The 460,204-nt window shown below is 41.3% G+C and overlaps 6 protein-coding genes and 3 long non-coding RNA genes across 24 annotated transcripts; 6 read left to right on the top strand and 3 right to left on the bottom strand.

Annotated features, from left to right (window-relative positions):
- The first annotated feature begins 9,602 nt into the window (after positions 1-9,602).
- VPS4B (vacuolar protein sorting 4 homolog B) lies at positions 9,603-28,131 on the top strand. Its single transcript, XM_021530559.3, has 11 exons — positions 9,603-9,750; positions 12,381-12,492; positions 13,884-14,034; positions 15,286-15,353; positions 16,993-17,112; positions 17,326-17,482; positions 18,717-18,865; positions 19,037-19,118; positions 21,093-21,312; positions 23,915-24,052; positions 25,806-28,131. Exons 1-11 carry the CDS (start codon positions 9,724-9,726, stop codon positions 25,905-25,907), a joined length of 1,326 nt encoding a protein of 441 aa, XP_021386234.1. The 5' UTR covers positions 9,603-9,723; the 3' UTR covers positions 25,908-28,131.
- Positions 28,132-39,535: 11,404 nt separating this feature from the next.
- Positions 39,536-64,177, top strand: KDSR (3-ketodihydrosphingosine reductase). Its single transcript, XM_021530557.4, has 10 exons — positions 39,536-39,805; positions 46,619-46,708; positions 47,829-47,885; positions 52,710-52,775; positions 52,924-53,019; positions 53,993-54,184; positions 55,913-55,996; positions 58,314-58,397; positions 60,190-60,291; positions 60,656-64,177. Exons 1-10 carry the CDS (start codon positions 39,698-39,700, stop codon positions 60,773-60,775), a joined length of 999 nt encoding a protein of 332 aa, XP_021386232.1. The 5' UTR covers positions 39,536-39,697; the 3' UTR covers positions 60,776-64,177.
- Positions 64,178-71,548: 7,371 nt separating this feature from the next.
- On the top strand, positions 71,549-168,358 carry BCL2 (BCL2 apoptosis regulator). 4 transcript variants are annotated; one of them, XR_014952654.1, is made up of 3 exons: positions 71,549-73,401; positions 159,786-159,949; positions 163,626-163,765. XR_014952654.1 is itself a non-coding variant. In XM_085571259.1 (2 exons), exons 1-2 carry the CDS (start codon positions 72,823-72,825, stop codon positions 134,107-134,109), a joined length of 591 nt encoding a protein of 196 aa, XP_085427385.1. In that variant the 5' UTR covers positions 71,549-72,822; the 3' UTR covers positions 134,110-142,819. The 4 variants fall into 4 exon arrangements, 3 of the variants coding, with proteins under 3 accessions (XP_085427385.1, XP_085427374.1, XP_021386231.1); XM_085571259.1 differs by lacking the exons at positions 159,786-159,949; positions 163,626-163,765 and adding an exon at positions 134,098-142,819; XM_085571248.1 differs by lacking the exons at positions 159,786-159,949; positions 163,626-163,765 and adding an exon at positions 76,852-94,073.
- On the bottom strand, positions 83,867-134,230 carry LOC146768271 (uncharacterized). Of its 2 annotated transcripts, XR_014952656.1 has the most exons (3): positions 107,361-134,230; positions 104,739-104,852; positions 83,867-100,523 (listed from the first exon to the last, which is right to left on the bottom strand). It is a non-coding gene; the product is annotated as an uncharacterized LOC146768271 (long non-coding RNA). The 2 variants fall into 2 exon arrangements; XR_014952657.1 differs by having other exon boundaries at positions 83,867-104,852; positions 108,535-134,230.
- A 17,108-nt stretch (positions 168,359-185,466) lies between the features above and the next one.
- Positions 185,467-220,798, top strand: LOC110470697 (MARVEL domain-containing protein 3). Of its 4 annotated transcripts, none has more exons than XM_085571238.1 (4): positions 185,467-188,259; positions 189,623-189,778; positions 193,131-193,291; positions 206,593-220,798. In XM_085571238.1, exons 2-4 carry the CDS (start codon positions 189,663-189,665, stop codon positions 207,291-207,293), a joined length of 978 nt encoding a protein of 325 aa, XP_085427364.1. In that variant the 5' UTR covers positions 185,467-188,259; positions 189,623-189,662; the 3' UTR covers positions 207,294-220,798. The 4 variants fall into 4 exon arrangements, with proteins under 4 accessions (XP_085427364.1, XP_085427334.1, XP_085427356.1 ...); XM_085571208.1 differs by having other exon boundaries at positions 185,467-188,539; XM_085571230.1 differs by lacking the exon at positions 185,467-188,259 and adding an exon at positions 188,681-189,412.
- On the bottom strand, positions 219,935-355,643 carry PHLPP1 (PH domain and leucine rich repeat protein phosphatase 1). 2 transcript variants are annotated; one of them, XM_021530550.3, is made up of 17 exons: positions 354,029-355,643; positions 282,703-282,899; positions 280,585-280,710; positions 265,490-265,656; positions 255,505-255,651; positions 254,756-254,986; positions 252,575-252,777; positions 250,909-250,969; positions 248,964-249,059; positions 245,003-245,158; positions 236,649-236,849; positions 235,467-235,629; positions 231,069-231,199; positions 227,328-227,432; positions 226,219-226,413; positions 223,916-224,144; positions 219,935-222,009 (listed from the first exon to the last, which is right to left on the bottom strand). In XM_021530550.3, the coding sequence occupies exons 1-17, from the start codon at positions 355,374-355,376 to the stop codon at positions 220,882-220,884; spliced, it is 4,884 nt and encodes a 1,627-aa protein (XP_021386225.3). In that variant the 5' UTR covers positions 355,377-355,643; the 3' UTR covers positions 219,935-220,881. The 2 variants fall into 2 exon arrangements, with proteins under 2 accessions (XP_021386225.3, XP_085427284.1); XM_085571158.1 differs by having other exon boundaries at positions 354,308-355,643.
- Positions 355,644-355,683: 40 nt separating this feature from the next.
- Positions 355,684-376,488, top strand: LOC146768270 (uncharacterized). The gene is made up of 2 exons (XR_014952660.1): positions 355,684-364,532; positions 372,080-376,488. It is a non-coding gene; the product is annotated as an uncharacterized LOC146768270 (long non-coding RNA).
- Positions 376,489-392,284: 15,796 nt separating this feature from the next.
- Positions 392,285-434,536, bottom strand: ZCCHC2 (zinc finger CCHC-type containing 2). Of its 8 annotated transcripts, none has more exons than XM_085571161.1 (14): positions 433,532-434,534; positions 420,885-420,996; positions 417,539-417,615; positions 415,334-415,405; positions 411,953-412,065; positions 409,850-409,944; positions 406,404-406,505; positions 404,464-404,521; positions 402,855-402,990; positions 401,324-401,388; positions 400,395-400,489; positions 397,466-397,594; positions 395,264-396,772; positions 392,285-394,280 (listed from the first exon to the last, which is right to left on the bottom strand). In XM_085571161.1, exons 1-14 carry the CDS (start codon positions 434,468-434,470, stop codon positions 394,213-394,215), a joined length of 3,570 nt encoding a protein of 1,189 aa, XP_085427287.1. In that variant the 5' UTR covers positions 434,471-434,534; the 3' UTR covers positions 392,285-394,212. The 8 variants fall into 8 exon arrangements, with proteins under 8 accessions (XP_085427287.1, XP_085427286.1, XP_085427293.1 ...); XM_085571160.1 differs by having other exon boundaries at positions 402,855-402,993; positions 433,532-434,533; XM_085571167.1 differs by having other exon boundaries at positions 406,422-406,505; positions 433,532-434,531.
- Positions 434,537-434,635: 99 nt separating this feature from the next.
- Positions 434,636-459,605, top strand: LOC146768269 (uncharacterized). The gene is made up of 2 exons (XR_014952658.1): positions 434,636-434,783; positions 435,658-459,605. It is a non-coding gene; the product is annotated as an uncharacterized LOC146768269 (long non-coding RNA).
- Positions 459,606-460,204: the final 599 nt, after the last annotated feature.

Here is a 460,204-nt window from a genome sequence, read left to right as displayed (position 1 = left end):
TTTATGTAAATACACAATAATTTTGGCTGCCAGACTCTTCTCAGATGTCTGCAGGTAATCTAAAGCCAAGTGTTGCCACCTCTGCAGAAGCAAAACTTTTTTCAGACCCAGGTCTAACAAGTATAGTCACTGTGAAGTGGCTCAGGAGCTTCTGGATAGCTGCGGGGAGGTGGACAACAGGCAGACTGCCTTCACAGAGACAGAGAGACAGCACAACTCACCAGATCCACTTCCTTCTTACTGATAGGCAGGAAATACACATATAAGTATGTGCCTCAAAGGGCTGGACAGTGGAAAAGGGAAAGGGCTCTGCATTGCCAAGACAGACGTGTAAACATCACTTTCACTTCACTGGGTAACTGCTCTGCGATGGCTGAGATCTGGCACCATGTAGCAGTACAGAATCCTTCAGTCTGACCTAGTTAGTGCTGAGAAATTAATTAATTCTGATCATGGTGCCATGAAACTAGTAATTACTGCTGCAATTGTTAAGCTTCAAGTGAAGAAGTACACTGGCTCTGGTAACTGAGTGACTCACAGGACAGTTTTGCTTCCCCTAAGAATGGACAGTTTGGGCTCACTTGCTCTTGGAGGCAGTGTTAAAATAACTGTGACTTCCTGCTAACTATATCCGTATTTATGGGAATTGCTGGTATATAACTGGGTGTTACTTACAGCCCAACAAGGAAGATGTGTGAAAGCAGCAGATGCTAACTTGAAAAGTAAGAAGACGCTGAATCTCAGGTAGTTCAAGTTTGCACAGTACAAGAAGCAAAGTAGTTGTCTCTATCCACAAACACTCTTCCTCAGTCTGACTGAATAACAACTACTTGTATCAGCATCCCCATGTCCTTCATTTGCCTTTCACTAAATTAATTCTGTTTAGCTTAATCTCAAAGTATTTTCAACTCACACCAATTATGACCTATTTTTCTACAACCACAATAAAAAAATAGAACAAATAACAGGATTTTTCCTTATGAAAAAATGAAAATTATTTTTAAGCCCTCTGTAAATGGGACAATTCCTATCAAAAAGTAGGTAAAAAGAGTAAGGTAGAAACAATGGGGATGTGACATGGAACACTTTGAATCTTAGTGTGAAGCCTTTGACACAGGCAAGTTACAGTCTACTGGCAAAGTAATAAATGAGCTACTGTCCTCACTCTTCCAGGTCTCAAGGAAAAATCCAAAGATGTTGCTGGATGCCAGGATCCAGCAGTTACATTTGTGTGCCTGCATCTCTGAAATGGCATGCCAGACACACTCCATTGCAGAAGGGATGCCACCTACCAGGTGACTCTCCTGTTACTCAGCTTGCTCTCAGTCCTCACTCCCCTGGCTCTCCCTGCCACTCCCTCCTAGAAACACTGTTCCTACATGCTGCTGGAAAGGAAGGAATTCCAGCTGCCTTCTCCCCAGTCTTGCTGCTGAGAGGGAATACTCATGCTGCTCAATACAGCATGAAGAACTATTTCAATTATTTCAGAAGCTCAATGTATCCACTGTGGTCCTTAGTTTTCCTTCCCCCTAATCATAAAGTCTTAGTGCATGTCTGATTGCAATTAATGCCCGCATATTTAGAAGACCACACGGGAACTCATCTACAAGTGGGATTGAATAATAAATAGAACAAAACTGGTGCACTCTTTCTATACTTTCAGTCATGAAAGATCTTCTAAGCATGTTACAGCTTTCACAATAAGCTTTGGATCTTGCAAGGAAACCAGAGGTAGGTGGTTATTTGTACACTTTTGTTTTGATTTAGTGGCTACAGCTTCAATACAATTACAAATATTCAAAAGGTAAGAAAGACTGCAGTGTCTGTAAACAAGTATACACAGCAGAGCTTTTCATAATTTTCACACAGCATGGGTCTATATTACTCTTTAATAACAGGAATAAGCCATAGCCAAAGCATTTTTCATTTAATAAGAAATGAGAGTAAAAGATCACATTGACCACAAGTTAATTTGAAATTAAAACAACATTACAATAACAGAGCATTACTCTATGCTTCCATTGAGAGAGACGTAAACAGAACAGCAAGCCTATTTTTTTTCCCTCCCAAGGCATCTTCACCAACACATGTAAAAGAGGGAGTCACATAGCAACACAATGAACCAACACATATGGTAGCAAAATAGTTTTCTTCAGACATCTCTGCTAACGTAGAAGTATTACTCACCAGTGGTTACTTCTAATAACAGACAGAAAATTCATTACTCATACTTCAATGCTTTCACTTCTGTGTTGAGTTTTTTGGTTTGGTTTTATTTTTGGTGAGGCTCTTCCGAACTCTTCTGAAGAGGTATATGTTTCATTGGGGAAAAAAACTGGAAATAGGCAACCAAACAGCTAACAGATTTCAGTGAGAGCAAGACTTTTAATCTGCTCAGTAAGAAATGAATGATTCTATGTGCTGAGATAAGGTTGTTGAAGATTTGACTACTTTCCCTAAAGGTGTTGCTCCCAACACTTAGCACCAGACATAATGCTTCATGTAAACCAACTTAATAAAGACACAGGTTTGACTGACTACTTGGAAGAGCCCCACAATATAACTAGGAATTTGAAACACAAGGGGGAATTAATATATGTAAATTAGACTAAAAACTCTGACACATTATTCTGAAATTGTACAAAGATCAATTTCCATGAAACAAAAGCAGAGAGACAATGCTTTTGATTAATAAATTCTCACCAAAACACCTGTGATCCATTCCTCATATGAAAAAAAACCTAAGCTGGAACCCATCCCTGTTTGCACTGCTGGTTCAGGGTGCCATCTCACGGGGACAAAGATAATACTCTTTTATCTTTGTCACCAGTTCCCACTGTTACTGCATCAGCTTCCTTCACCAGACTGAATCGATGATTCAAAATCACCTGCCCTATTTTTGTCCCAGAAAAAATGCAAACATACTCACATTTGTTATGTTTTCTCAGTATTTTTTTCAATTTAGTGATATTTTCAAATGTCTGAAGCATCACTCTCTAGTATTATTTAGTTGAAGTCACTTAACCACAGGTGTGCTGCTATTAGGAATGCTTTCCCTATGTGTCCACAATTTATTGTGCTTGATTATAGATTTGTGAAAGACCTCACTAGTGAATTATTGGCAGCATAATAATCCATTAGTAAATTCCAAACTGAGCATATGAACAATTTTAGAATTATCTGACTTCAAATAAAAAAAATAAAGTCTTTATGTGAATAAGATTGCTCTTGTCAATGTGGAATCTAGAGAGGGAGGAGATCACATTGACATAAGGTAAATTAGCAGAAGTATCTTTCCCAAAAGAAATAAAGAGACCAAGCAGCTTCTTCCCTCAGACACCAAATCAGTTTTAACTCAAGATCCAGCAGATTTTGGAAGGGTTTACATGACCTTAATTGCTCATCGTAGAAGACCTAGACTCTGACACACAATTTCTCTTCCACCTATGTATTTTTTGTACTACTCCCTTAAGTGTCTCCTTATCAGTATAGAGAAAGGGGGAATGAGACTTAGGGAATTTTCACCCCCTTTTTTATTACCCATTGTCATCTGTAGATGAGTCACTTTCTTCTGTAATCCAAGTAGTTAACTCTGTGTGATTAATCTTGGTGGAGGCACATATTTTCCCAGGCTTGATTAGTGCAGGTTCACAGTCCAATTTTATGCAATTAAAGGAAAATAAAAACTTAGAATTAATATGTGCTGAATATTTCAATGGAAATGGTGACTTCACATGTGAATTTACTCTTCTTGCATGTTTTCAGGGTAGGATGAAGGTCTTTGTTTATCCCTGAATGCAGCTAAGACAAGGGGTGAACATGTTAATTCTCATATCTTCAGGTGAAAGGCAATCAAACCACTGTGTGGATTCTTATGCACAGCTTGGAGAAACACACCCTGCATGTTGTGTGTGCAATCAGCAAATTACAGAAGTTATGCCTGCAAACCTATCTTGACTCCTGGTTTTAAAATTTACAAATAATAGTCAAAGACTCCAGCTAATGTAAAATGCAAACCTAGTGTCCATGAAAGTGAGGCAGCTATTCCCATAGTCAGTTGATTCAGCACCTATACCACTGACCCAGGACTGTAAGATTTGCATCAAAAAATATGTAGAAAGTAATATTTTATTAGCCCATGATTGGAAAAGTATATACATTCTGTAAATTGTGAGACTCAGTTATATATTTTACAAAAGAAAGTTCTAGGACTTGATAATAGAATTCTTCCTTCTTACTTTCCCACTTACATTTACCCAGGCAATAGGTAGTCCACTGAAAACTAGTTTTCCTCAGTCCTTTTGAGATCTAATGGTCCCATTAAGCTCTATGGAAAAACTTCAGAGGATACTGCATGTATATTACAAGTTAATAAACTTATTAGCACAATAACATTAACATTTATATAACAGGAGTAGGGCATTAAATTTAATAACACAAAAACATAATAAGGAAAGATGTCACTACTTGTGGTAATGCAAATACTTCCCTATTTGTCTATCTAAGGCCAGCATTCAAAGTCCAATGCAAATATGGCTACTGACTTCAGTGGGTTTTGGGTAAAAAAGGGCAACAGACTTCCTAGAGACAATTGTATTGAAAGGTGTGGAAGCACTGTACATGTGGAAGCACTATAGACAGGTTATGGTAGAATAATAGCCTAGTTCCAAGAGCTTCCTGCTTAAAATGAAAATTATTCTGCTAAGAGTGGCTTGGATCAAGAGAAAATTAAATGACCTCTCTATCCAGTTTTTCCTCCTTTCCATACCTAATTAAAAGGCTTAGGGGTTAATAAACAGGGATCCAGTAAGGAAATTCTAGCCCAGAAATCTAGTGCAGACTACACTGCTAGTGTAGCTCACAGCTAGTCTAGTCCCAGACCAGCTCTCTTTCCCTTTATCACTTTAATCATTCAGACCACAAGCCATTCAGTTTTGTTGGAAACACTGCTCTCTACAGTCATACAGGCAAAAGCCACTCTGAATGTAGCATGAAAAGTAAGCCTGGAAGCATCAGAGGCAGCTCATCAACCTTAAAACTTATTCATGCAGATGAATCCCTTGTTTTGCAACAGCCAAGTTCAGTTATTCTGCTGTATATTGGAATGGCAAAAGTTATTCCCCTGTCATGTGTTTAGAGGAGTCTGGTAATACTTTTAAAAGCACCTACTGGAGCAGAACTGCTTTTATGCTTCTCCCTGCCTAATACAATTCAGATTTCTGGTACTCTGGCAACAGTAAACACTACAGACTTTCTATTGCATAGGAGATTCATGGAAAGAAAATCTGGGTCAACTCACAGATTTGTGACTTTTTTAAGACAGTGAGACACATGCTGTGACAACCAGCTGGCTTGAACCCTTTCATAACACAGATTGTAGAACCTGATCTACCAATTTTATGAGACTCATGATTTTTCTTTGGGTTAGACCATATATTTTTGAAAAATCTGGCAGTGATCAAAACAGACCCCCAGTTGATGAGAGCATCTAGAATATCCTTAGGAGTTGTTCCAATAATTCCACAGGTCATCAAAATTTTAAATGAAGGCAGTATGAAGCAATCTGAAGCGCACAGTCCAAACTCGAACATTCTAAACTCAAAGAAGCATTGGCTGGGGAGCACTTTTTAAACTTTTAACAATAAAATCTCTTGAAGTGAATAGGGCTATATAAGACTGTTAAGTCCTGTGACTATGAAAACGTTTCAAAAAGAAATGCTGCTACACCAAACTCAACAATGCATAGCACAAAATCCCTGAACTCATATATGTCTAAAAGGGCTGGTAGTTTCCAGCTGGCAAAATTGTGTATTTTAAATGAAAATGAGTCAACCGATACATCCCTGAGGCCGTGTCTGCTCAACTGTACAAAAACCATAATTGAAGAGATTTTATTCCATTCAATTTCAACAAGTTATCAAGACCTAACAAATGAAATGCTATGCAGAAAAGACTTAGGTGAATTGTTTGCCCTTGGTCTCTACAGAGAATGCCCACGAGTGTCCCCATCCGCTGAGTTCAAGATGAGAAAAACCTCAGAAATCTCCAACCTTATGCTCATAGAGGGCAAATATTGCCCTTGAAGATAACACATGTGAAGTTAAGAAAAATACTGTTTCAGATTTCATTTTTATTCATGACAATTTCTGCTGGTACTCACGTAACAGTAAGGAAAAAAGTCCTGAAATTCACTATGCTAAATGTCATTCAAAAAACATAGTAGTAGAAGTGGATTGTATATTTCACAACTTAAGAAAATAAGCACATTTCTATTTCTATACTCTGTCAAAAGATCAAATGAACAGTTTTCAAAATGTGCCCTGAGTTATACCTGCAATCATTTTCTTAGGCTATTTTCATGTTGTGCTGGATTAATCTCACTATGAACTACAGGAATATGCATCCTAAGTCATTCCATTGGCTGGAATAAACTAATTTAGTCCAGAAGACAACACATTTTGTATATAGAAGTAGAGTGAAAATTAACATAACTAAAAAATATGAAGAGTTTAGCTCAAAAGTGACAAATTTAAGTTTTCTTTTCCAGGTAGGCACAGCCACACCCATTACTGTACTATGGCAGGAAATATTGTCACCATCCACCTCAGACCCATGAGATGGGGCAGAGTTGGATGACCATGAACTCCTCAAAACCCAGTGCTTCAAGTTTTGCCCCAAAGCTCATTCTTGTCTCTAATGCCATAAATGTAACACGGCTTTATTTTGTTGTCAGTCTTTCTGGTCCTGAACACAGCTTTAATTCTTTCCCTCCTAAGCTCTATAGCTGCACAACACCTTCTCTGCACACAAAGCACCAAGTGCTTTAGGAATAAGAGCTCTTAGGATACAGCTCTCCTCCATAAGGCTGCTGTGGTTTCAGTGCTATTAAAGGGGTTATGTATGGCAGCCATCCACCTGCAATTCTCCCAGCAGGACTCCCACAGGCCAGGCACTACATAACAGGTAGAAAGGTTCCCCAACACAGCTGGTGGCTTGAAGTGCTCCTGCTTTTCAGCCCAGCATGGTTCAAAGAAGGGACCCAGCTGCACCACGAGTGCACTGCAGGTCCTGTCCCAAGTGCATGAGCTCATTATGTGTACACCAAACAGGATCGAGGTGCCACAATGGAATTTGGACAATCTGAATTTTACTTCTTAGTGTTGCTACTGACAGCCTTTGTTACCTAGGTCAGATTGATCTGACCAGATTCATCATCATTTCATCTGGTAAAGAAATACAGGAAAACGAGGCTATATTTTCCTGCCTTCTCTGCCTTGTCTGTCTGCACTGTAAAGGTCTCTGAGGCAGTGACTTCCCTTACCTGCATGGCTCTCACGTCATTTAGCTGATGCCAATCTCACTCTGATGGTAACATTAGTCATCTCTAGCCACTCCTCAGCTGCCACGGCGGAGGAGAATCATAGATACGACACCTGGTTGTGCTGCAGACACATGATCTATCTAGTTGATGCATCCATCTACTTACTCTTGGCCCAAGGTGACCAGGCAAGGTGAAGTGTAGGCCCCTTCCCTCCAATCCAAGGCATGGCAGCAGGAAGCATTCTCCACAACAGCTTACTCAGCCTTAGGAAACACAGATCATCAGTACCTGTGCCACGTAATGCCATAGCAATGTGAGCAATAATGCCCCAGGTAGTTATGGGATGGACTTAGTTGAGCCCAGTAGGTACCCATATTAACACCTTTAATATCCTTTATTTTCATTACACTTGTCATTCTTAGAATATAGTAACAAAGGAACTTCAGCACTGGGAAGTATTAGATAATGCGGCTGTAGTTGTTCCTCAAATGGAAGTAATGCCCTTAACATGACACTTCATTAGCTTCTCAAGAAATAATCTTGATGTCATTACTCAGCATTCATCTAGTCTTTCCTCAGGCAAAACTAGCTGCAAAGTCAAATCATAGCAGGAATATTGTATGAGTAAGACTTAAGTAAGGGCTGCAAAGTTTAGCCTGTTATCTGTAAATTACAGAGGTGCCTTTCCTGATTTACTTTCTTTAATCACATTTGCAGAAACCAGTCATTTTTTCTGGAAGCCAGTTCAGTGTGGCAGGAGAGGCATACTTACACTCTTGTGAGGTACGTATTGTTTTAGACCTCAGTCTAAAACCTAAATATAACATCAAAGAATTAAAAATCATAGGTACAGATGACACAGAATTACTAGCATCAGGAACATATCTGAAAATACTCTGTTACACCAACCAGAATGAGAAGGTAAAGCCAAAAAGGAAATGATACTCAAGGAAGTAGCTTGTTTTAAATAAAAAGAAGGTTAAAAATAGCCCAAAGGCTTCATTATGGCATAATCAACCATGAAAGAGTGAAAGGAATGGTTTCGCCTCATCCTTTGAAGATGGAATAAGAAAGAAATGGGTATACAATATTTAACCCTTGAGCCCCTCCCACCACTGATGCTATGCTTGAATCCTGATGACCACACAGCTGTAAGGTTCCTTTAGAAATCATCATCTCTCCTTCTAATTTGACCAATTTCAGTTGTCTTTAGTAGCAAACCCTCTTTACCATTTCATTTCCCAAAGCCTGATTACATGACCTAGTCTTTCCTACATCATGTCTTTACACATTTGCAGTCAATCCAAGGAGAACAGCTGTTATTGACAACATCTAAAAATCAACCAAAGCATCCTCAACTCGTGAGGACACTTACCAAAATAAACTGCCAGCCAGACAACATAGTGAAGAGATTCACCACGACCTTCCCTGGTACAGGGGGAACTGTGAATGTGCCTTTTTCCCTTGTATGCCCAGAGTATACAGCCTACTTGACTATATCAAAAAGGTTCAGAGACCTTTTATTACAAAATAAAATCAAAAAAGTTACATTGGAATTATTAAGTTAAAGCTGCACTGTGATAACTTGAAGGTATTTGGAAGAACGGGTTTTATTGCAGTTGAGTTTGCCAGATACTTTTTTTGCCCTGAAGAAATTAATGTACCAGAGGGAAAGATATGGCACTTATTTAGCAGATATCCCTGCATCCATACAGCAAGTTGGCTTTCCAGAACTGGTTCGTAATTGCTTGCGTGTTGAGTCACTTCCTCCTCCCCACTCTATAAGCATCGCACGTCAACTGATCTTTGTCACGAACCCACGGGCGAGTGACACTTGCCCATGACACTGTCATGCTTGATTAGACAGGATTGGGCCTGTTTAATCCGGAGAAAAGAGGACTGAGAGGAGATCTTATTTAATGCATATAAATATCCCCAAGGCAGGTGCCAAGAGGACGGTGCCAGACTCTTTTTGGTGGTGCCCAGCGACAGGACGGGGAGCAGCGGCCACGAACTAAAGCACGGTTAGCCGCACCCCAACATGAGGAAGAACCTCACGTTGAGGGTGGCCGAGCCCTGGGACCGGCTGCCCAGGGAGGCCGTGGGCTCTCCTGTGGAGAGATCCCAGCGGGATTGCACAGGAGGCTCCAAGAGCCGCGTTCCAAGCCCAAGCCCCAGCGGGCGAGCGCGGCCCGGGCAGCGCCGCGGCCGGGGCTGGCCGGGCGCTCGGGGCGTGCCCGGAAGCGGAGGCGGAAGCGGAAGCGGCGCTCGGGGCGGAAGCGGCGGCGGAGGCCGCGGTTCGGGCTCCGCGGGCGGCGGGGCGGCGGCGCTGCGCCACCGGCAGCCGGGCCCGCTCCCGCGCCACTCTCCTCCCGCTCCCTGCCCTCCCCTGCCGCTCCGCCATGGCGGCCAACACCGGCAACCTGCAGGTACAGCGGCGCCGGCCCTGCCCGCGCGGGGCGGGCCCGGCCGGCGGCGGCGGCGGGGGGCGGCGCCGGGAAGGAGCGGGGCCCGGGGTTCCCGGGCCGGGAGTGTCCCGGGGCGCAGGGAGCGCGGACGCCTCTGCTCAGCGGGCCGCGGGCACCGCGGTGGGGGGACTGGGCTCGGGGGGCAGAGCCCACGGGGTCAGCCCTCCTCGTCCCGGGGAGGGCGTCCCAGCCCCGCGGGACACGGGCAGCGAGGCCTGGTGCTCGCCCGGGAAGCGCTGTTGCCTCTTGTGCTCGGGACGCGTGGCTTGGCTTGTGTTGCCGTAAGGCTCCTGGTGGCTGTAGGAAGCCCTTGCCTGCTCTGCTGTTCCGCTTGTGTGAACCCTCGGCTGCGGGGGTGCGATCGGTGCTGAGGCTGGCCGGCGAAACAGACCCCGAAGTGAAATAACTGCGTTCCAAAGAGCCCCTTTTTCTCTTCGGCTGTTTGAACCGTGATCGTTTCTGTATGCGGTGTTTACACTGGCAGTGTGATGTTTGCATTGGCAAAGCTGGAGGAGATGTTACAGGGTTTATAATAAGCAGAAGAATGACACCACTTTAAACTAACATTCTTTCCTTGGGGGATGTTCATCAAACTATAAGCCTATGGCCGATAAACGTAGTTTGTGCCTTAGGCATAGTTAGAGCTGGTCATCTATGCCCTAGTTCATACAGCTTTCTAATAATGATTTTCTGTTTGATAGCAGTGATGTTCTTCACAGTAACAGGCTAAGGTGCAGCTGATGTAATGAAGTATTAGAGCTGAGAATCTAATAGCCAGGTAATAGTCTTTGGCTGTTTACAAAAAGAGAGTGTAGCAAAACCAGGCAGTACATGATGCAGACTTTTGCCGATTTCAGAGCAACAGGTTTGTGACATGCCCTGTTTTCTCACCGTTCTGTTTTAGCACACGATCTTTGACATTTATTCTTTGGAATTAATGTCACCTGTCTTTCTTATACTGAATCCAGGAATTACTGGGCTATCCCATAGTAATTAAAGTCGCTAATGAGACTTAAGAACTTTAATATGAAAATAACATTTTGGGGGGTTAATTTTTGCTCTGTTGCTAGATTTGAATGGTGCACAGATATGCGTAAGGGAGTCAGCATAAAATGGGCAGCAAGGAGGTAGCTGTCCATTCATACCTGGGAAACTGCTCTTGAGCTCCCAGCCTCTCCAAGAAGGAAAGACTTAGCTTCTGTTCCAAAGAAACAGATGTTAAAGTGCTCCAGCACTTGCCACAACAGAGCCATAGTCTGTTTAATTGGTTCATTGCTTTTAAATACCTTTAATGTCAAGTAGATCTGTTGAGATGATCTTTGCTTCCAAGACATCAACACAAAGCAATAGAATGCAAGATTTTGCTGTTTTTTTCATGGCTATTGTTTACTAGCTTTGTTCTGCCTGAAACAGCAGAGTGTAGGTAGTGGCAAGAATATCTGTACTGGAATGTCTAATGGAAACTCCTTGCTGCAGCTCAAACTCTCAACATTGCTCCCTGGCGTTACATAATCATCCTGAGCAATGCTTAGGAAAGGGAACCACATGGGAAAAAATAGATGAAGGATTATAGACTATTTAGTTGGTGTTGGTTAACTGGCTGACTGCTTATTTTCAACTTACATGAGCCAGTGGTCAAAATGACAGTTTTAATTGTCTGGAAATGGTATGGCCATTCCAAGGAGTAAAGTGTAATAAAAAGTAATAAGCACTTAGGAGTGAGCAACGGAATAGTGGTGATACAATAAATCCACAAGGCAGTGTGTGCTTAGATCTCAGTCAGATTTACTTGAAAATAACTGAACAAATAAAGTAAAAATCCATTCATAGTTTCTCATAGAACTCTTTGATGCTTGAGATTTGGGTATGTTCTCTGTCTGTTTTGAGCTTTTTTTCTCCTCTCCCACTGGAATGATAATTAGAATTTCTCACTAAGATATCAAGAGTCTGAATCCTCCTGGAGAAGCCAAGCAACTGGTCTTTGAAGATGTCTCCCAGCATAATGTTTGAAGAGTGATAGTGCTAGTTTCAGTGGTTGTAATCAGCTACTTCCTGTATTGACTTTGCTGTTTACAGGGTTTACTGATGTCATCAGTCATAGGATCATAGAATTGTTTAGGCTGGAAAAGATTTGAGTCCAGCCATTAACCCAGCGCTGTCAAGTGCACCCCTGAACCATGCCTTAAAACAGCATATCTGTATCATAGTTCAAAGTTTCTATGTCTGTAATAAAAAAACCCCAAGCCTTACAATGGATTTCCAGATTTTTTCATAATAAGTGCAAGAGTTTGGCAAGACAGACTGCATAGTAGTAGTAGTAGTTCCAGCTTAGTACACAGAAACTTCTTCTCACGTGTGCTTTTTTGTGTGCTAGTAAATTTCAGCAGGTTGTAAATCATGCTGTTCATAAAAGGATGGAAATATTGTGTTTTGTACAAAACACTACCTATGACAATCAATTGCCTTCAACTCTGAGGGGATAAATGTTGAGGAGCAGAAAAACTGGCCATCAAATGACAGTAACAGCTTAAATGGTCTCTGATCATGGAAAATGCTCTTGTACAGCAATTAATTATTTGTTTGTGTTACAGAAAGCAATAGACCTTGCTAGCAAGGCAGCACAAGAAGATAAAGCAGGAAACTATGAGGAAGCCTTCCGCTTGTACCAACATGCCGTGCAGTATTTTATCCATGTTGTTAAATGTAAGTGTGATGTGTTGGATGATTAAGTAAAGTTTAGTCGTCAGATTGCACAAGAGTATTCTCTTATGTTGACATCAGTATTTAAATTTTTGCCCTCGTCAACAGTTGATACTTGCTAATTGTAGTTTGACTGAGGTCATATATTTTTCAGCTTTTACCTTTACTGTGTTGTGTGCTTGCTCCGTTCTTGTAAGAAATTAGATTATTTTTTACTTGTGTTTTGTTTTAGGTTTTTTTAAGACAGGAGGCAGGTGTTTGCTGTCTCTCCTCTGGACTTTTGTAGCAGTGTTTCAAGCTGGCCACTGCACGAGGAAATATGACAATAAGTACAGGGATCCCTGTATTTCTGTTGTGCTGAAAACCATGTTACACATGAAGTCTTTGCTGTATCTGCAGAGTGCTTTTTGCTCCTTTAATTCATGCTGCTTGCCCTTCTAAAGTCTCTCTGCTGACATTTTTTGCTCCTTAATGTCATAGTCTTGCTGTTTATCTTGGCCAAGAAAATGTATGAGATGGACTTGTATGTAACAATTTTTCTTCAGTTTCCATCTTCTCATTACTTTATGCCTTTTCCCACTGCTGTGTACCTTTTGTGCCACATTCAGTGTTTGTATGCAAGGAGTGGGCTTTCTTAATGTGGGTACAGCCCTAGTGTAAGTGGGCTAGGGTTGCTTGCCTGACAAAAGTACACTTACAGATCTTCATTATTTGAAAAAAATAGTTTTCTTTATAGTCCTTTATTATTAGGATAATCTGTGTTTATCACTTCCTGTCCATTTGAATCTCAGAGACTTTCTCAGAATATCGCTTTATATGCTTTTAACAAAACTGATGTACTTTTGGAAACTTAGCTCAAAAACCTGACATGTTAAATTTCGATTGTTGGTTTGAAATACTGTAATAGTGATTATGAGAACAGCGTGGCTGTTGAAACACACTTAATTCTTTCAGATGTTTTATGTAATGTTTCTTTATCTTTTAAAATTAGCAGGCTATGGAAGAATCAAGTATGGTTCTAAATAAAAATTGCCTAGCACAAGCAGCTTCTTGATCAGCTATTTTAGAAAAGCAGTTATTAAGGCAATGTCTAGCAGCTTGAAAGGTTGACAGAAAAGCTTCCACTGCTGATGTCCTTAATCTTTTACAGTCAAATTTTAAGCCAAGGCAATGTTCAGGTGAATATTTGATTTCTGTTACATGATGACATTCTTCTGGTCAGTTCATTCCAAGGTATAATGGAAAAACAAGTAGTTGAGATGTTTGGTTATGTTGTGAGCCCTGAGAGAGGTGTATTGATAAGAGATAAAGAAGACAGATCTTTAGTCTTGTTTTTTGATCGATGCACTTGTGTTTTGCTGTTAACAAAGAATTGTTTATCTTCAAACTCTTAGATGAAGCACAGGGTGATAAAGCAAAACAAAGCATTAGAGCAAAATGTACCGAATACTTGGACCGAGCAGAAAAGCTGAAAGAATATCTGAAAAAGAGAGAAAAAACTGCACCAAAACCAGTTAAAGAGTCTGGTCCTGCTGAAGGAAAAGGGTATGTTTTTGGAGAAGGTAAAGCAAAATAATTGCTGAACTCAGTTTATTCCAAACTTCAGCTATTCAAAGATAATTTTAACTTGTGTTTCTGAAATGCTTCAGATGACTACGAATGCTGAAGTACAGTGTACTAATAAAAATAATTTGAATTACAATCACAAGCATTTCTGTGCTTGTTTACTGAAATGTGAACATTTGCCTGGGAAGTTCACTGAAGAATGAAAGCTGTTCAGACGAACAGCTGAATCCAATGATTTTTGGATTTAATGGCAAGGAGACTGATGACCTTTAAAGGCTTTCTGCATTTAAATACTTAGTAACTAGAAAATTATTTCAGACTGGTAATTACTGGGGTTACTGAGTATGATCTGTCTCATACTTGATAAGAGATGAAAAGCCCTATGTAAAGTTGTGTAAGGTGGACTGAATCCTCCCAGTGTTTGGTCTCTCCACTGCTTCACTTCTCATAGATTTGTTTCTCGCTTTACATAGCAGAGCGTTGAACAAGCAGAGCCACCCAAACAAGCCCAGCCTCTTTTGCATTTGCTACTCCCTTTATGGGGATAGGAGAGAGGAAGGATTCAGGATTATACCTTCTGGTGGGACTGCCCTTTATAGGAGTCCTGAACAGCTAAAGTTGCTCAGTCGTCTCTTAAAACTTCACCTGATTTTCAGTCTTTTTCAGTGTCTGCTCATCTTATCAGCCTTGTTTTTTGAGCTGTACCATCTTCTGCTTATTTATAATAGAAAGAAATGGTAATACCATGAAAGCTACATGTATTTTCATTACCTCCACTCCAAGTGTTCCCTCTCTAGTCTCTTTTCCTTTAACTTCCCGTTTCCTTTGTTCTGATGAGAGTTTCATAGTACTAGATGGAACTAGACAAATTGCATGTCCAGATAGAGAAGTGCCTATGTCTACAAACAAACCATTCCAGCACCTCTGTGTTGCTGGACATAGGGGCTGTGTTTCCTAAAAGCTGGCTCAAAGCACATAGAAGTGTGTTAAGAGGGCTCAGACCCATAAGAGGAAGTAGAAATGGCAAAGGAGGCTGAATTTGAAAAGAAAAAAATCACAGAAAGTGTACTTCTGCTTTTCTACAATCATATAAACCTGTAGAGGGTCTGAAAGCATCTCAGTATTTCTTTCATTCCTCAGCCTGATGGGTTTTCTGCTTTTTGCATTCTGATTTTTATGCTAAGACAGAAGTCTGTCTTACTGTATTTCAACATTTTGTTTCCTAATCAGGAATGACAGTGATGGGGAAGGAGAATCAGAGGACCCTGAAAAAAAGAAGCTACAGAATCAACTTCAAGGTAATTTAAAGCATCTTTTTTTTATACAGGGATTACTTCAGTCAAGCAAGTTCCTATATTTTTACCGTCTAATTTTTATGGATAACTTAATGTCTGTAAGTGGCTCAGCTAGTATGTAATCTTCATGTGCAAAAGCATAGTCTTTATGAAAGTAAAAGGACTTGTGTGCCATGAACTTACACAGTGACTATATTTAAATGTATCTCCTGCACCCTACGCTTCAAGTTAAAATTGTATCACCTATCAGGCTAGCATTTTCCAACAGAAATTGCAAAATCCCAGGTAGCTATTGGCTAAACATCTAGTATATTTTACTCTGAAGTGCAGTAGCATGTTTCCTAGAGGCTAAGGAAATGATGATACAAACATTTAGTGTAAGCAGGACTGTTTTCACAAAAAGACTGGTATTCATGTTTAGGAGTAAGAAACATAGATTCTTGCCCATTTATAATAACAGGCAGCATTTTCTTACATGGAGTGATGATGCCGTCCCAGTTCAGTAGCATAGTTCGGGTTTTTGCACTCAAATACAGAACACAGTCAGTGAAGCAATGTATAGCAGCTTCCAACAGTTTGGTGTGCAGTAAAAAGGGAGCTTTTTGGTATTTATTTCCTTTTAATAATGAACTGTTCAGAACTTCCCTACTAGAAGGTGCTTATGGATCTGAAGAAACCTTGTTGTTCTCCTGGTTTTGACTGTAACAAAGACCAAAAGCACGTACCAGATCTTGCGCCTGTGTAATTTCAGGAGCTGTTATATCACCATTGGAAACTGTAGTGTGCTTTTTCTACTTCTCTGCACGTTATTTAATCCTATGCACAGTTATAAGAGACAGTTCTATGTTTTTTTAAAAGTGACAGAAAATTGATGAGCATTGAACTCCTATTCTCTCTCTCACTATACAGACTTCATTTCTTCCCACGTGAATCTGACCTCAGATAGTAGAAGTAGTGGCTAGGATTACAAGATCTAATATTATAGATCTAATAATCTATTACTACTTGAGTTCCAAGTTTTCCCATCTAGAAGTAGCTGAGACAGAATTTTTAGCATGTCAGATTAACCAGTCTGAAGAGAAGGCTGAATTACAGCTCAGTTGGCTGAACTCATTCACTGAGGAAGATGAGACTTAGTGCAAAACTTTGAACGTGTCTTGATTAAGAAAATGCTTCTACAGCTAAACAGGATTCATATAACCTTTCTGATGCTTTTAGCCCTAGCTCTCAAACCTCTTTTCTATTAGATGATCCATTTGTTTCCTGCATGTCTGCAGATACCAAGAAATTACTTCATCTGCTGGAGAATCTTAAAATATCCTGAGCTAGTGTAGCTACATTGTTTAAAATTAAATTTCAAATTTTTTGGGAAGTGCAGTGATTTAGTTATGAGATGGTGCCAGGACTTCTACTAACACAAATGTTCTTGTTATCCATGGTTTATTTTGGTAAAAAACTGTGACAGATTTCTGTAAAAATAACATCTATTTGACTAATGGAATTCAGTGCTCCTATCATCTTAGAAATGCCTTGTTTTTATTCACTATAGACATGGGCATGGATTTCTTTTTTCACCAAATGGAATTTATTGTAATTGTGAAAAGATACGTACCTCACTAACTTAGACAATCTTTTCTTACAGGAGCAATTGTTATGGAGAGACCAAATGTCAAATGGAGTGATGTCGCTGGCCTCGAAGGTGCCAAAGAGGCACTTAAAGAAGCAGTCATCCTTCCCATTAAATTTCCACACCTGTTTACAGGTCAGGATTAGAGCATTTATTTACTATTGGCAGTCAGGACTGGCACTGGGGCCTGTGCAGTGTGTTGTACCAATGCATCACAGACTCAAGCTGATCTCTTAACAAAAGATTTTGATCTGTCTGACAGAAGTCTCATGGGCAGATGCGGAAAACCTCCAAGCACCCTAAAGAAGCACAATAGTCTTTTCAAAACTACTGGTTTCTCTCTTGCAGGAAAGAGGACACCCTGGAGGGGAATTCTCCTATTTGGACCACCAGGAACAGGAAAGTCTTATTTAGCAAAAGCTGTGGCAACAGAAGCAAACAACTCTACCTTCTTCTCAGTATCTTCATCTGACCTTGTTTCAAAATGGTTAGGTGAAAGTGAAAAGTAAGTTGGAGTTGCCAGAGATCCAGGAAATATTGTCAAGAAGAAATTTTTATAAAATTAGATAAGTTGCCATAAAGAATTTAAGAGAATGGTCTTGTCTTTTTGAAAACAAATTATAAGTGTTTCCATGCTTCATGCTACAGTGCCATGTAAAGATACCATTATATGCTGCATTTTGAGAAACTCTCTTCAGTGCTCAGAAAGATTTTGGGAGCACCACAGAGCTCATGATAACTCTTCATTTGTTACTGTGTGATGTATGAAGAAGACCAGGAAGCCAGAAGACCATGAGTGACATGTTGGCTGCAGTCTAGAAGTCCAGGAATTTGTCCATCTAGTCTTCCAAAAGAGATTTCCTGTATTAATTAAAAGCTCTGGGTTTATAGGGAAAGGATTTTCATATAATGATAAGCATACTTGTCATAACCATGATTTAATAGTTTGAAGTGTAGGACAACTGAGCAACACTATTTAAAGCTGATAGAATGAGAAAGAAAGGCTATTAGATAAAATGTTTGAAGTGAGTTATTTTTTTCCCAGAAAGCTGGAAACCTTAAGCTGCTTTTCTTCTGTTGCAAAAGGAATACAGAACTGGAGACTAGCTTGGCATTAGATTTTATGCTTGACTTCATTTGAGACTATTGCCTGAGATTTAGTGCTGTAATATGAAGAATTTCCCAGCATGTTCCTATTTATTTTTCTTTTATAAACTAGTAAAGTGTGTTCATGAGAGATGGCTAGGAGTATATGGGTGTTTGGTTTAGGTTGTTTTGTTTATTTGATTTGAAACCAGTACTTCTTGTAATACAAAAATTATTTAGTAAGTAAAGTTGTATAAAGTAAAGATACATGTTATTTCTTACAAAACCTCTAGAATTAATTTAAGTTAGAAAAGTTTAGATAAAGCTTTCTTCTTTTGAATCATTCTAAATTGGTGGTTTTGTATAGTCCAGGCTGTCATGTAGAAGTGTAAACTGAAAAAGGGCTTTATCTTGCAAAATCATGCCTGGAGCACTCTATTTATTTTTTTTATTATTATTATTCTGAGTGCTCTCATTCAGTGTAATTCTGAGTTGTGGAGCTGGAAGAATGTTGTGTCTTTGAGTAGCTTTATGCTGCTTTAATGCTTTTTTCCCCTTGCTTTCTCTAAAGGAAAATACTGTATCACAATCTGAAGTTATGTGTTTCTGCTGTTGTAATTATTAATATAGCTGAAGCTGTTTCCTTCTTTAAGATTAGTGAAAAACTTGTTCCAGCTTGCCAGAGAAAACAAACCTTCTATCATCTTCATTGATGAGATAGATTCCCTCTGTGGGTCAAGAAGTGAAAATGAAAGCGAGGCTGCTAGACGGATAAAAACAGAATTTCTAGTCCAGATGCAAGGTAAGTTTATTTGGTTTCCAAAATCAGAGAAATTAAGACATGTATTTTTAAGTGTAACTTGCATTAGAATACTGAAATTGTCTGCAGTTCCACCCCATTAAATTTTGATGGCTTTTTAAAACAATCTCTGTGTATCATCTAAACTCTGAAATTATTTCTATCCTGATACAGGGGTTGGTGTTGACAATGAAGGAATCCTGGTCTTAGGAGCAACAAACATACCCTGGGTTTTGGATTCTGCTATCAGGAGAAGGTATGATGGCACTTTTTTTATGATGTGCAGTTCACAACTGGTGTGAGTCTTCAGCCAGAGAGTGCTTAAGGTGTTCATCCAGCTCATGTTTGCAGACACCATTAAAGTTCTGCAACTCAATTCCATGAACTAGACATAGTTAAACTGATAGTCACTTGCCCCTTTAGAGAGAGGTAGGTTGTTCAGTTCTGTAGTTTACCTGATTTCTTGGTTTGATGATTATGCTTGAAGAAACAGGAGTTTTCTGCTTGCTTTTTAGTTTTCTAGGGGACTTAGGGGACAAGATAGAAAATACACACCTCAGAAGGGCAAGAGAGGGTAAAGCTTTCCTTTTTAGCTGTGAACAAACTGGTGAGTTTCTTCATGGAAGTGCAACCTTACAAAGAAATGCCATGTTCTTCTACTGGTCAGGCATAACTTGTGATTTTTAACTGCTGTTTTGCAGATAAAGGACTTTTGCAGATACAGGATTGCCTGTACCTGATTATTTGGATTTTCTTTGAGCTGCAGAGCAAACAGAGGACAGATACAGTTATGTGACAAATAGGATTATGTTGTGATGAGGACACAGCTTGGATAATGGCCATTTTTGTTGGCTAAAGAGTAATTGATTTTTTTTGTGACTGACGCTAACTTTTATTTATATACTGAATTCAAGCTGGCCATACCTCAGTTTGATTTGGGGTTGGACCAGGTCACCTCCAGATGTCACTTCTCCTCTGCATGATTCTAGAGTTGTATGAGCCAGATTTAGAAGTGAAGGTATTGCTGAGAATTTCAAGCCATTCTTGAAATTCCACCTTTGGTTGGGATCCACAGTAAAAGACCACATGAACCTGATTAGAGTGTGTTTAGAAGGGGACCTTGAAAATGATCAGGACACCTTTCTTCTGAAGGTGAGTTATAAGAGTGGGGCTGTTCAGCCTGGAGAAGAGAAGGATCCAGAGAGACCTCATTGTGGCCTTTCAGTATATAAAGGGAACTATTAGAAGAGTGGAGAGATGTTCCTTGGTTTTTTTCCCAGGCTTGTAATGCCGGGACAAGGGGGCAGTTGTTCAAACTGAAAGAGGATGGGTTTAGATTGGGCATAAGGAAGAAATTTTTATCATGAGGGTGGTGAGACACTGGCACAGGTTGTCCAGAGAAGCTGTGGATCATTGGAAGTGTTTAAGGCCAGGTTGGATGGGGTTTTGAGTAAGCTGGTCTAGGGGAGGGTCTCCCTGCCTGTGGCAGGGGGATTGGAACTAGACAGTCTTCAAGGTCTCTCTCAACCCAAACCATTTTCTCATTCTCAGCAACATGAAAGAGAAATTCCCTAGCTCTTGCCCACAAGACTTAAAAAAACTTGTACAACAGTGGCTGTACTAAAATTAATTTTTCATGGATTTCAGCCACTTTATCATGTATATGAGGTTTATTGTGTTCAGCAGAATTTGGAATTGCTCTTACTTTGTTGGTGGGAGGTAATCTCCACTCTGAGAACAGATGCTGCTTCAAAGGAGGAACTGCTGTTACCAATATTTTCTTGAGAATTACTTCAAATTTACTTCCATTTATGGTGTTTTCTTAATTTAGTTGGAGACTGTAGAAAGTTGTTGCGTAAACTGGTTATCAGGCAGTTCTTTCTTTGAGTGTGAAATCTGTTCAAATACGCTTTAACACTTAAAGACTTCTTCCTCTCAGTTTTTTTCTTTTAAGACTCAAACTCTACTGGAAAAACGTCAGTCTGGAGAGAGGATTTTGTAATGGAAAGGAAGCAGCACTTATTCTGGATATTAGCTTGTAGTAACTAACCTATTATTTATGAGAACAGGTTGCTGAATACTAGCTTCAAAATTTTTTTTAAAAGTTTGTGGTACTGAAACTGCTTTCTAATATTGCTAGAAGCAAGCTCATTTGCATGAGCTCTTTCCATTGTGCACCTGCATGAGTTAGCATCTTGGGGACGCTTTGTTTTTGTCTTTTTTAAACCAGGTTTGAGAAGCGTATTTATATTCCTTTACCTGAAGACCATGCCAGGGCTGCAATGTTCAAACTTCACCTCGGGTCAACTCCAAATGACTTAAAAGACTCAGATTATCGAGAGCTTGGGAAGAGAACTGATGGCTATTCTGGTGCAGATATAAGCATCATTGTCCGTGATGCACTGATGCAGCCTGTTAGAAAAGTGCAATTGGCGACTCACTTTAAAAAAGTAAGTAGGAATCAAAATTTTTCAAGTTATTTCATCTACGAGAACAGTTTGAATTTGAAAATTCCTTTGGTTTTGGATAATGCTGGATGTTTATGATGTCCCTTTTATTGACTGGGGAGAAGTGTTCTTCCTTTTCCTGTACCTCTCCCCAGTCCTGCCATAGGTCTGGTGGAGCTAATTTTCATGTTCTGACTCTTAATGTCTCTAGAGAGTGTTGAAAGCATTCAGTTTGCTGTTTAAATGGCAATGTTACAGAAGTGCTTTTTTCCTATTTCAAGTTAAGTGGTTCTTAATGTGCTGGAAAAAAAAAGTATCCCTCATCCACTTGAGAACAGATGAATTGTATTTAAGTGCATTCTGTTTACTTGGCATATTTTTCAAACTGAAAAATTAAGGTTCTTGTAGAGTTCTGGAAGAAACATTGAATAAATTATAGTACTTAAGATGCAGCACAACTGAGCAAGGTCTGTGTTTCATTTACACTGCTGTAATGTAAAAACCGGTTTACTTTTACATAGGTACAAAGAGCCAATTCAAACTACATTGTTTGGCTTATGTTCCAGTTACCTCTACATGCTATGTATTGACTTAAGTAACATCTCTTCACAATATTTAAATCTCAGAAACTATGTGCAAAAACCAACTGGCATTCTTTGCCACCAGTCTAAATCTGTTACATCTGGGAATGTCTTTCCCCTGGAGAATTTGCACAGTTTGGCCTTGTTCAGTCAAATTTATTGTTCCCTGAAAACTATTAAACTCTTAAATGGAAAAAAAAAGGAGTGATAGTATCAATGGTTATAATCAGAGTTTAAAATATATACAGTGTGTATCAGTTGAATAAAATTTTATTTTGCTGTGTAGAATATTTTTAAAGTAGACCCGGACTAAAGGTACTTGTTAATATTTTTAGTGCAAAGTTTGATATTTACAGAATGTTTTTTGGGTGAAGGTGGGTCAGGATTTTCTGCAGAGGTGCTAATTGCTGTAAAAGGAAGCTTTAATTTGTTGTTTTTTAAAAGAGCAGGTGTGGTAGGAAAAACTTCAGATCCTAAGGTGTCGAGTACCATGTATGTTGTGTTGGCAGCAGGTCTTTGTCATCTCAGTTACAATTAACAGTTTTTTTACCAGTATCTCAACCTGACATAAAAGGGTTAAGGGCCCTGAACTGAACAGCTACACTCACTTTGAAAATAGACTCTTTTTTTTTCCATGTGTTTTCTTCCAATGAATTCATTCAGCTTAAGATTTAAAGAGAAAGACACACTTAAATCCAGTATGGTCCAGAATATGAGAGGGCAGGAAATTTAATTTCTGGGGACACTCACAGTAACAATGTAATGTAAACTGTATTTGTTGATAAATAAACAGTGACTTTGATGTATCAAGGATTTTCTAGATGGTTCCTTCCCTTAAGCAGTGATGTCTGAAGTATTTATCTGTTGTTAACTTTACATGAGAATGGCATTTCCGGCTAAAGGGCTGTTGGGTTTTAGTGTTTGGTTCAAATTTGGAACAATCTGAGGTATGTTCCAGCTCGCCATGGAGCAATGAAATAACCTCAGTTGTCACTGTTTGTGGAACAACTTCAAAAGCGCTTCTTGCATCTTAACTATTTTTGCTCAAGAAAATAAAAAATGGAAGGAAAAAACCCAAAAGTGCGATGCTTTGAATGCTCTGACATGAGCCAAGTTGATTCCACTTGTATTGTTAATGCTTTAATTGGATGTGATTTGGTGTTTTTGTAAGCAAAAATCTTAGCGTTATTATTTGCATTATAACAGACGACTTGCCTCAGTTCAGCAGAGTTTTCCTCAGTTGTCAGTAATTAACTGTAAACCTTTCCTTGCCGCATGTGATAATGCAGGTTTGCCGGAGTGCATTTTGAATATGACAATCTGCTCCCCAGCCTCTTGCTGTAAATACAGCTTGGAGCAGCAAACGCAGTAGTGTCCACAGCCAGTTAGTGTGGTGTCCTTTAGCCCCTGGGTATGCCGCGGGTTGCCGTGGGTGTGCGGGGCTGCGGGGAGCAGCGAGGGAAGGCACACGCGGGGCGGTGTGCTGCGCACCGCGAACAGATGCGCGGGCCGTGGGTCCGTCCGTCTGGCTGGGCGGGGGAGATGGTGCCGTGTTCTCCCGCTAGGGCGCGCTGCTTTCCGCGGAGCGCTGCCCAGGTGGCGCCGGGAAACTTTCTGGGACACTGGGAATGCGGGATGTCAGAGCGGAAAGCACCGGGAAGCTTTTAGAGGGCTGTTAACTAGCGATGAATGAACTCCTGGAGTGACCAGGGACCAGGAAGGGTGGTCTTCACCAAGCAGATTTCCTGCCGTGTCAGTTTTCCGCAGAAATCCTCAGCCTTGAGAGGATGTGGCTTCTGGGATTTGACCTGATGTGAATTTAAGTATCTGGCTACAGCTGCGGGTTTTCAGAGTGAATAACACCAGTACGCTTGTACAATTTCTCTTTCACAGGACATATGTTCCCAATGGGTAGGGCATCTGCATAAAATCAAGAAATGGTTTTTGCTTGGGATGCTGTTTGGCTTCTGGTTTCTGTCTTCAAAATAATAACTCCCATAAACTGAGTGTTTTCTTATTTTTAGGTAAAAGGACCATCAGTGTCTAATCCAAATACGATGGTAGATTTATTCACCCCTTGCTCTCCAGGTGATCCTGAAGCCATAGAAATGACATGGATGGAGGTCCCAGGTGATAAATTACTGGAGCCTAGAGTTTCCATGGTAGGTATTCCTTGTAGCATTTCTTTCTTATTTTACAGAACTCTGAAAAGACTTTAAGATAAAGAGTCTTTTTCAGGACAATTGGATGTTTGTTTTCAGAAATGCTGGGCATACCAGATAACATTTGAACTCTCAATACAAATCACTACAGTATGGCATGCTATGAAAAAGACAGCTGTCTATCCCTGATAAGCACTTCTTATTCTTGTCTGCTGGCATGCAGCTGCCATCCTTTCATCCATAGACAGTATCTGCCTCTTGCACTGTTCTTTCACTTGGCTTTTAGTCATTCAAAACCTTTAGGGTTCCTGCACCATGGCACTTTCTTCTCATCACTGTGGCATTAATACTGGGAAATGGAAAATTACATTCACTGTAAATTAGGAAGTGATATGCTATAGGTAAATATTGTCCTTCTATTGCCCAAATACAAGTATAAAACCAAAATGTTAAGAAGATTTTGGATATAATGGTAGTTTAGGTTTAAATTCATCATAGGTGATACAGCTCTTTCTGCTGTTTTCTTTGCACATATGAAAATACTTGCTTTGGCCTAGGGAATAAAATATGTAAGACATTTTTCAATTTGAGATCACTGTATAAGAAAAAAATAATTGCTGGACACTCATTCTGTATTTTGTATTTAAGTAAAAAGTTTGTGGGAAGCACTTAATAACAAATCTGTGTTCCTGTAGTTTCGTGTGTGCAGAGTCCTGTAAGGAATAAAAGAAATCAGTGTGATCGTGGGTTTCACAGGCAATGCTTTGAAAATAGAACCATCACTGTATTTCAGGAAAGAATTTACTGTGTGTATTTGCATACTGAGGAAGCAGAAGAGGATTTATGCAGGTGCAGGCCTGCCCTAAAACTTCTCTCTGCATGGTCTAATTGGATTTTTAATCAGTCTTTCCTGGAATTAAAGACAGCAGTTCCTTGTGTGCCCCTAATGGTAGCTCAACTCTGGTGCATTACAGGCAGATGTTTCAGTGTCCAAAATAAGTTCCTGTCTCTAAAACATAAGGCTTTAATTCTTTTTGAGCAGGGTGCCTCTGGTCTGATGAGAGAAATATCAGTTGTGGAGAACCATTATACTAAATTCTGGATTTTACCTGTAATTTTATAGCAATATGAGGTGCTGGGCATCTACTATTTTCAGTTGCCCTTGGCTGGGAATTGATTCGTTTTCTTTACCCTTTTTATTCATAGTGTATTTTAATTGCTGCTTCCAACTTCATAGGCCTATGATTTTTTTTCTAAATTTCATTTCCTAGCATCTAAATATTTATCTAGGAAATTTACTGAGTTGAAGGGACAGAAATTACCAATCAGGAGCAGTAAAACTTCGCTAGAGATGAATCACAGACTGCTGTTCTACATTGCTGGACTGTGAAGAGTACATGGGAACGTCTTATTATTTTCCACCTAATCTGCTGTAGTTAATCATGGGTTGAAAATAGTAACTGACCAAAAAAAAAGTTCAGTTCTTTTAAAAAAATAGGTGAATAAAACTTGAATGGATGAGTGGCTTAAACCTAAACCTGAGATTGTGATTTTGTTACTGGAAAACTCATTGACTGTTGTCTGTATTCAAAAGGTTAAAAGACTTCCTCTGTGCAGAAGTATTCAGGCTTAAAGTTTTGTGTTAATAGGAACTTTTTAATGTTTTTTTTAATGCATATTTGTCCTGACAGCAAAATTGCTAGCAGTGGTACTGTACTTGTTTCTGAAAACATGTTTGTTTTTTTTCTGACAGGCTGATATGCTCAGGTCGCTTGCTAGCACAAAACCAACAGTTAATGAACAGGACTTGGAGAAGTTAAAGAAGTTTACAGAAGACTTTGGTCAGGAAGGCTAAACCAAAGATATGTGTGAAGCATTAGAACCTTTTTTTGTTTTTTTTAAGTATTCTTGTGTCTTTATTGATGGCACTTCAAATAAATGCCAATAAAATTACCCCTTTCACACTTTGCAGAAGGAATAGAAGATACCTTTGCAAAGACCCTTAAGCTTTTGTATTGTATTGTTCTCCTCAGATGTCTATTAAATTAATTCTATTGAAAAGTAATACAAAAATACAATTTTTAGGTGAGACAGCAAAGTGATGTGGTAATGTCTAATAAATACTAGAAAGCTTTAAATTACTAGTTCCATATTAGGTGGTATATTAGACCTGGATACCAATGAGTTTTAGGTTTTGACCTTATCTCCCTGTAAGGTCAAAAATCTTTTTAAACGGTAGGAGAGAACATGTTTGTCAGGTGTTTTCAATATCAGTCAATCAGCATATGTATTAATTGCTCTCATTTCATTTAGGAAAATGCAACAAAATTTTCTAATCAAGCATACTGCAAGTGTGGGTTTGCTGTTAAAGTAAGAAAGAAGACACTGGAGGATAAGACTACATGGGCCAGTACTTTGATTAAATATTGATGGACCTGTTATTTGGCTTTTTTTCTGCTATGCTGTGTTAAAATTTTGCCTTAAACAGCAAGCTTTTGTTTTTAACTCTTTACTAGCTGGTACACACTGTCACTATGCAATTTAACACAAGTTTGTTAAATGCAAGTAACTCACAAGGTGTTTTGCTGGCTCTTCTTGGGGGGTTGTTTGGATTTGTTTTATTTGTTGTTTTGGTTTTTAAAATCTGGATTCTCTTCCTGGGGAAGTTTTGACTGAAGGTAGAAAAAAACATTAGTAATGTCCTCTGAGATCCCACATGTTGCAGCTGGCAAGGTATATGTAGTCTTTGGCGAATGTCTGGGTGGTATTTTGGGAAATAGCATACTTCACATGCAAGGAGATTAGAACAGATGTTTTTGCCACGGTCTTTCCAGTGATAAATTAACCCAGAGCCCCACTGGTAACTGTAGCATATAGGTTACATCAGTTTAGTGCTTAAACTGGGAGAGAAAGCTGGCAATTTAGTATAGAAGTAGCACTTCCATTGCTCTTTTTCTGCAGAACTGCAAATGGAGATGTGCCTGAATGTAACTTAAAAACACTACAGCATCATCATTGAGTTTGTGCCTTGTAAGTTTGCACTGGCTGTAGAGATGAAACACCATTAGAATATCTAGAATCCTCTATCTTCCATTACCATTGTACAACTCTATCCTGCAAATGTTTTGTTTAACTTGCATTAAGAGAAATTTGCACATTTTAGGTGTGTATGTTCTATGTACATATGCACAGCTATGATCATCTTTTGATGGGGTTTGGTTTCTTCTCTGTACATATTTTGTGTACTTTATAAATCATAGGATGGGTGGCATTTTCTTAATGTACTTAATGAAGTAAAATGTTGTAGTACAACATCAGCTATGTTATTTGAGTATTTCTTCTATGTTATGTTCAAGTTTTTACTGCTTTATTGTCTTCTTAGACTTTTGTTTCTGTGTTTAATAGCCAAACAAAATAGGTAAATATTCTGTGATCTGCAAGGTGCTGAGTTTTTTTTACTAACATGATGAAACATTTTTTCCAAAATCCTTCAGTTACACAGCTTTACTGTTGTCTTACATCAGAATGTGTAAATGTGAATCAGTGGGCTGCAGATCTTTCTGATATCTTTTGGGAGGATGGCAGGAGAGGGAGTGGGTGAGGGCGGGAATTCCAGTGTAGGTACAGGCAACTATGGTTAGTAAACTTAATCCTTAATTGCAACAAGATGTCGTCTGTAGTTTTCTTTTGTGAACACTTCCGAAGTGAGCCACATACTAGCGTGGTTGTCCTTCAGAGGTTTGAATCCACTGTCTGAAGTATTTATCTCTTGACCTTTTGAAAAATGAGAGTCCTTACTGCAATTCTGCAATCTTAAAATTCTCAGGAACGTTTTGGTTTTTGGTTTATTTTTTCCTTTTTGTGGTAAGCTGATTTGTCTTATGGGCTTCCATATGCTTAACTGTGTAATCTTGTATCTTTAATGCAAAAGAAAAATATACTGTATGTTTTAAATTTACATCTTGCTGCTTGCTCAGATAACATCTGTAACAGAACATTTACTATTTGATGTTGAAAGTTGTTTTTAGAAATATATTCCAAATAAACTTTGCTGCTTAGAATTGCAGCTACAAGGGCAACTTTTTGGTTTGCTGTCTTTGTAAAATAATGATAAATTAATATATATATATATATATATCACCGAGCTTCTTAGCCAAGTTATCCATAGCAGATGATAGCTTAACGAAGAAGCATGTAAAACCACTGTGTAGTTTTCAGTGTTAATTGAAAATACTCTAAATCAAAGAATTAATGAAAGACTGTATTTGCTTTGAATAATCAAAACCTCTGTAAATACTGGACAAATTAGTTGTACATTTTTAATGAGGTCTGATCTTTGGCTGGTTAGCTCACAAATTTTTTTCATACCTTCTGGTGTTACTGCTTACTCTGACTGCAATATGAAAAAATGTAATTTTCCTTCCAGTGTGTAAAACAATTTTTTCAATTAAATCACTTCTGCATATGCTTATGTCCTTCACAGATGGTTTCTTCACAGTGACATTAAGTTTTTGATTTCCTACCATTTGTGGTCTGTGTCTTGATGTACATACTTACAGGGTTAGAATAGCTCAGTAAATCAACTTACATGTTTTCCTACATTCCCTGAATAACATCAAGTTCCAGAGTCGTTTGATTTATGTGTTGCTTTTTTGTTCTTGTCTAGCATAACAAAAGCATACAAATCTTTTCAGTCTTCCATAAATCTATTAAGTTTTTCATTTGGTTTGGTTTTTCAAGTCTGCTGGTCTTTGAATATACTCATAAGCTTTTGTTTTAACTAGTGGAGAAGAACAAATGTAGCTGAGGGAGACACTCTGGAACTGTTTTTTCTCATGTTCCTGCCTGTCAGAATTTGCTCTTTTTGTCAACTGAAGCAAAGAGACTGTTGAATATTCTCTGGTCAGGTGTTTTGATCTACTTTTTATTTAGTGTTCTTAATAAGAATATTCCACATTTTTTGTTGTTCTTAGGACTATCTTGACAGGAAGCTATTTAATAGTTCTGAATATGTTGAAATAGCAGGAACATCTGCATTTTGCTGTTTACTCTTCCTTCCTCCAGAATGACAAGCTTGTTTCAGGATTGGCTTCCATACATGTTTTTGGTCTTAACCAGATTCACCCTAGTAATCATGGTTGACTTAAAGCCATTCCTGTAACTTACGTAAACTATTGCAAGAGCTCAGTGGACTGTTTGTTTCATACTGTGCTGCTATTCCAACAGATAATTAATTCTTATCAAAACATTGTTCCTTTTATTCTCGAGCAGTCAGCTTTTGTTGTAGCTCTTGTGGTGTAGCTTCAGTGCTTCCCCCTTCAATTTTTCTTCAGCTTTTTGTTAACATACTAGTCATGGGATTTTATTCCACAAATCCTCTGTCATCATAATTAGCTGTGTAAAAACTCTTTTAATTGGTCGTTCATCCTTTGTCCTGGCATTTGTGTAGTGACAGCCCAGGTATTAGATAAGATTGTCCTGTTTTTATCTTTTGGTCCCTGTGACCTAATTAGAATCTTTCCTCTCCCTCCCTACTTCCACATGCACACACACCCTTCTGATGGGAGCTTTTCGATTAGGTTGCTGGTTTGTGACATTTTCTGTTTACTCGCCCTTGCAGCCTTCCTACCTGAAAGGCTCCAACTTGATGAATAAACAAAGATACTTCTTGCCCTTGTCATGTCCTGAGTTCAGGAACACTGGATTTCCATCTATCTGTGCCACCTGTGTATGCTACCTGCCACATGTGCAATCTGCTAGTCTTTTGCAGAAATACTTGACATTTTTGGGCTCATTCAGCTGAACTTCTCAACCATTAGTCATGAAAACACAATAGAATGTCCTATCTGCATCATAGCAGGAGCTAGGTTCCCCTCTAAATAGGCTTTGGTTGTGTTTTGAGACATCTCCAGGAAATAAGTCACTGACACCTGACACAGGCCTGATGTTGATAATGCAGCCAGAGTCTTCTTTCCTGCTTGGTGACCTATTATCAAGCACTGTAACATGAATTGGCAGGACTTGCTTTTGCTTGCCCTCGCTCCTCCTCTGCTGCCTCAACTCATTTAAATCCAAGCTATTCAAGACAGGGACTTTGCTTTTAAACATGCTCAGTGTCACATGCATTCTGTCAACTATAAACAGTAATTTACTCTGACTCACTCTGTTGTTGGTCTGATGACCATCCACAGGTAATTTGTTACAAAAATCTCAGCTGGAGTAGTTGCCTTCTGCTGCTTCTCTATCCATGTCTCAGCAATAGCGAGTCAGCTAGGCAAGGGGCTAGGAAGGTGGCTGTAAATATCATCATCTCATTCAGGAAATACAGCAGCAAATGGGGACTGTTATTTGCAGCTGCGACTTAGGCTCTGGCAGAGCCAGGTGAATTGTTTGCCCAGTAGAAAGTTAGGAAAATATTAAACCATATGAATGCAAATTATGATTTCTTCCTCTCTTCCTTGAAGGCTAGAGCATGGGCTCTAGCAGGGAGGCTCTGACCTATTAAGACTTCTGCTTTATGCAAGATTTTAGAAAATATGGAAAAATCAGCTGATTACTGTTTTAAAATGTCCCATTTAAGTTGCCAGTTAAAATACTTGTGCTGTTGCCTGACTGAGAATGAGCTCACTTGAAGCTTTAATGATGTTTAATTAATTAATCACAGCTATTAGTACAACTGAACAGCAAAGAATTTATTACTGTTTTAATCTTTATACCTGCTCTTGTTTTGCTGTGGGCTGGTATGTTTGTGTCCTGCCTTGCCCTGTCACTATAATTTTAAAATGTTTTCTTTTTTGTTGTTGTTGTTCTTACCTGCTCAAAAAGCTCATGCCCACCATGCATGTGTCCCCTTTCAGTGTGGGAGCAAACAGGGCACTGTGCCTGCCTGACAGCAAAGCTGGTTCAGCTGCAGCATAGCCAAAGTTCACACAGGAGCCAAAGCACCTGCTGACAGAGCCTAAACCTTTCTGCCCACCCTTCATCTTCACTGCCCCTTCACCAGCTTCAAGACAGAAGGGGTGCCCCTATAAGGACACTGCCGTGGCTCAAACTCACACACAGGGCACACCTGCACACCCATACATAGGAACACTGGTGACAGACACGTCACAAACACACAGTCCTGTGTGACCACCCACCCAATGCACACCAGGGAGGTGCTGCAAATTTACTTCCATTCAGCACCTGGAGGTTCCTGTCCATCCCACGTTTAGATAGGCTCAGTCCAGCTAGGAACAAATGTGCTGGAGTTTCTGGGGTTTCTGTGGGGCAGTGGGACACAGTGGTGTTGTTTGTCCTGGGCAGCCTGAGGCTCTACATGGGGTAAATGAATCCATAGAAACACGTGTAGGGTTTGTGCTTCAGATCCCCTGGAGTTGGCACAGGCTGGAAGCTGACTGGTGAACAAGGGCAGCGATGCTGCTACTCAGGGCTCCTGTGGGGTTTTGTCCTAGTTGTCAGCTGTGTAAAATGGTTTTCACAAGCTTTGAGGCTATTTGGCTTATTCTCTTGGGCCTTCTTTTGTGTAAAGTGTGCTTGCGTCACTGCAGTATATACTGGAAATGCATGATGCTTCTTACAGGAAGAAAAAGGTTTTGATGAGAATTTTCCTTTGATGTGAATGTTAATTGGCAATTTTTGCCTGCCTCTTTCCTGTTGCTTTTGACTAATTTTCTGAAGTTTTTGCCTTTTTTTTTTTTAATTTCGGTTTCTTTCTTTTTTTGACTTACTCTCTGTCCTTCACACCATTTTTTTCCTTTCTCAAAAAGAAGATAAAGCACTGATTTCTTTTTAAATCCTATTTCAAAGCTCTTTATGTTCCAATATTTCTCCAGTGTTTATAGCAAAGCAAGTTTATATCCAACAAAGCAAAGCTGACAGAGTGTCTCTGATTTCTGTTTTTCCCTTCAAAGCGACAGGTCCATCTGTACATGCTGTCCTTTTCCAGGCTGACAGCAGGAAGGCAATGGGCTGTGCTGTTGTTGGAGGGCAGAGATGAACTTGGAGGTGCACAAGCAACTCTAATGTACTTGGTAGCAGTGCAAGGGGGAGGAATGGCTGAATTGTTTGTATTCAGCAACCTGTTTTGTACCTATTTCTTGGGTTAGAGGGGGGAAACAAAGTTATGTATAAGGCATCTTCTAGATTTCCATTGTGTAGCAGCAGCTTCTCTGCAGTGCAATGCAAAGATAACTTAGCAGGGACTGATGGCAAGGGCAGAGGTTGCGTAATTTCATTTAAAGGAATAAACATCAGCCTCTTGCCAGTGCTGTCAATACCCTGTGTGTTACCTGGAATGGAAACAGACTTAATTCACGTTAAAAGATTGTGCAAACAAAGTTGTCTGAATTACTTTGACAGAGAACCTGGCATGAACCTGGAGGACGTAATTTCAGTTCTTCTGGTATTTTTAAGAGTGCAGCTATAAAGTGAAGAGCAATGGGAGAGTAGGATGCTGTCCCACACAGCAATGTGGGGTAGGGCAAGCAGCTCCAGAAACAAGAGTTGTCAGTGAGAGGCACAAAGAAGACCTGGGGAGCAATGTGGTGGTTTGCAAGAATAGCAACTACCCAAGATCACCTACAAAAGGTAAGTTTTTGAGAAAACCAGAGGCCCACCAAGACTACAAGTCATTAATTTGGCCTTTTGTAACAAAATCGAGTCTCATCAACACGAGTTTAATAGACATGGCTTAACTGGGGTGGTATAACTGGTAGCTTCGTTTTGAAGCAGAGAAGACTCACAAACGTGTAGGAGCTGTCAATCTTTAAAGATTATGTAGAGGTGTTTCCAAAAGCACAATACAAAGCAGAAAATTATTCCTATTTTTGAAAATCACATTAGCTAGCAGCTTGGGTGGAGCAACTTAATCACCAAATTGCTGAGTATATATAGGCGAGAAGTTGCTGCAAGTTTTACTACAAAAGTGTTCCCTATCTGGCTAAAAAGTGAAAGCATTCATGAAAATACATATCCAGGAAAATAATGATGACAGTAATAGGTAAAGACTGTGTCTGAGGGAATGCAAAACATTACACAAATATTGAGCAAGCAATGCAGTAGCTTCACTGGTAATTCCTAAGACATAGTTGAAAACAGCCAGAAAAGGCTCCCTCCTTTAGCTGTCTGCCTAGAATTTCTATCTGAAAACCTAGAAAAGTATAGTGACCAAGGAAGTAATTTCCCCATGGATGAAATTCTGTATTAAAACTCTCTCTGTCACAGTATCATAATAGGAGCTTAGAAACCATAACAGCAGCAGCTGTGGATTTTCTAGACATGTAGGGGCCAAGGGAAGGTGAAACCATGGCAATCCTCACATTACTCTTACTTGAGTTTGTTAAACAAAGGGGGAGGGAGGCTCTCAAGCCTATGAACCTCTTCCCTTTCTCTCATTATCCAGTTTTCAGCAGGAGATGTGTGTCACCCTACAGTAAGCACAGCACTGGCATCTTCTCCTCTTCCATCCCCCTGAAGCACAAATTCTCAGACAATGCACATTTTTGATCCTACTGGTTGGCAGATCCTTGGTTTTTGCACTTAGCCATTCAGCTCTTCCTTAGGACACTGGGGAAAAGGAGCAGCTGCAACCAGCTGGAGAGCTGTGAGGCAGGATAGGAGCTGCAACTGATTTTGCTGGAAAAGGAGGAAAGGCTGCATGGCAGTGCTGAGAAGTGGAAGGCTGCAGGGGAAGGTGTGGAAAGCCAGAGCAATTCCAGAAAAGGCTGACACATATCACATCCTGAACCACTGTTGATTGTAAGAATGGCTCTCCATTCGATTTTATGACGAAGACCTTTGGAACACAAGCTATAAGCTTTCTCCAATAAAGACTATGGCATGTCTGCATATTAGAAAAAGGACTGCCTTTCATTAGGAATAAAAGAACCCCCTTCCCCAGCACTCAAGGTATAATAAGTAGTGGAGAAAATCATACACCTGAAAGGAAGGTGATTTTGGTAGAACTGCATTTTCAAACTCTCCAGTGTATCACTTCTAATCCCATAGTGCATTTTTCTGTACATGTTCAGTGATTGTGGCCCAGTAGAGTGTTCCTAGGGGATAAGTGCTATAAGGTAGTGAGGCACTGGGGGTATTGTTACAGTGTCAGATGAACACACAGTTGGTGTCTCTGGAGCTTCATCTAGTCAAACAACTGCTGTTACCTGTAATATCAGCTGTGCTATCTTGTAACATGAATTTCCATTGTAATCATCTGCTTAAGTATAATTTTTGAGGTGATTGGACCAGTTGAGAGTGGATGCTCATGTCAAGAGACAAAGTGGATGTCCCTATGTAAAAGGCCTGCATTCACTTCTTGCAGATACTTAAGTATGTTTTAGCTCTGAACTTTTCAGTGCAGGGACCAGCCACAGCCTCTTCTCTCCTGTGCCTGTGCCTGCTCGCTTTCAGCAGTACTTTTCCATGCCACCTGAGGAGAAGGTAGGCAGCTCAGCCTTCTCTTTCAACCCACAATCCACAGCATCCCTAGAAATATTTAGCAAGCCAAAGGAGTCTCATGTCCAAGTGTGAACTGCAAATTGTTCCCATGTGAGGTCTGGTATAAGTAGGAGTGCCAAATGAAAATAAACACATACTAAATGAAGTTCAAGATCATCTTGGTCCCAAGTTTAATTTATGTCTTTTCAAATTAGAGAATAAAGATTTGCTTTTACTACTGGGTTGTCATTAATTTTATTTCAATAGATCTAGTGCTCAACCTGCAAAATATCAGTACAGTTACTTCTTCAGCATAAAATAAAAATTATAATATAATGGTTCATAATTTACAAGTAGTTAATTCTTAATATTGTTTTCCTTTTTTTTCTTTCTAACACCTATGCCAAACATGTTAAGCAGTTAAATAAGTTTTGAAATACAGCATGAAGGCAAAATTCTGATTCAAACAGTGCTTTGAGCACTTTTGTTTCCAGAGCATTCCTCCCAAAGCAGCTGCAGCAGCCCTGGGGAAGCAGGCTGGTGCCTGAGCTATGTATGTACATGTCGCCTGCTTTTGCAGCACACAATCAGGCACCAACACCTCCTCTGCTCCCAGCAGGCAGCCCCTCTTCGACCTGAGCCCTGGCTGCCTACAAGCACCGCCTGCCTGTGTGCACACAACCCTGGGGGTGACTGCAGCAGCCCCTGGACCATCAGCCCTGCCCATGTTCATCGTGGCAAGGGCTGTGAGAGCACTGGGACCCGGCCCTGCTGCAAACAAGCACCTCCTGCAGATACACAGAGTGCAGGGGCACAGGAAATTTCCTTCCAGGGAAACCCACAGGATTAGACGGACATTTTTCCAGCAGAGAGGGTACCTGGACGGGGTGCTATGGCCTGAGCACTGCTCTGGGAGCTGTGTGGCCCTGCAAGACAAAGGCAATTCTGTGATCTCTGCCAGCATGACCACCAGCACATAAGGTGTTGTACAGATACAGCGGGACCAGTTTTTTGTTTGGAAAAGTGCAGCCACACAGACAACTGGGTGTGATACACATTTCAATCAGCCTACATTGTCACTACTGGCCATCATTTCATTCCCCTTTCCCAAGTATCCTCTATAGACAATGGACAGGGACAGACAGTATGTTAGATCCTTTTCTGATGGAGTACACAGCTCTTGAGTTCCTATTACCTATTCTTCATGAAAGCTGGTTCACAGGAACCACCTATTTGCACTGCCATTATTCTAAAACCTTGAGTTTCCCAGGAATCCCAGAATTACTAACACGGCTCTTATCTTGTGTAACCATTAATGCTAATTTCTTAAGAGGGCTGTTAGATGCCACATTAATTTTATGCTTGCTACAAGAAAAACAGAAAAAAAAAAAGGTTGGGGAAGGCTAGAAAAGAAAGCAAGTTATTTTGGAAACAGAAAAAAACAGTTATTTTGCTTGGGCATGGAAATTACTCTCTCACTGCTATTTCTTTTTCTAAATGCAGTAGGAGAATTTCAATGGAAATCACACCAAGGTGTCTCCAACTTTATCACAGTGTAGACTATGGGACCCTGGTCTTCCCCTGCCCTTCCCAATAGGCAGAAAACACAAACAGAAAATTCAGCAGATGATGAGTCAGGCACAAGTGAGCCTCCAATCATGCTGCCCACTCTTCCAAAACTTCAGCCCTTCTCCCAAAGGCCTCTGGAAGTGTGACATGTTTCATTTGCACGTTGATGTACTTTGGGAACATGTATCTTTGAAGAGCAAAAGGACATTTCTACTATCAGCCATTTGTCCTGCAGTATTACCAATTCAAAAACTTTTTTCCATGTTTAAATGATAACTTTGATTCTACAGTTGCCACACTTTGGTTCAACCCACAAAACTCCGTTGAAAGATTTAAATTAACAAATGTGAGGAAGCAGAAAACCACAGCTGCAACAGCTCTTATACTTTGCTTTCATCTACTTGTATTGTGTTCCCTGTCCTTCCCTAAACACAGTTGTATTGAAGCTTCTTCTGCAGATTAATTAGCAAAGTAATAAGTATGTTTTATCCATTCTTTCTCCCTCCCCATCCTCAGGGTATATACAGACATTGGCCGGCTCACTCTTGAAAATTATACACTTTGTGATGTTATTTATGAAGCTCAGATTAATTATTGCTTTATATATAACTGCTGTTTGGAGTAGTGTTATGATGTTTATGTTAGCATTCAATTTCCAGCTCCAGAGTCATTGAGAAAACAGTTCTATTGTAAATAATTCCCTCATGCCAGGAATGCATTTCCTCCATGACTGAGGTCATGTGAGATGAATACAAACCAGGTGACCTGGGGAGGGAAGACTTCAGTTTCCATTGGCATTATTTAAAATAATCAAAAAGCTTTGCTGGGGAATTCATTGGTTACTTTTATGGAGTTCATAAAGTCTTCCCCTTTGATTGCCTTTCTCACACAGAAATCAACGTCACTTTTATAGTGCAGAGAGCAAAACAAGAACAAACATTATCATAGCTGCACTGTCAATCCCAAGGTTACTAAAGTGGCCTCTTAGCCAGAAGATAAAAGCAGTATTTTTTTTCCAAGAAATCTACCACAAGAGAACTTCCCTATTAGCAAGCTGTGAACATTTAACTGTGACTGAACAGGGCAGTATCACAAGTTCAAGGATACTAAAGGTCCCCTACCAAAGTTTAACCTTAATTTTACTGGGACCTTAGTGCAGATGATTTTTTGCACTCATGTCCTCACCTCACCTTGATCTCGAAACTTATATGGTGAAGGACAGATTTACTTCTGTCTGCTTTATCTCTATACTGCTGACATTTGAGCTTTGAAAGCCTCAATATCTCTTGTGGTGGAAGTCTAGAAATAGTCTGTAGCTATTATCTGATTAATCTCCTCTTTTGTGTCAATTTGATGTTGTTGGAAAGACAGCACATCTAGACTGTCCCACATGTAAAAGAGGAAATGAGCATATTTGGTTGCTACTTTTTCCTGTCCACATCCTATTTTAACTTCTGCTAACAGCATAATTGACATACTTTTCTTAGATGGATCACTAATCAGCTGCCATGGATGTCACCCTAGCAGCTAGCATTTTTTTATTATGCACAGTATCTTCCTCTCACTTCCTTGTGCCTCCACCTCTGAAGCACTGGATTCAAAATGCCACCAAAGACATATTCCATTCCAAGACTAATCCCATTTCAAGACTAATCCTTGGTTTTCTCATCCTTTTGCTGCATCAAATTCAGGTCCTTTGTTCTCACCCTAAAAACTGCATAATCCCTGCCCACAACTCTGTTTCCATTTCCACCTACTCACTAGTTCTAGTCTCCTCCTCTACAATATTACTTTCAACATCCTTCTGCACACCCTCTTGCCTAGGGGATTTTAGTTTTTCCTTTGTTTTATTTTGTTTTTGTGAGGTTTTTTTTGAGGGGGGAACTATTTTGTACAAGCTAATGACTGCAGTTTAACTAGTGCATTTTAACTAGTGACTGCATTAACTAGTGCGAAAAAATAATCTGAGTTTTTAAGTTACAAATAATTATAACTTAAATGAAAATATCCTAAATAAATATCTAAATGTCTATGTCAAATATACAGAATTATTTTACTCAAACTGCTCTAGGTTTTTTGTTTTGTTTGAATATTTGTTCCAATATTCTGCCTTAAAGCTGAAAACTGCTTTATCTTCTTTTAATGTCAATAACATGAAAAACCTGTAGTTTCACTCAGCAGGGAACACCATGCTGAAGAAAATTTTGGATTCAGAAGAGAGCTGCATGAGCTTCAACTGCAGCCAGCACAACCCAGTGGAACTCAATCCCTGTGCAAACCAAGTCCCACAGAACCTGCATCTGTTTTTACTGGGGTGATGATGTAAAACAGGCTTTAAAACAAGCCGTGATAAAGTCTATTAATTATCTTGCATAAAGGGTTTATGCATTCTACCTCACTGACACACGATATTTCCCATACAAGGGAGAGCTCTCTGCTCACATCCCATTCTGAGCGCACGTTGCAGGGACGTTCCAACACATCTCCACAATTTTCTTCGTGTCAGTTGGTAACCTCAGGCAATGTATTAACAAGCTGGTGTACAAACAGGTGCTTCATACTTTCCATACAAGAAGTCTGTGTAAAGACCTCGGAGCAACCTCCCGGTACCTGAAGGGAACGCATAGGGAAGACAGAGAGGGATTCTTTGTCAAGAACGGTAGTGATGGGACAAAGGGGAACGGGTACAAACGGAAAGAAGGGAAATTTAGGTTGGATATACAGAACTTGTTACTGTGAAGCTGATAAGGCACTGGAACAGGCTGCCCAGAAAAGCAGTGGATGACCCATGACTGGCAGCATTCAGGCTGGCCGGGGCTTTGGGCAACCTGTTCTGGTGGAAGGTGTTCTGCCCACGGCAGGAGGCTGCATCGACGCGATCTTTAAGCCCTTGGAACCCAGACCATTCTAAGGCTGTATGATTAGCCAACGTCAAGCGCCTTCCCTCCTTTCCATCCCGAGGCCGGCCGCTCCCTGCTCAGGGGCAGGGCATTCCGGGCCGAGCTCCGAGCCCACGCCCCCGCGGCGAGCCGGCGCGCACCGCCCATCTCGGGGCGGGCGGCAGCGGCGAGCCCCGGGCCGGGCCGGGCCGGGCCGGTCGCGCCCCACGCCGCCCTGCCGCCGGTACCGCGCCAAGGCCGGGCTCTGCGGACCGGGGCCGCGCCTCGGTGCCCTGCGGAGAGGCCGCCGGGGGCGGACCCGGGGGGCGGCGGCGCAGCACCGCCGCCGTCCCGCAGGGGGCGCCCGCGGCGCCGGGAGCGGCTCCCGCTTCCCGCCGCCCTTCGCCTCCGTCCCTGACCCGGGGGCGCCGCGGGCTCCAATCCGCGCGCCCGGCCCCGCCGCGCCGCCAACCCGCGCGCGCCCGCCCCCCGCCCGCCGGCCAATGGCGGCGCGCGGCCCGCGCCCCGCCCCGGCAGCCAATCGGGCGGCGGAGCGGCGGCCGGGCCCGGCCCCGCCTCCCGCGCCCGCCTCCTCCGCGCCGCGCTCGCTCCCGCCGCGGCAGCGCCGTCCCCGCCGGTCCCGCCGCGGCACGGGCAGCGGACGGGCGGCCCCGCCACCCCCGCGCCGCGACACCCGCCCGAGGGGCTCGGCACCCCGCTCGCCCGCCGCCTCTCCTCCGCCGGCGCAGCCCAAGCCATGCTGCTCCTGGCCGCCGCCTTCATCGTGGCCTTCGTCCTCCTCCTCTACATGGTGTCGCCGCTTATCAGCCCCAAGTCCCTGAAGCTGCCCGGCGCGCACGTCGTGGTGAGTGCGGCGCCGCCCCGGGGGTCCTGCGGCCGGCCCGCTCCGCCGCGGGAGGAGGCAGCGGGCGGGCGCTGCCGCTCGGCCTCGGCGCCGGGATGGCTCCCGAGCCGCCCGCCCTGCGCCGGGAAAGGGAAGGAAGGAGGCAAGGGAGCCGCTTTCTCCGAGGTGGGGGCGCGGCTGGGCCCCCGCGCTGGGGCAGTGTCCCGCCGGCAGCCGGGGCATGGCTGCGGGAATGCCGCGGCGGGAGCGGGGAAGGGAGCTTTGGGGCGCCCGGAGCGGGGTGGCGGCCGGGCAGCGCCGGCCTTGGGAGTGCCCGCGGGTCCGGGAGGAATCGTGGAAAGCTGGCGGAGGCACCCCGAGCTACCAAAACACCGGGAGCCACAAGTCCCGGGTGATAAGGAAATTACTTGTCCCGATGGCTCTGACAACCGCTGCGTGTCCCGGTTGGCTTAAGGCGATGGTCTGAGTCACCATCTTCCAATCTCAGCGCTGGCTTTTTGAGACATTCCTTTTGTACTCTCCAAGCCTCGAGTTTTCTCTTCTGTTAGCATCTCCCGGGGTAGTGACGTGGTGTGTGTACACACGCATAAACCAAAGGCCAAATCTATTATCTCCTTGGTCTAAAAACCAAGTCAGGTATGAGGAAATGGGAGAACCAATACAAAGGAAGTGGTCAGATGACACTTGGGCGCCCTTTCATCTTTAAGCACATAGATAGATATGGATGTCTTTGAGCAATATTTTGACAAGGTGGTAGAAGGAAGTCTTTGGAAGAGCATACTGTTGAAAGAGTCCATGAGTAGTACATCGCTGGAAGTCTTAGGAGCGTGTGGCTTGGGAAGAGGGGAACAGAAGATGAGGTCTTTTCAGGTGGCATCACAAAATAGGGATTTGGGCACATGACAGCAAATGAGTTAAGCAGTTCAAAAGATTCAGGATCCTAGAATTAGCTTTCTTAGTTTACCTCCAGATCTTCAGGGTATGTTTTGTGCAGAGAAGCTGCAGTTTACTGTTTGTTTAAATTTACTGTGAGTAGTTTTGGTTTGTTTTTTTCATTATTATATTTTGGAGTTCCTCTTTGGAGGATGTGGCTGTCCCCAGAATGATTAAGATATTTTGAAATTGTAACAGTGCTTCCCAGTTGCTTTATGCAGTAGGTGATAACTTGGGTGCTGTAACTGGCTTTACAGCATCATATTCTGCGTGAGGTGTGTTCAAGGTTGCATTAAGGTTCTTAGGTTGTGGCTCTTTCCCTGCAGGACTAATGATTCTTGAGGCAAATGTGAAGGAAACTTACACACTTTCTGTGACTTTTGTGAAGAAATCGAATAGCAAACATAAAAAGTGAAATGGATTTTGGTTGGTTGGTTTTATTTATTTATATATGCAGTGATTACATGGAGTTTTGTTCATTCTGTATAGTGATTAAACTCTTTAAAAGCTACTGTACTGGCTCTTCCAATCAGAAGGGTTCATTTAAACAAATTCACATTGAAAATGCTGGTTTTGTTGGAGAAGCCTCCCTGTAACCATTGCTGCTAACTAGCAGTTTAAGGTCAATTTGGTAGTACTAGAAGTCTGAAAAACAGTATTCCTGCGAGTCCTGTAAAATTAGGAGTTCAATGGGAAAACTAACTATATGAATATATTGATGAAGAAAAAGGCTGTAAGATACATCCAACTTGATGATACAAATCATCAAATAGGCAAACAGTTTTATTGATGTCACTGCTTGTAGAACTGCTTGCTTTATTTTGACTTCAGTTATGCTCCTAAAGTGCTTATGCAAACTAATGAAATATGGAACAGTTGGTTTGAAGATCACTAGTTCTTAGATGTGTAGATGCTGTTAATAATGCTGGACACTTGTACTTGTGGATTTCAGATTCCCTAATGTCATGCATAAGGAAGAGTATTGGATGATGGTAATGTAAATCGGAAATACTATTCAAGAAGACTTCCCATGTTGTGTGTGTAAAGTGAATTCTTTAACCATATGGTGGGAGTGAACATTCTTTGCTACTGAAATGGCTGAGAAACTTCATGAAAATATTTAAGGACCATAACATTATGTAAGGGTTTCTTTGAAGTCTTCTCACAGAAAAAGATCAAAATCTGTTCAAGTATCAGGCCTTAGTTAAACCCACTATCGAAATAAATAAAAGAATAATGGCTCGCAAATTGTGTACGCAGCTAGTTGAGACCTTTCAAGAGGGCAAGTGATTGTCATTGCACACTATAACTTTTCAAAATACACCTGAATAAATTGCTTTACTGAAGCAGAAAAAGTCAGTCTTCCCTAGAAACATTTTCTTTCTAGGGGTCTGTTGAAAGTATAATGAAATGTGTTACATTTCTGAAGGAAGGTCACTGGGCAATTTCAGAGGCTGTTACATACCTGTTATTTTCAACTTAAGTCAGCATTCTTTTCATTTTAAATCCTTCAGAAAAATTATTTCTCTTTACTTCTAGTAGTTATGGTTAGGAGATGTCTGAGTAACTTACTCTGGCTGCCATTTGGGATAGGAATTTGAAGCAGAAATTTGAGGGTTTTTTTTCTTTTTCCTCTCCCACAGTCATTTGCGCATTTGCATGATGGAAGCCCTTGCTATGTTAGGTGAGACATGGTTTCTGGAGAAATCATAGAATTATAAGAGTCCCTTTTTCTTTGAAAAGGAGTGCTCTTCAGAGTGAGAGTCTAGAGAACTCCAAATTACTCATCATCTAATCTTGTGGGCTCCTCACCCCCTCTCCCCCACACCCTATCCTTATCTGCTATGTATTTTCTTTACTCCATTATATGATAAGGGCCTTCTCTGCTCTTAAGCATTAGGTTTAGCTTATTTTAAACAAAATGCTTTTTAGATGCTTAATACTTTTTGATTTCTTGCATAACTAGTAAAACATTCACAAAGAAAGGGTGTAAAAGTTTTTTTTGTGCTGTAGAGATGCAGTTTAATGTGCTAAACTTCTTTGTGCTTTGTGATTCAGAAGGTAGTTTAATACATTTCTTATTTTGCCATTGGCTTTATCTCTCTCCTTTGGTCTCAGGCTACAAACTAGTACATGTCACGGATTCTGTGAGAATAAGCTAGTATTTTGGTAACTGGCTGTAAAAGTAGACAGGAATATGAAAATAGGCTAAGGCAGTCACCATTGCTGCATTTTCATTAAGCTTGTTCAGACCATATTTAATTGCCCTTTGTCAGGGATGTTACACCTGCTCTCTGTACATGTTCTCTCTTAAGTTTCTCCACAAAAATTCTTGAGTGATGTGTAAAAATTCCGTGTTGAAATATGAATGTTGATCTTCTCCCCTTGTTTCAGCCTTAATCTTTCTAAAACCAAGTTGAATTTCTGAGAAGAGCCCAAACCCCTGAGGTCACAGTGTTATGAATGCAGTTATCAAAGTCCAGATTAGCGATGGCAGGAAATGGAAAGACATTACTTGCTCGGGACTGTCTCCCCTTTAGTTGGACAAGGGCCCTTTTTCATGTGGATGTAGTTCAGGATGATCGTGCCGAACCCTTCTGTACATGGGTCATCTCTAGTCCAGTAATTTCCTCACTTCTGTGCGGAGCCCAGCCTGGTAGCTGTGATCAGCTTTAAGGAAGGCCCATCTTGGTGTCTCAGCACTGTCGTTCCTGTGTTGGGAGTGATAAGATCTGTGGTTTGGACACATCCGAGTGGCTCAACAAAAGGTCATTTTGAGTCTAGTCAGGCGCGCTAACCACTTAGAGCAGATTGAAGACACGTTCTGTTTCAGTAGAACCTTCTATCAGTCTAAAAACATGAAGACAGCTTGCATCCAGTTCTGAGTGAAAGTTATTAAATTCTACTGGAGATGCCATATCAAGTCTTGATCATTCCTGATGACAGTTCAGTTAATTTGGATTTGGACTGTCGCATCAAATGAAATTAATTACCTGTATCTCAAATTTGAAGATCTAATAGATCAATTCTCTGTATCTCACACCACTGTTTCCATTTAAAAGAGGGAAATAAATCCTGAGACTTAAAATTTTAACTCTATTTTCAAGGATCATAGCTCAACAAGTTGGAGCCAGGCACTTTTTGGCATACCTAGTTTGGTACCTGTTCTTTTTAAACATAGAAACAGCTCAGTAACGCTGCTCAAGTGCTGCATTCTGAAGATCTGAATTAATACTAAGTTTTAATTGTGCCTTCTTGTCAAAATACTAATCTGTGATTTGAGTTGCAGCAGCCAGATTTTTATTTTTGGTAACTCCTCTGAGGCTGAGTTACAGTAAAATTTAAAAATGGGATTAGTGGAAATTCAAATATCCAAAATTAATGAAATGCAGTAGCAGTGTAGCACCATTGGCCCGCAAGGGTAAGTCATTGTAATAATGTTGTCTTTAACAGAGCAGGTGTGTGCTCTTCTGTTAGTTCTGAGCATGTGTTAGGAGCTTACATAACTAACAGACCTCAAAAATTTGCTTAGGTTAACTTCATTTTAGCACAAAGCAAACTTTTCACTGGTGTTGGGGATTTTTTTTTGCTATTACATTAACACTTACAGTGAATGCTCCTTAAAGATGTATTAGTAACAACCTCCCATGTGCTTGTAGCAGCCTCCCACCTAAATGCTAAAGTTCCCAGCTAATTGATATTGCACTTTATCATTGGCCAATCTGACATGAGCTCTGTCCAGTGTTCTTGGTTGTGACTGTAAATAGAAACTTCCTCTTTCTGTTCTTGCATGACTTCAGACATTTTCTTTCCGACGTGAACATTAGCGCTGTTTGACAAGCTGGAGGCTTGGTGCCAGTACCGTCACCTGCAGAGAGTTCCTCAAGCACTGGTGTAGTTGATCCATTCCTGATAGTTGCCAGTTCGTGCTGGTTAGTCAGCTGTCTCACCAAAAATTGGAATTGGAGCAGTCTTCCATGCCCATTGATTTGTGCTGGTGTACCTGCTGCTGATCTGTAGAAGCATCTCACACATAATGTGGGTCTGAGGGCTGCCTGAATGTATCAAACTATTTTAACCTTTTCAGATATGTATTGAAATATTGCAATCTGCTTTAAGAATTTCAGTGTATTTGTTGCTTCTTTCCATAATGAATCATTAAATTAGTTCTGTGGTTCTGCTAAAGTCACAAATCAATTATTGACACTCGCACTCTTATGGACTTACTTATTCTGAAAGCTGTCATTGTTGGTTCATAATACTACAGATATGGTTTTGCATTTCCAGAACAGGATACACATCTTGGAGTTAACCTCAAAGGTTTGGGTAGTGCGAAGCTGATCTTGCAGTCAGAAGTTAATCTGCAGCAGTTTTCTCTAATAACAGAGGAAGCCTTAAGTGCCAGAATTAATCTTTGTGAGTACTGTGCCCATTTACGGCTCAAGATGAACCAATCAGGAGCTGTGGATTGTATCGTAAAACTTTGCTGGGATTATTTTATTTGCACTAAGGTGTTTTTGAAGGCTAGTGGTAAAATACTCAAATGAAAGAAGAGTTTAGTGACTCATGGGAATGTACTTCTGACTCTTCTGACTTTACTGCCTCCAGGAATGGAAAGAATTTTGAGGATAATGCATCTCTGAAAACAAAACTGAGACATTGCCTATTGAGGAGACAACACAAGGCTTTTGATAGGATGTGTAGTTAGAGATTGGGATCTTCACTGGTACACTAATTATTCTTAAAATGGAAGAGGTAACCTTTCACTGGAGTCTTTGGAAAGGTTTTGACAGAGAGCAAAAGGTGCTGATTTCTGAAGAAATCTGAATTTAATCTTCTTCCTGTTCTTCTGAACTCATTTCATCTATGTGTTTTTCTTTAAAATAACTGCTTCTAGGTATTTTGTTCCAGTGTTTTCCCAATATGAGTTTTAATATGCTGTTTAAGGAAAATTCAAATAACTTGGGCATACAAGAAAGATACCAGTGTCTTAGAAGTAAAGACACATGCAGACTGAGACTGATCCAAGTCACCTAAAGATGTCAGGCAGACATTTTTATTTTAGTCAAAAAGAGAGGTCAGGATTGTCACCTACATCTTGTTCCACAGGCAGTTCATAAGTAGGTTTATTGAGGGTAGTGAGAGGTGGTAAGGTGACTTCATCTATATGTTGGTATGATTTGATAGGGTACATTCCTGCAGCATATGATGCAGGACTGTAGCCATCAACCTATATTTGTCTAATATTAATGAAATACTAACTTCCTGTTTGTGTATAAGGCTATCCAGGTGTTACAGCTTGGAGGAAGAAGAAAAGGTTATGGAAGTTTAGATGTTGGCATCCCCACTAAATTGAAATAGCAGGATGGAATGGGGGCAGTTCAAGGTTCTGACTTGAACTGAAAAAAACACACTACAAAGGGCCAACTGTTGAATGAATGGGATTTTTCCTTTAATAAGAAAGAAGGTGTTTTCTGTTTATGTTTACATTATGACATCTTCCGAAAACAATCTGCAATACCTGATTTTACAAGTTGTTTCTACTGTGGCCACTATCATGACATTCACAATGATTTCAAACTTCTAACAACATGCTTTTAGAAATAACCTATGGAGCATATGAGCAACCACATGGCAGTGGTCTAAGTGTGCCTGACAACAGAAATGGCCAAAAATTACCACTGAGGTAGAACTGGTTTTAGGGTAGAAGCAAAAGCTCATTGATCTATTCAGATCTTAGTGCATCTTCTGTATTTATGTCTCATTGGGCGATACTTTAACCTCAGTATGTTTTTATAATTTTCATGTGATTTGACTCATGCATATGTGAGAAGGGATGAGAATAGTGTACTAACACTGGTATTTTCAAACAACTTTTAGGTAACTGGAGGCTCCAGTGGAATTGGAAAATGTATTGCTATTGAATGCTATAAGCAAGGTGCTTTCATAACACTGATTGCAAGGGATGAGGTGAGTGTACATGTCATTTTACTGGCTAAACTGTTCACAAAATCTGTATAGGTGGGGAATAATTTTGGAATTGGTGATTATTCATACTTCTTCAGTGTATATTTTAAGGGGACCCTAAGCATTCCAGATTAATGCATTTGAATAGCAGAGGTGGTTGCCTTTTTAAGAAGCATAGCCCAAGATTGAATTCGTGATTAGCTTGCCTTAAAACTTTGCCAGTGCTATTGCTTTTGTTATTGGCATTTGTTATATCATTGTATAGATTTGTGCCAGAGCACAAAATCAGAAAACCCCTATATTGGTTAAACCTGTGGAATTTCCCTACAGTAAGTAACATGTGGGAGTTTAATCATCTCTAAAATTCACAAACTGTACTGATGTCTAATCAGCATTATATCATATTTTTTACTAGTGGAAAACTCTTAATCAAGACAGCTTTGGAAGAAAAAGCATTGCTTTGTTGGGTTTTTGGTTTTGTTTGTGGGTTTTTTGGGTTATTTTTTTTTGGTTGTTGCTTTTTTTAAAAATAAGAGGTATTCAGAATTTAGTTGAAGTTACTCTGTTTTCATGACAGGTTGTTGTTTTATTTGTTGTAAAAAACCTAATTATTCTGGAAACAAAAGCACTTAATTTTTGGGGGCACTCAGTCCCAGCTGATTTGATAATTTATTTACACTTGAGGACTTAGATGATACAACCTTGAATGTAGTCAGAATTAAGCGAATTTTTCTTGAAAGGATTATTACACTTTGAATTTACCAGATTTTCATGCCAGTGATTATTCTGCAGGAATGTTTATGTAATATCACATAAATATAAAATAGAGCCAAAATAAAGGAGAAGAATCAATACCTACAGTGTTAGGTGCTCTCTGTAGCATAAAACAAAATCATTAAATCTGTGGAAGTCATTATTGGCTTTAGAACAGAAAGTGAAAAACAGAGTTCTTGATAAATTTCTTGTTTTCATAGCTTTGTAAGTCTTCAAAATGATTACAGTAAAATGCTGTAACTATTCAAGGATAACTTGGGGGGGGCTTTAGGGTTTAAGCCTTATTGAAGTACTGAGGACTAATACTGCTCTCAGAACTATGTTACAGTTGTCTTTGTGTCCATTTCAGAATAAGCTGTTGCAGACGAAGAAGGAAATAGAAAAGTACTCTGTTAATGACAAGCAGGTAAGGTCGATGCCAAGAGGGGCTGTTGTGTGTTTTGTTTAAGACAGTGACTACAACACAGTTCACTGGTCCTGTATTTAAAACAAAGCTGTTTGGCAAAACTGAGTGAGGACTCAGTATTTGGATTCAGGAATACCAGTCTGTTTACATTAGATGTTCTGAGCTCTTGCTATATTTGATGTTGCCTAGCTAGTGCATTAGCCTGCTTTTCTTAGAAAGAGATGTCTTCATCTGTAGGTGTAGACTGCTTTTTTGGATAGCTGTAATTTACTGTCATTTGATGAGCATTTTATTCTTTCAAATGAAGTGGAAGAACCAAATTTTTTTTTTCCTCAAATACCATGTTTTTGCAATTCATAAATACAGCATCTATCTTGGGAAGGAAGTTTAGTTGCTTGTTCCCAGGTTTATTTCACTATGTTATACTTTTGTTCCTTTTCCTGTCTAATTACTGTACCAGTTACACAAATTAAATTTGTGAAGTTCAGAGACTTCTAAACACAGAAGCTGCTTTGCTGAATAGATAATGCACTCATGCATGAAGGCAATGGTTTAGAGTTTGCAGAAGTACTAGCTTGGAATAGCTAAGCTTGCTGTGTGAGGTGAAATAGTAAAACAATTTTTTTCTTACTAGTAATAATGAAGAGGAGATGGGAAATAGTACTGAAACTGTTAACATATTTGATTTCTTGTGCTCAGAACTTTGCTGATCATAAAATTAACTTAGTAATTAAGTTCATTTCATGATGACAAATAAAAGTAATTTGTCCATAATTTTTAGGGGGCCCTCAGTCCCAGCTGATTTGATAATTTACTTACACTTGAGAACTTACTTTGAAGTTCTCAAGAACTTTAGAGATTTAAATTGATAAAGTAGATATTCTGTTTAAAAGAAGCAATGAAAAAAAGCTGAATATTTGCAGGCAAAAATGCTAGTATAGTAGCTGATACAAAAATTTTTAATACCTCTATTTATAAGATAAGATTCTGTCTTTGCTCTCTTAAATGTTTGTCAAATGGCTGAAGCTGTTTGTTTTTGGTTTTTTTTTCTGTGCATGCTGCCTTACTCAGATCAACTTTGTTTGAAAATCTTAAACCATTTGAGGTGAGGAGAAGCTGTATTTTGCCCATTAAAAAAAAAATCCTGATAACCATTTTCTTTTAGCTTCTCTAGCAGTTTCCCAAGCTTAGCATTGCAGTTAATCTCTTGTCAAACACTGTGTCAAGATGTTTTTGTTAAAATCTGTCCTAGCTTGGTAGGTGCTGACTTCTAAAAGTCTATTATTTGGTGCTAGTACCTAGGAGGTTCAATGAAAATCTCCAAAAGCATCTTCAAGGCTGAGCTAGCTCCAGTGTGGACTGACTAGGAGTTTTTTTGCAGAATCAATTTCAGGCTTGCAGCCAGGTGAAGCAATTGGCAGCAGAGGTGGTGGGCAGGCTGGCCCCTCTGTAGCTGTTGGTGGGTTGCGGATGTGGTCTCAGGGAAGCCTGACTGATCCAAATGGAAAAAACAGAACTGGAGAAGGCAGGGAGTCTGGGACAGAGCTGGTGCTGGAGCAACAGATCAAGAGCTCTAAAGTGACAGTAGAGGAACAGAGAAGATGTACACAAGGATTACTTTCAGGTTGTAGAAAAAGGTGATGCCTGGTATAGGTGACATACACTGACTGTTACCTTTAGTAGATCACAGAATCGTGGAATGGTTTGGGCTGAAAGGCACTCTGAAGATTGTCTCATTCCAATTCCCCTGCTCTTGGGAGGGACACTTTCCATTAGACCAAATTGCTCAGAGCCCCATCCAACCTGGTCCTGAACACTTCAAGGGATGGGGCATCCACAACTTCTCTGGGCAACCTGTGCCAGTGTGTCCCAGTAAAGAATTTCTACCTAATATCTAATCTAAACCTACTGTCTTTCAGTTTTAAGCCATTTCCCCTTGTCCTATCATCACATGCCCCTCTTCAGCTTTCTTGCAGGCCCCCTTTAGATACTGAAAGGCAGCTGTAAGGTTTGCCTGAAGCCTCTTCCATGTTACACAACCCTTCTCTAAGCCCTTTTCCTAAGAGGGATGCTCCAGCCCTCTGGTCATTTCTGTGGCCTCCAACAGGTCCATGTGCTTCCTGAGGCTCCAGAGCTGGATGCAGTGTTCCAGGTGGAACAGAGCAGAGGGGCACAATCCCCTCCCTGGCCCTGCTGCCCATGCTGCTTTGGATGCAGCCCAGGACATGTTTGGCTTTCTGGGCTGTGAGTGCCCATGGCTGGGTCATGTCCAGCCGCTCATCCACCAGCACCCCAAGCCTTTCTCGTCAGGGCTGCTCTCAGTCTGTCTCAATCAGTTCATCTCCCAACCTGCATCAATGGCAGGGGGGGATTTGCCCCAATCTAGGTGCAGTCCTTGTACCTGGTCATGTTGAACTTCATGAGATTCCCAAGAGCCCACTTCTCGAGCTTTTTGAGGTTCCTCTGGATGGCATCTTGTCTTTCGTCTGTGTCAGTTGCACCACCAAGCTTGGTGTCATCTGCAAGCTTCCTGCAGAGCTCATTGTCTGTGTCATTGAAGACACTGAATGGTCCCATGTCAAGAGGCAGAGATCCTCAGGAAAGAATACTGTTCTTGGGCATGTGCTGTCACTGTTCAGCTCTTGGACACATACTTGAAACCAAGCATTGATAACCAGATTCTGGTGTATCTGTACCTTTAATGTTTCAGCTTTCCTTGGGATTTAGAGTGCTGATGGTGCAACCTCTATGGATGTAGGTGTGGACTGTGGCAAAATCCTTACCCTTTGAGTTTTTTCCCAGTATTTTTAAAATCCTTTTTCTAATCTAGAATAGTCTCACTTACTTTACTGAGGGTTGAGTTTATCTTTTACTGGGGAAAGCTTTATTAATGATCTAATACCATGCAATATTTAGAACAAAATATAAAGAGCAGGGCTGGGTATAAGACAACTTTTAGTGTCCTAGATGTGGATCTGTGGTCCATATTTTGGAGTACAGGTAATTAGTATATGGTAGCAGAAAGAATGTGTTATAATAGAAGCAAAGATGTGGATTGTAGAGCATGATAGTAGTCAGTAAAAGCTGTGGTAGTTCCTGAGTGTGTTGCTCACAGTGTAACTAATCTATGCAATCTGTTAAATTAACAAATTGCTCCAATTTTTATAGAGAACCATGATATCCAAATGATAATTCAATGTTGTTTGCATTCAGCTGCTGTTCTGTTCTTAAACTTAGGGAAAAGATATATGTTTCCAAAGTGTAATAAATGCCTTAAGGGGATTCCTGCCAATAACTTGTGCCACAAGTTTACTCTGCTGTCCAACTGCACACAATGCTGGGAGGCAGGAATAGCCAACCTGCTGTACAGGAATGGCAGGCAGATTCTGTTTATGCAGCTAAGAAGTGTCACAGTCTGACCAGGGGCAGGACTGACGAATCGCTGGCTGCCAAAGCAGTTAGTGACACTGACACTGTGGTGAGCTTTTGTGTGTGTGTGTTTGCCCATGTGCTCCATGGTAAGTGGTCATGAGCATACTTATTACCAGCTACTGGTAATAAGTGACTGGTAATCTCTGACTTTTAACTGACCAAAGTAACAGAAAGAATAGAAGTTGGAATAAGAATACTGGAATCCCTCCTATTATTGCAATAGGAGATGGCTTTTCTGTTCAAGATGAGGAACTGCCCCAGAGCTCTGTTGATGGCTTAGCAGAGAGAGTAGCTTATTTTTCAGTACCTGGTGTTTGCAGCAGTCTTACAGTTTGGAAGTAGTAACCCAAAAGAAGCACTGCTTTCTTTGGCCAGAAGTTGATTTGAAGGTGTTTGAAAACCTAGATTCTGAGACCATCTTGCTGAAAGTAGTCAGTAACTTTCAAGGAAAACAGGACCTAACTTTTAGTTGCAAAAAATCCATATCAGTATAATCTATTTTCCTTCATCCTTCCTGCCCACCCTTCTCCTCTGCTTCTTTCTTCCCTGGTTATTTTAATTTTTCTGTGTCTTTCAAACTAAACCCCTTAATGTCTGATACTCAGACAAGATGTAAATATGTACACATGCCTTCACTTTTTTAGATATTTATGACACTTTGCAATAAGTCAGTTACTCATAGAATTTTTATTTTCATTTTGTCCCAATTAAATATTATGCAACTAGGTTTACTACTATTCTTAAAAAAAAACCCATGAAATAAGGAGGTATTGTGCATTTTGAGTACTAAAATTAGCAGGGTTTTAACACTTGCTTTCTAAATTTTGGAACGGATTTTTTTTGCAGTGCTGGTGCTGCTGTTTCAGCAACTAACACTGCAACCATGCTTTGCTATGAGGTGGAAAAAAACATTTTTTCTTTAAAGATGAGCCTAAGCCATACAAGTGGTTTGACTTAGGTTTAGCTGTTGGAAATTAAACATATCACTAGGGAATTTTGATTGTCTTAGTTAAAATAGCTTTTACTAACTTCACGTAAATAACTTGGTCAATAGTTACTGTGTCTTAGTACAGTAAATTAGAAATTGTACTTTGCACATGAGTCAATGCTTTGAAGATCATGAGGTGCTTATTTGTTTTTAATGCAATCTTTATTTATACTAGAACCTGTCTGTGACAGGGAGGAGCTTGGAGGTAGCAGAAACTGTTTTCTCCAATGTGCTAGAAGGCAGAATATCTTGTCTAAAAGGCTTTTTTTTTTTTTTTTTTTTTTTTTTTTTTTTTTTGTGTGGAAAAGATATGACATTGGGCTTGTTTCATTTTGAAAGGCTCTAAGTCAGCAATTACTGGACTTATTGTGTTGTGAAAAAGTGCTTTCACTTTCCTTTTCTAGGTTGTACTCTGTATTTCTGTTGATGTGTCTAAAGACTACGAACAGGTGGAGAATGTTCTAAAACAGGTGAGAAAATAACTGATTCACCTATATATCTTAAGAAACTTATCCCTGTGTGTTTTATTTCTGTTGGAAATAGTTTCTTACTTGGTACAGTGATATAGGAAGGTTTTTCCTCATAAAAATATATATTAACTTCTGTCACCTCTTCCAGGCTCAGGAGAAGTTGGGGCCAGTTGACATGCTTGTAAACTGTGCAGGAACATCAGTTACAGGAAAATTTGAGGATATCGAAGTGAATTCTTTTGAAGTGAGTGAGCATACTTTTTCATTTTATCATATTATAATTTCTTATTTAACCATTCTAACAATTAGATTGCATTCCCATGTCTGCAGACTTGAACAGTGCTACACTTGACTTATGCTAGCTTGTGCAGAATCTCTTCAGATTTGCAAAGGTTGCCTCTAACTTCTCCCATAAGGATTTCACATATTTTAATTTTTTTTCTATTGAAGATTTTTAAAAAATATTTTAAACTGTTCAAGAAAAAATGCAGCTGTTTCGGTGTTCAGTTCTGAGATGCACAAATTGTTTCAGCTTGAGAAGCTTCTGCTTTGATGAAAAGACAAAAAAGCCACCCCAAAACACCTCTATTTTGGTTACTTTTTGCCCACAGCCCTCAGACTTCCATTAATCTACAGACAATGCTGAATCATTTGAAAATACTAAATGGACATAATTTTATAATAAATTTGAATAATCCATTTTATTGCTTGTGTAGGCTATCGGTTGTGTTTTATGTCTTGTAGAGAATGAAATTAAAGACTTCCCTTTATCCTGGCAAAGAATAAAATCTCTGAAATGTGTAAATACATAGCATTTTTCCTGTTTCCTGTTTTAGAAAGCTCTTTAAACTTTCAGTATGTTTTCATCCGTCATGCATAAATGGATTGCTTCCTGGAGGCTGTTCAGGTTAGATTTTCCCTGAAATATTGTTCTTTTTCCTTCAAGGCCATATGGTTCACAGTGTTATCAGTATCCTGGATGCTATTAAGACTTTCAGGCTTTCTTTTGGCGTGGAGTGAGATTTTTAGCTATAAAACAGTTTATGAAGCTGTAGAATAGAAAACAGTTGTTTCTTTTGCCAGAAAAGATCTGGTGAACTTGATTGTTAAAGCAGACTGAAGTAGTTTTTTGGTTTTTTTTTGATAAATAAGACCAAACAGCTGAAGAATTCTGGATCTGAGGCTCAAATACTCCAATATTCATATTGTTTGTACAGAGATTAATGGCAGTCAATTACCTGGGCAGTGTTTACCCAAGCCGAGCAGTAATTGCTACCATGAAGGAACGCAGAATGGGAAGGATTGTCTTTGTATCATCTCAGGCTGGGCAGTTAGGCCTGTTTGGATATACAGCTTATTCCCCCACGAAATTTGCTCTTCGAGGGTTGGCTGAAGCCCTGCAAATGGAGGTATGTGTGCAATTATTTTAAGTAATTTTGGTTATAAACAATTTTGTGTTGACTGTTCTGTTTAGCACCGGACATTTTCATTTAAATAGGGTTAGGGGGGTTTGTATTGTGCAGCTTTGCTAATATCTTTTTGTTATTTGACTTCATTTGGCAATACCAGTTTGGCAGCAGTACAATCCTATTGCTCTGCATGGGTTGCAGAAATTAACCTGATTTCAGTTGCATAAGAGGGAATAGATTGAGTCTGTTCCTAAAACTGAGTATGACCACATGTGCAGATGTTTTTTTAATTTTTATTTTAATTAAAAGGACTAGGTTTTTAAGACTTTTGATTAAAAGCCTTCTTCAAGGTTCTAAGTGCAAAATGGTACTGAAGATATCACATGGATGCATGAGATGACCAGTTTGTTTGAGTGTCCATGGTAAGTGGTATGTGAACTATATGAAACTGTAAAACTCCTAAGCTAGAATTTGAGAATTGTCCACCAAAACAAAAATTGGGTTTGCAGTCACTCATCCTTCTATATTTTGATATATATGAGCTTTTTATCCTGCAGTGATCTAAGCTTATGTTTAAGACCAAAATGATACAAACACTGTTTCCATTGTTCAGTGGAACAGGGTGGGTAAGTACATTGTAGTAAGAGATATGAAACTGGTTTGAAGATTACTTTTGTCATTTTCCTGTCAAGAATAGATATTTGAGTAATTACATGTTTATATATAAAATGCCTTTGTTTGGTTTCAGACCCTTGCATAGTCCCTGTCATATGCCTAGATCAGGATAATAATGTGGGGTAAAACTGCCTCTAATCACTTCTGGTGTGCCAAATAGAACAGTGTGATTGCAGGGTCTTTCTTCAGACTGGTGACAGATACTTTTGTGTAGACTGAATTATTCAAGACTAAAAATAGGGTGTTTATGGGTGTGTGGTGTGGTATTTCAGGAAGTGCTTTCAATATAGATGTTTCATAATATAAATAAAAATGCTCAGTGTTTTACAACATTTTTCTTCATGGTAGCCCTCTGAATATTTTCATTAAAAGTTTGTTTTTATTTGTATTGTGGTAGAGATTTACATTGTAGCAGTTTCAATAGGATTGCACTAAATAATGTAATTCTATGACATGTACATACAAATACATAAATAAACACAATCCTTGATGTAAGACTTTCTATTTTCCCTCACATTTTCAATTATTTTTTGTCTCCTTAGGCTTTGATCTCTTGGAAGTTTATGCCATGGGTTGAAAAGCCTTGAGACTTGAGTATACCTCTTAAAGACAACAAATTTGAATTTTACATTTTTGTTGGTTTTTTCCCTCTGTGAAAGCCTTTTTGGCCTTGTGTTTATAAATGTTGGGTACTGGTATTTGACAGTGGTTTAGTCTTCTTTTAGAAATTGAAATTGGTAAAATTATAGACCCAAAGTATTTCAATATTCTTCCTAAGTATCTTGAAAACTACCAAGATTCATCAAAAAGTTTGCAAAGTTTTTAGGGGATTTTATTAGAAAAAGCACCACAACTGCCTTTTAAAAATCTTTGCTGTTTTGTTTCTCAGTTGACAAAGCTGCAAGTCTTGAAATTGCTGAGTACTTAAACCTAGAAGCAATTTGAATTGTTCCTTGCTGAACTTATTAATTACAAGAGAAAATGATGGAATTATAAGGGACATGTAAAAGCTGTCAGTATTAAGATAACACTTAATGCTTTTGTAAAACACAGGTAAAACCTTACAATGTCTACGTAACAGTGGCCTATCCTCCAGATACTGATACTCCTGGCTTTGCAGAAGAAAGTAAAACAAAGGTAAATTGTCCTTCAGTTTTTGAAATCAGTATTTTTAAAGCATATTAGGATTTTAAGAAGTACTCTTAAACACTTCAATTTTACCAGTTTTTAACTATTCAGAGTTATACAGCTTGTAGGATAACTTTGTGTAGTTTCCTGTTCTGTGGCTTTAATACTTGCCTTTAAGATCTGAAACATTCCAAAGTATTCTTGCATGCAATCAGAATATTGCTGTGGGGTGGTAAACTGTAAAGTCATTTGTTTTGATACTAAAGCTTAATTAACCAAAAAATAATATTCCCATTTTGCATCTTCGATAATGTGTGGCTGTTGTGATAGATGTGACAGATCGAAGTAAACATCAGTTTCTCCAGTGGAGCCTGCAACCAGATCATATTGTATGAATGCAAGTAATGACCCAGTTCAGTAATGGCTGTTCTCTAGTATTACAGTAGAAAGGAAACTCTCTGGCACTGTGTTCATAGTGGAAACGACAGTATCACTTTTCAAAAGGATGTGTCAGCAGCAGGAGACCTTTTTCATTTGGGTTACCTTAAAAGTGAAAGTTTTGACCTTTAGTCACCTCTTGTCATTTGCCATGTCCATACATGTGAAGTATAATTCTAAAAATTACATTCAGGCCCCCTGTTTTCAGGTAACCAGAAAAAAAAATCAACTTTTTTTTTATTTGCATACTGTGAACTAGAAATCTGGTATCTAAGGCTATCATCTTTTCAACATTCACCATCACGTACAATTGGAAATTGAGTTTGAATTACATTTTGTCTTTCACCCTTTGAATAGGAATCAGTAGGGATTGTATAACACAATTCTTACTTCATCATTTCTTGATACAGATATTCTGTATTAAATGTATACTCCCACACATCCGCATAAAGTGCCAGGATTAGACATCTGCAGATACTTGTATAGCTTGCATATTCTCTAGGATTTTTAGCCTATTTCAGGCCACCAGCAGGCACCAGGAGAATGTACTGTTCATCTAAGATTTCTCTTTGAAAGAGATTCAGACAGATTTATCTTATTTGACAAAAAAATATTTTGTCTTTTAGGGGAGGATTCTGCTTTGTTTTAGCCTATATGACCTCTTTGGATGACTTGCTCCTAGCATGTTAGTGTACCTTAAATCTCTGCAATATTGGATTGCTCTGACATTTCAGATACTCATTTATTGTTTCTTTTATTTAATACTACTGAATTAATATTGATATTTAATACTATTTAGAACATATGCCTCCATCTTGCATCTCCTTATTTTTCTCTGTGGTTATTGAATATAGTAAAAGAAAATGTCAGGAGCTAGGATACAGCTTTCCTGTGTTTATTCAGTAAGCTTTTTTTTTTTTTCATTGAGGTAGCTGCATCACAAATGACAGCCGTGCCTTGGCCAGCTGAGTAGCCAGATCAAGCATTTAATGGCCGATTTCTGCCTGCCTTATTCCCAACATGTCATTAACTTTAGCTGTTGGTCCTGAACAGCTGCTATTTTCCCCCCAGATTTAGAGTATTTTAATTACTGCTGATATCACTGTATCTCATTCAGGTTTGTTTGATACTGACTAGTAAATTCAAAAGTAAATAAGGGGCTGTGAAATGGAGATCTGATTACATGAGCCATATCACTCTAGGAATGCACGTAGAAGGTTTTTTGTATGTGATTTGTACTGGCAAACCTTTAAAATACACATACTAAAAATAATAAAATTCAGTGAGCTTGGTTGAAAAATCAGAACTCATAATTCTACAAATATTGGGAAATAGGCCCTTTTCTATGAAATTTAATTACTGTAGTACTTTGAATTGATGATGAGAAATCTGTAGTTGCTCAACTTTTCCCTAGAAGTGCTTTTTAAAAAAATAATAATTCCAGAATTAAACTAGTCCCAATATTAGAGTAGGGCTGAAAAAAAACCCCAAGCTGTTTTATAGGATCTTAAAATATTCAGGCCTATCTTATACTGCATTTGTGGCAAAAAACATAAATTAATCATTATAAGTATTGAGGAAAAATAGTTAAAAGTGTTTTGATACCTTCTAGTGAAAATAAAATACTTGGGGGAAAAAAGCCTCATTTTCATTGTAGTAATAAACTATATACAAAAAAAGTACTACTCAAGGATAAGTTGTTATTTCCCTTTGTAAAATTGGACTATTATTTATAAATATGCTTATACCTTTGTTTAAATGGGTGTTTTAGGTGACACTTGCTAGCAGTGATGTCATCCGTGACAAAAGACCCCAACCCAAAATTTTACCACGTTTTTCTCTCCTGTGTGTTGTTAGTCAAACTTAAACTGGTGTTTTTCTATTAAAGCCCTTGGAGACGAAGCTAATTTCTGAAACTTCATCTGTTTGCCAAGCAGAACAAGTTGCCAGAGTTATAGTGAAAGATGCCATAGTAAGTAAATTGGTTTTTTGAGCATGTTCTGTGTTAAAGAGACTAGGACTGTGACTGTAAGATAATGGCTATGCTAAATGTAAAACTAATTAACACAAAACAGTTCTCTTAGGGTAGTTTGAACAAGAGCTGTTTTCTTTATTCTTCTTTTGCCACTGTGCCCACAAATGATTTTATACAGTCTCTCAGAAGTAAAAGGTATCTGAAGTTGTACAGACAGAATAAAAAGATGCATCAGTATGATGCAATGTCTCAAAGATGGATTATGACTGACTTGAAAGCACTAAACTGTTGACTTTTTGTATATCAAATACCATTTGTGTAACCTCAAAAGGTTGCTGTACTCTCATTTTTCTTGAAAATGAGTTCATATAAAAATAATTTTACAATAAAAGAAGGCAGTTGACCTTTTTTGGCTTTTAATATCTGAAGTATGTGATTTATGAGTGATTAAAACACATAAAATGCTGTTCTTAATTTATTGCCTTTCTGAGGATTTTTCTCCAATGTTTTTTGTGCTAAGGAATGCCTGCCTGCTTAATAAAGCACCTCAGAATAGAAACAAACATGAAATTTCATGATCATAAAGCACACTCATAGAATCCTAAAATCAGCAATTATTTTGCATTTCCAAATACTCTTGATCTTCAACATGGTTTACATCTACAGCAGGTGTTCAGTTGTGGAGTTTTTACAGTGTTTTCACAAATACAGCACATAAACACAAAATTATGTCCGATTTTGTTTTAAAAGTGATTATTACCTCAACAGAGTATTGTTCTCTGGTGATTAAGGAAAACTAATCTCCTCTCTCATCTTAAGCATCTGGTATATTTATACTGTGCTTTCTACACTTTGGATCATATATTAGTTCAGACATGGTCTTTATGCACTCTGGCAATTAGCAGAGACATAGAAAACAAGAAAGTGTTTGTGTACTCTCAGGTGTGTGTTGGGAAATAAGCAGATCTAATAACCTCTACTGCTTTGCATAGTTTTACCCCTAACCCTGAATCAGGAACTCCACCTTTTCCTTTCACTTCCACATTCCACAGATTTAGTCCCACAGTGTTTCAGAAAGTCTGTGTTCTGGCATAAATTCAAATGAAAACAAATGAGAGAAGCTTGGGAGTAAGAGCTGTAGAACTGCAATTTTACTGTTAAGTAATTAAAGTTGTTTGGTGCTTGGGGTTTCTTCCTGGTGTCTTCTCCCCCCTTCTCTCTCCTTTGAATTGCTTAGCAAGCTGTGTCTTGCTGTTAAAAATCCTTGATGTAGGTGAAAGAGAACCTACTACCTAGCATTTGAAATACACCCCCTTGCAAATCTCATGTGATAAGAAAGCTAATTTTAACAAAAGGCAAGCTGTATTTGTCATACAATTACGGTTGTGGGTGGTGATCTGATAGAGTTAGAGTGCCATTCTGTTTCTAAAATACGCTTGTAGCTGTGAATACTGTAGTGTATTTTCTACAGAAGTAAGCATGCCTCAAGAAGAAATTTACAGCCTTGATATCTTGTAAAAATTTGCAGTAATTTAGTACATTCTCTCTAAAGAGAAGTTAATTTCCTTTTCCATTTTTAAATTAATGCCTTTTGGAATGTTTCTGTACAGCCCAGAATATTTTGGAGTATTTTGCTTCTTAATTGTGGCAATATTTTTTTACAATTAAGTATTTGTTGTTAGTGATATCAGTTATCTGTGTCCATCAAGAGTAGCTGTTGAAATAAGACACATCATGATTTGCCACAACTGGGGAAATTACTTTTTGTTTTCTTAATCCTTCCATCCAGCAAGGGAATTTCAACAGCTCAGTTGGATCAGATGGTTACATGCTGTCAATATTGACAAGTGGAATGTCACCAGTCACTTCTATTACTGAAGGTCTTCAGCAGGTAGGATTTGGAAAGAACCTGTTGTCATAATTTCTGGTAGTTTAAAATAATATCAGAAAGTAGAACATGATGAAGAAATGGATTATCTTTCCATCCAAGGGGTGTTAATACTGTGGCACTTGAGTTTAGGAAACTGCAGTAGTATTTTCAAGCTGAAGCAGCAAGTTGGTGACAAAGCTGAGAGTGTTTGCTGCTACTCAGTCCTGAACTGCTGCATAGTTAGCTTGGTTTGGGAAGTTTGTTTTCTGAAGATTATATAACATGCCTACCTAGAACTTGGGTTTTTTTTTAAATTTTATGACTCAATAATACGGTGCAATCCGGGATCCAAAATGAATTGAAAGCTGTTTCTCTCTGTTTCCAGGTTGTTTGCATGGGCATTTTTCGCATCATTGGCCTATTTTACCTAGGAAGTTTTGACAGCATAGTTCGTCGCTGCATGATGCAAAGGGAAAAATCTGAAAGTGCAGATAAAACTGAGTAATCTTTACTTTGAGTGGAAAGAAGAATGTCAAGCGGTCCTGGACAGCTTGCTGCTTAAGTGGGACTCAGTTTTGCTCCTGAAGGATTTAGGCTGGAATACTTGCATGTGTGACAGAGGAGTCCCCTCAAAAGCTATGAAAGAAAAAACAAAAGTACAAATCCAGAAAATGCCAAACTATGCAAAAGTGTGAATGAGGATTAGATGCAATTTTTTTTGGCGATTTGAGTTGGAAAGAATTTGGAGAGCTCGTTAAGTGATCTGCAGAGTAGAATTTGAGAATGGACTATGTGTGGTAATTCTGGACAAATACTTAAGTTTTCTCACATTGGTGCTTATGGATGAAATAAGTACCAGGACAGACTGGGCTGAAGTAGATTGAAGTCCCCTGAACAAGTTGGTACCTTTTGCTAACATTTTGGGACTGCTTTTGATTTAAAATGTTAACGTCTCCTTTGGCCAATCTACAGATCCTTCTGTCAATGACAGCTTTCCTTATTCTGTCCAACATACGACTGTGGAAACCTGAAGATCACAAATATGTTTCTATAATCCAAGCTTTCTCAGTGTGGGAGTAATTAAAAAGTATGGTTTAATAGATGCATACTTTCTAAAGGGAGATGAAGAACCCGTTCCCACAGAGAAATCCTAGGAGATGTGATTGGGTCTGTAGCCCTTCTGGCCTTTGAAATATGTTGAGAACAACAACAACAAAAACAAATCAAACCAGTATCAAGTGTGTCAGTTATAACTCAGCATTTTAAGCCATTGAAACAACGTACAATTTTTACAGATATTTAATCTGCCAGTTTTTGATCTGGAAAGGAAAGTGGCTTAATGCTACTGTTATGCACATTAATTTCAAAGCTGCAAACAATGAGCCAAGCCAGTAGTTGATGATAGAATCAATTGTAATTAAAATGCCGGGCTCTTCCAGTAGCAGGAATGTAGCTTTTTAGGGCAGAGGGGTCAGGAGGGGAGAGAGATGTGTGTCAGACTTGCCTTCCACACTGCATTTTATCACTGCACAGAAAAGCTTTCACATGAGAAATTACATAAAATGCTGTCCTTATATGACCCACTTCTGATTTGTTTCATTTACGTTTTATGAAACAAGGCTGCTCAATAACTGCTTCAAAATACACAGAATCCAGTGGTTGTTTCTAATAAATCTTGTTTAACACTGAAAAAGCTTGATGCATAATAATGATGTTTTAAGGGTGCACAATGTATACAGTTTGTTTAATGGACCACTATAGTATAAGTGCCTTGTGAGCTGCTTTTTTTTTCAAAAGCTGCATATTTTATATTTGTTAGCACTGCTGTGTTTTCAATGTCATATTTCCATTTTCATTCAGTACTCTGAATCTAAAATTATGTGTAAAACTGGACACTTTCACTTCTTTGACAGTAATATTTAACAACCAAAATAGGCAAATTTGATTGCTATTGTTAAGAGAGAGATTCTCTATATCTATTTAAGAAGAGGTATTAAATTAAACTGAGATGAAAATTCTTAGGTGGTTAACTGGTAAACCTTAGAATGTAATTTATTGAGACTAATTTTTCCCCTCTCTGAATTAGGTTGATCACTTTTCAAATTTTCTTCACATAGACTAAACTTACTTTAATACCTGGTTATAAACATATTTTTATGGAGAGGATCACATTAGCGCTCTCATTTTAAGTGGTGAAAACTCATTAGATTGCAAATGTTGAGGTGCTGTTGAATTCTTCACAAAGCCTGTGTTTTAGGTCCTGCCTCCTGATTTTGTTTAGATATGTGAGGTTGTGCATGCCTATAATATAATACTAATTTTGAGAATATAGTGTATTCCTGCATTTTTAAACAGTTTGGCTTCAGTGAAAAGAAAAAATCTAGTGTGCATTTGTATTTCCTGTGCTGCTTAATGTGAATGACATAAAGGAGCATTTATCATACATCCATTGTCAACATTACTGTGTTTCTTAAAGCAACATAACAATGCTATTCATAGAATCATGGAGTGATCTGGGTTGAAAGAGACCTTAAAAATCGTCTTGTTCCAGCCCCCCTGCCATGAACAGGGACACCTTCTACTAGGCCAGGTTGCTCAGAGTTCCATTCAACCTGGCCTTGGAACACTTTCTCAGACCCTGTGATCTATGTTACTCTTGTTTTGATGCACACCAAATATTCTTTTGACCACTTGGAAAAGATGCCACAATGGGTGAATTGGTTGTGTTGTAGTTTGAAAGAAGTGCTTATTTAAGTGACTTGATACCAGCACAAGCTTGAAGGTCAGGACTTAAAACCAGTAAGCCTTTGGATACTTGAATTTTTTGGATCTTCAACTTGGAACGTTAAGGGTTTGCTTTTAAGAAAAATGACCCAGAAGATCAGAGCACACACAACACTGTGGCAGCTGGGCCTCTAAAGCTTTCAGGTTGGACATCTTGGATCACCACTCACCTTCCAGTCATAACTGATAGAATTCAGTGCAAGTATCTGGATAAGTAAAACTACCAGGTGAAAGTTACGGCCCTGATCTATAGACACTTCAGTTTTGCAGACCTGATTTTGCATAGTGTAAGTGGTTGTATTGACAGTGAAACTGTAGGTTGAACTGCCCAGCAGCTGTGGAGATTGGGACAAGGTATGTTTTCTAAGGAAGAAGAATAATCTTTTTCATTGTTCTAGTTTCTGCTGTTGCAAGTTAATGATGTTAGTTTTAGCTGATAAACTTCTCCACTGTTTTACTGTCAAAACAAGGTAAATTGTCAACTACAGCAACCTTTGGTGTAAATTTTGTTTTATTATGTACATTCTCTATCTACCAATGCATTCATTTTAAGGTCCAGTATAAAGTGAAGGAGATGCCTTGTAATCTTGTGGAAAAATGTTTAGCAGTTAAAAAACTTGCCAGTTTAAATGTTACAAAACCTCTGCATTGAAATGTTTTAGCAGTGTATTAGTTCCATGAAGATCTTCAAATAGGCTTTACTTTCTACTTACTGTCTAATTGTCAATAATTTAATCACTTGTGCCATATCAGTTGCTGTCTTGTCTCTTGTTTTCTTGGTCATCCTTTAAGATTCAATTTAGGCTTTGAGAGTCTTTCCTATTCCATGTTGTTTCTAGTGACTGTTTGCTTTATATACAGATTTATTATAATTTACTTCTAGTTTACTTCACCAAGTGTTCACGTGCAATTTAAATAGATCTAATATTTTAATAAGGAAAAAATATATAGGTGAATAAAGTTTATTTGCTGTGAAGAACTCTAGGCACTTTTAAATGGAAAAGATATATAGCATTATTTGTAAAAAGAAACTTTGTGCTTATTGCGACATCATTTTTTGTGCCAGAACTGTAAACTAGTTTTCATATTTTATATTTCTCAAAATAAATGGAGAATCAACAAAGCCTGTAACTTTTAACTTCTTTGAGAGGATAAAGAACAATGGATAATTTCATTTGCAGGGCTTTGGTGTGGTGGGATTTTTTGGTTTGGGTTTTTCTTCTTTTAAACCTGAGATTAGCTCAGCAAGAGTCTCTTAATTTTTAGCACAGCAGAAGGGGCAACATGTCCTTCCATTTGAGCAGCTTAGGGCAGAGGTAAAAAAGGATGTAAAAAATTTGACTGGGCATTGTCTGTAGACCCAGTATCCTCAAACTATAATGAAAGTGAGATTAAATTGACAAAACCTGCCTTTGTTGCTGGAAGTACTGCCAGTATGTAACCAGTGCTTGTGCACTCTGGAAGTGCTTGAGAATCCTGAGGAGCAAAGCGGTGCTCATTCTTCCTAGTGGAAAACAATGGAAGTAACAGTTAGGGCAGATGTCTTTCTGTACCAGCACTGATTACGCAGCTGCGTAGAAAATCACTGTATTATGTTGGAGTTCTGTGGTAGGAAGGGCTTGAGTGTGTAGCTTGCCCCGAGCATAATAGTGAGGGAAAAACAGTGCCAAGATACTTATTCTCAAAGCAAATTCAAACTCTCAAATGTTCAATCTTTTAAAGAGACATTTGTATTAAATTATCAGAGAGACAAAATCAAAGATGGATTGAGGAAAGCATATGCTGTCTAAAATATGTTGCTGATGTTAATTTTTTATTCCCCAATATTCTAAGTTCTTAAATGGGAGAAGGCCATTTTGCAACTGGAGCTCCTGTTTTTTCCAGTTCAGTACAAGTAACAGGCCAAAGCAGATTGCTCCTCAATCTTTTTCATAATTTAGCCTTGTAAGTGAAATAAGATTATCTTGTAGTTCCATTTAATTGGGTTTTTTCCTGCACAACCAGTACCAGGCATGCTATGGAGTAGGTGTGTGCATGATTGTCAAAAGCTGCTACTATAAGCCTCATGAAGTAATTTCCTTGCCTCTGTCACTGGAGGGAGATTTCAAAAGGTGTCTGTCTTGCCATGCAAGATGAGAGCATCCTCTCTTTTACTACTTTCAACCTAAGTTGCTCTAAATTGGTGGGAAAGGCTGACCATGGGTGATGGTCTGCAGTGGGGGGAAATAATGCTAGTAAGCTTTTGGATGAAACTTGCAGGAATTGGGAAGTGCACGTTTTGTTGGTTTTTTTTTTTTTTAACCCAAAAGATGCATATCTAATTTTTGGAGGGGGGTGGCGAGGCAGAATCTAATTTGATGTGGGAGATTAATTTCACAGAATTGATTTGGAAGGTTTGGTGTTTGGGGAAACCTTGACGAATACAATACTAAGTCTTCTCTGTGGTAGAATACTGCCAATCCAGTCTGATTTTTTTTTTTTTTTAAGTTGAAAACAAGTTTGTTTTCAGCTTGAAGGGGAATCCCCATGTTAATTTTAAACCTTTCCAGTTCTAACTCTGAAGTTGATTCTGTAGTCGGCTGCAAGAGCAATGTAAATAAACATAAGGGGCAAGAGCAAAACATACATGATTAACACAATCATGCTACCAAGCACGAAGAATCAACTCCCTGGACCAACAAAAGGGGTTCAATCTATAAAGATAACAACTGTAAATAATGTATATAAAATTTAAGCCTAAAATGAAATTTTTAACAATATAGGTTACTTCCAGCTGAGGGAAATGCTCTTTTTCAGGTGCTTAACAGGTGCTTCAAAGAAAGTTGTTAAAATTAAGTATGTTGGTCTTTATTTCAAAGCATTTACTCAAAAAAGCACATTCCCCCTTTTTACTTTAAGGAATTTTAACAGGTGTAATAAAAGTTCATGAATCAGACATGGATGTTCCTGTTTGTCTAGAAGACTGGATTTCCTTTGCACAGAAGCTGCCTGCTCTGATCCTCTGCAGTTTCATCTGGGAAATTGGTGTCCAATCCTTTTCCAAAGAGCAGAAAGACAGGGCATGGGCGGCATTGCCTCAGTCACAAGCACAGGTTGGAGTCTTGCGAAAGGTGGCGAGACAGCTCAGCTCTTGTGAAGGCAAGACCCTATTGCCACATAGAGAAGTAGAGATGTCAAAGAAAGAGATATCCAGGGCTGGATGCAGCTTTTTGCCTCCTTCCAATCCAAACCATGGGGCCTATGGACCCTGACAAGAAGTGAAGATGGCTGAGGGATGAGTACATTAAAAGGCATCTGAAGGCCAGGAGCTGTTTGCTATGTTGGACCCTAAGGATATTATCCGAGTATCTCATCCAGCTGCCTTTCCTGATGAGCGCAATTAAACCCCATGAAATAAACCATAATTGCAGGTTGGGCGTGCTTTAAGTGTTTTACAGTAGCATTATCTGCTCTGTAAGCGCTTCCAGCCAAAAAGGATCCACTCCACACCTGTAGCATTTGCAACACCAGCACGATGAAAGGCAATCTCCCATTTCAGGAATGCACTCTGAAGAAGCGAGGATGTTTGTTCAGATTAGCCTACCGCCATCCTGGTTAAGAATAAGGAAAATATGCATCCAGGCTTCATGGGTAGTCCTTTTTCCTGTATTTTTTTCGTGCAGAAAACTGATTTTGGAAGCATTCTATATGACAGACAGCTGCTTCCTAGGCAGCAATGCTGGGCCTCATGTTGAGCAAACCAGATGAGAGTCTGAGCAATAAATGGTGCCACCTGATAGCTGAGAATTATGTGCATCCATGCAAGTCTGTACAAGAACATTGCTTTCAAGACATTTCATCCAGCTTGGCAGAGATACCACATAGATCTGTAGATATTGTGGTCTCACGGACAGAAACAAACATGAAAGGTCATGTGGTTGGTGGTTAGTTTTACTCAGGGTTAGAAAGCTCTTGCAGACACAAGAGCATGCCGAGTAAATGAATGCTGGCATGGGAGGGAGCAGCACTGAATGCCTGGAACTGAGGGAAGCATGGTCATAGTGGGTGGCACAGACAAATACCTCTCTGGACAAGGCACCAAAAAGTATTTACAGAGCCATTGGCTTTGTGAGGAGTGGCATGCTGATTTGCATATGTGCAAATTCCCCACCTGTGGGCACAGTCTTAGTGGATTCTTTCAGTGAAGCCAGTATTTAGGCAGTGCTCCAACACCATAAGGCAATAGACCTCCTCCAGTGTCATAGGTGTATTTACCTATATTGCTCTAAATGCTTCCTTCAGGTCGCTCAAATTTAGTTTACTGCTTTTGGGGTTTTTGGTAGGTGGTGATGGTGGTTTTGATTTTTTTTTTTCCAGGATAGAAAACCCCTGAAGATTTTCAGAAAAAATGTGGCAATGTCCTTGCTCACTGTGAGTGCAAACACACGTCCTGCTTGTTTCGTGCCTGCTCAGGCAGGGCTTTAAACAATCATTTGCTTCTCTCTAACTTCCCTGCGCATGAGCCAAGGAAATAAAAGGGTGGGCAGTCACCAGGAACCAGGATTGCTGCTGAAAGCCTGTTGACGTCCAACACAAAGGTACAGGGAAAAGGTGTCTGCTTTCAGGTTGTTGTTAAGTTTATAGTTGCCAGACATTACAAACTTTTCTACATAATTTGTTAATAATACATCTGCTGTACAGTGGGCATCTGAGAAGCCACTGAAGAAAAAGCAGCCTTTCCAGGATCCTGTCTGGTCAGTTGACCAAGCATGAATAAGAAAGCTATCTCAAGAAAATAATCTGTCTCTCATGCTACCAGACCTGACTGATGCCTGAATGGCAACACTTTCACCTCTCTTTAAGTGTCAAAAAAGCTTTCTGCAGGTGAGCTGTTTCTTGTATTCCTAATCAAGTTCCAATTCTTTGTACAGCTAATTCTTATAAGTTTGATTAATGTTGGTGGGCTGACTCACATAAAGGTAAATATGTGTGGAAGGACTTGCAGGATCAAATCTTGAGTAGTATATATGCTGCTACCTAAAAGCCCCATGATTTCTTAGCTGACTTTGTGCACTGATTGCATGTTCCTTAATAAATCTTGAGTTTCTCTTGCCATTTCTTCCATCTGCCTCCAAAACCATATTGCCTTTCTTTTGGATGTGTTCTTAACTGTTGTTTTATCCTGCTGAGCTCAGACAAACAAGCGAGGTGAAAAGCAGTGCTGTGATGCAAACTCGTGACACTGTAATAGATGTTTGTCACCCATTCAGGTACCATAATTGCTTTTAAGATGCCGCTCCCTTCAATTAGAGCCGTATAGGTCAGATGCAATGCTTTTGACGGTTAATGTTAAGAACAAGGCTTCAAATGTGCTTTTTGTTTTGCGTTTTTACAGAGTCCCAATTTGTCATTCTTCAAGGCACAGTTTTTGTTTCCTGTGACTCAACACTAATACCCTTGCTTAAAGCAAACACTTCCCAGGATTTTCCCTTGTGTTTTTTATATTTTTTGGTACAGTCTCAGCTGTGTTTGGTGTTAGCAAACTTTCTGGTGAACCATGACCACTATTTTCCTATTAAACATTTTTAAAAAGCTGGGAGCTATCACTCTCATAGCAAAGTGCTGAATGTAGAGCTGCTGAGGGAAAAGCATAATCATACCCTTTCAAACAGGGTATCTCATAAAATTCTGCTGTACCTGTTTCCATGAGGAATCAGTTATAAATGATGAAACTCTTATTTTACTATGTCCTCAGTACACTGTTCATTTACCTAGCCTCACTTGCATTTTTACATGCAAAATACCTTTAAATACTGTAAGCAGAATTAGTGATATTTTCAGTTCCTCCTTACAAAAACCCATTGATTTTATATGCATCTTCTGCATCTGTCCCACACTGATTGATTCTTTGGGCTTTAAAACTGATCTTGCCAGAACGTCATGTGCAGCTTACCTAGACAGGGTTTCTGTGTTACTCAGCATCTCTGATGCATTTTCAGTTGCAGAACCAATTGCATTAGATTCAATCACCAACACAGTGACTGAATGAGCATCCACGTTGGTTATGGCCGTTCTGATTTCCTGTATCACTTGTTCCATTTAAACCATGGAAATGGGTACATGGAAATGTCAGGTTGCTTTCAGTTTTGAGACACCTCTTGTTCTTTGTTCTCTGTCGGTGAAAGAATATAAAGGTGATGATGTTACTTGGTTGACAGATACCTTGTCTGCATTTCTGCCATCAGAAGCCATCCCTCAGCTCATCCCTCACCTTGGGAGTCTTTCATATGGATGGAGATGAGCTTGTGGTCCATCATTAAAGCATGCTGTGAGTTACACACTCACCCTGGTGAGGTACAGCCGCCCTTAGTCCACGATTTCATCAGTCTTACCTGAACTCATTTCCCTTGCTGTCCTGCAATCTCTGTCCCTCTTAACCCCCGAGAACTCAACCATCCACAGTCAAACCCGTCTCGCACATCGGCAGGCGGGAGCGCACGCAGGACGGATGCGAGGGCTCCGCCTCGCTCCCGCAGTTTCCCGGGCGGGTGTGAGGCCAGCTCCTCGCTCCCGCAGGGACTGAGCGAGTCCCGGCGAGCCCCGAGCCCGGGGCGAGCGGCGGCCGCTGGGTGGCAACAGCCGCCCGCCGGAGAGGAGCGGGGAGGGAGAGGAGGAGGAGGCAGGAAGGGAGGGAGAGAGGGGAGGATGCTGGCACTAGGTATGGTGCGAGTGCCTCCCCGTGCCCCCCTAAAAAACAGACGCCAGAAGGTTAAACAGCCTGAACGCGTCCTCAGGCACCTGGAAAAGCGCTGTTTCGTACGTGACAGAAACCAATTCCTTGGTGTGGCCTCGAAACAAAACCCTGGATCACCGAGGGCACAGGTGAGCTCCTTTTAGGGGAATCCTTCTCGTTTGGACGCGGAGACTTCTCCGTCTTCTGTTGGAGGGAAAGCTGCTCACCCTTCCCACACCAGTGCCATTTCCTCAGAGGAGCAGCCACCCTGTGACTGTGCGTGACCAGTCCGTGCCTGAAGGAACCATCTCTAAGAACAGACTTGGAGGGCAGGATGCATTCATTCCCAGTGGCCCCTGTCCAAGAGAACTCATGGTCACAGCTTTGTTTATGCATTTTATTCCTTTATTTTCGGGGTAGTTTATAGATGAGATTATCATCCCAATCACCCTTATATCGACAAAAACTGGAAGAATTTATCAAACATCTCTTTTCCCCTCCTGTATTGAGCAGAGAAAGGTGCTACTCAATACAGCACCTGCTCACGTTCGGCTTGTCATTTCCCCGGTATGATGCCCCATTTCAGCTGGGGCAGTCCCAGCATCACACATCCCTGGCCCCCAGTGTCCCTGCTCGGATGGCAAGGGGGCAGCCATCGCTATTTCCCAGCTCTGTGGATTTAACCAACTTTAAAGGTTAACTCTGCTGCTTTGGTCAACTCCAGATTGACCTCATCTTCAAGCAACTCCTCAATGCCTCTCTTCAATGTAAAAAAGTTCTTCAGGCTGGCCGCAGGAACAAGCCTGAGCTTCGTTTCTATACAAAGTCCTAAAACCTACCCCCCTGCCTGTCCCATCGCCAGAACACCGACCCGGGGGCGGCCTGCGCGGAGCAGGTGTGCGGGACCCGCATGTCCCGCATGGCCGGGGCCGCCGCCGGGAGAGGGGCATCCGCACAGCCAGGCCGGCGAGATCGGCAGCGCACGGGATCCGCGGCCGCGCAGGGGCTGCGGCCAGCGCACACCCTCGAGGCAAAATGCACGGAGCCCTGCACGCCTGCAGCGGGCCACTTTGCTTTTTAAAAAGGTGTATTCGGACTTCTTTATTTTCTTTTTTTTTTTTTTTCTCCCTCCCCGTTTCATTTACTAAAAATAAAAAAAAAAAAAATTAAATGAATCCGCGCGGGGCGGCAGAGGCGCGGAGCGGGACCGGCAGCCCCCGGCTCCGCCGCCGCTTCCTCCGCACGGGCGGCGGGGCGGCGCGGGCCGGCAGCACCGCCCGCGGCCCCGGAGCCCGCCGCTCCTCCGCTCCCGCGGCTCCGCCGCGCTCCGCGCCGCCCCCGCCGCCCCGCCGCCGGCCCCAGGCCCGCGCCGCGATGGAAGGCGGGCCCGGACTGCGGGGGGCTGCTCGCCTCCCCCCGCCGCCGCCTATTTTTTTTTTTTTCTTTTCTTTTTTTTTTTTTTTTTAAGCACCCTCCCCATTTCCCCCTTTTCTTGAATGAAGCGTGAGGCGGAGCTCTAGGAAACCACCGCGCCCGGCTACGCCGAGCGGAGCCGGAGCCTCCCCCTCGGGCTCCGCTCCTCCCCGCCTCTCCCCGCCCCCGCCGCTCCGCTGCGCTCCCCCCGCCGCCGCCACCGCCGCCGCCGGGAGAGCTCCCCGCCCGCGCCCGCCGCCGCTCGGAGCCGCCGCCGCCGTCCGGAGCCGCCGCTGCCGCCGCCGCCGCCGGCAGCAGCAGCAGCGCGGAGCGCCCGGAGGAGCCGCCCGCAGCCGGCGGGTGCGCGGGGCTGCGCGGGCGGGCGGGCGGGCGAGCAGCGGCGCCGCGGCCGCGGTCCCCATCGGCACCAGTCACACCGCACACACGCCCCGTCCGCGCCCCTGTTCGGCAGCGCCAGGGGCTCTTCCTCCGCCGATACAAAGCTGCTCGGGAAATGGCAGCAGTCAAAAGCAATTTTCCTTCTTTATTTTTATTTTCGTTTTTTAATTAATTTTTTTCCGCGCTTTCTTGTGAAAAAGAATTAATTTCCTAAATACATGCAATTTTTTTTTTTATTTTTAAATTTTTGGGTGTGTGCGTGCGTGTGTGTGGAAGCACCGCGTTCCTGCGATCGGTGTCTGAATGAAACTACGTAAATGCATATGTCTGTACGTTGCACTGGAGGGGAAAACAGAGCACTTCTGCGAGAGCTTGGATTCAAATGTGGTTCATCTGGTCTCCAGGATTTTCCGTCTCTTTGGGGTTGTTCGCCTTCCCGGTCTGCGAGGCGGGATTTTCTGAGCTTTGACACATCTTTGGAGATGTCTGTTAAACAGGAGTCTGGGAAAAAACATTTGAAATCGTAGAAATTTTTTTTTTGCCCCGTTCCTATCCCCTTGTTGACTTGAAGCATCAAAAGCAACCAGAACTTAACGCTTCTGAAGACTTGTGATGTTTGGATTTTATTGTTGCTATTTTTCTTTTAAAGGAAACTTGACAGAGGAACATATCTATAGTCCAAGTAAGTACTTTACAGAGGAAACTTAGTTTGTGTAACAAAAAAAAACCCAAATCCTAATGTTGAGGTTTCTGTCTTAAAGTGCATTGGATTAACGTCCATCCAAGGCTGCTTTAGCAAATTGTGTTGAATTGCAGTTTTTACAGTGTGTGTTCATCTGCTCCTTCGTGTCCATGGTAGTCCAGCACCTAGGGGAAAATGCACCTGATTTTGAATCGGTATAATATTTTTTAAGATGTATTTCAACACCGAGGAGGAAATGGTCCTAACGTAAATATATAATAAGTAATAAATGTGCACCTGGAAGTAAAGTATTTACAGCATTGTAATCCCTATTTATGCCGTGCATCTCAAACCAAGGAGGAAACACTGAGAAGACAAAAGTACCTCCGAGACCCCGAGAACTCCCCCACACCAGCATGAATGAAACTGTGTCCAATACAATAACTGGATTATAATTTTTGGTGTTATTAATTTTATTATTATTGGCTGCTTTACTTTTTTGGGTTCATCCTGCTCCTCTTCTTCCTCTCTCCCTTCCTCTTGCTGCTTCCTCGTGGGAATTATGGCTCATCCGGGGAGAAGAGGCTACGATAACCGGGAGATAGTGCTGAAGTACATCCACTATAAACTCTCTCAGAGGGGATACGACTGGGCTGCCGGTGAGGACAGGGTATCCCTGCCTCCAGATCACTCCGCTTCTGCTGCTGCTGCGATTGCTGCTGCTGGGACTTCTGATCACACTGGGCTGGTGTCTCCGCACCCCGAGCCCCCCGGCTCGGCTACTGCTAGCCACACGCCCCCGGCAGAGGGGCTGCGCCCTGCACCCCAGGTCGTCCACCTCGTCCTGCGCCAGGCGGGGGATGAGTTCTCCCGACGCTACCAGAGGGACTTTTCCCAAATGTCTGGCCAGCTGCACCTGACGCCCTTCACGGCCAGGAGCCGCTTCGTGGCGGTGGTGGAGGAGCTCTTCCGAGATGGGGTTAACTGGGGCAGAATTGTGGCCTTCTTCGAGTTTGGCGGTGTGATGTGTGTGGAGAGCGTCAACCGGGAGATGTTTCCCCTCGTGGACAACATTGCCACCTGGATGACTGAGTACCTGAACCGGCACCTGCACAACTGGATCCAGGACAACGGAGGCTGGGTGAGTCCCCTGACTGCTCGGTTCCTCTCCTGGCTCTGGCCCGTGGCTGGCTGGACCCCGGTTTGGGCAGTGCCCGGGGGATGGCACTTGTGGGAGCAAAAAGTTTGCCCAGGGGGTGTCTGCACTGGGATGTGCCAAAGCAGTGCTGGCCTTCTGCCAGTTGTCAAGTTTCACCTGGATGCAGGGTAGGGTGGAGTGGTTTGAGGTTGGGGGAACAGCTACAGCTTGTGAGCAACAAGGATGAGCAAGGCTGTGTCTTTATCAGCGGTCTCCACTTTCCTGTGGTCTCCACTTCTCCTGTCCGCCCACGCCTGTTGGCAGAACCGAGGCAGGTTCCTAGCCAAGGCAGGTCATGCAGTGGGGTGGGAGGGGGCAGCAGAGATGCCTATCCAGCTGCCAGGCAGAAGAGGCACATGGTGGGAGGTCCCAGGCAGTGTTGGGACAGCAGGGACCACCTGTGTGTGCATGCAGTATCCCCAGCCGTGAGAGGTGATGCACCAGACCAGTGTGCAACAAACATGAGATCCTGGCAAGCAGGTAGCCATCAGTGACAGTGTCTGCCGCTGTGGTCGTCACTGGAGTGGGGTTTTATGGGATAAGATATGTCTAGAGTGAAAAATCTTCATCTTGAGATGAAACAAAGGTGCTGGGAGCTGTGTCTGTGGGATTGTTCTAGAAAATGAGTGATGGGCAGCTGTGTTTCTGGGGTAGAGATCACCTCTGTCTGGGGCAGGCTTCAGCATCAACTAGAAAGGCAAGATTTCCATTTGTGGAAAATGGATAGCTTTTTCACTTGTAGTCAGTCAAAAGCTTTTCCTTTTTCTCTCTCCCCCTCTTTCCAGAAGTAACTGCATTGAATTAGAAGCATAACTATTTCCTTTTTTCCTTTATTAGTATGATGTACTGGAACAAAATGTGGTCCCAGCCACTCTCCCACAAACCAAACCTGTTGTATGTGTAGAGCTTATGATATTACTGTTTTGGAGGGAGAAATGGCAAAAGTTATACTGAAGAAGAAACCTGGGTTGAAAGCTGGCATAACTCACCTAGAAATGGAGGTCAGCTAGGTAGGACACTGGCAATTTCAGGTTTGGTCTCCTGTGAAATACAGAAAGCTGACTCGATTACACAGCACATCTTTAAGAGGTGCTTAAGAGGTAGGAAAAAGTAAATTGCATGTATGTTTCCCACTTAACATGTTTTTCAAGCCTGGTGTTTGTTAGCCCTGGGTCTCTTGGTAAATCAGTGTTAGGCTAAATAATGTGCTGCCTGTATTGACCATCTCTGTTAAAAAAAGAAGGTGTTGCCTTCCCTGCTGCTGAACCTGCCTGACTAAAGGGGATTCGTGTCCAGGGATGCAGAGGACATCTCCTGCTGCTATAACAGAGGGAGCAAGGCTTTGGGGCCCTTTTCTCAGCAGGAATCCACACTGCACGCCTCCCAGAGGAGTGCTGCTGATCCCTGGCTACGCTGGAGGAAGGATTGTTCTCCTGCTCTCCTCCACTTCCATTAAGAAGAAAAAAAAAAACACCAAGATTCATGGGGCCAGAAGGGGGAGCAAAAAATGTGTGTGTGTGTCTGTGTATTATATACAAATATGCACATATATACAAACACACACTTATGTATATACACACATACACACAGCATGACTCCAGCACTTGGTTGTTGGGACCACACTTGAGAGAGGGAGGTCTATCCCCTGACCTCGTAGTTCATGGTTCACTACAGTGGGTTTGTTAGTGTTCTGGGGGTCTTTTTTCACAAAAAAGATAACTGGAGGAAAAAATAAATCTGAATGGTTCAGGCTTTTGGAGACCTTGGCTTGTTCAGAGATGAGCAGCTAAAGGGTTAGGGATTTTGGGATTGCACTTCTGGGCTGGGATGCCTAACTTGTGCGTAAGTCCCTCCTCAGGCTGGAAACCCGTCTGCGGAGCTGGGGCCCTCGGTTCGCTCCAGAGCCAGTGAAGTCATTCTGTTGACTCCAGTAAGCTTTGGATCAAATCGTAAGCATGCTGGAGATGTATTGTCCTGTGGGTGTATTGTGTAAAGAGAAACATAAATAATGAATAAAACCGAGAATGTGAAAAGACAGGTGTTACCAGGCGTGATTGGCCAGAGGAGGTGAGTGCTGGAGCTGTTGCCGACAGTTAGAAGTACAAGAAACTCAGACTGTAAACAATGACTGCCTTTAAAAGGAAAGGATACTTCTCATTGATAGCAATTTAATTGTTTATTGAGGTTTCCTACCAACAAAAGCTCCAGAATTTGGATGCACGTGATACCGCTTACTGTCACTTGTTACTTGTAATGTACACATGGAAGATGTGCGAAATACTACATGAAGGTGGCTTTTGCCTGTCTCTCTGGTACATGGCTGGTACCTTTGAACCCTAGCATTATTAAACACAGGCAAAAACCTTATAGCTGGTTACAAAGAACAAAAGACTAACATGAAATTAAAACCACAGCTTCTGGGATCCTCTCTTCAGGCAGAAGAAATCAAGGAGGGCATGGGGCAGTGGATTTTTCTTTTTTTTTTTTCTTTTTCTACATTTCAGGATCTGTCAGTGTAAAAGGATGCTTCAATATATGTGCTTGGTCTTCAACTTGCCTCTTGCACCATATGAGCCTTACTCATAAATAGCTCTTCCAATAGCTCTTCCAGCTTTGTATGTGGTCATGCTTGTTAGGACTTCAGCACAGCCTCTTGCAAGATCTCCCTGTCATGCAGGGCACTACAACAGGCAGGATCCCTGGCTGCTGCAGCCTTCTCCTCCTTTATATTTTGGCTCCTTAGTATTTTGTGGAGTGGTAAGTTTATTAGAGGCTGCACAGTACCGGAGAAGAGAGCATCATAGTAATGAGAGCATGTTTTACACAGTGGGTCATTTGAGCAACATGGGCCTTGTGTCTCATAAATGGGCCTGTGTCTTACACTCAGGTCTGAAATTTGGTTGACATGTTTTTCTTATTTTTCTGTTTGGTCTGAATCCATTCTATAAGTTGGCAATGTGTTTTCAGGGTGTGAATTATTTTAATTGCAAGGGAAACTAAGAAGGAAAGCATATCGAAGGGCAGGGTGGGAGGGGGATATAGCTGGTGGAGTATAAATTTTAGGCACTAGACATCGCTGATAATGGTGTCTGGGCTTGTTAATGCTCTTACAATACACAGCCTCATGGGTTTGTTCAAAACTTAGAAAAAGCAACAGATGGGGACTGCACGTAATCTGCATTATTAGCCTGTGGTTCTGGTGGCAAATAAATGCCCCTGTCAAAGATTTTCACTTTGGCCAGGATACCGCAATATTGTACTTTGGCCTGATAACATCTTAATTGTATTAAAAAAGAAGAAAGAAGAGAACTAGCTCATCTCTGCAATTTTGTGCTACTTGGTATAATATATGCTTTCTGATTAAAAACTTAATGCCTTCATCTTAATTTCCAGAGCTGCAGAAGGACTGGCTTGGCAGTGGCCCGCCGCACTTGGCAACTTTTTTTGACATTGACGTGGGGAACACTGAAGGGATGCAGTTGGTGTGGTTGAAACAACTGTGTTTGTCTTGCAGTGATGGGCTCCCTCTTTGGTCACACAACCTAACAGACGTGGGAGCCATGTTTAGCTCTGGGCACCTCTAGTCCAGCATATGGCTTTCTCTCCAAGCTGTTCAAGAAAAACAAGAGTGTGAGCACTACAGAAGGAGACACAGGCACTGTCATATTTACGCAGGCATGTACATATTTGATGTTAAGTATGAAAAGAAGCCCAGGTGAGAGAACCAGAGAAAAAATTCAGCCAAGAACACTTAATTTTAAATTACTCTATTTACATTCGAACCAGGAATGCAATGGCCATGTGTTTTCATTTGATTCTGTTCCTTTATTGTGGTTTTTTATATTCTGCTCGAGAGTTACAGTCACATACAGGATTTAGATGTCTGAAGAGGACCTTAGGTGGAACATAAGCACGTGCATCCTCCGAATGCAAGCCTAGCCAAAGTGGTGGCAGAAGTCCCTGGCTTCTCACTGTTCCAAGCTGGTCCGGAGATTCTTCCGTGAGAGAAGGAAGAAAATTCGTGGCTGTGCGGGACACCATTCCCAAGAACATACATGTCCCGAACTAGCCGGCACCCATTAGCCCAGCTGCTGTCACTTAGGTGCCATCCTCACCTGCAAAAGCATCTGAGGAGAAGTCCCCACTTTTCCTGGTGGCTCCTTAGTTTAGGTCTCTTCTGAGCTTTGGCAGTGAAACTTTCTCCAGCCTGGCAGTGAAGCATCACATTTCCAGCATCTCTGGAAGTTTCACCTTCCAGATGGCTGCTGATTATGCTGAGGTGTCTTCCCCTCTGGCAACAGGACTCCTTCTAATTCTACAGGGGTGAGATTTCATTTGGTGGAGGAGGAAGAGCTAGGTTGTCTAATTCCTGCAGTCTGATGTGTTTTCTTAGGTGGCTGCCCACAGCCAAATCAATAAATGTTTCTTACATGAGCAACAAGACCCCGGGTTTCTCTTCTTCTGAGCTGACTGTCCTAATCGCTGAGCTTCCTCTTTTATTTTGTGCCTAGTAAATAATTAATTTTCTTTGCTTGGTGGCACACCTTGGAAAGGAAGCTGGGAGGATCTCTGTGCCCTGCTGCAGTGGTCCATGGCTGTGTCATGAAGGTGAGGAATGGCAGATCTGCCTCCAGGATAGATCTAGAGATCATGGATCAGCACGGCACAGGGCCTGCACAACACGCTGCTTCTTGTGCAAGTCCCAAGCAAAAGCCTCTTGCTCTTTCAGCACAGGACCTCACCTTGATTGGAGAGGGGTGCCACATGCTTTTCCAAGGAGAGCATGGAGCAGAGGCGCTTCGACTTTCTTTAGTGGTGACACACGGCCTTGTGACGACTCAATCCCCAGTGGGGCTAACCCCAAGTCACTGTTTGACTGGTAAAAGGAAACTATCTGAAATCCACTCAGTTAAATAAGTGAATTGGCAGTTTCAAGTGTTGCACCTTCTAGGTCCTTTGCCAGTTTTTGTGGCTTTGTGGGTTTATTATCGAATTCTTGAAATATTATCAAAATATTTTTCTTTTTGCTGTTGCTGAAGAGAAAGAAATTCGTTCTGTGGAGTATCTGTGCAAGGAGAAGAGCTAGGGCAAAAAGAGAAAATAATTGTGGTTCTCTAGTCCCTTTCATTTATGATAGCTTTCTCTGTAACTTGCAAAAACAGTGAGCTGCGTATTTTCTCAGAAGTCTGGGCTTTTTCTAAAAAAATAAAAAAAATGTATTGACTGTGACCTTTAAAATTTCAGAACCAGGGGTCTCACTTGTGGAGATGATGTCATTTGCCTTGATCTTGCAAAGAACTGTAAAGTTCAAACAGCAATCCTATTAAAAAGTTTTACTTTACTTTCAATATTGAGAAATAAGTTTGTTCTGTGCCTGCACTAACACAGGCATCTCCCGAGCTGCTGTGTTAGCTCTGCTGGACAGTAAGGAGCTTAATTTTTTTGAGTATGTAGCTTGAAATTCAGAGTTGGTAATCCATGAAGAAAATCCAGTTGAATTTTTCTGCTGAGGCACAAGTGTTCCTCCATTGGCAAAGCTCGGCTCAAGCAGGAGAATCACAAGACCTATGCAATGATGTGTGAAATTGCATGTGGAGCAGAAGCATTTTCCCAGCGGCTGGATCCCAGGGCCTGGGCTTCCTAAGGCAGCATGGGAACTTTGCACTGCATCGCCGGCAAACATCAAGCCCTCGTGCTCAACACAGGTGTCCTCGATGAGAGGGAGGGTCATCTCTAGCAGGTTTGGACCTGGAATGGTGGAAGGAGGTGGATGCAGAAACAGGAGTGGCGCTCAGGTGTCGCTCTGAAACCTCTTCTGTGGTTTTGGTCTCGTGTGGTGGTTTGTGCCTGGCGCACAGAAAGCCAGACTGGTGCTCTGCCATCGCCACCAAGGGCTGCTGGGCTGGGGCTTGGGGCAAGGGTGACTGAAGTGGTGGCTCTCTGCTTGCTGGAGCCAGATGCCAGCAGTCGTGCTGTGTCCTTGTCTCCCATCTTGCTCTTTAGCCCCCTCACCAAACCAGCCCAAAGCCTTTTATCACCACGGTCCTGCCCCAGGGCTCTGGTAAGGCAGTGGCCACTGGCATCTGACCTGAGCTCTGGGTAGCCTCAAACTAGGTCAGCAGCCTGGACAGTCATGGAGCTAAAAAACAGTGTGAATTATCTGATTGAATAATGACTATCCTGTTAGCAAAGAAGATTTTTTATTCTTGCCCGATTTATTTCCATCCCTTTTGGTGATCAGGGCTATGGTGAGACATTCTGGTTATTTGCCTGCTTTTCCTTTCTGCTTCAAAGTGGACCAGCAGTCCCCAGCTTCCTGACTGCCCCCTTCCATCCCTGCTGCTGGCGCCAGGCACTGGGTGCTGGGCACTGTCACCTGGCCCTCAGGAATTGTGTGTGCCAGGTCTGGCCTTGCCCTGCCCACCTCCATCCCTGTTTTATTTTCCTTCACACCCTTGGGAGGGTGGAGCCCAGCCCTGTTTGGTTTGTTGGTTTTTTAAAAGTAATTTATTTATGAGCACCTCGTGGCTGCTCTCCTGCTGATTTAGTAATAATAATAACAACATTAGTTACTCAGTGGCAGCAAAATACTGATTATTTCTAAGGGCAGTACCAGCCTGTTTTATTTTCCATTCCATATATAATAATAGGATGGATGAAGGTATGTGATGCTATAAATCTTCTCTTCCCCAGCAGGATAACATCCAGGCCTTGGCAAACACAAATGCTGATGACAGATTTGAGGGATTTTTATTTTACTCTGGCTTTCAGTCTCATTAACAATCTGATGGCTTTTTTTTCTTTTTTTTTTGCCTTTTTTTTTCCTTTTGGCTTCCAAAAGACTATAAACCATATAACTTTTTCAAATGCATCTGAAAGTCTGGAATTTATTTTCTGTTATTTTATCTTAATGTTAGTTTGCTGTCATAATTACTGTATATTGATAGACTTTGCAAAATTCCCCCTTGCTGGAAAGTTCCTTGCCAGTTTCTGGATTTTACAGTTAATGAGTAAGAAAACAAATCTTATGTTCGAAAGTGTTGCCATTGACTTCAATAGGAACAGGAAGAAGCACTTAATTGGACAATTGTAGTTGTGTTTACTTTGTATACATGGCAAGAAGAATAAGATCAAATGAAAAAGCCACAGGTTTTCAGCTAATAGAGAAAACCAGCCTTTTCTGCAACACATGATTAACCTTTGGGAGTTGTTTTCATGGGAAAGCTGTGAGTGAAAGTACTGAGTTGCATTCAGGAAAGGTTTAGATATTTATTTGTAAGAGTTAAGGAAAACATCTATGCTTCTGTTTGAGTCAAATTCCTTGAAAGGGAAGTCATACACCTTGGGGTAAATTTAACATCAGCTGCTGAAATCAGATCACCAGGTACTGAGGGTAGAGCTTTCTCCAGGTAATGCTATTTCAAAATTACCAATTCCATTACTTCTCCCCCAGAGCAGCTGGTGTTGGTCGGTGACTGGGGATACTGGGATGGATGCGCTGCTGGTCTCATCCAACCAGGGAAAATTTACTCCTGCATGTGTTTTGTTAAGATAATTGTAAATGCACTTGGTGTGTTTCTAAGAGCACCCACATCACAGAGTTTGCTCATGTGCTGACGGGAGTTCGGTTATGCATTGCCACTTCTCATTTAAAGTTGCAAGCCAATCCTCCCTGTATTTGTCATCGAAGTTCTGTGAAAAGAACCAGGTGCTGGGTTAGTGGTTTGACTCGATGATCTTAGAGTTCTTTTCCAGCCTAAAGGATTCTGTGATTCTATGATTTTTCATTAGTTGAAAGAAATAGTCTGGATCCTTCAGTGCATACATAATTTTATTGCTGTTTTTTTTAGGAAGCATAAAAAGAATGATTCCGCTTTGTTGATTGAAAAGGCAGCTCGGTGGGTTTCAGGACACTTCAGTGAGTAGTTTAAGAATGTGGGCCAGGTACAATGAAAAAGGAAAGGCCTCATTATACCCCACATAGTGACTGAAAGAGGCCATCACACAGTTGTTTGAGAAAGTAACTGAGAGTCAAAACTTAACTTCCTCTTCTTGCTCTAGTACTGAGTGTACGATAGGAAATGGGGCAAATCACTAATATCTCTCTTTTTCAGTTAACCCATATATGAAATAGGTATTCTTGCTATATGGCACACAAGGTATGGGAAATTTGTTGTTGCCCATCATGCTATCATGAATTGAGCTGATGGTCTATAATTTTAAAAAAAAATGAGTGATACAAGGTACAATTTTGAACAAAATGTCCAGTTTAGTAATTTGGAGCTTAGAATAAAGCTCAAATCTGTAGCATTTCATTTTATCATTGCTGGAGATTGCTAGCCTGGGAAAGAGCAAAGTGAGTCAGGTTGTGAAAGTATCTTGGGTGAGATTTGAGTGGAGAGGAGATAAAAAAGGAAAAAGGAGTTAAATGGAAATTAAACTTTTTCAGTTCCACTGTTTGGATGTGTTTAGCAACCCTTGTGATGGAAACAAATTTAAAAGATTGGTTTCAGGTGTTGATGTTTAGCTTTTATATAGGGGAAGGGCAAGCAGTGAGAAATGGCAAGTGATAGTGTTTGTGTTTTCCTTTAAGTATCAGCACAGTTCATTAAGTGTTTCAAGAAGGAATTTGTCTTTCCTTTTCTATTCCCACTGTATGAAAAACTATCTGTGGCATTTCAGGGAAGGAGTAGTATAGGTATATCATATGCACCTGTAGGAAGTATCTTTATACACTTGTATTCTTGTGTTTCCATTCACAAGCTTCATTAAATGTTCAGATGAAAGCAGCAAAAGCAATTTTTATTTTTTTTTTTTAAGTGGGTAGTAATCAAACCTTTTGGCTTAACCATGAGCTTGAAGTTACTCTTAACTATCTTGCTGAACTAAGGCTTAGGAGACAAAATTCTTGATATGTACCTTGGAGAGACTTGCATAAGTCACTAGAAAGATGGAATAAGAACACAGACAGCAGTCCAGTGAAATCTGTGGGACAGTCCTGTAGCCTGCTTTTGTGATGGAATAATTATTGCAGGCTTTTCTCTAACAGAATGAGCTCCTTTCTTAAGAATATTCTTCAATGTTCAGACTTGTTATAAGATGTAGCAGAGGATCCTATTTCTAATCTCTTATTTTTAGTAGAGAAAAACGACTTAGAAATAAATCAAATATAAATACTCTAGTAAATGAGTTGGCATTTCCATTAGCAGAATAAGGTGGTCAGTGCTGTAGATAGATAAAACCTGTTGAGGTTTGATTCTCAAGAATGAGCTCACAGCTTAAGTAAAAGAAAAGACACTAAAAAAACTATAATAATGACTCCCTTGTTCATAACTGAAGCAAATTCTACACTGTGCTCCAAGTGTCTGCAAATCTTTGCTCAAGTCAGACATATCCAAAGCCCCTCTCCTGAAGTGATCTGGCACATCACGTTAAATCACACTCTCCAAATATATCTAATCCTCTGTCTGCTGCTGGATGCACAAGGTCCCAGATAAAACTGAGAAGGAATCCTAATGCATGTGTTATTTCCAGATTCCAGCTTGACCTGTTCCTTTCTCTGTATTCCAGATCTGCAGTAATTAGCAGCACTGCTGTGGAGCTTGGCTGAGGGAAAGGCTTTGCTCCTCACGGGGCCGGAGTGCCGCAGCAGGATGCCCTGACAAGGGAGAAAATAAACCAATCTCTTGAAATGTCAGGTGGCAATCAAGGCTGCGAGTAAATGAGCCGGCCTGGAGTCTGCTCAGGCTTCTGCGGTAGCTCACGGCTGTCTGAAAAAAATCCCTGCAGTAGAACACCCATGTATTTGGCTCTGGACTGAATGTGTGGAATTCTTGCCCGTTTGGAGTCAACAGCTGTTTTTTATAGTGTGGGTGCTAGAACTGGTGGTGTCCAGCCTCACACAGCAGTGAGCATGGGGACAGACCCAGACAGGGATCAGTAAAGTGTTGTGCAGGGCCCTGGTTATGGTGGGTGGGTGGGCACGGCTGTGCAGTGGTGGAAAACTGGAGCAAGGCTGCCTCTGGCTTTTCCTTGTGAATGCTTTTCAGCCTCCCCAGGCATCCTCACTGTAAGGGGGGCCCAGGATGCCACACACATCCTTCTGACTGTGCTGTGTGGGACAGGCGTGGTAGTGTTCCCCAGGACCTCAGCAGTTTTCTAGAAATTGGTCCTGCTCAGCTTGGCCAGTAAAGAGGTTTCTCATCCCCAAGGGCAAGCGGGGGAGCCTGCCTGATGCTCTAGGAGCATGAGAAGGGCGCCTTCCCACTCTGCTCTCAGTCTGGGTGGCATAGGTGGTATGCCAAGGTGTACCTTTGTACCTTTTTTCATATCAATTGAAGTGGATTCTTTCACAAGCCAATAGTGTATTTTACAAGCAACTGTTTGTTTGGGTTTTTTTTTTCTGGTCTTTTTTTTTTTTTTAATATTTATTTTCTCCAATGCACTGGGAAGGATGCTTGTGACATGGTAGTCACAAGTCCCTGCAGGCTGGGACTTCTGTGGGAGTCCAATGGACCAAAGGAAGAAGCAGCACTGGCACACTGTTAGGCTGTGTAAACTGGCCTAGGGTTTGTTTTAGAAAACTTGCTTGCTTTTTTTTTCCCCCCTCTTTCTCTACTCCCTTCTCTTCCCCCCTGCAGACACAATACATCATTCTTGCAAATGCAACTGTTTAACTTTAATAACTGGCCTAGAGCAAAAACTGACAGTGGGAGAGGAGCTGTTTGGTTTGCAGTTGCTGACAGCTGGAATAAACTACCTGTTCTTTTAGAAGGGATGGACAGGCAGCTTGTTTGGTTTTCAGGAGTCTTTGATCCCTAAAGAAATTCCTCTCAACAAAAGGAAATAATGACTGGAACTGTGGCAGCTCACTGTTACTGACTGCTCTTTATATGTAAGGCTCTGAGTTCGATGGGGAAGCGCTGTGAGCAGATGTCCCTTGTCTCTGTACTTCAGAACTTCCTGCTGAGAGGACTCCTCATCCTGAAAGATCACTGTCACCGGGGCCTTGGGAGAGACCCAGACTCCTGCTAAAATCAGTTTCCTATGATCAAGGTCCCCATCAGGCTGGTTTGACAGGAGCTCTTCAGAGTAGTTAAATAGCTTGGCTTCTCAAAACCCTGCCTTGAAGCAATGAAGGCTGAATGATTAAGTTAGAGATTAAATAATTTTGCAATGAATGGTTTTACCTCTGGCTCCTTAAGAAAGTCAGCCTTCTTACTTTGCCAGGTCTCAGAAGAAAATGGCAGCAGTCCCATTTCCTCTTCTCTCCCCTCAGGGCCTGCCACCCTTTTTATTTTTATTTTTTTCCTCCAGGGCCATTAGACAACATGCAAATTATTGTTAATAGGGCAAGAACAATACTGCATTTCCAATGGGATCATTAGGGTCTAAGCCACCATGTGCCAGCCCTCAGTGTGATACTAATTTTGGCCATGTCTGTCCCAGGGTTTGGAGGTCGAGCAGAAGGGGGCTGTTGAGCACAAACCCAAGCAGGACCTGTCCCTGCAGTGGGCTCTGGCCAGCCTGTACCTGGGACTTCTTCTGACTCCCTGGTGAGGCTGGCTTCTTCCTCCACCTCCCCTGCAGCCTCACTGAAGGTTCCTCAGAGGGGACGAGTCCTCTCCTTGCCATCCTGAGCTTTGGTGCAAAGTCTCCAGGGGACATGGACAGGTTGAGGGAGCTGAGGAGAGGATGATCTACTCCCACATTTCCTTCCTCTTCCAAGCCCTTCCTCCCAGGAACCCTGAGAGTCCTCCCATGGAGGAACAAGTTAGCAATTAATCTTTCAACATTGGCTTTGAAAACTACATGGACTGTGTACCACAGCTCAGAGGGAAAGAAAAAGCAGCTGCCTTCAGGCCTTAGCCTTGAGCTGGGTTCTGTCTCTTGCCTTTGTTTTAAAGTCATGGGATTTTGACATTGGAACTGTTGGCAGGGGAATTGGGGCATTTGCAAGACTCCTTTTGTAACACATTTTACAGGGAAGTGGTTGTAACTATTTGAAAGTGAATGTAGGGGACAAAAAAGAAGTATGTCTGACATCACTGACTGAAGTAAAAGTAGAGGGAATTGGATGTCTCTGTCAAGACTGGGATTGCAAGTTCCTTTTCTCCTGCAAGACTTGCTGAGGGATGGTTTTGCCTGCTGCAGGGTAGAAGCTGAAATCCCCACCTCCATTGCACTTTGGCAAATGGCAAAACCTTAACATCATCTGTTCACCCTAGGTTTTGGTGGATGGACAAAATAAAAAATAATGCATTAGATTTTATAAAATACTTCCAAGTAGTGGTTTGGGTGGGCTTTTTTTCACCCTCTCTCTCTTTTAGACCTTGGCAAGGATTCTGTACGCTCCCTGATGCTGGGAACTCAGGTATGCTTACCTTTAAGGGTAGCAATAGACTTGCTGAAGTCTCTGGCTTCCAGGGAAGCAGAATGAGAGGGCTCAAGCAGAAAGTGAAACTCTTTAAAAACACAAATGCGACAGAGCAGCTTTCTTTCATTTTCCCAATAATGCAAAAGTAAACAGTTGGCACAAATTACTAATACAGGTTTGCCAGGAGGCTGATCAAAAACACACTGAATTCAGCAGTATGTTTTGCATGAAGCTCAACAGGTTTTTTGCATCAAATGTGTTGCAAGGTAGAGAAGAATATTTTTTGAAAGAAAAATGCCATTTGAAAAAAATATGGAAAATTCTCCTGCTCTACCTCCTACATGTTTCTATTGTCAAACAGTCACTGATCTTATTTTAGACTTGACCTTCGTGTTCTTTCCACAGCACACAGGCTGAATGACATGTTATTCAAGTTCTCAGACAATATTGTGATATATCTGCTTTTATATTTAGCTGTAACTTTTATTCTCCTTATAAACAAACCCACCTAATGCAACCACCACCTATCCAGGGAAAGTATTTCCATTCCCCTCGGCTTAATTTGGACAAATTTGGCATGAAAACATTCAATAGTTCCATAATAACCTTTGCAACAGGATGCCTGCTGTGCTGACATGCAGGTCTAGAGTGACTTGTACCATGTGCCAGGAAATTGCATTCTTAAGAAAAATCTAGACATAAATTCTGAACAATCAACACTTAAATTTTGAGAAGTCTGGCAGCAAGCTGTTATCTGCCTCATGGGTTTTCACTTTAATGACTTTTTGCTTTCTGAGTACTGCCTCAGACTGTATGCCCCCAGCCCAAGTAAGCTGAGCTTTGGAGAGTGGGGAGAGGGGGCAATTCCCTCTTGTCACTGTTGTGTGTTCCAGCACTGCACCTTGACATGGCAGGATGGCTTTTCTTACCAAAAGAAAACAGAGCTTAGCTGGAAGTTACATAAATGGGCACTTAGCTCTCAGTGGGCATTCACACAACTGCTGGGCTGCCGTGCAGTTCAGCCTTGTCTTCCCACCTGGCAGGCTGGAAAGAAGATGGAGAATTGGAAGAGATGGAAGTACCATCAGATCCATCTATCCTAAATCAGTTTAAGGGCATCCTTACTCTGGGGCAGGATGGTTTGTTCAAGTATGAGGGAACTGAACACAGGGAAGAAAAGTTTCTCCCTTCCTTGAGGTTTCTGAACACTTCATTCTTTTTTGCTCATCTCACTGAAAGTGGAGCAAGTAGAGCAGCATCATATAGATGCCTGTCTTCCAGAACTTCTGCCCTGCTGACAGCTTGGACAAAGGCTCAATCATTCTCAAACATTCCCCAAACCTCCATCGTTCCTACTTAAGGGAGCAGCAGCATGGCTGGACAACCTTTATGTGCCTCTGCCAAGACCTCCTAGGTGTATTTCATCAGCAAGAAAAGGGGGGGTTGTAGACAAAAGCAACTGAGCTTTGCTGTTAGGAGATTGCAAGAAAAAATTGTCAAGACACACAGAGCTTCTTAGGAAAGAAAAAAACTGCTGGTTTTTGTGATTAGTTCAGGAAAGCAAAGGGCCAATTTAATCAGCAAAACATTAAATGGGGTTCTAAGAAGAGGCAGGGTTGAGGAGGGGCATTCCATGGATACAAACTTGAAGCAAAATGAAGGGCTGCAAAACCGTATGAACTGAACCCCATCAGGGAAGACTTACTAAAACCCGAGCCAGGAAAAATTATAGAGTTCTATAAATAGCTAAATTGAAAATTGAATGCATTCGTGTGTGTGTGGATGCACACATCTATCTATGAGGTTATGTGTGTAACAGAAATACAGTAGTACTTCATGTGTCGAAGTTTTTTTAAGTAGTGGAAAATGTTTTAATGATTTTTCTTTTTTTAATTTTTTCCTAGAGACAGTACATTATGTTCTGTCCTTAGGGCCAAAAACACAAAGTGCCTATTTTCATGAGGAATCCTACAGAAGGAGGAAGGGAAAGTATTATGCAGTGAAGTAAGAGTATAGTAGCCATTCCACAGTGATTACACATCAAGCAAAGCCTGCAGTAGAAAACTCAAAAATATATTAGAAGCGGAAAACAAGATGTGTGAAGTGTTTCCTATTCCCTCCCCACACTTAATGACAACCAAGCAAGCAGGGAGGTGGTCACAGAGTTTAAATTTAACCCCTTGTATTTGATAATACTGTGTTTCAATGGCAGGCAGAAAGCATGTTATGTACACACTAGATTGAGGACTTCCTCTGCTTATTAATTTTGCTCTCTCAGAACCTTCAGTTATTTTCAGTATGTTAAAATAGTCCAGACACAAACCAGAAGTGACTGGAAGCACTAAATAATGCAGCAGACTTTGAAGGTAGTTTAAATGAATCCCAGCCTGAGCAGCTCCTTAATTAAAGTACAAAACTGTTTTTTAGTTTTACACTAATAATTTCTGATTCCAAGTCTGACCCCCCCTTTGCCTTTTAATACCTTTCATTCATCCTGTGATGGTCAAATGATGAATGAAATCAGTCTTCTGGGAAAAAAGAGCACTTTTCCATACAGAATTCAAATGAATTAAAGAATCTGTGCAGTTGTTCAATTTGATTTAAGAGCAAGACTCAGTCTGGAGTGGTAATGCCCTCGTACCATGAGGAAATCAGCTTTGTATTTGAGTCCCCTTTGCCGGCTTGTTGAATCGTTTATGATAACATCAGTAGCTTGGTAAATGATGTAATGGGAGTTAAATCGGGATGACCAACATAAACATCTGTCAGTGCATGTGAACATTTGATGTATGACCCCAGGGCCCAGTGCAGCAGTCAGTATCTTGGCAAGCAGTCCTTGGACATCCGCGTCAGTCGAGGTTCCAGGATCGCACGCCGGAGAGGATCCACGTCCTCTGCTCCATGCCGCTCGCAGGGTGTGTGATCCGGCTGCTCCGTGTCGGCTGTAGCACTTGGCAGCAGGTCCCCTCCTCGCTGTGGGCACAGCTCACCCCAGTGCCCAGGGTCAGGGCAAGGCATCAGCATCACAGCGCTTCTCCCAGCGAGCCTCAGCTGGCACTTGGTGGTGGGCAGGCTCTGAGCGCAGGAGAGTTGTACAGAGGTTGCTCTGAGTAGCCATGTCGTTTGAGATTCACAGACTAATTTGCACCCAAAGAAATCAGCCTTAGTGTTTTGTGAACATAATTTCAGAGGAACGATTTCCCAGGCTTGGATTATGCTGGTGTTATTTTCATTCAAAATCATCCTGTCATCATGTTCTTGCATAGATTTGTAATTTTCTGAAAGCAGGCTGGCTGGTATGTTCATGCTGCTCATAAATCTTTTTTTTAAAACTTTTTTCTTTTTAATGGAAGTCATGTGGGAAGCTAAAAGTATCTAATACAGACAAACATGTAAGTTACTGGATGTGTATGCCCTCTGTAGAAATGGACAGAAAGGACATGAAAATAAAATGTGTTAGAGAGGAAGCGCAGAGCTAAGCTGCCTGATTCATTTTAGATTTAATTGTTCTTGGAAGACAAAGTCTTTGTTGCAAAGGTAACACAGGTAAGACATGCCAAATGAAGAGTACAGGTGGGTGGATGGTTGTGGCTCCTTGGTCATCAATGAGCCTCAGCGTAAGCAGACATGGAACCATTGTTGGTCCCTTGTGCCCACTCACCCTGAGAGCATCTTTCCTTTAATATGTGGAGATAGGGGAAAACTCTTGCCATTTATGCTATTTCCTTGCTGTTATAAAAGTGTTTGCTTTAACACAAGAATTAAGCATATTTAGATATTTTACTCCATTTTAGTCCCTTCAAGGTACTGCATGCTTATAATTTACTTCAAAAAGAGCCTTTTATTAGTCAAGGATAAGTACATGAAGTTGCTTCATGAAGAAGTTGCTTCATGCTTCTATGTTCTATGAAGAACATAGACTTCCTATTTGCCATGAGTTTTCAAAAGAGAGCTGGCAGCACCTCTGGGTTTTTGTTATGGATATAATACATAGAATCTGTTTGCAAAGAGAAGGAATAAGTTAAATATTCTGTAGTTGCTAGTATTTATTTAGATAAAATGCAAGCCATTTAGGAATGCAACTTAAGCTCCATTACTTCACAATAAAACTATAGGAATGAATGTAATTGCAAGCTAAAATATTTTATCTCTTTAAAGAGGCACTGCCCACTTAAAAAATTATCATAATTAGCTGGATCATAATGTTAAAATTCAAAATGCCAGAACAGTACACGGTTATTCTAAATGAGAAGGAAGACTGGAAAAAGAAACCACCCCTCCTTGCCAGCAGTTGTGCACACATGCACCACACATGCCCAATTTGTTTTTTTACAAAGTATGCTGTCAAGTGAATACTGTCATGTTCCCGTTTAATCAGCTTCCTCTTTTATTTGTGCGCTGTTGTATATAAAAGGAAATCTGCTTGTAAAGTCAGGCTGTTTAATAATTCATTCAAAAATGATTAGAGTTCAAGGGGAAAGTTGTTCCTTTAAATGACTGAACCAAACAAGAAAAAAACATTGGTAACAGAGGTTGAAATTCACTTCTTCCAGGATTGTGTATGGTATATTTAAATTCCATGTTCAGATCTAAAAACTTGGCCTTAAGTAGAATGTCAGTAGTTATCATCTTTATTTGGGTCCTCCTTTATTCCCCTTTTGGGTAAATTTTGTTTGTTCTGGTTCTTCAAAGGTGCTTTCTTAGGCAGTAAGATAAGAAAGATGATTTTTTTCTTTTGGTCTTTACATGTACTGTGTCTTCCCAAAACAGGCTGAAAAATCCCAGCTGGAATTATTTTTGCCAGCGGTAGTTTTCATCTTTTCTTCAGACCACGCTCTGCAAAGTAACCCAGTAACCATCGCTGGGGAGTGTCCCCACGCTGGGGCTGGGTGCCGGGCTGGCAGGGTGCAGTAGGGGTGGCGGGGTGGTGGGTGGGGTGGCAGGGCACAGGACTGACCAGGCTTCAGCCCTTGGGGTGACTGTGCCCGTGCCCTGGGAAAGTGCTTGCAGTGGGTTTTTTATTCAGTGTTTTCCCTCCTTTCTCTTGTGCAACAAAATAACTACCAAGGGCCTGGATTCAACAATGTGCTTAGACCAGAAACTTCCCTTTGAAATCCCTGTCAGCACTTTCCCAACATTAGCTAAAGCAATGAAACAGCAGAGCATGGGGACACTGAAGCAGAGATGAGAGCCTGTGCATTGTACTGACTCTGGTCTCCAGAACTGTCCACGTGGCCTCAGAAAGCCTCTTTCTATTAATGGGAATATTTCCTTCAACTGCTTTGCTTTCCAGAAGCAGCCTAACCAGCTGTGACCTGCACTTGCAGTATTTGCTGGGGGCTGTTTTCCTGAGTGCTGCTCAGAGCTTGCATGGTGAGACACAAACCTTTCCAATCTGGGGAGGCTCAGCTGGGGTGGTCTGCACTTCCCCCATGAAAGCCCAGTCTGTTTGCATGTGATTAGCGTGAGTGCCGTCCTTGGGGATGCTGCTGTGCCTTGCACTTGGACTCTTGTCCTCCTGAAGCCACTCTGGAATGAGTCAAGCAGTGCCATCCAAGTCATTGCAGTGTTACGATGCCACTTAGATGTGACTGAAGACCAAAAGGTGATAAAGGTGTGAAGAGGAAGAGAGATAGCACTTGTCAGATAGCACTCTGGTCAGCAGAGCCAAGGATATTTATAGGTCAGTGTCACACGTATGGTCAGGAACTTCTTGATCACAGGAATACATCATCTCATTTCTTGAGCCGGAATAGCCTTTATCCCTGGTATCAAGATGGTTCAAGTCTAAGCTTTAGATGTCTCAGCATGGGAAGGAATTTGGTAAGTTCCAGCAGCGTCATTGGGATTTATCCACCTTGTTGTTAGTGACAGAGGGACCCTATACCTAATGGGGTCCATGGTTGGCTTGGAGGAATGGGCAAGTGGCAGCTGGCTGTGGCCTGCAGGCAGATAACCAGTTTGATGCTAGGTACGGTACCAGCAGATGGTGCTGAAGAATGGATAGCACAGTTCCCAGGTTTTGCAAGGATCCATTAAGACTTCTTGTCTTGTGGCATTTTGGAAGCTCCTTCCACACCGGCCTTTGTGTGGAGGTGATATTGTCAGCTGGGCCCTGAGGCAAACGGGCTATTGGGTATATCATAACCTTGGTTTCTCCTGCTGCATCGAAGATGTTGCATGTTTCAAAATTGTGCATGTTGCCACTATGACACTTCCTCTACCAAGCATGCCCTGAAACTGCTTACTCACTGGCAGTAAGCAGCGTTATTTAGCAGCTTATTCTAACATCCAACAGCTGCTTGTTTTCACTGAAAGACCAATGGTTATTGTCCTGCTCCTATTGCCTCTGTACTCTTCTGCACTCATGCTCTTGTCTCAGAAGACCTGCAGTCCTTGTGGGCATCATCCCAGTCCCAGCAGGCTCTCACTTGACCTTGGTACGATTTGAGTCAGATTCTAAGCTATCTTTTTTCACCCCGGGTGGTGTCCTACTTGCTACAGATCAGAAATGCCGGAGTTCATAACTGAGTAGGTCATTGCTATAATGTTTTCCATTTGAAGTAGGAAACTGTCTGAACGAGGAAGGGATAAAGTAGAATTTGAGATTGTTTCATGAAAAATGGATTCTATATTTTACAAGTTTAATTATGACTGATTTTCCAGTTTTAGCTTTATATGCTTGTAATGTTGAGTCTAAATTAGGCCACAGGAAAAGGATGGTCTATCTTCAGAGAAACATTTAAGCTGATTGTGTTCTTCAGATTCACGGAAAACAGCTGTGGGTGTAGCAGTATCTCTCAAGCTCTCTTCCATGTTAGCACACAAGATGCGGATGCAAGCTGGATACTTCTGCTGTGTGGGAGTTTGGAGGAGAGGCTTAATAAATCTGGTTGGCAAAATTACCACCAGAGCTGTAGAGCTTGTAGAGCTTTTTAAGACCTTTTAGAGCCAGGGGAAGCGTACAAGTGTAAAGGCATCCCATATCCTCCTTATGCAACTATGAAGCCTCTGATTTTCATGAGCAGAGACCACATTGCATAGATGGATGAATACATTATTTTTCTTTGCTGCCTGGCCTTTAAAAAAAGCTTATTTAAGTACATAATTATCATTTATTTGATTGAAATGCAGCCCTGTACATATGTATACAACCATCACAGATGAAAGGTGATACCACAGGGAGATCTCCTTTGGAAAACACATGGTGACTCTGCCAGCAGAAACTCTGATCTTTAAGGTTTTGTAGTGATTGTTCCAATTTCTTAACAGCTTTTTATGCACCTCATCCAGGAGTGGTAGTTAACCTGCACTGTTCAAACTTGTAATGACCTGTGCATAGGTGACTAACATATCCCACTAGACTATAGTTTGACATTTTTGATGACGCAGATATCCCATGATTTTTCTACTCATGTGTTATTCAGAAATAGGTATGGAAGAACAGTTGCTCCAGAACAAGTCCATAAACCAGTAGTCTTTTTCTTTTGGAAAGAGGCCACATTGCCCCCAATAGTCTTTCAGGTAGTGCAGCACTGGTTTTGGCTGAAGAGGAACAAAGCAATCTTATTGCAGAGGAAAAAGTGGCAACTTGTGGAAGAATTCATAAATAGTTGCTGTTCAGGAATTGTGGGAACTCAAAATGTCTCTCAGACATTTTTAGAGGTTCCAGGCCTTGGTCAGAAGCATTCTAGACCCTGGCAGACAGCTGAAAAACAACTGTGATTTTGAGTTTGAGCCATGGAATGAATTACCAACTTTGGAGGTGGAACAAGCAATCACAAAAGGTTAGATAGTATAGTATAAGTAGTTACGAAGTAGAGGGGAAATTTTTTTAGTATTGTACAGGGGGGTTTTAGCACATGTACAGGGGGGTTTTCACTTTGTACATGGGGGTCAGAAGTTCTAAGATGGAGGAAAGTGGGCTGAACCCATCCTTCTTCCTTCTTCTTCCTTGCCTCCATGTTCTTGGTGATGTTGGCACTCACAGATTGGTTTAGAGTAGAAAAACACTTGGCAACGTAGGTAGTAGGTATTGGGGAATAATTGTAAACATGTTATACGTAATATATCTTATAAAAGATAGCAGCAACCCTGGGCGGAGGGAGAGACGAAGAAGACAGCAGATAGAGAGGATGTCAGGGTGTGTGTGTGCCTCTACCCAGGCCACTGATCAAATAGCTGCAGTCCAAGAACATAATCTGTTAGATAACTAGCAATAAACTGCCTTGAGACCGAACAGCTAAGCCTGCGGAGTTTTTCTTTGGAAGCACGGGTTGGAGGAGGAATTTCACCACCACATGTGGCCCCAAAACAAGGCTGGGGTTCCCACAAGGAATCCCACATGAAGCTGAGCTGTGTTCTTTCAGTGGTCTCTGTGGATGTGCTGCAGGTTTGGTTTGGGCCTGCTGAAGACCTGTCGTCACAGTTTATGTTACGTAGTGGTTGTCTGAATGATGACTTCAGAAGCACTGAGCTTGGCAGGCAAACTGAACAAGCTTTGTTTAAATAACCACACAGGTACAGAAGGCTAGTTGATGTTTGTAACTGTCAGCAAATGACATTGAATTTTCAGAAAAATCGTCGTATGTATACTACTGCTTCAAAGTACAAATTCAGAGTCAGGATGCTTTGAGAATATTAAAAGTGCAGGAGTACAAGTGCTCATTTGTGGAGTCCTGCAGTTTTGTTTAGGCAGACAGCAATTTGCTGCTTTGCTAATGGTAACAGAAGGAATAGCTGGGTCTTGCAAAAACATGTGTTTCTTGTCTTTTGAGAAGCTCCAGCTCTTTCAGCAAATAAAAAAAAAAAATATAAAACATCTTAATTGTTTTGGTGTTACGGGTTTCATCAGCACCTGAAAGAGGAATGCAGTTCATCATTTAAAACCTTTCCAGTCTTCTTCCAGCACAGGATGGTTGGTGTTTCTGAGAGGCTCTTCATGTGGATGTCTGGAGGGGTCCTGCAGCCCTTTTGCTCATTTTAAAGCTGAAAAATACAAGAAGTAATTTTGAGTTGTATTCATTCTACCTAATTTCCATAACACCTTGCCTCTGGGCAGGCTGCAGTGTGGCAGGAGGACTGGGGCTATAGGAGAGGAACTGCTGAACCTCCCCAAAGCTCTGCCTCCCCAAAGCTGCTTCCCCTGGCCCTGAGCTGCAGCAATGATCAGGCCTTGTGGGCTGCAGTTCTACCCCAAAAGCCAAGAGTTTGTATGTGACTTTTTCTGCAACAAATGACAGTATTTCAGGACTTTGAATTACTCTTTGTCTCTTTGGACTTGCAAGTAACTGAGACGTAGGAAGCTTTCTTGTTTATTGTTCCCTCTCTCGCTTTCACATGACTTTTTGTTGAAGACCCAAGCACTTCTTCGGCAAAGTGTTAGATTCAACATTCTTTTTAAATTAAATGTGCTGAGGTGACCTAATCAGATGGTAGCTGGTTGACCACAGGAATGGGAGCTACGATACTGTGTAATCTAGTTTAACGTTAATTCACTCTCTGACCTTAGGCAAACAGCTTAGTTGCTGCAAAATGGGAATGATGATTCCTTTTAAATGTTGACAGAAAACTGAGTAAATAAGCAAGTTCTAGTCCCTGTGGGTCAGGCAGTCTTATTCTCAGAGGGACTTCAGAGCTTCCATTATTTCAAATGACTTTGGAGTAAAGGGATGTAGCACAGGCATCTGAATCTCTGAGGACTTACTGTGTTTTTCAATACTGATCCCCATACCTCAGCTTTCTGGTGTGTGTGAGATTCTGTTTCAGGATGGGGTGAGGGATTGTGGTTGGGCTGGGTGATCTTGGGGACCTTTTCCAACCTGTGATTCCATAACTCCTGGCCTTGTGTCCAACAGCAGTGTCATTCACCATCTTACACCTTGTGGCACGTAAACACAAGAGATATGGACATCTTATTTCCCCTTCCAGCAGGAATGTGGCATTCAGTTCCATTAGTTTTGAAGTACTGCATCTTTATACTAAATAATGACATAAATGAGCTCAGCTCCGTAGGGTTAAGAGCAGCAGTGACTTCATTTGCCACCAGTGAGTTTGCCTGAAATGTCCCGTGAAGACTAAAGCAGACTGCTTGCTGTTTAGCACCCTGGTGACAAAACACCTCAGGACAGCAGAGCAACCTTTACAGTTTTTTGTTTCTCAATTGTGTTTCTTAAACTTTGAAGTGCCATTTATTTTGATACCTGGTATTTTTCAGGTCACGCTTTTATTTGGTGGGAATAGCATTAATGTGTATTAAAGGCAGAAAAGCCTGCGGAAATCTTAGAAGTTATTCCCAGAATGTAAATAATTTCCTAAATTTTGAGCTCTGCAAGTCTGATGTGTTTTAAATGGCCTTTTAGAGAGCAAAATGAAACTCAGTGTGGCATTTAACCAACAGTTTACAGAGGTGCTAGTTATTCCACTTGGCTATATTTAGGAGTCCAGGAAACAACAATGACAAAAAAAATAGTGAAACACTCTTGCAAAAAAATTAAAGGAACAGTTTCAGCTATAAACTGATGTCTGCAGCAAAAAAACACAGCTGCTAAATGTTACCAAATCATAATAATTGTGACAGAGTTACATCCCGATCTTTCTTTAAGACATCTTCACCCATGTGAAGGCCTCTTGATTTAAACAGGGCTCAGCAGCAGCGGAAGGTTTGTTTTAGAGGATCCTGGTAAAATTGGACTGTTCATGTAAATCAAGGCTTATTTTTGCATTCCAAAGGGTGAAGAAGTCACATGAGGGGAGTGAGATGCAAGATGTGTGAAGAAACCTTTATACAGTGACTCCACGCTGGGGAAGTCTCAGCTGGATGCTGTGCCCTGCTTCAAACAAAAAAGCAGTTGACCACTGTGAGAGGGAGCCTTGGGGACTCCCCCGTGGCTTGGGGGGCATCGTCTGCAAGGAAAATCAGAGTAAATCTGCTTGTTTGCTCTGTGAAAAAGTGCAGAAGGATAAGTCCTCAAATGAGTGAGAAGCAGACAGTGAACAAAGGGACAAGAACAGAAGTGACAAAAAACACATAGGTGAGGGATCACCTTTAGCTTAATGAAACCCTACTTTATAAAGGATGAAACAGTACAATTGATGTGTTTTAAGTGGGTATAATTAGTCCCTCTCCAGAAAATAAAGTAGGTGAAGTACTTAAGCTGATATTTTGCACACTGCCTTATGAAATGATGTAACTTTTACCAACCTTTGAAATACTGATTGTGAATGAGTCAGTGTTTCTCAAGGGCTTTGGTCAGCTGTTCCCATTTACTGGTCTGGAATCTCACTTTTATCATCCAGACTCTCTGAGTTTCCCCTCGTGTGTTCAAAACCAGGTTAATGTCAGTCAGTATGCTGAAATACTGTCATAGTATCATCAAGGTTGGAAATGTACTGTGATAGATGCTACTTAAATATATGGGGAGACAGAGTTACCTGTTTCTGCAGGTCTGTGGTTGAATTTTCCTGCAGCTGTTTGGTTCATTAGGGCTGTTATTTCTTGTCACAGCACTTCTACAACCCTAGTATAAATACAGATTTATCATCAAAAGGGTTTTTTCTTTGCTGCAAGAAAGGGAGCATATGCAAGCTTCCTTCTTTATTCTGCACTGTTCCCCAGAGTAAATGCCGTTTGCAACACCTGAGCTCACCTGTGCAATGAAGTTGCCTGTTGACCTGGTCAGCTCTTCGTCCTGCTGACCCAGCCTCAGCACAGCTTTGTGAACCCAAGAGGCATTGCTGTCTAGAGGGCACCTGCTTGAAAAGGAGCATCAGCAAGCTGGCTGGACACAGACATTGTATGTTTTAGGGAGGGACGGGAATTAGTCTCACCGGGCTGGTCTCGGCATCCTGCAGCCATGCCAGAGGGAGAGCCTGGGAACGACTGTGTTAAAGAGTGGATTGGCATTTAGCTCTCTTGTTTCTCCTCTGCAACTTTCACCTCTGTTCAATGGGGATTGCTCAATGGGCAGAATACCCCCCTTTGCTCTGCTCTTGGGCAGGTAGCAAGTCATTCCATAAGCAAGCACCTTCTTTTGCCTGTCCTCCCTCCCACCCCGGCTCCCTGCCACGAGCAGGTCGGCAGCAGTGGTCAGAGGCATCCTTAATGAGGTCCCTAGCTGCTTGCTGGGCTGATTTGGTTGTAGTTTTTAATAATGCGAGGTTATTTTGTTAGCGGCTTTACTTTCCAAGTCTTTTCCCCCTTCCAGCACCCCTAGGTACAGCTCTACTGGATCAGTTACCATCTGCTCCAGTGTTTGCATTTAGCCTGCAGGGCCTGTGATCTCAGAAATATTTCCTGTAAATGGGATCTCTCATGCCAGGCCTGTCACACAATAGATATATAATTGGATAAAACCTAAACTGAAAACAACAAACAAAAAGAAGAAAACTACATATTGTGCCATACACAGCACGTGAGCCGGTCCAAAATGGGATACGCTCCTTGTTTGTGACTGAAGCTGCTCTCGTATGTCTTTTTTTATTCCCTTTTGCTGTTGAACAAAATCAAATTAATGTAATAATTAAATTCCATGGTGCATTTTTTCTCTACTTACTCTGGAGCAGCTTGCAGTGTGCATGCAGAACAGCAGTAGTGCCACAGCAAATGCAATTTCTGAGTTTTAAGTCTTGGCCCTAGTGTTGGATACCAGGTAGAATCCATGTTGAAGTCACAAATCCTTCTCCATGGTTTGGCTGCGTGCAGCATTTCTTGTTGGTTGGGAGGCAGGATGATGCACATCCTGGGAGAAGGCTGAGATGTGGGGGAAGCAGTGGGCAAACTACAGGCAGCCAATGCCCTGGTCACTGAGAGCAAGGGTGAAGATGGCATCACTGATCCTTGCAAAGGAGGAAGAAATGCAAAATTACTTTCAATTCTTTTATCCCATTTTGAAGGCCTCCTGAGCAGGAATACAGGTTTCTATAAGATGCATGCTGTCCTCTGGGACAGCTTGCCTTTTGGTTTTGCCAACCTATCTGCAAGAATATGGAGATGTTGAAAAACATCTGAGGCAATGTATCCACATCTAAACTAAAAAAAACCCTAACTGATTGTATAAATCAGAAACTGTTCACTGCGATTTTCCCCTTGCTCATACTGTGAATTTTCTTCATCATTGTTGCAAGAACAAACTGTATGAGTCGTATTTGTGCTGTTATTCTGATAGTAATGAGCTTACAAATACTTTTTCTGTTTTGTTGGAGGGACTGCAAATGCTCTGCTCTAGTCATAGCTTGCAAAAACTGCTCAGAAGTACACTGCAGAACATCAAAAAAAGAATTGAATTCAGCTTCAGTCAAGACCAGTAATTGGTTTTCATACAAAAAAAAAAAAAAAACCCCAACCAAAAGCTGTTCATCTGTCTCTGGAAGATAAAAAAAACCCAAAAAAAACAGAGTTTGGATTTGATTGCCCTCCCCCTAAAGTAATAATAGTAATCCTACTAAACAGGGAGATTTATACATTTTCACCAACAGACAGTGCCATGATGTTATACTAACTTTGGTTTATTTATGATAAATTCAGTCTAAAGCATCATAAATATAAACCTTGAATCCTTTATAATTCCAACCTAAAAGGATTACAGTTTATCAATATAGCTTATCTCCTAGCACTCTGCCTTTTTTATGAACCCACAAAACATGCATTTTCACAAAACATGTATTTTGTCTTCTTTTCTGCTTTTTTTTTTTTTTAATCATAGCCAGCAATTTCTAAATCAAGAATACAGTCCTAGTACTAGTGCCATTTTTTGCAATAGGCTGTTTTATTGATTTCCACAATGCTGGCTTTTCATCAATAACAGTAGAATACAGGCCATAAATTCACCCTTCCCAAAAGAAAGTGGCCTGATTTTTCATAGCAGCTTCCATTTGCCTTTGAGTTGAACTGTAGGTTTAGTGGTTCAGGAAAAAAATCAGGTTTGATGAGCCTTAAAGAAACAAATAAACTAAGCCAGAAGCAATCAAAAGTACATGGGAGTTCATAAAAAGTGAGCCTTGGTTTCTTTGTCTAGAAGATTAACACTTCCTCAGGAGGGTTGTAATAGGATTGAGCCTTCCCTGTGGTACTTCAAAGACATGTGCTCCTGAAGACTTTTACTGAGTAACTCACAGTATTGTTGGAAGCTTTGCCTCTGCTTTCCTTCTGGTTTCTTTCAATACTTCGAGGAAGATCTGAACTGAGGATCATGTTACTCCTCCTTGTTTTTATCCCCCCAAACATTTTTCCTCTTCTGTATGCAAATTTTGTATCCGTAAAGAAAAAAAAAACATTGTAAAAGTTGTGTAATAGTTGGAGATTTTAAAATGTAAATATCCATCTCTTTCATGTTACTACTTCAGTACTTTCACATGTCATATTTTTGCATTTAATGCTGCATTGTGAAATCCTTTCTTTTAATTCAAAGAGACCCTGTGTGTGTATTTTTGTTACATTCGCAGCACTGTTCTTTTTCCAGGAGAACACTCTGTAAGCTTTGATTTCCCGGGCACTCTGTACAGAGTACTGAGTTCAGCTCTTGGTGTCCATTTGTGGTTGCAATGTGCTGTCTCCTTTTCTCCAAGCACCAGGTTCAGATGGTTAGACTGCTTTCCATGGTAGTGGACACCTTGAATTCCATCAGACTGGAGGCCGAGAAAACCACTCCCTAGGTAAATGTTAACTGCTGGCCTGGAGACAGCCACCGCTCTGTGCTCAGAGAAAAGAAAGGAGCTATGTTAGCTGGGAGAAGCTGCTCTTGTGCATAGGGATAGGGATTGGGGTGCTTTACTGGTTTGGCTCCATAGCTAATAAGTCCTACCTCCTTGGGTTGGGCTGCTTTGAAAAATGAAGTTGTGGCGACTCAGCAACTTCCCTAGCTCCAGGGCTATGTGGTACCCAGCTGGGCTCTCCGGTTCTTACTGTGGGTCTTACAGAGACATGAAGAGCCCATGTCCTGCTTAAATGCTAGCAATTGCTGTTTCTGGATCAGACCATGAGTTGATGTGCCTGAAGTCAGGCAGGAAGCAGAGAATCAGGCCCAGGTACATGCAGTCTTTGGGCAGTTGGCTGAATCACAGGATGAAACTTTCTCTCAATGCCTCTAGGAGACATCAAGGAAAGAACCAGAAAGTCCCCAAGCATCATGATAGTTTAGTTTTTTTTCTTTCTATGACAAGTTTTGCTCTTGTACTGATTGAAATGAATGGGATTAGACAGGGAACACCATTTATGATTTAATTTCTCACTTTGAATGTGCTGTCAACCTCAGTAATTCTATTGCCAGGATTTCTCATAAAGCATCTTGGTATGCTAGTTAATACATTTAAATCTCCTTTAAAAGCCTCTCTCTCAAGAGCAAATGGAGCTCTTCTTAGCATCCCTGATCAGGTTGCTTACAGGGAAGAAAACAGTTGTCCTTGCTGTATTGGCTGGCAAAGGGAGTTGCATTCTTACTCCATGTACTTTACTAATTTGTAATCTTTCATTCTAACTAGCTTGTTTCCATGTTCTAGAGATTCAGTTGTTTTAGTATCAGCCTTGACTAATAATGTGGTGCAGCAGCTCAATTTCGATGACCACAAATAAGCAAGCAAAAGTTGTAGACTAATTCTGGTAGTCAGATGTACCCAAACAGAAGTTTCCTGCCCATATTCGTTTAAGTCCCAGTGAAGCAGTCCCCTCTACCCAGCCTCTGTGCCTGCTTGTCACCTAAGCCATTACCAGGAAACATTAAACAAGCCATGGAAAGTCCCCTTTGCTGGCACTTCTCACATTACCAAGTGGCACAAAGGGGCTCCAGCTACAGGATGAATAATCCCAAAGTCTCCCAGTATGGCTTCAAGGTGATGGGACTTGTCACTTAGAGGGCATTGAGGGCTTTTTGGACCAACTGGATGGGGTGGAACACACTTCTTGGCGAAGGGGTGCTGGATACCTGGGGTGGCCCAGCGCTGCAGCTGGTGACGTTGTCCAGGTGTGACCCAGCATGCAGCTATGGCCCGTGTGATGGAGAGGGAACGGACAGTGTGTCACTGACTTCTTTCATGTCAGGAATGGGCTCCTGGTTTATTGCAGTCCTGTAAATTCTGCCTTTGCTTGCTATAAATTAACTGCGGTATTAAGTGCAAAGTCCAGAAATAAAAGGACATAAATAGTTGCATTTGAAAGCTGTATCATCGTCTGTAGATGTTTAAGTGGGGACTTTGTCCGTTAGATTAGAAATACCACTTATCTCATCCTTCTGGATATTTTCACTACCCTTCTAACTTGGAGATAAATATCCCTTAATGGTTTTTTTATGTGTTTTATTTCTTTTTCCATGATGATCAGATCAGTTCTGACTGAAAATGAAGCCAATTATCAAGAACAATAAATAAAAAAGTGCGTGTTGCTCCTTCTGCACTGAAAGAAAGAACAGTAAGTTGAGACAAAACAAATTTGGTTGCCAAGTCCAAGTACCAAAGGCAGCAAGGAGAACTCAGGCCCCATCCTAATTAAAGAGATCTAAACACAATGAAAACATATTGTACTGATGTCATATGTTAAAATATTTATAATTGCACAAAAAGGAATTGCAGCCTATTGAAAACATTTACAGAGCTCACAATTTCTACAAGCTAGAGAGAAGAAGGACTAAAAGGGAATGGTTTTGCTCAGCTGTGAAAGTTTTACTCTTCAGGTTTTTCCTGTAAGGTCCAACATTACCTTGCCACTTCCTCTTATCAGTCACTAAGATAAGCGAAGTGCGCTGCTGACATTGTATCTGAAGGCAGGAGATGGTATCTGTCAAGAATTGCCGCTGCTCCTGGGCATTGCATTGCAGTTGGCTCTTTTGGAATAATTTCAGCTGCTGGGGAGCTGCTTGTAATGCAGGGGCCCTTCATATCCATCCAGGATGCCAGGACAGGTGTGGGAGGGCCAGGGGCTCCCAAAAGGAGAGGGTGTGGTGGAGGAGAGCAAGGCAGACACCATCCTCAGATACATTCAGCAGATGCAAGATTTGGCAAAAAGATGTACCCATACCTTTGCCTGCTTGCCACAGGGAAGTAGTGGGGGACAGCTGACGTGTAGGAAGTCACGCTCCCTTTCAGCAAAACCAGACAGGCAATAGGAAAAGCCATGGCCATATGTGTAGAGATCTTGAAAATGCTGGGAAGCCAGGCTGAACCAGTTTTCTGTAGTGGTGTGTGGCAGGGGTGGTGGGCAGAAGCCACTTGCAATGCTCTGGAAGTCTGCTGTCTGAACGGGAATCCACCTGAGTGCGTTTTGTGAACAAGATCCCCCCATATATGTTCCCACAGAAGCCTATTGCAGATGTGCTCACTTAAATACTTTCTGTAGTATAAAAATAGGCTTTTGGCTGCACACCATGTACTCATTGGAGAAGGAACTTTTCAACTGTGGCTTAATTTAATATCTTCCTTGTTTGTGTTTATGTTCCTTGATATTGATTTCCATGTTTTTCTTCCTCAAATACTGGCGAGATCCTTTTATAAGTAAATAATGCAAGCATCTTTCTAAGTTTCTCTAGAGCTTTATGGCAGCACATGGACATACTGAGGCTTCTTCCTAACATATCAAAGAGGAGCATTGATTAGTTAATGGTTTTATTAGGAATTCATGTTGCACCAGAAAGGTGATTGGAACTTGAAATATTTAAAGCATCATTTTAGGGAAATAAGAGTATCTTTGTTTAGCTAGTTAATGTCTACCTATGGTATTTAATATGAAACTAAAAACCAGCTTGCCAATCATACAAAAGAGGAAAAATGTCTCTACCTCTCTGGAATTATTAATGAGCCAAGAAATGCTATTGCATTTCTGTATGACTTTGCTGTAGTTGGAAAAATTGACACTTTTTGTCAGAGAGAGATTGATAGCTCTGCAGGGGTTCAGGAAAGAACAAAAGCAGGTTGGGGGGGGGAGTGCTAAAAAGGACATGTATGAGGAAGGATGCCTGTTCTTTTTCTAAGTGGTTGTGGGTCATGGTGAGGGAATGCGGACGACCCTACACTTGACCAGGGTGACCCACTAAGGGCAGCTTGAAGGTTAAGTCAATTCCAAACCAAAATCCATGTCTGTGGGTGATTGTGGGGCTGTCCCCAAGGTAACACACTTGCTGGGGAGTGGAGACAGTGGCTGGAGCATTGTGCCACGCAAAGGTGGCTGCATGGCTTTCAGTGCTGTGGAGGCAGTTCAGCCGTGGGTGGCTGGAGCCACTGACTCTTGGTTAGCACAACTCACATAATGAGGGCTGACAGTCAGAGCACAGCAGGGGCAGAAATTACATTGAAAAAGCCAAAATTTAGCTTAAGTGCAAGGAAATCTTGCTACATTAAGGGCTTTGAGAGTTTAGTATTGCCTCCTCGGGGATGTGAAAGGTGGCAAGCAATTTACAAATCATGAACGTAGATTGTTCTCTTAAAGCCAAACCAAGAAGCGATGATCCCAAAAAAGGATGGATGATGGCTTAAGCCTCTGAAGTACCCTCTCTCTACCCCTCACAGCAGTGGTTCTGTGGCTGTGGCACAGACATGGCCGTGTTACCCCAGTCTAAATAGTACCTGACCCTTTCTTGGTCAGAAGATTTGGGGATTACTTGATGGCTTTTGTCTTTTTCTCTTGAAACAGTGCACAGCCAAAGCCATGTGATAACTTGTTTCATAGAGCTTCCTGACCAAGGTTTTCTGTCCGTGCTCCTGGCAGGATGGTGCTGGTGCCTGCTCTCCAGGAGACCAGCCCAGGGCCCCAGCACAGCTCATGTCTGGAGCAATGTGGCTGCTTGCCCTGCCTATTGAAGCAGACCTTAGCTTGCCCTTCTGCTGCAGGAGTCCCGGGCTCTGTTCTCTATTTACTCCTACAACAACTCAATTAGTTTGATGGAAATGAGATGTCAAAATGCCCCAGGGTTCAGCAACTTACCCAATGTCACTCAGAAAGCTTTGGCAGGGCAGCTGCCTCCTGAAATCTATGTGCCCTCCAGCAATGGGCCATTTCTCCTCCTCACCTTCAGAGACAGCTCAGGTCAGTGGAAGTCTGAGGCATTCAAAGGACAATTACAAAAAAATCGCTTGTTTATTTAACTTTCTAACAATTTAATCAACATCCTATTATTCTAAGGAAGTTTAGATATGGCTCTATTTTTTTCCCTCTTCCTTAATTCAGCTTGACATATGCACTCCTGGGGTCAGTCCTTTACACAAAGCTTCAGCCTTGGCAAGATAAATCTAGACTAACAGAGAATAAACATATTGATATGGTTTAATAGTGTATGGACATAGTCCTACAATTAAGACTTAATATAAACGTAATTTGACTATAGGGCAAAAACCGCCTCACTTACCTTCAAATACTGTATGTGAGACCTGCCTAGCTGACGGATTACAGAGCAGGTTTTAAAGTGGACATGAAAAGAATGCCAAATTCAGCTTTCCTGGCAATAATTGCCATGGAAAGAAGCTGGATTAGAGCAGTTGGAATAAAAAGTCAAGCACTAAAAGAAAAATGCTAATTACTGGTTTCTCTAATCATGTAAAATGAATGTTTTATGACATTTTAATATGATGCTTTTAGCCTTTCCTACTTTGTCAGTGCCAGCATCCTCTGAGCAGCTCATGGATGCTATAATTATGTGCTCTAAGCGATCAGCTGCATTGTGCCTTACCTGGCTGATTCAAGCTGAGCTGGAGACATCATATTCTGACTCAGTACTGTACCAACCACCACTCATTGGGAGACAGAAATGAGGACACCAAACAGAACCTCCTAGCAGGTACTATAAGCTTTTGGTAGGGGATTTTTAATGGAAATCAAACCTTGGGATCCGTAGATGAGCTTTGCATGTTTCAACTTGATAAGGTATCTGAATGCAGGCTCTTGATGTAGCTTATTAAAGATATTTAGACTAGTCATAATGTCTGGATATAAATTTAGACTTCCACAAAGTTTAGAAGCAATAGGATCCCAGCTTTAAGGCCAACCCTGCCCCTTCAGTAAGATGAAAACTCTTTAGATACTTCTAAAATTAAATTTGCCTGCCATCAACCCCTATCTGGCTTTGAAAGAGTTCGTTATAGATTTATGTTTGAAAAGGGTGCACTCATCTACCCTTTCCTTTTCTTAAGGCCTAAAGTTTTCCTAAGGTTGGCATTAATTCTCTACTGATGCCTAATTTAGGTGGTGAGATTGGCTTATTTACAGGCTGACTTGGGTGCATTACTATTGAAATTAAATCTGCACTTTAATTTCCCTCTTAATCTGTTTCTTCATCAGAGAGAATCATTATTTCTTCCTAATACTCTGTAGGAGGAGAAGGCTGCTGTTTCTATTTTAGCATTGCACCTCGGAGGTGCAGGATTTGGGCTTAATGCATCTCTGTGAATTGCTAATTCGCTATATTCATTCAGGTATATGATTTTTAATAGTATGGGGAAGTAAGGGGAAAATACTCCAATTTTAAGTGCATGGTGCAGACTATATACAACTGTTTTCCACCCTACCCCCATCAGGACACGAAACAGCTGGTATGTCTCTCCAGAGACTAATGTGCTGTCTCTAGCTCCATTTTGCCTTCATAAGCCTCAGGCATTACTCTATAAGTGCACTCCAGGAATTAAATTAATTTACAAGCTGAGGAATACGCTGTTTCTCCTTACTTACAGGTCTCAGATAGGACTGCTGCTGTATGGTTGGGAGGGTAATGTGCACACTGATGTTGAGACTAACTAGCATCTTCCCAGGGCAGTCATCACGCTGGGCAGGGCAAAGGCAGTCCTGCAGCCTGCACCCCATCTGCCCATGCCATTTCTGCTCCAAGTAACGTTAGCTCATTATTGAGGTTATCAGGAGATAGTTCAGATAAGCTGTGCCTCCCCTGGTCTTAGCCTTTATCCCTGCCATGCACAAGTTTCTTGATATACCAGTTTGCTTCTTTGAAATCATACCCATCCATACTTAAAAGCAAGTAATTCTGAACTGTTTCCCTGCAAGATGATTACTTCTGAGACCTAGTTTGTGTTTTCCTGGATAGAAAATGCAGTCAGTGTCTGTCTTTGAACCAGTTCAATTTTCAACCCCAAATATGCACTAGCTGGCCATAACCAGCTAATGAAAGCAATCTATGTGTTTTTGTTCATGTCAGTAATAGCCTTGTCACTTGTAATTGCTGCAGCGGAGCAGTGGTTTCTACTCCTTTGCTCAAGCCTCCGTTGCCAGGGTGTATGTTTAGGTGTGCTGTTGCAGGGCTTCATTCCTGATGTCCCTGTCATCCTTGTCTGTCTTCCTGCAAGAGGTCCATCAACATACACATTTAATGCCCACCCTCATTAGCACTGAAATAAACCAGGACTTTCCTCCTGCCTTCAGCTGGGATGGGATTCAACTTTGCAGTGAGACCAAGATAAAATCTGGTCTTCAAAGCTCTCCTGAGGGTCTGCACAATAGAGTAATTGGAAAGTAGGGAAGTATCTTGCTTCATACTGTATTATTCTACAAAAATAAGGTTTTTGACACAATTGGGCCCTTATGTTTCTAAGTGTTAGGTACCTTTAATCTGGCTGGCATCCCTTCTTGGCGGGCTCCGCTGTCCTCCGATTGCTTTCCATCATGCAGCCAGCCCAGCAACTTGTGAAATCAATTGAATGTTGTGCATCCAAAGTTTATTTTTCTGTTTCTATGTTTGTTGCTAGGGAGATTTGCTATACCTTGCCTCATGCCCCTCCCAGTGAAACACCAGTCCCAGACGTGCTGTGGGTTATAAAGCAAAGCTGCACACCTACAGGGAGAGTGAGGGCACCGGCTCTGCTGCATGCCGCTGTTGGAAACCCAGCGGTCAAGCAGCAGCATTCGAATTAGAAAAGCAATTTTTAAACTGCTGCAGAGCATAATTCATGTCATGGTGCAGGAATGCTGAAGGCTTTTTGATCTTTGTCATCATGGACCTAAAGGTGAAGGGCTTTTTTTGGGGGGAGTAGTTTCTTAAATCCCCTGAGAAAAGGTAACTATAACAATAAGGGAGCAGATGTGTGGGAGTAAATGCAGCTGTAACTCAATCCAGACGCTCTTCTGTATGTAGGGACATGAAGGGAATGTTCCAATAAAATTCACGTAATAAAAATCTGAGCCCCCTTTTTTTTTTTCTTGCTTAAACTTGGATTCACATGTGTAGAATTCCTGTGGACTTTGATGTGGATTGACATTAGCACCATACAAAACCAGGCTGGGAGAAAGATTTTTAACAGGCATGGGGTACTGGAAGGTAAATGATCTATGGAGACCTGCAAATTTTAATAGAAAAACACTTTCTCAATTAAAAAGAGTTTAGCAAACCAGATATTTAAGTGATGCAATCGCCTTAGTAGGATGAACTAGCTGGTCTAGTAAAGAGTTTCTCAAACTTTCTGAAAGCAGGACTGCCTTTTGTCTCACCTGTTTTTGTGCCACCCTGAAAGGCATGCAGAAGCAGTTCAGCTCCTGGGGGAAAGGAGAGCAGAGAGAGGGGGAGCTGTAGTCGCTGGCTGGATGTGCCTCCCCCCAGCCCAGGGCAGAGAGCTGCTGCCAGCAACTACAGGAGGTGAGCGGTGCTCTGCCGAAGGTTAAGGCTCCCAGTTTGTAGCTGCTCCCTGCTCACTCTGCTCTGCTCTCTCACTCCAAGTTTAAACTCATCTAAATGAAGTTTCTCATGGTTGTTGCTGCCCTCTGACATTTGCCGCCTCCTCACCTTTCTTTGAGTGGCCCGGGTTCATGATCGGTAGAGTGAGCAGCTCTTTCTTCTAAGAGAAAGGAACGGGCAGAGCAGCGGGGTAAGCCATCCACTCCTCCTTGTTTTCCTGTAGTTCAGATAGCTATGTGCTGAATTAATTTTTTACCAGACAACTTACATTGCACAGTAGTGTATTTTGTTCTTGCCCTGTGTATGCTTCCGAACGCGGGCAGTACCAGACATTTCAGCGCGGCCAAAAGCGCCTTCCATCTGCCTCACAGCAGCTGAAATCCTCTTTGTATACAAAAACAATTTCATTGAATGCACACAAGCCACGTTTGCGCTCGGGATGTAGCAGGAACACTGTGTCGTTGTCCTGGCGGGACATCTGTAGAGCCTCACTTCTTTCCTTCCCGTGACGTCCTTCCCCATGCCCCCTGCACCCATCTCCCGCTTGGCTGGCAAGGGCAGCAGCCTTGCACCCCGAAACTCCGCTGGCTGCTTCTGATTAGCCTGCTCGGCCATTGCTCGTGACACACGGGCTTGTGAGGGTGCCAGGGGTATGGACTGTCTGCAGGGCACAGCACCAGTTGAGCAGGCAGGACTTGGGAGCATTTGCTGAGATGCTGGGTACCCATATAAGGCTGTTCTATGAGTGTGATTCTGACACAAGACTATTTAGTTAGTCCAAATTCCATCAAGCATCAGTTTGCATAGCAATTTGTCAAAGAAGTGTTTAATGATGGCTACATGAAAAAAAATGATGAGCTCTCTGAAGCACTGGCTTTTTTGCAGATTTTCTGAGAGAGATATACATATTTCTACTTCATATAGCTGTTGCTTGCTTGAACATTATTATTATTATTATTATTATTATTATTATTATTATTATTATTAGGAGGAGGAGGAGGAGGAGGAGGAGGAGGATGTTCAGTTTAAAGGAATAACTTGGGGCTTACTCAGGTCCTGTCTTACAGCTGTCTTTAGTGGGCAATGTCAGGAACTGAAAGAAACATAGTTGTTACTGAGTTGTTTGCAATTGTTGTTCTAACCATTTAAATATTTAGTTGTTACGCTACTTGCAGAGGAAAATTCCAGTTCTTGTCCAAAGCTACTTTGGAAGTATATGTACATAGATTATCTCCCTGGTGTCTTAACTGTAAATATGTAGCTATATGTATGTCACTGTAGCTGGAAAGACTTTGCTGAAAGATTTTTTCATGTAGCAGACTACAAGTTATTCTTTCTTATTACTTTGGAAGATGTAACTTTGGAATTGCTGGTGTGCCATAATGCTGCTCTGCTTCTGTTCTGCTGTGTCAAGTACATGCCACTCACTACTCTGTGATAGGGAGATGCATCCGTCCAGGGGAAACAGGACACAGCAAAGGCTATTTTGCATAGAACTGCTTCATTCAAAACTGTCCTGCTGGGCACATCCCCCTTGAGCACCCATAGGTGATGCCCTGCAATGCTGAGCCTCCGTTGGCCCTTTTCTTAGGCACGGATTGCTGCAGCAGAGGATGGTCTAAAACTCAGCATTTGAGAGTGCTCCAAATGTGCTGCTCTCTCTGCTCTATGCACCAGGCTAGCAAACCCAGGTCTTTCCATGTTGTATTTTGATCACAGACCTTCCCGCTTTTAGGAAACTTGGATTTGTTCATGTACAGCCAGATTCTGCCATTGAAAATTTCCTCAGTGTGGTTGGTGGAAATGTCGAGGCTCTGCTGGGCAGACAATGCCAGCTCTTACCCGGCGGGGGCTGGCACATGCCCACGGTCGGGCTCCGTTTCCCCTGTGCCTAGCACACAAAGGCTGCGATTCAGCCGCCTCCCGAGGCGCAGACACGGCTTTTATGTACCTAAGGAGGCCCAGGAACCCAGAAAGATTCAAATCCCACAGTTCAATGTCTATCTGGCAAGGGGTGAAGTTGTTTTACATGCACTTTGCACAGATGGAAATGAGTACGGAATCGGTAGGAGGGTGCTAAAGGGGAAGCAGTAGACACAGTATGTTAGTCTCTCTTCTTTCATCTCTAGTTTGCTTAGAGCTTTACACTGGATGAAAATGAAGAGGAGATATTAGGGCCTGCTTTTTCAAGCCTTGGACTGAGTTTCAAAATCCTCTCCACTTATGGCTCCTTCTAACTTCTGGGTCATTTGCTAGATACCTCAGGGAAATGTGGTGACCCCATCTCTGTCTGCATCCTGGGGTGGGGACATCACTGCCCTCCTGTTGAGCACAGCAGCATGATGCTGGCAGCAAAGCTGTGGTTCCCACTCTCCCTATGGATACAGGCAGGCAGAGGAATGCAGTCCATTATCTCAGGAGCCTTCAGGAATCAGCTGCCCACCTCAGTGGTCAGTGTCCCGCCAGAGGGGACAATGCCACTGGGTCAAAGGGAGGGTGGACTGCCCCACAGGTGTATCCATCAAGGTGGCCTCATGGGCTGTCAAAAAAAAAAAAAGAAAAAGGATGATGTGCCCTCCATGGACTATACTGAAAAAAAGGAAAGGTTTTGTCTTAAAGAATGAAACAAAAGGGGAAGATTGAGCTATTGAAATCTAATCTGTGCAGAATTTATTTAATAATAACAATATCATTCATTATGGCTTTATAACCTTAATGACTAATGAAGGGTGGCAGGAAAGCATCATGATTGTGTCTGGATTTCCTTGCTAACCAACCTTACTGTACCTGAGACACAAAGAAACTGTATGCTGAGTGGGGAGAGAAGGATGAAAGAAAAGGAAAGGGGGATGAAAGTAGAAAGTAAAGGGAAGATAAAGCATGAGACAAATACAGTGAGAAAGAGACAAGATTAGTTCCATGGTCTGTACCAACAAAACTTCAGCAATGTTTCCACAACTCAGTGTTTTAGCAATATAAAGCCAGACAGTTTAGTTTTTTGGTTTAGTGTTTGTAGCCACAAGAATGTGTATTATTTCCTTCTTACCCACAGTGTACTCAGAGTCATCCATCCAATACAGAAGTTAATCCCAAATAATCTCGTCACCCAGAGTAGGGAAAGTGCCTTCAGTTTTGCCACCCTGTATTCACTTTTTTACTTACATACATACTTCAGTAAAACTTGTGTTACAATGTTTTGGGGCTTATCACCCTCTCTTTGCTGCATTTTTAGAGAACTATCTTCCTTAGCAGTAAACTAAGCTTACTGAAAGTTTTTCTGTCATGGCACAGTTCACAAACCCGGCATTGGAATGGACATGATGAGGAGTTAATTCATTGTAAGGTAAAGTGTAATATAATCTCTTTTCTAGATTTCAGAACTTAAGCAGAGGAAGATTCAAGGGCCTCTATAATTTTTGTCAGTTGTTTATATAGAGAAGATACTATAAGGTTAGGGGTTGGTGGAAAGATGTGCAGCTATATTCAGGTTCACCCATAACTACTGGCCCTGCCTGTACACCTGGCGAGGGAGTTGTTCCATTATTATTATCAGCAATGCAGTAATTTGATGCTGTTATCAATAAATTTGTCCATATAACTCAACAGGAGCAGTTCTTTGATCTTTTTCTAAGTGTATGTGTCACATCAGGTCACATCCAGGAGTTTTGGTTTGCAACTGAACAATGTAAGACCTGACTTCTTAAAGCAAGGAAACTGCACTTTGGGGCAAAGGGGAGAAGTCCATTTGTGACCTCTGAACATCCACTAAGTCCATTTTTGCTCAGAGGTTTTAAAATAATGGTTTTTTAGGCAAACAGATTTAACAACAAAAACTACCACTGTTCCTCTTGCCTATGAAATCAAAGAATGAACAGTGCAGTTGTGCAAGTGCACTAATTACTTGCAACTTCACAGGCAGGAGGTCATCATTTCCCAGCTGCCAACCCTAAAGCCCTGAAGTTTTCTGTGGCAAAGCAGTAACATATGGTGCAGAATGCCCAAGCTTTTCATTTTAGTCACTGTGGTTTTCATCATGTAGGCTTTAAAACACTTGAGTAAAAATCCCCAAGCTGTGCAGAACCTCCCTAAAACCTGTTGGTAGCAGTTTGGCATAAAACAAGGAGAATTTTTTACCCTGGGGATTGCCCATAAGAGTGAAATCAGTCATGAAATAGAAACTCACCAGTTTGAATTTGAGGCAGTCTATCTGTTGGCTTGGCTGAGGCACTTGTCACTGTGGGAGCAAAGATGCTTTTTATCTGTCTGTAGGTCTGCTCAGATAGGCCTCTTGGGTTTCAGAGGCCTTTTGGGATGCCATGTACATTGGCAGCATTGCCAAGCCTTCCTTACAAGGGCTGAGTCTCACCCTGACCCATGTCCTTAAGACCTTTGCTTCTGGAACTGGCTGCTGAGAAGTTTCTCGGTTGTGCTTCTGAAAGCTCAACACCAGTGCAGCCTAAAAAAGTCAAAACCAGACACTCCACAAACCCACTGGAATTGCATTTTTTCCAAAACCCAACATGTTATTTTTAAGTTGATGGCTTGGAAGGGGTTTGGTCACATGGGAATCACTGGGGAGTCTCCCTAAGAGGGGAAACTCTTGTCATCTCTGCAAATAATTTCTGTAGCTAGATCTGTACTGAACTCCACCATCTTCTTTGGAATTGGACATTAAAAGAAAAGTGAGCAACAGAGACACAAGCAGCAGAGATTTGTGTCCAGCTGTAACATCAAAGTGGGCTTGATCCAGGAGCTATATGTTGTTTCAGGCAAGATTGGGTCTTAAAACAGCACACATTTGAGAAGGAGCCCATCTGGCACATGACTGGCAAGAAAACACAAATGTCACTTCAGCCCCTCCTGAAACATATGTACAAAGCTAGAACTACAGAAAAAGGCATGCTGGCTTCAAAGTTTGATTCTGTGTTTGCATTGTCTTCTTCACCATCTCAACGGAGAGGTTTTATTTCAATTGTGTGGTGTGCCTGACAAAGTAGTGGTTTCTTCTTGAAGCATTTTCTGTTAAAACATAGTGGCTCTTTTTGTTTGTTTTCCATCAGAAGAAACTGTTGAGCGTATGAAAATTAAGCATTCGGAAATTTTGTAATTTCTGTCACAGAATACTAGATAAAACTTCTGTTATTAGCCTTAGAGAGATGCACTTTAGAGTTTATCAAGTATTTAGTAGAGATAATGATGCTTTTCTGCATAGGATGGATTTGAGGTATCTAAAAATTAGACATCCAACAGACAGACACTTTAAAAGGTGATTCATCTGGTCCTAAGATAGGTGGTGCAAAATGAGATGAATCATCCAGGGAGCAAGTCTATATGAACACTTTGTTTAGACTTGCAGTTTTAAGGCAGCTCAAGCTAGGTAAAATACATCCTACCCTCCTTTTTGTGACTTCTCTGAGTGGCTTCATGGTCTGAGCAGAGATCTGACTGCACAGGCTCAGTGAGTGTCACGCTTTGTCACTGACAGATCTGTGTTTGTGTCTGCCTGCAAAATGGGCCCAATTCTATTTCCATAACCAGCAGATGACATATGAGTGACAGAATCCACAAGCACTTAAAAAAATATCTCTGGATCCTCGGGCTAAATAGATAATATAAAAAGCCAAGGAGGATTACCATGACCTGGAAGACTACTCATTTATCTAATGGCAACAAAAATCATAATGACGGCAATTTTAGTCTCCTTCTCCATTGTGGGAGAAAAGGGCTGTAAGATTTTCCTATTTCTCATTCCACTGCTATATTTAAGAATAATTAAAGCCATTCTGGCTAAGGGTGATATAATGCATATATTCAGAAGCAGGCTTTCAGTTTAATTTTTCCAGCTGGTGGGCCTGTTAGCCCATTTATTTGACTATTCTTCACACGTTGACTGAAATAGGTAATTGCTCCGTTCCCCCTGAGATTTCACGTCCATTTTTTTCAGGCATGAAAGATATTAGGCTGTGTGTATTTTAAATTCAAATACACTGTAGGATAGATTTATGTCCTTAAACGCTATGCAGATCTAGCTATAATTCATTTCATATAGAACTGGAAAATGGATTAAAACAAGAGTGCTAGACAAGAAAATCCAGAGTCTTATCTGATGAGGCTGGAGTCCTTTAATCCTCACTCCTTGAAGTGACAGCAGTATCTCCCTTCATTTTATGTTCATTTTACATTTTTATCTTAATGGGAATGCAGGGTTGATTTGTTTGTTTGTTCTTAGATTTTTCAGTGTTTCTTTAATGGATTGCTGTGGGACTGTGGATAAGATACTGAAGGGGTGTAAATCAGGATGTCTCTGCTGAACGTGGTGGGGTTGTGAGTCCAGCAGTCGGCCTTGCAGGGTGGGTTGTGCATGACAACAGGCACCTTGAACAGGCACCAAATATTTTTAATAATCAAAGGCTGTAGACTGGTTGTATTCAGAGCTGGACCTGTGCCAGTGAAAGGTTGCTAAAGGAAAGAAGCAGCAAGAGTTTTAAGGTCCAATAGTTCATAAATCACCAGGGATAGAAACACATGCTGCATCCCAAGGGAATGCTGGGATTATATTGTTGTACCGCTATCCAAACAATGTTCTAGCTCCATACTATCTGAGGATACTAACCTTATATAAATAAAAGTCTTTATTCATGTATATATAGATAATATTTGTCATCTTAATTCAGATTTCTGCATGCTTTTGCTGTCAATTGTGTCAGGAACTATCAAACATAACAAACCCCTTCTTCATACAGTCCAGAAACTCAGCATTTGGAATCTGTAAATCAGGGGTTGCTAGTACAAGGAAATTTTAACTACTGGGCTGATAAAATAATTTTTATTTAAACAGCAGGGAGGAGATAGAAGAAGAGGATTCAAGGAGCTATTAGGATCAAACGTGACTGAAGTACCTGATTTTCTCAGGTAAAACTGCTCCCAGGATGTGTTTGGTTTCCTGAAATTAAACTGAAGGAAGGGAGTTATGTGGCAAGAATTTCTGAATTGATATGCAGATGGTTTCCCAGGTTTGTTTGGTTTTCACCAGCTGTTCTTGAATTACTAGTGTTGTATTTTTTATGTCCTAACAAGAGAGAATGGCATTTTCAGGTAAGAGGAAATCTTAATGGCCAGGGATTGTACAGTGTATAATATATACATGTGTGTATTTCCCCTAAGGCAAGTTTAATGTCTTCTCCATTTCTGACAAACTGCAAACTCCATGACTTCTCTTCAGTTAATTCTGGTGGAGTGTAGTTTTCTGGGTAATAAAATAGGATTGCACTTACATTAAGCCTTTTGTTCAAGATTATTTATCTTGAACTTTGGAAATGATTGAACTAAACCCAAGTCTTTACATTACTTTTAAACGTGTGGGTGTTGCTTAGAAGCCTATTTCTTATTATTACTACTTAGGTAGTTTGCTCTGCTGTTAGTAAAAATACAATCCAGAAGAATTGTATGTCACTGTGTGTTATAGTTGTCTTTTACACATACCTTGAAATGGTTTGATATTTTGTAGCTTTTCGAGGAATTGGGTTAAAGTTTTCTTACCTATTTGCAGCTGCAAAAACCCCAGTTTGGCTTCTTGCTGTTTGGGAAAACATTCCAATATGTCACCATCTGGGAAAAGCATGAAATGCTGGCTGAGGCCTGGAACCCATTGATTTCATAGATATCTTGTCCTCCAAATATTTTTCCCATAAACATGAAGTTGCATCACACTTTCTGTTTTTTCTTTTCCATCCCCCTCCCCTCCCATCCAAACACTTGCAATGGGGCAATGGAAAGAAAAACTTAATTAAACCCCCTTCTCCCACAGCCACTTTGTTTGGGTTACAGAGCTTGATTGGAGCATTTTCTTATCTTTTAAGGCCACTGTTGTCATTGATAATGAGTAGATGAAATAGATATGAGAAATTATGAACTACATATTTTGCAGTGCACTTAATAGTAGAGGTTGTCTTAATCCCATACCCTTCTGGGGCAAGACTTTAGAACTTAATACCAGGAGAAATCATAATCCACAATTTAATATGGCTATTATCTGGTTTTAACTGTCTGTGAAGAAGATTAAATTCCAGATGGTAGAAGTTATAATCCAAGCCTGTTATGATCACCAAAATGAACCAAATAACCAAATGCAAAATGGTCACACCAGAATTATTTGTTCAGGAGCTTATCTGCTGTAGCCACCATAAGATATGCAGAATATCAGAAGTATATGGGAAAGGATTCGGCCAATGGTGCCCCACACCAAAGCAGGGAGACAGCTGCTGTTAGGCAATATACTAGATAAGATGAAAGCATGTCCTAGATCATCACTGCAGACCAGCTTTTCAATCCCCTTTCTACTATCTATGAGCCATACCTTCCCTCACCGTGTAAATCAGCCTTTGGAGAGGAGGGGGGAAGGGATGGTGAGAGTAGTACGGGAGGGGATGTGAAATAAATGCAATGAAGAGACACCCTGCAGTGATGTTTGCCTGATCACACTTAAAGAACTTGTTACTGAACTTGTTACTTAGTCAGGTTCTGCTGGAGGCTCCCAAGAAAACACCAGAAGCAGGGAAGAACTCCGTTTCCAGCCCTGGTGAGATATGGGGCTCATCTGGCTGCATCACCCTGAGATGAAAGTGGCGATTGTAAAAATGCCATCCATGCCCATAGGGTACCTTTGGTTAGAGATTCAGCAGACCTGCTTTTAAGTTGTACTAAGATTTACAGGTTAACAAAAGCTGCCATCTAATCAGCGGTTCTTGCAATGCTTCCCTAGAAAATTGGAGTGTGACACCCCGCTGAAATCACATAGGTCAATTGTGAAAAGCAGGAAAGAGGAGCAGTTTACATTTTAATGGGCACTACCAGCAGAATTCATGCTGAATTATTCATTTGGAAACGATGTATGAAATTAGTAACACAACACACTTCTTTAGGGTCATTGAGGGAAGGATTTCTTAAAACATAGCTCAGAAGCTGCATTTCAGAGAGATGTCAAAAATTATGCAGGATGCTCACATATGTGTCAAATACATGATAATACCTCCCATTAACAGTGTCTTCCCCACACAGAAAAAAACAGAGCATGCCTTCATGTAGATAAGCGTACCTATTTCCATTTTTATTGAGGAAGAAATTGAGTGCAGGGAGGCAAAAGGACTTATCTTCGGTTGCACTTAATGGGAACTGGACAGGGCACAAAAGCAGGTTCCCCACTTCCCAGCTTATCTCCTGCATGCCCCAGTTTCTCCAGTCATTCCAAAACATTGCCTCCCAGTCAGCTGCAGAGATTTCCCAGTAAACAAAGTTACTTCATGTAGTCACATGCAGGATCCCTGAAGGATTTATTTTTTTAAAGGCTATGATTTATAATAGCCCCTTTTCAAGGACTAGCTGTGCTTAGGTGAGGTTAAATCAACGATTATTCCGAAGTCCTGTTTTCAGTGCAGGCTCTCCGGATGGTTGCTGATTTTGTTCCATTTAAAGCATTTTGTGGCATGAACTCACTTTGTTTCTGCCCACATCACTGCATTCCTGGGATGTTTTTCACAGGCCTTAGCAAGATCATCTGACAGCAACTAGTGAGGTCAATGAACTTTATACACAATTAAACACTTGAAGCTAGGAGAATTAATTGTTATTTTTTTTCCCCTGCAAAGTTAGGGAAGGATACACGGTATGTTATAGTCTGTTACAGAGTCAATGTTATGTGTGGTAATCAAGCTAGTTTCACATGATTTAATGCTGAACAGAGTCAGAAAATGATTGCATCCTTTACATGGGCCTCACAGAGCAGTCACCACCCACACTGTTTATTCAGACTCGGAGCTCTGCCATTCACTGTTTAAGCCAGAGGAGGAAAAAAATCCCTTCGTGAATGCTCTTGAAGCCATGTATTCTCAGCGCAAAGTGGAGCTGGGGGGAGGAATCCAAATAAGGTCCTTCCAATTGCTGCAGTTGTACAGAGGTGAGATTTTCTTCGATCCTCCAGTGCCACAGTAAAGGAAGGATTATTTAGAGCTGGTGGTATGGAGGCGAATCAAGCTAAGAATTTGTTGATGCCACTAACATTTCCAGAGGCAGCTTTTCTTCTCCCAGCTTTCCCATCTGTTACTACCTGAACAAAGAGGTAAAGTTACCTCTTCTGCTCTGTGCAAAATTGGTAGGGTTTACTGAAAAGTCATGTGGTGGTCATTTTGTTCAGCTTGTTTCTTTCAAGAGTGAAAAGTTTTTCTGCTGTCTTACGCCTTAACTTTTTTTGTAAGAGAAGTATTTGGGAAACACTTTGCTTCTTCATGCCTATCCATCTGTTACAAAGGAAGCTCTAACCAGAAAAGGTTGTGAGTGAGTATGCAAGACATCTATGACAGCCTAGTAAAATTTTATATGCATCCAGTGATAGTTTTTACTCCTTTTATAACTAAACTTATCAGGAAGGCTTTTGCTACTCTTCCATTGATATTTTCCCTTTTACAGTTCTTCACATTTCTTCCACGTAATCCTGTTCCTTTAAAAAAGGGATTCCTCACTTCCCCAGGCATTTATATTTTAATGTTTCTACAGATCTAAGCAACTCTTTTTAATTTATATCTACAAGTTTGTGAGATTATAGAAATGCCAGAAGCATATCATCAGTTAGTCTAGAGACATAAACTAGAGCACCACCAACACCAACACCCCCACTAATTTTATGAAGCATTTAAACTTTTAATGTTAAATGCTGGCTAATCTGAATGGCAAACATGAATTGTTTGGTTCCTCATCTGAAACTGGTTCTCTGGTGTGCTCTATCTAACTCATAATTTTGGGTACATGAGTAGGAGATTTTGTTAGTCTTCTCCCCATCTTTTAGCTGCTAATCTGTTAGGTGGCTTTTTATTCCACTCTGATTTGTTTTGAATAAAAGAAACAAGTACTCCTTTGCTTAGTAAATTCTTTCTTATCATAATAATAGTGTAATACATAGTGATATAGCAATAGACTGGTATCTTCATGTTTTTGTGATGCCTTGCAATTTTTAAAGACCTACTCAGTTTGTGTGTTCCCTTGGCTGGAATGATTTTATTCCTAGCTCAGGTATCTCATACATTTTTCCATTTAAGAACTGATCATGAGATGTGCAATAGCTTGTCCATGTGCTTTTGTTCTTCTTGCCAAATTCTTGCTTCATAAATTAGAGCTTAGCCACAGTAAAACCTGGGATCTGGAGTGTCCTCCAGGTTGCTGTGTAAAAATACTTGGGGCATTTTTCCAGTCCACCCAAATCTAATAATATGGATTTGGTCATTGTAGTTAAATATATGGGTGAAATTCTTCTTGGAGGAGCAGAAATGGAGCACTCACTGACTTTACGTGGTGCAGATCAGGGAATAAAGCTTGTCCAAAGTGTCTCCCATTGGGAGCTTATGGAGCACTGCAGGTTTATAGAGAGCACAAGTGACCATTTTAGTCATTGTTTTCCTTGTTACTCAAAGCAGTTACTTAAGGCAGTGCCTGGAGGGAAAGAAAGATAATTATCCCCAAACAGAAACCCCTTTAGATATAGTAAGGGTTACTGAGGCAGTATTTATATTTCCAGCATAAGGCTGCTTTCCCACTTGCCTTTGAGAAGTGACAGAATTGTTCCTCTCCTCCCGCCAGTGAATACGTTGCTAACACAGGATTCATTGGTACCAGAATTACACTTCTATTTCCACACCATGTTAGTTGAGTACTTTTAACCCATGTTTGCCTCATTCCTCAGCAGCTTGAAGATTGCAGTATGTAATATTTTGGCTTGGTCAGCCTAGGTCAAACAGCCAATTGCACCTTCATTCCAGCCCTACATAGTTTGATAACAGGTGCTCCCCAAATTATATGTCTTGAGAGGGGAAAATTATTATTTGCTTTGTGAAGTGAGTGAACTTGATGTAGAAGTCTCTGTGGGATTAAATATCGTTATAGATACAAAATAATCACGTTTGATATGGAAAAGTGGGTCACCCAATGGTTTTGGTTTCTTCCTAGTCATTGCTGGAGTCTTTCCACTTTCTTCCCGGAGCTGTCAGCATTGTGAGGTCAGAGAGGAGTGCATGAAATCTTTGCCCAACTCAAGCCAATCAGGGTAGTAATTAGTAACTATGCAGTTCAGTGGTGCCCAGAGCCTATTTAGATCGTGGCACAAACTACTGAATAGCTCCTCAGGGCTGTTCTTTGAGCCAGCTCTGCCCCTGGGCCATGGGCAGGCATTGCCAGGCTGAGCTTGCACATCCTGCTTCTATACAGCCCCTGTCCTGCCAGTAACTGTGTTTTGGTTTCTGTCCTCTTGATCACAGCTCTGTTAACTCTCTTGAGAGCTCAAGAAGCTGGGAAACTGATTTTTCTGTTACTTACTGCTTATCACAGGCCCTGCCCTGCTGGTATTTGCATGCCCTGTACTACTCTGTACCACTAAGATGTAGGCAGTTGTCATTTTACAGCTAATACTGCCCAAAATCGCAAATAAATTCAAGGAAAATCTCAGCAATTGCTCCGAGGCTTTGGTACAACCAGTGGCTACCTTACTTTGCAAAGAGTATCTTACTTATTACTTTTGAAGTATTAGGACAGTTTTCAATTCTGCTGGATTTATTGCTGAATCCTGGCACTCACCTAACAATGGAGGCCAGAAATGGTCTGACTGTGGTCAGCTGAAGCCTCTTCTGACAGACAGGGTTTATTTGACTTCCCTTTGTCAGCTGGAGAAAGAAGTCTTGCAAGCTGGGATCGAGAGTGGGGCTTGTTCATGGTAACACACAGTCCCCTGACTCCTGAGAAGCACTGCCCCTAAGTGCTTCAGTGAAGCTGCTCTTGGCTTAAGCTATGTGACAGCAGGATTTAACCTAGGATCAAGAGAAGTTCTTTCAAGTCATCTAGAAAGCTCTGTGTTGTTCTTAAAATGTTAGAATGTGCTAACAGAGCCTCAGCTGTCTCTCTACCTTCTGATTCCCACCTTCAAGCAGATACCTTCAAGGAGACTGTGCTGGGATAAGATTCATATGGCCTTTGCCTCCTACCCATGGTTTCTTTAGAAAGGGTCAGACATATGTAAGCCTGGAGAAATGCAGGATGTGCTCCATAACTCTCTTCTGAGGACAGTCTGTGTTTCTGGAACGTGGATTTGGATTGCATTGTGCAGGTGCAGCACTGTTAACTCCTATTTCTTCTTGACTATCTGAAATTGTGAAAAAAATCCCACAGAAGTAATGTTGCTGGCAGTTTATCACATAGAATAATAGAATTAATGGGTTGGAATGGACCTTAAAAATCACCTAGTCCCAACCCTGCTGCCATGGGCAGGGACATCCCCCATCAGACCACGTTGCTCAAAGCCTTGTCCAGCCTGGCTTTCAACACTGCCAGGGTTGGGGCATCCACAACCTCCTGGGAAACCTGTTCCCAGTGCCTCATCAGCCTCATAGCCAAGAATTTCTTCCTAATATTTAACCTAACTTTCCCCTCTTTCAATTTTTGCCCATTGCTCCTTGTCCTATCACTACAGCTCCTGATGAAGGGTTCCTCTGCAGCTTCCCTGTAGGCTCCCTTCAGGTACTGGAAGTTTGCTATGAGATCTCCATGCAACCTTCTCTTCTCCAGGCTGAACAGCCCCAGCTCAGACTGTCTTCCTAGGGGAGGGGCTCCAGTCCTCCTACCAGCTTTGTGTCCCTGCCAAAGTTCCATGTCCTTTTAGGCTGGGACCCCAGAGCTGGGTGCAGCACTCCAGGTGGGGCCTCACCAGAGCAGAGCAGAGCAGAGGGGGAGAATCACCTCCTCTGACTGCTGGCCACGCTCCCTTGGGTGCAGCCCAGGGCTCCCTTGGCTGGCTGGGCTGGAAGCACACGCTGCTGGCTCACGTTGGGTTTTTCACCAGCCATCACCCCCAGGTCCTTCTCCTCAGGGCTGCTCCCAGTCACCTCTCTGCCCAACCTGTGGGTGCTCCTGGGGTTGCCCTGACCCATGTGCAGGACCCTGCACTTGGCTTTGTTAAACCTCAGGAGGTTTGCACAGGCCCAGCTCTCCAGCCTGTCCAGTCCCTCTGGATGCCATCCCTTCCCTGCAGCATGCTGACCACCCCTCACTCCCATTGTCCATGTCACCAGCAGGATGTTGAACAGTATCAGCCCCAGGACCGACCCCTGAGGGACACCACTGGTCACTGGTGTCCCTGTGGACAGTGACCACAACATTTTGTGTGCAGCCATCCAGCCAGTTCTTTATCCCCATGTGGTCCATCCCTCAAATCCATGCCTCCAATATGGAGACAAGGATAACCTGCAGGACAACGTCAAACACTTTTCATAAGTCCAGGCAGACAATGTCAGTTCCTCTGCCTCATCCACCAGCACTGTAGCCCCATAACAGAAGGTGACCAAATTTGTCAGGCATGATTTCCCTTTGTGAAGCCACGTTGGCTGTTACCAACCAATCTTTATTTGCCATGTGCCTCAGTCTAGTTTCCAGGAGAGTATGCTTTATGATCAGGCATAGGAAAACATCTCCATGATCTGTTTTGTTGTCCCATTCCATGAGCCTTGCCTTTCTCTCCCTCAGGACAGAAGCTGCTTTGCCAAATACTTTTTTGCAGCTGCACAGCTATGGATACCAGCTTTGGATACCAACACTCTGTAAGGGCTATTCATGCTTCTCCACTGGAAAAATGAAGTGAGCCTGAAGTGTCCCTGCCAACATGGCACTGCTGGTGGTAGCACTGGTTGAGCCTGGGACAAATAATGAAGCCCAGACAAGCAGTAGTTATGGAGTTCACTACTCCCGCAGGTCCCTGAAAAGGGTTAAGTGTGGGCATTTTTAAAGTGTGTTTCTGAATTGAAATGCTTGCTTGTTTTGGAGACTGATTTATTTCCTCCTGTACGTGTTTGGGATCAGAGCACTTGTTTCCTCTGACTCCTGATGCTTCTGTGGTCTCTTTGAACTGCAGCTCTGTGAGGAAGGGACTTTTAGTTTGCTGAGAAGCTGGCACAGTAAGGCTTCTTGGCATCACCATAGCCCAGAAGATCAATAATGATAAATAGTGGAGTCATTTCAGATGCCTTAAATCAAACAGTCATATGGAAAAAGAGTTTGTGTTCACCGTGACTATAATGCGTATGCCTTATAGGTGGGTCAGGAGATTGTGTTAGGAGTCCAAATGCCAGATGTGCATCTCAAAATCCTTGCTTTTGGATGGCAGAAGCTGGGGAGTGGAGGTGGAGGTGGGATTTCAGCCCCTTAATTCTATATAAATATAGCTCTGTGGTTTAATGTGCACAGCAGTAGCTCTGTGGTTTATCATTTACTGAGAACTATGCTTTTCTAAGAAAATGCTCTCTTCCTGGTGCATATCTAAGCCAAGGCCTCCGCTGTCATTTCGTAAACTGTAAGGATTACTCTTTAAAATAGCTGTTTGGTAGCAATAAGGCCAAACAATTGCCCGATTCACGCTGCAGGTGAGTTTAACAGAAATCATGTTGACTACAGCTAGTCTGAGCAAGACAGCAGTGTTGCATTTGAGTATTTGCCAAGAAAAACCTGTAAGTTCCTAAAACTGGCTACAAGGACAAGGGATTAGCCTGTCCTTCCAAGTCTGTAAATAAGGTCCTCAGACACTTTTTCCACTTGGGAACATGAACACAGACTGTTTATATTTTTTAAAGAAAAAATTGAAAAATCCCATGATTTTGTAGATAGCAAAAAGTCTGCTTTGCAGTTTCTCAGCTACCAGCATGTGGGTAGTTTGATGTTCTTTTCTAATCAGGAATGCATTGTGATACTGCTTTTCCTTGCAGTGAAAGGTCACTACATTTTTACTTTCTATTCACTGTTTGTATTTTTCTAATAAATCACACCCTCTGATAAACCAAATTACTGGAACCATGGAGCAAATGAAACTTCGAAACAAACCCTTTCCTGTCGCACATGTATAGATCCTGAATTTCCAAAAAAGGGTGACTTTTCAGTGACATAATCTGCTATTGGGAGGTGGGTGCACTCTCTATATAGTTGTGTGATTTTGAGCTGCCAGAGTATTTTGTGGTGCTTGTTTGTAAGCACGGATATTTAGTTTCAGAATTAGTACAGGACCTGAGTAGTTGACGGCCCAAGCTGTTATGACTACACCACAATGCAGAAATGTATTGAAGTGCAAGTTCCAAAAAGTATAACTTGATATTTATGATGCTGATAAAAAGCATTGTCTGCTCTATCTGTTCAGAAAAGATCAAAACCATTGCTTTGTTGCTGGGCTTTATGCAATGCAGCTCCCGTGAAATGCTTCCATATAATGGATTATTGGTAGAGGTTCCTTTATTCTCTTTTCTTTCCTCTGTCCCTCCCTTAAAAAGAAAAGCAATCTGACTTTTATAGCTAAGGGCTTGCTTGTTTTCAAGTAATGGGTGTTGGACTGGCAGAAAGCTGGAACAAGGCGGGATTGAGTCAGACTCAGAACTTGGTTTTGCCTCTGTGGGTCGTGCAGTGGGACAGTGCTTGGGTGCGGGAGGGACAGCATTCAGTCTGGAGCTCCCTGGCTCTGAGCTGCTTGGCTTCACCTCTCCCTGTCATTCCCCTGCTGCTTAAGAAAATATTTCCATTTGTTCTCTCCAGGTACTTTATGGCAGTGCGACGTGGCCAGAGAATGCAGTCTTCCCCCTGTGAGCGAGGCAGGACGAATGTCCTTTATTTCAATCGCTCGCTGCTTCTGGTGTCGAGCAGGCAGTCTCAGTTCTGGCATCTCTGAACTTTTGAGTACTTGCCTCTGCAAGTTTAGGCTTCGTTTGGTTGGAGAGGGTTTTTTTGGATGTCCTGTTGCTGTAACTTAGGGATTATTTTTTTTCCTTTAATGAAAGGAAAAGAGAAGACATACGCTTTGTTTTGCAGATTCAGCTGAGACACAAAGGGTGCGTTGTTCTGACCTTCCCAGCATGCTGGTAAATTTTTTATATTGGCAAAAAGGGCCTGGACCTCAGAAGTCCTGAACACTTCCAGTTTCTCATACAAGAGCTGGGCTTGCAGTGTGAGCCAGAGCAAAGTCTGGCAGCTGTGGTCAGCAGAGTGATCATGTGCTGGCAGCCTGCGGGACAAAGAATTTTTTGGGGTGGCATGGGAGCTTCCCAGCATCACTTTCCCTCTCCCCTGAGCATTGCTGCCCACTAAGGAAAGACCTCTATAGGAAATACTTGCAGGGCTCTGCAAGTGCCATTTGCGGGCATCTGAGTTTCTTACTGTGCTCCATGAGTCCCCAGCAAGCCGCCTGCCTCACCTCAGGTGCTGCAGCACTAGGCATGGTGCTGCCAAGCCTGGCTCTAAAGCTGTCAGGAAGATGCCTGGCTCTGATTTAATGTCCCACACCCCATGCATATGTCACGAGCAAGTTTGGTGCAGCAGAAAGCTGCCTCCATGAGTTGGTGGGAAACCTGCCTTGCAGCTAGAAATCCTGGTAACTTTGGGAGGTCCCAGGAGGTCTGGAAGGATCCAAGCAGCTGAGCACAGCTGTGCTTAGGGTAGTGGGGGTTGAGCTCCTTTGCAGTACTGACCCTCAGCTAATAAGGCCTAAGAAAGGAGGACTGGACAAAGCTGGACAAAGGTGGCCCAAATATTATGTTCATTTTCTCCTTGGAGTTTCTTTTTTTTCTGGCAGCTAAAATGATTCCCTGAAGCAAGAGGTTTCATTTAAAACAGAGCAAAATTTGGAGTGCACGGATGCATCACTGGAGTTCAGAGGCAGCCTGCTACATCTGATGGGCAAAAGATTGTAACTGCGATTCACTTACAGGAGGGAAGGGCCCCATCCTCACTCATGGGGTTTATTTCCTTGATCAGAGGCATCTGGTTAAACTGCTGCTTTGCACTTTGCCTGTTCGAAGTTTCAGAGGGAAGAAAGCCTTTCCACAGAAGATGTGCAGCAGAGCTCGCTGGTGTTTAACCCTGTGTGTCAGTCAGGTATTGCAAGAGAAGAGCAAAGGATATTACTTTAGTTCCTCTGGTGAGCTGTTTTCATATACTTTGTGCTCATTCAAAGGTACAGCTTGCTTTTTAGTTTTATGTGGAACCAACTTTTACCATGAAGTGTTTCATCTACATCCTTCCTCTCTTCCTCTGGGGTACACCCCTGCAGACCCAGGATTAGGACTTTGGCTGCAGCAGCAGGAATGCTGCAGGCTTGCCCTGGGACCTGTCCTGTCTCTGCTTTTTGCAGGAGCCTCTGTGAGGAGAGCTCTACTTTTGCCTCCTGTGGGAAATGCTGACAGGGCCATTGCAGCCCTGCCCCCCCTCCCCGTTTCCCTAGGGCCACTGTGATTCCTGGTCCCTACCTGCTGCCCCAGGAGGGATGACACAGGTGCTCCTGGTCCCCTTCTGCCCCATCTCAGCAGTGGGCAGAGCATGAACCCAAACAGAGGTATCTCCATCAAGGCACGGGCACCGCTGAGAGCCCGGTAAGGGCTGGGGCGGAGGTAACCATAGATGGCTCTGATTCATTTGGCTTCCTGTCTCTCTCTAAGAAAAGGATGTAAATAGCCAAAAGCAGGGGATTCCAGTGAAAAGAGCAGGCGGGTGCCGTGCGGTGCTGTGCTGTGCCAGCTGTGGCACTCGGCCTCACGGAAAGCCGGTAGTGGTGAAAGCTGGGGTTCTCAGAAGTGGGGGAGGCGCGGGCTGCTGCATCGCCCCGTCGCATCACAGAGGCTTCCTGCAGACGGGGGAGATCGTGGAAGGAAGAACTCTGCAGTGCCTGTGACCTCGCCCCGACTGCAGGAGAGGTGCGTCCTCGCCTCTGCGCCCTGAGCGGCGGTGGTGCTGCTAGTGCCCTCGCAGCCAGGCAGGCGTCCCTGGGTTTTGTCCAGCCTCCAGCACCAGGGAGGTCCCAAAGGATTGATGGCTGGAACCGCAGTGACATTTTTTTCATGGGAACTTCATGTCTTGGGGCCACCGGCAGGGTAATGTGGGCAAACTTTGTGTCCATACTTGGTGCTCATACCCATGCCCATGAGTGTTGAACAACTGCCTCCTTATAGAAACAGACTGTCATCACCAGTGTTTTCTGTGTTGCTAATGCAATAGCAAATTGCAAAGATCCTGCAGACAGAGGCACACACACCAGCATTCTGCTACCATAGGAGGGCTGGTATCACTCTGGTCTTAGGGGAATTGTCTGGGTGGTATCCTGGGTCCATCTGTGTGCAAGACACTTGGCAGTGAGGCAGTGAGCTCCATATCCCCAGCTCATGTCACTCATCACCCTCATAGTCATCAGCTGCCTAAAGACACACCACCAGTCATGCCTTCACCCATCTGGCTCCATAGCCCTTCTTCCCATTGCTGTTTCCTTGCACTCAGAAGGAAAATGCTGAGGAGGCAATCCAGGAGAAGATGGCACAAAGGTGTTTCATTTTTGTAGCACCAGTAAGTGTGTGCCTTTAATTGATGTAACACTGTCAAGGGACTTGAGGTGCATCAGGTACCCGCTGCCCACTGGCAGCCAACAGACATGGGTGTTCACCTGCCTGACTTACCTGTGATAGTAATCTCTGTATAAATCCAACACCCGACATCCAAATACTGTTTGGATGAGGAAGCAGGGAGGATGGCTCACAGCATGGTTCTGGAATTGCCTATTTGGTGTCCAGATCCATACTCTTGTGTCAGGAAAAGCATCACATCTTTAATCAATTGTCTTTAAGGCTGTTACATACATGTTCCTCTTCTATGAAGACAGGCTGAAACAGCTGGGGTTGTTCCATCTAGCATGGAGAAGACTCTGGGAAGACCTTATAGCAGCCTTCCACTACCTAAAAGGGAACTGCAAGAAAACTGGAGAAAGACTTTTTACAAGCATATGCAGGGTTAGGACAAAGGGTGATGGATAGATAAGAGGAAGAAATTCTTTACTGGAAGGGTGATGAGGCACTGGTGCAGGTTCCATCCCCAGAAGTGTTCAGTGCCAGGCTGGATGCAGCTTTGAACAATCTGGTGTAGTGGACGGTGTTCCTACTTGTGGCAGGGTTTGTAACTGAGTGATCTTTAAGGTCTCTTCCAGCCCAAACCAATCCATGATTCTGTGGTTCCATGCAGGAGGCCCAAGGCAGTAAACTGGTGCAGAGTTTGAAATCTTTTTTTGGAGTCCAGCTTTCTGAGACAAGGTTACAGTTTCTGCCACTTTTGGAACCTGAGTATGGTTCATATTGGGACAGGGTTGTTAATAGAGCTCTTCTTATTTAGAAGTAGCTGTGTATATAAGTGGAACTCAAAGAACTCATTTCTCCTCTATTTTCTGTACCATAAGCCTAAAAATTTTCTTTGTCAGTGGTGAAGTTGCAGGCAGGAGAAGGTGAAAAACACAATGCTTTTTACAGGGAGCAGTAACCTAATACAAAATACATTCAAGGCACAGAGAAAAAGCAGGGGTGGGTAAGGATGAACTAGCTCCATCTTCTAATGAGTGCTGTGGGGATGCTTCAACATTACAGATAAACCTGTTCATCCAGAATTAAATAATCCATGCAACAGATACTAGCAAACCCCCCAAAAAAATTTCACATACAGATTGGTTATTTAGGAATACATTTGCGAGCAGACAAAGTTAATCAAGGTGATCTCTTTCCCTCACCATCTTATCTTCACTTCTCTGCCAATGCAGTCCTTTCCCTTTCAGACTGCTCAAAATGGATTCTGCTGCCTTCCTATAAGACATTCAAGCTCCACCTGTGTTTAATTAGATATTGGATAACCTGGGTTGTTGTATTACGAACATCTAGGCCAAAAGTCTAGAAAAACAAATCAGTCCTAGGTCAAAGAGCAATAGTTCCAATTTTAAGCCAAGTGAAGTGATAAAAGGTATAGAGAAAGACACCTGAAAAATGTAGGAAAATTGTTTAAAAAACCCTAAATTAAGTAAACTCTGTTGTTTGTATCTACTGGCTTGTAACATATTTGTGATTACATAAAGTAACAAACATATAAAATGATCTTTCTCAAAGACACATGAAAATAAGTGCTTTTGCAAGAGGTTATTTTATGTTCACTTCTTGCTGTTCTACAGGACATTTTAGATACACAAGGTAAATCCTACTTGCAGAAACAAAGGATAAAGAGATTATTTTCCTTTAAATGCTCTGTCTGGTTTTTGAACAAAGGAAAGAAAGCACAGTGTGCACACCTGTAAAGGGACTGCTCCAGTGATTATGCAGCATTTCTGTGGGCTATGGTACCACACAGGGAGTGTGTAGATCTGCAGTTTGCTGCTACCCCAGTGCTGGAAAGTGGGTCAGGTAGGGTTTGTAGTCAGCAGTGGTATCTTTATAGCATTCCTACCCCAGTGGACGGTGGTGGGGAGCCAGATGCATGTTTGGGCAGCCATTCTTTGTTGCCATTCATGCTGGATCTCACAGTGGTTCCTGGGTGAGGGCATCTGCTGCTCCATCACAGGGATTGTTCCTCCCTCTGTCTCAACAAATTAGCTGTGAGATGTGAAAACACTACAGCAAGTGGGGCTTGCTGCATTTTCTCCTCAGGATATTCAAACCCACACTGTTGAGTTTGAAATGAAGTGAAAGAGTGGGCTGCAATCCCTTTGGGCTGGGAGAGGAATGATCCCCAGTCTTCCCATATCCCTGCAGAGTGGGGTGAGCCCAGATCCCATGGATTAGATCAGAGAGAAGTAGTTTTGGAAGGAAGAGGAAAGCACAGGCCTCTGGGTTATATTTTTTTCTTTGAAGGAACGTAAGTGCTTCCAAATGTAAGTGTCTGAACTCCCTGAGGACAGAGGCATTGCTCTGCAATCCCGAGTTAACCCCACACTTTGGCCTTGGGGTGAGGGCATGGTTTGTCTCCCACATTTTCTCTGGTTTTGCTCATCACTTAGCCAGCTGATTTCCACTAAGTCTTTTCCTAAATGTTTAAAATTCCCTCTGCTCCAAGCAGAGAAACCCCAGCCCCACACATGGGTTTGGCCAGACTCAAAGGCCAGCTCCTTGTGGGCTTGAGGCTGTCATGAATAAGATTCTCCCAAGGCAAGGTAGTGCCCAATCTGTAGTGCCAGGGGCTGATTAGAAAGCCTCTGCATTTGGCACCCTCTGCTTGGATATGTGAAGATGTCCTTAGCTGAAAGAAATCTTTTTCAGGAGCTCCATGACAGAGGATTTTGTTTTGCAAAATCCTTCAGGCCCAGTGTAACCCATGCCTTGTCTACAGCTGATGAGCCTTGAAGTTCATTGCAAAACCTTCTAGCCTTCAGATGCTAAAATACATGAGTCTTTCCCCCTGCCCACCCTAAGATTACAGCAGCCCAGCCCTTCCTTCTGTAACACGTATCAGGCTCCCCCTCCTTGCAGAACTGTCACTATTGACAGTCTATGGCTGAACTCTCTTGCCTTTGATTTTTTCCCTTTGAAAAGAGGCTCATGTCTAATGACAGACATTCTGGTGGCCGTAAACATCCTCACCTGCTGACCGAAGAGCTCCCCTGCCACACATATGCTGATCCTTAAGGATTGTGGTCTCCTTTCACTGCAAAGGCTCAGTGAGTCAGCAAAGTTCCTTGCAGTGCTCATGTGCCTTCACAAAGAGCTTTGTAAATACTGGACTTTGTTTTTGCAAAACAGCCAAGTAAAAGTTATCTGTTTATGATGTGATACCTGCAGTTGTATCTAAATACTTTGCAGCTTGCATTTGTTAGGGCTGGCACAGTTCCTCAGCCACCAGACCAACCCCAGTGCAGCTTTGCATGCCTTCCTGCCTTGAGATGAAGAGCAGGTCTTATATTGCCTCCTGCATCCTGGCTGGGAAATGAGCTTGCTAGAGGGTAGTTAAACTTGTTTCTGATCTGTGGGAAAGAGTAAGAGTCTCCTTAGATCTGCAGAGGTTATGGATATGGTGGCTATTAACTCACCTGGCCTACTTGCCTATGTGTCATGCATAACTTTCACCCACACATTCATTTGCTAAACCTGAAAGATTTTATATTGCAGTGTTTGGAGCCACAAAGGGAGGGGAAAATGAAGCATCCCCAGATGGACCCAGAAATGTACTCCAGATGATTGGTGCAGGTGATGGATCATAGTGAGAGGCTTGTCTCCTGTGATATGCAGGTTCCAAGATACCTATGGGCCTGGAAATACAAGAGCAGGTCAGGACAGACAAACACAACACTGTGCTGTGCTGTGTTACCCCAACAGTCTCATGCATGTCTCCCCAGTGTGGTTAATACAACATTCACCACAGTCTCATGCATGTCTCCCCAGTGTGGTGCTTCCCATGGGTAAGCCTTCCACGCACCTTTCACTGGCTTGGGACCATGGAAAAAGGCATTCGTCTTTTCACACCAGGCTCCTGTGGTGATTTCTGAATCTCTTACTAACTGAGTATGTCTTTTTGGTTTTCCTCTATGTTTTATACTGCTTCTGTATGTATTTTAGTATAAATGTATTTCTATCTAGACTAGTAGTTTTAGTCTTTTTTGTCATGAATTTTCTTGTGGAATTGTGGCTGTCTTTTTATAAAACCATCTTTTTGCCAATTATTTCTGTTGTTAATTTTTGTTGTCCCTCAGTTATGCTAATACGTCAAGTTTGAGGATACTGATGCATTTAAATTTATTTAATACGGTTCCATGATTGATGTTTTATTCTACTTGATCCTAATATGGTCATCATTATGCACAGCCACCTGATAATTCTTCAGTCTGTAAACTTTTTTACTTTTTGTCTATCTGAATGAGGTCAGTACTCATCTTAAGTGTGCTGGGTGCATGACCGTCTAAGGTATTTTTTGAATGTCCACATAAGATCTCCAGCAAATATCTCTGAGGCTGAAGTCACCAACGATGGTAATTCCTCTCTCTACACATTACAAACAGATGGTTGAGGAGATGTTCCATTCACTGGTAAAATTTGTTCTGTAACAGATGCCTGCCAGCTGCCATTCCCTGCCCTGCTGCATGATTTTATAGAGCTAACGAGATTAAGAAACTGTTGAAATTGATTTTTGCTTCTAAATACAGCAGATCTGATTCTGAAAATGCAGGGAGGGTTCTGTCTCAGGTGGTGCAAGCTGGCACAACTCCAGTGAAAAGTCAGTGGAGTCGAACCACTCCGCATCAGCCACGGTGCTGCCTTGAAGAGCAGCTCTCTTAAACGAAAGCGTCGGCATTAAGAAACTGACAACAAAAAGTAGTATCCCAAGTAGAACAACAGCACAAAAGCGGGACAAAGGGAGACTTTGGGGCAGTTAAAAAAACTTCCCTTTGCTCATACCAGCAGTTCAAGACTACTGATACATCTTGAAAAATGCCTTTCACTGGAAACTCCAGTACATCAGATAGCTCATTGCTCAGCCTCAGAGCCATGGCAGAAGGTTCTTTTGCAGCCTTCAAACTTGCTTGCTCGTGAATCAATGCTTCCCACCTGTAGCCACTGGGGCTGAAGCCATGAAACCTCCCAGGCTGAAATCTTTCTGCTGATAAAAATCTAGATTGAACTCAGCATGAAGCTGTGGAAAAATGCAGATGTGTATTTTGAGAGTCCATGGTCAGGCTTTGAACAATCAGATGAGTATTAGGAGAAAAAAAATGCAGTAGTTTAAAAATAACAGATCTACTGCGTGGCAGCCATAAAAGGAGATTTTAAGGAAAGGAACAGAGAATCATGCCAGATGAACACATTAGGAATAGCAGTTGATATGGCATGTACTAATGACAACATATATATCCCCTTTCTCTCCAAAATAGATGTGAGAACCTTACAGACAGAGCACACTGTTTAAACTCTGTTAATACAACATTCACCACATCTTCTTATCACTGCAGGCTTTTGTGAACACTACTACTGTTGCTTCTCCCTCCACACAAAATTTAAACTTGGGTAAGCTGTAAACAGTTAATTGAACAATCCAATTTAAAGCATTACAGGCTGCTTGAAAGCCTCTGTGACCTGACAGATTTGAATAGTGAAAAACATGACATAAGAATGACCTTTCCTTCCGCACTGTTCTCACAGCTCCTTTCTTCTCAGTAGATACTTGAATCTCTGCTCTCTTCCTAGTCTTAGTGCCTGATACTCTGAGTTTGTTCCATCCATCCATCCATCCATCCATCCATCCATCCATCCATCCATCCATCCATCCCACTAGGATCTCTAGTCGCAGGGGTATTTATTCCCTCTCCTCTGTTTTGTAGAGGGATGATAAGACAGCGCTGGGTCTCGGCAGCATCCCCCAGCTATCCAGACACCCCCGTGGGTGTCCCAAACACCGTCATTCCCAGAGAACAGAACTCTGAGGTCTGTTGTGGTTTGAGATAACTGACTTTTAAAAAAGTTTGGGCCTGCCATTACCACCCCGCAAACCCAGCCCATCTTAAATCATGGCCTGCTGCCTACATCAAAAGTCCTTTGTGAAGAGCACAGTTGCTTCTCTGTAACTGTTCTGCATGGAGCAGGTCATCAGCTGCTTATGAGCTTTCCTTCTGTTTCTAATTTTTTTTTTCTCAAAAAAACTCCACAGTATGAAGTAATGTTAGAAATAATCTCATCCTTCTCCCCTAATAATAGAAAGAGGAGCCTTGTTGGGCTACATGTGATTTTCTGTGTCAGCTCCTCACCTGGGAGTTCGAGTGGGTTTCCTACAAGTTACAGCAATTTCATTCGGCAAAATCTGAAATTAAACACTTTATTTTCTGTGAATCCACAGGATGGTCTTTGAATTGCTGAGCTTTTCTCAAGGTGACTTTGAAAGCCATCTTCCTTGTCCCAGCAATGAGATCTCTGTGCACGGCATACAGCTGTGATAATCCCTGGAGAGTTCTGTCCAAGCCAAGAAATTAAGAGCCCTGTCTAATGGGGTCACCGGCTGCTAATGAAGTTGCACGTTCATAAACTACAGCTACAGCTCTCAAGGGAATCTCCCCGTCATCCCTGCTTCGGGAGATGAAGTTTGTCTGTGTCATAGGAGCTCGTAGGACCTGCGAGAGCTGCTGGAGGCAATCTGCTGTGTGGGCTTTATTTTTAACTCCACCTCCCCAACCCCTAAGCAGGTTCTTCTTTCATTCCCAAATTGAACGGAACAGAGTTTTAATTTCGGTGCCTGTGTCAATTTGTCAGCAGTAGTCAAACAAGAGCGGAGTTATTCAGGTTTTTTTCCTTCCGTGGAAGATCAAACAACAAATCTGTATAAGGAATTCCTGATGGAGAAGCCTAAAAGGAAGATTATGAATTTTCAAAGCCGTAGCCTTGTAAACCAAGCGTCTCTGCAGACATCATGGAACACGAGCTCATTAGGAGTAATCATCTAAAACCTGACTGAAATGTCTATAGCTTTTCTGACTTACTCCAGATGAAGATCTGATCCATTCACCTAGTTTTAAGTCCAGACACATGTTCTTGTGGTGGAGACATAATTTCCTCTGCATGCTGTAACCATTGCTCTGCACTGTGACAAGCAAATGTTTATTGGGCTTTGCAGGCCTCAGCAAGAGTTTATAGCACATTTCTTTATGGCATTTGTTTTGCTATACATGATGTATATTTTCATGGGTTTGCTGGTGCTTTATTTGATGCTCAAGATCAATCATTTCTGAAACACAAGTGTGACATTTTGGGAAAAACAACTTCCACTCACTCAGTACTAATCTATCATGTTGACTTTATTTCCGGCACAGCATACCAAGAGCAAACAGCTTCCTACTACTCTGTGCTTTTCAGCTAAATGCCTTTTCCAAAAGGTTAGGGAAATGCTTGTGTCATGGAAAAAACAGAATCCAGCTACACAGGAAATAAAGAGGTGCAGTGGATCAGGCTTAATTGAGCACTTAACAGGCTCAGACGAGCCTGAGCTTACATTAACTGAACCACTGAACCCATCCAAGCTGAACAGATGCAGAGCGTTGGGCTGTGCAGTTAAGATACACTTCAGCATGGGGTTCTATATCTGCAGGTAGTAGAACATAACCACCTGGACAGACCCCTGGAAAAGACTCCCAGCGTGGGCAGGGGAGAGGGACATTTGGTACCTGCATGACGCAAGATGTTCTCAGGGTCTCTGTGTAAAATATCCCCCTCTGCCTCTCTCAAGATACAGTTACGGTTGGTTCCTTGTGCTTTAGTTTGTTTAGATTTTTTTTTTCTCAATTCTTTGTCCTGTGAAAGAGGTGTTGGGGGATGTTTTCAGGATTGCAGGTGACTTGGCGGCAGAAGGGCTTGTGGATGACTTTGTCCTTTCTACAAGACCTTCTCTTACAGGCCTTCGATATCTCACTAGTGCAATGCTACTTCTTCCTTTCTAAGGAGCCAGTGTCTCAGTCAGTGTGGGAATTGCCCCATGAATCCCCACCTGACTGGAAATTGTGCTTCTCAAGCTGAAAATAGTGCTTCTCAAGCTGAGAGTTAGTTTTTGCTAACTAGAGACTGTCACAGCTGTTGGTCATTCTGCAGTACTTTCTGCTAGACTTTATTTTTGAGCTGGGGAAAAAACCCCAGCCCTGCGTGCACTATTAGCTCAGACAGGTGATAATGTGCCTGTCTTAGGTGATCAAAATGACAATTGGTATCATTACTATGCCTGCAGATTCATTAAAGTAAATGTTCAGGGGGGAAAAGTGCATGATTGCAGTTTGGCATCGTGGTATTAGGGCATCCCTGGCTCTAGCAGGCAAATGAGGAACACTGTAGCTCAGCATTTTCTGGATTGTAGGGATCTATCTGTTGGCTTGGGCTTTGCAAAAATGTAAGCGGTATTTACAATTGCAATTGGCAACGAGCTGCTTTTTTCTGATACAAATCCAAATGCTAGGGTTATAATTACAGTGAATTTTGCATCCTGCAATCTGGAAGCATAAGCAGCATGCATTGGTCTGTTCTTCACAAAGAAATTGTTGAGGGCTGCAGTGGCCATCCCTGAGGAATCTTCCCATGGCCCAGAATTATGTAGCAAGGCCCACATCTATGTAATCTCCTCTCCATACTGTTTCATTTTGCCTGCAATAACTGTATTAGACACCATTGCAGATTGACTCTGCAGGCTCATGCTAGTCCAGATGTAAGATGTGGGATTCACCATCTTCTAGGGACTAATTTTAAATATTTAAAACAAAATGGAAGACCTTTCAATAGGAGAGATATGCACTTGAAAATAAATGCTCTTTTATAGAGTAGTCTTGTAGGTCATGATATACCCTTTGTAGTGATCAAGGGAGAGAACAGACCTTGATTCTTGGGACTAGCAGCATAAGGATTACACAAGTCTTTTGTTTTTTTGGAAGGCCTGATCTTGACAGTGATCTGTGTAGATGCATACCAGATCAAGACAGAGCAAAGCCACATAGACAGCCAACACCTAGAGACCTAAAAATATATTACATTAATGGTCACAGTGACTGAGAGGGGTTGCCTGAATTTGGGGCTGGCATGGGTAAGATGACAACTAAGGTTCTAATCACTTTGTGGCCTTCTGTATGCTGTTGGCATTGAAGGGTTCCTTGTGGCCATCTGCCAAGAGGTAAATCTGCACATGGGATGGACGATGGGCACCTCACAGGCCAAAACAGCACTTGAAATCTAACGGACTCAGTATATGAAAACTGTATGAAAACTGAAGCTAAAACCACAGCTGAATGTTTGGGCCAGGCTATAAATAAAGTACCTGAGTAAACTGTGGGGAAATTGCTTTTAAAGGAACAGAGCAGAGGGAGAGATCCATGTGCATGCCTTGTGCTTCAGTGTTGGGATGCAGCTTGGCTGAGTTTTTTTTTCCTGGTAGGTAATACAGTGTGTGCTTACAAAAAATACATTTGAACAAACATGGGTGCTGCAACGTTAATGGGATGGGGTTTTTTTCCCATAAGCAATTTGCTGAGCTTTTCTGTAAAATTTGATTAACAAAAGTCTGTGTAACTGGTGCCTTTCCTATGCCAAACACTTCGTCTTACAGACATATAGTCACAGAAAAGTAAGAGATTCTTACAAAAGACACAGGTAAGTTCACAGTCTTTATTTTATCCATAAGGAAAAAGTGCCCTGAAAACTAAATAGGTCTCAAAATACTCTTCTCTAGATTTTGGTTTTGCACTGTATTATGAATTTGACAACAGCAGAAAATTTTCAGCTAGAGGAGTAGAGGGTTTTTTATACAGACAGAGTTAACTTTTTCTGTCCTGTGTGCCCCTATATGTGTCTTTATATATATATATATAATTTAGAGAAGGAAAAGATGAACTATATCCTCTTTGCTGAACTATACCCTAGTTAGCAAAGACTAACTCTCAGCTTGAAAAACATTGTTTTCAGCTTGAGAATTTAGCTTTGTAATAAACTCAAACTAATGTGAACCCAGAGGAAGGCTGGCTGTGTGCTCAGCCTCTGCAGGTAGAGTCTCATTTCCATCTTATTCTATAAACAGACTCTTTTCTTCTATTATTTAAAACTGCTCAGCTGCTTCTCTGCAAGAAAACAGCAAAGGCAATTGAGCATAGTCTTGGTCACGTAAGTGGCTCTTGTCTCAAAAGCTAGTTCATATTCAGTTCTGTCCTAGTTTTTCTTTTCTCAATCCCATAAAGGTCCTTTTCAGAGTTGAAGAAATTCCAATTAATGAGCACTGGAATCAGTGTATGAGCAAAAAAAAAAAAAGTGCAGTATTTAGCATACTGCTATAAAATTATGGATAAATATTTACATACCTTTTAATGTCCCTTCACATTCTTTTAAGCTGTTGGGTTTTTCTCTAATCTTCATTTGACCATTTCAAGCATGACTAACATATTTTGAATTATTTTTACACTTCCAGCATCTACTCTGTAAAAACAGTGAACGCAAAGGTGCAGGTGGCTGAGCTGAGTTCAAAAGATTAATTTGCTGAGGAGAACTAGGACTTTCCAACTGTATTTCTGTGCTCGAGTTTCTTAATAAAGCCACAGTGTTATCCTGAACTTAGGCTAACTCCATGGTTACAGTGGTGTCGATTAACCATGGTGTCAAAGAATGACTCAGCCTGAAGCAACCAATATAGAGATTTTTATTTTGCTCTCCTCTTTGTCCAAGCATTGAAAAGGGGGCAGGTTCCTACGTGTTCTTGTTACACGTTATCTAAATATATCGATCACTTCCTCCGGACTCTTATCTGTTTGCTCGGCAGTGGCTGTGGTTCATTCACGCTGGGATTTGCAGGGAAGCTGAATGGGTACAGCCACGCGAGGGGTACCGGTGGGCTGGCTCAAGCCGGGTGACACTGTGCCTGGCTTCTCTTTTGTTTCTTCTGGCTGCTTGTTTGACATCCGCCAGCCTCTCTGTTCATTAAGGCGGCGTGATGAATGGAAGGCAGCAAGTGTAATTGGGGCGCTTAGGGCCACCTGGTTCATAAATATAACAAACATCCACTAGTGCATCTCTTTCAGCACCACAGGCATCAGTGAAGTGCAAGCTGGCTGATAGTGAATAGAAATCATAATGGAAATCATATGAAGATTCTAGCGGTTCCCAGAGTCACGCCGGCTTCTCTTGCCCCAGCCTTTCTAAGGCCCATAAAAGAACATTTTCAAAGGTGGGGCAGAGACTGCATTCATGTGGCATTATTGTTTGTGGAGTTTTTACACTGAGATAACTTCATTAGAGTAGATTCTGCACTGCCCCAAGGGTAGGTGTACCCAACCATACAGAACTGAGCTGGTGGTTGGCACGGTGTTTTTTGTGCCATTTGTGCAACACATGTGTGGCACAGGTAATTTCCTGGGGAAGGCAGGAGAAGGCTTTTGTGCACCCTTGGTAGTCCTTGTGCAGAGAGGGGAGGAAGTTCAACCCACAAAAGACTCAATACTAGCTGATTTAAACACCAGCTTCACACTTAATGCTCCCAGACTATGCCTTCTCCTGAAGGTGAGCTCTCCAGACCTTACCTGAGCAGGGTTACAGTGGGCAGAGATGTGGAGCCATCTCAAGTTGGAAGTATGGACATCCCACTGGTGCCCAGGACTGGGTAACAGTGACTCGTAGACGTGACCTTGGACTCAACAGTGAACAGTGAAAACAGTGCTCACAGTGTATGGGAACAGCCCCGTGCTGGCCACTGAGGATAATGTCTTTAGCAGACTTTGCATCATGAAGCGGTTAATGAATTCTTTTGTAGTGAAAGACTGGATTCAATAAAAAGGTTCTGGAGCAATTTACCATAGCCTGCCATACTACAGTGCGTCAGGCAGACCCTTGGTTTTTTTCCCTTTTCATTTATTTTTTCTTCCCTTTTTAATTTTAAATTGAGTGCAGCTGACTGCCTCCAATGCTGTTAACAATGGCACTTCTTTCCCTAGGACAATGTAACATTTAAAGCAGATAAAAGCTCATGTGGGGCTAATAAAAGTTTGCCCCCATCCTCATTCCTGTAGGGCAAGTTTCCTCATTGTTAACATTTTAAGTAGCAGCTCTATGAATAAAAATGTAATTGACTTTTACATGCTATTACTCATCAGTGGGTAACTCCGAACAGGCTTCACTGGAGGGATGTGCTGACTCTCAAAGAAACTTTGTGGCCCAGCAGCAGGGGAGCAGTGCTGTGTGAGATGAATCCTCAGCTGGGACTAGGAAGTCAGTGGGTGAATAACTGCGGGAACCAGAGTGCTGGGCATGGCAGCCCAGCAGCCCCAGTCCAGCAGGAGTAGCAAAATGGGAGGACACACACAGGTGACCCTCAGCAGCCTGTGTGCTCCTTCTGGTGGTTGATGGAGAGAAGGAGCAAGTCAGTGGGTTCCCATTCCAGATTTTTCATCAGAATTGCTTGTACAGGTTAGGTATGGGGTCCAAATAAAACCCTCTGAGCACTGGTCTTTTGTGCATATCAGGGACAAGGAAAGGCATATGACTTCCATACCTTCTTGGATGGAGTGCTAACAAATTAATTATTGTTAGTATTAAAATTATTGAATACTAATAAAAACCCTTATTAGCAATATTATGATTTTGAAGGCACTGTAAAAGTGTTAGGTTTTATAAATGCACTTTAAGGTGACTTCTTTTGTGATGAATCTGTGCATGATATATATGTGCTTTTACACAATCAGTCTAAATGCTATTTCAGTCAGCAAACCATCTAGTTTTAAAGTAGTCTGTGTGTTGCAGGGACATGTGTTTGACTGCTCTCCCTGCAGAACTCAATCCAGAGCATCCATGACTTTTCCTTCCTGGATCTTCTTTTGCCTGTGGTGCTCTTTGGATTAGGCTCCATGGTGCTTTGCATATTCACACATCTTTGTGAGAGGGATTGTTTTGGGGTTTTTTTTATGGCTTTAAAACCTTGATCAGTGCTATGATGGGAAGGTGCCTCTGTTTCTTTTCTTCTACCTCCTCCTGGTCTCCTTGTTGCCAGAAAGTTCTTGGTTCCCCCCTCAGTTGCTGTTGGCTGTAGCTACCAAACCTGCCCAGCTGCGAAGCTGAGTCCCTGCCCTGCCCTTCCCACAAAAAATACAGGACCAAAGAGTTGGTGTATTATGGACTGTTTATATTTACAAATTTAGAAATATGATTGCTCCCCACCAATTATATATTCCAGCCAAAGCACGAATGAGTCATTTTTACATTGCTCATAGAAAATTAAAACAGGCTTAAACACCCACAAAATTTGCTTACTCTTAAGGTGTAGCCCCCGGAAGGGTGAGGACAGCTTCCGCCCTATTCTGTTTGGAAACATCACTGACATGACTACTGGGAAGTTGAACACTGATGGGTGATGTGCAGAAAAATATGGAAAAGGCCATGAGATCGGATGCTGAGGACAATTTTGAAAAAAATGCTGGGTTGCAAAGTGTGCTTGTTTTCAGTAAAGCCTTTTCATGACATGTCGCCTGATGACTCTGCATGGGGTTTGTAGAATTAAGCCAGCCTTTATCCACAAAGATAGGAAGTCAGATCTTTTGGTGCACTAGTGGCTGTTAGCAAACTGATACAGATGGTCGTTTTGTTCAGAACAACGTGCACAAAAGTATCCCAGAGGTGCAGCTCAAAATACCCGCATTGCTCTCATGTGTCACTCCCTCTCTTTCCATTAATGCAAAATGACTCACAGGCTTGAAAAGGCAAACATTGATCAAAAGACCGAAGAGTGATTTACTGGTGCAGGATGGGACAAGATGTTGTTTTAGCCCAACAAACAGTAACTGCATTTAGAGGTATTGCCAAGGGAGTCCGAGGCGGTGCTTGCTTACTAAATTGGGTAAAATGCAGGGATTTCACCAAATGCAAATGACAATGAACAATATGTATGAGTCAATATATCCGCTATGCTTTCAATGTGCAATCAGATGCTGGTATAGCTGACCTTTTAAAGTGATGCTTTTCAAACCACATTGTTATGATTATCAAAATGTTCATTTTAGAGTACAATATTTGGACCCACTCCTGCTAATTTGCTTGTGTATTATTTGAAGGCTGTTTTCTCCTCTGTTTATAAGAAAAGCACTTCCAGGCAACCCCTAGAGTGTCATACATTTATTTCTATGTCTAATCAGGGAGTGAAACTTGCCATCAGTTCTCCAAGGCTTGACACACACCTCTGGAGTACTTCAAGTCACATATGGAATTAGCTAAAATAAGTTTGATGGTAATTTTGTGAGACCTTCCTGTGTGCCAGAAATAGTCTTTAAGAACAATGTAGGGCAAGAAATATTCTCTGCTCTTTAGCCTCAGCTTCCTTCTATCTAAAAACTGTCAGTGGCATCTCTGGCTGTGCAGAGCAGATCCCAGAATGGCTGTGGGGTTATCCCAATTTTGCAGTATTGTAAGGAAAAGAAAATAATCTGGCATCAGATTTGTAAATTTAAGTGTAGGAAAAGCTAAAAAAAATAAAACAATTGCAGCTCATAGTCAGCCCAAGGCCAGCAAGCAGACTGGAACAAGGCCCCCACAAATCCAAGAGAGGCAGTTTTGCTGGGATGCATTTCCTCTCTGTCTTCCATCAGCCAAGCCAAAAACTCAACAGGAAAGAAATAAAAAGGAAGCCGTACAGAGCAATTTGGCTGCACAACTGGCTGCACTTATCACAGATAAATAGCCTGGGCCCAGCTTCTCCATGGTGTGGGGACAGTGCGGAGCTCAGGGCTGGGCGAGATGCTGCCGCTGTCACCAGCAACAGCCACCACCCTGCTTCCCACTGCTCATCCCTAAGCAGTCACCCCTCCAGCCCAAGGGGTCTGGCGCCCGCCAGGCCCACCACAGTTAAAGCACAGCTTTCCTCCTGGAGCATGATTTGTGATGCTCAGATACCCCATCAGGTGAAGAGTTAAGTACTAAAAAATAGCAGAATTTTCTGTCAGCTCGAGGATACCTTATTTTGATCATGGAGGTTAGACACAGACATGGGAATTCCCCCAAGCTGGTTTATTTGCAGATTTGTTCAGACAGTTTCTTTTCTTTTTTTCTTTTTTGGTAACAAATCAGCCTGTTTTTATAATAATCTCATCTTGAAACTTGAGAGGAAGGGAATGTATGGGTGAGCAGCTAATATCAGTGAGTTCTGGAAACTCCCTTTTTATGGTCTCTCTCATTTAGCAGCTGTTATGATACTTTCATTGCATTAAAAACTTACTTTACAAGACTGACGATAAATTAACTTCATCTCTTCCAGTAAAATTAGCTTCAGATCACAATAAGTTTGAGAAAATAACTAATAAATGATATTAATATACAGACAACAGGATTTTGATCTAATATATCATGAAAAAATAAAGTATCAGTGGTGTTACAATCAGAGAAGGCAAAGCTATTTTCCTTTTTCTTTACTGATATTCCCCTGGTTCAAATACTATTTTAAGAGTGTATATGTAGGATCTACTGACTTGTAGATGCAAACATTGGTTTAAAATTAATTTGAAAATATCTCTTTATATGAAGCAATATATTTACTGATTTAAATCATACCCATCTGGACATGTTTATCAAAATCAATCCTTGTCTACTATAAGCCATTTGCTGCCATTGCCACCCACTGGCCAAGGACAAACAACCATCCTGTTACTGACCCAGATCAACAAATACCCTGATTAAACAGACACATCTTGCTCCACATCCAACTGCTTCCTATTCAGCATCTTGCCTTTAACACAAAATCTGGCCAGCTTTGTACAAAATGTATTTACTGTTTTTATCTTTAAAACATAAATCATAGTCTGGGAAGGAGGGGGCAGGGGGAGCCTGTTCTGCAGAACGTGAACTCTGATCTGATAGTTTCACCCTTTCATCCTTCTGTCATCTCTTTAAATGTAGTATCCAAAAACTGAAGGATATCATCCTTTTATGTTTCTGTAAGATGAGATACAGTTTTGGTAATACATAGTAAAATAATGAAACCAAATTTCAGACTGTAGGGAGCCATTTTTCTCACATAAAGGTCAGCATATATGGTAATACTTTGGATTAAGTATGAAATTACTACAGGACCGTAATAACGAACCTTGTTAATCTTTTCTTATTTTCTTAAGAGTAGCTCAAAAAGAAATATTACAGCAATCACAGCTTAATATTTGAATCCTTCTCTGCTTTAATCAGAGTCCTTTATATACTGTCATTTTGTGTGTTATTTTGTCCTAATATTACTAACAATTTTATTAATCATGTCTGTTGTTGGTTGGTTTACCATTTTCCTTCACAAATTATTTTAGGGCCCAATATTTAGGCCTTTTCTGGAAAACTGATACAAAAACTATTCTTAGAGGAGCTGCTCTTCACTTAGGTACCCATGAACAAAAGCTAAACCAGGCCCTTGGACTACTCTTCCCTGTGCCTTTTGGTACCATACCAGGTTCACATGCTGAGACAGTCTTCTCTACAAATGAAAGGCAAAGAAAGGCAATAATGTTTTGTTCTCTGCATCATTTGGAAGGGGGAAGGAGGAGAAGAACTTAGCAGAACAACTGCATCTTTTGTTTTTAAGTTCTTTGGAACAATTATGCCAGGCAGCGCGTTTTCCCTCTGTTTCATTTGTCTTTGTTATTTTCCTATCTAATTAAAATTCTGCAGTGCCGTCATGAAATTGTTGTCCGTTTAAGGTCACAAACAGCTTCTGTCCTAATGAAATATGAATTGCATTAGTTAATTGAATTGTGCACTTATTGTGTGTTGTGAATGGACTGTGCACACTTATATTCTTAACATATACTGAGCGTTTTATCAGTTTAGGCAGTGTGTAGACATAGAAAATGCTGCTATCATTCTTTGCATCACAATAGAGAGATTTAATTTGCAATAGACGGACTAAGAAGTGTTTGTGAAGGACAGGAGCTCTAAGATCTCACACAGGCATCTGCTAGCTGGGATGAGATCGGCTCTTCAGTGGTCTGGGGTCAGGGCACAGTCCCGAGCGGAAAACTCGAATAAACCCTTATTATGCACGGTGTCTCTGTGATGTCTGTCAAGATAGGAAGAACCAAGGGGGAGTAATGAAACATCTGTGGCCTTCTGCAGCAGGAGGCTTTCTGGGTTAAATGAACCTTGTAATTGAAACCCTCAGTGCACAGTCCAGACCGTTCTCTTCCAGGGTCTGCCTGGTCTCTGTGCAGATACTACCCCCACACCCCTGGTAACACAACAAACTGAGCTCTGGGGTCCTTTTCACAGCTGGGAGGTTCTTTCTTTGAACGGTGGGAAGGTTCACTTTAGGATGTCGAGGACCTGATCAAAGTCAAATGGAAGTATGGGAACTCTTTCAGTTGACCTCAGGGCTGTGGATGAAACAGGTGCTTACAGGAAGTGCAGGCTCTGGCACTGAGCCTTTACAACATGTAAGATGGGTGTTTTACATCGGTAACCACTCAGTGGTGGGCTCTACTAATGAACCAGAGTATTTTAGAGGATGGTCTTTAGCTGGGAAAACAGCAACAGGATACTGGATTTAATTTCCTTGCATGGGTCTTGATTTTTCACCTAGTTCTTCAGACTGCTCAGCATCATACATACGCACACATATATTATGTATATATATACATATGTATAATATGCATATATATACATATATATATACATATATGTTTATCTCCAGTATTTAGGCATTAGATGTATTTACAGGGAAAAGTATCTTTGGATTCTGCATAATACTTCTGTAAGGTAGTAAATCTGAATACAGTACCTTCCAGATATCCTTGAGCTCGACAGGCATGGAGAGATACCTTTTGTTCTGTCAAATAGTGCCTCCCTTAGCTTGAAATGGTACTTCATTCAACAGTAGGTTGAAAGGAAAGATAAACAGTGTTCGGGCTGAAGAGTTATTGAGAAATTTCTTCTTCTTGTCATTTTCCACTCAAAAACTGAGGAGATATGCGCATGGAAGTTTCTTTTACTGTAGCAAAGTAATGCGGGAATATAAAACCACTTAAGATAAACACAGCTAAAAATTGACTTACCACAATACACAATTCCCAAAGGGAAATACCATGACCCTTTCTACAAGAGAAACAGAGAAGAGTGTCTGTGCTTGATCTCAGCAGGCATGGACACCCCATTTGTGGGGACTTCCCAGCTCTGCGCACGTGCAGAGGCATTTGTCATTTGTCATTTCCCACTGCGGGTGATCCTCCACAGCTGCCATAGCACTCACCTTCCAGGAACACTTCTCCATGGACCCCAGACAAGCACTTTATTACCACCACCCACAGATGATGCACTGAGATACAAAGACTAAATGAGCCATTCTGGTTCAGGTAGGTAGGCAAGGACTTTCCCCTGTATGCTTGATAGACGGGAAGAGAGGTTTCATCGGAGGGCAGTGTGGGGATAGCCACATTATGTGGCTGCCTCTCTGAATCACCTGGAAGAGTTTCTTTCTGAATCATTGCAATTACTGAACCTAAGGGGACCTGCCTCTGGGTGTAGTTGTTGCATTACAGAAGTGCTTCAAGCAAAAGAGTTTCCTGCACTCCCCAGCTGCCCTGAGCCACTCATACCTGCTTAAACTTCTGACTGAGGAGTTTCCCACCTAGTGCCCATACCACTTGGTTCTTTCCTCTCTTTCTCTCTCTGAATTTATTGCATTGGCCACAGTACTGAGAGCTGTAGTTGAGCAACTGATGAATATCCCTGCCCACATGAAAGTGTTCGGGAGGTGATTAAGAAGGGGTGGGTGTCTAATGGTTTAGTGAAGTAAGTCCTGACAGATTCACAGGCAGTGAGCAAATGACTGAGAGCGAAAGTGGTGGGATGGGGCGTGAAGGGTGATTGGCAGTGGTTACTTAGTGGTCTGAAAAGGGGTGAGTGAAAGTACTTGGGGGAGAGCTTATGGTGGGAAACACACTACTGTGTTACCCCGTGGCACACTACAGATGTACAAGCTGTATTTTCTTCTCAGAAGCAGTTTTAAAAGACTAGATGTCATTAAAAATGCTCACGTTCTTCTGTCTAAATTATATAATGTAATGCTGCATAATTAAGCAGGGGAGGAAATGAAAGAGATTCAAGGAAGGCTGAAAAATAAAAATAAACTGAAGAGTCCTCTAGGGAGAGTAGAGAAGAAGCAAAGACTGATAAAGTCCTGCAGATTGATGTGATTTTGCTGTCTTCTGTAGCACCATCATGTGAAGGGAGACAATCTGTGCCCTGCTCCTACAGGTAGCCTTCCACGAGGATGCCTGTGCTCAGCCTGCCCCTGGCTCCAGTTGCCCATCTGCAGCATGGTGAATCCTCTTCTGCATCAGCACCATCAGCCATACTTCTGTGGCCTCTTCCAGCATTCACTCCAGCCTCAAACAGAGCAGGAATGCAGGGGTGGTCCTCAGAGCAGCCGGGAAGAGCGTCCTCCCCTGCTGTGATTAATTCAGTTAAAAATCCATGACTGACCCGTCACAGTGTCTGTGGCTGGACAAAGGAGTGAAGGCAGCCCTACATAAACAAGTAGTATTTTATACCCTGGCACATGGTTAGATTCTGTATTGTTACCAGGTTTTTTTAGCTTTATTTTCAGTTAAGTAAGAAAAAGAACAATCTTTTTTTTTCTTTTTTTTTAAACACAGTCTCTTTCCTTTATGTTACTGTCATTATATGTTGAATTATTATTCCTTCCATTTGGATAAAGCACATGAACAAAACCTAAATTTTGTTCTGTTTAATTTTAGTTTTCATTAAATAGTTTATGAAAATGTTCATTCCAAGATTAAAAAAATTGCCCATTCTAAAAATTTGGTTTGAACTTAATTTCTCAGTCTTTCATTATGCCTTGCATTTAACTTAAAACATTTTTTGAAGATAAAAAGGCATACTGGAATTTTTTCTTAAGGGTACTATGTTGTTTGTGTAGAATTTTTTCAAATGTCTATACAATTCTTACTTTAGGAATCCATGTATTTTTGTCTCAAAGTCTTTTTTTTTGATGAACATGAAAAAATTTAGAAGAATGTCTTTATAAACACAAAAGGACACAAAAATCCCCTGGTCAGCTAATACATAATTATTTTAAATTGTCCATCTTTATTGGAATCATGATCAATCTAGCACAGACTGTGTCTGTGCCTGTGCTGGACACCACCTGCTTCAATGAAGGTAAAGAAATGCCCCAAGAGGTGGATTTAGGATAATGTCATCTCCTACCCTTCCCCCTGTCTTGTATAGTCCTTTTGAAGATCTCACACTAATCCCAAAAATCAGAGATTTATTTAATCCTTCAAACAACAGCCTTTCATTATAATTATTATGATAATAACAACTATTATTACTATTATTGTTATTGCCACCATTATTATTACTACTGTCCCTATTATTTTGGACTGTTAATGGCTTTTGTTTACTGTAGAAATATTTACTTATTCTTCGAAGCTCACTAAACTCTCATCTCAGCATTCTGTAGCAATTACCTAATTTAAATACTTTATATAATAAGATGGTCTAATTGCGGATGGATGGCATGCAAAAGTATGCTGTCTTACCAGCATTGAATTTCCTGTCCTTCCTTATGTTATTGAAATCCCTCTATTTCTTGCATGATGAGGACTGGGAGTGCTGAATCTCCATCTGCACATTCTCTCTCCCTGTCACTCATTGACTCCTTATTCTGTTAGATGGCTACATTCCCAAATGCCTTGTTCCAGTGCTCTCCCTATTGAAAAGTTTTCTGTGTTCTTATAGTATTATTGCTCTACTCTGAGAGCAGTAAGACCTGTCAAATAACCCTGTCAAATAAAGAAAATTCAAACATAATTTTCAGGAAAGATTTCTTAAATTCCAACAGCTTTAATAAATTATTATCAGTGCAATGATTATTAATGCATAATATTAAAATTTTAGAAATGGAATCAGGAATTTAACTGATTCCTCTGTCCCCATCCGTACTGTAGCTTTGTAGTGTGTTTCTCAGCCCAGGACTTCCAATATTTGTCATGTGCCTAACTTCAGGCCACCAAGGCTGGAGGCCCCCACTGCAGAGCTCAGTCTACTCAGATGTCTACTCATGTGTTTAGGAATCTAACTTGAAAGCATAGTTTTTCAAGATTTAGTTGAGTGGGATACATTACCGTGACACTAAGAAGGAACTCACATGGGCTATACAGTACTGACAGTTGTTTTCCCAGCCAAAAGCCAAACATTTTATTACCACAAGCAAGTAGATAAAAAGACAGTAACTCTAATTTTGACTATGGAACTGGTTAAAATATCTTACCTTAAGGACCCTTGATTTGACACAGCTTCTGCTTCTTTACTTTCAAATGTTCTGAAGTCCTACAAATGTCTGTGACAAATTGAGGAAGCTCAGAAGCTGAAAGGTCATCTGGGAGGGGAAGGGTGGCTCTCAGGCACGAGCTGGCCAAGTCTTTGCTTCAAGAAGCCAGTCTCCTTATGGCTGCAGAGCAGAGGGTCAGATCATCCTTCTCCGGCAGACAATGTGACCCTTAGCAACTAAAGCTGGCTTTAGCCACCAGTCAGAATGAGACTGGTGAGGCAAACACCCCCAGTTGTCCCCAGGAACACGGTCATGACGAACATGAGCTCAGCAAGCTTCTTAATTTCAGCCAAAACAATGGATATCATGAGGCACTGGATGAACTTTTCTTACCAGTAAGTAAGAGAAATTGTCTGGGAAGTAACATCATTTGGCTAGACAGAGAACTCTGGTCCAAGACAGGGCAAATGGCTTTGACTCAGCTGTTCCCAGTTTCATATGCAAGTCTGATGAAGTGATGAGATCTGTGCCAGTTCTCAGTGTTGCCAGAACAGACTGTGCAAGAAGGTGTTTTAGTTTTCTAGATAGAGAGTACAGTAACTGCATGAAAGAGAGCCTAGAAAATGGAGAGGACCAGAACAGAAGTAGATCCTGCAAATAAGCCAGAAGTTATGAGCGTCTGGGGAACATATTAGTCAGATATGTCTATTAAAGACATCTGTATATATGGCAGCGTCTTGTGAATTCAGAGAACATGATGCCAATTACGACCATCGGAGAGTCGTAATTTTGGTAATGTATAAAAGGGAATTCAGGAAAACTGGGAAGGTATCAGAAAAAGGAGTTGAATAGCGTAACTATTTAGACAAGTGTAACAAGCTTAAAAGGAAAAGAACAATCAGAGTATTTTGCCATGGAGGATGATTTTAATAGCAATGAGTAGTAGGGAAATGTAGTGGAACAATGTAATTATCTACCTACAAACTGTTCAGGAAAGAAAGACTGGGCCATGGAGGCAGAGGAAATGCTCCTGTATAGAAGGATAACATGAACATTATTTAGCTGAACTGTAAGTGGGAAGGGCTGTGCAACTGAATCTCTGAAGACAAATAAATAAATGCTAAAGTAGAAATTCCAAAGCATTTTTACAACTTTCGAAAAGTAAAGACATTAGCAGGTCTTTGTTGCTAATATCCAGCTTAAGCAAAGGAAAAAGAATGAGCATTGTTGAGCTCAAAAGAATTGTTAACAGATTTGTGGTAATGGGGACTTGGGCTACTCCCCTAAGCCTGGCCAAATAAATCAGGAGGCACAGAAATTAGAAGAGCAATTTTGTTAACACTTGGCACAACTCTATCTTGGAAAAGAGAGACAGGAGGAAGAAACTACCCTTAACTCGGGTATCAATGACAAACTGATTGAAGCTAACTCACTGAGTACTAACACTTACGTGTACCAGAAACCTAATTTGGGATGGCAGTTCAGGGATCAAACTTTCACCTCTTCGAGATGATGCTCTTTTTGTTTTCTTTAACCTCTGTGACATAAATATGTATTTTAATATGTAAAAATTCAACAAAGAGCAACTTCACCTTCCTCCTCCTAAATCTACCCTTAAAATTGACCAGAGGTGAAGTAATAAACACAGCTTTATGAGCTGCTCCTCCTCCCGGGAGTGTGAAAGCCTTCAGAGAACTTCTCATATGTCTCAGCTGCTACCAGCTCCTTGATAAATCATGCAGGTGTGCTGTGCCTTTCACATAGGAGGTTTTTGCATGCAGGTTTCCAGCTGAACATTGCCCAGGCATCCCTGCTTTCTGAGCATGGTTTTGTGTTGGCTTCACAGCAAACCTGGCACAAATGGTGTTGGACTAAACCTTATTTTAAACATTCCTACCCAACCCCTGCTTGCTTCTAGAGGAACACCACCTTGACTTGGGTTTCTTTGAGACACAAACTGGGTCTTGAGCTATCATCAAGTACTAGTCAGGGCTGGTCTCGCTGCAGGCTACCACTGTGTCACAGCACAACTGTACCTTTGGCACAGTGCCTGCGGTGACTTGGCTATTGCATCCACCTAGGCTGAACTCAGCGTTGTGGCAGCCAGCTGCAGTTAAAACCTGCTGGGACCACAGCTCAAGCATGATTAGCTGGCACAATGACAATCATGTATTTGTCTCCACTAACTTCTGCTCCATAGATGGGAATAAGCAATATACTTTTAAGGAAAGGACAAATGTGTATGGACAAATGCTTTGTAGAAACTCTGCGAGGCAGCACCGAATGCTTGAAAGTGAATAATGAAAAGAGAAGTAATGAAAGAGTAAGGTTAAATAGCCAGAAGAAGAAGGAATCACACAAGAAATGGCAGAAGAAACATGCACCAGAAGGAAAGCGACTACATGAGCAAAGCATATAAAAAGCCCCCAATGTGTGAAAGGAATGCAAATTCAGAAGTACAATTTTGGAGTGAACACAGATGGTAAAATCTGACTGAAACCAACATGCAAGGTCAGGTCGGTGTGAGAAGAGACTCACTGACCCTTTCATGGTTCTTACATGTGTAGAAGGGCCATTTGGATGGGACAGAAAGCACTGGGACAAAAGAATGCAAAGCAGCAGTATATTTTTTTCCAATCAAAAGCCATCCATAACCTGTTCTTGAAAATGGCTTTTTTCTTCAAGCATAGTACATGATGGCACATTATGGCATTAATACGTGATAGTTTCACTGGTGATCCTGAGAACACTGGTCTGTAATGAATCAATGGATTTGTTTCATCTTTAACTAATTTGAACCTTTAATCTTCTTGCTTGTATGAATTCTTCTTCCTTCAGGTCAAAGTATTAAATAGGCTCAAGAAGTAAATAAGGAAATAAATACCAGAAACGCCATGGGGAACATTGAAATTAAAGTTTTCTAATAGTCAAATCAACTTAATGCTGTGATTACTAGCTCAGTTCAGCTTCTTTCCTTCACCCCCCCTCCCCCAAACTCTATGGCTAAAGCTGTGGGAGTAGATGGCCTAAAAGAAGAAGCTGCTTTGGTTTTCTTTTAGTTTCTTGATGCTTGTGTTGCTCTAGATCAGGTTTGAGGGTCTTTGTATTTTAACTGCTCTCACTATGAACATACAGGAACTTTTACAATGCTGAGATGTAAAACAGCCCAAAACATTGGTCTAAAAATGCTTCCCTATGTTTCATGCCTGGTTTGTACTCCACCATGTGCCCATGTTGCTGATGCATCTGACTTTTTGTATGGATATAAGTTATACTGGTGCAAACCCATCTGTAGACAAAATCTTGCTGATACAACTGTCTCCCACCAGCACAACATATTTCAGTTAATGAGTCAGAATACACTTTGATATCAGTATAAATGGTCCCTCCTGGGGGGAGGATTGCTTCTTTACTGTTAAAAGTGTAGATAAGTTCTGAACTTTTTTCCTCCCTTACTTGTTCTTAAATCAATCAAACCCTTATCTATTATTTTTCATCCAGAAATAATACATGTTTTTTTCATCACCTTTTTGACTGCTGGTCCCTCTCTGTGTTCTTGCTTCAATCATATGGTCATCAGAAAAGGGTATATCCAAAATCTTCTTGAAAGCAGAAGTTCTGTTTCAAGTGATGGTAATTGCAGGATCAAATGCCTCCAATATTAAAAGAAAAAGAAACAAAACTGATTCAAAAGTTTGAAGCTAACAAATGGCTTGTAGCTGGCTGAGACACTTGTATTTAATATTGAGGAAGCAATGACTTTCTGGTCTCCAGTGGAGCATCTCCTAACCAGACAGACAGGCACACAACGAAATGAAGTCTTAATGCTGAGAAGTTCTTGAGAACACTACAATAACATTCTGGCAGGCTGGGCTCCCTTGGCTCTTGCACTCCCTGCAATTTGAATGTCTCTTTCAGTTTAGCATGATGCTTGGCAAATTTCCCAACCTTACATTATCTGGGAAAGGAAGACAGGAGAAGCTGGTACATTCAGCAGATCTTTGAAGAAGCTTCTTTGCAGTTTGCTGGTAGCAGAAGTGTTGGCTGCAAAAGAGTGTAGAAGTGTCAGGACTGCAGCTTAGCTAGGTTGAAAACGGTTTATCTGACTTGCATCCAGGCATCAAGATGCTCAGATACCACAGCAATGTGTGTGGTATAAGAACCTAGATAGAAGCTGATTAGATAGCAAATCAGACAGAATTTTGCATGTGATTTCCTGGGTTTGTCTAAACTTATAGCAGCAACAGTTAATTATAGGAGGTTATGAAGGAAGCTCCTGGGTGGGTTTATGGCACTTATACATTGGATTCCAGCCATAAAGTGCCAGCTGAGAGTTACCACTGTGGCAGGAAGCTCTTATGATGCAAAGCTGATGGAAACCATCTTTGGGCCTTCCCGCTTCGGGCTAGGAGCAGCAGATATTGGTGATGGAAGATCTTGAGGGAGAAGCACCAATGGCAGAATCCCAAGGAAAAGAACATCAAGATGTGCAGGGGACATCACCTGAAGAGGGACAGAAGTGGGAGGTAGTTGCACACAGGAGTTACTTGTGGTCATCCTCTAGATGATTGCTGTACCTACCTCCAGATCTAGTGTCTCTCCTTCCACCACACATGAATCCCTCAGCCATTGTAATCACTTCCTCTGGCTCTTAAGCAAGGGCAGCTCTTTAATTGCAGATTAATGTGTTAATGAAATTCTTGAGGCTACACTGAAGTGACTGGGCAGGAGAGACTAGGCTTTCAGCAGCAGCTGCTGGCACAGGAGTCACAGCTCATGCGGCTCTACAGGGAAGGCAGTGCCGTAAGCAGGAGCAGGATCCCTCATTTTTTCTCCGGTAGTGCCTCGGGGCACATCTACATGGCAGAGCGCAGCACTGCACAGGGATTCTGGAGCTGCCTCTGAGCAGTGGTTGTGCCAGTTTCACAGCAGGAATATTCATTCTGCCTGGAGTGCTGTTCTAATATACCCACAGTGTTTGCACCCCTATCCCTGACCCTGAGGTAGCTTGATGAGTGCAAGGTGAGCTCTCTCTTCCCCTCTGCAGAACTGTGTTCTGCTGTGTGCTCCCATCTGCTCTTAGAAGTATTAAAAAAAAATAATTATTACATTTATGAAGGACTTTATATCAATTTTGATATGTGGTTTCTGATTGGTGGGGTCTTATTTATTTTAGAAACTGGGGAAGCTTTCAAGGACAATTTCATAGGTGATGCTTTTTTGTTTCCTTTGACACAGTCCTGATTTTGTTTTATATTCTTTCCTTTGAATGTCTGAAATTTTGCATGAAATTTCTACTGACTTGCAAATACCAACACATGGAGTAATTACCAATCCTTCCTGCCGAAGTTAACAGCATTCTCTTTCCTTGTCCTCTTAGTTCAAGGTCACAATGATCAAATTTAATCCTTCATGAATTTTCATCTGGCTTGCTGTCCACAAAATTTGTTGATTAAAAGATCCAATTTCCATTGGCATTCTCCCTTTCAAAGGATGTCAACAGGAAATATAAATGTGCAGCCTTTTGTGAATGATATGCAAGGACATGCAGGCTTATGAAAAAAAAAAAAAAAAGCAGCAGTTAGCTAAATCCTTTCATTTCTGTTTTGAATGACTGGCCATAGGAATGCAGGCTAAGCTGTATTTCAGCTGTTCCCAAGGATGTGTATGTGTAACTTGTTGATAGTGGTTGGTACATCAGGCTCCAGTGACAGCTACGTGACCACTCTGATGATCACTGTCCTGTAGCAGAACCAGCCCCTGCCTCCCCTCAAGAACACCAGGCATGAAAGAAAACAAAGAGGGATCTGTTTATTCAGAAGACTGGCACTTGTACCTCCTGCTTTTTACTGAGTAAAGAGAGATCCTAGGTCATTTCAGCTCTCACTCTATTCTCCCAGCAACTATTAGGTTGTAAGGAGCTGCATGACTTGCTTCAGCAATTGATGTGAATTTCTGATACCTGGGAGAGATGAGACTTTTCCCCACAGGGCCTGTGGGGAATCTGATTGATAGGAGCAAAACTCAACACCCACAACACCAGCTTACTTCATTGGGAGCTACCCGTTACCAACAAAAAGAAAGGAAAGCCCACCACAGTCTTAAAGCTTCAGCATTATGTTTTAAAAATCTTACCAGTGTCCAAGGTATATGTCTTTCACAGTAAAAATTACTTGGAGTGTGCTGTGAATGCACAGACACAGATCAGTGCTGAACATCTGGTTAAAATAAATTACAGTCTTATTTTGCAAATAAAAATTCCTAGGGTCTACATGACAAAGTCTGGCCAGCACAACTATCTCATGAGGAAAAAATCACATCCCTAGCCTACAAAGATAGCTATTTTGGCATGATTCCATTCCCCACTATGTAGACTTACGTAGACTTAGACCAGAGAGGAGCCTTTTTGCCAGTATAACTCACAGTGTTTGGGAGGTACTTCAACCATGCTGGCAGGCTGCTGCAGCTGGTATAACCATGTTTCCATCAAGGAATACGGCCAGAACAGTGACACCAGCAAAGCCCCTGAAGTACTTAAAGAACAGTACTTTTTCTCCTGCTAGCAGTGTTCAGTATTTTTCAGTTTTAGAGTTTCCTGCTGAAAGGAAACATGCAGAATTTGTGCTCTTCCTTATATCATCAAGACATTATATCTTGTTACAGAAGAGTCAAAGTATATATATGGATAGGAGGTGTGTTGCTTTCCAACCTCCTGGTGGTACTTCCTTTGAATGGGAGAAGATCCCAATTCTCCTGAAGGATGCCTGTTGTATGTTTTGGTGTTGGTTTTGCAGGTTGAGAGGCAGAGATGGTTTGCCTTTTATCAGGGCTTCATATTTTGGTTTTGTTGGGTGGCATTTAAATAAATCTATTGGCCATAGTTAATGAATTACAACTGTGTATGCAGATAAATTTGAGCTGTTTTGAATAACAAAACAAAGTCCTTTACTCTGTGACTTGGCTTGTATTCTATTGGTTCTTTTTTTTTGAAGTGGTCCCTGTTAACTCTTACCTGATAACATTTACCAGACGACTTTCTGGATGAACCTAAAAATTGAAGATTTACCAGCCCACCTTAACCTATGAGCCCCCCATCTATAAGGCAAGCAACGCATAAAGCTGTTGTGGCATAAAAGTTCAACTTGTTTGACAACAGTTTTCACCGGTCCCACTTAATTAATTTTGTCCAAATTTCTACTTGCCTCAGTCTGTGCAGACTCTGCTCATTCCTTTCCCTGCTCCTTCACCCTCCGTTTCTCTACCAGGTCTCACATTTTTGCACAAGTTGTGAACAGAACAGAAAGGACTAAAAGGGGGGTGGAGGAAGGCACCCAATTAAAAACAATCTCTTCTGAACAGAGAACTTCCCCTTATTTTAATTTCCCATTATCACTTAGCTGTGAATTGATGAGAACATGGAGCAAGACACCAAGAGGCCCCATTCTCAAATGCACCACTTTGGAAGGGGAGAATTTGCAGCGTTCCATCAGACTCCCAGGACCTGTCTGCCTCCCATAGCTCCTGGTGGGAGGGCTGACTTAGGAAATGGCTAAAGACAGCAATGGCTAAAAAATGCTGCCTCTTCTCTGTCTCAAATAAGCCTTTTTCAGGTGAGCAGAAATGGTCTGAGCTGCTAATGAGGTGTAGGCTGCCAAAGAAAACACATGGGCAAATTCGTATTTTCCAGGTGGCTGGTGGTAGAAATGTAACTGTCCATTGAAGTCTACAGCATGGCCTTTTTTTGCACTTACTCATTAAATTGTGGATTTATTGTGAGGTTACTTTAGCGTAATGCTAGCTGTGTTGTCTCGCTGGCCCTCTAAATCAGTTCCTTGTCACAAGATTTAGAAAAAAACAAGTGCCTGCATCAAGTCACACCAGGATTGGGTGCTGGGGCACCATGGAGCACCACAGAGCACCACGGAACAGCCAGGCCACCACTCCAGCTCTGTGCTACTCTTGCTCAATGCTGAGCACGAGTTTGTCAAGCCAAAGGAGTTTGGATCAGAACGGAGTGTTGAAACAACAAACATTTGATGGAGCATATCCCTGAGGGATGTTAAAACAAGCAGCAGAAAAACACGTGACTGGTCCCTCGTGGTGCAGTCAATGGGACAACCTGCTCAGACCAGTCAGATTTCACCCATCTGGTTCACACGTGCACTCAGCCTTTTCTGGCCAAGGCCACCCTGAGCCAGGTCCCTCCCCAGGCTGACAGCTTTGCCACCTTGCTGTCCTCTCTCTGCCTCCACCTTGAGCCCAGCACCTCTGGATGCGCTTGTTAAATGAGAGCCCCAGTGGCCTGGAGGACAAACACTGTGCCACAGCACTCTGAGCACTTCTACAAGCAGCTACTTTCATTTCCCATTTCCCAAGTGGTTATTGTGATTTAACTCTTTTGCGGCAGCCCAAGAGCAGCCCAGGCAGCTGGAGCAGGCAGGGAATATAATGGGGGATATGTTCACATTTCCCTCTACTGTCAGTGCAACACCCACTGTAGACAAATCTTCAGAGCTGCGCTTTTAAATTAGTTGGGCTATTTGCAGTACAAGACCACTCATATTGAAAGCCAGTTACAAACAAGACAGAGAATTTAAGCAAGATTTAGAGAAAAACAGGCCTCCATTGACATTCAATCCCATTTTTTTTTTAAGCCATTCTGAATATTTGACCAGGGTCTTCATGCATCCAGCCTCTTTTTGGAGTATGCAGGTATAAGAATGACATTACAGTATGAGATGAGTCTCCCCAGCAGCTCTGGGACACTTGCTCTCTCCTTCAAAGCGATTCATAAATTCACAAATGGATGTCACTAAATGGGTTTGGTAATTTGGGGAAGAATAAGGCCTACTAATGACTTGGTTTTAGTGCAAGTGAGATTCATGTATAGGAACACATTTGTTTTCTAGGTAGTTTCTAGAACTCTATTTAAGTAAGATATCTTCAGAAAATTAAATAAAGCAGCAAATTATTTGGGTAGGACTATCAACCTACAAAATATATGAAGGATCAAATAGAGCAGTTTAACTGTGTTGTATGAACACAGTATTTTGTCCAGAAGGCCTTCTTGCCTTCTTTTTCTCATAATTGCTAATAGTGCTCCCTTAGATGTAGCACCCATCAAATACCACCAGCTAGCTGCTGCAGTGCTGTTATCCTGCAGTGCTGTTATCCTAATGCCAGAAATACCTCGTTTTATAGTGTGCACCTTTCCAGGAATAAGAGAACGAGGCAGCCTCCATTAGGTCTGGGCTTTTGCATATTGCAGAACCACATTTAAATGAATTAAATAGAGATGCCAAGACTAAATTACTGAAACAGTTCTCATGCTGACTTGGTTTGACAAGAATGTGGCCTACTCTGAACACCGGATGGATTTCCATCCAAGCTGAGTGATCAACACCTCAAATCCCGTGTTTAAAGATATGGCTTGACTATTCCTCAAAGCCTGGATTTACCCTTAATCTCACAGGGGTCTGGAGAAAACCTACCTGCCAGCAGGATCACTCTTTAGGAGCACAGACAGGGGAACTAGTCATCACCATTACTATAACTATTCACATTTATATATTTCTAAGCATATGCATCACTTTTCATGAGCAAACATAACCACAGTCAATCCTGGATCCTTAGATGTCTCCATCTGAGTGACATGTATAGTCAGTCATGCAGATACTATTTCCACTAATGCCAGTTCACAGAACCTTACAGTGAGAGCCCCAAAATCACAGGCTCACCGATGCAGGAATTTATACATATAGATAGTAAGGAACAAGGAACAAAGAAGGTAGGCAAGACTATTGTGATGAAAACCAATTTTGTTCAAAGTCAGAAACCTCAGACAACACTGAAGAAACAAAAAGGTTTATGCAGCCAGCATCTAATATATCATCTGCAGACCTAAGATGTGTCAGGCCTTCCAGAAACAGAATTCGAAACAGAATCATAGAATTACAGCAGGTTGGACAAGACCTCTAATATCATCAAGTCCAGTCATTAACCTAGCACTGCCATGTTCACCACTGAACCATGTCTCCAAAATAGACCCAGTTTCTACCACGAGCAAAGGTGAAGGGGGAAAGAAAAAAACCCAGATGGGAATCGATTCAGGGGTTTACATGCCAAAGCCACTCCCCAGGCAGGTTCTTTTTCCATGATCAGCAGGGCTTGTGTGGCGACACCTTCTTTTCCTTCCCATTATAATTTGTTAATATGCACCTGGACTACCAGCAGGTTGGCACTCCCAGGTGTAAAAAGATATCGGCCTCTCTAAAGATATGGACCTTGTGAAACACCACACCTCAGCACAGCACAGCCAAGGGCTGAGCTGCCCTTATTTGTACTCATGACTTAGGCTTGCATAAAAGACTTATAAAGTCTTTGGGAAAAGAACAGCTACACATTTGTCTACTCTTTGTGTTCCAAGAACTTTTCTTGTTAGCTGCTAGATGACATTTTAATGAGGTTTCACAGCATAGAAAACATGGGACGATTTAACCAGCTCTGTCCACCCCCTCTCTCCCTCCCTCCCTTCCTGAACTCTTTCTGAAATGAGTTAACACGCGGGAACAAAGGCTTTTATGAGAATTTATGTCAATCGTGTGGAGGCAGGGGTGAGGGAAAAGTCATTCAGCTGCCAAACCTTGGCATCAGAGTGTGTGCCATTCCCTCTCCTGCCCCGTAGTGGGTGGCAAAGTGGTCTTGTTCAGACCTGTGCAAGTTTCTTAAAAAGCCAGGGGCTAGTGTGTGTTTGTTTGTTTGTTTTGCAGTCACAGAGAGGGCAGCGTAAAATAGCTGCGAGGCAATTCCCCGTACAGTAAAATGGAAGTCTCTCTGGCTCTTCATTCAATACAATGTGGCTCAAGAGGATATCCTGCCAAACCAATGATAACGAGGGAAATAAAGTCACTTCCTCACCAGCTGTTTGATTCAGGTAGAAAAAGGAAGCGTTTACTTCCTCATGTTCATTCTCCCCGCCGCCCCCTCAGTCAGAAATGCCAGGCAGAAATTGCCTTCTCCCTCTACACTTTCAGTGAGGAGCCCTCACATCCATAATGCTTCTCTGGACTGTGGGCAGCAAGTCCTCCTCTGTGGTCGAGGAGCTGTGCCTTGCCTCTCGAGCTGGGGTGCAAGCTGAGCTGCCAAAGTACCGAGGCTGAACAAAGTTGGTTCATTCCACAAGCAAAGAATGCCCGTGTAATTAAAGATGACATTTGTTTTTGGATCAGAGCTGCCGAATTTGGGCCAGCGGAAGAGCGAAATAGTGTGATCTCTTTGTTTTGAGACTGCCCTGACTCAGTGCACTATTACGCCTCCTAATCCTCCCAGAGGGACAAACTCCACTTCTGTCCTGGGCTCCCTACAAATCCCTGGAACTCTGGCCAGGAACATGCCCTATCCTCCCTATATATAGTCCAGTGGGCAAGAAGGCAGTAAGGGGTGCCCTTGGGGCACCTCATGCTTCCAGTCAAAGCAGGCAAGATGAAGCAGGCATCTCAGGGGCTTTGCCTAAGAGGAGCTCAGGCAGAGCATCTTTTCCCTTCTCCACCGCTACCGTTCTTGCTTCACAGAAACAGTCAACACAAAGTTGCACAGTAAACCAGCAACAGACTGATTTGACTTAATAAAATCTTCTTAAGAAATGGCTTTTTAAATAGTTACAGAAGTGAATGAAGAGTTCTTTTCCATATAATTTTTAACAGATCTGATATAATTTTACATCCAGGATATAACTTCCCATTAAATTTTGAAGGTCTTAAAAGCAAGGTCTGCAAAGATTTTCTTTCCAATTGTGTAAGACTTCCAGAAAGGTTGACCAAGCCAGAACTTGCCTCAGTCTATTTGCCAAGGCGACCCTTGCTTTCATTATAAAGAGTGCTTTTCAAAGGACATCAAGTGTTTCAAACAATTTTCCTAATCTTATTTATTTTAGCTGAAATTCTCTTATTTTAAACAGAGCAGTTTAGGTGACAAAAATCCAGTGACAAATACATGGGTTTACAGAAGACAAAACCTTATGAAAGGTTAAAATTCTGTTTAGGGTTCTCTTTGTGCTAAAATAGTTTTCAGCAACGGGTCATACTTCCCTCCTCCCACCCCCCTTGTTTTAGTACATAAAATGGACATGTGTTTATTTAAAACAGGTTTGAAACTTAAACAAATAGTGACAGGCTGTTCAAACAAGCTTCGGAAATAGGCCTAATCAGAATGTTTGAGAAGGGGAGGGGGAACGATCATAAAGAGCTACTTGTAATATATAGTGCAGACACCATTAGGTTGGGTTCATGTTATTGTTGTAATAATCTCGGACAAAAAAGTACTGCATGCTGCACATTTTTTGTTAACATTCCTCTTATGAGCCATAGGTTATGCCATATTTTTGTCTTGTATTCAAGTTTTACTGTTCACCTCCATCCATCTCCATACCCAGTACCAGAAGCTCGATGGAATCATTGGAAATGGTCTCACAGAAAAACTGGGAGGAATATTCCTGAACTGGAAGACACAAAATACGCTCATTTTGATATTGATACTGTGTATGCATCAGCTATTATGAATATACAGAAGTGAGACCTTCCCCACAGAAAGAAACCATGAAAACCTTAACATTTAAATATTTTCACATGACTTGCATTTCCATGAGTTTTTTTTTTTTTTCATTTCCTCTCTTTTCCACCCATAATAATATCACCAAGTGTTGAACTTTACCCTTGTATTTTTATATGGCCCGATCTTGAGCTCCCTATACAGACAAGGCTCCCATGGAAGTCAGTGAGTCTGTACTGGCGACAACAGGATTTAGCCCAGTCTGTAACATTTTGGGATATTGTGTTACTTCATAGCCTTAAGGAGAAATAAAAGCAGCTTTCCAAAGAGCTGCACAGCAAACTGAGTGTGTTTTTTCAGCTCTGAAACAGCACAGCAGAATATTAAGGCCAGAGTTTGTGAATGTCTATGTCAAAAACCAGGCAGCTAAGTAAAAGTTGCCAATTTCTCTCTGAAATGAAATGAAAGATTCCATCCTCCCCACAAAAGGTTAAGCTGCTTTCACTTGAGAATATACCTTTGGAAACCCAAGTTGGAAAATGATTGCCTAGAGGAACAAGCATTGAGAAATAGCAAGAGGCAGACGTGTTTTCACGTCACTCAGTTGGCCAGAGCCTGTGGCTGTTCTGTTACCAAGCCTTACCTGCTTACATCCACTCTGACCTACACCATACATCAATATTACTTAATGTAATAACACATTTTGGAAGCAAATATCTATTATTTATTTGAATGTCACTCAGCGTCTAGTGAATAGAAGTCAAAATATTAAAAATCCTTACACGCCCTCTCGTGGTAAAACCACAAAAGCGCCTCTTCTGACAATAATTAGAGATGCCTGATGAGGCAAGTTAATTTGACCACAGAATTCGATTGTCATTAACTCGGCTGGAAGGTTTACACCTTTCTCTCATCAGTTCCTGCTGTAAACCATAGCAATATATGCATTATTAGAAGACAGATATGCATGATTAGAAGACAGGTTAACTTGTAGCATAATAACATTGCAAAACAGCTAAAGGCAGTATAACTTTAATAGAGAATGTGAACTTCTACCAAAAATAGGAAGTCTAGGGTAATAAAAGTAGAGACAGAAACTGTCACGTTAGATAGCTGTTTCATGGGCTTATTGCAATAGCTTGGGAGCAGACCTTAATTGGCAGCCCAGTAAAAGAGTGGCCATAAATGATGCTATCAGTTTTGTCACATTTTTAAAGTCATTCAGCTTGGCTATTTGCTGCTTTCATGCCATACAGTATGATTTATCTGTCTCTGAGGAATGCCCTGAAGCGTCATGCTCGTTAGGAATTGTAGCCTGAAAGAAAGGCATTACGTGCAGAGTATCACCAATCCAGTCGTTTGTCCAGTCAAATCCCACTGTATTTATGAGTCACAAAAACTTTATCTTTGCTACTTAAACAGCCTTTCCATTTGGTGCCTACGTGCATGACCAGATTTTCCTGGAGCACTGGACCACGGCATCACCCTTATTGGTGACAGTTGTGAAAGATTATCATAGGTGTAACACAACCCTAACACCTTCAGTTCATATGGAAGAAACATCTGTGGCTACTACACAAAGTCTTCTGAGCCCATCCCAAGGGAACCAAACAAATACTGCCTTATTTTCAATGAAGCTGATCTGCAATATAGATGTTCCATATCCAGTGGAAATGAAAGATTTGGAGAAAGAAGGTTCATCTACTTCCTTTGCTTATGTTTGTATAGACAATATTTAGGACCCAAAATAGTGGTAACTTATATTTTAAAATGCTGCTTTTGTCTTTTCTGTTAAACTGGGCATGCCTAAATCAGAAGTCACAACCATAAGTAATTTCAGCAATATTTATAAAGAAATAGGCAGAAGAACTTTTTTTAAGCACACAAAACAGACCTCCCAAATCACTATTTTAATAGGTTTGTGTGGTCTTCTTGTGCCAGCATGATTGTTGGGTGACCCCTGAGGGTGAAGAAGTTACCGCCCTTTCCCCGTTCCCCTCCTCCCCCCAAAAAAACAGTAACTGCAATTCTGATATTCCTTTTCTCATTATTTCCCTTTCTAGGATGCCTTTGTGGAGTTGTATGGCAACAATATGAGGCCTTTGTTTGATTTCTCCTGGATCTCTCTGAAGACTATCCTGAGTCTGGTTCTGGTGGGAGCTTGCATCACTCTTGGCGCTTATCTTGGACATAAGTAGAGTCACCCAGTTTATTGTGGATTACAAAAGTCTTTCAAAACAACAAAATAATATTTTTTTTTCTGTAGCACAATGATATTTTATGAGCAAAGCAACTTCCCAGCGAAAGATTAAATCAGCTATTACTGCCAAAGGAAATATCATTTATTTTTACATTGCCGGAAAATTATTTATTAAAAGATATTTACATTTAACCTGCTATTTTCAGAACCTCAGCAAGTTGTATCTGTCATCACATTATGTTCTTATTCTTAACTTTAATGAGCCCCAGAGTATTTTACGTTCTTTTTTTTTTTTTTTTTAATTAATGCCGCTGGCTGGATTATTTTATCTCTGAAGAGCAAATATACTGACAAAGACCTACCTGCTTACACTTACAAGGGCAGTTACTTGAGCTGCTAAAAACTGCCAAATTGTGTTGAATTTCCTAGCATTTTCCAGGAGGGATCTGAAAGACAAGGTCAGCATGAACAAAGTTCTCACCCTGTCCTGCTGGCAAGAACTGATGTAGTAAACAATTCAACATGGTACATATGTGGAGTCAAGACAGAAACTCCTTGAAGGACACTCTGCTATCCCTACAGGAGAACAGTTGGAAATATCATTGCCTATGCCTTTTAAACATGTGTTTTTAAGTTACCAGCTGTGCCATCACATTGTAATCACAATACCCACGCAATACATGTCAACTCTTTTTTTAACAGAAGTGTGAAGTTAAATCTTTGGGGCTCGCAGGAAATTGCTGTTCCAATGATTTTCTCAGCAGCAAAATGTTTTTTGTGGCTACTGACACAAAAACATCAGGAGACCTTAAGTGCCTGCTTCAACAGAGCAGAGCTGGAGTCTGAAGACCTGACCTGTGTCCCACTTTAGTGGGCTCATATCTGCAACTAATCCTGCTTACTTACAGAGTTCCTCTGGGGGTTTGAAACCAATTAGATGTGGTCTCTAAATCCCTGAAAGTTGAAAAAAAATCTTAATTTTATTTGGCAAAAAGCAGACCTCAGCTAAGTTACAGATTAGCTCTGACTATCCTTGTTTATCAAACTGGACACCAAAATCGAGTTCATATTCATAACAGGAAAGGAAAGTGAGATTTATCATCCTGCCCCTTGCCCTCAAAATATTTTCATGTGAATAGTCTCCTAAGACTATCTACAGAAGAAAAGTTGATGAAGAAACCCAAAATCCTCTCTCTGGACAGAGACTCTTTGACACCTCTCTTATGCAGGTGTCTACTGTCATCTCAAGTGAAAATAGGGTAAAGAAAAAGGGGGAGTGGGAGGTGTGAAGTCATCTGCTCCTGTTACAAAATGCAACGCAAGTAAAATTAATGCAGAGTACATAACACAGTTTTATAAACAGACCTGTGTTCAAAGTGGGGCTTTCTGTGAGCTCGACGGGGCCAGGAGTCCCCTGGAAACTGAAGACTCTGAAGTGTCGAGTCCCAGGGGCTGCTCTGTGGCATGGAAATGTCCAGCTTCACAAATGTTTTAAATCCTGCGCTTCTATTTTTGATATGAAGCTTTTGAAATCTGGGATTTGTGGGTAAATGGATGTCCAGATATAAAAGGAAAGTTTGCAAAGCTCTGGATAAAATGTACCGTACAATACATAAGTGCTCAAAGGGTGAAAAACACACAGTGAATAAACTGTAGTTCCAACCTCAAGATTTCAGCTGAATAACTTTGTGGCATTATATGCAAAATATCTCCAGTAACTCGGGAATGTAATATGTTCAATGTTAAGGCTGTAGTTGATATTGTGTCTTCAAAGCTGCTTTTATGTTTGGTTGGGTTTTTTTTTAATAGTTGTACATCTCAGCATTTTTACTGCTATTTAGTCGTGGCACCTACACTTTGTATGAGCAAAGATGGGGCAAGCTTACATTTCAGATTTGAAATTACTTAATTTTATAGAAATGTAGAAAGGAAATATTTTTAAGAGGACAAAAATGTGAACTATTCTTGATTAAAGGAAAAGGAAAAATCCCTCCATCAAACAAATAGTACCTGCAGTGCTTTCAGAGTGCTTCTCTAAGGAGTGGGCATGGTCATGTAGGGGTTTTGTGAAAAATATTTCAAATCAGAGGAGCTGAGGAGTATTGTGGATTGAGTGTGGGCTTTGTTTTTTATTTCAGCTTAAAAACTGAATTTGTTTGCAGCCAATTGCACAACTGGAATTGGCTGCTATTGAGCTTATGTTTCATTTCACAATCTAGTCTTCTTTTTGATTTGTGCCCATATGCCCATTAAAGTTTATTAACTATTAGACCTCAAATTGTTTCAACATTGTTTGTTTTATTAAAGGTTTACATTGTCAAAAGTAGTTTAAAATGTCGATTCCAGTGCTGCTATAATACCAGGATAATTTGAATGGGGTTTTGGTTTTTAATACCTTCCAATGGCTAAAGTTTTTTAAAGCTGCTTTAGAAATAATATGAAGACAACACATGATACACAACTCAATGAATACTGAGGATTTTGTGTTCCGTTGTGTCTACTCACTGGACTTCCCAGTGTATTTGTTAGTAACAGGCAAAGAGAAGAGTCATGGTGACTGTTGATGATTTTATTTTATTAAAGAGATGATGGAGTTTTCCCATCCTGACTGCAGAATAGTACAGTATTGTGGCTGCATTAGGTATAATGATAGTTGATAATACATTTATTAAGAAAACATTTAGAAACATTGAATGTATATAAAAGCTTGAACTTCTTAAATAAAATCCTCTCTTCTCATTCCTGCATTTCTTTTGCAATAATTCCTGCCTTTCCTACTCTTCATTACACTTCCATGTAAGATTTTTTTCTCCACAAAATGCCTTACAGACTTCCATGCTCAAAGACTACACTTCAGTGAAAACTCATCCTTTGTCACTGTGTATTCACAGACATCTGATCACTCCCACCATATCCAAATTGTAAAAGAAAAAAAAATTTAAAAGAGGGACATTTCTGAAATGTTTAGGTGTAGAGAATCAGAGGTCAAAAAGGAAGGAAGAGGTCAAGAAGTGGAGGGAAATAGAGAGATCACTGAAACATCTCCCTGGTAAGATGAGTGCTACCTGGAATTTGTTTATCTTTCATCCTTTCCATTGAAAAAGGATGCCATAAGGTCAGAGAAAAAGCTTGCAGAGACCCCACAATTATTTTTCACTATATAACTTTGTTAATGCTGAAGGCAGTCTATTTTTAAACAGCAAATGCATAGGCATTGAAGAGAAGTACTGGTTTTGCTATATTCAGCTTAGGTGTCTTTAATTTTTTTTCAGTCAGTTTTTAAAGAAAATAATGAAGAAGAGTATTATGTTTCTGAAAAAATAATCTGTAGGATCACATGAGATCTGTCATAAATTAGTTACTTAGGAATAGATTAAAAAATTGTGCAAAGGTATTCTGAAATTAGAGGTGATACAGAGGAAATTTCTTTATAGAACAAGCACTGGATCCACCAAAGGACTAATGGGGCTGTCAAGGTAACAGAGGTATATATATACAGATGAGAAAGGGAGCTGGAAGATCTGAAGAATGACACTGGTATGTCAGAAAATCTTCGGTTTCACATGTTGTAGGAGTTCGCTCAAGATAGTCTGAAAATAACTGTTAACTAAAAGCAGCTACAAATGTGTGCACTACGTGGCTATGATTACTAAAAAATTTGCAATTACAAAATTACAGGTAAATTATTATAAAATTATCTAGTCTGTAGAAGTTTATCAGTTTGCTGTTATGATTGGGAATTATATAGTCTGCGTAGTTTTGCACTAAGGAACAATTATGAAAAAACGTAAGTCTGAAACCAGATGTGCAAAGGCAACACAAAGGTGATGCAGTTCAAAGAACACAGTCCCAGTCCCCCCAGTCCATGCAGTCTCCCCGGCTGAGGCAGCAAGAGTTTGGACTGCATGCTTTGACCCTGAAGCATGACACTGCTTAACTGTGCACCTGCACTCCACAAACCTATTAATTAAAAGTATCATGAAGTAGCATGTTTAAAGCCTTTCTTCTTTTTCCTCTCTCTATCGCTGAACAAACTAGAAAAATGATTTATTTCTATTACGAGTTTATGGCTCAGTACTATATGAAAAATTATACATATTTTAATTTATGTGTATAAAATTCTTTCTAATTGCAAAAGCCCAGCTTTATTTCACATTCCTATCTCTCTTTCCAGCAAGGCTAAATGCAAGGAAGATGAAAGAACTAATTTAATCTGTATTTGGTTTAAACCACACTTCTATACTAAGTTAATGCAGCTTCATCACACAATAAAATTATCTTCAAAAAGTAATACAGCATTAAGAGTTCCACACAAAAACTATATATTTTTATAATTTAAATAGCAGGTTTTTTTTTCCTTTTCTTCTGAATATTTGAATTTTAATTATCACCAGCATAAATGTACATAAGCAGATATTGTTTATCCAGTACCTTTGGATGATGTAGGTATGGTAATGTAGTTTGTCAGTTTATCATCATTTAATATGATTATGTTTTTCATTGTCTTTAAAATATTATAAGAACATGCTGCCATTAAACTTTCCATGTCTGTCTAGTTTATATTGTGAAAAAATAATAAAAGCACACTGTGAGATACTGGTGCATTTGCATTGTTTAGGATTTGTCGATAAAAAGCTACTCAAACATTTTGAGTGTAATAAATGACACATCATGTTTCCTTCCTCATACTTCTGTTCACCTGTTCTGCTCAGCAGTGGCCCGTACTCACCAGCTTTGCTCATGAAGATGCAGTGACCCAGGTTTCAGTAGCTGCTGCTGTGTGAAATGCAGCCCCTAGGCGTAGTCTGTGCTTTGGGACCCAAGGACAGTGTCACCCTTTCTGCCCTCCCATTCATTTGATGCCTTGCAGAAAGTGCAGCAAGGCTCTTCTATTTATTTGCCAAAATTGGTTTTCATTCTTGCTACCATGAGCTGGACATGGACATTAGCAAGTTTCAACAGGAGCAAAATAAATATTTTTGTTACTGCTGAAGGTTTCCTACAGTTATGACTGATTTCCAAAAAGTATTTAGGTATTTTTCTTCTTATAGGCTCCTGTTAACTAGCCCTTGATTCACAGGGGTTGCATCTTGTCTTCTGTGCCTTTAACTCAGGTAGACCATAGCTAGATGCATTCAGGTAATGATTATTTAACTGCTTTAAGAATTTACCCGGCTTCTTGAGTGGGTTTTGCAGCCAAATGTATGCACTGTGCTGTCATGGATGCACTTTTTATGAGTGCCTGAACTTCATAGTTTAATGCTTTTCACAACTCAGGCACAGGTGCAAAACATCTACCCCTCTGTCTGCATCCATGAAGGCAAAGAAGATGAAGGAAGTCAGCCTGAAACTGAAAGAAGAAGCAACACAACAGAATGCAATGCTGGGCTCTGGGATTTAACTGTCCAGCAGCAAGAGAGCAAGGTTACTAAACCTTTGCAAGGCAAAAGATAAACCATATTGCAGTAAGGCATTTCTCTCTGCCATTAGTTTGTGAAATAAAAAGACAAGGTCTTGGAGGACAGCAGCCCCAGAACTGCATTTTTTCTAGCTAAAACCTAATGAAGAGGGGATTAAGTTTCCACAGGGAGTTCAGCAAAACCAGGTAAATTAGTTCAGGAATTCTTCTCTTTCTGCCCAGTCAGATAACTCCATTTTTTCTTAAAAGCTAACAGATCAGCACCTGGGATTAAATGCTTGCCTTACCACTCGGACCAAGCAAGTGAGCAGATGAGGAGAACAGAAGAGGTCAAGATAAAGACAAAATGAACCCTTAGACCTGAAAACTAACGTGGGTTTTGGCTGTCTGAAAATTAAGGAGCAGCACCCTAAAAAAAAAGTTTGGCAGGGCCAAAACCAGAAAGCTCCCTCCTCAAAACATTCCTGAGTGGTTTCAGGCACCGTAGGTTTCCACTGAAGCTGCACAAGCAGCAGTGTACAGTTGTCTCTCTGCAGCAGTAGGCTCTCCATCCCATAATACCTATAGCTTCTGCTTTTGTCCTCCTCAATTATTAAATATTTAATTGGTGTCTACAAGTGGTAGAATGAATGGCTGGGTACCAGCTGCATGGCATTTAAGTTTTATGTAACAACAGACCCTAGGAGGAGCTAGCCTTCTGCTTGGAACTAACTTTTTGGTATCCAGAACTGCCTCTAAGAACATGTTACCCTGGGCAAAAGACAATGGAGTCAGGATTTGTGCACTGCAAGAAACTGATTTGCACAGGTGGGTAAACAACAAAGCAGCTCTTGAAGCATCCCATCATAGGCTGTAGTTCACTGCTCCCCACGACAACTGAGCACAAGTACTAATAATGTTCAGAATGGATCTCTAAAATCTTATGGGGATAAATACACATCAGTAATAAACATATATATCTAATTTTTTTAAAGACTTCTAAAGATGCCGACACACTCCTTGCTATTCTGCAATGAACTGAGGAGTGTTTCTGGATTAGTTCACCTGGAAGATGCCTCTTCCTCTCCAATGGGAGTACCTATTCTGGTACTGACCTATGCAACTCGTATTAACTGTACTGAGTTGCCTCTTGAATATCCTGGAGAAACACATCAGCTTGTCCTCTTCTGCGTGTACAAGTACAACCACAATAATGAGAATGCAATGCCTTGATTGTGGTGAAAATTTGGACTCAGAAAAGGTCCTGGTCATACAGCTGAAAGTGTTCATTTGGAACAGACAGTGCTGATGCAAAATTTTATAAAGCCACAGGTGACAAAGACAGAAGCCAGCCAATCAGTTTATTTGGGAATGAGATGGGAAAAGAGCCTCCTTCCCTTTCTTTATCCACATTATAAGCTACAGGCACTTCTCTTCCTATGTGATCAGAGATGCTGTTCAATGCCCTAGTTAATCATATCCTTGAGGTTTGTGCCTTTTTAAATTTCTCCCTATCTGTACACTCCCACTTGAAAAAATCTGCTGATCCTTAATATATTTGGTAAGTAAACTTTTCCCTTTTCTACCTGTGACTTCTAGATCATTACTCTTCTTATTCCTCTGGTAACACAAAAGACCCTTTGGGAGGTAAGGTGCAATATATGTGGATGACACTGCTCACGGATTATTAACAGTAACATCCAAAGTGCGTGTTCCAAGCTGTGCTACTGTGAGGACAAGCACCATGGAGGTCTCTGCATTGGCAGACCACCAGGATGGAGAGACACATTTCTGTCAAAGAGCCACGGACCATGCCACGGGGCTGTGGGAGGATGAATGACACCTGATCCAGCACCATCTAGTTAGAATAGCACAGCTGTATCCCATTGTATCATGTTTGCATGGTAAGGTTTTGGTAGCTGTGGGGATACAGGGGTGCCAGAAGCTTCCCCCATGTCCATTACAGCCAATGTCACTGGCTCCAGGATGGACCCACTGCTGGCTAAGGCTGAGCCCATCAGCAACGATGGCACCACCTTTGGGATAACTTATTTAAGAAGGAGAGGGAGGACAACCACACAATTGCAGCTGGAGAGAGGAGTGAGAATATGTGAGAAAAACACCAAGGTCTACAAAGAAGGAAGGGAAGGAGGTGCTCCAGGCACCCCTGCAGCCCCTGGTGCAGACCATGGTGAAGCAGCTATGCTCCTGTAGACCCTGGAGGTTCATGGTGGAACAGAGATTCACCAGCAAACCATGGAGAATTCACCCACAGACCATCAGAGCAGATGGAAGCACAAAGGAGTCTGTGACCCCATGGGAATTCCATGCTGGGGCAGGCTCCTGACAGAACCTGCAGACCCATGGAGAGAGAAGCCTGTTCCTGAAGGACTGCACCCTATGGAAGGGACCCACACTGGAGCAGTTTGTGAAGAACTGCAGCCCTTGGGAAGGACACACATTGGAGAAGTTTCTGGAGGAGTCTCCTGTTGGAGGAACTTCACACTGCAACAGGGGAAGAGTGTGAGAAGTCTTCCACCTGAAGAGGAACAAGTGAAAGAGACGTGATGAACTGACTACAACTCTTAACAGCAGTTCCTTTACACTGCTAAGGGTAAAGAAGGTAGAGAAAATCAGGAGTGAAGTTGAGCCCAGGAAGAAGGGAGGGACTGGGGGGAAAATGTTTTTAAGGTTTAGTTTTATTATTCATTATCCTAACCTGATTTGATTGGCGATAAATTAAGCTAATTTCCCCAAGTCAGGTCTGTTTTGCATGACGGTAATTGGTAAGTGATCTCTACCTGCCCTTAATCTCAAGCCAAGAACCTTTCATGATACTTTCTTTTTGCTGCCTAGCTGAGGAGAGTGGTAGAGCAGCTTTGGTGGGCACCTGGCATCCAACCAGGGTCAATCCACCATATCCATTCACCAAAAAACCCCGTTGCAGGAAGTTTTCTTACAGTAGTGGAGAAAACATTTGGTCAACTTGACCCAGCAGGGGAAAGCTTACACAGGAGAAGCACCTTGTGTAATGAAATTACATAAATGCATGCCATAGAACTAGTTCATAATCTTTCAAAAAACACTCTTTTAGTCAATTATCATTAATCCCAAAATTGGATTTATTATTCCACTGACCCACAATAATCAGTCTTATGAACTGATGAGCATATCTGATACAAACACATAAAATGTCAATGCATGCAGTCTACATGCTAGTGTGGCAACAACTTTGATAGACCCTTTGTTGGGGCAACTACATCAGAAACTGTGAAAGGAGAAAATGCTTTGTTAAGAAAAAAAAACCAGACAAAAAACTAGACCTTAGATTACTGCTGCAGTGGAAGTAATCACCCCTGATTTACTAGAAGTTTACTCAAAAAAACCCTGAAAACAAATCACTTGACAAAAGGTCTCTTGCTCTCTTCAGGGTTCAACCCTCCAAGTCACTAGAGTGACAACACACACCTCCAGTTGCCAAAGCATGAATGCTTAGCATTCAAACTGTACAGCCTTTCACAAAATCATTGAATTATTTGGATAGGGAGGAGCCTTCAAAGATAATCTAGTCCACCACCCTGCCACAGGCAAGGACACCGTTCACTAGATGAGATTCCACACATAGACTTTGGCCTCAAACACTTCCAGGGATGGTATATCCACATATGACCAGATAGTTTGAAAAGAAAGCAAAAGAAAACAGCAAAAGATTGGAAAGTGAATCCACGAGTCACATAAAACACCCTAACAAGCATAAAGGCACTTTGGAAATGCACTCCTTTAAAGACAGGATTGCTGGAAAAAGCTGAGAGGCATCACACCTCCCTACCTCTCCCTGTGTCATCCCACAGCACTGCCAATGGCAAACCAAAAAGATTTTGGCTAAACAGCTCCTCTTTCTGGCCTGCACCGCCTCCACTGCCCTCCTCCCAGCAAACAACCAAGGAGCCCACTGGCAGGGCCCAGCGGTGCCAAATACATCAGCCAGCCTCAGACATAATTTTTGGCAAGCCCGCTTCCACAGCATAAAGATGCCAGCACGCTGTAAGGCAGCAGAGGCACGGAGCTGCTGCAGGGTAATGAATGCTGCCTGTCAGCGGGGAGCTGGGCACTGTCGTGCCCTGCAGCGCTTGCATCGGAGCCCGGCCAGCAGCCCGGGCTGGCTGCTCCAGTGCCCAGATGCCGCGGCCTGAAAGGGACCGCTGCCTGCACTGCTCTGTCCTCTGCTTGAAGTCAAAACTGGCAGCAAGCCAAAGTGCTCTCTCACGAGACTGTAAATTAATGTTGCTGAAGGAAGCTGGCTAGTAGTTCATGTAGCACTGGGTTTGCTTTACATCTGGTGTCAAACTTTGAATTCCCTCTGCAGCTAGGAATAAAACAGGTGAGGTGCCTGGGCAACTCAGCACTCCCTACACATTACTAATTTCCTTTCATCCAAACCTTTAAAAAAAATTCCCTGATCATGCTACAGTTTTAAAATGTTGTAGTGTTGGGGTGGTTTTTTTTTGGTGGTTTCTTTTTTTTTTTTTTTTTTTTTACTCAAAAAAGCAGCTGTTGTTTCTCTCCAGGCTTCACAAACATTCTTCCCATTAAGTAACTCATTTACTGCTAGTGGCAGGCACAGCTTCCGCCAACTCACAACTCTAAAATAAGCTGATATACCTTTTATACTTGAAAAATGTGGCCATGGAAAAGAAACATACTTATTTTAAACAAAGATGCTAATTTTCAGCTCCTCCCCACTCCTTCACCTCACAGACTAGGTACCTAATATGCCCTTCACTCCAGCTGCCTACCACCTAAATCAGCATGATTCCTTATCCCTATGTTTTCATTAGGGACACAGAATCAATCTTTAACCAAGGACAAATAGCACTGCTTCCACTTACATCCAAATAACAAATTCCAGTTCTGGAATTAGATGTCAGTGCTGTTACTTTATAGCTGCTTTCTTGCTTTCTGCCAAGATGGAGGGGGAAAGGCAGGGCGGTCCAGAGGTCATAAAATATATTTAAGAAGTATAAAAAGAAAAATTTATAAAATCAGCTACCTCCAACAAGAGATGAGACAGCATCCAAGGTTCAGATAGGCCTAAACTCCTCGTCACAGCACATGCTTTTCAAAGCATGCTACCCACTTGAGAACTACTCCAACCATCACCTACTGGGAAACTCACATCAATATTAACTGGAGCTAGGAAGAGAAATTTTGTTCTTGCACTGAAAATGGAGTCACTGATAGCTGCAGAACAGCTTTAACTGATACACAAGGCTATTCAACTCCCTGAGAAAAGCCTGGATCCTTCCTCGAATACCTTTACTTTTCTTAAGTTCAGGTTGATTGCAATAGGAATCTTTGTGACAGGGGAAAAATCAGCCAGCCACCCCAAATATTGCTCATCCCTTATGAGGAGAAACCCCAGCTGTCCCTTTCAAGCTTCTTTGAAAGCAACATCAGAATCCATAGTACAGTGAGAAAGGTATTAGGAAAATGGACCATGACACACAGCTACAACATGTGTTACAAGTGAGCATGGCACAGGCAAGCAGAGATGTGCCCTGGACTAAGCACTATACTTTGCTTTGCTTATTTTGAATGCTTGACAAGTGGTGTTTTACCTCATGCTTTCCCAAGTCTTTCTGGAAGTAATTTCTCTATGTATCTCCAGAATGCCACCAACAAAGATATGTCCAAAAAGTCTCTATTTGCTTGCCTTAAAATGTTCATGTTGTCTCCTCCTGCAAAAACTGTATTTAAAAATTAAAAAAAAATTAAGACAAATAATTTTTTGTTTTAGGAGATACTTGGAAAGAATTAGCTAGTAAAAAAGATATGTCTCTTTTGGCAAACAAAAGTTTACACACCCACATAAAAAATAATCATTCTGTCCTTCATTTTCAACTGTATGTCCACTGCTGAATCATCCTTTAATTACAGCTGACAATTGCACAGATGTCTCCAATGCAGTTTGCTTATAAAGACACATTCATTGCAATGAAATACATGACAGACTTCACACTTAGCAGTTGTCAACATAACTTCATTAATGTGTCTTGATTATCCACTTACCCACCCCCACCCACTTCAAAACCAAAATTAAAACCCGCTTTTCTTCTGTCATCACATCTTCCAACAACTATCACCACTCACTCAAGTGTTAGGAAAATAAGTCACCGCTTTTTCCATAATCCCCATCAAAAATTGCTACTTCCAACAAAAGCAATGTACAAACAAACTCAGTCACAAATGAAAGAAGCCATTTTCATTTCCCGAAGACCACATCTATTTATCTTCTTGACCCATCCAATTAAGTGGTATGATTCACCGATGACTAGTAGCACAAACATACATTCATGTGTTAAGTTCTGTCAAAACATTACAAAATTAGCAGAGAGCAACTACTGTTGTAAATTTAATGGTGTACCTACGATGACTGTAGCTGGCAAAACAAATGTTCCAGCATTATAAGAGCCCTTTTAATACATAAATATTTCCTCTAAAAATAAGCTTACACACTTAGAAGACATCGTCTTTATTGGGTAGAAAAGACCTAAACGTTCTCACTCACGAATGTCAGACAAGCTTATCTTAGGTATGTGTAGGGCAGCAGGCCCAGTGGAGACGACAAATGGGATTCTAAACAAGAATGCCCATGTTTTGTATTTGTCTACACAGGAATTGAGACCAGGATGGAACATGTCTACAGATGGAGCCAATTATCTGAAAACAAGAGATGTTCACAGATTTCAGTTTTTGATTAGAGACATTTATCAGTCAAAAAACTGCTCGTGACTGATGCTAAGATTAGTCTTATATTATAACAATTATTATATTTATTATAGAATAATATTATATAATATAATTATATTATATTACTGAGAAGATTGATATTCAACCTGCACTCCTGAATTTTGCCAATTTTGCCATGAAGATCTTTTGACTAGGACTTGGTTACAACACTACTCAGTTTTCATACACTCACAGGAATAGAAACAAAATGTTCAACTCTGGTATCTCTTTATGAGGACTTGAACTGAGGGAAGACTCTAAGGTAGAGGAAATAGGGTTCAGTAGGTCCTCCCTATTCATACTGGCCTTTGGATTTTGCCAGATGTTTGCATCTTTAAATGCTAGACAGAGCTAAGGGTGTTGTGAACCTTGTAAGGGTCAAGCCTTTGGTGACCTTCAGAGCCAGGAGAGCACTACACCTGAAGGGAGTATCAATGCTAGGAGCTGGAGCACCAGCAGAGGGAAATTTCCCTTCTTATTCCATTTAGGCTTAGTTTGAATCCCTCCACTGATGTCTCACTGTACTTCTTTGCTGTTTCCCCTCTTTTGCCCTGCAGACATGTGTACATACACAGCTGTAACTTCAGACCCCAAAGAATGTCCTCCTCATTGTCACCCATGTCTCCGTATCATCAGCTATCTGAGCAAGAGCAATTATCATCACACATGTCCTCATGAAGCAATCAGTGCTGTGAGAAAACTTCTCTGAGTTTCCCTCTCTCCTACAGCCTTTGTTTGGTGAGAAAATGGAACACAGTAAGGAAAGGAAATTATGCAGCTGGAAGTTCCCAAGTAAACCTTGGAATAGTTCTTCAGTGGAAAAAAAAAAATCCATAGAAGTCATAAAATCCCTCTAATAGTAGATATACTAATGACATATTTGTATTGCTGGAAGTGTGTGGTAAACATTTCTTTGTAAATGTGATTTGAATGTATGTAGGCAGTACTGTAAGACAAATTTGAATTCTGGTGAATGAAGACTTTCTATTACGCTGTATACTCGGCTAAGTAGAAATTCAAAATTACACAGAGCAACATGCAAAAAAAACCCGACTGACAAAAGGGGGGGGGTGGTTTAAAATGTATTTATTTTGCCAAAAATTCCACCTAATGAAAAACCTTAATATGTTAACTATGTTGCTGCTATTCTACCTGTATAATCAGTTTAATGTCTCTGAAGATTTAAAGAATAGTTTAGTGATTGTGTGATTTCATCTTAATGCCAGCTTCAAAATGAAGGGGGAAAATCCCTTCTGTATGCCTTACAGAAACATATAACTACTGTAAATCCATTTTCCTTGAAAGCAAGCTGTAAACTCTCTGGTTTCAAAACAGACAGGTCAATCTTATGCAATTTGTCTGGTTTCTCATTATTAATATAATTCATAATAAAAAACCAGAGGGGGTAGAATTAGGTGCTAGGAAAAGATGTTTGGGCACACATCAACCACCAAAATGGACTAAGATCAGATGAAAAAGAGAGAACAGAACAGCTATTAAACTTCTGCCTTGTCTTCACTGGGACTGTTGTTAGAAACTTGGAGTACAGCTGCACTTAATGAGTTTGTGTAAAAGCAGACATTATGGGAGAAAGTAGGAACTTCATCCAATTAGATAAGAGAATTGGCCAGCAGCCTCCAATGAACTGAAAAGCTCTTCCGACTTTAGGGATGAGAGCTAATTATAACTCTGTTTTTGTGTGTGTACAATGCTACTAAATTATTAAGAAATATTGTTCTGTCAAAAAACTATGACATATATACTGACTTGATTATTACAGACAGAGGATTTGCCAGAGACAGGGCTGGAAAGTGATTAGTCTTGATAAAAAGAGAAGTCATTTTGATGTCAGACTTCGGGGTGCAAACAGCTTCTTTTCTTGAAGTTCTCCCAAAATTTGGGCAATGGGGTGGAATGGCAAGAATTTCTATTTCTTCTTCTTGGTACTTAGGATGCAAAGAAGAGAGGTTGACATAGGTAATTACGTGCCTGTAAGGAAATGTAGCCCAAGAGATGTTCACTGTTGAAGCTAACACCCAACTTGGGGTATTGTTTCCTTTTTTTACTTTTTCTTTCAAACACACAATAAGATGAAGAATCAGAAATAAGCTAGATATGAGTGGGCACAAAGGTTCTCAATTTTCTTGATAACAAATACCTTGTTCAGAGTAGAGTGAGGTACAGAGAAAACAAAGAAATTACGTTCCACCTCCTCCTCCTTCATCACTCCCAAACATACCTCCTTAACACACAATATAACAACTACTAAGGGTGTGCAACTCCCAGTAGCCATGGCCCAAACACCATTTTGGGCTTCATGGCCAATTAAGTCCTGCCGCCAGCTGCAGTGTCCATCAAGTTGGGCAATTTTCAGGAAAGAAATTACATTTAATATAAGGAGAAAAATGTGTGAGAGGGCATGTGCTCACTCCTCCCTGCATGTTGAGGGCAGCAGGGAGGGGAAGTGAAATTAGAGAATTTATTAACTCAGAAAACAGGTTCAAACTCTGGACCCCACTATTTCACTTCACTCATGTGTCCTTTGGAATAAGGGCTAAAAACAACTGCCAAACAATGTCACTACTTATAACCAAACACCCAAGTTCTGTGCTTACTGACAATCTGTGCACACTGTCCTTATGAGCATGAAATGTAGTTTGGTTTCTTTACAGGACAAGGTAGAGCCACTGGGACTCCTTGAAAGAAGCCAGAAAAACAAGACAGAAAAATCCCAGAGCAGACAGAGCGCACCGGAAGGGCTGAGACTGCTAATGGGACAGCTGTAAACAAGGATGAAAGACTCAAATTCAGGATTAAAAAGGGGATTGGGAAGAGTCCAGAAGAGCACTGTGTTTAAATTTAGCCAAGCCATACTTCCAAATGAATATATTTTACTTCAATCATCCTAGAAGCAAATAAATAAATTAACTTAGATTTAAATTATCAGTAAGACAACCTCTCAGGAGCCTTTCCACAATATTTCGAACTTCGGAGGAAGAACTACCAGTGCTGGTCCTAAAACTAACAGATGCAAGAGAGAGGTTTAAGGCTCCTAAACATAGATTCAGCATGTCAATTCTGAAATGCTAAATAAAAGCATTGATGTCTTATTAAACTAAAAACAAATCACCAAGAAATCAGCTTTCAGGGATCTACTAAACCACCACATTGTACTTGCTCAGAAAATTACCCAGCATTTTTTTTCTGAATGAAGAAATACAAATCAGTTTTGCTTAGCAAATGCAGGAGCCAAATTGTTCTATTGTGAGGGTTTCAATAGACACTCAAATAACTTTGACAGCAGCATGGAGGGGGAAGGGTGTCTCTGACCCAGTTTCTGTATTACAGCATCGCTTGGGTGATGGTGGTACAAGTGTTCACAGCAGAACCGCTTTTCTTCCATTTTCCCCTCCTCCTTGCCCACCATCACTTTGTTTAAATAATCTACAGATGCATCATGGGCACAAGAATACGGTTAATTGAGCTTAATGATTACTAGCAGCTTCTTATATGCATTCAGCTGGTGACTGTTCAGCAGAGAGCCCTTTACACAGTGTGAGAGGAAAATTTGTTTTTTAATTTGTCTTTCTCATTCTATGGCCATTTTGAAAGCAGAGTTTTCATTTTTTCCTGAGATCTTTAACCAAATCCTCTTAACATGCCGTGGGAAATTTTGAAGGTCAGGCCTTCTTCACCCAGTGGAACCTAAAAGATTTTTTCCTAGGCTCTTCATCAAGAAGTTTCTTTCTACTTCTCACACCACTGATCCAGGAGAAGTTTCAACTGCTCCTTTTTGTAGAGCAACAAAAGCCTAGAGAGGCAGGGAAGTGAACTACTGAACAAGTGCATAAATGCATGAAAGAAAGGTTTCACATACCCAGGCAGCAGGGAAATGGGGACTCCAGTTGTGCAGACACCTAAAGGCAGTATCCCTGCCAGAAAGCCAGGTAAGAGATGTGACAGATGAACTGGGATGAAAAGACTGAAAATCTGAGCAAGAGAGGCAAAATCCAAAGGATGCCCATAAAGCTAAAGTCACAAGCTTTTTCCCACAGTAGGGGGTGAAATACACTTCTGAGTCTGAATATGCATCTGTCTCATTACATGGTTATGACAATGGGAAGATGCCAGCAGCTCACATCCCAGGCAGTAGACAAAGAACTTAATGTTACAACTTGCTTTAGAAGCTTTTTGACCACTCACATAAAGCAAAAGCATATTGATAGTAGTTCTATCTAACCACTAGTAAGAACACGTACCTTTGGTTAAAACAATGCTCACTTATTTCAAATACAATACCTGCTTGTAAGCCTTAAGATACAATGCACAAAGCTCTATTATTAAGTTTAGAACTTCTTAATATTTTGCTAGATATACTTTTTTGTAACTTAGAGAGTTATTTTCTGATTTTAAGGATTCCCATATCTTCCCAGCTCTCTCCCTCTCATTTTCCTTGGCTAATGAGTGCTGCTCAAAGTGCTAGTGCATGTTTATTAGGGTTAAGGAGATTGGTCACATTTGCAATAGTCAGTTAAAGGACAAAAAGAAAATACTAAGAATCAAGAGAGAAAAGCCTGAAAAAATATGTAGTTTTATTTTTCCACATAGCATTCTCATTTTATTGGAGAAACCAGGTCACTTTTTTGCTTTCTTTCCAGCTTTTGTTTGTTTGTTTGTTCTTGTTTTGGATTTTTGTTGGGTTTTGTTGTTGTTGTTAGTTTGGGGTTTTTGGGTTTTTTGTTTCATTTACACTAGGGAAAAAGACCAATTGGAACATTTACATTATAAACTTTATAAACCTAACTCATTTTTGTTCAAGGCCAATAAATTTTACTTCACTTTCTCAAAATAAGTACATTTTCTGCAAACATCTTGTATCATTTGAAAACTCATATTTGTTAAGAAAATAGTGGTGATAAAAACTTTTGAGCATTTCTAGTGATTCCTTGTTTATGAGAATTGTGGCACTTCCCTGGAAAACATTAGCTAGGACATTAATTTCAGTACTGTTAAGTTCCCTCAGGTGATACAACCATAATTTCCTCTGCTGCCAGGGATTTCCCTCTTGACTGGACTTTGCACTTTGCCTTTGTGTTTCTCAAATCCAGCTATAAAATGGTTATAAAACTTGCACTCTACAGAAGCACCATGGGCATGAAACCACTCATTATTTTAAGCTTTTGCATACTGTGGGGGAAGAAGATATAGAATACATAAAAACCCACTTGAATTAGGCTTTAGAAAGATGCTGGGAGGATGATGGACCTGACTGAATTACTATGCTCAACTGAGCAAAGAAGTGTTGTTTCCTGAATGACTAAAGCCTTAAGATGCTCTTAAGCTTGCAAACAGCACTACAAAATCTCTAATGGGTTACAGATAGGCAGGAATGCTGTTTCATATCTCAGCCAGAAGACAAGAATTCTTCTGCTGCTCAAAAGGCTACAAACATGCAGCGGCTGAAGCAGACCAATAGGAAAAGCAGCCAGTACCACAGAGTAAAAACTGACGAAATAAACACCATCATTCCCACAGCACTTTAATTTTATCTCCAGTGGAAAAGCCAGGCACTGCTTTGCTTTGCCAATAGTATATGAAGAATTTGCTGCCTGATTCAGTGTCTGTGATGTCATTTCAACACTGCACATTTGTAGCTCTACTCCTGCAACTTAAAACATGTTTTCTGAGCATAGCCTTAGCTAAAAAACCCTTTTCTGGCTAGAATTGGTCCCCTTTACTTGCTGGTCTTTGACATCCCTCATTTAGGTTCAGAGTGGTCTGTTTGCCTTTCTCTGAAGCTAGAAACACAGGCCAGAGCTGAGCTCCATATGGCAAGGTCGTAGCATCCCATACAGACACACGTTAACAGGGAACAGCAGAGAGCCCGGTGCCCTCCTCCTCTGCCAATTATCAGCAGTACCTGGTATCAGAGCTAGCTGTGCAGGGGGAAAAGGGGAAAAACTGAGAAAAAGCGAAGCCGATGATTAAGGAGTAAAGAATGGCAGATGAAACTAAAAATAGTCCCCTCGGCAGTTGTAAAGGAAATTCGTCTGACAGGAGGCTGCTTCTTTTGTCGAGAGCGGTTTGTTATGCAAGAGACGATACCAACACCGGCTCCTCTTATCTGGCTTGTCAGTTTAACTGACAAAAGGAGCAGGGTTAACATCTCTGGAGCCACTGCCAGGCTCAACATTTGTTTGTTTTCATGCACGTCCGTGTTTTAAGAGGCAGCCCAGGGATTAATACCGTCCAGAAAGTGTGGTGCAAGCTCAGTTAGGCAATTCCACAAAAATCTTCAGAGTACTTACTCGTCATTAAAGGCAACAATTGAGCCCCTGCCTGCTGCTGGTTTTGTTCCCTTGCCTCCTGCTTCAGCCATCACATGGTGACTTTCCTGCAGAACAGAAAACTGAATGCCCACAGGTTTTTCTATGCACAGGCAGCAGAGGAGAACTGCCCCTAATCTGCTTTTCCAGTTCTCAAGATAGATGACTCAAAACGTGCAGAGCCTCCTGGATACAAGAAAATGAAAAACTAAACCAAAGAAAGTTGTTTCATTTTCCCCCCACTCCTTCCTGATGTTGAGCTTTCAACAGCACTTACACTTCTATATGCAAAGGTAAGAAGTAGGAAGGAAGAGGCTTTAAAATAAACCACCTTAACGCCTCCTTTCTCACAGAAGAGAAGCCACCATAAAGCCAGGGGGAGAAGAAGTAAAAGTGAGGCTATCAGCAGCTTGCTGGCCAATTGCCCACATGACTGCAGGTGAGTCTGTATATTTCTTGTTAAGGTGACTTCTGGCATGCCTGACAGCTTTTGGAGAGAGCCTGGTGGTCACAGGTGCCAATATCTGCTGGCGAGGAGGTAAGCAAATCACAGCCTGTCCAAGTTAAACAGGTTAAAGGACTTCCAAAAACTCAAGTTGAGTTTCAAGTGAGCAGTTGGGTATGATATAGGTGCAAGGGAAAACAACTCTTAATTGCCTTCTTTTCATTGGACATCCCTGAAGCATTCATTTTTAGACCCAGTATGCTGCACTAAACCGTGGGTTAATTAGAAACAGGAGTCTCTCCTCTATTCCTATTTTTGGAGGAAATGTTCATCAGCACAAAGACAGCAGTGCAGAAGTCCTGTCTCCTTGGTGAGTAACTGAGATCATGGTCTCTGTCCCAAACATCAAGGTGTTTGGTATAAAAATAAGCAGAATAAAATAAAGCGGTGGGAAGTCCTGGTTGAAAAGTATATAGCAGCTTTTTACTTCAGGTTTTAAATGTGCACTGTGTTGAACTATTGTGGGCTTCTTCTGAAAACTAACTTGGAAACAATTCAATCCATTTCCAACTCAGTGAAGGAAGACCTTAGTGGCAGATTCTGCCCTAAACCAAACCCACCTGCCATGAGCTGCTCGGGCCACAGGATGCCACTGTTGCATTTCTTTTTCATGAGGTCGAAAAAAGAATGACAAATTGTTTGCATGAACAGGACACCTAAATTTAATACCTCTTTTCCTTCTTAAACATACAATTGCTGATGTTTAGAGCCCCAGACAGACTATCCAGATGTAAACAGCTCAGAGCTGCAAAGGAATATGTGTTTTCTTCAGGAACAAAATGAAAATACCTTTTAAGGCTCGATTACTGAACCCAGCACCTCTGTACCTTCATAAATTCTCTATGCACGAGAAGTCTTTCCAATGACTGCCTCAAGTGTTGACTCAAACTCTGATCATTTTGTCCACAAGATAAATACCCTGTTATTGGATTTTATCTGTGTCCAGATGAAAAAAGAAAAACATTAGATGGGAGAGTAGATTAAATCAGAGAGAAGGCAGGCTGCTTATAATTGCTACCTCTTGTGAAAGAGCAAGAGCCCCTACCATGTTAATAAAACTTCATAAATATTTTACTAATGCAAAATGGAATGCAATGTATTCATGCCAAGAGACAGGGAAGTGCCTGTGCTCCCAGATACCTGCTCTTGCTGCGATTTTGTGCAATTTGCAAACTGGCACACAGAATCAGAAGCCCAGGACTGCTGAGATCTCTGGGATGGTCAAGACAAAAGCACTGCACAAATGTTCACCAGTTGGTGAATTTTAGAGCAGTCCAGATTGCATAGATCTACACAGGGTCTACAAATCCTCTGAAAGCAAATTTCAGTCCTGACACATTTTCATATTGAAGTGGCAAATTATTACAGAAAACTAAGTATGAGGTTGCAGACAGTCTCCAAGATCTACACAGACAAGGGTTCCCCCAAGTTCAGCACCACACAGATGGAATTTGTGAGAATGGGTTGTTAAGAAACGAGGGAGAAATTTTAATGCTAACAGTTTCTCAGATTTCAAAAGCCATTTTGTTTTTGCTCAACATTTTGGAAGGGAAAAAAACAGCTTTAGCCTACTACATCTCCATTTAGGAACAGGGAAAAAGAAAATTAATGATAAGGGTTCAGATACATCTTGGGTGGCCAGCAACAGAAGAACTTGAGGAAAGCCAGCATGAAACTGACAACTGTGGTGATGCAGAGCACTACCAAGGCTGGTGTTACAGCTCTGTACTTCAAGCTGATGTAAATATGGAGGGGCCCACAGATAACAGCATTTTAGGATTCAAGGCTTCAAAAGAAACATCCTCACTACCTCCAGCCTGTTTTGGATGTGTCCCAGAAACTGGCTATTCCCCAGTCAAGGTCTAGATTCAGTGAAATAAAATCCCTCTCTTCAAAAAGCCATGTTGTAAGATCTCTAAATCAGAACTAGGCAATTACTCAGAAGATGCTGGGAAGTACTCAGCCTTGTAAGAGAAACAGCTACCGACCAAACAATTCACACATTTCCAAAGACAAAAATAAAGAAGACAAAAATAAAAGAAGCCCATGGTTCCAGTGCTTTTAAAATTAAGTGTTTGCAGCAGCACACACCAAGGATATACTATTAATATTAAGTCAGTCATGACTGTTTACATTTCTTTTGCTGAAAAAATTTTAGTGCTGTGATTTTTTTTTTTACATTAGCACAGAAAAAATTTGACCACACATAACCAATTACTTAGTTCGCAAACTGAATTTACATCCCATTCCAAAGACCAGGGATTTCAAAATCTCCTTAAGAAAGGCGGGGGGGGGGGGGGGGGTGGGGGGTGGAAAGCCTTCAATCCAAAATCTTTATTGTTGCTTATAACAATAAACAACAGATTTCATATAAAAGCAGCAGCATAAGGGTAGACAATAGTGTTCCAAAGCTAATTTTAGTCCTGCTGATCTCAGGAGCTTAGTGTTCCTGTCAGACTGAACAGACTCCAGTGGTGCCCTGCCTGCCTGGCTGGAGAAATCTGTCCCTGGAGATCTATTTATAGCACCTTGTACCCTGTACATAGATTAGGTTTTAGGTTTTTTGTTTTGTTTCATTGTGTTTTGTTTTGTTTTGTTAGGTGGGAGCATGTATCCAGGACTACATAGGTCCAAGACACAGATGTGACCTACTCGAGTAAATTACCGCGGGGGGGGGGGGGGGGGGGGGGGAGAGAATCAAAACAGTTCACACTTCATTTTCTGCACATCAGTCCTTCTGGACTTCATCAGCTAGCCAAAATTCAGTCTCAAACATTATTTCTATTACAAAGAGAAATTGATGACAGAATCGAGTGCATCTTTGATATAAACCTATCTGCTTACATACAACACAGCATCCTTTCACCTGCAATAATGTAAGAACAAATGATCTGATCATTTTCCTTGGTGGTTGTCATTTAAATTTAGCCAGTACAATATCTAATCCCTTCATGATTTTCTCCTTAGAAACACACTCCTACTCCTACATTTGGATGTTTCTCCCTAGTCAGCATGATTTTCTGTGGCTTGCTTCACTGGTTCTTATGTCATATATAGGAAACTCCAGCAGTTGCTATCTTGTATTTTCTTTATTAGTTCACTGGGAAAAACCCTTATGTCATAGAGTTAAGGGTTTTTTTAATGTAGATCTCACCTTGTAATTCTGTGTTGGTTGTGACCCTCATTTCAACTACCTGGTTCCATAATCACTTTAAACTCTTCTAAATGCTTATTTTGCCCACCGGCTTCACTGAATTTTACCCAGGCCATAATAGCATCCCTTCAGTTCTACCCAGTCTTCCAGACCAAGATGGCCACACCTGAACCCTTTCAGTCCAGAATGAGAAATGCTTTAACAAAACTACTAGTTATACTGCAAACAATGGCTGTCAAGGACACTCTTATATTTCAGCCCCTCCAAAAAAGTATATTTCCAGCCATGACTCCTTGTGATTTTTCAACTGTTTGTGTGAAACCTGCCCACCAGAAGGGAGATGCAATTCCTCATGCCCTCCATCAAGAGTAGATATCTTCTGCTGGATGCAAATGATTAACTGATTTCCCAAATATTTGTTGTCTAGATAAGAGAAGGGAGTTCATGCATGCACCCTAATCTTTGGGGTAAAATCTGCCAAACTAGCTTAAACAACCTTTAAATAGAAACATGAATTAGAAACACCCTTTAAATAGAAACAGGAATTAGAAACAAACAAAGCTACAAAACGCTCCTGTGTTAGGCTGCCTTTGCTAGCCAGATGACAGCCCCAAACTGAGAAGGCATAGCAACTGATGGGTTGTGGTGTCTTAAACTGCAACTTCTCATCAGGGCTTCAGTTACAGTCACCACTGACTGCTGCCAAGAGAGGTAGCCCTCTTCCCCCATCCCTCCCCCAGTTTCTTCCCTGTGGGACATGTGCTTTTGCCAAGTCCTTGCTCCAGTGCACATTTGATTGCAGCACAAAGCCAATTCAACTCACTAAAACAGCAGAAAGTAAATTGGTTTTGGCTGGAAAGCAAGCAGAACTGGATTATTATGTGATCAAGCAAGCACTAGAGTTGGTGCAAGACAGTGAGAAGAAGATGAAGTGTACAGCTGAAGGCAGGAACTGCAGAAGAGGTCTAGGCAAGGTGAGAATGGTAAACAGCAAAAAAAGCTGTTAACACAGCTCAACCAGAGCAGGGAATCACACTCCTACCACACTTCAAAACATGTGCTTTGAGCATTCAGTTCCTGTAGCTATCTCCTCATTTCAGGGACAGCAGCTCCTCTGTTACCTGCATGTTACTTAAAGGGGATTTTGGATTTACCTCTGCCATGGGACTGCACTAACAGCTACTTATCTTAGCCCAAACTCACAAAGCTCTGGTACCCCAAGCAGGCTGCTGTGAAAGCCCTGGGAAGGAAAGGGATTTCCTCCTCCCAGCTTTTGTGCAGGACAGTGCCACAGCATAGGAAAGCTTTCCAAAGCTCAATATTAGCTGGGCACGGTGTCATATTAACACCATCACACTGTTTCCCAGGCACAGACTGCTTTTGTGTACAGGACTGCACAACCAACAAGCCATTTGCTACAATTCCAGTTCAAGAGCCTGTCCAGACCCGCTCCAAAAAGAGATCATAAACGCCAACAGAAGGCATCCTGAGGAGACCAGCACATTGTTCACCGTAAGAGAAACATCACGGGTTGGCAGCGTGGTGACAAAGCCCCTGCAGATACACCACAGGGAGGGCTTTCAGCAGAGCACCACGGAAGGAGACTGCATGCATTCAAATGGCTGTTTATCCAAAACATGGCTCTGCAGCAGAGGAGAATCTATCTGCTTACCTCCCTGTGCAACCTGTCTAGTGTTACACTGGCCATTCCTACACACCTGCTCCTGAACACAAGGCCAACCATGATCTTTTACCTCCTTCCCTTCACCCTGCCCACACCCCCCATTCTGTGAGGCTTCCTGCCCTGAACTCTGCCAATCAATGGAGGTGGCTTTAGAAAAACAGTAAGGCAGCCTGTGAGGACTTTGAATTTCAACTTCATTAACCTTCAGGTTTTATATCCTCTCACGGTTACCAAGTTCTTCCTCAGCACTGCAGGGCACAGAGGCATCATTTTATTAAATTAAACAAAGCCCGTGTTGTCCTGTGCTCCCTGACGCCAGCCCATTCTCACAGTCCTCATTTCTCTTCACTGAGGCAGAGGAAAGGGCAAGGAAGCTGGTGAAGGGTCTGGGGTGCACATCCCACGAGGAGTGGCTGAAGGAGCTGGGGGCGTTTAGCCTGGAGAAAAGGAAGCTCAGGGATGACCTTATCACTCTCTACAGCTGCCTGGAATGGGGCCGTAGCCAGGTGGGGGACGGCCCCTTCTCCCAGGGAACCAGCGGCAGAACAAAAGGACACAGCCTCAGGCTGTGCCAGGTGCGGCTCGGGCTGGACATCAGGAGGAGTTTCTTCATATGAACAGTGATCAGACATTGGAATGAGGTGCCGGTCCCACCATCCGTGGCGGTATTAAAGGGAAGCCTGGGCGGCACTCAGTGCCATGGTGTGGTTGACACGGCGGTGTTGGATCACAGCCTGGACTCGATGATCCCAGAGATCCTTAGCTCATTTCCAGCCGAACTGACGCTGTGCTTCCGAGCCCCCGCGCACCTTTCCCGCGCGCCGAGGCGGCCGGGGCCGGGGCCGGGCGGGCGGGCGGCGGCCGCGCCGGGAGGGCGGCGCCGGGAGCTGCTGCGGCCGGACGGAGCTCGGCGGCCCGCAGGTGAGGGCCGGGGCCCCGGGGAGCCGGCGGCGGGGGAAGCCGAGGGGCCGGCCGGCAGCGCCCGCCGGCAGCGCCCGGGTGTCCCGGGGCAGCGCCCGCCGGGTGTCCCGGGGCAGCGCCCTCGGCAGAGCGACCCGCGGCGTGCCACGGGGGCCTCGGGTCGCTGCGGCGGCACCAGGAACCTTCCCTGCGGAATGGCTCCTGCCCTCGGGGCAAGGCGATGTAAACATTAGTTCATTCCTTTATATTACATTTTAATGTTTATATTGAAGTACTTTATAACACCCAAAGGAGATGGAGGAAGGTTACCAGGCCTTGATCAGTGCACATTAAACCGACTAGAGACACTTCTGCAGGGATGTTGAAGGGCTGCGATGAAGGCATATGAGTCTAAAGATTGCTCAGGTGTTTGAAGTCTGTTTCCTCATTTTACAGGTTTGGGCTTAATCGTATTGCACTTGAAAAGATAAAGACACTTTCAGCAAACAACAAACTGGTAGTATTTAATACGGAATTATCAGGGTGTAGCTTCTTGCCATCTTACTTTCAGCCCAGCACAGTTTTGCCTGTACCTAATGCTTATGTAAACCATAGGCAATGTTTGGTAGTGATTGTTTACACCCACGGGTGCCCTCCTCTTAGAAACTCCCAGGACAAAGGTCACAGCCTGCTCTTCCAGACTTCCCTGTCCCAGTGGCAGCTGTGTGCATACTCATGCAGTGCACTGGCACTTGCTGGGCTTAATCCTTTACCTGAGACACAGCATTGCAAAACACAAGATTTAGTTGTTGGTGGACACGATCCTTTGCCTGAAAGCAAAGACAGGAGAATCAGAGCAGACCTAGTAAATAACATAAATGCAATAAATGTCAGGTACAGAAATATTGCATTTACTTGATGAAAAAGAAAGGAAAAAATTCCTGCCTTAATGAAGTTACCTAGTAGTTTAAAGGGTTTTACTTCCTTCACTTCTTAAAGAATCTGTGCTTATTTTGAATCAGCATTTAATGGAAGTGAGTGCTGGTCAATGAATAACTTTTAAGTGGAGCAATAAAATGAACTGGTTTTGTTTCTCTGGCTCAGGAAGTTGTTTTAGAAGGAGAGAATACATCTGAGAAACAAGATGTCTCATGCTGGGAGTCGATACCAAGATAAGCAATACCGGCACCATGAGAACCATAGATCTGATAGATACAAGGAAGACAGAAGAGCAAGAAAAGCATACCCATACAATGGAAGGTATGTCTTTATCTCCTCAGAGAAATAGATCACAGCAGGTCTATAATGTCTGCCTCTCTCTGCTCTTAAATAGGCTTAATTTACAATAGTAAAGAAAGCTTTTACTCAGCTGTGAAAGCATGAGCATACTGCATTTGGAAGAGAGCTATTTTACACTTAGAAATTTAACCTTTTTGTCTTTTTTTTTGAGCTGGAGACAGGACAGAAAGATAGGCTGTGTAACACAGGCAGAGTTACACAGGCAGAGATGTGAATTTCCTGGGATGATCTGAATCAGGTTGGGTGACAAGTAGGTGAAATGTGGCTATGAGTCTTAGTACAGTTCCTGAAGACACTGGTCAGTAGGTGATGGCAAGCTGCGGCTTGCCAAATATGCATTGCTTAAAGAAAAATGTTACATGACTGAGACCAGCATGGGGACTTTGTGAGCTCTCAAGTTGCTGTGAACATGTTCCTGTTAATCTGAAATAAAATTACTTCCAGTAGTCGCTGTCAATAGACGAGTGCTTGTTGAAGTGTCTAAGGCTGTTGGCAGCACTTAAGAGTGGGTCAACCCCTACCACCACAATGAGCAGATCAACTAATGAGTTTCCAGTGCCAAATAAACTCTTAGGATATTGCTCTTCTCCTTCCAGCCTGGCCTGGCTGCAGCACGCTAGATGTGAGCTTAGGCTGTTTTCCTTTTAGGTCATGCCAGTGCATGGCTGCACTGTAGGAGAGAGGTCTGTAGATCTAAACATGGGCAAATTTGCCATGGCAGCAGAGTGTTCATCTCTGCCATTCAGTCTCTGGAATTGTAGGGGAATTTAAGAATAAAGGCAAATGGGGAGAGGAGATAAATATAATAGAAAAGCTGAAATACTGAAGTACTCTTTGATAATATGCATTTTAGTAAGGGAAACCGGATAACAATAAAAGGAGCAGAGAAGAGCACTGCGTGGATTACAAGTAATACTTATGGCTAAGTATAAAACACTGGGATAGTACTAAAACTATTGCATTGTGAAAATAGCTAATGATTTTTTTTTTTTTTAGTGTCTCTCCTAAATTATGAAAAACTGAAGAAAAATGGGAACAAAGACCAGCCTAAGAATCACCCTCAGAGGCTGAATGCCTGTCTTTAACAAAAGCAGAGATTGGCAGGCAATATAGTTAAATTATCTTGAACATATTAGAAGTGAGAGCAGCTAATGCCAGTAAACACATTAATAGCACAGTGGAGAGAAAAATAAAAAAACAAAAGGGTTGGAGGTTTGATGTGGGCTTTTTTTTCTTTCATAATATAAGCAATATGTGAAAGGCTAGCAATAAATTAAGCCACTACTTTTTAATAAAGCACTTTCCTGGATTTCTTGGTTTTTCTGTTAGTTTTATGTTGAAAACTACATGGATGGACTGTAAAGGTTGGAAATTGATGGATGGACTGTAAAGGTTCACAGACATCCCTGTATCCACCAGGGATTTGAGGAAGGGAAGCTGCAGTTGCAGATTTGTAAAAGCCATGAAGATAATTCTTAAGAGTCAAATCAAGCATCTGGGGGCCATCAGACCCCCACCAAAACGGATTGAAAAACTTTTCTGTCAGTTGTTTTGGAGGAGTTTGGCTTAACCTCACAGCATTTCCTCTGTTTGGTTCTCATGGAGTCCTCATGGGTTTTGGTGAAAACTTTGGCTGATTGCCCAGAAGACCACCAGACCCTGTAATGAAATACATGAGAAGAATTTTGTGGAAGCTGTACTTTGGGTGCCTAATACTTTCATCCCCGATGAACTAGACTTTCTAGACCGTGTATTTCTTTTTCCAAATGCATTTCTGTCTGAAACTCCTACAGCAACCTTCCTCCCAGTGCTGAGGAGAATTACGTAGAATGGTAAAATCCTCAAGGTAAACAGCAGCAAAGGTGGCCAGAACAGGCCATAGTGAGAAAAAAAGGCATCAAAAAAAAGGATATTTTTTTTCTTAAATGTACTCTGCTGCAGAACACTGGGGGGATTTGGTTTGATTTTTTGTCTTGTTTGTTTTCTGGCAAGTAACAGGAAACAATAGAGAGAAGCAGCTGCATCAGAAGTACCAAAGGGATTGCTTTCAAGTTACTGGAAGTCTTATAAATCACACAGCTTATTTAATTTATGTGACACAGCTGCACAGGATGCTTTGGTAGTTGCACAAGACACAGGACAGAGGTCAGAAAAATCAGAAATGTTTTAGCCAAATAGAGCTGTTGGCAGCTAAACACGGAGAAGTTAGCATTGGTCTTGTTATTGAATGTCTTAATTAAAATGTAAGAACTACAAAGAACATGATTTAATGTGGATGAACGAGATAATATTGAGTCTGGAATTGGATGAAGATAAACCTTAGTGAAGTGCAGTGATATAGGAAACAAAACTACAGTTGAAAATGCTGATCTGTGGATACAAAATTCAAGATAAAAAAGGAATACAAAGACGACTTTTAAAAATAATAATGCTGAATGAGACTTAAAATACCCTTTAATAACAAACTCATCCAGCTGTACCTTGAAAAAGGCAAGGTCTAATTCTTCTTCAAACCAGGGAGAAAATTTCTATTAAACCAAACACAAAAAATTTGCTGCCAGTGTTTCTTTTAACTTGAGTGTTAGCTCATTTTAAAGGGAAAGTTGCACTTTTCCTATAAAATAACTGAAATCTCACAAACTTTAAAAATCAGCAGGTTTAAGATTTGTATGTCGTTGCAGAAAACTGGACCATTGTATCAATGAAGAGACTAGTTGGAGACAGGAAAAACTGATCTTTTAGGGGAGGAGGTTTGATTTTAGATTCCTCTTCAAATATCTTTGAGGACTTCAAAAATATGAATAGGCTGTTTTTCCCTAGTTTAAAATCTTTATCTGTTTATTTTAATAGCTATTATTCTTTTAAAAGACATCTTTGTGAGAGACACTAGTTGGAAGTACAAACACCTATTAAATAGTTGTGCTACTCTGCACATTTATTATGCCAAAATCTCTCTCATTTCTTTTATCCAGCGTGCTGTGGACTAGCTAAATTGTTTAGTTTTCATGAAAAAGCTGTTATTTCTTCTTTCTACCTTTTGCCAGTAAGCTAAACAGTTCAGCCAGCCTACCCTGTGATATGCTATTTTCCAAAAAAAGGACAATTGAATGCAAATATCCTTGTGAGCATGGATTTATGCAAGTTTTTGGATTATTTGCTTTCAAAACAGGCAAGCAAAAAAGGTCAAGCAAGCTAATTTGTGAAGCAAGCTAATTTCTTCCACTAAGAGGAGCATCTGATAATTTCTCATGTTCTAGTGTTCAGGAGACAGTATGACCTAATGATTAACCATCAGTCGTTTACTCCATTGTAGAGACATCCGAGGTGGCCAGCACTCAAGGACTTCTCCTGTTTGCTCAGGCCCTTACTCTAAAACCTCAGGAGCAGCACAGGAATATTTTGGCCCACCACCAGAGTTTTATCCTCCCAAGGAAAGCTTCTCAATGAAGTGTTCAAAGGTATGCACAACAAGAGGTATGTGATGCTCTTATTGCCTGCCATCCACCCTTCTCCTTCCAAGGACTTTTCTTGGATTTGGTTTCTGTGTTTAGAAGCACAACAAAGTAAAGCTAGAGGAATATTTTTAAAAAATGAAAAAAAGAAACCCTACCAAAAAAAAAAAAAAAAAAGACTACAAGGGCTGAGAGAGTTAATGAATGAATTTTAGACATCTAAAGGCAATACTTAGACAGATATTTAGATACTTGAAAGTACATCTCTGGAATATGCATCCAGAGCATCAGAGTGGGTCATGTGTGTAGTCAGTCACTTTATGCAAGAAGAGTTAGCCTTTGGGATTTAGGAATAAAATAGACATTTCCATCTGTGAGCAATTTAGAGATGGCTGTTGAAGGTTTGATGCTAGTTTATTTCCCAATCATTCTTCTCACACTTTTTATCAATTCTGGATTTACTCCAGTTATCACTCATACATGTTTATAAAGCATCATTGCGGGAGACAAAATTTTTTTCTGGCATGAATCCAATAGAACAGTTTTAAAGAAATAACTTGGGTTTTTCTTAGGTAGAAAGCAACTGCAACAAGGACAGAAATGAGCCTTAATATGGGAGGAAAACAGCCTTAGTAAACTCATTCCTGTAAACTGAAAAAAAGAAGTAATTAAAATATTCATTACCCCTTGAAAGTTTTCCTTCTTTCAGGGCACTGATCATTCTCACCTTGTCTGTAGGAAGGCTTCACTGCAGTCTGAGTTGAACTTGCAGACAGGTGCAAAGTCTTTGGCTGATGTCTATAAATAGACTTTCAGTGGCCTCCAGTAGAGAGAAAAGTGAAGAGATTAGCTGTTGGAAGCAAATTAAAGCACATAATGTTAGATTATTTCTTCACTGCATGTAGGAAATTAAGTAGCACAATCAATTTGCTCTTACTATTTCTCTATGTGAATATGTGAACAATTTTAGTAGTGCGATGAACTATTATGTCTTAAAAATATGTTCTGTGTATTAGTATGCGGTTTGTTTTTCCATCTTCAGGTGTAACTGCAACCATTAGTAAAGGTTTAATGACATGGAGCCATATGATACTTTATCCATGATAAAACTGTATCATCAGTTTCTTCTTTAAGCATATTGAATTATTTTAACTTGTCTGAAAAGGTGCAGAAAACTCCATACCCTATTTTATCAGAGCTTTAGAAAAATGGAGTGGGATGTTAGTTTTAGTTTCCAGTTTCACTGGTTGCTTAGACTTATGGATAGCTTAATGTGAATATCTGGGTTTTTTTCCCCCTGCATTAGCTTTTCATTATTTCAGTGCATTAAATATTATTAAGATCTTTAAAATGTCCTAGTTTTGGATACATCAGTTGACAATGATGATTTTACTCCCACCCCTCCCCCAGATATTGCTCAGTGTTGTCCAGAAATTTCATGTCTGAGCTTGCAGTGGAAGAGGGAAAAAAGAGATCATGCAGAAAATAAACCCTTTTATTAGCAACCTTATTTCAAAAATGAAAATATATTGGAGGTTGATAAGATTATGAGAAAGTTAGCATCCTGTTTAGCTTTTGGAAGTACCAAGATGTAGCAGACATTACTAGAATTGTCTTGTGGAATTCTGTATTCCCTGCAGTTATGGTAGATGTAAATAAACTACATCAATTGTGTACTAAGAAGTCAGTACATGGGAGCTGCAACACTTTAGAGCATGAAAAGTTCCTGAAAATACTTATTAACCATCTCCTTCTTTTGCCAATGATTTATCAGCACTCTGGTGAAATTCCCCCTTCCTAATCATTATAATTTTAAGATAAACTAGACTCAAACAAGGTTGGGAAATCAAGTGATGAAAAGTCTTTTCCAAAGCAGCAACTGAAATGTGAACCTTAGTTTCTGATGGTCCACTAAGTAGTTGAGCTTTGGGGATTTTATCTTTTGCCTAGCACACCTAGGTTATGTTCTTTACACACCTTGAGCAGTTTAGCAAACTGCTAAAGCAGTTTAGCAAACTAGAGAGGAATTCTATAAAACCAGAGCTCTGAATAGTATTTGCTTCACCCAAATAGTTCCCCTTCATCCATGTTTTTTATCATCTATATCCCAAAAAACTGAAGCTGAATTTGAGAAATAAGCAGCTGGATTTTTTAGGGATCCTTCAAATAGCTTAGGGCCTCATTTTCCTGTCTTTGTTATTCCCCCCATACCTCCTTATTCCCTGCCTGTTTTTTTTTCCTCCTACTACCACATTAGGACAATAAACCCAGCCCAAGTATAGTGGAAGAAAAACCTGATACTGACCCGTTTTGCTGATAGGAACATTTGATACCATCTAAGAAACTTCAAAACATTCTGCTCTTTTTTAATCCTTTCATCTTGAAAACAGAAGGGAAAAAAAGTCCATTAAAACATTATATGAGGGATACCTATTCAAAGCCATTCAGGTGGGATCATATGGATAGCAGTGCTGGATCATATGAGGCACTTCATCACTCTTCCTCCCAAAATTGGACTAAATTGGACAAACTTAAGAGGACCATCAAAGTTTGGACCAGTAGAAAGTAAGCTGTCTTCTGGAATAGACTCCAGACTTCGGATTGGTGGAATTTCCTGAATTGGAAGACTGCACTCACATCTGTTGAGTTTAATACCTCTTTACAGACCTGTGAAGTTTGTTTAATTCTCTGCTGAATCACTTTTTTAAATGTTTGACCTTCACATTACCTTAAGATAAGGAGTTCCAGAATTTCACTTGAAGTACTACTGTTTCATTCTTTAAAATGTTTTAAAGAAAGTGTTTCTGATTCTGATGGTATTCTAAATATATAGTGATAATCTCGTATATTCAGCTTCTCTATGAGATTTATGGTTTTAGAGTGAAGTCTTCCCTTTTTCCCTGTGCCCCTATTGCTTCTTCACAGATTGAACAATAGCCAGTTTTGGTCAGTTTTCCAGTCTTTTACCTTTTCCAGGTCTACCACACTTTTTTGAGATAGGCTGACCAGAAATGCAGTAAAAATTCCAGATAAATTCCCAAAAGAATCAAACATCTGCCTAAAGGCTCTGGTTCTGTAACCCTATTCTAATGCTTCCTACCTGTTGTGTGGTGTTTGACTATCAGTGAACACGGAGCTGACGTCTTCAAAGAACACTACCTGAAATGGGAATGTTTGGCTTAGAAACCATCTGTGTGCTCTGTCCACAGGGGCATCAGTGTTTGTGGGTTTTTCTGTACAACCATGAGGTGGAGTTGCTTATTGAACACTGATTTAATTAATTTCTCATTCAAAGCTTGAGCTCTTAGCAGCCTACCAATTTTACTGTTGGCAAGCATGAAGAAATTCCTATGTTTATTATTATTAAAGCAGACTTCACCATCTCAGTTTTCAATCTTTTCAGTTGATTAGTCTGTGCATCTACCATAGTATTTTGGTATGTAGTTTTGAGCAGAATATGCTTGGAACCTCCGCTTACAGGTTTTTGGGCCATATTGCAGAGCAGACCCAGGGTGCACAAACTATATTTTCTTTGGATAAAATGAAATGAAAGGGTGAGCTGTAACTACTAGCAGGCACTCTGTCCTCTGGACCAAATTAGAGCCAAAATGAAGTACTTCTCTCTCCCCAGAAAATGCCTGTCCTGTAGCCCTGTGTCTTCAATTTCACCTAACTCTGCAAATCCCTTATTACTCCCTTGACTCTGGTTGCCTGAAAACTGGCTGTTTCCTTTTTATAATCCTTTAACCACTGCTAACCAGTAAAATGATCATTTATCTTACAGGAGCTTGTGTCATTTAAGAGCACTACCTTGCTTCATATATCTGTTGATTCTTTTAAGTGACTTCCCCATAACAAACTCTTGGCTATTCCCTGCCATGCTGTCTTTATGTCTAGTTTCTATATGTTAGGTAATTTTACATAGGAAAGCTATACTTGTGGGCCCGCAGATTACAGATCAAAAAGCAGTAGAAACAGAAGTGTGCTACCTTCTGTCTCTACACTAGTGAAGGAGATTTGAGGGAACAGTTTATAGACTGGTGTCAAACTGCCTAGATGCACTATATAATTTTTGGGAATTTGAAATAAATTATTCTTGGTAAAGGCAAACCTTTCATTAACTAAGGACCTGCTGCTTGCAATAGCCATTTTTTACCATTTACACACAATATATTACACATGCCATGTAAAGCAGCACATGTTGAAAACAAGTGTTTTTTGGCCTCAGGATTCTCAAGGCTGAAATTCTGTCAGAAGGAAGCATTCAATTTGCTTTTCACAGTGCAGGTAAAATTTTTGTAGTTCTCTCTTCTATGTAGAAAACCTAAATTAGTAATAATTTTGCCTTTCAAATAACCCCCCTAGATATATTTAAAATAAACCAGATTCAATGCTTTTGTTTAGCAGATAGAACGAGAAAAGTGTTCAAGGCTGGCTGCCATCCTTCACCTCAGTGGGAGGAAAATCTGAGTTGAACCCAAGAGTGAATTGCTGATCATAAATTGGTCACAGATATTTGGTCACTTGACCTTCAAAACTTTTAATTTTCTTTTTATTATGTATATTGGTGTGAAAGAGGTGGAGCAATGCAATTCTTGCATAATGCCTCCTGTAGTTTTGCTTAAATAGTGAAGGTAAACTTAAGTTTCTGCAATCATTGGTCAGTATATGACTCAGAAAATTATTAGTGCTTTTGCCTTCTGTAGAATTGCTCATGATTCCTGAGCAAATAATCTTTTTTTTTTTTTAATTTTTCTACCCATTTGGCCTTTAAGGGAGACAACACTGAAAAGGTTATGAAACAGTTTGTGAGGGAGCAAGTATAATTGAATCGCTGTTCTTTGCTGCTATGAATACAGCTTTGCTCCTTGAATAGTGTTAGATTTCTTAAGCATATTGTAGGCAGTTCCAAACAATCATGGCTTTAGCCTACATTCTAACATCCACAATTGTTAAAACCTTCAGACCAATCTCCTCTCATAAAAGACAGCATTACGGTTTGTAACAACACGAAAAGTCTCCAATTTCAAGCGTAGCCAGGAGGAAATATCAAACTGAATTTATTTGGAGGAGGAAGTAGAATTAGGGAGTAACAATGACTTTCTCCAGGATACATTCATGCTCTAAAAAGCCAGCATTAATTTGAATGTAAACATCTGTAAGCTTTTGTTTTTACAAAACACAGTCATATTTTCCCCCTATATCTATGCATGCTGGGAAATACTCCTGGAGTAGAAAAAAAACACTGAGATGAAAAGTTAGCCAAGACACAGAGTTCATACTAATAGAAACTTGCTTTGAGTTCTGCCATTGTTCTCAGCCATAATGCTGCTGTTGTTTCTTTGCTGTGTTATGTTGTGATACTGTTCCTCTTGGAGTCAGACATGGGAGCAGGAGGGAAAATACATTTTGCAGAGGACCTGTATCCATTTCAGTGCTGCAGAGATGCTGGGGGAGAACAGCGGTCTGCAAGAGGCACTGGACTGAAGTAAAAAAAATCTCCTGTAGCTTCAGGTATGCACATTCAAAAACACTGAAGGGTAATCAAATGTGCATAGTGCATACAAGCATTCAACAAGTACATTCAGCAGCACGTTGCATCTTTTTGGCAGTGCAGGACGCCTGCATTCTGTGGGGGCACCCAACAGGATTAGATGAGAAACTGTTGTGTTTTGTCACATTTTGCCCCCACAGTGTGCCGTGCTTAGTTCTTTTAGATTGTGCCCAAAGCTGCTGTACACTGTTCCTGTGGCAGTTAATTTCCATGTATTTCTGCCAAAGAAGGGAGCACTAGGTTCCCTATAGTCTCATTGTAATTAGACAGCTTCCCCTTCTATCTGTTACAAACTATATTTTAACTATAGTGTGACTAACATTGCTAAACATTGCAATCAAGTTTTTTAATCTTGTAATTGTGAAGACAGATGATATTAATAATGGGAATTGGATGGAGCTATGCAGATTAAAATAATCCCAGTTATTCTAAATGCTTAATTAAAGTAGCAGAGTAACAAGATAGAGCAGCAGAGCTGCAGGTAACCTTCCTTCCTATTCTGATGTTAAAGTATTTCATTTGGAGCTCAGTCCTCTTTACTGTGAAATACAAACAGCCTTGAGCAGTTGGCTCTATAAAAACACTCAGGGGAGCCACACTACTTGCAGATGCCAAATCCTACCTTTAGCAAACTGTTGCCTTGCCAACACACGGGACTTCACTCTGCCCACGTTTTCATATTAAATTATTTTCATCCACCTTTTTGGCATTGTGCTAACACATACACAATTGTTTTTAGAGAAGGGAGAACTGTAATAAGACTCACTGAAGTTGGCAGGGGAAGATACTGGCAAAGTTGCAGTTAGCTGTGTGTTGGACTCCAGTCCATGTTTCTCATACTGGCAAATCTTAGTTAGGTTTGCACACTGCCATTACAGAAGAAGAGTTACACCATCTTTCTTTTAAGATAACCAGGTTTGTCTTCCCTACATCTGACCCAAATTAAGGGAACAAAGCGAAACTCTTCTCTTTTAAAAGTGTCTCTCAAAGCCAATTGATACAGCAGACAGATTATCTATTCAATGTAGCTCTATTTCTTGAGCAAGTGATCCTAGCTCTCTTAAAGGAGAAAAATCCACCCAGACAGGAATGTTGTTCACCAAGTGTGACAACGTACAATTAGTAAAGTGAATGAGAAGCTCGAGTTCACAGGTGTCTCCAACCTGATCCACCTTTAGCCACACTATGATTACTTAAAAAGCAGTAACACCCCAATCTTTGTACTTTCTAAAGGTAGCCCAGTTTCAGTTCAAACAGAGGGAGTGGCCATGGAAAGTTGGCTTACGGAACAACAGCGTTTCATTGTTTCCTGAACTCCTTTTAAAAAAAAACCTGAGAGCTGGTTTCAATACCAAGACACTTGTTTACTACTTGAAAGAACTATTGGTACATTAAGAAAAAGAGGATAAAAAAGGCCATTTCCTGAAATGTAGAATGCAAGGCGACCATACAGAGACCTACCAGTGCTACAAATAGAATACAGCTTTTTATAGTTGTTGTATTTAAGCAGTACTGTTAAATGCTACAGTTTAATGCAAGGTCTTTTGTTTCCCACCCTCTCCAAAATTAGGAAAGATGACTCATGCTCAATTAGCAAGAGAGAAATCAAGAACATTCTGGAAGTGAGACTTTAAAGAACTACTGGGTACAAGTAAACCATGGCTGTTTTTCCCAGACAAGGGCTGGGTTCTATTGAAACTGTCTTACAGTGGTGGGAAAACATGGGGATAGACGATGATGCAGTAATCCTACAATTTAAATCCACCCTTTCCTGTGAAAATTGGACAGCACTTTTTAGAGGATGGGAAGTTATTAAGCAGAAAGAATAGAGCAGGTGGGATAGTTGTTCTTTAAGTGAGGAGGATACACAGGAAAAACAGGATAATACATTTGGATCTGAGCACTCTGTGAATGCAAGACTTCTCTGAGTCATTAAAACCAAGGCTGGTCATCCTTTGAGATTTCCTAACAGAGTGATTATCTTGACTAAAGAGACACAGCTTATTAAAAGGTAATAATAAAGTTGTTGTTTTTTTTTTTTTTTCCTAGAGAACATAAATAATTTAATTTTCCCAGTTTTAAACTATTTTTTCAGTGATTTCCAGTAAGATGGATATCTCAAATGAGCATAAGTGTGTTGGGCACATCCGTGCAATTTAAATGCAGTTGGCTCTGAGTATGTGCATCTCTTGGGTCCTCTGAAAAGCCAAGATTTTGTTGGTGTTACATTGCCTAATTCTTGTGTTTTAGGGTTGGGTTGTATTTTTTTTCCTGCCTCTGATTTTAGCATGACTAAGTGAAAGCTAAATCCCAACACTGGCTGAAGAACACAGAGACCTGCAAAAATAATAGTGGTGTGGGGGCTTGGGGGGCATTTCTTTATTTATGAAAAAGCTGTGTATTGCCCTTATTCTGCTTTAGTGGAGCTGGTTGAATTCTTGTTCCTGGTTTCAGTTAGATCTTCCTCTCTACATAAAGGGAATAATACTGTTAGAAAGGTATTAAAACATCTTTGCATGCAGATTTTATATTTTTGATCTCTTGCAACTATTGTCTTCATTACTTTTACCTTGTTCAGTTCTCCTCCTCTGTTTGGTTTCTCCCCATTTCTGTTATATTTTGTCACCTTCCAAAAGCAGAGTCAAACCCTGCTTTACCTTGAAATTTTTTTCCCTTCTCCTTATCTTTTTCCTCTTGTTACCGACTAAGTTTAGCAGAGAGGTGACCAAAGCTGCATTGAGCTGTGCCTTCAGTCTCTGGAGAATGTCAAACCTGCACTGGCAAGAAATGTTCTCCATTAGAGATCCTTTTCAGGACTGACTGCTGCTTTTATAAGTCACTATGTATGTTCAAAATACTTGTCTTCTCCTTTTCGATGGGTAAAAAAAAATATAGGAAAGATTACCTCTGAAAAGCAGAAAGCTACCCAAATGGGGGTGGGAGATAAGAAACAAAAAACAATTGCAGTGAAAAAGGCTTTGAGAAAGACTTTTCTTGTGTGTTGTAGCTTCTAAGTTCTCTTTTCCCTTCTCCTGGAGTGACCCCTAATGGGATGTGACATGGCTGGTGACACACATGACCTGTGTGTCACCAGCCCTGCCACTGGGATCCAGGTATCCAAGGGTGGCAGCCACATACCCCCAGGGTTGCCCCTGGGTCCTGCTGGTCCCAGTGGTACGTGGTTTGCAAAGGAAGCAGAGGGAGAAGGCAAGCCAAAATGGAGAGTGGTAGGCATAGAATATTCTGGAAGTATGCAGTGGTGTTCACTGAAGAGGAAGGACTGATGCAAAAAGAGACAGAAGGAGGAGTCCTTGTGCATTCAGCAGAGGAAGAAGGTGACTCCTGTCCCAGATACAGTGGACGGAGACACTATGAAAGCCTTTTCCATTAGTATGGCCCTCATGGGATCAGGGGAGTTCAGTTGAAAGAGCCAGAACTGTCTGTCCTGCAAATTCATTTATGGCAGCTGCAGAAACAAAGGAACAAACAGGAATTGACCATTCTGCTTTATGCACACATGTATCCACACACCAGGGCCCCTGCACCTGAACATCAGAGCTGTCCTGCCACAGTGCCTGGGGGGACATTCCTCTTTAGGGCTTCTGACACGAGACTTGAGTGCACAGCTGAGTTTCTGGGTACCACACATTCAGCCACAGTGGGTCTTATGAGACAGAGCACGTGGATTTAACAGCTCGCCTCATCTGAGAAGGAGTTTCTGGTCCTTTTCTGGTCCTGGCTGTTACTGCCCTTGCCAAATTGATGCCAACATAATTGCTCATCAGATCTGCTATGAGTCACCTCAAGATGCTAAAGTTGCAGAACAAAACCAGCAGCACAAAAGAAAAGAGTTTAATAGTTTCCTGGTATTTTAATTTATTTGAACAACTCTTAGAGGTAAGGGAGAAAAGTAGTGACTGCCCAGCCAAGGGTGGGAGCTGTTAAAGTCAGCTGCCTGTGTGTGTGTACCCTTAACCAGCCTACCTGTCAGCTTTGCTGGATGGACAAGCCTACCATTTGACAGAAGATAAAACCATTGTTCAGTGAGTTGGTGCCATGGAAATATCCCAGCAAGGAAAAGAAAGGGAAAGAAAAAGTGAACAGTACATAAATAGTGTAAATTGGAAGGCTGTAATATTGTATATAACAGGAAGTGTACTCCCAGCAAAAGACGACTGCATTCAAGCAAAACTAACAAGTAGGATACATTGAAGTTACTATCCACTGTAGATTCAGATTTTATGGAACAAATGAAATAATTCTCTGGAAATCTCTGGCAACACCCACTTCTAGATTGCAGCCATTATCCTCACCTTCAGTGCTGAAAAGCAGTGCAGGAAAGAAACACAGGAAATGAAATAGCAATGCAGGAGCCCTGACAGGACTCCTGTAATTTACTCAGTAAGGGAGGGTTAGTTCCTAAAGCCAGCTGTTGACTGTGCTGATTTTAATACAAATGAGTAACATTTTAGGTAAATCCAAAGATGTTGAACCTAAGAAAGGAATAAAATAACTAAACCAATAGAATTCTGAGCTGTTTAGACCTTTGGTTATTTTACACTTAGAATCTTGCAATGCATTCATTGTTGCATGGGATTAGGGAATTACTGTAGAGATAAGCAACTTCCCTGTAGGAGGACCTTTTGGTTTCTGCAGGTATAACTCCAAGGTGACATGGCTAACTGGCCTGTGACAGCAGAAATGGCAGCACAGACTCGGAAGCGTGGCTTGTAACTCAATCCTTTCCACCAGGAGCACACTGCTTGACACAGGTCACTGCTAGGATGTGTGTGACCATAACTTGGCAGAGCTAAGATTCAAAACTTACCTATGCTTTTATTCCTTACTTCTGAAATCTGTCTCTACCCTGTTTATAGTAGTAGGATTTTGTATCAGCTCGTAACTATCACAGATTAAAGCTGCAAAAGGGTTTTGGGGTTCCTGGGTTGGAACACATGTCAAGGCTTAGTATTTCCATCAAAGCCAGGTCTTAGGCATTTCCCCTAATTGTCTGCTACGTTCATAAACCTAGCTGGCTGTCATTATAAACCTGTAATTCATTCTACATACTGCTTATAATTTTAAAATTGTCTTTAATGCAGAAGGCTTTGTTCTTGCACTTCCTTTTAAAAAATCCAAGTTAATCCAAATGATACAAGTGATTGGTGAAGTAGCTGCTGCTGAACCTCTCTCCATTGTTTAGTCACTCTAATCAATTCTGCAACAGGCATGTGTCACAACTGTGCAGGTACATACAAAAAACCTGTCCAACCTGAAAGCCCTGTCTAAGGAAATTTTTCAGGCATGCCTTTAAAGCATCTACTGCTGTGGTTAAAAAAAGTACAGTAGATCTACACTGATCACATTTGTCATCTCATTATCAGTCAGCTCAGCAAAGTTAAGAGGTGGCATACAGAATGTGTGTGAGCACATAGAAAGTTTTGGAGCAGCATCATTGAGGATTGGGGTCAGTTATAAATGTGGGGAGGTTAGCAGCAGGCAGTGACTACTTTGAGAACAGAAAATTGCCTTTTCCAAAGCTCAGCAAGGTGATATAGAGGAAAAGTTGATGCTAGGAAGGTCAGGGGGCCTCAGTACACACAGATGAAAAGGAAATTCTGAAGTCAGCAGCTGACTGATCATGAATTCCCAACTACCAAGTAGCCAAACATACTTAAAATTTATGTTTCCCTTAATCAAATGGTCTTTCCTCCATGTAGACTTGTAAGAACTGTTTCCTGCTTGAGCATCTATTAAATCAACAGTCAGCCTTTAAAAGGGGAAGTGCCCTTCTGCATCCAACACTGTCACACTGTCTAAGGACCCTGGGGATCTACATTGACTCCCAGTATTTGCAATGTATAATGTACAACTCAACTGAGCAGCCAAAAAAATAACCCACCTGATTGAGTTCCAGTTAATGTTCTGCACAGCTACTATTCTTTCAAAATACTATAACAGTCCTAGTAAAGTGATGACTCTTTACCTATTAAAAATGATGAGTCTTTTGGCTGCATTATTTGAATTTGATACAAGTTCCAAATCCTAACTCCAGGGCCAAAAATTAAATTTCTCTCTACGTTTAGCTCCACAAATACCTCCTTTGAAGTATTTGAAGCCTCCTGAAGAGATTTGGTAACTAGCGCAGTTATTGCCCTGCTTCACAGAAATGGTTGTGCAGAAGGGTCAAAGAAAAGGCACGCTGTCATGCAGAAATCAGTATCGCCTCTGAAGAACACATACATAGAACTGCTCACTTGGTTCCTCTTGAACAAGGGGAACAATTTTGTCTGCTCTAACACTACCTTCCTATGCAGAGAAAGTGGCAGCAGGAAAGGACTCACTAACTTAGCCCTCTGTAGACAGAATAAGAAGGGGCAGAATGGGAATATCTGATAATCCTTCATTGTGTCTGTCACTAGCTTTCTTTGGTTAGAAGCATCTGGCAGCACAAGAGAGGAATTTGTTTAATTCCCTTGTGTTCCTGCTTCAGCCCTTCCTTTTCAAGCCCATACAGCCTTGACAACAACTGAGCCATTGCTCAAGAGGGAAATGCCATGTGGATCAGTGCTAGCAGCATAAAATGAAAGTCTATGTGCAAATCACAGATCCAGCCCCAGTTTAAAGACAAATATAGGACCACTGTGTCAAGCATCTTACATTTTTGGCTGTCAGACAGCAATGGAATAATAAGATTTACAATTCTGTAATTAACTTCAGAACTCTGGAGCAACACGCCTGACACGCTAAGGGTTTTCATTTCCCCAATAGGCAACTCTAGCTGTGCTATGCTGCAAACATCCGTCATGTTTACCAATCTTAGTCTGACCCCTAGTGAGCTGTCACAGAATAATCAGATTTATCAAACATAAGGCAGCTTCCTGAGAGGCAGCTACCATAAAAACAAAGTAAATTCTCCCCTTTTCGGTTCTGGGTGTTGTTTGTACTGTTTCCCTTAAAAATACTTGGTTACTATTACTAGTAGCATAACATAACAAAAAGTGAAGAGTCAACTCAGAAGTTTAAGGCTGTCTTCTGAAAGTCAGGATGTGAAAGAGTGCATATGACCTAGTATCAAATTCACTTAATTTATTTCTGCATACAAGGTGGGTTTTGCATCCTTTCCCTCCTTTTTTGTTTTTTTTTGTTTTTTTTTTTTTTTGGGCAATCAGAAACTCCTTCTTCAGAGTTACAAGGGATTTTTGTTGCTGAAGGAAATAAAGTGCAAGTTGCATCTGGTTAGATAGTAAATTTAAATTAACAAATACCTTCACAGAAAAAAAAAAAAAAGTTGCAAGTTAAAGTAGTAAATGTGTTTTGGAGGACTGAAATAACTTGCACAATTTTTCAAGCTCTTAGAAGCTTCTAGGTTTTTGTCAGCTTCAACCTCAGCATTTTGTTCATACTGGATATTTCTTGCTCAGTGTGTTTATGCCAAGTAGTTACAGGCCAAAATATAATCAGTGTGCGCTTGCCTTGGCAGTAACACAAGCACTGTAAAATTTTTATGGATTTTTTTCACTGCATGAAGATCCATCTATCAAGCACACTGACAAATTAAAAAAAGTAATTTGCCCAGCCTCCAAAATGTACCCACGAGAGTTCAGGATTCTCTTTTTTTTTTTTTCCAAGTGTTTTTCTGTAGCTGTAGCCAAGAGGAGTATCTCAGTATTAGTACTCTCTATCTATGATTTTGGTGTATTTCTGTCACCCACAGTTTGCACAAGATGTGGTTTTGACACCTATTCCCATCTTTCTGCTCCTTCCAGGCATTTTGAAGTTTGTGGAAATCATGGTCAACCTCCTGGTGCTGATTTGTGTGGGCGCTTCCCAAGCCTCCGTTGCAGGCTTCACGTCCCTTGGAAGCTTTGGATCCTTTAACCTGAATTCAGCCTACAGCCCCTTTGAGGGCACAGAGCTGCAGGAGGTGAGGGAGCTGGACATGCAGTTCACCCAGATGAGAGCCCCTTGCGTGTACAGCGGAGTGGCCTTCAGCTTAACAGTGGCCACGCTCACCCTCGTCTTCCTCGTCGTGGGGGCAAAGCCCATCCAGCAGCTCCGGACAGGGCTCCTGGTAGGCGAATGTGCCTTCAGCCTGCTGGCTGGCCTGGCGTACCTGGCGGCCGTGGGGCTGTACCTGCACTTGGTCAGGCAGGTGAACGCCACCGAGGTGTGCAGGAGGCGCGAGCGGCTCTACGCGCGCCGCGGCTACACCTCCATGAACTGCGACGTCCAGGGCGGCGACGCGGCCGTCGGCCTCTTCGGGGTCGTCGCTTCCTGCCTGTATTTTGCCAGCTTTGTGCTCTGCATCCTTGCTATCCGCACCGTGCGGGCCTTCCGGAGCCACGCAGCCAAGGCTCAGCACAGCCCCAAGGGCAGCGCTAGAGACAGAAGTGTCAGAAACCACCACGCCGTGCACAGGCCCTCTGAAAGCTCCCACAACGTCCAGGCTCTCGCCACGTTAGTGTGAAATCAGCTCTGGGACTGGGCCAGAGAGCTGAAGATTCAGCAAAAGATGGACACTTGCAAACAGGCAGCCAGCCCACACTGTATTTTCCTTCAAGTGCTGAAGCGTGTATTGAATCACTGGTTATAACCATACTTCTACATCATGTAATAAAATCGACATTGAGTGACTGTTTTAACAAGGATTTTTGCACCGATCTCTCAAGCTGGACTCCTGCATTTAAAATGTGTTTCATTGTAATGTTTTCATCCTGCAAAGAGCAAATCCAAAGAGCAGTGGGCTTTTAACAGGTTACAACTGCGTTGCTGCCAAAATGACAAAGGGAATTGAATACACAGCTAGGATGGGCAAATTTCACCAGATCCTGTGTCTGTTGTGTGCCCTGTTCCTTTATCAACTACAGTGCTTCCAAAGCAAAGAACACCCGAGTGCTTCTCTGAATCCTGTCCGAAGTTACACTTGTAACCTGGGCTAGTGAAGCGTTTTTTTGCCTGGGCTAGTGAAGCGTCTTAGCTTTTGAGTCACGGGGGTTTACACATGCCGATCATGTGCTCCCTGAGGAATGCCGCTGGGGGAACTAGCTGCAATGTCAAAGGCAGCATTCAGGGTCCTTACCCAGTTTCCTACTACATTTTTCCATCTCACTGAGCACAGATCAGAACCTAAGAGGCATCACTGTGGCCAGTTATCAGCTTAGTAAAGATACCATTTGCTTCTGTAAGCATCTACACAAAGTTTGGCTTGATGACTCCACGGCCAGTGGTGGGTAGAACCTGAATCGGGAACATGGGAACATGCTGCCTGTCTTGGGAATGCTGTAACAATGACAAAATGTACATATCTAAACAGGCAAAGCATGAGTGAACAGCAGTAATTGTATGCCCCAGGGTTGAGAAAATAAATTTAAGAGAACATCCTTTAAGAGTCCTTTGTTTGAGTTAGATGAAATAGATCGCTGATCTTCAAAGATGAGGAAAAAGAAAAGGCTGTTCTTCAAGTGCATAAGATTTGTCAGCTTGAGAGGAGGGAAAGCTCTGGCCATTTTCATTCTTTTCAGTTTTGTCTGGCTCACAGTCATTGCCCAGATGAGGCTTTTTTGAACCACAGTAGAGCTTATTTACTGTGTACTTCATACATACACATATGTATACACACACATTTAAAGGATTGTGTTTGAGGCCAAACAAGAAAACATTATGATTCTGATTGGAAGTGATTAGGAGCCTTTATATAAGTACTATTTATATAATTCCTTAAACATATCTTTAACACTTTGAACACCAACGAGTTCCATTATTATGCTTATGGAGAGGCAGGAATAGAGTTTTTCCAAACTTGCTATGACTCACAGTCATCACAGAGTTAGGAAATTAGGACTTTGATTTCTAGCTCTTTGCCAAAGCCCAGACCTTCTCTGGTATGCTGCATAGTCTGTTCCAGGGATGTCTGGCATGCAGCTAAAGCTGCAGCTGACCACTTGTTGGGCATCTCTGCCTGCACTCCTGTGCTACCTTGCACAGTTTGAAAGCAGATTTAGTTACACAATGACATACTGTTATTAACTTATACAAACAACAAAAAAACTGCATGTTGTATTGTTTTTATGTTTCTGTAACTGTTCTGTAATAGTTTACCCCTTCACCCCCCATTTTCTCCCAATGGTTCTACCCCGAGTTTTCCCTCAATGTCAATCTTCCTAAAACTGCTTAGGCATTCCCCTGTCCCCTCCCTGGTACATTGTCCATCACTTGGCTCTCCATCCCACTCATCCAGAATCTTCTACCCCAGGCATCGAGTGATTGGGTGAGGGCCAGGGGTCCCTCCGTTAAGTTTCCCCTATTGGTTTTGTATCCGTCTATCCCTCCACCTTCCACTCCCCCAAATCCCTCCATTGGTTAATGGGCGTCCCCTTCCCCTTGTTACCACCCCAGTATTTAAGATGTTGAGAGAGTCTGGAGAGGGCTCTTGGCTGTTGGATTCTCTGGAGTTGAGAGCTTCTCCTCGGAGCCTGGATTAAACCTAAAACTGTTTCCCCAGCCTTGAGTCAGCCCCTTTATTACCTCCTTGGACACCACCTCTCCTCCAAATGAGGCAGACAGCACAGCGCTCTGCCTTAGCCACTCCCCGACTCTCCTCGAGATCCAGGGGAGTGACCCCCGCAGCTGACCCTCCCCCTGCCAGGCAGGTGAAGCCAGGGGGCTTCAGGGTGGCATGGCAGCAGCAGCACCTTGAAATGTCAAATCCAAAAGCTTAGAAAATGTTGCAAGTAAGAGTTCATAAATTTAAATCAGTCCTTAAATACATGTACAATATGAATTATAATCTCAGGGCTTCTTATTCTGTCCCATTCATTTTTGGATGCTTGTTTGGCATTGCTGTGTAAAAGCAATAATCTTCTTGGGAGCATATTTTTTTTTTTTCTTTTTGCTTATCTCTTTATTTACTGTGTCTGTGGTAAAGGCCTCACTTGCTGGAAGGTATTTCAGTCTTTGGAAGATGGTGCACAGAGCTCCACTGTGGACTGTTGCTGTAGTGTTCCTCTCTTGGACACCTGGGTCCCTCACAGTCCAAACATTTTGGGTCCCTTTCCTGTTAGCAGGAGCAATTTTAATGTGTTTTACATGGAGAGTCAAAAAGTAGGTGCTGAATACAGATTAGTCACAGTCACCTTCTTTCAGCTCCTCACCCAGTTGCTTCCCTCCACTCGTCATCTCCACTAGTTTCTAACTTTTACAGCCTCAGCTTTATTCCTTATATCAAAAGGATATAAAGAATAAAGCTCTTTTACCAAAATGGTTCCCCCTTGTCCTGTCACAACATAATCTCTCTCCACATTTTTCAGCTCTCTTTTATATATTGAAAGACAAAAGGGTCTTCCCAGAGCCTTCTTTTCTTCAGGCTGAACAACCCCAGCTCTCTCAGTCTGTCTTGATAGCCAGCCCTCTGATCATTGTCCTGGCCCTCCTGTGGACTCATCCCAAAAGGTCCATGTCCTTTCTGTGCTGGTGACCCCTAAGAGGATGCAGCAGTGTGGATGGGGTCTCACCAGAGCAGAGCCAAGGGACAGAATGCCCCCCTTCACCCTGCTGGCCATGCTGCTTTTGATGCAGCCCAGGATATGATTTGCTTTCTGGGCTGGAAGAATACACTGCCAGTTCAAATCCATTTTTTATTCCCCCTGTCCTTCTCCACAGGGCTGCTCTCGATCCCTTCAGCACCCAGTCTGTACTGATCCTGCTGATTGTCCCAACTCAAATGCAGGACCTCACCCTTGGCCTTGTGTGAACTTTGTGAGGTTCACATTGGCCCGCTCCTTAGGCCTGGAGACCCTGGCAGGTGGCTGTGGATGGCATCCCTTACCTCAAGCATTCCAGCTGTCAGCTTGGTGTCATCAACAAACATGCCGAGGTCCTGAAACACTGCAAGCAAAGGGACCCCAGAGAAAGCCACGGCCCAGTGAATGACAGTTTCCTGAAAGTTTTGTGTCTTGAATTTGTCTCCTTCCTTGACACTGTGAAGAAAGATTATTAGGAAACAATTGTGAAGAGGTAATAAATAGTGCTGTTTCCTCCATTCACCGTCACAGAAGGAAGTGGAGGAGAGGAGAAAATCCCAGAAATACTTCTCAGAGGACTAAGGCAGGAAAGAAGCAGCTTTCCTACCTGTTTGGGTGAAGGACAAGCCAAATGCCATCAGAACAATCCAAACCACCCTGCTTTCCAACTATAAAATCATACTTAAAGTCCTCTAGAAGTCACGAAAATCTCGACTGTGTGAGCCAGGAAGGTGTAATACAAGAGCAGAAATTTTCTAGCAAACACACATGACTAAGGCCGCAACAGGCTGTCTCCAGCTGCCATTGCAGGTGGTCCTTCTTCCAGGGCAGATTAGCCTTCCCCCTTTCTGCTGGAGATGCTGTGCCTGACCATTACCTCTGAGCAGCGACTGCCAGTTAGTATGGGACAGTAATGCACATTTGGACCAGTAAACAAAGGCAGGGCAAATGGCTCCTGTCAGCCCTGCCATTCCTTTGAGCCTTTTCCTGCTGCTTTCCCTGTGCATACACGTGTCTGCATTGCCTGCATGCAGCCTTCAAGGTCAGCACTGAAAACAAGCTCAGCTGTTTCTCTGACACAGCCCCTGACAGCCTAATTCACCTGCAGCCAAAGGATGCACACAGCCATCACCCTCAGTCCCACTTTGGTAAGGGCAATCCTCAGGCTATATCCAGCTTGCCCTCTGTGACCACCACAGCTACTCACCTGCTGTGAAGGAAATAGGGATAGCAAAGGCCAAACCTGCCCTTCTCCAAAAGGCTGTCCTGGGGGTAAACAGCACACAATCTCTCAACCTCAAAGCCTTGGGTACAGCAAGTTCTGAGACACCAAGCCTTTTCTGAACCTTCACAAAGAGGATTTAAATGGCCACCATCCCTGGAGATGTGAGGAAATGGATGGATGCAGGTTGCAGGGTGAACTGGAGCTGCCTGGCAGGAGGAAAGCCCCACTGCAGATGACAGGTCACTAGTGAAAGGAGCTGGGCTGAGTAGCTCATTCATCTCAGAGTTAGCTGTGAGACTCCTGGCCAGCCCCTTTGGATTTAAACTATCAATTTGCTTCAGTGTAAGCAAACAGCTTTAGTCAGTCAGAGAGAAAAGCCTCCAGCTGAGACCCCAGCATTAGCTACCCACAGAGGGACCCCCTCCCCACAGAATATTCGCAGAGAAAAATAATCTGTCTTTACAAAAGTGTCTCTATGCCCTAATCTTGAGGAGGAAACAAAGGGCATAAGATATTTACACTGAGAAGGATAGAAAGATAGAAAAAAAGAAAGTAGAGAGGAGGAAGGAGGGGAGGGAATCCTCTCCCCTGATCCTGCATCCTAACACTGAGTATACTGCCATGGAAATTTCATCATGCTGGGCTGTGCACCTTTGAGTACCCACTTTCCTAGAGGTGTCCTTCATTCAAACAAATTGAGAAAATAGATCAGTCTGGGGTAAATCTTGTCCAAAAGAGAGCAAATCAACATCCAAGGACACAGGTCTCTTGTTTCAGTGTGAAAGGCAAAACTGGGGGAGGGGGGAGTGGAGGACAAAAAGGAGAGAGGATGTTTACTCTTCCAAATAAGCTTAACATAACCTTTACATTTCCCAAATAACTCATGTATCTGGAACTGGAAATCTGGTGCTGCTAGAAGGTCTGCTTGTATTAGGGCATTGCCATCCTGCTGCAGAGAAGCTGTAAGAGGAAAGGACCTTTGTTCCCATCCACAGAAAGGAAATTCTCAGGTAAGCAGAAACAAGAAGCTCTCCCCATTTTCTTAATGACAAAAGATAATTAAAAGAAAACATTCCCAAACTATAATACATTTTATACCAATTTAAGCTCTCTCCATGAGCTCTCCAGAGAAGAGTTTCAGTGTATCCAATGCAACTAGGAATACTAACCGGTTGTGCAACAGCAGACACTGAATTCAAGGCTTAGCATTAAGAAAAGTCTGGATCTCAGTTTACATGGGAAACTGCTTTAAATTGATGAGAATATATACAGGGATTAGAGCACTAAAGAACAGTTTGAATTGAATTTTCCTTTCATAATCCATGTATTTTACTCTTAGTGCAGACTTGGGTTCATTAAAGTTACTCTTGTGGTAATTTTCCACCACAACTTACATTCACCATAGAGTAAAGCAAAGCTAAGATGCACATCAGGCCTTCAGTAGCTCAAATCTCTCAATCACAATTGCGAAACTTGGACGCCTCTTTTTCTTTTTTAAGACTCAGGTAAATTACTGAAGGGCACTATGAGTGCAGTATTTGTGACAGCTGTGACATTCATCGTTATTCTTCTCCTTCAAATCATTCATCTCCCAGGAGTGGTGGCGCTCAGGGTATTGCAGCAGCTTAACGCCAACACAGCATAAAAACTGTCACAGATGCTCAACATCACCTGTCATAAATAAAAATTAGACCCCTCATAAGGTCTACCAGTTGTCAAGGCATTTGATGTAATTGGTTCAGGCGTGTGACAGTGCAAAAAAGGCAAGTCACAGGATGCCCTTCATTACTACAAATGGTCTAGTGATTTCCAGGGATGCCTTTCACACACAGAGCTGCACCTGCTACTGCACTCCCCAAAACTCTCAGGCCTTGTTTTGCTTGAACAAAGGGGCTCAAGTCTGAGAAATGCCTGCATGTGTTTTACAGGTAGTTTTTCAGAAGGTTGTAGAAAGGCTCGTAAGACAGATGCACACAGGTGCAAATAGGGTGTTTTCCTTGCTTCAGAGTGCAAAAATAATTCCCCAACAAGATGGCACCATCACAGAATCATTAAGATTGGAAAAAGCCTTCTAAGATTATCAAGTCCAGCTGTTAACCCAGCACTGCTGTGTTCACCACTAAACCATGTCCTCAAGCATCCACAACCACATCTTTTGAACATTTCCAGGGATGGTGATGCCACCACTTCCCTGGGCAGTCTGTTTCAATGCCTGAACACATTTCAATGCCCGAAGAAATTTTTTTAAAGCTTCCTCGGTTCAACCCGAGGCCATTACGTCTCATTTTGTTACTTAGGAGGAGAGGCCGACCCTCACCTGGCTACACCCTCCTTTCATGCAGTTGTAGAGAGTGGTAACATCTCCCGAGCCTCCTTTTCTCCTGAACTACCTAAACAAAGCAGCTCCCTCGGCTGCTGCTAGTCACACTTGTGGTACAGACCTTCACCAGCTCCACTGCCTTCCTCTGGACATGCTTCAGCACTTGTGCAACTTAAAGGGGATTCAGATTTTTAGACTGAATCAGCTCTGACAGTGAAGATTTGGCAGTTTATTGGTCCAAATAAGACATGCTGGGATCAAACTCTCATTGCACATAATTTGCTAAGACTACGTGAGATCTTGCTAAGGCCTTGTTTTACCTGGCAGCGTTGCAGGTGCTCTCCTGAGCAGTAGCAGATGTGGCTTCCCTGGCTGCTTCAGCCCTCACATCCTTGTTCGGACTCACAGCAAATGTGTTAGAAACACTCAGGAGGCTTCCGAGAGCCCTCCGTCTGTGCGAAGCAGACGCCTGCTCTGTCTGTGTTGCTGCCTTCCTTGGTGAAGAAAGGCTTTTCCGAGCCTCTGGTGCTCCTGCACGGCTCGCACGATGGGTGGGAGCAGAGGTGCGGGATCGCCGCCGCCACGGGGAAGGCGCAGCAGCGCCGGTCCTGTCCGCGGCAACACGAGGGGGAGCCCTCGCAGCTCCCAGATAACACGGACAGCAGGAATACGCCTCTCCCCGCCCCAAATATAAACGCTCAGCTAGCTCCTCGTCGGAAAAAAACCAAAACAAAACAGGAGGCCTGAAAGCCATCTCTGATCATCTTCACAAGGACACTGCTCCTGGTTCAAACAAGTGCAAGCCACAGACCACTGGGAGTGGGGAGGGTCTCTTGCTATGGATCCCCCTTCCTAGACATTCCTATTTCTGATGGTGCAGGATGGTCTGGGGACATCCTTTCCCATGTTCTTATCTCCAAAGCATTCAAAAAATGCCAGGGAACGACTCTGTTGATATCTGAGCTGATACTGAACAGCAAAGCAACAAATTCAGAAAAAATGTGGTCAAATTTTGCCCAACAGAAATGAGAAAGCAGAAAAATCTCTTTACTCATTGTTAAATGAAACTACCTGGCAAAGCTTGCTTTCAGAGAGATTTGCTCCTTTCAGGGGGACAGCTTTGGCCACTTTAAAAAGATACAACAATTTTTGCTCTTTTTTGCCACCCAATTTTAAAGACATTTGAGCAGAGCACTTCACTATGTATTCTATGCACTATTCTATGCACTGGATGTCACTATATATTCTGTAATTTCAGGACGAAGGTAAGTACTAACTGCAAGGGCACCTACTGGAAGATTTTTTTTTCCCCCACAAAATGCTGGTGTCTCTCTCCTTAAGAGGAATTAAAATGAAAAAGCATCTTACAAGTCACAGACTTCTGCTACACCAGTCTTTCTTCATAGTTCTGCATCCCAATTTCCTTTAAAGCATTCAACAGCATACATTTAATTAGCAAAACAATCCCATCTGTTCCACGAGTCAATACTGACAACTTTATGGTTAAAACACATTTATTTCTCTTGGTGCAGCTGTGCTGAATCTAACAAGGGGAGAAGAGCCTGCTGTGCTCAGAGCATTGTGTCTGGTGCCCAGGCTCTTGTCACAAGGGCTGCTGGCACGGGAGCTCCTGAAGGCCTCCAGAGTCCCATCCCTGCCCACTGATGGCCCCTTGGACACCCCTAAGTTACCTACATGCTCTAAACACAAACCTCCAGAGACAATTCTATAGAACCATTGGTAAAAGATCCCTTTTCTGTCTGTTTCCTTGATTTTAATGAGGCACACAGAAGAACAAGCTCCAACAAAACCACCAAATGCACCAGAGGCTGTGATGAGCAGCAGGACATTGGAGCTGAGACCCTAATGGGCAACAGGGCAAGAGCCAGCTGAACTCCATCCAACAGCAGGAACTACTTCCCCAGCCTTGGGACTGCATACTTCATCCTCTCCCCCAAAGCCAGACGTGCAGGAATCCACACTCTGATTGTAAATCAGGCACCCTCAATCCCTTACAGCAGAAAGCCTCGGGATCACCGACTCCTGGCTTTCCCTATGAGGGAGCAGACCAGTCCTGCCTGTCCCAGGTCTCTGTCACACTGCACTTATTATGCAACAGCTTCCTCATGCCGTCACGTTTCTGATGAACTCTTGCAGTTTAAGTGTCTCTCTTTAGCTTATAATATTAAAAAAATATGGAAAAGATGAGATAGTGTCTGCCTTGTTCAGATCCTGTCTCAGTCTCAACCTAGAGGGCAAGCTTAGCTCATGGCATGAGATAAAAGGTAGGACGAGGTATCCAAGTCAACCGTAGGTGAATCCAAACTTGTCAGCCGGAGAAAGGATGAGCTAAAGGATGAACTGTTGACCTCAACAGGAATGGAAATACAAATAAAACAGTCTGGATAAAAGCAGGGACCAAGCATTTAAACCAGGGACTTGAAGCAAACAAGGAACATTTTCCACACTGATGTCCTAGATAAGTGGTATACCGACTGTGCCCTGGGGCTGCAGTTAGTCTGTCTAATATCTGGGGGGTTTCCACCCTCACCTTTTGATTGAAATGGCTGCGAGGAGTTACTTGCTCTCAGGCAGGAGACAAATTTTAACTTTCAGCCTTCCACAGAAGCAGGAGTCTTCTTAGGCTTGTTAAGCATTCAAATACTTACAGCATCAGTCTGAGGCACAGCAAAATGCAAGCAACCAAGAGGAAACAGATTGGTTCACGTAGTATGCCATGAAACCCTCAGTGCAAGCACACAAGTAACAGATCTGTAAGACAAAGCAACTACTGCAACAATAGCAGGCATTAGCCCCAGACAAGTCAAGGGAACTAACAAAACAGGGCAGTAAAGCAGGTTAACAGAGAACAGTAAACATTTAACAGACACCAAGACTGTCCTGGTTCCAGCTGAGCCCTAAAGATATTTTTACCATCTTCTGGTCATGTAGCTCGCCCCTGCAGCCAAAGCTCTGAGGGACCTGACCCAACAGCACTGCTGAGAACTGTCTGGCTTGAGTGCCTTCTCCTCTTCGAAAAAGCACACCTCTCCACTAAGGGGCCGGCAGTGTCCAGGGAAATCAGGCAGATCAAGCTGAAGTTGCTATTCTGTTCACTCCTTTGAATCCTACTGCTCTGCTTAAATTGATTCAAAGCCCTCCTGCCCTCCAGACCAGCAACACCCTTCACAGGGTTATCCCAACCAACCCACTCAAGCACATATTTGCAAGCCCAGACCTGCAAGGCTGCACCCAAGAGGCACCATCCATGACTAGTGCAGGGATGCAGAAATTACTTTCAGAGCCAAGTGTGACATTTCATTAACACCCAGCACTTCCAAAGTAGCAAAGTTATGCTTAAGAAGTAAATATGTACAATTTGCTGGAAAATTACATGCATGAGCTGTAAACAAACATGAAGGCTGGTAATGAAGCCGAGCTTTCTACAAAGAGATTACTTGAAGCAAGACTTAAGGGGCACTATAGTAGCAACACATTCTGTAGCCATGAGAGACACAACCCACATGGATGCAGCGGCACACTCCAAGGCCAGTAAGCCATGCCAGTACGGCGATGCCACCATGGTGGTTGCCATCATGGAAATGGTGGTGCCACACACTGAATGCACAGGCAGGATGCCAACAGGCTATTCTGACACAACAAAATGTGTTACATTAGAAGAAGAAAAAAGCTTTTATGCCTTTTAAGAAAAGGCTCACATTTACAAGCACAGAAGTCACTCAGTTACTTCTCAATATTACCACAACTTTGTGTTTAAAATTATGTTCCAGGAAATAATGTAAATATGTTCATTTCTCTGAAATCAGCCATCTACCTCCTCTTATTTATACATTTTTGCTTGTCTCAGATACAACTATCAGCAAATTGCAAAGGACATGCAAGGTTTGATTATAAAAGTAATGGGGTTTTACATTTTTCATGGCTGAAAGGCTTCTTTTTAGCTCCCAACCATCATCCCCGCTACAGCTGTCAAGTTCTGCAAATAAATCCACATCTCTTTGAGTCAGATAGTCCAGTAGGTCAAAACTGTGCAAAATACACTGTGAGCATAATCCAAAAATCATGTGCAGATTAGTGCATGTAGATGCAATCGGTGACCTTAGCTTCATCCCTCATGAGGTGAGAACACACTAACCCCCCATTTTGTGAAAGAGAATTGTAACATCCAGAAAAAATCATGAGTTGCAAACACTGTACGTTGTTTTTCAAGTCCCAGTTTAAAGCCAGGACAAAATACCTTTTACCCCTGTTTAAAACTAAATGCTATTTACAAACATGCAGCAAGCCATCCAACCTAGCAATCTAGCCCAATACGTGACACAAAGCCCAGCAGAGGGATGAAGTCACCCCTATGAATGCATCAAACCTTCACATTATGACTTGCTAAGACAGGCTACTATCACAGCCATCTTTTTCAAAGCAGAGCAAATAATCCAAAGGTACAATTCCTCCACCAAAATCCTGTCACTCTGCTGCCACAGAAGCCATGACCCCAGGATGCTGTTAACTTTACAGAAGGCACTAGGCTAAAAGGGGCAGCCTTCAGTGGGCTGTCAGTTTTTACCATCTACTTTTCAAAGGGCGTAAGTAGGGAAACCAGTGTTGGCTGTAGGGAGTGAATGCCACAGGGCCTGGCAAGTTCTTGGGAGTCTGTTCTTCAAATGGAGAGAAGGGAAAGTCCTTACAGAGCCTATGTGCATACCCTTCTATTCACATGAGAGAAGGGGAGTATCAGTCGCCAGCACTGAGCCAAAGTTTAGCTCACGTGAAATGGTTCCCCTTCCACTCTTGCTCTGCCCTCTGCTCCTCTCTCTGAATTACCCCATGTACAGCACAGCAGACACCTGAGCCCAGAGACAGCGACAGCAAGGTTATTCCTCCACCAGCAACAGGAAAATAAAGGTAGTGTCCTTGCTAGTTATCACCCTCAGCCTCAAGCAGCATTGGAACAGAAGGAAAAAAAAAAAACCAACAAAACGTTTTCCAAAGACAATGAATCAATTCAGCAAAATCTGAAATATACAAACTGTTTACCAAAGAACACCTGAGAGTTACTGACCAATAAACCATAAACCCTGTTTGTTTAAATACATTATTTAATGAGTTTTCTTTAAGAAAGGGATATTTTGAAGCTCAAATTACAATGAAATACAATTTTCTAGATCTACAGTACACAGTGCTATAAACATTTATCAAACCAGGTATTTTAGTGTTTTGCTCCTCTGCTGTTATTGTTATTAAGGAAAAGTAACTAAAAATCTTCTGTTAACAGCAATCCTGTTCTAACTTGGCTATTTCAGCCTAGAACAGAATAAGGACAACAGCCTGTCACCACAGTCCTCTTCCCAATACAAGCCAAATGCCAAGAAGGAACAAGACACTGTCATGACTGCACATTACTTCAGCTTTTAAAGAGTGAGAAGTACAATGGAGCAGTTGGCTGAGAGCAATACTGAGAAAAGACATTTCTTCTTTCCCACAGGAATGACAAAAAGATGCCCCTTTGCTATCAAAGTCTGATTGCCATCAAATTCGTGTTCCTGCAGCACATTGGAGCAAATTTACATAGGTAGTTTTAAATTCATTTTTCTGCTTTCTCCTCATATTTTCTCTCTTCTCTCAGTATCCACAGCTTTCCTTCTACCTTTCATTGTCTCTTCATAATTTCTATCTTCAGTCATTCAGTCCCAGTGGGACAGAGCCAGAGCACACCGCTCTCCTCTTCAGTCTTCTGGCATTGTCAATACTGTGGCAAAGGGCAAATCAATAGTGCTGCATTAGTACCAAGAAGGAAAAAAATGGAAGAGGTCAATTCCTCAGAGAGTTGGTTTGTATCTTTTAAAGGCCACTTTACACAACCTTTGAATTCTGAAAGTACAAGTGAGCTTCTGCAGTTAGTGTAAAAATGTGATCAAGCTGAAAAAGTTTCAACACTTCTTGGTTAACTGAGCAGCATACTGAGGAACCACAGCAAGCTGCTGTTTGAGAGCTGTTGCTCAGCTAGTCAGACATAAAAGCAGACATCAGGTGTAAATTTCGTATTTATTATAACAAAAAATTATGACATGTTCATTTGTGCATTCGGCTTTAATATAACTCTTGGTATGTAAATGTTCTACAGCAAATGAGCTCTATACAATCATGCTGGTTGTGGCAGCAGTAAGGAACACAAACAAAATGTGTCTGTAAAAGTAAGGAAAGAAAGAGACCGGAGGAAAAAGTGAGTTTCTTTGAACAGTCTACACCACCTGGGCTCTAGCTAACTTGTACACAGCCACACAGTCCATTACGTTTAATGACCATGGCCCAAAGAGTCACTTAAGAAAAAAGGTCAGTTTTTCAGGTTGTGTCCTTAATGCCAAGGCTACAAAACATGTAAGCATCACTATACAACACTGAGCTATTTACAGGAATTTCCCAATCAACTGTTCTCTCAGAGAAAATTAGTGAATCTCAGTGACTTAAGTCACCTGAAAGAGTAAAGCAACTCCTAGGAGTTAGTCTCCATATTCTACAAATGTCTATCATTTTCAAGACCAAAAAAAGCCTTTTCTCTCAAAGAAATACAGTATTACAATATTACTTAAATCATTTAGCACTGGCTACTGCCCTGCTTTTCAAACAAAACAAACAAGCCATTTTAAAAAATATTACATCATCATCTGTTTCTCAGCAATATATTAAACCTTTTTATTTTTTTATTATTTTTTGTTTTGTTTTCCTGTTTTTACACTTGATATGTTAAGGGAGGGTTAACTATTTTAAACTTTACCAGTCAAGCGTCTCTAGAAGAAAGTCAATGAATATTAAACCTAACAAACTGAAAAGCTGCAGTTATCTGTAGTGGCAGGATAAGGAAAAGGATAAAGGAAAAGGATAAGGAAAACCCCTGCTGTATTGCAAGCCCACTGGGTCTCACAGTCAAGTCTCCTTTTTTGTTAGTTTATTTTTGAGCAGTAAATAGAGTGGGTCATAGTGGTGTGTCATAATAGTCTGCCAGGTGGTCCATCGGATACTGCTTCTGCTGTTGCTGCTGCTGCTGCTGTTGTTGTTGTTCCTGGTGCTGCTTCATAATCTCCTTGACTTCTTCTTCGAGCTCTGGTGGGATGATGAACTGGTCATCGGGATCAGGTTGTGCTGGAGCAGCAAAGTAGCCCCCGGTTTTTCTGAGTGGCGCATCTGTTGCAACTTCAATTAAGTTATGGCTCCTCTCGTGTGGTGCCACAGAGCCGTTGCCCCGCCGGCGCCCTATTGTGCCTGTGGCAGAATATTCAGCTTTCCTGGGAAGGCCGGGCTCATCTTCATTGGCACTGATGACGATCCCTTCATCACTGGCTTCCACTGGCACTTGGAGAAGCTGTTTCTCCTTCGCTCGGCTGCAGTGGATGTCCACCTCCACCTCCACGCGGCTGCCGTTGGTGAAGACCCCCTCGATGGGCTCCTCGTCGTCGCTGTCAAGGCCGTTGTCGGAGAAGGCGCTGGAGAAGGTGGCGCTGGAGAGCTGCCGCTGGAAAGAGTTGGACAGGCAGACGGGGTGCAGCATGCAGCGCTGCTCTCCCGGGTACGCCGGGCTGCTCTCGTTCATGGTCACCTGGGGAGGCTCGTCTGAGGCTGTGGACCCCACCTCGCTGCTCATTTCCGAGGTGGAGATCTCGCTGCTGATTTCGGAAGCCATGCCGCTGCTCGAAGATGGCATCCCGAGCGCGTCTGCGGGCCTGTCCTTGATGACCACGTTGACAGACTGGGGGAAGATGCCGGGGCTGGGGGGCGGGACCCCATTGAGCTCACAGCAGCAGAAACTGTCCTCCGTCACGTTGAGCTGAACCACGACAGCGCTGATGCTGTCGTTGCAGCCGTAACTCTGGGCCAAAGTGCAAAGCTTCTTGGCGGCTGCCAGCGCATCAGGCACGTTTCTGACGGCCTCAACTGCTTCATCCATGGAGAGGCTGTCCCACAGCCCCTTGCTCCCCAAAATGAAGAACTCATCTTGTGGAGTTAAGGTGATGGACTGGACGTGAGGACGCGGCACAACACTTGGGTGAAGGAAGGTGTACCCCAAGATTCTTGTTGAATCTGTCACACCATTCACTTTGCCATCCTGAAATGAGAAAGGACAGGAAATTGGCAACAAGATAGACAAGGATATACAGTACCTGCCTCTCCTTGTATTCGACTGATGGCTGTTTTTGCAGTGCCCCCAACACTGCCATTCACAGACAAGGAGAGTGACAAGCAAAGTGACCTGAAAGGAGGTGACAGAGCTGGGATTAGAGCACAGCAAGGGCTGGTTTGCAATTCTGTGCTGCGCCTCCTACACCCAACTGATTTGTCATCAGCACCACCTATGCACAGACCAACAAAGCAGAAGGCTGCAACAAAGAGCCATCTATTCTGCTCCTGCAGCTGCAACAGCCAACTGGACAAATCTTTTACCAGTGAGTCAGACTTATCCCTCCTCCACCCACGTATCTGGCTTTAGACAGAGCAAAGCAACACACGTTTGATATATGGGCAGCTCATTCGGTTACAAGTCTTCTCTTGCAGCTGTAACAATTGTAGGTTTCATCTTGGCTCATCACTTTATAAAGGTTCATTTTAAAAAACCCTTTAAATTTAGCATGCAAGTCAAATGTAGCGGAGAGCAAGTCTGCATTTCTCAGTCAGCTGAGTTGTAGTGAAATGTTTTACACGCCCCAATTACTTACTACATTTCCACTTAGATATGACATTTGCAAAGGGAGGAGGAGTAGTATCTGAAGGGATAACATCAGTAAAAATGGACGCATTTGAGAAAAGAATCCTATGCACGTCCAAATCCCAGAATCCTGCCCTGGTTAGAATCCAAGCTGCCAGAATAAGCAGAGCAAGTGTCTGAAGCAGCAAGTCTGGCTATCTGTCAGCCTGCTGGGGATAGCTGCACCCTGTTAATTGCGTATTCAAGAAGAATAGCAAAGGTGAGGATTTACACCTTTTGGGTCCAGCTAATAATTGAAGGCATTATTATAAAGCAGATAACCACAAAAAAGTGAACCAAGACTAAAAAAGCTTCCTCTTTAAAATCACTCAGAAAAAAAAAAACCCGCATGTCGGCTTGTTAACTTTCCCATTAGAAGGCTGACAGCAGTGATAAGCCATCAGTGTACATGAAATCAGTGAGTCATCTGAAGATTCAGCCTAGAAATTTCCCCTTTCCTCTACAGAGCCACAGAATGAGCATGCCTTCCTGATGCACACTATGTTGGAGTAATTCCCTTTCAATTTGTCACATTTGAGATGCCAGCCCTCACCTTTCCCAGGCAAGATCAACAGGCACACAACTTACTCCACACACACATGCCCACTCTGCTCTCAGGCACACAGGGAGGTTTCTGCCCTTTCCCCCACCATTAGGAGGATTCAATATTTGTCTATTCCTGCGCATGTGTCACACAAGGCAAAGCAAAACTGACAGCAGTGGCTTCAAGCATCTAAGAAAGGAACAAATAGCTTTCTCCTCTCTCATGGTTTAGCTGAGCACAGGATGAGTTTTCCTCTTGGGCAAGTGCTCTCTTCAAGAGCAGCCTGTCAAAGGGCAGTTCTGGGAACACAACTCAGACAGCAAAGTCAGCCTGCCAGGAGCAAGGAGTCTCCTAAGGGCAGGACGGCATTGTTCCAAGTGCTCTGCCCTCTCATCCTTTTTAATTGGAAAAGCTCTCCATGACAGTTTCAACACAGCAATTCCTCTCCCATTAGAAGGAAGAGAGACTATCTGCTTTCCTGTTTCAATGCAACATGCTCACAGCTGCTCACTCTTGAAAGCTAATTGAAGTCCAGCATGGTAATGGAATGAAAAAGCAGCTTGACTGCACGGTACGAATCACCTTGAAAGGAGATGTGCAACTGAGGAACCCACACCATGCACACCACCTCCTAGAGGTTACCGATATCATGTCATTTCATGCACTGCTGTGCAAATGCTCTCCAAAGAAGCCGCAAGTTGCAACATTCCCCAGCTGCTCTCTAACCTCTGTGATAATGGCCTTATGTTGCTTAATCCTCTTCAGCTCTTCTTCACAGCTCATCGCATAACACCTGGACAAAGGCAGAGGTTTCCCATTCCGGCAGAGAACAGTTTGGCACTTCCCCACGTTTGCTGAGGTTAGCGTGAAACATCCACCAGGGTCCATGGGATCATGTTTTATGTGGCAAAGGACAGCAGAGCCTCCAAGTTTCTGTCCAGCCGTTCCAAGTTTCCTGGAATTTAAACAAAACAGTGATTGTTCTTTAATTGGAAAACAAGTATTAGAGCACTGCGGAAAAACAGCCACTGTTCCACAACCAAAAGCATTCAGGGCACTGACTCTATTGGATCACTGGGACAGAAACAAAAGTCTTCACTGAAGACTGTGACACTACAGCAGCAGCACTGCAGGGATCCCACGTGCAACTCTCAGGCAGGGTGTTATTTTTACATATGCAGATACTCAAATAGGCTCAATTTAAGAAAAAAAAAATCTTTTCACTTCTAAGAGTTTCACAGTTGTCTTTTCCTTTACATCTAATAGATACTTGTTTTAAAGGTCAGATAGAGCTTTGGCTTCTGAAGCTATGGATGTTATTATAAAAATAATACTTCTGACTGTAAAAACTCTCTACTTTTGAGCAAAAGCAGAAGGCAGAGATTCACTGTTTTGCAGTATCTTCAGGATAATGCTCATAAAAAAAACTGTAAAAAAGTAAATTTATGCAGTCAGGTACTAACCTGTTAAAAAAGTTCTTAGATATGTTTAAGCCTGCTTTTTCAATAGAAGCCACAGTAGGGAAAAAAAAAGTCTATGGATAAAATGGAAGTTTTCAGAATCATGCCATTAAAATGTAAATTAATTTCAATATTAAGACTATGAAAAAACACCCATCCTTCCTAGCAGCTTGTTTATCAGGATCTTATTTCTATAGTAATTAGAAAGCTAATTACTAGTATTTATATGAAGGCTAGGTATAGTTAATAAGAACTTTAGATTCAAAATCTTGGGGACAGAATGGACAACTAAATTTGCAACCAAGCCTAAATGTTCTTTCTTCATTATTTTTTACAAATATAAACCTCTAAACTCTAGGAGTGCTGCATATCACCTGTAAGCATCAGTGAATGGCTAAATGCAACTGGAATGAATACTATTTCTGGTTCTCCAAAGAATTGGTTAGCTGATTTTAATTTGAGACAAAAAAATAAAACAAAAACAAACAAAAACCAAAACAACAAAACAAAACACCAAAAAAAAAACCAAACCAAAACAAAAAAACCACCAGCCCCCCCCCAAACAAAAAGAGCTTTGTAAATTGAATTAGTAGCAAACAAAACCACTTAATAAGTACTCAAATTTGTTATTATTTTTGAATATTTTAAGTATATGGCAACCACCTTCTCAGTTAGCAGTCTGAGGCACTCTTGTAAGCAATTATGGGAAGGAAGTGTTTTCTCCCTTGTGTTTGTAAGATACAATGCCACCCTACTGCTTCCCTATCTTTCCCAATACAACTTCAAGTATTTTTCCTTTCCAAGGGTGCAGAAATTCAACTAGAAGCAATGCTACTTTTAATTTGATCCATTTACTCAGTCTCTAAGCTACTTATTTGCTTTCCCCTCTGTTTCCCTGACCTTGTCACTCTCCTCTGTTCAATTCCCTTCATACTCCTTCACCCAGTGTCTCCCTAGCACAATTTCTTTTTCTGTCCAGAACAGCACACATGGTTTCCAAACCACTACACAGAACTACTATTACACTCACAGCTATTGTATCACAAGCTCTACAGATGGGTCCTGCTCAAATAATATTCAAAGGCCAAAGGGATTTCTATAAAGTCAGTGTCTGTCTTTTAAATATTTGCATAACCTTAAATAACCTGAATTGGTATGCAGAAACAGAAAGAATGAGTTCAGGCTTTGCAGGCAATTGTAGCAAGGAAGTTTAAAAAGATGATCAAGACATTGATATCACTGACTTGGTTATGGCCAATTGTAAACCTTAATACTCGTAGATGATACCAGAAAGGAATAAACCCTCACCCACCACTTAGTCATGAGTATTTTAATAACTTCGCAGGTGGGCTGGGATTTTTTTGCTTGGTTGGAGAGGTGTTGGGATTTTTCTCCCCACACCTCAAAGGAACTGAGGCAATATTCACAAAACAAGCAATAAAAGGAAACACTGTAGCCACATACCAAGGCTTTTTTCCCCCCTCTAACATTTCTTCGAAGCAAGAGCAGGTGCCTGACCTGCACTGTAAGCACAGACAAGGTAAAAAAAGCTTCAGATCCAAGACTCACCTCTGCATCACAATGAAAGTGTTGATCATGTATTCCTCCTCATTCTTTGTTTTCTGCAGCTCTTCTGCCAGGATGTCACTCATTGTGCACTGCAGCAGATAGGGCACTTCCACATTGCGGTCCCCATCAAACACACCATAAAGGGCCTCCCGGTTGTCACAGAAGTTGTTGGCTGAAAGCGCTGCCACACACAGCCTAGGGAAAAAACAAAGCAGGAAAACATCAGGGGTTCTGTGCCACTACTGGTTTCTCAAGTTGTCATTTTGACCGGAGAGATGCAGCCTGCTCTGAGCGCCAGCTTTAACCACCTCTGGTCACAGGAGTTTTAGGACTGCTTTCTGAGCTGTGGGGATGAGTCAGGCTCATCAACAGGGCTAACACATGGAAAGAACTATACTGGAGATTCAAGCTAAGCCCTAAGGGTTCTGCCTTCTTTTCAGCATGTGAATTTTTTATTATAAAAATGGGAGGGAAAGCATCTCTGAAACAACACCAATTTAAACTGCGCTTGCTTCTCCAGAAGCCATCCTTGGGATTTAGCGTGCTGATAACCAAGTTGTGTGTTAAATCAGTTAAGAGTTAGGAAAGGCTTGCTGGCACTTGCTATGGAAACCTAGGTAGCAAAAGATTTCTAAAAAGGTATTTGAGGAACAAAGAAAGATTCATCACATTGCCAGCAACACAGAGACTAGCAGACTCTTGGTACATTTTTGTCAAGTGCTGCCTTTAGTCCCAGGAACGCCACACACTATGAATATTCAGAGTTTTGGCCATTCTGTCTCGTCTTTAGTATCTCTGATTTTCTTGGTAAACATCCTTTGGTTGAAGATAAAGAAGCTTTGCAAAGAGGAAAATGCTTTTAAACACTCAGATCTTTTGCAAGTAGCAGAGTCTTGCATAGACCAAATGTGTCAGCTACCCTTGTATCTTAGCAACTTCCCTAACAAAGACCCAAAGGGAGAGCCAGGCAGGAGAGCTCGGTACACAAATGGAGAGACGTGGCTTGGCCTCTGCAAACCCCAGAACGTCCCCAAAACTTCCACTGAGGAAAGGATCTCTTTGTCCCGGCACAGAGGCGCTTGCACAACAGAAGCCGTGCCAGGCCGTACTTGTTCTTGACGCCGGACGCCTCCGTGTAGCCGTGACTCCACACCGCCGGCGCTCCCGACGCGTCGCCGGCCGACGGCTGGTCGATCTTGAAGCACCGGATATTGCTGCAAGGAGAAAGGAAAGGAGAGAGATGCAATGGATGGACTTGCTAAGGTGATCCAACTTCAAACGTGAAAAGAACAGCCTTTTTACTCTCCCGGTTTTTAGTAAGACATTTAATAGTAGAAAACTGAGCAGGACATCCAAAGTGGTTATCTTTATGTGTATGTATACAACCAACAGTAACTAAGCATCTATGAGGGTGTCAGCTACACTACTTTGCTTAGCTGGCCTGTGTTTCCCCCTGCCTTCACCCCTGAGCTATTTGGTTCAAACCAGGCCCTGTACAAATACAAAGCTAATTTGCCACTCGTTTGCTGAAAGCTAGTACAGCAAAGTGACTTTTAGAACTTATACATCTCTCCCAGCCATTTAAACAAGTTTCTGTGCTCTTTTCATTGTACTCAAATGAAATCTCCTGTACGACCTGCAGCATCACCTAAATTGGAAAAAAAATATTTTAAAATAGTTATTTAGCAACAACAATATGCAGCAACAGCTTTTCATGAAAACACCCACAAAACAGACATCAGCTCCATCCTGATCCTGCACCAACCTGCGAGAGCCAGCTGTGGTCCTCACAGCAGGCATAGCCCTTCTGCATTCCCCAATTGTGCAGTCCAATTTTCAAGTAAGTCCTTGATCCTCTACCCTCCAATTTACTACCAACATAGCCTTTAGCCTGAATTTCAAGTATCTCCCAGAGCATAGTAAAGACTTAAAAAGGACCCAGCCCTCTCTGTTTATACTCTTCTCTTGACAGCCCTGCATTGCTGGGAGAGATGACCTACCCCCTGCTCCCTACTGCTCTCTTCCAAAGGCAGGAAAAGCAAGCTCCCCACATGCTGCAGGCACTTCAAAGACACCCAAACCTTTCATGAACCAAATGAAACATAAAAGGACACAAGCAGAAAGGTCTAACTGTTCACTCTGAGCATTCATTTTTCCTCTAAATCCCCACCTGACCTGTACACACAGGAAAGTCTTTTCTGCATTGCAAAGCCTTCCTCAAATAACCTAAAGTACTGTCACATCCAGTTTGATTTCTTTTTACATTAATAACCAGGATGTACATCAGTGAGGGCAGACTAATTTAAGTTCTTGGTTTTGCAGCCCTCTGCGTGACAAATAGGAGGCAAATGTCTTGCCTTGACTATTAAAAAAGGTTACCTAACCCCAAATCAAACTGGAAACCTGGATCTCTTCTAAAGTAGAAGAGATTTTAATTCTGTTGCACCTGTAAAGCAAGACACACATCAGCAAACACATCTGCATTGCAGACTTCTCAGACATGGCATTTATCTCTAGGGCAGATGAACCTGGGTCACAAAAGTTTCTTTTTGTCTCTTTTTTAACTGGGTTGAGTGACCTCTGGCTCCTGGGCAGGTCAAGGACCTAGAGCTGTCTCAAGGCTTCCCAGCAGTGGTGGAAAAAAAAAGCTACCTCAACAAACTGGTTCCAGCCTCCTCAGGGTCACCAGTACAAACAGACCATGTGCCCTGAAGGGAATGATACCCAGCAGAACATCCTATGCAGACAATACAGGCTAAAGCTTCTGGACAACCTGGCTTATTTTCCCCTTAATTTAAAATGACTGTTACAATTGAACTAGAGGCTCTCTTAAAAATCACAGTAACAGCATCTTGGTTTTTTTCTTCTTTTTCATTTTAATTGCGAATGAAAATTCTTACATCCAATAAATCACTTGGCAACATTCTACCAAGTTTGTAAGCTTCCTTTAAGATCTCCATACATACTAAAAAAGCAAGCATGCATGACAAGACTCTTCTCACCAGCAATGAGAATACATATTAGCCTACTACCTGCTTGAATTCTGCCAGGGCACAGATGGAGAGCTGCCTTGCACATGCAGAAGGAGGATATAAAAAGTACCAAGTGCACAAGTATTTTTGTGCCTGCCACAAAAATCAAGTGAAAGAAGCACCTCCTCCCTCACAGTCAATTATACTAGTGTACCATAAAAGTAAGGGTAGTGTATCAGACACTGAGAAACCCCTCAGGAGGCCTGAAACACCTCATTGTGCCTAATGAACACAAGTGAACAGAATGGACCTGTGGTTTTAAGAATATTTAATTAAAAAAAAACCCCAAAACTAAAAAAAAAAAAATCAAAAACCAACAAGCCCTACAACAACAAAAAACGTAAAAAAACCCCAAACAAATCACACACATACACTCCCAAAAAATGCAACAAAAAAGCCCCCAACAAACAAACAAAAAACCCCCACCCATACTGCCAGTGCCAAAACAAATAGCAAGGAAAATGCACATGCAAGAGGGAAAAGTTTCCTGTGAATTAAGGACCACACAAAACCCAGTGAAAATACGGCATTTAACTGGGCCACACTGCTCTTCAACTACTTAGAATTTAAATTTGTACAAGAATGCTACCATGCACGATGCCTGAATACTAAAGTGGTAAGGGAATGTGTGATCCTCTTGTCTTCTGGGTTATACATAAGAAAAAGCTGTTATTTCACAAAGTTTTGACACCATTCATTAACTCTATAAACATATATAGCTTTTCCCCTATGAACCAGAGCAATATTACACACTGCTTCTTCAGGAAGATCTCCTGTATGCAAAGAGCAACTCTTAAAATAGAGGCATGCCCCCTTTTTGACTGCCTGCTGCAGAATATGGACTCTTATTTTTATCTCTGAGGAATCATCATTACTCAAATTTCCACCTATATTTTGAAAATCGGCGGATTTAAACTAAAAGTAAACTCACACTGTAAATTTCCCTTGCTTGCACAATAGATGAGGGTTACTACTCCAGTGTCTGATCTATCTTAACTATTTAAAAGCAAACAACATGAAGTAACTGCTCAACCCCTAAAAAGTAAATCAATCCTTCTCGTTTAAGAATAAAAGAGATTTAGAAGGAAACTTGGAGCTGGTGCGGTTTCCAACAAGACATAAGAAACAGCTGCATTGCTGTTTTCAAGGCAGCTCCACTGTCCACAGATTATCTGGTTTACTGCAAAGCTCCTCATCACACTGCAGAAGAAGGGCCAAAGCACTTAGGAAATTTCAGTTATGATGACACTTAAATCCCAGAGCAGCAAACAAACAGGTAGACAGGAAGGAAACTGAGGGTCCCAAAGCAAAGGAACCCATCTGTCTGCAAACAGACCAAGTCTTTAGCAGTTTCAATATAAAAAAGCATATAGTTTCTAGCACAGAAGCAGACAGATATGAAGGGGAACAAGAAACAGTATGTGAAGAGGTAAAAAGCAGCACAATGGCAAAGACAGACTCAAGCAGGGTGGATGCAACAAAAAGATATAGCAAGCAGCTACTGGCATCTCGTCTGTGATATAAACTACATCTTTTGGCTGGATCTAGTGTCAGAAAAAAAATGCAATCAAACTGGCACAACAGGGGTTAGACCAGACTAGCAGACCCCTCCAGGAGTTACAGCTGAACACAATTGCACCAAAATGGGTAAAGTCATCCTCTTCAATGAAGCATCAACTTCAGACCTATCCGCACTGTTAGTTTCTGATCCACTGGCAACAGGAAACCATATTCCTTAAATGACACTCCATTTCTGTGTATTGTGGTTTTCACATCTAGAATGGTTCTGCTCCTTCCCCACTCAGTAATGTAACTTACTTCAGAAGCTCTAGGGTTTTGTGATCCAGGGCTAATCTGGGATTTCCAGTCAGGTCCAGCTCCTGCAGTTTTGGAGGCAGATTTTCAGGCAATGTGACTTCACTCAGTTCATTGCAGCTTAGGTCCACACACTGCAAAAGGAAAGCAGCCAAAAATGCATGAGAATTCAGCTGTCATCAAGATCATACAAATTTTGATTAAATGTGGTAATGCACGTTTCATGAACAATAAAAGCTGCAATCAAGACCTAAGACCATTCATTTAAGTAAGTGATTCTTACAAAAGAAATTCTTACATGGCATTTAGCCACCTTGCCAGATGTCTGGGACACCTAGAAATATGTTCCTTCCATTTCCATCTCTAGTCAGGTGTCATCTTGTTATAAAACCGGAAAGTTTGGCTGCTCTTCACAGAGATAGTGGATTTTCAAAGTAATTAAGAAAAAATGCTATTAATGAAAACAGTCTCTTAATAAACAAAGGAAATGGAGGTAAGTACAGCTGGGGCTTCTAAGCCACTGGCATCAGGCTCCCAGGAATTCAGTATTTACTGAGGGATATTAAAATAAGCAGTGTTATTAATGTTTGCAGAAGGGAGGAGTAGAAAGAGGGAAGAAAATAATCGAGTGTCATCTTAGATGGATTTGTATTTAAATATGAAATCAATGAAAAAAAGAGTGAAAAATATAAAGTTTAAATATTTCAAAAATACAAAACAGCAAAGAAACTTGCAGGCTAGATAAGCATAAATTAGCTAGAACAAGTGCGCTATAATGATAAAGTCCCCAAACCTTGCTTAAAGCTGCATATTCAAATGAAAGTCAATACACAGGGAAAAATAGGGCATATAATAACAAATCTCCAAAGTACTAGAAGGATGACTAGTGTAGTATGCCCCAAAAACTGATGAAAATAAAAAAAAAGTAATTCTGAGATGACAGAGCAGATTGATATTTAGCAGAAGAACTACCTGCATCTTTCTGAAAGGCCATTTTCTACTTTCAAGTTGCAAAAGTGAAAGACTTCAGAAACTTTAATGAAAGACCTGAAAGGGGCAGAGGGAGACTTTTTCTAGCTGCACATTTTGACCATTATGTAATTTCCATCAATACAAGATAGGCACTTTCATTTTTGTAGGTATATTCAAAGACATCAGCTCCTGAGCTGTAAGCAGATATAAGATAACCTACTAAATCCTAGAAAAGAACAGTGTCCAAATATTTCATTAAATAAGTGCAATGAAAATAAAAATTTCTGACCTAAATCTGGAATCCTGAGATTGTCTAATATGGAAGCTTTATTATCTATGAAGAACAAACTGCTGACGCTATCTAAGCCTGATAAGGAAATCGAAGTTTAAATTGGTCATGCAAACAAAACAGTAGACAGCTTAGCAGCAGTCAATCCAGTGAGTTTTTCCCTCTGCACAACTGCTTGCTGCTTCCAGAGAGTCATAATTACTTTGCAGATTAAGGAAGCTGCCAGCAGGCCTTGCTGTGTTCAACACCTCCATGCTATTATATATTTGATGGAAGAGTATGCTGGAATGAAAAGTACAAATACCAGTAATTTCATTGTGCTCCTTAAATGCCCAGTGTGCCAAAGACAGCAACACTCTACAGCATATCCCTTGGCTCCTAGGCATTAGTGAAGATGGTTTATTTATCAGGTTGGAATTTCTTAGGTTTTGCTTGTACTTGTTGAAGAATGGGCTAGGAAGGACTTGCTATGTTAAATTTAGTCTTTGTTCTACTCCACAGGCAAGCAGGAAAGTTTATTTCCTAACTTATCCCAATTTCCTCCTGTGTTATTTTAATGCAAGCTGGTTTTGCCCCTCCCATGCAGCACCAGAAGAACAACTGCAACTGCACACAGGATTCTGCACTGGATGGGCCAGCTGGAAGACAGGCTGAACAGGGAGCATCTGCTTAGGCTGCTGCTTTCACAGCTTTGTTACTATTGTGTTCAAGGCTGGAAGAGACTTGGGTTGTTTCTATTTATTGCTGAAGGTGATCACACCATATTATCCTATTTGACTTTTTTTTTTTTTTTTTTTGTAAAGCAAGGAAATTGAAGTCACACAAAAGATGCAGGGAAGAGTCTGGGGCACTGACTCAGGTGTGAGGGCTTCCAGCTGCTTAGCTGTTTGCAGAAGACATTTCAGCATGCACAGGGCAAACCTAACTCTGACAGTAAAGATACCTGTCATAAAAGAGAATAAAACCTCTAAAAATGTATTCTGCAAGGTACTTCTGAGGTCTCTCTTTACTGCGGTCTGTAAAAGAGAACAATGCACAACTTCTGTAGCCCTGACTGTAGTGTGTAAAAAAGGCTTAGAGACAATTATATCTTTAAAATTACCTTGTGTCTGAAGTCCTGGAGTTATTGCAATTGTAAAAGCATCATTATTTACACTATTCTTTCTTCTGAAATCATTTCAGACAGCATAGTAACTGCTGCTACTAACTGTTCCAGTGACACTGACACCAAAAACATAATACGTCAGCCTCTAAGGCTAATTAAATACAAAAGCAAAACAGCCATTACCTCAAGTAACAGTTTCCCCAGGAGTTTAGAATGAATGTCACTTCAGTTAAGGTTAATCATCAAATATGATACAATCACAGAGGTGACATTAGACTGGATGACTTAGTACTTTGCTACAAACAAGCTTATTTCACCAAGTGACCAAATCCATAGTTAAATAAATAAATTCTGCACGTCAGCATATTTTCAGTTATACCCCGTATCTAAGAAGGAGTTCGGGTAGAGGCAAGAAATGGATACAAGCAGGCAGCACATGCTTAATCTCCAGACTGATAAACACCAACCCTGACCTAGAGAAATCACCAAAGGGCCAGAACTCCTAGGTCTAACAAGGACCTTCCCATCTAGCAACTGTATGAACTCATCTCATCAAGTCAAAACTAGGCTTGAGTACTGACCAGGTATTTTCCTTCCACAAAGGTGGAGTCAAAGAACACTTTGCCCTCTTAGATTAAGCCATACATTATCCCTGCATTCCCAAAACACTTAGTGACGTCCATGTCTCTTTCCTCTGCTGAAGAGAACTAAACCATAGGGACCCAACAGGCAAAAACTGCCAGCTCTTCCAAGAGCACTTTGCTGCTCAACATGGCCAAGCAGCACTTTAAATATGACACTTCTATAAGGCATTCTGTTTTCCCCAAGATGCACAAACAAAAGGAAAAAGGTGACTGTGCCCTATCAGTACTTTTACATTATCTTTTTTTTTTTTTTTTGTTAACACCACCCTCACATTTTTAAAGAAATGTTTACCATGCAAAGCCTCACTTCCCCCACCCCAATTCTTCCTCTGAGAAAAAAGGCTTTACTTCTGATTGATTCTAAATGGCCCTCTGCTTCCTCTGGCCATTGTTCCAAAGAGGGAGGAGTATTCAAACCCACGAGTTTGTTTGAGATTTCCTGGCTGAAACCACAAAGCTCATCTTTACATATACTCGCTTGTCCAACAGAATTATTGCTCCTGCTGCTTTCCATGACCCCAGACACGGAGGCACACACAACAGGCTGAGAACTTAGCCTTTTGACTTCACAAAGCGCCAGAAGGACACTTAAGTTGTTTTGCATCCCTGAATAGGTAATCAGTTCTCAGCCTCAGAGAAGGACAGATTTTTCTGCTGTATCACAAGATTTGTATGCTGCGAGACAACAGTCTCCCAACTCTGTCCAGCAGAAAGGGCACACAGTGCAAACTATTCTGCACCAGAGCCAGGCGAGAAGCAGGAACTCAGTTCACAAAAGGTAAGGAATAGCGTTCATACTGTGGCTAAGTGAAGAACACCTCCTTCAAAAAGAAGTGTCGGGAAAAGTACAGAATTACTTGTGGAAACACAAACAGGAGACAGATTAGCTAATCTTCCTGTTGTGCAAAATACAACAGCAATTAGGAAAATGAAAGTTGATTGCCTAAATACTCAAATCCTGTGATCCCTGAATTTATCTCTGTCCCTGAGGTCTATCCTGTAGCTTCTGCGGTTTTTAAGACACACTCCAAACAAAGTCCTTTTCTACAGAATCAACCAATTGCAGCAAGAGTTAATTACACACAGCTCTTGCCAAATGTTTAAGCCATATCGAAAAAGACTGTCACAGGAGCCAATTAACACTTATCTGTCAGAAAAGATACAGTGTAACCAAGGTAAGCAAAAAATCAGATTTTGAGGCTCCTCTTCGTTCTACTCTGAGGCTGCACAGAGGCAAATATTTTACATATGACTTCAGAGGACAAAACAGCTGTCAGATCCCCATACTCTCTGAGAATATACTATCCCATAGCAATGAGAGACCTGAGGGCAAAAAAGAATTGGTAAAATTGCATTACACTTGCTTCTTCCAAAGCACATTCATTCCATACCTTTATTTCAGAAAGCTGCATGACTTCTGGGAAGACTTCAATGCAGTTGGAGTGAGCAATTACAGTATGCATACGTCTGCAGTTCATGATGGTTGTTGGAATGGCTTTCAGTTTGTTCCCACTAATATCAATTTCCTCCAACTCCTCCAGCTTGGCCATTTTGCTATGAAAACAAGAATTTGAGAATTTTTCTTCTAACAGATGCATATTTTATTTTGAAGCAGTGATAAGAGCAATGGTTTTGTTACTTTAAGAGGACAAAATCACAGATTTTGATTCTTGTTCACAGCAGTGTCTGTCATCTCTCCTCATGTCAGATGCTAACACAGTTGTGAAACAAAATGTGTACTTCTTCTGTCAGTGTTTGTTAATGCTACCTTTCAAATTACTTATTTTGCTTACATGCCTGCTACTCACCAGCTCACTTTCACTCTTTCCTCCTTTCTTCCTCCCCTTTCTATCAACCCTAGTTTCTCAAAAAATCTCTCCACCCCAAATTTTCCCCTCCTGCTTCTAGCACCCAACTCAGCCCTTCCCCCTAAATTCATCTCCTTCTCTGTGCTGCTGAAGCCCAGCTGCTTAGAATATCACACAAGGACAGAGATGTCTCTTCCATTATTTATTGGCATCGCCTTTTCAAGGTTGTACCCCATCAGTTTTACAGCACATCTTACACTTGAAAAATTTCTGATTAAAACAGAGTGAACCGAAAGCACAGAAATTGCTGCCAAAGCAGAATCTCCTTCTGGAATTGAGAGGACTTTTCCCTAGTGGAGTTTAGTCCACTTCCAGAGGACATTTCCAGATGGCTGTGCTCTCAAATCTCTTGTGAGGAGAAGCTCACCAGGTGTAAGCAAGGTTACCAAGCCAGGGGAAGAGAGATCTCCTTCCTTGGCTTCCAAAAGCATAGAGTGACCATGCTGAATTAGAATAGCCAGCTAAGAAGAGTTTCAAATACCACGAAAATTCAACAGTAACAAGCATCACTCACTTCTCTGTACTGCAAGAGAGGGTAGCAATGCACAGGAGGGCATAAGCAGGGGAAATCCACCCACTGAGGTACCACTACACCCAAAATGCAGCTTCTGCCACCACATTATTGTGCAATTTGGTTCTTACTGTGAAAACACTTTATGAGGCCCACCCACCCTTGGGCCAGAGGCAGTGAAATTAGCTCCTTACCTTGCAGGGAAGCTCTGCAGGCGATTGTAAGCCATGTGCAAGATTTTCAGGTGTGGGTGGCCTGTTAACAAGGGTACACATTTATCTGTGAGGTTGTTATTGGTCAAATACAACTCCTGCAAGATGCTATGGGTTTCTTCAGAAAGGGTGGCCGGAGGAAGCATTTCCAGTTTGTTGGCAGAGGCATTAAGAAATCTCAGGCTGCAAAGAGAAGTTACATAATGGAGTTCAGTCAAACATCCTGCAGGTTTTGCCTAGAATTATAAATAAAAATCTCTATTTTTAAGAGTTAACTTAAGACATTCATAACGTAAAGGTCAAAAGCAACAAGTTTATGACAGATCAAAATCCTAGCATTACATGAGCAAAACTTCTGATCATGTTTTTAATGACCACATTTTTAAGAACAAAACATCAGCAAAAGGAGTACATCAAAGTGCCTCTATCCTGTTATCAAGAGCTCGGTATCTCCAATATTACTACAGCTGTAGCTACAGGAAAGAGCAATAACAAACCACATAATTTCCATATTCATTACACATAAAAATGAGTTCTGTATTCATCATCAATGAACCATGAGAACTGCCTTTCAAGTGACTAAACAAGTCAATGGTAAAAAAGCCAGCCAATTTTTCAGTTCTGGTCTAAGGTGCAGACAGTATTTTGTTTAAACATGCAGACCTGAGAGCAACTACAAAATATAAAAAGTACTATTAGAATATTTGGATGAAAAAGATACATGAATCACAACAAAAACTAAAACCCGAGACCAAACAGTAATTTATGCTTTCAATTTTAAAGAGAGTTCCCTTTACCTGCTCCCCAACACAGCAGAAGCCCATGTTTTTGCAGTCGACAACAACTAAAGGAACACAGAAATTAAGCCATTTTTTCTCCCCCAAAGGCCTTCAACAGGATGGGACAAGACCTGCTGGGGTATAGGTACTGCCCATTCTTGCCAGCAAAGTTCTGTGGGCAGAGGATTCATGTTTGTTAGGGGAGTATGGTGATCACAGCAGCACTTGTAGGTATCTTGATGGCTAGAACTCACACCAGCAATTCCAAACAAATAGAAATGTAAGACTATTTATCCTTTAGTAACTAACTCTGGCATGACTATGCCTTTTCAACAGATATGGGACCTCTCTTCTTTCCATTTCCAGAAAAGACTGCCTTGGAGCAATGCAGAAGGAAGTGTGGGCTTGCCAGTCTGCAACGACTGCGTTCAGACCAGGCTGTCCTGCTCCTACCAACTAATGGGAACAGGCAGCTGCAGAGAGCAAAGCTGCATTCAGGAAAAAAGACTCATAAGTGTGTTGTCTCAAGCCTGTAAAGCCCACTGACCAGGACACAAAAGGTAGGTACATTCCTGTCATCGACCCTAAGAGAAAGTGATAAAATATTGATGGCTGCTACCATGCACGCAGGAGTCCACACTGACCTTTAAGGTCTATTAATGAATGAAGTGGATTTGCAGGAATAGCAGCTGGTTCAAACTTGTTCAGCAGTAAATAAGGGTCAGGCATGCTACAGGAGTCACATGGAATGCCAAAGGATTAAAGAAAACCCACTATTTCCATCAGAAGCAAAAACCCCCAGCACTGCACAGAACTGAAACCAGGTTAGGTGTTTTACACAGACAGAGGAGTCCACTTCAGAGAAACACAGTTTAAACCTCAGGGTCACTCATTATTCACAAGGGTGATAAAAATCCAGAGGAGGAAGGGAGGAGAGGAAGGATTAGCACAGAGAAGGAAACAAGAAGCTGAAAGGGGTTTTTAATTTATTTATTTATTCTAAAAAGATGCTCACTTTCACCACTTTAGCTACAAACTAAAAATACACTAAGCTCATTCAAGACTGGATCATTAAATCAAAGCATACTGCATCAACAGATCCTGTGCTCAATTAAACAGCAGCAAGTACAGCTATTACTAAAGTACAGACAGTTACTACTTTGGCAACTTCAATCAAATGTACATGGGGTAGTCTTCCCGCTCCACAAGATGAAGGCACTTTGATTAACATTAAAGTCACAGTGTTTTTTGTACCATTCATAGTACAAAATGGTCATCTTCAGCTCAAGCTGGAAAGGCTTAAGGCTGGTGGAAAAAGTGAGTTGCCACAGGAAAAATGGGGATAAGAGGTGACAGCAAAACACACCTTGAGAAAGATCATGCTCTTCTGAAGAAGGACCTGTATCTTATGATTTTTTCTTGCAAGCTGCATGAGAATAACTTGCAGTGTTTCACAGGTACCAGCAGCCAAAGAGGTGATTTAGAGAGCATCACAGCCCATGGCTGTGAAGTCTGATCAAGACCTGCTAGCCCAAAGTACAACTAAAAGCTTCAATTAAGAAAAGGAACATTACTCTGATACAGCTGAAATTCTGATACAGTGTACTATACTGTAGCCATTTTAAATTCAAAAGAAAAAATTAATAATTCTTCTGTTTTTAATAAGCTTTCAGCATTGGTGAAATGTAACAAGATACTTCAATTTGTTCCCTCACTGGTAATAAAACTGAGTGGAATCTGTGTGCTCCTGTCGGAAATAAGTTTTGATGCATGTATTTTCTAATGGGGAAGGGAGAGAGGAAAGTTTATGCTCTGCACACACATACCATTCCCCTCACTCTGATCTTTTGCTAAATCTTCCAGGGAGTGAGTGATACAATGACAATGGAAATAAATCCCCATCATCCTAACCTACAGGTTGTGCACAATGTTTAGGTGACTAGCAAAAGTCTTGCCAACAGCTTAGAACAGGAACCCTGTGGCAGCAGAGTGTCTCACCTTAAACAACTGACAATCTGAGTCAGAACAGATACATACTCATCTCTGTCTCCAGATGACATAATTAGAATTAAATCAGCTTTTGGAAATGAGTGTGTTGCTTGCTTACATGTTTTTGGACCAGCTGTTACATTAAAATGGCAAAAAAAATTCTGACATAATAATTCTCTCAAGATATTGTCTAGATTTAAAAATAAACATGAAATAAAATAGGGACACTGTTCTTTGGGTACAGAACAGAATGAACCATCAGACTGCAAGTACCAAAGATTTGTCAATTCTGTACTATAATTTTATGTTAAAAAGAACCCACAAAAACAAACCACCAACAACTCAAAGAAACCCCAGAACAAAAACCCAACACCAAAAAAAACCCAGCAAAACCTAAAACTGTAGTTGCCCGTCAGGTTTTCCCTCACACTGATTTAACACAGAAGTCCTCCTCCAGGTTATTTCCACTCTCCTATTTCTTCATCCTTGTGCAATGTGCCAGCTGCTACCTTAGAAGGCACATCTTACAAATGCCCTCCAGAGGAGTGGAGATTTACTTGGGCACTACTCTTCCCATCTCTCTTGTGCATGGACTTAAACTGATTCATGTTCCTTGAAGATTTCCCACTCATTCTGCTTATCAGATGGAAACAGAATGGCAAGTATTAAAGCCCAGTCCAAAATTAATTGTTTCCCCTTTCCAATTCCACCCACACACTACACCACAAACTCATGAAAAAAAACTACAGCATCACTACAAAGACATGAATTCAGCAGCCTGTGCACATACCAGAGAACAATACAGCCAGGAAAGCATGAATTAACAAGCACTAAAAGAGCACAGCAGATAAAGAAAGTAATGAAGGTGCTGGCAGGGAGATGTCTGAATTCTGCAGCTTAGACAGGGTGAATATTCTCCTCTGGCTGGAATAAGTTACCTTTGGTTTTTTGGGGTATTAAGTCCATTGATGGATTTAACTTCTCCGAAACACAAAAATAAGAAAAAGAACTGTCCCAAAGAATAGGCTAGAAACAAGGGCATGGATTTAATTCAATTAAAATCACCTAATATGCAGTTATATCCATTCCCTCTTCATACCCAGAAGATTCCATCTCAGTTTGAACTTCTAAAAGCAGAAGAAGAATATCTTCAATATAAAGCTGCAAAAAGTTTGAACTTTGCCTACCAATGCCTACATCTAGCATACCCAAAAGCTGAATAGAGACAATTGAGAGAACACAGCACCTCTGAATTCCTCACTATTTTCTGAAGCAGTTTAATAAACTTGCCTTGCTGGGTAAGACACACTGAAAAAATTAAGTTCTCCAAAAGGCTTAGGAATGTTTGACTCTAAAAAGAGGAACAGAGACAACGGCATTCTTTGGTGAAGCAGCAACAAATCAAAACCACTGTGTTTAGCTTGAAAGTACTGATAAGAGTTGGAAAGAACACTGCAGTTGCAAAATGAGAATATGCAGAGAAATCAAGATCTCCAGTTTGGCCTATGCCCCAAGATCTCCATCAGTACAGAGCAATCAAAATACAAAATTTGTTCTTCAGTGCCTTCTGCAGAGACATGCCCTCAATTTCTGATTGCCTAAGACTGAAATAATTTATGAATGTGGTAGCAGGTGTGTGAGGAAGAATCCTGTAAGCTAAGCATGTCTAGGGGGAAAAAGAGAGGAGGGGGGGGAAAATAAAATCTGTTCTGCCAGCCTGTGCAGAAGAGAGTATTTCTTCTTTAAAAAATGAATAAAATAAATTAAAAGACGGAAACATTCAAGCGAATCCTCTTCCTGCTGATGGACTGCCAGAAAAAACACTTAACTGCTGCTCTCTCCTCAGCTCTTACTTTCTAACCTATCTTTAGCTATTTTATAAACTGGGATTTCCCCAGTTTCTAAAGTACCTGCTTGCAATCTTTAACCTAGCAACAAGGAGACAAAGGTGGCAAAACATTTCTGTAACACAAGCATGTGCATCAAACACTCAAACAGCACTTGGCATTCATTTGACTTGGTTTCCTCCCTCACACTTCCCCTGAATCCAGGATAGGACTGAATCCTTGCATCACAAAGATGCAGCCACAGTGGGTGGAAATGGCAAATATCAAACGAGAGAAAATCTAACTGGGTCACCTTCCAAAACTCCAGCAAAAGCCAAACCCGCCAAAACAAATAAAATAAATTCAAAACAAACAGAAAATCAAATGAGGTAAGAACAGCTGAACAAAGCTGAAAACAAAAATCACACAGAGTCTAGACAAGCTCTGAATAGCTGACATTGGCTTAACCACCACAGCTGGCCACTACCAGACACCACAAAACAAAGCCCAAGGTTTAAGCTGTGCACATCACAGCTACAAATCTTCACCACACAAATGCTTTAAGAAGTCTGATGGCTGTTTTAAGGGTTGACACTGAAAGCATTCCTTCTAACTGGAAAGGATTAGGCAAGAGACAAACCCTTGCCCATCTTACACTGTGCTTCCTCATTTTTATCTCTGCCTGACCACGGTCACTGCTTTTCTACTGTGCCCAGCTAAAGCTCTTGAAGACTCATTCGTCTCATCTGGAGAGCACTTGGTGTAACAGTTTCCATGCCATTAAATGGTAGTTTGCTTGCAAGCTGCTCAAGGAAGGCAGTAAATGTCTGTACAAGAATCCGACAACGGAAAAGGCATCACAACAGATGCAGCAGAGGATAGAAACGAAAGGCTTAAGGAATGTAGGTGCACAAAAAAAGGTTCAGGATTCGGTTTGAGAGTTTTCTCCATCAGCTGCAGCACTTGCAAGAATTCTCTGTTTTTTCAGCATATGGTAATGAGAAATGAAGAGATTATCTGGTTGCCTCTATAGCACTGATCTTGCCAAGAAAATCCCCACCCCACAAGAGAAATCCTTGCTAACATGATCAAGATGTGCATACTTGCAGTGCAATAAACAGAACTAAGTTCTGTCTTGGTCAGAGCGGTGTGTCACAGGCTAGTCCTCAATTTCTCCTTGACTAACAGTTTAAAATAGAAAATTAATTAAAAAGCAGATCAACAAAATATCCCTAATTATACTCTTCAGCAGAAAATTACACCTTTTCATTGTTTTTTTTAAGGAATAAGGCAGAAAGTCAATGTTTATAGATTCTTCTATGAAGAGAACTGAGATTTTTCAGTATTTGGGGCTTGGCTGGCGTTTGTTTTTTTTTTTTTTTAGTGAAAGTGATATTCTCTCTTTGTGCACCAGTGCACTGATTTCCTTTCTTTCCTCAGATTTCTAGATGTCAAAGCCCACCAATGCTTGTGCTGAAGTTTGCCCAAGGCACTTCACACCCACTTTGTCAAATATTCAGGATTGAGAAAGAGAAAGTGTTTATTATTCACAGCATGAAATTTCATATCGAGACAAGATATCATCTGTCAGTTGCACAGACCTGAGTACCTTTCAAAAAAAAACCAAACCAAAACAAACCCAAATCTTTTCAAGGCTGTAAAAGGCAAGTCATTTTATGCAGAGATAAAGGTACTGTAAGGTAAGATGATTTGTCCAATATTGCACGCTGGGTAGAGACCATGGCACACCACTCAGGAGAGCCAGTTCTCTTGGCACGTCTGGCAGCACAGATTGTGCTTCCCAGGGAATGCTTGGAGAAGAGAAGCGTTTTACCTTTTTAAAAGCAAAACAATCTCCTGAATGCCTTTCCAGACACATTTCTGTTGACACTTAGCTGCTGATAGATTCAACCATTTGAAAAGGAAAGAAGTTATATGGAAGAAATTCCAAACTTAAAACTCTGACCTTGTACACTAATATATTAACCTGTACTGCTGTTTTCCTTCAGCGTTCTAACTTCTGCAGCAGTCATAGGAGAACCAGCATGGATAAGCCACACCATATTAAACCAAGTTAAAAGGTAGGGATCAACAGGGAAAACAACTACCCAAACCATCCTGGGCTGGGTATCTACTTCTACTATCATCACAGTAAAGGGAGGCTGCATTGGTGATGAGATGTCAGAATGTGTAAGCTCTGTTTATCTCCTGTGATGGTGCATGACTTTAAGACCTGTAAAAGACTTTGAAAACATCAGCCCTATACTGCTCAAAAGCTGCAGAGGGGAAAAAATTCCCCAAGCCTGTATTAGCCACTTAATACTGTTATTCAAAGTATTCTTTAATTCTATCTCTTCTCAGCATATTCCTAGCAAACTTCTGGAAATCTATCCCCAATCCTGTTTTTAGCCTTGTGTTTTTCATTCTGGCATCATAAAAACCAAACAAACAAAAACAAAAGGCATATACAAAAACAAGCAAACAAACAAAAAAAACACACCCAGAAAAAACCCAACTGCACCTAGAGATGAGCTGTAGTACAAAAAAGGATCTCTCTCTGCCAAAATTGTGGTACACTACATCCCAGACCTAGAACCTGTTTTTAATACAAATTTTGCAAAATTATTTCTCTCATTGCTTTCAAAATACCAGGAGCTCTCTGAAAATTACTTAAAAGGTTTCTTTTCCTTCCAAGTTAACACATTCAATAGTTAAAGAGCTTATTTAGAAAATATCTCAACCACCAGTCTAATTCTCCAAGTCAATTCCAGGAAATTTAACCAGATGCTCAAGACAGAATTAACAACAGTATAAAAGGAGGGGTTTTGCAATACTCTTAATTGGGAAAGGAACTCTGCCAGCGAGATCACCACCTCTTTGCTTCTGCACCTCTCAAGAAAGCCAGGAGCTTTGCATTCCTTTTGTCACAGCTAGGATCAGAAATAAAATCCCACAGCACACAGTCTCACTGTCTGTTAAATTATGCATGCATTGAGCACTCAGAAATCCCATGACTAAATGTGGAAGTGAAGAAGTGCAAGGAATGCTGACACCAAGTGGGGCCAGCCCATCCACCATCCCCAGATGATGCTACCAACCTCCTATATTCTCAATCACAGTCACTTGAAGGATATGTTCATATTCATAAAAAAACCCAAAACCTTGAAGACCCTGATACTAAAGAAATAGCAGCATAAAAATATGAATCCAGAAAGCAGATCAAGTGGTGACACCAGCTAAATTAGTGACAAACATTTAAAAAGCATAGAAAAAAAAAAAAAAACTTGGGACAGGGGACTAACTGAATTATTCTGACAGCCTTATGGATAGATTTTGTTCTGTTTGACAGGTATAAATAAGTTCTAGCCTCTGACTGAAGGGGGGGAAAAAAAGCTTTCACACTCCATCAAATAAGCCCGAGAAATATGTATTTAAAGAAACTGCCACTAAACCATTTCAGTATATGTAGTAGAAAATAGCATGTTAATTCTACAGCTAGATTTCAAGCAGTAGGTGTTCAGCAGGAGCTTGGTGGGAAAAAAGAAGCAACCATATAAGGAAACAAAACCAGAATAAAAAGAATGTGCTTTGGTGAGTTGGGCAGACATCTGTTCTTACCACACAAGGCTTGGCAACTTTCAAATAAGGGGAACCTCAGATTACCATTTGAACCCGGAAGTAACAGGCCAAGCGAGGTCCATCACATGCAAGTCAAAAGGATCTAATTCCTCTATAATTTTACCTGTCTGCTTTCAGAAGCAGGTTAGATGGCAGTTCCAGAAGCTGGTTGTGCTGCACGTCCAGGACCTCCACCTGCGTTCGCTCGAGCCGATCTGGGAGCCTTCCTAACATATTATGTCCCGCCAGCAGCTTCCGCAAGCTGCTATTGTAAAACAACCTTAAGAGAAATAAAAAAAAACAAAAATTAGAAAAATTTAAACTGAAAAGTTCCTTTGATTATTTAAATATGGTGTCATGGCTCATTACAAGAAAGTGATTCAGCCAAGTGATTAGCAGACATGGTATTAATTACGCACAGATCCAAAAATGTCTTCCCACGCTACACCAACTTCTTCAAAAGGTTTTCAGAGACAGCGAAGGAGGTTCACAGATGACTCAGGAGTGAAAGTAGTGACAAAGGGTTATTTTATGGCACCGCATAAAACATTAACATAGAAGCACGACAGTGAAGGAGGTAGTTGCTAACAAAGGCTGCAGAAATCTGCACATGTGGGATCCCCTTAGCTAATGCAAGCACTTCAGAAGTGGGGGTGAAATCACCAGTCACCCCACAAGCTTTATAGTGCTGTACTCATCATCTGCTGACTCATAATCCAATGCAATTCCCCACCCCCACAATTTTTCTTTTCTGTTAATACCAGACTTACATAAAGCCTCGTTTCCAGTTCTACAGCAAATGAAATTTATCTAATCGGCTTTACTTTCTTGAGTTTTTACAACCAATAGACGACCTGGAGTCCCAACCCCCTGCTCCATTTTTTGTGGGGCTGGGGAGAAGGGGAGGGCAGAAGAGGGCAACATAAAGAGAAAAATAGCTGTTTTGTTCAAACAGTATAGCTTAAATTCATGGAATAAACAAAGGAATGAGGTTATGCACCTAAAGAAATCAAAAATAGAGCAATACTCAATTTTGAACAGAAACCACATTCAGCAAATTAAGAAAAAAAGATTATTCTTCATCTGCCACATGTCTTATATCTGTCTTACATGCCTATTACTGTACTGTTTAATCTGGCGAGCCCATGCAACATGCTGACCTGCTTCAATCACTCTTGAATTATTCAGCATTAAAGCAAAAATCTTCTTCCCTCTGTCACAATGACCCAAATACACATAACGAGCCTCCCAGCCCCTTCCCTACAATGCACCAGGTCATGGGATTATTGCGCCAAAATCATCAATCAAGTATGCCAAGTATTTTCCCCTTGACAGATACCGTCACTCTCAGTATCTGCGTGCCAGTGTTAGCAGTTATCTCATTTGGCCGGATTGTCTGAGTTATGACCAAGCATACAAGTCAACAGCCAGCCCTATCATTCCAGAAGGCTCAACACAGGGTGAAAAGACTTACCAAAGTGATAACCCTATCTATTATGTATTCATTATTTAACCATTTTTGGTTTGCTCTATTTTTACTCGAAAAATCTCTCAGTTATAGATTTGCCTTTGTATTCTATTTTTTGAGACTGGCTAATACTGTAAACACCAAATATCAGGGTAGAAAACAGAACTGATTGACAGAAAAAAATATTCCCTTGGAGTTTTTTTTGGGATGGGTGGGGGCAGCACCATTTTAAAATTAAAAAAAAAAAAAAGTTGAAATTGTGCTAAAATCCTCAGATATTTTCTCTTTCGGTAATTCAGAAGACCTTAGTACATCTTTGGGAGATTTTGGTTGGTTTTTTTTTTTTTTTTTAATTTGCTTTCCCTTATTTTTCAAGTCACTAAAGCATTGAAGCACTGAAGGATTTGGGGTAGCTGAAAAAAGGTTGAAGAGCATTTAACTAAAAAAGCTCCTGATGAGCCTGGCATGCCTAGCTCTCAAGCTGGGTGGGGAACCAGGATGCTTCCATACAGGAAGCTTCCCACTTGCCCAATTCCCACTGGAAGTTTTGGTGAAATCAATAAATTCCAAGGACAAGCACATCATTCATCATCCACATCTTCTCAGAAAACATGGTTTGATGTAAGCATTCTATCAATTCCTTTACTAAACAACTCTTTGAGAGAACACAATGTTGAATACAGATAGATCTTTAAAAAAAAACAGACAAAAAGGAACAAACATCTATTCACTGATGGCAACAAAATAATTTTGGCAACTCCTAATTGAAGCATTTCCTTTCTCTTTGGCACCATGATTTTTATGAATTTGTCCTGCATAGCTAAGACCCACTACCTTTTTTGTTATTTTTCAGTACTTCTAAAGCTAAAACAGTTGCATTACAGTCCAGGGGATATTTTCCCATTTTCCTTAATTGAGACAAATGCTAGTACAGAAACCTCTATCTCAACTGCTTCAACTCTTTGTCTTCAAGGACTATTTTTCTGTTTCAAGAGGCAAACACACAGCATCAAGTGTAGTTTGTTTAGATCAGATGCAATCTTCATCCTACCAGGAATATGGTGGTCACTCAAGGCTTGAACATTTGTGTTTAGCTTGAACATTTGTGTTTAAGTGTCACAAGCAGCCTCCTAGGAGAGCCCTGCTGATTCACTTCACAGGTTTTCTATATATAAAAAAAAGCACAGAGCAGTGTACCTGAACATACTCATTGAGCTTTTACTTGCATTTACTTGATACTTAGGCATGTTGAGCCATTCGCATTTGAGTCCAGACACAAACTACCCCGAAAATTTAACAGATATTAAAAGCCTGCCTCTTGAATGGAACAGGACCTGAAAACTAAACTGACTTATTAGGAGCTAAGCTATCTAGACATATATTACAAAGAAGAACTTTCAAAGATAAGCTATTTCCTGGGGTTAATGATAAGATGGCAGGAGAGACAAGTGGGATGTTGACTGTACCTAATTTCAGCTAATCATTAATCTCCCAGAGATATCCGGTGTGACTTGAAAGCCCTGGCTGTTATGAAGTGCAAATGAAAGAAAAATGAACTTTTGCACCCCCACCTTCTGAGTAGGCACAGCATCATTTATTTTTCTCTCTCTCTGTGTGTGTGTGTGTGTGCATGAAAAAACAGAGGGATTAATAGTCTGCACATAAACCTGCTAGTTTGCTTGGTAAATCTCCTCACATCCTCTTCGGCCCATATATTTGAAATCTATTATCTTCTCAATTCTGACACTAAAATGGACAAGTTTGCACCATTTTACACATTCACCTGACCCAGAAAAAAAATATCATTCTTGGTTTCTGATGCTTTTCTGTGTTGTACAGCTCCTTAAGGAAAATATTTGTACTTGATGATCCTTGTGAGTCCCTTCCAACTCAGCTTATTATGTGATTTAGTAGCTCATGATACATCATCATCTTTTGCAACATCTCCTTCAAACTGTACAGAACAACTTCCAGTGAAGGCAGGAATTTAAAAATCCCCACGTAATCAGTATAACTCACCTGAAACAGACAGCTCTCTCTAGAACAAATAATAGCAAGACTCATTTATTATTTAAACTCAACTCCTATTTTGCTTCCTTCTCAACTTCTTTTCTATCATTTATATTTATCTATTTTAAGTTTAGACTTCTAGAAAAGAGATCATCTTGGTAGTGAAGGCAACTGGTCTTCTTGCAGGAGTTTACTTGCTTGATGAGGCTTTCCCTTCTTTTAAACCCTTTTTCCCTCAAACAGCGCTGTGAACTGGAGTCCCCAAGCATCACTGAAACTAAATTACAAGTGCTGGATTTCCAAATTGTCATGTAAAATTATGGCTGTAAATATGTAATATTCAGTATTAAAAATGAAGGGCTTTCCTGCCTGAAGAGCCACATGAACAGCTTCAAAGTTCAAAGGCACTACTTTCTCCGCATGAAAGTAAAAGAAGAAAGGCTGGGTGGAAGCTCGAGGCATGACAACACCCCACAAGGTAAAAATAATATCAAACAAAAGATAAAATGGCCCTGACAGTCCCTGGAACAAGCTAAACACTGACTCAGCAATTATTTTTGAATTGTTTAGCCTATTCCCCATTGTGGAACTGGTCTGCATGACTTACCGGGCAGGCAGCTCACGTATCTGATTGTGGCCAACATCCAACACTTCCAGTTTCCTGCTGTCACACACCCACTCAGGCAGGTTCTCCAGGTGATTTCTAAGAATAAAGAACACAAAGAGATGGAACTAAATTATAATTGAGATGTAAAGGCTATTAAGAATACAGCCTCAAGAGAGATACAGATACCTGCAGGAAACAAATCTGCTACATAGCATGATGCCTGTGAGATTGTATCATTCGTCCTTCTGCAAGGGCAAAACCAGTGCAGTCAGATCCTGAGTGAAGGGGCAAGAAAGCTAACAGCATTGTTATCTCCCTACATGTGCACTCACTAAGAAAATAGGAAAAAAAAAAAAAAGCTTCTAAATTACCAGGGGAGTATTAAGAATATCAGAGTACCTAAGATGAAATCTCTCCATGCAGAAAAAATTTCTGAGATGTTCCTTAGAAGATATTCACACCTTACACAGTTGAAATATCTCTTCAATCTCTCAAATACAACGAAATTCACTCTACCAATCTTTGCTATCTCACTGAACAGAGCAAAATTTTTTTTTGTATATCTTTCAAGCCAACCGTTTTGCTTTTTTTTGCATTTATCTTTACAGAAACTAACCCTTCTGGAAACTAATGTCTTGAAGGCAAGATTTTCCAAATACTGCACCAAAAACATGCAAATAGGCACTGTGGGGCACTCCTGTATCCTGTCTTAAAGACAAAAATTAGAAGCACAAGATAGATGGAGGAGATTGTGTGCAAATGCATTCACATAACGACTACTTCTGTCAGAATACATGGATGCAAACTGGGCATCAAAGCACTCGCAGACCTGAAGTTCAGGAATAGGATGCTCATGAAGCATGAATATAAATCAACCATGTACTCGTATCCTTTGGTTTATTCCTGCAATAGTCCTCAATCAAAATATGCAATGGTAACCTAACCCCTCTTCTCAGACAGCTTCCTTTCTGATCTCAAACGGATTTCCCAAAATCCAAAAAGCTAAGGATACCCTACCCATTTAGTTACAAATGCCATCACTGCAATGAAGCACAAAAAGGGCTTTTTGATCAAAATAATGCATTCTGCACCAATTTCATTAACAAAAAAATGGAAGAAACAGCTTTTCAAAGAGTGCTTTTCAATAAATTACTCATTTAGTCACACAAGTGTGTTACATTTAGGACAATGTGAGTAACTGAGGGCTGATGAAACTTCCAAGTTGAAGGCCACTAGCCCAGGTGGCTCACTAATTGTTATGATCACCCTCAACAGCATGAGTGCTTTACACAGGATTTTTAATGAATGAGATTATCACTTTAAATGCAGATGAGTAATTTCTTAAATAAGACAGCCATTAAGCACATGTATAAATGTTTTCCTGAATCATTCCTGGAACTCTAAAACAAACTAAAACACCCCCTTTTCCATTTCTTCCCTTATCCCGCCTCTCTCATTAAGGTGAAATTTATATATACATTCAAATGGCAACTGCAGACATCCATGCAGCAGCCAGGGCTGCAGAGAACTATGAGGAGCTGCCAAACTGATGAGTAAACTATCAAACCATCACCTATGCTGGGCTTACGATGCAGACATATCCAGAAAGTTACTTCTGAACAAGTCTCAGATTGGTGTGCATTTGAATCATCATGTTCTAACTCCGTAAGACAGGAAATCTTCAAATCATGGAAACTCTAACTATAAAGAAATACAAATTTTGATTTGGGCAGTAATTTCAAAAAGAGCAAATCTATTAAAAGGAAACTGGAAAGAAATGACCAGCAGGAAAAAAGCATCCTCTAACTCTGAAAATTTGTCTTTTCTTATCCCAAGGTCCAATTTCTACCCCCATTCCCACTTAGTGAGATGACAGTGAAATTCATTGTTCCATAAGTCTCTTTGATTTATATTTCACAGGTCCAAGAAAAAAACATACTCTTACCTAGAAATATCCATATAAGCCAGGCAATTAGGAACTGGATACACATCAAGGTGAACAAGTTCTAGGGGAAAAAATATATGTAACAAGAAAAGTGATGATAAAGATTTGCATTTAAATGACTGTGCCATAAGAACTATTTTAAGACCTAACACCCAGAGATTTCAGACCACATCAGTAACCTAAAAAAATTTCTGAAGATCTGGACCTTTGTGAACCCCTTGTGAGTCCTGTTTCTTTATTATGTCTTAGTACATTTGCTATGTTACCTTGTACTTGCTATGACTGACACTGTATAATTGAACAGGGACAAGAAACTGGAGAATTTTTAAAGTTTCATGGCAAATTCTCATTTTTAACATTTCTGTCACAAGAGCTGTAATTTCACCTCCACCGTCCTCTGTCACAAAACTGCTCTACTTTTCTCTCACTGGTTACTTGAGATATAAGCATGGGAAGGGAACCTCCCCACTCTGGAACAGCAAGTTACAGAATACCAGAGTCCTTTAGGGAATGGCAAGATCCAGAGTATTTGTCAACACATTACATAAGCCTTGGCATGCATGTGGAGCTCCCAGTTGCAGGCAGCCTTACAGATCTTTCATAACACAACTACAGATAGTAATGTTATTACTGAAGCAATCAAAATATAGTTCATATCCTAAGGTTTCAGGTAGCTAGTGCTTAGTGCTAAGTTTAAAAAAAAACCCATAACCCAAACAGACATTTATTTAAACCTACAGAAAAATCAACTAAAGTGCAACTCTAACAAGTAGTTTCTTTGGAAAATGAGATGAAAACAAGGTGGCCAAGGGTAATGAGAGGACAAGCCAGGAGGAACAGGAAGACCAAATAGGCAGTTGGTTGCAAGACATGGGTTGTCTTGGATTCTCAGCCCACATTGAACAGCACATGCTCAGATTATGTTAACTTTTCTCAGCTACAAAGATCCTGGCATGAATACTTAATGAAGGTGCAAGCTTAGATATTGCCAAGATGACAGCCTTTTAAAGGTAGTTCAGACTGCTCATCAAATGTTCTCCTACTTTGCATTTTCTTTATTCCACAATGAACTACTCCAAATGATAAAAATCATGGTGCAAACTGAGTATTTTAAGTAATACAGTTTCCAGAGACAGATCAAACAGATTCTGTTCATGAAACACAGAGACACAGTTATGCAGCTGAAGAAGGCTGCATTATTTTTATTATCAAATACGAGCAAATGAAGTTACCATTATGAATTTCACAGCCTTCTGGACAGGGTAAGCAGCTAAAGGGAGGAGCAAAAGTTTATAGTTTTGGTTTGTCTCCCAAATGGCTACTTGTTCAAACTTTCTCAGTGCTTGAAAAGTACTAAATTCCTTACTGGCTTTAGAAGAACAACACGTCAATACAACCAAGTGACAAATTCAAGAACTCTCCCTTCCTACTGACATAGAGAAGGAATTTCTAAGATTTTTACAGTCCATAGACCTCCAAATTGTGTTATTATTTGGAAGACAGTTCCAAAGCTCAGAACTGCCAGCAGCATTACACAGCACATGTGAAAGCCTTTTATCTAGGACTGTGTCAAGGACCTCCTGATTATGTGCACTACACTCCATAAGCATCTCACAGAGAACCAGGTACAATGACAATACCACAGCTGCCCTGAAAATGCACTCACCATTGCAGGAAGCATACAGAGCTTTGAGAAAATAGCCACTGATTTTGAGGGTCACCAGCTGATTCCGTTCACAGTGTAACACTTCCACATTGTTAAAAACTGTTGCATCCAGCTCCCCGAGTTTGTTGTCTCGCAGATCCAGTTGGGTCACATGATGCAGAAAATCTATTTCATCAGCCTCCAATCTTCTAATTGAATTCAATCTTGCAAACAAAAAAAGGAGATTAGGTGTAGTTATATGGCAGGCTCCTGCTGACAAACCATTGCTCACTCTACAATCAATCAGCTGCACTGGATTAAACTAGCATGCTTTCAGATTCTGATCAAGGTTGATTTTTAGTATTTTTCCCTTTGTTCTGTTATGGTTTTAATCCTTTGAAAAGCACGATAGCTATGCTCTGTAGCTTTATCCATCATGACAAAGGAATGATGACACCAAGCTCCTTTCTAAAACTACTTTGAAAGCTACTGATGAAAAGCCCTGCAAGAAGCTAAGTATTATTGTTACTGTGCCTATAGAAATAAAAGATGTTATTTGTGCCCAATAGTTTGGAAAAGAACAAAACCTCTACAGTTCTTGCTGGCCTATCATCTGCTGGACAAATCCAGCACACATACAAGTAACCAGCATGTATTGGAGACCCTTGCCTTATTGAAAGGCCAAACTGAGACTTATGAATTCCCATATATTCGCTTCTCGTCTCTCCATTTTTTACAGCAAGCAAATTCAGAGACCTAAAAACGCGTGTTGAAAGAAAACAAAGCAAAAATCCAAGATGATTGGGTCTGACAGATAAAGAGGATGGGTTTTACACATCTTCACTGCAGTGCATTGATACTGCTAATACTCAGCAACTTCCCCAGAAGTTGTAACTGAATGAGATTATCTATAACCCCATACAGTTTAAGACTGCAGAGCACTCCAAAGAGATCAGTTTCAAATTCCCAGCTCTGAGCAGAACACTAAAATCAGTACAGTAACTTCTGCTGACCCCTAAGCCAGCTGAGCCCTGTCTACAGCAAATGACAATACTTGCAGTTCTCCTGTTGCTCCTGCTATCCAAGCATTGCTCTCTGTGTAACAGTTGTGGTTTTAGAGTAGCCACATCTTCCAGTTAAAAGAATAAGGGTAATATGTCCCTTCCAACACCACTGTACCTTTTCTATTTTCAATTTTCAAGCAGAATGCTTCCTTGTGATTTCACTGAAGCAAAGCACTTCATTGCAAGTACAGTATTTACTATTTCAGTTAGCACCACAAAGAACCACTGTTCACTGCTAGGTGCAGAAAGGATGCAGCAGACAATTAGGGGACTGGAACTGAACCACTGGAACTCATGGCCAGGTCAGCTATAAGATCCCTTCTCTGAGGCAAATTTATTTGCTTTTAAATACAGACATATTTTAACCCTACCAGAAATACTTCAGAATTCACCTACCTATTTCAGCTAAACTTATGCTGGCCCTTCCTAGACTGACAGCTACATGACAGTACAGTAAAATGAGTTTTATCTTACTTTAGATTTAACTGCATGGTTCCAAAATTCAAAGTTATATGGACCTCATGGTCCAGGCTCTAAATTGAGCCTTGACCAGCTGATTGCAGAATCTGTCTTCCCCAAAGACCATTACAATAGAGAACCACCTCATACCAGAGCCATTTGTAATAAGCATCGTTTTGGACTCCTCTGAGGGTATCAATAAAAATCAATTACTCATGGTGGACAAGGCCTTTTAACACACCAAGAAATAGTAAAATATCTATTTTTGCCCTTTCTTCTTCAATGCCCTTTTCTTCACCTCACAAATCTGTAACATTTCAGATAGAAGGTTTTTGGATCAGGGACAATCATGTCTATTGCATTAACACTACAGCAACACAAATTGCAGGAATCACAAGCATCCCAGGCTCTGTTTTGTTTGATCCTTTGCTGCAAACATTCATTTCCCCAAAAACTAATTTTTCTACCTACTGATCCCCCTAAGTGCTCCGACTTCCTCAAAGAAGAGTCACAGCTAAGTCACGGCAAGTGCTGGCAGTTACATAACACCACCAAAAACATGGTTCAGTGGACAGACACAAGAGATTTATACCCAGAGGCAATTCTGACAGCCAAGGAGCAGCCATTTTAACACAAATAATTTAGGCTCACTTATTCTTCCCTTTTTCTGAACACCTACCTTAGATCCACATGCTTAATATGAGGCATCCTTTTTAACACCTGTAGGTTCAGGGTATCTATGCAGTTTCCTGACATACACAGCTTATCCATGGCAGTCAGCTTCTCCAGCACTCCAGGAATGTCAGTGAACTCATTGAAGGACAGACTCACATAGCTGAGTTGATGAATATGCTCCAATTCATCAGGAAGGGACTGGAGAAAGTTGCCATCCAGCAAAAATGTCTGCAAGCTATTAGAAGAGGGGAAGGGAGAGTGAAGAAAGTGAGTGACCTGTTAAATCACATTTCCTTCCTTCAAACACACAAATCTGCAGTTACAGTGACATACAATATACAAAAGGGCAGCAGAAAGAAAAATGTTAATGAATAATGCTGTAACGTGCTACAGAAGATATCCACCAAATAATTAAAAGCTTTGGCAACTATGAAGTGTAGGCTGTTAGACAGCTCTATCTCCAGAACTGCAATTTGTATGACAGCTGAAGAACATAAGCAAGAAGGGTTAAAATATTTTCTTCACCGTGAAGGTGACCTTTGTGTCAAATGCTGGAGACTGGAAGAGCTCTGAGGCACAAAGCATGCTTTCCCTCCATCCACAATTGCTTCCATATGGATCTACAAGCCAGTCTGCTCTGACAGAACCCAGTAAGTTTAAATTGTTTCTCATAGCACTATGCAGTGTCATGAAACTGCTTGTTCCCTTTGTTATTGTCAGGCTGTGTATGTGAAGTTTTAAGAAAGTACTTACTTGTGCATTTCACCTACAACTGCTGGAATGCTTCTGAGGGCATTGCAGGACACGTTGAGTTCAGTCAGGGTTGGGATACCGCAGACTGCCAGTGGGAAGTCTCCTAAATTATTATTCGAAAGGTTAAGGCTCTTCAATTTGGTGAATCTAAAATGAGATAAGAAAAAAATAAAGTAAATAAAGAAGTAATTCACACTAATTGCAATGATTAATATAAGGCAAGTTTGATTATGTAAATACAAATCACATGCATTTTTATGTATATGATCAGAATAACCTGGGAAACTACCAGACACTCAAATTCAAAACCACTTATAAGAGTTCACTCATGTTAAGCTGACAGAGAGGAACAAACCCTCCTGAACAACATATTAAATGCATTTTCCAATGAGTGTAACAAAGAACAAATCCCTTGTCATCCTTGTTATATATTTCACTTCTGTGGCATCTCACCCTGTACTAAAGCATTGCTATTTTCCCAAACCCACTTTTTGGTAGTAAAACTACTCTTGTGACCCAGGTTACAAGGTGCAGGAAATTCTCAGACTATTTGAACACTAATTTTTTGTGGTGCTGGTGACCTGTGTACTCAGGACCATTCATGTTTGCCTTCCAAACAAAAATTCTCATTAGAATAGACTGTTTGGAATACCAGTGGGAAATGTGTTGAATTAAAACAGAATTTAGCACAGCTTCAGTAGTGACAGAGGCAAAATTTTGTCCTTGACATGTCACAGAACTCTTAAAGCCCCTTGGTTTATGCCATCAGCCAAAATAAAAAGCAACTTGCATGTGTTTGCTTTACTAAAAACTACCAAAACTGCTTAAACCGAAAAAACCAAGAAGGGGACAATCCAATTAGCCAGCCTGCATGTTCAGCAACATTATTATGGTTGCCTGACAACCACTGGGAGGTGTGCCTAAAGCCAAGTAAAAGGATGAATGGAAAGATCTGTGTCAGATTCCGATAGATGGGAGGAAGTTTCTTTTCTGGCATGGTTTATACCAGGACATTTTATCTGGACTTAATTTTCCCTTCATTAAGGATCAAGTCCTTTATATCTGTGAGCAGACTTTTATATAACTTGGCAATGTAAGCAAAACTGCACCCATGAGTGCTGCTATTCCACATAAAAGTAATCTTCAGCAGCATGTGCCAGTGTATCCATAGGCTTTGCATCAACCCATTCCTACCTCAGACAACTTTGTCCTTCTACAACCAGGAAACATGGAAAGCAAATGTGTCAAGCATTAAAAGGCTGAAGAGTTTTAATAACAAAATGGAAAAATCCCTAGCAGCTACTGCAATCAACTGGCACACACCTTCAGTATTGCCTAAATCAAACTCATGTCACTGACTAAAATTCAGCTGAAACGTAAGCAGTGCCTTTGTGAGAGCTGTGAGTACTTCAGTGAGGGCTGCTGACCTCCAAAGGCAGGTTGCAAACACATATAGCATTTACACTGGCTTGCAGCAAGCAAGGGAATGCTGTACTCTCTAGTGGTATTTTGGTGCTATGATGGCAGGAGAAAAAAAAATAGAAAAATCATTGCCAGAGTTATAACAAATTTTGAATGCCCTGTGCCATCCTGGAGGCAGAAGTTTGGAACAGTTAGGTGAAGACTAAAGGAAATCTTGCAATCAAATTAGTGCTGCAGGGGAAAAAATGCTTCTCTGCAGAAACAATGACTAGTCTTATCTCTAAAGGGAGAACTGTAACTTAAAAAGGAGGCAAGAGTAAGTTAATAAGGGCTGCTAGCCAGAAAAATAAGTATGCACCTTTTAAAACACTATACTGTCATACTCCTCTATTTTGAGAGAAAAGACTTAAAAATACTGAACCTAGAACTGAGACACACTGCATTTATCTTGATGATAACTGTAGATTTAGGGCACAGATATACCTTGAAATTTGGGGTGTTTCTGGGGTGGAACAGCTGTCCCACATAATCCTCACAGTTAGCTGCAAATACAAACAAGAATGCTCCAAGCACTGGACTCTGAGCCTTTAGAATATTTTTTCCCATTTAGGCAAGTACAAAAAAAGTAAAAACGGGAAGATTAGGTCAAAATAACTCAGCTGCTGGAGAAACATCAAAATGTAACCTTTCCAATTTTCAAGTCAACCATGAAAGAAGAATTAACACATTTAACAACCACACCAAGGCTACAGCCTTTACCTGTACCGCTCTGTAGTCTCAAAAGGACAGTCTCAGAGCTTTTGTCCCCTAGACAATCTACTAGAGAATCCCAAACACAATCTTGAGATAAAATTACAGAAGATCAAACCAACAAAGGAAAGAAGACTGGAGCAGCAGGTAGCAAAGGAAGCTAAGAAATACAGTAACTCCAGTGTCATATTCAGCTTCAAGGTTTCTTGCACACATTCTTGTGCATAACTGCCCTAGGTCAAAGAGGAGGGGGGGGGAAAAAAGCTTCCTCTACCCAACATATCTGGATTACATCTCTACTACTCTAATATATGTTGTAATGGGTGCTAATTAAAGGTCTTTGGTGAGTAATGTAACTATTCAGGACACAAACTGAACTGGTTAACAGATCTATGTAGTGTGTAAGTGAGGATGAATAGTACATCCAGTACTGGACAAACGCGTACAAAATGCACATGGAAGTGTACATCAAAAAAACCACAAATGAAAGTTCATTGCTGAATCACATTTACAGAAATGCTGAAGATAGACACCATAGCTTAGTTGAAGTTAAGAGACTAACTTAATACAGCTGGCCAGAAAGGGGTATATTCTTCCCCCATTGCAAACATGTTCATTTAGAAAATGGTAAAGTAATATTTCTTCTCATGGAGCACTGTGAAGTGCAGAACATTACTGAGCCAAACTAGCAGGCATTTGCTCAAAGTTAAGATCTAAGTCTACCTCTCATCTTTGGCTACTCACTTCATACTATCCATATCACAAACATGCCGGTGCACTTCCGTTGTGGACCACTGCCACACTGTACATTTAAAATGCTGAATTGTTCACTGCACTTCTTATATCTACACAGATTTACAGTCAATCACACCAGTATCACTTGTATAACACATCAATATAAATAAGGTAGAAGTATTTTACAGACTCAATTTCTGTTGCGGCTGAGTTTGCAAAGCATCGGGCTTTCCAACAGATTTTACAGAGCAATATCTTTGCTGTTTTCTCACATCCAAATCTTTACTCTTATCAGAAGCAGGCACACACAACAATGCTGCCCACATGGCATAGCTAGAAAGAAAAAAAGGCACAACATTGCTCATTTGATGCATGACAGTATAATAACCTCATATCAAGTCCATACATATGCTTTTCGTCCTTCTTCCACAGTTCCAGACTTTGTTATCTCTTCGTAAAAGTCAACCTGAATGAAGAACAGCATCTCTCAATACACTAAGCTCAGTTAGCTTACTAAGCTTTCTACTGTAATGGCCAATACATAAACACTCACTTTGCTGAACAAAAATAGCCCTACTTTAAGCTAGAGCAAAATGCTGACATGTCAACCCTTGGATTTAAACATGCAATATGACTGAACACTAATTGCCCTAATTGAGCCAAAAACTGCCCACTTATTTAATCCTGAAGCTGCCACTTCAGGAAGGGTTTTAGTTTGACATATGAAAAATAAGGAGAGGGACTAACAAGAAGAGTTTGTATCACAGCAAAGCAATGAACTGACTGACAGGCTAATTTCAAATTCAGATCTACCCAGTGTGAACAGCAGAGGAATTTCCATTAAGCAGTACAGCATTTGTGTTCCACTATAGATGGGGCAAGGGGAATAGTGTATTCCAACTGGTGGTTGTACACCATCACTGAAATCCAGCCATAACAGGGTCATCTGACAAAACTAGTCTTGCCCTACTCTTACGGAAAAAAAATTAAAAAGCAGTATTTTACTACACCTGCAAGGGAAGGCATGGCTTAATAAAGAACTCAGTTTAAGGAAAGCAGTCACTTTTCCAAACCTATCTCCAGAACCTGGGCTCTCATGACTGCTGTGGTTAAAGCTCCGCATTGTTTTCAAGCATCAATGTAAGTGTTCCTCAGTTTCAGCACCATTTCTGAGCAGAACAATGGTGTTTTGCCTTGCAGTGCTGTGACAAGACTTAGAACCAAACTAAAACTTGCCACACCATCTTGAACACCTGCTACTCTGGCCACAAAATAACAAAGAGAATTTCCCTAAAATTCTGCCATGGCAATTTCCTCCTTGGAAATAAAAGGTTCAATTTACTCCCTTTCTGCAGTTGTGTTGAATTACCCTCCATGGCCTTACTGCCTAAGGGAGCTGCTAGCCTAGTGCCAGAAATATTGTCATAGCGTTCCCTTTCCAGAAAGGTGTCATTGCAAAAGCCTTAAAATAGTAAGACAATTCAAATGGACAAATAATCAGATGTTAAGTCAAATTCAGACTACGTCCAAACTTAACAACAATAAACCTTTTCTTATATTACATGGTAGGTAAGAGTAAAGACAAGAGAACCAAGTGAATGTTTTGTTAGCTGAAATAACTTGAACCTACACTACTACACAATGCAGTTCTCAGTTTCTACACATGCCTGCCACAAACTGCTTCATATGGGGACAAAGACTGGCCTCAGAGGAAGGACAAAATTTTTAGGAAAAAATAGTGAAAATATATTCACTTATTCTCTACAGGAAATTTATAATGGAAATACAAAAGCATTAACTAGGGGTAGACTTCCAAAATGAAACATGTTTAACTACTTCAGAAGAAAACTCTTACTTTGGAAGCCATATCCAAAAAAACTAGACAAGCAAATTGGAGACTGATACACAATAACTGGATTCCATAAATATGTTAACTTATTGAAATATTACTTGGAAGAGAGACTGCTGTACTTAGCTTACAGTTCGCTAAAGTGAATCCAATTAATCCAAGTGCAATTTCTACTTTTAGACTACACTATTTTAACAATGCTATTTTTATAGCATATATCTTACTGCCATTTATTTTTCTCATACCACTATTAAGTTCACTGTTCCAATTTAAAAAATAAAATAAAAAAATTCATTGTGTTTCAGGCATTAAATCACTAATTTTGTAATTGTCCTCACTTAGTTGTTTGCAGAGACCTAATTTTATAATTTAATTTTTCTTTAATTAAATATCACTGATTTTTACTGGGTGTTCACAAGGGGACTTTCTTGAGATCACAAAAATACGCAGGAGTTAAGGAGAACACAGTCATGAAGGTTTGGAAAGATGCACTAACAAAAGCAAACACTTTCTTTAACATCTTTATAAGGTGGATAAAACAAGAGCAGTGAAATTATGTAAACAACAAACTCTTAAGTGCCATCTTTAGCATTACAAATATTTTTAAAAAATCTGAAGCTACAGAGATGAGAAAGTAAGTGTAGCAATAAAATACAGCGAGCACTGCCTGGGGTTTGTTACTAGTAGACCTTTGGTTGTCAATACCATGCCAACCTTTCCTCTTGCCCTGCTGCTTAGATAGCTGCACTTCACTGTTTGACTTCAAGTGAAAGAGAAGAAACTATATAAAAGTAAGGTTTCATCTTCTCCGAGACCAACAGAGTCGTGAGAAGAAACTCCCCACATCTTCACACACCATGGAACAAGCAAAGTTAGCATGCTCCACATATTAGGACTCACTTGAGTATCAAAAAAACCCACCCAAAACCCAAACCACTAACCACCCTCCCAAAAAAAGAAACCAAAATAACCAAGCCCTGTAACAACAATAAGAAAAGAAAGAAAAGAAAAAAATGACCAACTCAAAACCCAAAAATACACCCCCCAAAATAAAGTGGCAGGGGAAAGGAGAAAGTTCAAATATTTTCCTGTGCATCTACTGGCAGTGCCCCTGTGGGGCAGATATATAATTGACATTCATCAAAACATCCAACTTTCTCCACTAACCTCAGTTTCAGACTCTAATAGCAATAATCACACGCAGTACCTCAATGCACTTTGAGGCCAACCAAGTGGCAGGCTGGAAACCTACCTCCGGCTCCTCAATCTCTAGGTACAAGCCAAGATCAAGCTGCATCTCACACTGACTTCCAGCAACCTTGCCTGCTTGGGTTCATACCAGTTAGGTTGGCAATACTAGGTCCCCCTTGCTTCCAAGTATTTTCTGAACAAAGACTACATTTTAAATTATGTCCTTATTGCACAGTGAATTTGTAAGGGGGGTTTAGCTTGCGGTTGCCTGAAATCCTGGGTTAAAGATTGGAAGTTGCAAGGCATTTCAGAAACACTTGCATCAGTAATTCAGAGTTCTCTGGCCTTCTCATAATCTAGAGATGCATCTTCAAATTTCTGCCAATAGCCCCAAAGAGATTCACCTGAGATTCCACAGAAGGCAGTGCATTTCTATAAGGGCTCTGGGAGAGAAACTATTCCAACTCATCTCAAGATAAAAATCTATATAATCACAGTTAACAATCATGATCAGAATGCTAATTCATTCTTTAGCTAAAACTGGCAAGCATAATTTTATTTCTTTTTAAAACAACTTTGTGTCTTACTACATCTCCCTTTTCTTGTTCTTATTTTTCTTTTAATTCTGCAACAGTCTTATTTTAAAAATCAACATACTCGTAACTTACTTTTCAACATTAACAAAAAAATAATATTCTTGATGCCAACCACTTTTTCCAACAACACCAATTCAAACAATTACTTATAAATATAAAGTGTTCTCAGGCCAGTGAAACAGAGCAACAGTAAATAAAGACTATGATCTATTCTTTTTCTTTTGCCTCAAACTCAGAGCAACAGTACTCTGCAAAATTAGCAGGCCTGAACTCTTCTTAGCATTTCAACCAGGGAATCTCTTCTCCAAAAGAGAAACATTCTTTACTGTAGTTTTAGAAAGGATTCTGTGAGGGAGAACATGTAGCATAATTTGCTACTTTTTTTAGTAGAGATGAATTTTCAGATGGCTTACTTGTAAACAAACCATGAAATATGTATTCCCTGATGAGCAGGAAAAAAAGTAGAGGTTGCTGTTTTTACCTTCCAATATTCAGAGTGTTCATTCATGGAAGTTCACAGCTACAGATCATCTACAGCAACAAAAGGTGGTTGAGTGGACAGTAAAGCAAGTAGAAGTGCAGCTACTGGGAAAAAAGTACATCTACACCTCTTTACACCTTCAGATGCCATGTAGTGATCAGGACTAAACATTTTATTCATAAATAGAACAAATTATATTATTTTAACAACTGAAAGAAGCAACTGCATAAACAAAAATAGAAATTCCTTTTTTCCCCAATACATTCCTGACTGTACCTGCCATGACAGTGCATTAGTCAGCATGCCATTACTATGACACAGCTGCTTCTGCTTGCAAGTCTTCTCAGTGGGTGGCTAAAAAGTTGGTATTTTATTGTGTCTTTGACACACTTGTCCTGAAATCCAGCTTTCATTACATTACCACCCAAAGTGATTTATTAAGAGGAACTGCAATACTAAGAGCTGCTTATAGCAATACAAAACTTCCCAGACTGCCTTGCTAATCAGGTTTTACTTTAAAATTATACCAGGAAGGGTAGGTATATAAATGCCAATTTTTTTGTTCGAAACATCCAAGCACATGGCTATTTTAGAGCTTTAAATACCTGTAGGCTTGATTCAGTGGTGCTGTGCCTCATGTGCAGCTCCAATTTAGGAATTGAGAATTTTGTAGAAAAGCCAACAGCACCAAATCAGAAAAGCAGAGATTCTGTACTTGCTTTTCTGTGATTTGAAAGAACACAGTGTACAAAAAAAGACTTTTGGTTTATTCAGTGAAGCTTTACCTTGTGCAGCCCCTATAGATCTGAAAATGGTTTTATGGAATTGTTTTAAAAAGAAAAAAATAAAAAGAAAAAATAAATCAATCAGGTGTGTGTTCACAGGAACTATGAGCTTCACCTTACACATGTTTTGATACTGGGCTTCATTAATGATTTCAAAACATACAGTGCTCTCCTCTTTCTAGATATTTGTGCGTTTACTCACTCAAGAAAAGCAGCCTTACTAGCAGTCAAGCTGGTTCAAAGCTTTTTAGGAACACAAGTACGCCTCAAGTTTTCCCACCCAAAGGAGAAGCCAGTTCTGTATTTCTTAGGAAGGAGAATGGCCAGGAATACACCCCAGGGTCAGGCTCATGCTTTTGCCGCAGCATGGAGGCAAAAGACAACCAATGGGGCATGGCTTTTCCCAACCCTCAGCAGGAACTACAGCTACTTCACAGAGCCCTTCCCACTGGCACAGCAATGGAAACAGTGGCAAAAGCTTCCTCCAGCTGCTCACTGTCTGGGTGATGGCACCTGTTCTGGGTGAAGATAAGGCTGGAGGACATCAAGCAGACAAAGGGAAACATCAAGGGCAGGAGTTTCTGGATGCACCAACTCAGATATGCCAAAAAAGTGCTGTGTAACCTAATTTTTTTTTTTTTTCTGCAGAAGTTCCCAATCTGCCTCGTGCCCTTTTGCCAAGCTCAAACCAATGGATGCAGAGCAGAATATTACTTGCTTACAGAATAGGGCCAGCTCATAGAAGAATGAGAGACAATCAGTTTTACACCACCTCATGTATATGCCACTTCTCTAGATTCTCCTCATCTCAGAAGAATCTCAGAAAACAGGAGAGTTATATTTTGAATTCTTTCACTCTTTTATGTTCAGCCTCATCTTAGTAAGAAAAAATTTAGCGGTTTGTTAACTATCAGGAAGACTCATCAGCTGTTCCTACAACTGCAATACCAAGACAACATTAAACAGAGAATGAACACTGCCCAACACATTAATTATCAATGCTTTCTATTCCCAAACAGAATTAGTTGCAGGTACATGGACAAATCCAAACCTATTCCAAACAGAAATTTGCTGTAGGTACATAGACAAAGTATAACCAAGTACCTCCTTTACACTTTCTGATATTTAAAAAGCAAAAGTTAAGAAGTCGTTAAAATAAGAGATATTTGTTATTTGTCCACGTTCATTGCTAGCTTATGCTAAAATTCCACTTGCTATCTGGAGACCTATGCTGACATTCACAGTCCAGTCAGAATTCCTCTCCAGACTGTGCTCATAACGTCTTGCAATAGCTGCCTGCTTTGTTTGTGAAGCAGACTTGCCGGGTTCATTCATTTTTCATTATACCAGATTTTTTGTTTTGCCAAAATGAAATTGGAATGATATAAAAATACAACAGCCTGCATAATCCATCTTGTACTTTTCAGTTGTTTTTCAAAGAGGAATGGATTTAGAAATGTGGTTTAAAACATTTTGTTTGAACAGGACCATCCACAAATACAATCCTGAGGTACTTTGCAATTCACTTACCACTGAAATTAAAATCACAGCTTTATATTCAGTATGGGAACATTCATCTTTGTGAACACAGAAAGGCTGCTGATTCCACAGAACACATATATTAAATCATTCAGAGCACCAATCATGCTGCTGTCTACCATTTGTTACACTCTTGGATGAGCTGCAGTGGGAAGAACTGGAAGTCACAGATACTAAGAAAGAAGAATTAGGATTGAGCAAAGTAGAAGGAGGACAGGAACCAGACTGAATTTATGAAATCAGGGCTTCCTTTGCTTGGGGGGGCTAACAAAAAACTTCTTCACTTGGTCACATCAAGTACTGCTCCTACCTAGGATGGCTGCCTTTGATGGGCAGCTCGCCAACTCACACTCACTCACATGACTCAAAGGCTGAAGAACTACAGTCTGGCCTCAGTAGGCAGATAAAAAACACATTATGGAAATTGCATTTTGGGCTGAAAATATCCTTCTATTTACAAGAAAAACATGAAATTTCTTGTGAAAGCCAATCTGTTTCTAACATACAAAATTAACAAATTTTTGAAGCATTATAGTGAGGCCGGTGCTCCACAAGAGGAGATAGTAATTTCTAGGGAAGTTCCTGCAGATCACAGCTCCAAGGATAGAGGAAGAGTAGTAGAACCATACTGCTTTACCTTTGTAATTCACTAAGCGCTCTACTTGTGGATGGGCTGGGGTTTAGCCTCAGGAAGTTCTGCTTTAAATTGAGATGAGTGAGGTCTTGGCTATAAAACAGGTTGGCAGGCAGGTGCTCCAGGCTGCAGCATGAAAGATCCACTGAACTGATGCGTTGTGATGCAACCTGAAAGTCAAGTACAACACCAATATATTAATACAGTAATAAAACAAAGAACATGTCCTTCACCCCTACCAGCCCAAGATAAACTGTTTTTTAAGCACAGCAGAAGCCAGCGTTAGCATATATAGCTGATCTAACATCATTTATATAACTGCTGCAAGTTATGCCATGATTTCTTTCTTTGTCTCAGTGCTTAAATCAGGTCCACAGATGACAAGCAGGAAGAAAGAGCAAAGGTTTGTCAAATTAATATGTGATATGAATCTATTTTCATCTATGAAGTTATGTGATACCTTATAACCAGGAAAAAAAATAATATATTTGACATGAGCTTTAGTTGAGTCCTTTGTGTAGCATTGCCTCCTCAAAATGAATGGAAGTGAGGAGTTAGCAGTCATCACCATTGTATTGGTTTCATATGTCCAAGATGGGTATAAAATGACAGAAGAAGACTTATCCCATTTACACCTTACTGAAGAGAAAAAATAACCCAGCAGCAAAGCACCAAGCACTCATACCTTCTCAATGAATTAGAAGACTGTCCAAAAGTGATAACAAATATGACAAAAACAAAACTGAGATTTAACAGGAGGCTTAGCACTGTTTTTTAGAAAGAGGAAAGGTAAAACAAACACAATCCATTGAGGCTACAAAAATCATATAACCTAGCACTATATATATATATATATATATATATATATATATATATGCACACAACTAGCATAATTCAAGAGACCTATATGCAACTACTTCAAGTAACAGCAATACTGCCCCTTTCCATATCTCTAGATACACCTCAGTGAACTACATCTTCCTGTTTTACTTATTTACTAAACTTTACTACAAATAAATAATCACCAGCAAAATCAAAACCAAGGCTGCTTATATTTTTTGTCTTACGCTACTAAAAATGTTCTTTCACAAAGTAGTGCCACAGACCTACTACATGGCAAAGCACCATCACACAGTAATGCAAGGCAGTGGGGACAGTGGGCAAGGAAGAGGAGCCAAATGCTAGAAGAAAGATGCATTTTTGGAGCAAGCATGGCTGAATCAAAGGAAGAGATGGAGACAACTTCACCTCCATTTTAGGTTTCTGAGACCACACTAACAGTGCTCAAATAGTTATGGTGTTCTGTCAGCTGCTTACACCAAAAGCAAGCAGCTATTGTTTCACTGGCCTTTTATGCTGGGATTCTGGTGGTACAACCACCACATCTAAGAGGCAAAAAGAGGAAAAGACCCAACAACTCCTCATCAGTGCCCAGTGACATAAGAGCTTCTCAACTCTGATGAAGGCCACATCCTCAACCTTCTGGGCAGAGATAAGAGTCCCTGCCACAAGGTACTCTGAAACTAAAGGCATCAGGTTTTGAGGAGGTAGCTTGCCACTAAAAGGAAGGGTACAGAATTATTTTTCCTCTCCAACACAGGTCTCAGGATAAGTGGTTGCTATTATAAACACACAGCCATAAGCTTCAAGGGGAACAGACACTGCAGTGTTTTGCTCCAACGCAACCATTAATAATCCAGTCCTCCCACATCTATTAAAATGCGTGAAGTTTTGTTACTCAATTAGTTCAGTCCTTTTGTTACTGTAGCTAGTATTTTTCTTCCCCTTGTAGTATGAGACAAGAATTATTCATAGGCTATACAGAGCAGTCATTGCTGAATGCTGGGTATTCAGTCTGTTTATGCCCAGTACTGTACAGCTCTGATCACACTGCTGACACATGTTAAATTAAAAAGGAGGAATATTTAATTTCAGGTGTAACACTTGTATACACTGTTGCTCCAACTACTTGTTTGGGATGTGATATGAACAGCAATAAGCAATCCAGAAGTGCTTAGTGCTCATTACTCTAAAAATATCTCAAGAACCAGAAATGGTAACTCTGAGGGGGAATCATGATAATGCAGCCAAACAAAGTCAAATATACAAATTCTACTGTTGCCTCAAAAAAGGGTGAAAATCCTTTCTTACAACTGTAAAACCCTGAGAAATAAATCTAGTTAAAAGTAATTTGGTTTTTACAGGTTGTATGTACTGGTTATTTTTTGTTTGACTTTTTTATTTAAAGGAACACTTTCTTATAGAAAGCACTTAATTAATATTTTCATGCAATGGACAAATATTGAATGATGCTTCTACCAGAGAGATAACTGTAGAAGTTAAAACCATTATTTTAAAATGCCACGGTTCTGGAATCAACTGTAATTTTATCAAAGTCTTTCTGTTACTAAACAGTACTCCAAGGATTAACTCCCAAATTGTTACAAAGGAAGGCTCATAAACACACAGTTACTCTCACAGGCAGGGATAAAACTTTGCTCTTTCCATGGCTCAATACTGTTCTATAACAAATCCTAAAGGACGGAACAAGAAGATAAAAAACAAAGAGTAACAAAGGAGAACATCCTTTTAATACTTTCCTTTGTTGACCAGAAATTTTCACCAGTAATATGAAGCTGAATATCAAAATTCTGCAATCACGTTGTCCTGAAATCAATCTTGCAATTGTCTAAAATTGACTTGAACATAGCAAGACTGCACATGCTTGAGTTTACTATTATTTATTAAAAGAAAAGACTTCTTTTTCTAAAAAATGATGCAGTTCTTTATTAAAGTGCTGACTTTCCCTGACTCACTGTGGAGAGTCACTGCAGAGATAAGCTGATAAAAGGTGGGAAAATGCTGAGTAGGATATCCTTCACATTCAAAGAATAAAATGCATCTGGAGAAAAGGAAATTATCTGCAGAAAGTCATGCATCCACTGGAAGAAAACAAAATCAAAACATTCCACTGTAAATAAATATCCCAACAAGTTATTTGGGCTGTGTTCAACACATCCATGTTCCTACAAAAATCGTGAAGAGAACTGGTGTTGTAGTACTGCTGGAGGGAAAGGCTTTCTGGATACACAGGGAATCGGCATTAAGTGCCTGCTATGGTTTGTTTGGTGGTTTCTTGTGGAAAACACTTAAGTACAGCTATTTGATATGCTATATGTACATATATAAAAATAAAACCACAAGCAGCACAGTTCAAAACTCCACAGGCAGAAGCCGCCACGGCCCAAACCAATCCCTCTCAAATGTCTTTTCATCATATCCCAAACTGCACAGACCCCTCATATTTGTGTCATATGAAACCACTGCCACATTTCCAGTCCAAATAACACTGAGGAAATGGCTGGGGCAATGACATTCTTGGGAGATGGTACATGACAAGCTCTCAATGACAGGAGCTACAGCAGGAGCTGTAAAGTCAATGCTTGTCTCTGCAATATGTGCAACATTTGACACCCAAGCAGCTCAAAAACAAAGCAAGATCTCACACTTCTTTGAAGTTTGTTTTTCAGTTGGGATATTTAATCATCAAAAAATATAAATAAACAATATGAAATATGCTGCTTTCTCCATTCCCTGGATATGATTTTTAAATACTTTACAGTCTGTCATTGTGTTGCAATGTCCCCCACTGTAATACCAGAGGAGTAATAATGGGATAAGGCCACACTGAATTTTGTACATCAAACCACAAAGTCCAAGAGAATCCAGTTCCTGTTGCAACCTCAGTAATTTATCCTATGTCTACACTGTTCTTTTTTCAGTCTTCAGATGAATATGGCAAACTAACTGTAGTTTTGAAGTGATACAAAATGTAGCACATGTACTACAAAAAGCCCTGAAAACACCAAAAACCTGTAATTGTGCTTTTAATTTTCCCACAGCAGCAACAAAATGCTGATTTAGTCTACAAATACCACCACAAATAATGCTGTTGCAGAGTGCTCTCCCCGCCTTGGGCCGTATGCCTTCTGCTCCTCCCCACCTGAGAGTTACCCACATGCTAAAGAAACAGGAGTCTCCTTAATATGAAAACTCACTTTTACACGTGTTACTTGTGCCACAATACCCCTACAAATATAAACAACTATTCCAAAAAGCCAGCAGTACTTCTGATGCCTAGATGCCAGGCAACACTTCAAATAAAAGAGAAAAAAGGAAACAGTATTCTAAGACCTGTGAAAATACAGTATAGGTTCACTGTAAATCTTTATCAGCTGGCAACAAAAAACAGAACAACACTTGCATCAACCCATATTCTTGTTGCTTTTTGCTACGCAAAAAAACCCACTTTGCTTTGTCCATCAGTATAATGACACCTCTGTCACTGAGTATGTAACCAGACTGATTATGGTCTTTGTTTTAAATCCTTGGCTATACTACAAAAATGATCTGTTGCTGAGAATGGATGTCAGCAATGGGCACAGCTGAACCCAGCTGTATGGACAAACACAAGTCTTGTTTATACAAAGACATCTTTTGGTGTGACCTGTGGTGTGAATTTAAACCAACATAATTATGTCTTTTTCCTGTTTACCCTCATCCCATTACCTATAGTTCTATTCAGATAAGAAATTACTGCTTAGGACTTCAACAGAAGACAAAATGGCAAAACAGCCCACACTATAGAGGCAGCCAAATTCCCAGTCTGTTTGAACTGAGTTGACAGTGTTAAATTATACCTGCTGTAGACATGCAATACAAAGGCAGTTTAATTTTTCTCCTTTAGGATTTGTTTTTAAACAGTTTGATAATCATCACATCCCACCAAGGCCTGCATAAGCCTTAACTAAACAGTGATACATTATCTTGAAACACCTAAACTTATTTTGAGCAAACAGGTTCTCCTCACCTCAGAATTAACCTTGCTTCAAATCCTAACCCTCCTTTCTATTCCAACATCAAAGCCCTGCTCAGCAGAGAGGCCTCCCTCCACTGAGCTGAAGTCCACAGCCAGGAAAGCTCATCGGTGCCCTCGCACACAGCCAAGAGCTGAGGAACTCTTTAGCCTGGTAAACAACCTAATAATGCCAGATAACTTAATGAAGGGGAGGGAGGAAAAAAACATTTGCTTTTTCTTTAAAGCCATGTATTTTCATTTTTAAATGACAACTGTAAAAATGGGTGCAGCCCAAGGGTAAAAGGGTACTGGCTTTTCTGGCACTTTCTTTTTGTTTTCTTTCAAATGTTAAATTAGATACACGCCAACTCAAGCTAAGGAGGTGAAAATATAAAAACCCAGTAAAGGTTTTTTTGAAAGCCTGTCACTCAGATCCACAAACCCAACAGGCACTACCACAGGTCAGAGCAGTAATTCCCTCCAAAGAACAGGGCAGTGTGGCAGCACTCACAGGGCACTCTTGCTCCATCGCTCCTCTGCAGGTGAAGCAGCCAAAACCTCTGGTACAAATACCTAATGCCAGCAAGACTCAGGAGAACAGAAATAATTTAAACTTGTCACTTCTCTGCTCTCCTTATGTACCAAGTTTTATAAACAAACAGGTCACTTTTGCTTTTGGCCCTTGTGCAAACCTCTAACAACTGAAAACAGCATTAGAAAATGTGTGTGGGGAGGAGGAAATGTGAAAGGGATTAACCAGCAGTTGAGCTCCCTTACTTTTCATGATAGGAGACCAGAAAAAAATTCACAGATGTGAAAGCCAGCCAGTGTCCCAAGTTTAGCACAGAGATCTTGAGACCAAAAATTTGACAAAAAATATGGCATTCATTATCATCTGTCATTTGGAAATGCTTGGTAGTATCTGAAGTCATTACCAGAATATGAGTACTTCTGTTCCTCCTGGAGGAAAGGTAGTCTTCTTTTAGAGATAATGTACTGGTATCGATATTACCCAGGGAATGATATCAATTCTGTACCTTGGTGGTAGTCACACTGGGATACTTACACTAAGATCCCTGCAAGGACAAGGTTTAATATGTAACTTAGAGTTAAGTGACAGTAATTAGCTGTTGCATTAAGCTACTTACAATTCAGACATGTGAATCTCTATTTGGTGGAGCAAAGAATACTAACATCCTTAGAACAGCTTGACTGAAAATAATTCACTTGTAAATACTGCCAAAGAGGTGACAGTCTAATAAAAATTAAGAAAAATGCCTTTTTCTTTTTACTATTCCTGTTAGATTTATTTTTTTTACTAAGACAAGTTGCTGTACACTGCCAAGCACACAGACTTTGCAACGAGCAGCCCTCCAACAAGAACTTTCTTTCAGTATTATTTCATTTCAGCATGGGAAAATCATGCAGCAGATCCTTAAAGAAGCAATACTAAAGCACTAAGTTCAAACCATGCCTGACCAATCTGGTGGCTTTTTTATGACAGAGTGACTGCAGCAGTCAGCTTGAGAAGACCAGCCAATGTCATCCACCTGGACTTCTCTAAGGCCTTTGACACAGTCCCACACAACACCCTTATCTCCAAACCATGAAGACATGGATTTGAAGGGTGGAGACTATTTTGCAGATAAGGAAATGCTGGATGGATGCAGCCAAAGTTGTAGTTAATGGTTCTCTGTGAGATGGAGGGTAATGGCTCTCAGGATCACAGGTCTTGCAACTGATGCTCTTCAATGTCTTTATCAATGACATATTGAGATCAAGTGCACCCTCAGCAAGCTTACAGATGACACAGTAGAAGGAAGAGAAGCCATCCAGAGGGACCTGGACAAACTTGAAAAGTGGGCCTGCAAGAGCTCATGAAGTTTAGGAAGTCCAGGTCCCAGGAGCTGCACCAAGGTTAGAAGGCAAACCCAGATATAAGTACGGACTGGTAGAAATTGTCACTGAGAGCAGCTTGGGGTTCTGGTTGATGAAAACCCAGACATGAGCCAACAATGTGCACTCACAGCCAGGAAGGCAAAGTACAGGCTGAGCTGCATGAAAAGAGATGTGGCCAGGAGGGCAAGGGACATGATTCTCCCCTTCTATTCAGCCCTTGTGAGACCCCACCTGGAGTGCTGCATCCAGGTCTAAGGTCTCAAACACAATAAAGGCATAAACTTTTTAAAGTATGTCCAGAGGACGGCCACAAAGATAATCCAAGGTTGCTCAGAGACACTGTAGATGGCTCATCCCTGGAAGTGTTCAAAGTCAGATTGTATGGGGCTTTGAGTAATGTGGTGTACTGGAAGGCGTCCCTGCCCATGGTGGGAATTTTGGAATTAGATACTCTTGAAGGTCTCTGCCAGCTCAAACTGTTCTATGATATACTGTAGATTTCAGACTCTTGCCAGTAAGACTTCTACTGGAAGGTCGCTTGTCTGAGTCTCCCCAGTCCCACATGGAGAGGGTGGTAGGGTTTTTTTGTTTGTGTTAAGCAAGAGATTATGCTAGGCCCTCAATTGCTGACCTAGGTTCTTTGACACAGATGTATCACGTATTAATTCCACAATGAGATGAACTCTTTTGATGCCATTATGCCACTGTAACTCAAAAGGCCTTCTGACCCAAGTGTTTTGCAATACAAATAATCATGGATATAGCTCTACTGGCATGTGGCCAAAAACTGGTCTCCAGCACTCATTCCCTCTTCTCCTTGGAGACTTTAATCCTTCTCCACTGACTACAGAAGAGGCCTAAGGAGAGTAAATGTCCCTAAAGTTAGGTTTTGCTAAAAACTCTTCTCCTTTCTTCCTTGCTGTTAGATTTTGCTTGAAAATGCTTTCAGTGTTACAGCCATTCAGTTTCAAGACCAACTCCATTATCACACCTTAGACACACCACAACACTGTGCAATATGTCAGTCCCTACAATCTCCTCCTGTCTTACAAGATGTGGTCACTGCAGACACTTGGTTCCCCTGAGCTTCATTAAGAGCAACATTAAAATTCATTCTCCCACTTTTTTCTGCTCTTCCACTTCCAGAGATTACTGAAAACACTTTAGGATCCTTCTGGATTAAAACACACCTTAAAAGATAACATATGCAATACCTCACTGAGCTTCCAGGTGATGCTTTCCTGTATTTATGCAAGAGCTGCACAAATTCAGCTTCAATAATACCAGAACCTGATTTAGAGGCTTCAAAAGACAGTAAGTGAATGCTATTCCAGATGTGCAGGAGATACCTAGTTTTCTGTTCTCACTCTTGGCTGCAATATTTCAATAATCATTATTAACTGAAGGCAGCAAACTCAAAACAAGAACCACAGACTCTGTAAATTCCAGCAAAAGAAGGGAAAAAAAAAAAAAAACAGTGAAACTGTAATTTCTCTAAAACACAAATGAAGAGCCTGAAGTCACCATTACACTTTAAAATCAGCTGAACTGCTTAGACATGCAAAATTAATCAGCTGAGACACAGTATCAGGCTTCCCTTCTGAACCATTAAGAGAGGCTGACTACACTGAAACACACCCAGAAGTTAAATTTCCAAAATGTCAACTAACCTCTAATAACAAAAGGCACAAAAGAATAAGTTTTGCAGGGAAAGAGGAGGAGGAAAACTTTTAAGTGTTATCATCAAAAGAGCAAGAAAACTGGCTTCAAGTTTGCTTTGCCCAATCTTTTGCTTTCACACTTGAGATTATAACAAGCCAACAACAGCAAGAATGACCAGATATGACTTCAGAGCAAAGGTCCCAAACACTGAAGATTTCACACACACTGAGAAAAGGAAGTCGAATTCCACACAGAAAGCAGCGGTTTGTTTATGTTTGAGTACTTGTAATCACCACCAAAAGGAAGCTATGGGTTTATTTTTAGGGATCTATTTTTAGCAAAAGCATTATCTCAGCATTGTCATTTTATGGTATTAAGGGAAAAAATTGTTTCCTTGTACTAAACTTAGAGTCATCGTATTTCCTGTAAGAAGGATCAGCTCAAAAAAAGACCCACTGAAAAACAAGAAAATCTTTCTGGGTTCTCTTTCCTTGACCAGATGTTGAATCAACTTTTCCAACAGGCTATCAAGTGTGAAGAAATACAAATTGTTATTCACAAAGAAAACAAACTTTGTTTAAAGGCTGTTCTCAAAACATGCCCACTGATGCTGGCAGTACACAAAACTAATTTTTAGGTCATAGTAGAATAAAGACTCATTTTTCAGCCTCCAAGCTCAACTGGCATAAGAAACAAACCAAGTACTTCATGGTCACCTTCACATTGACCAACCGGCAGGTTCCTGACTTCCAACCTGTTCCCAACACACACAAAACCAGGTAGCCCCAAATCACAATGGTACATTCAAACACAGACTAAGACTATAAAGCTAAAAGGAAATGTCAGAAACTAACTCCAACACAAATAGTCTGTTTGTTATTCACAATTCCCTGTAGAATGACCACAGGTGATAACCAAGAGCAAGAGGTAGAAGCAAAAATGCTAATCTAGAAATTCAAATTGCATGGAAAGTAAAATTCTCCACAGTATTCCTCCAGAAGAAGGTTATTCATTGCTTAGGGAGCTTAACTGACACTTGGAGAGGAGACAGTGCATCCAGTGACATAAAAGTCGTCAGCACTGTAACAAGTAACACCCCAAATAACTTAAAATAAACTACTTTATCCTTGCATATGATTTTTCTCTACACTCACCATTGGTGCTGATTTGTGATCAAAGCTCTGCAAAAATGTATTCTGAGCCCATTTTGACCAGTAAGCATTAGAAAAGCCTGTCCCTCATGTCTCCAGGAACAACTGAAGCTTGGTAATAAAAATTACTGCAGTGATGAACTCTGTGAAGACAGCTCATTATAGTATCCAGAAATACATATGAAATAGGTCAATCACCTAGAGGGTAAGCCAAGACAAATACAATGTAGGGCTAACTTAACAATGAGACTAGTGCCTTCAAGCCTTCTTTACAGACTCAAAGCTGTATTTTGTATTAAAAAGCTCTGCAAAGTCTGTGTTCCACAATGAAGCTGGTGTGGAAGTTTCTCACATAACTTTTCCTGGTTGACCATGGCTGACAGAAGACAAATGCTAACATCTGAACTCAAGATGAAGCTATATGCACAAGTGGATATACCTTATACCCCATCACTTTAATTAATTAGCAGAATCTTATGTACTGAAGGAAAAAGCAGTCCCACAGCTGATGATCTATTCCTGTCTCAAAGGTGGAAGAAGCACAGCTGAAAAGCAGGTACATCTTTAGCAGTAATGCTCAATTGTTACTTACTGCATTTCTTCAGCAGTTTCTGTAAAACACACCCAAAATGTTATCATCTTGGTCTCCCATTTTGGAAATATTTTTGCAGAACTGCAGTCAAGGTCAGGAATTATTTTCTAAATTATGTAGAATTTATATATATAAATGTGATCTGTAGCACCAAGTATGAACTCAAACCTTTTCTCCTCATCAGAAATAAATATCATATCACTATAGTTTTAGATCAGCTTTGTCCACTTAACAGGGCTCATACTCCCCTTTTACAACAGCCTCGGTCAAATTTGTACTGAAAAAGCAATCAGAAAACTGAGGCAGATGGTCAGAACTAGATAACTTTGGAGAAAAAAAGCAAAACCATTCATTTTGTACTGCTGCTTCAGGTAGATATCTACGCAAGTTGAGGGAAGATGGAGACTACAACTGTAGAGGCTCCTGCATGACTTACTTGTATAGTATAAGCTAATTTCTAATCTGCTCTTATTTTCTGCTAGCTTCACAGTGCAAATAAACATATGAAGAGAGCATTCTGCACTGACGTGAAAGGAGTAAGGCCAACATGGCAGCACACCCTTCTCAGTTAATTTGCTATTCTTGCTATTTTTGCCATGTTTTAAACATAATGTACACTGACATCATCTCTACTTTTTCACAGGCTATGATTGTTTGGAACACCACACACTTCCACTAGAGACATTAACACAGAGGTGACTGAAACAGGAAAAGGAAAATATAAAAGCACACAAGAGAAAACTCTTAAATTTCATAGGTTTTAAATCTTATTTTTGGACATTCCTTGTATTTTCAACAGCAGGCCTCTTTTATGTGAAGGCATCTAAGCTCCACATGACAACTTATTCCCAGGCACAGCTGTCCAGCTCTGGTTCACTGGTGTGCAGACACCCAAGGCTCTGTGCCTGTACATCTCTCCCTACCTACACAGATATGCACTGTTCACAGCCCTTGTCCCTCACCGCCTCTCTTTCTTCCACCTGTCCCACTGAACCAAGCACTAAAGCAGGAAATAATTGTCACATGAAGCTGTTGACACACTTCCTGCTCTCCTGCAGCCAGGAGGGGAGAGAAGTTTTGTGGGGTCACATAACTCATCCTGGCATGCTCATTAGTAGGGCACACTACTTCCAAGAAGATAAAAATCTGTAATGTATCTGCAATACTGAATTTCCAAGGCAGACCTTGACATCCCATTTTAACTGCATGCCTTGGAACATAGAGGACTGCTAATCCTTTGATATTCCATCCAAACCATCCATGTCATGAACTGTGTCATAGGCAATGCTCAAAACAGAAATTTCACAAATTTAAATTGTTAGGTTTAGCTGTTAGAAGCATCCAATAGCAAACCACATCCCAAAAACAAAGCCTCACAACAGCAAGTCCCACCACTCCCTAACACTGTATGCATAACACCCCTCTCTCTTCTACATTAAGGGTGTAGCTTTTCAGCTTTTGGAAGTGGCAAATGAAGAACACCCTCATCACGTCATCCTCACTGTTAAAACACATGCTCTTTGCCCTGTCCTTCTGCATTTGACATTCAAGTAGCAAGCAGTGGCAGATTTGCTGTGCAAGTAATTGTGCCAGTTCCAGAACCATCATGACAACTTTATGCAGAGAAAATTCTTTAAAGCTGTGAAGATGTTCCTTTCTTTCCCCTCTGCTCCCCCTTCCCAGTTGCATAAGCTTATTTTTCAACATTTGGCAAGAGAACGAATGCATTAGATCACAAAGGACCAAATCTGTTGCTGTTGTTTTCCTTTTAAGCTTCCTTAATTAGCCCTCCAGTTTTTGGAAAGTAAAAGGAAAGAAATGCACTGTGGTATAGAACTATCAATATTAATGAACAAGACATCTCCAGCTTTTAAAAATATTCTGAATCAGGCTAAATCAGTGTATCTAAAGTTGGCCTATTTGGAATAAGTATGTCACCAAGTTCAATATTTAGGTCAGTATTTGTGCAATAATTCTAGTCTGTCCTGAAAACAGAAGTTCTGTTCACCTCAGGACACATCCATATAGGAAAACCAATCCTAACACCTATTCACCTTCCAAGAATTTACAGAGGCAGAGCATGAGAGTGGTCTTGGCTATGCTAGATTTCACCATTAGAATGAATCTGATTATACAGCAGCAATGCTTATTTTTAATTAAATTAAACCCCAGTCTCCACAAACACAAATTCAAATCTTTTCTAGCATACACATATTTATTGTAGGAGTGATGCAATGGGATTTGTCTCATTCTGAAACACCACGAAAAAGTCAACATTGCCAATATTCTGTGGGGAGAAAGACTGCAGAGCAAGCATTCTTTGCAAGTCTCCTTTCAAGATTGAGCTTGTTATTTAAAAGTTAAAACAACATCATCTTCTAGCTCTTCTGAAGTATACCAAAGACAGACATGAAATTTTTTTTCATCATTAAAAACTAAACTGAGCAATTTTAACAAAATATTTTACCAGGGATTTCCTTATGCATTAAAATTTATAATTAAAGCTTTCATTACACTAAATAAGAATCAGAAGCCTCAGTTTTCAGCAGCATGTATCAGGAGCATAAAGGAGAAGTACTACTCTGAAGAACTACCACTGAATATAAGTTAACACAAATGTCACTTTGAAAACAGATGTCATTAAACAACATCTACATTTAAAATACAGTCAAATATTATTCATAATAACTCACAAAAGTGCAGGTACTATATACAACACCAAATATTAGGGAAGAATCTGTAGGCACTGTGTGACCTAGCCCATAGTGAGCAACTAGAAACTAAGTTTCAGAGCCATAATATCTCCCTTCCTGAATTTGCTTGCTTCTAGAAATACAGTGCTTTACACAGTATTTTCTTGGTTAGCATGATTATTTCAGCAGCTTTGAACTTGATTAGTTTCCAAACACCTGAGGCAGAATTCCTCGTATAAATGTTGGGGGTTGTTCCCAGCCTAAGAATGCTAGTTTGCCTGAACTACAGAGCTGAAGATTCAACTTTTGTCATTTCTTTATACATGTAAATCAGGTGTGGTGCACCTCACAATTAAGCACTTTGACACAAACAGCACCAGCTGGAGGAAATCTGATTTACCTTAGCAGGATTACTAGTTTCCCTGTTTCTGTTCTTCAGAAACAATGTTACTGTGCAGCACTTCCCACACGACTGCCTTGCATACAGTCATGCTTGTTTCTGTTTTTCAGTCTCAGGACAGGAACCCCAAACATCAACAAAACAACTTGAAGTGGCACAGTACTGTTTGAAAATCCACGAATGCAGAATGCAAACTTTCAGGTTTGGGGGCTGAGGAGTTGGGGTTTAAAATGCTTTTATTTTTCCTGGAAGCATATTTTACCAACTAAAAGAATAGCATAGAAGTTTCTTCACTTCTGACAGTCTGAAATGACACTTGAAACTATGTATTTTCTTTCTACACTTACATAAGAATGGGAGGTTATCGTGAGTGCACGGGGATATGTTCTCATGCTGGCTATCATCCCAATGCTGTTAGTCATTTGGGTGAACCAGGGAGAGAAGCACAGCATGGCACAGAACAAGCTTATGCTGCCAGTAATTCAGAGGGGCTTTCTGGCCATTTATCTCTAGCTCTGAAGTTCATTGTTTTCCACTGTTTTCCTCACTCATTAGATTTGCCTTTCATTTATCTGATGTCAAACCCTCTGGAGATGAAAGGACACTACTGTCCTAGAGACAGCCCCAAAGCAGCAAGGACTCAAAAACCTGACAGACTGTGTCTCACTATCTCATAAAACATGCCTTGGGGATTTTTACCTTGAGGCTTAACAAACCTAAGCAGATATGCCAGAACAGCTTCTTTAAAAAAAATTTTAAAACTTACTTTAAAAAAAACCCCTAAAATACGTTTTAAATTATGCATGTGCTAGTTACTGTTTGAAGAAAGTTTGACATCCAATCAAGCCTCTTTAAAAAGCCCACAACCTAGGATATATCCTTGGCAATCAGCTGGAAAATTCATTATTGCAATCTAAAGACAAAACAGATCAAGTGCTACATGAGGATCTCTAAGTACTGCTACATAAAACTAAGTTGATTTTACATAGTAAAGAGCATGGAGAGTCCTATCAAGTACAAAAGTAATGAACTAGTTTAGGGCCAGTTAGAAAAGCAAATAGAGCATGCTGACAGCACGGTAAAAAATCTTCAGTTGTAGTAAGTATGAAAAATATAATGGTTCAAGATATATAAAGCTTTAGCAAAAAAGTGGCAAGGATTAAGAGATAAAACAGACAACTGCAAAAATACCTTTCAACAACAGAAAGTGGAACTGAAGAGTTGAATGAAATAATGAAGGTCCTAAATTCCTATAATTAATTGTGTTCTAAGCCTAGTATAAAATTTACTTTATAAAGGTTTTCGTTAGTAACCTTTTTTCACTGACAAAAAATGATTTGCTTATTACAAATAACCCAAAATCAAATAGTTATTTAACTAAAGAGAGGTTCAGCAAAACTTCAAAGCAGGAAAAAAATCCTTTATCCTAGCAATTTAATATTTAGGTTCTATGTGAGGAATTTAAGAAACACTGACATTACTTCAGGTTTTAATAACATTGAAAAAACTGTCAACTGGAATGTTGACAGTTATATTTGTCATCCTTGTTGTTACAATGATCTCAGAACATCCAGCCAGCTGGTAAGAAAATGGAAGAAGTTCAGTACAGCACTTTGTTTAAACAACCTCAGTAGAAAGAAGTGTTGGTATAAATGCAAAAAAATTCACCTTCCTATTGCCTGTTACCAAGAGCTCTCAAATTTAGTATTTCCACACAACACAAACAGCAGCAACAGCAGTTCTTGCCAATCCAGAAGAGGAACAGTATTGCTGCAGGGAGAAATGTGAACTGGAGGAAACTCTCCGAACATCCCATTCACACTAGAGTTAGCAGCATTCTCACCTTTGATGCTTGTCGCAGCCATCGCAGATATTCAGTGAAGTTATCAAAACAAATGTAGTAGGTCTGGCTTTGAGGTCCAGAGGAACTAAATGCTAAACAGTGCTGGTGCTTTTTCACTTCTTCCACCTACGGCAGAGACACAAAAACTGTGAGTCAACAAGAATCAAAACTCTTTGCAGAACTCAACCAAGGCAAAGTTAAAAGTGTGCCCAAGAGCAGATCATCAAGTAGAGCTGGACTAACCATCTCAAACACCCAAGCTGGATCTCAGGTGTCAAATATTCATGAAATCCATACAAGCAGGAATGAGAACAGAAGGAGGACAGAACTAACGGAGAAAACCGCCAAGGACATAAACATTTTAATAGAAAGTGAACACCATAAATGGTTTGCCAATGAAACGCATTTAAGGCTGTTTTTATGCAACCTAAAAAAAAATACAATTTATACTCCCTGGTTATTAAAAACAGGCTTACAAAATGCTTCTCTTACAGCCCAATTAAATTCTTTGGCATTTCTCAACTTGTTAAAAAACACCCAGAGTACATCATTCTGCTACCATACACGAGAAGTCCCACACAACTTATGGTCTCAGTGTCTCAGTACAGCATTTTGGAAAGCCTTTGCAAACCAGGAAGTGCAGAGTATTTATGGGGATGAGGAAGAATATTTTTTGAGCAATAATTTAAAAAACACTTAGTTCTGTGCCAAGCACCCTCCTCCCAAGCTTTGTCAGCAGAAGCCCTCAGTACATTTTTCTGGGCTTAGTTATCCTTTTCTTTTAGAATTTGTTGTCAACTTTCTGCTTAACACAGTCTGAATGTTTTATATCACATAAGGCATTTCTGTGCAAAAGCTGCTTAAAAATACCACGTTAAGCAACTAAAATGGCACATAATCTTTTCTGTTTTAAAATTAAAAGAAATATATTGAAATGAAAAGAATATTCATCTCAAAGAGAAAGCTGATGGGAACCTTAATCCTGTCCTTTCCAGCAACCTACAGCCAGGAATACAATTCATTCTCCAAAGTTCACACACTGTTGCCAAAAGAGAACAATGTTTTTACTTCAAGAAGAGTTGGAGAATCGTGAAGAATCATAGAAGAAGCAGGAAAAATAGAAGGCAGCTCTGCTTTTCACACTGCTAGTATAGAATATTAATGAATCAACTCTAGTCTGCATATATAATATTGTGAAGCTTATTTCTCTCCAAATAACTATTCAGAATTCAATTTACCAGTATGTAAAGTAAAGGAAGATTACTTAAGGTGTAAATTCAACCTCAAGATGATGATTCTCTTCCCATTACCTCAGTTAAAAAGTCAGCAATAGTTTCCTGAAACACTGCTTAGGTTAAAACAGTGATACTGTAATTTTACTGTCTTCACTACAGTTTCACAGAAGAGTTAAGGTTGGAAGGGACCTGTAGAGATCATCTGGTTCAACCCCCTGCTCAAGTAGATCCATCTAAAGCCAGTTGCCCAGGACCATGTACAGATGGTTTTTAAGTATCTCCAGGGGTGATAGATATGCCATCACCCATCTGGGTAACCTATGCCAGTGCTCAGTCACCATTCCAGTGGGAAAAAATAAATTTCCCTATGTTCAGTCTGGAACTCCTGGGTTTTAGATGTAACCTACCAGAAAAAAGTCCATTTTTAGCTTTTCACAAGGAAAAACGTTTGTTGCTGTTAGCTTACAATACTCAAAACTCCCACAATGTTCAGAATAAGCCCATGACCTTATTTGTTAATTTTCAGAACTTAAGAATAACCCAGCATGGATAAAATGTGCATGAGGAGGAACAGCAGAGATCATAACACAATGCACCTGCATGTATCCTTTGGCTGTATGCTACTGCATATATAAACAACTTAACACTGCACACAAGAAAAAGACACAGATTGTGCATCAATTGTTTTTATTTGTAGTATTAATTCAAACATTCTAAATTGTTAAATATGACCAACTATAATCAAAAGTCATTTATATACTTTGAAAATCCCATTTATAGAAACAAGCCTTTGGAGGGTCATAATCACCCTAATTAAATGCAATCTTCTCTTCATAAACAGACACGGGTTAACCAAGAAAATAAATATAATAGAATATCTTACTTTTCCACCAATTAAAGGGAGGACATGCATCTTTCCAGTCTGGCTTTCTTTTACTGATGAGACAATTAGGCATGTTCCACAAAGGATAGCTTGGCGTCTTGTCCATCTGTTGACTGGCAAATGTATTTTCCCTTTTCGAACATTGTACATTCCTGAGAGCTGAATCCGTTCGGAGCTGCCAGTGCTGTGGGGCTTTCCTGAAATAGAAACAAAAGAATCTACTTAATCACAGAAAATCTTTGTTTCTTTCACTCAAGTCATCCTGAGACTTGATCAGGAATTTTCAAGCTATAAACTGCAACATGGCAAATGAAGTACAACTTCAAAACCATGCAAGCGGGAAATTTAATATTAGCTTCAGTACAGCCTTCTTCCAGGTAGAAGGATATGACAGGTTGGTATCAGAAGGAGCAGGTCACATTAAATAACCTGCAATAATCATAGAAGCACCAATTAATGGTATCAGCTTTCTCTCTGGAACCTGGAAACCAAATGTTCATCCGCAAAAATAAGTAATTGGCTCCTGTTGAGTTCACAAGGTGTGTGGTAATTGCAGAAGGGGGTGATGTAGTGCATGCTGACCTGTATCTTTGTATTTCCATGTCTCTTCTGGCTATCCTTCAGGTTGTGGTTCAAACAGCTTTAAAAGTTTCCCAAAGAACACGGGTCCTACTTCCCCCAGCCCACACTGCTTTGTCCAAACCCCACAGCAGAGGCAACACACACAGCCATTATGTTAGAAGGTGCAACCTAGGTGAAATCCCTCAAAGACCCTGCTTTGGTCTGAGTAAAGATTTGGAAAGAGTGAAGTTATTTTGTCTGTATTAGAATTAATTCACTATTTTAAGTAGTTCAGATTATTAGCGTAACTACTAATTAGACCAAATCTGTTAAATGACTTTAAATGTCTCAGATTCTACTAATCTTATCTATTAATAAGATTCTACTCTGCAGAAAATATCAACGCAAAGACAAGCACTTCTCATCTCTGCTCTTTCAGCATGTAAATGAGAGGCACCATTTACTCATTCTAATCTGATTTATCTACACCACGTTACCCTATAAAACCCTAAACAGTCCAGCCCAGATCTGAGTCATCCAAATACATCTAAGTATTTCGCAAACAGAGACAAGAGCTAAGCATGTTCAGGTTAAACCAGATCAAATTTATGTAAGACCAGGGTCGGTGAACCTTGGGAGGGAGCTCCCCTGGATAAACAAACCAAGGAGTATGTTAATTTCAAGTAGCTTCCCCATCACAATAAAAGATAAATCATTCATTTCCCTGCATTAATGTTTACCAAAATTCTTAAAAACAAGGAATTAATAACTTACTAGGACTCTGGAAAAGCAACACTAATATTTCAGAGCTGTGTCTACTGATTTCCAGCAGTGACAAGTGCTGCACACTATTACTTCAACTTGCTATTATTCCTGCTTGCATGACAGCTCATTTGTCTCAATAAATCTACTCTTGCCTTCAAACTACCTAGGGAAAGATAGAAGACATCTACCACATGCCCTATCCACTGCCATTCTCTCATCCCACCTAGCCCACACCAATTCTTGTCCTTATCTTTAAAAGCAGCCTTTTTTAATCTTCCTGCCAATTTAATGAGCCAACACTTGGCACAGTTATCCTCAAGCCTTGCTCTGCTCTAATAATCATTAGCATTTAGGCTACCAATGTCTGCCAGTTTGGATCTGCAGGAACATCACTGTTGCTTGAAGCTGAAACACTGAAACTTTAATGCCCAGAAGGTATCGGCATCAAATTCAAAAATAGGTGCTCCAGGAAAGCAGTAGTTACACTGCCAAGGAAATTCATATCCAACCAGAGAAGCTGTGGATTAACTCTTTGCCTAACAGAGGGAAATATTAGGCATTTCCCTCTGTTATGTTGATGGGTGCAAAGCCACAAGACAACTGATAGAGAATACAAGTGAGTAAGAGCAACTCAGCCTTAACAAATACAAAAGCTGAATCAAACATTACATTTGGAATATGAAACATTTCGTTCTTAGAAGTAACTGAGAATCTATCTAGCTTGTGCAGAATGCCAAAAAGCACTGATTAAAGAATACACACAAACAACCACATCTCTGTAATGGAGTAAAAAGTGCTTGGTAAATACTAGTAACACAACTGTATAAGGAATAGCTGTCAGGGATGTGTGCAGTTGTACCTCTAGAAATTTATTTTATGATCATCTTCTCAGGTCTGTTTACTAACTGTGTGCTCTGTAACTTCCCAGGAAAAGCGGAACATGCTGCTGATAGAAACCCCTTAAGACTTTAAGGCATAAACTCAATCTCTTGGGAAGACAAGCTCATTTAGCATTTCAACATAACCAAATGCAACTTTCACAAACATTCAGGAACAAAGGGCATAATATGCACTTAATCTGGGCAGACCTTTGTCCTGGAAAACACCAAACCTCAGAAATTTTTCAGGAATATCGTGGATAGCAAAGAGTACAAGTCCTGGCTACAGTGCTGCAGCCAAGAGGCTTGGTAGGAAAACACAGCAGCACTCTGGGACAATCAAGTATCCTGCCTAGTCCAGTGGTAAAAAGACTACCACACTAGGTACTCACTCTTCACAAGGGGTACTGAAAAGCTAATCTTGGAAAAAGGTACAGGTGAAAATAAATGCAAATGCCTGAGAAATCTGCTTTCTAGGACCAGACCCTCTTGGACTAAGTACATTATGTTAGGCACAGCTGGACCTGTAAACTACACAGAAGCCTCTAAAAAGTAGTTCATAAAATTTCATGTAAATTCTCAGAGTTTGTAAGTCACAAGATACAGGAACAATTAGTATCATTAGTAAAGGTTTACTAAAAAACCTGGAAGAGTGCTATCCATAGAGGTGTTCCTGCTAGATATGAACTGTATTTTCTCTCAAAATTCATATTTGACTAAAAAATTACTGGAATAAGAACCTTCAGTTACACCTACAAAAAAAAAAAAAAAAAAAAAAAAAAAAAAAAAAACCAAAACAAAAAAAACCAAAACACAACAACAACCAAAAATCCCCTTTAAACTCAAAGGAACCCTTCAAAGGACTTAAGGTGCTTTTTCCCAGCAAGTACTGTCCTTTGCTAAGTGAAAGCCAGAAGGTTCTTGAAAAGAATATACAGAAATAAACACTGGACCTACTTCATTAAAGCAAATGGCTTCTCTCTTCCATTTCTCTTCTACTTCACTACATAACCAACCATCTGGTTGCACCAGATGATCTTTCAAGGTTCCTTCCAACCTGGGCTCTTCCATGATTCTCTAACTTGAAAAGCTCATGTTTTATATTGGATCACATGTTGTTGCCTGAGATGCAATCTGTTCACATATTCAGTTTTCTTCCTGCTTAAGGACTGTCATCGTTGATATTTGATAAAACACTATGATACTATTATCATGCAAGTGAGGGGAAAAAAAAAAAAAGAGTCAAAAGCCACTAGCTTATTTTGATTTTAAATGGAGTTTAATCAAGGACATACCAACTAGTTGTGGAACTAAATTCCTAGATTCGTAAATTTGCCAAAGTATTTTTTGAAGGTAACTGTGAGAAAAAGCTGCTTGAAAAGTTGCAGCCTTGCCTACTAAAAAATAGGCTTGGACAGGCAGAGCTTTAAAGAGCTCTGGTATTAGCTGCCAAGAGAGCATAAAAGCAGGAAAAGTTTAAATGACAGTGAGCTCTGCCACAGCAGAAGTGGGATGGGGTTTAGAAAGACAGTGAAGCTATCTAAGGCTGGCTTAGATTCCTCACTTCAGGGAGGAAAGCAGCAGATGGCAGAGTCTCCTGCAAGAGGGCTCATCCCTGACAGGCTAGGGAGTGGAGAACCAGGGAAAGGCTCAGAACTGCACCTGCCTTTCCTATGGCCCAGAAAATAATCAAATCAGAAGGCAAATGACATTTTTTCTTTCAAGTGTACAGAAAGATGGGGAGCAATTTGGAGTACACCAGAATACTTTTAGGCCACGAACCAAACATCACAAATTATGGCACAACTACAGCATCACCACCAAAAACCTGTTGGTTTTGAGGTATCCTGCCTCTAACAGTGCCAGTGGAAGCACAGTTTTCAGTAAAAGCATCAGTAGTTCTGAAATTATGTTTCTCAATCTGCCTCACAGACCACCCATCCAAGATTTAGAAGGCTGCATGAGATTCACATACAGATGATTCTTCGGTTTTAACCAACTGTGAAGGAAGCAAATGAGTTTTCACAGGGGCCTGTGATAATATACCAAAGCCAGATAAAATGGTAATGATGATCCTTTGTGACTTGAAACATAAATTTGAATCCTGCCAAAAACTTAAAATATAATTATTGTTGCACTGATCAGAGTGAAGGCAAATAAGCCAGAATATCCAGAAGAGTCACATACCAAAAAAATGTTTTTCAAATGCTAAGCCCAACCAAAGCTCTTTTGAGTGTTTTAGCAAGAAACCATAAAAAGATTATTTTTCATTCCTGTCAAGTCTCCAAGACCACAGCAACTCCTAAGCACCCCCACAACAGGACTTTTGTTCTGTGCAAGGCATTAGAAGAGATGCCTCAAGGAATTATAAGCAGACCACTCATTTGGCTATCTTGATATTCATGGCCGAATTCCTCTCAGTTTTAACTCCTCCAGAGTCCTGGAGGGAACCTATCGAAATTCACAAGGATGAAGAAAAGCAAGGAATTTCACTGAAACAGCAGGACTGTCTTTAGAATCACAGAATCTACCCTGCTTCATATGAAGCAGGATGGAACAGGAGTAATCTTTTCACGATGTTAAAGAACTAAGATCTCACCACAAGCAGCCTGAGGAAGCTCTGGGTACACAACACACTGACATCCTGCTTGGGGCAGACTTCAAACCTTATTAAATAAATACCCACAGCCACTTGCTTTGGATTCTGGAGTAAAGCTCTTTATCCCAGCAATGGAAAGCATATGGAATACATTACCATCAGAAGTTATAAAATACCAGCTCATTATGGGACATAAAAGTACTTGGGGAGAAAAAAAACCCTCTCTTCAGCAGTACGGCTGATTAAGTTGCAAGTACTTAGTATTCCCCCCTGTTTGAAAAGTACAGCCAATAATGTCTGTCTCTAAAGAGCGACTTAAGACATTACCAAAATAAGAGCAGGGAAAAGTGTTGACATAAAAAACACATTCACTTCTGTGCAGCAGGTCTTATTTTTATTACTAATATTGGTTTGATGGAATGAAAACTAAAAATTCCTCGTGACCTGCATGATGCAGGCAGCCCAGCCAGCTGGAGAGACTGCCCGCCCCAAGCCATCTCGGGTATTTGCCAGTAGTAAGAGAGGCTTAAGTTATTATTCAGTAGGAATAGTGTCAAAGTTTGAGATTTCTCAGAAGTGACTGAATTAACTCTGAGTGCCTAATTTAGGGATGTACTTTTCCTGCTAGAGCTGGCCAGCTACAAAGGTTGTCTTCCTCTGCACAGTGTTGGGCCCCAACCAGAAGCCAGCATTGCATCAGCCCTACCACATCAGCTGCTCCTCGCAAGGTGTCCCCCAGCCCTTTCAGACAAAACAGGCTGCTGCTTTCATTTCATGCTTCTCCTTTTGACTGAGAGGCCTTAGGGACAGCTCATGGTGAGTCGTTCAGCATGGAGAGCAGAGGAATGGCACGTAGGGGCCAGATCTGTGACACAGTGGCTGCTGCTGGAGAGGATATGTAATCAAACCCACCCACGGCTTTCAGCAAGTCATTGCAGAAACAAGATATTACACACACAAATATTCTGTGAATATCAATTCTTGTACTCATTGGAGAAAAAGAACACAAAAAAAACCCACCATTCAGTTTTGAAGATTTTGATCTGAATCTACCTGGGAAAGGAGGGCTATTCCCTGGCTGGTCAGGGGGAGCCAGCAGGGTGGGTGGCAGCCTCCGAGTTCACACCTGGAGCACTATCCCCACTGAACCAAAACCAGAACACCTCGCCCCATCTTGCCTGCAAACCTGCAAATCAAAGCTCAACACTGGTCCTGCCTAAATATAAATGCAAAGAGGCTTCAATTAGCTCAAAACACAGAAAGCCCTTTAGTGTCTTTGCCCACGTTTTGGGAAACTACGCCGCAACTGCTGTTGCTGAAACCTTACTGCCAGACCATTCTGCAGATTTCTCCTTTTTCTCAAACCCTTTCATTAAATACAGATGAAGCTGCTGCCTGCAATGTTTTTGAAGCTTTTCAGTCATGTAAGGCTGCTTCCCCTTTCATTCTCATCAAACTAAGGACAGCAGTGATGACTTCAGGCAAGCCCCAGTGCAATGAGATGTATAAAAATAAAGCAGCAAGTTGGATTTAAAAAAGAAAAAAGAGGGTGGTAAAGGAAGGGAGAAAAAAAAGAACCAAGTAAAACCTCAAACTATTGTACTGCCATTTTTTAAATTTGAAACTTACAAAGGAAACCTACATACAGACAAATGCTTATTAGAAGTATTTCTTCTTGTCCACACTGTCATAATTTAGGAACAAAGGCACAGAATTAACAGGTTTTATATTTAACTAAGACCAAGAATTCACCTGACAGTCTCTACCAGCAGGCTGCTTCTGCAAAGGTAACAGACCAAGAATATGTATCAAAGCTTCACCTGTCAAATCATTCCAAGATCAGCAATTGAATTTTTGCCCTCAAATCTACTTAGACTCTTAAAGATTGCTGCAAGATTTAACACAAGGCTGCAGACCAATTCTGTAGTGCTCAAAGAGGGCCTTGGTCCCCATTACACTGTTCTTAAGGGCATGTAACTATCAGCACAGTTCCATAGTTCACTCATTATACTCCTCATTTTGCTGCACTCTGTATTGTATGGGTGCTGGGGGAAACTCTGAATAGTTCGGTTTCCTTTAGGAATTAGCAGTTCAAGCTCTACTACTTGAAGGCTGTTGCCTTTCCACCTGAGCAAGAAAAGCAGACTCCAAATGATGAATTTTACTGAACTGTGTTAAACTCAATTCTTTTCTTTAAGGAAACTTTCTGAGACAAAACTGGCAGACTAGAACACACACAAGAACACAACACTATTTTTTGCAAAACATGTTCCTCCTACTTTACAGGAAGATCACTCTTAAAAGGAAGCATTACCACTGCATGGTATGATACAATAAAACATAATTAATAGCTTTATAGCCATAATCCTGCCTTCCACTTCAGAGTAAATCCTCACTGGAGGGAAGGTTTGTATGTATTTCACAACTCGGAAAATATCGCTCTTTCTCCACTGAGACAAGAGTTCAGTCCTTGTTCACTTGATCATTCCTTTTATCTTGTTCTCAACAAGACTCACCATCTTGACACAGGAGCCCTAAAACCATGATATCAACACTTCAAACGGTATCACAGGCAAAACGTAACAAAAATTACTTCTCTGAAAAGCTTTTCTATCAAGTATCATGTAGATCTATGGAGGCTGGCTGTAATACCTCTAGTGTCAAAAACTAAGTATCAAAGAGTATAAGCAGAAGCTTCTGAAGGGAAATCTAACAGTGATTCAGCAGAATTCATTGAAAAGTCATTGTTAACCAGCACAACTCCTACACTACAATGACTGAATAAAGGCAACAAGCTAAAGCAGGATATGTAGCCATGGACAGGACACTATTTGCAATCAAAAGCACACAAGCACAATGGAAATTCATCTGGATGACTATGTAGAGACAGCAAACACAAAGGCTAGGAATGCAATTGTTCTGATTGTAGCAAGTGAACTCAAGATCTAGCTGCTTCAATGTTATTTTGACAGACTTTGAAGTTCAGTTTGTACAAGGAAACATCCATAAACACAGACTCACCCCCAACAAACTTAAAATCCACCTGGCTCTTAAACTCTTCACCCCATCTATCCCTGCAGACTACTCCTGCAGCTGAAATATGGGGCCTTAACATTCAAACCCTCAGATCTACACACCCCCATTCACTTCATTTGTCTGCAGGAAATCCAGATAAGTTACATGCAGTCAGGGTTGTTTACTTAAGCAATATAAAGATGCACTTGATGTCCAAACTTCTGCTAGCATTAAAAATACAATGAAGATGCAGGCTCAATTCTGTTGTTTTGTTCAAATACCTCATTCTTTTTAAGAAAGCTTATAAAAGTGAGAGTCACCTGCTTTCCAGTAGCAAAACTCAATACCAACTCTTTTGGGAAAGAGCCATATGCCACCTCTCCAAGGAGAAATAACTGAAATATCCTGAATATATACCATCAAGAAAAAAATGTCATCTTCCTCCTGTGCTTTAACAAAGTTGCAAAAAGCTGCAATATTGGTCCAGAGGCTTCCAGGAAGTCTTATCTAAAACAACTTTCCCATCTTGAACTTGGATTGATTTAAGGAAGCTACTGACTAAATTCTTCAGTGCCATAATCTGCCAAGTATTTTTGGTCAAAGTAAATTTAAAACAGAATGAGTCTTACACTGGGATGACTTGTGCTAAATTCTGGTCAAATTCCTTACATGCATTTCTTTAGAAGAATACTTTAGTAATACACTTCAAGTTGTCCCTTATTGAGATGGCCGCAAAAAACTCCACTTTCAAGTTATACAGTCTACACACTGATATTAAAGAGGTGAAAATTTAATAGATGGGACAAAAAAAAATACTTACGAACTCACCAGTACTTGCCATGACTTTTATGACAGCATGTACAGCTTCTGTAGGTTGGGACCCAATGAATGCTCAACTGACCTTTCCCCTTTCATCCCAATTCAGCCCCTATAAAGCACAGCTGAACAAATTGCTGAAAATGCACTTTTTTTCTGGTGAAGTAATGCAAAAATTGAATTCCACTTGTTATACTCCCAACGCACAATAAAGCCACAAACACAGTAAAATCCCAGGCTTCCCAAAGGATACTTATCCTGTCGAAAGCAATTGCTGTATTGGCAAAAGCTCTGAGCCAACCAACTGTTCTAGGCAAAGCTTGAGTCTTGATGGAATTGAAGAGCAAAATTACACTGAAGTTAGCAGCAGCTTTCAGGTTTTATCAATGTTAGATGCTCAACATGAGGCATGGCAATGTAAGCTCAAAATAACCACTTGAACGCAAACTCCTCTGAAAAGGAAGAATGACAAGCCCCTGGCAGAAGCTCATCTGTATGCCTTAGTACTACAACAGAAATGTAGGAATCTATGCTCCTCACCAGCAAAAGTTTAACAAATCACCACATGCCCTTGGAACATACCTGCCTTGCCCCAAGGAGGGAATATGTGGGTAATCAAGCATTTTTAAAAAGCTACAGAGGAACACATGTGCATGCTAGGTCAAGAATTGTTTTGTATGAACTTCTTTCATAGCAGAAATGTCACCTTTCAAAGTATTCTAGACGAAAATTCTACCAACTGCAAGATGATTAAGTTATTTTGTGTGTTAAATGTATTCAAGTTCCAAGTACAGTGATTTTTCTCATTGTTCTTTCATCAGAAGAAACAAGTCAGGCATCCTACATATCTAAAACCATGTAGTAATCTAAATCCTTGTTAAGGGAAAACATTTTAAGTATGACACTTCCTACCACTGTACCAGCATTGTTGCAAAGATCAAAATCTAAACTCAAGATTTATCATAGGACCCAACTGATAAACAGCTTACATCAAAACAATTCTGCGGAGTATTGCACAGCTATTACGAGCACATCTCAACTATGTCTAGTTTAAAAAATCACAAATAACTGTGATATGAAATGATACTGAAAAATGTGTAACTTGTCCAGTCAAGTCCCTCCAACATTTAGCCCTGCAAAGAGAAGCCCAGAATTCTAAACTTCGAATTGGCAACATCTACATTCAAAAGCCACAATACCTAATAAATAAAAAGAGAGGAACTAATAGGTAAAGACTGAGTGACTGGTTTAAATTGCACAAGGACAGAGAAATACAAAAGCCAGAAGAAACAGCACAAGCAATTAGTCAGACTTATCCGTCATTGAAAATTCAGCTTCATTAACATGAGATTTCAAGCTATTGCTAGAAGGAATTCTGGCTGACCTTATAATCCAATCTTACTCCATCGTATCAGCTAATGTGCTCACAACATGCTAGATAAGCTTAGTTCATACATGTTATGTTTATACCCTGGCTGCTTTTCCCATGTACTGGTCATCAATATTTATACATGCATGTGATTTTATGTAGTATGCTCATACAAATCTTCTAAGGAGCTAGTCAGAGCAATAATGGTTTTGGTTCTGACTTCAGTAAACAGGCATGGAGTACATAGTCAGCTGAAAGTGAGAGCTGCAACAAGCCACAAGGACATTCTCGGCTGCCTCTTTCTCCCTCTCCTACAACACTGTAGAGACTGTTCCTCACACCACCCTTAACAGCCCTTCTTTTTCACTTCTCTCTTATCAGCAAAAGCAGCTTCAAAGAATCACACAGAAGCCTGGATGATGAAAAGGGAGAGGCCAGGATTTGCAGATACCCTTGGAAAGCTTCACTACCTGGATTTCTGCCTGCTTCTAGCCATCCACCTTGTTTCCTTGCTAAAGAACACAGACCCTTTGATTAGCGCTAACTTGACTTCAATCTTTCAAGTGTTTTTCTTTTTTCAAATTTACATGACAAACGCTGGATTATGCTGATATACATTAAACGTGTGTCAGCAGCAAAATTCTGTACCTCAGACCACATTCCTGAGCAAAAAAAGAAAAAACACATGACAGAAGGAAAGCTGATTTTATAAAGTGCAAAGAAGGAAACTGTGGGGAGAGATAGGCATCATGAAGAAACATGAAAGAGAATGTTTTCTCAATGCTTTTCTACCCCTGGAAACAGGCAGAGAAGATTTATCACATGCCCACAGATATCAGGTTTGACAGAGTTTCTTCTGTTTCCTACCTCAGAGACTAGGAGTAACTGGATAGCATATGGGAATTGTCTAGGAGTGCACATCATACGGTTTTATTACAAAGGAGAGGAAAAAAACAGAAGACTTTGGCTTTTTCCATTCCCTTTACAAATTAAATCAACTATCACACATCTGAGTCATCTCCAAACCCATCAGTTTTCTGTCCAAAGCACTCCATGGCTCTGTGAAAGGATAAACACAAGTACTAGCTCATAAGCCTGACTACAGTCTGAAGTTTCTTCTTGGATGCTATACATCCCTGGAAGAAAAATGTTGAAAATTCCCACACCCATAGCAAGAGCAGGAAAAAGCCTGTACAAAGGTCCAGTTTCCCAAGTACACAGTCTGATTTGGAGCCCCTGAAGCCTCAGGAAGTTATCTAGGAGGAAATCAAAACAAATTCATAAATTTCAGCTTTGACAGGAAAGTGAGTGTGCTAAAAACAACCTCAGGAATTTAAATTAATCAGAGCACCACTGTAACTCTGGTTCCTGATAATTTTAGAAAAGGATCCATAAAAAGGATCCATGAGTCCTTTGTGCCATACTAGTAGGATCAACTGGAAGTTAAGGCTATTTGTCAAAGTTTTCTCCTTTCAGTGGAAATACCGAGATGAGTCTGAAAAGCCCAACTCCATATGGGAAGACCTCATCCTGAAAGTCAAACATCATCTCTACTGGCATTTGAATCCAAGACCTCGCAATACCACAAGAGCAGTCCAGCTGAACAATGTTCAGTGTAATACACAGCACAAGTAAGTCCATTTAAGTATATTGATTGTGGTCAGACTGTAATAATATTTCATTTTTCTGCCCTAGAAATGAATACTTTCTCTACCATTGGAAAAAATATTGTGGCTACATAGAGACACAGTAGTTAAACTGTTTACTTTGAAAAAAGCTGAGCAACTGAAACTGTTCTACCATCCATCCTGGCCCAATGCTAGCATCTAAAAACAAACAAAAATACCCCAACAAAACCAAAGCCACTCCCCTCTAAAGCACACCCTTTCAAAGTTCAGCACATCTTAATCTTATTAAAACTGTATTGAACCCTCCACCCTGTAATCAGGGGTAAAACCCAAAAAATGCAAGATCTCATTTAAGCAGGCTCTCCACTTTGACCCGCCCACTCTCGCTGACCAGTTGTCCTAAGTGCCTGGCTCCTTACAGCGGAAGGGATCACATTACATTTGTCTTTCTGAAAGCCTTTTCACAGATCACTCCATGCAGAGGAATGCAAATGACCAGGACTTTATGAACACATATCCTAATGGCAGAAATCTTCTCCTGAGCCATCTCTCCCGAATAGAGAGGAGGAACAAGAGACATTGGATTAAAACCACCTCATTTGCCTCCCCTTTCCAGAGATCTACTCTGCGGGTGGATACAGACACACATCCACAAAACAAGGAACAGTATTAAAGCTCTTCTCTCTAAAACACACATGAAGCTTCACTGTCAGAAAAACCATAGGAAAGGTCTGTGATCCTCTCATTCACAAACATTTGCAGGATTAAATCTGAAAAGCATTTAGACAGATTTTGAAAAGAATCCTTCCCAAAATACTATCATTTTGATTCCTCTGCCCACTCACCCTCCTTTGAGGGAGAACTGAGACTCCTGAAGACTTTTTTTTTGACACTTTCTATTTATGTTCCAGATATCTTCATCTCCACCTCAGCAAGAAAGGAAAGAAAGAAGTCAAGGATACATTATAGTTGCAGTATTTTAATTTCTAGTATCACAGCAAAAAGAATTTATTCAGTGACATTTATTATTAGGGGCAAAACTAATTTTAATTAAAAGTGTTTACTTTGCACATGGGAAGCATGTTGGGTACAAAATTCCAAGTACTGCCAACCTCCAAAAGAACATTATTCTATTATACTTCAGATCTGTAGAACTCACGTTTTGAATTTTTTTAATGGAAAATTCATATACAGTATTGGTCCATTAACAGATTTAATGAGACACTTTAATTTCTAGGCAGTTTAACTAGTAGATGATTTCTAGATAGACAGATCACGTTCAGCTACATAAGGAACAATGAGACTAAACTGAAACACCATAAAATTATTCACTGTAGTATTTTTAATGAAAAATTATCAAATCACAGAATCACAGAACATGCTGAGTTGGAAGGGACCAATTACAATCCTCGAGTCCAGCTCCTGGTCCTGGTACAAGACCATCCCCAGACCCACACCATGTGCCTGAGAGCACCGTCCAAACACTTCTTGAACTCTGCCAGGCTTGGTGCTCTGACCACTTCCCTGAGGCACCTGTTCCAGTGCCCCAGCTCTCAGGGGAAGAACATTTTCCCAAAATCCAGCCCTGCCCTGAGAGAAGGCTTTCCCTGGCTGGAACACCAAGCAGGGAAACTACCACCAGCAGAAGCACCTTCCCAAAACTTGAGGAATCAACTGCTTGGCAACATAAGAAAAAGGCAGCCAGTAATTGGGATCTGCTTTCAGCTTCAAGGAACATTGGCATCTCTAGTTTAGTTTTTCTGTCAAATCTGGATGAGGAGAAGAAGGCTTGAGAACAGTCTTACACCATGGGAACATCTGCAAAGGTGTAATGGGAAGTAGGAAGGAGAGGGAGAATTGCCCCTCCAGTGCAGGAAAACGTATCCCCTTATTGGCCCAGTTTGTCTTGCTCAACATTCTACTCCGAGTTCTTATAGTGGCCTCCTGCTGGTTTTTGAAGCAAATAAGCCAGTGACCCAGAATGTAATCAAGGGAAAGGAACTGTGTAGTTTACCTCATCCAATTTGCATTTTGCATATTAACTCATAGTATGAAAAGCTGTTTAGACATATTTTCTTTCACTGCTCTACTGAACTATTTGCTATTAGAATTGTTAATATAATGCGAGAACTCACTAGGTGAGTTTAAAAACACTTTTATTCACATTTCCTTTAATTGTCTTTTTCCTAAAAAAGCATACAGTTGTTTAGACTGCTCACAAGCAGAAAGGATTTGAGCAAGCATAGCAACTGTACTCAAACTTTTATACAACTTGGCATTTCAGCAATTCTTGGCCAGTTGTTTTACCCTATAATCCACTTTCTTTCCATCTCCTTGAAATGCTTTTGCTAATCCGTTGCCTCAGGTTTTGCTTCTTCCAGAGCAGAACTCGCCACTGTCTCCACAAGCTGGCTTCCACAGTGGTTTGTGTGCTCCTCCCCAGCAATGACACAAACAGCCCAAAGTTCTGTTAGGAAGGCTTATCCCATAGACCACTACCACAGTTACTTAATATGGCAGAGATCACTTCCCTGAAGCTGCCTTAAAAAATTAATAGTAAAAATTATACAAAGCACATTACCAGACCAATGCCCAACCTGGAACCAAGAGTGCCATATCGCTGACTAATTTCAGAGGCCTGACAAATTTCTACATTTGAAATAAACTATGGGAAGCTTGTCCTAATAATCTGTAGGGAAAAGGCCCTCAAATTTGTAGGACAGCACTAAGGACTGCTGGCCAGCATATTATAACATGCCATAATATACACAGCAAGCCAACCAAAATTTGCTACAAACAAAAAAGCATAAGGAAACAAAACTGGCCAATTTTCTCCAAAAAATAGGCTTTGCTTGAATTTGAACTTGGGAGAGTTGGAGATTTCAGCTCCAAGGATGCAATGATTTAGCAGCTGTCACAGAGGTCTTGTCTTACTGAATCATGAAGTTCAGTCTGAGGATTTCATGTAGTTTCAAAGTCCTTTGAGGATCTTTGGAAAATAAACTCATCAATCTACCAGAACCTAATCACTATAGGAAACAACATTTTAACAACTTCGCTTTTTAAGTGAGAAACTGGCTGAAAGAGATAGTGGTCTTAACAGCTTAACTTGAAATATTCAAATCTATAAAACTTAGTATTTTTAAACCTAGCATATATATCACCTCTGAAGAAGACTGTACTACTGTACTGGATTTTTAGTTTGGTTTTTGTGGTGGTTTTTTTTGTACTAGAAGCAGTTAATTCATAATGAACATGAAGATGATCCCTTCGAAGACATTTAAAGCTAATGCAAAAAAGACATTCTGAACTCACATGTGGTATTAAGTTTTCACCATATAGAATCCAATGCATGGAAAGAAAATTCTCATGTTCCCTCAGTAAAGTTTGCATGTGGAGAGTGTGGAATTATCTGAGAGCACTGTGCTAGGCCTCAGGATATGGGATTGAAACCCAAACTTCTATACCTTACTTTTCTTGACTTCTAAATTTTATGCATTGTTTACCATTTCAGAGAGGGGGAAAAAAGAGGAAAAGGAAAGAAAGCAAAAAATTACTTCTAAATCTTTCTATGCAAGCTGCAAGAAGAGTAGCTGTGTTCATCCAACACTCATTAGGGGGGAAAAAATTTGGTTTTGGAACAAAGTAAATACAATTCAATACCTGAAGTAAGACTTCAAAATCTACTTGCAAAGTTCACGAGTCTTACCGAGGTACTGTCACAATGATAACCTCAGTACAATAGCTCAGGACTACATTTATATTTCTTGGAAATAGTTGCAACAGTGAGTTTCCCTGTGACTAAATATAATCTCCCCAGAGATGCATCAGACAGGCTCATAACTCTTCTGTAAAGGAAACCTGCCGAAAGGTAAAAATGTGACAGCAGCAGTTTTAGAGAGGGATCTGGCCGGAAAGATCACAATAATGGAAAAAGCACCTTCAAGAAATCTGTCCTTTCAAAGCACAGGACTCTTTATCAAGTCACCGTCAGCTTTATCTACACAATCCAAATAAAAAGAGTCTGGTTGAATAAGGACATTATTTGGTCTATTCTTCTAAATTTCTCCTTAAGCTAAAGGACAGCAATGCTCCAAGGCAATGCTAAATCTATTATTTAATGAAAACAAAAGAGGAACAGAACACGGTTCTCTGAAGTATATTACTGAAAGATAAAAGATGCTATCTAAGACTTATCCAGCATGGCATAGATAGTTTCTTCCTGCAGATGTACCTTTGACAAAAACAAAGAACATACCAGGCTGGAAAACAAGGAATGCTGCAAGTTCCAAGGCTGCTGCACGCTTTTCACCTAACCAGAATGTCTGTCTATGGTATATTGTCTCGTTGCGAGGTTCAAAAAACTTACCCAGCTTCTACAGGAGCAGCATAAAGCCACAATACCGCTAGTTCACAAAAGACACCTTCAGTTTATTAAAATTACATAGCTACAACAAACTCACATACTTATATAAGTTGAGTTGCTGTCTCCTCTCCTTGAGAGTTAGCCAGCATTGCAGGGTAGCAGACCAGAAGTAACATTTTAAAGAGGGCAAGCCAACAGGATTACACTGATCCGCAGAAAAAAGTACATTCAGTCTTTATCATGAGAGATTCAATCTTCTGGTAGTGTTTCTCAAGTACAGCACATAACATACAAATACAGAGCCACAAAAGTAAAAGAAACCAGTGCATCTACCAAACACAAAAATACTCTGTGACCAGATCCCTCGACCTGGAACTAATGCAAATTTCTCTAGATTCTGTAAAAATCCAAGCAAGTTGAAACGTAGGGCTTTTTTTGTTATAAATTCCTTAGTTTAGGAGTAAAATACAAAATACTTAAACTATATTCAAGCAAAAGGTGAAAACTTTCCATGGGCAGCCACTAGCAGCTTTAGCTATCCCTCAACAGACATCCTACATCACTATGCATCCACAGTCCCATTCCCCTCTCTCCTCTGTATCCACAGATAATGATCCAAATAACATTTTTCAGTCTGCTATTATAATGCAGTTTGGCTGATTTTCTTCTCTTTTTATTAATGCATTACCCCAAGACTTGTCATCCCACTGCTCTGAAACAAAAATAGTACACTTCTGAAGAGAACTAAGTCACTTGTTCTTACAAAAAGATTATCATGCCAGTACAAAGGTTGTTGTTTCTAACCGAGTTACTCAAGCATCCTGCAATAAGCCATTCAGAAGTTCATCGTTACTTGTCCAAACAGATTAGTCATATTAGTGCTGAAGCAATGGCATTATGTAAAACTCTGATCTGCTTCATTAGCTCCAAATCATATTTACAAAATGCAGCATGCTACTTCAGCATGTCTGTGGCAATCAGCAGTTAAAACACTTTATTTTACCATCACCCATGATATATGCCAAAGCATAGCCCACGGGTGCTGGGCTCACAACTGCCTGCTCACTTAGAGCACAAAAGGTAGAGCCCATGGAGAGCAGGAGCTGTAGCTCTCATCACTTCATCTCAGTTTTAGTGGGTTTGAGCAGAGGGGTAGCCCACAGACAGACAAAGGCAGCAACAATGTGCTGCTCCATTTTCGAGACCTTGTGCACATTTATAGCTGCTGATGAAACTGAGCCATTCTCCAATGGACAGAATTTAGATATTTATTCAACTTGACAGAATCAAGCTATTTAACAATGGGAGGAGAGCAGGGATGAAATAATGGGACTAGGATGTTATGAAGTAGAGCAGAGGTAGAATAAATACTGACATATCCCATTGTAAGTCTCAAGCTTACATTACCAAGTTGGCTTTGGAAACTAGGACAAGTGATCTGAATCATGACAAAAAAGCTTTCAAATATACACTGTCTGCTCTTTGTTTGGATTTGAAGAAAGCAAGCAGCTTCCCTGAACTGGTGGATACATCCTCAGAGCTCTCCTCTTGAGAGTCATTTTCAATTTACCTATTTAAGATGGAAAATTTTCCACAGAAAACAATCAAGCAAGTTAGCCTTTGGATTTGTTCGCTGTGAGAAACCACATAGGTTGTGGATGTGCAGTTAGCAAGGTGCAAAACGTAGACCAGACAGAAATTACTGGAAAAAAATTTGCATTATTGTTTATAGGGCGATAGTATCATATCTGGTACCCTAAACCTGAGTCCCATAGCTCATTACTTGGTGAGGAGCAGTAGAGGGGGGAAGATGTGTGTATCTCCCACAAGAACTAAATGGAAAGTTTTGTGGTTGTTTCACTACCTGATACTGTAAAGAGAAAAATACTTTCCTTCAACTGGTTAAGAAAATTCATGGCTCTGGGCCAGATAACACTGACAAACTTAACCACATCACTAACCTCCCCTTGATACTGGCACAAGCCATTTGACAGCAGCAGAGCTTCGACATCTGCCCCTGCTGCTCTGCATGCCCCACACACCAGTTCAACTCAGTCTCTTCCACCATGAGATTCTCAAAGACTACCAGAGCCCCGAACCTGTCCCTAGCCTGCTTTCTCACATATAAATTTGTGCATATTTAAGTTCAAAGAAGGAGTTGTTACACCACACAAGTTACCACATAAGCAGGAATACATACTCCTTATCTCAAACTCTGAAGTCTACCGCATCAGCTGCACAGGAATTATCCCTACCAAGTCCCTCTATCAAGACCATGATGTTCTTTTTGGCAGATGTAGAGACAGACAAGTCTACGCTGTGAATAAAGACATACTTTCCTCCAAGAATCCTTGATGGCAGTGGAGGAGTTAGTTCCACTCTTCTTCAGTGTTCAAGAAAGTAATTCTTTGCGCTTCAGTTTCTATTGAAGAAAGGAAACGCTGCTCAAGAGACAAGGCTAGCGAATAGCTAATAGTAAAATGGCATTTTTAAAGAAAACAATGCTCTAGTAGAGGGTACCTATCCCTTGAAGCAACAAATGCTGTTTCCACCATCATCTATATACACAAGAGGATTAGTGTGCCTAAATGTGCAAGTCATTGGTCCTCAAATCCTCAAAAAAAAAAAAAAAAAGGAAAAAGAGTCTACCTAAAATTCTGTGATTCCATTTCACATCCCTGAGTTTCTTTTATAAAAAGGACCAAATCCATAAACGGCAAGCCATGAAGTTTCATGAATTCCTACCTGTGATATTAAAACCAGAAATGAGACTCCATATTTGGTGCTTTTTATTTTCATTTAGGATTAAGAATTTGGGGAGAGAAGATTTGCTGGACAGTGGTTCAGTTTTACATGGGCGAGTACTACTATTTAATTTCACAACTTTTCCATCCTTTGATTAAAGTGTAAGAAACCCCAGTTTAAGCACTCGCATATACAAACCCTGATTAATCCAGCAAGATTGCTGTACATAGCAAAAAGTAAACCAACTCTCAAAAACCCCCATTCCAAGCCCAAAACCAAACAAAACTCCATAACACTCCCCACCTTTTAAAAAAAATCATTTCTAAAAGGGACAGACATACACCAGACAGGCATCTTGAATACCATTCTCTGACCAGACTGGCTATTTCCAGATCAGTCTTTCTGGTATGTTCTGTTCTCACAGACACATGAAACTATTTTCCTCATGCCACAGTACACATCCCAGCACCTGAAATACCAATGCTGTGCCAATTCACGTGATAGCAAGGGGGGGAAAAAGTAGTATTACACCAAAACTAATAGTGTCATAGACCCCTCTTCACTATGGTCTCCCACTGTGGCCTTTCTTTTTTTCCATCTTCCCACAAATAACATGTATTTTCAAGGTCAGTCACCTCTGTGCAAAGCACCAGAGGGCTCTCAGGGTTTTATGATGCTCAAGGCAAATCTAATCTAAGAATATTGCTTCAGATTTGCAAGTAGTGTTTTTTGCTTCTTACCCCATCTGCTGTAGAGCACAAATTTTGCCATGCAAGATTATCCTGCAGAGATCACCAGGAGGGCACAAAGCTCTTTCTCAGGAGCAGAGGAGCCAGCATACCTCCACCATGCACAGTGGGGGATGCACACCACAATGAGAAATGGCACTCAGAGACAACAAGTAATGACAGCAAAGCACATACATGAAAGACCCCTCTGCTCTACATGGTGTGCTAAAGTGTTACTCTAGTCTTCGAGTGCAGAAGTCACCTGTTTCAATATAAAGTTCTCTTTGAGACTGACTTACCTTCATCTCTTCCAAAGCCTACAGGAAAAGACAGAATAACACAAAGCTAGAAAGCTTAAAGTGAGTTTGCCCATGTTCATTTCTCAACCAGAAAACAGCTCTTAAGTCTTACTTGCACATGTACATTTCTACTTGCTCTAGAAATGCCAGTGGCAAACAGAAGCATTAAACAAAACAGCTCCATGCTCAGATGAAAGATATCTTTACTTCAAACAGAGATGAGATTCCACAGCACATGTTGTGGTTTTCAGGAAGAGAAAGCAAATCTGTCACATAGAGACAGATAAGCCCATCTTCTGAAGGGCCTTGATGACAAACTTCTGCAGCTAAGAAGTCCAGCTCAGATAAAGTCTCTTTTCCTGAGCTAAGCTACCTTAAATTTTAGGATGAAGTATGCTTGCAACATAACTTCAAAGCAGCTGTATACAAAATGGAAATAAATCACATTTCCTAAGCAAAAATGCAATGCTAATGAAATGTAAGCACATTTCCTAAGCCTATGTGTAATGCTTAGTTTTTGATGAAAAGGGGGGGATGGCCCATCTCATCCACAAGTTTATCGATTATGGAAGAGCAGAGTCTTAAAGTTTAGAGCACACTATTTTATTAAGAACTAGATAAAGCTATTTTCATTCCAAAATAAAACTAAACTTACTCAGTAAGGCACAAGAGAAAGGAACCACCTGTGAATTTGAAGTGTTCCAAATAAAAATCTTTATCTATGGTTTCCTGGAGACAACATTCTTCTCTAGCATTCATAAACCATCATTTTTTCCCCAAATCCCTGTGCATTCTTAAGCCAGAAAAAGAGTAATGAGTCACAGCCATAACTTAAAACAAGATTCCTAAAACCACACTGGCAACTTCGAAGTGGTAGATCAACTTCACCACCTTAAAAGGAAAAAAAACCCAAAAGCTGAAGGCTGCCGATGTTCAGTATTTTCAGAGCCACCTCAAATGTGGCATCAGCAAACACTGCCCACACAGAAATAGCTGATCCTCTCTGCAGCAGAGGAAGCAGAACTCTCAGCTGAGCAGAAATGACAATATTGCTCTTCAAATATCTCACTTGAGTTAACACCTATTGCAGCCAGAGACTACACAATTTCAAATACATACAATCCCTATTTATGTCACAGCTGAATGGGAAATAGGCTACTCTGAAGCAAATGCAACTAAAATTTTGTTGGTTTGAGCTGGTCCTGCCCATATACCTTTCATTTGAAATCCTTCTTCAGAAACTTGGGTATTTCAAATCAACTTCAGCTTAACTTTACTATTGGTGTTCATGACAAAGAGATTATTATTCCTACAGACTGAAAATACTTAGGTCCTGTTTTTAAACTACATGAAATCCACTCGAGTCCCGTAACTTGTGGTTCCCTTTTTACAGCTTAAATCCAGCAGTGAAACTCCACAATCAGAGGACAGCTGGAAGATGCTTAATCTCTTCGATTTCTCAGGCTTTGTTATTAAAGTAACAAAAGGACATTAAAGTTGACACCCACACCATACAAGGGGTACATGACAACAGGACCAACTTAGCAGGGAGGGGAAAAAGCCACAAGTGCTTCTCAGCTGCAACTCACAACGTTGTCTAAAACTAAAGTGGGGACTAAAACACAAGTCTGCTCTCCTCTCTCAGCCTTCCTACCAAAGACCTGCCATGGGACAAATTATAGATGTCTTTCTTCACTCAACTTCCACAGCTATTAGTGAGGAACGCAGACATAAGTAACCCTACAGAAGCCACATTAACATACCCAGAATCAGTGCCATGACATACAGGAAAAGAGCAGAAACAACAGTACCAATCATAAGGTGAGAAAGTTAGGTATGCTTTGTGAACAACTGTCAAGGCACCAGAAGACTTAACAAGGGTTAGCCTTGTTACATAGGAGGAAGAAAAAAAACAAACAATCAAAAGAAACGAAAAAAAAAAATTGAATTTTTTCATCAGTAGTCTCACAACAATAAAAAGAGAACTGCAACACTACATTTTTTAAAGGAAAAACTTTATCTTGTCAGATAAACAGAAAGCTTAGAAAAAATATAGTAAAACTGACAATAGGATAAATTATTTGGTGTAATAAATGAAAATGTTAAATAACCTTTCAAAATTAATTTTAAAAATTAAATTTTAAAAATTAGTAACATAGAAATTAGACTTCTATTCTCTACTTACCAAACAATAAAAATATCTGGTCAACAGCTAGTGTTTAACAGTTATCCATCCTTTGACACTTGCAACAACTAAACATTTTCAGCCTCTCAAAAAAATACAAATTTACTGCTTCTTGTACTCTGCTATTGAGTTTGCCCATTTAATTTGTAAGGGCTGTCAACTTTCCCAAGTCTCAGTTTTTCTAATTAAAACTGCAATAGATCATGTATGCTTAGGATTATTTCAGCATTTCTCCACATCCATACAAGAGCTTGCAGCATAAATCACAATTCCATTTGCCTTGAACTGAAAGTCACTTTCACTGTGGGGGAAGAAGGATTAAAAACTCCTTGTGTGATAATGACTTCTCAATGTAGCAGCCTGATATTTTTTTTTAATACACAGTAAGTAAACCTTATTAATCTTTTAAAGTAAGGGAAGAAGTTACTTTACAGCTGACATGCTCATAACACTTTTGAAGACAACTTTTGAAGCCATCAACTAATACTTTGAGTAGTTTCACAATAATGCAATATACAGAGAAGCCACTCTTAAAACTTCTAGCACAGATAAGCATTTGGTACATCCAACATCAGCCAGAGCAGAGAAAACAACAGGTATGCTAGTTACTCAGAACAACACGCTTTTCACCTTGTGGAAGAAACAGCATATATTATTAGGCAGTCTAAGTTGCTCTGCTGCTGCTAGGGGACTGTTTTGTCAGCACTGAATACTATCTTTTAATAGTATTTCAACAGTAAAGCATGTAAGCTAGGTCTCAGTAGAGTACCATCAACATTGTTAACATGGGTTTTGCAAATTGCTGCAGCCACTTGTCTTTACATTCAGGCAAGCAGAGAGGCGACTTATTTCTGGCTCTTTCTCTTAAATACAAGCAGTTCAAATTGCTTCACCACAAGGCTGCTAATTCCCCCTCCCTCTCTCACAACCCAAAGGATTGCTCCCTGAGTTGCTTCCCTTTGCTGACTGAAATCTCCATTAAATGCCCAGCGACCAGCTGCACATTGTTCCTCAACCATCTAATTTTAGCAATACTGTAACAGAACAAACACTGTCCCCCGCCAAAATAATATTTAAAAATCTGTCCATTCACTCCTTATACACCACCTTGCATACTGCCTCTGCACTTGGAATACAAGAGTGCACATTCCCTTAGGGTTCTTCCTCAGACCCTGGTTTCTTAACACCACTTCACCAGTTCAGCAGCAGGACCATTCCAAAGGTATTCTCATCCCTCCTGCCCCCACATATGCAGTTAATTTCCAGTGTTTATTTCTCTTACCACCCACAGCCATGACAGTACACTTGTTTGTGGTAACACCCCATTTGTCAGACCATGAAATTACCCTGCTACAAAACAGCCTTTTCTTTTTAGTTTTTCTAAGCTACTGTTGCTCATTGAGTCCTCTCAGAATCCAATACCTTGCCCATCTCCTTCTCACCTTTTAACTTCCACACCTGCTAAGTGCCAGTGACTTCCCTCACATGCTAAATTCAGAGAGATAACAGTAGGTCAGGTAGCAGGCTCATGAAACAAATACTTTTGACCTTAACTCCCAAACTAACCATAATCACAACAAAAAATTTAATTCCATCCTTCCCACTATATAAAATTATACCACTTCAATCAGTCTTCAGAAGTTATGGCAATGTGTGGTTTTCAGTGGGTACACAGAAGACAAAAAGAACTTTCCACTAACTGAACATGTAGCAGGAAAACACTCGGGCAAGGCGTTCTACAGCTATATGTGATTAGTCAGTGTTCATTTGCATGTCAACATCCAAATCAGAGACCAACAGCTGAAGTAATCTTTAAGATCTGGGAACAAACTCAGAAAACATAAAGAGTAACAGACAGTTGAATGTAACATATCCAAACCATGTGGGCTAAATCTGAACCTTTCCCATGCCAAAACACCACTTAGGGCATGTACAAAGTGCACACTGGTCTCCAAACTACAGTTAGGGAAACCCCCAAGCACTTACACAAAATCAGTTTAGATTATAAAAGAGGAACACAAAACCTACTTCAGATGGTGTTTCAAAAAGGAAGAAATTGACCACAAGTCTCCCTTATCTTTTAAGTTGTATTTATTTGGGAAAACTTGTTCAACAAGTCGCTTGCCTGTCAAAAAAGGCATCACCAAATGTTGCAGCACTAAAGCTAGCACGTTGCAGACCTTGATGTCAATGCAGGTCTCTTATTCCTTGGCAACAAAAGTCTCAGTATTATTCGTTTCAAACAAACAAGCCTCCCAGCTGATACACCAAAGAAGAGCATGCTGTTTTAAATATGTGTCAAATCTTTCTCTAAAGTAGAAAGGCCACTGTGATGAAATGAACAGTAATGCAGAAAGTTACATTACATGAATGTGCTAAAAGGGGCTCATGTCCTGCTTTTTTGAATGCTCTACAGGCTCCCTGCCCATAGGTTTAGTGCCTTGAAAATGCTATGCCAGAAAAGTGGGCTATTGTATTAACTAACCAGCAGGAATAACAGCAACAGCCAGGAATGCCACTGAAAAGCAAGGTCATGGAAACTGAGTGTTACAGTCTCCATCAGATAGTCTGACACTTCTCACAGAAGTCTGACACCATTTGTCTCTTTCAAGTAAATATCAGATATTTCAACTTCAGTTTTAAGTGGATGCATAGATTAACAGAGTGAGTTGGTATTGTTCAGGTAAGAATTATATAAACTAAGACAAGAGTATCGCATGGCTACTCCTGCCTAGGCAACATGTCCTGGTGGGGTTATTTTTATGCTGCTATAAACAGACACATTCCATTCCACCTGTAAGGTCAGCAGCAGCACCTCTGCGCTCCCTCATCCATTTGTTCTTCTTAAATTTGCTCCAAGTTGGCTTTCCTTTTAAATAACTTGCAAAGAGTTTTAAGCCTTTCAGGAGGAAGGGAAAAAAGCAGCAGTTGCGTTTTACTGTGTAGCAGCCCCCAAAACAATAGATATCTTGCAAGCTAAACAGTCTGCAATTCTGTTCCGCTAACTAACATTGGTTTTGGCCCCAGGTGCAAGAGAAAAAAAAGGAACAAAACAAATTTGCTAGTGTTTTCAGTTTTCACATTCTGGACATCTATTATGCTAGGTGTCTGTGATATTGTGCAATCCTCTCACAAGGGAAAAAGACTAAGAGCAGAAAGAAATACTAAATTTCTTATTTTTCCTGTAACCCCAAAATAGTTTTCTTATTCTCATCAGAGCAGCTGTAGTATTTGCAAGAAATAGTAACAGAAAAGGCAGTAAACTCATGAATTGGAATAATGCTTGCATTCCCTTGTTCGTATGTAACTTTCTGAATTCCAAAAACTTTGGAAACTTACATCTATTAAAAGGTTATATAAATTGATTGACAAAAATGGTGAACACAAAGTAAGGTGAGTATACTAAGAGAGGAATTCCTCAAAGCTTCATTAGTATTTAATTTCCATGACAACATTTACCACCTACTTCTAAATCAATCAGTTTATAAAACCTTCTAAGAGATGCAAGATAAATTTCCAGAGTTACATACAAATAAGTGAATGCAAGCATTACTCCAATTCATCATGTTTGCTGCCTTTTCTGTCACTATTTATTGCAAATTCTTGTTCCAGCATCTGGACAAGTGCTCTTTAGTTCCACAACGCTACAAAACCCATGAACTATGACAAGGTATCCTCAAACTTTCGAAGGTTTGCTCTTTCACTTAAATAAGTACTTTAACCAAATGACTGAGATTATGCAGAAAATTCACCGAATTCAGATAAAAATTTTAATTTGTCTCAAAATCAAGTGACAAGGTGTGACAAAGTTTTAAACAAATCCAACAACACCTTAAAACTACTGTCCACAGAAAAACTAGACTTTCATCCATACTAGCATGCCTTAAGCACATTAATCCCTCACCCCCTACACTCACAAAATTCTTAAAATATGACTTCTTGATTTGCTACTTATTGTTTGAGCCCCCAGGCTGCTTGCTCTCAAACTTCATATATGAGCTCTAGAGTTAATTCAAAGAGTCAGATGGAACAGCCACATCTCCCTGGTGGAATATCCCACTCTTGGTTAAGCTCCCTTTATAATATTTAGCTTAGTGCCAGTAGCGCAACACACCAGAGAGTGCTTTACAGTTGCAGTTAGTCTTGGGCCAATTACACTCCTGGTAGCTTCTGCCAAGGGACATAGGCTTTTTACAGAAAATAGAGTAAAGAAAAGCAAAACTACTGTTACCAGGCTTAGCAGTGTTTTCCCTGCTGGAGGCTCAGGTATCCTCCTACATTGGAGTCCTACAGCATTTACTTCAACACCCTTTCTACCCTGCAGCAATCCTGCTTCAGCAGAGCCACAGCTACACTTCTCTGCTGCAAGAAGGAGGTGAATGCAATTTTGTATTTTCTCCAAAGCCACTATCCATCCACAAAATCCTCCCATGTGATGATGTATTTGTTCACTGTTCATATCTCCTGCCCTCCCAACCTGAAGTATGAGCATGAGAAATAAAAGAAAATCCCAAAACTACCATGGGTCCGAGATTCACAGCTTTGATAGTTAAGACCCCCTCTTCTCAGTGCTAAGATGCTACCTAGAGCATTATTTTGACAACTACAGAGTGTTTGAAAGAGCCTTCTTCCACCACTGAAGAAGGAGAGACAATGCAACAAAAACAGAATTCAAGATACAGGAATCACAGGACTGTGTGGTTACTCATAGCAGCCTGCTCCATCCGCTACACTAAACAAGAAAAGACATTCCTCTCTGAAGCAACAGAGCATGGACCAGGTATTTACTCAGCCATTTCAGAGATGAAAGCATTTAATTACCTCACTGTAATTACCTACACTAAAATCAACCCAGGACCTTTGAAGAAAGCTCCTCTTTGGAGACAAGATAATCACCTTTGCCCTCAAACACCAGGGAAATCTGTCCTCTGAAATTCACACCATCTGCATCTACAGGAAGGGATGCTGTAGACCTAGACATATTGTAAGTAACAGATAATGAATACAAGCATCACTTTTAAAATAAATAACATAAATAAGAAAATTACCTTAAGACATTTCAATAGCGATTAAACAACATTTCAGTGACTCATCTTATTATAGCAGACCACAGGAGACCAGTGTTCCATCATTAGGAAAGCTATAATGATTCACAGGCACCACATGAGGGACAACTGTGATTCAGCTTTAGTAAGCCCCTTAAAAGAGGAGAGACCTCAGGGGAATCTCCGTGTCCTACAGAGCACTAGTACTTCCAGGTTCACTGCTAGTTATGTGGGAGCTAGATGTCAAGAGAGGAGTGACCTAAAATTCAATTTCACAGCCTTCTACATGGCATATTGATCAACTCTTCTCAGTTAAAGCAAGATTTTCAGGTACATCCTTGTCACTAAGCAGCCATTTGTAAAAGAGGCAGGGGAGAAAATATTTGTTTTTCAAATACCAAAGAACAAGGGAACGAAGAAAGGGTGAGGAAGAACCACAAAGATAAACAATTGCTTCTCATCACACCAGGAAGTGCATAAGGACAACTTGTAATTGGTATAATCACTGCCTCTGCTTCTCATAAAGGACTAGTTTTTCTAATTACTGTAAATATTTTTATTGCCACAGTTCACACTGAAGAGTAAACAAAGCTGGGGAAGCAGCTCTCACAGTCCAAAGGACAGAAGGAATGTATCTCCTGGTGCAGTCATTTCAACTGCAAGGAAGCCGCCGGCCTTGTGAACCAGCCTCATCCTCACTCCTCTTCCTCCTCCAGCCCTCCCACTAACAGACTGAGAGGCAACGGTTTGATTCTTAATGCCAGACGTGATTTCTCCCCCACTGCTTCTAAATCCAGCTTCTCCATAGCTGACTGCAACACTACTCCCACCTTTCCCTCCTGCTCCCCTGCAACTCGCCTTCACTTCCTTCCATTAAGTTAATCCACACTTAATCAAGACCAGAAAGCAACACAGCTGCCTAACAAACACACCTGCCCCACTATGCCTGTCACTCTGCTTGTTTACACTTGCTTGTACTGCCTTGTTTTGTCTTGCCTATAGAACAGATCTCAAGGGCAGGAATTAGTACTTTGTACAATGCCTAGCATTGCAGGAACCCAATCCAATTATTCACAAGCGCTCCTGCACAATATGGTATTAAATGTCAGCTTGCCTATGTACCAATTTTATTGTTTTTAACAGGCAAAGCTAAATTCCTAACTCTGGTTATTGAAAAAGTCAGCTTACACTTCGAACTTAAAAAAAGCAACCAAACAAAACATGTAAGGAAAAAAAAAAAAAATCACGACCACCATGTCAACTCCAAAAAGAAAAAATCTTTGCTCTGAAGATTTCTCCACCTCACTCCCATCCTCACTCCCATATTCGTTCTATCAGTGCTACTGAATTAGAAGAAATGAAAAAAAAAATAAAAAAGAAAATAAAAAAACAGCACTGGAGGAACACCATGCCTTTTTCTTAAGTGAACTAGGTACTTAAGGCCTTCTAGGCTGAAAAACAGTCTTTCAACATACTCTTCTATGAGATGGTAAAATAAGTCCATTCATACCAAATCAATTTGTTTTTAACCAAAACAGATGTAAACTAATCCCTCCAGAAACACAGATCTTTTGCAAGCATTTGAAAATGATAATTCTGCTAAAGACTTCTGGCAAGCTTTTGATAGCTTCTTCATACTGTGCAGTGAAATATTATGAACTAAAGTGGTCAGCAGGCCATAAAAGATGCAGAATGCCCAAGGTGAGCCAAGTCTCCTGAGAACCAGTAGGGATGCTTTCAGTGGCAAGTGTAACAGAAATCAGAGGGAGCAGCAAATAACTGAAGGCCTGGTCATCAATACACAGCCAATGAGATGAGCTGCAGAGGATGAAACCATACACCAGTGCATGTGTAAAAAGCCATGAACAAGCATGCAGCTTCAGGTAGCAAAACCAGCTGACACCTCTGACAGGCATCAGAGAAGTGTGTAGCAAGGACAGCTGTAACTGCATCTCGTTAACTCTTAAGTGATTTCTTTTCCCACAACTACTGCCACTACCTTGATTGGTGACTCTCAGTTTTGTGGGTGGTGTTTTAAGTGGAACATCACTGTAAATCCATAAAGAGGTGTAAGGAATGTGATCCTATAAAGAGAATTCAGCCAACTCATTAAGAGAGTTCAGCCAAAGAAAGCCATGTGGTGCCAATGGAATAGCTAATCCAGTGGCAGCTATGAATGGAGGAGAGGAGAAAAAAATTAAAATTACTTCTCACAGGATAAGTTTGCAAGTACTTGAAAAACACAATTCTGCAAAAGTAACAGACTCTGCTTTTCAGAAAACTATTAACAGGCCTAGATGAAATTCAGATCTCTTCGGCCAAGTAGCAATGGCTAGCCATCAGCCAGTATGTGAAATATTTTAAAGCCATTTAATTTAGAAAGACCTTTTACTTCTATGCAGCTGGGAAAACAAACAAATAAAAAACCCCTACAACAACTAAAAATACATTCAGCACGTACTTGCAGTTGCTAACCCAAGACACATAATATGGTGGTCTTGACAACAGGTCAGATTTGACATTTCTGTATAGCAATTTTAAACATATGAGTCTAATCTGTTTTCCCACCTGAATCAGAAAAGCTCCATGCTGCTAGGTCAAAAGAATATAGGTCCTTGAGAATATAAATAGACAATAGTAAATAGGATTAATAATGTTGTAGCACTGGTACAACTCCTCTGAAAGTCAGCTCCAAAATCCATAGTTTAAAGACTAAAATGAGATCTGATAAAAGGAAAAGAAATAAACAAAAAGACTGAAGATCAATCTTTAAGTGGAATCTATGAACAGTGATCTATTTAGTCAATTAAAAGGAAAAGGAGCAATTCAGTATTCAAGTCTTCTCTCTCCTAGATGAAAAATTCAAGAACTCCGTCCTGAGAAATATGTAACAACAGACAATGAAGAAAGCTGAAATTAAACATGTTAGACTACAAGACAAAGCAAAATAAAAGCTTTCTTAATGGTGAAATAGCTTAAAATTCTCTCACCCCCCCACCCCCAAGAATCCTGCAGGACACTGGGGCACATTTTACACACACACTGCAGTTTTGATATGGTGCTAGAAACTTTTCTAAAACAGAAAGTCTTTGCAAACAAAACTTCATGTAAAGGACTTGCAAAGCTTAATCAAGAAGCTGGACTAGCACATATGAAGTTTCTTTCACCATGCAATTGATCATTCTTGCAGGCTCGTGGCAGAAAACCTCGCTGATCAGTAGAGAGCTAAAAATATATGTAGTTTTGTTACATCAAATCTGGTGTCAAGTCCAGACACTCTGCACTCTTCAAAGGCTGGGGTCTCAAAAAAAAAAATAATCTCAACCTAAGCCATTATCAATCAAAGTAACAGTTGAAATTGTTACAATGATTTCCACAGATGCTAAAAAGATTCACTTCTGGAGGAGTGCATCCTTGCAGCTGTGTAATGCCTCAACACCAAAGCTTCCAGCTCTTTTAAAAACCTCGGAACAAGAAACCAGATGTGCTTTGCTAACAAACATTTCCTTTCAGGAATCTATACCATTAATGGAAACTGTAGACAGATATCACTTGGGGCCATTCTGAAATTTGGAAACTTGGGGTATCTGTCCCACCTGCATGGCTGATTTTGATTTTGCACTTGAAGATCTTTCTCCCCAAAACTCAGATTTAAAATTAATACTCCACCTGAAGAAAAAGTTGATACCCATTCTTAATGTTTCCCACTTTTTCCTTTTTCTTTAAAAAAAAAAAAAAAAGTATGATGAAAATCTTTTTGGACAAGGTAACATACACAGGTATGTTGCTAGAATTTAAAAGACTTAACCTTCTTATCAATGTTATTATCTAAGCAACAGCAACATACCTTTCTGTTTCTTGCTCCAGGAAGCAAAACATAGCAGTATCCCCTCTCCCTTTGCTCTCATACCACACTGGACTTCTGCAAGAACAAATCCAGTCCCTTCCAGATATAAGCAAAGTAGTGTCTTATTTTTTTCAAATTAAGGACATCTTAAGGGAGCAGGGCCCCAAAAAGACTTTATTTTCTTTTAATCTGAACTGGAAAACAAACAAACCAGTCTTAGCAGAGGAAAACACAGCAACAGAGCCAGGTAACCCAGACAATGCACAATTAGTGCTGAAGGTGTCTTCAGCCATCACAGATCATTCCATGTAACATTAATTCATAATTAATATATTGTCTTCCCTTACCATCACGGAACTTATGCTCAGTCTCCTCTTCTTATATGAAGTACTTTGCAAGTTAAGAGTATGCAAGAATGCCAGGAACATAAAAAGAAACACAAAACAGCTCAAGGGTAGTCTCACACCTTTGCACTGCATTTTGTGAACCTACCAAACAACACTTTCTGCCACAGGGAATAAACTTCATTGATTTTCTTCACATTAAAAGGCCATTCCTGAAAATTGCTGTGACTGTAAGAGGAAGGCCAACAGAGTTCAGAAGGAGGAACTTTCTACATACAGAATCCCAGAGAACTGAGTGGCTGCAGTGAGTCACTGCAGACCAGCTCAGAACCCTTCTGATCTCTCTAGAGAAGCAAAAAAAAAAAAAAAAAAAAAAAAAAAAAAAAAAGAAGGAAAAAGCCACGTGCCAGCAAGGTATGATTAAAGATATATTTCATTACTCTTCTCCACCATGTTGTCACCACATTGTTAATGTCTCCTTTGTTCTCAACAGCTCTCATCTAAGGCATCTGCTTTAACTGTTTCTGAGTATTTACTTCACTTTGTAGCACCTAGGAGTTAGGAGTCCTTAGCACAGCAATCCACCAAGCCAGGTGATATCTAAATACAAGCAGCAAACGTACACCCACCCCCCCCCCAAAAAAAAGAAAAAAAGAAAAAAAGAAAAAAAGAAAAAAAGAAAAAAAGAAAAAAAGAAAAAAAGAAAAAAAGAAAAAAAGAAAAAAAGAAAAAAAGAAAAAAAGAAAAAAGAAAAAAAGAAAAAAGCAAGCTTTTTTCAAAGACATCATTCCTCTGAATGCCTCCACACTCACGTGAAGAACAGGCCTTGAATCTTCATGTATAACACAGCTAACAAATAAACTCTCAGACAAAGCATTCCTACTTCGTAGTCACTGTTTTTACCTCCTCTCAGTCACACTCCAAATGCACTCTTCTCAGAAAACAAGACTTTTACCCAACAACTACAACTTTCTCAATTTGCTAAGGAAGAGACCTTAGCAAAAATAAACTGATTTTTTTTTAGGCTCTGGAAGTTGAATTCATGTTAGGAATATATTATAAAACTGGTGTGGACAACTGTCTGTCATCAGTTACTTGTTCCCTGAAAAAAAAGTTTTGAAAACATAAATTTTCATTTTCAGTCAGAGCATTATAATGAAAATTGTCAAAGCTGCACCCACTCAATGATATTCTAGATCAACTTTGTCAATACTAAGAGCAACAACAAGGAAAGAGTTTGCTACTTCCCAGATGTCAAGAGGACATGAAGAAATAGTAAAGTTCTCACCAGGCCTCACAAGTGGCATATGGTTCCTTCCTTTCACACACATTATAGCTGTCATCTCCTGTTATACAACCATCTTCCTGTATTCAATGAGAGCTCATGAGCTCGAGCTTGCTCACAAGCTCTGCTAAGTATCAACAGAAGTTACAGGACTTGCAAATATTACCGTCATATTAAAAAAATCCTACGCTGCATGGAGTAATAGTTAAGATGTTGAGGCTACATCAGTTAGGCTTTCTAAGTTTTTGAAATTATCAGCTATAACTTAACATGAGTACAAAAATGAGAGATTTAAAAAAGAAAGACTGAAAGAATCTTCCACTCTGCAAGAGAACATTCATGCTGAAAAATGGAGTTTACCTGGGTGAAGCACAAACCTCAGAACACAGGGAGTCTTTCTCTGGAAATTAGACAAAATTATTTTATCTTCTAGTTAGCAGCCTCTGCCTTACTCTTTAGATGTAAGGAACACTTCATTTCTCCAATCTCATGTTCACAGTCTCACATGCTACCAATTACCACCACAAGACAAGTATCATCATCATTCTGCAGACAGTTAAGGGAGACAGCTTTGCTCCAGGCCACAGTGAGTCAGTGGTAGAAGCAGGATCTAATCATCTCTCATTCCTCAGCTCCTTCCTTCAGACAGTGACTACTACTCCCACTGTCTTAAGAAATGGTATCTTGATTTGCCAAACTACAATTAAGAAGAAAGATCTAGAAACCAAGAAACAAATAACTGGTAAAAACCTGCTGTTTAAGTAACTCAGTAAGTGCTTTGATAAAAAATAATGGTATAAACCACTCTGTTTCTATGAAGCTAACTACAAAGATACTCTCTTGCCTGCAGTCACTGCATCTCTATCACAAATAAAGCATAAACTCAACAAACTCTTTGCTTGTCACTACAAGCCTGAGATGCAAGCAGAAGGTCTTCTACGCGGCCTGCAAAAGGTGGACAATCACAATGCACACGTTTCAAAGAAAAAAAAAAATCTTCCCTCTCAGTTTCCCAAGTCTGACTACACTGTGGTATTTTTAGTACAACTTATGTCATAATTGGATGAAACTTGGGCAATTTGGTACTCAATGACAGCCATGGTTTCTTTCTGGTGACAATTTAAATGCAAGTCTGTTTTTGCAGTTCTTGCACCTGTATAATTCATTTGCAGGGGAGAAACAGGAAACTGGAAAAAGCAGCAAAGCCTAGTTCTGGGCAACACTGCACATTTAAAATGAAATTTTCTTTTTAAAAATGTAAAATATGCTGTTATAGAAAAAATGCTTTCAAGTCTTTGAAGATGACATTCCAACACACATTAATATGGCAATTCCTTTGCATATGACTGAGTTGACAAGGCTCTGGCAATACTGATGTAGCACTAGAGCTTTTACCAACTGATTTAAAGCTTTGATGTGGCTCAGGCTTTATAAGATACCCTGACAGTGCAAAGTCTCTGCTGACAGAAATAGCAAAAGTTCCTTCAGCAGCAGACTTCGGCTGGTCCGTTTTAAACTGCAGTCTCCATGGTAGAATTTCCTCATCTGCATCAGACTGTTCTGCTAGTAGCTAGTGCCAGAGAGCTTAGAGGGGTATCGGACACAGTGTTTAAAGCACTGCACACCAGACTACTCCCCTAGAGAGCTGACAGAATTGAAAATAAGTAACACTTACTTTCATTGTCTCCAGAACAAAGAAGAAAGCCTTTATCTGCTTTACTCATCAAGTAAAATACTGCAACTTAGATGAGACAAATAACAAGCTAAATTAAAACAGTTTCAATAAATACTGCCTTGAAATAGTAACAGTTGCTTTCACAGCCTGTGTTGTTCCCGTGCTATGGAAATTGTGTACTTTTAGTGCGAGTAGAGGAAAAGAAAAAAAAAAAAAGAAAAAAAAAAAAAACAGGAAAAAAAACGTGGCAACTCTCAGCAATTTGTATGCTTAGGCATATTTTCCCTTTCATCTTTTCTGTCTGTTTCACTCCATTCCCTTCATTGCAGTGTTCCTGCTTTCTAGAGTCCCAGATGCTATGAGAGAAACACCAGAAGTTATCCTTGTCTTCCAGCTATGACTGTCGACCTTTGTTTCCCCCATCTGCTACCAGTACAGCACCCTTGCACCCATAGATCATCTTACAGAACAAAGTTTGACTCAAGACTTGAGCTACTTCTCTAACATAGTTTATTATTTATAACAGATAAAGTTAACTTATATGTATTAAGCAAGTTAGACACACAGTCAGCTGCAGTGCTCCAATACCGACCTGTCTTTATTAAGCTTGTCCTTCAATAAAAGCTTGTTCTACAAGACAAAATGTACATACCAGCGACAGTTTCCCAGAGGGCTGATGGCCTTATAAAGTAAAAGTTTGTTTCTTCCCCTCAGCACTGCCCATTATTGTGGGACTCGGATTCCGTCAAAGAAAAAAACTGAGAGTTTCTAGCCAGGCAAACACCTGGGAAAGAGCTAAATAAGAATGTAAATAATTCTTTATCTCTCTTGTTTTTCACATTGTTTATAATTAAATTCTATCACTGTGCGTCAAGCACTTTGCACCAATGCTGTAAGTTGTTTTCACTTCAAAACCAATAATTTAGGCCTCACAAAACTCTATATAAAATAACAGTATATTTTAAATAAATCAAAGTCTTACTTTCACAGCCTTCTAAGTCAAGTCTCTTCATTCCCGTCCTGCCTCAACAGCAACACATCTCAACTCAAAAGTGTGAACACACACACTCACAAACCCATACACAGAGAATCTCCTCCTATTTGCCAAAAAGCCAACCAAGCCCTGAAGAGAAAGCCAGGGGCATAAGGGTAATCAGCCTACTGCTGCTCACTAAGAGGGGTTTCTGTACAAGTCACTGAAGCTTTGCTACTCCAGGATCCCAGAGAGAAACTGCCCTAGGAGGGGTGTGGGTCAATGAAGATTCTCTCTGGTCAGTAAATACCATTAGTAGTTATTTCATACTGTCCCCTTAAAAGGCTGATGACCATTCAAAGAGTGCCTGCCATGTACTAGTGGCCAGTTTGACAAAAGTCTATGTGCTATCTTACCTTCCAGAGCAAGTAGGTGATATTCAGACTGAAGCCTTTTTACAGAAGGATGCACAGGGTTTCCTACTAAATTATTCCATTACTTCCATAAAAAAATACTGTCTACTAATCAAGCAATACAGACAGATTACCAGGGGATAGAAGCTTCTAAGAAAGCTTAATATTAGAAATGTCAACTAGAAGCCCACTACTGAATAATTCAAAGCAAGAAAAGGTCTCTCTCGCCGCTTGTCATCTGCTTTGAGCTACTCTTTGGCAACATGTAACAATCAGTTTCAGCAAAAGTGGCTGGGCTGAACACAGAATGAAGAGGCACAAAGGAAAAACAAAACCCCATGAAATGAGAAGAGACAATCTCACCTGCACAAACTCATGTATGATCTCTATGGCTTGAATGAGAAAAAATCATCTTTAGACATGTCTGAAAAATTCCATGTACAATTGGAAGAGGATTCTCAATGCTCCTCTGCCCTACCAAAGTAGTTCAAAGTTTCAGAAATTAAATCATATTAATGTACTTTTTCAGACAAAAGCATAGTTTGACTAGAACAACAAGCAAGCTCTAACATATTTTCATATTCTGTAAGTGAAATATAATTGCAAAGTGTAAGAGTAATATCAAGTCTATATCTTTATGTTCCAACATTTTCAGGCTTGAAAAAAAATTATTCTTTCATCTTTCCAATGCTGGTCAGATCACTAAAGCTTTTTCTTTCTCAGTATCAGAGTGGTCTCCCAGTAAGCAACAGAAAACGAACTAAGAAGCAGCTTGAGAATTTGACCAATATTGGCTTAGTTATGTTGGCAAGTTCAGCAAAATCTGCTCTTCATATTGTGTCATAACAAAAGCTGAAGCAACTATTTGGTATGGAAGGAAAACCGATCTTAAATCTAACAACAGGAAGAAAATTAGGAGGAATTCTCTCAGATATTCTCCACTCCCAGCTGAAGATTTTGCTGAGATTTATCCAAGTTTCTCTCACCCTCCTCATAAAACAAAATCTTAAGTACTCTCTGCATAGTACTCAGGACGTCATTGTTGGCAAAACTTCACCTTTATGAGAGAAACCAGTATTCCAGCAGCTCGTGGCACTAACGAGTTCTTTAAGAACATGCAGACATGGGTTTGCAATTTAATTTAAAAACCTGTCACCAGTCTTTGTAAGCCTAAATAGGAAAGGTACCAATTACAAGAATTCCCCATTATTCTTTGACTGCTAACTTAGCAAGAGCATACACTAGTAAGAATTCCCAGGGACATGGAAAACCATTCTTTCTCACTGAAGAGCTGCAGAGAAGCTGAAAGGAGTGGTTTTTCACTGCATTCCTTCTCTTTTTCATTATTTCATTACTGAATTTCTCAAAGCAATCCCATTCTGTTTTTTAATTTAAGCAGCTATATTTGGAGAGAAACCACACAATTATTTAACAAGGCCAGAACCATACAATCTATTCATTTTGTGTATCAGAGCGAGTGCAGTTACATTCTGAAGTGTAATCCACTCTCACTCTGGTTAAGACATCAGTACTTTCCCAAGTTTGTGTAAAAAGAAAATTACTTCTGGAAGTTCTGCTGAGTACTACACTATACACAACACAAAAAAACCCCACAATGTATGTTCATCAGGCTCCCCTGCCTTATAGAGGGCTGGAATCAACTGCTCCATGCCTGAATTTTTCCATTGGCCTGAAAGATTTGAGACAGCAAGGCAAATCCTCTTCTTCCAAATCTCAAACACTTTCAACAGTCTAAAAATCCCTACAATGGATTCTTCAGCTACAAATGAAAGGTCTCAATTTGAAACACCAGAAGCAATAAAAACCCAAGAATAGCATGAAACAGCCTAGCTTAGAAAAAAAATCTTGTTCAAAAAAAATCATTCAGCTGAAGCCTACAAGTGACTTTCCATTTTTGCAGTAATGAAAACTAGACTTAAATTCCTGTCTTTAATAATAAATACCAAGGGACCCTCTTCCACAATAAACACACATCAAGCTCACTCATTTTGTAAGTGCATTAATTATTCAGCCAGAAATCATGCAGCAACTCCTCCTCTTGTTTTAGGATGAAATATCCCTTAGTCTACACGAAGTCCAACAGCTGCAGCATGAGAAAGTTTATCAGTGGCACCTGAAGCCTTCATGAAGCATAAGTAATTTCCCAAACCTGCATGAAAGTTAATGAGATTCCACTATGGGCAAAACACGGCACTGGAGACATACCATGCAAGAAAGCTGGTTACACCTCAAAGCCTTTGCTGAATGCTCAAGTAAAGATGGAAATACAGGGATAGGACATACACATTTGAGAAATCAAGATCTACAATCTGCCAAACAACTCTGCCAATGGAACATCATCAATTAAATGGATATCTAAGAAGGCTCAAATTCAGGGGCAATGCCAAGATGGTTTCTCATTCCCTTCTCCCAGCAACTCAAGACTTGAAACCCCAAATATTGCCTTTCAAAAGCTAAAAAAATAATAAAGGAAAAGGATATCCTTGTTTTCACTGGCATACTATATAAAAATATAGTATAATTGTATCCTATATGCAGGACCCAGGAGCTCAATGTTTGATACAGCTGCTATCTTCCAAGAATACAGTTTCCAAACTACATTTCCACCAATTATATATACAGTAATATTATCAGTTGCTAGCAAAGTGATACAGAAGTTTTAGATTTTCACTGAAAGAGTAAAATACACACTGTCTCACAAAAATTTTATTTCAGCAGAATAGCAAAGTGCTAAAGCTGTTAACATTCCTCCCCTCACCAAAAATACATACAGCCCAACCTCTTCCACAGGAAGACAATTTAATTGCTTTTATCTTTCCTGAAAGTAGTTTAAACATTTTTATTGAGGTTTTCTAAAAATAATGCAGAATAAAGCAGATACTCTGTATGGAAAATATAAGCCCATACAGTTTAGCCATCTTAGCAGCAACTGCATTGCTATCTCTTAAAGAGGAAAGTTGTCTGACAAAGCAAACAAATGCAGGATCACTACCAGTTTTGACTTCACTGTACAAGCCATAAAATGGAAAAATTTTAGTCCTTTAATTGCTTCAAAGATCCCACCTTCTTTCTTGCCATACTAGCTATTTGCTGCAGAGGATGTAAATCCAGATATCATGGTCTGTGTTTTATTAAAAAGCGTTCTCCATTTCTTTTTTTAACTTACAGGACAAAATCAAAACAGAAAAAAAGTATGTATGAATCATACACCTTAAAAGAGACAGTCAGCCTTTGACTACCTAAAATAAAAGCAGAAGCCTCTTCAGAGACAAAAACTGCAGCTCATATACACCACTATGACACCTCAGCTGCCTCCAAGACTGATCACAAAAAGCTGTGTAGCATAGTCTCTACAGGAGGCATCAGAACTACCTTAATATTATACCTGAGCCTCTTCTCAGAAGGGACTTCAAACAACTCCACAGTGCCAGCCCATGGAAAGGGAATAGACCTTGTCCAGCACAACATCTCCATCACCATCACAGCTCTTTCACAGTGTCCAGTGCCATGGAGAACACCCTACAGTGCCTGCTCCTGCCAGCATCCTCACGAGAACAATGATGCTTCCCTGCACTTGGATGTCTGGAAAAAGAAGAGATGCAAGTACAAAAAATCAGCCATTGTTCATGTCAAACCTTGTATTTCCCCTCTTGGAGAAGTAAGGCAGAAGCAAATACGCTAGTGAACACCAAATGTTCTTTCAATCCTCCTTTGCTGAAACCGCATCCATTTCTCAAGGAACAAGATTTCCAGCCCTATGGTCAGTAACTTCTCAGGATAACTGATCAGCACTTCAGTGCTGCTGCAATTAAGAGACCACAGCCAGGGACTGCACTCTCAGTGTTCTCTCACCCTGTCACAAAGCAGTCTGACGAGGAAGATTCTATTTCCAGGAGCATTCCAGGACAGGAAGAAAAAGAAACAAACAAAACCAAAAGAACCCCACACTTCCTAACAACCAAGCAAACTAACAAAAAAAAAAAAATCCCATTCAGCAGTCCATCACAAGGTATCTTTTACCTCTAAGCTAGCTGCTAGATTGCCAAAGCCCGCAAATAACTACCATCAAAAACATAAGAAGTACTGTTAGATAACCCTAGTAACTAAGCATCATTATAAAATCAGACCTACAGCTTACCTTTGACCTCCCAGGTTGGTGAGCAAGAACTAGATTACACCACTTTCTCCACTTCAGTCTGAAGGTCAAGCCCTCTCTTCTTCAAAGAGACAAATACTTGGAAGCTGTGATATTTTCAGGAAGCTGAGCTGCTTCCTGTAAAAAAAGATGCTTAGCAGACTACACATTATCTTTTGGGAGGTGTGATGAAATACTCATTTTGGTCTGTGTAAGGCATCCATCATACCATGTGCATGTTCATTAGTTCTTGCACAGAGTAACAACTCGGGAAGAAAACCACAGAAGCAAAGCAGAGAAACCCAAATTCCCACCTATTACATTGCTGTTGCAAATGCCATCAAGAACTGTTCTCCCCTTTTCCCCACACCACACTCTCTCTTGCAGCTCTAAGTACTACACAAATGAATGGCTAAGATTTAAGGTACCAAAGAAATGTATGGACTGAACATCCCAGCTGTTTCTGGGAAGACAGATTCATCATGATGATGCCTGGTTACTGAGCAAAAAAGTGACTAGCAACATCAATTCATGATTGGGAGCCTGAAGTCTGGATGCTCGACTGTCCCAGTACAGAACTTTTCCACATGAAACTACACATCAGGGACACAGGGACAGAATCATTCAGACAGAAACACATATTCGGTCAGTCCCAGCCACAGAAGGAGTTAAAATATAGCTTCCTTATCGGCAATGCTACACACTATTTTTCACCTCACACATCTTCTCAAAATCAACAATAAAATAAACTTGTATGAGCTCCCATTATTTGAAGGACTAGACAAAGTCTAGTCCTGCTAGACAAAGGGGGAAGAGTAGACTGGAATAAACCAGTATGAAACTCTTCTGCATGGAGTGACAGCACAAGCACTCTCTACAGCCTAGATGACTGCTGCTACCCAGGAAAGCAGCAGAAAATAGCTTACTTTAAGAACTCAAGTGTCTTCTTTTACCCCAGAGTAATTACGGAACATAGCAGACATTCATTCTGGAGAGGAGAGTACAATAGCTGTTTGTTACCATCAGCACTACAATTTAGCATTTATCTAAGCCTATCACACACAGAACAGACAGCAGAAAAAAGCTCAAGATAGAACTTGAAAGTACTAACTGTAAGAAATTACAGATGAAAATCCAAGCAAACACTAGGACTAAGGCTTGGCCCACAACTCACAATTTAACCACTCAGTAATCTATTAATTGAGCACATTTTTATGCAAGCTTCATCTAAGAACCATTAGGTGTAGCTGTCAGTGAATATACAACAGAAAAAAAAATTAAATCATTGTCGTTTGCTGCTAGTAAGGAAAGCTGCATCTTATACAGCAGAGGCACAGGCTTTGTGAAGAGGAAGGGCACCAATGTGTTTAACATGAGAAACAATGTCATGAACTCACAAAGTCCATAACCAACATCATTAAGGTGCCTATGCCTGCATTTAATTTTTTTATGCTGGGGGGGCAGGTCTCACAAGTTTCTCCACACTGAAGCTCAACCTCTAATTTTAAGAAGAACAAGCAATTAACTTTCCACATCTTACCCAGGTAAGAAGCCCAGATTCCTTTCCTTCCCATACATCCTATAGCAGTGCTGATAACCTCAGTAACCTCCCACTGAGAGACAGTAAGAATTTCAAATAACTAATTCAAATAACATCAGTACATACTTCACACTTTCCTCTATTACATTCTATATAAAATGCGTAAAACATTTATAAACATTATTTCTAAATATATTCTGTTCCAAATGAGGAGACTAACTGTGCTACTTAATTTACTGTGGTAAGTATATTTAAGCCTCTAATTTTTAAAGACTGCACATTGGCTGAAGGAATGCAGATAGCTGAATACAAATACTTGTTTGGACTCGTGCAGAACAGCAACACATACCTTTCCAGAAGGGCACACTGGATTGAACATGTAATTAAAATCTCAACCCTAGCAGCACAAATAGACTAAACAAGCACTGTTCAAGTTACTCATGCTCAGTTTCGCAACTTTGACCCCTGAAGCCAGAAGTACATTCACAAAGACAAACCAATTTTTCCAAACTGCCAGAAATACAAACACAAGTTTAAGCAAGCTTACGAACCCTGGATAATCACAGTACCCCCTCAGTCAAGGCTAATTTCTCCATCTCAGTTTCAAGTTTCAGCTCAGGCATAGAAGGAAGAATTCTATTTCCACTTCCAGTGATTATACTTTTCAACAGATGGCCATAACAATGGCACCAATGACAGATAATTATTTCATTTTAGTGCTAGAAACATATTTTATGCAAAATTCAGATTTTCCCAGCCAAACTTTTCCTTCCACCAAAAATTCGAAAGCAACTTCCTGCCAGAGAAGACTCATACCCTTCAGGAGACAATTTTTACTGTATTTTGGCTATTCCTATGAAGAAATACACTTAGAGCCAAATGACCTGCAGCTACAGCTCTTACTAAAACCTCCTAAAAACAGGTAAATTTTTCATTTTGTATTTCTAATAGAAGTTAGCACTTGCAGCAGTATATAGATAGATAAGACCTTTAATCAAATGCACTCCTTATGCTTTACTGCAGGTCCAAAACAAACTACTTCTGTACTTAATAATTCAGATCCCAAAGTTTTACAAGTGAACTGTGGCTCCCTATTAAATCCATACAAGGCTTATGTCCTCAGTGAACCAAAACACCATTAAAATGAAATGCTCAAGACAAGACTGCTGCTGCTCTGAAGTAATTTCTTAGAGAAAAAACTGAGACTAAAAAGAGTCTGAGTAAGGAACCACACATGTGAAATAATGCTCAGATCTGCAGGCTAGAAAGTACAGATTTTAAGAAGTTCCAGGTGCCAGCAGCATGAACTGCAAGAGCTAGTCCCAGGTTCACTGGCAATTGCACTGAACTAAGATCACAGACACCCTGGTTGGAGCAGAGGTCTGGAGGTCATTAGCCCCACCCCATCCTCTCTGGGTAGCAAACAGCATGACCCTCTGTAAGAAACAAGATCTGGGGGCTATCAGCACAACCAACATCACAACAGCCTGTCCTCCTGGAAGCCATTTCTAGGCACCTGAACAACAAGGATGAGCTTAGACTGCACTCAACCAACCTGACTGTATTCAAGGGACACAAGTAGGCACATGTACAGGCAAAGGAAAAGCAGTGGATATTTCTCACTGCCGTTTTTGCAACACCCTTTGCTTGGTCTCCTGTAGCATCCTCAGCAAGTGATATGAACTAAGTGGACAATAACACCAGGTTCACAGCTTGAAATCAGTAGTACAAAACTCAACTGCTTGCTATCCCATTTCCATGGAAACAATTCCAAACTTCATCAGGTAAAACCTTGAATAACCTAATCTAACCAGACTTGTTCTGAGTTGATAGTGACAGCAGCTGAGACCCAGATACCTTCTCACCTAAGTTATAACTTGATCGCTGCTTTGTGTTTTTAATTAAAGAAATCCCAACATGTCTATTGCAGCCTTTATTTGATTTATGTTATGCTTCTGCTGCCCTGCTGGTTTCAGCAGATAAAATGGACTAAGAGCCACAATAGAGGTACTGTGGAAAAGGACAGTAACTGTTCTGCTTAAAATATTCACAAGTCTTTCTGAAACAAGACTCAACACTTAACTTGTATTCTTCAGTCAAGAATATCAAACTTGGTTCCTATTGGGAATTAACAACAACAAAACACCCAAACAAAACCCTCACAGATCTGCAACTGAAGTGCTAAGACAAGAGAGAATACCACATTCATTACTGGGCTCTTGCAACAAATGCACTCTGTCAAATATATCAAATACATTTAGACCAGGAATAGTATAGAAAAATATCCCAAAACAGAGCTCATGCAGAAAACCAAAACAGAAACCAAACAAAAAGTCACCACAAAAAAAAAAAAAATACCCTTAACTCTCTGCTTACTCAACAGAAGTAAGCTAGCATCCTGAAAGAGCACAAATAAAAACAAGTTTCCATCTTGCTTTTAAATTGACAGCAATGCCTTATTGAGGTATCTAAAACTGAATAGACAACTTTAGTTCACCCTCTGTTTTGTTTGCATTAATTCCCACAGAGAGACTCTGGTATAAGATTTTAAGCACTAGAAGAAAGAGAAGTAATGGCATCATTTGCTGGATGGAGGCCAGGATCTCATATATCCACTCAAGCTTGCATCTTTGGAGACAATGTTTGTTCTTACCATAATTGAGTAATGTTCTGTGCAATGAGAAGGTGAATCAATTATGTTCACCACTAAACAGAAAAGCTTAAGTATTCTCTCAAGAGCTTAAAAATTTGCGCAATGGCACCTTCAAAATACTATTTATTCTTCTCTTTTAAATAAGTAACACCACTTTGATTCAACTTCTGCTCTTCCTGTAAACTCCTCAGCTTACAAACCCATGAAATGCACTCAGGTTTTAACCCAGCAGGGCCTGGCAGCCAGGACTCTCTATTTTTATGTTTACACTTCAGTTCCTGATGGAGTTATTTATGTTAAGGGTAGCATCAGATAAAACTGCCATCTAAGCCTTTGATAAAGTATTAAGGAAATTAACAGGGAACAATCATCATCTCAGACATCAGTCACTTTTAAAAGGAAAACTTTAATCATATGTATGAAGAAAAGTATAAATTCTCTAAGGTCAATGGATTTATAACATTTTAGAGGTTAATCCTCAATTTTGGCTGTATAATTGGCTCATTACTTTGGAATGCAGATACAAACTGAACAAAACCACTGCAACAGGCCGTTGATAAGGTGCCATCTTCTGTACTTCTTACTACAGGATACATAGGTTACCTTACTCAGAAAATAAAAAAGACAAACTGAAGACAGATTTCTGCACTCAGTAATACATCCCAATTAAAATCTATTTTTGTTTAGTCACAGAAGTCAGTGAGTACCAATCTTAGAGTGTTTTCTGGCACCATTCCACAGATATGAATTAAGCTTCACATACTGCAAATGGATACAGGTAGGCTTATTTTTGGACAATTTTATAGCTAGAAAAAACAACAAGGCACACGAGTACTTCAACCTATGCATATTCAAATGTTTGGTATGTTTTGAGCTTTTCCATAAATAAAGACTGATTTCACCTGTAATTAGATTAATTATCATTACAATCAAAACTATCAAATAAAGCCAGTGTAATTTCTATCACAGTGAATACCCAATTCTGCAAACTAATGAACACAACTTGTTTACCTATTTACTAGGCCTTACTGAAGACATTGTGCTTACTCATGCTATCCAAGGTAAGATAAATCTCAAACATGGCTTTAGAAAGATTAAAGAACCTCTTAATAATAAAACCTGTGTAAGCTTAAAGTGTTTTAAAGAATATGCATAACATTTGTAAGATAAAACAAAGAGTAACTACTTGGAAGTAAATCCCAAGCCACATGGATTTAGCCTCCATTTCTGACAATGATATTATTTACATAATTCAAAATCAAAATAAAAGGCAATCCCCTACTAATCTTATTAAAATTAAAAACTACCTGGACAGGGTCCTCCAGAGAAGTCATATAATATGTAGTGCTTTTTGTAAGAATGCAAAGTTACTTTATTTTAGATCATACAGTTGACAATTCTGCTATTAAACTCCATCTCCTGTTTATATTTTTAAGCAGTAAAAATGAAGAAAAATAACTCTATGGGAGATGCTGCAACAGAAAATGGACTTTATTAGGAATGACTCACAGCACACCTCTCAACTCCCTTACTTCAATAAAACAACTGCAGAATAGGAGAGGACCTACAAGAGCCATAAGCAGGAGAATGATCCTTGCAGTTCAAATTATTGCTGCCAAAGCAGGAGAATGCTTTTACAAGGTTTGCCAATGTTCCATAAAGTTATTTCAGATCTCCTTGGGATACTTGTTCTTCAACACTGAAATAGTTAATATCTTTTAAAGGCAAAACACCGTATTCTAAAAATACCAAGAAATTAATCCACTGACATAGAAAGTTTTATTTAAAACAGCTTGAAAGCAACTTTGCACACAAATGTACTAATTTGGACACGAAATATATTTCCATACAGAGCTGCTAATGAATCTTAACTTCCAATTCACAAGTGACCTAATTTGCAATTCAGCAATACAAACATTAGAAACCTGGAAAGATACTTTTCTCACTAACATGCAGCTTTCACAGTCTAAATTATGAGCTTAGATTATTATATTATTATGAGTTTATTATTAGATAGCCTTTACATATATATATCTGGGCAAAAGACCCACCACTGACAAGTTCTTAGAACTCTTAACAACACCTCTGAACTAGATTTGCTTAATCCAGTATCCCATTTTTCCCCAGCTCCACACAGACAAATGGTACTCTACTTGCTTTTATTCTTTGAAAAGCCTCAACAGTCTGGTCTAATTCTGCTTCCAATTCTTCCTGCACTATACTCAACCAACTTCCATACAAACATAGCTCATCTGTGAGAAGTCTGTCTTCAGAAATCCAAGTACCATACCCTTGGCCTTTTCTGTGCAGCGCCTCCACCTCCTATGCAACCTTTGATTACAACAATTTACTTCTTTCCAACTCTTGAGTTTTTCATGCAGTCTCATGAGTGGACTCATCCCTTCAGCTGACAAAGTCATCACTCACCCACCAAATAGTTTTGTCCCACTTAATGTTTCATTAATGTAACAGAAATTTAGAACCCAGTTGGAAACCTTTCTCATGGCTATGGGCTCCTCCTGAGCCCATAGCCTCAAAGAGGCATCTGCTCTGTCACACTGGTAGAAAAGGATAACATTTTAAGCTCCAAGTGAATCCAGCAGAAAAAGACAGTAAAATATATTTCACTTCATTGGACCTTTGAACAAAAATTCAAGACCCTCATTAGAGACAGGTTTACTGTGAAATACCTGCCATTACCCTCTACAGACAGAAGATACCTAGATAAAAAGGATAAGCCAAACTAGACAAACCATGGAATAAAGCAAAATCCTGAAACTACAAAGTCTTATTATTACCTATAGCAGTATTTATGAAACTGAACCTTCTCCCTGTTTGCCTATAGAAGAGGACTCTAGGTACCCTACGTGAAGTTCAACATCCAAAGTATTCCAAACTTCCTATTATCTACATAACTTACTTATCATTAAAAGCTGTCTCTGCAGCAACAGAATAATTATGTGTTCCCAGGTGACTCAGAAAGGTCAGAGACCTAAACATGAGTAAGGCAACCAAAGTTACCTGATTTTAACATTGTAGTTTTACACCTGTATTTTTGCTCCTCCATAAATACAAATATATACACACATTATTTTACCTATTCTAAGATAGATATAGTGGCAGGGTGCTACAAATTTTCCCCATCCATTACTACATTTCAGGAAGTAATTTCAATTTTCCCTCCTAGCACTGTTCTGGTACACTTCAATGCCCTCAGACACTGTACAAGAAACCAAAACTACACTGGAGGAACAAGGGAGTGAAGAGTAAGTAAAACACAAAATTAGTCATCAATTACTTCCTGTAATTATGGCAAAAAGACACAGCAGAAGTGAACTATGAAATACAGGTGGTAAATATATGATGTATCTATTAGTTGAAGAGAGCAAATCTGCAAGCAAATCTGATATTTAAATGCTTTCAGATATGTTTCTTCTAGCAGGGATATCAGAAACACCCACAAAAGAATTCAGATATAAAATCTGACTTTCCAGGTTCACTCACTTCAGGGAAGTTTTAATACACATTTTCCTATCTTTTACAGCTTGATCTGTTATTGACTAAAGAACAGCTGACTGGGCTTACAGCAGTCAAAAGCAACTGTGCTTGTGGTGACCATGAGACACTGGAGCTGAAGATCCTGATGGGAGTGAGGAAGCAAAGCAGCAGGGTAGGTACTCAAATACATGAAAGCAGACTGGCTTATTCAAGAAGGCTGTAGGAGGAACACCCTGGCAGACACTGCTGAAGCTATGTTTAATAGGGTAGAACTCATCCCACTGCCAGCAGAAAAACGTCACATTCATTTCTTCTCTAGGAGAAAAAGCTTCAAAACCATGGTCTTAAATAGGAAAGAACTGCTAAGAAATGGTGCAGCACTGAAAGATGATGCCAAGCATCTATGAAAGAGTATAATATGCACAAACTAATGTTTCCTTTTCTCCCTACACAATTCATTTGTCTCCAAGGCAGATTCTGAAAATCTCATTACAGGAAGTAGTTGAGAAACTTTGAGATAGACATACCCTTAAAAAATGCTCATTTACAGAGTAAAATCACATTTATTTTCCTTACATTGCAGTTCTCAGTTCAGAGATGACTGAAACAACCTTGTATTAGATAGGATGAAAGCACCGAGTTTTGGATTGTATTCAACCTCAAGCATTTAGGCGTAGATCAAATCCTCCACAAACTCCATTTTGCTGGCATCTAACGTCACTTCAACTTTGTAAATTCCATTCTCAATTACTTGAAGCAGTCCTTTTCTATGATAGGCACCTACATTCAAGGAAAAGAACATTGATCTCCAGTAAATGCTATACTTTTGAGGGGATCAATAAAACACATGTTTCGTTTCCCATTATATACGAACACTTTAATATAGCCTTAGGAGAGCACTTCCTTCTAAAAATAGAGCTCATCATGGAGATCGGTGAGGAAAAAGGGACAAGGTAGCACAGACATCCCTTTTTCTTTCGCCCTCCCCAACTTATATTTATGCTTAAATATGTTTCTCTCTTAGCATTAGAATCTTAGCATAAGAACAGGTAACAGCCACCAATTTGTTTTGGCTATAGCCTGAAGGTGAATTTCAAGGAAGGCAATAAAGCATTGTTCTAGAATTTTGAACAAACCAACCCAGCTTCTTCCAAAACTGTGTCTGAACACACACTGTCCTATTAAAAAACAGCTGCCCAAGCTACCCTCTTAGCCAAGTAGGCTGTTCTCTAGCCATGATTCTAGGAGAACACATAAGCCCAGAACATACCCAGCACTGCTTGTGTGAGTACCACTACACTGCAGACAGAGAAACCTTCTTGAATATCTCATATTGCATTTGTCCTACATATAAGCAAGCATATCTAATGAGTATAACAACCACCCATTTTTAATTTGTGTTTTAAAATACATATTTTACAGCCAGTATGTTCTACTCTAAAGTCAACTCTCTGTGTGAACATTTTACACGCATGTCAACAGAATTGCTGCAAAAGGGGTTACATAGCTATTTCATATGGCAACACCAGCTGGCAACTGGACAGCTTACTCAGTAACTGGTCAGCTTACACAAGCTGATTAATTTTAGACAAACCTCAGCAAGGCAATATTGCCCAAAATAAGGCTCTTTTAATCCCTCCCTGAAAAGCCCCCATGCCACAAATACCACCCAGACACCTAGAAGAAATATGGAACTCCAAAAGATCTAAGAGACTCCTTCTTCCCACTAGTGTTTTCTATATGGTGGTCTACATGCTTTGTCAGCAAGGCAGGCCACCAGGACCTTTTGCCTCAAGAACAAACACACTCCACAAAGCAAAAGGATTTCTCTCCAAACATTTTGGCCTCCTGCACAGTGGAGGAACTTAGTGGGGAAAAAAGTACCAGTAAAAAACACTCAGTTTTAATCAACCTCCTAAAATCATACCATTTTCATGGTGTCATGCCACTAATTTCTCCTACTTTTGAATACTTCCTACTGACCTCTGGATTCAGGGGATGCCAGTGACATGTCAACATGATACTACCACTACAGTGCAAGTTACCCTCAAGCAATTTTCTAATCTGCACCAAGTGCTACTTTGGATGGATTGTTTTGTTTATGCCTGGAGCTTAAGTCTTTAAAAGTTATGCAAGTTAGGGCATCCAGGCTTAACCTTCAATTTTTGTGTTCAAAAGTGCAGTCTTCTTGATTTCAAATTCTTCCACATCACTGGTGGACAATTTTTATCAGTCATGTGTAAGTTATGAAAATGTTTTCTTTAGCTGTAACACATCATATAATACTCTACAGTAAGAAAGCTTCCTGCAGAGTTAAGCATAATTCAAAACACCAATTACACAATTAGCAAATCTCTGCAGGCTGACAGCCCAGCATCAGGTAGGGAAACAAATAAAAAAATCAACCTTCCCCTCGTAAGTTTCTTAAAAATAAGAAGGTAAGTTTCTTTTACCTATCATACTGATGCAGTTCCCTTTGTTTTGGACAAGAAGTTTTATATGTGCAGCCTTTACACACATTTTATGATTCCTATACAAAAAAGCCTAATTGACAGAAATCTCTGATTTTAAATAACAAGATACTGTGGAATTTGTCTTCCAGCTTTGTCTCTTTGTATCCTCACTAAAGTTGGTCAGTGAACTGCACACAACTTGTGTTTTTTCTTCCATCCAGACATTAAAATAAACAAAGGTGAAAGAGACTAGAGTTTCAAGTTTTTTATTTATTAGTGCTAAAGTTACTTTATTATCATACTTAATACAGAATAACAGCAGAGGTTCAACATATTACTAACTGTATCCTGTAATAGGTGGATTGGATGGTATGTAGCAGGAGTCATGGGAGGACCCTCATTGAATAAGGTCTCGTGTAAATATTTGCACATTTATTTTTAAGAAGGCTTAAGTTAGATGTCTGTGAGAATTCAACAAATGTTAGAGATACAGGCAAACACCTTATTTTAGATACTTCAAAAAAAAAGGTTTTTAAGATGTTATAAAAACAATGTCACATCAGTACCTTCCGATTTTGCAGGAACCATTATACCAAACCCTTTTAAAAACAAAATGCCCACACACAGAGAGTGCACAGCTTGACAGCACTACTCCTTGGTCAGATGTACAAAAGACGTCCAGAGACACATTCATTTATCTTAAGACTTTTCTGTAGCCCTCAAGTGCCAATAAGGCAAAAAGGAGATGCTAAGAAGCACTGCCTCCTGAAAACTACAGAACTGATCCGCAAAACCATGTTTTTCACACTCAGTGTCTTACAGAAATTAGGATGAAAGAACTTGCCTATGGAAGGCAGCCCTGACAGTGCATATCCTGGTGAGCAGCATTAGGCCCATGCAAACTGCACCAAGTTCAAAAGGCATCACTTCTGTGTGATGTCAAAGCAAGGCCTTATTACTGCAACTGAAGGTAGGAAATTAAAAAACTAATAAACAAAAAATTTAAAAACTAATTAAAAAAAGAAGTAATCAAAACAAAATTCATCCATTATAAAGATTAACCAATCTTGAAAAAAAAAAGTACTGCATATTACTCCACAGGGAGGAGTAAAAGAGCTAACAGAGCGCAGAAGTGTTACACATACCACAGTGAAAACCAAACCAGCATGGCTAAATACACCCACCCATTCAGCCAAAGCAAGATCCCGCCTTTCAAAAGTTTTATCCCATTCCCACTCATTTCTACGGGCTTGAAGACATAGCAAGGAATAACTATCCTCTCAAGACACAGACAACATATACTTCACTTAGCCATGCCCAGCAGCCTAGCAAGAACAAGACAGGGTGTTCTTTCAATGCAGATTCAGAAAAGTTGAGCACAAAGCCCCCCCTAAACCCAGAACTTCCAACAGTGCCTGCTTCAGGAAGCTTTCTAGAAGAAATGTAATAGAGCGCTCTCTTCAGTACAGAAATCCCTTGAAAGAAAACAGATTTCATTTTCATTCAGCCCAGACCAGCCCTTTGGCACTCAAGGGTCAGAGGTGCTTGAAGCTCTGCAAGCAGTGACTGACTCCCCAGAGCCACCAAGAACACTGGTTCAGGACAGCACATTATAAACCATCAATCGAGAACCCTTCCCTTGCTGCAAACAAATCTGCTTTATTTTAAGAAAGGCATATCCGTTCTTCCACACTAATTAATAATTAGTAATTTTTAACAGGCAATAGGGTAATGGAGTTGGCAGAGCACTATGTACTGCCTCCCCCCTCAGGAAATTCTGTATTTGTTCTCTGCATGTCACCCTGCCTGTGCCTAAAACCACGACAACAATGACCTTGCCCATGACCACTTTTTTTTTTCCTGCAGTAGAAAGTATACACAGCCCAAACAAAAGCTAAAATTCCAAAAATCACCAATATTTAATCTCAGTCACCTAGATAACATCATCTGAACTTGAAAGCAACACTATAAAGTATGATTAAGGTTTAAACAAAAATTAAAGCCAACACACTTGATTGGTAGTATTTACCTACCTTGTTATGAAGCCAGGTAGAAATAAAGTTTAAAAATTAAAGATGTTAAAAGACAACTTGTTTTCTTTATGTTTTATTAAGGACCAGAAATCATTTCTACCTTTCAAACCCTACCGAGCCCCTCCATTTTTTCTTCTAGAATTTATATTTAGAATCTTCAAATTCTGTATTTTTTTTTCCCATGGAAAAGTGAAGAAAATGGAAGAGCTGAGTCCTTGAAACAACAACTTGATTCCCCAGCAAATCAGGTTTCTGGAAAAGCGCTCCAATGATTTCTTGCAACTAGATTATGAGTTAACAGGAAAACAAGGGATTTGTGGCTACTGAACTTTTGGATTATTTAGCCAGTAATTTATTTGCTAATGCAAGCTATTATAAGTTCCAACATCAGGGCCACATGAAACATCTGTTTTGGTACTTACAACCCACATGCAGGTCATGTCCAGTCACTTAAAATGGAAGACTGCTTGACGGCTTTAGATAATGGTGTGACAGCCCAGCATCATGTCCAGACAATTTGTTGGAAGGTTTCCTTGGAAGAAAGCGCCCACCCACACAGTGCAGAAACCAAAAGGCTGCTGCTCTTGTTACTCTCCATAATGTTAGAGTCATACCACAGAATAAAGATCTCTACCTTGCAAGAATCATGCTTCCAACAGAGAACTCCCAATAGAAGGGCAAAAATCCAGGGGTTTCTAAGTGTACTATAAAAATGAAAGGGAAGAGGAAAAAAGTAATTCAGTATTTTCCCCTGTAGTTTTAAGATCAAAACTATGGAAGAAATGTGTATGCTGTTTCTCACTATTATTAGGAATGCAGAGGGGAAAAGATCAGGTGCCACAGTTTGCCATCTTGTCCAAAGCCCTTCTAAATGATTTTTCATCTCAAAATACTTAAGAAAAAGTTAAACATAATTAAAAAAAAAAAAAAAAAAAAGCTGACAACATGGTGTATCCACTAGAGTTGTCTTCACAGTTTTTTCATCACAAAAATATGTGAGCCAGAAGAAGAACATGGAACTGTTGCATCAGTAAGATTATACCGTTTTATCTTGTATGGACATGAGACTCCAAGAGGAATTTCGGGTCTCAAGTAAATCAGTGTCTTTTACAGTCATCACATAAAATGCAAACTCTGAAGACCTGTGAATGAATATATGCCTGTACTTTCCAATTTCAAGGGTTTAAAGTAGAAATATTAAAGTATTTTCAAGAAATGTGCTACACAGTGACTGTAACAGTTTTAAAACTCACAAGGAAACTGAAAGAAAGGACAGAAGTTTGCCAGGTGACAGAACATAAAAACATAACTTCGATCTGACTGTCCTAATTTGCCCCAGGTTTGCTATTAGTTTGCATGTTATGTCCTTGCAAAAGACAGTACAATGTTGACATTAAAAGTGAAACAATCACAGATAACTATTATCACCATAATAAAATGTTTAAGTGGTGGCTAAATTGAACAGGACCAGAGGGAAATTCCAAAGCCTAATTTTATCCTCCTAAGTATCTAGATATATAGACATGTTTGCAGAAATATTTTCCATTCACATGATGGCTACAGTATTAATTACTATCTTACAACATTCTGCTAAACACACACACACAAAGGCATATGTTTCAGAGTAAATTCTACACCACTGACTGCGGGGAAACGAGACACACAAGAAGTGGCTTTTACTGTTAAACGCCCACACAGGAATAAGCCTTTGACTCCTAGTTTACCTGTGTGATAGGTCCCTAATACCAGATTGTAAAGGAAGAGGGAACAAGACAATCCTATGGAGACTGGTACTTTCAGGTGATAGTATATTGCATAAAGCATCTTGTGGCAAGTGCTCGATTTGCTTATGTAAGCCAGAAGCTAAACAAAAAAACTTAGCATTACAATACATCAGTCAGCTCTTGAGTATTCATCTACTCACAATGCTAACAGCTAGGAGGAGCAATAGCATAAGCACAACGTTCCAACACCCCTTTTTGTAGTAGCAATCACCAACTCAACAGAACATGCTATCATAACTAAGATAGGAATTACACTTGCTGTGTGACCCTGCCCTCCTCTTACAGTACTGTCAGACTTTCAAAGATAGTTACCTTAACTTTAATATCCTGTATTCTGTAAGGTGAAACAAGCTAATTTCAAAACAGTCAAGTTCCTCTTAATGCTCTTTTTATCTCCATTGTCCACTCTGCTTCAACAGCAACCCATAATTTGCACTCATTTCCAAGTGATGCCAACGCACTTCTTGGGCTGCCTGGCAACAGGAGTTTTACTTGTAAATCTCCCCTCCACTGACACACTCCCCTCCTCCAGTACTCAAGAATGTGTGGAATAGCTGAAGCTATTTATCTTCATTTTGCTGAAGACTTTCACAAGGTGTTGAAAAAATACCAGAAAACCAACCTTGAAGCAAATCTGTGCTTGCATGCACTTTTTAGTCTTGTTATGAAATTAGGTTCACAAAGTAAGTTTAAGTAGTGACCTTCTAACTTTGAAGAGATTAAAACCTTACACATAATGTGCAACTTTATACATACAGGCAAGCAGAAGGTTTTTAATATAAATCTGTAAAAAGTAAAGCTGCCACAGTACTTTTAGAGCTTAAAATGGTAAGCTGTTCTAAAAGGAAAGCTGCCATGGATATTCAGCATCAGTATTTATAATAGAACAGAGAATTCAAAACACATAGTTTGAAAGTTGGGGAGGAAAAAGCAATATGAAGAGGCTATCTACCAGCAACAATTTTTCACTCATTGCTTCCTTGTTTTTCCTAGAACAATCCAGACACTTGGCACTACTTTCTCAGTTGCATGTGTGGTAACCAGCGCCATAATCCATATGTTTATGTTCCTAACTGACCATGATCCAGAACCAATTACACCTTGGGAAAGTTCACAAGACTTGTAATCTCATGAAAAGTAATTCAGACTGATCTCTAAAACTTGCAAGCTAGGGCATGGAAAGAGAAAAGGACAAAAGCAGCCAAAATATTCACTGACGGAGCAATAAGCACAATGCTTTTCCTTATAGAAACTACAAAGGAACAGAATGAAACTCAAAAATATACTGCAGTTTTCAGGAGAACAGGAGACTGTTCTACAAAAACATCGGAGTTTCAAATTATATCTCACACCTGGGTAATGCTTAAGTCCTACACATACCAGGACCCCAATAAAGGTGGAACCTTATAAAGATGATTACTTATCTTTAAGGTAATCCAAGTTTAAAACATTATTTTTAAGGGTACATTGGCTTGCAGGTTTTATACCACAGCACAAAAACACGTACTTTGCCACATGCTATGAGCTAGACACAAACTTTGGGTTCCCCACCTCCAATTCAGTTTCCAGATGAAACATGTTAGATGTAGCCCACCCTGCCTACATAAAAAGCTTTTTATCTATGGACTTTCTTGCCATTCAGGTACCAAATAGCATATATCCAATGTTCTGTCAAGCACTTCTCTCTCCATTTTGCAACAGACAATCCAGAGACTTGTTAACAAGCAAATACCAAGAGGATCTGTACCACCCCAAATCTGTTTGTCTTGGTGAAAATGGCAACTTGCCCAAATCCTGCTACTCATCCTAAAGAGCTGTCTGCTTTCCTCAGTGCCTCAGCTGTACCAGCAGAAAACCCACACCAATATGCCACTTTCCCTTTTCCAATGCCTTTTACACACGTCAGTAATGCCTATCACTGTGGTATCTAGCTATAAAGATTAGATACCACAGATCAGTGATGTGAGACAATTCCTGAGAAGTGAAATGAGTGCTTAAGTTTGCAGAGCATTTGATCGTTTTGACTAGTAGCTTTCATTTAGTAATTGTTTTCTCAGTTTTCTTTCACCTTCTTGTCCCCCTCTCTCTCCCCTTCCCCAACCGAAGGAAAGCCACTGCTAGCAGCTTTCTTCTCACCAGGCAGCAAATACACTTCCTCATCCTCTCCTTGAGAGACCATTAGCAACATTCTATGGACAACAAACATATTGGCTAGAGCATTAAAACTCAAATAGAAAAAGAATTATTTTAACTTGAGCAAGTTAAATGTAAGTAGCCAGCTACCACATGCCAGCATAGAGTTTTCCTCACCAAACTCAGCACTTCAGAATATCTAAGATTACACGTGCTGGCAAAAAAGTACTAATCTATCCCTGTTCAGACAAATCCAAACATACCAAAGGATTCAGCTATCTTGGGGCTGTGGACTGTGAACTTCTCATGATTCTTTGCTCTTTCTCAAGAGCTGCCAAGTGTATAAACTGTTCCCATTATTTACTCACAGATTAACAGTTGGTAAATTGGTCCCAGGGAATTGCTGAAGAATTTTCCTTATAACCATTTCCCCTGCTTACAAAAAAAAAAAAAAAAAAAAGCCAACCACACAGCCTTCCATTCCACCCCCAACCCCCAACCCTGAATGAATGTGAGAACTTCCTGCACTCAGAACAGCATGAATAGACCTGGCAAGTAGTCAGGGAGATAGTACAGGCCCATGAATACTCTGAATTCAGCTTCTGTGCTGCCGCTAAATTAAAGGAATTCAGGAGCCTCACAAAGGCTTGGTTATTTAATTATATTATAAAATAAAAGGCTGAATCTATTAGACAGCATACGAAAGAAACCCTTTCCCCGAGTGCCTGCGCAGAACAAGCAGCCCCAGTGACTCTGCCTAACCTTCTCCCTCTCCTCAGGGTGATGTCACCACCACACTGCTGCCAGATCCAGCAGAGCTGCTGATAGTTGCAGAGCACTGCTCTACCTGCAGGCAAGAGTCCCCACCAGCTAGCCTGAGACAAGCCGTGCTTCTCTACCATATGGGGTTTTTACCTTTGCTCTTCACTCACCATGAGACTCAAGATGCTTGCAAGCAAGCTACAACTGTATTTATCTCTGTTAACTGGATGAACTCGCACGTCAGCATTCAAACCCTTTTTTCACTTCAAGTGCCTTCAGTAAAAACCAAAGCACGCACATTAATAAGAGCAACAACTACCAATAACCAGCAAGACGCAAAAACTCTTATTTCCCCCATCATGTACATCACCTTCCCCCGCTTTATAAACACCGAGGAACAAATGCACTCAGCAATTTGCCTTACAGGTCATTAGGAAACAAAGTCAGAGCAGCTTCCTCTAACTGAGGACTCTGATGCTCATCAAATCTCTCAACAGCCTCACATACACACAGGAAAATGGATAGGGCAAGAATAGTACACAGAAGGAAAGACCAAATAGACCCCCAGAGCACCGTGCACTCATTTTTACAGTTCAGCTGGCCATGCTTGCGATCTGGGAACCCAGGCTGGTACACGTGAGACAGCAGCACTGCACCCTTATGCCTTGCCAGAAAGGTGACAGCCCTACATCTCATCAAACCACAGTGAAATGCCCAGGGTAGTGGCCATGCTGGCACAGCCTAATGAGACCTGCAACCAGCTACCACCACGCATTTCACCACCAAGGGAAGCAAATATTCCCACCCAGAGCAAAACCGCCAGGTGTGCCTGCCTGCAGACAGTCCCACAGGGCTGCATTCTCCTCAGCATCAGCTGCCAAAAGGACAACTGTAACTCCAGTGTGGAGAAGTAAATGCACAAGAGAATCCAAAAAGATGGAACAGGATGTTTATACATGAATGATAAGACAAGGTTTGTCTAGTATTTCATTAGGAAAGTAAGGGTATTGCACTATTTCCCTGCTATGGATGAAGACATCATTACAGTCAGACATTTCTGCTCCAAAAAGGTTGGTGGGATTATAAAAATAAAAAGTGGACATGAAAGACTTTAGGCCACAGCATTGGTTTTAGTATGGACATCTACATTAAGTATGAAAGTTAGATATTAGTCCCCAGCCATCTTCAGAAAACTATGTATTTTGCAGCAGAATAGTCACATCTACAGAGAACAGTCCAAAGGACTTTCAACTGCTGTACGTGAAAATTAGTGGATACAAGCTAAAGTAAAACCTGAATGTGAAAAATGCAAAGAAAATGTGAAAAGAAAGACCAGTGCAGCCAGAAATCCATAGTGCCAAGGTATAATTGCCAAAGAACCTACTGAAGAGCATGTTAAATACCATCTCTAATTAAGGATTACCTACGCACAGAGTAACAGAACAATACCACTTGTGGAAAGGAAATTCCACAATTCCAACTGCAACATGGTTAAGAATATCACAAAAACACAGAGATGCAAGAACAGCTCACCTCTATAAAAATTACAGTTGTTCTTGTTTCACCAGGGACAAGGACATAGAGAATTATAGAATATTTTGAGTTGTAAGGGACCCACAAGGGTCACTGAAGTCCAACTCCTGACCCAGCACATGACAGCCCCAAGAATCACATCATGTCTCTCAAAATATTCTCCAAACACTTCCTGAGCTCTGGCAGGCCTGGTGCCATGACCACTTCTCCAGGGAGCCTGTTCGAGTGTCCAACCACATTCTAGTGATTTCCTAACATCCAGCCTAAACCTCCCCTGACACAGCTTCATGACATTCCCTTGGGTCCTGTCACTGGTCACCACAGAGGAGATCAGTCCCTGCCCTTCAACTTCTCCTTGGGAGGAAGCTGTAGGCTGCAATGAGGTTTCCCCCTCAATCTCCTCTTCTCCAGGCTGAACAAACTAAGTTGACCTCAGCTGCTCCTCCTAAGGTTTCCCCTCTAGATCCTTCACCATCTTTTGAATTCTTTTCAATGGCTTGTAGTATTTCTTATACTGTGGTGCCCAAAACTGCACACAATATTCAAGGTGAGGCTGCACCAGTGCAGAGCAGAGCAGGCCAATCCCTCCCTCAGCTGGCTGGTGGTGATGTGCCTTGCACACCTCAGGATGTTGTTAAGCCCTTCTGGCTGCAAAGGCACACTGCTGACTCATATTCTATCTGTCATTGACCAGGATCCCCAGATCTCTTTCTGTGAGGCTTCTTTTCAACTTCTTATTCCCCAGGTAGGGTGTGCATCCAGGGTTCCCACATTCCAGGTGCAGAATCTGGCATTTGCCCCATAGAAATTTATATGGTTGGCATGCAATCCTCTTCTGGACAGAAGTCTGAACACTGAGATCCCTGCCTACCAGGAATCCTACTTTTTTCAAGTCTATGAAAAGAGACTAGACTTTCCCTGTACAACACTCCTAGCAGCACTTTCGTTCACAATTTAGAAAGGACAATGATTGTTAACTGCATGTTTTATTTACCTTGTCTAGCTGATCATGCCTAGCTTAGCTGGTGACAGCAAACATGAGAACACAGTGCCAAATGCTGAATCTCCTCCATGTCTGCTGTACATATTCCTAAAAAAGCAGAAGCTTTAAGGATGTGCTGCATGAAATACAACTGTTTACATGTCAGTCTAAAGCTAAAGAATCAGTACATCCAATTCTAGGTTCAAAGGCTATAACAGCATGAACTCTTCTACCATTAGCCATAATTCTTACTATGCAAAATCAGACTTTTTTTCCTTTATTTCATAATCAGTTTACAAATTCTTGTAACAGACAACCCAAGCCACATCCTTTGCCTTTTAAAACACTACATTTGCTAGAGATGCTCTGCTGGATGAAGAACAGGACAAGTGACACAGGAGTTTTTATTTAAAAAAAAAAAAAAAACCACGACAACAACTAAAAACTTTTCAAATGCTTATTCCTGTAATATGAAGGTATAGTACACCTTAAATTGCTTTAAGGCTCTGTTCTTTTTATCACTTTTGACTACACTGTTGCCTGATCCTACATTGTTGGCATATACAGACAGCAATTTGTTAGAGCCATGTGCTGTGATTCTCTGGAGAGAATTTTACTCACTTATTTTTGCAGCCCTGTGTTAGCCATGCTAGAAAAAATGCTCTTCTCCACAAGTAATGCAGTGGAACTGTTTAATACACAGCCTTAAGAGATCCAAGCACAGGAGAATAAGGAACACACAAAGAGGCCTGCTGATACATGAGTATTGAAAAGAAACCCTTTAAAATCTTCAATAAGAAGACTCAAAATGTACAAAATGGCTGAGTTGGTAAATGCAGCCAAGAATGTCCAAAAACTTCCAGTAAAAAAAGGAGAAGAAAAAAAAAAGGAAAACAGAAAAGAAGGTGGGGAGAAAACAAAAAGACAAAAAGGAAAAACAGAAAAAGAAGAAAAATAAAAGCACTGCAAAAAAGACAAATAGGAAAAAAAGGAAAAAAATAAGGCAAAAGTGGGGAGAAGCATCTAGCTGCCTGTTCTAGGCTGAAAAGATCTACAGTTGATCTCTGCTTTGCAATCTGCTGACACTCTCAAGACAGTGCTGTTCACAACTAAGGTGACAAATCTGCATTCCCTGTTTCCACAGAGGTGCTGAAACTGCTCACACTCCAGTAGAGCACTGCACAAAGGATCACATCCCACCCCGTGCTGCAAATTAAACATCAAATATACCTCAGGTTCCAGCAGACCATTTTATCCAGAGAAACACTTACTCAGACACTCACAGAACAACATGGCCTAGTCCCCTGCAGGCTACAAGATGTCTTAATCTCTGTACTACAGTATCTAGTGATACTGATCAATATATTTTCATTCTAGATTTCAATTACAAGAAGCTGCAAGTTTTAAAATAAACTAGGTTCTTTTATCACAAAGATTCAGAAAAGAAGCATTCTGAAGCATTTTTCTTACAAGAGACACATCCATTATGTAACCCGTAAAGCAAAATAAGTAAAATAATTTAATGTACTCTTCTCGTATTAGCAAGAATTAACATTGTCATTTGATTAAGGAGATTAAAGAGACACACACCGAGCAGTTCTCAGTGCTATAGTCTAATCTTAGCAGGGATGAATATGCTTATACAGATGATACCAGTGTTCTGGAAGTCCTGAAATGGAAACACTTTCTGTATTTGATAGTCTAAAATACAGACTACTAATAGTACTACATTAACCTGTTTATTAACCGGGAATATACAGACTATAGGTTATTTAATTTATACAGAGAAGGAACATGTTTTTCATGCCATCAAACAAACACACCCACCTCACCCAAAAAACAAAAACAGAACAAACAAGCAAAAAGGAAAAAATATTTTAAAATAAAATTTAAAAATAAGACACATTCCATCAACTTACCAGAGCATGGACATTTCAATTTTTTCCAGTCAGTGTTTTTTTTTTATTAGTTAGGACACCCAAGACAAAAATGTTAACTGCTTGCTCTGAAAGGATATAAACTCAGGTCTACTTCTAAATAATCTATTTTTAATCCACATAACCATGCTTCTAACAAGACAGGAATAATTTTGTATAATTACCTACTGTGCAGCTTTGAACAAACTTCTGTTTGTATTTTTGAAATGTTAAATTGCATCTCCCACACATATATGATTAACTTCTCTTTGAGACACGTCCTGTTTGCAACCTGCAAACTATCACGCTTTAGTGTTTGTGACCACAAAATACTGGTACCAGAAGAAACCAAGCACTCCTAGACTGTTAACTTCAGCTCATTAGACATGCTAGCCATCTTCCAGATGTTCTACCACTTCATTCTTAACACTTTGTCATTAACATCTTTATTTCATCAGACAAGCTTCATAGCATGAAAGCAGACAGACTCAGATGCAGAAAGTCAACTGTGGCACACAGTAATTATGCCTGACACAACCTAAAAAGTTTCATAAATAAAATGATTGCTCACTGATGTCCCCTAGAGGTTTGTCTGTCCCACGAAGTAACACACAACAAAGAAAAATACCTTCCTCCATCACTTACTAGTCCTACACTTCAGTCACAACAACCCCATGAAGGCTGTGGGCACAGGCTGGAAAGCTGCCAGCTGGAAAAGGACCTGCAGGTGCTGGTTGACAGCAGCTGAACATGAGCCAGTGTATGCCCAGGTGGCCAAAAAGGCCAAGGGCATCCTGGCCTGTATCAGCTATAGTGTGGCCAGCAGGAGCAAGGCAGGGATTGTCTCCCTGTACCCAGTACTGGTGAGGTTGCACCTTGAATCCTGTGTCCAGCTCTGGGCCCCTCACAGCAAGAGGGACATTGAGGTGCTGGAGCAGGTCCAGAGACAAGCAACAGAGCTGGTGAAAGGTCTGCAGCACGAGTCTGTTGAGAAGTACCTGAGGGAGCTGGGGGTGTTAAGGCTGGAAGAAAAGAAAGTTCAGTGTGGACGGTATCACCCTCTAAAACTGCCTGAAAGGAGGGTGTAGCCAGGTGGTTGGTGGCCTCTCTTCCAGGCAACAAGTGACAGGACAAGAGGAAATGGCCTCAAGCTGCACCAGGTGAGACTCAAGTTGGAATCAGGAAGAATTTCTTCACTGAAAGGATGGTCAGGGATTGCAATAGCCCGCCCCGGAAGGTGAAGTCACCATCCCTGGAAGCGTTCAATAAACAACAGGACATGGCACTTAGTGTTTAGTTGGCATGGAGGTGTTCAATCAAAGGTTGGATTCAATGACCTTGGAGGTCTTTTACAACCTCTGCAATTCTATGAATTTGAGTCAATAGTCATAAAAGAGCTCACAATAAGGAGTCACTGGTTCAGCTGACCAATCACCTAATAAGTGAGTAGATTGCAGACATAGTTTTACTGCTTCTAGGACTCTAAGCACAAATGCAGTGCTCCTACTTACTATCTGCTGTAAGAAAAATGTTAGAGAGGATCTGGCAGTAAGACAAAGCAAGTGATTGAATGAGAGCAACAACATGGCACTGTACACAAATCTGATCAGAAAACTCACTGTCCACTTAGATACTTAAAATTTTCAAGGCAGTTCTAAAACTGATGAGAGCTGCTTAGATAGAGCCCCTCCATGATGTATATAAAAGCAAAATTGCTGCTGGTAAGGACTTACAAACTTTTCTGTACCATTTATAGTAGAGCCAATAAGTTTGAACTAGGCATAGTTACTCTTTATAGAAGCATGCAGCTTTTTCAAAGGAAAAGAGTCAGAATTATTTTCATCAACCGAAGGTGCCTGAATCACAGGTTTTGTTCTACCCTTAATGCTGCATCTACATTCTCTCCTCCCCAGAGCACACATTCAGAAAAAGAGTGGTCTGCTACTTATCTTAATTACAGGTCTTACTATCTCTTTCTCTTTGGACACAAAGCTTCATAAATCAAACAAACAGGAAGAGAAATTGCATTCAGATTACATAATTAGGTTATGTAAATTACACCTACAGCCCAGGGTCCTGAACTTCAAAGGCATTCCAGCTCCTCATTACCCCCTGGACCAAGACCCATTGTTTTGTCTTTATTTAAATAAGCTGGCACTGGCATTTGGAGCGCTGGAAGATGAGAAGAACCGGTTCAAGTAGCTATTACGGGCTTTTGAGAATTATGACTACAATCCAGAGCCTAGTAAAGTTGAAGACGCCCGTTGCCACCGCACAAGACCAAGAACAATTAATACCCTGCAGAGGAACAAATTTACCTCTGGCCCACAAAAATACCTCGAGTTAAACTCTAAAACTCTTGCCCACTTACACAATTTTCATTTTCCTTCTACCTAGAACTAACCTAGATAAAACTGGAGAGAAAAATTCCCTGAAACTCAGTATTTTGCATCAATATGTAAATAGTTATTCTTAGCTGTCAAATCGAGGAACACACAGCTAGTTAAGCAATGAGTATTTTCAGCATCCCTCCAAATAAGTCAAAGCCAGCTGGAAGAAATTTTACTTCTCTATCGACAGAAAAAGCTTCAAAGAACAGTATGCTGTGTTGTGAAATTAAATGACTTTACTCCAGGAGGTCTTTCTTCCTGATTTTACAGTTGTCATTTTTAAATGCAATGTCCTCCAAAGAACAATTTTTGCCCCCTAAATAATGGAGAAATGGAGCAGGAAAGAGGGGGGGAGGGGGAGGTACAAAATCCCCAAGAGATTACATACCACTCCCATTCTTTCACATATTTAACCCCATTCATGGGAGCAGAAAGTCTCAACCATCAGACCCCAAGATCAGGACTAGCTAGCTAGCTAATCAGGGAAGCAAAAGAAATCCTGGTTGGGACAACTGGCATAAAGAACTTGGACTATGTACTTACATAACTAAATGATTTTATATGGCAGGGAGTACAGAGGGCCCTGGTGACCACATCCATGGTGAATAACAGACAAGAAAGAACCCAAAGGGCGATTACTGACAGTGCCTTCTTTAAAAAAAAAAAAAAAACACCACAGTGGCTGTGCCAGCACTGACACCACAGAAAACCAGTTCTGCCATTCATTTTGCCAACCTGAAATCCTGAATGGAATTTCAGCAAAATGCAGTATTGTTATTCATTTAAAACCCACATACATCCCTCCATGATGATAGAACAGTTGCTGTGTTCCAAACAGCAAGTAATGTTTTTTCTTTACATTCACAGTTTATCATACAGCAACATATGATAAAAAGTAGACAGAGTCATATAAAATATACCATAAACAACAATACTTAAGTTTAAAATTCTCAGATACCTAAGGCGACTTCAGTATGTAACAGCAATCAGTGGGAAAATGTTCAATTCAAATTTGCCACGAGTTATTTTTAGGAAGTGGTATCTATGTTAGGATACCACGGTGGATAAATGCCAGACTAATCGAAAAAAATAACTAATCTACAATGAATACAGGTTATTTGCTAGTTAAAAACATACTAATTATTCTCACAAAAAAAGCTAATTCAACTGTTATTGAATAACAGCTAATTCAATAGCTGTTATTCAATAATAATACAGCTATTTCAACTGTTCAGAAAAGCTATTTAAGGACAAAAGTTACACAAATAATAAAACTTAGCACTTTGGAATGAAGCACAAAACTGAAAAATCTAGAATTTTCACAGAAATTTTCTGCCATAAACTTTATAGACCTTAACTACCTCAAATCTATACACAACACTGACACTACCATGCAGTTGTAATTTTAACAGCTTTCCAATCTCTCAGATGATTTTCATAAGAAAGATATCATTGGGGTTTTTTTAATGAGGTCTATTGTTCTCCTGTGATGTTTCTTAAATGTCCTGTGAAGGTCTTAGTGTTTCAGAATGCCTATCTTAGAGACAAATATAGAAAAGGTTAAGAAGCATTAATTTTTCAATGAGTTTAAAACTTTTTAGATGTTTATGAAGGTCGGTTGCATTTGTCTTAAACATCTTGGAGAAGTAAAAACTAAGCTGGAAATACATGGCCAAGACAGTGAAGTTTACAAACATTAAGATATGTTGGTACACCACACCCCACTCTTTCTACTTGGGTTAAGTTTCCCCACACAAACTTAAAGCATCAAAATCAATTCCATTGGAATACACACACACACAAAACATTTTACCAAAATACCCTCAAAGGTAACTACAGCATTCAGTGCTCTGGTTTAAAGAGTACACTTATTACAGAGCTACTCCAAACAAACAGCTTCCCAGAGTGCAAATGCTCATTTTGAGCAAAAGTTCTAAAATACAGCAATGAAACTGACTCCAGGGAAGCTGAAAACAAGTACACGAGCACTTTGATCTGAACTAAAACACCAGTGTGCCCCATTCCACAAGCAGTGGAATGAAACACTGCAGACTAAGTCAAACTATCTTTGCTTCTGTCAAAGGCAAATAGATGGTCAGTCTTCAGTTTCTTTTTCTTTCCCTCCCCCTAAATTAATAAACTAATAGCTTAAATAGTTATTTGAAATTATCACCCCTTAAATGAAGAGGGAAATTAAGCTGTAAGCATGTGAAGCACAGGTTCCCTCCAAATTAGAAAGCTGAGTATAAGAAGTAGCAGTCTCCAGGACTTCCATCTCTAAATATCTATTCTATGGAATTCTGCATGCATATATTTTTCAAATTGACCTGCTCAGAGAGGTTATCTTACACATGCCTGTTCTCTACAGGACCACTTAAATAACAAATAAGTATCTCTTTATATTGTTTTATAAAGAGATTTTTTTTAACTATTAAAGTAGGTTTTGATAGTTAACAAGCACACACCAATTGCTAACACTGAATCAAATTAATGCTTTTTTTTTTCACAATATTAAGTAGCACCTTCCCAAGAACCATGTAGTGCTTTAGATGCATAGCAGTCTGTCAGTGTGCTAATAGAACAGATGGATGCTTTAATTAGAGAAGGGCTCTTAGGTATATCAGAAATTCCATCATCAAGAAGATGTTTATATCATTAAAAAAAATAAAAAATAAAAAATAAAAAATAAAAAAAAAAAAGAGGGGGAATAATTGGTAAAAACTACAAGAGGGACAGTACCAAAATACATTAAGAGAAAAGAAAGGAAAAAGAATGCCATATTCTGTGCTGCAGCAGTGAAGAAATTCAGCTCCTGGATATACCAAATTAGGTACTACATATTCAGTATATATAGTAACTGCTATGTACATCACACTAAAATCTCTCCCGTGTCGGTACTTAACACATACTTAACTTATGGATGCTAGCCAGGAGTACAACAGAATTTAAAAGTTGCAAAGACCATTGTACTTAACAGCTGTCACATACCAAAGCTCAGCCGCGGCTGCACCAGCATTCCAGCATTATCTGCATGGTTCCTCCTGCTAGGAGCCCGAGAGCCTCCCTGAAGGAACGCTGCCTACCTCAGAAAAACCCCATTCTAACAGAAGAGAAGCAAAGGCGATGCAGCGAACAGGTGGAGCCAGCCAAAAGCAACGCAACCAACTCTCCTGCAGAGGACTAGAAATGTCATTAACTTGGGACCGACATGGACCAAGCCCAGATTTAAACTCCTATGTAGCTGAAAAGTGAGAATTTCCCAAAGGGGAAAATTTTAGGTATTACTTCTCTCTGCAAGAGATGCCAACTCATAAATGGTTACAAGGTAAAGAATGTTCATCCGAGTCATGTTAGGAAGAAAAAAAAAAAAAATCAGGATAATAGCAGCCTTAGGCAGAGGTTGTTTTTCCTTTCGGTTTCAGACAAGTTCAGAGAGACCTCTCCTGTCCAATCACACCTGCAAAAAGATATCCATTCACATTAACGTGAACTAATTCCTTTCATGTTAAAGATATGAGATGTCAGAACGATTCAAGTGCTCCAAAAGCAGCTCTTTAGGGCACAGTGGCTCTCCCACACTCAGTAATAAAAAGAGTGTCTCTGGCATGTTCCCCCCCATAATGGCACTTAGTCACCTTAAATCGAGTTTATCAACATATTAAATAGCTGAACTGAGTTATTCACCAAGTAGCACAAACAGCAGCCAGCAATTCAATACATTCCACAAAGTTCTGCACTGCCTAGCGTCTGGCACCTTCTAAACTAAGCATCTAAAACTGTGTTTCCATCCATATAGCTGTAAGTCTTAGTATGACTCCAACTACAAAGTCTATTTTTCTTTAAGGCAAGCAAATGCAATTGATCAGAGCACTGCAACTGATCCTGACGCAAAATCTTCTCCTCCCTTTTTCTTTACTTGACATCACTTATAACATACTTCAAGACCAAGCTAGATTCGTTTTTCTTCAGCTTTTTAAAAGGTCACGTGAGCCAAAAGGATCTCTTCCCAAATAACATCTGACAGCCAGATGCAAAATTAACACCCTTAATTACATCTGGCATTTCTTAGTATTCTGCCTATAGACAGTCACTTACTGAAAAAGTAGTGATACACTTAATGACACAGGCAGGTGCAGAAGCCCCATGTTTCATCAGGGGGCAGAGAATTTAATGGTGGCCAAGTGCCAGAATCAGAAACAACATTACCTTTCAGCACTAAAACAAAAAAGCCTCAAACATCCATTGTACTGAACCAGTCTCCAAGACCAGGATACTGAACCAGTCACCAACACCAGGATCATATTACTCACACTTCTTGCCATGCAGAAGCTCCAGAACACAGCACTGCATAAAATTCCTTGCTTATCTTTGATCTAAAACAATAAGCAGTTTTGCAGCTTTTAATGAGATTGTTGTGTTAGTCTGTTTTTCCTTCTACATGCAAATTATCAGGATATCAAGGCCACTGCAACAATTATTTTTGCAAAGCAATAAGGAATATTATAACTTGCTTGCAAGAAGTCTTCTGGATCATAGCCACTCTTGAGGTTTTAGGAATAGTTTAAGATGTCTGACCTTATTGGTCTACCAGCAACAATATCATGACTGTAATTCCACTATGGATTCTTACACAATTCCATAACTCAGTCACACAGTATCTCAGCAGAAAGCTATTTAACCATGTCCTTTTAAATAGAGATTATGTATTTCAAACGTTGAGGACATAACCTTTTGTTGAGATAGATTTCAACAGAGAGAAAAATTGACATGCCTGACCAATCACTTATGCCCGGTTTTGCTCAAATTGATGTTACAGGAAGTAGGATCAGCCCCTTAAAGCTGTAGGGGATTTTGTATTAGCAGTGGTGTTATTGTTTAGTGCTTAAGAGTCAAGACACTGACAAAATCAACCACATTCATACTCTTAAGGAAGAAAATGAGAGGAGACACCAGAATAAACATGCACTAACCACATGCTGCAACAAACCAAGGCAATGTACAGGAAGCACTTTTACCTTCTTAGTGTCCCATTTTGGTTTTGAGGATTTTTAAATGATCAGGTATTTCATTTACAGAATATTTGTGGATTGCTATTTATTAAGAAAACTGTTTTGTCATAGCAGAAAAATCTGAATCTCTGCAGTTTTCCTACCAATAATTTTTTAATCTCTGTTTTCCAGATCCCACAACAGGAGAAATTACCAGCCTACAGCAATCACTAAAACTATTTGCTATATTGTCTTATGTGGAATTTGTAATGGCAAGTTTCAATACAGTCGTCTTCCAGTCTTAAAACTGTCTCTCCTCAGAAATAAAAAAAAAACAAAAACCAAAGTCATCACTTTGCTCTCTTCTCTCCCTACTCCAGGGGGATTAGGTGAAAGAATTCCTTTTAGAAGCAATGCAATAAATCCAACCTAGGTTTGTATAATTTCACATCAGCAAAAGACAAGTATCACCAAATCCTACTGAGATAGCTTGCAGGAAATTACAGGCATAGAGATGCTAGTGGTTCTCTATCCACTGGGACAAGCCAGGCCACTTAAATCAACAAAGTCTTAGGCAAACAGGAAATCACTGTTTTAAAGCTTTCCTTAGGGTATGATGCTAGAGGATCATTTATTAAAAAGGTATTTCTCCAAAGCAAAACACTTAACTTTGAGGCCAAAAAAAATCGCTCCCCTTTCCAGTGTAATTTGATGTGTATTCTTTTTAAGTGTCTCTCCTTCCCTCTCTTTCATCTTTGGGTTGTGTTTGTATAAAATAAGGAAGCAGAGATAACTTGCCAAGACAGTTACATAAAATCAGTATAATTACGTGTCAGTAATATTTTCTTAGCTGTTTTTTGGCTGGCCTGGTACATTAGGTGCTGCAACCTTTCTGTTACAAGCACCTGATCACAGGTGTTTTAGATGTTGATCACAGATTCCCTCAAAGAGATAAGGATTTCAAAAAGCGCTGCACTTTTGAAGTACAGAGGCATACTTGTTAGCATATGAACTTGCATAAGAAATTTGCATTAATTTAATCCTATGTATGTTCACAGAAATATCCTTCTATCCAGTAGTTTTGTACAAGGAAGCCTAAAATGTACAAGCTACATTAGCAGTCAAGTTGAGACACTGAAATAAAACAAAGTTGGAACATCCTCATTTAGCATGTATAATTAATCACTTAATGCATTAAAACTACATGCAAACAGGTTTAACTGTGTGTAAGACTTCACTATGCTTCCTGATTGTGTTTTCTTTAGAACACATCCTGTTAGAAAAGGAGGCACACAGCTGTCCCAATTTAAAACACGTGTGTGCATCCCCATTTAATGGTGGGGTGGGAAATAAAGGAAGCAATCCCTCCCAGCATCACCTGCTGACTTCCATCCTCAAGAGCAGGCAAAGAAACACAAAAGACCACAATCATGATCTGAAAAAAAAAGTAAGAAAGCTACTTTCTAACCCACATGCATCTAACCTATTTCTGTCAACTCCCTTAACAAATACTACTTATGCCAGGGTCATTGTACAATCAGAAAAATCTGAAGAAAAGCTGAATTGACCACTTGCCACCACTCCCACATTCTCTTCAGAATAAAAAAGGGCACTTATCCAGCTTACTGTTCTCCTTCCCACCCCACCATTACCAACTCCATTTGACATTCAGTGGAATTCACTCGAGAAAAGAATCTCTGTATCTTTCAGCGTTAAAGCACTGAATTCTCACGGTTCATTGAAGGACCATCCTGCTCAGCCAAACCAGCAAGGGGATGGATGGCATGTGCTACTTTGCTAGCATGACCTCATCTCGGGATATCACATTTACCTGTTTCACAGGAAAACTTAAAAGGTAGGTGAATGCATATTTGGACATTAAAGAATGTTTTCTTTTTGAGGAGATGTATAAGACAGCTAAAATCCAAGAAGTTCTGAGATTACAGTAAGTCTTTGACACAAACCAACTCAACTGACACACAAGGTATTTTTAAACCTCCCTAAAACTGCAGAAGGTTGCATAATTACAACGTGGGAGCTAACTTTTCCACCCAACATTCTCCAAATTCTGTATTGTATGTTGTAGCAGCAAAGCTGCATTACGAAGCTTCTCCCTTTTCATTACAAAGGTTTTGACCACCCCGCTTCCAAAGACCACGACCTGTGCTTCCCTACTTCTCTCGCTCACTGCCCTCAGTCTCTCAGTGAAGTCTCATCACTCTAACGGGAAAAACTGATGCCAACAACGCAGAAAGCCAAGCGCAGGATTTTGTTTGCAGGAATGCACCGCGGTAACCTATTTCAGGAGCAAGAACTGCGGGGCTTCCCTCTTGGGAGCGAGCCGGCCGTGCCCTCGGCTCCGCGATGGGGCGGGCTGGGTGTTCCCCGGAGCGAGCACACAGCTCCACTAAACCGTGAGCCAGCTGCCGGCATCCCGCAAACACTTGGAACGAACCTTCGACCTCCCGCGCCCGGCAGCGGCACCGATACAATTCCTCGTCACTAGGGAAAGCAGTAGTAGATCAAGGCTGATTTAACCTCGAACGCCCAGTGCCGCTACTAGGAACGGGAAAACAACATCAGCGCGACCTCCATTACCGAAGCGCTGAAGGAAGGGGAGGCTGCCCCGGGCACAGCACTGGAGCAGCCTGAGCGCCGCGGACACCGCGGCTTCTCCCGGCGGCCGGCTCGGGGCAGCGCTTCCCGCCGCCGCCGGGGACCTCCCGGCACGGCCCCTCCCAGGCGCGGCGCGGAGACACCCGCGGGCCGCCTTCCCCGCGACAGGGGACAGCCCCGGGCCGCCTTCCCCGCGACAGGGGACGGCCCCGGGCCGCCTTCCCCGCGACAGCCCGGCGGAGGAGCAGCGCCCAGCCGCCCGCACGCCCTCCGCTCACCGCGGCGCCCCACCAGCTGGGGCGGTGGGCGCGGCTCCCGCCCCTTCCCCACGCTCGCCCCCCGGCCCCGCTCACCGGCGTAGAAGCGGATGAGGCAGCCGGTCTCCGAGTCCATGCCCTCCTCCTGCACCCGCCACAGGTCCCGGAAGCCCAGCTGGGAGAGGTAGTCGTTCTGGATCTGCAGCGGCTTCTCGTGGGCCTCCAGCCGCCGGCTGGTCTCCCCGTGCAGCTGTACATACAGGGCGGGCGGCCCCGCTGGCTGCTCCCGCCCGCCGGCCGCGCCCGCCGGCACCCCCCCTGCCCGCCCCGGGGACAGCTCCCCCGGGCAGGGGGGGCCCCGGCCCGGCTCCGCACCTGCTTCTTCCACCCCGTCGGGGGGCGCCGGCTCCACCTCCAGCTCGTCCGAAGAGGACGAGCCACCGCCGCCGCCGCTGCTGTAGGGGTCCAGCCGGTCGGAGACGCTCTCGGCGCTGGGGCTGAAGCTCTCGGTGTCGGAGCCGGTCGGCCCCAGCTCCCCCAGCAGGGAGGGGCAGGAAAGCGGCGGCCCGGCAAGGTACAGTTCGGCCGGGAGCGCCCCGGGGCTAAAGTCGGAGGGCGCCGGGCTCGGCCGGCCGCCGGCCAAGTCGTTCTCCTCGGCGCCGCTGCACAGCGGCAGGCGGTCGGGCCGCGCCGCTTCCCCGCAGCCGCCTCCGGACAGCCCGCTCCGCGTCCCCCGCCGGCTCCTGGGCTTCTCGTCCGGCTGCGGCCGCAGCCCCTCGGCCGCGGGCTCGGGCGGCGCCTCGGCGGGGCCCGCCGGCGGCTCGGGCTGCGGCGGCGGCGGCGCGCCCGCCTTGCCCAGCACTCGCACCACGCTGCTGCCGCCCCGGTGGCCGAGCTGCTGCAGCCGGGCGGCCACCTCGGCCGCCGTGGTCTCCAGGGTGCAGAGCACCGGGCGCAGGTAGCAGTTCATGTGCCGCTCGTAGACGTGGACGCAGCCCCGCTGCAGGTCCCGCCGCACCCAGTCCCGCTCCGGGGGCTGCAGGGGCTGCAGTTGCCGGGGCGGCTTCAGCAGCAGCAGCGCCTTCCTGTCCAAGCTGCGGGTGCCCAGCGAGGGGGCCGGAGCGCCGCCGGCAGAGGGGGAGGCGGCGGAGAGGTTCCTCTTCAACCTCCCCCGCCGCAGGAGCAGGGAGTTAGCGCTGCCGGCCCCGCCGGGGGCCGCCGGAGTCCCGCTGGCCGCCAGTGCCGCGGGAGGAGCGAAGCCGCCGGCTCCCCCTCGCCTCCGCCGCGGGCCGCCGGCTGCTTTGCCGTCCAGCTGCCCGCCACCGCCCGACGGCTCCGCGCCGCTGTCCGCCTGACTCCTCCTGCCCGGGGAGCCGCTCTCCGGCTCCCCCCGCCCGCTTCCCGCCGCCGGGGCTTCTGCCGCTCGCTGCTGCGCGGGCTCCATCGCCGCGGGGCCGGGGATGCCGCCGCCGCCCTGCTGGGAGCGCCGCTCGGCGCGGCGCGGGGGGGCCGAACGGAGCGCGGCGCCGCGTCCCGGGGGTGGGGGGGGATTACGTAGCAGCCGCGGGAAGCATTCCGCCGGTGCCTGGCTCAGTCCCGCTGCCCGGCTGTCGCCAGCGCCATTAAGGAGGGGGGCCGGCAGGCGAGGAGCGAGCGATCCCGCCGCCGTCCGCCGCTCCCCGCGCGCGCGCGGCTCATGAATATTAACCAGCCCACGGGGAGCGAAGGAGGCTCGCGAGGGTGACGCCACCGCTCGCGCGGCGGGGCGGGGCCTCGCCCATAAACACAGCGTGACTCCCAGCCGGCCCGGGCGGCGCGCGGGGGCCGCTGGGAGCTGTAGTCCCGCGGCGGCCGCGAGTCCCGGCAGCCCCGCGGCTCCCGCCGGCCCCGGGGCCGCGCAGGCTCCGGGCGGGGGGCCGGAGCTCCCTCACGGCACGGCGCGGGGTTGAATCCGTGTTAAAATTATTCCAGGACTGTGTCCCGCGCTCCGTGTTCGTGTTCCCTAGGTCCGGTCGGAGGGTCTGGCGGGCCCGGTGACCGCGCTCGCCGCGCTCTGCCCAGTCGGAGGCGTTCTCCCCGCTGGCTGCCGCGGCGCAGAACCCGAGCTCTGAGCCCTGGCAGCCTTCCCCTCTGAGGAGGGAGATGGTGTTTCCAGATCCAAGATGGAGAGGGACATGGAAATGTGGGTGGAAACATGTATGTGTATATACGCGCACATACCGCAAGAAGAGCTGTTTTGTGAATAGGCGCAGAGAAGGTTTCAGTACCTTTAGCCTGTCACTGCATTTCAGGGACCAAACTTACCTAAGATGCCTACTTGTAGAAGATCGCTGAGAAGTAGCAATTAAATAGAAACATTTTTTTCAAAAAAACATGTCCCATGATTTAAAACAAATTACTGAAAAGGAAAATCTGATGCATTCGATTAGCAGTGTAAACGTGTGAGTTTTTATACTGCAAGGACACCATACTGTGGAATTCAGAGAAATCTCTTACGGTCGTGGAGATGTTTTAGCTGAGTAATGCAGGCTGGATAGGGTTGTAACTGCCTGAGATCTCTCCTTTTTAATACATTTTGTAAAATCACAGCAAAGCATTGTGCCAGATACTCATGAAAAACGCAGTAGACTGCAATAAACTGGGAGTTCCGGGCAATTGACCAGTTATGTCAATATTAGGGGAGATAAATCATCACTAAGAATCCTGAGATAAACTCTTAGTGAAACATTATTTTTAGCTGGTCAGTCTTTTTAGTGCACTCGTGTAACATATGAACCCCAAAATAAACCACAGCCATAATAAAATTAAGGTTTACTTCTCCTAATAAAACATTTCTCCACAGTTCCACATTACTGTGTTCATACCACACAGAAGCAGATGAAACAGGGCACAGCAAAAAAACTTACAATGCAACCATGTAGCTGCCTTTTTAAAGTTTTTTTTAATAACAAAGCTGAGTTTACTGTGTGTGAAAACCACCCACTTTCTGAACAGAACAATCTGAAAATTAACTGTTCCGATTGTGGAGTTTGTGTCGAGCTGTATCTAGAGTTGCAATCACCAGCAGGATCTTCTTTGGAATTCAAGAACACAAGCTGACAGAAGATGACAGCAGCACTTGGCCATTAAAGACTTTAAAGGTCAGAACTGAGCAGATGAGCTTTGGTTCTGGCTGTTTGTTGTATTCTGATTTGTTTCTGCTGCTTTGCTACCTACTTCACAGAGTCCCCCCCCAATTTAAATGTGTTAGGGAAATGTTCAACATGCAAACACACACACACACACACAAAGACACACACACTCAGAAGGAGACAGCAAGCTCTAGGGACATTATTGTTAATGATGGTACTTGAAATGTTTTTAGCAAACAGTTTCCAGGCCTTCTCTTCTTTGCTAGGAGTGGCAGGAGAGATCTGCCTTTCTCGAAGTGTTCAAATACCTGAATGTTCATCCACACACAGAAAAAGTCCAGAACACAGAACCAAAAGATATCTCTTGGGGCTTCCAGTGTTGTCCCTTGTGGGTGGAGATGCCACATCCTACATGTTAGTGAGGTCCCCCTAACACAGCAGATAAACAAGCTGAACATCAGTTTGAACTGAGCTCAGCTGATTTGTCCTCTGCCCTAACTGAAGACTGCCCCAGGGTCATCCTGGTCCTCCCTGTTGGGACATCCCTTCCAATTTTCGGCCTGAATTTTACACCTGGGTAGCCTATGCACATTTGCTCATATGCCAGCTTTGCACTGCCCTTTGACTCAAATAGCTGTGGGTTTTTTGTTTTTTTTAGCTCCAGAGCCTCTACCCCGAGGTGCTTAGAAGCAGCAACAGTATTCCCTGGCAGGCTTTGTTTTCTCTCTTGGATAGACATAAACACACTCTTGTTGTGTCCTCTGAGGAGATAAATCCCACAGTGTAGGAACACACAGTTAAGGTCATTTGGACAGCTTTGGAGCAGATCCTCCATGGGTTGGACTGGTATGGCCCCAGCTCTGGATTTTCTCTGCGAGTCCACACGGAGCAGCCGCCGTCTGCGATACAACTCAGAGAAGTGGCTGGGGACTGAGCTGACCTCACTCTCCCTCTTGCCAGCAGCTCTGGCAATTCACCTCTGCCAGCAGCCCCACTCATAAATGGTTTATGCAATTAAAAACAAAGTAGCTGTACTAAAGTCCAGAGGGAGTGGGGAAGTTGTTGGATTTATCTCTGCCCCATGGAATTTGTTCAGGAGCAGAAGTTTGCAATGAGCTCCTGGCATCCTATGAGCCCTGAGTTGAGCTGTGAGAAGAAAAAGGAGCGTGTGGTCGATTTTCATGCTTTGCTGAATATGAAGGTGCAGTAGCTGTAGCGGCCTAGCACCTCCAAATGTTAGCAGTACTCAGCCTGATTATTTTTGCATTGTGCAGGGAAGTGTGCTTGAAATCTCTAAATTTCATATGTAAATTGAACTCTCCAGCTTATAAGAAAGCTCTGCTATTTTCCATTTCCCGGTATCTCATATATACTCTTAAACTCTCTTGAAATTTTGAATTTTGATAGGGATTAACTGGTGTTCTCAGACATGGGAATGGAGTTTGTGAAATTGATGTTTGACAGGAGGAAGTGGAAGAGTGAAACACACATTTCCCTTTTCCAAAGTTGGATTGATGACAGCTGTTTGGGAGACAGGTAAAATGAAACAGGGTGGTTTGCAGTCTGCAGTTTTCTGACTGGACTCAGATGATCTTGAGGAGGAGTATTCTGATTACAGGAGCTGGCAACAAAAAATGAGGGAATAAAAAGTAATTTATCTGAGATTACTAGAAATTACTCCATACCAACACTTTTTATACTGAATGAACAAATTATACACTCTCACACATAAGTGCAGGGAAATGCTGGAAGGTCTTGAAACCACAAGAAGACTTTTGAGCACAGTGTTACATCCAGAGTTACCAGACCTTATCTGAAATCCTCACAGAGGCTGGAGCTGTTGTGATCTTCACTGTCTACATTTGTGCTGGCAGCTGCTACAGCTACAGCAGGAGGCATGAGACTGCATACACATTCCTGGAGCTGACTGAGTAACTGCAGAGGTGCTTGGAGTGTGTTAATTCTTGCTCAGCCTCTTCTGAAATCTGCCTTCCCCAATTCGCACAGATTCCTTTAAAGCCCTCGGGGATACACTGTGCTGTTATTAGATGTTTCTGCAAGGGAAGGGACAGATTATGGGCATCAGCTAGTGTCTGTGGTTTTCCTTACTCTTTCATCATGAATACAGAAAAAAGGAGAAGGTCCAGCTTATATTGCTGCTGGTTCTGTTCTTTGTAAGCATTATACCCCTTCATTTCTGATAACATCTTGGTTTAGCTACAGTTAATATTTTGCCAGACAATTCTTATTTGTTCTGTCTAATTTTTCAGAAATGTCTTCTGCAGGGGGATAGTAAGCAGCTTTTGTAGACTCAGTTTTACCATGATCTATACTCAAAAGGATTGTTTTTAGTTAAATCAAATACACAGTGAATACCGACTTTCAGTTTTGTTTTCAAAGATATCATTGCAAAATAATATGTCATCATTAAATAGGAATTGCTTAATCCCCAGTCCCTGACTACAGAAAAATTGACTGACAAGTCAGTTCTGGATCAAAAGCTGAGTGCTGAGAAATGCTAGTGTGGGAAAGATTATATTTATACTTTCTCTGCTATAAGTCATCTTCAATGATGCTGCTAAATGTTCATCTGTGTTTCAAAAAGGTGTGAATCACTTTAGTGATTCCAGTTAACAAGTGAAGGTGGAAAGAGAGCTTAGAAAGAAAGAATTTAATGTCCTTCAACCCTGAAAAGTGTTAGGGAGCTTACTCAGCTCTCTTCTTTAGTAGCCTGTTTTTGTACAGATAACAAAGCAAGAAACTTATTTCAATGTCAAAATGCTGAAACAAAAGACGTTTGCCACTGTATGTGTAATTCATAGACCAGGAGATGGATAAGTGAAGGGACCATTTCAAATTAAACAATGTAGTAAGAATACCTTTTTTTCTAAAGAGAAATTGAATGTTATCATATGGAAACTGTTCTCAAAATAATATTTTATCATTATTTTGATTAATTTCATTTTCCAAAATACTAGGTGTGCACTTGTGCCCCTCATTCATATTTGCAATTGCCACAGCTATAGGTACAAATTGTATATACAGATAACAAGGAACTGAAATTTCCAGCTGTGAACATGAGCACGATAGTGTGTGTATGTTCCATAGCAGTTGTGCTCATCTTGGCATGTAAGGCTTTCAGTGTAGTAAAGCATTTAAAATGGTGCTTATTTAGAGAAATGTTTACTTTTTAAAGTGTTCTTATATCGAGGATATGATTAAGAACTATTCTTGAACAGGTGAGTTTGCATTACTCAATGCTTGAAATAAAAGTTAGAGGCTGTAAGTGATCTTAGAGTTGCCCTTTTGTTTAAATATTCAGTAACACTGGATTCTTATGACCCGGGAGGTTATTTGTATCTACAGCTCCCTAAATAATTTTCAGCAAGGTTTGATCTGTGTTTCTGGTTCCAAAACCACTTCCATACAAGTAATATCAACACTACTACATGTTCTTCAGCAGTGCACTTCAAAGTGTATTACAAACGAGAGTAAGTATAAATATTTTCATAATACAGAGAGAGAAGAAAAGAGGCAAGAACCTTCTTGGCTGCACATTAGACTCCTCTAAAGGTGATAGACACAAGTCAGGTCCCCATGTTCTGAAAGTGAAGTACCAGGCTGTGAAACTTCCTTCTTAGTAAGCTGATGTCCTGTCCCAGCTCCCTCTGGGCGGGTGCAGAATCCAGCTGTGAGGTTGTTCAAGTGACAGTGATTCTCACTTGTAGTACTTGGCCACTTGAACTTCAGTTTCTTGTAGAGCTAACCTGTATTGCTTTCAGCTAGGCGGGGTTTTCCTAAGCCAGCGGCAGCGGCGTGGTGTGGAGATCCTTTGATTACACAAATGTTTCCCGTTGTGACATGCACAGGCTGGGCTCTGTTAACATTGCAGTTAAACAGTCGGGAAGTGCAGCTTCCTTAACAAATTTTGGAATTTCTTCTGCAGCACAAACTTCTTGCTTCTATCAAATGAAGAGAGAAAGGAAACAGCAACACCTCTACTGTAGTTCAAGGCAATGAGCAGCTATCATGAGTTAACTGTACAGCTAAAAACCACGCTCAGAGGAAACAAATTTGAGGAAAAAGAATTCAGCTTTGTTATATCTGGATTGATTACAGGTCTATGTTATACATTCTAGTGTTACATTAAATACTGTGTTAAAATTAAACCAGTATTTCACAAAATTTGCATTCAATTTCCGTTGATACTATTTGCAAAGCCAGACCTTGTAATTGCCAGTAGACTCAGCAACACCATACACTAATCCTCTTACTGTGTCTTCAACTCTTCCATTTTAAGCTATTTGTTTTGTTTGTTGCTTTCTTGAAGAAAAAGAGCTTTCCTGCCTGTTAGATATTAATGCACTAAAAGATTCTCTTCCAGAACTTTATAAATCCTTCCTTGTAATTATTGCTTTTTATCTTTCTTCCTCATATGGCGTCTTAAGCCCTTTTTGTTTCAGAGCTCTACAATTCCTCAAGGTACAGTATTCATCACTACTGATAGAGATGGATTAATGTGGGTTCATTAAGCTGCAGCCAACATAGTGACTTGAATGCGATGGTTTTACATAATGCCCTAAATAGCATGACTGGTGCATTTGAAGTGACCCAAGAGATTCCAACATTTTTGGTATCAGCTTTTCACGGGGTTAGTCATCTCCCATTAATTCCCTTGTAAATATCTCAGAGGAAGGTTACTGTCTGTTGTTTAAAGGCTGTGCATAAAGGCCTTTCATGTGAGACTGGGGATATGTTTCTGCCATACAGCAGGTTTGGCAACAAAGTTGGCTTAGAAAGGTCATGCCCCCACTCACTTATATTTGCTTCTTCTGCGTGGTGTGTTGCCACTCCGGTATGCCAGGATGATGGGAGCAGCACTGCCAGCAGGATAATGGGAATGTTCTGCATTAAAACAAATCATGCCTGAAGAATCTTAGGTATCCCTTTAATGCAGTAAGAATCTATCACGTAAATGCAAGTTATTTATTTGTGAATGTCATAAGCACTGAAGTAAGATTAGCACAGGGGAAGCTAAACCCTCAAAATATGTGTTAGTGATGATTTATCCTAGTACAGAGTGCTATCAACAGCTGCATCTACAGTACTTTACTTGAAGTATAAACAAAGATGCACATTATGCCCTTTGAAGCAGCCTTTTAAAATTTATTTCTTCAACACCAAAGGTGACTCTTGTTAAGAGTAAACACAGAAATCCTCCAAGGAAATTTACAAAATAAAGCCTTATACAATTAAAATATTGGCAGGATCAACTTAGAAGTTAATACTAAGATAGCTCACTGTCACTTCTGTGGCACTCCCCAGGCACCTCTCTCAGAATTTCAGGAAAGCTGTGGGGAACATATTTGAGCTTTGATAAAAATAACCGTAAGGAGTTAAATCCAGGAGAGTAGGGTTGTTTTTTTTTTTTTTTTCTTCCTTAGCTATTCTAGTAACAAAATGCCCCTTGACTTGTAGGCTGGCAGCCATGAACTTGTGTGCAGAGTCGCTTTCATGCGCCGCTGTCAGCAGCACATGAATGCGGCTACCAAAGGTGCCTCGGCTTCGGAGCTGCGCCCCTCCCTTGCGCCCGGGCTCAGCCATTCCAGCGAGGACTGCGCAGTCACCCGGCTGTGACATGCTGCCGCGTGAGAGCGAGCCCTCTTTGTCATACACTGGAACGATGGGAATGGGCTCGGTATTCAGGGGTGAGGCTAAACAAAACTTCCAGGAAAATGAGTCTCTCATTTCGCCGACAGATCATGCGGCTCCCCATGCAGTAACCCAGAGTGGGGGTCACTGTGATGCCCTGCTCCGTGCTCCCTGTCAGTCTGTGCAGAGGCTGGCCTGGGACAGTCAGAAAGGGAAACCATAGGAAAGGGAGAACAGCTAATATTTTAGGATCCAGGTTTGACTGAGGTGAAAGCATACATTGTTACCTTTGCAGATGTTGGTCAGGATACACCAAACTACAATCATGTGTATATAATTGGCATCCAAACTCTTTCAGAGGCAGCATCTTCCTGCCTTTGGCTTTCTAAAGGTGTCCTTTGTTGCTTTCTAAGTGCCAAGAACAGATCTGAACGCTCTGTGAGACTCCACCTGTTCTGGTCAGAGCAAGGATAAAAAACAGGTTCTCCAAACTGATATGAATTCTCATTACTAGAGTAGAATAAGCTCTTAGTTTTCCCATATGCATACATGCCCAGGCACTGTCACTGATAGCATGCTCTCCAAAGTATTCAGTGCCTGTGACCTAAGCACTCCACAGATCAAGACATGCCTTGAGTTTCAATTTTCATCAGCCTCTTCATAAGACAGGCAGTGAATCCATTGTGAAAACCCATTGGTGGCCCCCACGCAGTTGGGAAATGCTGTGTTTGAAAGTCAGCCGGATTTTTAGGAACGTAGTTTCTGCCAACAGGTACTGATAACCTGATTTCATTACAATAGCACAAACTTCACCTTCTAGCAACCTGGCACACTTCTTTGGCACACCAAACAAATTAATCCTGCACCACTAGTGGATCTGAAATGCCATACTGCCAGGAACCAAAGTTTTCCAGCATCTACTTTCTGACCAAAAAAAAAAAAAAAAAAAAAAAAAAAAAAAAATTGGTGGTGCACTCGGTGAAGTGTTTTCCTGCAGAGTTGAAGAGACCAAGGGAGGGAGCTGCCTTGGTACCTGTGACTGTGAGCAGTCAGACTTTTGAAAGAAGCCCAGGTGGTGGGGTTTTCCATGAGACTGGCCCATAGTCCAGCACAGAAGAGCCGGCCAGAGAGCTCTTCTCCACAGCGATTGCAGCCAGGCTGCTGGCCAGGGTTCACATCCGCCACGGCTTAGCACAGCTGGGCTGCGGGCGTTTCTGGGTGTTAGCCAAGTATTTTGTGTCCTACCATTCTTGGCTGCCCTTTTATGTTTTCTTCATATCAGATCCCAGCACACAAGGAACTTGCAGCAGATTTTTAGGTGACTGCTGGAAACCCATTTAACACATCATTCCCCCACATGGTGGCATTGCTTGCGAAAAGTATCTGCTGTTTCCTAATGTGTGATGTTTTGTTCTCAGGTGCTTTAGCCAGAATTCTGCTGCCACAAGGGAGAATTTGCCACCAGGCATGCCTGCTCCTTTTCACTTACTCTGAGAATGAATGCTCTTCCAGATCAGATGGACCATGGAGGTCTCCACGACTCAGGAGCTCTCAGGGAAACTGTGTAGGAACATGCAGAAAGCAGCTACTAGCAAGGCTCTAGTGGCTCCCCTTCTGTCATCAGTGGTGCAGACCAGCTGTCAGTGGTCACACTGCTCTGGAGTCACCACAGAGTGACAGAGGTCAGGCAGGCAAAAATGCAGGCTGCTCCACAACCATCCCGGAAGGGATGTACTGACTGAAGAAAGCCAGGAAATTTGGAAAGCCTCTACATGAGACGTCCAATGAACACACCTCACTACGGAGAGGAAGTATTGGTAAGTAATGTGCATTATGGTGGTGACCTCTGGGCCTCCTCAGGAGCTCCTTCCAGGAGCAGGATGAACGTCAAAGCAAGGTCACATCACCCAGGGCCTCACAGTGCACAAAACCTCAGTGAAGTTCTGGCAGGCTGGAAGTAGCAGGCTGAGTCACTCAGCCAGGCATCAGTTGTCAATGTGGTCGCTGCTGAACGAGTGTAACGACAGATTGTCAAATACCTAAACAAGGGCTGCTTTTTGGCAAGAGTCGAGGTATTGAAATGATTTGTAAATCACTTGCAGGATTTCCTTCCTACATCTTTTCAGTATCATAAGTGGATTAGACTACTGGTCCTTCTAGATAGCATTCTGCTGCAAAGGGGTTGTTACCCCACACTTCAAGGAAAGATGAAAGGTGATGGTAGATGGTGTGGGATAGCTGATCTTAGAAACCTATTCCCAAAACTGCAGTGACTGGAAGCTGGCTTTACTCCAGAAGCATGAGTGTAAATCCCTACCAAGGCTCTTGTTTATTTTTATGCATATATTAGCAGTCCTCTTTTTATTCCTGCTAAGGTTTTGTTGTGATGATACTAGGTAGGAAGGGATTTGGACGAGTAACTGCACGCTGTGCAAAAAAACTTGTTTCCTTTTTAGCAGTTTTAAATGTGTCCTTTTTCGATTTAATTGAATATTCCTTTGTGTTTATACTGTGGAAGGGAAACCAGCAGCATGTATTTGTGAGTGGATATGCTGGACAGGGGCTGGGATTGCTTTCCCACTGCCTCAAACCAGTGGAAATCACAACAAAGTGGAATATGCAAATTAAGGGTTCTGGTTAATCAAACTCAATAGTAATTTGGAACAAAGAGAAAGTCTTAGGGGAGTTAGTCCTTACAACACACCAATATTTTTTTCTCTGCCTCTCTTCCCCTTTTTCTTTCAGGAATCATTCAATACAATATGAGAATCTTACCAATTTCTAATTGAGCAAGCTAGTGGAAGGTATCCCTGCTCATGGCAGGGAGGTTGAAAATAGATGATCTTTAAGGTCCCTTCCAACCCAAACCATTCTGTGCTTCTATGGCTAAAAATCAAGGCAAAAATCAAGGTAAAATCAATCAACCTTAACCCTAATGCTTTCTTCCAGTTTTAAAACAGTCACCAGAGCATCCCTGATTAAAGGGGCTAATTAAGTATGATCCCTTTTTCTTTCTTGTAAAGATTATTGGAAAACAAACCATTGTTATATTTTTGCTGAGAAAGTTCCTTCTTTGGCAGGGGAAGGGTAATTGTGATAGCAAGCTGCTTCTGTTCCCAAATTCCCTGATGTGCTGGGGTCATGTTGCATATTTGCACTCTGCTTTAACAAGGAACAACAACACAGACAGAAGGGCTTATTTTTGGTGTCACTACATTTAGAGCAGATGTTATAGGCTCAATTATCCTGGTACTTCAGCTGTAACATTGCATTATTCTCCAAGCTCCATATCTTTAGCTGAAATTATTTTGTTGGAAGACACTGTTTTCTGAAAGCTGGTGCTTCTGCTCCTCCACTTAGTATAGCCTGACAGCTACCTTCAGTAAGCAAATTTATCATTTTGGATTGCTTCTGCACCATAGCTACAAATCACATTGAATGTACTGCTGAACAAAACACGTTTTTATAATGTGGAGCATCTGCCCATTATAAGAATATCCAGCATTTTTAGGTAGGATCATTAGTCACCAAGAATAAATTGATAGGTTATCAAGTTCTGCACATTTCAGTCAGTGTTCAAAAATTCCCTACTTGTGTAATGCAGCCTCACAGTTTAGTTGAGTATCTCCATATATAACGATGTTGTGAAACAGAAAGACACGTCCCGCAGCTCCTGAATCACAGCCTTGAAATGCAGCATGACAATTATTTCATTTTGAGGCCAATGGTGATGAGCTCTGTCAACATGGCGAGTAATTAGAAGAAATAGGGATCACTTGACTCATCTTTTCTTCCTGCCTTTGCCAGGTCTTTAAAGATACCATTTTCACCATCTAAAGATTATTCCATTCCATTATTCCATTCATTTACTGCATCATATTCTGAAGTTATGTTTATGAAAAAGGACTCTACATTTTTAATTTGAAGGTTTTTTGTTTTATTTTGAAGCAATAAAATAATTTCAAATGCTTTCTGTAAAGGTGATGTTTTTTAGAATGCATAAATTGAGATGAAAATAACTGAAAATAATGAGTCAAGCCAATAAAACTAGCAGACAGATCAGCCAAATGCTAGCTCAGAGAAGCAGATCACATATTAAAAAACAGTTGAATCATTTTCTTTTAAAAATTCAGCTAGACGTGCAATTCCTTGTCTCTGTCACCTAACATTTGCCACATCTTCTACTTTATGAACATGTACACATTGCTTGGTAAAAAGGTACACTTTTCGCTACAATGTATAGCAAGATCAGGCAGTTTTACACTATTTCTGTTATTAAGTAGTGTTATAACAAGAGGGGGGCTTGTTAAAATCTCATTATTTTAGTAGCAGCATTCTCCAGAATATATACTCATATATTTCCCACATTTGGACTGTATGAACAGATTATCCAACAATTACATATTAATTATTAATCGCCCAGTGCTTCAGAAGCCACCCTGTGGCTCTCTTCTGCAGGAACTCTCCTGCTTTTGCAACCTAATGATATGATTTTCCCAGCTTCAGTGTTGCACTGCACAGCCAGACGGAAGGCTAATGACAGAAGGAGACATAAAGTTATGGGGATGCCTAAGATTGTATCTCACCTTGCTTGGATGTGGTTATGAAACAGTAACCTAAACAAATTCAGCAGAACACTAGTTAGATGACAAATTATGGTTAGAATTGGAGTGGGCATGTATTTTAAGTGATGTGTATAGGGATAAATGGAAATATCTGAAAAGAAGCAGATAGGGAAGAAGATATTTTCCTCCTGCGTTCCCCAAGAACACTTTTTCTGTCTCCACATTTAAGTGGAAAGCCTGAGAACTGTGATTTGCATTATTTGTACACATTCTTGGCTGTACATGGCTACCACTCAGGAAAACAAGATTGATTTCTCATTCTCAAGCACATTTATAATGTCTGTGCAAATGAATGTAGGGCATATCCCGGCTAGATCAATATTTATGCAGCCTACTTTAGAAAGCAAGGGAGTTGCTTTGAGCAGCAGGGGATCTTGTAATTTCTTTTCCTATGGTTTCCTCTTTTCCTCATTTCCAGTGAAATTTGTTTGCACAATGCTCCATGCTCACTGACAATTAAAGGGAGTTTTCATTAAGGCCCCTCCAAAAGGCTGAGCTGCTGCTGGCACCGGGGCAGCGCCGGCACCTGGGGACTCCCTGGGGTGGAAGGAGGTGTGGATGAGCCCCTGGAGCTGCAGGTTGGCCCCGGGAATGTGTGCTTGTGCAAGGTGTGCGAGGGCAGGGAGGGAGCATAACGCTGCTCCCCGGAGGGACAGGGGCTTTCCTCGCCAGCTGGCGGCAGAGCTGGTGGCTTCTGCCGCCTCCCTCCAGCTCTGTCTTTAGCTCTGCACACTTCATTCCACTTGTGAAAGAGCGACAATTAATTACCCTAATTAAACCCAACTGCAGACTATCGAATACTGCGGTTTGTTTCATTCTTCTAGGCTCACCTCTTTCGTGCACATGTTCCCCATGCCGTTGTCACAGCTAATCTCTTTCATTCATTTTGAAATGGTGGGCAGGGGGCCAGGGGAGAACGGAACACATAATAAATCAAAAGTCAGTAGCAAAACATTAAAAAGAGCCAAGATCCCAGCAGTATGCCAGCATCTATGTTTAAAAGGATCTTCCTAAACAGCTGTTTTCTCACAGCAGAGCTTTCATTTTCTTGATGCTTAGGAGGAGGCAACTTCACTGACCCACAGACAGAAGGCAGCGTTTGTGAATACCCTTTACTTTTCCTTCTGCCATATTTACCATAATTTTCTTTTCTTAACCTGACTCTAATAAACTCAAGGGCCTTCAAATGCCCCTAGTAATGCAAGTTCCTGCACAGTGATGCATGCATTTGGAAATTAATTGGGAGATTATTACAAGTAACTTTACAGTATTGGTATCTTCTGGTTGAGTGTCAATTTAATTTGCCATCAAATAAAATACACTTTATGTATACAAAGTATTCCCTTTTTTTTACTAAAGAAGCTCTTCCATGATGCAAACATGACAAGCTCTAGGCTATTAAATCATCTTGATTTCCATGGCCATAGCACTGAAATGCAACATTAGCAAATACAATATATTGAATGCTTCTGTAGTAAATAATTCTATTTTTTTCAAGTAAGTAACTAGCAATAAGAGCCCCGTCACTTCTGTGTTGACAAAGTATCTTAGTTACTGAGTAACTATAGAGATGTTTTGCTTATGCTTGATGTAATTATCAAAATGCCTACCAATAGATGGTGAAAATGTTAAGGCTGAAAGAGTAATTCCTAGAGTGTGGTTCTCCGTTCGCAGGGACATACAAGTCAGCTCTGCACAGGCCAGTTGTACACCCGCAACTAAAAAGATCTTCAATGTATTTCTTCTTGCCATCAGTCCTTTTGGAGCAAACTGGGACATCTGGTGCTGCCCTCCTAATCAAGTTTCAGATTTGGTCAGGCTCAGGCATAGGGCCAGGAGAAGAGAACCACAGACATCCTAGGGCAGAAGTCAGAAATTACTTTGTTTTTCTTAAAGCTCCAGCTTAGGTAAGGACTTAAACTCTGTGTTGGCTTGGGGGACATTTCCTACTTGACATTCATGCTGAGCTCTGCATGGGTGATTTTGCTCCTACAAGTGAGGTGGAACATGTAGAATTTCAGTCTCAGCTGTGCTCAATGAAGTATGAAGGCTGGAAGGGATCCCAGTAGGATATTTACTGTCTATTACTGACTTAGAGTATTATAGATACCATACAAAAATATTACTTATAGTATAATGTCAACAGTAATATATAAACTATACCCATGTTGTTCCAACAGGTTGTCTTTTAGATATGCAGTGACAGAGGCTCCATGCCTGGCTGCTGTCTGTCCTCTGCCCCGCTGCCCTGACCAGCTATAATTATTTCCCAGTGACTAACCCGAAACTGCCTTGCTGCCCCACAGGCAGAGAGCAGAACAATTGCCTTCCGCTTTGCAGCCCCACATGTTGAAATACCCTTCTTTCCTTCTTCAGGCAGAACAAGGGCAGTGCCTTTGGACTTTCCTCATAGGTGCTGTTTTCCAGGCCTCCTGTCAGCCACATGGCTGCCCCTATGTCCAGCTCTCGTTCTGGGAGAGCCATACCCCAAAACCAACCTGACTTGCAGCAGGGTAGAGGAAAAGGGCTTGTGCCTGCACCTGGCAAGCCATACCCTTGTTGGTACATCCCAGTGTGGTGTTTGCCTCTGTCCCAGAAACATGGTGCTCCCAGGCTTTAGCTCACAAGCCAGGCTCCCGCCCAGCAATCTGGGCTGTGGTCTGATTGGATTTGTCCATTGCTCCTGCCTGATAGCGCCATCTCATATGAGCTTGTCTCCGTTCTGAGCTGCATCCTGTGTTTCCCCCCACGCCAGCACAGCATCCCCTTAGTGACACCAGTGCTAATGCTAGCCTTGGCACCAGCCTGCCCTGCTGTTCCTGGTACAGCCACTGCGCCTGCTGTCACTCACCTTCTTGCTACAATTTGACAAACCTCGTGTCAGCCTCTTGTAAATTTCCCTTTGGAGCTTACTTGTGATGAGAATGGCATGAGAGACACAGCCAAAAGCACTTGGAAGGCAAGATATGTGACATGTACGGCATCTCCTTTCTGCAAGACTGATGGCTGCCATAAAAGGAAATAAATTTGCTTTAGCTCATTAAGTGCTCATTCCTTTTATCACTGAGTGTGAAATAGTACACATTTGATTACTTACTCCAGTATTTCCAGGCCATTGACATGAAGTTGCCCAGTTTTCTCCTTTACTCTCTGTTTTAAGGGAGCTACCCTATTTGTCCATCTCTGTACAAAGTCACAGTTTGACTCATCCTCCATCAAGTTCTTACAGACAACTAACTCCTCATGGCCCAGAGGTGCCATTAGCCAGGTCTTCAAGTATCTGAGGTCAAAGTATTGCTGCCAATCTGCAAATAATTAACTTCTGCATGAACTCTTTCCTTGTTAGAGTCACCTATCTTTCCCACTGGTGCTGCTGGTGTTTGTGTTACCTACCCACATGTGTGGTATTTTGGGGAAGAAAAGTAGAAACTAAAGGCACTAAACGCCTCTCCTACAGAAAGGAACACGATGAAAGCATTCCTGTTTCAGGAATTAGTGACTACAGAATCAGAGAATGGGATTCCTGATGTGATTCACATTAGAATATGGTTCCTGGTGTCCCTTGATAATCCCCTCTTGGCCCTTACTTGCCCCTGCACGCTGGGGCAATGCTTTGTACGTGCTTGGCTTGCCAGGTGTCCTTTTCCTGGGCATTTCCCTCCTGTGCTGAGGATGGAAGACTGCAACAATTAAAGAATAAAATGTTTTAGAGAGCAAATAAGTGAGTCATGCCCTGGTACGTGTCACTGTAAGTAAAATAAAACAGTAAATCAGCAGATTTCATGGAAAGCATGGTCCAGGCCTTGCTCATGGAGCCAGCACAAGGGATCTGTGCAATCCCAGATCCGCATGGACATGGCCATCCCTGGCACACCATGTCCCACCCCTGCCTGCAGGAGTGATGAGGCCAATTTCTCACAGTGCCATTGAAAGGAGTTGATTCAGAGTGAAAAACACTTTCCTGCAGCATAAATCAGCCCTGCAGGAACTCGGTGCTCAGCCATGCCATTAATGCCAGAGCTGTTGTGCTGTTTTCAGCTGGGGAGCAGGGAAGAATCCCCAAGGCAGCCCAGGGAGAGACAAGGAATGCCAGGTTGCAGGTATTTGACATCATCTTTGAAAAAGGCCAGTGGCTACTCTCTGACACTCTACCCACTATTTCTTACTCCACTTTGGCTGACCAAAAAGCACAAGCCAACCATGTTTTGTTAACCATGAAGAAAAACGGCTCTTTTTTGATGGAGCTGCCACTACACATCCCCAGAAGTCCCATGAGGAAAGCTATGCTTGATTAAACTGAACCGTGGCTTCCAAAATACTGGGGCAAGGGCTGTTATGGGACTTCATCCAATAAAACTGTGTTTTATTTTTATTGCTCCTCATCTGTTTTCCCTGATTTTGATAAAGCCAGAGAGCACCTTGGCTCAGCAATCTCTGCTCCTAGCAGGAGGAGAATCATGCACTGAGTCACCTTACTGAGGTGCCTGTCACGTAAAAACCCTTCTGCAACCTGGAGTGCTGCCTGCACCCACTTTTCTCTCTCCTTCATGAATATTTATGGTGGCAAAACTAGATATTTCATGAACTAGCAGAGAACTTTAAAATTACGCAATGAACAATTTCATATAGAATGAAGTTCCTTGGCAATTCTTAATTCTTCCATATAGTTATATCAGTAAGATTCGTGCCTGTGCAGTTCCCAGAGTGAAATTAATTTTGCTTTTTTTTTTTTTTTTTAGGAAGGGATGGATGATTAATGTGATTCTCCACACACTTTCATCACCAGACTTTGCTGGTTTCCATTCTACGGTAAAATTATGATATTGCCCTGCCTCTAAATTTATATTTTCCTTTGCCAGCATATTGCTTTCATCTTCCTGGGGTTGTCTGTTGTACCTTCCCTTTTTGTGTTTCCTTTTTTATCTCACATCTAAGATCACTGTTTTGTTGTGAGACAGGGTCTTCCTCAAAAATGCATCAATAACAGAGAAAAAATGGAGGAGACAGTCAACGCTGCAGTAGGCGAGAAGAGTAAAGTAGGTTAGGCAGTTAGCATTCATCAAATATTTAGTGACTGATACAAGCTGAGGCCAGCTGTACGGGATCTTGATATGTTTTCTCTTTGTACGACTTGGTTAGTCCATCACACAGGTCCCTGCAGAGCACCCCAGCACTTACCCATGGCCCTGACCTACATTTTAGACAGCGTGTATGCCCGTCTTTCCCCAAATGGCAAAGCCTGCTTTGGAAGAGGGTTTTGCTCCCATTTCAAGGCACCTGCAGCCATGCACAAACAGAAACCCAGCATCTGGCCTTTGCTCACTCTGGCCATGACATGAGCTGCTGTTGTAGGTAAATATTCCTAAGCCCTTACTGTAAAATGGTTTCTGTGTTTCCCTTTTTCTTATTCAACCCTTTTTTCATCCTTCTTTTTTCCTTCTTATAGCAAACACTGCTCTGGGAGAAGCCAGCATTTCCCACTGCTAAGATCAGCTGAGCTCACATAATTTCTCTAAGCCACAGCACTGGAAGTTTGGGCTTGTCTTGTGCTGGGGTGGTTTTTTCCCCCAAAACACTAAGGATTAAAGACATTATCCTGTTATGTCATGGGAACGGTTTATCAGTTCAAAAAGACTTTAAGATTCCCAGGGAGATGAAGCCACTGTGCCACATCAGGCTTTGTCACGGCACCCCCAGTGTGCCAGGGGCTTGCTGTACCTCTGGGTCCGCACAGTGTCCACGACCCGTGGGGGCAGGTCGCTCCTTGTGCTGGGCTGCATTACAATGCAGGGGCTTGTGCTTGTTCAGAACCCGTAGACTCAAACTGGGACAAACTGCCTTGCCTCATCCCTTAAATCCCACAGTGCCTTCCCCACTGCCAGGCTCTTTCCCCGCAGCATCCCAGTGCAGGTGTGCTGCTTTACTCAACAGCTGTTTGCCGGTACGTGGATTTCTCTTTCTTGCCGGCGAGGCTGGGGCTCCGGACAGCTCCTGCAGTTTCCCTGCGTGCCCCTATCCCCCCTCACTGAGCCGGGAACACTCACACCTTTTCGGCTGCCGCAGCCCAGGCACCTGCCGAGCGCATCCCTTTGCTTTGGTGTTTGTTCCTCAGGGTCCCTCTGTGCTGCAGCTCTGTGCCAGGCCGCTCCCTGTGCACAGGGCAGCTCACGGAAACTGAGGCTGCGGGATAAGCAGCGAGGGCTCAGGAGCGTGCCACGATTTGCTAAAATTGCCTAATGGAGCTTAGAGCAGCGACTTCAGGCACTTGCAAAGCATGTAACAAAAGCAGCACCCTTAGGCAAATATAACCCTAATTTCTTCACATAATAATTAAAAGGGCAAATTTAGGAGGAAAATATTAATCTCTGCCCATAGAAGGCTTGCTTTTCTATTTTACTCCAGGCTAGAAATATCAATGGAGTTAAACATTTGTTGACGCTTGCACAAGCACAGCCAGAGCAAGAGAGCTGAGTAAAGGCAAATCTTTCCAGAAGAGAAGCCAGAGCCTGCTGTCGCTGGCAAGATGCATGGTTCGAAGGAAATGAAGATGAGTGAGATTGCAAAACTGAGATGCCTGCACTTGCAAATTACCTGTAATGGCTCCAGAAACGACTTGTCTAGTGCTGTTGTTTTACCTTTTACCTACCACTAGGTATGCACCTCAGCTCATTTAAAGGGCTGTATCGAGACATATAATTTGTTTACAGCTCGTTAATTGCCATTATAATAACAATAGCATGATACATGCAAAAGCACGCTGGCATTTTGGTGGTAGCATGCAGCAGAGCCTCCCGACGGCAGCTCATTGCTTGCCCAGAGCCCGGTTGCAAAACGCTATTTAGTCCTATTAGGAATAATTTCGGGGGCAGATTGGGAAGCACGAGTCTTGCCTTTGCCACAGACAGAACACACACCGTTTAAACCTGTTTCCTTCCTAATTGTGGGTGAGCAAAGCACAGGCACTGTTCTTTCCATCTGGGTCGTCTAGGGTTTGAAAAGGAGCTAATGAGGAAGCCAAGGAATTATAACATGAGAGTGGTTCTCTAACTTCTTCTATCCCATTTGTAACACATTAAATTGTAGAACCTCTCTTGCAGCAGGAGCAATGCCTCCTGCTCCCAGCAGATGATCCTAAGCCATTCCTCTAGGTACCAGCTCAGAGGTTACTGCTGACCGCATGTGCGGGGGTGAATCAGCTCAAAAAAAAAAAAAGACAAAAAGGGGAACACGAATTGTATTGCTGGCTCAACCTCGGGTGCTAATGGGAATTTGGCTTGCCTGACACAGGGTGCAGATTTTGACTGGGGTGTCATCAATCCTGGTAACGTCCTCTGCTGGCATTTGGTGCTTCTTCTGGAAAAAAACCAACCCAGATCTCAGAATTTGGAAAGGGCTTTGCACTTATTTTCTCTTAAAGAAGAGTTTAAAAACTGCAGATAAGTAAAAAGGATGCAAAGCTTTTACAAAATATACAGACAACTATTTCTTTTGACCACCTTTAGTAAGTACAGCCAGGTTCTGACTGAGTGGTATAAATGCTCTTTTTTGGAATGGAAACATTTTTCCTAATAGTTTACTATTCTCTGGACTTGTCACGAAGCATAGAGCAATTGTCAGCAATGTGCCCCATGAACACAAAAATATCTTGGATAAACTCCATCACAAGATTTTGCCTTTCAAACATTTTTCATTGCAGGGATCACTGTTTGCCAAGAAATAACAGATAAAAAGAGAAGAGGTTCTGCTTGGTTCAGTAGTAGATCTAGAATAATTATTTTGTGGTTACAGAAAAAGCCTTGCTGTTTTCACTGTGTATCTTGAGACAAAATCTTTCTTGCCAAGAGATTTTATGAGAAGCACAGGCTGTGTTATAAAATCATGCTGTATTCTTCATTTAATCACAGGGAGCTGATATAAAATGCAGACACTGAAAGCAAGAGATGAAATCTCACGACTCTTGTGGTGGAGAACAACTCCTGACTTTGGGTTTTACTGCAGTGATGTGTAAGTCCTGACAAACACCTTCAATTCATAGCATCTACACAAGTTTCATGCTACAGCTCCAGAGCCAAGTAAACATCATATCACAGCAGTGGATTTCCCCATCCTCACGCCATCAGCTGCTTAGCAGGGCATTTACTGAATGCTTCAGTCATGAGCGTGGCCTCTTTCTTGGTCAATTTTCCAAACCTGACTTCAGTACCAGGCTCTTTCTGGCTTCCTGTGTAGAGCAGAAATCCATTTCTGTTTTCCCTGGAGCCATTACCAGATCTGTGCTTGTGGCCAGGGCTGCCTGCAGGGGGTTTCTGCAGCAAGGGGAAAGGCTACTGACACTGTGTCAGCCACAGCACATTTGCCAAAAGCCTTGCAATGTGTGTTATGCAGAGAAAGGTTTTCAGCCCTCCTAATCTGGTCTTGTGAGGCTCCTAGGTGTTTCTGCCTGGAGGTCATTGTCCTCTAGAAGAGTCTATGGGCAGATGGCAGAAGATGGCAACTTCATCTGCCTTCCAGGACTACCCAAGGTGCTGCAACTGCAAGTGATTTACAGCAGGATTTTTCTAGAAGCAACGGGAAAAGAATTCTAGGACAGAGCTCACCAGGGCTCTTCTAGATCATCCCCCTCTCTATAAGCCAGATTAACATATCTTTTTTTTCTTTCTTTCTTTTTTCTTTTTTTCCCTAGAGTGTGCTCCTGTGGTAGCATGAGTGGCCCTGGATACATCTGGTATACCTTGAGAAAGCCAGGTTTTATAAGGATTGCTTTCCCTGGCTTTTCAAAGTGGGAAATTTAGATTTTATAGTAACCACATGTAGAAGTGTGCTTTTTAGAGCTGTCACCATTATCCAATGCACTTGGATTTTGCTGCCACTCACTTTTTTCCCTGCCCTCACAAATGGTGTCTCAGTGGAATGCTATTAGGCACCTTGCATCTTCCACTGGAGCAGACACCACATATGTTCAGAAGGGTTATCAATCCTCCCTCACTTATGCCAAGCCCATTAATCTTGATGCAAAACAAATTAAAATGTTGTCATCCATACTGGGACAGTTGCGGGGCAGGGGGAGTCTGTGTAATGTACCAAGCATCCATTGTTGAGGGTGTGCTTTGTTACCTGGAATAAATTAGTTACAGTTTCTTGATCTACAGTACTGGATCCAGTTGTTGTGTAATTCTGGAAAAACCTTCTGTTGTTACACAACATTGTTGGTATCACCCCCATCTACAATCCAGCTGTGCAATAAAAGCTGTGTTGCGAGCACAAGTGCCTGTGTACTCCACACATCCCTGTTCCTGCCCGACTGTGTGCAGAGGCACATCAAACACCGCCTGCTTGTCTGGGCAAACGGGGAACAATCATCTTTTTCCCACAGACTGTGAAGGAATTGAGCTCAGAAGCTGAAGCAACTTCATGACAATGATTTCGGTTTGAACTTAATGGGTGGATGCTGTTCTACTCACAGGAAAAGCTACCAGCCCTTGCCCCAAAGTACCAAATGGCTGCATGTCCCCTGCCCAAAATGAGTCTTGCAAATGGAAACGTGGCTTCTGGACCAGCTCTGCTTTCCACTCCTGACGTTTTCCATCTGGGATTCATAAACCCTAGGTCATTCCCATTTATGTCACGTGAAAAGAGGAGGAGAAAGCCTGCTCCTGCTGGCCACATACAAGCACTGGCCAACCTTTGTACCCGGGTCAGCAGAGGTATCGCCACGCAAGAGGTTTTTCTCCACCCAGAGGAGGAAGCGACTCAGGTGCCGCTGTCCATGAGCACATGGGGTCACTGGTGCTTGCCCAGCAGAGAGAGTGCAGCCTTCACTGGGAGGGGAAATGTGCAATCTGATAGTAGGAGGGCTTTTTACTCTCGTCAAGCTCAAAAAAAAAAAAGGATGAAACACCTAATTGATGTACCTGCTTCTGCACATGCTGCAGATGCCCATGCAAGGATGAGGAGCCATGCACGGAGTGGGGCTGTGTGCACCCTGCTGCCAGAGGCTCCCAGCAGCTCGGGGCTCTGGCACCAGTCACACAGCCTGACAAGGCATTTCACCTTCGTTGGAGCCCTTGGCTGCACAACACCAGATCCCTCCCTGGGTCACTGACATTGCTGTCTCTCTTTACTGCCGCAGACTTCAAGCTGTGATCAGTATCTCCAGACACAGACAAAGTGTGGACACCACCAGCATGTAGCAACACAACTCCTTATAAGGACCCTCAGAGAAGAGCAATAAAGATCAGAGCTCATCATTTCACAAACATGTAGGGACCAGTCCTCATCCCAGAGCTCTTGCAATGCCTCACAGGCAGCAGTGGAGGAGAGAAACACCAGCAAACCTCTCCTGACAGTGCTTAAGTCCTCAGCTCCCAGGTTAACTTATGCCTTCTGATTTCAGTGGAAGATCTGGCTTGAATGAAGCAGGACACAGTCACACTCCAAGTCTCACAGTTGCAGAGAAGACAGCAGTCCTAAATCTCCTGAATCCAAGCCTTGTGCTCTTTCTTCCCAAGTTCATGAGTGATTAATCTTTGAGAAGCTTACACCAAGATTTTAATGTTTGTTTGAAATTTTAAAACAAAACCTAATCACCTGCAGGCAATCCTACGTGGCATTTTTTTTTTACAGTCCCAGATGCAAAACAACCCTAAACCTGCTCTGCAGATCTGCTGACACAGAGGAGATTAAATGCTATTTTGCTGGTCTTTTTAAACCCCTTATTGATTTTTTTCCTGGGTTCACAAGAGAGAGTTTTGGTCTCCTGAGTATGACTGTCCATTTTAAGTGCCACTTTATCCATTAAAGGACAGGCTGCAAAAAGGGCAATATGGGCAGTAATTCTGAAGGGCTTGCTCATGGCCTAGAGCCCCAGCAGCTTCATTTGAGATATGTTTTTCACCTGATATAGTTAAAGCATCATCGAGGATGGTGTGGAGGTCGCAGCCATTTTAACCAAGCATGGCACTGTTGGCTTGAGAGAGCAATGAATCCAGAGCATCTGGCCTTCTGTGAGTGGCAGAGGGGAAGGACCAAATTCCTTTTAGATCTGCTGCCCCACCTTGGTTTGTAATTGCCTGATTGGCCTTGACACCAAGAGCTCAGGCTCTGTCCCCAGAGAGCCACTGGATGAGCCACAGGCACCCTCTGGCCACCAAACCCTTGGGGACAGGGGCCATGTTTTGGAGATGTGAGAGCAAGGCTCCCACCAACCCCAGCTGTGCTCAGAGACACCTACATGTGGCTGTCTGTGTCACTGTCTGGGAAAAAGGACCACCACAGAAAGGGGGCTCAGGAGCTGAGCTCAAGTGTGAACCTTGATCATCTGCACAGCTGGAGCATCAACCCTGATAACCCTGTCAGCCACATCTGCTGGAGGTGCTGTCCGGCTCCCAAGCCATCACCTGGCTCTTAGTCATGGCTTTGTCAGAAATCTTGTTCTTTGAAATACAGCACAGAAACTGGAACAGCAAAGGGAAAGAGATTAACATACTAAAAGAAAAGACACTGCGCAAAGGGCTTCATTGGCAATTTCAGCATAAATGGGTGGCATCTGGTAGTACCACAAGGAAGAGAAAATGGGGTACAGGAAGTGTTGGACGAGGGTGCTTACACCTACAGTTGCCTGGGCTACACGTATACATATAAATGAAACAAAAAAATCAGGTACACCAATAACAATATGTAGAATCACAAAATAAATAAGGTCAGAAGGGACTGTCTGGCCCAATCCCTACCCAAAGCACACGTAGCTTTAAAGTCAGAGTAAGCCTTTGTTGGGAGAGCTTTGCACATCCCTGCAGGAGACAGTTTGACCACCAACCCTGTGAAAATTGTTTGCTAATGTTTAATTGGGATTTTCTTGTACATAACTTCTGTTCGGCACCTCTCACCCTTTCCCTGTGCTCTTCTGAGGCGAGTCTGGCTCTGTATTTCCTGCAAGGTAGTGTCAGACAGCACTGAGGTCTCCTTTCAGCCTTCTCTTCTTTAGGCTGGACAAACCCAGCCCTCTTGACCTCTCCTTGTATGCCACATCCCTCTGTGGGACCTGCTCTGGTACCAAGGGCCCTACAACTGGACGCAGCACATTCAGATGTAGCCTCCCAAATACTTCATGTTTTCTTCCAGAGAGGCTGAAGATTGGTTTGGTTATAATCTAGGTTTTCTAAATTTAAGAGTTCTTGCTTTTCCAGCTAAAATACCTTCTGACTAATGCTGGGCAAGTGACACTCAGAAAGATCCTCCAGCTAACCCTACGTGGCTGGTTCCTTCTTCTTAGCTGGTTTCTAAATTTTCAGAGCAGAGAGGCTCCCGAACAACCTTTTATTGAGAGAAGTAGGACAAAATTCAGCCCAATTACCACTCTAGCAGAGCTAGGGCAGTCTGAAGAAGAAGTCTACAGTGAGCTGTGGGTGATGGAAGAGATAGCAAGCCTTGCACAGGAGTCTTATGATGTCTCTTAAGGCCCTGCGTTCCTCTTCACTATTTTAAAATGCAATATCTGTAAAGATTTTGCCCTTACCTCTGTGCCTGCAAAGCAGAGCACAGCCTGTGGCAGCAATCTTGGGCCGCTCCGCTTCGGTGCCGCTCCTCTTTTCCTCCAAATACGCGGAGCTACGCCAGGCGAGCCTGGCGGCTTCTCGCATCCCGCTTTCCTCAGCCTCCAGGCACGGGCGCTGCTCCCACATGCATCCTTTCTTCCACGTGGTTTATTTCCCCCCCACGTCTGACTTACACTTCCTTTTTTCTGCTTTGGCTTTTGTAGCAAGCTCCAGCTTGGCTCTGAGAGAGTGACACCAGCTTCAGCCCAGCAGGGTGCATGGTCCTTTTCCTTTGCTCATTCCCTTCAGGGCAGCCTCCATGCGCTGGGAGAACATGGCAGTAAAAGCTGACTGGGACCAAAGGCTGAGCTGGCTTTTATTCTGATAAGTAATCAGGTCGCATAAACGCTATTAAACATGATCAGTTGCATGGTCTCTCCCAGTAAGTTCTTCAGCAAGGAGGGCAAACCCTTCGGTGCTGCTCTTCACGGCAGAGCCAGAGCTTCGTGCATTCCTTGGCCAAGTCCCATCGCATTGGGGGAAAACGCATTTGCCCCTGGGCAGGGAGGCGGGGTGAGCAGGGCAGGGGCTCTGCAGCCAGCTTTGCAAAGCCTGGCTTGTTACCCTGTACCTTTCCCCCAGGACTCTGCCTCCATCCATCCATCCATCCATCCTTCGCTCCCTGTGGGTCTGAGGCAAGCCGAGGCACGTGGCCAGCCTCTGGAGCAGGAGCCAGTGCTCACCAGCAGTTTTCAGCCTCAGGATGTTTCCCTTTGAACAGCTTGACAGCAAAAGCTTTCATCCTGGAAAAGACTGACTTGCATCTGCAGCTCGTCTGCCCATCTTCCTAGGATTTGCACACCAGTGGCTAAAACCTGGCTTTGGCGTTAAGGCCGAGTGCTTGAGTGGGGTGGATCTACTGAGGTGGCCTCACCCTGGCTTCAATCCCCTGCTTGAAAGGTCCCACAGAACAGCCTAGGATATGTGGAATGCCTTATGGCTGAATTGCAACTTGGCAAAATATGTTATTATTCATCCTTCAGGGCCAATTGCTGGCTAGCAGAGGCAATTAATGAGGAAGAAAAGGTATCTTTTTGAAAAATAAAGTGGTTTGGGTTTTTTCCCCCCTCCAAGAAGCCTGCAAGGCAGAATGGCAGCATGCGTGAGGAGAACATTTATGCAGATGAGCAGCATGGCCTATTTAAGAGCAGAGTGAAAGAGCAATTATTCTGCAGCTCCATTCTGATGTTAACCAAAAATAAAAATGTCGGGACTCTGCAAAAGGACCACACACAGCCAAGGAAGCAGCACTGGCAGTGGGGGCATTTCACTGGCAAAGGGATCCTGAGTGGGAAGCAAATAAATGCTGAGGCTCCCACTCACAAAATCACTGATCCAGGGTTTGCAGGAGCAATTGCCATGAGTAAGAGCATTAAAACCCCTCTGCGAGGCAGGCTGGAGGCAGTAGGGAATGAAGCCAATTGCTGTTGTGCTCATTTCCCCATCCAGGAAGTCAGGGTGAACTCTGCTCTCTGTTTCTGGCCAGCTGAGCCTGCACTGCCAAGGCTGCACCTCAGACAAGGCACGTGGCAAAGCTGTCCGTAAGTCCTATAGGCACAACCCAGCACCTCTTAGGGAAAGACTTTGGAAGCCTTTGCAGAAGCCACCATCAATTTCTGGTAAGAGAGAGCTGTCAGTTTTGCTTACAAAACAGCTGTTTTCTCATTTTTTATTTTGACCCTTAAAGCAGCTTTTATTTATCCAGGTTTCAGAGAGGGCAAGAGGACACTAAGCTAAAGGGACAAAGGCACCTGATCTGTTACACAGGTTTCTGAGCAGAAACCTCACCAAGATGAGCAAGAGAGCTCACAGTAGCAAAATACCTGCAAGTTTCAGCACAGGTGGCCCCCCATCCCCACTTACACCCTCCACTCTCTGCAGTGGTGATGTACAGTGGAATCCCTGTGTACCTGAAAAGTGATTCTTAAAAATTGACCTGCACTTGTGAACTCCAAGGCCCTCAGAAGCAGATTCCAGGGTCGCAACTCTGCTCTCCTGTTTTCCCATTACACTGAGAAACAAAGTCAACCATTTCATGATCACTGTGGCCCATCACCACATCCCCCATGAGTCTCTCTCATCCTCCTCGGGGCAGAGGGATCAGCTGTGTGCGGCTGAGCTCTGTTATGAACCCCATCCAGCCATCAAACAGGCTGGATTCTGGAGCATGGATGCAACCCTGGGCTCCTGACACCAGCTGGACACATTTCTCCCAGAGCAAATGCCTTTTGGAGACAAGAGGATTTATGCTTTCAGCTTTACACTGCTGTTTAAAATCAGTGTGATGGAGGACAAAAGCATCTCTATGTCTCATGGAGCCATGGAAATCATTATAAAGAGAACTCTTCAATGCTCAGATAGTTTGAATCTTAAGACCTGTCTACATAGTGTAGCTACCTCCTTGAGTCATGGTCTGTAAACTCAGAAAGAGAAGGGAAAAAGCCCCCATGCCACAAACATCCCCACAGCTGGATACTGGGAGAATAGGACAGCTTTTCCTCTGAGCTGAACAGGGAATGATGCACATGGCTGCATTCACCCTTTCTCCAGGAACATGTTTAGTGCAAAGGAACACGCGCTAGAAAGAGAAGGGGAGTGCACAGCAGTAGAGGCAGAGAGGAGCCCCATCAGAAGCAGTGGTGTGAAGCTCAGCTATCAGACTCCAGCAGATGTGCCTCCATTTGGATGCAATTCTATGTGTAGGCAGTGCAACTGAGGGAAAATCTGATAAAAATAGATAAAATTGGCGATTGGTGGATAGTCAATCATTTTGCCCAGTGGTGAAGGCAAGGAGGCAAGGGCCTCCTTCAGCTGCCTGCCCCTGGGTCCCTCACTGCCACCAGAGCCACCCACAGCTACTTGTGGCAGCAATGCAGAGATAGAAATAAGGATCAACACATACAGGAGACATCCACATGCCTGGAGAAGCAGCTGAAGGCCTGCTGGGGTGTACCAAGATTCCTCAAGTGATGTTAGATGTCTATGCCTGGACTACTGTAATCCAGCCCCCTGTCTACACCAGTAAAAGAGCATTAAGTAGGACGGGAGGAGACAGCAGCTCATCAAAGACTTGCAATGATAAATATCAAAGGGGCATGTCCTGTAGTTCTTGCTTTTCCTGCTTAAAGAGGGCATCTGTATCAGTGGTGGGAATGACAGGCTACCAGCTGGAGCACAGTCTGTGGGACCTCTAAGACCTGGTGGCACTAGCTAGGCGGGGGCAGGAGATGGATACATATTCCCACCTCACCAGCATTCACTGGGAGCTGCTGGAGACACAGAATCACAGAATATTCTGAGTTGGAAGGGACCCACAAGAACCATTGAGAAACAAAAGCCTTGAAGGCAGGGACAGAAAAGGAGTGAACCTCGTTGCTTGGCTTGTGATTTGTCTGTGTGCATTAATCTGGAAGCTTTTTGCTGCTGTTCCCTTTTCAGCTGTCACTTCAGCAAGAAGTGACCCTAACCCTTCCCTGTCAGGGAAGCACAGCCTCAACCCCTAACGCTGTGGTGGCTTCAGAGGTCTTTTGGCCCAAGCAGATGTCCCAGGTACCTCAGGGAGGACAAGAAGAGAGTTTCCATGCAGAGGAAGCAGGACAAGGGCACTGCTGAGCCACTGAGGTCCCCCTGTTGTGCTGGGTAAGATTTCCACCAGTGCTCGTGCTTCCCCTGGGTTGTAGCACGGCCAAGTTTAGCCCTGCTTTGGCCCTTGGGAGGCAGAAGGACCCAGAACACACACGTGCATTTCCACCATGTGTCACACCAGTCTCGGGCTCAGCCGCTCTCCTGCCACCCACTGAGCTCTGGTGACACTGAAGTGACCACCTTGCCTATGCCCGAGTTTCCACCTCAGTTCCACAAGGGACAGAAACCACAGCGATGCTCCTGTCCATCGCCCCGTGTCCTGGACACGGGCAGGCCTTGTCTCCCCACGGGTGTGAAGACCAGGGCAATCTGCTAGATGCTCAGAAGAAACCGAATCTGGAGAGAGAGTTTGTCCCCAGCTACATTTTCTGAGCTTTTAAAGCCCTTTGGGCTGGAACATGACATTATCCAAACAGAACAGGACACTATAATAAACAACACAGAACGAAAATACGCAAACTAATTAAAAGTGAAATAACTTACAGCCAGTGAAACTCAAAACAAAAGGATGGAGTGAGGTCATTGTGGCCACATCAAGGCAGACAAACAGCAGCATATGAGACTCCCAAGGAGATGAAATGGAGGGAAACCACAGAAAATGGCTTAACCAGGGAAGAGAAAGTATTGTCCAACTCACCCAGCAGCAGGCCTGGAAGCAGGGATTTTGTGGCTAATCCCATTGCCTCACTGTGAGAGAAGTGAGGCAAGAACATAGGAAGCAGTAGCACAGGATGGTTTGTGGCCAAAAATTAGATGAGACTCAACATAGGCAGCACAATGGAAGTGGAGATGAAGGGGGAAATGACCTTTTTTTCATTTGGATAAGTGTGCCCAGCTGAGCCCAGGTTGTTCCCCACAGGTGCTATTGCATACCCCTCTGGTGAGAGCCCAGCCAGAACCACTCTGCTCTCTACAGATAAAGCAAAGGACAGGCAAAGCCCCAGACTGGCAAGAAGGAGCTTGTAGGATTAGAACTCTCTGGAAATAAACAAACCACCATCAATGCATTTGCATTCACATTTGTGAGGCAGCATCACAGGTTTATTGCTGCTCCTTTTCTCAAGGAGGGAAAAGTGGCATTTTAGACACTGAGTTCTAACAAGCACAGGCAAGTGAGTTTTTAGCTGAAACTACAGTATCTGTAAATTAGAGAAATCTGTTTTGCTTCCTTTGATAAAATAACTGCAGCCTGATCCCAAATCTGCCCTCTTTCACCTGTCCCTGCTGCCTCAGGCACACGATTAAAATAAGGCACACCTTATTTTAATAGGTCTCAAGTGAGCAGTGAAATCTATAGCCACACTGCTCCTCAGGGCTTCTGCACTGCTGCAGCAACACTCATGTAAAGAGTTCTTGCTTTGATGGAGGGCTCAGGCCAGCTCAACCAGCACCAGGTTCCTTCGGTTCTCCCTTTGTTGCATGATTGAAATCAGTTCCAGAGTACCTGGGACTGACTTTGGACCTGAACCAGTCTTAAATAAACAACACTGAGTGACTCTATCAGCAACATTTTAGTCTGGGTTTTTCCATCTTTTCTTCCCTCTCCCCATTGTGCTCTGCCCTCTGCAAACCGGGTGACCTCTGCCTTTATTTGCCACCCACTGTTTTTCAGTCCCAGCTGATACAGAACCAGTAAGAAGGAAACCATGACTTACCTGGGAGGAGTTTCAACACAGCACCTTGCAGAAAGGACCTCACCCAAGATGAAGAGATGCTCGCCAGGGGGATGCAGGACAGCGAGGCTGTCCCATGAAGGAGAGGGACCCCAGCCTTCCCACAGCCTCCCAGAAGAGCCAGCAGCTGGACACAGGTCCATCGATAGTCCCAGATCAAGAGCAGCAATAGGGCAGGCCCAAGGACCACCCAGGGGTCTAGGCAGGAGCAGCAGGAGAGGGAAGCACCCAAAACATGGGCCTGAGACCCACGAGAGAAGACCTGGCCAGCATATGGACAGCACCAACCAAGCAGCACCTGGCTGAGCTAAACTGGGGCTGCTGGGCCCGGGGGAGGCTGGGCAGGCTCCTTAAGGCCCATTAGTGCTCCCAAGGCCCAGCTGCTCATCTTGCACCAGCTGTGGCTTGTTTTCCCCTCGTGCTCTGCCGAGCAGCCACCCCGCTGGTGCTGCGCTCAGCGGTCGGTGCAGCGCAGCTCCCATCAGGGACAGCGCAGGCAGCTGCGGTGGCTCCCCGCCATCCCTCCCTCCCTCCCTCTGCCGCCTTTAAACTCTCGCGTTTCCCTCTATCAAACGCACGGCCAGCTGTAAAAATAATATCCTGGCACGAATGGAACAACATGGCACAATATGCAAACACCTAAGCAGAGCAAAGAGAGGCTGTATGCAGCTCGAGAGGGCGAGCGTTTGAAGAAAAATTAATTTTGTTTAATTTTATTAAAGAACTAAGGGCGCTTCCCAGCTTTTAAGTGGCAACAGGAGGAACCTGGCATGTCCCTCCATCAGAGACAGTTGGGAAGAGCTCATGGCCCAAAGGGAAGAGAGCATATGGAATGTGTTACACGTCTGTTGTTGAAGTAAGGAGCTTTAAAGAGTTCAGAAGGAAACTAGATACATTTCCAAACAAAAAAAGGCTGAAAAATACAGGGTGAGTGACAACACCAGTGGGGAGGGGAAAAGGATGATCGCCTTCCCTTTGACTGAGAAAGCCTGAAGCACTAAAGTGTTTTGAATATGGAAGTTGTCTAAAACTGGTTAAAGATGTGCACTGAAAGATGAAACTTTAGGGCATTAATCAAGAAGGCATTTCTGGGGAACTAAAGAAGGGCCCAAATAAATGGTTAAACTTTCTTGGAGCCCACAATCTGGCTATACACACCATTGGAAATGTCAGGCTGACTTGACCTACTGCATCCCAACCCGGGCTCTACTCGCTTGCAAGAAGACCACTGACTAGGTGCTTTTAAAATACATCCAAAACCAGAAACAACTGAAGTTTGTAAACGAAGCTTCTGTAGCACAGACCACCAGCAAGCAGTCGTGGTGGCCTGTGGCTCCTGATCACTGCACCCACTCCTCTGCCAGCAGGATGCTCACCCCCACCCATGTGCAAATCAAAATCTGGTCTGAAGTGCTGTGCATGTCACCTGCCACTGGCCAGGAGGTGGCATTCCCCTGCCCAGGGGGATCCCAGGTACTCTGGAAAGAGCAGGAAAGTGAGGACAGGTCACCAGCTAAACGCAGGTTGAGATGTCCCTGCTGAAGTGAACTAAATACCTCCTGCTCCTGTTGTCTTTGCTGATGGGGCTGTTGGTGCAAAAGAGAACACGGCTCACACAGGTGCCTGAAAAAGCTTCAGAAATGGAACATCAGCATTCTCTTTCTTCAAGCTCCCATGCCAGGTTTTGGGCAGTGGTCCCTGCATCCTGAGCCCGAAGGCAGAGTGCTGGTCAGGGCATGAATGCCCTGCTCCTGCACTGGCCAGTGAAGCACAGCACCTTCCCACCAGCTGTCCCATGCAGGCATGAGCATTAGGAACCTGCTGGCAATAGATGGCAATAAAAGCATTGTAATAGTCCCTTCCACAGTGAAGAACAAAACTTAGGAAAATGCTGTTGTTAGTCTCCAGCAGCTTGGCTAGACATCTCTGGCTTGGACAAAGTGCCAGCTTTGTCACCTCAGGGCAGCTGCTCTCCCCAGTGGTGCTGGAGGCATGACAGCCTTTGGGAATCAAGCTTTAGTTGTAGAGTATCCAAGCACATTTGCTTTCCTGTTTAACTATGAATTAACATCCTGTTCTTTGCCTCCTCCAACTAAGAACATGCTAGAAATGAGATATCCTTCCTCAGAAAGGAAGAAAAATGTGTTTTCAGTGTGCAGTGCAAAGTCCCAGCTCCCATTTAGCTGCCTTTGCAATGGCAGGCGCTGGCACAGGCTCAGACTCTGATAGCTACCCCCTTGCAGGGGTTATTTTATTTTTAATTAGCAAGTCGTACTATCATTTGGGAGTTTCCCTGTCACAGATTAAAGCATTTCAAATGGCCCTCCACGTCCTTCATAACAATGTTTAGGCCATGAACCATAACATTACAATCTCTGTCACCTTCATCATGTGCATGGCTTTAGCACATGTGGAAAAGAGAAAGGCTAACCAGGGCAAAAGTGAGATGAAAAAAACCTCCAGCAAACAAATAAATGAGAAATGGAAAAAAAAATCAAAGGGAGACAACACTCAGAAGAGTGTCTTAGCTAGTTCTCTGTAGCCATAACAATTATGAACACATTATAAGGTTTTGAATGAATGATTCTAGTCTGTCCCAGGTCCACATAACTCAGCCCTGTGCAGATTGCTGGAAGGGCTCATCTCCTCTGTCATGTGTCTGATCCAGACAAGTGCACTGGGGTGACACGCAGAATTCAGCTGGTTTTGTACCAAATTGATGCAGCTGCTCTTTGAAGTTCTGTGCTATGAAATTGATCTGAGCTGTGGTAAGAAATCAAGTGATGTGTGGAAATTGTCTCTCCCCAATGCCTGTTCCTATTTTTTGGTGCTGCTGTTGCTTTCCTCTGCCCTCCTCCCCTCATGTTACTGCTCTCTTCATGTGTGATCTTTATTTTGTACACTGACATAGGCCAGGATTTACATGCCTGGTTTGAAATACCCAGGAGGCCTTGGCAAGATGGACCTCAGAGCCAATCTGGTCTTAAAGGAGCAATTGAAATAAGTCCCATGATGCTTTCATCCAGAAGTCTTGCAGCTACTAAGCTGTCTGCTCTTTTGCTGAGGCATGTACATATCCTGTAAAAAACATTTTACAGAAAGGAAAGGAGCATTCTGATAGCAACACAATTACTTTTATACATTATATTTACTCAGCCTAGACACGCCATTGGTTTCAAATCTTAGTTTTGGTCAAAACAAGAAAAAAATCTGAAGATGTTGAAATGGCATCAAACTACAAATTATGTAAAAGAATATTTTAATTTAATATTTGATTATATAAATTATATATTATTATGTATCCCATATTTTTAAAAGATGCTCCTAAGCAGTATTTTAACACCAAAGCTAAGTGACAAGTAAGCTTTTAATGCAACAATCCCCATATTTCTGTAGTCACACTAATGAGCATTGGTAGGAGTTAATTTTTATCTTTGTATCCATCTCCAAAATCCTCTGCCTCAGGAAAAAAGCATACTTTAAAAGTCAATAAAAAATGGACATTTTAGATCAGAGGAAAGTTCTAAGATGAATGTACAAGTGGTTAAGATACAGCTTTCCTTTTCCAAGTTCAGCACTTCTCAGCCTCTGCTTTTGTACCTTGTGCTATTGACTCATTCGTGTAACAATGACCCTGTACACCAGTCAGGGAACACATATCAACATTAAAAATAATAGTTTTATTATGTTCTGTCTCTTGGGCAAAATGTTCCCGAGCATGAGATATTCCAGATAAATGTCTGATCTGTGGACCTTCAGGCTAAGTAGAGAGAGGTAAGTAAGACATTATCCTCAAAGATAACCTCAGACTGCCTCAGGAATTACTCCCAGGGGGGAAAAAAAAAAAAGCTTCACAGTGCTCAGAAAGCAATTCTCATTGTATGAATGCAAGCATCTAGAACCATTTTAATCCTCAATAGTTCTTAAGACACAGCTTCCACATCCGGCTGCAATTCTCTGTGTCTTCAATATTTGCTATGACACCTTGGCTGTTCTAGCTCTGGTTGGGGTTGGCAGGGACCTTTAAAGGTCGTCTATTCCAACCTCCATGCAATGGGTAGGAATATCTTCCACTAGATCAGGTTGCTCAGAGCCCTACCCAGCCTGAATGTTTGAATGGGATAGGGCACCTACCTCCTCTCTGGGCATCCCATGCCAGTGTTTTACCACCCACAGAGTAAAGAATTTCTTCCTAATATCTAATCTAAACCATCCTTCTTTTAGTTTAAAACCACCTTCCTGGTAGGCACCCTTGAAGTATCAGAGGCCACGATAAGGCCTCCCCTGAGCCTTCTTTTCTCCAGGCTGAGCACCCCCACCTTTTCCAGCCTTTCCTCACAGGAGAGGCGCTCCAGCCCTCTGAACATCTTTCATGGCCCTTCTCTGGACTTAAGATCCACATCCTTTTTAAGTTAGTGAGCTGTCCCCAAGCTGGACACAGTACTCCAGCTGGGATCTCACCACAGAGGAACAGAGGGGCAGAATCACCTCCCTCAATCTGCTGGCTACACAGTTACCATTCTTATTTTTTTGAGAGGTAACAAGTAGTATGCTCATCATGTGAAAAAATACATAAACATGAGAAAACTCAGCAAACTAGCATTACAAAATCAAAGTCAAAGCTTACTTAGATGGCATGAAGATGCTAAAACCAAGTTAAACTGAAGCATCTGAGATTACCTCAGCTGTCAAAGCATGGTGCCAATAACACCAAAGTCGTGGGTTTATTTATGTGGACTCGATGATCCTTGTGGGGCCCTTCCAACTCAGAAAATTCTGTGATTTCTGTCACCTTAAGTGGTTCTTACCACCATAACTGGTGGAGTTATGCTGCCACCTATTGTGAGGATGAACCTGGCACGTGTTATTTTGCTAGGCAACGTTTGCAATAATTACCACTTGTCTTTCTCTTCTTTGCATTAGAAGTACTTTATTCTGAAATATCTGCTACTGATCAATGGTTCAGACATTCTGATCTCTAACCAACCACATGTACAGTTTAATTTGGCTTTGTCTGCTGCTGTCAGCTCAAAAGCTGGTCCAAAATGATAACCCTGCTTCTCTACTCCGATTGGTGGTCGAGGAATTTGGCCATGGGCAGAAAGGCAATGTGCTCCCCCAGCATAATGCTCCTGTGTTTCTCCTTCCTCCCTCATGCGAGGAGCACAGGACTATAGGTCAGTTCCACAAAACTGAGACAGCTATAGTATGAACACATGACCGTGCCTTTAGGATCCCTCTTCTTCCCCACAAGCACAAGGGCAGTCCACGTGGCCTTTATATATATTTTGCCCTACGCCAGCAGCTGCAGTTACCAGCCCTGAGCAGGAAGCTCTGTTGCCCAAAGTTCATTTTTTCTGTGTGCAGAATTTATTTCAGCAAAGAGGCCTCAGGAGGCCCAGGCCAGCACATCTCCAGAGGCTCACACCATGACAAAAGCTGAAAAAACTACAATAGTAATTCCATCTCTCTAAAACTGTAGCTTGGCACTAGTCAAGTTCTGCAGTTCTCAATGTACCTTTCCACACCTTTTTGCTTCCCCTCTGCCTTGGCAGAACACAGAGATGCTCTGTTCCTTCACCTCTCTCCAGTAGTATCAGCTAAGCCAAGACCTAGACACTAGGCCATCCCTGCCATCCAAAGGTCACTTAAGCTGGGAAAACAAGGCCATCTGTTCAGCCACAGCAAGCAGCGTGCATCATCACACTCCCTTGTGCTCCCTCCTTCCAATTCTCTCCATGTCTGCCTCATTATTCATTTTTTCTTCCAGCTTTAGGAACCAAATGGTTCCAATCCAGAGCAGCACTGCAAACCAGGAGCAGTGCTGACTCAGGAGTCACTCCTGGACAGCCTGGATAGCTGCTCAGGCCAATCAGCTAGTGGGATTTTCTCATTTATCTTTTGGGCATTCAGCAGCTTCCAAGCCACTCTGCTGGAGAGGGGATCTCTGGAGCTGCAGCTGGAGTGAAACCTGACTGCACAGACAGCAGTGGTGCAGCCAGAGAGGACAGCCAGGTACCAGTGCTGTCAGCTCTCCACCAAATCAAGCGCCAGAAGTATGAGGTGTTTCTGCTGCTTGCTGTGCCACAGGGTATGTATTTTTACACTTCTGAATTGAGTCCAGGCAGCATCTGTCAAAGTCAGGGCTGCTTGCAGCACAGAGGGAAATGAGTGTACCAGTGACTAAAGATGGCACTCAAAGTAGCAGACGGCACTTTCAGAGTAGTATCACCATTTACTCCTTGGACAGGTACTTGCACTCCCTTGAGTCCAGGGAAGGGACACGGGCCACTTGCAGTAATGGAAACTGTGTGATGGCATCTGCGTGACTCCTGGGTTCAACACCCCACCACGATTATGGGAACTGCCTGAAAGGTTGGGTTCATGGCAACTTTCAGGCTCCTCGTCACCTGAACTGGTTCCTCCAGAAGTAGGTTGTTCTGGGGAGTAATCTGGGATAAAAATCCAAGGTAGTCTGTGGCACTTGGCTCCATAGATAAACTGCAACTCGAGTACATCCAGACACTGCATTCCTAGCAGACCCTTCAATTGCCCTGATCAGGCAAATTTTTCTAAGCTTCTTTCCTACTCCCAGCAACTCCTAACTTCCTTTTATTTTAGAAATAGAAGATCTTGCTTTCTGGTCACTACAGGACTAGGACACACATTATTTGCATGGCAGTAAAAAACAGTACATTTAACCTGGATTTTAGCCCAAATCCAGGAGCCATCACATTAGGATAGACTTACCTGTTCTGAAAGGGCTGAGGTCCAAGTCCTGGGCCTATCACACATGGCAACCTGTTTCTACCAGATCTCCTACATCTTAGAGAAGTTTAAATCAAGATACAGTACCTTGACTTCAGACAAAAAGACTGACCTCAGTTTAAGTCAAATATTCTCGGCTTTGCTTCAAAAGTGATAAATTCCAACCAAAATGGCAGCTTGCCAAAACCCTCCATCATCCCAATCCCTATACCCAGCAGCAGCAATTCATCATTCTCAGTGATAAAAGACAGTACATGCACACAGGTACTTTTTTTCTTTTTTTTTATTGCTGTTAATTCAAGGAAAAAGGTTGCATAAAATCCAATCTCTTCTAGAAATATAAGTGACCTTTCCAGTACATTTCAAATATCAAAGTATATGGTAAACATACAAATAAAGAGAAGGTAACATACCTCCTATTTACAGTACAGTATTTTAAATCATAAAATAAGTTCCATAAAGTACAACTGGCAGGTAATTCACAATACAAGTCCATTGGTGGTTTAACACCCTCACTTCAACTCAAACGCAGTTCAGTCATCTCATGTGGTCCAAAAATACCCAGATCAAATAAAAATTTTAATCAAAATAATTTTCATTTACTACTTAAACTTTTTTTTTTTTTTAAATTAAAGCTTTCATCTACCTCCCTCCCCTTCCCCCCTCCCCCAAGAAAAAAGTTTCAAAATGTACACTGGTGCTATAAATATAAATGCTATCTATGAAGAAATGTAGTAATCAAGCTTTTTTTTTCTTCAAGTTTTTTGTTTGTTTAGCAATTTATTAGACAGCTGAACCAAAGATTGATTTTTATTTCATCCCTCTACCGGACACCGGGTCTGATTTTAAGAAAAAACCATTTCTGCCATGAACTGTGAGGAATGCCAAACCTTATGGATATACAGTGGTAGTTGTTCATCGGTGTTGAATGCAGCAGTCAAAAAACACACTCGTCTTCCAGATAACCTCAGTGCACTTTAGGAAATCAAATATTACCTGGAAGCAATTTAGTACATATATTGGCTTTTAAAAATAAAATAAAAAATACAGCAGCATTAAACTTACTTACTCATGATACTGACATGTTTAATACCATCTTAACACTCATTTCAGTCTTTCACATTATACCGTAATTACGCATAGTGGTAAATTGTTATAAAATAGTGACTTTCCTATTTGGTAGACAGGTTCTAATACTAATACCTGACTATTTTGTAGAAAACCATAGCTTTTGTTCAGTTTGAAATAAAACATTTACATTCTAAGTACAATGCAACACTGTAATAGTTTAGGAAAAAAATATTCAATCAAGTAATGTTCATTCTGTGTTGACACGATGAAGAATAGCTTTAAAAATGAAAAAATGCTGTCAACTTTCATTACAAATGCAAACACACTGAGTACAACATTCATACCATTTTTTTCACCTTTGTTGCTGAACATACAGGCTAAAAAGCTACAAGGGAAGAAAAACCTGTCAAATTAAGCTCATTCATTTTTCTAAATCTGTTCCAGTCCACACAGTTTCAGCCCCTTCCTGCTCTGTGTATTTGTTTGGCCCTCTCGAGAGCTGCATATCTGTATTATTATCAGGTATAGTACACATACGCTATCGTGTTTTCCTTTGGACTCTGCTAACAGGATGTTTGAACATCTCCCCTCAATTAATAAGCATTAAATTTAGAATACAGGTAGGGTCTGTATGAACTGCTAAACACTCATGCAAATCCAACGAATCCACGTGAACAACTGGGGAAAGTAAAGAAAACAGCAGCATTAAGGAGAACAGGGAGGGAGGGAAGAAGATTGTGGTGGGGAACATGACCAAGTTTCTTCTTTCACTATATGACTGCTCCACCAGTGATGTCAGAGGTCAGAGGATTTTTTTTTTAACTGCAGTAAACATTGCACATGTCTCAAGTCTTCAGTGCAAAAGCATGGTTCAAATGCTCTGTCTGATTGTTTGGCTGTGTGTGTGAATTACATGCATTATGCAAGCCTCTTGTAGAACCAGGAGGAGACCAGGGACTCAGCCTTCTTCTTTTGTACGGAACAGAGGTGCAAAAGCAATGAAAAATTCCAAAATAATATAAAACCGGGAATGTCCCAAAACACAAGACCAACCTCCCCCTCCCACACACACCTTCCCCCAAATTCCCAAGCTTCAGTTTAAGTAGGCAATGTTTACTTGTTTCAGTCTGCAGAATCCAAGGTATCATTGGAAGGGGGAGGGGGAGGTGCGTATCTCAGTCTGTAAGTGCCTAAAACAGGAAAGAGAACTACTAAGTCACTGCTCACAATTAAAATGGATTACAAAACCACTACAAGGTATCAAAATGGACATGCTCTTCAAAAGGCACTATCATCCTCCAGTCCTTTTAAAGTAGGTCCTCAGACTTTATCCTATTTTCTTTCATCCTCTTGCTAGAACTGTAAGTTTAAAAAAAAAGTTATAGAGTGTAGATACAGGACTTGAGCTCTACTGGAAAAATGAAAAGATGGTCCCCACCAAGGTCCATCTTTCCTGTTCTGGTCCAAACAAACTACTCAAGTCAGAATGGGAACAAAAATAGATTGTGCTTGATGCAAACCCTGCATTTTCCCCATTCTTCTGGACGGAGAGAGAAATGGAAGCGATTCCTTTTATATTTAGCTCCAATTGGTTTCTGCCTTTTTGCTGCAACTTGTCTGAAAAGTTAAATGTATTGCATCATGAGGCACAGAAGGATGGCTGATTGTGCAAAGGTAAGTCCTAGAAAACATTAAATATCAAATGGCCAGTCTATTGTTTTTTCTTTCAATTCTTTCAATTTCTTTCAATTCAAGTTTAAGGAATCCAAGGTCATATCATAAACAATAACTGATTTCTTTTTGCCAATGAATTCTCTCAAAAAGCACTCCAATGAATGGGAAAATTAAAACAACATGCAAGTCTCAATATAATGCCAAAATCAAACCAGTGGAAAAAGAATGACAATTTAGGACTGGTATCATTTTACTTTCCAGCTCTGAACTCATTTTCAACTTCATGCTATGAACCCCGTTCCCTTGCACTGTTCTACAAGATTTTCAGGCAGAGATAGGATACTTTGCAGTTTTAGAGCAGGTCACTAGTGCACAACCATTTACACAAAACATACACACGCACGCACACCTTTCTGCAAGACCAGAAACAGCACATTCAGAAAGGTAAAGAGAAACTACCAAACTCAAAAGCAAGTCCGCTGGGAGTTATCGTGATTACCTTGTTGACTGGCCTCCATGGATGACTGCTTACAGTCCTGCGCATAGTGTCCACTTACACCACAATTGTAACATGAAATGTTCCCATTCTTCTTAGGTCCCGACCCATTTGTGTTGGCAACTACGTTAGGTGCTGGATATACAGGATAGAACCTCCCAAATCCTGCCATCTGCTGCATACCATAGTTGGCTTGGCTTCCCATCACTGGGTCATGCATAAGCCCATTTGCATACGGAGACTGAGGCAGGAAGAACGGAAGTTGTGTTCCATTGCTTTGATGTGCTTGATTGAGGTAGCTGCCATTGCAAAGTGATGGCAGAGTGAAGAAAGATGGAACTCTGTAGACTTGTCCATGAAGTGGGTTATGATAAAAATAGCTATTAATCTGAAGGCTGCCATTGGTCCCACAGCTACACCTACGTCCACAAGAACCACAAGGGCCAGATCCCAGCTGCTGTGGAGGTAACATTGTCCCATTAGTGTTATTATTCCCAACAGCGTTTATGTAGGATGTGCTGTCACTCTGTGCAGTGCTGTGTGTTAGAGCGGGGCTTGGGCTGGGGGCAGGGCCTGGCGTGTGCGTTGGGATTGCAGGAGGAACAGTGGACTGGACCTGACCAACACCGAGGCCAGCGGACTGAGGTGGTGAGGAAGTTGCTCCAGTGCTCAGCACGTTTGTATTCTGGTTGGGCAACACACTGGTAGCATGAGGGCTGCCTGGCAAAGCGTACGAAGCTGGTGGAGGTGGTGGTGCTGCTGTGGAGAGACCAGCTGCTGGAAGAACTACCTTGAGATTGGTAGGCTGAGGGATTGCTCCTGGGTTTCCCTCAATGTGAGGCACCATTTGATTCAGTCCTACCACCTGGGATGCAGGTTTTGTGATGGGATCTGTAGTAGGAACTGGGGATCCTGGGAAACTACCTGGATTGTGGACTGGGATAAAGGCAGTATTTGGTGATCCAATACTTAAGTTTCCTGTCGGCTGCTGTGGTCCATTAACCGTGCAACTTTCCGATGATCCCTGTGGAGAGGGGATTTTCAACCTATGTATTGCCAAATGCAAAGCAGGGCTACCAGGCTGGACAGAATGTGGAAGGAAAGAGGATGGGACTGGCAAAGGGGAAGCCATGAGCTCAAGGCGTTTCTCAGGTTCACCAGAGGTCACTGGGCCCATTCCCGCAGGAGGGGAATTCGCAGCCTCTCTCACTGGTGACATAGCGACGGGCGTGGTAACCAGCATTCCCATGGTTTTACCATCTGCAGATATGGGTGGTGGGGCAACTGCTTCAGGCTTTTGGGCAGCGCTGTGCATCACACAGTGTAAGGCAGGCATGAAGGAAATATGCTGAAACTTTGCATTCAAAGGATCTTCTGAAAGGTTCCCATTTTCATTATTCACTGAAGAGATCTGAGCAGATGATTTGCTCATATTTGATGAGCTGACAGCACTGTAGCCTGTAAACCTGGTTGTATTTTGATTCCCAGAGTCCTCAGAATTGCTGTCTGTGTCTGTGGGGACAAAAGCATTTGTAAGTCAGAAGAATTAATCTCAAGCAACAGATAATCATGCCCTGGACCCATTTACCCATATAAAACCTATTGAGTTTGATGACATGAATGATAGTTATGTGTTCCTAAACTGTGACAACTTCAAGATTCTTTTCATTCATCCAAATTAAGCTAGGTCCATCTTAATGATTTGCCTATATCCACCTGCCTAATTAGCTACTGTGTCTTTGACTTGTCCATATCTGCAAATGTCAAGAGCAGGACACAAAGTGAATTAGGAATTTGGATCTGTCTAGAAAGATATTAACACACATTATTTAAATTTGGAGGGAGTGGCAAATTGTCAGTACAAAAAGAAGGAGCTCCCAGACATGCCACACATAATTTCATATAAACCCAGCACCTTTCAGGCCAAAGTTTTCCACATTATTGTACTGTGGAAATTTCTCAAGAGAGCTGTATCACTGAGGCCAAAATATTATGACATAGGTTTAGTAACCTAAAACTCTGGTATTTAAACAATGCTAGAAGCCCTCAGACTGCCCAGTCATGAAATCCACAAAGAAAAATGTATTCTGTGGCTAGTTCAGAAAATAAAGTACCTAATCAAACTGAAAAACAAACTAAAATAAATGTAAGAAAGAGATTAGTCTAGGAATAAAGGCATTCATGTACATTCTCTGTAAATACAACCTCTGTCTTTTTCTTCTTCACTATCAAAGCTTTCCCGTCCATCATGTCGTGGACTAGAAGGAGAGCTGTAACTTTCAGATGATGTTTCTCCACACGTATCATGACCAGATCCAGCATCCAAATTCAGATCTAAAAATAAAAGTTGTCAGTTTTATTTTTGATCTCAGTGCATGGAAGTGAGGTTATTTTGATTTTCTCACATTTCTCACTAGTTGAGATTTTCAACTTAATTGCATCTGTCCCCTGTATTCCTATTGCTTCCATTTCCAGCACTCAGGACTGGTCTCATCCCTAAATTTGTGATGAGTAAATCCTTGGTGTTAAAGAAGGTGATACTGAAAATTGATATTTATGCAAAGCAGTGAAAAGAATGATGATCTCAAATGATTCCTGTGATGTTTATACTGGATTGTACTACAACACTGGTTTCCTCTGAATGGCAGAGATCCAGCATTTCTGCTGGCAGAGCTGCAAGCGCTCCTCGGTGACACCAGCACAGGCAGGAAGCTAACTCAGCAGGACATGGCAAAACAATGCACCACTCCACAACTCACTCTCTAGAACAGGCTTTAACCAAACTCAACAAATCCTGTTTAAAGAAAAATAGGTGAACTGAAAAAGTGGTAAACTGTTTTCTAAATTCTGAATAGATCATGAGAAACCATCATGCTGGAAACCACCTTTCAGGGTGGATAGCTACTATGGTTTTGCTTTCAAGTTCAGCCTCAGAGGGGACGAAGAATGACAAACGCACCCTCTCTCAGAATCTATGACAGACACAAGATGGAAACCTCAGCCCACAAAACCTCAGTTAGCAAAACCTCAGGACAAAAATTAGAACTAATTATGATAATAATTTCTAAATTTTTCCCCAGTTTTTATTGCTACTGGAAGTTTAACAGGTTGGGATGGCTCACTAAAAAGTTGCCTCAATGCTTCAATTATTGAAATAATTTCCTGAATTAAACCTATAATTGCTTAAATTATTTTAACAAGTACTTTGAATGTCTAATATAAACTAGAGCCTTACTGAGAACCTGAGATCACTAAGACTCAGAGTCTAAAGCACTAATCACAAAGTATCCAGTCTTACAAGCTACCATTGTAACTAACTAATGCTTCAGACAAGTTCATAATAGGGAGGAAAAAATGAAAGAAAACATGATGAGGATAAGAATTACAGACTCAGAGCATTTCAGACAAAGCCTGGATATATAAACCTAGGCAGAGATTCAGACTGTTATTTTTCCCATAGACTATTTCTCCAATAAGTATCTCAAAAGACGTTTTGATATTTATACGTAGGTTGAAAGCTCGTGTCTGAGCAGGATTTAATGGCTTCCAGCCTGTGGGTTACAGCTGCTTTTTGAACCAGCCAACAGTTTCACAGGAGGCAGTTTCACACCTGTAGAATGGTGGGTAATGAGCAAACAGAACTCCTACGGAAAAGCATTCCCTACTAACTTTGCAGAATCAGACAATCAACTACGTTGGAAGAGACCTCTGAAATCAAGTCCAACCTATGCCTAACACCACCTAATCGATTAAACCATCGCACCAAGTGTCATATATCCAGTCTTTTTCAAAACACCTCCAAGGATGGTGACTCCACCACTTCCCTGGGCAGCCCATTCCAATGCCCAGTCATTCTTTCTGTGATTAATTTTTTTCTAATGTCTAGTTTTTTCTAATGTCTAGCCTAAACTACTCCTGGCACAGCTTAAGTCTGTGTCCTCTTGTCCTGTTGCTATTTGCTTGGGAGAAGAGACCGATCCCCACCAGGCTACACCCTCCTTTGAGGTGGCTGTAGAGAATGATAAGGTCTCCCCTTAAACACCACTGCATCACCTCCTGAAGTCATTGTCAGTTCATAAAACTCAGTGCGCTTTGCCTGACAACAAAAACATTAACCAATCAGAAATGCATGCAGCAGAACTCTGATGTAGAGTATGTTTTCTGCTTAATGGCCCTTAACTACAGCTTTCCATCTTTTTTGCTAAGACTGTGAACAGTGAGTTCTTAAGTTTTACTCAAATGCTGTTTGTAGAAGGTAAAAACACCTGCCCATAAAACACGTCAATAATTCCAAACCAGATCCAGCTGGAACTCTCCAAGGTGAGAAGAAAGAATGAAAGCTTAATCAAGATTGTATGGAAGCAACAATGACAAGGCACTTTTAAAAGTCCTTTCAACACTTATGCCAAACAGATGATGTAAAAAAAGGCAAACTCTTTGTCAACCTTCTGTCACAAGAACTACATGTAAGGCAAGGTCACAACTGATAGTGGAAATTTAGAAAACATCAAGATGGTGTAGTCAGTGGGTAGCACAGACCTTCAGAAATTTGTATAAAGCTTGGAGACTCAGTTTACTAAAGGTACACAAATATAATTTTTTCTTACAACTGACTGATGTACATAAGTCTTGGCCTAGACACTACATTTAGGATTACCCTAAACTGAAAACCCTGCTAGGGCAGCATACACAGTTCTGCATTGTAGCTCAGTGGTCACTTGGTTTAAACACTACAGTTCATCAGTGGTTCACACCACAGGTTTTATACAGGTTTCTTGTGGGCCATTACAAAACAGATGAAGAAACTAGTAGGCTGCTAAGAGCACACTAATGGCAAGATGCTCCATGTCCACAGAAGTAGCCCAACAGCAGCTGTTTCTGCAATTACTCCACCCATAAGTCAACTCACGCAGACTTCACTAGTATTTTGCCACCTATGCACGAAGACACACACCCCAAGCAATTGGATACAGAAGACTGAGTCTAGCACGTTCTATACAGCAAGACGAAGCATAGATTAGACTGCCAATACACCAACTTGCACCAGAACATTTTTCAGACTTGCGCCTTCCCCTTTACAGAAGACCCTGAACAAATCAACTGCAAGTCAACAGCTTTGGAAAAAGCACCTTACCTTTTGCTGTCCCAGTACGGATGTGCTGCGATGCTGCAACTCGAACTCCGTTGCTCCTGTTAGTCAACCTGCAGTCAGTTTTCTTTGCTTTCTCCCTGTGTAAAAAATTTCATGGCTTCTTTGCAAATGCATGAGCACAAATAACCAACCATGAATGAACATGGAATGACACTGAAAACAAAGGCAGTGACACCAGGCCAAAAATGCAAATTTAATAGCTATAACAACAAATAATAAACAATTAAATAGAGGCTGCTGGTGCAATATACCAGGAACTAAGCTACAAGCAGCATTACTAAATACTATGAATAAAGATCTATATAAGAAAGGACACCAAAAAGGAACAGGAGCAGCAAACAGTAAAGTCATTTTTGAAAGGTGATGTGTGTAATGCAGCCCTACACCAGTTTAGTGTAATAGCATCTGGAAACTTGGAAGTAGGCAGAGTATTAGGTAAGGGTGGAAGTGCTTTCACTTCTCACAGTACAGAGTTGTGTAGCCTGCTGGAAGTTCTGAAGCCCTCTGATGTGCAAATTATCTTCAATAAGATGTTTCAGCCAGTTACCACTCACTTCATAATGTTAAAGGTTGCCATCAAGCCTCATTTGATTTTCAGTATATTCTGGACAGCTTTACATTTTTTAAGTTTCAAATAAATATAAAGGGGAAAAGGCAATTTAGTATTGGTTAAGAACATATTTCCATTTCTTCATCTTTTAATTAAATGCCAAGCGATATTTTGAGAAATTAATGCATTCACTTAAAATTCTATTTTTCAAGTTACTTCTTTACAGAAAATAAAATAAGGATTTTTATGCAGTCTTGTGCCAGCACAGCAAATGAAAGCACCTAACTGACTGCAGACTCTGTTTATCAGAGCGAATGCATTACACTTCATTTCTGGATTACCAGTTACATTAGAAACCTACTTTTCCAGCTGTGGCTTTCCTTTCTTCTTGCTTACTGTAGACAGACTTCGTTTTTCCACTGTGTGCTAGACAGAAAATACAAAGACACCGGTCAAACAACAGAAATTTTATGAAAGCCAAGACAACAGCCCTTCTAGACCCACAGGTCCTCAAGTCCAAGAGTAGTGGGCTAACAGGTGCTATAACCACCCAAACAACCACTTGTTCAGTACATCTGAGCCTGTAAAATAATGCACCATGTCTTGTGTTTACACGAGAATCAGAGAAACACGCAGCAAATTACTACTTGCAAGTATGCCAGAGATATCCATCAAATTATTGTTTGCATGCTGTTCTTCCTCCAGAGGATAAAAACAAATGCATTTCAGCACATACCTGCTGAAAAAGGCCAATCACCAAGCTTAAGGAGCTACAAAATTTGTTGTTAAAAATGGAATTATTTGATAGTTCGTGGTGAGAAATACATGTGACAAATTATTTCTGCATAGTGACGAGCAGGTACCTAGCTTTAAACTGGAGGTTTAAGCTGCTAAACTAAACTCTAGAATACAGCATATAAGAAAAAAACACAGGACTTAACACAGTTTTTAAAGTATGCCATCAATAACTGTTATTAACAGCTCATATTTGGCAAGGAAGTAAAATTTATGAAAATTCTGAAATAATCTCTGTCTAAATCACTGTATCTGGGCTTCCTTTAAATAGCTTTTCCTGTGCTTTAGTAAATTAACGTTTTCTTGCTTCAAGCTGGCAGTATTTCAAGCTTTGATGCAGCCCACCATTTCATTTTTAAAAGCCAACCTCAATTCACTACCCTGCTTTATGGAATAAGGAAACTAATTTTGTTTGGCTTGGTATTCCAAATTCCAAACATAAATGAAAGTAATATTAAATAATTCTAACATTATGTGTTTTTCATGTATAAGCAGTGAGCAAGCTTCCTTCCCCCAATTTCAGTAGTAGATAATTTTATTTATAAACAATTGTTCTGTTTACCTATATTCACAATGAGATTGAGTGTTGAAGAGACACAAATCCCAGAAAAAGTGTATATGCATCTATCTATTAACTTTTTTCAAATATAATTATTTAAATAATGCAGGTAAGATAGAAAGAATATGTTTAACCTGTTGTACCTACTGTAGCATTAATACAGTTTAGCTATTAATACTGTTTCCAGTTTGTTCCATGCAATAACAGAAATTGCCCAAGCATTCTGGAATCCTCTCTGATGACAATGCTACAGTAACAGGAAAATGTCTGATTACAAATTAACATTAGACTTTTCTGATTACTTACATTCTGCTGGGAAATTTTATTTACAAATTTATAAACAAAATATTCAGCTTTCTCAGACAGTGGTAAGGAATTACGGAGGGTTTTCTAATCAAGGCAAGTCAGCAGCAACTTCAATACTTAGTTTGTACAATTTTAGGAGCACTTTTCATCTTTTAAAGCTAAATCTCATCACGTGTCATGGACAGTCTTATGTTTCTTGGAATATGGTTTTAAAGAATAAACAGCAACACACCTGGTCAAGTAGGTTAGTACAGTGCTCTGGGTGCTGCTGGACAATACAGCTTTTCCTTCTCCAGTCCATTACCCCATTCTGCTCTGAGTGCTGAATGTTAAGGCTATCCAGTGAAGAACATTTTGCACTGCTAGTGCTGCTGAAAAAAAAAAAAAAGAAGAAAAAAAAAAGTTATGCTGATGTGAAGAAATCTGCAGGCTTTTCTTAACAACATACATGTTTTGCATTATGAGAAATTTTGCTTTTAGAAAACCCTAGGAATTTTCAAGAGATTTAAAATATCTAAATTACAGCAGTTCTTGTGCTCTAAACTTATGATTGACCATAACTGGAGTTCCTTTTTCATTTGTCTACTACAGTTTGATGTAAAATTCAGAACAACAGAATTTCTAGAAAACAGTAATTGAGGGAAAAGTTTCCTTGGATATTGCTATACACATTTCCCCCTCTTAAATAAACAGAAGATAATAGTTAGCTAAAGAAGTTTCTTTCCCAGAACTTTGTGGAAATGTCTATCCCTCTCTTTCCTACCTGAAAGATAGACCCTAAACTATGGTCAACCTTAGTGTAATTCATTATACAATGAATAAAAAAAAGACAATTTCTTTATTAATAACCATAAGCTACTAAATTTGGATCTTGCTCTAATGACTTTATAGTAGACTATGTATCTATCATTGTAATCACAGATTTTGTCAAGTTTACACTTTCTTCTTGAGGAAATATAAGCTGAAAGTAGAACAGTTTAAAACCAAAACAGACACAAAGCACTAAGTTGTCTTGTGGTGAGTTCACAAGAATTTTGTCTGTTACCTCTGTACCTTAACCAACACTGTGCTATGTTTATATTCTAATTACTGGAATTCCAGGTAAATTTTCACCACAAGATAAATACCTTTTACAGATAGATAAATCAACACTGAACAAAATTGTAAATCACAATAAATTCTGTATCCATTTCTTTCCCTTAATTTAGTTGAATTATGCACAACTATGTGCAAACATACCTGAAGTTTTTCATCAAAATACATTAATGAGTGAATTCAGATTAGGTACTTCAGGGATCTGAAGGCATATATAAACTCCTTTAATATAGTTAGGAACTGTTTCCACTTAAAATGGACACAAACCAGCAACGTGTATGTGCATTTGCCAGTAAGCAAGGGCAAGAATGGACTACCCTGTCCTACAAGCTCCTCTTTGAGGTTACTTAGGCTTCAAATCAATAGCACTGGAAATTTTCAGTACAAGTATCGGGGTATGTGCACATAGAAAAGATACACGCCATACAGATTATGGCATGTAATATCTTATAAACACAAATCAAGACATCAATTCAAATAGTGAAGGGTCACAAAATTTGGGAAAGAAGAGCTATCCAAATGACCTAGACTGACAGATTTAGAAATAGGGTCTTCTGAATTATTTTTCTAATAGTTATGAAGTTAGTAACAACCTCCGAAATGACAAAAATAAGACCAGAACAGCCCACCACAAACAAACAAAAGCTCCACAAAGAAGATTTAATCTAGAAGGACACATACTCTCAAAGCACCAACAAATGGAAGTTCAGACATACAACATGGTCACATTACACCCTAGTACCTACTTGGCAACAGGACTTTTTCCATTATGTTTCTTGTGAACTGCTGTGTGTTGCATTACATCTGGAAAAAAAAAAAACAAACCCAAAGCATTATTTCAACAGAAATTCCATTTAATATTTTAAATCAATCTAGCAAATTCATCTTTTCATCACTACCAGGCACATAGCAGAAGACATCTTCATTAAACAGGTCAGGCTTAATTTACAGTGTTGAAATTAGCAGGTATTGCATAGAAGACAAATCAGTTTGTATAGATTATATAAAGAAGACTCTTTACTTTCCATTTCACAGAAGAATGCAACAGAAAGAGAGGAACTATGACAATGCCAATGTTTGCTCACCTCTATATTTAATTCTAAGTACTGAATGCATGACTGAATATCACCCAGTATGAAAGAACAGAGAGAGAAGAAAGGAATGAGTCAGAAAAAAAGACAACATTTTGTAATTTCTTCTGAACACTGAAATTAATCTCAAAACTATATCACATATTCTGACTAGCAAACAAAGACAAGTCCTACACTAAAGTACTGCATTCTGAACCTGAAAATTCACCGGGCAAGTAAAGCTTTACAAATTACACCTGACAAAAAGAGATCTGGCCTCAAGGCCCAGCTGGGTGGGGCTCCAAGTAACCCGGTATGGTGGAAGGCTCCCTGCCTGAGGCAGGTGGTTTGGAACTTTAAGGTTGTTTCCAAACTAAATCATTCTAAGAGTCTATGAAGAAAAACTGAGATCTTTAGAGACATAGTCTACTGGTTTTTTTAAGACAACTGTTAAATTTTAACAAAAGCAACTTTCCTTAATTCCAACTATTGATAATCTTAGTATTCTTGGTACTTAGGATTTTGCCTGAACTCCTGTCAATGCTACACCTAAGTTTAAATTATGGTTTAAAAATTTGACAAAAAAAAAAAAAAAATTTAAACTTCTGGTAAACACTTCACTAAAATGGCACAAAAAGTGTTCTTAAATGCATTTGTAATTTCACCAGATGACGAGATTTATATATTTTTAAGAGCAGTATATAAAAGACTATTTGAACAATTATTGAACAACTATATTGTAAATTTACTTGGTGAAAATTCTTGGTGTATTCTTAATAATATGGCAATGATTATTTTGATAAGAAAAAGCTGTTCAGACTGCATATGTAGATTACCGAATACACAGAAGTTCAACAGCAAACTTCTTATGAATTATTAATGTGAAAGAGCGTAAGACTGCTATCATTACTTGAAAGCCAGCAAAAGAGTTCAGTGGTCCGTGTTCACCCATCAGTCCCCTTTCCCATCCTTTCCACCTACCAGGAGTTTGTACTTGTTTCCTTCTAAAACCAATGCAAAACTGGCTTGCTGTTCCTTTCAGAATGAAACCACTGACCAGTCACCAGGCTGCTGCTTCCATGTGTGAGCTGTTTTTGAGGCATTTGAAAAACACTAGCTTTCAGACTGTAATCAATACTCACTACAGTCCCAACCTTAGTAACAGTCCAGGGTATCAAAGCAGCATAGGTTAAGAATAAGAAGAGGAAAACTTGAAAATTTTTTCTGTGTAAAATTAGAAGCTAGACAAATTCTGCATATTTAATGTAAAACAGTCTTGAAATACCCTTGAAATGCTGCACGTAACTCTGAATCCCAGTAACTGAAGAATAAATAGGTAAAGACATGAAAGTCTATAAATAATCTTGGCTTAAGTAAATTGTGAAGTATATATTCCTGGTTGTTCAACACAGCTGTGAACTTCTGCCTTCAAGCTGTCTAAGAATGCTGCCACTTCTTGAGATATAGAACAACCTCTTAACTGCTGAAAGTACACAAAAATCCTTCATTTGCATAGCAGATTTAATTCAATTTTTGTACCACTTTATACCAATGGAGAAATCAGTCAAGTGTATGATTTCCAGAACTGAGTGTGGTAAAATATCTGAAAGAACCACCTTTGAGTACACAACTACCTTCCTCCTGACTTGAAGCTTCTGAACTGTCCTCCTTGAAGTGTTCTGGTGTCTTAACCGTCTTCAAAGAGGGTTGTAAGTTACCTGCAGAGAATAAAGTTCACGTAGTAACTTTATAGATCTTGAACAACTGGACAGTTCCTGAATGTTTTCACCAAACTGGAAGCTAGGGAAATGGAAGACTGAACTTATTGGTTTGCATATGGCAGCTATTTGAACATTGCCTTATTCAAAGTAGGCCATCTCCAAGAGTAAAGGCTCTTAAGAGATACTTTTATTTTTACGAAAATAGTGTCATAAATAATTTTAATGCTATGGTACAATTTCAAAAGGCTGTGATTGTGATAATAATTAGAGATATTCCTACTATGCTGCACTTCAGATTTTTCTTTATAATCATTTTGTTTTACAACAGGAAATTGGAGGAGAGCAACCAGAGTTACTAGTATTCTTCTGCAACAAATTACACTCCTCCACTGTCAAATCATTCATCTGCCAAAAGAGATCTAATTTGGGCTAAAGTCTTCTAGTGCCCTTAGCACAGTCTTCACATATCATTTTTGCCTTTTTATGCCAGACAGGATGAAAAATAAGCAGGAACAATATTAACAGTTTTTTGGCAAAAAACCCGCTTCCATGCTCTGAAAAAGGACTTAATTTCTTAAATAATCTAACTCCAAGAGTCTACTCTTTCCCTCTCAAAAAGTTCCAAGCTAGTGCAGGTAAAACCATCTGAAAGCTTTTGCTTAGAGCTTGAAACATTGATAGGAAGTTCTTTCTGAATATCATCTGCACTGAAGACACTAAACTCCCAGAGATCATGCTGTCAAAATCAAAAATTGGAATGAGAAGTCTACTCCAACCTGAAAAATTGTCTAAACAACTGAATTTATGAACCAGGAGGGAACTAATTAATTTCCTCCTTAATGGAACCATAGCAACCTAATTAAGCTTACTGAATATTCAGTGTGAGATCCCCACTATTAATTAAGGTATGAAGACCGATCCCAAACAGAATTTACTTCCACATAGGTTTTGCTAAATAACTTTGTAGTTCTGTAAAAAGATATTTTTATCCCTGACTACTGTATGGCAACTGAAGACCAATTTAAGCCACAAATGCTTTGTCTGTTAATTAATTCTTCATTTTCTATTCAAGAATTAGATGAGATTTTACTTAAATATATGCTTCCTTTCCCAACACTGGCAGCACATGCAAAATGTGTGACTACAACTAACTTGCAGTAACAAGGAGCAGGATTACAGGAATCCCAAACAGAAAACCTAGAAAAACACAGAAACCAACCCCCTTCAAGGGCCACTTAACTGGGGTGATTTCAGCAACAGGTGGGGCGAGTATTTTTGTCTTAGTAAGGCTTCTATTCGCCTGCACCACAGGAAATGTGACTGTGAGATACCATGGACACATCATCCAGTCCCTCTTCTCAAAAGAAAAAACAACTATGCTTCAATTTATCACACTAATTCTCTTCAGCAAATGTTTTCTTAATATCTAACTCAATGTCAGGGCCTGAATCATGCCAATGAGTTTTGCAGCTCTTCCCTGCTCTCCCAAGGGCTTCACCTGTCGACAGTGAAGATTCAATCTAGTACACTGCAGTTTTGCAATTCAGGGTGTGACTACTGGGAAAAGAACTGGCAGATGCTTCACCCAGGGCCTCCATCCTTTGGCTCAGGAGCTGAATTTGAGCTCAGGCCTTTGCCTAGGGTGCACTGCTGGCACACCTGTGCCTGGACATGAATCTTGCTGATCCTGTTCTCAGCCCTGATCTACTTACTTGTTTTTCTGCCTTGACCTCAGACCTGCCTCACTACTCTGGACTTCTCTGGTAATCACCAGATTCTTGCCTGTCTCTGGTCCTAATCTTCTTCAAAAGAAGTTAAACCTAGTGCTTTCTGTCTTATCCAACAGAGAGAACAGATCATCCTCTTTACATTAGGACTCTGGTATCTGAAGACTTAAATCATCTCTTCCATTTGAGTCTTTCCTCCTCTCTGCTAAACAATTAAGTTCCTCATCCTGTCTCTCATATATTCTACATCTGACAAATCCTCATAAACTTTCATGTACTCAATAATTTATTACTATAAGATTATCTCACATTTAAGATCACTTTGTAATCTATAAGACTTCCAACAGAATTGACATTCGTCTATTCTCCTTCTGATCTACCCACTCTGCAGATCGTTTCTGCCTAGTCAACTCTGTCTTGATAGATAGAATCTGGCACTGGTTCCTTTTTGAAAACATTTCAAACTACTACCATGTACAACAATGTATTTGCAAGTCCTTCCCAACCAGGTGTAGTCTACAGTCTAAAATATGCACACCCTGTCCAGTGTGCCCATCATTAACATGAATCTTTCTGGACTTTGGAAACTCTTTCCTCCCCATGCAGCCTTTCAGTATAACAGAAATGTCAATTTTTACAGCAGTAAATTCCAACCAGTTCCACAATTACCCTGATTGTTATTAGTTTAACATTTTCACAAAACTGCCATGTAAGGATGTACTAAGTGTTTCTGAAAAATGCTACAAAGTGACCTACAGCTTCTATCCTAGTAAAAGTGCTTCTACCTCACCATGGAAAAAATACACCTGTCACAGATCACACACAATTTCAAACTGAAGTCTGCTGTCATTCCTCTATTTTTTTCCAAATGAATATGAGCAATCTGTTTGGAACCTCCAATCGATTCAATTCCTTACTAAGATCTTTGGCAACTTCTGAGGCAGTGGCCTCACAGCTACTGCCTCAACTGTCATGGTGTATAATATGCATTGAAATAAGAAAAGATTGAATGGAAACAAAGATCACATCCTAAGGCATCCATACAGAGAAGCCAAGCTTTGCTCACACAAACAACTGTAATACACAAGTAGGTTAAGAGGGCCACCAAAGAAATCTCTGCAAAGCAAATACTGAAAAACAATTCTGTATGTTCTGAAATTAGGAACATCCCATCATTTATGTACTCAAAACAAATCTCAGTTTAAATATCAATACAGATGCTTAATCTACAAAAGAAAACAAACAAAAAGCAGATGTGATTTTTCATGTCAGTTCAAACTTTTTGTTCCAAAATTTAAGACTTTGTGAAAGGAAGAAACGCCAAACTGTTGAACACAGTCAATTAATAACAGTCTATTTGAAGAGCATGATGGTACAGAGAAGAACGAAAGAAAGAATGAAGAAAAAGAACAGAAGCTGATGCTACATAGCATGTTCCCACAGTCAAAAGTATAAGTATCTGCTCAAGAAACTGTTAACTGACCAGGAGTTCAAATACAACCAGTGGAATATTACACACAAACAAAAAATTGTAGAACTGTACTTAGGCACAACAGCAAGATTAGCTTTTTATAGACTTTTCATTATAGAAAACAGTATTAGGATATTTCTTACTGTGAGTGTGCAAAGATTCTGATGAAATTGATTGGAAGAAGTTGTATACTCTCTGATTCCGCAGAAAAGCTTGTGATGTATTTGAAAATAGCTGCCTGAAATTTAAGTGAGAGTTTGTTAAACTAAACAACAAAATCATAGGAAGAACACAAAAATTTACTACAGTACCATTTAAAAACAAAATAGGCAGTTCTTAAGAAGTCCAAATGCTTCAAACTGCACATTCAACAATGCTAAAAGCTCCTTTGAGCTTTGCTGTTAAGCGCTAGTGTAAGCTTGGAGTACAGTCAGTATCAGCAATCAATATGATGATTTTTTTTATTTTAAAAAGGTGGGTGCTTTTGAGTCATCCCAATTCAAACATTTTAGCCACTTGTAACATTTTATTAAAGAGGAGTTTGGATTGAGTCCAAAAGCACTGGACTCTCAGTTTTAACTTTTTTTTTTTAAACTGAGAACACATTTATTTTCCCAAAACAATTCTCTTTCTTAAATACATTTGTATGGTTAAATACAAAGTTGAATTCACCTATAAGGTCAGTATCTGAATTTCAGAATTATCTCCAAGATCTAAGGGCAAGATGTTCAATATTGCTCTGCACTGGTCTGAGTCAGTTACCAAGATGTCAGTGACAAATTTTATTAGCTTCAAATAAGAAAATAGGTCAACAATGAATGGTTTTCATTTCCCACACACAAAGGTTTCAGGTATTAGTTGCCAAGAGGTACTACCCAGCTCTATTTCTTTGGAGAAGCGGCAGGGGAGAGCAATTTTGGGCAAATGGGCATATACTGAAACCCCCAAATAAGTATTTATTTATGCTAAAACTGACACTGAAAGAAAAAGGAATTTGAATACAGTAATGCTATTCTCTTGAGATTATTAATGTAGCATTTGTGTTGTGTAGTATAGTCACAACACAACCTGCAAATTGTAATTACAGTTGCTTACTCTAGCACAGTTCGGTTTGTTCAAAGGTTATCTTTGAAATGAGTCTCTTGGGTTTGTAATTACTATGCAGTGAATCTTCACAACCTTTCTGTATTACAATACATTCCCTTCAGTCAACCTCTGTTTAACAGGTTTATTGATTTAAAACCACTATGCTTATTAGCCAAAATTGTTCACAGAGATTAATTTTTGGCTTGACAATCAAGTCAATAAAGACAGACAAATACTATAGATCAAGATTTATTAAAAAAATTGGCAAGGGGGTAGTTGAGGCTCAGAATGGCTCCAAATCTTCTTTAACTAAAATATTAGAACAAAATGCTAGAACCAACAGAACATTATGAGTAGGAGTTTAAAAAGCAGTGCCTGATTCCTCAACTACCTCAAGAGACACTGCCTAACATGATGAATAATTTGTTTTCAACAAAGTTGAACAATCTTGACTGAAAAGGACAAATATAACAAGGTTATCTGTACCAAACAAAAAAAACCCCAACCAACCAAAAAAAACCCCCAAAAACACCAAAAAAACCCCAACAACCCCACAACAACAACAACAAAAACCAACCAAACAAACCAACCAAAACAAAAAACCCAAGTAGACAAACCCAAATTCACATTACTGTTCTGAATTATAGAATTTGACCACCAAGTTCTCTCATCACTAAATAGCAGGTAAATGAGATAGGGGCCATTTTCTTAGAAATACACAAGCTACTTTTAATTTTGTATACATACTTCACTATTACTGTTTATTCCTTTTGATTTCTGTTCTGTCTCTCACGCTATCCTGTCATAAAAAGTAGAACATATGTGCTCTGAGTTACTGTTTCTAGTATTTCTAAATATACCCTTGTGTAAGGAAGGTAGTATCCTTCCACAAATGCCAATCATTGCTATATAATGCTGCTTAGGACAAATATTTTCATAATTGTGCAATTACTCTGAAAGAAGTAATTCTATGAAGTTTAGAAAAAGTCATCATTTAAAGAAAATCTAAGAGTCAAGAGTATCTACTTCATCACTGCCTTCCCACTTTCTTTGCAAATTTGGTTTAGGTAGCAGAATTTTCACTGTCCATAGGAGTCTTCTAGCTTGACTTCAATCACTTTTCTGGTGATGAATTTCAGGCTATTTGCTAAAACATTTACCTGATTATGGGCTCAAGATCAGCATGCCTTCGTTCTTCCCTCTTCTGAAAACCCTGATTTAGAGCTCTTAAAATAGTCTTGTCAAATGCTTCAGAAGACAGTTCCTTTGGGAGCTGAGAAAAAGGTTAATGTGAAAAATGAGTAGTTGATATTTTAAAGACTATATTTGTTCACTATGAGTCTTTATACCTTTTGGTATCAACAAGAAACTCAATTGTTTCAGTTTGAGTGATGTATTTTAGAGACCAAAGGTACAATAAATCAACATCATCTAGTTCTGTAAGAGAAACACTTTGCCGTAAATCCTCACAGCAAATCCAGGCATAAAACTGTTTAAAGCTCTATTTGAAATAATTATATTCGGAAATCTACCAAATACTATGGTCTTTTCCAGGATAGTTCACAGTCTTTTTTTTTTTTCCAGGATAGTTTATAGCCGTTTTATTTTTCATTTATTTCTTTAAATCTTTCACATATAGAAATTAGTTCTGAAAATAACACAAAAAAAATAACCAGGCATGACCGAATGCACTGTACTCACTATCATCACTTAGCTAGACTAAACTATTTTAAATAAACAGGAGTAGAAAGGAAACCATTTCAGTTATTTAATACATTAGGCCTCACCAGGCAACATTGAGATTAATCAATATCAAGTTCCGCCCCAGTCGCTATTAACACTGAAACTTCTTATCAAAATTCGTCATAACTTTCCAATGCCAATACTACAAAAAGAGGCCTTCTGATGTTCTGGTAGAGAAGGCAAAATTCTTGCTACTTTAGAGCATGTCTGTTTTAAATTAAGAACATTCCCCAGAACAAAGTTTTTTCACCCTTACGTCTTCCAAATATTGTATTTAAGTACATCAAAGCTGATCAAATTTGTTCCTCTACATTAAAAAAAAATATTTTAGTATGGTGAAATTAAGAGTAAACTGCCACTGAAAAACACTTTTTTTTTTTACTAAAGTTCAAAGCTATTGCTAATGTGGTTAACATCTGCCACCAGTTATGATCAACAACACTAAGTAATTTACACTAGAGCAGCATCTTCCTCTTGTATATCTGTAATACACCTGACCCAGAGAGCCAGCTGGATATTGCATCCAGCTACTGGAACAGCCCAGCACTCAGTAATTCTTCCACTGAATGAAGTGGTACTAACAGAGGGATGCTGTGTCTGTTGAAGATAATTGCTTGGTAATATATATAAGAGGAACTCCTGGAATCCAGACAGACAGGAGCTGTTAGTATTATGTTAGTAAAGTGCTACAGCACCTGAAATGTCTTAGATCAAAAACCAAATGGACTCAAAGCAGCTGTTCTTAACAGACACTTTGGCTTTAATACGTATTACAGAGAAACTGTGACTGAAGAATTAGTCAGTGTTCGCCAAAAGGTACCAGGAAGTTACTGCAGAAGTGTGGAATGAGCAAATCTCCTATCCTAGTATTTTGTAATGTAGATTTGTTTCTGGAAACAATTACCTTCTTGTCTTTAAAATTTCTGTTAAAAGGAATTCCTTCTGTAGTTAAAGATTCCGTTATACGAACCTAAGATTAGGTGCTTAGCTTAAGGTAATGGGACAGCCTTACTTACAAGCTTATTAGTCCTTCCACATACGTGGGTAATTTCCTACTTGCAAAGAATTTTTCATGCTTATCACCTAAGAGAAGCCAGTCTTTAATATAAAGCATCCAAGATATGCCATTTACTACCTTAGTTTTCCCATCAATGCTTCTAGTCTGAAAAAATTTTTACCATTATCTTATTTCTATCACATGCAGCATTGGAATCTTCCATCAAGTGTTTTGACCATTCTTTTCTGTCCCTCGGAACCTAAGCATACTATTTAACAATGCCATGTAGGTTGAAACAAGAACAACAAAAAGCCAAAATGCAAGGGCATATGAAGTGGACACTTGTACTTTATGTTTATTAAAGCAAGCAAGTTCTGTCCTGCTTTATTTAACAATCCTCTCTTACTTCTATGCCTACGGCTATCAAACCTGCAGAAACCAAACATATTTTTCAGCTGTGCACATTTTCCACAGAAGACCTCAGGAAGCTCATAGCACCTTTTGATTGTCTTCCTCTTGTTCTGCCATCTCCTAGACACTGCTGGAGCAGTCAAGCCAGCACATGGAACACCCTTTATCAGTCAAACAGCATAACCCTTCAACACTCTGGATCATGTCTGTTTTCCTGGCTCCTCTAGGAAGCAAGTAGGTTCTAGGAGGTCCATTCCAGACACTGATGTTTGTCTTACACAAGTGGGAGAACAGGTGGCATGCATCTGAATGCTCATCCCAGAGCTGCACAGGACCCTGTATAAAATGCTGTTTTTAGGGTTCTCTTTAGGTGCAGATGCACGTACCCTAAGCTTTGGGATAACCTAATTGCATATAGACATGCCATCCATAATCAAATCCTCACAAACTAAGCTCTGGGAACTCTTAGAACCAGATATTCAACTAGATTAAAGCAGTTGTGAATATTCACTGCTTAATTTCTGGAATACCAGAAAACAATGTTGATAATTTAAACAGTGAACAAGACAATGACCTTTGTACAGTGACTGGCTTTCCACTCGCAATTAACACTGAAGTTAAGAACAACCAGATACCATCAAAAATGTCCGAAACAGATCTCTCATTACTGCCCTGAGTTGGGAAGAGTTTAAATATAGAATAACTTCCCAGAATAGGTGGAACCCAAAATATTAGACAGTGGCAATGAACATACAGTTCAAGATCATCACACTGATGTGGTCTGCATGTGGCCTATGCACAGAACTGTATTCTCTGATCAGAGCAGAGGGGAAAACAACTGAGAGAACTTTTAGTTTTTTTAAACATGGATACACATGCATATGTAGTTGCTAGATTTTCCTCAAGTCGAACTCCTTGTGATGATGAATAGGCCAGCCTTTGCTCTATTGAGGAACACAACAGATAAATTAAAAATTATTATGCTTATGGCTGTGTCTCACTAATTAAACATAACAAATTATACTCTTTAGGGCCTTCTAGCAGGAACACAAGCAAATGACCAGTGGTTGGACCTATACATGAGCTCTGTGGGGAATATTGAAAACTCATCTGGCAGTTTTATGGTAGTTCAATTAAAACTCTAAGCACCATTTTGGATGAGACAATCACCTCCTGGGAAACCCCCCGAACATTCTGCAGGGCTGCTTCTTCTGTCAAGATCCTTCACTCCAATATATATAATTGAATGGTTAATGTAATTGTGAACTACAAAACTCTGCTGGCATGCTTTTGTTTCTATAATTACACCCCAGAAATCACAGCTCTCCTAGACTACTTCTGAAGTTATAAACCTGATGTGCAAACACTACTTTACTATTTGAATACGTACTTTTAGCAGGAATTCCTGAAGCTCCTGATGTGTTTTTGTTACACATGTTACAGAAAAATCGGACCAAGTTACCTAGAATGAAGGAAAAAAGAATGAGGAAAGCTCCTTTTTCCGAATTTCATAGCAAATACCTTGTTAGAAATTTGACAATCTCAGAGTTAAGACTTGCAATTAAGCAAACACCAGGCAAAACAGGGATAAGGCTGTACTTTTTCAAAGACATACTAATTTTGAGTGTGTATTTTAAGATCACCTTCATAATATTTGTGGCTAAAGGGAGCATGGACAAATTCAAGGAAATACAATGAAGTCCCTGAAGACTCAGAAAGAAGCCAGCCAGAAGGCTCTGTAATTATGGGACTTGTATCAAACAGAAATAATTAACTACAAAAAATAGGTACCAGAGAAAAGGATTGTAGGTCAGATATATTGGTTTGAACTCTCACTGTCATTACCAGGAGTCAAACTGAAACAAAAAAAAAAATCTCAGTTTATATTACCTAAAAAATAATTTTATCTGCCTCAGACTCAAATCTTACACAGTCATATAGAAGTTGTTTTAGGCTACAAATCATAAAAAGTACTGCAAGTACTTAAAGAAGGCACTCAGACATAATTTTGGCATATGCCTATATAAAATTTCAGCAGCTTATTGCTCTGGCATGACATGCAAGTAGTAAAACAGCACCTTCACATGCATGTTTTGAGTAAAAAATAAGTGAGCTTGGTTAGATGACTGCTGCCTGGCTTTAAGCCCACTTCTCAGCCAAAGATTCCAATTAGTTACATGGGAAGATTCAGGGTAATGGGAGTGGACACAGCAATTATAAATATTCATTTACTCTCAAGAGTTGATAGAGTAATGTCACCCACCAACTGCCATCAACTTAGTCTGCAGAAATGCCAGCTACCCTTGTGTCCTCAGCTGGGTAGCCATGACTGCAATTGCTGTTACAACCTTACAAAAGCAGTGTCTGGGCAAGCACAAAATTATCTACAGTGAAGAGCACAGAATATACCTGCACTGATGAGGAAAGGAAACTCTTTCCTAAAATAACTGAGGTGGAGTTTCAAGATTACTGAAATACTTCCCAGAATATCTCCACATTTTCCCTTTAACAAAGAAATTCAAAACCATTATCAAATCTGTCTAGATGCTGAATCTTTAAAATAGTTTATTGACTTTAAATGTTGATAATTCATATAGGCATTCTGTACAAACTTTCCCCATCTCCTACTGTATTTTACTTTGTACTCACTTCACAGACTATTTGGAAAAAAATGTATGATGTAGTTGAAATATTTGGCCAGATAGCTTTGAAGGCTGTCTTCAACAAAATCTGAATTACTGTCCTCAACAAAAGAAGAGTGCATCCATTTAGAGAATACCATATCACAGAATACAATACCAAACTCTGGGATCAACACATCAACTTCCAGCTCATAATGGCTTTTTTAAAATTTGCTTCTTCAAAGACCTCCGCCATGTCAAATGACCAGTTAGAATGTTTGATGCGAACCATTCTTTTTTGGGTGAAAAATGGGAACATTTAACTTTATCTTCAAATCTGGTATAAGACCTGATTCACATCTATTGGCACAATGACTCATAGTGTTAGTCAGCCTTTGCCAAAAAAAATTGCTACTTCGATTCAACTAAAACATCACCACGAACAGCCTTAGTAACTATTATTTAATACATCCTCCCCTTTGCTACTACAATAAATGAAGACTATATTAGGTAGGCTGACTAGTTCATGACCATTTTGCCTTAAGAAACGAAGTCCAAAACAAAGGCACCAACCTCCAGTTTCTCAAAAAGCACAGGACCCACTCTCATATGGTAAACACTGAGAAATAAGATCCAAGATGACCATGTGACTCCAAGCAATCCACAGCTGCAGGTACAACTGTGCTCCTGTGCCACGTGAGCAAATGACTGACTAGTTTTAGAATTCTTATGTATTAGAAAAAACAATGTTTCCTGAACCAGCTACGGCTGATGTTTTACACCTTCCCACTTTATGCCCTCATGCTTTACGTCCACAATTACATAAAACACCTGATTTGCACACAGAATTCAAAAGAATTACAAGATAATCCAAAGAATATCAATATTGCCTCCTTTGAAGATTTTTGAAACAAGCTGTATGTATCTACAGTACATAAACAATAATTTTAACATCCTGGAGGTTATTTGCTTACTTTGAATGTGTACTCCAAATGTTTGTCAGCCCTTTTTCTCGATACGTCTTTCAGGGTTATCTTCTCAATGTGTACAGCTGAAAGAAAAACACCTTATTGTGCACTCCAAAACTGACAATTTGCAAGCCACTCCTTACTTTCCCAGGCTCTCTGAGCATGCCTATAGGCTAAATCCTGATGCACACAGCACGACTCTTCCTTAGGAACTGTTTTATTGCAACAAACTGCCAGGAGCAGGTAGAACCTTGCTCTCTCCAAGTATTTCTCTGGCCTAATGACAACCTCTTTGGCACAAATCATGAGAATCTATGCATTACCCAAAAGCTTATTTAGACCAAATGTCACATAACTACAACAATATAACCACTATAAGCGGAAAAGATAATAAAAGGAAGTAAAATTGTATCTTTACTCCAAGAAGTAACAAGTGCTGATAAAAAACAGACAGTGCCTTCTACACCTAGGTATCAGAACCATCAAGTAGTAAATGAGGGCAAACTAAGGCCAAATAACTACATTTCTGAAGGGTATTTAGGTGAAAGAAGACAGTTAGGGAAGGACTGAAGGAGACAGAAATGAGTATCAGCAAACAGAAGAAGAAGCAGAAAGCTTTGACAGCTGTGCTGTACAGAGTGTCATTGAACTGAGCTAAGAGGGGAAAAAAGGTACTATAAGTATGCACTACTTTCACATTCCCTCCCCACAGCCTACTGTAACACAACAATAGGTGAGTTCAGGCTGTGACCTGGCAAACTACAGCACCACATGGCTTTCAGGGCCTGGAGATTTTCTTGAGGGCTCACAGCATTGTTCAGTTAATACTCCATATAAAAACCTTTATGTAGCTGAGATGGGCTTTCCACTTTCGCTGCTGTGCTGGCCTAAGAATTCAACAGAATTTTATTCTAGTGGAAGCCTGAACACATCTTTATATGTAAAAAAAAATAAATTATTTAGAAGCAGCTCGACCTGCCCTACATCACCAATGCTCCCTTTCAATGCTTTAGAAACTCCTTTTTTTGGAGGGAGGTGGGTGGTGTTAACAGTTAATGTTTTCCTTTCAATTTTTAACTGCATGTTTACATGGGATATATTGGGAACTACTCATAACAACAGTGTTTCTTCCTAAAAAAAAATTAAACCTCCTGCAATTGTATGTTGCAAAACTTATTAATGGATATTAGCTAATTATCATCTAATATACTGTAAACATTTTATAAATAATTTCATTACAGTTAAAATTCAAGTCTCACCCCCATCAAACATGCCATTTCTAAGATAATTAAGTATTAGCAATTTCCATAAAGGAACAATAAGCCAGCAAAAAAGCCCAGTAATAGGGCTACAGCTTCAAATTTTCTTAGTAGAGAGACAAATATTGAATGTGGTGGTGTACACTGTTTGTAATCCTCTAGCTGGGAGTTAGGAAGACAGACAAGCACTTCATTTTTACCAGTTAAGGATTATTTATTATTACAAAGGAAAGAAATCTGAGATGAGCTAAGGATGCCAGACAATATCAATATTTTATGAAAATATGAATGTTTAGTGACCTTAGTTTTTAGCTGTCTGGTATAGATTAAAGTGCTGTTAGAAGAAGGACCATGGCACAACAAGTTTTGTTGTAGTAAAATTTCTTAGTGGCTAACATTCAAATCGATACTGAAATTAATATTCATAAGTTAATTAAGAAGTTGATTCCCATGACTGGAACTGAGAATAGTGGTTTAAATTGCATTTCACTACATGCATATATTTAGCACACACAATTAGGAAACTAAGACCATTAACATTCACAGACAAGCTTTTTCTTCCTAATGAGACTGTGCTTATTTTAAACTATTGAATGTTCTCAATGCTAAAAATTTGTCTTCAGGTACAAAGAAATTGATTACACAATGCAGTACCTTCAACTTCCTTAACTTCTTTCCGCTGCATGCTTCATCGTAATACATAATATAACATAATTGCTGCACAGCTTTAGTTCTACAGTTTCAACAGACTCCCTTATAATTCTGTCTCCACAATGACATTTTAAATATTCTAAATGGCTGGGCCGGAAGAAAAGTTTGAATACACAAGCCAATGAGGCATGTTACATTTCCACCTCTATTCTGGACACAGCACATGCATCCAGGATGATTAAGTAAAGCATTTATACATGACACTGCTCCCATTCTAAGTCTAAGTTAAGATTTAAAAATTCATATTCATCACAGCTGAGAATAAAACCCAATTTTTACTATCAGTGGTATTTCTAACCAGTAAGGAGATTTCTGCAGCAGGGAATCTCTACCACATAACTCTGTGGCAAGTATCACAAAGGTATTCTGATCCTTCACTGTGGTTTCTCACTATGATAATACAAATGTGGAAAAATATTTAAGCTCTTTGCTAGATTGTTATTCAAATTTTTTGTGCTTCTATTACTTAATTTGAGTGTTACTAAAGAGATTCCCCCTTTTAGGTTTCTAATTCATGCATATGAACACTTTGAACTCCATAAAAGGATTTGAAACAGGTTTGTTGTCTGTAATCTGCCATTATCTTTCTCTTGTGTTTTTTTTTCCAAGGAATCAAACTGCCTGCCTTCAAAGTGCAGTTAAATCTCCACACTAGAGACAAAAGGACATTTATGAGGACAAAATGAATAGAAATAATTTTTTCATATTGTTGCCTCCTTCCTATCTGCAGACTATCTGTTGACTAATTTTGATTAGACAAGTAACTTGCTAATCCTCTTGAAGAATAAAGGTTGAGAATAAATCTGTTTTCAGTAATGCTCATTTCTTCAAAGAGAAATTGCATATCAAGAGTTTTGATAATGCTCAGAAGCCTTGTTCTAATTCTCCCCAACAGAGCCAAAACACTTACTTCTATGAAGCCTTTCACTTTTCCAAACTGCCATTTCTGTAACACTGCTAATATGTGGGCTTTCTTTGCTTTATTTAATCAAATACAACCGAATCAAGCAGCAAAATCTGCTACTACTTCCCAATATTTTTGTGTTTATCTTTGTTTAAAAAAACCTAAACACTGTTAATACAAATGCATTATGTGTTCTGTTTTTCACCAAATTCTACCCTTTTTTTCAGTGGGAAGCCTATTTACAGCCAATTTTCATGCAGGCATTCACTAGCAGTTAGAAGCTAACACAAATGACAACTTGTTACAGCAAAGAAAAGACCAGGTAGGTGGCAGAGAAGCTATTTTACTTACCAATCACTGCAGCTTCTTGTTCAGATGAACAGCAAGAGAGATACAAGATGCCTACAACTCCAAGCAGAGTTTAATGTTCAAGGAAACCCTTAAAAGCCTTCCTCAAAAGAAAGCTCAGACAACATACCTTCTCGCTGAGGTCTATGGGAAGCCACTGGGAGCCCATCACGAGGTGCTGTGGTTCGTTCTAGCAAACTGGTCTCATTACTTGACATGCAGTCACCATGGGAAAAGTCATTCTAAATCAAGAAAAATAAAAAAAAAGCTTTAGTAAAAGATCTGTTACCAAAGCTTGCTCTAAACAGCAGGTATTGCAGAAAAACCCACAAACCCTTTATCTGGTATTCCACAGGACAAAAACCCAAAGCTCTTGACAGTGGCAAAAAGGTTCTCATTAGCCATTTCAGTTCTTACTTTATTTATGTGTTTATCAAATGTCACCTACATCCTTCAATGTTTCACTGACCTTGTGTTAAAAACAGAACACAGTAAGGAAAAGGGCTTCTCAAGCTGGACAATTCAAGATCTTCATTAGCACAGAACTTCAGTGATATTCACAATTAGCATGAACTCTTTCAACTACTGACATGTCAAATCATGTACTCACTAGATTCTAAATATATTCTCCTCAATTATATTCATGTCCTGTACCTTCAACCTGCCACCTCTTCTATAGAGAATCACGAGTAACTGCTTGGACAGTCTATGAGGACATATAGTCGGTACATCTCTAACCAACTAAATCCGTGCATCTCTTACCCACTAAACATTCAGAACACAAGCAGTTGCCACCAACACCCTCATTTTCATAGAGAAAAGGACAGACTGAAAGCTCATCTCCCCCCACATTTATATGCAGACTTCAAAATCGTATACGAAGACATATTACTAGTTTGATACAGTGCACAAGAAGGGACACAACAAGAAATCACAGGAGATAGATAACATGGACAGATAAGTAAGAGAATAAAGAACAATCTAGGCTAACAATGATAAATAAGAACAAAGTATTAGAAGAGCATGGACTACAAGTGGTTCCCCTAGGGTCACAAGAGCCTATATAATATTTTCCAAATTAAGATGAAACTTTAATGTATCAATCTCCACATTATTCAATGACCAGGTCTTGCTAAAACAAAAGCAAGCAAACAAACTGACCAACCAAGCTAAAACTCAGAAATATTTTAAAACATCCAGTGACATTAAATGCAACTGTTTAATTCCATGTTCAAGGAATTGAACATTGCCCTAGAAAGGTACATCCACAAAGAACTAGGAAATACTGCTTGGGCAGTCTATGAGGACATGTAGCCCATGCATCTCTAACCAACTTAACCCATGCATTTCTTACCAACTAAACATTCCAAACACAAGCAGTTGCCACCAACACTACAAGTGTTGGTGAATACTTACAAGTGTTTGGATTAATCTGTTTCAAGTAAAGCACCTTTGTTTATCTGTAACAAGTAGTATAACATATGAGCTGATGAAATATCAAGTTCGGGAAAACTGAATGCACCAGAAACATTTAGGGACTGGTCTGCATGAAAACTAGATTTATTCATTCAGGATGAAGAACACTGAAAGACCTTCATGGGTAGAGAAAAAATATAAACCTCCAGAGAGCACTCTTTATTTTTAAATGCAGGAAGCATAATCATAAGTGCCAGAATATATGTGGTTTGTTGGGCTATTTTAAGGACTTGTGCAACATGATGAGACAAATCATCAGCCAAGATTAGTTACTTTATTTGTTGAAGAGGACCCCAAGACTGTCACAACAGAAAGACCAGAATGAGAAAGCACAGAGGCAGCAAAAGACATCTGAATCCCCTGCCAATTCTCCAACAAACTTCTTCAGATGTGACAGATATATCAGCTAAAGCTGGATTCATCTTACTAAACCAGCTTTACTCTTCATCTACAGCACAGGTACAAACTGTGGCAACCCTTAACAGTATATCCAACACATGCAGACCCAGGATGGGTCCAGGCATCAAGGCTGCCCTGGGCATGCTGGTAATCTAACTTTGGTCAGTGACACCAATAGCAGCACAGTTAGCAAGTGTCTTTAGACTGCACTGCAGGACATTTCAGGCTGTTTCATCAAACTGGTGTATGGTTCGTGCTCTGAGCTGAGCATTGGTAATTTCATGTTTCAAAGCAATCAGATTTAAAATATAAAGCCTGCTTTGTTTCTTCAAGATAAAACTCACACCAGTCCCCAGTCACTCAGTAGACAATCTAGCAAACATCTAATAAATTGCGAGCTCAATGTCAGATACAGGGTAAGAAAGGAAAACAGCTGTATGTCAATGAGACTGCAATTTTTAACAGCTTTAGCACATTTTCAAGTTTAGTTTACTAAAATAACCCCTCAAACAAGCCACCACACAAGCATACCCTGGAGAGAACTGCTTCCATAACTCTTCAAAAAACCCACTGATACTGGTTCAGCAGACATTTCCTAACAACTGTGGACAGAAAACTGGAAGTACTTTGGTTTGGTTAAGTGTTAACTCCTGATCTAAAAACAATCAAATTTGAGGTCAGACCTTCTTTTGCATTCAAAGTCAGGATATTTGTTTTGATTAATGAAAAACAAATTACAGTTTATTCTAAAAAATAATTGCTAGTTTAAAAGTCAAATAAACTGTAAGCAGCTTTTAGGAGATGCATAGAAATAGGATTTACTTCAAAAAATATTCTGTTCAGCTCATGTCAAAGAAGCATTAAATGCTGCTACACCTTCTAATAGTAGAAAATTACTTCTTACCTAGCACATACATCATCTCTGTAACAGCATTCAAATATTTTTGCAGTGAATTATTCTAGAATGGTTATTTTTTTATCCATGGCAGCAGTCTGTAACAGACAAACTACAACTGCAGTTGAAGACCCCCTCTAAACTGCAAAATATTTTGTGTTTCAAACCTTGTTTAAATAATTATACTGATGATTATAAAATAACTATAATAAATTAATAATTTATTCACTTGAAGAATTCTTCACCTCCAAAGTTAATCACTAATATGCACTGTGTGTATTCTGTGACTCCTGGCTTTCACAATAGCTAGTGCAACGCAGGAGGTAGACAGTCTCAGGATAGACAGTCTCAGGTAGACAGTCGCAAAGAAATCCAGAGCAGTCACAGCTTTCTTTTACAGCTTGCAAAGCTCCAGATACTGTCTGAAGTTGCATTACAACTCTTCGCTTTTGGTGTTACCTGCTGTGACAGTTCTACATCAAACCCACAGGTAACTGAAATACAGGTGCCGCTGTCAGAGCAGACAACTCTAGGGTGCAAATGACTGCAAAGTCTGAAGAGCTAAAGAATATTAAGAGTGGCATCATGTGTTGCTACCTGGTGCCAGTCACCCCAGGAACACAAGTCCTTTAAAGCCTGGCACACTGCTAAGGAAGGTCATGCTGTACAGAACTAGCTGCACTCATCCTTTCCCGTCAGTGAATACAACATAGCCCATGTTCACACAACACACACAACCATAAGGCTAACCCTCACATAAGTCCTTGTCACTGTGAGACTTCACTGCAGCTCACAGTGCTGCTGCTAATGATTAAAATATAGTGAAGCAGGAAATGTGCTGCCAAACCAGCTGCCACATAATTAATTTGATAATCACACAGATCTCAGTGATGGGCTGGAGGATTCTTCAACATGTTCTCCTACAGCTGGTGGTTCCTCACTCTCCCAGATCCTGCCTTTGCTGCCATGACTTCAATGGTGTGGGCTGGAGCACTTGGTGAAAAACAAGGCAAAAAAAGGTTATTGAGTACCTCAGCCTTCTCCATATCCCAAGTGACCAAATATGCCATTTACTTTGAGTCTTCCTTTTATCACCCATGTATCTACAGAAGATTTTGTTGCTGCCATTGACATTCCTGGCTACATTTAATTCTACCATGGCTTTAGCTTTCCTAACCTGTCTGCTCAAAGAGCTTGTCTATATATCTCCCAGGGTATCTGTCACTGCCTTCCACCCTTCATAGCCTTCCTTTTCATGTTTGAGCTTGTCCAGAAGAAACTTGCTTATCCACACAGGCCTTCTAGTATTTCTGCCTTCCTCCTCATTGGTATGCATCACTAATAAGCTCGGAGTAAGTGATTCAGTAGTATCAATCAATTTTTTGGGGCCCCTCTTCCCTCTGGGGCTTATTTCATGCTACTCTACCAATCAGCCTCCTAAGAGAGTCCAGAAGTGTTTATGTCCCGAGGTCCAGGGAAGCTTGTCTGTAACACAAGCACCAAATATCTAAAGTGGTGAGCCATCCTGCTGAGAAGGATGTTGCTCTGTCTAATGCCATGTGAGCTGAGCAGATCCCAGCTAACCTACACATGACAGATGTCCAAACTCTGCCTTCTATCGATGTAGATGACTGATAAACAATGTCATGTTGGCATTGCTTTGGCAATATGTAGTGAAATCTTTTATTGCATAGCCTATTAATCATCACAAGCAAGCAATTGATGCACATTAAGTTTTCTGATGCTTGCACTGCACTTTCATAAAAGAACTATTCATTCCTCAGCTCTGATAAGCTCTAACAAGGGAAACACTTGCAGCAGCTGGATAGCTTGATTAGTTCTACATGCCCAAATATGAAATATTATTTTTCTGCAAGACTACAGTAAATGTGCTATGAGGGACAGCACTACTCAGCCTTGCAGGCTATGCAGATGTAAACTGCCACAGATCATTCATTCATCTACAAATGGGAACTGACAAACAAAGCCAGATGAAAGAAGGTATTTTGGAAGAAACCAAGGTCTAACTCATGATTATGAGTTATCAACTACAGCATCTGCACCTTCAACAAAATTGAGTGATGTCAGAATAATTATTAACAGATGTGGTGCCAATTACAAGACCAAAGCCATGATTTGCTTATAACAAACCTTGCAGGCTCTTACCCTCATTGCTTCACAGCTGTGATACACAGATGTATCGCTACAAAGCTGTGGTAGCATAAAGGCTCAACATCAGCTCTCCAGAAGCCACAACCAGGTGTATCAGTTTCTCAAGGTTGGGATTGAAGGCATTTGAGACAGCATTTCATGTTAGGACTAACGTGTTTATTATTTCTTATCAGTGAAACAGTCTCACAACCATGAGTTCAGCAGCTTTCATTAGCAAGGTACAAAATGGCTAACTCTTGTTACAAGGTCTTTTAAAACTAAACTATCCAATTAAAAGACATCTAGATTATTTTCCCTTTTAACTCAAGAACTGATCCCCTGACACCCACAATGTGAAACTTTCTGTCCAATCACAAAACATCACCCAAACCCATGAAGAAGGGAGAAAATGATAAAGAAGAACAACCTGTCTCCACTATTAAACCTCCATCTTGCTTCATATTTATTTCTATATTCTAAAACCCCAAATTCTCAAGTTTTCCACCCTGTGATATTACACGCTTCTAACCAATTATACACCCAGTAATCCCAGTACTATCAATCAACTTTCAAAGTCTTCTCCATAGCCTCAGGTCAAATGCAGTGTTCTCTTACGGGTCTGTGCCTTTCAGCACAGAAAGTCTAAAATTCTCAGTACCCAGGATTCCGACCAGGTGAAACTGCCTGTGTGTTTGTGTGCTGCTGAACCCTCTCCTGACAACTACAGCATCAGAGATGAAGCCTTACTGAACACTCTGAGCAACTGTACCTGCACCCCACCACTGTGGCTGTGTGGCTTGGATATAGGGATAGAACATTCTTGCAATTTTAAAATGGAAATCCAGCATATGCACTTAATGCTCACAAATGCAAACATATAGAGCAGCAATGCTTCAAAACCTGTTTGATGCTTACCACTGTTGATATAACAGATTGTCTCCTAGCCAAAGACAAGCTGCTAGGCAAATTCAAGACCAAGAGTGCAGACAAATGTCCAACAGACAATGCTGCTAAGCCATGCTCCAATCTGCAAACTTTGAACTATGTAAAGGCACCATCCAATTGTTCTAAGATGCAGAAAAGCTGTTCTGTTCTACAAGATTAGAGGAGAATCAGCATCAAGACCTAGGACTGCAAAGAAGCACCAATTATCTTCTAGCCAAACCAACATAAAACTAAGAGGTTTCCATGTTAATTTATCTTTTAACATGTAGAATCAACCTCCAGAACATGCTTATTCCACATAGAACCACAGCTAGAGAAATGGGGCTGACAGAACTCTCAGAAAGTCCACCATGGAAAGTGCAAAAGCCTACACCTACAGGCACCACGCATTCGGGGATCTAACAGACTATGGAGCAGCTTTGCAGGAGAAGATCTATACATATAAAAATGTATGTATATGTGTGTGTATACACACATCTGAAGGGAGAGTACAATGAGGATGGAGCCAGGCTCTTTTTAGCAGTGACCAATGACAGAAGCAACAGGCAGAAGCTGAAACATAGGAGATTCCCTCAGGACATCTGGAAACACTTTTTCATTGTCAGGGTGACTGAGCACAGGTTGCCCAGACAGGCCGTGTAGTCTGCATCCTTGGAAACACTTAAAAGTCATCTGGACATGGTCCTAGGGAATGAGCTGTAGGTGGCTCTGCTTAAGCAAGATGACCTCCAGAGGTCACAGCCAACCTCAGTCCTTTTATGGCTCTGTGACCAGACATAAAATCCCATAATGTGCAGTAAAAGCCTTACTAGCTGAACATATAGTTCAAATGGATTATGTATAACTGCTCTATTAACTCACATCTAGTAAGACAGACCGCATAGAGCACATGCATGGGTGCCTGAAAGTACTTTAAAGCATATTTGTTTCACTAAACTATGTTAAGAGCTCACCTGTAAGAGGCAGCAACAAAACACTATAATGGAGACAGAAACCTGATAAAACACCAGGTGATTCTGAGAAGAAAACACCATGTAACAGCTTCAGCAATCACATACTGACTAACATATAGCACTACCAAATCATAACAATTTTGAGACAAAGGGCATACCAACACTCTTACATCACATGAACAAATTCAGTCTGTGGCAATTGCATTTGAAGTACTGGACATGGCAGCTACACCTATGATTTACAGTGCTGGGGAAATAATGAATACAGCATGTTGTACGTCTCACCTCTACCTGAGTTTCTAACAGGACCCAAACCAGTTTCAGTCCAACCTGGCTAGTCCATGACACAGTAGAACTTGAAGCTAGAGGCCAGCCAAGCATCAGTTCGGGTGTTACTGTATCCCCAGGTGGTTGCTCATTCAACAACCATGCAACATCAGTACTCATGCTATTGTCAGCTGAGTGAATAAAAATAAAATTATTTAAATGTAGCAGTTCAGACTAATACAAAAATTTATTCTCATTACAGTCTAGAGTGATAGGAAGATTTAAAAAACATTTGTCCCTGAAGAGTAGTTCATTGAAGTACAGTCAGTACTGAGAAGGCATGATGCCTTCATTACTGTTTAATTACCATCAGAGGGCAACATGTCATTTTATCTTATCGTTGAACTCCAGCATAGTTTAAAAGATTCTTTTATGTACTGCATTTTTGAGTAACAGAAAATCTCTGTCTTGTGGTTATCTTGCTCCTAAGACACTTCCCAAGACACTACTTTTTTTTAGCTGTTCAAAGAATTTTTTTTAACTTTCTTCTCCCAAAAAGACAAGATTAAGAGGTCAAAAAAGGCAATAAACTCACAAACGAATGCAGCTTCTAGCAAGATCTCTGCCAGTTTTGGTCTCTAGAAACCCTTAGAAACCCATAGACTTGAAGGATACTACAGAAATTCACCAACTCTTGAAGGAAAAGTAGGTATTTTAATTACAGCAACGAAGAATCAGTTGTAGTGTTTTCTGGGACAGCTATGGCTAGAGACTGATAATGACAAACCACATGACAGTTTTAAGCAGGCAGAATCCTACAGACTTCAGAGCATTCACAGACATAACCATCCTACTGTTGCTGTCTGCACCCCTTTCTGCAGCTCTTCAGAATAAGCTGAGAGTCCTCTGCACTCCAAGCCCAGTGAGATCCTGCTACCTATAAATAAGTCAGCACTGGGCAACCCTGAAAACTGGACTCCAGCTCAACTACAGCAATCAAAGCACAAGCATTAGGAAGTCACAGGTATACCTTCAACACCCTCTGTACTCGTTTACTACACTGGAGAACAAACTGTCAGGGACAACAAAGAGGCTGATTAACTCTGGTATAATGGGACAGGGAAAGGCTACAAACTTGTACTAACGCCTCATGTTTAGAATTAAACAGCTAAAACAGCTCAAAGCACTGAAAGTTTTTACTCTGCCATTTCCTGGAACATCAGCATGCACATCTAGATAGAACTCCTTCATTTTAGGCATTGTTTTTATCTAGCTATGACTTCCTTTCCAGAAGACTTCCAGTAATGCTTCTGGAAATTCTTAACTCCTGTTTGGAGACAGAGAAATTCTCGTTCAGACACAAGGCTGTTAGGGTCTCTGAAGCAGCTGGAATACTTTTCATCTCAGTATGCAAAATTTGTAAAACACTGGTATTTCCGTAGAGTGCACCACCATTTAAAAGATCTTTGCCAAGAGCAAAATTACATTTTTTATCTTTATGTCTCTTATTTAAACCAGACTCTGAAGGTACTCTTTTCCTTATACTCAACTCTATGACACTAAAAACAGTGCACTGTGACAGAACTCTTAGATTCTAAAATTAAATTCTACTACCTTATTCTGCTGCAAGTGACTGAAGAGCAATTATAAAAGCACTCTTCTAATTTGTACACAAAATATCCTATAAATGGAAGTGTACTAAGAAAAATACTCTGCAAATAGAAACTTCCCCTTTGTTTGTAAGTACAGACTTTTTTCTGTGAAGAATCCTGCAGCCAGCTAATTATAATACTAGTCAACAAACCATTATCTCCAGGAGGCTGCTTATTTCAACAGAACCTTGGTTCTATTCCTGTCAAGTATGCCTGATTAAATATTCCAGTGCCTAATGCAAGCCACGTTTATTATGTTCGTAGATTAGTCAGTTTCTTCAGTATTTCAGCATTTTGATCCCAGACATCAGATGGGATGGAGAAAGATAATAAAGTCAAACTGCTTTGATAATAATGCCCTTATCAAACAAAAATAATCAATGCAAGAATTAAGCTATGTGCTCTGTTACTTAAACCAATATACAGTGGTATCAACAGGATTTTTGCACACTAACACTTATTTTATTCAGCAGCAAATGCTGATTTATTCTTATACTTCAACTTCAGATTCAAAGTTGCTATGCTGCAGTTTAACGCACCAATTACTTTTTTCCAAAAGATGATGTTATAAACCACACCTTCAATTAAGAATTTGAAAATAGTATCTAGTGTTTCTACTTTAAGTATAAAAACTCCCTAACCTTAATTCAGAACACTTCACAAAGACACCGAATGTATCAACTGTAAGGTAATCCTAACTCTGCCTGTCCCACTCCAACAGTCCTACCTCCTACCACTTTTGAATTCCTGTTTTGAGCTGAATTTGTTAAAATATCACAAAAAAATGTTACATTTTTCAAAATTATTGAAATAAGACATTAAAAGTAGCAACAATCTTTTCAACTCTTCATCATGAAGCAACTTTATTGTGAGCTCAGTTTTATCAGATCATACAGATCCTAACTAGAAAACGTAACCCCAACAATGGGAAAAAGCAAACTGCTTTATGTTCTGGCAAATCACCCACAAATTCTTTGCAGGTGAACCTCTCAAGCCTTGGCGTTCACTAAAGCTAGGTGGTACAGCTCCTCGAAACCTCAAAAGAGCCATTTTGTTAGACACGCCACGTGCAACAGCACAGTCCTTTGCCTTAAAGAATCCAGAACTGGCAGACCACCTGATTGTACTCCAGCTCTGAACTCCCTCTCATTTGCTGGCTGATTTCACACGGCTGCTGCCAGCCATGGGAATATATCAGTAAGTATTTCACGGCCCACACGGCGAACAACAGCTCAGCGACCACCTTCCGGCGGGTGAGAAGCCCGCAGCTGAGAACGCCCGGGGGCGCTAAGCACGGAAGGCCAGGGCAGAGCCCCGGCGCACAGCAGCGCTACCGCGCCTCCTCTGCCCGGGCCGGGCCCCGTTATGCAACGGCCGCGCCGCCCCTGCCGCGGCCGGCACCGCCCCGGGGCACGTGACCGGGAGCCAGCGCCGCCATGTCGGACGGGGCGGGCAGCGAGGCCACCCCGTCACCGCGGCCCCGGCCGAGCGGCCCTCCGCCCCCGCGGCGGGGCGGCGGGGCTGTGCCCGCACGGGGCGGGGGCGATCCGTCACCCACCCGTCCTGCCCGCCAACAAAGAGCGGGGTCACCCCCTTTCCCCGGGCCGCCACGGTGCTCCGTGGGTTGCGGCGCCCCGCTCCCGCCGGTCCTTCTGCCCTTGCCGCGCTCGGCCGGGCGCGTCCAACGGGGGAGGAGAAAGTCCCGGTCCCCCTGCCGGGCACCGCCTGCCCGAGCACTTCCCATCCGGCCGCGATCACCGCGGGGCTCCCGAGCGGAGCTGCTTGGGCTGCCCGGCACGGAGCGGGTTATTCCCGGAGATGGAGCCCAGCCCTTCCGACACGAGCCCAGCCGAATAAAATCTCAGAGGGGTATTTATGAACCGTTCTAGTTCACAAACGCAGAGCCCTCAAGGCATTCAAATTTCAGAGATTAAAGAGCAGAAAAGGCCTGTGGTCACCCGACAGGATTTTAAATCAAGTTCAGCGTAATGCTACGGCAGCATTTTGCCAGGGAAGCCTTTAACCGTGCTACTGGCTTCATCTCCTCCAGCGTTTTATCTGCGAGGGTCCCCCCGTCCCCGTGCAACGCTGACTGAAAATACTCAGCAGAAACCCACTGATCCCTCTGTTCCCTGTCAGCCATTATTTCCCAGAAAGGCCGTGCTGTATTTACAATTAGCCATTAAGAGAGGGGGGAGGGGAAGGAAAGCCTACGGAAGCGTTTCACTGCTGTGTCGACTGCGGGGTATGTGATGTGCATGTTCAGCCAAGCTGACTCGGGTCTCTCAGTGTTCCCCGAGTAAACAAAACCACCACAACTTGGACAGCTGCTTTTATGCTGAAGCCAGAACACTGCACAAAACTGACTTCAATTCCAGTAGTTCACGGGAGCCTGCTCTCCCAACTGCATTTGGTGGGACACATTGAGCAGCTACAATTGCTGTGCCAGTTCCAGGCAGGAAGTACGTTTCCGGTTACTAGCACTTTAAACCCAGAAGGGACAGTGTCCAGTCTTACCACTTCCTGCAATTCAGCCTTTTCCCCAGAAAGACGAACTTTCAGGATTAGTTCTGGGATAGAACTAGACTTGATACCGGCCAATGAGCCAAAATAAACACTTTTTGGACTGATGTTCTGAATTCATTGTGATTTCAGTTCTGTAACATCTGCCCATTAGTTTATAATCTGCCAAATGCATTTTGGCCTTTAAATGATACAAGCATTTAGTTAATAAATATAATATCAGAAGACTTGGAAATCCTCTGAGTACTCCTCAAGAGCATAGCCCATCTTTAGAAAACAGAATGAGCCATTCCTTTCATACGGCAGGCAACGTCGAAGTTTTTTACAAGTGGCTGAAATGGATTGCACTGCAAGCAAACTTAGAAACAAAATCCCAAAACCTCAACCCTTACTGCTTTGTACTCTTTTCTGTCAAGTAACTCATGAAAACCTGGTGGGTTCCTTGGAACAGTACTGTAAACACCCATCTTCCAGCCCTTCCTTCCCCTTTGCACAAAAGACCTTCTATAGACCAAAAACTGCAGAGCTCCATGAGGACAGCTTGGCTGCATAAATATGGGGCAATTTTTAAAGCCCGTGCTCATCAAGAGGGCAGCAGTGAATGGGACTGCAGGAAAATCTCTGCTTAAACAGAGCTACTGCACAGGAGAATGTTTCCGTTGTCACTCACTGCAAGTCCTCATCCCTGGCGACAGCCACATCCTAGCAACAAGTGGCACATCTGCTTTCAGGATGAGCTTTGCTGTTTCCTGACAGCCACCCAAAAATCAGTTTTTCTTCTACAATTACAAGATTAAGCAGTGCTCTGAGTGGTCAGGAAAAAAAGCAGTTTTTCTCTGCACAGAAGCTCCAGTTGTAACATTTTGTTTCTTGAGTGGAATCATTACCACCCCTTTCCTAATGTGTCAACTATCTCACTGAACCTGGTGTTTCAGAGAACCAGCCTTAGAGCCGGTGACCCAACTGCTGCCCTGATTCTTGCCAAGTTCAAGTCTATGTCTCATTCTGCGGAGGGGCAAGGAATAGACTCCATAAAAAAATATTTCAACTTGTTCTATTAGTTTGAAGCCCCTAGAGAATGCTCTCTTCGGCAATCTGGTCTCTATCTAGCATTATTATAATTTCTATTCTTAAAAGTCTAGTCAAGTTGTTGCTTGTACTTCTGCTTCGTACAGTGACCTACAGGCAAACAAGGCAGCCAGCTCAGTACTGTGCACCCTGCACTCCAGCACGGCAGAGTTCCAGAAAAAAAAAAAAAAACAGCGTTCCAGAAAGCATGGCAGACTAGGAAAATCAGCCCTTCCCCCCGCCATGAAATTTGTAGTAGACACTCCGCAGGAGGTTGTGGGGGCTGACGCTGCCGTGGTAGGGGGAGGACGGAAGGGACTACATCCCAATGGGGGGGATTCGGGGAGAGCAAGCAGCCGCTCCTACGAAAGCGGGAGGCAGCGATGGAGGAAGGACGAAACCACCCGCTGAGATGGCGCAGCAGGAAGGGCGCAGGACGCGCCGTTACCTGGGCTGGGTGGCGGCCGAAGCCCTCCCCCTCCTCCTCCTGGTCCCCGCACAGGGCCCTCCGCAGGCGCTCCAGGTGTTCCCGCAGGGTGACCCGCTGGTGGAAGGAGAAGGCCGGGTGCAGCGAGGCCATGGTGAAGAGCAGGAGCAGCTCCTCCTGCGCGCCGCAGCCCAGGCCCTGGGCGGCGGGGAGCCCGGCCTGCCCGTTCTCCGCGGCTCCGTCCATCACCACCACCACGTCCCCCTCCTCCTCCTCCTCCTCCTCCTCATCTTCCTCCTCCTCGGCCGGGGCCCGCCGCGCCGCCGGGCAGCTCTGCAGGATGGAGTCCACCTGGGGCAGGAGGCGGTGCAGGCGGCCGGCGGCCTCGCGGTTCTCGGAGCCCAGCAGGGCCAGGTAGACGATGAGCTTGGAGCGCACGGCGGGGTCGCGGAAGTCGCCGAGCTGCCCGGGGTCGCTGAGCCCGTTGGCCTTGGCCTCCGAGTCGCGGAGGCAGTGGTAGTCCTTGCGGGCCAGGTCCTCCAGGCAGGAGCCCAGGAATCGCAGCTCCAGCGGGTTGCACAGGTCCAGCAGCCCCACCATGAACTCCAGGCGCTGCGCCGAGCCCAGCACCAACCCAAACCACTCGTACACCGTCTCCTTGTCGGTGCGGGCGGCCGCCGAGCCGGGACCGCCGCCGCCCAGAGCGCCCGGCGAGGCGGGGGGGGGCGGCGGGCCGGGCCCAGGCCCCGGCCCCAGGCCGTGCAGCCGGCTCGGCCTCTCCAGCCCGCACCCCCTCGCCGCCGCCGCGGAGGCGCCCCCGCGGGCCCGGGGCACCTGCTGCTGCAGCGGGAGGTGACAGTCCAGGGCACCGCCGGGCTCCTTCAACCCCGCCGTCGTCGCATCTTCCGCCGCCGCTGCCTTGTGGCTCGTCTGCTTCAGGGGCAGCTTCATCTTCAGCATCCTCGGCGGCGGCGCGGGGGGGACGCGGCGCCCGCCGGGGCCCGGCGGCAGCGGGGAGGTGGCGGCGCGCGGCGCTCAGGCGGAGCCGCTCATGCCGCTCATGCGGCCCGGCCGGCGCGGGAGCGGCGCGCGCGCACGCGGAGCGCGGGGAAAGGCGGCCGAAACGGTCCCGGCGGGCGGGGAGCGGAGAGTGGGCGGACGGGGCGGGGCTCGCCTCGCTCGCGGCGGCCGTTCCCCGTCTCCGCCTCTCCCCGGCGCGCTCTGGCGGCCGTTCCGCCTCTCCCCGCCTGTGCGCGGCGCCCGCGCAGAGCCGGTAGGCGCCGCCGCCGGAGCGCTCGTGGCCCCGGGCGGGCGCGGCGGGACGGGCTGAGGCCCGAGCTCCCGGCGGGGCGGGGGAGGGGGGGTGGCGGGCGGAGCGCGCGCGCTCCTCTCCGCCTATGGGCGCCGCCCGCGTCAGCGCGCGCGCCCGCCCGCGGCCGGGGGTCGGGGGCCGCGAGGCGGGGCGGTGCGTTGCGCGCGGGGCTGCGCGCGCGGCGCGCCCCAGGCACGCGCGGCCGCCGCGGCCCCGCCCCGCGCGCGGCGGAGGGACCGGCGCCCGCTTGGAACGGGCGGGGGCCCCGCGCCGGCGGTCCCGGCGGGCGCGGCGATGGGAGCGCTCCGGCCGAGCCTCCCTGTCTCCTAGATAAACGGTTTCCCTGACGTGAGGCCGTGCGTTGGCTGGTGGCTCTGGTGTGCGGAGCCACGTGGGCTTGCCCGAAGCCGGCAGGAGCGGGCCCAGAGCTGTGCCGTGCCGGTGGTGGAACAATACTGAGTGTGGAAACACAGCTGCTACAGGCCTTCTAGTTTGTATTTCCTATTTTCTAAATTCTAAGGCAGTTGAAATTTCTGCTGTTGTAAGAGGTCTCCTTTTTAAAAATTACTATTGCTATAGTATCGTGTCTTTCCACCCTTTTTTTTTTTTTTTTTTTTTTTTTTTTTTTTTTTTTTTTACAATAGGAAAATAAAGGAAAAATTGCAGAAAAAATATAGTATAATGGCTTGGGGATATTCTGTTAGGAAATAGCAGGCTTGCTGTGCTCTCATTCCCCAACTCGTTCCCAACTGTGTTCCACGATGAAAAGCCTACAATTACAAGATTAAGCAGTGCTCAGAAAGTTGTAATGTTCCTCACTTTGATTCCTCCACAGCTACATAAAGGAAGTGCATTGAAAAGGACAACCAAGCCTATTGCTTGCTTCAGAGCACAGTGAAGAATGAAATTAATTTTAATTACAGTTCTGCAGAGCAGCATCCCTGAACTGTATAAACTGCCCAAGCTGACTGCCCCTTATCTGTGTGTGCAGAAGCCGATGGTGCTATGATGAAGAGCTTTACCAAACAACTAAGAAACTGTCATGCAGATTATAATAGTCTTCTATGCATCACTCAGATTTGCCACAGAGAAGTCTTGAGTGGTAGTTACAGACTATACAATGTCTTGCATTTTTATGTATGTACAGCAAACATATGTATTCTATTTTTAAACATTAAATGACTAATTTGAAGGTAGCTTGTGTTGGGTTTATAGGTTCCTAGTGGCTGCTCAGTCCTCTTCTGGTGACACAAATGGACTTGAGCCTGACTCAGCACAGCTCTCCTCATTCACTGGCATCACAGGAGCACTGTCACTCTCCCCACTGAATCTTCAGGAGTTGAGAAGGGAGTGGGAAGTGGGTCGGACCTTACCCTTCCATCCCCGACTGCCAACAGTTCTTTGCTGGCCCCAGGACTAGGGAGGTGAAGAAGTCTCATAAACTTGTTTTATCCTCTTATTTGATTCTGTTTGCCAATTACACCTGGGCTGGACCTGTGAATCACTCCAGATCCCTGCAGTCATTTGTCAAAGCAGCTATCATAATGCCACAGTAGAATATTTTCTTATGTCACCATTGTGAAGCAGTAATTCTAGAATTACAGCAATTCTTGTCATATTATTGTTATTTTTTTTTCCCCAAAGAAAAATTACTGTGACTGTCTTGCAGGATGTGCCAGGCTGGAATTGTGGAAGCACAGAGATAAGGCTTGAGGTTTCTGCTTAGTAATTAAAACAGATATTTAGTCTGAATAGAATTCACAAGATCAGAATTGCAATGATCCAAATTTTAGAAATAGCATTTACTACTTTAACAATCTGTGATTCAAAGAAAACGTGACATAGTTCCAAACAGATAACACCATGGAGAGTGAAAAATGAATTTATTTTTGTGGGAATGAGCGTAAGGGAGGGGGGCAGAAATAGAAGGTACACTGGTCCATTCAAAAATTCACAAATGTAAGGTAAATCACAAGTTCAGAAGGGTAGTGGTTAAAAGTACTCCCTTCATCCAGAAAACGCTTGAAGCCCATCCCTATTTGTGACAGTTCCCAAGCTGATTCTTGCTTTCACAAATAAGCTTAAGAACCTAATTAACTCAGCTCTTCTTAGTTTTCCCTTCTTAATGGCTTACACTATGATACTTGAGGAAAACAGATGAGAAAGATGTGAAGTCAGGAAAGAAAAAAAAGGGATAAGGAATGTTATGAAAAAGCAAAAAGATGACAAAGATATTCCAAGTGGTTTACAAGTAATTCAGTAGCTGAGGGAGGTGTCAGCAAAGGAGAGGGCAGTGCCGAAAGGAACTGAAACTTGTGCCCAAGAGAAATGAAAGTGAAACTCCAGACTTTGAATGGAATGAGAACAAGGAAGGGAAGTGCTTAAACACTGACAAGTTAATACAATGGGAAAAGCTACTATAAAATTATCTTGCCAAGTGCAAGTACCCTGGAGGTTTTCTAACCTGGTTTTCTTTTAAAAAATGAATAGCTTGCATAGGTCTTTAATGACTTGGGCCCAGAGTCATGCTGACTTAGGGTGAGCAACTGTACAGAGCCTTAGAGGGAAAAATATGTGTGTAATCTGTCGGAGCTGAAAGCCAGAAGAACTCTGAGGCAACACAGAGCAGGCAGAGGAACAGCAGGACAGTGCTGCTGGTTCAGGAGCAGCCACTTTTCTAGGAAATGGCTTTCTTTAGAGTACAGCAGGGATCTGGTCTGACGCCCCAGGACAAAGGGCAAGAAGCCGTGTCCAAGTGAGCCATGGTTGCCACTACTGGATTTGCAGCAAAAGGATCAGGGACTTTTCTGAGACTTTCCCACTGCTCTCTTTTCATCTGTACATCATAACCCGTTTACCAAAGCCTTGGAGGTTCCTGAGTTCACAGAGGCTTCATTGCCAGTCTAGAAATGTCCTTACAGACAGCTCCTTTTGTGAGCCTTCTGGCTCAGCTTTTCCACCTGGCTGTGACCACCACTGTTGGATGCATGAGCTGTGCAGAGCACCAGAAGACACAAGCCCTGGAGGGGTGATTTCCTGTACTTTGTGTGCCATCACATGGAGTAGAGAGAGGCAGCCACTATATGTCTTTTGAGTGACACCTCCTTTCTCACTAAATTCTACCAAAGAGGTCATTGACATTGCAGGATTTTGTTCATCAGGCCTAAAACTTTCCTAGCAATGCTTTTAGATGGGAGGAAAATCATTAAGAAAAATGAAAACTAAAACACTGGGACACTGGACTGAGTGCTGAAGCCAAGGGAAGAACCAGCAAAGCAACCTTCAGCTCTATCAACATACATTTCTTTTTGTTTTGATTTTTGCTTTTATTTTTGTTTTTTTTATTTGTTTTTTTAAATATTGACTTCTCTTTCAGCAACATATAAAATTAGTTTCACAATCTCTGTTTATTTATTGCTCTTTAAGGATCTGCTAAAATTGTTTTGTAAGAACAGGAATGAAGTTAATCTGTGGTCCATGTAAAAATCAGATAGGGACAGTAGGATATGTAGATATATATTTCATGTCAAGTATTATATATGTATTTCATATATATCAGGATATTTTTTTCATGTTGATACTGTTCCCCAGGTACTGTCTCTGCTACTAAGTATTCTCATTTTTAACAAAGGCTGTAACAAATCCTCAGTGAGGATCTTTGCACGGATGCCTATACTATGGGGTTGAAGATACATAAATAAGGTAACAAATCTTCCTATCCTCCTTTCCTCTTTTATTTCCTTTCTTCCCTTTCCCCCCTTTACTCCCTTTCTTCTCCTTTCCCAGACTGTACAATAATCAATTGCTTTCTTTATACAAAGTTTGCAGATGTGTTTAAGCCACTGTCAGTAATATTGTCAGGTCTCCCAGCCAGACTCCCAAGGTGTAAGGAAATAATTTCAGGCAATGTCAGACAAATGTCACACAAAAGAAAACAACCTGAAAGAAAAGATAAGTTCCTTGATAAAGCTCTGGAATGATTTTGCTGACTCATGATTTGTCCTTTATCTCATGACAGCTGGCATTTTTTGTGTAACTTACCTTTCGTTAAATACGAGGCTGTTACCTTTTAGCCCTAGGCTCTGGAAGAAAAAGCCTTGAGATTGTGACAACTCGAAATTCACTAAAAATAAAGCCTGTCAAATTGATAGGTTGTTATTACTTGTTTTTTAATTCTTATTGCTGTGGTGGATTTTGAATATTCAAACTGGTTTATTCTTTCAAACTTTTTCAGCAGGAGCTGAGCAAGCTTTTGTTTGAAAACTGAAGATACATTTAAAAAACCACTTTTTTTAATATGCATGTCTGCAGTGAAGACATGCATATTAAAGCTATTTAGGACTTTATAGTCAATATGAGTAGTTAAATGCAGAAGATGACCCATAGTCCTAATTATGTTAGCATTCAATGTAGGAATAAACATACAAATTTAAGCACATTTTAAAAGATTTAAACATAATTTTAGAATTAAAGTTACTGAAAAAAAAAAGTTCAATGTAGGCAGAGGGTGTTTTCCCAGGATCAGCTTCATTATGAAAGACTATTTCTAAAGTCAAAGTTGTTGGTTATTCATTTGCAAAGGTCACCCATCCCAGGCCTCTTTGGCAAGCCTGCCAATAAAGGTACTGTTATGAAACATGGTTGCAAGTTTCATCTCCCCATTCACGGGAAGCTGAACTGAGGCTGCAGTCTATCTTTTATGTAACTATCAAAGGTGAGTTATTACTATTTTCAGCTGGATCCAGCTCAGAAACCTGAGAAAGACAAGTTGGAAACATTACCAAGCTGCTAAAATAGGAGGGCCTATTTCAACTTCAGTGCAGTGCTCCAGTCTGTGAAACACATGGCCATTTGTATTGGTTTGTTTTTCTCCTTGTAAAGTTATCAAGAGAATTTGAGGAAAGTTAAATGTGCAGAAGCACTGGTTTATTCATATCTTTTGGATCTTCTTTCTGGCCAGTGGTTTCCTTGCACTGACTGTAATTTTCCATGGGATTTTACCACCACCGAGCACAGCCTGCACTGATTTGAGTCCCCCTGAGTTAAGGCTAGTATAAATTGTGCAGTACCAGGATACCTTGTACCTAGAACAGAGATTTGCACAGAAAGTTACTACCCAATCTAGATGACAATTCCATTTTGGACAAGAAAGCAATGGGCTTTTCAACACCATTCAGCTTCAGGCTTTCTAATTTTTCAGCAAGGACAGTGGTGAAATGCCTGTGATTCCAGGTTGTTACAGGTGAACCATCAGTGTGTGCTTTCACAAGGTATAGCACACTAACTCATGAACGTGAGCAGCCTGCACACACAGCTTAGTTAATGCCAGGGCTTTTCTGTCAGAGGAAATACCACCTAAATAAGACCAGTAGACAGAAGACCATTTAAGCGCATGCCCAAACCAGTCTCTGTTCTAGTTAGCAGTGAAGTACATCCTTAAGTATAAAACACTGAAATACAAACACCTACACAAAGAAGAAAAGACTTAGGCCACCTTAAACATCTGATGAAAGTTAATTGAAATCTGTTCTGAAATGAGGGCTGGCAGAAGGAATGTGGGTGTGGCTCAGGCACCAGGCCTGCCTGATATTAGTCATGTACATGATAATTATGTATGCAGCGAGCACCCAGGAATCAAACTGAGAGGTTTATTGGCGAGATTATTTCATAATCTCTACGCTTGGGCCAGAAGGAGAAGAGCAACCTGCTGATCAAACCATATGGAAACCACCGTGTGCACTGGAGGTTCTTCAGAGCAAAACACTCACCTGTATGGATTCCAAGGTACTAGAGAGAAAGCACTGTCCTGACCTTTAAAATGTGCAGTAACAGTCACAAAGACCAAGGGATGCCAGTGTGAGCTGTAGAAGAGTCATGAGTCACTTGTGAGATTTGTGCTGCAGAAGGAACACGTTATCCCTTTGCTCTGCTGGTAGTGCCAGTCTCTTTCTGTCTTAAACGATCCATCTGCTGCTGCCCAAATTAGATACACAGCTCTTGCCGTCACTGTGCAAAGCCATCGCCGACAGTGCTCAGAGCGTGATGTTCTACACAGCTCAAACCTTGCTTGGTATCTCACCTGCAGATAGGGAACCCCCTCATGCCAAGAATGGCTTATGCCCACTGAAGCCCTCAGAAGAGCAATTGTAGCTGCAACTGCCAGAGACAAATATACAAAGCTGGGATCCTGTAAGTCTTTGCCAGGAAGCCCAGCTGAAGGGCAAAGGAGAGATTTTCTTCTGGGGTGGGAGTTGCTGTCATGAGCCTATGGATGAACCTGGGTCTGGTGGAAAAAATACCACCCCAGCTGCACACCCCAGTGCTACTGGAGGTGTGAGGTGGTTTTCTGCTACTTCTTGTTTGTCTTCAGCTCCACACCACTTTTTTTTTCCTCAGGGCACACATCATCACTATTAAAAAAATCCTCAAGCCTCAGCACACCTCGGCATGCTGTTGCTGTTTGTTTGTACCCACTGCATGCATTAACCTGAAAACAGTGCAGGAGTGCTCACCTGAGGAGGTGTTACACACTGACATTCAGATATGGTAAAGTAGGTTGTGAAAATAAGAAAAACCAAAGAAGCAACCTTCACTTTCCTCATGCTCTCTCCCACAATACATGTATTTATTTTGAGATGCCCATAGTTCAATTGTCCTTGAGAGTCTTCCTGTTTGCTCTTTGGGGATGTCCAGTATTCAGTTCCGCTGTGAATCCCTGCTTGTAAAGCAGTTCTCCATTTGGCAACATCTTGGGAATAAAAGAAGGAATTGGAAATCTCTCCAGTGTAGGTGTTTCTTTCTGGAGGTGTTTCTGTCTTTCCACTTCTGAAGAATGAGTAGGTTGCCTTGAAATAATGACATTTATGGAAGCTCTTTAAGTCTAATCTGTATTTATTAGGACTATAGCATATAAGCAGGATGTCTTACAATCTGAAAAAGAAAAGCATCACAAAATTTACTCTATATATCTGAGTGGATACCTCCTACAGAAGAAAAAAAAAGGAACCTCCATAACCTCTGGTTCCTACTGAAATTAATAGTCCTGCTTTGGTGGTTTTTAATCCAAGGCATCAGGTTTGCTATTTAGTGTCAACATCTCAAATCCCAAGTAAAGCTGAAGTAGGGGACTGTGGCACAGAAAATATCTAAAGCATGTCTGGGCACTGAAGAGCAGCTTGGGTGCCTGCCATTACCAGTGCAGTGCCCTCAGCTCAGCCAGGCTTCAGCCTCAGCGCCTGGGGCATTGCAGACTCCCACCACAAAGCCCTCACCTGGCTGGGTGGTTTGGCTGTTTTGGTGGTGGTGCCCAGGCTCAGGAGCAGCTTGTTTCTGTTCCATAAGGAAGAAGAGTGATTTCTAAGTGGAGAATTCAGAGTATCTTCCATACTCATGAGGTGAGTGGGTGCTCACCTCATTCCCACTCTGGTTCAGCAAGGGCACTCCAGCACATGCTTACCTTGAATTTGAATGTAAAAGTGGTGATGCTTGTGATTTGTTTAGCAAGAGGTGTTTAATGTGGGTGAAACTCAAAGACTTATGCTTTTTTTTTTTTTCTTCAGGCTGTCATCAGTAATTGAAGTTCAGGCTGTCATTAGTAGTTGAAGACAAAGGAAGGGTCACAAATTATCCTATTCCATCCCTACCTCAAGGGATGTTTTAAACAGGATGTAATTATGATCCACAATCAACTACAAACTCTTCAAATAATAGTTTAGTCATTCCTAGCTTTCTCTAGCATGTACTGAAAGAGCAATTAGATTTTAAATGAAGAATACCTTTTCCATCCCAGAAATCTGTGAAGTATTGCAGGCTCTGAAGAACAAAAAGCCTCCTTGAGGAATCACTGGCAATAGGCTGGGTTTTAATTATTAAATTTAGAAACTTTTCTGTCAAAAAACTTCTTAGCATCTTCATCTCAATTGAGCAATTTCAAGATTTTTTCTGCATTTGTCCCATGTTTTCTTCTCTCTGGGCCATTTTATACGCAACTGCTCTTCATTCTTAAATATTTGCCATTGGATATTAATGAGCTTCAAAAGTCTTTTGATGGGCTTTGAAATCCATTCCTTTAATAAATCTGTTCTTGACCCAAATGATGCTTTCTTGCTGTGACTTGTGCCAAATCTCTTGGTCCCTCCTGTTCCAGCCATCCCTTCTGCTCTTGCAACACTGACCAAATGAGGTTGCTCAGTGTCTTTCCTGCAGAGGTCCTGATATTGCCCAATGCAAGGGAAGACATCACATGTAGAAATCAGACTGCCTCCAGGACAATGTGGACTGCTGTGTTTGCCTCCAGTCCCCATTCAAGAACTTCCTTTTCTTCTATGCTATACTTCTGGATTCAATTTTTGTGATAAACTCACCTGGTCATGACAGAGACTTCCTCTGTGTTTGTGCAGTGGCCAAAGAATTGATCAAAGTCTCTAGAAAATAATAAGGTACATAATAAAATAGTAATTAAAAACTCATTTCTTCAGGACACATTGCTTTCTCTAATATGCCTGATGCACTTTGAGACACTGAAAGAATTGCAATCTGTAATGCTTTGAGTTTGCCTAAAGATGAGAAAGCCCTGATGATAGAAAGCTCAAATTGGAAAATGTTGTGAGCACACAGTCCACAATGTGGACTCTTATCTGTCTTGACAAACCTGCTTTATCACTTCCCAGAGAAAAGGTGGCAAAATCAGTTAAATCAAATGAATTACCATTGCAGTCTTTTGCAGGATCCTTAAAAAGGCACTCCAGGTCCTTGAGAAAGAATGCTCTGTGCATGCATTTTAAATAATTTCAAGAGTTTAATGTTTTACCAATTTAATTACTAATCAGTGTGAGAAGCCAGTTGCAACATAATTCTCCCCAATTCTTTCTCTACATTTCCTGTTTTAAAGAGTCTATGGGGATTGCCCTTCCTCAGTCCTGAATGCTCTGTTTAAATATGTTAACAAATAATCTTTGAAATGTGAAAATCTATCTTGTTTAAATCTGACATCTAATGAATTCCAAGGAGTTCCCAGATCCCTCAATTCCTCTGAACATCACATTCTGACTAATTTAAAAATTTTACTGTCCTAGGAGCTCATATTTTTAAGCACTTAGAGAACATAGTAACGAGCACAAGAGAAAAGCTGAAAGAATATGGCAGAGGCATGAATTTCAAACAGCAAGTGCCAAAAAACCTGAACATTACTTTTGCTTTTAAATATGGTTGCAACCATAAGAGAGAAAAAAAAAGATAATTGTTGAAACTGATTTGAGACATGCAGCTTAACAAGATGTTTCCTCTCACTAGATCTCTGGAAATGCTTGGACTTCTTTTGCCATCTGCAAAAAGCTTTTCAAACATTGTTTACTTGATCTTAACCTTCTCCTAGGAGACCAGTGGGAAATTAGTGCATTCTTTTTCAAGGTATAGAAATTGAAACAAATATGGTTAAGCCTCATCATTTAGGAATTCAGTCCCAGTGGATGCAATCTCTTCAGCTATTCTGTCTTCAGAAGTGATGGCTGGAGGGAGCAATTGGAGAGGACAAGAATGGGGAAATTAGGAAATTTCTAGCAGAAGGGATCTTTAATGGTGAACAGAGATTAAAGAAGAGTATGTAAACTGGAATTGTGCTGAGGAGTAAGAACAGTTACTTGGAAGTCCTTTAAAATGTTTGAGAGTTAAACTGAAATGCAAAGGCCTGGTTGGAGCAGTGGGAAGTGAAGTGATGCCTCAGGGGAGCCTGCATGCTCTGAAGGAAGCAAAGGGTGAGTTGCACAGCCTGCCTCGGGCTGTGGCACCAACCTTCCCTTGTCTCTTGTCTTCCTGTCTCCTGTCTGTGAAATGGACCCAACACTTGGGCAGATTTCCTCAGGCAGGAAAGCAGGAGGGCATTATGACAGAAATGAGAAATGAATCTCCACCTCATTGCCTCTGGTTAGCCAAACACTGACCCATCACCACACACCATTGCCACTGCCAGGGTGGCAGTGTTTTAACAGTGTTTAACCCAGTACATGTTTTAACACTGTCAGTGCTCTTGTTTTGTCCTGACCAAAAACATTGGCTTGCAGTAAAAAGACCTGCAGGTTGAAAAACCTTGATAGCCTATCTGAGGAACATATGCTTACCCTGCCATGCAACATCATCAGAATAGCAGTGGTTTACTTGTTGGCTCTAAAATCCAGAAGGCAACATCTAATAGCTTGCTTCCCACTGCCTTGTCTCTCCTGTGGCCACCTCAAAGCTTTAGCCTGAGAAGGTTGGCAGAATTGGTCCACAGTGTGCAGTTAATTGCAGATTAAAACTCCTGCAGATCAGGAACTTTGCCAATGAGCTAATGTGAAACAATGAATTTAGGCACCCAAGTAGACTGATTTATCTCTAAGCAGTATTTGCCCTTTTAAATATCATCAGAACAGTCAGAACTTTTGACTTTAAGGCAAAACCAACACCCCCCTGCAAAAGAAACCAAACCAAACCAAACCAAACAAAACGCAACAACAACAACAAAAAAAAAAAAAAAAAAAAAAGAAAGGAAGAAAAAAGCAAAACTTTAGAAAATTGTCCTGCATTTCATTCAGTGTGGATTAGTGAATGGTGTCATACTTGAAAAGTATTGTTTTTCATAAAGAATATTATTTGCAATAAATCCTATTTCAAACTGGGACACAGCAGATACAGGACAATTTGTTAGTAATTATTCCTAATACCTACTGCCCAGCCCTGTTGATACTCAACGTGAAGATCCATTTTACTGCACTGTAGCCATTTTAAAAGGATGGTAAAGTGGAAGTGAGATGATTGGAGCCAACAAGAACATCCAACAAAATGAATTTGCATTGAAAAATGTTGTCATGTCAAAGCTGAAATGATTTGTAGGGATGCATTGGTTGTGATGAAATTCTTGATGGTTTCTGAAAACTACAGCATTATCTTCTTACTGCTGACCAGGGCACAGACAGAAACAAACATTGGAATTTTTTTTGATCTTGCAATAAATGCCTCAACATAATTTTGTTCTGCTGCATAAAAATTGTTTTGAAACCTAATGCAGCTTGATAACACATTTCCAAATGGTGGGAGGGAATTCATGTCTTGAGGCTGGCTAGAAATTATACTTGTGTCTTCTTAAGAGCCCATTTATGTGTCTACAAGGGTGCAGATTTACTGTTGTATAAGTAAGACTTGGAACATGGGGAGTATAATCTCAAGCAGAGCTTGCATATACACCCACAGAATAAGTATTGGGCACTGTTTGCTTTTATCGATGTGGCTTTCTGTGCCAAGAATAGTATAAAGATGACCAGCATAGGTGTCATCAAGGAACAGCTAATAAAATAAGAACAGTTCAAATAAATAGTCCCTGCACCAATCTTTCTATGTGTCAGAATCCCTGCCCTTCTGCAAAGTCCATGAAACTAGCCAGTTCCAGATACTGTTTATTGTATAGGTATAATGGACACATCTGTTTTTTCGGGGAAATGCTGCCTTTTAGGCTCATGCTGTCTTTAGCATATGGAAAAGTCTTTCAAACTTCCAAATTCCAGACCTCACCAAAAGGAAAAGTAGCTGACAGGAAAGCAGGTCGCATCACTTACAGAAGGCAATTACAGAGAACAGCTGGAGAAAGAAAAATGCAAAACATCCAGGTGTTAGCCACACCGAGGAAGACAAAATGGAAAGGCTGTGAAGGAAAGTAAGGTCAAGAAGAAAGCACAGGACAAAAAAGGGTGCCAGTGATTTCCAGTGCTCAGGAGTGAAGCCTGAGCTCTGCTTCTGTATCTGACCTGTTCACGTACCTCAGCTGTGTAAAGCTGCAGGACAAAAGTGTCTCCTGCTGGCATTTTTCTCCATCTACTGCAAATTAGTTCAGGTAGTTGCATGAGGAAAAAGTTACAAGATTTTTTTTTTTCCCCCAAACTGGTAATTTCAGTTTTGTGTCTGTTGTTTTTCTGGTTTGCTCTTTGAATTGTTCTCATCATGACACAAACATTGTGCCAGGGCAAAGCAAGTGCTTGGCTGGAGCTGTGCTTGTTCCAGCTCTGACTTAGACCAGCTGAAGCTGTCATGGAAATATACCCAAGATGTTTCCTAAACCCAGAGTGAAATCTGATGGCTTGGTTCAGTGGTAGTTGCTTTAGAGCTATTGCTAGGTCTACACATGGAATCTCTTCAAGGTCAAAATTTGGTATTTGGCAGAGACCACCAGACATCCCAAGCATAATAGTATTTAGATATCACATCTGAGCTTACTTAAACTCACAATTGATTTGGCGGAGGCCTCATCCCTTATCACACATGCTTTAAACTATTCAATCTCTATTTTCAATATACTTTTTATTTTGAAGGGAGGTGGTACTTCAGCCACTTGTTCTATTGAAAAGAAGAATTTTTGTACAGTGCTCTGGTGGCAGCGGTGGTGGGTTTAATAATTTGCATGTCTAGTTTTGGTCAGCTCTTTGGGCACCTGGCCACGTGTGGTGGTGATGCTGAACTGAAGCACAGGGCCCTGGTGCCAATCCAGGATTCCAACAGAAGAGATGAGCAGTGCCCTCAGTAGCTGAGCCCAAGACACTTTTTTCCCCCATCGGGGGCTCTCCCCAGAGTGCTGGGAGGAGGAAGAGCAGGAAAAGATATTGGTGGTGGCACCATATGACACTGTATCATTCCTGTCTGATGGGGCACAGCACTGACAGATCTGTGGCATCTGATGCATGCACAGATCTGGGAGGAGTGTGACTGCTCAGCACAACAGATCATGGCCGTTCTTTGCAGAGTCTGGGGAGACTGAAGGGACCGGGCAGGGTTTCTGATTCCAGGAAGGAGAAGATGGGGGGAAGGCTGTGTGTGTGTGTTTGTATGTTATACCTGAAGGCTGATGGAAAGGCAATTGATACACTTTTTGGTTAGGTGATTTCTACTTTTTCAGACAGTTTTTCTTTATGCGCTGCTGGGTGGAGTAATATAAGAAAACCCTGAGTTGTGCTTTCTGCTACTCTTCTTTCTGTTTAACTCTTCTTTAGTCTCTAAAGCTGAGAGAGCAGAAAGAAGCTTATCTTCTCAGTTGCAAGTGAAGGAAGGGAGGAGCTTATTTATTTCTCACTTTTGCTGGGGAGAGGGGAGAACTTCTTCCTATGCTAATTCTTTGAAGATAATTTGGTTGGTATCAAGCCACAAACTTGGTAAGGTGTCACTCACACTGTGGGACGACCTCCTGAATTTGTAACTACACAGCTTTCTAATAGCACGGGGTGTAGGTGTGGGTTTACTTGAAATCAATACTTGATTGATGGCAGCCAGGTTATGCACAGAGGGCATTTTATTCGGGCTCCCTTTTTGGAGACATTCACATAAGAATGTATGTGCTAATGTAGAGGTAAGTTATCCTGCTCTGTGAGAATTGTAAGACACAGATTTACTTGAATTGGATAAGTTATGAATGCTTATGAATTCCTAGGGGCATTCCTTTCCTTTGGACTAGCACAGTTCAACTTATTACATGTTGTCTGACTGACCATTTGTCTCTGCCAGCAGACAGGGAAGGGACTGCTTTGACAGAGCAGTGCTGCAGTGGGACTGAGAGGAATGCTCACCTATGTGGGGGGCTGGTAGGAGAAATAGTCAGGATGAAGTGACATGGATATGCATCAGAGTAAAGCATAAATTAACTGAACAACTGGGTAGAAGTAATGGATATATCCCACAGACATAAAAGGTGAAAAATTACATAGGACTGAGGGGTGGGATGCTATCACAAGGTGGCTTTGTCCCAGTCAGTAGTTTTCACTCACATTTCAGGCATGCAGTGTGAACACAAAAGGGCTCCCACCATTTCCCTTTGCTGTTTTTACACTGTTTACTGACTGGTATAAACATAAGTGGTACAAAAAATGCAGTGCTAATCCATTAGCAGCACCCAGAAAAAAAAAAAAAAAAGCACTTCATGTCCCTGCAAACCTTCCAGCACAAGATCTTACAGCAAGTTCCCAAGAGCAATATAGTAAAGCTCAGAACAGATGGGCTTTTTTGCCATCTCACATTGCAGGTAGAAGGTTGAGGTGATGAGAGATGTTAAGTACCTGCTTTAAGCTGCAGAGGCTTGAGCACAACTCAGACTAATAACTCCCAACTCTGACTTAGCTCAGCAAAATGAGAGCCCTCCTTTGCTGACATAATGGCTTGAAAGAGGAAGTAAGAAAAGAAAGCTGCTTTGACCATCTTTTAATCTTAGTTTTAAATTAGCATGAGTAGATAATGGGAACATATGTGTATGGAGGGGAAGCAGTGAAACAAGGTAGGCTAAGAAGAGGTGGTGGGATTAAACTGATGAGATGATTTTCTACTAGCTGTGACAATAAACTGCCCAACAAAAGCATAAAGGAAGCACATAATGGTGTGACTGGAATAGATACACACACGGGCCATTTCTAATCCTGCTGCCCTAAGTAATGAGAGTAACAAAAACTCATCAGGGCAGATGTACAGAATTGACAAGCTGGTGGGGACTCGTTGCCTCCCAAGGCATCTAACACCACTTGCTCCTTAGGGAATTCCACCAGGCAGCTCTGGGTTGCAGTGTCAGTGAAGGCATCGCTGCCTCGTGGGTCTCTGCACGACAATTTGTCTCTTGGCCAGGATGCACTCTCAGAAAAAGGCCCAGGCACTGACCTGGCTCAAGAAGTACTTCACCAGATTGTGATGGTGAGAAGATCCAGACTGGCCAACCAACTATTAAGAGAAATGAGTAGGGTTTTTCCTGCCTTTGAGAAAGAATCCTTGCCTGTCGCTTTCAATTAGCCAAATTTTAGCTGTCATTGTGCTTGCAGCTCATTAAATGCCAGGAATCTGCTTCAAATAGTATGGGCAAATCAAAGAGACAGTCTTGATAAGATTCTTTCTTTTAACCAGAAAAAATATTACTTCTCTTCTGTCATGACACTTCACTGAATCAAGCCTTTGTTTCATCCAACCTCATTTCCCCCCTGTATTACACCTTTCTACAAATATCTAAGGACTTTAGTGGTGCTCTTTGTAGGAAAGAAAGAAAAAAATAAAATAAGATCAAGAGATGGACAGGCATGGTGACCTCTCTCATGCAGCCAGGATGTTTGAGTACTGCATAGCAGCTATCATAGAGGCTTTAGTTCAAATACAGTGTTTGACAAAAACACCTTTCCACCTTTCCATATTGGTCATATTTTTTCTTGCTTTGCTGTTTCTCTAAAGGAATACAGATTCAAAGCTACTTAGATTAAAATAACTCACTGTAAAACACATGTTTATATACAAAAAGCACAGGAATAGTCTGTAAATAAAAGACTTCCCTGTTTGAATTCTATATTACAGTCTAACTCCAGCCATAACAACAGTTGGTAACAGATAAATTTCAACTACTCTTCCTCTTCTTAAATATTTTGTTATAGAAAGTAGAAAGCCTTTGGAATCTTAATCAAGGGTGTGGATCCCGTTGTACTCAGCACAAATCCAGAACAAAAGGATGGAGAGTTCACAGCACAGATAAAAGGCCAGATGGAGTGGACAATAAATGGGCAAATATATGGAACCAATGAAATCATACTGATCTATGTACAATGTCCTGGTCTCAGCACCCTGGTGGATTAGCCCTTTTCTCTTCTTTTATCAGCACCATAAAAAAGCAGGTTTCTGTAAGTTTGCTAGTGAAACCAGTTAATAAAAGCCTTTTGTACGCCTTCAGTAAACTCCATTAAAGCAGGAAAAGTGGTGTCAGAGAAAACCTGGTGTCTTTAATTTCCTTAGCTGTTCACAAAGTGGAGACAGTGCAGGGTCATAGGAAGATCACCTCAAGGGGCTGTCCATTTTGGCGGGGACAGGGATGGTGTTACACAGAGCATGGGCACTGAAAAAGGCAGAAAGAAGGGGAAAAGGAGCCCAGAATCAAATTCAGGGAGGAAGGCCAAGTGGGAGCAGTTGGAGACATGGAAGACAGACAACATATGGCAATAATATTGCAGGGATGGAAACATAATGCTGTGTTGTTTAATAGAGGGCAAAGAGCACAGAGGAGAGAGGTCAGGTGGGGCAGATACTGAATAGAAGCTCAACTCTTCCAATACATTTGAATCTAAAGCAAAGAAAGGCACACAGTAAGATGTGTGCAAGGGCACTAATCATGGATGCTTCTACATTGCATAAGATCCTGGGAGAAATACAGCTATGTCTATGTGGGATGCTCTCATCCCTGTATCTCTGATATTAACACAAACATACTGTTTACTCTCTCTTTCCCTTAGAAATACCAAGGCACCCTGGGGAAATACAGTTAAGCTTTTGTAAAATCATCAGCATGCTGCTTAGTAGTTTTATTCCCATCTAAGTCCTGCTATGTGGTTAAAGCTGGGCCACGTGCTTCCTGTTAAAGCAGAACACTGTGTCCCACCTTGAAAGACATACCACATCCAAGTTTCCACAAACTAATAGGTCTGAAGGGGCAGCAAATCTGAGACCTACATGACACTGGGCCACTTGTTTATTGGTCTTGCAAATGTGCAAATAAGATACATGCTTATCAATAAAACATGTTTCAATCTGATTTTCTACAGTGAAGAAAAATAAGACACACAGAAAAAGAAATGTATTTTTGGTGCCTGAATGTCTATTGGTTCAGTTTCAAAATCTGCTTTTATTTATCCTCTGGTTTTCATTGATCTCTGGCAATAAACATGCCAGCTGAGAGAAGTTAGTTCTAACAGACAATTTTTCTTCCCTCTGCCAGAAGTGATCTGGTTTCCTATGAGCCGTGCTTGGGAGTCTTCAGTCAAGTTGAAATATATCTCAATTCAGTGGATTATAACCAAATTAAATACAGCTTTGCTACAAAAGAGTTATTCTTTTTTAGGGTCTTCAAAATGAATTTTCATTCCTTTTCTGTCTAAAACTCACAAGTTTATTGACAGCATGTGTCGTTGTCTGAAATCCAGCACGTTTCTTACTGCACCTTATTGTGAATCCCTTCTCTGCTCTTTCTTGGCCAATTGTCTCCCCACCTGCCTGCTCTCTCCTTTGTCTCCTGTTTCCAGACCAAAACCTTCCTCCATCACCCTGTTGGCATGGTCATCTTCATGTGCCCAGATTTACACATCCCCAGCATGGGACAGAACCACTCCGAACACACCTGTGAGGACCTTACCAGTGTCCCAGAAACCCCACAGTGGTTTTCAGCAGGACTTTGTGGGCTCCTAGGCCACCTCTGGTTTGCTGCTGCTGCTGAATACCTTTTCCTAGGATGCTTTTCCCAGCTTATTTCCTCCTGAGCCTACCTGTGTACAGTTGTGTATTTTTTTCTGACAGAAAGCATCTCAGAGGCAGCTCTCATTCAACCTGAGGAGCTGAAAATCCCTTTTACATCATAAGAATTAATCTAGTAGGAAATCCCAAGGAGCAACCAATTTAAACGTTTAATTAAGGAAAAGTGTTTTTCTTACCTTAGATTTGATGCATCCATATACCCCAAACACACAGTCAGGGGTTGAAATGCCTTGATAGGGCATACAGAGCATGCCACATTTGCATTGTCACTCCTAGCACTTTTCATGTGAAATAGTGGGAGCAATGAGACTACTTAATCACACTTCACTATTTGCATACCAATACTTCTGAGTTTTCAAACAACGATGTCTGAATTTCACCTGTGACTAAGGCACGAAAAGCACAGGTACAAGCCAGAGGAAATGCATGTCAAGAATATATTTGTACCTGTGCCTGCTCCATTTGAGTGCTTTTCTTACCTGCAATGAAGCTTCCATTTAGCCCATGTAAGCCAGGAGGGCTACATATTCGTGGTTCAAACAGCCCAGCATATAAAATAAGGGGTGACTTGAACCTCGATTAAGTTTGCTGAAACAGGAGTTTGTTGAAAGTAATTAACTATGACATAGTCTTTACCTCATTGGAGCCAGTATCTTGAACCACAAAAGGGATATGAAGTTGTAGAGAAGTGATTCTTCTTGAAGCTCTGTTGCTATTATCGTCTGGCTGGTTAATATTATTCGTGGCATAAAACAAATATATTTCACTTGGTTATGGCGAAACAATGCACCTATAAATAATGCTCAACACCTTATGTAAAAATATTTAACACTAAAAAAAAATTTAAAAAAGGCATGAAAATCTACCATTCCTGCCACTCAACCTCCTGTCATTACAGAAATTCAATTTCTGACAGAAACATTGTGGTGAAGACCCAGCAAGCAAAGCAGTACAGCTGTTATTAACAGGTTAGAAAACCTTCCTATGACACCGTTTCACTTTTAAGTGGGAAAGTTTCTACTCAGAACTAAACTGTCTGCTTCTGCTAATTTAACACCAGCAACCTAAATATCCTTTGATGGGACCTAATTGGGCTTTTTGTATGCAAATTCCCACAGCTCGAGTAAGAAAGCGAAAGTGACTGATAGTACACGCAGCCAGGTGCATTGAGTATCGTGTCTCTGCGGCACGTCAGATCCCAAGGTCCCGGCACAGCCAGGTGTGCAAAGGGCTCCCTCACCTCTTGGCCAGCGAGGCCAGTGACCAGGACACCCCAATCCCGGCCTCATGGTGAGCAGTGGAAAGGCTGCTGCTCCCGAGGAGGAGGAGGAGGAGATGGGACCAGACGGCAGTTGTTTAGCTTGGCCGTCCTCACCTCCCGCGGCAGCCAATCTCGCTGCCAGCATCCAGTCGTTCCCACAGTAAGCCTGGTCTGTCTTAGGCTGGGATGCTTGCGTTCAGTTATTAATTTGGACGCAGCTGAAGTTTTCCTGAGGAGCCCGAGCCGCGGCACGGGAAGCACATATTTCAGCTTTCGGCCGGGGCCAGAGTGAAGCAGGATTTCTCTGGCAGGAGGAGCAAGGCAGTGTTTTTGCCTCGGGCCTGTCTCCTGGCTGGATGGTGGGGGCTGGTGGCAAGGGGAGGTGGGCTCTTCACAGAAACCCACAGGAATCTCCTCGTGGAAAGCCTTCGGCTGCCTAAGACACTGGGCTTGGGCCAGGTACCCTGGAAGTGGAAACAGCTACTTAACAGTTTCATAGCCTTCTTTATGGTCATTTGTAAAGCACTTCGCGAGAGATGAGTTAACATTAACCACCCTCCACAGAGAACAGAGGTGGGCAGATGTGTCTAAAAGCACCTGGCAAATTAATGACAAAAATGTAAAGAAGCAGAGGCCTCTCATTCACAGACCTTGGGAAAAAAATAAAATGAAAAAAATAATATTAAATACATGAAAGGTAACAAAAGCACATCTGTCTGTAAAATTGTTCTCATAGGATCACTGAGCTGTAACTGCAGCTGATGTTGTTTAAGTCTGTGAGCAGACAGCAACTTTGCCACAAGCTCTCCTGCCCTGGGGAACCACATAAAAAGAGTCATTTGGGCAGAAGGGAAGATGGCTTAGATGCTGAGAACCTGACTTCATTTCTTATTTCAGGGTGACATAATCCTTCAGAGGTCTGTATCAGTTAGATCACAACTTGTTAATGATGTGGTAGTAAGTCACCACATCTCCATTTTGTCTAAGAGATGTAGAAGTCAAATGAGTGCTCTGCTTTATTGTTCCTTGAAGAAAAACAAAAAATATTTTGATCTGTTTCAAAAATGGAGTATCAAACCCACTATTTTTATAAAAAAAAACGAGTAGACATGTCCTTGCTCAAAGCCGCTTAACACACAGCACATACCACACACACACAGAGCAAAAAACTCCACAAAATAATGCAGTGGCCAAATGAATGCAAACATCAGCAATGGCTCTGAGGGAAATACTTGTCAAAATCACTCCTAGAAAAAAAGAGACTGTGGCTGCTCTGCTCTTTTAATTATCAGAGAAGACTTTGGTGGCAGTATAGTTGCATAGTTGCCCTGTGGTACTGCCTTATGTCGTTAATTCACGAGTGGAGATACCCCACTGCTCAAAGCTAATGCACCCTTGAAGCAGCAGGAGCACTCTTACAGAGCCGAAGGGATAACTTCGTTAGCTCAGCCAGCAGAGGGAACTGCTAATCAGCACTAATTGCTCACACAGGGCTAACAGATATCCTACCAAACTCGCTAAATACCCAGTAAGTCGTGGCACTTCACACTTTCTATGCTGCGTCTGACTGTAGATTCCAGCACCGTGATCTCCCTCTGAAACTCTCCTGCAGGCCCTCATTTCCCTCACTTTGACCTCAGGGCTTTCTTCCGGAAGGAGAGTGAGCTCTCAAGCAATTTTGGCACAATGGCATTTCTGTCTCTTTCATGTCAATTGAGTGCTCAGATAAATTAAAATCCTGCCTGAAACATACAATTTCTTTTCCCCACCCACATATCCTCTCATTCTCCCCTAGTTCTGCTCCTGTCCCAGATATTTTCTGCCAAGCAGCAGCTGTACAAATCGAGAGTTAAATCAGGTAGCTCATATTTAGCCTCAACTTAGCAAAGCCAGAGGCAGGTTTGACCAACACTGACTGGCTTCACAACTAGGCTGTGATCTTGTATCACAGTGCCAGAGCCACAACACCACGGCTAGTCCCTGGGCAGGTACCACTCCTCCAGAGTACCCCTTGTAATTCCTTGCAATTTTTCACAGAGGAAACACACACATAAGGTGCAAACCACTCTTTGCTTAACAACAGTTACTTCAAAAGCTCTGTGGCTATCAACAGCTAGTCAAGGTATGGCTTGGTTGCACCCTCTTCTCTGCCTCACCCCGGGCTGAGCCAGTGTGCTTTGTATCTTCCAATATGAAGTACTTCCCAGTGATATCAATTTGCTTCCAAGAGGGCAAACAAAAGCAATCCCTTATGCCATTTGTTATAGCAGTCCAACTTGCTTTATTTAGTGCTCATCCTGGTGTTTTATTTCTCCAAACTAGATAAAATTAAAGGTGCTTGCAATGCCTCCTCCCTGCCAACAGCTATAGCTTCCATTCCAGCAGGAGCAACCCCACCAGCACAGCTGCACAAGATAGAGTGGGAAATGAAAAATCCTTCATCAAACATAAGCACTCCAAAGGGGATCCATTTGATTGAGAACAAAGAAGGCATGCAGCAAAAACCTCATTAAGGAACTTCTGATGATCTTGTATCTTGGAGGGCATTGAGCAGTGAGAGGAGCCAAAGGCAGCTCTCTTATATCCATCACCTGTGGGCCACCAACACCCTTTTCATGGCCAGCAAGCAGCTGGAGCACAGCCTGTGTCAACCACACTTCTGTTGCAGAGGCCATATAGAAACCCATATGGTACCTCCCTGACACCTCATTTCCTGCACCCTGAACATCCTAAGGAAAGGCTTGGGTAGCTGAAGACCTGGCCTGCTGCATTCACATAAAATCAGCAGGGGAGTCTTGTTTGCAGGAATACAATGAATTAAACTGGATGAGGTCCAGGACTCAAGTTACACTAATTATGGGTTTAAAATTAATGTAACACTAAACACCTGCTTCCTTCCAGCCTGAGAAAGATGCTTTAGAAGGGTGTTATGTCTAATTTCTGCTTTTACAACCTTGAGAGGAAGGTGCTTTTACCATGTGAAATTAATTGGTTAGGTGCCCTCCCTGGGCTCTCACATGGAAATTTGAGCTTTTGAAAAAATGAGGGAGTGAAAAGACAACAGCTGTAAGATGAAACCCATGATAGAATAAAGGCAGCACCTTACTGAATTAATTTTACTTTTCCCTGTAATGCATCCCTGCTTGGCATCCCTACTTAACCCTTCCTTTTCCATTGCAATTTTTTTTCAAAACCTCAAAACTTTTCCAGTCTGGATTACTTTTTTTTTTTTTTCATGTTTAAACAAAACTAGTTAAGATACACAAAAATCTGTACAAGCTCAGGACTAACAAACCTCACCCAGCCTACTCCCATCTTGCACTCTCCAAGGAAGTGTGTCTCTCTCTTTTCTGGGGTACCTGTGTGGCACAGAGCCATCCTCCTCCTCTAGTACCCTTTGTCCAAGCATGGCTGTCACCAGCTAAGCAGCAGCCCTGCCTGTGCATGCAGCTTGGGAACACAAGAAAAGCCACCCATACAGCATTGCAGCTGGAGAAAAATTCTTTAGGGGACCACATGCCCCAAAAGGGTTTCTGGGAACACCTTCAGCTGCAGTCTGGTGATACACTACCTTTGCTTGAATTGTGTGGCAAAGTGCATGTTCCTTCCTCTCCTAACTGGCCTGGCCTGCAGGTCCCTCTCCATCTATCTCATGACCTTTTTGGAAGGGCATGGAGGGGAGACATAACCATTCCTGCTCACCAGTCTTTAAAAGTTCTGTAACTTGTGCACAGCCATCGGGAAGTCAACTCCTGTTGGGACTATCTCACAGCTTGTAAATATTACTCACCCAGAGCAGTTATCCTAGAACAGGGATTTTCAACATGTGCATGCACTACCATTCTTATTTCTTGCAGCACCTTGTGCTTCCTACATTTTCAATGCTATATTTCCAATTCCCCATGAGCTGTACTGCACCTGAAGGAAGACTTATTCCAGAATCCAAATCTTTGGGTGACTTTATAAAGGAAAATAATTATATGTAAGAACCAATTTACTCTTTGCTAGCTCAGCGAGCTCCTTAGAAAAGTGGGAACAAGGATCAGCCACTTAGTGTTTTGAGTTTGACCAACTTGGTGTGAAAACAGCACCACAGTTGATGTCTCAGAAGTCACTGGTTCTCCATGGGGCAGTACTTAGAAATCAGAAACCACCTGACAGTCTTGCAAGCATTTTCTTATTTAAAAAAACCCCAACCAATAATGAGATAAATCCTCCTCATTCTGTGAGTAGATTTTTCCCAAATGGAATTAAATCAGGTCATTGCTTCCAGGTCTACACTAACTGTAATTACCCCTCACTCTCCCAACACCACATTTTCAATATGTTGTGAGCCCAGAACTATGCCCTTGATAGAAAAGTCAAGCAGTCCAATGGCCATCAGTCCTGGGGGAAGGGGAGTGAGGAATCACTTCCTTCTATGCCAGACACTGGGATGTCTACAGCTCCAAAAAGCTGCAGTAGAAAGGTGGGAAAAGGCCAGCAGTTTTGATCAGAGGAAGTAGCAAATTCCAGAGCCAAGAAGGAAAGAGCCCTGAGTAGCTTAACTCAGGCAAAATAGTTGAACCATTTAATTTTTGTACTTGTTGATGCTATTTCAGTGCCTCCGTCTGTAACATCTGGTTGCCTTAGATACATGAGGTAACTACGGCAACTAGTTATTACAGGGAGAGGGATAAGAAATAGATCAACATTACTGAATTTGGCAGGCTCTAAAATAGCTTTTCTGTAAAGCAGAGGCAGGTGCAGAGGGTACAACAGGGGCAATGAAAGGCAAAGGTGGCCACAGCAGGACAACACCCTGGCATTAGGCTGCTTAAGCATCTGGATGCATTCTCTTTAGATCTCCTTGCAGCAGGATTACTGGCCAGAGTATCAAAATACTTGGGATGCTCAAGGGGGTTGCCCAGTATTTATATTGGAGCTATCTTCACTTTAAGTCATTCCATCCCCACCACCCTACCCTCCCCAAACCTCTCCCCTCAAAAACAAAGAAGGTGTTGGGAAGTACTAGTTGTTCTCCATGGATTTCTAAATAAAGGAGGGATATACGAGGTGAAAAGCTGTAATGACCAAAATCATTGTGAGCCTGAACACATGTCCTAATATCAACAGTTTAATAGCACAACTGACACCATGCCTGGGTGATGTAATGTACTGTAGTACAAAAAACAGATCATAAAATGATGCACAGTTCTCATGAACTAATAATTTTAGTGCTTTTCAGAATAATTAGTTAATCTGTTGGAAGGTTAGCAGCTTTCAGGGTGGGCTGTCTTCCTTTCAGAAAGTCATTAAAGTGCACTGAAACACCCCAGTGACCTCCTTGCTCCAGACGGTAGGGAGGAGTGGGTGTTCCCAGATTTGAAAGTGAACCATCCAAGACTGCCAGAAAGACATGTTTGCGCCCGAAATGTCTGTCTGACTTTTTTTTTTTTTTCCTTGGCTTGCAGGAAAAGCTGTGTTAATAAATCCTGAATAAAGGATTGCCTGAAAAGCTGGATCCATGTGCTGTCTGAATATCCTTCACCAGGATTATTCATGCACAGAAATTTTCCCGACATACCTAGGACGAAGCCTTCATTTCATATTTGACTCAAAACTACAGACATTTACTGAAAGAAGCCAGTACCACTGTTTCATCTGATGCATTTCATTAAAAATATCTCTAAGATCAGGGTGTTACAATAGCCAACCAGCCCCGGTTCTGCAAATGAAAAGCATCATTCACTAATCCTGGCAACACTATATTCCAGACCACAAAAGAAACTGCCTTATAATATTGTTTACATATGAAATCCAAGTGTCTAAACTAGAAAGTTCCCACCTTTTCACCTCAGCAGGCTGCTCGAGGGAAGTCTGCACAGAGTTTTGCTTCCCTTAGGATGTTTTCCTCATTAAACAGGCTAGTTGGTAACTAACATAAGTTTGTATTTTTCCCAGCAGATTGCCCTCTTGGAATTCTTTGCTATCTATCTTCAGAGATGAGAACTGGCTAGATGAACAGAAATGAGATTCAGTCTCGGTAAATGTAAAGTAATACATGCTGGAGGAGTAGCGAGTGCATTTTCAAGCACCATAAGGGCTCTAAACTAACAACCGCAATTTCATAAAGCAACCCAGGTGGCAATGCATAGCTAAGTGAAAGTCATTACTTACCATGCAATCAAAAATGTTGACAATATATGAGATAGCTTAAAGAATGGGCTGCAAGTGAAAAAAAAAAAGAAAGAAAGAAAAAAAGAAAATCCTTTAAAACCATTTCAAATGACTGAGCACTGGGCAGACTGTGGTATAATATTGTGTATTTACTGATTAAAATATTTCAGAAGAAGTACCACAAGAGTTCATAAAGAATAGGAAATATGAAATCTTTCCAATTAAAGAACAATCTGAAGGACTGAGACTATATTCTTTAGGAAGCAGAAAACTAGGTGGGGGCCTGAGAGCAAGCACGGGGAATGAGAAATGATCTGGAGATATCAAGAGCCTCTCCTTTCCCTTCTCTGTAATAAAAAGACAGGATATTCAGCAAATTAGAATATGGGAAGTTCAGAATATCAAGAAGGAAACACTTTTACATAGTCCTTACATTTTAAAATGCTGTGGAAATTGCTGTGAAAGCAGTCTAGGAGGTTACTGACTGGAAATTCTTTCCTATTTTGTACCTGCACTGCAGACACTGGCTCTCTTGTCACCCCCCCATCACCAGCTGAAACCTTACCCTGAAAGAAACCTGAATGAAAATGGCCACGTAGCAAGATGTATGAGGTCTGGCAGCTGGGAGCTGGGGCACACACTCCACTCCACTTCATTATGGGACTGAAAGCCAGCAATAGAGAGGCCG

The sequence above is a fragment of the Lonchura striata genome, chromosome 2 (assembly GCF_050655825.1).
Source record: "Lonchura striata isolate lonStrDom1 chromosome 2, ASM5065582v1, whole genome shotgun sequence".
Taxonomy (NCBI): Eukaryota; Metazoa; Chordata; class Aves; order Passeriformes; family Estrildidae; genus Lonchura; species Lonchura striata.
This window is presented reverse-complemented; position numbering and strand designations above follow the sequence as displayed.

Coding starts and splice junctions, on each gene's coding strand:
- KDSR (XM_021530557.4), top strand. CDS start 39,698: ATGCTGCTCCTGGCCGCCGCCTTCATCGTGGCCTTCGTCCTCCTCCTC. Junction 55,997..58,313: donor CAGAAGAAAGTAAAACAAAG/GTAAATTGTCCT, acceptor TTTCTATTAAAG/CCCTTGGAGACGAAGCTAAT. Junction 58,398..60,189: donor TTATAGTGAAAGATGCCATA/GTAAGTAAATTG, acceptor CCTTCCATCCAG/CAAGGGAATTTCAACAGCTC.
- BCL2 (XM_021530556.4), top strand. CDS start 72,823: ATGGCTCATCCGGGGAGAAGAGGCTACGATAACCGGGAGATAGTGCTG. Junction 73,402..163,625: donor TCCAGGACAACGGAGGCTGG/GTGAGTCCCCTG, acceptor TTCCCTTTCTAG/GATGCCTTTGTGGAGTTGTA.
- VPS4B (XM_021530559.3), top strand. CDS start 9,724: ATGGCGGCCAACACCGGCAACCTGCAG. Junction 15,354..16,992: donor GCTACAGAATCAACTTCAAG/GTAATTTAAAGC, acceptor CTTTTCTTACAG/GAGCAATTGTTATGGAGAGA. Junction 19,119..21,092: donor GATTCTGCTATCAGGAGAAG/GTATGATGGCAC, acceptor TTTTTAAACCAG/GTTTGAGAAGCGTATTTATA.
- PHLPP1 (XM_021530550.3), bottom strand. CDS start 355,376: ATGGAGCCCGCGCAGCAGCGAGCGGCAGAAGCCCCGGCGGCGGGAAGC. Junction 249,060..250,908: donor GCTTATATGGATATTTCTAG/GTAAGAGTATGT, acceptor CTTTATTCTTAG/AAATCACCTGGAGAACCTGC. Junction 226,414..227,327: donor GCGTCCGGCGTCAAGAACAA/GTACGGCCTGGC, acceptor TTTTTTCCCTAG/GCTGTGTGTGGCAGCGCTTT.
- LOC110470697 (XM_085571238.1), top strand. CDS start 189,663: ATGTCTCATGCTGGGAGTCGATACCAAGATAAGCAATACCGGCACCAT. Junction 189,779..193,130: donor GCATACCCATACAATGGAAG/GTATGTCTTTAT, acceptor ACTCCATTGTAG/AGACATCCGAGGTGGCCAGC. Junction 193,292..206,592: donor AAAGGTATGCACAACAAGAG/GTATGTGATGCT, acceptor TGCTCCTTCCAG/GCATTTTGAAGTTTGTGGAA.
- ZCCHC2 (XM_085571160.1), bottom strand. CDS start 434,470: ATGCTGAAGATGAAGCTGCCCCTGAAGCAGACGAGCCACAAGGCAGCG. Junction 420,997..433,531: donor TCGGCCGCCACCCAGCCCAG/GTAACGGCGCGT, acceptor TTCTTGATTTAG/AATGACTTTTCCCATGGTGA. Junction 417,616..420,884: donor CCATAGACCTCAGCGAGAAG/GTATGTTGTCTG, acceptor TTTTTCTTTCAG/CTGTACACATTGAGAAGATA.